The 576,716-nt window shown below is 42.2% G+C and overlaps 1 protein-coding gene, 1 long non-coding RNA gene and 1 pseudogene across 6 annotated transcripts; 2 read left to right on the plus strand and 1 right to left on the minus strand.

Annotated features, from left to right (window-relative positions):
- Positions 1-14,303: 14,303 nt before the first annotated feature.
- Positions 14,304-37,370, minus strand: LOC132394409 (uncharacterized). The gene is made up of 3 exons (XR_009512320.1): positions 37,275-37,370; positions 25,408-26,089; positions 14,304-14,468 (listed from the first exon to the last, which is right to left on the minus strand). It is a non-coding gene; the product is annotated as an uncharacterized LOC132394409 (long non-coding RNA).
- A 52-nt stretch (positions 37,371-37,422) lies between these two features.
- Positions 37,423-463,587, plus strand: LOC132394392 (arf-GAP with SH3 domain, ANK repeat and PH domain-containing protein 1-like). 5 transcript variants are annotated; one of them, XM_059970475.1, is made up of 30 exons: positions 37,423-37,592; positions 38,090-38,258; positions 70,803-70,929; positions 152,739-152,811; positions 162,608-162,753; positions 217,402-217,476; positions 226,031-226,080; positions 234,127-234,256; positions 240,207-240,292; positions 246,866-246,941; positions 253,327-253,413; positions 268,322-268,422; positions 269,834-269,903; positions 315,032-315,119; positions 341,728-341,776; positions 353,411-353,574; positions 358,559-358,692; positions 368,463-368,554; positions 383,619-383,805; positions 395,743-395,828; positions 400,408-400,523; positions 403,937-404,004; positions 406,719-406,826; positions 410,114-410,339; positions 413,693-413,869; positions 428,800-428,869; positions 444,215-444,279; positions 446,937-447,523; positions 452,770-452,892; positions 459,914-463,080. In XM_059970475.1, exons 2-30 carry the CDS (start codon positions 38,200-38,202, stop codon positions 459,986-459,988), a joined length of 3,495 nt encoding a protein of 1,164 aa, XP_059826458.1. In that variant the 5' UTR covers positions 37,423-37,592; positions 38,090-38,199; the 3' UTR covers positions 459,989-463,080. The 5 variants fall into 5 exon arrangements, with proteins under 5 accessions (XP_059826458.1, XP_059826477.1, XP_059826447.1 ...); XM_059970494.1 differs by having other exon boundaries at positions 37,436-37,592; positions 38,155-38,258; positions 413,720-413,869; positions 459,914-463,587; XM_059970464.1 differs by having other exon boundaries at positions 37,436-37,592; positions 38,155-38,258.
- LOC132391343 (bifunctional methylenetetrahydrofolate dehydrogenase/cyclohydrolase, mitochondrial-like) lies at positions 358,895-359,702 on the plus strand (annotated as a pseudogene).
- Positions 463,588-576,716: the final 113,129 nt, after the last annotated feature.

Raw genomic sequence — 576,716 nt, forward strand, 5'->3', positions numbered from 1 at the left:
ATTTTCCAGATGTTGTCAATTAGACAAAGACCTTGAAGAACTAACAGTAGCATAGCGGCTAGCATAAAGCCCTTTCAGCAATGCGACCCAGCTACCATTCCCACCAAAGCAGTTTGTACGTTCTTCCCAATACCACATGGGTTTACTCTCTCATTGCCAAGTCTACAGGTTGGTAGAATAATTGGTCACGTTTGTTGGGGCCGAAGTGCCTTTTGGACAAGATCGACAAGAGTAGCATTTTTCCTTCATGTTTAAGCATGACACTAATTCTAACAACATTTTTAAATGGTTGTTGTGATGGGTCTAGTGTGGTATCACTCTCATTTTCAGCTTCCACCACTGGCTAGCAGTCCTGTGAAGAGGAGAGCTGAATGTGTCAGTCCATACACAGCCTCATCACGGAAACTGGACTACAGAGGACAGGGAGGAAGTCTGGTCCCTGCACACATAGGATGCAGGCCCACCGACACGTGAACATGCCCCGGTGCTCATGAACCAGATCCCTTGCTAGGGGTAAATAGCCCCACTGCCTTGTGGACAACCTTGGGAGAGACGAAGGTTTCGAGAGTAAACCCAGACAGCAAATCCAGAGTGCAGTCCCCTAAAGTGTCTGGAAGTCACTGAACATCCTCCCAGCAGCTCCTGCAGCCAAGCTGGTGCCACACATATTGCTTCATAACCTTTCCTTTGGACTACACTGGTGAGGTCGAGAGGGGGATCTTGACAACTGGGCATCTCAGGATCTCCAGACCTTCCGTCCAGGCTTGCGATGATGATCATCACCCATTGTCCTTCCAGACAGATCAATGCCAAGCAACCACCCATCCAACAGATTTGGCAGTAAAATTATTACTCTTACGTACTGCAACCATACTGATTAATTTAACCTGGTCCAAACAGCTATTGAGTCACTTAAATCCAAGCCTCTTTATGTAATCAGCTGACCAGAAGGAGCTGTTTGCTGCCTGGAGTATGATATTAATACGACAAATAGGGTAAGACTGTTACAGAGCCAGTGACACGGTCACCACTGTCTGCAAGGATTTCTACCCTTCCACTGGGTACTCGAGCTTCCATATGGGTTAATAGAACACCACAGCACAGTACCGGCCCTTCAGCTCATAGGGTTGTGCCAACCTACTCTAACATCAATCTAACCCTTCCCTCCTACATAGCCCTCCATTTTCCTATCATTCAGTGCCTGTCTAAGATTCTCTTAAGTGTCCTGAATGTATCTGCCTCTGTCACCAACCCTGGCAAGGCGTTCCATGCACCCACTACCATCTGTGTAAAAAACCCTGACATCCCCCCTTTCTGCCCTTTTGATACAACGTGTATCCTTGAATGTTCAGCTCCCAATATAAGCTGCTTTCAGCCATGACTCAGTGATGCCCTCATTTTACCTGCCAGTCTCTAACTGTGCTACAATATCCTCTACCTCATCCCATATACTGCTTGCATTCAAATATAACACCTTCAGTCCTGTTTTCATTATCCTTTTTGACTTTTCCCCATATTACACTTCAACTTATCTCACTGACTGCAATTTTCCCCAACCATCTGCCTGTGATTCCTCCATCTCCCTGTACACCGCACACCGCAGTTACTTGTATACCAACTCCACTATCCCCAGTCCCATCACTGATTCCCATCTCCCTGTCTAATTAGCTTAAACCCTCCCCAACAGACCTGCCTGCAAGGATATGGGTTCCCTTCCATTTCAGGTATAACCCATCCTTTTCTTACAGGTCATACTTACCTCCGAAGAGATCCCAATGACCCAGAGAATGAAATTTTGCCACTTGCGTTAATTTGCATTAATTCCTCAACCGCGCTTTCAAAGATTCAAAGGTTCTAAATACATATATTATTAAAGAATGTATAAATTATCCAACCTTAAATCGATCACGGCAAAGAGGCTAGACTGTGCAGTTGCGTGACGTAGCGCGCCAGAAGGAAGACCGCCATATACAGCGGCCATCGACATAGCGGCCATCGTCGGAGTGGACTGAGGCAGAGTGGGACGGCTTTGGCTCAATCAGGCTTCGGCGAGAACAGGCAGAGGCGAGGTTTGAACGGAGCACAACTGCGCAAGTGCGTGAAAGTTGGCCTCTGAGATCAGCGGGAGAATTTAAAAAGCGAGCAGAGAATGAGAACGAGCTTCACTCCAGGTGAGGTAAGACCGGGTAAGCTCCTTTAATTAATCTAATTAGCAGGAGTAGGTAATGGAGGCGGCAGTTAGGGCAGTTGAGTGCTCTGTTTGCAGGATGGGGGAAGTCAGGACGAGCACAATTGTCCCTGATGACTACACCCACAAAAGGTGCATCCAGCTCCAGCTCCTGACGAATCACGTTAGGGAACCGGAGCTGGAGCTGGATGAACTTCGAATCATTCGGGAGGCAGAGGCAGAAATAAACAGGAGTTACAGAGAGATAGTCAGCCCTAGGAGTCAGGAGACAGGTAGTTAGGTCAGGAGAGGGAAGGGGAATAGACAGGAAGAGCAGAGCACCCCTGTGTCCGTTCCCATCAATAATAAGTATACCGTTTTGTAAACTGTTGGTGGGGACAACCTACCAGGGACAAGTTGTAGTGTTTGCGTCTCTGGCACCGAGACTGGACCCTCAGCTCAGAAGGGAAGGAGGGAAAAGGGGAGAATAGTAGTGATAGGGGATTTGATCATTAGAGGGAGACAGATAGGATGTTCTGTGGAAGTGATCGAGAATCCTGGATGGTCTGTTGCCTCCCTGGTGCCAGGGTCCGCGATATCTCGGATCGAGTTCTCAGTATTCTCAAGAGGGAGGGTGAGCAGCTGGATGTCATGGTCCATGTAGGGACCAATGACGTGGGTAGGAAGAGTGAGGAGGCCCTGGAAGTTGAGTTTAGGGAGCTGGGTGCCAAGTTAAAGGACAGGACCTTCAGGATAGCAATCTCAGGATTGCTACCAGTGCCACATGCAGGTGGGTTTAGAAATAGTAAGATAGTGCAGATCAACACGTGGCTGAAGACATGGTGCAGAAGGGAGGGCTTCAGATTTATAGATAATTGGGCATTTTTCCAGGGAAGGTGGGACCTGTTCCGGCCGGACGGTTTACATCTGAACTGGAGGGGGACAAATATTCTTGCAGGTAGGTTTGTTAGAGAGGCTCCGGTGGATTTAAACTAGATACAAGGGGGGAGGGGAGCCAGAGTGTAGGAGCAGATATATGGGAGAAGGAAGAAAAAGAAGACAGTAAAGTTCTTTGTTCTGTTGGAGATAAACAGAAGGAAGAGGTGGAGAATTTCTTAAATGCATTTATTTTAATGCTACGAGCATTGTAAGAAAGGTAGATGAGCTTAGAGAATGGAATGATACCTGAAAATATGATGTTGATGTTGTAGCTATTAGTGAAACATAGTTGCAGGAGGGGTGTGATTGGCAACAAAATATTCCTGGATTTCGATGCTTCAGGTATGATAGAATTGGAGGGGCAAGAGGGGAGGTGTTGCATTGCTTGTCAGAGAAAATGTTACAGCGGTGCTCTGGCAGGATAGATTAGAGGGCTCATCTGGAGAGACTATTTGGGTGGAATTGAGAAATGGGAAAGGTGTAGTAACACTTATAGGGGTGTATTATAGCCCACCTAATGGGGAGCGGGAATTGGAGGAGCAAATTTGTAAGGAGATGGCAGATATTTGTAGTAAGTACAGGGTTGTGATTGTGGGAGATTTTAATTTTCTACACATAGACTGAGAAGCCCTTACTGTAAAAGGGATGGATGGTTTGGAGTTTGTAAAATGTGTGCAGGACAGTTTTTTGCAGCAATACATAGAAGTACCGACCAGAGATGGGGCAGTGTTGGATCTTCTGTTAGAGAATGAAATAGGCCAGATGATGGAGGTATGTGTTGGGGAGCACTTCGGGTCCAGTGATCACAATGCCATTAGTTTCAATATAATTATGGAGAAGGATAGGACTGGACCCAGGGTTGAGATTTTTGATTGGAGAAAGGCTAACTTTGAGGAGATGGGAAAGGATTTGGAATGAGTGGATTGGGACAATTGTTTTATGGGAAGGATGTAATAGAGAAATGGAGGTCATTTAAAGGTGAAATTTTGAGGGTACAGAATCTTTATGTTCCTGTTAGGTTGAAATGAAATGTTAAAAGTTTGAGAGAGCCATGGCTTTCAAGGGATATTGGAAGCTTGGTTAGGAAAAAGAGAAATATCTACAATAAATATAGGCAGCATGGAGTAAATGAGGTGCTCGAGGAATATAAAGAATGTAAGAAGAATCATAAGAAACAAATTAGAAAAGCTAAAAGAAGATACGAAGTTGCTTTGGCAAGTAAGGTGAAAATAAATCCCAAGGGTTTCTACAGTTATATTAATAGCAAAAGGATAGTGAGGGATAAAATTGGTCCCTTAGAGACTCGGAGTGGACAGCTGTGTGTGGAGCCGAAAGAGGCGGGGGAGATTTTGAACAATTTCTTTTCTTTGGTATTGTATTGTATAAGGTAAGGGAAACAAGTAGGGAAGTTATGGAAACTATGACGATTAAAGAGGAGGAACTACTGGCACTTTTAAGGAATATAAAAGTAGATAAATCTCCTGATCCTGACCAGGATATTCCCTAGGACCTTGAGGGAAGTTAGTGTAGAAATAGCAGGGGCTCTGACAAAAATATTTGAAATGTCATTAGAAATGGGGATGGTGCCTGAGGATTGGCGTATTGCTCATGTGGTTCCATCGTTTAAAAAGGGTTCTAAGAGTAAACCTAACAATTATAGGCCTGTCAGTTTGACGTCAGTGGTGGGTAAATTAATGGAAAGTATTCTTAGAGATGGTATATATAATTATCTGGATAGACAGGATCTGATTAGGAACAGTCAACATAGATTTGAGCAAGGAAGGTCATGTTTGACAAATCTTAGTGAATTTATTGAAGAGGTTATGAGGAAAGTTGACGAGGGTAAAGCAGTGGATGTTGTCTATATGGACTTCAGTAAGGCCTTTGACAAGGTTCCGCAAGGAAGGTTAGTTAGGAAGGTTCAATCGTTAGGTATTAATATTGAAATAGTAAAATGGATTCAACAGTGGCTGGATGGGAGATGCCAGAGAGTAGTGGTGGATAACTGTCAGGTTGGAGGCCGGTGACTGAATGATCTGGATGATGGGGTTGTAAATTGGATTAGTAAGTATGCAGATGATACTAAGGAAGGTAGCATTGTGGATAATGAAGTAGGTTTTCAAAGTTTGCAGAGAGATTCAGTCCAGTTAGAAGAGTGGGCTGAACGATGGCAGATGGAGTTTAATGCTGATAAATGTGAGGTGCTACATTTTGGTAGGAATAATCCAAATAGGACATACATGGTAAATGGTAGGGCATTGAAGAATGCAATAGAACAGAGTGATCTAGGAATAATGGTGCACAGTTCCCTGAAGGTGGAATCTCATGTGGATAGGGTGGTGAAGAATGCTTTTGGTATGTTGGCCTTTATCGAGCATTGAGTATAGGAGTTGGGATGTAATGTTAAAATTGTACAAAGCATTGGTAAGGCCGAATTTGGAATATTGTGTACAGTTCTGGTCACCAAATTATAGGAAAGATATCAACAAAATAGAGAGAGTACAGAGAAGATTTACTAGAATGTTACCTGGGTTTCAGCACCTAAGTTACAGGGAAAGATTGAACAAGTTAGGTCTTTATTTTTTGGAGCGTAGAAGGTTGAGGGGGGACTTGATAGAGGTATTTAAAATTATGAGGGGGATAGATAGAGTTGACATGGATAGGCTTTTTCCATTGAGAGTAGGAGAGATTCAAACAAGAGGACATGAGTTGAGAGTTAGGGGACAAAAGTTTAAGGATAACATGAGGGGGAATTTCTTTACTCAGAGAGTGGTAGCTATGTGGAACGAGCTTCTAGTAGAAGTGGTAGAGGCAGGTTCGATATTGTCATTTAAAGTAAAATTGGATAGGTATATGGACAGGAAAGGAATGGAGGGTTATGGGCTGAGTGCGGGCCAGTGGGACTAGGTGAGAGTAAGCATTTGGCACAGACTAGAAGGGCCGAGATGGCCTGTTTCCATGCTGTAATTGTTATATTTATTATATGGTTAAGATTTGCCTGCTTACAGGCAGTTCGCAAAGCAAGAAACCCAAAACAACACAATTAAAAATAAATAAATACAGATCAATCCCCTCCCAATGCACAGAGAAAGGAGAAAAAAAAGCACAATTCATCCAAACAATAGAACCAAACAACAGCAGCATTCCAAACCAAATTGAGTCCTTAGATCCAAATCCCTGTAGCAGCCCGGAGTAGGCCCAAATCCTTAGTATTCAGTTTGTCAAATCACCACAAAGTTCGCTGACACGAAATACAGCAGCTGGGGGCGGTCTCACAGCCTTAGCATCATGCAGAGAGGAGCTCACTCCCAACCCCAGTCCATCTGAGCCGGGATTGAAATTGTTCAAAGAGCAGATCATACCTCACATTAGGACCTGGGCCCTGCTGCAGCAAGTCACACTGGGCTTAGAACACGCCACTGAGAGATTTGCTTTGGGCCTAGATTTTGCGGGCCGAGGAAGTTGTTCTCTACCTCTGGTGCTTTCAGAGATCCAGCCCCACACCCGGGTTAGTTGGGCAGACATCTGTCTCAGCCTCTCCTCTCTGAAACATTCATTGCAACCAGCATGGCTGCACCTCCAAGTGATTCAATGTCGCAGTGCACCAGCATGGTATGTCTCTCAAATTTACTTTGCTTGCATTCGCCTCTTCATTGTTTGCAGTGACAATTAACTTCAAAAAAGTGTTAATTTGTAATGTTTTTAATCATCTGCCAAATTATCCAGTTCTTACCCTCTCTGACACGTGGCATAAGTAGTAATCCAAAGATTTCTACCCTGTAAGCTCTGCTTTTCAACTTTCTGCCTAACTCCCTAAAATCTCTCTTCTGGACCTTCTCCCTTTTCCTACCTACAGCATGTCATTGGCAGCAATACGTATCACAGCTTCTGACTCATCAGCCTCCCCCCTTAGAATGTTGTGGACCCAATCTGACACATCCACGACTGGCACCTGGGAAGCAATATATCATCCAGGTGTCTCTTTCAAATCCACAGAATCTTCTGTCTGCTCCCCTCACTATAGAATCACCTATCACTGCTACTCTCCTCTTCTTCACCCCTTCCCCTCTGAGCAACACCACCAGAGACCTGGTCGCTGTGGTTAGCTCATTTCCCCCACTAGCTGTATCCAAAGCAATATACTGGTTATCAAGTGGAACAGCCACAGGAGTATTCAGGTCTGGCTGCCTATTCCCTTTCCCTCTCCTTACAGTCACCCAGGTAACTACCTGACTATAGTGTAGCTCTGATCACCCTCTGATTCTTCTGGATGAACTGAAGGTCATCTGGCTGCAGTTCCAGATCCTTAACACTGTCTCTCTGGAGCTGTGCTTTGTGAAAATGTACTGTAATTATTCGGGAGGCTAGACCTCTCCCAGAGCCCCCACATCTCACACAAAGAACATACCTGTTACTATGCACTGATCAATGAAGAAATAGAAAAATAAACTATTGACCTATTGTGGTGACAGGCAAGTTGCAATAGGTCCAGGCCCTTGCTGAGGCAGGAGTTCAGTCTAGTCATGACCAATCTCTCAAAGCATTTCATCACTGTCAATGTGAGTGCTACCGGGCGATAGTCGTTAAGGCCACTCACATTATTCTCCTCAGGCACTGGTATAATTGTTGCCTTTTTGAAGCAAGTGGGAACTTCTGCCCGTAGCAGTGAGAGGTTGAAAATGGCCTTGAATACTCCCTCTAGTTGGTTGACACAGGTTTTCAGAGCCTTACTATGTATTCCATCGGGACCGTCTGCCTTGCGAGGGTTCAGTCTCTTTAAAGACAGCCTAACATCGGCCTCTGAGACAGAGATCACAGGGTCATCAGGTACAGCAGGGATCTTCACAGCTGTAGTTGTGTTCTCCCTTTCAAAGCCGGCATAGAATGCATTGAGTTCATCTGGTAGTGAAGCATCGCTAGTGAAGTCATACTATTAAGTTTTGCTTTGTGGGAAGTAATGTCTTGCAGACCTTGCAGAGTTGTTGTGCACCCAATATCACCTCTAACTTCGTTTGAAATTGTCTCTTCACCCTTGAAGTAGCCCTCCCCAAATCATACCTGGTTTTCTGGTACAGGCCTGGGTTGCCAGACTTGAATGCCACAGATCTAGCCTTCAGCTGACGACGTACCTCCTGGTTCATCCACGGCTTTTGGTTTGGGAATGTACAGTAAGTCTTTGTAGGCACACACTCATCCACACAGGTCTTAATGAAGTCAGTAACAACTGCAGCATATTCATCCAGGTTCGATGATGAATCCCCGAATACAGTCCAGTCCACCGATTCAAAGCGTTCCTGTAGGTGCTCCTGTGCTTCCCTTGTCCAAACCTTCTTGGTCCTCACTACTGGTGCTGCAGTCTTCAGTCTCTGTGACTAGAAGTACAGCCAGCCATCTGAAATATGCATTGAGGAGCTACATTCCATCTTTAACCATATTAGGCTTCTTCAACAGCTCGTAAGTGACAATGGTCCACAACTACTGTCTGAAGAGTTCAAGGCACTTATGGAAGCAAAAGGTCTTCAGCACGTCAAGTCAGCACAATATCATGCAGCCACTAATGGTCTTGCTGAATGATTTGTACGAATAATGAAAGAAGCCCTCAAGGCTTCAGTGGGAAGTGGATCTCTCAACTAACGTCTTAGCACTTTGTTGCTGACATACCGCAACACACCTCACTGCACCAGCAAGTGGTTCCAGCCACTGCACTGATGAAAAGACAGCTTCACACCCGACTTAGCCTGCTTAGACCCCAAACACAAAACAGATTTTGCTAAGTAACAAGAAAAACGAGCAGACAGACGTGCCAAACTGAAGAACAGAAGCTTCACAACAGAAGAGCGAGTACTTACCCAGTACAACATCTCTGAAATAAAATGGATACCTGCAATGATGGTGGTGGCACAAACTGCTCCTGTGTTGTACACAGTGGAAACTAGTAACCACAACATCTGGAGAAGGCATTTGATCAGCTGTTACTCCTGAATACCAACCTAAACTGACCAATCCTGATCCAGTTGTGGAAATGGGACAGGATTCCGAGACAACGACCGGAGAACCTCCATTAAGATCCAATGAGACAGCCAGTGCTTCCCCATCACCTGTGGTTTTTGAGGTGCCTGCTTCCGACAACGCAGTAGCCAAGCCAAGATCTACACATACACCAGCGAGAGATAAAATGACTTTGGAGTCGTCCCCAGGTCACTGGTACCCTCATGGGAACAGACTTCCAGACAGATTGAATCTCTGGTTTAGTGATGGCCCCTCAGCACATAGGGCAGAATAATTCCCAGAGTTTACCCTCCTTCTGTAGTTTAGAATTAAAATGTTTTTTTGCTGGTGGTTGAATTTGATGATAAGACCATAAGATGCAGGAGCAGTATTAGGCCATTTGGCCCATCGAGTCTGCTCAACCTTTTTTCTCCTCCTCAGCCCCACTCCCCGGCCTTCTCCCTGTAACCATTGATGCCATGTCCTATCTCTGCCTTGAGTACACCCTGCCTTGACCTGGCCTCCACAGCTGCCTGTGATAACAAATTCCACAAATTCACTTTCCTCTAGCAAAAGCATTTCTCCACATTCTGTTTTCAATGAACGCCCCTCTAACCTGAGGTTGTAACCCTCTTGTCCTAGACTCCCCCACCATGGGAAACATTCTTTCTACATCTACTCTGTCACAGCAGTTCAATATTCAAAAGGTTTCAATGAGATCCCCAGCGAGCAGAGCTACCAAATGTTCCTCGTATGATAACCCTTTCATTCCTGGAATCATCCTTGTGAACCTCCTCTGGATCCTCTCCAATGCCAGCACATCTTTTTCTCAGATAATAAGCCCAAACTGTTCACAATAGGTGAAACCCAGTTCTTGTATTCTAGACCTCTTGAAATGAATGCTAACATGGCATTTGCCTTCCTCACCACAGACTCAACCTGCAAGTTAACCTTTAGGGTGTTCTGCCCAATGATGCCATCTCAGATTTTTGGATTTTCTCCCCATTTAGAAAATAGTCTACACATTTATTTCTTCTACCTAAGTGCATGACTAACGGTGTATTTCATTCTCCTAATCTGTCCAAGTCCTTCTGCGTCCCACCTGTTTCCTCAATGCTACCTGTCCCTCCATCAACCTTCATATCATCTGCAAACTTGGCAACAAAGCCATCTATTCCATCATCTAAATCACTGATAAACAGCATAAAAAGAAGTGGTCCCAACACCAACCCCTGCGGAACACCATTAGTCACTGGCAGCCAACCACTCACTGCTTCCTACCAACCAGCCAATGCTCTAACGTTAGTAGCTTTCTTCTAATACCACGGGCTCCTAACTTGGTAAGCAGCCTCATGTGTGGCACATTTTCATAGGCCTTCTGAAAGCCCAAATATACAACATCCACTGCATCCCTTTTATCTATCCTACTTATAATCTCCTCAAACAATTCCAACAGGTTTATCAGGCAAGATTTTCCCTTAAGGAAGCCATGCTGACTTTGTACTATCTTGTCCTGTGTCACCAAGTACTCCATCACCTCATCCTTAACAATTGACTTCAACATCTTCTCAGTTGTTGAGGTCAGGCTGAGTGGTCCATAATTTCTTTTCTGCTGCCTTCCTCCTTTCTAAAAGAGTGGACAGACATTTGCAATTTTCCAGTCCTCTGGCATAATGCCAGAGTCCAATGATTTTTGAAAGATCATTGCTAATGCGTCCACAATCAATAACGCTACCTATTTCAGAACCCTAGGGTACAGTTCATCTGGTCAGGGTGACTTACGTACCCTTGGGTCTTCCAGCTTTTTGAGCACCTTCTCCTTTGTAATAGTGACTTCATCACTTCTCTTCCTTCACTCACTAACATCTGGCACACTGCTGCTGTCTTCCACAGTGAAGACAGAAGCAAAATACTCATTTAGTTCATCAGCCATCTCCTTGTCCCCTGTTATTATTTCTCCAGCCTCATGTTCTAGTGGTCCTCTATCCATTTTCATCTCACGTTAATTTTTTACATACTTGAAAAAGCTTTTACTGTGCACTGTGCAAAGACGCTGTTTGCTAGCTTACTTTCGTATTTCATCTTTACCCTCCAAATGATTCTTCTAGTTATTCTCTGTAATTTTTCAAAAGTTTCCTAATCCTCTATCTTCCCGCTAATTTTTGCTTTGTTGTATACCCTCTCTTTTGCTATTACATTATCTTTGACTTCCCTGGTCAGCCACGATTGTACTATTTTACCATTTGAGTATTTCTTCATTTTTCGACATTTTTCATGTCCTGCACTGTCCTCATTTTTCCCATTATTCCATTGAATATTAGTAGTTCAGTAGTAGTTGGTCTGTGTAGGGAAAGAGGAGAAACCTTTAAAATAAGAGGGAAGGGGTATGTTTTGACCCATATGGGTTGCTGTCAAGTTTCCTTGTGTGTTCCGTACTGAACGTAATGTGAGAGGGCATTCTGGTTAGATGAAACAGCAGCAGCATATTTGTTCCTCACCTCTGCATCTCTTGTGTGTGGTATTCATGGCCACCTAGCTTCCCAGTACCACAAACAGAACAAAAAGTAATGACAGTACAGAAGCAATAGATAACGATTTTTAAAAATCGATTAATATGCCAGAAGAAATACAAGTCCCTTCAGGCACTAAAATCCAATAGTAACCAGTATCCAACTGTAACCAGCAAGGGAAGTGTTGGTGTGTGGCCAAGTGGTTAAGGCAATCGTCTAGTTATCTGAAGACCGCTACTTTGAGCGTGTGTGTCCTTGAGCAAGGCACTTAACCACACATTGCTCTGCGACGACACCGGTGTCAAGCTTCATGGGTCACCCTTCCCTTGGACAACATCGGTGTCATGGAGGGGGGAGACTTGCAGCTTGGGCAACTGCTGGTCTTCCATGAAAAAAACCTTGCCCAGGCTTGTGCCTTGGAAACTTCCTAAGGAGCAAATCCATGGTCTATCGAGATTAATAGAGGCCTACACGACACTACACCAGCAAGAGAAGTTAACAATGGTGTTAGATCAAAGAACAAATAAGAATGTTGCTAAAAGAGCGTTCTGGCTGCAGAATATAGATATTCCACAATTTAACACCAACTCATTAATATGGAAAGCAAAGAGTCAATAACCAGAAAACTGGAAGTAGATGTTTAAAGGTTTTTCAGATATGTAATAATAATAATAATAATAAGAAGAAGAAGAATTTTTTTACAGGCCACCCAATAGTAACAGGGATATCGAGGAGCAGATAGGGAAACAAATAATAACAGAGTTGTCATGATGGGAGATTTTAATTTTCCTAATATCGATTGGCATCTCCCTAGAGTGAGGAGTTTAGCTGGGGTGGAGTTTGTTGGGTGTGTTCAGGAAGGATTCTTGACACAGTATGTAGATAAGCCTACAAGAGGAGAGGCTGTACTTGATTTAGTATTGGGAAATGAACCTGGTTAAGTGTCAGATCACTCAGTGGGAGAGCATTTTGGAGATAGTGATCATAATTCTAACAGACAAGTTAGAAAAGCATTTAATTGGAGTAAGGGGAATTATGAGGCTATCAGGCCGGAACTTGGATGCTTAAATTGGAAACAGATGTTATCAGGGAAAAGTATGAAAGAAATGCGCCAAATATTCAGGGAATATTTGTGTGGAGTTCTGTATAGGTACGTTCCAATGAGACAGGGAAATTATGGTAGGGTACAGGAACTGTGGTGTACAGAGGTTGTAGTAATATGAGTCAAGAAGAAAAGAAAAGCTTACAAAAGGTTCAGAGAGCTAGGTACCGTTAGAGATCTAGAAGATTATAAGGCTACTTGGAAGGAGCTTAAGAATGAAATTCTAGCAGAGCCAGAAAGGGCCATGAGAAGGCCTTGGTGGACAGAATTAAGGAAAACCCCAAGGCATTCTACAAGTATGTGAAGAGCAGGAGGTTAAGACATGAAAGAATAGGATCTATCAAGTGGTAAAGTGTGTATGCAACTGGAGGAAATAGCAGAGGTACTTAATGAATACTTTACTTCAGTATTCACTAGGAGAAGGATCTTGGTGATTGTAGTGATGACTTTCAGCATACTGAAAAGCTTGAGCATGTAGATATTAAGAAAGAGGATGTGCTGGAGCTTTTGGAAAGCATCAAGTTGGATAAGTCACCAGGACCAGATGAGATGTACCCCAGGCTACTGTGGGGCGCGAGGGAGGAGATTGCAGAGCCTCTGGTGATGATCTTTGCATCACCAATGGGGACGGGAGAGGTTCCGGAGGATTAGAGGGTTGCGGATGTTGTTCCCTTATTCAAGAAAGGGATTAGAGATAGCCCAGGAAATTATAGACCAGTGAGTCTTACTTCAGTGGTTGGTAAGCTGATGGAAAAGGTCCTGAGAAGCAGGTTTTATGAACATTTGGAGAGGTATAATATGATTAGGAGTAGTCAGCATGACTTTGTCAAGGGCATGTTGTGCCTTATGAGCCAGATTGAATTTTTTGAGGATGTGACTAAACATATTGATGAAGGAAGAGCAGTAGATGTAATGTATATGGATTTCAGCAAGACATTTGGTAAAGTACCCCATGCAAGGCTTATTGAGAAAGTAAAGAGACATGGGATCCAAGGGGACATTGCTTTGTGGATCCAGAACTGGCTTGCCCACAGAAGGCAAAGAGTGGTTGTAGACAGGTCATATTCTGCATGGAGGTCGGTGACCAGTGGAGTACCTCAGGGATCTGTGCTGGGTCCTTTATTCTTCGTGCTTTTTATAATGACCTGGATGAGGAAGTGGAGGGATGGGTTAGTAAGTTTGCTGATGACACAAAGGTTGGAGGTGTTGTGTATCATGTGAAGGGCTGTCAGAGGTTACAGCGGGACATTGATAGGATGCAAAACTTGGCTGAGAAGTGGCAGATGGAGTTCAACCCAAATAACTGTTGTTACGTACCCGTGGGTATCTTGTACTTGTCACGTAACAGTAGTGTTGAAGATATGCTGGACCTAAGGTAGTGGTCTTGTGATGGTAGAGTGACATCATTTTCCTGCCAGTAGAGGTCACGTGACAGGTTTTTTTTACAGGGTATAAAAGGAGGACCTCTCCCTGTGAGGAGGGGCAGTTCGTGCCTGGATTTGCCATTTTGACTCCATGCCACTGTGTGGTCCAATATTATGACACAGTTTGGTTGAAAGGTGGAGTTTTATTTAATCCCTAAAGTTTAAAAGGTCATTGCCGGCAGTTTCTTTATAATACTGCCAGTTAAAGATCAGTGGAGAGTGAAGTTTGGAGTTCGGGAGCTAAAAGATCGAGGAAAGTCGATTTCAACGGTGAAACAGGTTCGACCTTGTTTGATCCTCATCCGGAAGGAATTTGTTGGCTGTCCCCGTGTTAATCCCTGCAAAATATAGCAGAAAGGATTGGGTACAGTGTTGTAAAGGAAAGGTCAGTGCCTTTAAGCCGTTTCATTTTCATAAATTCTCCAGGAAAAGTATAGTTCGACTGGGAACCGCAACAACACGACGTGAAAGAAAATTTAAATCGTCTAAAAAGTCTCTCCTGTAATGGACTGAAAGCATTTTGAACTTTTGCAGTACTACTTTGAAGAACTGTTTTTGCAACATCGCTTTAAGAACTGTTTAAGCTGCCGCACAGCAGCTGATTTCTGGTTACGTTAGCAGTTTGTTTACTTTTGGGGGTTTGTTTTTCAGTGTTTAATAAATGTTTTATTTGTTATAAAAACCCTTGCCTCACTTATATATTTATTGTTGCTGAATCCGTAACATAAACATTGGGACTATATCCGGGATGAAACATTTTTGAGTTTAAATGCTTGTAATTTTGAATCGGTGTTTTGGAAAAGGGGAATACTCGATTCTTTTGTTTGATTGGCTGGTGAGTGGTATTCGGCAACAATGAATATTGATGAGTTTCTGGCTTCGCCAGATGCGGAGTTATTAGCGAAAGCAAAAAAAATTGTGGTGTCTGAGATAGCTAGTAGATTGGAACTTAAAGGTATTTCGAGGTCTACATCAAAGGCTCTAATGCAGAGAAAAATCGCGACACACTATGTGGATTCGAGTGATTTTGATGAATCGATTTTAGAGTCGTTTCCAATAAGTAATCTAGAGATGCAGTTGAAAATCGAACAAATGAAGTTGGAACAAAGTAAAGCAGAATTGGAGCGTTGTAGGTTAGAAGCTGAAAATAAACAGAAGGAATTTGAATATGCGATGGCGGAATTAAGGTCTGAGAATCAGTCTTCTGGTTCTAGAAAACCGTTTGTTGTTAGTCAAGAAATTAAATTGGTCCCTCCATTTAGTGAAACAGAAGTGGAAAGATATTTCCAACATTTCGAAACGATTGCTCAGATTTCAGAGTGGCCAAATGATAAATGGTCACTGTTGTTACAGAGTGTAATTAAAGGCAAAGCACAACAAGTTTATGCAGCTTTAACTGGTGCACAAGCATTGATTATGATATTGTGAAACAGCAGATTTTGAAAGCATACGAATTAGTCCCAGAAGCATATAGAGAAAAATTCAGAAGTTTGAAGAAGTCTGTGGAAAAAACTTATGTGGAATTTGCCTATGATAAAGCTGTGTGTTTTGAGAGATGGGTTTCCTCTAAAAATGTAAATGGGGACAAAAATAAATTGAAAGAGCTGATTTTAATGGAGGAATTTAAAAGAAGCATCCCTGTTGAAGTAAGGACGTACTTAAATGAGAGGGATACCGATAAATTGCAGGACTGTGCTAGATTAGCTGATGAGTATGTTTTATCCATAAGAATAAATTTCCTCAGGGCAGAATTTTTAAGAGGAAAAATAACACAGAGACTCAAGGTAAATCAGAAATTAAATCAGAAGTTAATAAGAAAGGTAAGGAGGAAGGAAAACCTGTGAAGGACAGACAGTTTGTCTATTTGTAACTATCGTAAGAAACCTGGTCACATGATAGCCAGCTGTTTCTGATTGAAGAAGAAAGAGAAGGAAGCAGTCCCAGATGCTTGTGTGCAACATACTGAAACACCTGTAAATCCAGAGGGTTTGATAAACACAAATGAAGCTTTGTTAGAGTCTGACCAAGTTAAAAAGGATATGATAATTTTATAACTGAAGGGTTTGTATCCTTGAAAGAAGGATCTACTCCGGTGCGAATAAAAATCCTTAGGGATACTGGAGCTTCTCAATCACTGATGTTAGACAGTGTATTGAAGTTTAATGAAGAGTCTGATACTGGTGAGGTAAATTATATACAAGGTGTTGGGAGTGCCTTTATGCCTGTACATTGGCAGAAAGTAAATTTAAAGTCAGGTTTAGTTACAGGACTTGTTAAAGTAGGATTACAGCATAGCTTACCTGTGGAGGATATTTCTTTATTGTTAGGTAATGACTTGGCAGTTGGACAAGTTTTTCCTGAAGTGCATTTGACAATGAAGTCAGAGGAACCACAGTTGAATTCTAACACAGATTCTTCCTGTGTTGTGACTAGAGCTATGGCTAAAAAGATTGATGCACAGAATGAGGTTGTTACTCATGACAGTTCACCTCAGGATTCGAGTTTTGAGGATGTGTCAGAGACTTTCTTACCTTCATTGTTTGAACAAGATTCTTGGAGTAGGTCTGACTTTGAAGATTTATCTCTGTCTTGGAAGGAGATGATAGCAGAGCAGAGTCAAGACCCTGAGATTATAAAATTAAGAGAAGAAGCTCTACCAGATAGTGAAATTGCGAAGTTGCCAGTAGGATATTACTTGGAAAAAGGAGTGTTGATGAGGAAGTGGAGATCGCCTACAATTCCTGCAAGTGATGAATGGAATATTGTTTACCAGGTAGTTGTCCCTAAAGTTTATCGAAATGAGATTTTGACTTTAGCTCATAGTGTGCCCTTAGGTGGACATCAAGGGGTAAGGAAAATTGTGGACAAGATTTTAAAATATTTTTACTGGCCTGGTCTAAGAAAAGATGTGGCGATGTTTTGTAAAACGTGCCATACTTGTCAAATTGTGGGTAAACCAAATCAAGTTAGACCAGTGGCTCCATTACAACCTATTCCAGCATTTGGTGAACCATTTTCTAAAGTTATTAGAAACTGTGTTGGTCCATTACCAAAAACAAAAACTGGTTATCAGTACTTGTTGACTGTCATGTGTACTTTGTCTAGGTTTCCAGAGGCAGTACCACTTAGGAATATAACAGCCAAAACTGTGATAAAGGCTCTTATAAAATTCTTTGCTTATTTTGCATTACCTAAGGAAATACATTCTGATCAAGGCAGTAATTTTATGTCTGGATTGTTTCAACAGATAGTTTATAAATTGGGAGCTAAGCAAATCACTTTGTCTGCATACCATCCGGAATCACAAGGTGCCTTGGAGAGGTTTCATTCAACCTTCAAGAATATGATTAGGACATATTGTGTGGAAAATGAAAGTGATTGGGATGAGGGTATAAACTTATTTGCAGTAAGGGAATCAGTACAAGAATCTTTAGGTTTCAGTCCATTTGAACTTGTATTTGGGCATAGATTTAGAGGACCTTTAGCTTTATTAAAAGAACAGTGGATTAGTAAGGAAGTACACACTAATTTGTTGGACTATGTTTTAAAATTTAAGGACAGATTACATAAAGCTTGTAGCTTAGCCAAGGAAAATTTGGAATTGGCTCAGGAGAAAATGAAAACTTGGTATGATATAGAAGCTAGGATGAGGATGTTTAAGTCTGGAGATAAGGTGCTGGTTCTTTTCCCAGTGCAAATGAATTCTTTACAAGCTAGATTTCATGGTCCTTATGAAATTGTGTCTAAAGTCAATGATGTGGATTAGGTGATAAAAACTCCAGATCGTAGAAGGCCAACACAACTATGCCATATAAATATGATAAAGCCATATTATGAGAAACAGTCTGCTACTGTGACTGTTGTGGTTAATGGTAATGAATTTGATTTAGCTAGGAACATGATAGATGATTCATCTGAATTTCATTCTAAATCCAACATTGTTTCTGTCAGGTTACCAAACGCAACCATTCTGGAAAATATTGATGAGAAATTAGCACATTTACAGCTAGAGCAGAAACAGCAGATGAAGAAATTAATTTTTAAATATAAGGATTTGTTTCCAGATGTTCCGAGAAGGACTACTATAGCTTCACATGATGTAGATGTTGGAAATGCCAAACCCATTAAACAACACCCATATAGGATGAACATAGAAAAATTTGAACTTGCTGAGAAAGAAATTAAATATATATTAGAGAATAATATTATTAGCCCTTCTAACTCGAATTGGAGTTCACCCTGTGTTATGGTGCCAAAACCAGACGGTAGTATTAGGTTTTGTACGACTATAGGAAAGTGAATGCTGTAACAAAAACAGATGCATATCCAATTCCTAGAGTAGATGATTGTGTAGATAAAGTTGGAAAAGCAAAGTTCCTTACAAAGATTGATTTATTGAAAGGGTATTGGTGTGTTCCATTAACGGACAGAGGTAGAGAGATTTCTGCATTTGTAACTCCATCTGGGTTATATGAGTATAATGTTCTTCCATTGAGGATGAAGAATGCCCCAGGTACTTTCCAGAGGATGATTAACTCTGTGATTCAGGGATTGAAAGATACAGATGCTTATATTGATGATTTAGTGACAGGAAATGATACTTGGGAAGCACACATTATTGCAGTGGAGAAATTGTTTGAAAGGCTTTCAAAAGCTAACTTAACTATTAATTCAGCTAAGAGTGAATTTGGACATGCCACTGTGACTTACCTTGGTTATGTTGTGGGTCAAGGTAAGGCAAAAGTTTGGGCAATTTTAGAGATTCCCACTCCAATGGGAAAAAAAACTCTCAGGAGATTCTTGGGAATAGTAGGGTATGATTGAAAATTTTGTAAGAATTTTGCTAATGTTGCCCTTCCATTAACTAACCTTTTGCAGAAGAATGTGAAGTTTGTGTGGACAGTGCCTTGTCAAGAAGCATTTGAGAAATTGTAAACTATGATATGTCAACAACCTGTGCTCAGGGCACGTGACTTTGAAAAACCTTTTTCATTAGCTGTAGATGCTCGCGATGAGGCTGCAGGAGCAATATTGGTGCAAAGGAATGAGGGTGATGAGGTTGATCATCCAGTAGCTTACTTTTCTAAGAAATTTAATAAGCATCAAAGAAACTATTCGACAATAGAGGAGGAATTGTTATCTCTTGTTTTAGCTTTAGAACATTTTGGTGTATATGTTGGTACAACTCAAAAACCACATAGTTTACACTGATCATAGTCCGTTAGTGTTTCTGAGTAAGATGAAAAACAAAAACAGAAGGATATTAAATCGGAGTTTGATGTTACAAGAGTACAATATTGTGATAACTCATAGTAAAGGTAAAGATAATGTGGTTGCTGATTGTCTATCTCGATGTTGAATGTACAATGCAATTTTTTTATGGAGTGATTTTTTTAACAATTGTAACACTTCTACTATATTGTAAATTGCAAGATGTTATATGATGATACTATGTATACTGTGTATGTTATAAAATTTATACATTTGTTTTTTTTGTAAATAATTGTTAAAATTTTGTTCTTGACAGACCAAAATTATTTTTTTTTTGGAGGGAGGTGCTATGTACCCGTGGGTATCTTGTACTTGTCACATGACAGTGGTGTTGAAGATATGCTGGACCTAAGTTAGTGGTCTTGTGATGGTGGAATGACGTCATTTTCCTGCCAGTAGAGGTCATGTGACAGGTTTTTTTTAAAGGGTATAAAAGGAGGACCCCTCCCTGTGAGGAGGGGCAGCTCGTGGCTGGATTTGCCATTTTGACTCCATGCCGATGCAGTTTGGTTGAAAGGTGGAGTTTTATTTAATGCCTAAAGTTTAAAAGGTCATTGCCGGAGCAGTTTCTTTATAATACTGCCAGTTAAAAATCAGTGGAGAGTGAAGTTTGGAGTTCGGGAGCTAAAAGATCGAGGAAAGTCGATTTCAACGGTGAAACAGGTTCGACCTTGTTTGATCCTCATCCGGAAGGAATTCATTGACTGTCCCCGTGTTAATCCCTGCAAATAATAGCAAAAGGATTGGGAACAGTTTTGTAAAGGAAAGGTCAGTGCCTTTAAGCCATTTCATTTTCATCTTCGTAAATTCTCCGGGAAAAGCATAGTTCAACTGGGAACTGCAACAACACGACATGAAAGAGAATTTAACTCGTCTAAAAAGTCTCTCCTTTAATGGACTGTAAGCATTTTGAACTTTTGCAGTACTACTTTGAAGAACTGTTTTTGCAACATCACTTTAAGAACTGTTTTTGCTTTATTCCTTTAAGAACTGTTTAAGCTGATTTCCGGTTACGTTAGTTTTTTGTTTACTTTTGGGGGTTTGTTTTTCAGTGTTTAATAAATGTTTCATTTATTATAAAAAACCGTGCCTCACTTATATATTTATTGTTGCTGAATCTGTAACACTGTGAAGTGGTTCATTTTGGTAGGTCAGATATGATGGCAGAATATAGTATTATAGTATGTGCTCAGTTTTGGTCGCCTCACTACAGGAAGGATGTGGAAGCCATAGAAAGAGTACAGAGGAGATTTACAAGGATGTTGCCTGGTTTGGGGAGCATGCCTTGTGAGAATAGGTTAAGTGAACTTGGCCTTTTCTCTTTGGAGATACGGAGGATGAGAGGTGACCTGATAGAGGTGTATAAGATGATGAGAGGCATTGATCGTGTGGATAGTCAGAGGCTTTTTCCCAGGGCTGAAATGGTTGCCACAAGAGGACAAAGGTTTAAGGTGCTGGGGAGTAGGTACAGAGGAAGTGTCAGGGGTAAGTTTTTTACTCAGAGAGTGGTGAGTGCATGGAATGGGCTGCCGGCAATGGTGGTGGAGGCGGATACAATAGGGTCTTTTAAGAGACTTTTAGACAGGTACATGGAGCTTAGTAAAATAGCGAGCTATAGTGTCTCTAGTCTTAAGCTGTCCCACCATAGGAAACATCACATCAACTCTGTCAAGACTTTTCACCATTTAATAGGTTTCAATAAAGCTCATTCTTCTGAATTCTAGTGAATACAGACCCAGAGCCATCAAATATTCTATATTTGGCAAGCTGTACAATCCTGGAATCATTTTCGTGAAGCTCCTTTGAACCCTCCCCAGTGACAACACATCCCTTCTGAGATAAGGGGCCCTAAACTGCTCACAATACTCCAAGAGAGGCCTCACCAAATGCTTTATAAAGTCTCAACATTACATCCTTGCTTTTATATTCTTGCCTTCGTGAAATGGATGCTAACATTACAATTGCCTTCCTCACCATAGACTCAACCTGCAAATTAACCTTTTGGGAATCCTGCAAAAGAACTCCCAAGTCCCTTTACACCTCAGGTTTTTTGTATTTTCTCTCCATTTTGAAAATAGTTAACCCTTTAATTTTGTCTACCAAAGGGCATGACCATACACTTTCCGACAATGCATTCCATCTGCCATCCCTTAGCCCATTCTCCTAATCTGTCTAAGTCCTTCTGTAGCCTCCCTACTTGTTCAAAACTATTTGCCACTCCACCTATTTTTATATTGTCTGCAAACTTTGCAACAAAGACATCAATTCCATCATCCAAATCACTGACATATTAACGTAAAAAGATTCGATCCCAACTCAAACCCCTGTAGAACACTACAAGTCACTAGCAGAGAACCCCTTTATTCCCACATTTTGCCTGCTACTAATTGGCCAGTGCTTTATCCATACTAGTATCTTTTCTGTAATACCATGGAGTTTGACCTTGATTAGCAGCCTCATGTGCAGCACCTTTTCAAAGACCTTCTGAAAACCTAAGTACACAGCGTCCACTGATTCTCCTTCGTCTAACCTGCTTGTTATTCCTTCAGATTTGTCAAGCAACATTTGCCCTTGAGGAAACCATGCTGACTACGGCCTATTTTATCATGTGCCTCAAAGTACCCTGAAATCTTTAATATTTGACACCAACATCTTGCCAACCACTGAGATCAGACTAACAAGCCTATAGTTTCTTTTCTTCTGCCTTGGTCCCTTCTTGAAGAGTGGAGTGACTTCTGCAATGTTCCAGTCTTCCAGAACCATTCCAGAATCTTGGAAGATCATTACTAAGGCCTTCACAATCTCTTTAGCCACCTCTTTCAGAACGCTGGGGTGTACACCATCTGGTCCAGGTGACTTATCTACCTTCAGACCTTTCAGTTTCCCAAGAACTTTCTCTCCAGTTATGGTAACCACACACTTCACGACCCCTGACATCTGGAACCTCCATCATACTGCTAGTATCTTCCACAATAAAGACTTCAATTTCTCCCACATCCCAAAGATGTACTGGCTAGTAGATTAATTGGTCACATGCATATAATTGATGAAATGGACTCATTGGGCTAGAAGGACCTATTACTGTGCTTACCTATATATAAATAAATACATACATACCTACATAAATAAACAGACAGACAGATAGATAGATAGATAGATAGATAGATAGATAGATAGATAAATAAATAAATAAATAAATAAATGGACAAATAAATAAACAAACAAACAAACAAACATTCCAATATATATAGTCCTGCACAAAAGTCTTTGGCACATATATAGTATATAGCAAGGATGCCTTAGACTTTTGCACAGTACTGTAATACTTGTATGTACTTCTGCAAAAGTAACTCATTTCATGACATGTGAGTGATGATAAACCTGATTCTGATATGAATCTCTATTATGAACTGAGATTGGGAAGGGGGCTAGGAGAGGGGAATCATGGTTGGGAAAAGGGGAAAGGAGTGGGAAGCACCATAGAGACATTCTGTAATGATCAATAAACCAATTGTTTCAAATCAAATTACCCTGCCTGGTGTCTTAGCACTGGATGTGTCTGCACCGGCACCATCACTCCCACCCCTGGCACTCCCTCTCTGCCACCTGTCCCACACCCACACCATCCCCAACATCCTTTGCTTCCACCAGATTAACAACCTCACTCTCCACTCCACATTGACAAATACAATACTGTGCAAATGCCTTCGGCGCCCTAGCTACATACACGTAGCTAAGACTTTTGCACAGTACTTAGACAAACAATCAAAACAAATAACTACGCGACACCCTGGTAAAGATTTTTCCTGCTAGGCTGTAGCTATTTCATTTTTGCAGTTCTGTAAAAGCGGTCTGTTCTGCTTTTAGCATGTTTGGGTTTGAGCTAAAGATAAGGGGCTATGGTGATCAACTTAGGAATGTGAAATTGAGAGAAGGTTCTAGAGAACACGGGGCAGAGAGGTGTTTGTGATGGGCACAGGTGTGGGTCGAGGTTTATTTGGTGGGAGCTGGGAGGGAAGATGGCTGACAATGCCATCCCTGTTGCACAAGGTGCTTGGTGCAGATGAATGGCTGACAGGTGGAAGGACCAATACTCCTGTAGGGGAGCCCGTTTGTTCGATCTAAGTGATTTCGAGTAACATTTGGAATGTCATATGTGCTTTCACGCAGACTGTGAGTTAAAGACAATTTCAAGGTGAGCTCCAGCTTGTGTGCACATTTGGACTGGGTTAACTGTCATGGGCCCTTTTTATTTCTTTTATTTTTCCTACTAACTGTTCGATAAAGATTCTTTCTTTATAATTGTATATGCGTACAGTGCCGATAGGCAATTGCACGGAGACAGTATTCACACAGATCAGAATCTGGGTGGGCGAGACATCCCAACCCCACGTGTTTGGTGGAACCCAAGTCATATCTATCCTCAATGTAGGGACGTGAGAAAGGTGGCTTTCTCACCACTGAGTCCAGGGGCTGTTAGCGAGGGGCTGACAAGCTGCATCTCTAGAGATGCCTGGTGAAAAAAGGCTTTCAAATAAATCAACAGTCAGATAGACAGACAAGTAAGCAAGCTATCTTCTGGCCGTTTTAAGCATTCGGTTTTCAGTTTGTGTGTCCTGCATCTCTCCAATGTTCTAACTTCACTGATCTTCCTCTCCTTTGACTCCTCTAAACAGATTAACATCATCTCTTCAATAGTGTCCGCAATATTTATGTCACTTGGACTGCAGCAGCATTTGAGAAAGGATGAGGATATAAAAACAAGAATTTAATGCAGAGGATTTGTAAGTCTTTGATCAGACTGCACATGAGCAGCTTGGGCCCCTTATTTAAGAAAGAATGTGCTGGCATTAGAGACGGTCCAGAGAAGGCTCACAAGAATGAATCTGGGATTGAAAGGGTTAATGTATGAGGAACGTTTGATGCCCCTAGGCTGGTACACACTGGAGAACAAGGGGAAAATCTCATTAAAACCTTCCAAATATTGAAAGCACTGGGCAGCGTGAATGTGGAGAGGATGTTGCTAAAAGTGGGGAAGTGTGGAACCAGAGGCGACCACCTCAGAATACAAGAATGTTCCTTTAGAGCAAAAATAACGAGGGGTCTCTTTAGCCAGAGGGCAGTGAATCTGCCGAATTCATCACCATAGACAACTGCGGAGGCCGAGTCATTCGGTACATCTAGAGTGGAGGTTGATAGATTCTTGATTAGCAAAGTCATCGAAGGTTATGGGGCAATGGCAGAAAAATGGGGTTGAGGGACTTAATTAATAGGTACAATTTAATGTCAGAGAAATGTATACAATATACATCCTGAAATTCATCTTCTTCACAAACATCCACAAAAACAGAGGAGTGCCCCAAAATATGAATGACAGTTAAATGTTAGAACCCCAAAGCGCCCCAACTCCCCCCTCCCACACATAAGCAGCAGCAAACCAGCAACCCTCCCCACTGGCAAAAAAAGCATCTGCACCCTCCACCATGCAGACAAGCATCAATAAAGACACAACAACACACACAAAATACTGGTGGAACGCAGCAGGCCAGGCAGCATCTATAGGGAGAAGCACTGTCGACATTTCGGGCCGAGACCCTTCGTCAGGACTAACTGAAAGGAAAGATAGTAAGAGATTTGAAAGTAGGTGGGGGAGGGGGAAATACAAAATGATAGAAGACTGGAGGGGGTGGGGTAAAGCTAAGAGCTGGAAAGGTGATTGGCAAAAGTGATACAGAGCTAGAGAAGGGAAAGGATCATGGGACGGGAGGCCTAGGGAGAAAGAAAGGGGGAGGGGAGCACCAGAGGGAGATGGAGAGCAGATAAGGAGTGATTGTGAGAGGGGCAGAGAGAGAAAAAAGAGAGAAAAAGATGGAGGGGATTAATTAATTAATTAACAGGAAAATAAATTTTAAAAAAGGTAGATAGATAGATAGATAGATAGATAAGGGATAGGGTAAGAAGGGGAGGAGGGGCATTAACAGAAGTTAGAGAAGTCAATGTTCTTACCATCAGGTTGGAGGCTACCCAGCCGGTATATAAGGTGTTGTTCCTCCAACCTGAGTGTGGCTTCATCTTGACAGTAGAGGAGGCCATGGATAGACATATCAGAATGGGAATGGACGTGGAATTAAAAAGTGTGGCCACTGGGAGATCCTGCTTTCTCTGGCGGACAGAGTGTAGGTGTTCAGCGAAACGGTCTCCCAGTCTGCGTCGGGTCTCACATCCAATAAAGACACAGGCTTGCAGTACCCCAAAGACTACTTGTTCGCCTGGTAATTCGACATACCTCAAGCTCTCTCTCCCTAATAAGGGAAGAAGAGATGTTTCCTTTTCACAACAAGAGGGGAGACATAACGAAACAACTTGCTGATTTATGGTGTTAAAAGTCTGTTGTGTCGCTTTTATCGAGCTCTATGCCCGAAGAACCCGGGTCTCTGGGCACACAGCCAGCAGCCAGCTCACTGTTTTCAATCTTCTGTCTCCGACGACACATCAGGTGGCAGTACCAGCCTTGAACCAGCCCGCCTCCAGAGCCACGAAAATCCGGCACCCTGAAGTTGCACTAGACTTCCAGGCCGCGTCCTTGGCATATTGAAAAGTGGCCGGTCGTGAGGCCCTGAGAGCAGGTCCCATTTCTGCAAAGAACCAAAGTCAGTGTATAACTCCAGGTCCGGGTCTTCAAAAGAACCTTGAAAAGGGAAAAACATAGATATCAAAGATAGAAATGGAAATAATTAATTAGCCATAATAGAACGGCGGAGCAGACTCAATGGACTGAATGGCCTAATTCTACTTTTATGTCCCAAGGCTTGTACTCCTACTCTAACACAGCCTTATCTTTCTATTCTACATGATCGACTCATTGCCCAACATTTCTTTCCTTAAACCCCCTCATGAAACAATAAAACACACTTGTTAGCTCACTTTCCCAGGTCATTTGGAAGATCATCAACCTAAAATTTTAACTCTGTTTCCCTCTTTGGATTGATTTATAGAGAAGCATAGAAACAATAGAGGCCCTTCGGCCCACAAAGCTGTGCCGAACATGTCCCTACCTTAGAAATTACTAGACTTTACCCATAGCCCTCTATTTTACTAAGCTCCATGTAGCCATCCAGGAGTCTCTTAAAAGACCCTATCATTTCCGTCTCCACCAACAGCCCACTCCACGCACCCACCACTCTCTGCGTAAAAAATTTACCCCTGACATCTCCTCTGTACCTACTTCCAAGCATCTTAAAACTATGCCCCCTCATGCTAGCCATTTCAGCCCTGGGGAGAAGCCTCTGACTATCAACACGATCAATGCTTCTCCTTATCTTGTACACTTCTATCAGGTCACCTCTCATCCTCCGTTGCTCCAAGGAGAAAAGGCCGAGTTCATTCAACCTATTCTCATAAGGCATGCTCCCCAATCCAGGCAACATCCTTGTAAAACTCCTCTGCTCCCTTACTATTGGTTCCACATCCTTCCTATAGTGAGGTGACCAGAAATGAGCACAGTACAAGTGGGGTCCTACCAGAGTCCTATATAGCTGTAATATTACCTCTTGGCTCTTAAACTCAGTCCCACAATTGATGAAGGCCAATACACCATGCACCTTCTTAACCACAGAGTCAACCTGTGCAGCTGCTTTGAGTGTCCTATGGATTTGGACCCCAAGATCCCTCTGAACCTCCACACTGCCAAGAGTCTTACCATTAATACTATATTCTGCAACAATCCCTAGAATATTGTATAGAATCTGAACTCAGAGCGTGTAATGCCTTTTTTCCGGATTATTCCTAGATTAGGGGGATTATCCTACAAGGGGTAAATAAATGGATTGAGCTTCCATTCTCTAGAGTTGGGAAGAATGAGAGCAGTCTACTTAACCTCACCAAATTCTGAAAGAGCAAATGCATGGTTGATTCTCCTTGGCTGGCAGGCCTAGAAACAAAGTTATAAAACGGGCATGAAGGACAGAGACATCTTTACTTAGTGAACAGTGATTTTTTTGGAGTCTTCCTTGATAAATTTGCAATGACCTTGCTGCATCTTGAGGACCTGAATTATAGGGAAAAGTTGAATAGGTTAAAACTTTATTCACTGGAGTGTAGGGGAGTGAGGAGAGACTTGATAGAGGTATACAAAATTATGATGGGTCTAGATAGGGCAAATACAAGCAGGCTTTTACCACTGATGTTGGGTGAGACTAGAACTAGCATTAATGGGTTAAGGGCAAAAGATGAAAAGATGAAATAAGGGGAACATGAGGGGGGAATGACTTCACTTAGAAAGTGGTGAGAGTATGGGAAAAGCTGCCTTTGGAAGTGGTGGATGCGGGTTCAATTTCAATATTTAAGACAAATTAAGACAGGTAAATGGATGGGAGGGATATAGAAGGCTATAGTTCAGGTGCAAATCGATGGGACTAGGCAGATTAAAGGTTAACATGGACTAGATGGGCCAAATGACTTGTTTCTGTGCTAGAGTTCATTATGACTCTATCCAAAAGGGTATGTATGTTTAGTCACTAAGTATATTCATGACAGTCACCAACAAATTTTAGGAAATTTGGACCCCGCACACCAGGCCATGCTCTCTTCTCGCCGTTGCTCTCAGTGAGAAGCCTCAGGACCCACACCACCATGTTCAGGGACAGATCAGGAACCCCTCAACCATCAGGCTCTTAAGCCAAAGGGTATAACTTCATTCAACTCTATTCCCCCTATCACTGAATGTTCCCACAATCTATGGACTCGCTTTCAATACTCTTCATCTCAGGTTCTCAATATTTATTGCTTATTTATGTATTATTATAAATTTTCTTTTGTATTCGCACAGTGTGCTGACTTTTGCACATTGGTTGTTTGTCCATTATGTTGGGGGCAGCCTCTCACTGATTCTATTGCTTTTCTTGGATTTACTGTGTATGCCCACAAGAAAATGAATCTCAGGGTTATATAGAGTGACATATACTTTGTAGGGATATGGCGTTAGTGTAGTAGAACATGATGCTGAAGAACATGATCCACCATCATGTCATTGGCCAGTAGAAGAAATGGCCCACTATTGCTTCTGTTTTCTCTACTCTTACCTACACGCGACATACTGTGTGCCACACATTTGGGTGTACCAGCTTTCGTACAAAGTTAGCAGATCAGGCACTTCAAATGTCTACTTATTGTACACAATTGAGCATTTGATTGAATTAAAGTTTTAGTGCAGCATCCTTCCACTCAGTGTATATGAAAACTATTGTGAACTGTCAGGACAGCAGAAAAGGTCATTGGCTACAGTCTGCCATGACTTCAAGACTTGTTTCTGTCCATGACAAAATGAGGGCAGAAAAAAATAACTGCAGTCACACCCACCCTGCTAACTGCCTTTCCGAAAGGTCCCTTCTGGAAAGTGCTAAGGGGCTATTAAAACAAAAACTTCACACCATCACAAAAGTTTCTTCCCTCAGGTCGCTAATCTGGTTAACCATTCTAGTTAGTCCCCCACCTCCTCTATTACCCCCTTCACTACACAGCATTGTAAACACTTTAAACCACTTTTTATAATGCTGCTTCTATTGTTAATACATGCTGGTATTAATGCACACTTTATTGCATATGTGCTTTACACTCAAAATTTATTTTTATATAATTCTTTAGTCTGTATAGTTTTTGAAAGTTGTTGCTTTTTTGTTGCATGTTTCCCCAGCTCACCATAGCAAATTCCTAATACAGTTCAATGAACCATCGTATATGGTGAATAAAGTTGATCCTCGATCCTTAACAATGATGAACTATGTTGTTTGGTTGATAAAATGTAAACTAGAAAAGTACAAAAGTTTAAATTTATTATCTAAGTACACATATGTCACCATTTACAACCCCGAGACACATTTTTGTGAGTATACTCTATAAATCCATGACAGAATAATGACCATAACAGAATCAATGAAACCTGCATCAACGTGGCATTCATCCAGTGTGCAAAAGACAACAAACTGTTTGAATCCAAATGAAAGAAATAGTAATATTAAATAAATAAGCATTAAATGTCAAGAACATGAGGTGAAGAGTCCTTGAAAGTGAGTCCAGAGATTGTGGGAGCATTTCAAGTTTGCGAGGCAAATAAAGTTGAAAAAAGTTGTCGGGAAGTGTAACTGGTGGAAACGTACTTAGCTCACAGCCACCAACATTGAGTTGAGGGTCACTTTAAGAGGCTGGTCTGACTTGATGACAAAATTATGTCAGGTACTTTTACCGTGCTTTGTGTTCAGTGTTTGGACTACAATAAAGCAGTTACTGTTTTTCTTTAACGTAAAACACCTCCACCGGTTTTACTTGTAGAAACCTATATTTGTGACCCCAATGTTCTAGAACGATTCCAGAGTTATTGAACATGGCGGCCAACTTTGAAAGTGTGAGGAGGCAAGAGCCAAATTTGCTCACTCTTCACAATCTTCATTCCTCTCTCCAGAGCATGGAGTATATCGCTGTTCTATTGTTGGGTCAATTTAAATGTCAATCCAGATTAACTGAGCTGAGAGCCGATTTTGCTCTTTCTCCATCCTCTCTCCGTGGCGCTGAGGCTATGAAGACGGCCCCGTCTGCTGTGCTCCATGCCCGCTAATATAACGAACTGATAAGCGAGGCTTTGGGTCTACGCCGGGCTATTCCGGGTTCGCTTCAACTGTTTGCATGATTTTTTTAAAAATCTTTCTCTTGTGCATCAAGTGTTGGTCTTTTATTTATATTTTCATTGTTTTTTTTTACTTTAATTGCATTCTTTCGGGTTTCCTGCTTAGTAGTTTCCCGTGAGCAAGCAAATCTCAAGGTTGTATAATTTATACATTCTTTGACAATAAACATATTTGAATCTTGAATCTTGATTTGGTATATAGGCAGCCATTACGAGTGCCAGGTGTTTTTATTCCTGTGTTCTACAATCCTCAGTAAACTCAATTCCTACAGCACTCAATTCATTTGATGCATAAATTTACATCATACACACTCTTGGGTCCCTTTTGAACCGCATTCTACCTTATTTGTTTTCATCCATAAGATATAGGAGCAGAATTAGGCCATTTGGCCCATTGAGTCTGCTCCACCATTTCATCACGGCTGATCCATTTTGCCTCTCAGCGCCAGTCTCCTGCCTTCTCCCCATTTCCCTTCATGCCCTGATTGATGAAGAATCTATCAAACTCTCCCTTAGATACACACACAGACTTGGCTTTCATAGTCATCTGTGGCAAAGAATTCCACCAGTTCACCACTCCCTGGAAAAAGAAACGCCTCTTCATCTTCATTCTATTCCTGAAGTTGTGACCTCGGGTCTTCGACTCTCCCAGCATAGGAAACATCTTGTCCACATCCACTCTATCAGGACCTTTCACCATTTGATAGGTTTCTATTAGGTCACCCCTCATTCGTCTGAATTCTGGTGTATCTAGGATCAGAGCCATCAAACACTCTTCGTCTGACAAGCTGCTCAATCCTGGAATCATTTTCGTGAATTTCCTTTGAACCTCTCCAGCGTCAGCTCATCCTTTCTCAGATACGGGGCCCAAAACTGCTCCAATGAGGCATCACCAGTGCTTCATAAAGTCTCAACATTACATCTTCGCTTTTATATTCTACTCTTGAAATTAATACTAACATCGTATTTGCCATCCTCACCACAGATTTAATCTGCAAATTAACTTTTAGGACATCCAGAACAAGGACACCCAAGTCACTTTGCACCTCAGATTTTTGAATTTTCTCCCTATTTAGAAAATAGTCAACCTTTTTATTTTTATTTCAGCTTTTTATTTCTTCTACCAAAGTGCATGACCATGTGCACTTCCTGACACTGTATTCCATCTGCCACTTCTTTGCTCATTCCGCTAATCTGTCTAGGTCCTTGTGTAACCTCTCTGTTTCTTCAAAACTGCCTGCCCCTGCACCATTCTTCGTATCATCCACAAACTTGGCCACAAAGCTCTCAATACCATCATCCAAGTCACTGACATATAACATAAAAAGAATCGATCCCAGTGCTGACCACTATGGTACACCACTAGCCACCAGCAGCCAACCAGAAAAGGCTCCCTTTATTCCCACTGTTTGCCTCCTGCCAATCAGCAACTGCTTTATCCATGTTAGAACCTTTCCTGTAATACCATGGACATAAAGCTTATTAAGCTGCCTAATTTATGGCACCTTGTCAAAGGCATTCTGAAAGTCAAAGTACACAACATTAACCGATCCTTCTTTGTTGATCCTGCTTGTTATTTCTTCAAGAATTCCAACAGATTTGTCAGGCAATATTTTGCCTTGAGGAAACCACGCTGACTATGGCCCATTTTATCATGTGCCACCGTACCCTGAAACCACATCTTAACAATCAATTCCAACATCTTCGCAAGCACTGAGGTCAGACTATGTGAACCAATCTCCTCTTAGGCCACCTTACGATGTCCCATTCCATGTTTTGGAACAGGTAGAAAAGATTTGATCATAGATAAGAGGGGTAAACCTGAACGTAGATCAGCCCAGCAAGATTCCACTGCCATGACCACAAGTGTGTCAACACCCCTCTGAATGGGCCAGGTGGCTCATCTGATCTCCAGACTTGCTCACAATGCCTGTTTCAATGACATCTGTTGGACTGGGCCTGTGTAGGGCAACGTAATTGGTGGAAATGTACATAATTCACAACCACTGACGTTGAGTTGAGACTTATTTTAGGAGGCTGGTCGATGTGATGATTCAATTATGTAGAGTAATTTTACCATATTTTGTGTTCAGTTTCTGGAGTATAATAAATGAATTGTTACAGTTTACCTTAAACATAAACTGCCTCCGCTGTTTTTATTTACGAAAACTTCCAGTTATCCCTTTTGTTTCAGGAGCCTGATGGCGGAACCAGGTGGTGTGAGTCCAGAGGTTCCTGATGGTAGCTGCAAGAAGAGAGCCCCTGGGGTGGGGTCCTTGATGATGGATACTGCTTTCTTTCAAAAATGTTTCATGTAGATGTGTTCAATGGTCGTGAGGGCTTTACCCATGATGGATTGGGCCAAATACATTACCCTTTGTAGCATTTTCCATTCAAAGGCATTGGTGTTCCCATACCAGGCCAAAACGCAGTCAGTCAGCACACTTTCTGCCACACATCTATAAAAGTTTTCCAAGGTGTTCAATGACATGCCAAACCTCCACAGACTGTTGAGGAAGTAGAGGCACTGCCTCATTTTCTTCACAATAACATTTATGGGGTGAGTCCAGGACAGATCCTCTGAGACAGTGACACCCAGGAATTTAAAGTTACTGACCCTCTGCATCTCTGATCCTCCGATGAGGACTGGCTCATGGATCTCTAGTTTCCCTCTCCTGAAGTCAGTAATCAGCTCCTTGGTCTTGCTGACATTGAGTAAGAGATTGTTGTCATGACACCACTCAGCCAGATTTTCAATCTCCCTCCTGTATGCTGAATCATCACCCCCTTTGATTCAGCCCATGACAGTGGTGTCATCAGCAAACCTGAATATGGCATTGGAGCTATACTTAGCCACACAGTCATAGGTGTCAAGCAAGCAGAGCAGGGTGCTAAGCACACAGTCTTGTGCACCTTTGCAGATGGTAATTGTGGAGGAAACGTTGTTGCTAATCTGAACTGACTGGGGTCAGCAAGTGAGGAAATCCAATTGCAGAAGGAGGTGTTGAGGCCAAGGTCTTAAAGCTTATTGATTAGTTTTGAGGGGATGATGGGCTTGAATCCTGAGCTGTAGTCAATGAAGAACATCCAGACATATACATCTTAGATGTCCAGTTGTTCCTGAGTTGAATAAAGAGCCAATGAAATGGCATCTGCTGTCGGCCTGTTGCACTGGTAGGAAAATTGGAGCAGATCCAAGTCTGTCCTCAGGCAGGAGTTGATATGTTTCATCACCAACTTCTCGAAGTACTTCATTACTGTGGATGTAAGTGCAATGAGACGATAGTCATTGAGGCAGGTTACAATGTTCTTCTTTGGCACCAGTATAACTGAAGCCTGCTTGAAGCGGGTGGGCATCACAGAAGGCTAAAGTGAGAGGCTGAAACACTCAGTGAATACTCCGGCCAGTTGATCACCACAGATCTTTAGTACTTGGCCTGGTAACCCATCTGGGCCAGGTGCTTTTTGTGGGTTCACCCTCCTGAAGGCTGCTCACGTGTCAGCCTCAGAGACTGAAATCACAGGATCATCAGGGGCTGTGGGAGCTTGCAATGCTTCCTCCATGTTTGACAGTCAAAGCGAGCAGAGAGGCATTGAGCTCATCTGAAAGTGAAGTCCTGTTGTTGATTTAACTTTATAAGAGGTGATAGCATCCCAGATTTTCTTGGTCACCAGACTTGAATGCCTTTGATCTGGCCCTCAGTAGTTTGTAGATTTCATGGTTTATCCAGAGCTTCTGGTTGAGGAATACTCTGAATGATTCTGTGGGGACACTCTTCTATAACTGCTTGTGCTAAGATTATACAGCATCGTTTTTTTCAACACGCCTTTAAAAAGCTGTAACTTACTCAGCCAAATGGGAAATATTCTGCTGGGAAGATGCTTTCATGATCACTGGAGAAATGTTATGGGTTTGTTCTTTAAATATGGCAACAGTGAAGAAATTTCAAAGGTGCTTACAATATATCAGTGTCAATATATAGAATAGATCTATGCATACATAAACACAAGAGTTTCTTCAGAAGTTGGTAATCCAGGGTATGCAGCTAAACATTGGAGGAACTCAGCAGGCCAAATAGCATCTACAGAGGGGAGAAAACAGTTGACATTTCAGGCCGAGACCCATCATCAGTTCCTCCAGCATTTTATGTCAGTGTACTACACATACATATTTTTTGAAAATAGATCAGTTACAGTATGAGTTTACAATAACTAATTTTATTTATAATGATAGCAAGTTCCTGCAACAAAATGAATCTTAAAGTAGTATATGTACGTACAATAAATTTAATTAGACTTTGACATTTTAGAATCCGAGCAAAGCCAAAAACTGCTGCAGTACTTGAAGGGAAGGTGCTCCCACAGTCCAGCAAGAGAGGAAATTCTGGGAGTTAACCGTAGCAACATTGAAGGATATACTTCCAAAGTGATATACTTCCAAATCAGGATGGGGTGCAACGCGGAGGGGAAACTGTGGGTAGTCAATTTCCCATGCACATGCTTCCTATGACCCTCTTAACAGAGACAGTTTGAATGTACTTCTTGCAGCAGTTGGTAGAATTCCATCTTCCCCAGAACATACTGGTGCAATCCTACACTGCCATCATAAAGAGCAACCTCACATCAGCCATTACTGTCTGGCTTTGTACAACATCTTCTCACAATATGCAAAAACTGGAGTGAACAGTCAGGTCAGCAGGCAAGGTCAATGGTTGCAGTCTGCCGTCCAAAAGCTCCCTCCCTTCTGGAAAGTGCGACAGTGCTATTAAAACAAGAATTTCACACCAACCTAAGAGTTTCTTCCCTGAGGCAGTTAATCTGATCAACCCCTCCAGTTAAACCCAACATTCCCTCAACCAACTACCTCAGTCACTACACTGCACGGTAAGCACTTTAAACAGTGTTTTATAATGCTGTTTACATTGTATATTTATTCCCTATCTGTACTTTAACTTCTAACTTTATTTTTACGTAATTCTTTATTCTTATAATTAAGTGTTTTTATTGTTGCATGTCAAGTCGACACACCACAGCAAATTGCTGATATATATAAATGTATATGGTGAAAAAGTTGATCCTGAATCCACAGTTGGTGTCAGGGTTTGCTGAACTTGGTGTAGCCTAGCAGAGTAATTACAGTATAAGTTGTAAATGTGCACATAATGACTATCACCTGGTAGCACTCACATCTATGGTGATGAAATGCTTTGAGAGTAGGTCATGACCAGACTGAACTCCTGCCTCAGCAAGGACCTGGACCCATTGCAGTTTGCCTTTCACCACAATAGTCAATGGCAGATGCAATCTCAATGGCTCTTCACACAGCTTTAGACCACTGGACAACACAAACACTTATGTCAGGATGCTGTGCATTGACTATAGATCAGCATTTAACACCATCATTCCCACAATCCTGTTTGAGAAGTTACAGAATCTGGGCCTCCGTACCTCCCTCTGCAATTGGATCCTCTACTTCCTAACTGGAAGATCACAATCTATGTGGATTGGTGATAACATCTTCTCCTCACTGATGATCAACACAGGTGCACCTTAGGGGTGTGTGCTTAGCCCACTGCTCTACTCTCTCTATATCCATGACTGTGTGGCTAGGCATAGCTCAAATACCATCTATAAATTTGCTGGTGATACAACCATTGTTGGTAGAATCTCAGATGGTGATGAGAGGGCGTACAGGAGAGAGACGTCAATGGGTGGAACGGTGCCGCAGCAGAAACCTTGCACTCAGCGTCAATAAAATGAAAGAGCTGATTGTGGACTTCAGGAAGGGTAAGAAGGAACACGATCCAATCCTCACAGGGATCAGAAGTGGAGCGAGTGAGCAGTTTCAAGTTCCTGGGTGTCAAGATCTCTGAGGATCAAACCTAGTCCCAACATAGGCAAGATAGTGACCATACTTCATTAGGAGTTTTAAGAGATTTGGGATGTCAACAAATACACTCAAAAACTTCTATAGATGTACCGTGGAGAGCAATCTGACAGGCTGTATTACTGTCTGGGATGGGGTGGGGTGGGGCACTACACAGGACCAAAAGAAGCTGCAGAAGGTTGTAAATCTAGTCAGCTCCATCTTGGGTACTAGCCTACAAAGTACCCAGGACATCTTCAAGGAGCGGTGTCTCAGAAAGGCAGCGTCCATTATTAAGGACCTCCAGTACCCAGGGCATGCCGTTTTCTCACTGTTACCATCAGGTAGGAGGTACAGAAGCCTGAAGGCACACACTCAGTGATTCAGGAACAGCTTCTTCCCCTCTGTCATCCAATTCCTAAATGGACATTGAACCAGTGAACACTAACTCACTTTTTTAATATATATTATTTCTGTTTTTTGCACAATTTTAATCTATTCAATATATGTATATTGTAATTGATGTACTTATTTATTATTTTTATTTTCTCTCTGCTAGATTATGTATTGCATTGAACTGCTGCTGCTAAGTTAACAAATTTCACATCACCTGCTGGTGATAATAAACCTGATTCTGACATTGAAGCTGCTGTGCCCTGTCAGTGGAGGTACTGACGGGAGGGGGCATTAAAATGCTTTTCTTCACAAAAGGAGTGATTGATAGGTTTTAGGATAAGGAATGTAGGTAAAGATGGTTAATACATTATGGGAGTGTTAGGCAGGAGAGAGGACCAGCTAATGATAGTTGTAACTTGGACGACCTGAGAGCCTCAGTGGTACCTCTGGAACATACAATATAGACATTACAGACCCTTTGACCCAGGATGTGATGTCCGCCTGTTAACCTACTCTGAGATCAACCTAACCCTTCCTTCCTCATAACCCTGGATTCCTCTTCAGAATCTTAGTGACAAGCACGCTCGCCACCAATTTTAAAGTGCTAGAGGTACAATTTGTGAAATTACCTCGTTATGTATATTGTCACCACTTATTTAATCATTGTTTCAAATGCCAACCGATTAAAACGATGGTATTTTTCCATAAACTATGCTTTTAACTTTTGAACTTGGACAAAGTTAACTGTTTACTGATCGATCTTTCACTGTCTTTATCGTGTACGTATTAGATTATTTCAAAATTTATAATTGAGCTAAATATAATTACAAAAGTATTCATGTTATTTGAAATGCGGTTTCATTGCAGATAAAAAAGCAACGAGCAGATTAGTGATCAAATCTGAACCTGTGCAATTTCTTAGCGTGTTTTTACGTTTGTCTGATTTCCGCTGAATCGCTCGATTTCCTGGACTTTCCACTGTCAGCTACATATCTTTCCATTGTATTCCGTCCCGCTCACATGGTGAATTTTCCTTCCGTTTCTGATTCCCAACTTTCCACAGAGCACAAGGAACGGATATGGACGCAAAACACAGTTCTCTCCATTGCTAGCTGAGGCTCAGCGGAACTTCTGTAAAACTCAAGCATACTAAAACGGACTCCTGCGATCGAACCTGAAGGCGACGATGATATAATGGCAGATATTCTCGTATATAAACTTCAATCAGGAACAAAATCAGTTTCAGTGTTGGTAGGTTGCTATAGGCGTGGTCTGGGAACCTCTTTGCAGCTGAGTTGGTTAGTGGCGGGGCGCTAACGCCTTTAAAATATTTATAAGTAATGTAATCTGAAAGCGATCAGAAAGTATGGCACGTTTTTGCTATTTTGTCCTTCGCAAGGTAACCCGTTAAATCTTTTGAACTTTCTCAACTGTAAACTGTAACTTTTAAATCTTTAAACTGCAGAGATGAACTAATGGGTATTCTATCGACTCCTATGTCGTTTTAAAGTACTTTCTGAAATTTGAAACTTCATAGTAAATTTTTTTCGACCAACCAAGTAAACCATTTAGGAACTGTTTTTTCAGATATGTTTTTTTAATTTTATAGTGATTTCTAAGTTTTAAGATAGATTGTAAGAGCTCTAATATAAAGACGAACTTTTTTTTGTTTGGTTGGGGCGGGCGGGGGGGGGGGGAAGGATGTTACATATGGATAGTCCAAGTTCCTTTTTCTCCCGTGTTTTTAGTGAGTGAGCAGCAAGCCGGGTTGTAAAAGTAACCTGCGGTTTACATCTTCACTTGGATATTGCAGGAGCGAACTTCGGTGCTCTCCTCCACGTAGTTGGTCCAGTAAAGCATGAAGTCTTCAGCCTCCAGATTATCAACGTTCTCCTCCAGGGATTCCTTATGGAACCGGTAAGCTAAGGGTTAACTGCAGTCCTCTCTGACAACAGGAGTTTGATATCATTGTTTATCCATGAACATTTTTGAGAAGTTTTGGCCAATCTCTGCCGCGGAATGTTGTTCCGGAGGGCGGGAGAAGGGGCTCCGTGTTCGCTTCGGGGAGATTGCTGATGGTGGAAGTGGCCAGAAAATTGCTATAAAGTTTTCTCACATTCCTGAAGTTAGTTGACAAAAGTGGTGCTTCAACTTCTGGTTTAATTTCAGCATGAGTTGTGGCTGCAACGTTTCAGATTTCAGAACATTGGATCTTTTTAAGACATGACGGATTCACTCGATCTCTTCAAACCTCCCCGCATACAATACCAACGCATTTCTTTATGAAAAATAATCATCTCCTGGAAGAAAATACCCCGCGGAAAAACCACCGTGGCGTTAATACATGCTTGTAAAACCAGGCAAGATAGACGTAGTGAGGTTTAAAGCGTACACAAAAAAGTTGTAACCTTACATGATGCAGTGATATCCAGTGTATGTTAAAATGCTCCTCTGTCAATTTGTCCCAGTCAGCCATTTAATTCGAGTAGCTAGTGTTAATCTTCCCTGAAGTGAAGCTGTGAGGTCACATTCCAAAAAGCTATGAATTTAAAAGAAAACAGTCCAAAGAATTGTCGTTTTGCATTGTGTATTCCGATGCACTCTCGAATCAAACAATTCTAAATATATGTGCATTTTTACGTAATACGGAGCAGATAAAATGTCGAAATGTATAGGAATTTCAAACTAAAAGGCTGGCGTTGTTTTGCGTATTCGGTTACACATTTATTTCGTGGAAAACTTTTTTTCTTAAGAACAAAATGATGATGTGGCACTGAAAACATATTCACCCTCGAGTCGCCCATGTCCTCAGGTTTGATTGCTATTGTTACATTTTAAAACCTAAAGGTGGCGCTGCAGTTCCGTAAGTGTGTGTGTGTGTGTGTGTGTGTGTGTGTGTGTGAGAGAGAGAGAGAGAGAGAGAGAGAGAGAAAGAGAGAATTGAGACACAGAATAGGTACCAGTTTGAATGACCGACCTCTTCAGAGAATATGACCCTTTTCTAACAAGAACAAATCTCCATAACCAATCAAAGTGAGGAACAATTAACAAGCATTTCAGGTAAAATGTTTAATGCAATAAGAAAAGGAAATAGAAAGAGAAAGTAAAAAGTATTTACAGCTAGCATGCCCATCCTGGTGCCCCACCCCCTTCCATTTCTCCCACCACCCACACTCCTCAAAATTAGGTATAATATCTCTGGCATATGTAGTGAAATTTGTTTTATGGCAAAAATATATTGCAATACATAATATAAACTATAAATTAAGAAGTATATAAAAAATTAAATAAGTAGTGCAAAAAGAGAGGGTAAATACTAAGGTAATGTTCAGGGTTCATTGTCCATTCAGAAATCTAAGCGTGGTGATGAATCGGCGTACAGGGGAGACATTGAAAATCTGACAGAATGGTAACACAACAACAATCTCTCACTCAGTCAGCAAGACCAGAGAGATGATTATTGATATCGGGAGGAGGAAACTTGAGATCAATGCAAAAGTCCTCATTGAAGGATCAGAGATGGAGAGGGCCAGCAACTTTAAATTCCTTGCTGTTATCATTTCAGAGTATCTGTCTTGGGTCCAGCATGTAAATACAATTATGAAGGAAGCACAGCAGTAAAATTTGGGATACCAGCTAAAACTTTGACAAAATTCCATTTATGTGTGGTGGAGAGCATATTCTCTGGTTACATCAGGGCCTGATATGGAAACACAAATGTCTTTGAACGGAAAGTCCTTCTAAAAGTAATGGTTATGATCCAGTCCATCACCGATAAAGCTCTCCCCATCATTGAACATACTTACAAGGAGCACTGTTGCAAGAAGGCAGCGTGCATCATCAAGGACCTACGTTCCCTCTAAGCTGTGTGCGTGCACACATGCACATACATTTTTCAACCAGTGCACAAAGGAAATTAATGTGTGTACAGAAGGTTAGTTACCTAAAATAATGTAGTAATTAATAATTATACTTTTTGAAAATGATCTTTTAGCTAAATGTTTCTGTTAACTAGTTAGTCGGTTTTTCAAATACCACAATGCACGTCACTAATTTACGTCACCTCACCTTTCCTGTTCCAGTTTGTACAGCTGCATGAAGGTGGCAGCCATCTTTGGCGGACAGAGTTCATATCGTAAAGTTTCAAATCCTGTAGATAGCTTATTAAATTTTTATTGAAAAAAATATTGATTCACTGTGTCGAATTCAAAAGAACCAAGAGCGTGAAGCGCAAAAGAACTGCAAGTTTGTTTAAAGTTGAATGGTTTAACAAAACAGTAGAAACTGCTACACCAAAAGCTCATGAGGTCATGATCATTCAGCTACGAGAAATATTTATGTATGATTCGGAAGCTGGAGTTATCTGCTTGTATTGTCGTGATGCAAAAGTTGCTGGAGAATTTGCTAGTGGAAAGAAATGAGATGATATTTGGAAACTTGAACTTTTTGAAGTGTCATTTGGCAAGTAAATCGCATTTGGACAGTGTACAATAGCTCAGGCAACAGAACCCATCATTACCCGTTACAGGAGTGTTACGGTTATGTTACGGGTGAGTGCAGATGAGCAAGTGCAAAAACAAACCTGAAAATACTGGAATAGTTAGACAGTTTAATGATTTCAAATTTTCCGTGGAAGAAAAAATTAAATCCAAACTGATTTCAAACTTTGCTCAAATGGTGGCATTTGTATTTCAAAATGAACAGTTTTGCGACCTTGCACAGTTGATGGACATTAGGGGAACCTTTCTTGCATCTAGTGCCGACTGTGAGTGAGGTTTTAGCCTAACGAATCAACTCAAAAACAAGCTGAGAAACCGTTTAGGTGAATGTCATTTGGATATGTTAATGAGAATCAAAAGCTATCAATTGGATGGAAGTTCTGTTAGTCTAGATAGAGTTTACACAGAATGGGTAAATGCCAAAGACAGGAGAGAGAGAAAAATAACGGAGTGACTTTAATATGTATGTTACTTTGTTGTTATTCTGTGCAGTTTTATGTCAAATATTTTGTAAACCTACATAAACATGATACGGTAACACGAGGGGGAATTTGGTAACAGGAAGGGGAATTTCTTTACTCAGAGAGTGGTAGCTATGTGGAATGAGCTTCCAGTAGAAGTGATAGAGGCAGGTTCAGTATTGTTATTTAAAGTAAAATTGGATAGGTATATGGACAGGAAAGGAATGGAGGGTTATGGGCTGAGTGCGGGCCAGTGGGACTAGGTGGGAGTAAGCGTTCGGAATGGACTAGAAGGGCCGATGGCCTGTTTCTGTGCTGTAATATTTATATGGTTATAAACTGTGCATTCAGTGCACACATACTTTTGTCAAAGGAAAAAATTTTGCACAACATAAGATTTTTGAGCACACTGACTGTTAAAAATTAGAGGGAACATTGTCAAGGACACTCACACCTAAGCCATGCTCTCTCTCACTGCTGCCATCAGGAAGAAGGTACAATATGTGGTAGTGTGACCCACACTACCAGGTTCAAGAACAGCTATTGCCCCTCAAACATCAAGCTCTTGAAAGGAAGGAGACTGGGAAATCTTTCGCTGTGAGCCCAAAGACCTGAGATCTTTGATCTTCAGGCACAGAGCTCAGAAAAAGCGACCAAATAGACTTTTTAACATCATAAACCAGAGGGTTGTGGTTACGTCTCCCGCTTGCTGTGAAAATGGGGTCACCTCCCTCTCCCTCATTAAGGAGAGAGGAATTCTGTGGTCTGTCGAATGCAATAATGTTTGGGGTAACTGCAAGTCTGTGTCTTTGCTATCGCCTAGCTCTCTCTTGTGCTCAGTAGCAGGTACACTTTTTTTTGCTGGGGGAGGGAGGATTGTTGCTTGCCGCTGCTTATGCACAGGAGGGGGGAGTTGGGGGAGGGACTTTGGGTTCTCATGTTTAACTGTCATTCATTCTTTGGGGCACTTCTCTGTTTTGTGGATGTTTGCAAAGAGAAAGCATATTGTATACATTTCTCTGATGTTAAATTGAACCTTTGAAGCTTTGAACTTCTGATAATCCATGATCTTACTGACATTGCGTGCAAAGTTGTTGCTGTGACACCACTCTATCTTGCTCCTGTACTTCTCCTTGTCACTACCTGAAATTCTGCCAACAACAACAGTTTTGTTGGAGCAAATGTATAGATGGTGTTTGAGCTGTGCCTAACTACTGTGGAGAGAGTAGAGCTCTGGGCTAAGCATACACCCTTGAGGTGTCGGTGAGAAGGAGATGTTATTTCCAATCCATACAAACTGTGGTCTCTCGGTGAGGAAGTCAAGGATCCTGCTGCAGAGGGAGGTACAGAGGCCCGTGATTTGGAGCTTGTTGATTAGAATTCAGGGTATGATGGTGTTGATCAGGCTGTAATCAGCCTGACTTAGGTATTGCTATTGTGCTGGTGCTGTGGCCTCTAGTCTCTTTGAGCCAGATGGCACATTAATCATTCTTGATGGTGGTATAATAGCGATCGAGTGTGTTGGCTCCTCTGGTTCCAATAGTGATTCTGGTAAGATGGTGCCATTAAGTGGCATGCTTTTGTGTACAGCTCCTTTCCTATCAAATTCCTTCTTCAGCCTACCGAATGTTGAAAGGACTAGATAAGGTGGATGTGGAGAAGTTTCCTATGGTGGGGGTATCCAGAACTAGAGAGCACAGCCTCAAAGTTGAGGTGCGACCCTTTAGAACAGAGATAAGGAGGAGTTTTTTTAGCCAGAGACAGCAAATCTGTAGAATGATCTGCCACAGACTGAGGTGGCCAAGTCCATTCATATATTTAAGGCAGAAGTTGAGCATTTCCTGATTGGTCAGGGCATCAAAGAATATGGTGAGAAGGTAGGTGAATGGAGCAGGTGAATCTGGGATCAGCAGCAGACTCGATGGGCGAAATGGCTTAATTCTGCTCCTATGTTTTATGGTCTTATGGTCAACCCTTCGCTTTTCCTTTCGTCTCCTGTCACATATTAGTTTGTACCCTTCCACCTTCTTATTCTGGCTTCTTCCTGCTTCGTTTCCAGTCCTGATGAAAGGTCTGGGCCTAAATCATGACTATTGATTTTCCTCTGTACGTGCTGGAGTTTGTGTGTGTTTCCAACACCTGCAGAATCTCATGTGTTTATAACAACACCAATGACTGTGCAGCTAGACACAGCTCACACGCTGTCTGTATATTGGCCGATGTTGAACTGTTGCCAGATTCTCAGATGCTGAGGAGGATCCCAGGTGTAATATAGATCAGCTTGTTGAGAGACATTGCAAAACAACCTTGCACTCAATGTCAGTAAAACCACAGAATTGATTGTGAACATCAGGAAGTGGAAGTTGAGGGATCACACACCAGTCCTCACCAAAAGATCAGCAGTGGAAAGGGTGAGCAGTTTCAAGTTCCTGGGTTTTAACATCTCTGATGATCTAACCTGGGCCCAAAATATTGATGCAATCATGAAGAAGGCACAACAGCAGCTACACTCATTAAGACTTGGAGGAGAATTGGTATGTCACCAAAGACTCGCGCAAATTTCTACAAATATGCCATGGAGAGCATTCTGACTGGCTGCATCACGGTCTGGTATGGATGGCCCAATACACAGCCAGCTCCATCATGGGCACTGGCCTCCCTACAATCAAGAATATCTTCATCCATTTTTGGGGACTCTTACCAACCAGCACATGCCCTCCTCTCAGTACTACCGTCAGGGAAGAGGTACAGGAGACTGAAGACACGCATTCAGCGGTTTAGGAACAACTTCCTCCTCTCCGCCATCAGATTTCCAAACAGTCTATGGACATGGACCACTACCTCATGATCGTACTCTCTTCATGCACAATTTATTCATTTGTTATATTTCTTTTTGTAACTTATGGAAATGCTTTACATATTGTACTGTACTGCTGGCACAAAATGACACATTTCACAGCATATGTCAGTGATAATACACATGATTTGGATTGTGACTTACAATTTGAAGGAATGAATTGTAAATGATTAATTTTGCAAGTATTATTTGACAGTAAACTTTATCATTCTAAACCAACATAAAAGCCAAAGAGAGGGCATATAACAGACAAAAATCAGTGGCAAGTTAGAGGATTAGGAAGCTTTCAAATACCAACAGAAGGCAACTAAAAAAGTCATTAAGAAGGTAACGATGGAATAATAAAGTAAGCTAGATAATAATATTATAGAAGATACTAAAAGTTTCTTCAGGTGCATAAAGTGTAAAAGAGAGGAGAGAGTGGATATTGGACCGCTGGAAAACAATGCTGGAGAGGTAGTAATGAAATGGCGGACAAACTGAATGAGTATTTTGCATCAGTCTTCACTGTGGAAGACACTAGCAGTGTGGTAGAAGTTCCAGGTGAAGCTACCATTACTAAGGAGAAGGTTCTTGGGAAACTAAAAAGTATGAGGTTAGGTCAGTCACCTGATGGTATACATCCGAAGTCTTTCAGCTTCCAAAAATCTGAAGAGATTGTGGAAGCATTAGTAATGATTTTTTAAGAATCACTAGATTCTGGAATGGTTCCAGAAGACTGGAAAATTGCAAATGTCTCTCCACTCTTCAAGAAGGGAGAGAGGCAGAAGAAAGGAGACTCTAGGCCAGTTAGTCTGACCTCAGTGATTAGACAGATGTTGGAGTCAATTGCTAAGGATGTGGTTTTGGGCTACTTGGAAACACGTGATAAAATAGCCAGCAGCCACACTGGTTTCCACAAGGGAGAATCTTGCCTGACAATCTGTTGGAATTCTTTGAAGAAATAACAAACAGGAGAAACAAACGAGAATCAGTTGATGTTCTGTACTTGGATTTTCAGAAGGCCTTTGACAAAGTGCCACACGTGAGACTGATTAACAAGTTATGAGCCCGTGGGATTACAGAGAAGATTCTAGCATGGATAAAGCAGTGGCTGTTTGACAGGAGGCAAAGAGTGGGAATAAAGGGAGCCTTTTCTGGTTGGCTGCTGGTGACTACTGGTAGTTCTATAGGTATCTCTGCTGGGACCAATTCTGTTCACTTTATATGTCAATGATTTGGATGTCGAAATTGATGGCATTATTGCAAAGTTTGTAGACAATATGAAGATAGGTGGAGTGCAGGTAATTTTGAAGAAGTAAAGAACTACAGAAGGACAGATAGATTAGGAAAATGGGCAAAGAAGTGGCAGGTGGAATATAGTGTTGGCAAGTGTATAATCATGCATTTCAGTAGAAGAATGAAAGAGTTGACTATTTTCTAAACGGAGAGAAATAACAAAAACTGAGGCACAAAGGGATGGGAGTCCTTCTGCAGAATTCCCTACAGACTAGCAGAGTTACACACGACAGGAATGGTTACTCAGGACAGGCATGGATACACAATACAGGAATGGATACATGGGACAGGAATAGTTACACAGGACAACTAAGGTTACACGGGACAAGTAGAGTTACACAAGACATGGGACAGGCAGAGTTACACACAACAGGAATGGTTACACAGGACAGGCAGAGTTACACCTTTTCTTTCTTCCATGGCCGCCTTCTATCAGATTCCCCCTTCTCCAGCCCTCCATCTTTCACCAATTGACTTTCCAACTCTTTACTTCACCCTTCCTCCTCTCCCATTTTCACCCATCACCGACTGCCTTGTATTCCCCATGCCGCCCCACCACCTTCGTTCTCTAGCTTCTCATCTTTTTTCTCCAGTCCTGATAAAGTGTCTTGGCCCGAAGCATTGACTGTTTACTCTTTTCCATTGATGCCGCCTGGCCTATTTGTAGCAATAAAGGCCTTTGAGTATTTATAATGAGAAACATTTTGGACGGTACTTCCATCTCCATCTGTAAATAGGCATCATTTAAGTCCACTTGGCTGAAGTGTTTCCTGTCAGAAAGGTTTGCAAAGATATCCTCTATCCTGGGCAGAGGGTATTGATTTACTTTCAGTACTGGGTTGATGTGACCTTAAAATCAACTAAGGTCTTGACAGACTTCTGGGACCCCTGGTGTTGGACTTGGGTTCCAGTCGACCTTGGAAAGAATTCCTTCAGCCTCCATGTGGTCTATCTTCCTGACCGCTTTATCATGGATCTTTATCAAGGAACTGGTTTTATCAAACTTAGATAAGGCATTTTCATTTAACATTATTTTACCCTTGATATGTTTGTGTTTTCCAGTGCTATCCTTGACCACTGCTATGGCATCATCCAGTACCTTTCTTAATTTGCTTTCAGTTGACTCTTTTGCAGAAGATGTAGTATGCAAATGGTGGATGGATGTCCAGTCAACTTGTAGTTGTCTCAGCCAATCGCGGCACCGAGATGTTTTTACCACATATAAGCCCAATTGTTGATTGTCATACTTCACAGTTACAGAGGCATTTTCACAGGAGTTATCTTTTCTCAGTTTAAATTCTTAGTAGGATATCTGTAGGCTTCAATACAGTATCTTCGAAATGCTGTTCAAACTCATTTTGTGTCATGACCGACACAGCCAATTAATTTTTAATTTTAATTAATTTGATGTTCACTCCTGGTGTAAGCCACATTGCTTGATCCGTTAGTTTCACATTGTACATTTTAAGGCTACCCAATCCTCTCAGCATTATCAGATTTTTCTTCAACAGCATGCAGATTAGTGCTTTTTTTTTAAACTGCAACTTGACTTTTAACCTTTTCCCTTCCCCATACAGTCCATTTACTTCTGTCTGCCCAACATCTCTTTGTATGTGTCCTGCTCTATCTGCATTTTCTGCAACTTTCACATTTAAACCTGCAGTGCTCTCGTATATGTAAGTCCCTGATAGAATGGGAACACTGTTTGTTTAGCCATGTAGGTTTCTGTTTAGATGTTCCAATTTTGTTCATGCTCACTTTCATTCCTTACTGCAACTCAACTGCACCTCTGCAGCCTCCACTGTTTCATTGGGCAGAGAATTCCACAGATCCAGCACACACTGGGAAAAGGAGTTCCTCTTCATCTCCCTTCTGAAATTAACAATGATCTTCATTCTAAGTATTCATGCATTACTTTCACAAAGTGATCAGTAAAGCTCATTCTGGCTGCCCTAGTTGGAGATATCAAACTTTAAACAAACTGTATGGTTTTCCATTTATTACAGTCAGGAAAACTGACACTCACTTTTCATTAGCTATTTCATTAGCTTCAAAATGCTACTTAGTTCATTCAGTATAACTCATCCGGTTACCCGCTGTGCAATCAGCTATTTCTGCTTCTGTTTTAATTTACTATTATCACCCAGGACTCACTGTTTATGAACCTGTGGATTTCAGAATCATTCTCATAGAAACATGGAAAACCTACAGCACACTGCAGGCCCTTTGGCCCACAAAGCTGCGCCGAACATGTCTTTACCTTAGAACTACCAAGGCTTACCCATAGCCCTCTATTTTTCTGAGCTCCATGTACCTATCCAGGAGTCTCTTAAAAGACCCTATCGTTTCTGTCTCCACCACCACCACCACCGGCAGCCCATTCCACACGCTCAGCACTCTCTGCATAAAATGTTTACCCCTGACATCTCCTCTGTACCTACTTCCAAGCACCTTAAAACTGCCCTCTTGTGCTAGCCATTTCAGCCCTGGGAAAAAGCCTTTGACTATCCGCATGATCAATGCCTCTCATTATCTTGTACACCTCTATCAGGTCACCTCTCATCTTCCGTCACTCCAAGGAGAAAAGGCCGAGTTCACTCAACCTATTCTCATATGGCATGCTTCATAATCTAGGCAACATCCTTGTAAATCTCCTCTGCACTCTTTCTATGGTTTCCACATCCTTCCTGTACTGAGGTGACCTGAACTGATTACAGTACTCCAAGTGGGGTCTGACCAGAGTCCTATATAACTGCAACATTGCTTCTCGGCTCTTAAACTCAATCCCACGATTGATGAAGGCCAATGCACCATATGCCTTCTTAACCACAGAGTCAACCTGCGTAGCAGTTTTGTGTATCCTGTGGACTCAGACCCCAAGATCCCTCTGATCCTTCACACTGCCAAGAGTCTTACCATTAACACTATATTCTGCCATCATATTTGAGCTACCAAAATGAACCACTTCACACTTATCTGGGTTGAACTCCATCTGCCCAGTTTTGCATCCTATCAATGTCCCGCTGTAACCTCTGACAGCCCTCCACACTATCCATAACTCCCCCAACCTTTGTGTCATCAGCAAATTTACTAACCCATCCCTCCACTTTCTCATCCAGGTCATTTATAAAAATCACAAAGAGTAAGGGTCCCAGAACAGATCCCTGAGGCACTCCACTGGTGACCAACCTCCATGCAGAATATGACCCTCTACAACCACTCTTTGCACTCTGTGGGCAAGCCAGTTTTGGATCCACAAAGCAATGTCCCCTTGGATCCCATGCCTCCTTACTTTCTCAATAAGCCTTGCATGGGATACCTTATCGAATGCCTTGCTAAAATCTATATACACTACATCTACAGCTCTACTTTCATCAATGTGTTTAGTCAACCCTCAAAAAATTCAATCTGGTTCGTAAGGCATGACCTGCCTTTGGCAAAGCCATGCTGACTACTCCTAATCATATTATGCCTTTCCAAATGTTCTTAAAACCTGCTTCTCAGGATCTTCTCCATCAGCTTACCAACCACTGAAGTAAGAATCACTGGTCTATAATTTCCTGGGCTATCTCTACTTCTTTTCTTGAATAAGGGAAAACATCCGCAACCCTCCAATCCTCCGGAACTTCACCCATCCCCATTGATGATGCAAAGTTCATCGCCAGAGGCTCAACAATCTCCTCCCTCACCTCCCACAGTAGCCTGGGGTACATCTCATTCGGTCCCAGTGACTTATCCAACTTGATGCTTTCCAAAAACTCCAGCACATCCTCTTCCTTAGTATCTACATGCTCAAGCTTTTTGGTCCTCTGCAAGTCATCATTACAATTGCCAAGATCCTTTTCTGTAGTGAATACTGAAGCAAAGTATTCATTAAGTACCTCTACCATCTGCTCTGGTTCCATACACACTTTTCCACTGTCACACTTGATTGGTCTTATTCTCTCATGTCTTATCCTCTTGTTCTTCACATACTTGTAGAATGCCTTGGGGTTTTCTTAAATCCTATCTGCCAAGGCCTTCTCATGGCCCCTTCTGGCTCTCCTAATTTCTTTCTTAAGCTCCTTCTTGCTAGCCTTATAGTCTTCTAGATCTCTATCATTACCTAGTTTTTTGAACCTTTCGTAAGCTCTTCTTTTCTTCTTGACTAGATTTACAACAGTCTTTGTACACCACGGTTCCTGTACCTTACCATCCTTTCCGTCTCATCGGAATGCACTTATGCAGAATGCCACACAAATATTCCCTGAACATTTGCCACATTTCTTCTGTAAGTTTCCCTGAGAATATCTGTTTCCAATTTATGCTTCCAGGTTCCTGCCTGATAGACTCATAATTCCCCTTACTCCAATTAAACACTTTTCTAACTTATCTCTTCCTATCTCTCTCCAATTCTATTGTAAAGGAGACAGGCTTATCTACATATTGTGTCAAGAATCCTTCCTGAACACACCTAACAAACTCTACCCCATCTAAACCCCTCACTCTAGGGAGATGCCAATTGATATTAGGAAAATTAAAATCTCCCATCATGACAACTCTGTTATTATTACACCTTTCCAGGATCTGTTTCCCTATCTGCTCCTCAATATCCCTGTTACTATTGGGTGGTCTATGAAAAACACCCAGTAAAGTTATTGACCCCTTCCTGTTTCTAACCTCCACCCACAGGGACTCTGTAGACAATCCCTCCATGGCGTCTACCTATTCTGCAGCTGTGACAACAGTGATCAACAGTGCCACGCCCCCACTTCTTTTGCCTCCCTCCCTGTCCTTCCTGAAACATCTAAAACCCGGCACTTGAAGTAACCAGTCCTGTCCCTGAGCCATCCAAGTCTCTGTAATGGCCACCACATCATATCTCCAAGTACTGATCCATGCTCTAAGCTCATCCGCTTTGTTCCCAACACTCCTTGCGTTAAAATAGACACATCTCAAACCTTTGGACTAAGCTCGTCCCTTCTCTATCAACTGCCTATCCTTCCTCTCGCACTGTCTCCAAGTTTTCTCTATTTGTGAGCCAACCTCCTCTTCCCCAGTCTCTTCAGTTCAGTTTCCACCCCTGCAACGATTCTAGTTTAAACTCTCCCCAGTAGCCTTAGCAAACTTCCCCGCCAGGATATTGGTCCCCCTGGGATTCAAGTGCAACCCATCTATTTTGTACAGGTCACACCTGCCCCAAAAGAGGACCCAATGATCCAGAAATCTGAATCCATGCCCCCTGCTTCAATGCCTCATCCACGCATTTATCCTCCACTTCATTCTATTCCTATACTCACTGTCACGTGGCACAGGCAGTAATCCCGAGATTGCTACCTTTGCGGTCCTGCTTCTCAACTTCCTTCCTAACTCCCTGTGGTCTGTTTTCAGGACCTCTTCCCCTTTCCTACCTATGTCATTGGTACCAATATGTACCACGACTTCTGGCTGTTCTCCTTCCCACCACAGGATACCTTGGATGCTATCTGAGACATCCCGGACCCTGGCACCTGGGAGGCAAACTACCATCCGAGTTTCTTTCCTGCATTCACTGAATCGCCTGTCTGACCCCCTAACTATAGAGTCCCCTATCACCACTGCCTTCCTCTTCCTTTCCCTACTCTTCTGAGCCACAAGGTCAGACTCTACGCCAGAGACACGGCCACTGCCGCTTCCCCCAGGTAGGTTGATCCCCCCCAACAGTACTCAAACAGGAGTACTTATTGTCAAGGGGTACAGCCACAGGGGTACTCTCTAGTACCTGACTCTTCCCCTTCCCCCTCCTGACTGTGACCCACTTGTCTGTCTCCCTTGGCCCCGGTGTGACCACCTGCCTATAACCTCTTTCTATCACCTCCTCACTTTCTCTGACCAGGCAAAGGTCATCAAGCTGAATCTCCAGTTCCCTAACTCGGTCCCACATGAGCTGCAGCTCAACACACCAGATGCAGATATGGCCGTCCGGGAGGTTAGGAGACTCCAGGACTTCCCACATCTGACACCTAGCACAGAAAACCAGTCTCACACACATTCTTTCTGTCTGTATTCTTGAGAACCTCCTCTGGACCTTCTCCAATGGCAGCACATCATTTCTTGAATAAGGGGCCCAAAACTACTCACATTAGTCCGTGCAGTCTGACCAGTGCCCTATAATACCTCAGCATTACATCCTTGCCTTTATATTCCAGTCATCTCAAAATGAATGTGGTTAGGGGCACGTGCACAGTTAGTAAAGATATCTGAAAGTTGCTGTCATTGGTGACCTTTGTAAACATTACACTGATACACTCTAAATAAACTCAGAACAATACATCTTGTCAGTTAAAATAACTTTAATATAACGTAATGAGAGTTAATTATGATGAGCCAACCTTCTGCATCATGGTAGCGTAGCAGTTAGTATAATGCTTTATAGCGCTAGCAATCCAGTTTTGATTCCTATCGCAATCTGTACGGAGTTCTCCCTGTGCGTTTCCTCCCACAGACAGGATAGTAGGCTAATTAGTCACACGGGTGTAATTCGACAGTGCAGTCTCATTGGAACATGTTAAAGAACTGGAGCTGCCACTCGATTGCCTTCAGCTCATAAGGGAAACTGAGGAAATGATAGATCGGAGCTACAGGGAGGTAGTCATCCCTAGGTTATAGGATGCAGGTGAATAGGTGACTGACAGGAGAGGGAAGGGAAAAGGGCAGCTGCTACAGATATCCCTGTGGTCATTCCCCTCACTTCTACCATTTTGGATACTGATGGGGGTGGTGGAACACGATCTAACAGGGAGCAGCCACAATGACCACGTCTCTGGCACTGAGTCCAGTGCTATGGCTCTGGAGGGAAAGGGTTAAAGGAAGAATGCAGTGGTGATGTAAGTTTCCATATTTACAGGAGTAGATAGGAGAGTCTTTGGCATGATAGATAGATCCAGACTGTACGTTGCCTCCGAGGTTCCAGGATCAGGGACATAAATGGCTTTGTGGCCAAGTTTGCGATGATACGAAGATAGGTGGAGGAGCCGGTATTGTTGAGGAAGCAGAGAGGCTGCAGAATGACTTAAACAGATTTGGAGAATCAGCAAACAGGTGACAGATGGAATACAGTGTCGGGAAGTATATGGTCATGCACTTTGGTAGAAGGAATAAATGCATTGACTGTTTTCCAAATGGGGAGAAAAGTCAAAAATCAGAGGTGCAAAGGGACTCGGGAGTCCTTGTGCAGGATTCTCTGAAGGTTAATTTGCAGGTTGAATCGGTGGTGAGGAAGGCAAATGCAATGTCAGCTTTCATTTCGAGAGGACTAGAATATAAAACTATAAAGCACTGATGACACCTCATTTGGAGTATCGTGAACAGCTTTGGGCCCCTTATTTAAGAAAGGATGTGCTGACATTGGAGAGGGTCCAGAGGAGGTTCATGAGGATGATTCCAGGAATGAAAGGGTTATCACATAAGCAGTGATTGAAATCTCTGGGCCTGTACTACTGGAATTCAGAAGAATGAAGGGGATATCATTGAAACCTATCGAATGGTGAAAGGCCTAGATACAGTGGCAAGGATCTTTCCTTTGGTGGGGAGTCTAGGACCAAAGGGCACAGCCTGAAAATAGAGGGATATCCATTTAAAACGGGTGATGAGGAGGAATTTCTTTAGCCAGAGTGGTGAATCTGTTGAATTTTTTGCCACAGGTGGTTGTCATTTGGTATATTTAAGGCAGAGGTTGATAGGTTCTTGATTAGTCAGGGTACGAAGGGATATGGGGAGATGCCAGGAGATTAGGGCTGAGAGGGAAATGGATCAGCCATGATGAAATGGCGAAGCAGACTCGATGGGTCAAATGGCCCATTTCTGCTCCTATGTCTTATGGTCTTATAGCACTCTAAATTAAATAAATAAAATTAAAACTAATGGTGAAGTTGAAATACCTCATAAAATGCAAAGTACTCCAATTTGCCAGATAACCTTTCTGCTGGCTTTGTGAAAGTGACATTTCACAGTGTGTTTCACGGAGGTTGCACGATTTGTACATTCGTGTTCAGTGAGAAAGCTAAGCCATGTAATCATCAGTTTTGGTATCTTTGACATGATAATTATTAATGACTGGATTCACTCCTGTGGCTCAGATAATAAAGAAAATAAAGCTTTAGCACCTTTGTGTTTTAATTGTCATAGATTTAAACAACTAGATTTTATTTCCTTACAGTCTTCTTCCCCTTATTAATTAAACATATTACTTTCAGCCACCAGATTCAGGAACAGTTACTAACCTTCAACCATTGAGCTCCTGAACCAGCCTGGATAACTTCCCTCACCTCGACACTGCACAACCTATAGACTCACTTTCAAAGACTCTACATCTCATGATCTGAATATTGATAATTAATGTTTTGTATTTCTCTCTTGTATTTGCACAGTTTGGTGTCTTTCACACATTGCTTGTTTCGTCTGTCTTTGTGTGTAGTTCTTCATCAATTCTATTGTGTTTATTTGTACTTACTGTGAATGCCCACAAGAAAATGAATCTCTGGGTACTATATGGTGACATATATGTACTTTGACAATAAATTTACTTTGAATTTGACTTTCCATCTTTATGTCATTTTCATACACAATTTGACATTGAATTCTTCCATCATGATTTATGCTTCCTTCTCAGCCCGTGCTGTTACTTTCACTATTTCTTAACTGAACTGCCTGAGGAAAACAAAGCAATGTCAGAGTAGACCATTCAGGCATTGATTATATTTCAACATTCAATGAAATAATAGTTGACCTGCGACCTAAGTTTTGATACATGCCTTTGTCCTAGATCCAAAAGCAGTTTTAACTTTAATTGTTGTCAAAGTCAAATTAAATTTATTATTAAAGTATTGTTTCTGTCACCATGTTCTTGAGATTCATTTTCTTGTAGGTATTTACAGGAAGTTAATGTAATACAATCGAAACAACCATGGACACAGGCACAGAGTCTGGGTACTCCCACAGCTGGTCAGCAAGCACGTGAGAGTGCACACATTCCAGCCACTCAAGAGTTTAACACTCTTCCTTTTGCTTTAGCCGTGTCAAGTCTTGATCGAAGCACAGTAACAATGCTCCCTGCTTACCCAAGGCCATGTTCCAGGGAAGAAGAAAAGTTAGGAGCATTATTAATTTAGTTCTAGGTTACTGCTTTTGAGACGAATGACATCATTACTATTTAGTTAGTTTGAGAGATTTTAGTTAATGGCCCTGTTGGCCTTGCATTTATTATTTTCCTTTGTTCTGAAAAGCTCTCAGTGAATGATTCACTCTGTGTCTATGTCTCTTCATCCGCACTTGGACCATCATTGAACTCCTGTCAGCAAGACTTAACCAAAAAATGGACCCAACGGAGAGAGAACAGCTGAAATTGGCCCTGAATTTCATTGGTCAGGTGGGGGAGGATTTAGAGTCAGTGGAGGCTGGGTTGGCAGAAATGGCTCTGGCCATGCGACATCTGCCCCCAGAATGGCAAGCCGAGTCCAAGCTGGAAGGACAGGTGCCAGCACTTACAACAGTGGTTCAGTAACTCACAACAGGCAGCCATTACTGCTCTCACTGCCACTATTCAGCAGTTCTCTGCCAGGACAGCCCCACTTCCAGCACCGGTACCTCCTCTATCCTCCTCCATAGCAGTATAAGCAGCCTCGGCCACTGATGTCCTGATTCCCTTGGGTGCTTCTGGACCTGAACCAAACATTTCTCCACCACTCCAAGGACCACAATGACTGAAGAAGCTTACTTACCCAGTGTGAGCTGACTTTCCAAGCCTAGCCATGTCGGTTCAGCAAGGATGCACTTAAAGATGGCTTACATAATAGATCTCTTAGATGAACTCCCACTCAGCTTGTTCAACCTCATAGGAGAAGAAGGTTTCCCTGCAGGCCAGTCTTCCAGACTGACCTTCCAGAATGGTGTGCTGACCAGCTGCTGGACACGTGCCCGGGAAAGGGACAGTGAGAGGCTATGCAATAAAGTTCTGCACTCTTGTAGTTGAGATGGGCTGGAATGAGAAATCCCTCATCACTGTCTTCCAGTGTGGGCTGAGCACTGGGGTTCAGTATGAGATCGCAATGTATGACAGATAGGACAGTCTGGATGAACTGGTAACTCTGGCCATTTGAATAGATAGCTGAGCTGAATGGCCCTGGGAGAAAATGTCCCAAGCTTTCTATTCATAAGATCGTTGTCTGTCTTCACACCCTTTTATCATCACACTATATACAGTCCACAGAGGAGCCTGTGCAGGTGGGGACCTGCACCTACAGGAGAACAAGTTGCTACCTCTACTGGGGCTAGTAATGGCAACTTTACTCACTTCTGCCCCCTGAAACAATTGAACATCTGGTATATTGCTGGTGTCTTCCACAGTGAAGACTGATGCAAAATGCTTATTCAGTTCATCTGTCATTTCTTTGTCCCCATTACTACCTCTCCAGCCTTGTTTTCCAGAGGTCTGATACCTTTTCTCACGCCTCTCTTTTACACTTTATGTATCTGAAGAAACTTTGGGTGTTCTCTTTTATACTATTGGCTAGCTTACTTTCATATTCCATCTTTATCTTCTTAATGACTTTATTAGTTGCCTTCTGTTGGTTTTAAAAAGCTTCCCAATTCTCACTTTTTTTGCTGTATTTTATGCCCTCTCTCTGGCTTTTCTGCTGGCTTTGACCTCTCTTGATTGGCACAGTTGTGTCATCTTGCCTTTAGAATACTTCTTCCTCTTTGGGATGTATATATCCTATACCTTTTGAATTGCTTCCAGAAATTCCAGCCATTGCTGCTCTGCCGTCATCCCTGCCAGTGTTCTTTTCCAATCAATTCTGGTCAACTCCTCTCTCATGCCTCTGTAATTCCTTTGGTCCACTGTAATATTGATATAGCTGACTTTACCTTCTCCTCCTCAAATTTCAGGGTGAATTTGATCATATTATAATCACTTTCTAAGGGTTCTTTTACCTTAAGCTGTCTAATCCATTCTGGTTCATTGCACAGCACCTAATCCAGAATAGGTGATCCTTTAGTGGACTCAACCACAAGCAGCTTTAAAAAGCCATCTCGTCAGCACTCTAGAAATTCCCATCCTGGAATTCAGCACCAACTTGATTTTCCCAATCTACTTGCATCTTGTAACATTGATATTTGGCATGAATTTTCTACCTCCTATTGTAATTAGTAGGCCACATCCTTACTACCGTTTGGCGGTCTGTGTACAACTCCCATCAGGGTCTTTTTATCCTTGCTCTTCCTTAGCTTGATCCACAATGATTCAACACCTCCTAACCCTATATCATCTCTTGCTAATTATTTGGTTTTATTTTTTTTACACCACCCTCTCTGCCTTCTTGCCTGTCCTTTCAATACAACGTGTATCCTTGGACATTAAGCTCCCAGCTGTAATCTTCTTTCATGTAGGCCATGATTCAGAATCAGTGAACATCATACCTGCCAACCTGCAACTGTGCTGCAAGTTCACCTACCTTATTCCATATACTGCACACATTCAAATATAACACCTTTAGTCCTGTATTCACCTTTTTCCATTTTGTCTGCCTTTTACTTTGCAACTCATCCAGTTGACTGCAATTTTGCCCTATTAGGTTTACTCTCTCCTCACTTACATTCCCTCTGTTTGTAAATCAGTTAACCTCATCTTCAGCACTATCATCCGCCTTTCCTAAGATCCTTCCTGCATTAAAATATTCACAGCTCAGGACATTAGTCGCACCATGCTCAATCTTTTGATTCCAAACTTTTGTGAGGTCTTACCAACATCTGCCTCCACAACCTCTCCACTAACTGTTCTGGCACCGTGGTTCCCATCCCCCATCAACTCTCGCTTAAGCTCCACTGTCCAGCATTAACAAACCTTCCCGCTAGGATATTAGTCCCCCTCAAGTTCAGGTGCAAACCATCCCTTCTGTACAGGTCCCACCTTCCTTGGAAGAGAGCCTAATGATCCAAAAATCTTACACCCTCCCTCCTACACCAGCTTCTTAGCCACATATTAAACTGTATAATCTTCCTGGTTCTGGTCTCACTAGCACGTGGCATGGGTAGCAATCTTGAGATCACAACCCTGGAGGTAATGTCTTTTAACTTAGCACCTAACTTCCTGAACTCCCTTTGAAGAACCTTGTCACTTGTTCTACCCATGTCATTGGTACCTACATGGACCATGACTTCTGACTGTTCACCCTCCCACTTAAGAATGCTGAGGACTTGATCCGAGAGATCCCAGACTTGGGCAACATACTATCCAGGAATCTCATTCTTGCCCACAGAACCTCCTGTCTGTTCCCCTGACTAACAAATCCCCTTTCACAGAGTATGCCTCCTCACCCCACTTCTCTTCTGAGTCACAGAGGCAAACTCAATGCTAGAGACCTGACCACTGTGAGTTTCCTCTGTTAGGTTACCCCCCAACCCCCCCAATAGTATCCAAAGTGATATTCCCGTTGTTGAGAGGGATGGCCACAGGAGTACTCTGCACTGGCTCTTTAACCCCGTTCCCTTTCCTGGCTGTCATCCAGTTTCCTGTGTCCTGCACCTTGGGTGTAACTACCCTTCTAAATGTTCTTTCAATCACCTCCTCAGCCTCCCAAATGATCCCAAGTTCATCCAGTTCCAACTCCAACTCATTAACACTGTCAAAGATTTTTTTCATTGTTCTGTCTTCATTAAGAAGACACTGGCCTCCACACTGGCCATATATCAGTGCCATTTACTTCTTACCTGGTTCTGGTCCTTCCTGGGCCTGGCTCTTTTTGCTCTTATCCTGAAATGGCAGCTATGGATAAATATATCAAGGAGGTACTAACCTTAGGTTTTATCTGCCGTCTACCTCACCAGCAGGGGTGGGCTTCATTTTTGACAGCAAGAAGAATGGCAGGTTCTGTTCCTGCATTGATTATCAGCTCCTCAACAACATCACAGTTCCCCATTTTTATTTGAACATCTCCAGGGAACATCCATAAGATAGATCTGCACAATGCTTACAACCTGGTTTGCATCCAAGAAGGGAAGGTGTGGAAGTCAACATTCAGAACCTCCACTGTCCACTATGAATACCCTAGGGTACTCAGCTTTTTAATATATTTTTTTCTATTTTTGCACAATTTTTAATCTATTCAATATACATATACTGTAATAGATTTATTTATTTATTTATTTATTTATTATTTTCCTTCTATATTATCATGTATTGCATTGAACTCCTGCTGCTAAGTTAACAATTTCACAACACATGCCAGTGATAATAAACTGAAACCGATTCTGATTCTATCCTCATAAGACACACTCTGATCCAGGCAACATCCTGCAAAATCTCTTCTGGACCTTCTCTAAAGCTTCCACATTCTTCCTATAATGAAGTGACCAGAACTGAATACAATATTCCAAGTGTGATCTAACCAGGGTTTTAACAGCTGTAACATTACTTTGCAGCTCTGAATCCAATCCGCTGAATAATGAAGGCCAACCAGCCATTTGCCTTCTAAGAAACCTATTAACTTGTGTGGCAACTTTCCAGGATCTATAGACATTTTCCCCAAGATCCCTCTGTCTCTCCCCACTTCTAAGAATCCTGTCGTTAACCCGGTATTCTGCCTTCAAATTCAACCTTCCAGAGTGAATCATGCTACACTTTGCACCCACTGGAACCTTTGACAGCCTTCTATATGGATTTGACATTGAATTCTTCCACGTTAAATTGCACTTCATTGTCAGCCCAAGTGCTGTAAATTTCACAATTCTTTAAATAGGAAAATCATGGGATTGTCATCAGCATCTTTGGATATAAAGTACTGTGCAAAAGTCCTAAAACTTTTTGTCAATGTGAAGTGGAGACCAGGTTTGTAGATTTTCTGAGAGCAAAGGATGTTGGGACTGGTGAAGGTGGAGTGCAGCAGGCAGGATGTGGGATAGGCGGCAGAGTAAGAGTTATTAGGGGTGGGGGTGGCACACATGCAGACACACCCAGCCCTGAGACACCAGGCAAGACCATTTGATTCCAAACAATTGGTTTATTGATCATTACGAAATGTCTCTCTGGTGCTTCCTGCTTCCTCCCTTCTCCCTTCCCCTTTTCATAACCACAATTCCCTCTCCCTGCACCCCATCCCACTCAAGGTCCACAATAAAGACCCATATCAGAATCAGGTTTATCATTATTCACAAATGTCTTCTTTCTGTGTGGCAGAAATACAGTGCAATACATAAAATTACTACAGTACTGTGCAGAAGTCTTGGGCACCCAGGCCATATATACTGTATGTACCTAAGACTTTTGCACAGTACTTTATATCTTTGTATTTCATCATTGAAGTCATTAATAAATAGAAGATGGCAAATAGAGATCCTAGTCATAACCAACCAATTAGGATGGTTGCCCATTTCATATTCATCCAATCCCATAAACCGGTCAATACATTGCCTTTCTCTGCATGAACATCAACTTTATAACCATCTAACAATTACAGCACGGAAACAGGCCATCTCGGCCCTTCTAGTCCGTGATGAACACTCACTCTCACCTAGTCCCACCGACCTGCACTCAGTCCATAACCTTCCATTCCTTTCCTGTCCATATACCTATCCAATTTTTTTTTTTAAATGACAATATCGAACCTGCCTCTACCACTTCTACGGGAAGCTCATTCCACACAGCTACCACTCTCTGAGTAAACAAATTCCCCTTCGTGTAACCCCTAAACTTTTGCCCCCTAACTCTCAACTCATGTCCTCTTGTTTGAAACTCCCCTACTCTCAATGGAAAAAGCCTATCCATGTCAACTCTATCTATCCCCCTCATAATTTTAAATACTTCTATCAAGTCCCCCATTAACCTTCTATGCTCCAAAGAATAAAGACCTAACTTGTTCAACCTTTCTCTGTAACTTAGGTGCTGAAACCCAGGTAACATTCTAGTAAATCTCCTCTGTACTCTCTCTATTTTGTTGACATCCTTCCTATAATTTGGTGACCAGAACTGTACACAATACTCCAAATCTGGCCTTACCAATGCCTTGTACAATTTTAACATTACATCCCAACTCCTATACTCAATGCTCTGATTTATAAAGGCCAGCATACCAAAAGCTTTCTTCACCACCCTGTCCACATGAGATTCCACCTTCAGGGAACTATGCACCATTATTCCTAGATCACTCTGTTCTACTGCATTCCTCAATGCCCTACCATTTACCATGTATGTCCTATTTTGATTAGTCCTACCAAAATGTATCACCTCACACTTATCAGCATTAAACTCCATCTGCCATCTTTCAGCCCATTCTACTAACTGCCCTAAATCTCTCTGCATTATCCAATATCTTTGTATTTAGCCTTTAGCTTATTCTCTTTTATAAAGTTTCATCAAACACTTCTTTGTAATCCCTATAAATAACTTTCACAGACACTTTCTTCTCTGCTACTTCAGTCAATTTCAAAAGTTCAGTCAGCGTTGTCATATCTTTATAAGTTCAGATTTCAAGAAATTTAAGGCACACACTCAATGTTTACAAACAGCTTCCTTCTCCCTGCCATCAGATTTCTGAATAGTCCATGAACCCATAAAGACTACCTCATGATATTGTTCTCTTTTTGAATGACTTATTTATTTTTTATACATTGGATATTTCCTATGGTAACTTACAGATTTTTACATATTGCACAGAAATTCGCAACTTACATCAGTGATAATAATAATTTATTAGTAGCATTTTTGGAAAAAGTGTTGTTTGAAGATTCATAATTAATCCTCAAATGCTTGAGTGCATTACTAATAATAATTATTGGCTGTCTCAGTCGAGATAATCTAGTATAACTACCATTACATTTCATCCATTTAACTTTCAAACTACACAACAAAATTACTTCAGTTAGTGAAATTTTAGTTTGAATAAAACCATGCCAGCCACCTTTGTAGGTAAAGCCTCACTGAAAGCACAGAGGAAGAGTTCTTCCTTGTAATATATATTGTGCCCTGTATGCAAAATCCCAAATGTCAGACATATTAGATTATAGTAATGTTCCACTAACCTATTGAATGAGACATTATTCAAAAAACTTCATGCTGGGCATGTCTGTTTTTGATTAAAATTCTAATATTCTGTTACCACATAAATATTTAATATAACCAATATATTAAATGCATTATACACAATTAAATGCATTCAAATTATGTGAAAGCACAATGGTAAATTATGCAATGTGCAACAAAATGCTATAATTAAAATCCCTACTTTTATGTAGTCTACTTCAGGACAAAACAAGCTTACCACCTGTGTGTTGTTACATGAAACTGAAACACCAAATTACAAAAATGAACCGATCCTTGATACTCTTGGAGAAATTTCCCTAATGACAATGGAAATATTAAGAAGTAAATCATTGCTAAATATTCAAAGTGAAAAAGCAACTGGCAAAAAATACTGATCCATTTATCAAATACTTATTTTGAAATTCCAATAATTAAAGCATCTCAAATTTTTTTTTCAGATTTTGTATGTTGTGCAATTCAAGACAATCAGTTTAGAGATTTTTTTATATGGGCTGTGTCTTACATGCTTATATGGCCAACTATTTTAAACTAAGCAGAGTTTCTGTTTAATTATACCAATAAATGAAGTGCACTGGGACTTCGTGTGAGGTTTCAGCCCAGTATTGATGGATGGTAGATCCAGAATCAGTCATAAACTATTAATCCTGTTTCACAGTATCTTCACTGATTCTTAGTACGAACTTTGGAATTGCATATCAAAAAAGAAATGAGGCGAGATATAACAAAAACAAATCTATGTGCATGCCTATGCAAGAGAAGAATAGACACTAAAGAGGAAAAAATGGACACGAAAGAAGGAAAAAGACTGACAAGGAAAAATTATTTGCAGAGTAAACAGAGATAAGGAGAATGTACACAAAAAATTACCTTATTAACTGATGAAAACCTGAAGAATATTTTATTCTTATTTTCCTGATATTTTCATTAGTTTGATCATTATTCAGTAGGGGTTGGTTCAAAAATATAGCAAATAGTTCCAAAATTATGAAATTATTCAGTGTCGACTTTATTAGGTATAAATATACACAAGCTTGTTAATGCAAATATCCAATCAGACAATCAAGTGGCACAACTCAGTGCATAGAATATTGCAGACATGGTCAGAAGGTTCAACTGTTGTTCAGACCAGACATCAGAATGGGGAAGATATGTGATCTAAGTGACTTTGACCATGGAATGATTTTTGTTGCCAGACAGAGTAGCTCAGAAACTGAATTGAATTGACTTTGTTTCTTTCATTCTTCACATACATGAGGAGTAATAACCTTTCCATTATGTCTCCATCTAAATGTGCAATCTGCAATCATAGTACAGTCAACCTTCACTAATCCGACTACCTGTAATCTGGTTCCTTTGATAATCTGGTACTGATTTCAAATTTTCCGCATAACTGTTGTTTTAAATTTCCCGGGCCACCATACCAATCTGCTGCGCATTGTTTTGGATGTTCTAGATCTGTTCACGTGTTGGCGCGCTCTTGTAATTATGAGGTCCAGTCTCTTTTGAAGGCTAGAGCTGCGGCTTTTAGGTCCAGAGATACCAGTTGCTACACGGAATCCAGGCGTGAACTCCAGAAAGCCATTAAGGACGCCAAGAGGCAATATCGAGCCAAGTTGGAAGCCCAGGCTAACCAGAGGAATGCCAGTAGACTATGACAGGGTCTAAATGAGGTCACTGGGCGCAAAGAAAGGGCTGGGAATATCAATAACTGAAGCGTTTCTCTTCCTGACAAACTTAATGTATTCTATGCAAGATTCGAACAGAAGAGGAGCATCCCGCCCCCTCTGGATGAACTGGACCTGGTGGCATCAAGATTCATCGTCACCAAGGAAGACATTAGAAGAGCCTTCCCATAGATAAATCCAAGGAAGGTGACGGGCCCAGATGGCGTCCCAGGATGGGTTCTCATGGCCTGTGCAAGTGGGCTAGCTGGAGTGTTTGCTGACATCTTCAACTGCTCCCTGCCTCAGTCTAAGATATCCTCGTGTTTTAAGAAGGCAATGATAATCCTGGTGCCGAAGAAAAGCAAGGTGGCATGCCTGAATGACTATTGACCTGTTGCTCTGAGATCAATTGCTATGAAGTGCTTTGAGCGATTGGTTATGGCACACATCAACCATAACCTACTGGTCAACCTCGACGCTTTGCAATTCGCCTACCAGAGCAACAGGTCAATGGCAGATGCCATCTCTCTGGCACTATATTCCTCCTTAGAACACCTGGAGAATAAAGACTCATATGTAAGGCTCCTTTTCACTGACTACAGCTCTGCCTTTAATACAATCACTCTAAATAAACTGATTCCTAAGCTGTCTGGAACCTGGGTCTTAGCACTCAGATCTGCAGCTGGATCTTCAACTTCCTCACAGACAGGACCCAGGCTATAAAAATAGGGGACAAGCTCTCCTCTACAATCACGCTGAGCACCGGTGCCCCACAAGGCTGTGTACTCAGCCCCCTGCTGTACTCACCGTACTCCCATGAATATGTAGCCAAGTCTCCATCAAACTCAATATACAAGTTTGCTGATGACACCACAATTTTAGGCCATATCTTGGGTAATGATGAGTCTGAGTACAGAGAGGAAATTAAGAACCTGGTGGCATGGTGCGAAGACAATAACCTATCCCTCAACATCAACAAGATGAAGGAATTAGTTGTTGACTTCAGAAGGAGTAGCAGACTGCATGATCCCATCTACATCAGTGGTGCGCAGGTGGAAAAGGTCAAAAACTTTAAGTTCCTCGGGGTGAATATCACAAATGACCTGACTTGGTCTAACCAAGCAGAGTTCACAGCCAAGAAGGCCCACCAGCGCCTTTACTTCCTGAGAAAGCTGAAGAAATTTGGCCTGTCCCCTAAAACCCTCACTAATTTTTATAGGTGCACCGTAGAAAGCATTCTTCTAGGGTGCATCACAACCCGGTATGGAAGTTGTCCTGTCCAAGACTGGAAGAAGCTGCAGAAGATTGTGAACATAGCCCAGCACATCACACAAACCAATCTTCCATCCTTGGACTCACTTTACACCACATGCTGTCAGAGCAGTGCTGCCAGAATAATTAAGGACAAGACCAACCCAGCCAACACATTTTTTTGTCCCACTTCCCTCCTGGAGAAGGTTCAGGAGTATGAAGATTCATACGGCCAGATTTGGGAACAGCTTCTTTCCAACTGTGATAAGACTGCTGAACGGATCCTGACCCGGATCTGGGCCGTACCTTCCAAATATCCGGACCTGACTTGCACTACCTTACTTTCCCTTTTCTGTTTTTCTAATTATGATTTATAATTTAAATTTTTTATATTTACTTCGATTTGTACTTCAGGGAGTGCGAAGTGCAGAAACAAATATCACTGTGATGATTGTATGCTCTAGTATCAATGGTTTGGTGACAATAAAGTATAAGTATAAGCACAGGCAGGCGATTCCTGCTTGTTTTCTTGCATTTATTAATATCAATTGTGTGAGGCACGGCCACATGGCACCTGCCTATCTCACCCACCAGCAGCGGGGAAGCTAGCGCACACTGGGTCGGTCCACCTTCTCGCCTGCCTGCCAGCAGTCATGCACTGTCTTCCGGTGTCACCTGGCCAGCACTCTGTTCCCTTCTGCCTACGACCTCAGATCAGGTGTAGTGACCTGCTGAATTTAAGCATATTACTAAATGGAGGAAAAGAAACTAACGAGGATTCCCTCAGTAACTGTGAGTGAAGAGGGGAGAGCCCAGCGCCAAATCTCTGGCCGCTTGGCGGTCATGTGAAATGTGGCGTATAGAAGAACTCCTTTCTCCAACTTCTGCTTCTGCTCACCCAGATGTGCTGCCACCAACATCAACAGTTTTTGAAGAAACCGTTTTGCCAGTTTCAGCACCAGCTCCTGGTGCTTCACTCATTTTGCAAGATGAAGATGTTGATGATCCTGACAACCCCACACTTGCAGACATGTAACTTTGCCTGAAGGTATATTAAACACCTCACTTTAGAAGCGGTAGTGCTCAACTGTTCTGTATAAGTTAATTCCTGTACATTTACCTGTACCCTTTATTTTATCTGCGCCTGTACAGTATATTACTTTATTAAAATTTCACTTGCTACTCATTCAATATTTCTGTTTCATTAGTATCTAACTTGTACTGATTTACATGATATTTTAAAGGTATGATGAGGGGGTTAGCTATTGCTTAATGTGATCCTTTGTTAATTCGGCATTTTAACTAATCCAACACTCCTCAGGTCCCAAAGGTGCCAGATTATAGAAGGTCGACCTGTAATTTATAATAAATAGAACAGTCATGTAACATAGAAATACACTCCAATCAGCGTGAGTTAATCAGTCTGATGGCCTGGTGGAAGAAGCTGTCTCAGAGCCTGTTGGTCCTGGTTTTTATGCTGCAGTACTTGTTTCCCGGATGGCAGCCACTGGAATAGATTGTGGTTGGGGTGGCTCGGGTCCCCGGTGATCCTGCGGACCCTTTTTACACACATCTTTGTAAATATGCTGAATCATGGGAAGTTCACAACTACAGATACACTGGGCTGTCCACACTATTCTCTGCAGTGTCCTGCGATTAAGGGAGGTACAGTTCCCATACCAGGCAGTGATGCAGCCAGTCAGGATGCTCTCAATTGTGCCCCTGTAGAAAGTTCTTAGGATTTGGGGCCCTTACCAAACTTCCTCAGCCACCTGAGCTGAAATAGGCGCTGTTGTGCTTTTTTCACCACAGCACTGGTGTGTACAGACCACGTGAGGTCCTCCGTGATGTGGATACTGAGGAACGAAGCTGTTTACCCTCTCAACCCCAGATCCATTGATGTCAATTGGGATTAGCCCATCTCCATTCCTCCTGTAATCCACAACCAGCTCCTTTGTTTTGCGACATTGAGGGAGTGGTTGCTTTCTTGACACCACTGTGTCAGAGAGATGACTTCTTCCCTGTAGGCCACCTCGTTATTGTTTGAGATTACGCCAAACAAATCACTAGAATCACTAGATTCTGGAATGATTCTGGAGCACTAGAAAATAGCAAATGTCACTCCACTTTTTAAGAAGTGTGCGAGACAGAAGAAAGGAAATTATAGGTCAGTTAGCTTGACTGTGGTTGGAAAGATGTTGGGAGTCCATTATTATGGATGAGGTTTTGGGGTACTTAGAGGCACACAATAAATCAGGCCAATGTCAGCATGTCTTCTCTAAGTGGAAAACTGGCCTGACCAATCTGTTAGAATTTCTTTGAGGATAGACAAAGGTGAGTCAGTGAACGTTGTTGACTTGGAAGATGGTGCCTCACATGAGACTGCTTAACAAGATAAGAGCCCATGGTATACAGGAAAGCTACTAACATGGATAGAAGATTGGCTGACTAGAAAGAGGCAAAGAAAGAGAATAAAGGTTTTTTTCTATTGGCTGCCAGTGATCTTCAGGTGTGTTTATCCTTGCCTGGGTGGTAGTTTTCCCTTGAAGACTGTACCCTTTGTGATAAGCTACGCTTGGCCAACTCGAGTGGATTTGGAGTCCGACGACCGAAGACCAATGGTACCTGTTTATTTGTTCTTCTCCTATTGTGGATTCCACTTTGGCTTACAGACACCTCTCTCTCGCCCACCAACTCCGTGCATTGAACTGAACTTTCTTACAGTATCATCGTAAGACCTTAAACCTTGCCAGCTGAACTTAAACGAATTTGGGAATTATATTTACATACACACACACACACACACACACAAGTTCTAACTTTTGATATACCTGGATTAAGTTACTATATTAAGTAGTTACTAATAAATGGTGGTTTTAACATCAAAATCAGACTGCGGGCGTGGTCTGCTGGTGGTTCATTTAAACCGTTGCATGTACGTAACAGTTGGCTTTTCCGTTCTTGGGCATTGGTGTTTCTATACCATTCCACTATCTGGCTGATTAAGTGGAATGCCCTTAGTGATTCAGGAGCAACTATGGTTTCAGTGTTTCAGCTGACATCAAGTTGTCCACCTGCACAGACCATTGCCTCTGATAGGATGGTGTGCATATAACATAAGACAAGAAGAGGAACAGGAACTAAAAGAGGAAAAGTGGCAGGGAATGGTGAGAGGAGTAAGGCTCTGGGAGAGAAGAGGGGAATGTGTGAGAAAAGGGGAAAAGGGAGGTATGTTTTGTCCACTATACCCCTTTATAATCTTACTGTTTCACCCTTAACGTCAATACAGTTGTTTCCCTGTATTATAAACAGGTGAGCCTTTATTTATTTACTTATTTATCTCTGTGGTACCCTACCAGTTACAATTTCAACCTGACTGGATTATCCATACTCTGTCTTTTCAGTTGGTTATCCGCTCTTCCTTATTTATTTTTCATTTAGAGGTACAGCACGGTAACAGGCCCCGCTGGCCAAACGAGCCTGAGCCACCCATTGCATCCATGTGACCAATTAACCTACCAACTCGCTGGGCTTCAGAATGAGAGAGAAAACTGGAGCATCCAGAGGAAATCCATGTGGTCATGGGAAGAATGTACAAATTCCTCAGAGGCAGAATTGAACTCAGGCTGGCGCTGTAATGCATTACGTTAACTGCTTTGCCATCATGCTGCCTCTCTTCATGGGCAGACTCTATTATAGCCTCAAACCATGTCTATGTCTAAATCCTTACTTTGTTCAGTAATTGTCTTGGAATCCATTTCAGATGCCCTTTGGAATTCCAAATAAAATGATTCTCCATTGCATATCTTGATAGTTAAAATCCTCAAAAGATCCTATTGTATTTGTCAACCATTATTTCCCTCATAAAACCCTTGATGCTTCCTAATCATATTGTTTGCAAGTATCTTGATAACATTTCCTCAATAATAGATGCCAGGATTTACTTAATACCAGATGTTGGTCTAACAAGTCTGCCATTCCCCTCTCCTTCTCTCTATTGACCTGCTCTTTGCTCCCCTCTTTTAACTTTCACTCTCCCCACTCTATCACTTCCTGTATTTTTCCCTCTTTCCTCACTCTCAATCTTTTCTGGAATTCTGATGGTACATTTGTGGCTTTCAAATCCATTGGGACCTTCCCAGCTCTTCACTTCATCCTTCAAACCCTCCTGGATTCACCCATCAGCTTGTGTTTCTTTCTCCCTTGCCCCCACTCTGACTCCTCATCTTTTCCTCCTCCAGTCCTGACGAAGGGTCATGACCTGAAACCTCAGCCGTACTCTTTTCCATAGATGCTGCCTGGCCTGCTGAGTTTTTGTGCATGTTGCTTGGATTCCCAGCAACTGCAAATTTTCTCTTGTCACTTGCTGCATTCTTATTGTTTGCACTGTACCTTTCTATCATAGTCCTGGTTAGCATTACCCAAGTATTTATAAGCAATATCTTGACCTTTATAACATAGAACAGCAGAGCACAGAAACAGGCCCTCTGGCTAAGCATGTCTATCAGCCTGCAGATGGTTGCTATCCCTCTATTCCCTGTATGCCCATGTGTCTGTCTAAATTTCTCTTAAACTCTGTTACCATCACCTCCTCCAGCATTATGTTTCAAGCTTGTGTAAAAAAAAGTACCCCTCACATCTCCTTTAAACTTTTCCCTCTCATCCTGAAGCTGTGAGATCATTTCAAATTTAAAAATCCCTGGAGATTCCACCTGAACCTTCCCTGACATTACTTGGATTAATTTAATTGCTACAGCCCTTGTTTTTTCAGAATTGCTAGGATGCTGGTCCCAGCATGATTCGGCCAAAACTCATCCATACATTCCCCACGCTGGTTCGGCATAAACTGAAGTCCTTTTCCTCACATCACTCTTTAAGCTGAACTTTCAATTCTGTAATCTGTTCAAAGCTCTGCCAAACTGAATACTCATACGTTATTCCTTTTGTGCTTTTACCCTCATTCTTTTAGGGTACAGTTGCATGGTAAAGAATATGGCCATTGGCAGACAAATTTACCTCTGCAGAGTGGTGGAGATCCTCAACAAAGAAAGTGTTATGTTTTGTTTCTTCTGATTATCTTTGAGTTTGCTAATGTCATGAGAAATTAGGTTTAGTTTATCCTTTCATGTCACCCTCCTCTTTCGTTTGATTTCCTTTCTTCTTCTTCTTCTTGATCTCGGGAAGGTGCATTTAGTTTACCTAAGTTATTAGTCCTTTTATTACTCCCTTTACAATGAGCTCTCCTCTTGGTTTTCTCATCCACAACATCATTCGACAAATCCTGTTTTCATAACTCCCAATGACTCCTTTCTTTTTGGCCTTTCATTCATCCAGCTGGGCTTTGGTCTTTGCATCTACTTTTACATGCAGCTTTTTGTCTCTCACTTGAAGTTCATGCAATAACCTTAGTGCACACAGAGTAGATTCTGGTTCTTTATGCTCACAAAAGACAAACGCTTGAAACTTCATGAACCCTCTTCCACCTGAAAACACCACTACATTTTGCAAGTAATGGACTGATTAACGTATCAGAAGATTTCTCAGATATGTTGCTGAGAAAAACTTGACCACAGCTGTCCTCACTTTCACACTTCCTCTGAGCAGCATGGTCCTTCCTTGGTCCAGTATACTTTCCAAGCGCTTTTTAAAAAAACTTTAATGTCTCAGGTTTGTTTTAAAAATTACCTCATCGTCACTGTTGTTTTGTAACTGGAAAACATAAAACTAAGTGAAGATGTGAGGCCGATATGCAAGCCTTAGTCGTTTTTTTAGCTTTGAGTGAGGCGCGCACGTATCACGTGGTGGCTTTTACGTTCTTTTACAGGTAACCCGCAGTACATTATGTAAACAAAGAATGCTACTCAAACAATACTCAAGAATTATTTAAATATTAAACGCATAATAGAAAGGACAAGCAGGAGGAGGCATTGAGGGACCTCCATTCGGTGCGTGCGCAGTGTGACCCCCCCCCCCCCCCCCCGTCTCTGACGGCAAGGAGGCACACGTGACCCGCTCACTTCGGGCGCGTTCGCTCGCGGGGAGCGGAGTGGGAGCGAGCGCGCGCAGGGCGCGGGGCGGAGCGGGGCGGGGCGTGGGAGCGAGCGCGCGCAGGGCGCGGGGCGTGCGTGCGTGCGTGCGTGCGTGCGTAACTCACAGACTGCGGGTCTGGAAGGAGACGTAGGTCGCGCGTCCGCGGGGCAGCGCGGCGGAAAAAGTCGTCTTGCTGCTGTGGCGTCGGTGCGGGCGCTTGTGATTAATCTGCTCCCGTTTCGTTTCTTCTTCATTATCACCCCTCCCTTCTCTCCCCCGTCCCCTCCCACACCATCATCACCACCACCTGGACCCTCTGCTGTCCTCACCGCTTCGCCCGCCCTTCCCTCTCCTCTCTGCTGTTAAGGATGCCCGATCAAATATCGGTGTCGGAGTTCATCGCCGAGACGACCGAGGACTACAACTCGCCTACCACATCCAGCTTCACCACCAAGCTGCTCAACTGCAGGAACACGGCGTCTCTGCTCGAGGAGGTAAGGGTGGTGCAGTCGAGCCGATCAAGGGGGAGGGGGCGGCGGCGGCGAAAGGTTGGCACTGGAAGGAAGGAGGAAAGGAGGAAGAAGTGGCCTGGGAAAAAGACAGCCTTCTGTCTGGCTGTGCTGCATCCCTCTGGCTGTCTTCCGGCACGTTGCCGTGCGTGCGTGTGTGTTCCTCCCTTACTGTTTCCAGTGAAGTCTGCGTATTTGCCGTTTGCATAATTCAGGTACTTGGGGGCGAGCTCTTTGCAGTCAGTGATGGGGCTGGCTGCTCATCCCGCATCTTATTCAGTTTGAACCATGTTTACCTTTGTTGTTGTTATTGTTATTCAGAATTGCATTATTGCACTCGGTTCTAGGTGAATGCGCATGCAGCGGAACTTGGCACCCATGCCATTCTCCCCTTATTTTAATATTTCTTTTGTGTGCATGTGTCAGCAAAAGATTTACAGTATATTCCACCACCACCCACGCCACTTTTGGCAGCGCTTATGCAAGTTAGAATTCTACCACGGTGTTTGTGTTGATTAATGAGCACTAGTGAATTTTATTATTAACACACGAGATTCTGCAGATGCTGAGAATCTAGAGCAATAAATACACACAAAATACTGGATGATAAGGGTTTCGTCCCGAAACGTTCACCGTTGATTCATTTCCATAGATGCTGCCTGACTTTGTGTATGTTGCGGTGAATTTTATTATTCCGATGTTAATGGTATCGTCGATCTTTCCAGATTGCTTAATTCTTGCATATTAAATTTAAATGGATGTTCTGTCACTGTTATGCATTTCCAATTTCCAAAATTGTACTTCCTATCTTTTTAGTTCCTCGTTTCTTCATTCATATGTAATACTTGATGCATTGTTCATTGTTGCCAGAATTGCGTTTTGACTGATGAGGATTATGAAGTCTTAATCATTGTGATTTTTCTTGTTGCTTTTTCGGATAACGTCATTGAATATCGGTGTGGAATTCGGGTGGCATCGACGTAGTAATGTAATCCCGTTGCTCACTCAGTTCATTTCTTGGTTTGCTTTGAACGTTGTGGTATTTGAAATTTATTTTTCATACGTCCTTTTTTAAGATTGTATTTTCTAGAAGCAAAATCAGAATGTCTATTGTAAGCAGCATCCTTTATTGAGAAATATGAGAGCTAGCTTCAGAGGCTTTGTGGCCTCTCCTGTTTTTGAACTGCATGTTGAATGGACATAGTTTACTTCTGTGATTTTTTAACCCCCCCCCATTTGAGAAAAGGTAACCCCATTCAAAGGTACATTTAATAACAGAGAAATGTATACAACATACATCCTGAAATTCTATTTCTTCGCAACCACCCACAAAAACAGGAGTGCCCTAAAGAATGAATGACAGATAAATGTTAGAACCCCAAACCCCCCCCCCCCGCTCCCCCTCCCCCACCAGCAAAAAAAAAGCATCTGCACCCCCCATGGAGCACTCAAGCATGCAGTAAAGCATCAATAAAGACACAGACTTGCGGTACCCCAATACTTGTTTACCTGGTAATTTGACATACCACAGGCTCTCTCTCTCCCTTGTTAGGGAAAAGAGGTTTACACAGCGAGAGGGGAGATATTCAGCACTTAATTTAGCTAGGACAAAGATTGTTGGCAGGGAATGCAATGACAAGATGAAAAATGTGCAGTTTCATTACATTTGGATTGTGTGCTTGGTGGCTACACTGACAGTGTTGTTAATATTGAACTTAAATGTTTTCATAGTGTTTTCAATTGATCAATTTGTAGGTATGTTAATATCATGTTTTTAGAAATTGTAAAACTTACATTTTGTGTTATATTTTTGATCTATTAAAATGCATTATATTTGGGCTGGACTATGATTTCTTGCAATAATGGGTAATAGGGAAGGTCATTGACGAGGATGCTTGATGTAGTCAGTTTGGTTTAGTTTTACTTTTCTGCTGAACCAACTGGCCAGAAAGAGTAGATGAAAGGTAACAACTGAAACTCAATCCATAGCTGAAATGGTTTTAGGGAGGTACTGCAACACAATGAGGGTACTGAGAAGTGTGGAGAAACGTTGCCACTGCACTGTATGTTTGCAGATGCTGAAAGATTGTAGCACAAGTCTTTTGTGGTTAAGAAAGTATTGCCATGGTTTTCTACAGAAGGTAGCAGAGTGATATAACTGTGTGCAGCACCAGTTAGTTTGCAGCTTTAAGTATTGCATAGATTCTCATCACCACCTTATCAGTAAAGACATGTTTGCACTGGAGAGAAGACGATGGATATTTGAGACTTGTTACCAAGACTGGAGAATTTTAACTGAGGCAAGATTGGATAGACATGATGTTATCTTTATACTAAAACTCTCATGCTCTGTTTGTGACCTCCAATTAGCGCAAACAGCACAATATAGCAGCACTATTTTTGGCTAAATCGACTTAAAATGCGCTAACTTATAGAATGCAGGTAAAGTTCAGGGTTATATATTCATATAAAATTGCTCACTCGCCAAGATCAACAGCCCCGCTTTCACTCGAGCACCGATGTCAGCCATGATGGAAACTGCAACGTGACACCATGACGCATGCGCATGGCCAGCCTCAGAGGTGACTCACGATGCTCACAGCAGCAACACCAACCAGAGGAAAAGGACAGGCAGCTCTATTTCGAGTGGTCACATTCTGCTAATCACCATCAGCGTGTGCAGGATTGGGTCAGATCCAACTGCTACCCATCAATAAGAGATAATTAAATCTTATTGAAATGACGTACTTCGTTGGAATGACACCCATCAAACCCTTTGCTACAGTCAAAGGACAGTGGTGACTATATCGCGCCCATTTCGGAGAGCGCCAACCACATAATCAAGAATAATCAGCATCCTGGAGGCTTTGGTGTTACTGCTTTGTATCTTCTATCCAGCATTAGGGGTAAAAAAAATATGGTCAGCCTAATTATGCCATGTGGAAAGAGAAGGGGGACATTATGGTCGAGAGATGACGCCAAGCATTGTTGGAAAGCGGCAAGGCGAGGGAGAGAACAAGAATCGGATGAGGTCAGGGCTGCACGACTCCAGGATCAAAGAGTCAGGACAAAAAAAGATGAGAGAAAAAGAGACAGAGGAGGAGAGGCATGCACATCTCCAAAATGACAACAACTGGCATAGGAGGAGGAGAGAGGAAGAGACAAAGGAGCTGAAAAATGCACATCTTCAGGATCAGAGACAAACAGCAGAAGAGTTGAAGAGACGGCGGATGAAAGGACTGCACGTCTCCGGAATGACAACGAGAGGCATAATGTTTATTAAGGAAAATTTAATGTTCCTTCTGTTCACATCAGACTGCACTACCCTTTTCTCAAAGGTTGCCCCAACAGGTCACCCCGTTGTCTAGTACTCTTTGAAACTGGGGAAGCTAATGGAAAAAAAAATAATAGAACTCTATAAAATTGAGAGGATTTTTTAAAAAAGAGAGACCATTTCATTTTGGAGAGAGGCCATGGGTTAAAATAGTTTTTGTAAAGGATTAAATGGGAAATGAGTGTAAAACGTCTTCACATTGAGGATTGTAGGGGTCCTGAATTCATTATTCAAAATGTTGGTAGATGCACAATTTTTTTTCCAATTTGGAAATAACTGGGATCTGTTCCAGGTGGGGTACCTGGCCATCTACTAAAGACCTGTGCTGATCAACTGGCTGGTGTGTTCACTGAGATCTGTAATCTCTTGCTTCAGCAGTGTGCAGTATCCACCTGCTTCAAGCAGTCTTCAATTCTACTGGTGCTCAAGAGGAGCATAGTGACCTGCCTCAGTAATGAAGTGCTTTGAGAGGTTGATGATGAAACATATCGACTCCTACCTACTGGAGTAACATGCCCACAGCAGATGCCATCATTGACTCTTCACTCAACCCTGGAACTTCTAGACAGCAAAGATGTGTACATCAGGATGCTCTTTATTGACTACAGCTCAGCATTCAATACCATCACCCCTCAAAACTAATCAATAAGTTCCAAGACCTTGGTCTCAATGCCTCTTGTGCAGTTGGATCCTGGATTTATTCCCTTGCAGATCCCAGTCAGTTTGGATTGGTAACAACATCTATGTTCTCCATCAGCACAGGTACACCACAAGGCTGTGTGCTTAGTTCCCTGCTTACTCGCTTTACACCTATGACTGTGTGACTAAGCACAACTCCAATGCCATATTCAAATTTGCTGATGACACCACTTGCATAGGCCGAATCAAAGGTGGTGATGAACAGTATATAGGAGGGAGTTTGAAAATCTTTTTTTTTAATTAGTTTTTCAAAACATTTTACAAATTAAAAACCCCAAATCCCAATGAGGAACATTAAAACAGTGCAAAATTAAGCATACAATAACAATATGCTACAAAGGAAGAGAATTTAGCAAAAAAAAAGCACCTAAATTAAAGACAAGTAAGCTTAGTGTCCTCCCCAAGCCCCACAACACAAGAAAAAACAACAGCAACTCCAGACCAACCACAACACAATATAGAGAGTATAAGTCAGGACAGCCAAACTCCCAGACTGTGAATACACTCAGCAACAGAGGGTAATAATGCCTTCTACCAGAAAAAAAAAGGAGCTGAAAGCAGGGGACCGAAAAGAAAAAAAAACCCTAGTCAAGAGGAAGGTTATGAAAGTACTCGATAAAAGGTCCCCAGACCTTATGGAACTTTAGATCTGAATTGAGAACTGAATAATGAATTTTTTCGAGGTCCAAACAGGCCATGATTTCGTTAAGCCATTGAGCATGAGTGGGCGGGGCAATATCTCTCCATCTGAGGAGAATCAAGCGTCTAGCCAGGAGAGAGGCAAAGGATAATATTCGGCATTTGGTCAGACATAGACATAAATCTGTCTCGCCCCAAAAACCGAACAGAGCAATTAAGGGATTTGGTTCTAGGTTCTGATTCCGAATACACGATAATGTAGTGAAGACGTCTTTCCAGAATTTCTCCAAGCTAGGACAGAACCAGTACATATGGATGAGAGAGGCCACGCCCCTCTTGCATTTATCACAGAGCGGACTAACGCTAGGGTAGAATCGAGATAGTTTAGATTTAGACAAATGGGCTCTATGAACAATCTTAAACTGTAAAAGGCAGTGGCGAGCACAAAGAGAGGTTGAGTTAACCGATTTGAGAACTGAATCCCAGCTCTCCTCAGATAAGGAGATATTTAAATCCTGCTCCCAGGCCATTTTGATTTTATCCATGGGGGCCCGTCGTAAGGCTGCTAGTTTATCTCGGATGATTGATATTAAGCCTTTACCTAGTGGATTCATGGAAAGAAATAGGTCCATAGCATTTTTCGCAGGCATTTCAGGAAAGTTAGGAATTAAAGGAGCAATGAAGTGTCGGATTTGGAGATATCTGAAAAAATGAGCATTAGGCAGACTGAACTTAACAGAGCTGCTGAAAAGAAGCAAAGCGATTATCAATGAAAAGATCTTCAAAATGTCTAATGCCCTTCCTATATCAAACCTGGAATGCTGAATCTTATGTAGTAGGTAAAAAAAAGGTGATTATGAGCAACAGGGCTGGAAACGGAAAACCCCTGGAAACCATAGCATTTCCTGATCTGAGCCCATATACGCAAAGTGTGTCTAACAAGAGGATTAGCTATTGATCTGGGCAGACTACTAGGGAGTGCAGAGCCAAGAAGTGCAGAGATAGATCATTCTTTAGTGGAGCTCAGCTCCATCGCCACCCAGTTAGGGCACTTGGGTTGGCCATGGAAGAAAGACCAGAAGGTAGCACAACGTATATTAGCTGCCCAATAATATAAACGAAAGTTCAGTAAAGCCATGCCACCCTCTTTTTTAGATTTTTGGAGATGGATTTTATTAATTCTAGAGTGCTTATTCTGCCACAGATATGACAAAATAATAGAGTCTAAGGAATCAAAAAAAGATTTAGGAATAAAAATTGGGATAGATTGAAATAGGTATAAAAATTTGGGGAGAACATACATTTTAACAACATTAATACGACCTACCAAAGACATAGATAGAGGTGACCATTGTACCAGACTCTGTTTTATAGCATATGAAAGATTGGCAAAGTTTTCACGAAAGAGATCTTTAAACTTCCTTGTGACTGTAATTCCAAGATAAGTAAATTGATTATGGACTACTTTAAAAGGGAGATCATGAAATGTTAGTTCTTGTGCTTCTTTATTAATTGGGATAAGTTCACTCTTATGTAAATTAAGTTTATAGCCAGAGATCTGGCTAAACTGGTCAATAAGTGAAAACATTAGAGGTAAGGATGTAGACGGATTTGAGAGAAAGAGTAATAAGTCATCAGCATAGAGAGAAACTTTATGCTCAACACCCCCTCTCCAAATCCCAGTCAATTCAGGGCAGTTTCGAAATGCTATCGGCAGAGGTTCCATAGCCAAATCAAAGAGAAAGGGACTTAAGGGGCATCCCTGGCGGGTGCCACGTTTGAGATTAAATACTTGGGATTTCTGAAGATTGGTTAAAACAGAGGCAGTAGGACACAGGTACAGCAATTGGATCCAAGAGATGAAACTTTGGCCAAGGTCAAATTTTTCTAAAACTGCAAAAAGGTAGTTCCACTCTATACGATCAAATGCTTTCTCCGCATCGAGGGAAATAACACATTCAGGAATCCCAGTTGGAGGTGAGTATAAGATATTAAATAAACGCCGAATGTTAAAAAAAGGGAGATGGTTTTTAATAAAGCCTGTTTGGTCATCAGAGATAATGGAGGGAATGACGGTTTCTAATCTATGAGCCAAAACTTTAGCTAAGATCTTTACATCAACATTGAGCAGAGAGATCGGCCTATACGAGGAACACTCTGTTGGGTCTTTGCCCTTTTTTAAAAGAAGAATAATAGATGCCTCACTGAAAGAGGGTGGCAATTTGCCGTAATTAAACGAGTCAGATAATACTGAAAGTAACTGAGGAGAAAGAAGAGAAGAGAATGATTTATAAAATTCTACAGGGAACCCATCAGGTCCAGGAGATTTGGGAGTTTGAAAATCTGACTGAGTAGTGGTATAACAACAACCTCTCACTCAGTCAGCAAGGAGCTGGTTATAGACTTCAGGAGAAGGAAACCAGAGATCCATGAGCCAGTCCTCATCAGAGGTGGAGAGGGTTAATAACTTTAAATTCCTAGGTGTTATGATTTTGGAGGTCCTGGCCAGAGCCCAGCAAGTAAGTGCAATTGAGAAGAAAGCATGGCAGTGCTTCTACTTCCTTAAGATTCTATGGAGATTTGGCAGGACATCTAAAACTTTGACAAGCTTCTATATATGTGTGATGGGAGTGTATTGACTGGCTGCACCACCGCATGGTATGGAAACACCAATGCCCTTTAATGGGAAATCCTACAAAATTTTGTGGATACAGCCCAGTCCATCACTGGTAAAGCCTTCTCAACCATCGAGGACATCTGCATGAAACGCTGTTGCAGGAAAGCAGCATCCATCTTCAGGGACCCCCACCACCCAAGACATATCACATTCCCAGTGGGTGAGAAGTTTACATACACTTTGTTAGTATTTGGTAGCATTGCCCTTAAATTGTTTAATTTGGGTGAAACGTTTTGGGTAGCCTTCCACAAACTTTTCACAGTAAGTTGCTGGAATTTTGTTCCATTCCTCCAGACAGAACTGGTGTAACTGAGTCCGGTTTGTAGGCCTCCTTGCTCACACACGTTTTTGCAGTCCTGCCCACAGATTTTCTATTGGATTGAGTTCAGAAAATGATGTCAAATTTGCTTCATCCTTGGGAGCAATTTCCAAATGCCTGAAGGTACCACTTCATCTGTACAAACAATAGTTCGCAAGTATAAACACCATGGGACTATGCAGCCATCATACCGCTCAGGAAGGAGACGCATTCTGTCTCCTAGAGATGAATGTACTTTGGCGCGAAAAGTGCAAATCAATCCCAGAACAACAGCAAAGGACCTTGTGAAGATGTTGGAGGAAACAGGTAGACAAGTTTCTATCTCCACAGTAAAACGAGTCCTATATCGACATAACCTGAAAGGCTGCTCAGCAAGGAAGAAGCCACTACTCCAAAACCGCCATAAGAAGCCAGACTACAGTTTGCAAGTGCACATGGGGACAAAGATCTTACTTTTTGGAGAAATGTCTTCTAGTCTGATGAAACAAAAATTGAACTGTTTGGCCATAATGACCATCGTTATGTTTGGAGGAAAAAGGGTGAGGCTTGCAAGCCGAAGAACACCATTCCAACAGTGAAGCATGGGGGTGGCAGCATCATGTTGTGGGGGTGCTTTGCTGCAGGAGGGACTGGTGCACTTCACAAAATATTTGGCATCATGAGGAAGGAAAATTATGTGGATATATTGAATCAACATCTCAAGACATCAGCCAGGAAGTTAAAGCTCAGTTGCAAATGGGTCTTCCAAGTGGACAGTGATCCCAAGCATACCTCCAAAGTTGTGGCAAAATTGCTTAAGAACAACAAAGTCAAGATATTGGAGTGACCATCACAAAGCCCTAACCTCAATCCGATAGAAAATTTGTGGGCAGAACTGGAAAAGTGTGTGCAAACAAGGAGGCCTACAAACCTGACTCAGTTACACCAGTTCTGTCTGGAGGAATGGAACAAAATTCCAGCAACTTATTGTGAGAAGCTTGTGGAAGGCTACCCAAAGTTAAACAATTTAAAGGCAATGCTACCAAATACTAACAAAGTGTATGAAAACTTCTCACCCACTGGGAATGTGATAAAAGAAATAAAAGCCGAGATAAATCATTCTCTCTACTATTATTCTGACATTTCACATTCTTAAAATAAAGTAGTGATCCTAACTGACCTAAGACAGGGAATGTTTTGTCGGATTAAATGTCAGGAATTGTGAAAAACTGAGTTTAAATGTATTTGGCTAAGGTGTATGTAAGTTTCTGACTTGAACTGTTTATTATTCTTTTATCAGCTAAATCTTGAAAGGAAATGAAGGCTGCTCACAGTTCTGTGGCAAAGTAAAGATTCTGGTGTAGCATAAAATTTTGCAATTGTAGTTTTAGTTTACACTTATCCTGCAAAGAAAAACGTGTATTTTCAGATATTCCACAAGTAAAATATATTGCGATGTGGTATGAATGCTGCATTGAAAAATCTTTTAAGAATTAATGCCAAGCTTACAAGCAACTACCCTTTGAGGCAAGAGAAATCTACTAGGAACATTGATTTTTAGCTATAGTGTTGAAGAGAAGTCAGAGTATTAAGTAAAAGAAAGGGTTTATCATGGGGATATAAAGCTAGAAGATTGGAGAAAATTTACAGTTCAATAGAGGGCAAAGACAAAGTTCAAAGCGCAGCACATGTCACCATATACTACCCTGAGATTCATTTTCTTGTAAGCATTCACAGTAGATACAAAGAAATACAGTGGAATCAATGAAAAACTCTAGCAAAGATCGGCAAACAACTAATGTGCAAAAGAAGGCATGCTGTGCAAGTACAGAAGAAAAACAATATATCAGTAATAATGTTGGCACGTGGTCAAGTGGTTAAGGCGTTGGTCTAGTGATCTGAAGTTTGCTAATTCAAGCCTCAGCTAAGGCAGTGTTGTGTCCTTGAGCAAGGCACTTAACTACACATTGCTCTGCAACGACACTGGTGCCAAGCTGTACCAGCCCTTGTCCTTCCCTTGGACAACATCGGTGGTGTGGAGAGGGGAGACTTGCTGCTTGGGCAACTGCTGGTCTCCCATACAACCCTGCCCAGGCCTGTGCCCTGGAAACTCCAGGCGCAGATCCATGGTCTCTCGAGACGAACGGATGCCTGTTATTATTAGTAAATAATATTGACAGCAAATTGTCAAGTCCTTGGAAGTGAGTCGAGGGGACAATAAGACGAGTAGAATATAAGAGTAGGCTGAAGAAAAGCATGAACATAGTCTATAGACATAACAAAATTAAGTATTTAGGGCAAGTTATATACATCTCTTATAAACTAAAATAGGAGATGAGAGATCAAATATTGTGTTATGGAAGGAAATAAAAATGGGAATAGCAGAGGACTACAGGTGTAAAGTAAGACCTTTGAAGAAATTATCATCTGTTTAAAGAACTTGGTATTGGGAAAAAAATAAAGAGTGAAAAATGATAATCCCCAGAATCTGACTTGCATTTAGAGATTTAAAGGGATTGTTTGTGGATGGAGATATTGATTATAATATCATAGATTCTAGAATTGTCCACACAGATGTGGAGTTACAACAGTATCCCCCTCCCAAAGAAAGCAGGAGGGAGGAAGGAAACAAGCCACAGCAGAACCTGTTATTCAGACATTGGTTGTAGGTAGAATATTATCTTTTAATGAGAGCTGGAGATGATGGAACCTTAAGAGAGGGAAGTGGACTATAGGGGAAAGGGAAGGTAGGGGTGCCATTGGGAGGTGATAGGCAGGTGAAGGGAGGTAAGAGGACAACATTGGGAATAGAAGAAGAGTGAAGGGTGAGGGGAAAATTTATTTTACTGGAAGGTATTTGTGCCATCAGGTTGGTGGCTACCCAGACAGAATTCAGCTCCTTCAACCTGAGTGTGGCCTCATCTTGGTGTAAGAGGCATGTATAGATTGAAATGTCAGAAATGGGAGTGGGAATTGGAGTTAAAATGTTGGGCCACTGGAAATTTACCTGGTGTTTTAGGGTAATGTGTTGGCATTGACTGAGGATTAATCAATAATCGAACACTAATGTATTTATATTGTGACCAGTTGGGTGTTATGGGGATTGGTGCTGGGGCACTGGCTGTTCACAATCTATATCAGTGACTGGATGAAGAGATCAAGTGTTATTTTTTGAAGTTATTTAAGGGGCTTGGCAGGATGCACAGTTGACAATCTCTAGGTTTGGGTGTTGAGTCAAGGGTCACAATATTATAGTAAGGACTGGGGTAGTCAAACAGAGTTATGAAGATTTCAGAGTAGTGAACCTGTAGAATTCACAAGTTAAGATGGCTGTGGAATCTGTTATTGAATCTATTCAAAGAAAGGAATGAATATTAGATGTGGTTGGTCCAGGGAAGTATCATCTAAGTACAAGATCTGCTGTCATCTTATTGAGTGACAGATTGGACAAGAGGGGGTGAATGGCTTTTTCGTGTTTGAAGCGACTATATGGTGAGTAAATGTTAAGCTTTACTGATTAATTTGAGATGCGTAAATAGCTTTGTTGCATACTGCCATGGACACAGTGCAATTTGTGTATCAAATTTGAGATTGACTAATATCGGGCATGATGACTTGACTCATAATTTGGATCATTTTTAATTATCCAGAAGGCTTTCGGCATATTACACGGATACTTGATGGTAAGCAATGATATTCTGTGCTTTGGAGGAATATATGGGCTAATGTTGAATGTTTTATTCTGATGTGAGACGTTTGGTGTGTAAAATTGAGAGTTATTGGTATGCAGTGAAAACTGAAATAGTTTCTGTACTAGCTTCTCAGCATTTACTGAGCTATTAGCTTTTACCAGTGAGAGTGGGTGTCAGTCAGAATTTAGCTTCTAGTTATACAGATAACAAGGTAAAACTTGAAGTACTGTAGTGAAATGAATATTTTAAATTTGTTCTTTACGTAGTTGAGTTAATATGGTGCTTTAGGGGCCCTATTCAAGCCTTTGCATGCTTCTTAACTTTCCAGGTCAATTATTAAAGTTTTATCAAAGTTGGTTCCACTTTTGCACTTATTTATTAAATCAACCACCTTTGAGCCTGTCAGTAATTACACATCTACAGAAATATCTTTTTACTAATCTATTGTGTCTCATTCCTTTGCAATGCCTTCAAGAATTAAAACACTGCTGGAATGCAAGTCTTATGATAGTAATAAATTATTGCTTTGGTAACTAAAATAGTCATTAAGAAGGTAAAGGTGGAATATGAAAGTAAGCTAGCAACAATATTAAGGAGAATACCAAAAGTTGCTTCAGATACGTGAAGTGTAAAAGAGGGGCGAGAGTGGATATTGGACCACTGGAAAACAGTACTGGAGAGGTAGTAATGAGGGACAAGAAAATGGTGGAAGATCCAGGTGTCATGAAATGTTTGAAGTTATTACTAGGGAGAAGGTTCTTGGGAAATTGAAAGGTCTGAAGGTAAACATGCACAAGATGCTGCAGGAACTCAGCCGGCCAGGCAGCATCTATGCAAAAGGCATTTCGGGGCGAGCCCCTTTATCAGGTCTGAAGCTAATAAGTCACCTGGACCAGATGGTGTACACCACAGGGTTCTGAAAGAGATGGCTTAAATGATCCTGGAATCATTTAGAAATGATTTTTAAAGAATCACTAGATTATGGAATGGTTCTGGACGACTGTAAAATTGCAAATATCATTCCACTCTTCAAGAAGGGAGAGAGGCAGAAAAAAGGAAACTATAGGCCAGTTAGTCTGACCTCAGTGGTTGGGGAGCTGTTGGAGTTGATTATTAAGGATGAGGTCTCAGCATTCTTAAAGGCCCATAATAAAATGGGCCCTTGTTAACATGGCTCCTCAAGGGAGAATCTTGCCTGACAAATCTGTTGGAATTCTTCAGAATAACAAGCAGGATAGACAAAGGAGAATCAGTTGATGTTGTGTACTTGGATTTTCAGAAGGCCTTTGACAAGGTGCCACATGAGACTGCTTAAAAAGCTATGAGTCCATGGTATTACAAGAAGATTCTAGCATGGATAAAGCATTGGCTGATTGGCTGGAAGCAAAGAGTGGGAATAAAGGGAGCTATTTTGTTTGGCTGCCAGTGACTAGTGGTGTTCTGCAGGGGTCTTTGTTGGGCCTGATTCTTTTTACGTTATGTGTCAATGACAGAAATGACAGATGGAGTACAGTGTTGGGAATTGTATGGTAATACCCTTTGGTAGAGGCAATGAAAGAGTTGACTATTTAATAAATGGAGAGAAAATACAAAAACTGCAGCACCAATAGATTTGGGAGTCCTTGTGCAGGGTTTCCTAAAGGTTAATTTGCAGGTTGAGTCTGTGTTGAGGAAGGCAAATGTGATGTTCGTATTCACTTCAAGAGGGTTAGAATATAAAAACAAGGATATAATGTTGAGACTTATAAAGCCCCAGTGAGATCTGTTAGAGTACTGTGAGCAATTTTGGGTCCCCTAATCTTAGAAGGGATGTGCTGAAACTGGAGTGGGTTCAAAGGGGGTTTGCAAAACTGATTCCAAGATTAAATGACTTGTCATAAGAAGAGCATTTGAATGGCTCTGTGCCTGTTTTTACTGGAATTCAGAAGAATGAGGGGTGACCTGATTGAAACCAATCAAATGGTGAAAGGCCTTGATAGAGTGGATGTGGAGAGGATGTTTCCTATGGTGGAAGATGAAGAATTTCTTTACCCAGAGTGATGAACCTGTGGACTTAGTTGCCTCTGGGAGCTGTGGAGGCCAGGTCTTTAAGGCAGAGGTTGATGGATCAGCCATGATGAAATGGCGGAACAGACTCAATGGAACAAATGGCCTAATTCTGCTCCTATATCCTGTGTTCTTTTGGTTTTATTTAATATTTCAATTCACGTACGTGCATGTTGAAGTTTTGGCAGATTGTATAGTGATTCTCTTGTTCATGACTGTCAAACTAACAACATTTACACAACGCGATCATTTACTTTTTGGATTGCATGCCTATGGTTTACAAAGGTTTGTTCACTATAAGACATAGCAATCCATACTACCAAAATATCACACTACATAATTACTTAATGTTCCCTGCAAATACATCACTTTCAAAAATTGAGGAATTACAAACTCTTTTTTCAGAAGTTAGGTGATTGGGTAATGACAATTCCATTACAGGTAGTCCCTGAGTTACGAATGTCTGACTTACGAACAACTCGTACTTAATACGAACTGAGGAAGGAGAACGCCGTCTGCCATGTTAAGTCAGATCGCGACACCATCCGCCATTTTAAATTGTTGCCTTTGACACCGTGAGTGTGTAACTTTGTATTTGGTTTAAATTTTTCTTAGTAAGATTCACCCTGATCCTGCCTCTCCCTTTTTCCGGTCAGCTGGTGGCGCAGTGAGATCAGCGCCGGGCTCGAGAACGGAGGTTCCCAAGTTTGATCCAGTGACAGACCGCTCCCGAGCACGCTCTCCATCCGTGCTGGGTTGATGTCGAGCTCACAACTTGACCTCATAAAAAAAAACACTGCCACCTCCAATTTAAATTCCCATGTGGAATATTGTGGAGGATTAAATACCCAAACCCAGCACAGCCCCCACTTGTCCCATTTAACCTGGCTCAGTGCAGTGGACTTTAGGACCACCAGTGTGATCACGATTGAAAATAAAGTGGAAATAATAAAGTGTTTGGAAAGAGGTGAAACGCCATTGGTCATTGGAAAAGCATTAGGCTAGTCTGTCAATGATCGGAACAAATTTAAAGGATATAGTGAGAATAATGGAGGATGTGAAAGGCCCTGCCCTGATGAAAGCTACAATTATTACTAAGCGATGCAGTGGTTTAGTTATTGGAATACATATGTTTCTTAAGTGTTTTATATGCATAGAAAGGTAAAATATATACTATACATTAAGAAAAACGTTTGACTAACTGACACTAAATAATACCGGACGTACTTGTTCTGACTTGCGTACAAATCCGACTTAAAGATGGACTCAGGAATGGAACTGGTTCATAACCCGGGGACTGCCTGTTTGTGTGTTCCGCTTAAATGGATACAAGGTTACCAGACGTTATGATTAAGTCTTGTGGCGAATGTGATATCTTTCCATTGATCTAAAATAAATTCAGCTTGGTGGTTCATAATTGGGAAGCATGTTGGAGGGCAGGGACTGAGGTCAAGTGTTTTCTGTGGATGTCGGGTGCTGTGTTGGTGCATTGAAGGTGATGGTGAATTTCATCATCTGACTGTGTTTGCTTTAAAAAAATATGATTCAGAAAAGCAGTTTTTTAAAGCTTCCAGTTTAGTGTTTTTTGTCAACTTTACTCAGCTAACAATACCAATTGACTTCAAAATGGAACTCAGTTCCGTTCACATTTGTCTTTCTGAAGTTGTATTCGCTGATCCTCCTCTTCCTTGGTGCTATCTCTTTGCAACAGTTTATGGAAAAAAAGCTTTCTGGTAATGCATATCCTGTTAGTTCACTGAGCCCAGTTTTAATATGTCTTTTCAAATATCTGGGTACATGTGAAACATACTTGATATTTAAAGTTGGGTGTTTATGCTCCTGAGTCTAAAGATTGTGATCTCTCAGCAGGTTTCAATGTATTGTTTAGGCTGATGGTTAAGTGCATTTCCAAAGTGTTGCTGACACTGAGGATTAGGTGCATACAAAAATCCCGTTGGGTGTATACAAAAGTGTGATCTGTATTTATTACATCTCTGCCTCCTTAGTTGCAGTATGCAGTCAATAAGATACCATATAAATGATTCAATAACTTGTTTTATTTAATTGGCACCCTGCTGATTTAATCTTTTTTATGCGTAGACAATTAACTTTTTACTTTGATCAAAAATTCTTTGTTACTTCTCAGTGATCCGATCTTTTGCCTACATCCTCAGCATTGATGCCCTCAGGTCATTGTTGACATTGCTTAGTAATTTTTGTCAGGTGTAGCAGTTTTCTTTAATATTTTGGTCTTTGTCCTTCATTACTATACCATGGCATCTTTGTATTTTTAACCACTTACTCTTTTGCACATTTTCCTGCCCTTGATGCTAATTAAAACCAAACATTGTCAAGTTGAACTCTCTGATCTGGTCTCAATCTTTACTTGTTCAAACCTAAAAAGCGCATACAGTGGATTCTGGTTAATTGGGACACAGCAGGCCCAATTAATCGACTGACCCAATTAGCCAAAGTTTCATGGAAATAGTAAAAATTAGTTACCATTTAACTGAGTAACAAATTATGTATTTAAATGAAATGCAGAACAAATAATGCTATCAATACTACTGCAGTACTAGAAAACTATATTAGTTCTTAATACTATCGACGGAGGAACTCATCACGTTCTTTTGACTAAATGAACAAAATCAGCACAGACACCTTGTGTAGATAATGGACTGCCTTCCTATGCCATTGAAGATTGCATCCTCTTAATCTTTATTTTCATTGTAACGTTCAAGATGATTGTTGCTACCTTCAAATACTTAGTTTCTCACTTGAAGTAGTGAAATCATTTCATTTTTACTCTTGGCTGTTGGCACCTCCAAGCCCTGAACCTTAAAACTGCAAAACTGTTCTGAATTGTCTTACTGCTTATTTCTCGCCAACTATTAGTGACAAAAAACATTGCTTTTTGAATATAAGCACATGCAACTAATGCTGTTTTAAAAGCTGTTGGCTCTAAGCACAGTGTAGTGGCCACGTGAGTGCTCGTGTCTCTCTGTTCCAGTTTCAAGTAAATGAAGGGAATCCCAGGTATTTTCTTGATTAGGTTTTGTTCTTTGAGAGTTGTTCCAAATAAGTAGCTGCCCCAATTAACCAATGGTCCATTTAACTGGAATCCGCTGTACTTGGGCGTATCTGGTACACTATAGGTGTGGATTTGAAATATTGAATTCAGGTGGAAGAGGTTGCAATGTACCAAGTTTGTTGATGGTATGAAGCTAAGTGGAAGAGGGCATAAGTGTTTGCAGAGGTTAAATGTAGATGACAAAGTAGTAGATGCATTATGTTTTAAAATATGATTTAGAAATAGAAAAAATATTAAAACTGTAAGACTTTAGTATACAGTAGAGGCTTTATGAAATACAGAAAATTGACTTATAACAAAAAGTTGGGAAAATGGAGCAACAACACGTTTTATTACATGACATTGAAGAGTGGAAGAATTGAATTGACTTTATTTCTTACATCCTTCACACACAAGTAAAAATCTTTATATTATGCCTTTGTCTAAATGTGCAATTTAAAGCACTTTGTAATAAATGGTATGTATGACAGGACAGTCAATATAGCATAGAAATAGAATTGTATTTTCGTGAATTAATCAGACTGATGCCCTGGTAGAAGAAGCTGCCCCAGAGACCATTGGTCCTGGCTTTTATGCTGTGGTACCATTTTCCGGATGGTAAAAGCTGGAAGCGCCTGTGGCTGGGGTGATTCGGGTCCCCAGTGACCCTTCAGGCCCTGTTTACGCACCTTTCTCTGTAAATGTCCTGAATAGTGGGAAGTTCACATCTACAGATGTTTTGGGCTGTCCGCAACACTCTCTGCAGAGTACTGTGACTGAGAGAAGTACAGTTCCCATACCAGGCAGTGATGCAGCCAGTCAGGATGCTCTCAGTTGTGCCCCTGTAGAATGTCCTTAGGATTTGGGGGCCCATACCAAACTTCTCCAACCATCAGAGGTGAAAGGCGCTGCCGTGCTTTTTTCACCACACAGTACAGACCACATGAAATCCTTGGTGATGCGTATGCCACAGAACTTAAAACTGTTCACCTTTTCAACCTCAGATCCATTGTTGTCAATAATGGTTAGCCTGTCTCCATTCCTCCTGTAGTCTACAACCAGCTCCTCTGTTTTTGCGACATTGAGGGAGAGGTTGTTCTCTTGACACCACTGTGTCAGGGTGATAACTTCTCTTTAGGTTGCCTTGTTATTATCTGAGATATCACCAATCAGTGTACATGTAGTGTCTTAAGCAGATTTAGTTAGCAGATTGGAGCTGTGGGTGGTGACACAGTCATGGGTATACGGAGAGTAAAGGAGGGGCTTAGGACACAGCCCTGAGGGGCTCCTGTGTTGAGGGGCAGAGGTGAGGGAGCCCACTCTTACAACCTGCCAGCAATCTGACAGAAGTCCAGGATCCAGCTGCACGAGGCAGGGTGAAGGCCGAGGTCTCTGAGCTTCTTGTCAAGTCTGGAGGGAATTATGATGTTGAATGCTGAACTGTAGTCCAAGAACAGTATTGGCACATAAGCAACCTTCTCCAGATGTGTAAGGATGGTGTTGCACCATCTGTCAATCGGTTGTGTTGGTAGGCGAATTATAGAGGGTCCAGTATGAGTGGTAGCATGCTGCAGATATAGTCCTTGAGCAGCCTCTCAAAGCATTTGCTTATTATTGGGGTGAGTGCGTCAGGACGCCAGTTGTTTAGACATGTTACTTTGGTCCTTTTGGGTACAGGGACAATGGTGGATATTTTGAAGCAGGAAGGCACTCTACACTGGGAGAGGGAGAGATTAAAAATGTCTGTAACTAAACCTGCCATTTGTGCCGCACACATCCTGAGTACCCGACCTGGGATGCCATCCGGTCTCACAGCCTTGCGACTGTCCACTCGTTGGAAACACCTGCGTACTTCAGCCTCAGATGACCAAGATACAGGTCTCTTCAGCAGTGCTCCTCGGGGGCTCAGTGTTGGCAATATTGAACCAAACATAAAAAAAATGATTTAGCTAATCTGGGAGATGTTGGCAGCACCACTGTGCTTAACTTTGAAATTTGGGATGTTGTGCAGACTGTGCCATGAGCTGTATGTGTTGTTGGTGGAGAGTTGTGTCTGCATCTTGCATTGTTGTTTTTGCTGCCTTGATGACTTTGCATAGATTGCAGCTGAATTTCTTGAGTTCATGTTATTTACTGGCAATGTTAGCTCTATCTTGCTCAATAAGTGCTGCTCCAACGGAACTGTTGATTCAGGGTTTGTGGTTTAGATAGAACCTGACTGATTTTTGGGGGACAGCATCCTCGATGCACTTCCGGATGAAGCTTGGCTTTAGCCGGAATAAAGCTGGGCTTTAGTATGGCACTGAATTTGGAGATGATAATACTGCTACCAGCACAACAAATCTTGTAAAATCCTCCTTGCAAACATCTGGAAAGTGGTCTGTATAAATTAGGACAGTTGTTCCACTAAGCAGCAAGGAATAGGTCAAGGAGCAGCCTGACTTTGTCCTTGCAGATCCAATAGATAATATACAGTGTCATGCAAAAGTTTGTGCATCCCTGGTCAAAATTTCTGTTACTGTGAATAGTTAAGTGAGTAGAAGATGAACTGATCTCCAGAAGTCATAAAGTTAAAGATGAAACATTCTTTTCAACATTTTAAGCAAGATCAGTGTATTATTTTTGTTTTGTACAATTTTAGAGTGGGGGAAAAATGGAAAGGAGCACCATGCAAAAGTTTGGGCACCCCAAGAGATTTGAGCTCTTAGATAATTTTTATCAAGGTCTCAGACCTTAATTAGCTTGTTAGGGCTATGGCTTGTTCACGGTCATTGATAGGAAAGGCCAAGTGATGCAAATTTCAAAGCTTTATAAATACCCTGACTCCTCAAACCTTGTCCCAACAATCAGCAGCCATGGGTTCCTCTAAGCAGCTGCCTAGCACTCTGAAAATTAAAATAAATGATGCCCACAAAGCAGGAGAAGGCTATAAGAAGATAGCAAAGCTGTTGACTGATGAAGTTAAAATAGAACTTTTTGGTCACCCTTTTGGAGAAAAGGGTGCAGAATTTCATGAAAAGAATACCTCTCCAACTGTTAAGCAAGGGGGTGGAACGATCATTGTTGGGGCTTGTGCTGCAGCCAGTGGCGCAGGGAACATTTCACTGGTAGAGGGAAGATTGAATTCAATTAAATATCAGCAAATTCTGGAAGCAAACATCATACCGTCTGTGGGGGAAAAAAAAGAGCTGAGGATGAAAAGAGGATGGCTTCTACAACAGGATAATGATCCTAAACACACCTCAAAATCCACAATGGACTACCCCAAGAGGCACAAGCTGAAGGTTTTGCCATGGCCCTCACAGTCCCCCGAGCTAAACATCATTGAAAATCTGGATAGACCTCAAAAGAGCAGTGCATGCAAAACAGCTCAAGAATCTCACAGAACTAGAAGCCTTTTGCAAGGAAGAATGGGTGAAGATCCCCCAAAGAAGAATTGTAAGGATCTTAACTGGCTACAGAAAACATTTACAAGCTGTGATACTTGCCAAAGGGCGTGTTACTAAGTACTGATCATGCAGGGTGCCCAAACTTTTGCTTGCGGCCCTTTTCCTTTTTTGTTGTTTTGAAACTGTAAAAGATGGAAATAAAAAAAATAATTTTGCTTAAAATATTAAAAATGTGTCATCTTTAAATTTATGCATTTTGGAAATCAGGTCATCTTTTACTTGCTTAGCTATTGACAGTATCAGAAATTTTGACCGGGGTGCCCAAACTTTTGCATGCCACTGTACGTGCTGTCCCATTGAAAGGACAGGTGCATCAGAATGGTAACACTCCAGTATGCATCCAGAAAATTCCATAGGATACCTCAACATAAATCCTGGACTTTATGATGTGTCGTGGCATCAAATCAAATGTGGGCAAGGAACTGAGCTGATTACCTTCTCAGGTGAGGAATTGGTGCTCTTCCATGTTGTAAAACACTTGGAAATTGTGCAAATGGCACAGAATGTGTTCTAATTGGGGACTTCCTTGTCCTTCACCAGGACTGGGTTGTTAGCAGAAATATAGAATCCTGAAAGGAGATTTTGCCTTATTCGGTCTGCTGTGGTAGGCAATGAGTGTATCAAATATACTTGACTTCAGCCTCACCAATAGCCTGCAGTAAATACACCTATCCATTCCCTCATTGTTAGAAGTGACAACTGCACATTCCTTGGGAAATCAATATCCTGACTTCCAGTTAAGAAGATTTCTGTTTTGTATGACACTGCAATAGGATTGTGTTAAATGGGATAGATTCAGATTGGATCCAGGTTTCCAGCAGCTGATATGAGCCAGCAGCTGAAATGTGCACCACTGCAATTGCGGTCTGGGATGTTCATTCTACAGTTACTGTCAAGCCAAGGGAGCAAACCTGCTTCAACGAAGAGTGCAGAAGGAGTAAACTAGCTAAAGCAAGGTGCCAGTCTGGTGAAGTTGCAAAACAGGTTTATATAAACACAGCCAAGTGATCTTGCAACCAGGAGAACAAATTTAAAGTTTTACTGTACGATCAGACCATTTGAAAATGGTGGTAGGTAATTGAACTGTTAATGCAGCGGTTTTCATTTGTTTTTATGCCATGGATCTCTGCCATTAACTGAGGTTGGGAACCCTGCATTAATAGAAGGGGAGTACATGAACATTCCTGTACTCATCAACAGCAGGGACCAAGCATGTGTATTAAAGAAGAGGCTGATCACAGCCATATCTGGTGTGAAATGTTCAAAGGGATATCCAGACCCATGATCACAGTGGTGTACATTTCTGTTGCTGTTTCTTATCATGTGCATGCTTTAAGTGCTGTTTCAAAGACATTCAATCATTAGCAAAATGGTGAAAGGTGGATTTGACAATTCATTGGAGCAGCATTTACTCCTCAGTAATCTGCTTTTATTGTTTTTTGCCTGGGCCTCTTGGTACCTGACCTATTCAGTCCTTGTTCAAACACAGATCAAATTTCAGAGGTATTGGTAACTACTCACATCACCAGAATATGATTTAATCAAGTGTGCCATCAAGGAGCTTTGGTATAATAGTAGTGAGAAAAAAGTTGTACCTGCTAGATTTAGCACAAAGTCCTGTGCCATCCCAGCCAGATGACTTCACCAGCAGACTGTTTCCCTGCAGCTTCTACATTGGCCTATCTTCCTTGCATAACATCGGAAGTGGGGATCTTGCTGATTGCTGTATGTTCAGTTTTGTCTGTTGCTCCTCAGAAAATGCTCACACTTGCAGGGTTGGGCTGATGAGTAGCAAGTAACACTTAGAAAATGCTGGAGGAACTCAGCAGGTCAGGCAGCATCTGTGGAGAAGAATAAACAGTTGAATCAGGCTGAGACCCTTCAGGACTGGAACGTAAGAGGGAAGAAGCCAGAATAAGGTGTAGGAGGGAGGAAGGAGTGCAAGCTCCCATGTGAAGCCGTGTGAGGGGGAAGGTGGGTGGGGAGAGAGCAAGTCCCAAATAATGATCATTCCTGCTGCTGTCCATAAGGAGTACGTATCATCCCCCTGTTTCCTGTGTGGGTTTCCTCCCACAGTCCAAAGACTTAATTGGTCATTGGTGAATTGTCCTGTGTTTGGACTAATGTTAAATTGAGGGTGGTTGGATGGCATGGCTGAAGGACCCACTCAGCACTGTATCTTAGTAACTAAGTCTCCCACAAGGGAGAATCTTAACCACCTATCTTCGACTTTCAATGGCATTAATGTCCTGGAAGTCTTGCACCTAAATTTCTGAAAACGTGTAGGAGCTGGCTCAGGGCAGCAGAACTGGTCAATGCCATCACATGACTTTAATAAAGGTGTGGTTTAAACTGATACCATGTTCATGTATCAGAACGAGAATCAGTATTCCACACCAGAGACATCTCGAATGATGTTCTTCTGTCCTTAACCATGACACAATCTTGTTTAGGTTTTAAACTAGATATACTTAAAGTTTTAAAGTGTATACTACAAGACCTCTCTTATATTTTCTAGTTCTGTTTAGGTGGGGAAATAGCAATAGCTTTCTTATTAACTTTGAACACTTGTTTTCTTAACCACATTTACTGATTTCTCACCATTAGCTTCCCTTCTGTTAGCTTTTTAAACTCATGGCTGCCCTTATCCTGCTTATCTTGAGACCCTTTTTATATCACTGAATCCTCCTCTCTTCCTTGCTCTGCTTGCAGTTACTTAGCCTTCAAGTTCTTGACTTTTCCTCATCTCTTGTCACTTTCAATCCACTTCATAGATATTTGATTTGTTCATCTGTTTTAGGAACTGGATTAGGGTTTGGAATCAACTTTCTAGCTTCCTGTTTTTCCTTGTGAAAATGAAATGCAGTCAGTAGTAATTTAATTGATTTTGAAGTCATGATAAAAATAAAATTCCACCTCATCTACTTGATGTTGAGGAATTCTGGGACTTTCTAGGTATTTTGTCTTGATCTGTAACATTCCATAAAATAAAATCAAGTTACGCCAATCAAATCCATTTATGCAAATAATGGACCTGAATAGAGGAGAGCCATCTGCAATACCACCAATGTGGCAGAGAGGGCCTCAAGATGGCTGTGGCTTAGAAGAGGGGAGCCATGGAGTCATAAGTAGCTAGCCATCTGGACACAAACTGGGGTCTAATCAGCCCCAGCTGGGTCACCTGGAGGAGGGTGTATGATGTTGAAAGACCCGATGATTCCAGGAACATCACTGGAGGTGTGTCCAGAGGCATCAGTAGATGTATGTATACAGCATAGAACGATAAATAATACGCTACCATGTGGTTGTGTAACTGAATTCTTAATCTAGAGGTTTGGACTAAGAGTTCAGATTTGAAAATGCAAATTAAATTTTTCGTTCTTCAAGAAAAGGAATAACAAGTTGACACCATTGACTATTTATAAATGTACATTTGTAGAAGAAATGCAGAACCTTATCTAGTCTATTGTGTATATCTCTCTGCCTATACCACTTGCTAAGAGTAAGAATTACCAGTAACAGTTCTATCAAATCCAAAGAATGAATAAAACAAATTATTTTCAAGGCCTACTAGTTTCTTTGAATTTTATTTTCTGAAACCTATTGACTTTTTTTTAACCACCATAAGGGGTTTATTGGCTAATTTCAAATTATTAATATAATTTAAAGTATTTTAAATTTTCATTTTCTTTTAATTTAATTTTACATTTAAGTGTTAATTTTCATGCTAAACTACTGAAGTACAGGCATTTCCCCTACAAGTGGAAAACACATATGTCTGAAAGCATTTGTGAAAATTGGTGTGAATATGTGGAATCAGTGGTTTGTTTGAAGTTGTGTTGTTAATTTTTGACAGCATTGCTACTTAGTCTTGTTATTGTACACAGTGCATTCCGAATCGGTTTGTAACTTGTTAAACCACAGCTTCATTGTGAACTTTAATTTATGAAGATAGATTATTTTCAGTGTCTTGCAAGAATCTGGAAACTGTGCAAGCTTTCACATGGCTGTTGTAGGTATTGTCAGTCTTTCGTGTTAAACTAATGCAGTATAGTGACTGGTTAAGTGCAGTAGTGAAATTTAAACAAACACATAAAAATGCATGCAACATACTCAAACTGCTGGAGGAACTCAGCAGGTCAAGCAGCATCTGTGGGAAAGAGTAAACAGTCGGCATTTCGGGTTAAGGCCCTTCATCAGGACTGGAAAAGAGATGAAAAGTCAGAGCAGGAGGGTGGGGTGGGGGAGGGGAGGAAGTAGGATAGGTGAAACTGGGAGATGGGGCGAGATGTAATAAAGAGCTGGGAAGCTGGTGAAAGAGTGAGGGCTGGAGAAGGGAGGAGTCTGATAGGAGAGGGTAGAAGACCATGGTAGAAAGGGAAGTTGGCGAGAAGCACCAGAGAGAGGTGATGTACAGGTGAGGTGAGAGGGTGATGGGAATGGTGAAGGTGGGGGCAATTCGATGCTCATGCTATCAAGTTGGAGGCTTACCCAGACGGAATACAAGCTGTTGCTCCTCCAGTCTGAGTGTAGCCTCATTGCGGCAGTAGAGGGGGTCGTGGATTGACATGCAGACAGGTTTACCAGAGATGGGAGTGGTTTAAACGACAAACCCCATTTCCAGAAAAGTTGGGATCTTTTCCAAAATGCAATAAAAACAAAAATCTGTGATATGTTAATTCACATGAACCGTTAGTCAACTGACTAGTCAACTGACAAAGAAAAGATCTTCAATAGTTTTACTGACCAACTTAATTGTATTTGGTAAATTTACACAAATTTAAAATTTGATGGCTGCAATACAGTCAACAAAAGTTGGGACAGAGGCATGTTTACCATTGTGTTACATCACCTTTCCTTTTAATAACACTTTTTAATCGTTTTGGAACTGAGGATACTAATTGTAGTAGATTTGGAATTGGAAAATTTTGTCCATTCTTGCTTGATATAAGACTTCAGCTGCTCAACAGTCCGTGGTCTCCGTTGTCTGATTCTCCTCTTCATGATGTGCCATACATTTTCAATAGGAGATAGATCTGGACTGGCAGCAGGCCAGTCAAGCACACACACTCTGTGTCTGCAAAGCCGCGCTGTTGTAGCCCGTGCAGAATGTGGTCTGACATTGTCCTGCTAAAACAAGTGTGGACGTCCCAGGAAGAGACGTCACCTTGATGGCAACATATATCTCTCTAAAATCCTAATATACGCCTCAGAGTCAATGGTACCTTCACATACATGCAACTCACCCATGCCATGGGCACTGATGCACCCCCATACCATCACAGACGCTGGTTTTTGCACCTTTCTCTGATAACAATCAGGATGGTCGTTTTCATCTTTGGCACAGTGAACTCGACACCAGTTTTTTCCGAAAACTAGCTGAAATGTGGACTCGTCCGACCACAGCACACGGTTCCACAGTCTTTCGGTCCATCTGAGATGAGCTCAGGCCCAGAGAACTAGCTGGCGTTTCTGCATAGAGTTGATGTACGGCTTCCTGCTTGTGCAGTACAGTTTCAAGTTGCATTTCTGGATGCAGCGACAGACTGTGTTAAGTGACAATGGTTTTCCGAAGTACTCCAGAGCCCAGGTGGCTATAATTGTCACAGTAGCATGACGGTTTCTTAGGCAGTGCCGCCTGAGGGCTCGAAGATCACGCGCATTCTTTCTTTTCTTTTTCAATCTTTTTATTGAGTTTCATATAAATATAAAAAAAACAACATAATAATGAATAGGTTATGAATACAATAGACTTGAAATTACATTAATAATAAGATAATAATATCCTATTAAACATCAACAAAAAAAGTACATTAATCAATCAAATCTATATAATTATATATGAAAAAAAACAAAAATAATCGTCAAAAGAAAAAGAAAAAAAATTTGAAAATATATAAAAGAGAATATATATTGAAAAAAAACACTAAACTAAACTAACATGGGCAATAATAACAGTTTATAAGTATATGATAGTGTCAAAGAACTCCGGAACTCCATACCTGAACAAGAATAAGCAGAGAGAAGGTCTGGAAAAGGCCAAATTAATTCATATGAAAATGTCGAATGTCCCCAAGTTTCTTCAAATTTAATTGATGAGTCAAAAATAGTGCTTCTAATTTTTTCCAAACTCAGATAAGAAATAGTTTGAAAAAGCCACTGAGACGTGGTAGGAGGATTTACTTCTTTCCAATTTTCTAATATAGACCTTCTGGCCATTAATGTTACAAAAGCAATCATTCGTCTGATTGAAGGAGAAAACTGATTACCATCCTCATTTGGTATACCAAAAATTGCAGTAATAAAATGAGGTTGTAAATGGATATTCCAAATTGAGGAAATGGTAACAAATATGTCCTTCCAATAGTTATGTAAAGTGGGACATGACCAAAACATATGGGTCAATGAAGCCACTTCTGAATGACATCTGTCACATTGAGGGTTAATATGAGAATAGAATCGAGCAAGCTTATCTTTAGACATATAAGCTCTATGTACAATTTTAAATTGTATTAAAGCATGTTTAGCACATATAGAAGAAGAATTAACCATTTGTAAAATTTTTTCCCATTTTTCTGTTGATATATTGTATCGAAGTTCTTTTTCCCATTGTTGTTTAATTCTATCAGATATTTCTGGTTGTATCTTCATAATCATATTATAAATAAAAGCTACTAATCCCTTCTGACAAGGATTTAAGGTAAAAATCATATCTGAGAAATCCATTGAAGTTGAATTGGGAAAAGATGGTAGAACTTTATGTAAAAAGTTTCTGATTTGTAAGTATCTGAAAAAATTAGATTTAGGTAATTTAAATTTATTGGAAAGTTGGTCAAAAGACATCAAAGTACCTTCAAAAAAAAGGTCATGAAAACATTTTATACCTTTCCTTTTCCATATGCTAAAAGCTTGATCTGTCAAGGAAGGTTTGAAAAAAAAATTAAATAAAATAGGGCTATCAAGAACAAAGTTTTTCAGAGTAAAAAATTTACGAAATTGAAACCAAATTCGTAATGTATGTTTGATAACAGGATTAGATATCTGTTTATTGAATTTAACTAAATCAGCAGGAAGAAAAGAACCAAGAACGGAGAATAGAGAATATCCCTTTACCTCATTGCATTCCAAATTTACCCACTGTGGACACAATGGTGAGTCCAAATCTAATTTCCAATACGTTAGGTTACGAATATTATTCGCCCAATAGTAAAATCTAAAGTTAGGTAAGGCTAAACCACCATCTTTTTTAGATTTTTGTAATTGCCTTTTACTTAACCTGGGGTTTTTATTTTGCCACACAAATGAGGAAATTTTTGAATCAATGTTGTCAAAAAAAGATTTAGGAATAAAAATTGGTAAGGCTTGAAATAAATATAAAAATTTCGGTAAAATCATCATTTTAATAGCATTAATCCGACCAACTAATGATAGGAATAAGGGAGACCATCTTGTGGTAAGGTGTTGAATTTGATGAAGCATAGGTAAAAAATTCAGTCTAAATAAATCTTTATATTTCTTGGTAATTTTTATACCTAAATAGATAAAGTTATCAGTAACAACTTTAAATGGAATCCTGTCATTCAATAAAGTTTGCGCGTTTAAGGGGAATAATTCACTCTTATCTAAGTTTAATTTATAACCAGAAAAACTACCAAATTGAGCCAACAAGGATAAAATAGCGGGAATAGACCTGTCAGGATCAGAAATATATAACAGCAAGTCATCAGCATAAAGTGATAATTTGTATAACTTCTCATTACGGGTAATACCAAAAATATTAGGAGATTCACTAATAGCAATGGCTAAAGGTTCTAATGCAATATTAAATAATAAAGGACTTAAAGGACAACCTTGTCTCGTACCACGAGATAATTGAAAAAAAGGGGATCTATAATTATTTGTAAGAACAGAAGCAACAGGTTTATAATATATTAATTTAATCCATGATATAAAATTAGGACTAAAATTAAAATTTCTCAATGCATTAAATAAGTATGTCCATTCAACTCTATCAAAAGCTTTTTCAGCATCTAATGAGATAACACATTCTGGGACTGTGGGTGATGAAGTATAAATTATATTAATCAATTTTCTAACATTAAAAAAAGAATACTGATTCCTAATGAAACCAGTTTGATCTTCTGAAATAATCTGTGGTAGTACCTTTTCTAATCTAATGGCTAAAATTTTTGTAAGAATCTTAGAATCTACATTTAATAATGATATAGGGCGATAAGATGTACATGAAGTAGGATCTTTATCTTTTTTAAGAATTAGAGAGATAGTAGCTTCATAGAAAGATTGAGGTAATCTCTTCTTAGCAAACGCATCATTAAAGATTTCACATAACCAAGGGGAAAGCAAAGAAGAAAAAGTTTTGAAAAATTCTACAATATAACCATCAGGGTCAGGGGCTTTCCCTGAAATAATTGATGAGATAGCCTCACCTATTTCGGCCATAGAGATAGGAGCATCAAACAAGCTTCGATCTTCACCTATCAGTTTAGGGATCACGCGCATTCAACAGTGTTTTCCGACCTTGCCCTTTACACACTTAGATGTCTCTGAATTCTCTGAATCTTTTCACAATATTATGTACTGTAGATGTTGAAAGACCTAAATTCTCTGCAATCTTGCGTTGGGAAATGTTCCTTTTGAACTGACTAACAATTCCCTCACGAATTTTGGCACAAAGGGGTGAGCCACGACCCGTCCTTGCTTGCAAAGACTGAGCCTTTGATGGACGCTACTTTTATACCCAGTCATGATACCTCACCTGCTACCAATTAGCCTGCTTAATGTGGAGTCTTCCAAACCGGTGTTACTTGAATATTCTGTGCACTTTTCAATCTTATTTTAACTCTGTCCCAACTTTTGAGTGTGTTGCAGACATCAAATTCTAAATTTGTGTATATTTACAAAATACAATTAAGTTGGTCGGTAAAACTATTGAAAATCTTTTCTTTGTACTTTTGTCAGTTGAATAATGGTTCATGTGAATTAACATATCACAGATCTTTGTTTTTATTGCATTTTGGAAAATATCCCAACTTTTCTGGAAATGGGGTTTATAATATGATGGGGGTATGGGAACCAGTATGATAGAGCTGAGGATGAGCCAACAGGTTTAGAAGTAGATGGTGGGTGTAACATGAATGTAAGGAAGGACAAGCCAACGACTGGGTACAAATGCAGACAGAGCAGAGTTAAATTGTACCACAGAGGCAGAATTCAAAAGGGTGAAAAATGCAGGACTGAAGGTGCTGTATTTAAATCTGCTTAGCATTTGGAATAAGGTGAACGAATGTGCAGTTAGAGATTGGTCGGTATGGGCATCACTAAGTCGTGGCTGAAAGAATGCCTTTGTGGGAGCCTAACATCAAAGGATATACTTTGTATTGAAAGGACAGGCAGGAAGGCATGGCGGTGGTCTGGCTCTGTTTGTCAGAGATGGAATCACTTCTTTGGAAAGAGGTGACATAGGGTCAAAGAATGTTGAATTTTTGTGGGTGGAGTTAAACTGCAAGGGTAAAAAAAAAAGCCCATTATGGGAATCATATATATGCCTCCAAATAGTAGCCAAGAGAGATTGCAAAGGGAGCTGAAAAAGGCATGTAATAAGGGTAATGAGATAACTGTAATTGGAGACTTCAGTATACAAGGGGATTGGGAAAATCAGGTTGGTATTGGATTGCAAGAGGGAATTTGTTGAATGCCTGGGAGATGGTGTTTTGGAGCAGCTTGTGGTCTACTAGGGGAAAGACAATCTTAGATTGGGTGTTGTGATAACTCAGATCTTATGAGGGAGCTTAATGCAAAGGAACCCTTAGGAGGCAGTGATCTTAATGTCATTGAAAATATATTGCAATTTGAGAAATAAATGTCACATGTATCAGTATGGCAATGGAATAAAGGGAACTACAGAGGCATGAGAGAGGAGCTTGTCCCAGTGGTTTGGAGGGGGTTACCGGTGGGGATGACAGCAGAGCAGAGATGGCTGAAGTTTCTGGAAATAGTTCACAAAGCAAGATAGGTGTATCCCACAGAAGTAGTTGTTCTCAAATGGCAGGCGTAGCCAGCTGTGGCTGACAATAGAATTTAAAGACCGTATAAAAGGACTGTCTCCTGGACCAGGTGGATGACTTCCTAGAGTCCTGAGAGATGTTGCTTAAGAGATAATAGATGCATTAGTCATGATCTTTCAAGAATCAGTTGATTCTGGCATGGTCCTAGAGGACTGGAAAATTGCAAATGTCATTCCTTTCTTTAAGAAAGGAGGAAGACAAAGAAAGGAAATTATAGGCCAGCTAGCCTAACCTCAGTAGTTGGGAAAGTGTTGGAGTCTATTATTAAGGATGAGTTTTCAGAGTACTTGGAGACAAACAATAAGTTAAAGTCAGCATGGTTTATAAAACATAGAAAACCTACAGCACAATACAGGCTCTTCGGCCCACAAAGCTATGCTGAACATGTCCTTACCTTCGAACTACCTAGGCTTATCCATAGCCCTCTATTTTTCTAAGCTCCATATACCCATCCAGGAGTCTCTTAAAAGACCCCATCATTTCCACCTCCGCCACTGGCAGCCCATTCCACGCACTCCCCACTGACTGCGTTTTTTAAAAAAAAAAACAACTTACCCCTGACATCTCCTCTGTATGTACTTCCAAGCACCTTAAAACTATGCCCTCTTGTGCTAGCCATTTCAGCTTTGGGAAGAGGCCTCTGACTATCCACACGATCAATGCCTCTCATTATCTTATACACCTCTATCAGGTCACCTCTCACCCTCTGTCGCTCCAAGGAGAAAAGGCCGAATTCACTCAACCTATTATCATAAGGCATGCTCCCCAATCCAGGCAACATCCTTGTAAATCTCCTCTGCACCCTTTCTATGGTTTCCACATCCTTCCTGTAGTGAGGCAACCAGAACTGAGCACAGTACTCCAATTGGGGTCTGACCAGGGTCCTATATAGCTGCAACATTACCTCTTGGCTCCTAAACTCAATCCCATGATTGATGAAGTCCAATGCACCCCCTGCTTCCTTAACCACAGAGTCTCCTCAACTGACTCACAGGTGAAGTCTTGTTTGGTGCCCTGAATGGTAGTGAGGGAGATGGTGTAGGGGTAGGTATGGCACTGGTCCTGCTTGCAAGCATAAATACCAGGAGGGAAATCAGTGGGGAGGGACAAATGAACAAGGGAGTGGCATAGTGAGTGATATCTGCAGTAAGTGTGATGGAGGGAAAGATGCTCTTTGGTGGGATTCTGTTGGAGATGGCAAAACTTAATGTAGTCTGTTGACAAATTATACTTTATCAGTAAGTTACTTATTCCTTTATTTTGATATATATTGATATGTGTATTTTATTATAATGTTGTGCGACTTTAGATTGGGCTTCAGTTTATTTCAAACACGAGACACTGTATGAGACTTTAGAACCCATTGTTACAGTATAGAGTGTGAGTTGGAGCAGAGTGGGATACTTAGTGAACTTTGGCAATCTTGCAAAAACAAAACCTAGTCAGGCAGCATCTGTCGAAGGAAATGGACTGTCATTGTTCCAGGTTGAAACCCTTTATATTGTGGGGGTGTAGCCAGTTTAAAGATACAAGGTAAAGCATCGGTGGAAGGGATAGATGGATCCAGATGAGGAGGAATGATAGGCAGATGGTGAAGGGAAGAGTAGAAATAACAGTCTGTGAAGTGATAAATGGAAGCAGCAAAGTGTTTTAAGTGATGGGGTTTGACAGGAAAGGGCAGTATAGCCTGGTACTGAATAAGGGAAGTAGAACAGGCAGATGGGGGCAGTAGGGGGAGAGGACCCAGTATGTCGGTGACGGACAGATGGAGTGAGTCGAGATGGGGAAAGAAAGGGGTGCTGAGGAAGGGTGGTGTGAAAGGAACTTGGTAGGTCTGAGTAAAAATGAGATTTACCTGAAATTGGAGTTCAGTGTCTTTTGCATCGGGCTGTAGACTATCCAGGCCCAATAGGAGGTGTTCTTCCTTTTAGTTTGTGTTCAACCTCACCCTGGCATTGACGGAGGCTGGAGTTGGAATGGGGAGGGGAATGCAATGGGCTGACAACCAAGGATTCCAAGTGGCTATTGTGGATAAGTGCCTAATCTACACTTGGTCTCGCCAGATGGGATAAACAAGATTGGAGGAGGTGCATGTTAATCTGCTTCCAAATGGAAGAGCTGATTAGTTCCCTGGATGATGGTGACAGAGGTGGTATAGGTTCAGGTGTTGCACCTACACTTGCAGGATGAAGAGCCTGGGAGGAGTGAGTGAGGTGAGAGGTACGACTGAACAAAGAGTTACTAAGTGTGTCCCTGGTAAAAGTAGAAAAGGGTTGGGATGGAAGGTATGGTCAGGGTGGGATTGCATTTCATCTGGTAGAAAATGTTATATGTTGATAATTTTTTTTACCATCTTGTGATTAATGGTTGAAGAATGGTAGTTTCAGAGAAATTCAGTGTTATTTTAATCCTCCACAACTGGTGTGTTCCAATTCATCACATAATTATGGTACAGGAAAGTGACTGACAACATTGTACTGCTTTCCTTGTGTGTGAAAAAGAAGCACGCAATTCACTAAACCAAACTTATTCAATTGATCACGGGAGTTAGGATATAGTGGTCAAGCTCAAGTTGCTTTATGGGGCAGCACCTACACATACAACGGAATAGAATAAAATGATGATTTTGATGGTGCAAATGAAAGAAAGACAACAGGATTGTGTATATTTATTTCAATCTGACCAATAAACCCAACTAAAAGCAAAATGGCTGCCCCTGATGTGGTCCAACTGAATTTCAAAATAGAAGCCGGTGGCACCGTCAAAATAGAGAACCTGAACAGCATTGATTCCTATGTAAGTTTTATTGCATGATCTTCTAGTTTTGAACACACATGCCTAGAAATTAGTTCTTTTCAGCATTTTACTGTTGATTTTTAATTCTTTTACCTCCCCTGCCCCCCCATCTTCACCACCTCCACCCCAAACAAATGAGACATTCTATTGTATTGCTTGGGAAAGTGGCTTGAGGCACCTATGTGTTGTTACGGATGGTTTCCTCGTCAAGGCTGCACAGAACAACAACCTTCTGTATTCAATGTTCTTGTTTCTTCAGTTGTATTACCATTAAGAGGGTTTAATGACTTCTAGGCCATCTTCAAACAAGCCCATATTGCTGTTGCCATCTTGATACCACCAACTCCTGGCTTCTGCTTTGGAATCAGTTACTGAGTGGAGCATTTTGCTAAAGTATTCAAGGTCTATGATGCAGCCATTTTGTGGTAGAAAGCTGGCAACCAAAGTGGCAGTTCTTGTCCTGCAGCAGTATCCACCTGGTGCATCAGAATTTCTGTCAAGTTATCAAAAACAAGTGTAGTTTACATAGTGGGATTAGAAAAGGAGAAGAAGTGAATGGGAAGACCTGTTATAATTAGCTAACTACCATGGGATTAGTTTTTCTTAACGGTTGAGGGGTGAGGAATAACTGAATCAAGGTGCATCAAAGTGTGATTGGAATGGTTAGATGAGAAGGAGAGGTGTGGCCTGTGGAAAACAATACAGTATAAATAGGAAATATCATTGAGGTGTTGGGAGGAATGTGGGTGGAAGGTGTTAAGTAGAATTTTTGATCAGTAACATAGATGGCAACACAAACATGAGAAAATTTGCAAATGCTGGGCTTGCAAACGGATTTGGAAACTTAGTGTTGTATTGCCTGGGGAATTCCATCAGAGCACATCCGGGCTTTAGTCAGCTATGGAGATTAAGTTAGATAAATAATTTATTTGCTGACCGGTATGGTGCTTGGTGGAGCTAGTTAACGCTTCAAATTTTCTTTTTGCAAAGCGTGAGAAACTTGGTGCAGCATTGAGAGATGAGTGTTTTGCAGTGGAGAGAGAAGCTTGTGTGATCAGAGTGGGCAGGTGTTAGGAATTTCCTCAGTCTTTTCTCTGTTTTGAACTATTATTGAAGATTGATCACTTGTCATACAACTTCATGTTTTCAGCATTTTGTTAACTATATTATTTTCATTTTATATTTGCAGTGCTAATGAGGTCAAATGAGATTAGTATAGATAAGTACAGTAGTTGGCCTGAATATGGTGTGCTGAAGGTCCCATTGTGGTGTGCGGTATGATACCTTCTTGTAGTCATCTAGCCAGTCACCGTGTTGGTATGATTCATCTCTGAGCTTTTGGAACATTGCCAAAGCGTGTAGTCATTTGGCCTGTTCTGCCTGTTTTGGATGTCAGAAGTACCAATCTCAACAAAACTGATCAATAATGATGAGTGTTAATTCATTAATTCACATTCATTATCCCTCAAAATTATCATGTAAGTTGATAGGTATGTTAAGAAGGCATGTGATGTGTTGGTCTTCATTAGTAAGGGGATTGAGTTCAAGAGCTCGTTAGACCACGATTGTATTAAGTTTTGATGGAAAGGATGTGGAAGCATTAGAGATTGTCCAGAGGAGATTTATCACCATGCCTTCTGGACTAGAGAGCATGTCTTTTGAGGATAGGTTGAGTGGGTTAGGGCTTATCTCTTCAGAGTGAAAGAGGATGAGAGGTGACTTGTTAGAAGTATAGAAGATAAGAGGTACAGATCAGGAGGATGACAGACTTTTTAGCTGAAATGAGGGGGCTTAATTTTAAGATAGTTGGAGGAAAGTAGTTAAGTTTTTAACACAGCACCTTTTAACCTACTCTAAGGTCAAACCAACTCTTCCCTCCTACAGAATCCTCAATTTTTGTACCATCCATGTGGCTATCTAAGATTTTCTTAAATGCCCCTAATATATTGGCTCCACCACTTTTGACCTATTTACTAAAAGGTGAAGCTTATTATAGTTTAACAGTATGGCAAGGCAAGAATGGGTCTCATATCAAATCAAGTTTTGTTTTACTTTTTAAGCTGTGTTCTTCAATGTGGTGGTTATTTTGTACCTTCTAAACATTTCTTTACTAACATTGCTGAGCTTCACTTTGTATGGAAGCTGTTGAATAAAGTTGCGGTTCACAAGTTTAAAGATGTATTGTTTTATTTATTTATAACATATGTAACATATAATTGACGGATTTTCTGTATTCACAGCATCAGTTAGAATACTGTAGTAAATTATGCACATGTTAATTTTTGCCCAAGAAACCTAGAACAAGGATGGATAAACTAGAAACCTCAAATTTCAATAGACCTGGCATTCCGTATTTTAGCTTACACTTAAACAGCATTACTTAAAAGACGGTCTGTTCATTATTCCACTGTTTACTGGGTTGCACACTTGTTTATAACAGCCACCATTTTCTCCTGTGTATCAGGTACTAAAAACCTGTGCCAACCAACTAATGGGAGTGTTCAAGGACATCTTCAGCCTCTCAGTGCTGTAGTCTGAGGCCCCAGCTGCTTCAAAAGGACTTCAATACACTGGTGTTCAAGAAGCGCAGGGTGTGTTTCCTCGACAACTGTAGACTGTTAGGACTAAAATGAAATAATTGGCAGCTTGTTCTTGGCTAGAATTAACTTCTGCCTGAGCAAGGACTTGGACCTACTGCTTTTTGCCTACTGTGTCAACACTAGCTGCAATCTCACTGGCTCTTCACTCTGCTTTGGAACACCTAGCAAAGCATACTGTTTGTTGCTTATAGATTGACTTTCAATACCTCTGTCTGCTCAGCAATAATCACAAGGCTCCTAAACCTAGACCTCTGTGCTTCCCTATGCAATTGGATCCATGACTTCCACATCAGGAAACCACAGGCAGTACAGGTTGGTGATATCATCTAACTGACAGTCAACGCAGGCACACCTTATGGATGCATGCTTAGCCCACTGCTCTATTCCCTACACTTGTGACTGTGTGGCTAAGCACAGCTCTAATGCCATTTATAATTTTGTAGAGGACACCATTTTTTAGTGGTTAGAATCTCAGATGGCAATGAGGAGTGCAATAAATTGATTGGTTGAATGGTATCACAATAAACTTGCACTCAGTGTTATCAAGACCAAGGAATTGATTGTGGACTTGGGAAGGGGATATCGGGAGTACATGCACCTGTCCTTAGTGAGGGGTCAGCAGTAGAATGAGTGAACAGCTTTAAGTTCCAGGGTGTCGACATCTATGACAATCTGTCCTGTGCACAACAATGATGATATGCCAGTGGCTGTACTTAGTTAAAAGTTTGAGATTTGGTACGTCACCAAAGACTCCTGTAAATTTCCATGGATGCATGCTGTAGAACATTCCAAACAAGAGGCTCCAATCCGCAGGATTGCAAGAGGCTGCAGTGAGTTGTAGACTTAGATGGCTCCCTCCTGGACAAAACTTACCCCAGCCTGGAGGACAAAATGTTGTCATCAGTCATTACTATCTGCACTTGCCATCTTGTTACTATCATCAGGGAGGAGGTACAGGAGCCTGAAGACCCAGGTTCAGTTATTCAGGAATGGTTTCATCCTCTGTCATTGAATTTCTGAACAGTCCATGAACTTGACCTCATTATTCCTTTTATTTTGCACTATATTGTAATTTTATATATTTGCACTGTACAGCTGCAGAACAACGATTTCACATCATGTAAAGCAGTGATAATAAATCTGATTCTGACTGATTCCATAATTACTATCCTGCTTAAAGTATTTCAAGGATGTCTAGAAAATTGCAATACAGGCTTTTCCATGCTGACTTGTAATTTTTTTCACTTCTGTTAAGAAAAAGCAATTGTGAAGTCATTGAGAAGTGCTCCATTCATAATTTTTTTTTTGAAATAATGGCTTTGATTGAAAGGATGTAACATTGCAATAAAACAAACCTTAACAGTTATCCATGTAACACTCATTCTTCAGCTCAAATTTTCTGCAAAGTTGCAGATAAGTAATCTTAAAATAAATAAATGCTCTTGCTAAAAAGTTCTGCGCATTTTTCCCCTCCCACCTTTTCAATCTTTTTGACACTATGACTGTGGTGTCAAAGCAGAAAATGCTGAAAGTACTCAGCAGATTATGCAGCATATGTGGGGAGAAATGGGTTTTTTTAAGTCATTGAACTTCCATCAGAAGTAGAAAAATAAAAGACAAAACTTGTTTTAAGTTGCCTGACAGGTGACCTGATGGAGGTGTACAAGATGATGAGAGGCATTGATAATATGGATAGTCAGAGGCTTTTTTCCTAGGGCTGAAATGTTTGCCACAAGAGGACACAGGTTTAAGGTGCTTGGGAGTAGCTACAGAGGAGATGTCAGGGGTAAGTTTTTTTACTCAGAGTGGCGAATGCATGGAATGGGCTGCTGGCAACGGTGGTGGAGGCGGATGCAATAGGGTCTTTTAAGAGGCTTTTAGATAGCTACATGGAGCTTAGTAAAATAGAGGGCTATAGGTAAGCCTAGTAATTTCTGAGGTAGGGACATGTTCGGCTCAACTTTGTGGGCCGAAGGGCCTGTATTGTGCTGTAGGTTTTTCTGTGTTTTGCTGAGATGGGGAAGAGTGGAGAAAACAAAGGACCTTTCAGTTTGCCTACCAGGAGCACACTGGTGATGCTGTCATCTCCCTGCTGAACAGAGCCTGCTCCCATTTGGATAAGCAGGGCAACACTGTGGGGATCATGTGTTTTGATTTCTAAGTGCCTCATTGCTGGCGGAAAAGCTCCATTCATTGCAGGTTGGCACTTCCATTGTTTCCTGGATGATGGACTACCTGACTGGCAGACCGTCGTTTGTGCGGCTTCAGAGCTGTGTGCCAGACTTGGCTATAAGCAGCCCTGGTCTCTGTAAGGGACTGTATTGGCTCCCTTCTTGTTTACCCTGTATACAGTACCTCAGACTTTAGATACAACACTGAGGCATGTCATCGGCAGAAACCTTTTGATGACTCAGCGATAGTTGTGTGTACAGAGGGAGGACAGGAGGATGAACACAGGGCCCTGGTGGAGAATTTCATCAAATGATGCAAACTGAATCATCTGCAACTCAGCATTAGTAATACAAAGGAGATGATGATGGACTTTAGGAAGACTAAGCCTGTACTGTTCCCTGTTACTATTGATGGCAAGGATGTGGTGAGGACTTATAAGTACCTGGGGGTGCACCTGGATGACATACTTGAGTGGAGCACCAACACAGAGACTGTGTTCAAGAAGTGCCAGAGTTTCCTGTACGTCCTGAGGAGACTGAGGTCCTTTGGGGTATGCAGGGTCCTCCTTCACATGTTCTACCAGTCTGTTGTTACAAGTACGATCTTCTGTGCGGTGGTGTGCTGGGGCAACGGTGTCAACATGGGTGATGTCAACAAGCTCAATAAACTGATTAGAAAAGTTAGCTCTGCTTTAGGAGTCAAACTGGACACACTGGAGGCTGTCCTGGCAATTCTGGGCCAACCTCTGAATGCCACCTTGGCAGAACAGAGGAGCACTTTTAGTAATAGACTAAGACAACTGCACTGCTCCAAAGACTGCTATCTGAGGTCATTCTTACCCTTGGCCATTACGCTCTTTAATGAGTCAACCTGTAACTGGGGGAGTGATGATTCCCCCTCCTATTAGACTGTTAGGCAACTTTTTTAATTCTTTCTTACTTCTCTTCTAATATCTGTGCACTTGTAATGCTACTGTAGTTTCCTTTGGGATCAATAAAGTATCTATCTTTCTGTGATGTGGTTGGAACCAAAAGATCATGTGTGAAATGGTTGAGAGCAGGTGATGACCATCTCCATTTATCTCGCTATTTATTTCTCCTAATCAGTCTAGTCGTGTATATGGAAGGGCATAAAGGGGCGAGAATAAACATTGGAAGTATGAGATAAGAATACTGTAGTAACCAGAAAGCTAGAATAAAGGAGAATGCCAGAAGCACCCAGTCATTCTGGCAGGATCTTTGCACTGGGGTGTTGGCATGATGACTTTGCAGCAGAATTGGCAAGTTGTGACTCAAACTGGAAAGGCTGATTAACTGAAATGCTGGGAGATGATCTGGCATTTGTCAAGTTTACATTGGGCTTTGTTGGAACAAAGCATTTGTTGGCCCTGGGCCTGTACTAATTGGAGTTTAGAAGAATGGAGGGAGGTATGCCATTGAATCCTATTGAATATTGAAAGGCCTAGATAGAGTAGACATGCAGAGGATGTTTTCTGTAGTGGGGAGTGTAGAACCAGAGGGCACAACCTTGGAGTGCAAAGACACACCTTTAGAACAGAGATGTGGAAGAGCTTTTTTAACTAGGGGTTGATGCATCTGTGGAATTCATTGCCACAGACTATTGTGAAGGCCATGTCATTTGGTATATTTAAAGCAGAGGTTGACAGGTTCTTGATTAAAAAGGACATCAAAGCTTACAGAGTAGAAGGGTTAAGAGGGATGATAAATCAGCCACAATGGAATGGTGGAGCAGACTTGAAGGGCCAAATGACACAATTCTGCTCCTATGTCTTATGGTTTTAAAACAAAATGGGTTAAAGTAAGGTCATAGAATTAAACTGCCATGTAGCTAGAAGCTCAGGGTTGCCCTTTGCAACAGTTATGCAGCTATTTAATCCAGGATTGTTTTTCCAATGTAGAAGAGGACCACACAGGAAGAAATTAGTAAATTGCCAATATATTGAGAGAGTATTCTAGTCCGTAGGTGTGACAGTGGTACAGATAAAAGGGCTGGTGTTGCATCTGCAGCAGTTGTGTGGGAAGGTGACACAACAAGGGGAATGGGTGGTGGAGAAAGAACAGGAGGATGAGATCTTGTTGACTGTGGAGATAGTTGGAATGCAAGCTGAAGATGAGCAGAACCCTTTCTTTATCTGGAAGTTGTGGGTGCAGAAGATACATGGGAAAAGATAGGGTCACAGTTGGGAATCTTATCAGCAGTGTTGTTAAGGAGAACAATAAACATTTTGTCTGGTATGTCAGAGCAAGGTGTGTGATGGGAAAGTAAAGTAGCAGACACCTTATATGCTGAATGCAGATGTTCTGGAATGCAGTCACCAATCTGTTTGGTTTCTCTGATGAACAAGAGATCAGATTATGAACACTGAAGACAGTACAAGACGGAAGACAGAGAAGTGAATTTCTTCATCACCAAAAAAAAGCTTGGTCCTTGGTGATCATGGAAGAGGTAAAAGGCCATGTGCTGCATCAGCTTTAGTTGTGATAGGAAGAGCCATGAGAAGGGAGTTGGTTGATAGGAATGGAAGATTGAATCAAGGAATGGTCCCTGTGAACGTGCAGGAGAGGGAATATCATGTCAGATTGTGGAATCTTTTTCAGTGTGGTAGAAATTGTGGAGAAGGATCAGTTAACTGCAGAGACAGGTCAGTTGTAAAGTGTGGACTTAATCCTTGTTCTGTCACAGAAGTGAGAATAGAGGTAGGGTAGATGGATGAAGTGCAGTCAAGGGCTTTGGTAACATAATGGAGGAGAAACCATAGTTCAGAAAGAGGGAAGATGAATCAGTAGCACCTGTACTCCCAAGTTCCATCATTGAAGCTATTGTGACAGAGGCTGAGCAGCTGGGAGAATGGTAATTCTAGGAGGCAGTGTATGAGGACAGATAGTTGAAATAATTGTGCCTATTTGACTCATAATGGATGTTGGTAACGAGACTGTCAGAGGCTAGTGTAGAAATTAGTAGCAAAGGAAATAAAATCGTCAAATTCTGCGCCAGTTTACGAAATGGCAGCGAAATAGTCACCAATGCGGGCATTTTGACCTGAATCATTATCTGTTTCTTTACCCACAGATCTAATCTGGCCCCCTGATTATTTCTAACATAGAAGAATACGACCCTTCAGCACGTGTCTGTGGTGACCATGATACCAGTTTAAGCAATTCCATCTGTCTGTACATATTCTATATCCCTTAATTTCCTTCCGATCTATGTTCCTAAATGTCTCTTAAACGTGGTAATAATTTGCTTCTACCACTTCCCTTGGAATTCCATTCCAAGTACCTTCTACTTTCTGTGTAGATTAAAAAAAACAACTTTCCTCAAATCTCCTTTAACCTTTCCCTTCTCAAACTAAAAGGAAGGGCCTTTATTATGCTGTAAGTTTTTTATGTTTCTGTGTCTAGTTATAAGACATGATTTCCTCTGCACAAAGCCATATTGACTATTCCAAGTAATTTTATGCTTTTGCAGATGTAATCAGATCCTGTCCCAGATAATCTCCAATGATTCAAAGTTCAGAAATTCAAAGCGAGTTATCAAAATACTTAATGTCACCATATACCACCCTCAGATTCATCTTATTGCAGGCAAACTCCATAAAACACCATGGTAGAATTAATGAAAGACCACACCAACAGTGTGGACAACCAGAAAGATGACAAACTGTGCAAATACATAAAAAATTATAATAATGAATAAGCAATAAATATTGAGAAAATTAGATGAAGAGACCTTGAGTGTGAATCTATAGTCTGTAGAACAGTTCACTGATAGACTGAATGAAGTTATCCTCTCTGGTTCAAGAGCTTGATGGTTGAGGGGTAATAACTGTTCCTGAACCTGGTGGTGTGTGCCCTGAAGCTCCTGTACAACCTTCCTGATGGCAGCCGTGAGAAGAGCATGTCCTGGGTGATGGGAATCCCTGAAGGTGGATACTTCTTTTCTGTGTAGCAGTGAACTCGTGATCAATTGGGCTGTATCTGCTTCACCACTGATGAAAGGCTCACTGGTCTATAATTTCCTGGTTTGTCTCTAACGCCTTTTTTTAAAATAAGCAGACCACATCTGTCTCCAGTCCTCTGGGATCTAACCTTTGGCTAAGACCTTTGACTCAGACATCCTTATCAAGACCCCAGTAATTTCCACTCTTTTCCCTCAGTGACTTGTAGATCCCATTTTCACCTAAGTGAGTCATTATTCTATAAATGCAGCATTTCTTGGAGCTCTATTTTCTAGAATGCTTTGGGCTGCTACAGATTTCACTCTACAGAAGAAATCAATTCCATTGTATCTTTAGAGTCTGAATCATAATTTTACTTTATTTTCACTTTTGTTTCTCATAAACTTTGGTTTGAGCACTAGCTTCAAAAATGGCACGAGTGCTCTACTACTCTAAATAGATAACTAAAATATAGAATAAAGATTAATAATAATACAACGGAAACAAGATCAACAGGCCAGTAAACAGACACTAAATTATGATTATCATGAGATGTGTTCTTGACAGCAGTCACGATTTTGGAGGTGTCATTCATGTTGTATCTGCTCAGCTTTGTTTTTCCTCCTCAATTGTTTCCTCTTTGATTATTTATTTAACTGTAGCATTCAATCACATTCTAGCAAAAATAAATATAATGATGCTAATATGAACAAGAAAAAATCTGCAGATGCTGGAAATCCAAGCAACATGCACAAAATGCTGGAGGAATTCGGTAGGCCAGGCAGCATCTATGGAAACGGTCCAAATGAAGGGTCTCGGCCTGAATTGTCAACTGTTTACTATTTTCCATAGATGCTGCCTGGCCTGCCGAGTTCCTCCAGCAGTTTGTGTATTATGCTATCACGCTACTTCTGAAGGCTCCAGTGATGATCTGATATATTTATAAATATATTTAACAATGTAGACATCGCAAAGTAAATCCCAAAGTGAACTACAGTCTTAATCAGTTGGCTTTATGTTTTTTGTTTTCCTCAAAATTTTGCGAACTTTCCGGATCTCATTAATTACTCATGCATCATTCTTCAATGGTTTTATGCGTCTTTTTGGACCAAACAAAATATTTAACTGTAAAGGTTACTCCATTTAGGACAATGTAAAGTGTAATTGCATAAAATATGTCCTACTGGAATGGTATTTTCTGAACTCAAGCAAAAGGTAGCTTTACAGCAAACACGTAAAAAGATTTATTAAAGATTTAATAGATTTGTCATGAACATTAGATTCAGATATAGAGATATCCCAGAATAAGATATAAATAGGGTCAGATATGATGTGATTCTGTAAATTGTGCTGATTAAATTTATACTTACATACATTTTATGGCATGATCATCATGTGTGTGTGTGTGTGTATACATGTGTGTTTTTCTTGAAAATAATGAATCATAGACATAATGTCAACATCACCATTGCTGGAATGTTAGAGTCACATGTTTGTTCTGGAGCTGCAGGAATGCCTAGCATTGGTGAATGTTTTTAAGGGTGTGGTATATATTTACATGCCCAACAGCCAGAGAGAGACATTAGCAGCATCTGCAAATTCAAATGACACTTGCAAGTATGCAGTGAATCATCTCAACTGGCATATTGCGGGTAGGGAAAATTGGCAAAAATATTACTGTTTGAGTACATTTCATAATATCTGGTATTTGTTGACTTGTTCAAAGTGTTCTGGTTGGTTAATGATTTGCTCACTATAACCTAGTAGTGTAGGTTACTAGTGTGTTAACCATAGCACTTGTTGTCCTTGTTGGTTACCACTAGCTGGCTTGCAGTTGTTGGAGTGTGTCCATTCACTTTTACCTTCTGCTTTCACTTCTGAGTTGGTAATTAACAACACTTGATAAGGACCTTTCTGTCAAGCTCCCATTGATTCTTTATGTAGTTTTTTAATCAGGACCCATTCACCAGGAATCAGGGTGTGTTTTCCTCCTGTCTCTGTCATTCCAAGTGTTCCAAATCTGTTGAGAAACAAACTGTGAACGAGGTTATGCAGATGCTGGAAGTTCAGAGTAAAATCACAAGATGCTGGAAGAACTTGACTGGTCAGGCAGCATCAATGGAAATGAATAAACAGTTGATGTTTCAGGCTGAGATCTTTCATTAGGATAATGTAAGAAGCAGACTGCAGCTTGAGTTAATTTCAGACAATAGTTAACTAGACATGTCTGCCATAATGTGTATATCAGCCTCTGAGATCGAGGGCTCCTGTTAGTGATATAGGATGCCCTCTTATAATCTTGAATGGATTTTATTTGGTTTTCTTGTTTGGGTCTGATTCTACATAAGACAATAGGAAGAGCCGAACGCCATGGTATGCTTTCCTCATAATATTTAGTCGTTGCTTGATGGTTCCATTCATTTGTTGGACTTGTCCTGATGACTCTGGGTGATATGGGCAATGAAAAGGCCATTTATTGTTCGTCAGTTGACATAACCCTCCTGACATCCACTCCCAGTGAAATGTGTTCCTTGGTCAGAGTCGCTGTGATATGGCAATCCCCATCTGGGAATGTAGTCCTTGATCAGAGTTTTTGCTGTGTGAGTGGCAGTGGCTTTCCTTGCTAGAATAGCTTGCACCCATCTTGAAAAGATTCCTCCTTATCTGGCAAACAGCTACAGTCCCTATTACCAGGACATCTGAATGTCCTTGACACTTTGGCAAAGTAATCTAGTACCCTTGTTAACTGTGGTAGCTTTTCTGCTCCTTCAGGAATGGTTTTCTGGAATGTCATACAACTTGCAAATATTTGTTGAGCTTGTACCCTGAACTTTGGATTCCTCCAACAATGGGAGAATCTGTCAATCATCTTTCGCACTTCAACATGTCCTAGGGATTGTAGCTGTTTGCTAAATAAGGGGGCAATGTATTTGGAGCTACTTATCTAGGACTAGTGCCATATTATTATACTCCAGTAGAATCAGGTTTAATATCACTGACATATGTTATGAATTTTGTTGACTCTATGGCAGTAGTACAATCTTGCTATTGAGGGAGTGCAGCGTCGGTTCACAAGGTTAATTCCCGGAATGGCAGGACTGTCATATGTTGAAAGATTGGAGCGACTGGGCTTGTATACACTGGAATTTAGAAGGATGAGAGGGGATCTGATTGAAACATATAAGATTATTAAGGGATTGGACACGCTGGAGGCAGGAAGCATGTTCCCGCTGATTGGTGAGTCAAGAACTAGAGACCACAGTTTAAGAATAAGGTGTAGGCCATTTAGAACAGAGATGTGGAAAAACTTTTTCACCCAGAGAGTGGTGGATATGTGGAATGCTCTGCCCCAGAAGGCAGTGGAGGCCAGGTCTCTGGATGCATTCAAGAGAGAGTTAGACAGAGCTCTTATAGATAGCGGGGTCAAGGGATATGGGGAGAGGGCAGGAATGGGGTACTGATTGTGTATGATCAGCCATGATCACAGTGAATGGCGGTGCTGGCTAGGGGCCGAATGGCCTACTCCTGCACCTACTGTCTATTGTCTAATGAAATTCATGATAAATATATAGAGATAAACACTGAATTACAGTAAGTGTGTGTGTGTGTGTGTGTGTATATAGTGTGTATATATATATATATGTGTGTGTGTGTATATATATTTATATTTATTTATTTATTTATTTAAGTTAGGTTAAAGTAGCCAGAAAAGATAGTGAGGTACTGTTCATGGGTTCAATGTCCATTTAAAAATCGGATGTTGACTAAGTATCATGAAGAGTTGCGTTGTTGCTCATGTATTCACTTGGAATTGATATGACTGCCTTCAACTAAACTTTCTTTTAGTTGTATATTATTTTCAGGCAGCTCAATCAAATGAATGCAGTGCAGGAAAAATTCTGAAAATGAAAATGTTTTTGAAAGTTTATAAAGATTATATTGTGGCCATCAATGGTAGGGTAGAGTGTGAGCCATAGTAATCTGTGGGAAGGAAGTTATCATATCTACATCACAACATACAGTGAAATGTGTCATTAGCGTTAACAGCCAAGTGATGTGCTGGGGGGATCACGCAAGAGTCACACCACTTCCTGATGCCAATATAGCGTACCTACAGTGCTCAGCAGAACAGCACAGAACGTATCAAGCAACAACAGCAGAACAAGCCCTGTTCTTCCCACTCACCCATGGAAATATATAATCCTCTAACCCCATTTCTGGCTGTCTTCTTTGGCCCCCTGCCTCCAGCAGACTTCTGGATTTGCAGATGTTGGGCCCTGACTTCCACAGCAGACTCTGAGATTCACAGACCCAGGCTACAGCCATTGGGCCTCAACTTCTGGACTTTTCTTTGATCTTCAGGCTTTGATCTTCCATATCTACCCCAGGATTCGCACATGATGAAGAAAGGGTCCAAACTTCAGGCCTTCTGTTTAATTCACAGTGATTTGAGAGTGATAACTAACTTTTGAAATAAATGGATTGGTATATCAATTAAGAGCAGTCTAAATTGTTTTAAAGCTTGATGAATGGGATAAGGGGATGGAAGGTATTGCAGCCAGATTTGCTGCTGACATACTAAATGATGGAATGGCTTGAGGATCAGCCATGTGTCTTCTCTCTGGACACTGTGCAGCCATCCAGACTTGGTATTGGATTCTGTGCCCAGATAACTAATTCTCTCTAAATCAGAGCTAGTCATTTTTGTTGCAACTCAGCCTTCTGATATGGCATAGTTGTTCCCTTCTCAATTAGCAAGCCCTGACCTGACCTGCCTGGGTCCTTGGCCCAAAGCCCTTCCTTTTGCATTCATATGTATATATTTTTCTCTCAGAATGGCCTCATTTCAAGTTTAGTTTGTTTTATTTTACTTCCAGTTGTCCCCAGTAACCTACTGACTGGATGTCAAGGTATCATTGTGTCTCATCCGATTAGAGATGCTCCCCTTGTCCTGCCCTTCTGGCTAGTGCTCACAGTCCTTCTCCCCTAATGATCCTTTCGAAACAGTGTTGCAGAGAGTCCCAACCTCTAATTGTACTGGCAACAATGCTGAAATGATTCACAGGGAGGTTGCCTGGATTGGCAGGCTCCTGGAGTGAAGGAGGCTATGGTGATGTGACAGAGTTTACATAAAATTGAGAGACACAAATAGGATAGGTAGCCAGTGTCTGTTACCAGATCTGTAACATCTTCAACTGTGGCACTATGCCTTCTGTAGTGCCAGAACACATTCTCTGTAATGTGGTTACTAATGCTATGCATAATGCTCAAATTCTAATCAATCTTTTTCAATTCTAGCTACCAGAGTAAATTGGGATAGATTAGCGGTTCAACAAGCTTCCAAGAGAGGCTAGTGTGCAAGATTAAAGCACAGGGTTGAGTGTGTCGGAGGTAATGTGCTGGTTTTGTATTATAGATTAAGTATTAGTTAAATGACAGACTAACAACAAAGATTTGGAATAAACAAGCCCTTTATCTAATAGTAAAAAGTGACTAGTTGGATACCTCAGGATTTATAGATTTATAATATTTATTAATAATTTGCTTGAGAGGATTATATGTAATACCCCCAGATTTGTAGATGGCACAAAGGTGGGTGGGAAATTAGGCTTTGAAGCATTGAAGAAATCTTTTGGTTTTTGCGAGTTAAATGTGTGGGCACATGCTTTGCAGCTGTATATAATGTGGATAAATGTGAAGTTAGGACTTTCTTCATCACACAACCTGTGGAGTTATTTTACAATATAGTTGAGACTCGATCTTTAAAGAACATGTATGTCACCTGAGATTCATTTTGTTGTGTGCATGCTCAAAAAGAATCTATAGGAATACTATAACAGGATCAATGAAACATCGCCAATTAGAGTGTTCAACCAGAGCGTAGAAGATGACCATAAGACAAAGGAGCAGAATTAGGCCATTCAGCCCATCGGGTCTGCTCTGCCTTTCTATCATGGTTGATCCTGGATTCCACTCAACCACCTGCCTTCTCGCCATATCTTTTGATGACCTGACCAATCAGGAAGCTGTCAGCTACCGCTGTAAATACACCCATGGGCTTGGCCTCCACAGCAAACAGTGGCAGAGCATTCCACAGATTCACTACTCTCCGGCTTAAAAAAAATCATCCTTACCTCTGTTCTAAAAGGTCACGTCTCAATTTTGAGGCTGTGCCCTCTACTTCTGGATACATCCACCTTATCTAGTCCTTTAAACATTAGTAGATTTCAATGAGATCCCCTGGCATTCTTCTAAATTCCAGTCAGTACAGACCCAAAGCTACAAAATGCTCTTCATAGGTTGACCTCTTCATTCCCAGAATCATCCTCTTGAGCCTCCTCTGGACTCTCTCCAATGACAGTACATCTGTAGCGTTCTCGCTCAGGTGTAATGGAAACGCCGAATTAAACGCCAAGATGAACCGTAGTCAATGAAAACAAGGTCGCAGTAAAATTAACCATTTACTGTTCACTCTTCACATTAACGTATGGTGAAAACTGTTGATAAACCAATACAAGATTGATACAGTATTTGTTCCCTTCTTGACATTCCATCTACATTGTAAATACTTGTAAAAGTAAACTACAACTACATTGCATTAAAGTGCAGTATACAGTCAGAATCTACCTACGCCATGGACCACTTTAAATACACTTCAACATAAACTATCCGCAACTCTTTAACTAACGAAAACATAAACCTTATCGGCCGTCGTTACTTTTAACGGGATCGGCGTTAACATTTTAATTCAACATATCGATTATCTATTAACTTACAGCGTTGCTCTCACTGTGATTTCTAATGCATACAAACAACTTGCTTTGGGCTCCCTCGTGCGAGCCCCCTCCCTTGTGTTGATCCCAAACTGTTATTTTCCCACAAGACGCGGCGAAACCGGATGTGATGTCATCGCATGCCGATATATTTTACAGGCAATGAATATACTTTAAACAATTCTAATTCTAACTAGAAAATACTAACAAATGAATTACTAAGCGAAAATATTATAAACTAAATAACTGCCATAAAGGCAACACACTCCCCGCTTGACCTTCGTAAGGTCACAATGAACATAATACAAAACTTAGTCTCTAAATCAGTCATTAGGTAGAAGTAGAATGACTTCTGTAACTGGCCTTTGGTAAATTTTCACATCGCCTTGGTCGGCAGTCTTCAACTCGACCTTCCTGACATGTCCATTCCCACTAGGGAATGTAGCAGTGATTCTGGCCATTGGCCAGCTGTTGCGGGCGATTTGCTTGTCCCTGAGCAGGACTAAGTCTCCAACTTGAAGATTCCTGCGGGGTTCTGTCCACTTTTGTCTGTGTTGCAACAAAGGTAGATATTCCTGTCTCTAGCGAGACCAGAACCGATTTGCCAGAGCCTGGACTTGTCTCCATTGCGTTGTGTACAAATCCTTGTCTGAGAAGTCTCCTGGTGGAGGGGGAGCTCCTGCCTTCTGCATAAGGAGCATTGATGGCGAGACTATGAAGGGGTTTTCTGGGTCAGAAGACACAGGTAGGAGTGGTCGTGCATTTATAATGGCTGTGACCTCTGCCATTAGGGTGCACAGTACCTCATGGGTCAATCGGGTGCATTGCTGCTTCTCAGGTTTCCTTTTCAGGGTTTTTTGCAAGGGCGTGAACCGCTTGACTGCCTGCTCTTTGTTGTTTGGCAAGCACTGGCGGGGTTCTCTGAAAGGTAGTGGGGCGACCCAGTTATTTGCTTTGTCTCTGAAGACCTTGGTGTCCTTTGTTTTTAAGAAAATGGCATCTTGAGCTGATTGAGCAAGTTTATTATCATGCTCAGTTTGAACGACGTCTGACTGACCCAGCGTCTCGTCAGCTACTTTACGTTTGTTGAAGCCTTGTCGTGCTTCCTTACTACACGGGACACTTGTGCGGGGTTGGAAAATTGAATGGCTGCCACTCTCTAGCACATTGGTCTTGAGTGTGCTAACCGTTGGTTTGTGTACATTGCCAGGGCACACCTTTCCTATCACCACCCAGCCTAGATCCAGGCGTTGCGCAAAGGGGGCGTCGTGTGGTCCATTGACCTGCTGCCTAACCTTGTGCACCCGGATAACATCTCTTGCTAATAGCAGGAGTATTTCTGCTTTTGGATCCAGTTCTGGGATGTGTTTGGCGATGTGGCGGAGATGTGGCTGGTGTAGCACTGCACTTGGCGTCGGGATCTCAGTGCAGTTATTCAAGATTTCATTGCACTCTAAGAGCGGAGGGAGACAGATGACGACTTTACCATCCAGGGACTCGAGCTGGAAGCCTTCTGCCTTCCTTCCATGAGTTTCCACGTTGCCTGAGCAAGTTCTAAGGTAGTATGGGAACTGCTCACTCTCAATGTTGAACAATTTAAAGAACTCTGGACTGGCTAGTGAGCGATTGCTCTGATTGTCCAGAATTACATAGGCTTTGATGGCCTTGTCTTTGGCTCCTTTAGGGTACACCTTAGTGAGGCAGATCTTTGAACAAGAACGACTTGACTGAACTTGACCGCAAACTTCTGTACAGCTCGAGCTGACAACTGTTGTCCTGGAGTGAGCCTCTCCATCCCCGCTGACCTATTGTGGGGGTGAAGGAGCGTTGTTGGTTTGCGGTAACGGGCCGGGATACATGGCCCCATCGTGATTAGTGCTATTACATTCCGGGCACTTCACGGCGATCGTACACTCTCTAGCAAGTGAGAGGTTGAGAAACAGCATTTAAAACATATTCTTTTCTCCTTGAGAAGGGCCATCCTCTCTTCAAGGGGTTTTTCCCTAAACGCTCTGCATCTTTTGAGGGGGTGAGGTTTGTTATGCAATGGACAATTCTTGCTAGGGTCATTGTTAGTTGTAAAGGCTTCAGTCTTGAGCACTGAGACGGGTTTATTGATGTTGAAAGTATTCAAAGAGGATCTACCTGGCTTGGTGTAAATTGTACTGCTTCCTGGACCCGTGAGGCTAGGGTCATTTCGCTTCTTCGCCTCCTTGCACACAAACGAAGTGAGGTGCTTAAAGGGAGGAAATCGACCATCGTGGTCTTCCTTGTACTTTGAGGCAACAGGCAGCCACCTGTCCTGCAGCCCAAATGGAAGTTTGTCCACGATTTGTCTAATCCCGGATGGAGTATCTGGGTATACTAGACCAGCTGAGTAGCCATCTTCTTTGGCGCCTTGGATCTCCATGAGTAAATCTCCGAGTTCTCTTAACTTAATGTGATCTTTGGCTGACACCTTAGGAAAGTTTTCCAGACGTCGATATAGCACCGCTTCAATAATTTCGGGGGCCCCATAGCCCTCCCAAGGTCTCTCCCATGCTTTGCTTAAGGCTAGCTCGGGTTTGTTGATGTACACTGTACGAATGCGTCTCACCTGTTCGCATGATTCTTTTCCCTGCCATTTCGCCATAAGATCCAACTCTTGGGTTGCTCTGAGCTGGACTCCGTCGATAGCGTTGGTGAATGTGGAGTACCATGCATGGTAATTTTCAGGTTTATCGTCAAACTGGTACAGTCCCGAAGTGACGAGATCCCGTCGTGCTAAATACTGCACCATGGGATCAACTGTAAGTGGCATGTGGGCTGGGGAAATATGTTGGCGCGTATATGACTGAGGGCGTACATTTCTTATGGAATTTGCTGTCCTGAATTCGACCTCTGCATCTCTTCTCCCCAAATCTTGTAAGTTTGGTGTCGAGAAGTATTTGTCGTCAGCTCTTTTATTCTTGACTTCATCGCGGAGTTGCGAGGGTAAATTGTCTTCCTCGTATGGATGAGATGCAATCGGGCCTCTCTGAGGTTCCTCATGACATGGGATGTTATCAAATACGTATGGAGAGGAAGGACGAGCCTTCCTGTCTATTTGAGATCGGACATAGTCGCTTGTGCGTTCCAATCTGGTCCTTTCTGAAGTAGATCTTACGTCGGCCAGATCATGCATTCCTTCAGCTTCTTCTATGTACTCTGCTTCCACCTTGGCAGCTTCTTCTTCTCCTTCTAGCTCCAGCACTTCTAACTCTGCCGATATCTTTGCTCTTTTCAACTGGATTCCGGCTTCTCTGGCAGCCGCTTCCATTTCTCTGGCAGCCTTTTCCTTCTGGATTTCGGCTTCTTTGGCAGCCGCTTCCATTTTCAAGTTTGCTGCTCACTTGGCGTAGCCCACCCACACGTGGGCGGCATCTGCTTTAGCTCTCGCCTGGGCGGCCTTACTTGATGATGCCCTACTGCCCCTGTCGTGGGTGGCATCGACTTGATGCTGGATCGAGATGACATTGCAGCACTTGAAACACCTGATAATGCCGCTTTTTCACTGTAGCACTCTCGCTTGGGTGTAATGAAAACGCCGAGATAAACCGTAGTCAATGAAAACAAGGTCGCAGTAAGATTAACCATTTACTGTTCACTCTTCACATTAACGTATGGTGAAAACTGTTGATAAAACAATACAAGATTGATACAGTATTTGTTCCCTTCTTGACATCACATCTACATTGTAAATACTTGTAAAAGTAAACTACAACTACATTGCATTAAAGTGCAGTATACAGTCAGAATCTACCTACGCCATGGACCACTTTAAATACACTTCAACACAAACTATCCGCAACTCTTTAACTAACGAAAACATAAACCTTATCGGCCGTCGTTACTTTTAACGGGATCGGCGTTAACATTTTAATTCAACATATCGATTATCTATTAACTTACAGCGTTGCTCTCACTGTGATTTCTAATGTATACAAGCAACTTCTTGCTCTGGTCTCCCTCGTGCGAGCCCCCGCCCTTGCGTTGATCCCAAACCGGTATTTTCCCACAAGACGCTGCGAAACCGGATGTGATGTCATCGCATGCCGATATATTTTACAGGCAATGAATATACTTTAAACAATTCTAATTCTAACTAGAAAATACTAACAAATGAATTACTAAGCAAAAATATTATAAACTAAATAACTGCCATAAAGGCAACACAACATCCATTCTATGGGGCCAAAATGGTTGACAATACTCTAAGTGCGGCCTGACTAGTGTCTTATAAAGTCTCAGCATTTTCTCCTTGCTTTTATATTTCCCTTGAAATAAATGCCAGCATTGCATTTGCCTTCTTTATCACAGACTCAACCTGTAAGTTAACCTTCTGCGAGTCTTGCACATCTGCACCTCCAATGTTTGAATTTTTTCCCCATTTAGATAATAGTCTACACTATTGTTCCTTTTACCAAAATGCATCATATTACATTTCTCAACACTGTTTTCAATTGCCACTTTTTTGCCCATTCTTCCAATTTGTCTAAGTCTGACTGCAGTTGTATTGCTTCTTCAGCACACATACCTCTTGATCTATCTTCATATCATCTGGAACCTTTGCCACAAAGTCATCAATTTCATTATCTATCACTGGCAAACAACGTGAAAGGTAGCAGTCCCAATACTGACCTGTGAGGAACACCACTAGTCACTGGCAGCAAACTTCAAAAGGCCCGCTATATTCCAGCTCACTGCCTCTCAGCTATTGCTCTATTCATGCCAGTATCTTCCCTGTAACGCCATAGGATTTTAAAAGCTTCGCACTACCTGAAAAAGGTGGAAGTTTTGTACCAACCAGCTCCTGGCTCAAGCTATGAAGAACCAACTGTCCTCATTGATGACACTCATCTCAATGCCGTCAACAAGTTTTTCTACCTGGGCAGCACAATAACATCCTCAGCATCTTTGGATGTAGAAGTTGAGTCAAGAACCAGAAAAGCCTGCTTTGTCAGCTGAAAGACCGAGTGTGGTCACAAAACATCAGGTTGGCCACCAAGTGCATCAACATGGGAGGATCTGGCTCAAGTAGAGGGACATCATCAGAAAAGGTGTGGATGCTGCTGAGAATAAGCTCATAGAGGCAACAGGGGAAAGGCACAAAAAGCCACACCACCCCCCCCCCCCCCCCAACAGAGCTTCTGCCCCTGCTGCCCTCCAGGCCTCACCTGCCAAGTATGTGGCAAGCAGTGCCTATCAAGGATCTGCCTGTACAGCCACTCCAGGATGCACATATCAAACCCCACTAACTGACTGAAAGGAACCATTGTCATCCTATGGGATGGATAGCCAGAGAGAGAGAGAGAAGTTTAACTTGTTAAGAAGAATCATGTGTGACACCTTATCAAATGCCTTCTGAAAATCCAGGTAACATCCACTGCCTCTCCTTTGTCCACCCTTGTTACTTCCTTGAAGAATTCTAACAGATTTGTTAGACAAGATTTCCCTTAAAAGAAAATATGCTGATTGACTTATTTTACTATTAGTCTCCAAGTACCCCGAAACCTCATCTTTAATAATAGACTCCAGCACTTTCCCAACCACTGAGGTTAGGCTAACTGGCCTGTAAATTCCTTTCTTTTGCCACTTTGACTTCTTGTGGAGTGGAATGGCATTTGCAATTTTCCAGTCCTCTGGGACCATGCCAGAATTAATTGGTTATTAAAAGATCATGACCAATGCATCCGTTACCACTTCAGCAACCTCTCTCAGGACTCTGGGATGCAGTCCGCCTATTTGAAATGACTTATCCACCTTTGGATTTGCCTAGCAATTTTTCAAAGAGAGTATCAAAGGGGAAAAATATCACTGGTGGGAGTTGTCTGTAGGCCACCTAATAAAAATATTGCAGTGGCAGAGGCAATTAACCAAGAAATAACTGAGGCTTGTAAGAACGGAACAGCAGTTGTCTTTCTTTTCTTTTTCAATCTTTTTATTGAGTTTCATATAAATATAAAAAAACATAACATAATAATGAATAGGTTATGAATACAATAGACTTGAGATTACATTGATAATAGGATAATAATATCCTATTAAACATCAACAAAAAAAAGTACATTAATCAATCGAGTCTATATAATTATATATGAAAAAAAAACAAAAATAATCATCAAAAGAAAAAGAAAAAAAAATTAAAAATGTGTGAAAGAAAATATATATATGAAACAAACACTAAACTAAAACTAACATGGGCAATAATAACAGTTTATAAGTATATGATAGTGTCAAAGAACTCCGGAACTCCATACCTGAACAAGAATAAACAGAGAGAAGGTCTGGGAAAGGCCAAATTAATTCATATGAAAATGTCGAATGAACGGTCCCCAAGTTTCTTCAAATTTAATTGATGAGTCAAAAATAGTGCTTCTAATTTTTTCCAAACTCAGATAAGAAATAGTTTGAAAAAGCCACTGAGACGTGGTAGGAGGATTTACTTCTTTCCAATTTTGTAATATAGACCTTCTGGCCATTAATGTTACAAAAGCAATCATTCGTCTGATTGAAGGAAAAAACTGATTACCATCCTCATTTGGTATACCAAAAATTGCAGTAATAAAGTGAGGTTGTAAATCGATGTTCCAAATTGAGGAAATGGTAACGAATATGTCCTTCCAATAGTTATGTAAAGTGGGACATGACCAAAACATGTGGGTCAGTGAAGCCACTTCTGAATGACATCTGTCACATTGAGGGTTAATATGAGAATAAAATCGAGCAAGTTTATCTTTAGACATATAAGCTCTATGTACAATTTTAAATTGTATTAAAGCATGTTTAGCACATATAGAAGAAGAATTAACCATTTGTAAAATTTTTTCCCATTTATCTGTTGGTATATTGTATCGAAGTTCTTTTTCCCATTGTTGTTTAATTCTATCAGACATCTCTGGTTGTATCTTCATAATCATGTTGTAAATAAAAGCAACTAATCCCTTCTGACAAGGATTTAAGGTAAAAATCAAATCTGAGAAATCCGTTGAAGTTGAGTTGGGAAAAGAAGGTAAAACTTTATGTAAAAAATTTCTGATTTGTAAATATCTGAAGAAATTAGATTTAGGTAATTTAAATTTATTGGAAAGTTGGTCAAAAGACATCAAAGTATCTTCAAAAAAAAAGGTCATGAAAACATTTTATACCTTTCCTTTTCCATATGCTAAAGGCTTGATCTGTCAAGGAAGGTTTAAAGAAAAAATTAAATAAAATAGGGCTATCAAGAACAAAGTTTTTCAGAGTAAAAAATTTCCGAAATTGAAACCAAATTCGTAATGTGTGTTTAATAACAGGATTAGATATCTGTTTATTGAATTTAACTAAATCAGCAGGAAGAGAAGAACCAAGAACAGAGAATAAAGAATATCCCTTTACCTCATTGCATTCCAAATTTACCCACTGTGGACACAATAATGAGTCCAAATCTAATTTCCAATACGTTAGGTTACGGATATTATTCGCCCAATAATAAAATCTAAAGTTAGGTAAAGCTAAACCACCATCTTTTTTAGATTTTTGTAATTGCCTTTTACTTAACCTGGGGTTTTTATTTTGCCACACAAATGAGGAAATTTTTGAATCAAAGTTGTCAAAAAAGGATTTAGGAATAAAAATTGGTAAGGCTTGAAATAAATATAAAAAATTCGGTAAAATCATCATTTTAATAGCATTAATCCGACCAACTAATGATAGGAATAAGGGAGACCATCTTGTAGTAAGGTGTTGTATTTGAAGAAGCATAGGTAAAAAATTCAGTCTAAATAAATCTTTATATTTCTTGGTAATTTTTATACCTAAATAGATAAAATTATCAGTAACAACTTTAAATGGAATCCTGTCATTCAATAAAGTTTGCGCGTTTAAAGGGAATAATTCACTCTTATCTAAGTTTAATTTATAACCAGAAAAACTACCAAATTGAGCCAACAAGGATAAAATAGTGGGAATAGATCTATCAAGATCAGAAATATATAACAGCAAATCATCAGCATAAAGTGATAATTTATATGATTTCTCATTACGGGTAATACCAAAAATATTAGGAGATTCACGAATAGCAATGGCTAAAGGTTCTAATGCAATATTAAATAATAAAGGACTTAAAGGACAACCTTGTCTCGTACCACGAGATAATTGAAAAAAGGAGGATCTATAATTATTTGTAAGAACAGAAGCAACAGGTTTATAGTATATTAGTTTAATCCATGATATAAAATTAGGACTAAAATTAAAATTTCTCAATGCATTAAATAAATATGTCCATTCAACTCTATCAAATGCTTTTTCAGCATCTAATGAGATAACACATTCTGGGACTGTGGGTGATGAAGTATGAATTATATTAATCAATTTTCTAACATTAAAAAAAGAATACCGATTCTTAATGAAACCAGTTTGATCTTCTGAAATAATCTGTGGTAGTACCTTTTCTAATCTAGTGGCTAAAATTTTTGTAAGAATCTTAGAATCTACGTTTAATAATGATATAGGGCGATAAGATGTACATAAAGTAGGATCTTTATCTTTTTTAAGATTTAGAGAAATAGCTTCATAAAAAGATTGAGGTAATCTCTTCTTAGCAAATGCATTGTTAAAGATTTCACATAACCAAGGGGAAAGCAAAGAAGAAAAAGTTTTGAAAAATTCTACAATATAACCATCAGGGCCAGGAGCTTTCCCTGAATTCATTGATGAGACAGCCTCACCTATTTCGGCCATAGAGATAGGAGCATCAAACAAGCTACGATCTTCACCAATCAGTTTAGGAATATTCAAATTGTTAAAAAATTTATCCATCATGGACAGGTCACCATCAAATTCTGATTGATATAAAGATTTATAAAAATCTTGAAAAGTATTATTGATTTCTTTATGATCAGTAGTTAAATTACCGTCTTGTTTACGAATTTTAATAATTTGTCACTTGGTCGAAATAGCTTTTAATTGATTAGCTAACAGTTTACCAGTTTGATCACTGTGAATATAGAATTGAGCCCTGGTCCTAATTAATTGATTTTCAATTGAAGAAGATAATAATAAGCTATGTTCCATTTGAAGCTCAACTCTCTTCTTATAAAGTTCTATGGTAGGAGTCACGGAATAAATCTTATCAATTTCCTTAATTTTATCCACTAATAAAGCAATATCTAAATATCTTTGTTTCCTTTTACCAGTGGAATACGAAATAATTTGTCCACGGATAAAAGCCTTGAAAGAGTCCCAAAGTATTCCTCTGTCAATTTCTTCAGTATAGTTTGTTGAGAAAAACAAATCAATTTGCTGTTTTATATAGGTGACAAATTCTGGGTCTTGAAGCAGAGTAGCATTAAGTCTCCAAGATCTAACATTATTGGAAAAGTCCGGAATCTTAATAGATAACTTCAAAGGTGCATGATCCGAAATAGTAATAGAATCATATTTACAATCAATAACATCCGTTAATAACCGATGATCAATAAGAAAGTAATCAATTCTAGAATAACTATGATATACATGTGAAAAAAATGAAAATTCTTTATCTTTAGGGTTCAAAAACCGCCATATTTCTGTAATTCCCGAATCAACCATAAAAGAATTAATAAGTAAGGCTGATGTATTCGGAAGAGTTCGAATAGGTTTAGATCTATCCATCAAAGGATTCAAACAACAATTAAAATCTCCACCCATTATCAACATATATTCATTCAGATTAGGAAGGGAAGTAAATAAACGTTTAAAAAATTCAGGGCAGTCAAAATTTGGAGTTAATATTAACTAGAACCACTTTCCGATTGAAAAGTGAACCAATTATCAACAAAAATCTGCCCTGTGGATCAGAAATAATTTTGTGATGTGTAAACAAAATTGAGGGGTCTATAAAAATAGACACACTCCTAATTTTAGCGGTACAATTCGAGTGAAATTGTTGACCCTTCCAGAACCTAAAAAAACGTTGATTATCCTCCCTCCTAATATGGGTCTCCTGTGCAAAAATAATATTAGCGTTCAATCTATGGAATACCTTAAATATTTTTTTACATTTAATCGGATGATTTAAACCATTAGTATTTCAAGAGATAAAATTAATAAATTTATCCATCATGCCAATATTAGTTGTGTATATCATAATAGGTTAAAAAGACACATAACCCATAATTCAGGAAAAAGGAAAATAGATTCAGGAGCCACCGGAGAACATGACACCTCAACAATATTAGTAATTTAAAGTCGGCCCATAAACTAAAAGCAGAAAAAAACGCAAAAGCGTGAAAAAAGATCCCCACCCCCTCCCCCCACCCTTCGAAGAAAAGCCAAGCGGCAAGCGCATAATCTAACACTAACCTTACCCCCATTTCAAGATGGCAGCTCCATAAAAAGATTTAAAAAAAACTATGTAACACCCAGATTTAAATATAGGGTTGCAAAAAGAAAATATATATCAATCAGAATGAAAAAACTAATATAATAAAACAAACAATCTTTAACAAAAAAGAATAAACATTAAAATTTAAGAGTGTAATATACCTTTAAAAAAAATTCATATATAAATGCAAGAAAGATGACGTTTCAAAAGCAAAGACTTATGGGAAGAAGAAACGACATTTTGAAAAAGCCATCTTACAAAATATAACTGTAAATTCAACAATCTGTTAAAAAAGTTTAATAATAAAGAAAAAAAATACCAAAATAGGATTAAAAGAGATTCAATAAACACTACAATATATATAAAAAAAAACTAAAAAAATTCAAAGCATTCGTCCCATTTCTAAGTACCGGCAAACAAATAAATGTTTATAAAAAGCAGAGTCTTATGGGAAGAAGAAACGACATCTTGAAAAAAATAAATCATTATTACAAGATATAGATGTTTATATCTGAAACAGAAAAAAGAATAAAAAAAATATTGTAAAAGTTAAGAAAGCATCCATAAAACAGTGATAATAGTAAAAAATAAGAACCAGACCCGTAGAACGGGATAGAAAATTATAACCCAACTTCGTAGGTTACTTAAAATGAGATGGCACCCGCTCTCCGAGGAATCTTCAACATGACACATAGTTCAAGTTGCACTAGAAGATCTATATTCTTCAACAAATTTCTTCGCTTCTTCCGGGGTTTTGAAAAATTGCTGACTGTTGTCGTTCAATGTAATTCTGAGCTTCGCTGGATACATTAAAGCTTGTTTAAGTCCAATCGAGTGAATCTCTGCCATCGCTGGTTTAAAAGCGATTCTTGATCTCATTACATCGTATGAATAATCTTCAACAATTCGAAATGAATTGGTGTTATAAGAAATCATACCTTTTTTACGAGCTAATCGAATTAAAAGCTCTTTCTCCCGAGGATAATGAAGGCGAACAATCACCGCTCGTGGTTTATCAGACAGAGCCAAAAATCTCGTAACTCTGTGAGCACGATCGATAACAGGTTTAGATTGCAAACCTTCAGCACTGAAAGTTTCCCATAGTAATTTAGAGAAAAATTCAGTTAAATCACCGGACTCAACTTTTTCGGGAAACCCGATGATACGCAAATTCTGTCTGCGAGATCGATTTTCGAGATCAGTAATTTTAAACTTATACTGATCCATAGTTTTAGCATTCGACTCTACCTTCTTCTCCAGCGCTTCAATTGTACGTACTTTTTCACAAATGGATTTTTCAAGAGTCGCGATCTTATCTTCATGCCGCTGAATGTCCGATGCCTGCGATTGAAGTTTAATTTCAAGCGATCTATCAGCTTCTTCAAGTTCGGATATTTTCCTGGTAAGTTTATTTTCCAAACTTGTCAGTCTGCTTCCCAATCTACCATCCAATCTGCCTTCCAGACTCGAAAGTTTAATATCCAGTTTAGCGTCCAAAAGAGTAGAGATTGCGTCGATGGATACAGGTTCCTTAGACGATTTCTTGCTTGTAGCCATTTTAAGTTTGTCAAGATTAGATCAAATATTATTTTAGGAAGAAAAAGTTAATCAAAAGTATCAACCCATGTGATTAAATTCGAAAAGATTTAATTAAGGGGTGATTATAGTTGAAAAAATGAAGAGCGCCTAAAAGGCAGATGTTTACGTCACCATCTTGAAACTCCACCCCCGAACAGCAGTTGTCATGGGGGATTTCAACTTCCACATAGATTGGGTGAATCAGATTGATTAAGGAAGTCTTGAGGAGGACTTCATAGAATGTATCCGTGATGGCTTTCTTGAGTAACATGTTAGTGAACCTGCAAGGGAAAATGCTATCTTAGATCTAGTCCTGTGCAATGAGACGGGTAAGATTAACGATCCTGTAGTCAGGGATCCTCTTGGAAAGAGTGATCATAGTGTGATTGAATTTTGCATACAGATGGAGGATGAAATAGTTATATCTAAAACTAGTGTATTATGCTTGAACAAGGGAAACTACAACGGAATGAGGGAGAAGTTGGCTAATGTGGATTGGGAGCACAGGCTATTTGATAGGACAGTTGAGGAACAGTGGAATACATTCAAAGAGATTTTTCACAGTACTCAACAAAAGTATAATCCAGTCAAAAGTAAGGACTGTTAAGTGTGGGGAGAGCCAGCCTTGGATAACTAAGGAAATAAAAGATAGTATCAAATTAAAAGTTCATTTGTACAAACTCACAAAGAGTAGTGGGAGACTAGAGGATTGTGAAAACGTTAAAAAACAACAAAGAACAACTAAACAAGAAATAAGGAAAAGGAAGATAGAGTATGAAAGTAAATTAGCACAAAATATAAAAAACAGCAGAAGTTTTTATACATATATGAAGTGGAAGAGGGTGACTAAAGTCAATGTCGATCCCTTGGAAGACGAGAAGGGGAAATTGATATTGGGTGATAAAGAAATGGCTGAGACATCGAATGACTATTTTGTGTCGGTCTTCACGGTGGAGGACGCGTCTAATATGCCAAAGAATGATGTTATGGGTGAAATGGGATAAAATCACTGTCACTGACGAGATAGTGATGAGGAAACTAGAGGGTTGAAGGTAGGTAAGTACCCTGGTGCTGATGGGATGCATCTTAGGGTGCTGAGAGAATTGGTGGAGGTTATAGTGCCCCAAAGAATGAATGACTCTTAAATGTTAGAACCCCAGAGCCCCTCCTGTTCGTCCCCCCCAAGCTCCCCCCAATCCTCGTGTAAATGACAGCAAACAACGATCCCCCCTCCCCCACCAGCAATAAAACATTGGCACCCCCCCCCCCCCCCCCACCAAGTGCTCAAGTGTACAGCAAAGCATCAATAAAGACACAGACTTGCAGTACCTCAAAGACTACTCATTCACCCGGTAATTCAACATACCACAGGCTCTCTCTCTCTCCCCAATAAGGGAAGAAGGGGTGTCTCCATTTCACAGCGAGAGGGGAGACATAACAAACAACTTGTTGATTTACGATGTTATAGGTCTGTTGTGTCGCTTTTTCTGAGCTCTGTGCCCAAAGAACTCGGGTCGCTGGGCACACAGCCAGCAGCCAGCTTGCTGCTTTTGATCTTCCATCTGCCACGACACACTGATTTCCTGCAGAGGCACCGACCATGAGTCTGCCCGCCTCCAGAGCCACAAACTCTCATAAACTTGCAGGCGTGCTAGCCTTCTAGGCCGCATCCTTGGTATATTGGACAGTGGCCAGTGGTGAGACCCGGAGAACGGGTCCCATTCCCACAAAGAACCGTGTAACTCCAGATCAAGGTTTTCAAAAGAACCCTGAAAGAGGAAAATAGAGATATTAAAAATAGAAATAGAGCTGTTTCCGAAGATGTAAGCAAAGGAGTTGCTGTTAGGCATCATTATCTCCTAAGCTTCTGTTACTCTAGATTTCCAGCATCTGTAGAATCTCTTGTGTTTATTAGAGGTCAGTTACTATCCATCAGAATTGAGAAACATTTAAGCTACAAAAAGTCTGAAGCTGTTGGACCGCAAAGCACTCCAGCAGGTGGTGAAAACTGCCCGGCGGATTACTGGCACTCAATTGCCCAGCATTGAGAACATCTACCATAAGTGCTGCCTGGGCAAGGCGAAAAGCATTATCAAGGATGAATCTCACCCTAACCATGGACCTTTTACTCTCCTCCCATCTGGTAGGTGCTACAGGAGCCTCCGCTCCCGCACCAGCAATTTTTCCCTGAGGCTGTGACCCTGCTGAACCTCACATCACAGTGCTGAGCAGTATTGCACCATATTGGACTGTCTCAGTACTTTTATATTTGTATGCTGTAGCACTTTTTATTCACAGTTATTTTGTAAATAATACTGTTCTTTTGCACTTCTGGTTAGACGCTAATTGCATTTCATTGGCTTTGTATCTGTACTCGGCACAATGACAATAAAGTTGAATCTAATCTAATCTAAGGCATAGAAGTCTGGAAGGAAGTTTTCTTAAAGTTCCTTTTTCCTTCTCTTGCTGTAACTAGTGTAGTAAATGGCTGCTTTGTGTTTATGCTGATGCTGGAGTCCAGGGAGACCCAGAGTCTCCCAGGAAACTACATCTATGTGAAGTACATCCAGCTGCAGCTCCTTGAAGACACTGTTAGGGATCTGATGCTTGGCTTGTATGGCAGAGTGAGGAGATAATCGATCAGAGTTGCAGTGAAGTAGCCACCCCGAAGTTGTAGGAGGCGAGTAGCTGGATGACTGTCAGGAGAAATGGTAGTGTGGTAGGCAGTTAGCGTAGAGCACCCCTGTGACCATTCCCCAAAATAATAACTGTACTGCTTTGAATACAGTTTGGGGGTTGACCTTCCACCGTTACTGGCACTGAGCAGATGTCTGTGGTGCAGAAGGGAAAGAGAAATGAGGAGAGCAGTAGTGATAGGGGACTCAATAGTGAAGGGAGCAGACAGGAGATTCTGCGGACATGAACGGAACAACAAGGATGGTATGTTGCCTCCCAAGTACAAGGGTCAGGGACATATCGGATTGTGTTCACAATATTTTGGAGAGGGAGGGAGAACAGCCAGATGTCTTGGTATGTATTGGTACCAATCATTTAGGAAGGAAAAGCAAAGGGGTCCTGAAAGAGAATTGAGAGAGCTAGGTGGAAAGCTGGGAAGCAGGATCTCCCTGGTAATGATTTCTGGATTGCTGCCTGTGCCACGAGCCAGTGAGTGTAGAAAGCTGGTGCAGGGGGCAGGGCTTCAGGTTCTTGGATCATTGGGATCTCTTCTGGGGGTGTTATGACTTAATTCACAAGTGAAGGGTTCCAACTGAATCCAAGGGGGACCAATATTCTCGAGGACAGATTTGCTTGAGTTTTTGGGGAGGGTTTAAACTAATGTGGCAGGGTGGTAGGAACCAGAATGAAGAGACTTGGGATAGGAAGAATGGTAAAAAGGCAAAGATAGTGTGCAGTCATACTGTCAGGAAGGGCAGTAATATGATGACATAATTACAGCCAGCAGGGTGAGTATCAGTGCGTTTGGGATGCAGAATCAAAAAGGGCAGCAAACACAGTACTCATTGTTACATCTCAATGAACAGAGTATAAGAAATAAGGTGAATGATCTTGTTGCACTGTTACAGATTGTCAAGTATGATGTTGTGGCCATCACTGAATTGTGCTTGGGAGTTCCATGTTAAAGATTACATGTTGTATCAGAGGGATAGGAAGATAGGTAGAGGAGGTGGTGTGGCTCTGTTGGTAAAGAATGGCATCAAATCAGCAGAAAGGTGTGGCATAGGATCAGAAAATGTTGAATCCTTGTAGGTTGAGTTAAAAAAATGCAAGGGTGTAAGAGGACCCTAATGGCAGTTATATACAGACCTCCCAACGGTAGCTGGGATGTGAACTACAGAATTTACAAACCCCAGTTGGGGTATTTATTGAACTGACAAAAGTACAAAGAAAAGATTTTCAATTGTTTTACTGACCAACTTAATTGTATTTTGTAAATCTACACTAAATTTGAATTTGATGGCTGCAACACACTCAACAAAAGTTGGGATAGAGTTAAATTAAGATTGAAAAGTGCACAGAATATTCTGTTTGGAAGACTCCACATTAAGCAGGCTAATTGGTAGCAGGTGAGGTATCATGACTGGGTATAAAAGTAGCGTCCATCAAAGGCTCAGTCTCTGCAAGCAAGGATGGGTCGTGGCTCACCCCTTTGTGCCAAAATTTGTGAGAGAATTGTTAGTCAGTTCAAAAGGAACGTTTCCCAATGCAAGATTGCAGAGAATTTCAGTCTTTCAACATCTACAGTACATAATATTGTGAAAAGATTCAGAGAATTCAGAGACATCTCAGTGCCTAAAGGGCAAGGTTGGAAACCACTGTTGAATGCGCGTGATCTTCGAGCCCTCAGGCGGCATTGCCTAAGAAACCGTCATGCTACTGTGACAATTATAGCCACCTGGACTCGGGAGTACTTCGGAAAACCACTGTCACTTAACACAGTCCGTTGCTGCATCCAGAAATACAACTTGAAACTGTATTACGCAAGGAGGAGGCCATACATTCACTCTATGCAGAAACGCCAGCGAGTTCTCTGGGCCCGAGCTCATCTCAGATGGACCGAAAGACTGGAACCGTGTGCTGTGGTCAGATGAATCCACATTTCAGCTGGTTTTTGGAAAAAACGGGCGTCGAGTCCTCCGTGCCACAGATGAAAAGGACCATCCTGATTGTTATCTGCGAAAGGTGCAAAATCCAGCATCTGTGATGGTATGGGGGTGCATCAGTGCCCATGGCATGAGTTTCTGGAAAAAATGAAGGTGTAGGGTTGATTATATTCTAATGTAACACCCTGGTTCACATTTTTACTGCTATGCTGTAGTTATTTCATTTTAGCAGTTCTGTAAAAGCCGTCAGTTCTGCTTTCAGCCTCCGTGGATTATTGAAGGTAAAAGATTTGTGTCGTTCAATTAGGATGGTGGATCTGGGAGGTTTTGTGATGGACTCTTAAGGTTGGTCTTGGTGTTGTAAACTTCTTTTGATCCACCCGACGCAAAGACAGCACGTACTACAGTGAATGCAACTTTAACTCTTTATCAGTAGCGAGCTACCAGAGAAAACCTTTCTTAAGCACACTCTTGGAGGCTACATCGGAAGTCTCTGGTTTCTAAAGCAAATACAGCTCTTTAATACATATGCAATCACGTACACAGGATACATTTGTGGGTTCAACCCCCTTGTTTTTCTGTACAGATGATTATTGTTAACTTTTCAGCCATAAATTGTTTTTTGTAACAGCTTAACTGCCCCTATGTCTGGAAACAGCCAGACACAAGCTTACCACTCCGAGCCTCCTACCCTTGAAAAGGCATTCCTTTTAATGCTTATCTTGCAATCGCTCCAAAGCAGGGTATGTCTCTTACAGCAATTAATCAAGCAATGATACAAGTTGCTTCTAAGCAAGAACTGAAGTTAAACACAAGTCGCATACCAAAAATAATATCACCCGCTCAGCTTATCTTGCAGGAACACTTTGTGCTTATATACTTTTTGCAATGTCTTAGCCGCTGTGACCCTTACAAAATAGCCAGGGTCACAGGAGGCTTATGAGATGCTAACTCCTTAAAATCTCATTGGGGTTTTTTTTTCTGTTGGGTGGGAGATGAAGAGTGAAGACGCTGGAGAGAACCAGTTGTAGGATTCGACCTGGTGGGGGACCATGATTTGTTGGTACAAGGTGCCGGGATCTACTGAACATTGATGAATACGTGTAACTTTTGGAAGAGTTGAGCTCCAACTTGTATACATTTGACTGTTTAATTATAATCGACCCTTTTTGGTTTTTTTCTTTACTAACCCTTTAAATAAGTTGAGATTCATAAGTATTCCTTTAATTGCAAACAGTGTGCCGTCTGTTATTTCTCAACACTGAGTCATAATAGTGGCAAATTACACAACATTCACACAAACTGGGGTTTGTGGTGCAAGCACTGTCTAAATCTCACAGGTTTGACGGACCTGAGTATGTATTCCCTAGACTTGTGCAGCTAAGCAAACCAGTGAGGTTTCACCAAAAACAAAGAAATACTCATGGCAAAATAATACAGCTGTGGCTGACAAGGGAAATCAAAAGAGTTGGGCATACAATAAAGCTAAAATTTGTAGGAATATAGAAGATTGCAGATTTTTGAAAGCTTCCCAGAGAACAACTAAAAGAATCATTAGGAGGGAAAAGATGAAATATGAAAGCAAGCTAGCAAACAATATCAAAGTGCATAATAAAAGCTTTTTCAAGTATGTAAAAGAAAACGAGAGAGAGAGAGAGAGATGAGAATGGATATTGGACTGCTAGAAAATGAGGCCAGAGAAATAATGGGGTCAAGGAGATGGTAGATGAGCAATATGAGCATTTTGCATTAGTGTTCACTGTGGAAGGTACCAGCAGTGTGTCAGGTGTTGAAGGCTTCGTGGGAAGAGAAATGAGTGCAGTTACTATTACAAGGCAGTAAGTTTTTCAAAAAACCTAAAAGACCTAACAGTACACAGGTAATCCAGACCAGACAAACTCTCCTTAGGGTTCTGAAAGAGGTATTGGTAGAGGCATTAGTAATTATCTTTCAAAAATCGTTGGATTCTGGCATGCAGAAAGAGAACTGGAAAATTGCAAATGTCACCCCATTTGTTAAGAAAAGTGGAAGGCAGCAGAAAGGAAATTATAGAAAGGAAATGAAGTCAGTGGTTGTGAAGATGTTGGAGTCAGTTGTTAAGGATGAAGTTATAGAGTATGGTGACTCAGGACAAGATAGGACAAAATCAGCATGCTTTCCTTAAGGAAAAATCCTGACTGATGAACCTGTTGTATTTTTTTGCGGAGATTACAAGTAGGAAAAATAAAGGAGATGCAATGGATGTTGTATATTTGGACTTTCACAAGGCCTTTGACAAAGTGCCACATATGTGGCTGCTTACCAAGTTGAGAGGAATTACAGGAATTTTACCATCATAGAGCAATGGCTGATTGATAGGAGGTAGTGAGTAGGCATAAAAGGATCCTTTTATGGTTGGCTGCCAGTGACTAGTGGTGTTCTGCAGGGGTCGATGTTGGGACATCTTTATGTACTCTACATCAATGATTTTGATGATGGAATAGATGGCCTTGTTGCTAAGTTTGCAGATGATATGAAGATTGGTAGTCGGGCAGATAGCATGCAGGAGGACTTAGATTAGGAGATTGGGTAAGAAAATGGCAAATGAAATAGAATGTTGGAAAATGCATGGTCATGCATTTGATAGTAGAAATAAATGTGTGGACTATTTTCTAAATGGGGGAAAAATCCAAAAATATTACTTGGGACTCCTTGTGAAGAACGTCCTGAACGTTAACTTGCAGGTAGAGTTGGTGGTGGGGAAGGCAAAAGCAATGTTTACATTCATTTCATGATGACTAGAATACAAAAGCAGGGATATGATGCTGAGGCTTTATAAGGCACTGGTGAGATTGTACCTTGAGTATTGTGAACGGTTTTGGGCTTCTCATTTAAGAAAGGGTGTGCTGGCATTGGAGAGGATTCAGAGGAGGTTCATAAGGATGATTAAAAAGAGGAACATTTGATAGCTCTGGGTCTGTACTTGCTGGAATTTAGAAGAATGAGGGGAATCTCATTGAAACCTTTTGAATGTTGAAAAGCCTAGACAGAGTAGATGTGGAAGGGATGTTGCCCATGGTGTTGAATCTAGGACAAGAGGGCTCAGCCTCGATAAAGGGACATCCATTTAAAATAGAGATGTGGTGACATTTTTTTATCCAGAAGGTGATGAATTTGTTACCACAGACTGTTGTGGAGGCCAGGTTGTTGGGACTATTTAAGACCAAGGTTGATAGGTTCTTGATTGGACACGGCATCAAAGGTTAAGGGGAGTAGGTTGGGGAGTGGAGCTGAGGAGGGGAAAGAAGGATCAGCCACGATTGAATGGCCAAATGCCTATGTTCCTCTGTCTTATGGACTAATATCAAGAAAGTCTGTTGAGAGTGAAAGGATTGAGTGATTAAATAACAGTGTATGTTAGACTAGAGTAATTAAGGATGGTGAGACATCTGAATAACGAAAGGTAGTACTGAGTGAAATATTAATGTTACCTGAAGTCAACAATAAATAACACAAAATACACTGAAGTATTTGCAAAAATACTTAAAATTTAAAATATTATTTTTTCTGTTGTACAAACATTTTGTTTTGATCCAACTTCAGTTATCTGTGGGGGAGAAATGTAAAAATGTTGAGCCATACATGAATGTGCTTAGTTCCTTAAGGTGCATTTGAAGTTTAGGTCATTAGACAAAGGGGCAGAATTAGGCCTATTGGGTCTGCTTCGCCATTCCATCATGATTGGTTTATTATCTCCTCAATCCTAATAGGACATAGAAATCTACAGCGCATTACAGGTCCTTTGGCCCACAACATTGTGCCAACCATGTAACCTACTCGAGAAACTACCTAGAATTTCTCTACCGCATAGTCCTTTATTTTTCTAAGCCCCATGTACCTGTTTGAGTCTCTGTCACTGTCGTTGGCAGTGTATTCCACACACCCACTACTTTCTGTGTGGCAAAAGCTTACCTCTGACATTCCCTCTGTACCTACTTCCAAGCACTTTAAAACTATGCCACCTCATGTTAGCAGTTTCAGCCCTGAGATAATGTCTCTCATCATCTTATACACCTCTATCAGGTCACCTACTCTCTTGCCTTCTCCCCACAACCTTTGACACCTTTACGAATCAAGAAGCTCTCCTGTTTTAAATAAACCCAATGAATTGGCCTCCACAACTGTCCACGGCAATGAATTCCACAGATTCACCACCCAGTTTTAATTAACCAAAGGTGTAAATTAATTTTGCTACTTATTCATTATCTAATTAATATTAATATTTTTAGATACTCTGATTTGATAATACTGCTCTTTCTAGATTTACAAGCTATGGAATTTCAATGGACAGAACAAGTATGTAGAACAAAACAGAACTGAGGGTTGAAGATTAGATTGACAGGCTGGAACTAATATACACATTATCACTTAGAAACTATTGATTTAGTAATCCATTTTCCCTTATTAGAATAATACTTGGATATTACTAATACATTTGAAAATATGATTGTAGATTGAGTGCCTATATTTTTGATGATGCAGAGTTTTTGGATTCCAAAGTTGAATCTACAACATATTCACTTAGACACAAGACATTCTGCAGAGACTGGAAATCCACAGCAACACACACAAAATTCTGGGGGAGCTCAGCAGGTCAGGCAGCATCTATGGAGTAGGAATAAATAATTGACATTTGACATAATTGAAACCCTTCATCAGGACTGGAAAGGAAGAGGGAAAGAAGTCTGAATAGGAAGATGGTGGGAGGGAAGGAGAACAAGCTGGTGAAGCCAGGTGGGAGGAAAGGTGGGGGGGTGGACAGGGAATGAAGTGAGAATCTGAGGGGTGATAGGTGAAAAAGGTAAAGGGCTAAAGAAGGCATGCTAGGAGACTAGTATGCCTACACTGAGTATGCAGATGTCTTCCAGAAGTAGAGAAATGGCAGGTTGAGATGCCAATCAGTTGCAGCGCTGATTTTATAATAGCAGTGCTTCTCTACACTGCAATATTACACCTGCAATATTTGAAAGTGTACACAGGATATTTGTTAAGTTGGTGTTGATTTCTTCTGGCCTTTATGAAATAGCTAAAATTTCATGATGTATACATTCCTCTGACAGTAAACATACCTATTGAAATCATGTATGTGTTCCAGAAGTCGACATGCTGAAGCAGTTTGAAATTTTAGTGTAAACCCTTTGCTGCCAACTCCTGAGCACATTAGTTGGCCTCCTCCTGGAATTGAACATGACTCATGTTTGGTGCCTTGTAGAGCAGCATAGGTTCTCACAAGAGGAAGAGTGGCAGAATGACTCTCATCAGGCACCCTTCTCTGCAGAGGGTGTTCAGAGAAAATTTATCCCATTGAGGTCCCAGTAGTGATCAGAGTCGCACACGTACGCAGACAGTGCTGATGGATCTCAACAGGTTAGGCAGCATCTTCCATTTAGTGTGTGTGTGAGACACACTGGATTTACAGCATCAGCAGAATCTTTTGTTTCATATATTGAGACGTCTGCATTTCATTTGGGTGTTTGCCGTTTGCTACAGCTGAACCTCAGTGGGATAAGAGTCACATAGCCAGTGGTTGTGAGGGTGACTGTTGCTATGCTTCATGATTGATCCGGTAGGTGTTGGCAATATCTCAGTTTTCATACTTGCTCCCTTTACTCATAACCTAGCCTAATCCCACCCATTTTCCTTTTAGCTGCTAAAAAAATGTAATCTGATCTGACAGAGCTGGGAGATTGAGAAAACAATTGTGCTAATCCCCCTGTTGCACAATAAATACCCTCTTTTTTTCTTCTTTCTGACAAGAACCAGGAACATATAACTCTTTGCAGCCTTTCCCAGGGTGTAATTTTGCCAAAGTGACGTTAACTGTTTGATGCTGTAACCTGGTTAGGTCCATAATCATGCTAATGGAGATGCTCCTCACTTGCACGAAGCAATGGGTGGACTTCAAGATTCTGACAACATCTGATTCATGGTTGTATTGATGCCTATTGATGCTGTCCTATTGTTGTTTGGTGTATCTCTCAATATATCAAGGATTCTTTGGTATATGACCATTAGATGTTGCTTTATGTAAATGTTTTAGGTGATGGAATAGATGGCTTGGTTGCCAAGTTTGCAGTTGATAGGAAGATTGGTGGAGGGGCAGGTAGTGTTGAGGAAGCAGGTAGGATGAAGAAGGACTCAGACAGATTCGGAGAATGGGCAAGAAAGTGACAAATGAAATACAATGTTGGAAAATGCATGGTCATGTACTTTGGTAGTAAAAGTAAATGTGTGAACTATTTTCTAAATGTGGGAAAAATCCAGGAATCTGAGATGCAGAGGCCCAGAATATGAGCAAGGATGTGATGCTGAGGCCTTATAAGGCACTGGTGAGACCTCAACTTGAGTATTGTGAACAGTTTTGGTCCGTTATCTTAGAAAAGATGTGCTTGCATTGGAGAGGATCCAGAGGAGGTTCACAAGGATGATTCCTGCTATGAAAGGGTTATTATACGAGGAATGTTTGATGGCTCTGGGTCTGTACTTGCTGGAACGCAGAAGGATGAGGGGGATCTCATTGAATCCTTTTGAATGCTGAAAGCCCTAGACAGAGTAGTGTGGAAAGGGTGTTTGCCATGGTGGGAGAGCCTAGGATAGAGGGCTGCCCTTTCAAAACAGATGTGGGGAATTTTCTTTAGCCAAAGGGTTGTGAATTTGTGGAATGTCTTGCCACATGCAGCTGTGGAGGCCAAGTCGTTGGGTGTATTTAAAGTAGAGACTGGTAGGTTCTTGATTGGAGATGGCATCAAAGGTTACGGGGAGAAGCCTGGGAACTGGGGTTGAGGAGGAGATAGAAAAAAGGATCAGCTGTGATTGAATGGCAGAGTAGACTTGATGGGCCAGATTGCCTTATTCTGCTCCTATGTTTTATGGTCTTAGGTTGGAGCAAAATTAGGCTGTTTCTTCTGGAGAACATTTGTGTACTCAATGGATGCGTTCTAGGCTCTTTAGCAATATGACATCCCTGGTATGTAGCCGTGAGTCATGTTCTTAACTTAATCCATTGAATGGTTCATCTAACCTTTGGCAGCGGTACACACCTTTTTCGAGAATAGTGCTGATTTTACTCTGTAACACATGTCCAAGATAAAAGTGCATTGCAGTTAAGTGCGCCATCAGTGTTCAAACTTGTAGTTGGGACTGTGCAATGTGTCATCGGCATAATTGTTATCTTAATCTTCCCGCTCTGCTAGATCAGATTACATTTCTTTAGCAGCTAAAAGAAAAATGGTGAGTTTGGGTGAGGTTATGGTGAAGAAAAAGACTAAAGTATGTAAACACTTGCATCATCTTTAATTTGTGAAACAGAAGAGATTATGAAGTGAGATGCAAATAGTTTTGATATGAGGATGCAGTCATCAATGCATTTACAGATCATGATTTAGGCTTTTAATAATGGTCAGCACTGTCTTCTCTGGTTTACATTTGTATTTATGCTATATGTCAGGAATACTGTTTGAAATACCTTTAATGTGAGTAGTCTCCTACTATCTGCTAAATAAAGTATGCTGAATTCACCATGTATGATCTGCCTTTTGTCAGTATGTCCTCTCTATTTTAAATCAATCTGCACTTATAAATAACAACACTTCTAGCAGTTGACCATTGGCATTGGATAAAATTACTTCCTTGGTGACATTCTTGTCCCTTTGTACACCTTGCATACATAAAAATGAGTATCTGCAATTTCACTTGCTGGTATCCTCATAAGGACTTGGAAATTCTCTTCCTTTGAATATTTAATTTTAAATCTTGTATCTGTTATAACAATTGGAACCCCCTGGTTTCCTTGGCTACGCAAGTCTAAGGAAAGTGCTCTCTGGTCCTGCCAAACTCATGAGACTGAAACGGCTCTCCTGCCCCAAAGCCCAGTTTATGTGGATGTTACCCTATTACAAATTAGTGCCACGAAATAACAGATAGGACACTGCATACAATTAAAGGAATTATATTTATGAATCTTAGCTTAAAGGGTTGGTAAAGAAAAACACAAGGAATGGGCCAGTTTTAATTAAACAGTCAAATGTGCATGAGTTGGAGCTCATCTTGAACTTCTCGATCACTTGCTCACTGGGCCCTTGGTCTGCGTGAAAACACACACCACCTTCCGAACGTTGCTGGCAATCCATCTCGAACAAACGGGTCTCCCACCAGGTCGTATCCTACAACCGGTTCTCTCTAGTGTCTTCTCTGTTCATCTCCCGCTGAACCAAAAAAAAAACCCCAAGACCAACCTTAGTAATTCTCACCAAAAAAACCTCCCCTTAATTCGACCGTCCTAATTAGATGGCACACACTCCTCATCATCCTTTATCTTCAACAATAACCCAAACAGGCTGACAGCAGAACAGACTGCTCTTACAGAACTGCTAAATAAAATACGTGCACATAACAATAAAAATATGAACCAGGGCATTACGCTCTGCCCCCCCCCCCCCCAGTATAGTCACGTCCTCATGACTTGCAAATAGTTTGTTAATAACACTAATTTCAAAGGATCAATGTATCGGCATCTATGTAATGACTCCCCGGCCAGTATTTCAAGCTGAAATCATAGGTAGACAATGCCGCCAAGCACCAATGGCCTGTGGCATCCAGTTTCACTGAGGTCAGGGATATAAACTAATGGGTTGTTGTCTGGCCTCACCTTGAACTTGGCACCATATAGGTAGTCACTTAACTTACCTGCCACAGCCCAATTCACTGCCAGGAACTCCAATTTGAGTGTGGGATAGTCTTGCTTGGTGGATAACTATATAACAATTACAGCACGGAAACAGGCCATCTCGGCCTTTCTAGACTGTGCCGACGCTTACACTCACCCAGTCCCACTGGCCTGCACTCAGCCCATAACCCTCCATTCCTTTCCTGTCCATATACCTATCCAATTTTACTTTAAATGACAATTCCAAACCTGCCTGTACCACTTCTACTGGAAGCTCATTCCAAACAGCTACCACTCTGAGTAAAGAAATTCCCCCTCGTGTTACCCTTTAACTTTTGCCCTAACTCTCAAATCATGTCCTCTTGTTTGAATTTCCCCTACTCTCAATGGGAAAAGCCTATCCACGTCAACTCTACCTATACCCCCCTCATTATTTTAAATACCTCTATCAAGTCCCCCCACCTCAACCTTCTACACTCCAAAGAATAAAGATGACAGATTCTGGCTGACAAACATAACAGGACTCAACCCTGTGCCCTGATCCTGATACAGAACACACCCTAAACTCTAAACAGATGTCTTGCAGAACTGGTACTTGTAGAGGGAAAGTTTCAACTCTTCAGCTTTCAGGCAGCCCAGCACCTTCAATAGCCTTGCTTCATGTTCCTCCAAGGTGGATTTGAACACTGAGATCATTCAGGTACACCAATACCTCAAGCGAGTTCATATCTCCCACCATTTTCTCCATGATACGCTGGAAAGTTGCTGGGGCTCCTGATATGCCCTGGGGCATCCTTTTGAACCGGAAGAATTCCAGTGGACATATGAATGCTGTCTTCTCTTTGTCAGCCTCACTCATGGGGATCTAGTATTCCCTGCTCCTCAAGTCCACCCCACTGAACAACTTCGCACCACTCAGGTTGGGGACTATGCCTGTTCAGAGTCCAATTGTCCATACACATTGTACCTTCTCATTTTTCTTCCTAGCCAGCACTATTGCAGACGGATAAGGGTTTATAGATTCAGTGATGACCCCAGCTTCCTTCATCTTCCGCAGATGCTGCTGACCGTCCTCCACCTCTGCAGATGCCAGTTGCCATGCCCTTTCTCTGAACTGGGTGTCCTCTGTCACTTGTATCATGTGTCGAGTACACTTGGAACAACCCACATCAAAACTCATCAGTAGTAAAGACATCTTCCGGCTTCAACGTCTTCTCTACCAACCTCTTCTTCCAACCTCCATGTCCCCCAAATTTGAATGACTCGGAGGTCAACTTTTCCCTTTTTAGAGAGAGTTTCTCCCCGGCTTGTCTCTCAGGGACACGAGACGTAACTGTCACTGGAAAGAGGTGTACCATTGGCATCCTCCACCTGAGGGTGACCTCCCGCTCCGAAGTGTTCCTGATGCTCACTGTCATCATGCTCAAGTGTACAACTGAGGGCTTCTGCAGTTCAGGCCTCACCAGTACCCCAGCAGGAAGCAGGACTCCTCTTTGTGGTGTTTCGGAGCATCCACCAAGAGGGCCTCGGCATCAGCCATTCCGGGAAATTTGGGGGTTCCCATCACTTTAGCTTACAGCCTCAGGCTGTAACACGACCGGTTTGGACTGGGTGAACCACACAGTCCCTCGTTAATGCTCATTATCCAGCCCAGTGAACCCATGCACTTCCTCAAAAGCAGCTCAGAACACAGGATGAATGGACAATGTCTTCAGGAAGCTCTCTCCAACTTTCTTCTTGCAGGCTCCCACTAGCCTCCTCACAATAGGAGTATTCATCACCACGAGAATTGAAGCTTCACCCTTCTCCACCAGCACCGGACAAACCAGCACTAATGTATCAGGGATCTCAGCTACTCCCACATCTGCCTCCAAAAACTCCAGCTTCAATGACCAGTAACCATCGTACGGATAGACCCCAGATCTCTAGCGCACTGAATAGCTTTAATGGTAAATGCGTTAAATACCGGTTGTAAAATGAAAGGTACAGCAGAGTAATCTGAGAACCTGGTTCAAGTATGGCTCGAGCATAAATACCCTCAATCCGTAGCAATACACTGGAGCTTGCCCCACCAAGCCTTATGGAATAGGGTTTTTTGCTTTAGGGTGTCCCTTGATATTTTGCTGGGAATGTGTTCTCCCTGAGACACCAGGCCATTCCCTTACTAGGTCTGTCTGCTTAGGTATGCAGGGGATCACTCTCTGAGGGGTTTTCCCATCCTTCACTCTCCGGCCTCGTGTCCCTCTTCACCACAGTTATAACAGACAATACTTGTCGCCCTCCCCCACTTCCTCGTGAAACCCTGTTCACTTGCAGCCCTCCGCTTAGTCCCTTCCCTCAGGGGATCTGACTCCCTGTTGGCTTTATTTTGTTGGGTGGCACACCTGTCGATAGCAACTGGGACATCTCAGTCCTAAACTCTGCCATGAGCTCCCTGATCATTCCGACAAGGGGACTACTACTGAGAGCTGTAACTTGCAGAGACCTCCTGTGCCTCCATCGCATTCTCCTCCTCTCTTATTTCTCTGATCAGCTGGACAAACAAGGGAGTGGGGGGCGCATCTTACGGTGACTGGCTGCCTTTCACCACTTGGTCCATTCTTAACTGTGTCACCCTAGCCATTTGAATGACACCCCCCCCCCCCCCAAATGCTGCAAGCAACTCAGCTGCCTCTCTAGCCGAAAAATGCAGGCGGGAAGATTCTCCCCCTTCTCCTGAAACGTTCTGAAACCCGGTCGTAAGCTCTATTGGGCTTCCCCTCGCGCCAAACACATTTTCTTGTGTTTACATATGTAACTTTCAGTTTGACTAGCGGCTTAATCTAGGGGATGATAGCCCCTCTGCCTGGCCAGACTGAAGAATTGGGTGGATGCTGTGCGATGTGTCCCATTACAAACCAGTACCACAAAATAACAAACTGTACACAATATGCGATTAAACAATTGAGCTTTATAATTCTTAATTTGACTATATGGTTAGTAAAGAAACAAAACCAGAAAAGGGCCCATTCTCATGAAATAATCTAATGCGCAAATGTTGGAGCTCACTCATAAGACTGTTCGTCTATCATCGACCTCCTCTGATCGTTGCTGGCCTTCGGACCCTCACTCCAGGTCCACTCTGTCCGGCAGTCTACCAGCTCTCTCCATTTGCCTCTTCTCTACTCATCTTCCCCCAGCGAAAGACCGTGAAAGCGCTGCTCCCAGACACCCAAGAAAGAACAACGTGTCACTCATTGGCTAGTGTGCCCCGTTATCTCTCGTCATAACCCAAAAATTGCTGCTACGGAGAAACCATTACCTTAGCAGTGGCACATTACAGAGAAGCCATTACATTAGCAGTGAAACCTTACAGTATGTTCACATGTAGCCTGCAGAGATAGTAAAGGGGTTCTGTGTCTTTGTGGATCTCACAATGTCAGTAGCTGTCCCTTCAAACTTTCAACCAATCACTGTCTTTTGCATCAGAGCACTGCCACTCATCCAGTGACTGAGAGTTCTGCTCCACCCAAGTCTCAAATTCCTCTTTCTTCTTGGGGAGTGGGCTTCACTCCTGAGAACATGAACATTCTCAGCTTTCTATAACTAGGACCCCCCCTCCCCCCCCCCCCCCCATTGCCTGTGCACTTTTGCCATTTATTCGCCAGGGAGTTGGGCCGATACCAACTCAGAATGCTTACCTCTCGCTGGAGGACTCATTAAACCTCCCAAATCAGACCACTCCTCCTTGTTCTGCAGAAACAACAACAACAACATGTCTTTGAAGTCTCTGCTCCTAGCTACGGGAAACTTCGCTTGTGATTCGGCACGCTCGCTTCCTTCTGGAAAGTGTTGACAACCCATGGACCCCACTCTGCTGGGGCCCCAATAGTACCAGGTAGTTCAACTGTTATTACGTCAGTGTTAGTCTGAACTAAAACAAAATCTTTGCCCGCCATTTTATCAAACCTCCACTCCACAATCGTACCTGCTCCTACTGCTTTAATGGTACTTAAAGTTTGAATTAACAGTTTGTTGGGATATGAATGTCTCCCCCACTCAATACGCATTTATTACCGGTATCCCCATGGATTCGCACCAACGCTCGACCCCTGCAGCATCCATAACCACATATCATAATCACTTTACCGGACAATAGTTTAACACAGACTTAACACACAGTGCACTGGATCAATGCTCAGGGCAATCACACAACATCCAATGAAATTGATCTTGGACGATACCCCTACAATGAAACCCCCAGTTTCCTTGGCTACGCAAGTCTAACGAAAACACTGTCCAATCCTGCCAAATTCATGCGACTGAGACGACTCTCCAGCCCCAAACCCTGATTTGTGTGGATGCTGTGTAATTTGCTGCCCTGTTATAAATTAATGTCACGAATACGATTAAAGGAATTATATTTATGAATCTTAACCTAAAGGGTTTGTAAAGAAAAGCAAAAAGAAAAGGGCCCATTTTAATTAAACAGTCAAATGTAACGTGCATATTTTGGAGTTCATTTTGAACTTCACTGTTATTTACACGCTGGGCCCTCGGTCAGTGTGAAAGCACACACCACCTTTCGAACATCGCTTTCAATCCATCTGGAACAAACGAATCTCCCTCCAGGTCATATCCTGCAACTGGTTCTCCCCACTCCCCAGTGCCTTCTCTCTTCACCTCCTGCTGAACAAAAAAAAACCCCGAAGACCAACCTTAGTGTCCCTCACCAAGAAAACCTCCCCCCAATTCTATCATCTTGATTGGATGGCACACATTCCTCATCTTCCCTTATTTTCAACAATAACCCAAGCAGGCTGACAGCAGAACAGACTGCTCTTACAGAACTGCTAAATGAAATACATACAGGATAGTAGTAAAAATATGAACCAGGGCATTACATAATTGTTCCATATTCTTCTATGCATAAAGTTGAGTAGAATATTTGCTCTTTTTCTATGGTACCTTCATTCTAAAAATGAATTCCTTCATCCGTGAATGGTGAAATCTTTAAATATATTGGTTAAAATGTAATTTATCTGCAGTGGTGGTTGCTTGTTTCTAACTATTCACAATTAAATGTTGAAAACGTGGTGGTGGAAAAGATTGATTTAGTTTGTTTGCTGGCACCTTTCTACTACTATTATTTCCAAACTGAACAGAAAGGTAAATTATGAAAATAATTAATTGAAAACTTTTCATTGTATTTGCCTCTTTGCAATAAATTGGTGTTTTGTTTTCAGCTGGTAGTTTAAATAAATGATAATCATTTAGTTGTTGGACCAGTATGTAAATATTCACAGATGCTTTAATCACATTGCTCTTCAATCTTTAGTTTTGAGCAGACCCCTTTACTTGAGCATGTGATTTATTCTTCAGCCTCTTCATTAGGAGCTTATTTTTGTGAGTTTTGCCAGCTCTGTTACATCATAATACGTCATTGACAAAATTAAGAGCAAATTCATATAACGCTCTCTCTGGTGACTCAGCATCGCATGCGTAATGGTGAAAAGGCCACCTTTAATAAGCAACACAACTCTAGGGTTGGTATGATTCAGGTTCAACCAAACAGGAAAGTTGGGATGTTCCAGGAAAGAAGATTGATTGTAAAATTATTATCCACCAGGAAATAACAGATTTATACTGGCATAAAATTACCAATATTTCAGCTTTAACGAGCAGTTGATAGAGGGCCCATTACAGTTAAATCAGTGTAAATGTGCGCATAAATGTTAGAGCTTATTTCTGTAGTATTTGGGTGTATCACTTGATTTATTGCAGTGAACCCCCATCGCCAACCATAGTTTGAACTTCCCTTGAAGAACATCATGAACAAACTGGCTAACTTAGATACTTCAGAGGTATCGGCCTTTCATACTTGGAACCATTCATTTGCCCAAGCACTCCTTGCAATGGACTCTCCCCTTCGGGTAGGGTCCTCCAAGAGTCTTCCCTTGAGCTGTTCTCATCTCCAAACAAAGGACCCTTGAACCAGACTACCATCCTTCAGAAATCTGATCCTGCTCAGTTCTCTCAAATGATCCATGGTATCCCACTGGATAGAATATTACAACAAGATAAACCCGGTTGGCTGACACAGCATTCCTAAGATAAGCAAATGGCTCCCTATCTCAAATGAAACCAAAACACTAGTCTATGAAGCTTGCTTAACAGAACACAGTGTTTTCAGAAAACTACTAAAATAAGATGCCTAACAGCATAGCAGTAGTACAATAAAACATGTCCATAACCAGGGCATTGCATTCTCCCCTCAACAACGATGGTCATGTCCTCATAACTCTGTTAGTCTTTGGAACTTATTATTATTATTTGGAACTTTGGAGCCATTATTAGCAACACAGTATTCAAATAAGTTTCGTGATCTCAGGACCCCAATCCATTTGTAAATGGAAGTAACATCTAATTATTGGGATTGACGCAACACTATTTCCCAGGTGTATCGTATGCCAGTTTATCTGGGAGTTTCCAGTCTCTCTGAGACCTCCTTATCCCATCTTCAGCTTCTTCAGCCCCAGCCTCTCCTTGTGACTATTCTGCTCACTCGGGGATAAGATCCCCTGCCTATCATTCGTACTTTTCTGTGACTCCGTTCCCACTGCCCCCAACTGAACTCAGCTTCATCTCCAATTATATTTGAGTCCACTTTCCCTTCACTCTTTTTTATCACATATGATTGTCCCTTGGTAATCCCCACTATAATTGGGTCGGGGCTGGGAGATTCAGACATCTCTTAACAGCTGTTGGGGAATTTGCATAAGGCAAAGCATACCACACTTCCATTTCCTAATCCTCTGAGTCTGTACAGTATTCAGTGGTTCATCTGGTCCCTCTTCAGGTCTTTTCACTGAAATCACACTCTTGCCAACTTGTTGCCTTTGTGCCCTCCTATGCCGAGTTCCTCTACTAGTTGTAGGTTCCATATCAGATTGTGGGTCAACATGTACTTCCTGCCCCAGGAGTAAAAGGTGATTCTGATGGAGAATTCACCAAAGACAGGACCATTCGCATCCTCTGCCCACACCAGGAAAACTGGAAAATTTGGCATCTGGCTCTCCCATACGCAAGGTGTAGAAATCCAGCAGTCAGCCAATTTATGCTTTCCTTGTAGCCCCAAATTTCTTATAAAAGCTCTCTTTTCAGGCATCAGTTGAGAGAACCTGATCTTTTGATCATATCTCCTCTTGTTCCTTTTTTTTTTGCTTGGTAGCAGAAACTGCTTCTGGCTTTTTGTAGATCTTTCCCCATGTCAGACACTTGAGATATGTTTTCTGTGGCAAGTCTTCGCTGTTGGTTCCAAAATAAAGATCTGCAGGTAATCTTGTTTCATATCCAAACATCATATAGTATGGCAAGTAGCCAGTGGCTTCATTCTGTGTACAGTTATAGCAGTGTACCTAAAGCAGTGTTGGCTCCACTTCCTCTTTTTGTTGGCGTCCAGAGTTTCAAGCATGTCTAGCAATGGTATGGTCCTTGACTTTTCGACTCCCAAGCATGCTCAGTAGCTAATCTCAGCCTTGATCACTGTGTATCCTTCTTTGGAGGCCATGATGAGCAAATTATTTCTCCTATAACACCGGCGATTGTAGATCATTTGTGGGGAAGGCTAGAGGATATCTGGTGTAGTGATCTGTGATGACTGAGGCATAATGCAACATTACTGGTATCAGGCTCTGTGGAAAGAACACATTAAATCAAGTGGTCCTGTACTTTGTAAATGAGATTATGGTGCAACTCTCTTAGGCAGCCTGTTCCTCAGAGTACACTGGATGCACAGCTTGCTGTACTCCTCAACCTCAGGCTTCAGTTGGGGCCAGTAGAACCGATCTCAGACTAATCTGTAGGTCTTGGCTCTTTATCACAACTGAAATCAAAACACTAGTCTATGAAGCTTGGTAACAGAAAACACTGCATTTGCAGAATACTGCTAAAATAAAATGTCTGACGGCATAGCAGTAGAAATACAGTAAAATATCCTTAACCATTTTGAAATTTTCTATAGGTGCTTTTAAAGTCTGTGCTGTTACAATTCAACTGTTGGATGTTATTTTACATAAATGCCTGTCACAATAGTATTTATGAACTTGCTGTCTGTAGTGAATGAAATTCAGAGGGTGGAAAACAACCTACTCCAATGCTTTTTAATATTATTAGAAGTTAGTGAAAAGGACAGTTGGGAAAAGAAAACTTATTATTCCAATAAATATTCTAATTGTTACTTCTTTGTTTCATTTTATAGACATTAGATTTGGACAAAAATGCACTACAAAAAGTAAAGAAATCGGCAAAATCAATAAACACTTCAGGTCAAGGTATGCTTCAGTACTTAACCATTTGTATTTGGAATAATGTAATAAGGAATGTATTTTTAATTGCTAAATCCCTTAAAGGATTAATTTATATACTATAATTGAAGGATTCTGTTAAAAAATTAGTATTCCTTAGGTTAAATGCATATTACTGTAGTTGAGAATGCTAGTTATAAATGTACAGTACTTGACAGAAGAGAATAAAAGGCTATTGATATTGTCATATTGTACTGTTCTGTTGGTGATTGTAATCTTTTCCCACTGCTTCCAAATAACCTCTGCAAATGCTGTGAGTGTTGGTATTCAAAGTTATTATGCATGTTATTGTAGACAACTAGACCAAGAAATCCTGATCTATTTTTGATGTGAGATTAGTGCCATCTGGACGGTTGGACCAATAAAGTCTGAGCCAGTCTTCATTACTACTGTGTTTTTGGGCATTTTTTAAAATATAGCAGTTACTTCCTACCTCCAACTGTAACCACCACTCTCACCCACAGTTGGCTATGAAAATAAGATAACAATTTGTCCAGAAATGTTTTTGGATTACCTACCATAAGCAGTGGAAATATACCCTTCTGGTGCCGATGTGGGTTTCATTGAACAGGTGTATGGGGGCTTGAAGTCTTGTGTTGAGAGGTGGATTAAATTTGGGAAAAGTAGTGAACCAATATGAACCTCAAAAGCAAAAATATTTCTCACAAACTGTACTTGAGATAGGCCAGTTTATTTCCTATTGAAGCAGTTGAATGCCTTTGAAATTTAATGTTCTGGTCTTACCGTAGTTGACCTATGGTTTTAATCACAGGGCTTCATTCATAGATTTGAAACTCCTTGACCTCTAAATGACCTAACATATTTATAGACTCAGCACTGATCACCTGGTTTTCCATGTCCTTTTCCTGATGAGTACCTTGCATCAGTATTTACCAAGTATCTCACTCACATTGTCCACTTCCAAGCAAGTACTCCCCTCTTTATCTTTGAGAGGTCCTACACTCGACTTGCTTTCCTAATTACTTTTTTTAGTTCTTTTCTGGCTTCTGTATACTCAATTGATCGTGACTTCTGTAGCTTTATATACATTTCCTTTTTCTTTTTGACTAAATTTTTTCACCCCTCTGGACATCCAACGTTCTCTTATCTTTGCATTCCCATCCTTCCTTCTAGCAGGAACATACTCTGTGTTGTTGATTTTTAAATACCCTCTATATATCTGATGTGGACTTGCCAGTAAAAAGGTGTTCGCACTTAATGCTTCTTAGTTCCTGCTTAATGCCCTTGTACTTTGCCCTCCTCCAATTTAAAACTCTCCCACAAGAACCTTATCTATAGCTATCCTGAAAATTTTGGTGGTGTGGTCGCTGTTCCCTAACTGCTCACCCACTGAAAGGTCAGTCACCAGGCCAGCCTCATTACGCAACATCATTTCTAGTAACGCCCTCCTCTTGATGGACCATCTACATATTTATTTAAGAAACCTTCCTGCATACACGAAACAAATTCTGCCCATCTAAACCCTTGCACTAAGTAGGTCCCAGTTTATACTAGGGAAGTTGAAATCCCCCATGACAACCCCATTATTTTTACACATTTCCTTGCTCTGCTTACATACCTGTTCCTCAATGGCCTGGTGGCTACGGGGGGACTGTAGTGCAATATCATCAGTGTGATTGCACCCTCCCTTTTCTTATTCTACCAAAATAGTCTCGGTGTCTGACTCCTCCATTATGTCTCCCCGAATGCATCTGTTGTATTGTCCCTGATTAGTAGTGCAACTCATTTACCTCCTCCTTTATATTTTCCAAAACTTTGAAAACCTGATACATTAATCACCCATTCCTGATTCTCTCAATCAAGTGTCCGTAATGGCCACAACGTAGTAGTTCCATGTACTGATTCATGTTCTAAGCTCATCACCCTTCCCCATGTTACTCCTAGTATTAAAATACACACACTTCAAACTATCCAACCCATCATACCTGTTACTTAGATTTTTCCTTTCGGTACTTTCCCTGGCATCTACCTTCCCTTACTGACCTGGGGCTCCAGTTCCCAGACCCCTGCAAGGCTAGTTTAAACCCTCTCGAGGAGTTTCAGCAAACCCCCTGGCCAGGTTTTGCTGGGCTTTGTTAGTTCAGCATGGCAGACGAGGGTTCAAAGTATATTTATTTTCTAAGTACGTAACTGTATATGTAACAAAATACAACACAGGGTTGGAATGGAGAACTAAAGTGAGAGACAGGCAGGATCACACTTGCTGATTGCATGAAAGGGTCTATGAAGAGGTAATTTAATCTGCATTTCGTTTCGTGAGTGTAGAGGAGATGGATGTTTTTAGCACAGTGTGCCATGTGTCACATTGGAAGAAGGGTAACTGAATTACTGCTTCATCTTGAAGGATAGTGGGTGTGGTAAGTCAAAAGCAGTGTTATATCTCCTTTTGTTCCATGGCATGGTAAACAAGAAGGAACGTTTGTTGGTGGAGAAGGACAAGCAAACTGGGATTTATAGAGGAAACAGTTCGTTTGGGGTAAGAAAAGAGAAAGGAGGGAAAGCACGGTAGTGCGGCATGGTAGTGTAGTGGTTAACACGTTGCTTTGCCACACAGGCGGCCTGGTTTCAATTGCTGAGTTTCTGCCTTCTCTCCGTGACCGCGTGGCCTTCCTATGGGTGCTCTGGTTTCCTCCCACAGTCCAAAGATGTAGTGGTTGGTTGGTTAATTTGTCAGTGTAAATTGTCCTGTGATTAGGCTTGGGTTAAATCGGGTGGAGGGGGGGTTTGCTGGGCCAGAAGGGCCTATTCCATGCTGTATCTCAATAAGCAAAATAAGTATGGAGGTGGCAGAACTTCAATGCATCGATTGTAGAGGGTACCAAGATAGATGATGATTACAAGGGGAGCTCTATCCTTGAGTGAGGTAAAGAGATGGAAATAGAAATGTTGTAAATTAAACAAGTATGATTCAAACCTTTGACAGCTCCAGTGAAGAAAACTCCTCGGATCAGGGGAATGGAATACATTTCAGAGGCTCTGATGCCAAAGAGTTTTGTTGTACAAACAAATGAAATGGTGTTAAGATACATTGCAAGACTGGGATGGAATCCGTGCAGGGAATGGGGCGCTGTAGTGAAATAGCTTTGGAAGTGTGAGCTTGTCCTTTAGCTGTTCACATCTTCTTTGATGACAACACTTTCCACAACTATGCTTCTGAGTTTTCTTTTACTTCGTGATGTCAGGCTGCTAACCATATTTATTCTATTTTCTGTAACCATCTCTTCACATCTACAACAAGTTTTGGGTTCCCTTTGACCTTGGCCAGCCTCCATGTTGTATAACCATATAATAATTACAGCACGGAAGCAGGCCATCTCGGCCCTTCTAGTCCATGCCGAATGCTTACTCTCACCTAGTCCCACTCACCTGCACTCAGCCCATAATCCTCCATTCCTTTCCTGTCCATATACCTATCCAATTTTACTTTAAATGACAATACCGAACTTGCCTCCACCACTTCTACTGGAAGCTCATTCCACACAGCTACTGCTCTCTGAGTAAAGAAGTTCTCCCTTGTGTTTCCCCTAAACTTTTGCCCCCTAACTCTCAACCCATGTCCTCTTGTTTGAATCTCCCCTAATCTCAATGGAAAAAGCCTATCCACATCAACTCTACCTATCCCCCTCATAATTTTAAATACCTCTATCAAGTCCCCCCTCAACCTTCTACGCTCCAAAAAATAAAGACCTAACTTGTTCAATCTTTCCCTGTAACTTAGGTGCTGAAACCCAGGTAACATTCTAGTAAATCTTCTCTGTACTCTCTCTATTTTTTTGACATCTTTCCTATAATTCGGTGACCAGAACTGTACACAATACTCCAAATTCGGCCTTACCAATGCCTTGTACAATTTTACCATTACATCCCAACTCCTATACTCAATGTTCTGATTTATAAAGGCCAACATACCAAAAGCTTTCTTCACTACCCTATCCACATGAGATTCCACCTTCAGGGAACTGTGCACCATTATTCTTAGATCACTCTGTTCTACTGCATTCTTCAATGCCCTACCATTTACCATGTATGTCCTATTTGGATTATTCCTACCAAAATGTAGCACCCCACACTTATCAGCATTAAACTCCATCTGCCATCTTTCAGCCCACTCTTCTAACTGGCCTAAATCCCTCTGCAAACTTTGAAAACCTACTTAAGAATGGAATTAGGAGAGCCAGAAGGGATCATGAGTAGGCCTTGGTGAACAGGACTAAGGAAAACCCAAAGGCATTCTACAGGTATGTGAAGAGCAAGAGGATGAGCCATGTGAGAATAGGACCAATCAGGTGCAATAATGGAAATGTGTGCATGGAGTTGGAGGAGGTAGTGGGAGGTACTTAATGAATACTTTGCTTAAGTATTCCCCAGAGAGAAAGACCTTGGCAATTGTAGGGATGACTTACAGCGGACTGAAATGCTTTAGTATATGGACATTGAGAAAGAAGATGTACTAGAACTTTTGAAAAGCATTAATTTAGATAAGTCACCAGGACCGGATGAGATATATCCCAGGCTACTGTGGGAAGCGAGGGAGGAGATTACAGAGCCTCTTGTGAGGATCTTTGCATCATCAATAGGAGCAGGAGAAGTACCGGAGGATTGGAGGGTTACAAGTGTTGTTCCCTTGTTCAAAAAAGGGAGTAAGAATAATCCAGGAAATTATAGACCAGTGAGTCTTATTTTAGTGGTGGGCAAGTTGTTGGAGAAGATCCTGAGAGGCAGGATTTATGAGGACATGTAGAGACAGTCTGATTAGGGATAGTCACCATGGCTTTTTCAAGGGCAGGTCGTGAACCTTACGAGTCTGACTGAATTCTTTGAGGATGTAACAAAACGCATTGATGAAGGTCGAGCAGTGGATGTAGTGTATATGGATTTCATTAAGGCATTTGATAAGGTTCCCCATGCAAGGCTCCTTCAGAAAGTAAGGGGGCATGGGATCTCAGGAGACCTTGCTTTATAGGTCCAGAATTGGCTTGCCCACAGAAGACAAAGGGTGGTTGTAGTTGGGTTGTATTCTGCATAGAATGACCAGTGGTATTCTGCAGGGATCTGTTCTGGGACCTCTCCTCTTTGTGATTTTTAGAAATGACCTGGATGAAGAAGTAGAAGGGTGTGCTAGTAAGTTTGTTGATGACACAAAGGTTGGGGATGTTGTGGATAGTCTGGAGGGTTATCAGAGGTTACAGCGGGACATTGATGGGATGGGAAACTAGGCTGAGAAGTGGCAGATGGAGTTCAATCAAGAGAAGTGTGAGGTGGTTCATTTTGGTAGGCCAAATATGATGGCAGAAGATAGCATTAATGGTAAGACTCTTGGCAGTGTGGAGGATCAGAGGGATCTTGGGGTCTGAGTTCATAGGACACTCAAAGCGGCTACGCAGGTTGACTCTGTGGTTAAGAAGGCGTATGGTGTATTGGCCTTCATCAATCGTGGGTTGAGTTTTAAGAGTCCAGAGGTAATGTTGCAGCTATATCGGACCCTGGTCAGACCCCACTTGGAGTACTGTGCTCAATTCTGGTCACCTCACTACAGGATGATGATGATGATGATGATGATGACATCGACTCAGGCCTGAGGGGCCAGCGCTGGGCATTTTCATGCCTTACAAGGCATGGAACGAAAGACTGTGTGGCGTGCCACTCCTCACTCAGACATTTCGCAGAGGGCTATGGGCTAGAGAAATTCTAGGCAATCTCTAGAGTAGGTTACATGGCCAGCACAGCATTGTGTGCCGAAGGGCCTGTAATGTGCTGTAAATTTCTGTGTTCTATGAAAATACTGGGGAAGCTCACAGGTGAGTTAGTGGTTTTGGAGATTAAGGTAGGGTTGGTAAGTTGATGACATCTTAGATCCCTGAATTTTCATAGGGAGCTTGCCTACTTCACATATCAGTTCTGTTTCTTTCTCTCAAGATGCTAACGTGGTACGCTGAATGTTTCCAGCATTCTCCTTTATTTCAGAATTCCTGTGATTGCAATGTTCCATACCCCTCTGTTCCAGCGTGTTTTGCTTTGGTTGTTTACCTCCATTTATATCTGCTTCAGCCAGACAATCTGCTATAAATACGATTCTTCGATCCCATATACTTACACCAGTGTGTCATCTGCTTTCTCTTGGGATCTCTCATATCAGAGACATTCTTTTCCCTCTCCTCCTGCTTCTCTAAGTGTTCCTGGTTCTGGAAAAATAATGCGGGTCAGGAAAACCCGGAAGTTCCCTCTCCAGCACTTGTTGTTTGAGCATGTACAGACTTTTTTATCTTGTCATTATTCCCTAAACAATACAGTATAACAACTATTTATATAGCATTTACATTGTATTATGTAATCTAGAGATGATTTAAAGTATGTGGAAGGTTATCGTTGTTCGGGAATTGAAAAAATCGGAAGTTCTCTTAGTCGGAATAGGAACATCCAGTATTATTTAGCGTCAGTTAGTCAAAAGTTTGTTTTAGTATATAATATATATTTTACCTTTCTATGCATATAAAACACTTAAGAAACATATGTATTTCAATAATTAAACCACTGAGTTGCTTAGTAATAATTGTAGCTTTCATTGGGGCAGGGCCTTCATATGTTCCATTATTCTCACTTTATCCCTTAAAATTGTTCTGATCGTTGACTGACTGTAGTCTGACACTTTTCCAATGACCGATGGCATTTTACCTGTTTCTGATCGCTTTATTATTTCCACTTTATTTTCAATTGGAACAGAAAGACTGTGGGCGGCGGGTCCTGAACTCTGCCAGGTCCTAAAGTCCACTGCACTGAGACAGATTAAATAAGAGACCTAAGCATCTGATTTTATTGGTATCCGCGGGGGCTCCTGAAATGAATCCCCCGCGGATAAGGAGAGCCAACTGTAATGCACATGAGGCTGCTTAAAAAGACCCCATGGTACTACATGAAAGATACTAGCATGGATAAAGCAGTGGCTCCTATATGTTGTGGTCAAATATCAATCTAACCCTTCCCTCCTATATAGCCCTCCATTTTTCTCACGTCCATGTGCCTATCTAAGAGTTTCTTAAATGCCACGATGTATCTGCTTCTACCACCACCCATGACAGCGTGGTGAATGGGCAAAGTTGTGGGCAATCACTTCCTGAATTCTGAAGTCTGAAACATGAGTCACAAGTGGTATTTCCATTCAGCAATGAATGTTAATGAGGTGCAATGAGATGAGATCCTCCGTTGGTCAGGGTTGACCGTGGAAGTTGTGACCTAGCTTTTTACTCTCCTCACAGCTGATGAATCCAAAGGAGCAGCAGAGACTGATAATTTGGCACCTGTGACATCACAGGAGTTGCCTGTTAGCATTGAACTCATTGTAGGCCTGTCTTGTGGACTCCAGCTCTGGATAAGTCCTCTGGATTTACTCCTGAGGTCTTCCCCACGAGTGGGTAGTCATGTGGCAGCAAAGGTTTGAGATCAGAGTTCTCTTTCTCCTAGTTGATCTGCCAACCATGGCTGTCAAGCCCCATCTGCCTGAAGTGACTGGTTTTAAAGTGCCAGTAACCTGCCTCTGTCCCTTCTCCTGTCAGTAGATATGGTCTGCCAGCCACACGTGAAGGCCAGGAGCTGGACTTGGTTGTCACAGGGTCTTTAAGACACACAGTAGTGGGAACCTATCCCCACTAATCCCCCTCCATCTGTAACAATGAACCAGGTAAAGTGCCAGGGAAGGCAAATATACCCCAAAAGGCATGTTTTCCTTTTAAGATTGCATACTCATTCTGTTCTACAAATTTGGACTGTATATTCTCTATCAGGAATTTTTTTTCTTTCATCCTCTTTCATTACTGGAAAATTGGACTGTACAGTAGCAGTTAAAGACAGCTCATTTCTACTACCTTTGCAAGGGCAAATTAGGTATTGGTAATTAAATGCTGGCTCAGGCTGGTCATCCCTTGAATGGATGTATAAAAACACAGAATTACTTTAAAATTAGCATATGCCAGTGAGAGATGATGTGTGATATAAATTTATACTGAATAATGGAGGTATTTTTCACCTAGAGGATTTAAGTAGCTCTCCTCCACTGTGTGATCAGTCTTTTAAAATCAGCCAAGTTTGAATCTCATGCCACAAAAGGAATTTGTCATCTCGCTTGATTGTGCAAGGCTGCAATATTTTTTGTAAGGAGTATATAAAAATGGGATCACACTTGAAAATGGCCATGCAGTTGGAAGTGCAACCATAATATTGTTGACAGTGGAACAGGCTCCTGGGGCTGAATGAGTAGATTGAGGACCATTCAGTGAGGATGGAAGAAGATTGTTCAGTGAGGGAGGTGTTTAAGGTATTAGAATGAATGTTGTACCTTTAGAGTTAATTTGCTGGTGTTCCAGTCCTGGTTTTCTTTGGAATGCCCCTTGGTAGTTCTTTCCAGGCCATTGTTCTAAACTGTTCTAAAATGTGTATTACATTTGCAATGATTTTTTAAAACATCTGATACTGCAGTCGTTTCACTGATTTGAAAAGTGAAATTCATGATTAAATATCTGGAGAAGTGAAATTGATTTAGGAATTGGTTTCCACTCTGTTGTCCACTTTTGGTTGTGTCCTGTTGAAAGAAGCAATGTGCAGGAGCTTGTTTCTCAGCTGCACAAAGAAGCTGATTGCAAGGATTGTTGAGTTTGTTCAAGAAAAGATAGCTCAGATTTAAAGGATAATGTTTCTCCTTGACTCCCCATGTAAAACTAATCTTCATTGTTGTTAATCATCATTATAATTGGTTCAAGATCATACCACAAAAATAGCAAGTGTACCAATTTTGATAATTAATGTATCGTATCTTTCATCTGCTAAACTGTGTTTCTAAGGGGATTATAATTGAAATGACTTTATTTCTTACATCCTTCACTTAGGAGTAAAAGTCTTTATGTCTCTGTCTAAATGTTCAATGTGCAATCATAGTAATTTATAATAAATAGAATAGTCAGTGTAACATAGAGTACACTCAAATCAGCATGAATTAATTAGTCTGATGGCCTGGTGGAAGAAGCTATCCCAGAGCCTTTTGGTCCTGGCTTTTATGCTGTTATACCATTTCCCAGATGGTAGCAGCTGGAGTAGATTGTGGTTGGGGTGAGTTGGGTCGTCAATGATCCAAATGTCCTGAATCACGGGAGGTTCACAACTACAGATGCGCTGGGCTGTCCACACCACTCTCTGCAGAGTCCTATGATTAAGTGAGGTACAGTCCCCATACCAGTCAGGATGCTCTCTGTTGTGCTCCTGTAGAAAGTTCTTAGGATTTTGGAGCCCATACCAAATTTCCTCAACAGTCTGAGGTGAAGGAGGTGCTGTTATGCCTTCTTCACCACACAGCTGGTGTGTACAGACCTCATGAGGTCCTCAGTGATGTCGATGCTGAGGAAAGCTGCTCACCTTCTCAACCTCAGATCCATTGATGCCAATAGGGGTTAGCCTGTCTCCATTCCTCCTGTAATCCACAACCAGCTCCTATGTTCTTGCGACATTGAGGGAAAGCAAATAATGGCTTCACCTTTATCTCAGAACCTCAAAGCTGTATCCAGTGAAGTTGGGAGTACCCAGAGGACAAATGCGTTCATCATCTAGAGCCGTTTTTCTTGGAACACCAAAACAAAATTTGCTTAGATTTACTACTTGATACTAAATGTCAATAGACTTTAGTATTTGTTCATGGAGACGGGATAGTTTTGCTGGTGTGCATTTAGAATATATAATTGTGTCTCTTCTTCTTTTTCAGAACATGTGCAAAATGAAGAGAACTATGCACAAGCACTAGATAAATTTGGTAGTAATTTCTTAAGTCGTGATAATCCAGATCTTGGCACAGCCTTTGTTAAATTCTCCACACTCACAAAGGAGCTTTCAACGTTGCTGAAAAACTTGGTAAGATTTTGCTATTCTTACTTATTATTATCAGCTCTTTTGCTCTGTAATGATTAAATGTTTCATTCAATTTCTGATCTGTTAGTCTGTGATGAATTAATAAAACATTAAATTCTAAGTGGATATTGAAAATTAAATTCAAAATCTTGAAACCACAGGAGTGTTTGTTGGAATTTGAATATGTATCAGTAAACCTAGTAATTCCCTTTTTCTGACACCTTATTCTTAATGATGGATGCCATGGTAGCATCACGCCACCCTGACACTATTACACTTCAGAGGGTTGGAGTTCGATGTTCCGTTCTGTAAGGAGTTTGTATGTCCTCCTCATGATAACGCATGGGTTTCCTCTGGGTGCTCCGGTTTCTTCCCACATTCCAAAGATGTAAAGTTAGTAGGCTAATTGGTCATTGTAAGTTGTTCTGTGGTTAGGCTGGGGTTAATTTGGGGGTTGCAGGGTGGTTGGCTTGTTGAGCTGGAAGGGCCTGTTCTGTGCTGTATCTGTAAATAAAAACTTTTGAATTGGCTATGAGGAATATTCTTGTGAACTTTCTCTGGACCCTGTCTAATACCAGCAGGTTTTTTTCTTGTATAAGAGGCCCAAAACAGTTCACAATACTTGCTCTGACCAATGCTGCCTTATAAAGCCTCACCTTATACCTTCTTGCATCACCTCCATCAAAGTGAATGCTAAGATTGCATTTGCCTTTGTTACCACCGACTCAACCTGCAAGATAACCTTTAGGGAATCCTGCATAAGGACTCCCAAGTCCCTTTGCATCTCTGAATTTTGAATTATCTCCCCATTCATAAAATAGTCCACACCTTTATTCCTTCCAGCAAAATGCATGACCATACAATTTGCTACAGTACATCCAATCTGCCAGATTGTTGTCCATTCTCCCACGTTCTTCTGCAGACTCCCTTCTTCCTTAAAATGATCTGCCTCTCCAGCTATCTTTGCATCATCTGGAAACTTGACCACAAAGCCATCAGTTCCGTCATCCAAATCATTGACATGTAACGTGAAAAGAAGGTATCTCAATACCAACTCCTGCAGAGCACTTCTAGTTACCGGCAACCAACCAGAATAAGTTTCCTTTATTCCAACTCTTTGCCTCCTGTCAGTCAGCCAATCTTCTATCCACACCAGTACCTTTCCTATAATACAATGGGTTTTTATCTTGTTAAGCAGCCTCGTCTGTAACACCCTGTCACAGGCCTTCTGAAAATCCAAGTAAACAACATCCATTGACTGTCTATCCTACTTGTTATTTCATCAAAGAGTTCCAACAGATTGTTCAGGCAAGATTTCCCCTCAAGGAAGCTATGCTGACTTCAGTCCACTTTATCATGTACTTCCAAGTACCCAGAAACCTCATTGTAGTATTCTTGCACAGGTGTAAAAACTCTGAACTAAACACCAAGTTTAAACTGTAGTCAATGAGGCACGATCCCAGTAAGATTAACCGTTTACTGTTCACTCTTCCACACTAACGTATGGTGAAAACTGGTGATAAAACAATACAAAATATATACGGTATTTGTTTCCTTCTTGGCATCACATTTACATCATAAATACTTGCAAAAATAAAACTACAACAAACTATATTACATTAAAATATGATATACAGTCAGAATCTACCTACACCATCAACTGCTTTAAATACTTCAACACAAACTATCCGGTAACATTTTCAATAGGACAAGAAAATAACTTTATCAACCGTCATTACTTTTAACAGAATCAGCGTTAACATTTTTATTTCAACATAACGATTATCTTATGAACTAACGGCGTTGCTTCTATGATGTTCCTTAGTGCGTAGAAAGAAACTTTTCTCGTGCTGATCCTGCACACACAAGCCCCCTCCTTCCCGTTTCTCCAAACCGGTATTTTCCCACAAGATGCAGCGAAACCGGGTGTGATGTCATCACATGCCGCGATACATCACAGACAACAAATTTACTTTCAACAGCCTTAACTTTAACTAGAAAATAATTACAAACAAATTACTAAAGCGAAAATGTAATAAAGCTAAACAAATGCCTTAAGGGCAACACACTCATCCTTAATACATCTTCAACATCTTACCAACCACTGAGGTCAGGCTGAGTGGCCTATAATTTCCTTTCCTCTGCCGCCTTCCCTTCGTAAAGCATGATATTTGCAATTTCCCAGTCAATAGACAATAGGTGCAGAAGTAGACCATTCGGCCCCATGAGTCTGCACCGCCATTCTGAGATCATGGCTGATCATTCACTATCAATACCCAGTCCCTGCCTTGTCCCCATATCCCTTGATTCCCCTATCCATCAGATATCTATCCAGCTCCTTCTTGAAAGCATCCAGAGAATTGGCCTCCACCGTCTTCCGAGGCAGTGCATTCCACACCTCCACGACTCTCTGGGAGAAGAAGCTCTTCCTCAACTCTGTTTTAAATAACTGACCTCTTATTCTCAATCCATGCCCTCTGGTACTGGACTCTCCCAACATCTGGAACATATTTCCTGCCTCAATCCTATCAAATCCTTTAATTATCTTAAGCGTTTCAATCAGATCCCCTCTCAATCTCCTCAATTCCAGCGTGTACAAGCCCAATCTCTCCAATCTCTCTGCGTAAGACAGCCCTGCCATCCCAGGAATCAACCTAGTGAATCTACGCTGCACTTCCTCAATTGCCAGCCTTAAACCTGGAGACCAAAACTGTACACAATATTCCAGGTGTGGTCTCACCAGGGCCCTGTACAAATGCAAAAGAACATCCTTGCTCTTGTATTCAATTCCCCTTGTAACAAAGGCCAACATTCCATTTGCCCTCTTCACTGCCTGTTGCACTTGCTCATTCACCTTCATTGACTGGTGAACTAGGACTCCAAGGTCTCTTTGCATTTCTCCCTTACCTAACTCGACACCGTTCAGACAATACTCTGCCTTCTTGTTCCAGCTTCCAAAGTGGATAACTTCACATTTATTCACATTGAATGACATCTGCCAAGTATCTGCCCACTCACTCAGCCTATCCAAGTCTCCCTGTATTCTCCTAACGTCCTCTTCGCATGTCACACTGCCACCCAGTTTAGTATCGTCAGCAAACTTGCTGATATAGTTTTCAATGCCCTCATCTAAATCATTGACATAAATCGTAAAGAGCTGTGGTCCCAATACAGAGCCCTGTGGTACCCCACTAGTCACCTCCAGCCAGTCTGAGAAACACCCATTCACTGCTACCCTTTGCTTTCTATCTGCCAACCAGTTTTCTATCCATGTTGAAACCCTACCCCCAATGCCATGAGCTCTGATTTTACTCACCAATCTCCTATGTGGCACCTTATCGAATGCCTTCTGAAAATCTAGGTACACAACATCTACTGGCTTACCCTCGTCTAACATCCTTGTTACACCCTCAAAAAACTCCCAACAGATTAGTCAAGCATGATTTGCCCTTGGTAAATCCATGCTGGCTCGGCCTAATCCTATTTCTGCCATCTAGATGTGCCACTATTTCGTCCTTAATAATGGACTCAAGCATCTTCCCCACGACTGACGTTAGGCTAACAGGGCGATAGTTTTCCGTTTTCTCCTTCCCTCCCTTCTTGAAAAGTGGGACAACATTAGCCACTCTCCAATCTTCAGGAACTGATCCTGAATCTAAGGAACATTGGAAAATGATTACCAATGCATCCGCAATTTCCTGAGCCACCTCTTTTAGAACCCTCGGATGCAGACCATCTGGACCCGGGGATTTATTAGCCTTCAGTCCTACCAGTCTACTCATCACAGTTTCTTTCCTAATGTCAATCTGTCTCAATTCCTCTGATATCTTATGACCCTGGCCCATCCATACATCTGGGAGATTGCTTGTGTCCTCCCTGGTGAAGACAGATCTAAAGTATGCATTAAATTCTGTTGCCATTTCCCTGTTTCCCATAACAATTTCTCCCAATTCATTCTTCAAGGGGCCAACATTGTTCTTAACTATCTTCTTTCTCTGGAATAGTCCTCTGGAACTATTCCAGAATCTAGTGATTCTTGAAAGATCTAAGGAATTGGACATGTAACTATTTTGACAGGCATGGACAGATTATGGATAGTTAACTCAGCCTGGCTTTGTGCATGTTTGGTCATGTCTAACCAATGTTATAGAGTTTTTTGAGGAAATCACCAGGAAAGTGGAAGAGAAATGTATGCAATATACATCTTGAAATGTTTGCGAAGGAAAAGCAAACATTAAGTTTCTCTGACATTAAATTTCACCTTTGAAGAAGTCAAGTGATGGATGGTGTCTACAGAGACTTTAGTTAGGTATTTGACAAGGTCCCACACAGGAGACTAGTCAAGAAGGTACAGTCACTTGGCGTTCAAGATGAAGTAGTAAATTGGATTAGACATTGGCTTTGTGAGAGAAGAAGCAGCAGAGAATTGCCTTTCTGACTGGAGGCCTGTGACTATTGTTGTGCCACAGGGAGTCCTTTGTTGTCTGTCATCTGTATCAATGATCTGGATATTAATGTGGTTAACTAGATCAGCAAATTTGCAGATGACATCAAGACTAGGGGTGTAGTGGACAGTGAGAAAGACGGTTTTCAGAGGGATCTGCATCAGCTAGGAAAATGGCAGATGGAAATTAATGCAGACAGGTGTGAGGTTTTGCACTTCGGTGGGACCAACCAGGGTGGGCCTTGCACAGTGAATGGTAGGGCACTGAGGAGTGTGGTAGAACAAAAGGATCTGGGAATACAGGACATAATTCATTGAAAGTGATGACACAGGTAGATAGGGTCGTAAAGAAAGCTTTTGGCACATTGGCCTTCATAAATCCATGTATTGAATATAGAATATGGGATGTTATGTTGAAGTTGTGCAAGACATCGGTGAGGTTTAGTTTGGAGTATTGTATGGAGTTGGATCACCTACCCACAGGAAAGATGGAAATAAGATTGAAGGAGTGTGGTGTGAATTTACCAAGGATTTTGCTGAGTCTGGAGAACTTTAGGAAAGATTGAATAGTTTAGGCCTGTGTTCTTTAGAACGTAGAAGATTGAGAGGAATTTTGATAGAGGTATACAAAATTATGAGGGGTATAGATGGGGTAAATGCAAGCAGGATTTTTCCACTGAGGTTGTGTGGGATTTCAACCAGAGGTCATGGGTTAAGAGTGAAAGGTGAAAAGTTTAAGGGGAACGTGAGGGGAAATTTCTTCACTCAGAAGATCACAAGTGTATGGAATGAACTGCCAGGATAAGTGGTGTATGCGAGCTCGATTTCAACATTTAAGAGAAGTTGGATAGGTACATGGATGGTAGGGGTATGGAAGGCTATGGTGCTGGTGCAGGTTGACGGGAGTAGGCAGTTTTAATGGTTTTGGCATGGACTAAATGGGACAAAGGTCCTTTTTCTGTGCTGTACTTTTCTATGACTCTGTCACTCTTTCAGCTACCTTTTTCAAAACCCAGGGGTATAATCTATCTCTTCCAAGTGACTTAACTACCTTCAGACCTTTCAATTTCCCAAGCACCTTCTCCTTAGTAATAGCTACTAACTTACTTCTTCACCCGATACTTTTGTCTTTCTTTTTTAATCTTTTTATTGAATTTCATATACAAAAAACATATCGTAATATTGAATAGGTTATGAGTGCATTAGACAAAGTTGAATTAGTAATAAGATAACAATATCTTATTAAAATATCAGCAAAAAAATAGTACATTAATCAATCTAACCTATATTAATTATATATGAAAAAGAACAAGAATAATCATCAAAAGAAAAAAAAAATAAAAAAAAATACAAGAAAAAAGAATATATATTGGAACAAAATTAAACCTAAACTAAACTAACATGGGCAATAATAACAGTTTATATGTATATGATAGTGTCAAAAACTCCGGAACTCCATACCCGAACAAGAATAAAAAGAGAAAAGGTCTGGAAGAGACCAAATTAATTCATATGAAAATGTCGAATAAACGGTCTCCAAGTTTCTTCAAATTTAATTGATGAGTCAAAAATAGTGCTTCTAATTTTTTCTAAGCTCAGACAAGAAATAGTTTGAGAGAACCACTGAAACGTGGTAGGAGGATTTACTTCTTTCCAATTTTGTAATATAGACCTTCTGGCCATTAATGTTACAAAGGCAATCATTCGTCTAATTGAAGGGGAGAACCGGTTACCATCCTCATTTGGTATACCAAAAATTGCAGTAATAAAATGAGGTTGTAAGTCAATATTCCAAATTGAGGAAATAATAGCAAATATGTCCTTCCAATAGTTATGTAAAGTGGGACATGACCAAAACATGTGGGTCAATGAGGCCACATCTAAATGACATCTGTCACATTGAGGGTTAATATGAGAATAGAATCGAGCAAGCTTATCTTTAGACATATGAGCTCTATGTACAACCTTAAATTGTATTAAATCATGTTTAGCACATATAGAAGAAGAATTAACCATTTGTAGAATTTTTTCCCATTTTTCTGTTGATATATTGAAGTTCTTTTTCCCTTTCTTGTTTAATTCTACCTGATATTTCTGGTTGTATCTTCATAATCATATTATAAATAAGAGCCACCAATCCCTTCTGACAAGGATTCAAGGTAAAAATCATATCTGAAAAATCTATCAAAGTTGAATTGGGGAAGGATGGTAGAACTTGATGTAAAAAAATTTCTGATTTGTAAATATCTGAAAAAATTAGATTTAGGTAACTTAAATTTGTTGGAAAGTTGGTCGAAAGACATCAAACTACCTTCAAAAAAAAGATCGCGAAAGCATATTATACCTTTCCTTTTCCATATGCTAAAAGCTTGATCTGTCAAAGAAGGTTTAAAAAAGAAGTTAAGTAAGATAGGGCTATCAAGAACAAAGTTTTTCAGAGTAAAAAACTTACGAAATTGAAACCAAATTCGTAATGTGTGTTTGACAATAGGGTTGGATAACTGTTTATTGAATTTAACTAAATCAGCAGGAAGAGAAGAACCAAGAACAGAGAATAGAGAATATCCTTGTGCATCCTTGCATTCTAAATTTACCCACTGTGGGCACAATGGTGAATCCAAATCTAATTTCCAATATATTAAATTTTGAATATTATTCGCCCAATAGTAAAATCTAAAGTTAGGTAAAGCTAAACCACCATCTTTTTTAGATTTTTGTAACTGCCTTTTACTTAACCTTGGGTTTTTATTTTGCCACACAAATGAGGAAATTTTAGAATCAATGTTATCAAAAAAAGATTTAGGAATAAAAATTGGTAAGGCTTGAAATAAATATAAAAATTTCAGTAAAATCATCATTTTAATAGCATTAATCCGGCCAACAAATGATAAGGATAAAGGAGACCATCTTGTAATAAGTTGTTGAATTTGATGAAGCATAGGTAAAATATTCAATCTGAATAAATCTTTATATTTCTTGGTAATTTTTATACCTAAATAAACAAAGTTATCAGTAACAATTTTAAATGGTATCGTGTCATTCAATAAAGTTTGCGCATTTAAAGGGAATAATTCACTCTTATCCAAGTTTAATTTATAACCAGAAAAACTACCAAATTGAACCAACAAGGATAAAATAGCGGGAATAGACCTGTCAGGATCAGAAATATATAACAGCAAGTCATCAGCATAAAGTGATAATTTGTATAACTTCTCATTACGGGTAATACCAAAAATATTAGGGGATTCACGAATAGCAATGGCTGAAGGTTCTAATGCAATATTAAATAATAAAGGACTTAAGGGACAACCTTGTCTCGTACCACGAGATAATTGAAAAAATGAGGATCTGTAATTATTTGTAAGAACAGAAGCAACAGGTTTATAATATATTAATTTAATCCATGATATAAAATTAGGACTAAAATTAAAATTTCTCAAGGCATTAAATAAGCATGTCCATTCAACTCTATCAAAAGCTTTTTCAGCATCTAATGAAATAACACATTCTGAGGTTGTGGGTGAAGAAGTGTAAATTATATTAATCAATTTTCTAACATTAAAAAAGGAATACCGGTTCCTAATAAAACCAGTTTGGTCTTCTGAAATAATTTGTGATAGTAACTTTTCTGATCTAATAGCTAAAATTTTTGTAAGAATCTTAGAGTCTACATTTAATAGCGATATAGGGCGATAAGATGCACATAGAGTAGGATCCTTATCTTTTTTAAGAATTAGAGAGATAGTAGCTTCATAAAAAGACTGGGGTAGTCTCTTCTTAGTAAATGCATCATTAAAGATTTCACATAACCAAGGGGAAAGCAAAGAAGAAAAAGTTTTTAAAAATTCTATAATATAACCATCAGGACCAGGAGCTTTCCCTGAGTTCATTGATGAGATAGCCTCTCCTATTTCAGCCATAGAGATAGGAGCATCGAACAAGCTACGATCTTCATCTGACAGTTTAGGAATATTCAAGTTGTTAAAATAATTATCCATCATGGATAGATCACCATCAAATTCTGATTGATATAAAGATTTATAAAAATCTTGGAAAGTATTATTAATTTCTTTATGATCAGTAGTCAGATTACCGTCTTGTTTACGAATTTTAATAATTTGTCGCTTAGTCGAAATAGCTTTTAATTGGTTAGCTAACAATTTACCAGTTCGATCACTATGAATATAAAATTGAGCCCTAGTCTTAATTAATTGATTCTCAATTGAAGAAGATAATAATAAACTATGCTCCATTTGAAGCTCAACTCTCTTCTTATAGAGTTCTTTGGTAGGAGTCACGGAATAAATCTTATCAATTTCTTTAATTTTATCCACTAATAAAGCAATATCTAAATATCTTTGTTTTCTTTTACCGACAGAATATGAGATAATATGTCCATGGATAAAAGCCTTAAAAGAGTCCCAAAGTATTCCTCTGTCAATCTCTTCGGTATAGTTTGTTGACAAAAACAAGTCAATTTGCTGTTTTATGAAGGTGATAAATTCTGGATCTTGAAGCAAAGTAGCGTTAAGTCTCCAAGATCTAGTATTATTGAAAGAGTCCAAAATCTTGATAGATAACTTCAAAGGTGCCTGATATCGAAATGGCAATAGAGTCATATTTACAAACAGTAACATCTGTTAATAAACGATGATCAATAAGGAAATAATCAATTCTAGAATAACTGTGATAAACATGTGAAAAAAACGAAAATTCTTTATCTTTAGGGTTCAAAAACCGCCATATTTCAGTAATTCCCGAATCAACCATAAAGGAATTAATAAGTAAGGCTGATCTATTCGGAAGAATTCGAATAGGTTTAGATCTATCCATCGAAGGATTCAGACAACAGTTGAAATCTCCACCCATTATCAACATATATTCATTTAGATTAGGGAGGGAAGTAAATAAATGTTTAAAAAATTCAGGGCAGTCAAAGTTTGGAGCATAAATATTAACTAGAGCCACTTTTCAATTAAAAAGTGAGCCAGTTATCAACAAAAATCTGCCCTGTGGATCAGAAATAATTTCATGATGTGGAAACGAAATTGAGGGGTCTATAAAAATAGACACACCCCTAATTTTGGCGGTACAATTCGAGTGAAATTGTTGACCCTTCCAGAACCTAAAAAAGCGTTGATTATCCTTCCTCCTAATATGGGTCTCCTGTACAAAAATAATATTAGCATTTAGTCTATGGAATACTTTAAATATTTTTTTACGTTTAATCGGATGATTTAAACCATTAGTATTCCAAGAGATAAAATTAATAGACTTATTCATCATGCCAATACTCATTGTATGTATCATAAAAGGTTAAAAAGATACATAACCCATAATTCAGGAAGAAGGAAAAATGATTCAGGAGCAACCGGAGAACATGACACTTCAACAATATTAATAATCTAAAGTTGGCCCATAAACTAAAAGCAAAAAAATAAAAAGCAAAAGCGTGAAAAAAGATCCCTATCCCCTCCCCCAACCCCTCGAAAAAGAGCCAAGCGGCAGGCACACAAACTAGTACTAATATTACCCCCATTTCAAGATGGCAACTTCATGAAAAGAAAAAAAAAGACTATATAACACCCAGATATAAATACAGGGTTGTAAAAAGAAAGAATATATCAATCAAAATGAAAAAATAATATAATAAAGCAAAAGAACATTAATAAAAAAGGATAAACATTAAAGTTTAAAATAGTGTAATATGCCTTTAAAAAAAGATTCCATAAAAGAAAATGACGTTTCAAAAACAAAGACTTATGGGAAGAAGAAACGACATTTTGAAAAAAACCATATTACAGAATATAAATGCAAATTCACCAATCTATTAAAAAAAGGTAATCAAAATAGGATTAAAAAAGGATTCAATAATCACTACAATATATAAAAAAAAGGTCCAAAAATCCAAAACATTCGTCCCATTTTCAAGTACAAGCAAATAAATGCTTACGGAAAGCAAACTCTTATGGGAAGAAGAAACATCTTAAAAAATAAATCATTATTACATGTATATCCAATTCAGAAAAAAAATTAAGAAAAAAAAACATCATAGTAAAATTAGAAGAGCATCTATAAACCATGATAATAAAAAAAGGACCAGGTCTATAGACCAAAGTAAAAAGCTATACTGCAGCTTCATAAGTTAAAGCCCAACACGGAATGGCATCTTCTCTCCAAAAATTCTTCAACATAACACGTAGTTCAACTTGTACTAGAAGACCGATATTCTTTGATGAATTTCTTTGCTTCTTCTGGAGTATTAAAGAAGCACTGACTGTTGTCACTCAACGTAACTCTGAGATTCGCTGGGTATCTTAAAGCTTGTTTAAGTCCAATCGAATGAATCTCTGCCATCACTGGTTTAAAAGCGATTCTCGCCTTCATCACATCAAATGAATAATCTTCAACAATACGAAACTTGTTGTTTCTGTGAGAAATCATACCTTTCTGACGAGCTAATCGGATTAAAAGCTCTTTCTCCCGAGGATAATGGAGGCGAACAATCACAGCTCGTGGCTTATCTCTCGAGATCGAAAATCTCGAAACTCTGTGGGCACGATCAATAGTGGGTTTAGCCCGCAAAGCGTCCTCACCAAAAATTTCCCACAATAAGTTAGAGAAATATTCAGTTAAGTCACCAGACTCAACATTTTCGGGAAATCCGATAATTCGCAAGTTTTGTCTGCGAGATCGGTTTTCAAGATCGGTGATTTTAAACTTACTCTGCTCCACTATTTTAACGGTCGACCGTAACTTCTCCTCCAAAGTTTCAATAGTACGTATTTTTTCACAAATTAACTTGTCAAGAGCCGCAAACTTTTCTTCATGCCGTTCAATATCTGCTGCCTGCGATTGAAGCTTGGTATCAAACGATCTAACGACTTCTTCAAGCTCAGACATTTTCGCAGTAAGCTTATTTTCCAGACTTGCAAATTTAGTATCCAGTTTAGTATCCAGAAGATTGGAGATTGCCTCAAGAGATGGAGGGTCTAGACGATTTCTTAGATACAGACTTTTTAAGTTTGAAAAGATTAAATCAAGTATTATTTTAAAAAAGAAGTAAATCGTGAGTATCAACCCATGTAATTAAGTACGAAAAGATTTGATTAAAGGGTGATTATAGTTTAAAAAATGAAGAGCGCCTGAAAGGCAGATGTCTACGTCGCCATCTTGAAACTCCGCCCCGATACTTTTGAATTTCTAGCAAACTACCAGTTGTTCTCCACGGTGAAGCCCAACACAAAATACTTAGTTTGTAGGCATTTCTTTGTCTCCTCCTTCTACCTTTCCAGCATCATTTTCTAGCAGTCCAGTATCCACTCTTCCCTCTCTTTAATTCTGTATATATCTGGAAAAAGAACTTTTGGTATCCTCTTTAATATTATTGGCTAGCTTATTTCATCCTTTAACACCTCATGGTTTTTTCAGTTGCATTCCGTTGGTTTTTAAAAACTGTTTTCTAACTTCCCACCTATTTTTTGCTATATTTCCTTTTGCTTTTCAGCTGTCTTTGATTTCTTTTGTCAGCCATGATTGCTTCATCCTCCTTTTAAATGCCTATTCATCTTTGAGGTGCATCTATCCTGAACCTTCCAAATTGCCCCCAGAAACTCCAGCAATTGCTGTACTACTGTCATCCCTGCAAGTATCCACTTGTATTTAGCTTTGGCCAGCTCCTATCTCATGCTTCTGTAATTCTCTTTATTCCACAGTAGTGCATTTAACTTTATCTTCTCTCTCTCAAACTGCAGGGTGAATTCTATCATATTATGATCACTTTCTCCCAAGGGTTTTTTTACCTTAAGCTCCCTAATCAAATCTGGCTCATTACACTGCATCCAATCTAGAATTTCCCTAGTGAATTCAACCACAAGCCATTCTGAAAAGACATCTCATAGGCATTCTAGGAATTCCTTCTCTTGGGATCCAGCAGCAACCTGCTTTTCCCCAACCTACCTGCATGTTGAAATCCCCCATGACCACTGTAACATTGCCCTCATTACATGTCTTGTCAATTTGTTTGTAATTTATTTCCCACATCATGGCTGCTATTTGGAGGTCATTATATAACTCCCATCAGGGTCTTTTTACCCTTGTAGTTTCTTAACCCTATCCACAAAGATCTACATCTTCTGATCCAATGTCACCTCTTTCTAAAGATTTAATTTCACTTTTTGCCAACAGAGCCACCGCACTCCTCCACCAACCTGCCTGTCATTTTGATGCAAGCTGTATTCTTGGATGCTAAGCTCCCAACAATGATCTTCTTTCAGTCACGATTCAGTGATGCCCAAAATGTCATACTAACCAATCTCTAACTATGCTACAAGATTATTTACTTTATTCCATATACTGCAAGCATTTGAGTATAACACCTTCAGTCCTATCTTCATTACCCTTTTGGATTTTGCCCCCATGTTACACCTTATCCCACTGACTGCAATCTTGCTCTATTCTCCTCCTTCAGTCTAACTGCACACTGCATTGACGACCCTATCACTCTGGTTCCCTTCCCCCTGCCAAATTAATTTAAATGCTCCCCAACAGCTCTAGCTAACCTGCTCAACAGTATTGGTACCCCTTGGGTTCAGGTGTAACCCATCCTTTTTGTACAGGTTATTCCTTCCCCAGGAGAAATCCCAATGATCCAGAAATCTGAAGCCGTGCCCGCTGTACAACTTCCTCAGCCATGCATTCATCTGTACTAGCATACTTATTTTTGCCCTGATTAGCACATGGTACTGTGAGTAATCCAGAGATTACTACCTTGGAGGTTCTGTTCTTCAGCCTATCCTCTCACTCCCTATACTCACTGTGTAGGATCTCTTCCCCTATACAGATGTCATTGATGGGCCAGTCAGTGAAAATGATCTGCTGGCACTCGGGGTGTAATGTTATGCCGAGGATTAAAGGACAAATCCTGATTGCTTACATGGGTCAATACTTATTACTATGTAAGCAAGCTCCTAAAACTGTGGCTACGTATATTCATCTTCATTTTCTGCATTTACAGCAGGAAATCAATATAATTCCTGTTAGTCCACTAAGTACATACATTCTATGTACATAAAATCAGCCTCTGTATATTAGCTAACCTTATATTTATGTTCATTGTGTTCTTTATGCTTATTGTGTTTTTTATGCTGCATTTGATCCAGGGCAATAATCATTTTGTTCTCCTGTACACTTGTATACTGAATAATAACAATAAAAAGTCTTACATCATAAATCAGCTTCCACCTGACTTGCGTCAACACAGGTTGTTACTCCTGCAAGTTAGGTATGGTGTAAGGGGTGATCTTGCATTCCTTGGGTATAATTAAAGGCCGTTCCTTGGTAGGTATGCAATGGTGTCGAGTCTGCCATAGATCATATCAAAGTGCTTGACTATCAGGAGAGGTTAAGCGCAGCATAGTTAAAGGAGAGAAGTTTCTCATGATTCATGGAAAATAATGGATACACCTCAGAATATCTTTTCACAATGGGATGTGAAAGGATGTAGCTTTGTTTCTCACATGGTGAATGGATTTGCCAGTTTGTACATTAACAGCCATGAGATATGACATTCTTTTTACAAAAGATATTGATCTTTGTCTCCAGTTGTGAGAGCTCATTCTTTCTGGTCATGGGGGACTGGAGCTGAGTGCCTGGATTCGTTTCTAAGAGTGTATTTCCTTTAAGAGAGCTTATTAATCATCCATTGCCATTTTGCTGACACCAGTCACTGTCCAGTACTATGCTTAAGGATCAGTTGTGGTTTTACCTTGTATTGTGATATTTGAATTTTGCTTTAAAACCTGTGCTCTTTACTTCCATGTTGTAACACTTTTATCAAATTAGCAACAGTCCAAACCCTGCAGAGCATTTCACCCTGCAGTTAGTCCACTCTAATCTTGAAAATTATCAGTCTTTTGCAGTAAAATGTTAATTGTAAGCACATTACACATTGTTTAGATAACATAAAATAGCTCTCAGTGAAGTCAAAACAAAAAACAAAATAATTCAGCAAGAAAGATTTAATTACATTGAGTCATCTATTAAACCACTAGTTATGGCTTGGAGTATTTGCAAGTCACAGTCATCAGCTGTATAATTTCTATGCACACCTAAATGTTGAGCCAAGAACATGCTTTACAGGTGATTGGTTTTACCTATCATTTTGAGCAATGCAGATATGATCAAATATAGCAAAATCAGAGTGATTGCCTGTGTTTATAGCCAACAAGTTATTATTTCCGATAATAGGCCTTTGTAGCCTATTTCAGTCAAGGCAATGACCCACTTAAGAGTACAGTACTATATAGAAACTCTTAGGCACGTGTAAATAAAAATCCTGTAAAGTGAATACACTGAAAAGTTTTGAAATATCATCAAATTTACTTGTAACTATTGCCTTGGCTAGCTGCTTAACATAGGGGACGATAACCCCTGGCCCGGCCAAACTTAAGTTTGGTTGGATGCTGTGCTATGTGTCCCGTTACAAATCAGGACCACAAAATACAAAAACACTATAGCGATTAAATGATTGGTCTTTATAATTCTTAATTTGACTATATGGTTAGTAAAGAAAATAAAAAAGAAAAGGGGCCCATTCTCATGAAACAAGTCTATTGTGCAAGGTTGGAGCTCAGGCCGTTCACCCACCATCGACCTCCTCTGATTGTCACTGACCTCAGACCCACGCTCCAAGTCCACTCCGTCCAGCAGTCTACTAACTCTCTCCATTCGCGTCTTCTCTCCTCATCTCGTCCCGGCAAAAGACCTGCGAATTCCCGGCTCCCAGACACACAAGACAGAACAACATCCTGTTCATTGGCTGGCATGCCCCGTTATATCTAGTCATAACCCAAACATTGCTGCTACAGAGAAACCATTACATTAGCAGTGAAACCTTACAGCATGTTACACTAAATTTCGTCATGACGTTGAGATAATTTGTAAACCTTTCCTGCAAAACACAAAATCCAATCCAGGTGTACAAGGCAGTGCAAAATGGTAGGGGTCAAACTCTGCTCCCCGGTGCTACATAGGCCAGCCTACCCAGGGTCTCCGAATTCTCTGCACCCACTCACCTAACTCTTCAGGTTCAGGCGCTACTGGGGATACTTCCAGTCTACCAGGCAAGGCCTCCCCTGACCTATCACTGGTGCCCACCTGCAACTTGGACCCCTGTGTCCCATGGCCAAGTCCCACTTCCTCCCTGCAGAGTCCCACTGCAACCCAGGCTGCCTCTTCCCCCCCCCAGTTCACCTGACTCAGTGGGAGGAGGACCGGGAGTCTCTTCCTCAATCAATGGGGTGCAAGCAAAAGGCAGCATATACCACACATTCAGGTCCTCATCCTTTGAATCAGCATCCCTCTCAGGTGGGGGCCAGCCTAACCTCTCCTGTGGGCCCTGCAGTCATCCTGCGTTTCCGCAGAATCCTCTTACTAGGTGTAGGCTCCAAGTCGGGCTCTGGGTCAATCTGCAACCTCCTGTCCCACTGAGGAGTCCATTAATGCTGACCGGGTCAGCGACTCAATTTGCAAAAATGCAGCCCTAAATCTGCAGAGAACCTCCACTGTGCTTCACTGTTGGCTACAGGCACTCGTCCATTTGTACTCTAACTCTTCTATGGACAAATCGCTTCCTGTTTGAGCCAAAAGTTTCAAAATTTGACTCATCAGTCTAGAGCTTTTGCTGCCACTATTCAGTACCCCAGTCCTTGTGTTTTTGTGTGTAGGTGAGTCTCTTGGCTTTGCTTCCACTTTGGAGAAATATCTTTCTGACATTAACTCTTCCATGAAGACCACTTCTGACAAGGCTTCTCTGGACTGTTGAGGGGTGTTACTTGCGCGCTCGAGTGGTTTCTGTGAGCTTAGAGTTGATAGCTGTGCTGGACGACTTCCAACTTAGAAGGGACGTCAGGTTAATGTGCATCTCATTTGCTGCACTCAGTTTCCGTGATTGACCAGTACGTTTCTGGTCCTCAATCTTGCTCGTTTACTTGTACTACTTTAGAAGAGCTGAAGCAACACATTCTGAAACTCATGTCTGCTGCAGAATTTCTGCTTGGACCACCTTTCTGATGCAGGATGACCACCTTGTGTCCTGTTGCTAGCTGACTCTTGCCATGGTGTAAGAATTGATGATTTGAAGATCTAACTTACATTCGCCAAATCCTCACCTTCTATCCTCACCTTCACTCAGTTTGATTCTGTTAATCAGTTTAGTTCATGCAGCTCATTATGTCATTGGTCATTAGCACCTGTTTGTTATCTTTGTTTAATCAGGCATTGGGCTACATACCTACAAAGTAATCAAGTTTTTGAAAAGTGGTCGATGACTTAATATGTTACTTTCTTTAAGGATATACTAAAGTTTCTGTAACATTTAACTTTTTGAAAATTATTTTGGAGATTTAAAATTGCTCTTTTCTGCTGACACACTAATCTAGAAAACAATATATAAACATCCAAAACAAATAATATTAAAAATCTAGTGTGTATAAGACTTTTGCACAGTACTGTAAGTAGGTTATTTGCATTATTCTCTTGGCAAATTACTTCATTGTGCAATGCCTGTGTCTATTATCAATGCTTACCTTTGTATCGGTTTATTATTTTTACATGTGCCAAAATACAGTGAAAAGCTTATCTTGCATTCTGTTCATGCAGATCAAATCATTACACAGTGCATTGAGCTGGAATAAGGGAAAACAATAACATTGCAGAATAAAGAGCAATGCAGGTAAACAACAAAGTGCAAGATCATAACGAAGTAGCTTGTGGGCCAGGAGTCCATCTTATCGTACAAGTGGTCCACTCAAGAGTCTAATAACAGTGGGAGTGGAAGCTGTTCTTGAGTCTGGTGGGAATACACTTTTGGGCTTGTGCCTTCTGACTGATGGGAGAGGGGGTGGGGTCAAGAGAGAGGCTGGGGTAGGTGGGTTTTTTGAAATATGCTGGTTACTTTACTGAGGCAGAGAGTATGAACAGTGTCCATAGAGGGGAGGCTGGTTCGGGTAATGCATTGAGCGGTGTCTACAACTCTCCACAGCTTCTTGCAATCATGTGCAGAGTAGTTGCCGTACCAAACTGTTATGCATCCAACCAGAATGCTTTCTATGGTACATCAATAAAAATTGTTAAAGTTTGACAGGGTCATGACAAATTTCTTCAGCCTCCCGACGGAGTATTGCAACTGCGCTGCCTGGACACTTGTTGCTTTATAATTTGTTATTCTGTATCAATTTAGTGTACCATTATCAAGTGTATTGGATTTATCTGCAAATTAGCTCCAATGGAGAATGAGTACATATGGTGTTCAAATCAAGGTTTTCAAGTGAATAATGGGAAGATGGAGGAAGGAATGGGGGTGTGGTGGTGCGTCAGTGGTTGTATATTGGATAGGGGTGTCATGATTGTGTGAGAGCTACATATGGAGTCCTGGTACCAAAAAGTTGTTTATAAATGTATGTTCTTGCATGGTCATGTACCTATGGTTTGCATTCTTAGTCACCTCAATCCTGACTGAAAATTCCACTTCCCTCTTACCAAGCCTGACTAGTTGTTTTCCTGATTGCCTTTATCATTCCTCGTTGCACAAGACTGCTTTACTGAAGTGAATCAAAAAGCTTCAAAACCTGGGCCTCTGCAACTGGATCATTGACTTCCTCACCAAGGGACCACAGTCTGTGCGATCGGACATAATATCACCTCCTTGCTGACAGTCAGCACTGGCATACCTAAAGGATGCGTGCTTAGTCCTCTGCTCTACTCTCTCTATGAACTCTAGGTAGAGTTCAAACGACGTCTATAAATTTGTCAAACTCACAACTAGTGTGGCTGAATTTCAGATGGTGATGAGTAGTTGTACAGGAGTGAGGTGATCAGCTGGTTGAGTGGTGTCTCAGCAAACTTACACTCAGCGTCAGTAAGGCCAGGGAAGTGATTGTTGACTTCAGGAAAGAAAGTCGGAACTGGAAAAGGTGAGTAGTTTCAAGTTCCTGGGTGTCAGCATCTCTGAGGGTCTATCCTGGGCCCAACATAGTGATGTAATTATGAAGAAGGCACAACAACAGCTATATTTGATTAGGACTTTGAGAAGAATTGGTATGTCACCAAAGACACACACACATTTCTCCAGATGTGCCACAGAGAGCATTCTAACTGGTTGCATCACTTTGGCGCAAGATTAGAAAAAGTTGCAGTAAGTTGTAAACTCAGCCAGCTCCCTTAATGACACTAGCCTCCCCAGTATGCAGGACACCTTCAAAAGGTGATCCATCAAAAAAGGGGCATCCATCATTAAGGACCCCATCACCCAAGATATGCCCTCCTCTCAGTGCTGCATCAAAGAGGGGCTACAGGTGTCTGAAGACACAATAGACAATAGACAATAGGTGCAGAAGTAGACCATTCGGCCCCTCCAGTCTGCACCGCCATTCTGAGATCATGGCTGTTCATTCACTATCAATACCCAGTCCCTGCCTTGTCCCCATATCCCTTGATTCCCCTATCCATCAGATATCTATCCAGCTCCTTCTTGAAAGCATCCAGAGAATTGGCCTCCACCGTCTTCCGAGGCAGTGCATTCCACACCTCCACAACTCTCTGGGAGAAGAAGCTCTTCCTCAACTCTGTTTTAAATAACTGACCTCTTATTCTCAATCCATGCCCTCTGGTACTGGACTCTCCCAACATCTGGAACATATTTCCTGCCTCAATCCTATCAAATCCTTTAATTATCTTAAACGTTTCAATCAGATCCCCTCTCAATCTCCTCAATTCCAGCGTGTACAAGCCCAATCTCTCCAATCTCTCTGCGTAAGACAGCCCTGCCATCCCAGGAATCAACCTAGTGAATCTACGCTGCACTTCCTCAATTGCCAGCCTTAAACCTGGAGACCAAAACTGTACACAATATTCCAGGTGTGGTCTCACCAGGGCCCTGTACAAATGCAAAAGAACATCCTTGCTCTTGTATTCAATTCCCCTTGTAACAAAGGCCAACATTCCATTTGTCCTCTTCACTGCCTGTTGCACTTGCTCATTCACCTTCATTGACTGGTGAACTAGGACTCCAAGGTCTCTTTGCATTTCTCCCTTACCTAACTCGACACCGTTCAGACAATACTCTGCCCTCTTGTTCCTGCTTCCAAAGTGGATAACTTCACATTTATTCACATTGAATGTTTCACAAACAGCTTCTTCCCATCTGCCTTTAGATTTCTGAATGGGCATGAACTCATGAACACTGCCTCAGTATTTTCTCTCTTTTTGCGCTACCTCTTTTTAAAATATTTTTAATTGTTGTAATTTATAGTTTTTATTACTGTGTATTGCAGTGCACTGCTTCCGCTTTACAACTAATTTTGTGACATATGCCAGTGATATGAAACCAGATTCTGTCAGGCAGAGCAATGGTGATAGGAGGCTCGATAGTTAAGGGGCAGACAGGAGATTATGTGGTCATGAAAAATACGAGGTGTGATTGATAAGTTTGTGGCCTAAGGTAGAAGGAGTCAATTTTAGAAAACCTAGCACATTTTGTTTTTCAACATAGTTCCCTCCTACTTAGTCCACTTAGTCCAATGGTCGTGGAGCGTACAGATCTTGAACCTCCAGAAAGTGTCCACAGCCTGGGTGATTGATAAGTTTGTGGCCTAAGGTAGAAGGAAATGAGTTATACAGCTCTTGTTACATGTGCATGTAGGTCAACTCTTTGAGTTATTATGCAGAAAGTTTGAAGTTAATAACTCATCAAGGATGATTGTTAAGTCAGTGGCCTAAGGGAGAAGGAGATATTAACTTCAAACTTTCTGCATAATCACTCAGAGTTGACCTGAATGTGCATCTAACAAGAGCTGTATAACTCATCTTCTGCCTTAGGCCACGAACTTATCAATTACCCCTCGTAGATGCCAGGGTGGTGTGTTGTCTTATGGGGCAGTGTGACCAGTACAAGAGACTGCATTGCATACCTGCAGGAGGAGAACTTCTATCCTGGAATGGGAGGTGTACTTGTGAGGGTTTAAACTAGTTTGGCAGGGGAGTGGGAACCACATCTCCAGGTCAGAATCAGGAGGGTTGAAGCGTTTTTTGCAGCTTTATAAAACTTCAGTTAGGCTACATCTGGAGTATTGTATTCAGCTTTGGTTGTCTCATCATAAGAAGGATGTTGTGGCTTTGGAGAAGGTACAGAGGATGCTGAAAGGATTAGGGGTCATGTGCTATGAGAAGAGGTTGGGCAAACTTGTGTGGCTCTATCTGGAGCAGCAGAGGCTGAGGTGAGTTCTGATGGGGAGTTAAAAGATTATGAGAGACATTTATAGCTGGCCAGTTACTTTTCCCCAGGACTGAAATGTATCTAATATCAGAGGGCACACATCTGAGGTGAGAGGGGGTAAGTCCAAAGGAGATGAGAAGGGCCAGTTTTTAATACAGAGAGGGATGGGTGTATGGAATATGCTGCCTGGAATGATGGTGGAGGCAGATAGGACATGTGTTCGAGGTTCTCAGATAATCATGTGAATTTGCAGGAAGTGGAAGGATATGGACATTTTGTAGGCAAAGGTGATTAGTTTAGTTGGGCATTTTTTTATTAATTTAATTCATATGGCACAATATTGTAGGCTGAAGGGCTGGTTCCTGCCCTATTCTGTGTTTTTCTAAATTCTGGGATGATTTCATTGAGGTTGGGTGCATATTCTCTCATCCCATTTTATCATCTTTTCTCTGCAAACTTTTTTTAGATTTTGTAGCACTTGTGTTGTCTTAAGGCCAAGAGCCCAAGGTTCAAATTGTGTAGTTAAGTGCTAGCAGCTTTGTGACTTTATTGTGGTTTTCATTAATTTCATGTGCTTGTTGCCAAATATGGGTGTTTTGGAGGGGTTATGCAATGAAAAGTCACAATCCTTACTGCGAAAAGAAGCAGTCCTGATATCGACCTCTCCTGAATACCACTCGTCACCACCAGAATAGGCCTTCTTTATTCTGACTCTTTGTCTCCTGCCAGTCAGCCACTCTTCTATCCATTCTGCTATCTTTCAGTGGGCTCTTGTTAAACGGCCTTATGAGTGACATGTTGTAAAAGGCTTTCTGAAAATCCAAATGAACATCCACTGATGCTCCTTTGTCTACCAGTTGTTTCAGAATCCGAATCACCGGCATGTGTTGTGAAATATGTTAGCAGCAGCAGTTCAATGCAATACATAATATCGAAGAAAAAAATAATAATCAATGAATAAGTAAATCAATTACAGTATATGTATTGACTAGATTAAAAATCTTGCAAAGATCAGTAATAATATGTGTCCAAGGTTTGAATGTCCATTTAGGAATCAGATGGCAGAGGGGAAGAAGCTGTTCTTGAATCGCTGAGTGTGTGCCTTCAGGCTTTTGTTCGTCCTACCTGATGGTAACAATGAGAAAAAGACATGCCCTGGGTGTTGGTGGTCCTTTATAATGGACACTGCCTTTTTGAGACACCACTCCTTGAACCTAAGATGGAGCTGACTAAACTTACAACTCTCTACAGCTTCATTTGGTCTTGTGCAGTAGTACCCCCCCCCCCCCCCGCCCCATACCAGACAGTGATGCAGCCTGTCAGAATGCTCTCCATGATACATCTATAGAAGTATTGAGTGTATTTGTTGACATACCAAATCTCTTCAGACTCCTAATGAAGTATAGCTACTATCTTGCCTTCTTTATAACGGCATCGATATGTTGGGACCAGGTTAGATCCTTAGGGTTCTTGACAACCAGGGACTTGAAACTGCTCACTTTGTCCACTTCTGATCCCACTATGAGGATTGGTTTATGTTCTTTTGTCTTACCCTTCCTGAAGTTCACAATCGGCTCTTTCATCTTACTGACATTGAGTGCCAGGTTGTTGCTGCGACACCACTCCACTAGTTGGCATATCTCACTCCTGTACGCCCTCTCGTCACCACCTGAGATTCTACCAACAATGGTTGTATCCTCAGAAAATTTATAGATGGTATTTGAGCTATCCTAGCCACACAGTCAAGTGTATAAAGAGAGTGTTGGCTAAGCACACACCTCTGAGGTGCACCGATGTTGATCATCAGTGAGGAGGAGATGTTATTATCAATCTGCACAGATTGTGGTTTTCCAGTTAGGAAGTCGAGAATCCAATTGTAGAGGGAGGTACAGAGGTCCAGGTTCTGCAACTTCTCAACCAGGATTATGGGAATGATGGTTTTAAATGTTGAGCTATAGTCGACGAACAACATCCTGATATAGGTGTTTGTGTTTTCCAGGTGATCTAAAGCCACGTGGAGAGCCATTGAGATTGTATCTGCCATTGCCGTATTGTAGCGATAGGCAAATTGCGAGGGGTCCAGGTCCTTGTTGAGGCAGTAGTTCAGTCTAGTCATTAACAACCTCTCCCTCCTGGTACTTATCCTTGTAAGCGGAACAAGTGTTACACCTGTCCTTGCACTTCCTCCCTCACCACCATTCAGGGCCCCAGACAGTCTTTCCAGGTGAGGCGACACTTCACCTGTGAGTCGGCTGGTGTGGTATACTGCGTCCAGTGCTCCCGGTGTAGCCTTTTATATATTGGTGAGACCTGACACAGACTGGGAGACCATTTCGCTGAACACCTACGCTCTGTCTGCCAGAGAAAGCAGGGTCTCCCAGTGGCCACACATTTTAATTCCATATCCCATTCCCATTCTGATATGTCTATCCATGGCCTCCTCTATTGTCAAAATGAATCCAAACTCAGGTTGGAGGAACAACACCTTATATACCGGCTTGGTGGCATGAACATTGACTTCTCTAACTTCCGTTAATGCCCCTCCTCCCCTTCTTACCCCATCCCTGGCATATTTAGTTGTTTGCCTGTTATCCATCTCCCTCTGGTGTTCTCCCCCCTCCCCTTTCTTTCTCCCGAGGCCTCCCGTCCTATGCTCCTTTCCCTTCTCCAGCTCTGTATCACTTTTGCCAATCACCTTTCCAGCTCTCAGCTTCATCCCACCCCCTCCGGTCTTCTCCTATCACTTTGCATTTCCCCCTCCCCCCACTGCTTTCAAATCTCTTACTATCTTTCCTTTCAGTTAGTCCTGACGAAGGGTCTCAGCCCGAAATGTCAGCAGCGCTTCTCCCTATAGATGCTGCCTGACCTGCTGTGTTCCACCAGCATTTTGTGTATGTTGTTGTTTGAATTTCCAGCATCTGCAGAGTTCCTCATGTTGGCTATCTGAGTGCAGGGGAATGGAGAAAAATGCATTCGCTAAATCGACAACAGCGTACCAGGGTTTATGGGGACGACCTGCGAAGTCTTCAATAAGGGTGACAATGTCAGGTACAGCGGCAGCGAGGGGGGGGGTGCAGCCTTGTTCAATTGCCATAAATCAACGGTCATCCGCCTGGAGCCGTTCCTCTTACGGACGGGCCAAGTGGGGCTATTGAAAGGCGAGGTAGTGGTTCTAATAATTCCCTACCGTAACAGGGCTTGAATGGAGTCTGCGATTTCTTGGCGCCCTCCCCCCCGGCACTCTGTACTGACTGTTACAGATGATCTTGGAGGGAGGGCGAATAACAATTGGCTCCCACATAGCCACCCCGACGACAATAGTGACTCGTGCAATGCAGGAGGTGAACTTGCCCGTTTGTTTCAAGTGATTGTCCCTTTAAAACATTGATTCCAAGAATACATCCCGGGGAGGAGGCAATAAGGACTTGTACATGTCTGGGGGAATGGTTGCCTATGGCTAGGCGAAGGATGACCTCCCTAGCGGGTAAAAGGGAGCCCCCCAATCCCTCTATCTGCATGTCCGAACCCCTCCATAAGGCAGGATTGCCTGGGATAATCGTGTGCTGGGTGCCTGTGTCGACAAGCACCATTCACCTCTGTGTGTTTCCCTTTCCCCAATGTACTGTGACGGGTATATGTGGCCTCAGGTCCCCCGGGCAAGAGAGCAAATGCGCCGGGGGCCCTGGCCTTCATCCTATGGGGGTGGGGGGGGAGGGAAGAGGGCTGCCACGCCGGGGGTGAGGCACTTTGCTGGTGGAGGTGGGACATTTCCTGTCTGAGTTCTGCTTCGAGGTCCTTCGAGACAGTTTCAGGTAGGGCAGTTTCAGGTAAGGGAGGCACGGAGGGTGGCTCGGTGTGGGCATGGTCTGGCCTGGCGGTCTGGGGGCTTTGGGTGCCCCCTGCATCGGGTCTGGCGGTCTTTTTGTAACTAGTCTTCCCCCTGCACTGCTCCTTCCACAGGGCATATAGGTTGGGGGTGGGGATGCCATCTATCTGGTTACGATCCACCCCTACACGCAGCAGGTCCGTGTACAGCTGCCTGCGTGTATATCTGAGAGGGTTAGTGTCTAGGGCCCTTGTCTCATTCTTGCGGACCTGCGTAGGTGCCCCCCTCTGCATATATTCTAATCCCTCCAGGAGGGTGATGGCATCCCGTACGGTCCTACCGCTGGCTGGTGCCATGAGGGGCAGGATTACAGACTTCAGATCGGGGCGCACGGTAGTGACCAAGTATCCCGCTAAGGCACCGGTCACTCGTGTGTTTTCAAGGAAGATGCTGTTGACCAGTGCCCATTTCCTGATAACCCGGGTGCCCTCACTGACCCTACCCCATTGTGGGCGCCCGTGTAGATCCCACTCCAGAAGTGTGGGATAGCGAGCTCGTACCACGGTCACTACTCAATCCCACAGGGTTGTGCCGTTGTGGATTTCTGCTTGTGGCGCCCGCAGCGCATTGCTTATGTTCTGCTGGTCAGAGAGGCTTCCCAGGGCGCTTGTCTTCTGATGGGAGAGGCTGAGGTTGGGCCCCCCCTCGTCCCACAGCCGGAGCAGCCAGGTGCTCGCCTGGTCGTTGGTGGTACCGATCCGCCAACTAGGTCAGCTCCTTGGGGGAGAAGTCCCGGGTCTTCGTGGTCTCTGAGTGACCAGGGGAAAGTACGAGTGTTTCCCCCTTGTCCCTTTCCTCCCTGCGGTGAACCTGGGACCGGGTGCTGATGGGTAGGGCATGTTGGAGCTCGGGTGAGAAAGGGGAAGGGTGGTTGTGGGACCTTGGTTCCTCGGGAACCCCCTCGTCATCACTATCCAGCCAGATGTCCCCATCCCCCAGTCATGCGTCCATCTTGTCGCTACACTGGACTAAAGCTCGAATCTTTAATGGGTCCGGCTGCCAGCCAGACCGACGGGCTGCCCTGGCCTGCTGAGGTTTTATGAGTCGACAGGCAAGTTCAGTTCCCCTAACTTCAAGGTCATCGGCTCGGGCCTGGGCAGCCTGTGCTGCTTCCTTCAGCGTGCAACAACGCTGACTGAGGTCTTCAATTTCCCTGTCCTTCCGACCACACAAGTGCTGCAAGTGATCAGTAATTCTAACCTGGCGTCGCAGCAGGGACACAAACAATCAGAAGGCACCCCTTTGACTCCCCCTGGCTCTGGGGAACCCTGATTCCTTCAGGAGGGAGACCACATGATGGCCCAGCTTCTCTCCACGGGTCTCTAACTGCTCAGACCAGTCCACTGGTTTTCCCTGGTCTGCCAGCATGCTGGCCAGACTCTCAAATCCCTCCCTGTCGTCAGCCCACCCACTGATCTTATCCTGGGTGCCTGCACTGGCTTTCTTCCCCTTATTCCAGAACATTATCCCCTGTGCTTGTGTCCACCCAAAAGCTATGAGACCCTGCTCACAGCGCCAAATGTTGTGATGGAAATTAACTGGTTCTTTGAGTCTCAACAGTAGAGGCCTGGACACACACAGTTTTAATAATAAGGAATTTATTTACAAGGGGAAGTTGGGTCATCTGTATAATACACAGAAAGAGGTGTGGGGACAGGGTACAGTTACACATACAAAGAACAAGGGAAAAGCACTACGACAGCTATTCCCCTTGACCTTGGATAGCTGCGGCTCCCTTACCAGGACAAACGATAAACCTTCCCAAACAAATCAAGGCACTTACCTTCAATGAGGTAGTCTGTGAGTCTGAATCAATCTGGTTCACCAGATTGATTCCTGGGATGGCGGGACTTTCATATGAAGAAAGACTGGATCGACTAGACTTATACTTACTGGAATTTAGAAGATTGAGGGGGGGATCTCATTGAAACGTATAAAATTCTAAAGAGATTGGACAGGCTAGATGCAGGAAAATTGTTTCCGATTTTGGTGAAGTCCAGAACGAGGGGTCACAGTTTAAGGATAAAGGGGAAGCCTTTTAGGACTGAGATGAGGAGAAACTTCTTCACACAGAGAGTGGTGAATCTGTGGAATTCTCTGCCACAAGAAACAGTTGAGGCCGGTTCATTGGCTATATTTAAGAGGAAGTTAGATATGGCCCTTGTGGCTAAAAGGATCGGGGGTATGGAGAGAAAGCAGGTACAGGGTTCTGAGTTGGATGATCAGCCATCATCATACTGAATGGCGGTGCAGGCTCGAAGGGCCGAATGGCCTACTCCTGCACCTATTTTCTATGTTTCTGAGAGATCAAGCCAGGCACATGTCTCACCTTTTGTAACATGGGGCTGGGCGAGATGATCCAATTAAGGTGTCCAATAATTTACGTGTGCATTGATTAGTTGGGAGGGACCAACTGTTGATTGGGATGTGGTGTGTTCTCCGACCAGCCAGGTGGCAGTGCATCTGTCACATGGCCGGTACCTGTCGATACAGAAGGATATACTGGCTTTGGAGGCAGTGCAGAGGATGTTCACCAGGTTGATTCCAGAGCTGAAAGGGTTAACCTGTGAGGAGAGATTGAGTCACCTGGGATTATATTCTCTGGAATTCAGAAGAATGAGAGAGGATCTTATAGAAACATACAAAATTTTGAAAGGGATAGATAAGATAGAATTAGGAAAGTTGTTTCCATTGGTGGGTGAGACTAGAACTAGGACATTGCCTCAAGATTCAGGGGAGAAGATTCAGGATGGAGGTAAGGAGAAGCTGTTTTACCCAGAGAGTGATGAATCTGTGGAATTCTCTGCCCAGGGAAGCAGTAGATGCTTCTTCACTAAATATATTTAAGATACAGTTAGATAGGTTTTTACATAGTAGGGGAATTGAGGGTTACAGGTGGCGCCCGTTTTTTGAATGTTCACTTTGACAGCTCGCTGTAATGAAAGACCTACATTAGTACTTGTTTTCGCTAACCAAAGAGGATTTTGCTTTTACGACAAAAAAGACGCCTGCTTTATCTGTGTATTTACCCCGAGAAAGACTACTATGACTGTGAAGCCTTGTGGGGGCAGTTGTGTGCGCATGCGTGTACGTGCATATGCATATATGTGCATACGTCATAGGCGTGTATGTGCACGTGTGTACATGACGTTTTTTCCCCCTCCAAATCGATTTTGGCTCGCTGTCTTCCTAATTTTGATAAGTAAATCTACACTGTACATGCAATATTTCTACTTTATATAGGCTGTATATTTTTCATATCATTCCTGCTTTTACTATATGTTACTGTTATTTTATGTGTTATTTGGTATGATTTGGTAGGTTATTTATTTGGGTCTGGGAATGCTCAAGAAGTTATCCCATATAAATTAATGGTAATTGCTGCTTTGCTTTACGACATTTCGGCTTACAAATGGTTTCATAGGAACGCTCAACCTTCGAATAGCGGGGGAAACCTGTATAGAGAAAAGGAGGGTAGATGGAGCTGAGTTTACGGACAGATCAGCCACGATCTTTTTGAAAGGCGGGGCAAGCTTGATGGGCCGGGTGGCCTACTCCTGCTCCTGTTTCTTATGTTTATCTGCGCATATTGATTAGTATGTTTTTAACAGCAATAAACCTATTCCACTGTGATCACTGTCCAATTATTCTAAGTTATTCATCTTGGCTCTATCATCAGCAAGATTTCACAGTATATATGACAATAATATGCCAATCACATTCCACTCGTTAAGATTTTTTCCACTTTTTGTCACATAGATTTTCCTTTTGGGGCCTATTTAGTGTATCTTATTCCTTTTTTATACTCTTGCTCTTACAGTACTTGTAAAATATCTCATATTTTCCTCATATTTCCTGCTAATATTTTATCATTATTTTAAAAATTTTGCTCTTGCACTTTCTGAGCTCTTCTAGATACTAAAATATATTAAATATTTAGTGTCTGACATGCTTTCTGTATTTTATTTGTTGTTCTCCTCCCTATCTTGTTATCCAAAGAACTCTAGGTTTTATAGTTCCGCTGTTTTTTTTTGCATGAGCACACTTTCGTCCTCGAATTCTCTCCTTGGCCATTTCTCAGTGCTCAGAGACTGAACTAATTTTAAGTTACTCTCTCCAGTCTATGTTAGAAGTTGTGAAAAACTTCCTTGAACCTATGAAAATTTGAATTATCGATATCCTCTGAATCACCCTTCAGTTTAATGAATTTTTAAGGTAATTTATTTTTGGCATGTGTTGTTAAAACTTTGAATGTGAGGTATATCTTTTTTTCCTGAATATTGAACCTACACGTACAAAATTTTGGAACACAGTTATTTAAAGGAGTTTGACAAATATCAACAAAAGTTTAAGTAATTTCCTCCCTGTACTGGAAAGCACCCTATCAATCATGAAACTTAGTCTTCACTGTATATTCCAATGACTCATTGTTTATACGAATTTATTTCAATGGGCCATTTTTTTTTATAAATCATCTACTATCTATTATAAATACAGCTGCACATCTCATTCAATACTATTAGAGTTGTCCTTTTATTTGTCTTTGTCTTTTGGTGATGCTTTCACTTTTGTTGTGTGTATTTTATTTTTCGGGATTTTAATGTTCAGAAGTATTTGGACTTGTTTTATTTGATCAAAGTTATATATCTGTCATAATACTGTATACTTAACTCAAGATGAAAAAACGAATACTAATGGTGGATTGGTTTAGATGCCTTCCTTCCTGTCAAATCAGCGTCACAGATTAATGTTGTTTGCAAGGCTTCCTCTCTAAAATATAAACAGGATATTGTTCTAAATGATATATTTTTAAAAAAATTCAGATATTGCGAGGAAGTGATCTTGGAGTTCAATATAAATGCTGGCCCGATCAAGCTGAGAATCATTGCGGAGACGTGTGATATGCTGATAAGAGTTTGTAGAGTGTCTGGGGGAAAAAAACTCTCGCCATTAGTACTTGGTTTTTGTCATCTCTGAGCTTCCTTCTCTTCTAAATTTTCAAATTGAATTTTCTAAATTTCTACTATGTTTTTTGGTGAAAACACAAGTTAGCATAGTAGCTAGCACAATACTTCATGGTGCCAGTGATCAGGGTTCATTTCCCGCCACTGTTTGTAAAGTGTTGGTACATTCTCCATGCAATAGCGTGAATTTTTTTCAGCTGCTTCAGTTTCCTCTGCATCCTGAACACGTATAGGAGTTAGTAAGCTGTGGGTATGCTATGTTGGTTTTGGGAGAATGGTAACACTTGCAGAGTGCTCCTTGTACAATACTCGGACTGTTTTGGTCGTTCAAGCAAATGACACGTTTCACTGTGTGTTTTGATGTTTTGTACATGTGATAAATAAAGCTAATCTGATGTTCACAATCATTCAGGTTTATCACTGGCATGTGTCGAGAAATTTGTTAACTTAGCAGCAGTTCAATGCAATACATGATATAGACGAAAAAGGAATTAAGTAAATCAGTTACAGAATGCGTATTTTGAATAGATTAAAAGTAGTGTAAAAGCAAATAATACATGGTTCACGGGTTCACTGTCCATTTAGGAATCGGGTGGCAGAGGGGAAGAAGCTGTTCCTGAATCGCTGAGTGTGTGCCATCAACCTTCTGTAGCTCCTACCTGATGGTAACAGTGAGAAAAGGGCATACCCTTGGTGTTGGTGGTCCTTAATAATGGATACTGCCTTACTGAGACACCGCTACTTGAAGATGTCCTGCGTGCTTTTTAGGCTAGTATTCAAGATGGAGCCGACTAAATTTACAACCCTTTGCAGCTTTAGGCGCTGTGCAATACCTCCCCCCCCCCCCCATGGAACTTTAGATCCGAATTGAGAACTGAATAATTAATTTTTTCAAGGTCCAAACAGGCCATGATTTCGTTAAGCCATTGAGCATGAGTGGGCGGGGCAACATCTCTCCATCTGAGGAGAATCAAGCGTCTAGCCAGGAGAGAGGTAAAGGATAATATTCGGCATTTGGTCGGACCCAGACATAAATCTGTCTCGCCCCAAAAACCGAACAGAGCAATTAAGGGGTTTGGTTCTAGGTGCTGATTCAGAATACATGATAACGTAGTGAAGACATCTTTCCAGAATTTCTCCAAGCGAGGACAGAACCAGTACATATGGATATGAGAGGCCACGCCCCTCTTGCATTTATCACAGAGCGGACTGACGCTAGGGTAGAATCGAGATAGTTTAAATTTAGACAAATGGGCTCTATGAACAATCTTAAACTGTAAAAGGCAGTGGCGAGCACAAAGAGAGGTTGAGTTAACTGATTTGAGAACTGAATCCCAGCTCTCCTCAGATAAGGAGATATTTAAATCCTGCTTCCAGGCCATTTTGATTTTATCCATGGGGGCCCGTCGTAAGGCTGCTAGTTTATCTTGGATGATTGATACTAAGCCTTTACCTAGTGGATTCATGGAAAGAAATAGGTCCATAGCATTTTTCGCAGGCATTTCAGGAAAGTTAGGAATTAAAGGAGCAATAAAGTGTCGGATTTGGAGATATCTGATAAAATGAGCATTGGGCAGATTGAACTTAACAGAGAGCTGCTGAAAAGAAGCGAAGTGATTATCAATGAAAAGATCTTCAAAATGTCTAATGCCCTTCCTATATCAAACCTGGAATGCTGAATCGTATGTAGTAGGTAAAAAAAGGTGATTATGAGCAATAGGGCTGGAAACGGAAAACCCCTGGAAACCATAGCATTTCCTGATCTGAGCCCATATACGCAAAGTGTGTCTAACAAGAGGATTAGCTATTGATCTGGGCAGACTACTAGGGAGTGCAGAGCCAAGAAGTGCAGAGATAGATAATTCTTTAGTGGAGCTCAGCTCCATCGCCACCCAGTTAGGGCACTTGGGTTGGCCATGGAAGAAAGACCAGAAGGTAGCTCAACGTATATTAGCTGCCCAATAATATAAACGAAAGTTGGGTTAAGCCATGCCACCCTCTTTTTTATATTTTTGGAGATGGATTTTATTAATTCTAGAGCGCTTATTCTGCCACAGATATGACAAAATAATAGAGTCTAAGGAATCAAAAAAAGATTTAGGAATAAAAATTGGGATAGATTGAAATAGGTGTAAAAATTTGGGGAGAACATACATTTTAACAACATTAATACGACCTACCAAAGACATAGATAGAGGTGACCATTGTACTAGACTCTGTTTTATAGCATATGAAAGATTGGCAAAGTTTTCACGAAAGAGATCTTTAAACTTCCTTGTGACTGTAATGCCAAGATAAGTAAATTGATTATGGACTACTTTAAAAGGAGATCACGAAATGTTAGTTCTTGTGCTTCTTTATTAATTGGGATAAGTTCACTCTTATGTAAATTAAGTTTATAGCCAGAAATCTGGCTAAACTGGTCAATAAGTGCAAACATTAGAGGTAAGGATGTAGACGGATTTGAGAGAAAGAGTAATAAGTCATCAGCATAGAGAGAAACTTTATGCTCAACACCCCCTCTCCAAATCCCAGTCAATTCAGGGCAGTTTCGAAATGCTATCGCCAGAGGTTCCATAGCCAAATCAAAGAGGAAAGGACTTAAGGGGCATCCCTGGCGGGTGCCACGTTTGAGATTAAATACTTGGGATTTCTGAAGATTGGTTAAAACAGAGGCAGTAGGACACAGGTACAGCAATTGGATCCAAGAGATGAAACTTTGGCCAAGGTCAAATTTTTCTAAAACTGCAAAAAGGTAGTTCCACTCTATACGATCAAATGCTTTCTCCGCATCGAGGGAAATAACACATTCAGGAATCCCAGTTGGAGGTGAGTATAAGATATTAAATAAACGCCGAATGTTAAAAAAAGGGAGATGGTTTTTAATAAAGCCTGTTTGGTCATCAGAGATAATGGAGGGAATGATGGTTTCTAATCTATGAGCCAAAACTTTAGCTAAGATCTTTACATCAACATTAAGCAGAGAGATCAGCCTATACGAGGAACACTCTGTTGGGTCTTTGCCCTTTTTTAAAAGAAGAATAATAGATGCCTCACTGAAAGAGGGTGGCAATTTGCCGTAATTAAACGAGTCAGATAAAACTGAAAGTAACTGAGGAGAAAGAAGAGAAGAGAATGATTTATAAAATTCTACAGGGAACCCATCAGGTCCAGGAGATTTACCTGAGGACAGTGCAGAAATTGCAGTAGATATTTCTTCTAATGACATAGGCGCATTGAGTTTGGCTTTGAAATCAGATGAAAGTGAGGGGATATTCAGTTTCTGTAAAAAAAAATTGATCAACAGAGATATTGTCATTCAGAGATTCAGAGCAATAAAGCCGAGAATAAAAATTTTTAAATGCGTCATTAATTTCTAAATGATCCGATGTAAAGTCTCCGTTCTCCTTCCGGATCTTTGTAATATGTTGTTTGGCTTTGGAACGCCTCAGCTGATTGGCTAGGAATTTACCAGACTTATCCCCATGAATGTAAAAGCGACTCTTGCTTTCGAGAAGTTGGCGTTCGACAGGTTGAGTGGTCAGAAGGTTAAATTTAGTTTGGAGTTCAACGTGCTTCCTGTATAATTCAGGGTACTTAGTTTGGGCATATATTTGATCCAATTCTTTAATCTGGTTAATGAGGTCTAATCGATCTGCACGGGATCTTCTGTTGAGATTTGCTGTGTAAGAGATTATTTGCCCCCTCAGATATGCTTTCATGGCATCCCAGACAATCTGGGATGGCACTTCAGGTGATGTATTAGTGTTAAAATAAAAGGTTATCTGATCCTTAATAAATTTTTAAAAAATCATCATCCAATAGTAAAGTTGAATCAAACCGCCGGTGTTTATTCCTCTGAGGGACACCAGGCAAATTCAGAGAGAGAGTAATTGGGGCATGGTCAGAGATCAGTATACTCTGATAGTCACAAGAGTGGGCAAATGGAATAAGTTGGTTATCGAGTAAGAAATAATCAATTCTAGTGAAGGTATGGTGAACATGTGAGAAAAAAGAATAATCTCTCTCCGTAGGATGGAGGAAACGCCATATATCAGAGATACCATAATTAGAGAGAAACGATTGGATAGCTAAGGCAGATTTAGTAGGTGGTCTAGTAACAGAGGACAATCGATCCAAATTAGGATCTAACCACCAATTAAAGTCACCACCCAGTATAAGAGAGTATGAGTTTAAGTCTGGTAGTGAGGAAAAAAACCGTTCAAAAAAATTAACATCATCAAAGTTGGGGGCATACAGGTTTGCTAGTGCAACTTTAGTGTTACATAATTTGCCAGAAACAATAATAAAACGGCCATTTATATCAGATATTTTATTATGGAGTTCAAAAGGAATATTTGAGTTAATAAGAATGGAGACTCCCCTAGCTTTAGCGGTAAAGGATGAATGAAAATGCTGCCCCGCCCACTTTGACAAAAGCTGGGAGTTATCAGAACAAATATGAGTTTCATGAAGGAAAGCAATGTCATCTTTGAGTTGTTTGATATGTGAGAATACCTTCCTCTTTTTAACAGGGTGATTCAATCCCTTTACATTCCAGCTCACGAATTTTAGTGCACTGGCCATTATCTATTACTAATGGATAAAAGGCAGAAGGCATATAAAAAGTCAAGCAGTACAATAGCAGTCTGGGAGCAGAGATGTATACATAAATTCGTAAAATCAAAACATATACATGTCCTGAGCAATAAAGAGATATAATATATACAGTGAGTGATGTTGGAACTGGAAAATCCACCCCACCCACACAACCCAAAACTAGACGGCTACCAAAACAAGTAGCTAGCTCTACCAAAAAAATTAACCCAAATACAACTTCCAGATCTGTGTCATTAACAGCAGTTCCGTGTAAATACTATAACAAATAGTAACTAGTTTATGCACTAGAAAACATAACTACAGATTAGAACACCTTCTGCAGGAATATAAAACTTAATACAGAGAAAATCGGAAGAGGACCAAAACTAACCTGCCAGCGAAAAAATTATAGAAGAATAAAGTAAGAGAAAGGAAAAAAAAGGAAAGGAAGGGGAAAATTATAAATTCAAGACGAGTATTTATCAACCATTTACAGAGAAGAGAGAAAAAAATTCAGAGATTAGAAAAAAGGGGTGAAGAAAAGAAAAAAGTTAATAAAATAAATAAATATAAAAAGAAGGAAAAATAGATTGGCAATTAAACTGTGAACCAACAAACAGGAAGGCCTTCACTGAAGACTTCAAGCCTCCAAAACAAGTTAAAGTCAGTTGTAGAACTCTGTAGATAAAGTTGTACAAAAATAAAAAATAGATCACACACACACCAAATCCAGGGAGAGATTGTGAACAGCCCTTAGAGTTTCGATGAATAATGTCTGACTGATTCAAGTAAAGTCTGAGTCCAGAAAAAGTAATTTTACTACGAGAAGTACTTATCCACCATTTTAGGAGGTCCGATCGGGTTCCGAAGATGGCTGGGTAGCCGGAAGACTTGCCACAAATGTTTCAGCTTCCTTCGCTGACTTAAACCATTTGTATTTCCCAGTGTTAAGCTTGATTCGTAGATCAGCAGGGGAACGAAGAGAGGGTTTAAAACCACGATCAAAAAGCACTTTCATTGCGCCTTTAAACTCAGCGCGCATCTTTAAGGTCTGGGGTGCAAAATCCTCCACAAAGCGAATGGTTGTATCCTGGAAAATAAAAGAATCTCTGTGATGTGCCTCTACGATCAGACGGTGTTTTACCTGGTATTGATGGAAGCACAAGATTACTGGTCACAGGCGGTTGCTCAGAATTCCGGCGGGAACATGGATCCGGTGTGCCCGTTTGAGCTCAGGCGGGTTCGGAAGCAAATCTTTCCCGAATATCTCACAGAGAAACTCGGCGAAAAACTTAACTGTTGATTCCTGTTCGGTGGCCTCTGGCAATCCAAGAATTCTAAGATTGCAGCGTCTGCTGCGATTTTCGAGATCCACCGTTTTGAAAAGGAGTTTGTCACACTTTTCCTCCAAGCTGGAACAGAGAGTCTCCAAGTATCGAACACGACTTTCTAAATCTTCAGAAGTCGAATCGATGCGAGATAAGTGTTGGGCATGTTTGCCCACCTTGTCGTTGATCCGATCAAGCTTGTCCTCTAACTGTTTGAAAGCGGTTTTGAATTCCTTTAAAATTTCGTCTCGGAGCTGACCGAGCACAGCCAGGGTCTCGTCTGAGAGAGCCGTAGCTTCCTTTCTCCTGGATTTAGAACTCTTGCTAGACATTGTAAGTTAGATGTGTCACAGGCAAGTAAGAGATACCGAAAAAGTTCCCAACTAAGGTTTAAAAAATGGAGACATTTAGTGCAGAGATAGCGACGGTAATGGAACAAAAGTTCGGAGCAGCTAAGCAATCGCCATCTTACCGGAAGTCCACTCTTTCCACTTCTGATCCCTCTGAGGATTGGTATGTGTTCCTTTGTCTTACCCTTCTTGAAGTCCATAATCAGCTCTTCCATCTTACTGACATGGAGTGCAAGTTTGTTGCTGCGACACCACTCCACTAGTTGGCATATCTCACTTCTGTACGTCCTCTCATCTCCATCTGAGATATCACCAGCAATGGTTGTATCATCAGCGAATTTATATATCGTATTTGATACTTAAATACTTCAATACTTAGACTGTATATGCTGTTATCGGGGGCAAAAGAAAGTCCAAATCTGAATATCTCTCAAGTTCCGATGAAGGAACTCAACCCTTTTCCTCCACAAATACTGTTCAACCTGCTGAAGAGTTACCTCAACAGTTAGTGATCCTATTGTTCTCTACTGTTTGACTTTGGTACCGATATTAAATCTTAAGACTAAGTATTGACTTGATGTGCATTAAAGCTGACAAGTAATTGCAGACAATGCTGAAAGCCCTCAGCATCCATGGGGAGAGAAAACAGGGATCCAAAGGAACCTTCCAAGTGATGCAGAGACTCATTTCAAGTCATAGAACACTGCAGCACAGAAGCAGGCCCACCTGGTCTATACAAAATCTGCACTTCCTGTTAGCATACTACATTTACTGCTCAGAATATGATAATCTCTGCATTGTCAAAACAAAACATAGATTGGCTTTGTGTTGGTCTTGTGTTATTTTGATGAAAATTATTTGTTTTGATATTGCTATTACTGTTACCTTATACTACAATGTATAGTTTCTCCAATTGACTTCTATTTGGAGGTATTTTATTATCATTGCCATTGTCCTACCTTCAACTTAATGAAGGTGTATCCATTTTGTTCCATCACCTTTTCCTTTATCCCACCCTTTATGATTCCTGCTGAGTAGTGTAACATGATTTCTTGCAAATATGTAGGCTGCTGTACTTCCTTCCCAATTCTAGCAGCGAGAGGAGAGCATGTCCTGGATGGTGGGGGTCCTTGATGGATGCTGCTTTCTTTAGCAGTGCTCCTTGTAGATATGCTCAGTGGTGGGGAGGGCTTTGCCTGTGATGGACTGGGCTATATCCAACACTTCCTGTAGGTTTTTTTGTTCCTGGGTGTTGGTGTTTCCATACCAGGCCATGATACAACCGGTCAGGATACTCTTCACTGTGCACCTACAGAACGTTTGTCAAAGTTTAGTGTGGTGTGTAGTTTTCTTAATTTTATCTGATTTGTTTAAGTCATGCTTAAACTGTCAGTTGAATATATTCAAGCAACACACACAAAATGCTGGTGGAACACAGCAGGCCAGGCAGCATCTATAAGGAGAAGCGCTGTAGCGCTGTCGACGTTTTGGGCCGAGACCCTTCGTCAGGACTAACTGAAAGGAAAGATAGTAAGAGATTCCTCCCCCCCTCCCTTTTTTCCTTTCTCTCTCTGCCTATTCTTCATCTCCCTCTCGTGCTCTCCTCCCCCTTTCTTTCTCCCTAGGCCTCCCGTCTCATGATCCTTTCCCTGCTCCAGCTCTGTATCCCTTTTGCCAAACACCTTTCCAGCTCTCAGCTTCACCCCACCCCCTCCTGTCTTCTCCTATCATTTTGTATTTCCCTCTCCCCCCCTACTTTCAAATCTCTTACTGTCTTTCCTTTCAGTTAGTCCTGATGAAGGGTCTCAACCTGAAATGTTGACAGTGCTTCTCCCTATAGATGCTGCCTGACCTGCTGCGTTCCACCAGCATTTGTGTGTTGCTTGAATTTCCAGCATCTGCAGATTTCCTCGTGTTTGCCAGTTGAATATATTCATGTTCCCTTTTTTCTAATGTTATTGGTGCCGATCAACTTTATGAGTTTGTTTCTGACACTATCTGTTAAGTGGAACTATTTAAGTCAAACTTCTGAATTTTTTGATTAGTGCCTTTGAGATCTCGCATAAGCCTACAACATAATTTCTCATACTTTCTGTTGAAGGTCTTCATTATATTCTTTTATTAAGGGTTGGTCAAAACAAGTATCCTCCTCCCACTCTCTCCAACACTCCTAGGAACTTTGCTGCCAACTCCAAAATGTCAGGTCTATGCTTTTTCTACACTCCTACGAGGTACTCTTATGTTTCTCTTAGAAAAGTTTCTCTGATGAAAAGTTTCTCTTAGAAACATGGACTGTTAATGATGATGTACCTCCAGCATTTTGTGTGTTGCTCTTGATTTCCCTCTTCTACAGAATCTCTTGTGTTTATGGTGGTGCTCTTATGCTGCTCATGATTTTTCCTGCCTCTTCCATTGTTCTTGTTGCAGAGAAAAAAATCTCTGCTGAGAAATTTCGGATCAGCCAGACTTTTGGCTTTGTTCCTCATTTCTGCTGCTTTTAATTTGCTTTTAAATTCATTCTGTACTTTGGTGAAAAGGCAATTTTGGTTCCATTGGATATCCTGGTGCTGGTGTGCCACTTCCTTGAACTTAAGTTTGCCTTTGTTTCAATAATTAAATAAATTGTGTCTGCTCAGTCAGCTCAGAGTACAGGTGGTCCCCGAGTTACGAGCGTCCAGCTTACAAACAACTCGTACTTACGAACGGCCTGCCACAAAGCCTATTATATTGAAAATCAGAGTTAAATACAATGGTTCAAAGTAACGAACGCATGCACTACGTTGTGACGCTCATGAAAACATTGCGTGGCTTCAGCGGTTCATCACCTCGTGGAAGGTGAACGCCGTCCCGCCATTTTAAGTTGGATAATGTCGCTGTTAACACTGCTGAGTGTGTAACTTCGTATTTGATTTAAATTTTTCTCTTATTTACCCCGGTAATGATGTCTCCAAAGCATAAATCCAATGCAAATGCTGGTGATGCATCTAAGAAAAGGAAAACGATCATGGTTGAAAATAAGGTGGAAATAATAAAGTGGTTGGAAAGAAGTGAAACACCATCAGACATTGGAAAAACATTAGGCTACCGTCGGTCAACGATTGGAACAATTTAAAACGATAAAATGAGAATAATGGAGCATGTGAAAGGCCCTGCCCCGATGAAAGCTACAATTATTACTAAGCGACGCAGTGGTTTGATTATTGAAATGGAAATGCTATTGATAATTTGGTTAGACGATCAAAATCAGTGTAATATTCCTATTAGCCTTACTTTACAGCAAGAAAAGACTTGAAGTCTTTTCAATGATTTAAAAACTGCATGTACAACAAGTGAGGATGCTTGTGATGAAGAATTTGTTGCGAGTAGGGGTTGGTTCAATCGTTTCAAAGTGAGGGCAAATTTATATGATATCAACGTGCAAGATGAAGCAGCGAGTGCCAATGTAAGTGCTGCCAGTGATTTTCCTGAAATGTTTAAAAAAATTATTGAGGAGGGAGGTTATTTGCCAGACCAAATATTTAATGTAGACGAGACTGGCTCAAGGGTATAAGTAAAGTGCATGCCAGCTGCTACTTCGAAATCAATCCATCATAAGATTATATGATCAGAAGACATAGGAGTGGAATTAGGCTATTCGGCCCATCGAGTCTATTCTGCCATTCAATCATGGTTGATCCTTTTTTTCCCTCCTCCTTGACCCCATTTTCCGACTTTCTCCCAGTAACCTTTGGTGCCATGTCCTGTCAACAAGCCTATCAGTCTCTGCCTTAAATATACCCAATGACCTGGTCTCCACAGCTTCTTGTGGCAGCAAATTCCAGAAATTCACCACCCTCTGGCTAAAGAACTTTCTCTGTTTTGAATGGATGCCCCCCAAAAGCCCCTGAGGCTGTGCTCTTTTGTCCTGGACTCTCCCTCTCCCTAGGCCTTTCAAAAATCGAAAGTTTTCAATGAGATCCTTCCCCCCCCCCCCCCCCACCATCCTTCTGAATTCCAGCAGGTACAGACCCAGGGCCATCAAACGTTCCTCGTATGATAACCCTTTCATTCCTGGAATCATCCTTGTGAACCTCCTCTGGACCCTCTCCAATGCCAGCACGTCTCTTCTAAGATGGAGAGTCAAAACTGTTTACAATACTCAAGGTGCCTTATAAAGCCTCAGCATCACATCCCTGCTCTTGTGTTCTAGACCTCTTGAAATGAATGCTAACACTGCATTAAGTTTCCTCACCACTGACTCAACCTGCAAGTTAACCTTTAGGGTGTTTTGCACAAGGACTCCCAAGTCTTTTTGCATCTCAGATTTTTTCTCCCCATTTAGAAAACAGTCCGCACATTTATTTCTACTACCAAAGTGCATGACCATGCATTTTTGAACATTATATTTCATTTGCTACTTTCTTGCCCATTCTCCTAATCTGTCTGTCCTACTGTATCCTACCTGTTTCCTCAGTGCTACCTGCCCCTTCTCCAATCTTCCTATCTGCAAACTTTGCAACAAAGCCATTTATTTCGTCGTATAAATCATTTATATACTGTATAATAAGTGGTTCCAACACCAACCCCTGCGGAACACCACAAATCACTGGCAGCCAACCAGACAAGGATCCTTTTATTCCCACTCACTGCCTACTTCCAATTAGCCAATGTTCTAACCATGTTAGTAACTTTCCTGTAATACCACTGCCTCTTAACTTAGTAAGCAGTATTATGTGTGGCACCTTATCAAAGGCCTTCTGAAAGTGCAAATATACAACATCCCCTGCATCCCCTTTATCCATCCTACTTGTAATCTCCTCAAAGAATTCCAACAGATTTGTCAGGGAGGATTTCCCCTTAAGGACACTATGCTGACTTTGTCCTATCTTGTCCTGTGTCACCAAGTACTCCCATCACCTCGTCCTTAACAATTGACTCACATCTTCCCAACCACTGAGGTCAGGCTAACTGGTCTATAATTTCCCTCCTGCTGCCTCCCTCCTTTCTTAAGGAGTGGATTGACATTTGCAATTTTCCAGTCCCCAGCACCATGCCAGAGTCCAATGATTTTTGAAAGATCATTGTTAATGCCGCCACAATTTCTAACTCTACCTCTTTCAGAACCCTCTAGTGTAGTTCATCTGGACAAGGTGTTTCATGTACCCTAAGTCTTTCAGCTTTTTAAGCACCTTTTCCCATGTAATTGTAACTGCACTTACTTCTTTTCCTTCACACACTGCAACATCTGGCACACTGCTAGTTTCTTCCACAGTGAAGACTGATGCAAAATACTCATTTAGTTCATCTGCCATCTCCTTGTACCCCGTTATTGTTTCTCATGTCTCATTTTCTAGTGGTCCTATATCCACTCTCATCTTTCTTTTATTTTTTACATACTTAAAAAAGCTTTTCCTATACACTTTGATATTATTTGCTAGCTTGCTTTCATGTTTCATCTTTTCTTTTCTAATGGTTCTTTTAGTTGCTTTCCGTAGGTTTTTAAAAACTTCCCAATCCTCTGTCTTCCCACTAATTTTTGCTTTGTTGTGTGCCCTCTGTTTTGTTTTACATTAGCTTTGACTTCCCTTGTCAGCCAAGAGACTGAGTATACTATTTTATACTCTTCTCATGGCACTGTAATTTCCCTAACTGCACTGAAATATTGCAATGTCAGACTTCACTTTCTCCCTATCAAATTCTAAGCTAACTCAATCATATTGTGATCATAGCTTCCTAAGGGTTCTTTTCCTAGGCTCCCTAATCGCCTCCAGTTCATTACAAAACACCCAGTCCAGTATAGCTGACCCCCTAGTGGGTTCAATGACAAACTACTCTGAAAACCCAACTCTCAGGATCTCAACAAACTCACTGTCTTGAGATCCATCACCAGCTTGATTTTCCCATTCAACCTCCCATGACTATCGGAACATTGTCCTTTTGACATACCTTTCCTATTTTGCTACAGTAATCTCTGGTCCACCTCCCAGCCACTGTTGGGACACCTGTATATACCGTAAATTCCGGTATATAAGCGAAGAATATGACCCTAAATTTTGGTCCTAAAATTAGTGGGTCTGCTTATACAGAGGGTGCCAACTTTGGAAAAAGGAATACATGGAAGACAGCTCGTATTTATTGGCTGTTTTTGAGTCAAATTTGTTCCACTGTCGATTCATGAATTTTTTGAATGGTTTGTTTAAACTCACATTTAGTGGCTGGAGCACGGACATCAAACCACCGGGGATGACTGCAGTGTCCGTATTTTCAGCTTTCAGTGCTGCTCTTGTCTCACCTGACAAGTGCGCTTTGAACATATCCCAGACAAGTAGCGACTTTTCTTTCCTGAAACCTTCAGGATGTTGACGCCACACCTCTTCAACCCACTTCAAACAACCGGCTTCGTCCATCAGCAGATTTCTTGAACGTAAACACCAACACCCCGTGGGAATTTTCTGAGCAATCTTTGTTTTTTGTCTCAACACAAGATCGCGTCTATTCATAAATTGAGTGCACCAACTTCACGTAGCTTTGAAATTTTCGCTGACCTCACCGTGTTTCTCGTCCCATTTCAACACTTGAACGAGAATCATTTCTCTGATAACAATGTATCCAGACGATCACTGGTGATTCACTTTTTCTTCCAGTTCTGTCCACTGGTATGTTTTCCCATGATTTGCACATTTTGTCTTTGGCATTTCCCTCAGCCTGTCCTCTGCCTTTCTCCACTCTCTCACTTGTTTCTCGTTTACATTAAACTTCTTTCTCAGCAGCTGCAGAATTATTCATTCCTTTAGCAAAATCAACAACCTTCAGCTTGAAGTCAGCATCATATCGCATTTGCTTTAATCATTTGAACACGGTGGTCGCAAACTCAATACTGAGTACACGTACTGATCCTGCTACCCCGTGTTTTATGTTTTAATGAGATTATGATGGTTTCACGGGGGTTACATTTCAGAGGGTTCTTTTCCTTTGGAAACCTAATCCAAAATTCCCTTCCTGATTTATTTATTAAGAATTCGCTTATAACGCTCTACTATGTGTAGGCCTGTTTTCTTAGCAGATACTGGTTCACAAAATTTTCAGTTTCCGGGATCTTGTGATCTATTCTGGTTAAATCAAAAACCTGTACAAAAGGGGTTGGCTTATACAAAGGTAACATGAAAAAGTCACTTTTTTAGCCTTGAAAATGGGGGTTGGCTTATACTGCAGGTAGGCTTGAACACCAGAATTTACGGTAACCACAATCAGCATCCTTTTATCCTTAAGGAGAAGCACTGTCGATGTCTTGGTCCGAAACGTCGACAGTGCTTCTCCTTATAGATGCTGCCTGGCCTGCTGTGTTCCACCAGCATTTTGTGTGGGTTGTTGTTTGAATTTCCAGCATCTGCAGATTTCCTTGTGTTTGTCCTTTTATCCTTGCAGTTTTGTAACTCAACAAACGAGAATTCAACATATTCCAATCCTATGTTACATCTTTCTACTGATTTAATGCCATCCTTTACGAGTAGAGCCACACCTGCCTCTCTGATACAATGTGTAACCTTGGGCATTTGGAATCAGAATTATCACCAGCATGTAACGTGAACTTTGTTAACTTAGGAGCAGGAGTTGAATGCAATGCATAATATAGAAGAAAAAAAAGCAAAATAAAATCATATTAATAATTACGGTATACATATATTGAATAGATTAAAAATAGTGCAAAAAAACCTGTACATTTATTAAAAATGTGAGGTTGCAGATTTCCTCGTGTTTGCATCCTTGAAGATGACCTGGATACTTTGTCGGCTAGTACCCAAGATGGAGCTGACTAAACTTACAATCCTTTGTAGCTTCGTTTGGTCCTGTGCAGTAGCCTCACATACCAGACAGTGATGCAGCCTGCCAGAATGCTCCCACCGTACGTCTGTAGAAGTTTTTGAGTGTATTTGTTGACATGCCAAAACTCTTCAACCTCCTAATGAAGTATAGCCGCAGTCTTGCCTTCTTTATAATTACATCGATATGCTGGGAGCAGGTTAAATCCTCAGAGATCTTGACACCCAGGAACTTGAAACTGCTCATTCTTTCCACTTCTGATGCCTCTATGAGGATTGACATGTGTTCCTTTGTCTGACCCTTCCTGAAGTTCACGGTCAGCTCTTTCGTCTTACGTTGAATGCCAGGTTGTTGCTGCGATACCACTCCACTCATTGGCATATTCTGCACCTGTATGCCTTCCTGTCGCCATCTGAGATTCTACCAACAATGGTTGGTATCATCAGCAAATTTATAGATGGTATTTGAGCTATGTCTAGCCACACAGTCATGTGTAAACAGAGAGTAGAGCAGTGGGCTAAGCACACACCCCTGAGGTGCACCAGTGTTGATTATCTGTGAGGAGATGTTAACACCAATCCGCACAGGTTGTGGTCTTCGGGTTAGGAAGTCGAGGATCCAATTGCAGGGGGAGGTACAGAGGCCCAGATTCTGCAACTTCTCAATCAGGATTGTGGGAATGATGCTATTAAATCCTGATCTATAATTGATGAACAGCTTCCTGACATAGGTGTTTGTGTTGTCCAGGTGGTCCAAAGCCGTATGAAGAGCCATCGAGATTGCACCTTTTATGGCAAATTGTAATGGGTCCAGGTCCTTCCAGTGGCAAGAGTTCAGTCTAGTCATGACCAACTTCTCAAAGCATTTCATCATTGTAGATGTGAGTGCTACCAGGAGATATTAAGGCAGTTCACGTTATTCTTCTTAGGCACTGGTATAATTGTTGCCTTTTTAAAGCAAGTGGGAACTTCCACCCGTAGCAATGAGAGGTTGAAAATGTCCTTGAATGCTCCCACCAGTTGGTTGGCACAGGTAATCGGAGCCTTACTAGGTACTTCTTTGGGACTTTCCGCCTTGTGAGGGTTCACTATCTTTAAAGGAGGCCTAACATCGGCCTCTGAGACTGAGATTACAGGGTCATCAGGTACAGCAGCGATCTTCACGCTTTAGTTAATTTCTCCCTTTCAAAGAGGGTATCGAAGGCATTGAGTTCATCTGGTAGTGAAGCAATACTGGCATTCATGCTATTGGCTTTCACTTTGTGGGAAGTAATGTCTTGCAGACTCTGCCAGAGTTGCCATGCATCTGTCGTCACCTCCAACCTCGTTCGAAATTGTCTCTTCACCCTTGAAATAGCCCTCAGCCAATCATACCTGATTTTCTGGTACAGGCCTGGGTCACCAGACTTGAATGCCACAGATCTGGCCTTCAACAGACGACATACATCCTGGTTATATATAACCTTATAACAATTACAGCATGGAAATAGGTCATCTAGTCCATGCCGAACGCTTACTGTCACCTAGTCCCACTGGCCTGCACTCAGCCCATAACACTCCAGTCCTTTCCTGTCCATATACCTATCCAATTTTACTTTAAATTCATCCATGGCTTTTGGTTTGGGAATGTACAGTAAGTCTTTGTAGGCACACACTCATCCACGCAGATTTTAATGAAGTCGGTAACAACTGCAGCATACTCATCCAGGTTCGATGATGAATCCCTGAATACAGTCCAGTCCACCGATTCAAAGTGGTCCTGTAGGTGCTCCTGTGCTTCCCTTATCCATACCTGCTTGTCCTCACTATTGGTGCTGCAGTCTTCAGTCTGCCTATAGTCAGGTTGTAGAAGTACAGCCAGGTGATCAGACTTCCTGAATTGAAGGCGTGGACCAGCACAGTAGGTATTCTTGATGGTGGTGTAGCAATGGTCCAGTGTGTTGTTTCCTCTGGTATTGCAAGTGATCTGTTGATGGTAGTTGCTTAGTGAATTTTTTCAGACTGGACTTGTTAAAATCTCCCAAAATTATGGTGAAGGCGTTAAGGAGTACTGTTTCATGCACATTGATCCCATTGCTCAGATCATCTAAAGCCTGATTGTCATTGGCCTGAGGTGGTATTTATACTGCTATCAGAATGACCCCAGAGAACTCCCGTGGTAGGTAAAAAGGACGGCACTTAACTGCTAGATATTCCAGGTCTGGTGAGCAGAATTGGGACAGCACTGATATATTTGTGCACCAAGAAGATTTGATCATGAGGCATACTCCTCCACCGCTGCTTTTGAGAGACCCTGTAGATCTGTCCTGACGGTGTATAAACCAGGGGTGTAACTCTTGCTTCCGCTAGCAGCTTAATATAGGGGGTGATCACCCCTGGCCTAGACAAACTTGAGAAAGCTCGTCTGGGTGGGTGCTGCACGATGTGACCCGTTACAAATCAGTATCCCAAAATAACAAAGAGTACACAATATGCAATTAAAAGATGAATTCTTACTTTGACTATATGGTTAGTAAAGAAAACGGAAAAAATGAAACAAGGGCCCAATCTTAAGAAACAGCCTATTGCACAATGTTGCAGCTCACTGATAAGTCGATCGTCCACCATCGACCTCCTCCGATTGTTGCTGCCCTTCGGACACTTGCTCCAAGTCCACCCTGTCCAGCGCTCTACCAGCTCCCCCCATTCTCCCTTCTCTTCTCATCCCTCCCCGGCAAAAGACCACAAAAATCTCCCTTCCAGACTCAAGAAAGAACAACAGCATTCCAAACCCTGTTAGCTCTAGTCGTAACCCAAACATTGGTGCTACTGAGAAACCATTACATGATCAATACAGCATGTTACACAACAGTGAATATATATATATATTACACCGGTGGTGTCGCAGAACAATGTGTTGTTAAGTGCCTTGCTCAAGGAGACAACACGCTGCCTCAGCTGAGACTCGAACCAGTGACTTTCAGATCACTAGACTGATGCCTTATACGCTAGGCCACGCCCCAACACTGCAGTGAAACCCTACAGCATGTTATATTCTTCCCTCCCCCACTAAATTTAGCCATGTCGTCATGACGTTGAGATAATTCATCAACCCTTACTGCAAATCACAAAGCCCAGTCCAGGTGTTAAAAGGTGTAAAATAGCACCCCAACACAGTAGAGATCATACTCTGCTCCCCTGGTGCTACGTAAGCCAGCCTATCCGGTGGTGTCCTTATACTCTGAGACCTCCGCACCCCCGCACTTGACTCGTCAGGTTCTGACACTACTGGGGATACTTCCAGTCTACCTGGCGAGGCCTTCCCTGATCTATCACTCATGTCCATCTGCAACTTGGAGCCCTCTGTCCTGCGATCAAACCCCGCTTCCTCCCCTGCAGAGTCTGTCTGCCACCCAGGCTGCCCACAGACAGCCCCCTGCCCTACTTCACTTGTCTCAATGGGGGAAGGGCCGAGAATCTCTTCCTCAGTCATTGGGTAGTTAGCGAAAGGCAGCATATACCACACACCCAGGTCCTTACCCTCCGAATCAGTATCTCTCTCGGGGGTGGGGGCCAGCCTAATCTCACCTGTTGGGGGCCCGGTAGTCACCCTGCGTTTCCGCAGAGTCCTCTTACTAGATGTAGGCTCCAAGTTGGGCTCTGGGTCTATCTGCACCTCTAGACCCAGGGCAACAGATGGAGAATCTTGACAGGCCCATTCCCAGCCTCTGGTTTCACCTGGAAAACGGTAGGTTTGGCATCTGACTCTCTACCACATAGGGTGTGGCTGCCCAGCAGTCAGCCAGCTTATGCTTTCCAGGTAGCCCCAAGTTCCTTATGAGGACTCGGTCTCCCTGCATGAATTGGGAGAACCTCACTTTCTGATCATACCTCCTCTTATTCCCTTGATTCTGCTTGGCAGCCGTGACTCCAACTGATTCATAAACCCTTTTCAACTCCCTTCTCATGTCAGACACATACTTCAGGTAAGTCTTTGTTGGTCAATCCCAAAGCAAAGGTCAACGGGCAACCTTGCTTCATGCCCAAACATCAAATAATATGGTGAGTACCCAGTAGCTTCATTTCGTGTACAGTTGTAACTATGAACCAGATGCCCAATATGTTGACTCCACCTGCTCTTCTTGTTGGGTCCCAAGCATGTCTAGCAAGGTCTGATTAAACGTCTCTAGCTGGGGATCACTCTGCGGGTGATAGGGTGTGGTCCCTGACTTCTCCATTCCAAGCATGCCCAGATGAGTCTGCTCTAGAAATCCCGACCCTGATCACTGTGTATTCGCCTGGGAAGGCCATAATAAATAAAATACTTCTCCCATAGCACTCTTGCCACCATAGACACCCTCTGGTCCTTGGTAGGAAAAGCCTGAGCATATCTGGTGTAGTGGTCCGTGATGACTAAGATATTCACCGTGTTGCTGGCATCGGGTTCTATGGACAGGAAATCCAGACACACCAGGCTTGTAGGTCCAGGCACTCTGCAAGAGGGACAAGGGAGTATGCATCGAATGCATGACTTGCAGTATTCTTTGACCTCCGACTTCATTCGGGGCCAGTAAAACCGGTCTCTGAGCAATCCATAGGTCTTTTCAACCTCCAAATGTCCAGAATCATCATGAAGTGACTTCAACACCATCCTCTGCTACTTCTCAGGCAGAACCAGCTAGCAACGCCGGGGTCGGTTTTGGGGGTGATGTGACCCTGTGTAAGATCTGGTTCTTCAACTCCAACTGAGGCCATTCTCTCAGTAATGGAGGCACTGTCGCGTGTTTTGTCCTTTCTGCCTGAGCCATGTCTCCCTTTTCAACCACCGCCCAAGTGGTACCAATGCCCCGGTTATCTCTGAGCAGCTGCCACTTCCCCAGGATTCGATTCTGGCAGCTGATTTGTCGTCAGAGCAGTCAGGTTACAATAAACTTGGGGAATGGCACCATCAGAAGCCCCCAATTGGTCCACCGCTTGATCCTGCCCCTCATCTTCCTCTGACACAGGGTCTTCACCCCTGGGACGGGAACGCTTTCCCACTCCTCATCCCTGACCAGTCCCTCATGCCCCCGTTGGGACAAAGCATCAGCATCAATGTTAACCATATAACATTTACAGCATGGAAACAGGCCATCTTGGCCCTTCTAGTCCGTACCGACTGCTTACTCTCACCTAGTCTCACCGAGCTGCACTCAGCCCATAACCCTCCATTCCTTTCCTGTCCATATACCTATAAAATTTTTTGTTCCTGCATTCCGACCGGTACTTCAGGCTGCAATCATAGGCAGACAATGCCGCCAACCACTGATGGTTTGTGGCATCTGGTTTTGCCGAGGTCAATATATAAGTTAGGGGGTTGTTGTCCGTCCTCACCTCAAACTTGGCCCTGTAGAGGTAGTCACTCAGCTTATTCACCACTGCCCATTTTAACCCCAGGAATTCCAACTTGTGCGTGGGCTAGTTTTTCTCGGACGGTGACAGACTCCAGGAGCTGATGAACGCAGTAGGCCTCAACCTGGAGCCCTGATCTTGATACAGGATGCCCCCTAAACCCTCTTGACTGGCATCCGTGTGCAGCACACACGGTAATCAGGGGTCCATATAAGCCAGCACCTGTGCCTGGGTCAGCAGCTCCTTCAGCGACTGAAGGACCTCCTCACAATTTGCACCCCAGCTCAGTCCAAAGGGCACCGATGGGCTAAGATACTCTCCACCTTCCTGTCCTTCTCCCCCCCCCCCCCGCCCTTTCTTCCCCAAGGGTGGGTAACCACACAGAAGCTGATTCAACAGGTGACTCACTTTCTAGTAGTTTATTGTGCAATGTTGGAGCTCACTGATAAGCCAGTTGTCCACCATTGACCTCCTCCGATTGTTGCTGCCCTTCGGACCCTCGCTCCAAGTCCACCCTGTCCAGCGCTCTACCAACTCCCCCCATTCTCCCTTCTCTCCTCATCTCTCCCTGGTCAGAGACCAGGAGGCCCTGAAAATCTCCCTTCCAGACACACAAGAAAGAACATCAGCATTCCAAACCCCATTTTCTCTAGTCACAACCCAAACATTGCTGCTGCTGAGAAACCATTACATTATCAGTGAAACCATACAGCATGTTACATGGGTTTTCCAGGATTCCATGAAGCAAAGGAGACGCGCAGTCCTAATGATTCAGCACCCTAGCTTTGAGATCATCGATTTTATTCAACAGAGACTATACATTTGCCAGCAAGATGGTCAGTATTGGGAGTTTAAAACCCCATTTCCTTAACCGCACATGTATCCCTTATCTACAGCCACGCTTCCTACATGGAATCCTATGTGGACGCTTCTGTCCACAACCAGTGTTGTTTCCATTAATTTCAAGCAGTGATAGTTTGTTTAAACACATTAAGATATCTTGTTGACTCTATTAACCTTGGAAGCAGTTACGCTTTTTAACTGTATCAGGCTGAAACGAGAATATTTAATTGTATCCATTAAGAGTAATGCTGCTACTCGAGTTGCCCCTAGGTGCCCCGGATGTAGATCCCAAATACAATTATCCTTCAGCCATGATTCTGTGATGGCCACAACATCATACCTGCAATCTGTAACAGTGCAATAAGATCATCCACCTTATTTCTGATACAACACCTTGAGTACTGTATTTGCTACCCCTTTGGATGCTGCATCCCTAATGTATTGATACTTACTCTCTTGGCTGTGACTATTTCCCATAACCTGACTGCCCTTTCTGCCAGTCAGACTGCACACTATCTTTACTTTTTTACCATCTGTCCTATCCTGAGTTTCATCACTCGGGTTCCCACACCCTTGCCTTATCAGTTCAAATCCTCCCCAACAGCTCTAACAAACCTGTTTACAAGAATACTGTTCCCCCTCAGGTTCAGGTGCAACTGTCACATTTGAATAGGTCATACTTCCCCCAGAAGAGATCCCAATGATCCCAGTCATCAAGGGCACAGGGACATAGGTTAAGGAGAGAATTCAGACTAACATCAGGAAGCATTTCATTATACAGCAAGTTGTGGATACATGAAAGAAACTACTTAGTTTGTTGATAGGATGCAAAACTGGGCTGAGAAGTGGCAGATGGAGTTCAATTCAGATAAGTGTGAAGTGGTTCATTTTGGTGGGTCAAATATGATGGCAGAATATAGTATCAATGGTAAGACTCTTGGCAGTGTGGAGGATCAGAGGGATCGTGGGGTCCGAGTCCATAGGACACTGAAAGCAGCTGTGCAGGTTGACTCTGTGGTTAAGAAGGTGCATGATGTATTGGCCTTCATCAATCGAGGAATTGAATTTGGGATCCGAGAGGTAATGTATATAAGTATACATTACCTATACATTACCAACACCTATGGTCAGACCCCACTTGGAGTACTGTGCTCAGTTCTGGTCGCCTAACTACAGGAAGGATGTGGAAACCATAGAAAGGGTGCAGAGGAGATTTACAAGGATGTTGCCTGGATTGGGGAACATGTCTTATGAGAATAGGTTGAGTGAACTCGACCTTTTCTCCTTGAGGCAACGGGGGATGAGAGGTGACCTGGTAGAGGTGTATAAGGTGATGAGAGGCATTGATTGTGTGGATAGTCAGAGGCTTTTTCCCAGGGCTGAAATGGTTGCCACAAGAGGACACAGGTTTAAGGTGCTGGGGAGTAGGTACAGAGGAGATGTCAGGGGTAAATTTTTTTACACAGAGTGTGGCGAGTGCATGGAATGGGCTGTCAGCAATGGTGGTGGAAGCGGATATGATAGGGTCTTTTAAGAGACTTTTGGATAGGTACATGGAGCTTAGAAAAATAGAGGGCTGTGGGCTAGCCTAGTAATTTCTAAGGTAGGGACATGTTTAGTACAACTTTGTGGGCCGAAGGGCCTGTATTGTGCTGCAGGTTTTCTATGATACACCATGTCGCTGGATCCGGGAGGGGATGGCGAGAGGGTGGGCCTGGACTTGTGCAACCCCCTATTCACCTAAAATCCATTCACGCACACACTATTCCTTTCTGAGGAGAGGGGTACCACCCACTAACTGACTGAAAGGAACCATCCAATGGGATGGATAGCTCGAAGACGTTTCTATCTTTCTCTGTTTCTACATAGTTGTGTATTGAGAGTAGTACCTTAGAAACTAAACTGTAAATTCTATAGTTATTTCAACACACTAAGTGAATAGAAATGTGGCAAGCTTTGTCGGGCCAAATGGCCTTTTCTTGTCAAAACTTTCTACTGTTTTATACTACCCTGAGGTTCATTTTCTTGCAGACATTCACAGTAGAACAAAGAAACACAATAAAATCAGTGAAAAAAAGTTACACAAAGATGGAGAATGACCAATGTGCAAATGAAGACAAACTGGAAATACAAAAAAACAAATAATAGTAACTAATATTGAGACTATCAATTGTTGAATCTTTGAAAGTGACCATAGGTTGTAGAGGCAGTTCAATGTTGAGGTGAGTGAAGTTATCCATGCTGGTTCAGGAACCTGATAGTAATAACCGTTCCTGAATCTGCTGGTGTGGGACCTAAGTCTCTGGTACCTCCTTCCTGATTGCTGCAGCAGGAAGAGAGCGCAGCAGGAAGAGAGCATAGCCTGAATGGTGGGGTCCTTAATGATGGATGCTGCTTTCTTGTGGCAGTGCTCCTTGTGTGATGGTGGAGTAGGGTTAACCCTATCCCTACATTTGAATGGCCTTGGACTACTGTTTTGTAAATAGGTTATGCAAATTCAGACACACGTCTTGTAGTTCATACTAAATATTTTCTGGGTGAGACAGAATGACTATTGCAGATGTTCCAGAAGGTTTAATTATAATTAACATCCAAGAAGTACAGGGAAAGACAACTTGAGTGCAAACAAAGTGCAAATGAGCTGAGCCTTTGTCTAGCCTGCTGAGTTCCTGTAGCATTTTGTGCAAATGATAGAGGTACTGTCTCACAGTGCCAGAACTCTGGTGTGATCCTGAGCTCCATAGGGGTCTCTGTGAAATTTGTACCTTCTCCCTCCCTGTTCCGTAGCTGCTTTTATTTCCCCTCCACATCAGAAAGAGCGCTGGCTGGTTGTTTAGATAACCACCGTGAATTTATCCTCAACTGATAAATCTGCAGGGAGTTTTTGGGAATGTGGGGAGAATAAAATGGATTAATTTAGGATTAGTAGTGTTCTTGGTTGACAAAGAGTCAGTTCGCTGAAGCGCTGTCTGACCCCCTAACTTTAGAGTCCCCTATCACTGCTGCCATCCTCTTCCTTTCCCTACTCTTCTGAGCCACAAGGGCCAGACCCCGTGCCAGAGGCTTGGCCATTGTTGCTTCCCCCAGGTAGGTTGTCGTCCTCAACAGTACTCAAACAGGAGTACTTACTACCACAGGGGTACTCTCTGTACCCCTGACTCTTGCCATTCCCTCTCCTGACTGTGGGTACTTATCTGTCTCCTGAGGCCCTGGTGTGATTACTTGCTTGTAGCTCTTCTCTTTCACCTCCTCACTTACCCTGACCAGATGAAGGTCATTGAGCTGCATGTCTGGTTCCCTAACCCAGTCCCTAAGGAGCTGTAGTTTAACACACTTGGTGCAGATGTGGCCATCCAGGAGGCTGCAAGTCTTAACTTGCTGATGTCCATGTGCCTGTACAGTCGTGCCTCGATCAAACCGCTGAAGAAAAAATGCATTCTTTTTAAATTCTTCCCTCCATCTAACTTGCTGAAGTCCACGTGACTGTATAGTCGTGCCTTGATTTTGAGAATGTAACATACTATTATTATGTACTTCCTACATTCATTTTTATATTCCAGCAGTTTTACCTGTTATTAAATTGTGATAAAACTCTCGTTTGATTTTGTATTGGGAAATTTAAAAAATATATTTCGGTGTTCAGGTAAAAGACCAGGAATTCACAAAACATCAAAATATCAGAGATGTGGTCTAAAATTTTTCTTTTCTGAAATTTATGTGAATTTTAAGCAAATACAAACAGAATTGTTTTAGCTCTCATTTCTTGAAGCATGTGCAGATGGTACTGCTGTATGTGGAATTCACAAAGGACCAATAAGGAACAAAAAGTCCCATCACCCTAGTAATACGGAAGTTGCCTGTATAACACAGGCTCTATCCTATTGAGCATATATCTGGCTGTTTTCTTTAGAATAAATATAATAATTGTTAAACATATACAGTGTTAAGTGAACTGTTTAACTGTTGTAGTTTGCATAAATGAGTTAATGTTTCTCAGTTTTGCTGCACAGTTTATTTGGGAAATATTAACTTGTTTGTAACATTTGTTTCTATCTAATTATTTTGCTAGAACTGGAAAACATAACCCAAAGACATAGATGAGTGTTTTATTAATATATGAAACAAACATCTGCTAGAAGGTGATAGGTGAAGCAGCTGAGGAGGAAGGTAGGGAGGAGGGTTGGTCAGGGTATGAAGTGAGAAACTGAGGTGATAGGTGGAAAAAGTGAAGCAGGAATCTGAGGAGAGAGTGGACCATGGGAGAAACGGAAGGAGGAAGTGCTCCAAGGGAGAGGTGAGAAGCAGTTAAGGAGAAGAGAAGTAATAGAGGAGCCAGAGTGGGTTATGAAAGGAGGAGGAAGGGGGAGAAGGAGAAATTTATTGGAAGTTAGAGAAATTGATGATTATGCCAGGTTGGAGGCTACCCAGAGGGAATACGAGATGTTGCTCCTCCATTGGGAGAGTGGCCTCATCATAGCAGTAGAGGAGGTCAAGTACTGACATGTCAGAATGAGAATGGGCAGTGGAATTAATGGCTGCCAGGAAATCCTGCTTATTATATAAAACTACTTACTTGTTAAAAACTTTTGCAGGTCCATAATATTGCTTGCCTGGATTGGTGCAGTTAATATATATGTAAAAGAACTTGCCTATCTTCTCCATATTGTGGTTCATGCAGTACAATTTCCCTCAATGTTTTTTGCATATCATGAATGCAATCAAGACAAATATACTTTCACTTCGATACATTTGACATGTTCATTTGGCTAAAAATTTTTTTACGTTTTTTTTAAAGCTGCAGAATCTTAGTCATAATGTCATCTTCACTTTGGATTCACTATTGAAAGGAGACCTCAAAGATGTCAAGGGGGTAAGTGTTTGCTTCTAGTGATTAAGTTATTCCCTTTGATGTAAATTTAAAATTGTGAAGTAGGTGGCAATTGCATAGCCTACCTTGAATCAAAAATTACTAAATAACACTTTGCATATCAGAGTGATATGATAACTCTAAGCTTTCAAATGGTTGAAAATGTTTTTATATCATTTGCAATGTAATACTGTATGTACAACATTAAGGAAACTAGGTTTTTGTTTCTACGTTTTAAATATTCCCGTTTGAATTTAGTCATAAATTGCAAGGATGGACAGGTACATGGATGGGAGGGGTATGGAGGGCTAAGATAGTCTGGGGATTAAGACAGATAGATACTTTATCAATCCCAAAGGAAATTACAGTGTCACAGTAGCACTCAAAATGCACAGATAGTCAAATCTTAGAAGAGAAGTAAGAAGAATAAAAAAAAAATAAATTACCTTAAAAATAAGATGTACAGGATTTCCAAGTTCACACTGATAAGATGGTAGTGCACGAGTTATCGTAACGGGTACAATATTATACAGTAATAGGTGCACATTCATACCACAACAAACATAAAATGCTGGTGGAACACAGCAGGCCAGCCATCTGTGTTGAGGTTTCGGGCCGAGACCCTTCATCAGGACTAACTGAAAGGAAAGATAGTAAGAGATTTGAAAGTAGTGGGGGCAGGGGAAATGCGAAATGATAGGAGAAGACCGGAGGGGGTGGGATGAAGCTAAGAGCTGGAAAGGTGATTGGCGAAAGTGATACAGAGCTGGAGAAGGGAAAGGATCATGGGACGGGAGGCCTCGGGAGAAAGAAGTGGGGGGGAAGCATCAGAGGGAGATGGAGAACAGGCAAACAACTAAATATGTCAGGGATGGGGTAAGAAGGGGAGGAGGGGCATTAGCAGAAGTTAGGGAAGTCAATGTTCATGCCATCAGGTTGGAGGCTACCCAGCCGGTATATAAGGTGTTGTTCCTCCAACCTGAGTTTGGATTCATTTTGACAGTAGAGGAGGCCATGGATAGACATATCAGAATGGGAATGGGACGTGGAATTAAAATGTGTGGCCACTGGGAGATCCTGCTTTTTCTGGCGGACTGAGCGTAGGTGTTCAGTGAAACGGTCTCTCAGTCTGCGTCGGGTCTCACCAATATATAGAAGACCACACCGGGAGCACCAGACGCAGTATACCACACCAGCCAACTCACAGGTGAAGTGTCACCTCACCTGGAAGGACTGTCTGGGGCCCTGAATGGTGGTGAGGGAGGAAGTGTAAGGGCAGGTGTAGCACTTGTTCCGTTTACAAGGATAAGTGCCAGGAGGGAGATCGGTGGGAAGGGATTGGGGGGGGGGGGGGTGGGGGACGAGTGGACAAGGGAGTCGCTTAGGGAGTGATCCCTGCGAAAAGCAGAAAGGTGGGGGGCGGAAGATGTGCTTGGTAGTGGGATCCTGTTGGAGGTGGCGGAAGTTACGGAGAATTATACTTTGGATCTCGAGGCTGGTGGGGTGGTAGGTGAGGACAAGGGGAACCCTATCCCGAGTGGGGTGGCGGGTGGATGGGGTGAGGGCAGATGTGTGGGAAATGGGGGAGATGCTTTTGAGAGCAGAGTTGATGGTGGAAGAAGGGAAACCCCTTTGTTTAGAAAAGGAAGACATCTCCTTCGTCCTGGAATGAAAAGCCTCATCCTGAGAACAGATGCGGTGGAGACAGAGGAATTGTGAGAAGAGGATAGCATTTTTGCAAGAGACAGGGTGGGAAGAGGAATAGTCTAGGTAGCTGTGAGAGTTTGCAGGCTTATAATGGATATCAGTATCAGCCATCTCCAGAGATGGAGTTAGAAAGATCAAGAAAGGGGAGGGAGGTGTTGGAAATGGACCAGGTAAATTTGAGGGCAGGGTGAAAGTTGGAGGCAAAGTTAATGAAGTTGATGAGCTCAGCATGCGTGCAGGTGGCAGTGCTAGTGCAGTCGTCGATGTAGCCAAGGGTGTAGCCATGGGCACCTGTATGGGTCCCAGTTATGCCTGCCTTTTTGTTAGCTTTGTGGAACAGTCCATGTACCAAGTCTATAGAGGTATCCATCCCCCTCTTTTCCCATTTCTACCACTGCCTCATTTCATACGCTCTGAAGGGAAAAAGTTGCCCTTCAAGTCTTTCTAAATTTTTCCCTTCACTTTAAACCAACTGTATACCTGCTGATTAATCCAAGTATCCAAACAGACAATTATGTAGCAGCAACTTAATGCATAAAAGCATGTAGACCTGGTCAAAAAGTTCAGTTCAGATGAAACATCAGAGTGAGGAAGAAGAAATGTGATCAAAGTGACTCTGACTGTGGAATAATTGTTGGGGCCAGACCGAGTGGTTTGAGTATATTAGAAACTGCTGACCTCCTGGGATTTTCACGCACAACAGTCTCTAGAGTTTACAGAGAATGGTGCGAAAAACAAAAAAACATCCAGTGGGCGGCAGTTCTGTGGGTGAAAACGCTTTGTTAATGAGAATGGTGAGACTGGCTCAAGTCTGACAGGAAGCTGATAGTAAAATATTTAACGTCACGTTACAACAGTGGTGTACAGAAGAGCATCTCTGAATGCCCAACATATCAAACCTTGAAGTGGATGATCTACGGAAGCAAAAGGCCACACCTGGTTCCCTTCCTGTACCCAATGAAATGGCTGTTATGTTTTGGGCTTCCATATCCTGGATTCACCTCACTTGTACTACTAGTGATCTAACAGGAGGTCAGCCTTTTTGTGCAACCTACCCTGTCCAGCCTCTGTTTATGACTCAAGCCTTCAGTTCTTGGTAACATACTTGTAAGTCTCTTTGTCACTGGTTTAATGACATCTTTTCTGTAAAAGGGCTACCAGCTCTGTACATAATGTAAAATAAAGATATCAATGTTGTAACATTACATCCCAACTCCTCTACTGGATGCCCTGATTTATCAAGGTGAGCATGCCAAGTATCTTACCGCTCTGTTTACCTTTCCGTAAACTACAGGTATGTATGTGCATCCATGGGTCACTTCCAGAGCAGTACCTAGGGCCCCACCATTTACTACGTATACCCTATAGTCTTTGAACCTGTGAAGTACAGCATCCTTCACTGTTATCCAGCTTAGTGAGACTACTCTTGCTTTGTTTCATTCACATTCAGAACTGAGAAGTCAGGATTACCTACTGATGGCTTCCCTTCTGCCTCTGGCACCATCACTCCTGCAATCCTTTAAAAATCCATGCTTTGTTTATTTTTCATCTATGTTCAGCGATAATCAAATCTTCAGATACTGGAATTGTAAAATAAAAAGGAAAGCTGGAATGTTTAGCAGGTGAAGCCACATCCATGGGAAGTGAAACCTTCAGATTAAACACCCTTCGTCAGAACTGCCAACAAGAAAAGGGAGGCGGGTGTGTCTGATGGGGTAGAACAAGTGACCATGAGGGTAAACTGCAAAAGATGATCAGCTCACTGAGTGAATGGGAACAGTTAAACGGTGAGTGCACAGACAAAGGAATGTGGTAGTTGTGAATTCAGAGCAGCGAGGCTTGGTACGCCCTCCCTTCCACGAGAGCGATTGAAGAAATACAAACTAAGGCAATATCACAGATCAAGTTACTTAAAGTTAAAGGGTTCAATTTTGTGTTACAGAGGGCTGCTGAAGTGTTATTTCTAAAGCTTGTATTAGGCTTCATTGTAACAGTTCTGAACACATCAATTGGGAGAGGGATGGAGAATTACCAGTTGAGTGGCATGATAGCATAGTGATTAGTGTGACACTATTACAGCTTGTGGCATTCCGGAATCTAGTATTCCGATCCAGTGTTATTCTGTAAGGAGTCATTGTGCATCCTCCCCATGGAATGCATGGATTTTCTCCGGGTCCTCCGGTTTCCTCCCACAAAGAAACACTGAATAGGTTAATTGGTATAGTAAATTGTCCTGTGATTAGGATAGGGTTAATCAGGTTGTCAGAGGTTGCTGGGCGAAAGACCAGAAAGGCCTACTCTGCACTGTATTGCTGACATGAAAAAATATAAAATGGCAGCATGTAAGAAGCTTAGAGTCACCCTGGGACCTAATACAGGATCTTTGCAAAGTCACTCATATCTGTGTTTAGATTCTCCAGTGTGGAGGAAACCATGTTGTGAGCATCGACTGTGTAGTACACCAGGCTGAGACAGTGCAAGTGAATCGCTGGTTCACCGGGAAACTCTGTGTCCCTGGGTATTAGGAAGGGGAGAGGTGAAAGGACAAGTTTTGCATTGTGTGTGGTTGCAAGGAAAGGTACAGTGGAGTAGGGGCAGAGGAAGTGCGAGAATGGAATAGAGCCCTTAGAAGCAAGGTGGGACAAGCAGTATTCGATACAGCTGTGGGAATTGGCAGGCTTGTAATGGACATCAGAACCCGGTTTATCTTTAGTGATGGTGACTGTTCCAGAAAAGGCAGGGAAGAATTGGAGATTGATCATGTGAAGGTGAGAGTATGACAAAAATTTGCAGGAAAGGTAAAGACATTGCTGAATTCAGCATAATTACAGGTAACAGCACCAACAGTACTGGCATAAGTGTTAAGGGGATGTGCATGGGTTAGACTAAAACAAAAACTGTTCCACATGTCTATAAAAAAAAAATCAGGCATGGCACGGACCCATGTGCATGTCTCTTAATGGTATCATCTGAAATTGTAAAATTAAATTGAAAATTAATGATAATATTCTGTAGCTCAGCACCTTAACTTCCACGCATGCCAGATATTCAGAAGAATGTATAGACATTTTCTACAGCTAAATATTGGAAAGATCAATGCTGCTCTTTTCAATTTCTGCTCCTGTTACCTAGCCATTAACTTTATCACTTGTTTTGACAAGTGATACATTACTGTTATATTTGTAGAGTTTCCAATTGTATACCTGTTTATACCTGCACTTTATGCAATCCTGGATAGATCTGTAGTCTAGTGTAGCTTTTTCTGGGTTGTTTTTATGTAGTTTTTGTACTGTTTTATGTAGCACCATGGCCTTGAAAAACGTTTTTACTGTGTACTGTACCAGCAGTTATCGTCGAAATGACAATAAAAAGTGACTTGACTTGTTCCCTCATCAAGATCCCTACTTTTCCTTCATACTTTACATTATTGCCACTTTTCTGCTGGGACTCTCAATCATGCTAATATATATCTCCAGACTTAACTGTTCCATTGCTCTTTTGTTTAAACTTCTATTTTTTTTTACCAAGCTCAGCACCAACTTCTAGTATCCTAACTCTGTCTCATTCAATCATTATTCCTATTTTCAATTATCTATGTTGGCACCCAGATGAGCCATAATTTTAGAATTGTAATCCATTTTTTTCTAATGCATCAAGGTTTTGCTGCTACTTTCTTCAACTCTGGAAGCTGTTAGATCTTTCCAGTCCCAGTTCTTTCCTCTTGCATATTCACAATTTTACTTACAGTAATGTGACATGGAAGGAGGACACTTTTGTGGGTCCATACCATTTCCTAGCGGACAACTCGGGTTTCCTTTTTCCTATTTCTCTGATAATGGGCCTCGGCCTGAAATGTCCTGCTGAGATGTTGCTTGACCTGCTGAGTTCCTCTATCATTTTGTGTGTTGCTCTGAATTTCCAGCATCTGCAAAATCCCACGAGTTTCTTATATTCCTCTCGCTCATTCTATCCTACTCTCTTTTGATTATTTTGCCATTTGACTATGCATTGGGTAGTTGGTTAACCTACCAGCACCTGGGAAGTGGGAGGAAACTGGAACACTCAAATGTCGGGGGGAGGAGGCAGCAGTAGGGGAAGAGGGAGTGAAAGAACCATATGACCATAAGAATGGGCACATAAGCAATATTGTGGTGTTGGAAGTTAGTTAATCTTCTTTTCATGAATTTTCATTCTTCCTAGCCAGTTTTCTTTTCAAGGATGAAACCCTCAAGTGAAATCAGCAGTGAAGTAGGATGCAGAATTCAACTCTAATGAGACTTTCAACCTAGTGTAAAAAAAACAATGCTATAGTTAATTACTCTGGAAACATGGGAAATGCTGGAAATCCAGAGTAACACACAAAAAATGCAGGAAGAACTTACAGGTAAGGCAGCATCTGGGGAGAGGAAGGTTCTCGGTCCAAAACTGTTTATTTCCCTCCATTACTTTGCCTGACTTGCTGAGTTCCTCCAGCATTTTGTGTGTGTTACTTACAGAAAATCTGGGATTTTATAACTGAAATTCTCTTAAAGCTTGCAATCAGATCATTCCAACTATGTTCGCCAAGATGTGTTAATGCCCTACAAACTTAATTGTGTGCACTGATGACTTTGCCTGTGGCAGTCAGACAACAGGATGACTTTGACGGCTGCTGTTGCTGATCTCTGTTACATATCAGTTTGTTTCATGCTGCTGCATTTGGGAGATCACACAAAATTGTGCTGAAGAGGGGTGCCACAGTAGCTTAATGGTTAGCATGCAATATTACAAATTGGGGCATCTGGCATCCTCAAGCAAGTTTATAGTTTCCTTCCTATGTCTGCAAGAGTTTCCTCTGGGTGCTTCAGTGTCCTTCCACAGTCCAAAGATGTACTGGGTATTTGGTCATTGTAAGTTGTCTCACTGTCATCATCCTGTCTCACGGAGAGGATATTTTCTATAGTGCAAAGTCTAGGACCAGAGGGTACAGCTCAGAATACAAGGACATCACCTTAGAACAGAAACAAGAAGGAATCAGTGGAACTCATTGCTGTGGAGGCCCAGTCATTGGGTCTGTCGAAAACAGAGTTTCATAGGTTCATGATTAGTATAGGGAGAAAGCAGGAGAGTGGGTTTGAGAAGGATAATAAATCAGCTATGATGGAATGGCGGAGCAGACTCAGTGAACTGAAAGGCCTAATTCTGTTTCTACATCTTATGAAGTCACTTTGTCAAAGACCATGCCTGCTTTGGGAACTGTGCTTCACAAGCCTGTCCAGAGTGATTTGACCCCCCCCCCCCCACCCCCCCGAAGCACTTGGCCACCTTTCCAGCATTGCAGCAACCAGCACCCTCTGGTGATCACTATGAATGCCAGCTGCAGAGATCGTTGTTGTTAGGCTATATTTTTTGACAGCTGTAAGGACTTACAAAGCGTCACGCATGGAGATAGCAGTTTCAGCACCACGTTATAAGGTGAATACAGCAGTGCTATTCTGTAAACAGCTTTGTGATGACCCACAGAGTCATTTTCATGCCTTAAAATGGTGTGGAGCAATATTCAGGCTTGAAGTTTGAGATTCCAATAGGATTAACAGACATAGGGCACCTATGCACAAACTATAACAAGGTTATAGAATAGTAAAGATAATGGGTTAAGTAAATTAGTGTAGTGGACTGTGATTGGTTGACATGAGCAAATGTGAGCAATGGGTTAATTGATGCTTACTTTTTTTGCACCTCAATTGAGACAAATGTGCATTGATATGGAGTCATTATCAGCATACATAGAACATTTTTCAACATTAAGCACAAAGAGAATAAAAATGACATAGTTAATTAGAGTCCTCTGAGATATTGCTGCATAAAATTGCAAATGAATATGTGAGTTGTCTGTTGGGAATAAAAATAGTATTGGTCAGACACTGAAAAGGTTAGAACTGGAAGTATCATAATGCTACATACTGAACAGTTATTCTGTTATTTTGCACTCCTAAATGTGCAAAATTGAATTTGTCTGAAGTAGGGTTGGCTCTGCAGTATATCTTTAGGCAGGTTTATTAAGTGAAAGCAAAGAAGTAAACATTAACCCATTAAAAGCATTTAGAATATATTGGTTGCAACTTTAAGATATTATATGGATATTATGAAGCAAGGTGAGGAAAACATTATCTTCTTGGCAAGTAAATGTCTTAGACATGCATCATGTAACTGTATGCAAAGATAATTTTGTAATACTTTTGGTACAAAGTGAGCTCATGTTTAGACTGTTGGGTTCCATGGTAGAAGCAAAATCTGTGTATTCATTCTAAAATGATTTAATTGTTGTAATTTGGGGATCATTTGGATAAATAGACAATAGATGCAGAAGTAGACCATTCGGCCCCTCGAGTCTGCACCGCCATTCTGAGATCATGGCTGATCATTCACTATCAATACCCAGTCCCTGCCTTGTCCCCATATCCCTTGATTCCCCTATCCATCAGATATCTATCCAGCTCCTTGAAAGCATCCAGAGAATTGGCCTCCACCGTCTTCCGAGGCAGTGCATTCCACACCTCCACAACTCTCTGGGAGAAGAAGCTCTTCCTTAACTCTGTTTTAAATAACTGACCTCTTAGTCTCAATCCATACCCTCTGGTACTGGACTCTCCCAACATCTGGAACATATTTCCTGCCTCAATCCTATCAATAGGAACTCAATAAATGAACTCAAGTAATCCAAATAATGTCCACCCAAACATAAATGGATTACAGATTTCAACTAGAAATTATTTTGCTCTAGACCTAGTTAGTCTGGAATTTTGAATGTTCTAGATTTTACAATGGTGAATAATTTTGGCATTCTAATTCATTTTTTGCCTTTTTGCAGGACCTGAAGAAGCCTTTTGACAAGGCGTGGAAGGATTATGAAACAAAATTGTAGGTACTTACATTCTTTTGAGAGGAAACTAATAACTATGTTAAGTTATAACTTAAGACAAATGTTGTATTTCTTGGATTCATTTAGAATAACTATCTTATACCTTTTAGGGAGAAAATTGCAGTATTTTATTCCCTCACTGTCATTGAGCTAAAATTCTAGAACTCTCCTGAGAAGTGTTAAATGAATCAAGGGATAACTTAATAGGAATTTGCTCTGGTGTGTTGGGCAGAGTGCAACATGCAACAAAAACAACATTTAACAATCATAAAGAAGTTTAAAATAAAGAATATCCACTGTCCCAGGAAGGGAGCTCACCCCATTGCCTTCGCGGGAGCAAATAGGGAAAGGTGATTAAGTACTGGCTCAGCCTGTGAAGCTTACATCCCTTGAATGATAATATAAGAAAGAAGTAAGATGGTTATTCTGGAACATTGTTTCAGAAATACACATTTAAATTCCACCATGGCTACTGGGAATTTAACGTTCAAAGTAAATCTATTATCAAAGTGCAGATTTATTACCATATAATATGCCGAGATTAATTTTCTTGCCAGCAATCACAATAAATACAAGAAACACAATAGAATCAATGGAAGACCACACCCAATGGGACACAACAATGTACAAAAAAAAAACAACAAACTGTACAAATACAAAAAGAAGGGAAAAAAGAGAAATAATAATAAACAATTAATATAGAGATATGGGATGAAGAGTCCTTGATAGTGAGTCCATAGGTTGTGGGAATAGTTCACTGATGGGACAATAGAGGTTGAGTGAAGTTCAAGCAACTAAATATAATTAAAATTTTGCCTCTGCAGTGGTAACAATATACTAGCCATAACATAAAAGAATTTTTAAAAACTAGCTAATTCATTAACATTCTTCAAGGCAAGAAACTGCTCACCCTTCCCTGATTTGACTAACATTATTCCAAACTGTCCAGTGTCTTAATTCCTGGACCTAATTTCCAATATCTATTAACGATGCCTCAATTGAGTCATTTAGGAACGAACAATAAATGCTGTAAGGAATTCAGTGACGCCCACAATATATTTAATATACAATTAATTATGTGCCTATAGTGTCTACAGCATCCGTAAAGAAAACTATGCAAGAGTGTCTCTTAGAAAAGCCACTGCTGAAGATCAATTATTTTTTTTACTTTTAGAAGTACCTTAAGAACCTGGTTTGTAAAACATAGTATAAAAATTCATGAGAAGAAACAAATGGAAATCCTTCTGAGCTATGAATGTGTGCTTACAGTAGACAATTGAGGACAGTGAAATTGTATTCCCTGTATACCTGTCCTTTTCTTTTTCTCTCCAGCCTTCAGTGATCTTTGAGCTTTTATAATTTTCAGACCCTGCACATCTCTAATCTGAATTGTTTCCCTGTTGCTAACCATCTTTTCAATTGTCATTGGGGCAAGCCCAAGAATTTTTTTCTCTAGCACCATGAGTAGCATAGAACATAGAAATCTACAGCACATTACAGGCTCTTTGGTCCATAATGTTGTGGTGACCATGTAACCTATTCTAGAAACTGCTTAGAATTACCCTACTGCATAGCCCTCAATTTTTCTAAGCTCCATGTACCTATCTAAGAGTCTCTTAAAAGACCCAATTGTCTCCAACTTTACCACCATCACTGGCAGTGCATTCCACACTCCCACCACTTTGTGCGAAAAGCTTACCTCTGACATTCCCTCTGTACCTACTTCCAAGCACTTTAAAACTATGCCCCCTTGTGTTAGCCACTTCAGCCTTGGGAAAAAGTGTCTGGCTATCTACACGATCAATGCCCTTCATTATTTTATACACCTCTATCAGGTCACCTTTCATGTTCCGTTGCTCCAAGGAGAACAGGCCAAGTTCACTCAACCTATTCCCATAAGGCACACACTCCAATCCTGGCAACATCCTTATGAATCTCCTCTGCAGTCTTTCTATTGTATCCATATCCTTCCTGTAGTGAGGTGACCAGAACACTACTCCAAGTCGGGTCTAACCAAGGTCTTATATAACTGTAACATTTACTCTTGAGCTCTTGAACTCAATCCCACGGTTGATGAATGCAGACACACCATACGCCTTCTTAACAAAACTGTCAACCTGTGCTGCGCATCAGCTTTGAGTATCCAATGGACATGGACCCCCAGATCTCTCTGATCCTCCACACTGTCAAGAGTCTTACTATTAATCTTATATTCTGCTTCAAATTTGATCTTCCAAAATGAACTACTTTACACTTAGCTGGATTGAACTCCATTTGCCTCTCCTCAGCTCAGTACTGCATCATATTGATACCCTAGTGTAACCTCTGACAATCCTCCATTCACTATCCTTTGTGTCATCAGTAAACTTACTGACCCCCCCTCCCCTCCAATTCTTCATCCAGTTCATATATAAAAATCACAACCAGGAGGGGGTCCCAGAGCGGCACACCGCTGGTCACGGACCTCTATGCAGAATACAAACTATCTGCAACCATTCTTTGCCTTTGTGGGCAAGCCAATTCTGGATCCACAAAGCAAGGTCCCCTTGGATCCCATACCTCCTTACTTTATGAATGAGCCTTGCATAGGGAACCTTATCAAATGCCTTGCTGAAATCCATATACACTACATCCACTTACCTACCTTCATCGATGTGTTTTGTTACACGCAAAAAATTCAATCAGACTCTTAAGGTGGGACCTGCCCTTGACAAAGCTATGCTGACTACTCCTAATCATATTATACCTCTCCAATTGTTCATAAATTCTGCCTCTCAGGATCTTCTCCAACAACTTGATACCTCTCCAATTGTTCATAAATTCTGCCTCTCAGGATCTTCTCCAACAACTTGCCCACCACTGAAGTAAGACTCACTGGTCTATAACTTTCTGTATTACAGTTTCAATATAATTATGGAGGAGGATAGGACTGGACCCAAAGTAGAGGTTTTTGATTGGAGAAAGGCTAACTTTGAGAAGATGCGAAAAGATTTACAAATAGTGGATTGGGATTTATTGTATGGGAAGGATGTAATAGAGAAATGGAGGTTATTTATAGGTGAAATTTTGAGGATACAGAATCTTCATGTTCCTGTTAGGTTGAAAGGAAAGGTTAAAAGTTTGAGAGAGCCATGGTTTTCAAGGGTTATTGGAAACTTGGTTCAGATAAAGACAAAGACCCCTACAATAAATATAGGCAGCATGAAGTAAATGAGGTGCTCGAGGAATATAAAGAATGTAAAAATAATCTTAAGAAAGAAATTAGAAAAGCTAAAAGAAGATATGATGTTGCTTTGGCAAGTAAAGTGAAAATAAATCCAAAGGGTTTCTACAGTTATATTAATAGCAAAAGTATAGTGAGGGATAAAATTGGTCCCTCAGAGAAACAGAGTGGACAGCTATGTGTGGAAGCAAAAGAGATGGGGGAGATTTTGAACAATTTCTTTGGTATTCACTAAGGAGTAGGATATCAGATTGTGTAGGGTCAGGGAAACAATTAGGGAAGTTATGGAAACTATGACGATTAAAGAGGAGGAAATACTGGTGCTTTTAAGGAATATAAAAGTGGATAAATCTCGGGTTCTGACAGGATATTCCCTAGGGCCTTGAGGGAAGTTAGTGCAGAAATAGCGGCTCTGACAGAAATGTTTCAAGTGTCATTAGAAACGGGGATGGTGCCGGAGGATTGCCGTATTGCTCATGTTCTTCCATTGTTTAAAAAGGGTTCTAAGAGTAAACCTAGCAGTTATAGGCCTGTAAGTTTGATGTCAGTGGTGGGTAAGTTAATGGAAGTGACTCTTAGAGATGGTATATATAATTACCTGGATAGATAGGGTCTGATTAGGAACAGACAAAATGGATTTGTGTGTGGAAGGTCATGTTTGACAAATCTTATTGAATTTCTTTGAAAATGTTACTAGGAAGGTTGACGAGAGTAAAGCAGTGGATGTTGTCTACATGGACTTCAGTAAGGCCTTTGACAAGGTTACACACAGAAGTTAGGAAGTTAGTTAGGAAGGTTCAATCGTTGGGTATTAATATTGAGTAGTAAAATGGATTCAACGGTGGCTGGATGGGAGATGCCAGAGAGTAGTGGTGGATAACTGTTTGTCAGGTTGGAGGCTGGTGACTAGTGGTGTGCCTCAGGGATCTGTACTGGGTCCAGTGTTGTTTGACATGTACATTAATGTTCTGGATGATGGGGTGGTAAATTGGTTTAATAAGTATGCCCATGATACTGAGATAGGTGGCATTGTGGGTAATGAAGTAGGTTTTCAAAGCATGCAGCGAGATTTAGGCTCGTTAGAAAAGTGGGCTGAAAGATGGCAGATGGAGTTTAATGCTGATAAGTGTGAGGTGCTACATTTTGGTAGGACTAATCAAAATAGGACATACGTGGTAAATGATGAACGGAGTAGAACAGAATGATCTAGGAATAATGGTGCATAGTTCCCTGAAGGTGGAATCTCATGTGGATAGGGTGGCGAAGAAAGCTTTTGGTATGCTGGCTTTTATAAATCAGAGCATTGAGTATAGGAGTTGGGATGTAATGTTAAAATTGTTAAGGCATTGGTGAGGCCAAATTTGGAGTGTTGTGTACAGTCCTGGTCACCGAATTATAGGAAAGATGTCAACAAAATAGAGCGAGTACAGAGAAGATTTACTAGAATGTTACCTGGGTTTCAGCACCTAAGTTACAGGGAAAGATTGAACAAGTTAGGTCTTTATTCTTTGGAGTGTAGAAGGTTGAGGGGGGACTTGATAGAGGTATTTAAAATTATGAGGGGGATAGATAGAGTTGACGTGGATAGGCTTTTTCCATCAAGAGTAGGGGATATTCAAACATGAAGACATGAGTTGAGAGTTGGGAGCAATAGTTTAGGGGTAACACGAGGGGGAATTTCTTTACTCAGAGTGGTAGCTGTGTGGAACAAGCTTCAGGTAGAAGTGGTAGAGGCAGGTTCGGTATTGTCATTTAAAGTAAAATTGGATAGGTATATGGACAGGAAAGGAATGGAGGGTTATGGGTTGTGCAGATTGGTGGGACTAGGTGAGAGTAAGCGTTCGGCACAGATTAGAAGGGCCAAGATGGCCTGTTTCCATGCTGTATTGGTTATATTATTACTACTCCCTTTCTTAAACAAGGGAACAGCATTTGTAACCCTCCGGTACTTCTCTGGTCCCTGTTGATGATGCAAAGGTCATCGCCAGAGGCTCGGCAGTCTCCTCCCTTGCTTCTCACAACAGCTTAGAGTATATCTTAACTAGTCCCAGCAACTTATCTAACTGAATGCATTTGTAAACCACCACCTTTTGAAAACATCCTCTTTCTTAATGTCTATATGCTCAAAAGCTTCAGTCCGCTGAAAGTTATCCCCACGATTACCAAGGTCCTTTCCCTTGGTGAACACTGAACCAAAGTATTCATTAAGTACCTCTGCTACTTCCTCTGATTCCATGCACATGTTTCCACTGTTGCACCTGATTGGTCCTATTGCCTCACAGTTCATTCTCTTGCTCTTCACATACTTGTAGAATGCCTTGGAGTTTTTCTTAATCCTGCTTGCCAAGGCCTTCTCATGGTCCCTTCTGGTTTTCTTAATTTCATTCTTAAGCTCCTTTCTCCTTTCTGGCAACCCTGTAATTTTCTAGAGTTCTATTAGAACCTATTTACCTTTTCTTCTTAACTAAATTTTGTACATCTTTTTGCACTGTGGTTCTTTTTCCCTACCATCCTTTCCCTCCCTTAATGGAATATACCTATGCCAAACTCCATCCAGATGTTACCTGAACATTTGCCACATTTCTGCCATGCATTTCCCTGAGAACATCTGCTCCCAATTTATGCTCCCAAGTTGCTGCCTAATAGCATCATATTTACCCCTACCCCAATTAATTGTTTTCCCAAATTCCCAAACTATCCCCCTCCAGTGCTGTGGTAAAGGAGATAGAGTTGTGCTTACTACTTCCAAAATGCTCTCCCACCCAGAGATCTGACACCGGACTACATTCATTTCCCAATACCAGATCAAGTACAGTCTCACCTCTAGTTGGCTTATTTACATATTGTGTCAGGAAACTTTCCTGAACACACCTAACAAACTCCACCCCTTGCTCTCAGGAGGTGCCAGTCAATAATAATAGTCATCCGTTAGTCTCGAGAGATCATGGATTTGCGCCTTGGAAAGTTTCCAGGGTGTAGGCCTGGGCAGGGTTGTATGGGAGACTGGCATTTGCCCATGCTGCAAGTCTCCCCTCTTCAAGCCACCGATGCTGTCTAAGGGAAGGGCAAGGGCCGATATAGCTTAGCACCGGTGTCGTCGCAGAGCAATGTGTGGTTAAGTGCCTTGTCAAGGACACAACATGCTGTCTTAGCTGAGGCTCGAACTAGAGACCTTCAGATCACTAGACCAATGCCTGAACCACTTGGCCAAGTAGGAAAGTTAAAATCACCCGTCACAACAACATTATTCTTGTTGTACATTTCTAGAATCTGCTTCCCTATCTTCTCCTTGATGTCTCTTATCGTTAGGGGGTCTATATAAAAAAAAAACTCCTAATAGAGTTATTGCCCCCTTCCTGTTTCTGACTGACTTACACTGACTCAGTAGATAATCCCTTTCTGCAGCCATGACACTATCCACACAATGCCACACCCCCACTTCTTTTGCCTCGCTCCGTGTCCTTTTTGAAACATCTAAAGCCTGATGCACTCGTCAGCCATTCCTGCCCCTGATGCATCCAAGTCTCTGTAATGGCCACAACCTCATAGTTCCATGTATTGGTCCACACTCTAAGTTTATCTGCCTTATTTATGGTATTCCTTGCATTAAAATAGACACATCTCAAACCATCTGGTTGAGTGCTTTATCTTCCTTTCAATACTCCTTAAACTCATCTCTTAAGCTTTTGACCATTTGTTCTGATGTATCTCTGCTAAGTTTGCAAAATCTGGAATGTTATTACAATATTAAAATCACCACAGTATGATAAATTGTATCATTGATTAATTTTGCAGGACACCTCATGGAAAATTCTCTTGATTTTATTTGTATTGCTGATGTTTTCTGCCTGTTCCTTTTGGTTTTTGTATTTCTCTACTTCTGTTTAATTAACTTTTACTTTACTCTCGAACCCTTGTGGGTGGAAGGTTGGTGTGTGCTGTGGCGTGGTGAGGAACAAGAATGAACCAGTGTTATCTGATTGCATTTAGAGAATGTAGTCCTCACCAATGGGTAAAAGAATATTATTCTTAATGAAGTGATATTTGCCTTTTCATTGATTCTCGTTTTTAGTTTTCATTTTCCTCCCTTCAGAGACTGTTACATTAAAAATACTTCTAAGGAAGTATGAAATTATTTTAATTTTATTTTGTGCACAGGCTCAGAGGCCAAATACACAGACTGAATAACAATTTATTCCTTATTCTGCTATTTGGTTCCCTTCATTAGCAATAATTAATCTTTTCTACAGAAGAACAAAACATGAACTTAGTCTGTGTATGGAATGCTTTGTAGGACCCATGTGGCTGGAATATTTTACCTTGGAATAAAATGCCAGGTACAGTGCCTGTGAAGGGTATTCACTCCCCCCCTCCCCCCAAAGTTTTCATGTTTTATTGTTTTACAATGTTGAATCACAGTGGATTTAATTTGGCTTTGAGATCTGTTTTCACTTTGACATGAAAGAGTCTTTTTCTGTTGATTAGTGTCAGAAAAGTTAAATTAAATCCACTGATTCAATGTTGTAAGATTGAATCAAGGTTGTCAGATACCACCGTCCCTAGGATTGTGCAGTGAGATGCATATGTTAAACTAATGTTTACTGGTAATTTAGGATCTGATTGTGTACAATGGAGGTTGGTAATGCTCTACCATATAGATGCTGCTGAAATTGTGTACATGATGTATTATATTTTGAAGATTTATCTAGTATTTGTTACAGAATGAAATAGTATAGCTTTTTGGAAATTATTAGTGATCTGTTGGAAATTTCATTATGCTGTATATATTAGAAATTTGGGAAAAATCTCACCTCTGTTACAGTGCTAAAATTGAAAAGGAGAAACGAGAGCATGCAAAGCAGCATGGGATGATTCGGACTGAAATTACAGGAGCGGAAATAGCAGAAGAAATGGAAAAGGAACGACGGGTATTTCAGCTCCAGATGTGTGAGGTTAGACATTGCAATGTTATTGTGACATAACCTCCAGATGTACAAAAGTTCTTAATGAGTTTTTGATATTTTGAAATGTAGAAGCAGTCAGTGGATGGAGGCTATATTTTATATTTAAACTGAAATAGGTTTAGACCTGTTCTGCTAAACAGTAGCATGGCACCAATTCAAAGAAAATCTATTATCAAAGTGCATATACGTCACCATAAGCTACTCTTGAGATTTTTTCTTGAGGACATTCACAATAAATACAAAGAAACACAATTGACTCATTTAAAAACTAGATAGAACAAGATGAACAAGCAGCCAAGTGTGCAAATGATTACAATATGTGCAAATACAAAAATGTAAATAATAAATATATAAGCAATAAATATCGAGAACATGAGATGAAGAGTCCTTGAAGGTGAGTCCATAGGTTGTGGGAACAGTTCAGTGTGCAGATCATTTTGCTTCATATTTTTTGCTTGATTTTTTGGTGCAAAAATATAAATGCAAAATATAAAGCATATTGGGGTCTGTAAGCTCATTGGGTTGGTAGGGCCTATTACTGTGCTCAATCTCTAACTAATGTTTGTAAGTAAAAAAAAATAGTGGGAACAAATGGGGGGAAGAATACAGACACATTGTTGCAAAATGCAAACACAGGAAGTTAGAACTGTAGAGAAAATTCACTATTTGTTTATCAGTAACTTTTCAAAAGCTTGATTATGGTCGAATATTGGGGCGCGTTGGGTTTGCCCACATTTCTTCAAGTCCTGAGGTTTTTTACTGGCATAATTTAATATTAGATTCATCCGCAATGCTGTCATTGCTGTTGGCTGGTGGAATCCCAACGGAGTGCAATGCAGAGTGCAAGATTTTCAGATGTTGGGCCAGGAACCTACTGACTGAGCAGACATCTGCCAAATCGTGGTTGCATTTGCAATCACTAGGAAGAAATAGCTGCAAGAGAGTGGTGTTATTTGGATTTGATTCGGTTGGTTTAAGTGCATTTAGTTGTTTCTAAGTATGTGTTTTTAGTATTTCTTTAAATGTTAATTTTTTTCAAATATTTTTAATTTTTAATAGATCCCAGATGTTTTCTTCTGTTTAGGCAGTTCCTCAGGATCAAGACCATAAGAGAAAGAAGCAGAATTAGGCTTTTCAGCCCATCGTCTGCCACTCTATTCTATCATGATATTTTTTGCCCTTAACTCCATTCTCTTGCCTTCTCTACGTAGCCTTTGACACTATTACTGATTAAGAACCAATCAACTTCCATTTTAAATATACTTAATGACTTGGCCTCAACAGATGTTTATGGCAATGAATTCAACAAACTCACCGCCCCTTGGTTAAAGAGGTGCCCTTCTATTCTGAAATTGTGCCCTCTGGTCTTAGATATTCTCTCCCCCACCTATGGAAACATTCATTCAACATCCACCACTCAAGAAGAACTTACTTCATTCTAGTTTTGCATTTTCTGAGGTGGTTAATGATGCCTATGTGGGGACAACAGATGTTATAGGTACTGGCTGATAGATAATTTGTTAAGTGGTTCAGCACTTGCACAGGAGCTTGTGTACTCCGGATGTACGGCTTCAAGATTCTCATTATCATCCCAAATGCTCTTCTCTATTTTGAACTATACTTTCTCTTCAAATGGGCTTTGAGCACATACTTGGATCTATTTCGTATGAATGACGGCTTTGATGGTTAGTGAATTTAGGGTCTCAGTGACTGTATGATTGCTGCCAGCTGCTTGCTATAGGAGAAGCAGTATGCTGTTCCAAACAGTATTGAGCAAGGCAGGCTAGAAGCTGGCTTCCCAGAAGAAGGGCACACCTGCGACCGTGCTGGAAGAATGGTGTGGTTCAAGGGCTGATGAGACTATATTCTCAGGATTAGCAAGAGAGGAAAAGGCTCATTTGTGTTTTGAATGATTGGTCACCTTGTGAAATGAGTAAACCTGCAAGTCTGATGGAATAATTTTCCCAAACAGTGATTCTGGTTCATGCTTCACTTTGCAAAAGAAGAAAACTAGATAAGACGGTGGGAGTTGTCAACAATGGTGCAGCACCTCAGTGTAGTGGTTAGTGCCAGTGATCAGGCTTTAAAGCCTATTGCTGTCTATTAGGAGTTGGTATGGTCTTCTTTGACTGTGTGGGTTTCCTCCAGGTGCTTTGCTTTCCTCCCACATTCCAAAGGTGTACGTGTTAGGGTTAATAAGTTGTGGGTATGTTGTGTTGGCGCCAGAAAAATGGCGACACTTGCAGGCTGCCTCTAGCACATCCTTAGTCCTTTTTTTGTTGCGGACAAAATGCATTTCCCTGTATGTTTTGACATTTCACTATACATGTGACAAATAAAGGTAATTTTTTTTTAGCTAATCCTCTGGGGAATTGAGTCCATTTTTCAACATGTTCTGTAACTTTGGCATGCAGCATTATAAATAGGATTGATGTGTGTTTTTAATTAAAAAGAGATCATATCAGATTATGTAATCTTATAGATATAATATATATTATAATATTATAATATCATAACAGATATTCTGAACTGAGTGTGCTGATTGAAGATGCACCTTTGAAAGAGCCATTTCCTTATTTTGGCTTTCTCAACCAAGGGTTGAACGAGTTTTGGATGGGACTGTAGCACTGCTTTCTTGAAAGTACAGTTGATTCGGGTTAATTGGGCCATCGGCTAATTGGGAGAGCCGCTTATTTGGGACAAATCTTAAAGAACATAAAATCATTGAGAAAATAGCTGGGATTCCCTTTATTTATTTAGACGCTATGCCACTTAATTGGGGGAGGAGACTGTAGCCAAACGGTCTCTAACCAGCATCTTGTGCACTTGTGTGCCTGTTAGACTCTACTCGGTGCTTAGAGCAAGGTTTCTAAATAGCGTCAGTTGCATGTGTTTGTGTTCGAAAAGCAGTGATTTTTACCACTGATAGTTGGTGAGAAATAAGCGGTAAGGCAATTCAAAGTTGTTTTTCTCACTGCAGTTTTAAGCATTCATGCTTGGAAATGCCAGAAGCAGCTGGGACTGAAAACAAAATTATTTTACTACTTCGGATTAGGAACTACGAACAATTTGATGATATTGACAGTCATGTTAAATGAAGATTTGGAGGATGCAGTCATTCAAAGCATTGTATGGAGGCAATCCATTATCTACACTAGGTGTCTGCGCTGATTTTGTTTATTTACAGTGATTCAAAAGAACACACCAGCATACACTGAAGTACTCAGTCACTAACTAATATACACTCATATAGTATTGTGGTATTGATAGTGTTTTAGTTTGTTCTGTATTTCATTTAAATACATAATTTGTTACTAACTTAAACAGTCTTTAAATATCTTTTTAACTTTTGTTTTGAAACTTGATCTAACTGGGACAGCCATGTAATGAACATAAATGTACTGGTCATGATGTGTCCCATTTAACTGCAATCTATTATAGCAGTGATTCCCAGCAGGGTAGGTTGCATGTCCTAACAGGGTGTTAGGGGAAACAAAAGTTGTTGGGGGCATACAAGGTTCTTGGAGGAGGGGCGCACTGTGCAGCGTGAGACCTGACCAACCATATCAACTCACTGCCTTCGTCAACATCTAATAGGCATTCCCAGTTTGTGTTAACTTTTAATTTGAATTTAGCCCTGTTAATGATGTATAAATACATATGGCGCAATCTCTGTGAGTCTGGAGGTGAAGCCTTGACTTCTAATCCTAAGAAACAAACTGCAGAAAGTGTTAAATACAATGCTGCATACCTGGAGTACTGTTTTATTCTGTTCCCGTCAGATCGGCGATGCCCCAGGTGCCTTATCTGTAATACTATACTGTCTAGTGAAGCAATAAACCCATCAAGATTGCAAGAACACTTCTGTAAAAGATGCCCTGAGAAGGCTACTTACAGTATTTCTCAGTTCCAGAAGATGCAAAAGCATTTGAACAGTGTTGCACACTGGAATCATTTGACAAGAAAGCTAAAAATAACCTTTATAGTGGTCTCATAGCTCTTTATAACATTAACAAAATGAATGTAAAGTGAAAGATTAATAATGCCTGCTGTATCAGAAATACCTCACCACTGTTCGCAAAATGGATATCAATATTTTAAAATCAATTCCTCTGTATAATAACTGTATATTGACAAAATGAGTGAAAACATTGAGTACCAACTATGCACAGAGCTGTAAAAAAAAATCAATTTGGGATACAACTGCATGAATCAACTGTATGAGACAGCAAGACATTGCAAATGGCATATGCACATTTTTTTGAAAAAATGGAAAAGTATATGAAGAGATACACTTTTGTAAAAAGTTAAAAATAAATTTCAATAGAGGATCAATCTATGATGAGCTCAAAATGTATATTGAGGATAAAAGTATTCTGGTTAGGAACATGATTTCTTGTGCACCAGAAGGAGCACTGTATATGTCAGGTCAGCATTGCAAGTCCATTTGCAATCTTTTGTGTAATTCATTGTCAACATCTTGCAGCCAAAAACCCCAGCCAGCAACTTTTTTCAAGCATGACTCTTGTAATATCTGCTATCAGCAAAATTAAAGCTCATCTGTTAAATAGCAGAATATTTCTCCAGTTATGCCAAGATAATGATGAAAAGTTTGAACGCTTCTTCACACTGAAGTACGTTGGCTGTCAAAAGGCTGTTGCTTAAAACGTTTTCTTGATCTTTTTGGCACTATGAATTTTTGCACCGAGTCGACAGTAGTTTGGGAAACAAGATTGAACTTCTATGTGAAGGTGTGGCATACATAACCAATCTGTAAGACAAAATGAACATTCAAAATATGAAACTGAAGGGTGAGAATTTTAATTTAATTCAGACAAGAAGTGCATTGTTTACTTTTATTAGAAACTTGAAATAAATAAGCAAAACATTGGGAGAAGGATGTTCTCACAGTTTCCCTGCATGGAAAGTAGGGCCCTCTCTTTCATAGACGGTGATTTGCAAGAGTACTGCTTACACCTGCAGTCACTGAAGAAGGATTTTCAGAATCAATTCAAGGATTTAAATGATATGGAAATTCTGGACTGGGTAATTAACCCATTTCTTTGCAAAGTAAAGCAGGAAGAGAGCTTGCTAGAAGAAATTAATTGAAATTCAGAATGATGAAGAGGCAAAAATGCTTTTTGAAAATGTTGGCTTTTGTGATACGTGGCTACAGTGGTCTTTGGAGAAGAGCTAAATTGCTTTTCATTGCCTTTCTATCCTCCTACCTTATTGAAAGAGGCTTCAATGCAGTGAACCACATACCAGCAAAAATCAGAAACCGCTTGGACATTGTTATGCGCAGGGATTTGAGGCTTTTGCTGTTACAACTTTGAACCAGATATTTCAACAGTTGCTTAAAAACCATCAAGCTCAAGGATCACATTGATGTCAAAGTGGCTGTACAGTGCACAGGTACTGTGCAAGCTAGGTTTAAAGATAAATAAAAATTTAAAGCAGATTAATTTTTCTCATGTTAGCATATGGTTGGCATGTTTTTACACTATGGGGGTGCTGTAAAGTATGTTGTGCCTAAGAGAGGTGTTGGGATAAAAAATGGTTGGGAAGCACTGCCCTATATGAAACATCTTTTGGCATCAACATTGCAGTTCTAAGCTTTAATACTTTCTGCAATTCTTTCAATGATGAGAATTCTAGGCTAGCTTATCAGCCAGTGCTTTCCTGTGAATTTTCTATTTTTACAGTCTACAAAACCACCATTAATTGTTGTACAATATTTTTTCAGTCTAATTATTTGTAACAGAAACCATGACAACAGTTCTTTATTATTATTTTATAATTTATTATTTATTATAATTTATTATTAATTTATAATATGTCTACAGTGATAATTAATTGTTAGCATTATTGCTGATTGGAGAAATTACTTGTAGGTATTAAACATACTCATTCCCTTTCTTTGTCTTTCCTTGGCTAGTATCTCATTAAGGTGAATGAAATCAAGACAAAAAAGGGTGTGGATCTACTTCAGAATCTAATCAAGTATTATCATGCTCAATGCAAGTAAGTTCTTGAAAAAAACATTCCCTTATTTTAGCCTTGTATATTGTGTGAACTAATTATCTCATCCAGATTAAATTAGTTTTGGTTGGCCAGGTACTATTGAGTTGGTGTCTTCTCATGGTGATCCACAAGGTTTGTACACTTTAGGGAAAAGTAATGTAATTGCCTTCGAAGATTAGCTAATGGCTTAAATATTAGCAGAGATTGTTGGAAAAATGTATTAGTGATCAAGTTCAATTTTTGGAGTAAAGCAGAAAAACAAGTTAATTCAGTTGATAGTTCATGAGAATAATTAAGTAAGTTTTAAATGGTGGGGAAGGGCAGAGGCAGGTGCAGGGAAAAATATTCTGTGATAGGGTGGACATTAGGAGAGGTTGAATGATGTCAGTGATAGTGCTGGCTGAAAGATGGAATATGTCTGGAGTGGATACAAGTTGGAAGATATGACTGAAATCTCTAAAGAAGGGAGATCATGGGCATATGATCGACATATGAAGATGAAAAGCTAATTATTTGAGGTTGTTAAGTTCTTTACTGTGGCCAATTTGAAAGTTGGTTCTATTTCCTTGAGTTTATGCTAAGGATCATTTGAGTGATAAAGGGGGTCCTGAGTCAGAGTTCAGCGTAGGATTGGGATGAAGAATTTAAGTGACAGGCAACAGTCATACCTTTTCCATTTTGATCTTAGTCCCTTTTATTCATTTCCAAGGTCAGTACAGTCAACCAAGATGTCTTAATGCATTTAAGCGAACTATCGCTGCTTAAAACTGATGGAAACAACACCGATTGTGGTCAGAAGCACCCACTTAGGATACCACGAAGGAAGTATGGCTGTAGTTTGGGCTACAAGTGTGCTTAAGGAAAAGGGGTTTTAAACTCTACGTACCAACTATCTTGCTGGCAAATGTGTAGTCTCTGGTCAATAAAATTGATGATCTCAGAGCTAGGGTGCTGAATCTGAGGAGTATTAGGACCGCTTGTGTCCTTTGTTTCACGGAATTCTGGTTAACCCCTTCCGCACCGGATGCAGTGATTTAGATTAACGTGTTTATTATACACCATCAGGATAGATCTATAGAGTCTCTCAAATGCAGAGGTGGAGGAGTATGCCTCATGATCAACTCTTCTTGGTGCTGTAACGTGATCACTGTTTCGTACTGTGAGTGTCACTTTAAACCACTTAGATGAGGCGGGACTATGACATCAGTATAACAAGCTGCAACAGACCGCTGGGACTTTCAGTAGAGAGAGGAGAGAGAGCGAGAGAGAGAGTGGAAGCTTTGGACTGCGGGCAGGAACAGCTCGCTACGATATGGTTGAAGTCTGATACTTTCCCATACCCATGGGCATATTGGATGTGTGACTCACTTTGGATGTGGATTTTGTTGGAGTATCCTGTGGCCACCATGTTCGTTAACCCTTGCCTGGATTCGGGTGTGTAATGTGGTAACCACTTGTTTGAAGGGATATTCCGTGACTGTCACTTTTGGGATTTCTACATAGATTTCAGAAAGACTCGCTGAATAAGATCTTTGGCGACTGTTACTTCATTTACCCAGGGTGGAGTCTGTGGAATTCTTCGTACTTATCTCCTCTGTAGATTTAAATGTGGATTTACAAGTCTGTCCATTCATTTATTTATTCAATGAATTACTAGACATTAAGGAGAGGGAGAGAATGAACCCCTGTTAAATTCTGTTTTTTTTTGTTTAATTTCCTATTTTTTCAGTATATACACAAAGATAGTGGTTTTAATATTAAAACCTGACTCAACTTGATCTATTGCTGCTGGTACGTAACAGTGCATAATTATCTCAGTGCTGTCCCAATTCTGCTCACCAGACCTGGATTCTCTAGCAGCTAAGTGTCGTCCTTTTTACCTACCATGAGAGTTCTCTGGAGTCATTTTGGTAACAGTTTACATTCCACCTCAGGCCAATGTCAGTCAGGCTTCAGATGATCTGAGCAATGGGATGGATCAACAGGCATGAAACAGCACACCCTAACGCCTTCACCATCATTTTGGGAGATTTTAACCAGGCCAGTCTGAAAAAATCACTAAGCATTTAGCATCAACAGATCATTTGCAATACCAGAGGAAACAACACACTGGACCATTGCTACACCACCATCAAGAATACATACTGCGCTATTCCACGCCTTCACTTTGGGAAGTCTGATCATCTGGCTATACTTATACTCTAGTAGAGGCAGAGACTGCAGACTGCAGCACCAGTAGTGAGGACCAGCAGGTATGGAAAAGGGAAGCACAGGAGGGCCTACAGGACTGCTTTGAATCGGTCGACTGGACTGTATTCAGGGATTCATCTTCAAACCTGGATGAATATATTGCTGTTGTCACCGACTTCATTAAGACCTGTGTGGATGAGTGTGCGCCTACAAAGACTTGCTGTACATTCCCAAACCAAAAGCCGTGGATGAACCAAGAGGTACGTTGTCTGCTGAAGGCTAGCTCTGTGGCATTCAAGTCTGGTGACCCAGACCTGTACCAGAAAACCAAGTATGATTTGCAGAAGGTGTTTTCAAGGACGAAGAGACAATTTCAAGCTAAGTTAGAGGCAACATCGGATGCACGGCAACTCTGGCAGGGTCTGCAAGACATTACTTCCCACAAAGTTTTTAAGGATTATATGGGTCGGCACAACATGGAGGGCTGAAGGGCCTGTACTGTGCTGTAATGTTCTATGGTTCTTTCTCTCAGAGGCCGATGTTAGTGTGTCTTCAAAGAGAGTGAACCCTCGCAAGGCAGACGGTCCTGATGGAGTACCTGGTAAGGCTCTGAAAACCTGTGACAACCAACTAGCGGGAGTATTCAAGGACATTTTCAACCTCCCACTGCTGCAGGCAGAAGTTCCCACTTGCTTCATAAAGGCAACAATTATACCAGTGCCTAAGAAGAATAATGTGAGCTGCCTTACTGATCATTGCCCAGCAGCACTCACATTGACAGTGAGGAAACGCTTTGAGAGGTTGGTTATGATTAGACTGAACTCCCGCCTCAGCAAAGACCTGGACCCATTGCAATTTTCCTATCGCCACAATAAGTCAACAGCAGATGCAATCTCAAACGTGCTCTACACGGATTTAGATCACCTGGACAACACAAACACCTATGTCAGGATGCTGTTCATCGACTATAGCTCGGCATTTAACACCATAATTCCCACAATCCTGATTGAGAAGTTACAGAACCTGGGCCTCTGTACCTCCCTCTGCAATTGGATTCTTGACTTCTAACCGGAAGACCACAGTCTGTGCAGATTGGTGATGACATATCCTCCTCCCTGACGATCAATACTGGCTCACCTCGGATGTGTGCTTAGCCCACTGCTTTACTCTCTATCTACACACAACTGTGTGGTTAGGCATAGCTCAAGTACCATCTATAAATTTTTGGTACAATCCCAGGTGGCAACGAGAGGGCATACAGGAGTGAGATAGGCCAACTAGTGGAGTGGTGCTGCAGCAACAACCTGGCACTCAACGTCAGTAAGACAAAAGAGCAGATTGTGGACTTCAGGAAGGGTAAGACAAAGGAATACATACTAATCCTCATAGAGGAATCAGAAGTGGAGAAAATGAGCAGTTTCAAGTTCATGGGTGTTAAGATCTCTGAGGATCTAACCTGGTTCTAACATATCAATGTAGTTATAAAGAAGGCAAGACAGTAGCTATACATCATTAGGAGTTTGACGAGAATTTGCATGTCAACAAATACTCTCAAAAACTTCCATAGATGTTCTGTGGAGAGCATTTTGCCAGGCTGCATTACTGTCTGGTGGAGTATTGCAGAGGACTGAAAGAAGCTGCAGAGGGATGTAAATCTAGTCAGCTCTTTCTTGGGTACTAGCCAACAAAGTAGCCAGGACCCCTTCTGGGAGTGGTGTCATAGTAAGGCAGTGTCCATTATTAAGGACCTCCAGCACCCAGGGCCACTGTAACCATTAGGTAGGAGGTACAGAAGGCTGAAGGCACACACTCAACGATTCAGGAACAGTTTCTTCCCCTCTGCCATCTGATTCCTAAGTAGACATTGACTCCTTGGACAATGTTTTTAATTTATTCAATGTAAGTGTACTCTAATTGATTTATTTATTATTATTTTTTTGTTTTTTCTCTTCTATAATTATGTATTGCATTGAACTGCTGTTACTAAGTTAACAAATTTCACGTCGCGTGCCGGTGATAATAAACCTGATTCTGATTCTCTTTGAATAAAATTTAAGAGCATAATCCAGCTCTCCAGTTTAGGTTTACATTCTGAAAAGACACTGCTAGTAATCTTGAAATAATCTGATGTTCCATCTCTCATGGTGAGATTGCTTGAATTTTTATAGTGTATGTGGTGAGTTGACATCTAGGAAGATCTGGTCAAAGTGGCTTTTTCTACAGTACATTCTACTAATTTACTGTAAGTTTACTTTTGAATTGATACAGAATGAGAGGAGGTGTACAGTAGGAAGGGATAGCACTGTAATAGCTTACTGGCAGTCTGTAAAAGTAATCTTTAATTGGTTAAGATTTCGTACTGGGTTTAATTTTGTCATTATTTCTGTACTTTATACTTCAAAAGAATTCAAAATGTATTAAAAATGATTACTTAGCACTTCACATTACCTCTGGAAATGACAATGTACATTGGAGGCTTTGTAAGTATTTTAACATTGAGATTCTGTGGATGTTAGAAATCTTGGAACAACACACAAAAAATGCTGGAGGAACTCAGCAGGTCAGGCACCATCTCTGGAGGGAAATAAACAGTCAGCATTTTGGTCTAAGAGAATTCATCAGAGCTGGAAAAGGGGGGCGAAAGCCAGAATAAGAAGGTGTGGAGGGAGTGGGAAGAGTACAAGCTAGGAGGTGATAGGTGAAACCAAGTGAGGGAGAAGGTGGGTGGGAGGGGGGAATGAAATAAGAAACTGGGAGGGGATAGGTAAAGGACTGAAGAAGAAGCAATCTTTGACAGGAGAGGACAATGACATGAACGGGAAGGAGGAGAGGCACGAGAGGGAGGGTGATTGTAGTGAGGAGAAGGGGTGTGAGGGAGGTTATTTAATGTAGGAAATACATAATGAAAATCTTAAAGCAAAATAGAATAAAAATGACTCTCTTCAAGTTTGTGTGATATTTGTTGGTATGGAAGTTTGTCACTTTTTATTTTGATGTTTCAGTTATATGTTTAGAGACTTGTAACAGTCGCATAATTGCATTTGTAAAGAAATTGTGCTGGTTTGTACTTCGTGGATTATTTGAAAAAAAAGTCCTAATTGCAGATTTGACTTTTTTTAAAAGCAAGAGGCATTTAACTTTTTTCAAACAAATCTTCTGGCAATAATTTTGATGATATATAAACTTAATTAGCAATTTTTGGCATTCTTATTATTTCTAATCTGTATTTTGGGTAAACTATTTTTTACTAAAACAAAGGACCAGATCATATTGTTTGACACCTGTTGGCCATTTACCTTGTAGTTTGGGCTGTAGTTTGGAAAGTAGTTTCTTGCTACTTTCAAGAAACGTTGGTGATTGTATTGAAGTGAGTGTGGCAGACTGTATCTAGTAAATCTACATTGGTGACATTCGCCTCTAGGAGAGTTGGTATGATTTATCCTTGCAGAGCTGATGCTGGAATTAGGTGTAGAAGTGTTATTCTTCATGTAGTTTAACTTTATTACACTTGTTTTTTAATATCAATTACCCATATACATGTAATTATTCAGTGAATTTTTCCAGTAATTACGGTATAGTTCAGTATTTTCCTGGAAACTTCTCAGCCTTCAGTAACAGGTGTCACACCGCATAAATCTGACTATTTTAAGGTAATTATTGTCAACAGTCTCTTCTTAACCCTAGCCTGGTGTGAGACAACCGCAACTATTTTTAGTCTGGTCTTTGTTCTCTTGATGCTAATTCTTGTTCTTCTTTGCTCTTGATGACACGAATAAAACGATCATAAGCAACAAGATTTATGCCTCATTCATGACTTCTGAAGAACCTTTGGCTCGCAAAAGCATTAGGATCCAACAATGATGTTAAATGGCTTTGGTTTCACAGTTGGCATGGAAGCCTTCTGACTTCTTGTGTGCATTTGATAGGGGAGGCAGATATGTGGCCTCCACCCCACTTCTCCAACCCTAGCCTTAATAAGGATGTGTCTGGAAATGCAGTTTCCATATTACAGGAGCTGGGGTGAAATTTGTTTTTTCTTGTTTTGAAAAAGTACCATCTTTTGTCAATGTTGTCAACATTGCCTAAAATACCACATCTTTCATTTTGGACAAGCAATCACCTGCGCACTCTTCAAATGATGTAGGATTGCTCTTGCTGGCGGAATGTCAGTTGGCAAGCCGATCTGGCTAGCTAGTATTTATTGTTGTAACAGTCAGTTGCTGGGTTGAATGATCTAGTTGAAGTTTTTTAAAAATTTCAATGAAGAGTTAAATGTAAAGATTTTCATCTGTAAGTGAAAATATAAATACTGTACCAGACCTCTAGTAATTACAAATCTTCATTGCTGGTTCTTTACTAATTCTCAAGTATCATATTTCCAAGTTTCTTTCAGGATGGCTTAAAAACAGCAGATAAACTGAAACAATATATTGAGAAACTGGCTGCTGATTTATACAATGTAAGTAATTTATGCAATAGCTGTAAGTTTATTACAGATTAATCATTGAAAGCTTTTGTTCCATTGAGATGTTTTTATTGTATATTCTATTATTAGATTTATAAAGGCAGAAGAGGCGGGTGAAGTTACAGCATTAACTACATAAGGAATTTAACTGGCTACATTATATTACTGTATTATGGACTTGTTGCCCTCCCCAATGTACACTAATTTAATTTCTCTTTCTTACTTCTGATGACGGGTCTTTGACTTGAAGCATTAATTGCTTTTCTTTCTCGAACCGATGCTGAACTGCTGAAGTTGAGAGTTTAATGTTTTTATTTGAGCTTTCCAGCATCTAAAGATTGTTGCTGTTATTCTTTGTTTTGGTATGCCCAAAAAAGAAAGTAGATGATGAAATTAATTAGATAATTAAAACACATACTCAGAGAATGAAAAGAAGACATACTGAATTAGCCTCCTATTTCATTAGCTTAAATCCCCAATAAAACCAATTTCTTTATCATTCCAATGCCAGGTCTGATGTGTGAAGCTGTGAAGACCCTTTCCCAATGCAATACTGTACTGTGAAATCTGATCAAGCCCAGCTCTGTCGCTGCACAGTGATAGCTGTTGTGTGATCTGTCCTAAATTTCAGATCTATGCTCATGTTCGGTAATTCAAAGTTTTACCAAATATTTTATGGCATGAAAGCTGTGAATTCTGAATGGACAGCTGGCTCCAGACAGCAAGATTTGCCCTATTTATCTTTGTTGGTAGTGGTACAATCATGAGGAAATTAAGGACATTTTGAGAAATCTAGAGCAACAAAGGAAAGAATTTTTGACAAATTTCTTAGTTTTTTGAGACATGCTAAAATCAAGTGGTTATAATTGAGATCAACTTGAAGGAGGGCTAAAAGAAGGCATGAAGTTGCTTTGGCAGTCAGGGTGAAGGATAACCCTAACAGCTTCTACAGGTATATTAAGAGCAAAAGAATAGTAAGGATAAAATTGGTCCTGTTGAGGATCAGAGTGGTTGGCTATGTATGGAACCAAAAAAAATGGGGGAGATCTTAAATGTGTTTTTCTGCATCTGCATTTACTAAGGAAACTGACATGGAGTCAATGGAAATAAGGCAAACAATTAGTGAGATCATGGAACCTATACATATTAAAGAGGAGGAGGTGCTTGCTGTCTTGAGGCAAATCAGAGTAGATAAATCCCCAGGACCTGACAAAGTATACCCTCGGACCTCGAAGGAGACTAGTGTTGAAATTACAGGAACCTTGGCGGATATACAAACCCCATTTCCAGAAAAGTTGGGATATTTTCCAAAATGCAATAAAAACAAAAATCTGTGATATGTTCATTCACGTGACCCTTTATTTAACTGACAAAAGTACAAAGAAAAGATTTTCAATAGTTTTACTGACCAACTTAATTGTATTTTGTAAATATACACAAATTTAGAATTTGATGTCTGCAACACACTCAAAAGTTGAGTCAGAGTTAAAATAAGATTGAAAAGTGCACAGAATATTCAAGTAACACCGGTTTGGAAGACTCCACATTAGGCAGGCTAATTGGTAGCAGGTGAGGTATCATGACTGGGTATAAAAGTAGCGTCCATCAAAGGCTCAGTCTTTGCAAGCAAGGATGGGTTGTGGCTCACCCCTTTGTGCCAAAATTCGTGAGGGAATTGTTAGTCAGTTCAAAAGGAACATTTCCCAATGCAAGATTGCAGAGAATTTAGGTCTTTCAACATCTACAGTACATAATATTGTGAAAAGATTCAGAGAATTCAGAGACATCTCAGTGCGTAAAGGGCAAGGTCGGAAACCACTGTTGAATGCGCATGATCTTCGAGCCCTCAGGCGGTACTACCTAAGAAGCAGTCATGCTACTGTGACAATTATAGCCACCTGGGCTCGGGAGTACTTTGGAAAACCATTGTCACTTAACACAGTCCGTCGCTGCATCCAGAAATACAACTTGAAACAGTATTACGCAAGGAGGAAGACGTACATTAACTCTATGCAGAAACGCCGGCGAGTTCTCTGGGCCCGAGCTCATCTCAGATGGACCGAAAGACTGTGGAACCGTGTACTGTGGTCAGATGAGTCCACATTTCAGCTAGTTTTCAGAAAAGACAGGTGTCGAGTCCTCTGTGCCACAGATGAAAAGGACCATCCTCATTGTTATCAGCGAAAGGTGCAAAATCCAGCATCTGTGATGGTATGGGGGTTCATCAGTGCCCATGGCATGGGTGAGTTGCATGTATGTGAAGGTACCATTGACTCTGAGGTGTATATTAGGATTTTAGAGAGACATATGTTGCCATCAAGGTGACGTCTCTTCCCGGGACGTCCATGCTTGTTTCAGCAGGACAATGTCAGACCACATTCTGCACGGGCTACAACAGCGTGGCTTTGTAGCCACAGAGTACGTGTGCTTGACTGGCCTGCTGCCAGTCCAGATCTATCTCCTATTGAAAATATATGGCACATCATGAAGAGGAGAATCAGACAACGGAGACCACGGACTGTTGAGCAGCTGAAGTCTTATATCAAGCAAGAATGGACAAAATTTTCCAATTGCAAATCTACTACAATTAGTATCCTCAGTTCCAAAACTTTTAAAAAGTGTTATTAAAAGGAAAGGTGGTGTAACACAATGGTAAACATGCCTCTGTCCCAACTTTTATTGAGTGTGTTGCAGCCATCAAATTCTAAGTTTGTGTATATTTACAAAATACAATTAAGTTGGTCAGTAAAACTATTGAAAATCTTTTCTTTGTACTTTTGTCAGTTAAATAAAGGTTCTCGTGAATTAACATATCACAGATTTTTGTTTTTATTGCATTTTGGAAAATATCCCAACTTTTCTGGAAATGGGGTTTGTATTAAAAATGTCGGTATCTACTGGTGAGATATTGGAGGATAGATCGTGTTGTTCCGTTGTTTAAAAAAGGCTCTAAAAGTAATCCAGTAAATTATAGTCTAGTAAGTTTGAGGTCAGTAGTAGGTAAATTATTGGAAGGAGTACTAAGAAATAGGATCTACAATTATTTGGATAGACAGGGACTTATTAGGGAGAGTCAACACGGCTTTGTGTGTGGTAGGTCATGTTTAGCCAATCTATTAGAGTTTTTCGAGGAAGCTACCAGGAAAGTGGATGAAGGGAAGGCAGTGGATGTTGTATACGTGGACTTCAGTAAGGCCTTTGACAAGGTCCCCCATGGGAGGTTAGTTAGGAAGATTCAGTCGCTAGGTATACATGGAGAGGTAGTAAATTGGATTAGACATTGGCTCAATGGAAGAAGCCAGAGAATGGTAGTGGAGGATTGCTACTCTGAGTGGTGTGCCACAGGGATCAGTGCTGGGTTCATTGTTTTTTGCCATCTATATCAATGATCTGGATGATAATGTGGTAAATTGGATCAGTAAATTTGATGATACGAAGATTGTAGGTGTAGTGGACAGTGAGGAAGGTTTTCAAAGCTTGCAGAGGGATTTGGACCAGCTGGAAAAATGGGCTGACAAATGGCAAATGGAGTTTAATACACTGTGAGGTATTGCACTTTGGAAGGAAAAACCATGGTAGAATATACAAGGTAAATGGTAGGACACTGAGGAGTGCAGTAGAACAGAGGGACCTGAGAATACAGATACAAAATTCCCTAAAAGTGGCGTCACAGGTAGATAGGGTCATAAAGAAAGCTTTTGGCACATAGGCCTTTATAAATCAAAGTATTGAGTATAAGAGTTGGAATGGTATGGTGAGGTTGTAGAAGATATTGGTGAGGCTGAATTTGGAGTGTTGTGTGCAGTTTTGGTCACCAAATTACAGGAAGGATATTAATAAGGTTGAAAAAGAGTGCAGAGAAGGTTTACAAGGATGTTGCCGGGTCTTGAGAAACTGAGTTACAGAGAAAGGTTGAATAGGTTAGGACTTTATTCCCCTGGAGTGTAGAATGAGAAGTGATTTGATAGAGGTGTGTAAAATTATGATGGGTATAGATAGAGTGAATGCAAGCAGGCTTTTTCCACTGAGGCTAGGGGAGAAAAACACCAGAGGACATGGCTTAAGGGTGAAAAGGGAAAAATTTAAAGGGAACATTATGGGGAGTTTCTTCACACAGAGAGTGGTGGGAGTGTTGAATGAGCTGTCAAATGAAGTGGTAAATGTGGGCTCACTTTTAACATTTAAGTAAAACTTGGACAGGTACATGGATGAGACGGGTATGGAGGGGTAATGGTCTAGGTGCTGGTCAGTGGAACTATGCAGAAAAATGGTTTGGCACAGCCAAGAAGGGCCAAAAGGCCTGTTTCTGTGCTGTAATGTTTTATGGTTCTAAGTAGGGCATTTGGCCCATCGAGTCTGCTCTGCCATTCAATCATGGGCTGATCCAATTCTTCCAGTCATCCCCTGCCTTCTGCCCATACCATTTAATGCCCCAGCTAATCATACTATCTATTTTAAATGCACCCAATGACTTGGCCTCTACAGCTGCTCATGCTGAGAAATTCCACAGATTTACCACCCTCTGACTGAAGTAATTTCTTTGTATCTCTTTTCTACATGGACATCCTTCAATCCAGAAGTCATGCAATCTTGTCCTGGACTCCCCTACCATGGGAAATAACTTTGCCATATATAATCTGTTCAGGCCTTTTAACATTCGGAATGTTTCTATGAGCTCCCCCCCCCACCACCCCCCCCCGGACCTCATTTTCCTGAATTCTAAGGAATACGGTACAAGAGCTGCCAGACCTTTCTCATACGGTAACCCTTTCATTCCTGGAATCATTCTCGTGAATCTTCTCTGAACCCTTTCCAATGTCAGTATATCCTTTCTAAAATAAGGAGCCCAAAACTGCACACAGTGCTCCACATGTAATCTCACGAGTGCCTTGTAGAGCCTCAACATCCCATCCCTGCTCTTATATTCTATACCCCTAGAATTGAAGGCCAACGTTGCATTTGTCTTCTTCACCACTGAGTCAATGTGGAGGTTAACCTTTAGGGTATCTGGCACAAGGAGTCCCTTTGCGTCTCTGCATTTTGAATTCTCTTCCCATCTGAATAATAGTCTGCCCATTTATTTCTTCTACCAAAGTGCATGACCATACACTTCCCAACATTGTATTTTATTTGCCACTTCTTGGCCCATTCCGCTAAACTATCTAAGTCTCTCTGCAAGCTCTCTGTTTCCTCAACACTACCCACTCCTCCACCTATCTTTGTATCATCGGCAAATTTAGCCACAAATCCATTAATCCCATAGTCCAAATCATTGACATACATCATACAAAGAGTTGGTCCCAACACCATCCTTTGTGGAACTCCACTGGTAACCGGCAGCCAGCCAGTATAGGTTACTTTTATTCCCACTCTCTGTTTTCTGCCGATCTGCCAATGCTCCACCCATGTTAGTAACCCCTGTAATTCCATGGGCTCTTATCTTGCTAAACAGCCTCATGTGCAGCACCTTGTCAAAGGCTTTCTGAAAATTCAAGTACAGCACATCTACTGCATCTCCTTTGTCTACCCTGCTTGTAGTTTTCTCAAAAATCTGCAGTGAAGCAGGATTTTCCTTTCAGGAAACCATGATGGCTTTGGCCTATCTTGTCATATGCCTCCAGGTACTCTGTAGTCTCATCCCTAACAATTGATTCCAACAACTTCCCAACCACTGATGTCAGACTAACAGGTCTGTAATTTTCTTTCTGCTTCCTCCCACCCTTCTTAAATAGCGGAGTAACATTTGCAATTTTCCTGTCATCCGGTAGGATGCCAGAATCTATCGATTCTTAAAAGATCATTGTTAATGCCTCTGCAGTCTCTCCAGCTACTTCCTTCAGAACCCAAGGGTGCATTCCATCAGGTCCAGGAGACTTATCCACCCTCAGACCATTAAGCTTCCTGAGCTTCTCAGTCATAATTTTCACTGCACAAAATTCACATCCTTGACCATCTTGAATGGCCAGTATACTGCAGATGTTTTCCACTGTTAAGACTGATGCAAAATACGCATTCAGTTCCTCTGTCATTTCTCTCTCTCATTACAATATCTCCAGCATTATTTTCTATTGGTCCTATATCTACTCTCAACTGTCATTTACACTTTATTTACTTAAAGAAGCTTTTAGTATCTTTTTTGATATTAGTTGCCAGCTTCCTTTCATAATTCATCTTTTCCTTCCTAATGACCTTCCTAGTTTCCTTCTGAAAGTTTTTAAAAGCTCCCCAATCCTTTATCCTACCACTTCCTGTGGCTTCCTTTTATACCTTCTCTTTTGCTTTTACTTTGGCTTTGATTTCACTTGTCAAGCACAATAGTGTCCTTCTTCCATTCAAAAGTTTCTTCTTATTTGGAATAATAATAATCTTCTCTCCTCAGATTAAGCAAACGCAAGATGAAGAAAAGAAGCAACTTTGCACACTCCGTGATATGCTGAAATCCTCACTGCAGATGGAACTAAAAGAGGTAAGAGTACTTGAAATACACTTCATTATGTTCAAATATTCGAAATTACTCAGTTTACTGCAGTTTCCTTCTGTCTGAGCATGTTACAATATGTAAGAAAGACATCTGTTCATGTTAGGCATTGCTATGCCAAAAACTTAACAGATTTCCTACCCTCAACTAGAGCCCCAGCAATAATACACTCCCTATGGCTTGATGTTGACTTGCTGTCTGTGAATGCTGCTGTGGCAATTGATGTGTCTACTCGATGCTGAGAGATAAAGTTTAGGGTATAATTAATGCAGAGCATCATTGGTGACTGGCTGCAGCAGCTCCAAATGCTGACAGAATACACTGATTATATCACCTCTCTTATCATCTGTTAAATTTGACTGTACCACAGGGGTTCCCAAAGCTTTGTTGTAATGCCATGGACTAATAACATTAAGCAAGGGGTCTGTAGACCCCTGGTTGGGAACTCCTGCCCTAGAGTTTGTTTCAGTTTATAGCCATGATGTAGCTGTTCAAGAGCACAGCATCACATTTTCACCTCTCTTCTCATCTTGGTTGTTTGGTAATTCATGCACTTGACTCTAAAAATTGCTGTTCCTGAAGTTTTCATTCCACTTTCCTTTGAATCATTCTGAAGTGTCCTTCGCGAATAATTCTGAACATCCCCGTTCTGAAGCAGGATGCTAGAATAGATAATGAGAGACATTGTGGTGTGATGCAACTGCATTTACTGGTTTGAATATAAGTTTTGTAAGAGTGTGTCATTATATTCTACCTTCAACAGATTGCCCAAATTCCAAGCTCTGAGGCTTCTAAAGCTTATTTTCTAATCATACCTCCAATGGCAAACACATCTCCATTGTGCTCCGTGCTGAAATAATTTGTTCCTAAAGAAATTGTGATTCGTATGTTTTCTGGTCATTCCTGTTTCCCGATGCTGTGCCTGTTTGCTTACCTGATAAGTTGGCAATTGGCTGAGTAAAACATTGTAAACATAATAGATTCTGCAGATGCTGGAAATCCAACGTAGCACGTACAGTCCATGTTTTATTCTTTTCCATAGATGCTACCTGACCTGTTGAGTTCCTCCAGCATTTTGTACGTGTCACTGAATATAGTATTTACACCTTTTTGCGTATTTCTGAACAACTTCCAGTATGTCATCTGTTGTGTATTAAGTATGCCAAAAGAATTCTTCTGTGAGCCGAATAAAATACTGCACTTGTGGAGAGTCAGTGTCATCTTCAGACGTCACAAGTAACCTACCTTATACTTTGATTTGTATGACGTTCACCCACAGATAGTGTAACTTTTCTTGAGTTATCTACCAGACAATAGGTAGATCTACCATCTCTAGTTGTTTCTTGAAATAGTTTTTTCTTGTGCAGTGTTTTGAATGCATGCCTACGCTAGTCAATGAATGTGTGAATTATTTTTGTTTAATCAAGTGATAATTGCCCTTCAAGAGGATTTATGCAACTTAACTGTGTTCTGCCCATCTGCTTTTGGACATTGTAACTCTGGAAAGTATATGCTAGACAATTAGGGAATCTGGCAATAGCAATATTTTTATTTCTGGCTTTGTGGTCAAACTACATGTAGGAAATCACCGTTTTCAATTTACAGCTCATACAGTGATCCCTAAAATAATTCCCCTCACTGCTATGTCTAAAAGTGTTTGTTTTTCTGTTTACCCATTTAAGGTAAAATGTGTTTGCAATATTTCAAGGAAATGTAAAACCTCATCTATTCCCTGTTTTACTTGTACATTGCAAGCAGGACTTTTAGCCATCTGGTGAACACTGAATTCATAGAACAGTACATCACAGGACCAGACCCTTAGGCTCACAATGCCTGCACTGAACATGATGCCAAATGAAGCTAAATTCCTTCTTTCCCTTCATTCAGACATTTCAAAGGTACATTTAATGTCAGAGAAATGTATACAATATACATCCTGAAATGCTTTTTCTTCGCAAGCATCCACAAAAACAGAGGAATGCCCCAAACAATGAACAATAGTTAAACATTAGAACCCCAAAGTCCCCCCCCCAGCTCTTCTCCCTCATGCATGTAAGCGGCAGCAAGCAACAGTCCCCCCCTTCCCCACCGGCAAAAAAAAGGATCAGCAACCGCCACTGAGCACTTGTGTGTGAGCAAGGCAGCAGCAAAGGCACAGACTTGCAGTACTCCAAGGGTTTTTGTGTAGCAGAAAGCTGCAGACTAGAGTTGCTCTGACTGCTAGGACCACTGTTGAACTGTGTGGCTAGTTTTCAATTGTAGGCGTAGTTTGCATAGTTACCAAGTGTGATTCTCTGCAGCTTGCAGAAGGCAAATTTCTAATGTGAAAATAAGTGTCTCAAAGTATGAAGATGAACCTGAAATCCATAATCCACTATACATATTCATCTTATAAAGGTTAGACTTCCCTGGAGGAAGTGAATATTAAGGCATTCATCATTAAAGACCTCCATCACCCAGAACTTGCCCTCTTCTCAATGGGAGGAGGTACAGGAGTCTGAAGACACACACTCAACATTTTAGGAACAGCTTCTGCCCATCCACTATCAGATATCTGAAAGGACAGTGAACCCATGAACACTAGCTCACTATCTTTGTTCACTTTTTGCACTAATTTAATTTTTATATATATTTCTTAGTGTAATTCAGTTTATTTTATGTGCTGCACTGAACTGCTGCCACAAAACAACAAATTTTACGGTGTGTCAGTGATAATAAACCTGATTCTGAGAGATTTTATTTCATGCTAAGTCAGAAGCATGAAAACAGGCCCTTCTACTGGTCGATGCGAACCATTAATCCTATATAAATCCTACTACACTCAATAAATTCAAAACGGAGATAGACATTTTCCTGGATAAAAATGGCGTTGGGGATATGGTGAGCGAGCAGTTAAGTGGACATGAGGCAAGGTTTAGATCAGTCATGTGATCTCCTGGACCAGTTTTCGATAGCCTGGATGGGTCGGAGAGGAATTTTCCAGATTTTTTCTCCTCAATTGGCAAATTGTTTTTTTTTTCCCTGGGTGGTCACATGGGTTTGGGCAGGATGAATAATAAAATAAAATGGGCGGCATGGTGCCCTGTTGGTTGGCACTGTTGCCTTGTGGGATTCGGCGATAACTAGAGTTAAGATTGGATCAGCCATGATCTTGTTGAATGGCGGAGCAGGCTTGAGGGGCCAATTGGCCTACTCCTGCTCCTATCTCTTATGTTCTTATGTTAATACTCCTCTCTCAGATTCCACCATTCAGCTCCATACATTAGGAGCAATTTGAAATTGTATATTATCCAACCATTGAGCACGCCTCTGGGGTGTGGAAAGAAACTGGCTCAGTTAAGATGTGAGGCAGCAGTTCTAATTGGCTCTGTCACTCTGCTGCAGTTTGTATAATTTTAATCTAGCTGAAAATGCTTTAAATTTATGAATAAAAAGTAACTAAGTGACAAGAAAATATAACTTATAACTCACATTCCTTACCTATTAATTTTAGATGAAACCATCTAAAATCTTCCATGGTATTTCTATTTGCATTGTATTTTTGAAGGACTTAAGACCATATGACAAAAGAGCAGAATTAGGCCATTCAGCCCATTGAGACTACTCTGCCATTCCATCATGGCTGATCCTGGATCTCACTCAACCCCATCCACCTGCCTTCTCACCATATCTTTTGATGGCCTGAGCATTCTGGAAGCTATCAACTTCCACCTTAAATATACCCATGGACTTGGCCTCCACCGCAGTCTGTGACAGAGCATTCCACAAATTTGCTATTCTCTGGCTAAAAAAAGAGACCTCCTTTCCTCTGTTCTAAAAGTTCGGCCCTCAATTTTGAGGTTGTGCCTTCTAGTTCTGGATACACCCACCATAGGAAACATGCTTTCCACATTCACCTTATTTAGTCCTTTCAACATTCAGTAGGCTTCAATGAGATTTCATTCTTCTAAATTCCAGTGAATAGAGCCCCAAAGCTGCCAAACATACCTCATGTTAACCCCTTCATTCCAAGAATCACCCTTGTGAACTTCCTCTGGACTCTCTCCAATGAAAACACATCCTTTCTGAGAAATAGGACCAAAATCTGTTGACAATTCTCCAAGTGCGGCCTGACTAGTGTCTTATAGAGCCTCAGCATTATCTCTCTACTTTTATATTCTATTCCCTTTGAAATAAATACCAACACTGTATTTGGCTTCTTTACCACAGACTTAACCTGTAAATTAACCCTCTGGGAGTCTTGCATGAGGACTCCGGAGCCTCTCTGCACCTCTGATGTTTGAACCTTCTCTCCGTTTAGATAATAGTTCACACTATTGCTCCTTTTACCAAAATGCATTATCATACATTTCCCCACATCGTACTCCAGCTGTCAGTTTTTTGCCCATTCTTTCATTTTGTCTGCATTGCTTCCTCCGCCTATCTGTGTATGATCTGCAAACCTTGCCACAAAGCCATCAATTCCATTATCCAAATCATTGACAAACAATGTGAAAAGTAGCGGTCCTGATGCAGACCCTTGAAGAGCACCAGGAGTCACTGGCAGCCAACTGGAAAAGGCCCCCTTTATTCCCATTCGCTGCCTTCTGCCTGTCAGTCTTTCTGCTATCCATGCCAGTATCCTTCCTGTAACACCACAGGATTTTATCTTGTTAAGTAGCCTGAAATGCCTTTTGAAAATCCAAGTAAATGACATCCACTGCCTCTCCTTTGTCAACCCTGTGGGTGGAGGTTAGGAACAGAAAGGGGTCAATAACTTTACTGGGTGTGTTTAATAGGTTGCCCAATAGTAACAGGAATATCGAGGAGCAGATAGGGAAACAGATCCTGGAAAGGTGTAATAGTAGCAGAGTTGTCATGGTGGGAGACTTTAATTTCCCAAATATTGATTGACATCTCCCTAGAGCAAAGGGTTTAGATGGGGTGGAATTTGTTCGGTGTGTGCAGAATGGTTTCTTGACACAATATGTAGATAAGCCTACAAGAGGAGAGATTGTACTTGATTTGGTATTGGGAAATGAACCTGATCAGGTGTCAGATCTCTCAGTGGGAGAGCATTTTGGAGATAATGATCATAATTCTATCTCCTTTATAATAGCATTGGAGAGAAATAGGAACAGACAAGTTAGAAAAGTGTTTAATTGGAGTTAGAGGAATTATGAGGCTATCAGGCAGGAAATTGGAAGCCTAAATTGGAAACAGATGTTCTCAGGGAAAAGTACAGAAGAAATGTGGCAAATGTACAGGGAATATTTGTGTGGAGTTCTGCATAGTTGCATTCCAGTGAGACAGGGATGTTATGGTAGGGTACAGGAACCGTGGTGTACAAAGGGCCTGTGTTGTGCTGTCGGTTTTTTATATATTTTTTTCTATTAACCCTGTTTGTTATTTCCTTGAAGAATTCTAACAAATTTGTAAGGCAAGATTTCCCTTCACAGAAACCATACTGACTTTGACTTATTTTGTCATTAATCTCTAAGTACCCCAAAACCTTATCCTTAAAAATGGACTCCAACACTTTCCCAACTGCTGAGGTTGGCTATCTGGCTTATAATTTCCTATCTTTTGCCTTCCTTCCCTCTTAAAGAGAACTGTCATTTGCAATCTTCCATTCTTCTAGGACCATGCCAGAATCAAGTGATTCTTGAAAGATCATGACCAGTACACCCTTTACTTCTTCAGCAACCTCTCTTAGAACTCTCAAATGTAGTCCATCTGGTGCAGGTGACTTACCCACCTGAAGACCTTTGAGTTTGCCTTCCATTTTGTAATAGGAATGGCTCTCACTCCTGCTCTCTGGCACACTGCTAGTGTCTTCCACAGAGAAGACAGATGCAAAGTACTCATTAAGTTCATCTGGCATTTCTTTGTCCTGCATTTCTACCTCACCAGCATCATTTTCCAATGGTCCAATATCAACTCTCACCTTCCTTTTACTCTTTATATAACTGAAAAAGCTTTTAGTATTCTGCTCAATATTATTGGCTAGTTTGCCCTCGTACTTCATCTTTTCCCTTGTAGCTTTGTTAGTTTTTTTTGGATTTTAAAAACTTCCCAGTCATCTAACTTCCCACTCACTTTTGCTACCTTATATGCTCTTTCCTTGGGTTTTGCGCAGTCCTTAACTTCCCTTTTCTGCCACGGTTGCCTACCCCTGCCATTTGAGAATTACTTCTATGGGACATATCTATCTTGTGCCTTGTGAACTATTTCCAGAAACTTCAGCTGATTTTGCTCTACCATCATCCCCATCAGTATCCTCCTCCAATCCACCTGGACAAGCTCCTCTCTCATGCCTCTTTTATTCCATTGCCATACTGATTCACGTGACTTGTACTCCTGAAGTTGTAGTATGAATTCAGTCATTGTGATCACTGCCTCTTAAGAGCTCCTTTATGTTAAGTTCCCTAATAAGATCTGGGTTATTACACAACACCCATTTTAAGATAGTCTTTCCCTGAGTAGGCTCAAGCACAAGCTGCTGTAAAAAGCCATAGGCATTCAACAAATTCCCTCTCTTGCGTTCCGACACCAACCTGATTTTCCCAATCCCCTTGTATATTGAAATCCCCCATTACCATTGTCTCGTTACCCTTATTACTTGTCTTTTCCAGCTCCCTTTGCAATCTCAACCCCACATCTTGGCTACTATTTGGAGGCCTATATATGGTTCCTAATGCTTTTTTTTACCCTTGCAGTTTCTTAACTCCACCCACGAAGGTTCAAAATTCTGTGCCCCTATGTCACCTCTTTCAAAAGATGTAATTCCATCTCTACCAACAGAGCCATTCCACCGCCTATACCTTTCTGCCTGTCCTTTCAATACAAAGTATATCCTTTGATGTTAAGCTCCCAGCTGTGGCCTTCTTTCAGCCATGACACAGTGATGCCCACAACGCTGGTTCTGTCATAGGAATCAACCTGGACAGCCTCCAGTGTGTCCAGTTTGACTCCTATGACAGAGCCAGCCTTTCTAATCAGTTTATTGAGTCTGTTGCTGTCACCCATGTTGATGCCATTGCCCCAGCACATCACTGCATAGAAGATTGTACTGGTGACAGAAGACTGGTAGAACATGTAAAGGAGAGACCTGCATACTCCTCAGGCAGTAGAAGTGACTGTGGCCCTTCTTGTGCACAACCTCTGACTGTCATCTGTTTGATAGAGCTCTTAAAGATAGCAGAGTCAGGGGATATGGGGAGAAGGCAGGAACGGGGTACTGATTGTGGATGATCAGCCATGTTCACATTGAATGGCGTGCTGGCTCAAAGGGCCGAATGGCCAATTCCTGCACCTATTGTTTATACCAACCATCTTTAATCCTCCACTTCAAAGTTTGTGGTGGATATCTTTGATTTAAATTGTGCTTATAAAGTAGTTATATTGTATTTATTGTAAACATCATACAACTATTGGTTATATTAATATGATATAATCTGAATCTATGATTTAATGTTCATAGGAATTTACATTGTGTGCATTGTGCCCATATTAGTGATTGGAGCTGTGAGCCCATGGTATTACAGGAAAGATCCTAGCATGGATAAAGTAGTGGCTGATGGCAGGAGGCAAACAGTGGGAATATAGGGAGCCTTTTCTGGTTGGCTGCCAGTGACTAGTGGTGTTCCACAGGGGTCTGTGTTGGGACTGCATTTTACATAATATATCAATGATTTATTATGGCTTTGTTACAAAGTTTGCAGATGGTATGAAGATAGGTAGAGGGGCAGGTAGCTTTGAGGAAGTAGAAAGGCTACAGAAGGACAAAGACAACTTCAGAAAATGGGCAAAGAAATGGCAGATGGAACAAAGTGTCAGGAAGTGTGTGGTCATGCATTGTGGTAGAAGAAATGAAAGGGTTAACTACTTACTAAATGGAGGGAGAATACTAGAAAAACTGAGGTGCAAAGGGACCTAGGAGTCCTTATGCAGGATTCCCTAACGGTCAGTTTGCAGATTGGGTCTGGTGAGGAAGGGAAATGCAATGTTAGCCTTCATTTCAAGAGGACTAGAATATAAAAGCAAGAATCAATGTTAATAAAATAGGCCGTAGTCAGCATGGTTTCCTCAAAGGCAAATGTTGCTTGACAAATCTGAAGGAATAACAAGCAGGTTAGACGAAGGAGAATCAGTGGACGCTGTGTACTTAGGTTTTCAGAAGGTCTTTGAAAAGGTGCTGCACATGAGGCTGCTAATCAAGGTCAAACTCCATGGTATTACAGAAAAGATACTAGTATGGATAAAGCACTGGCCAATTAGTAGCAGGCAAAATGTGGGAATAAAGGGGTTCTCTGCTAGTGACTTGTAGTGTTCTACAGGGGTTTGAGTTGGGATTGATTCTTTTTATGTTAATATGTCAGTGATTTGGATGATGGCATTTATGTCTGTTGCAAAGTTTGCAGACAATATAAAGGTAGGTGGAGGAGCAGGTAGTTTTGAAGAAGTAGGGAGGCTACAGCGGGAATTAGATTAGGAGAATTGGCAAAGAGATGGTAGATGGAATACGTAGTCAGATAGTGTATGGTCATGCACTTTGGTAGAAGAAATTAAAGGGTTGCCTATCTTCTAAATGAAGATAAAATTTAAAAAATGAGATGCAAAGGGACTTGGGAGTCCTTGTGCAGGATTCTCTGAAGGTTAATTTGCAGGTTGAGTCTGTGGTGAGGAAAGCAAATGTGATGTTAGCATTCATTTCAAGATGACTGGAATATAAAAGCAAGGATATAATGCTGAGATTTTATAAAGCACTAGTGAGGCCTCACTTGGAGTGTTTTGAGTTGTTTTGGGCCCGTTATCTTGGAAATGTTGAGGGTTCACAAAAATGATTCCAGGATTGAATTGCTTATCATGTGAAGAGTGTTTAAATAAATAAGGGATGGGGTAAGAAGGGGAGGACTGGCATTAATGGAAGTTATAGAAATCAATGTTCATGCCATCAGGTTGGAGGCTACCCTGATGGAATATAAGGTGTTTGTATCTCCAACCTGAGTGTGGCTTCATCTTGACAGTAGAGGAGGCCATGGATAGACATATCAGAATGGGAATGGGATGTGGAATTAAAATGTGTGGCCACTGGGAGATCCTACTTTCTTTGCCGTTCAGCAAAACGGTCTCCCAGTCAAGGGAGATCAGTGAGACACCTCCTTCATCCTGGAATGAAAAGCCTCATCCTGAGAGCAGAACGGAGGAGATGTTTTCCTTTTTTAAAGAAAGGAGTTTCCCTTCCTCCACCATAAACTCTGCTTTCAAACGCATCTCTCCCACTTCACATACATCTGCTGTCTCCCGATCCTCCTGCACCCCAGTCGGGATAGGATAGCCTCTGGGTCCAACAATAAATTCTCCATAACTTCTGCCACCTCCAATGGGATCCCACCACCAAAGCACATCTTTCCCTCCCCCACTCTTTCTGCTTTCCGCAGGGATTGCTCCCTATGCGACACCCTTGTCCATTCATCCCCCCCATCTCCCTCCTGGCACTTATCCTTGTAAGTGGAACAAGTGCTACACCTGCTCTTACACTTCCTCCCTCACCACCATTCAGGGCCCCAGACAGTCCTTCCAGGTGAGGTGACACTTCACCTGTGAGTCGGCTGGTGTGGTATACTGCGTCCGGTGCTCCCGGTGTGGCCTTTTATATATTGGTGAGACCCGACGCAGACTGGGAGACCGTTTCACTGAACACCTACGCTCTGTCCACCAGAGAAAGCAGGATCTCCTCCAGTGGCCACACATTTTAATTCCACGTCCCATTCCCATTCTGATATGTCTATCCATGGCCTCCTCTACTGTTAAGATGAAGCCATACTCAGGTTGGAGGAGCAACACCTTGTATTCTGTCTGAGTAGCCATGATTTATTTATTAACCCCCCCTTTTTTCTCTTTTTTTTCTCTCTCTGCCCCTCACAATCATTCCTTGCCTGCCCTCCATCTCCCTCTGGTGCTCCCTTCCCTCTTTCTTTCTCCCTAGGCCTCCCATACCATGATCCTTTCCCTTCTGCAGCTCTGTATCCCTTTTGCCAATCAACTTCCCAGCTCTTAGCTTCATCCCTCCCCCTCCTGACTTCTAACATTTCTGCTCTCCCCCTCCCACTTTCAAATCTCTTGTTATCTTTATTTTCAGTTAGTCCTGACAAAGGGTCTTGGCCCGAAATGTCGACTGTGCTTCTTCCTATAGATGCTTTCCGGCTTGCTACATTCCACCGGTGTTTTGTGTGTGTTAGTATAAGGAGTGTTTGATGGCTTCGAGCCTGTACTTGTTGTAGTCTCAAGAAATAATGGGGGATTTCAATAAAACCTATTAACTATTAGAAGGCCTCGACATTGTGGACGTGGAGAGGAAGTTTCCAATATTGGGGGATCTAGGACCAAGAGGGCATAGCCTCAGAATAAAAGGACGTCGCCTTAGAACGGAGATGAGGAGGATTTCTTTAGCCAGAGGGTGGTGAATCTGTGGAATTCATTGTGGAGGCCTGTCATTGAGTATATTTATAACAGAGGTTACTGGGCTCTTCGCCACCATCATTCTGCCCAACGTAGAGTGGTTCTTTTTATTTTGATTAACCATTCAAAACTATTTCGGACTCAGAAAGTCTCCACAGGTAAATGGGACGATTACACATAACAATCCTACAGAATAGCTACAAAGTGAAGGAAATTAATCAAGTCCTTAAAGGGCTGACGGAAAAACCTGGAAACCTAATAATGAGGAGGAACCCGTTGCTACCGCCTATCTTCCCTGTATTTCCCCAGTTTCTGGAAGGATCGCCAGGATCCTGAAGAAATGCCAGATTAATACCATCCACAAACCCGTAAGAAAGCTCAATCACAGCTTATGCGGGTCAAAGATGATCTGGGACTCAGGACAGCTGGTGTTTACAGGATTCCCTGTGAATGCAGGACAGCGTATGATCGACCAGATGAGACGTACAGTGGAAATCTGCATCAAGGAGCACAGGAGGTTTATCTGTTTGGGTTACCAGCGAAATCGGTAGTAGCAGAATATTGCTTTCACAGTGGCCATAGGAAAACTACTGTGCCACACCACTGGGTTTTGGAACTGCCTGGTGAAGGAGGCCATTGAAATAAAGCCAGAGGAAAAGATTTTTAACAAAGACGAAGGTCTTGCTCTAAGTAAGAACTGGAATTCGATTGTAAGCAAGATGGGGCAGAGGAAACCTGATTGGATGAGTACTAACCAATCAGGAGGGCCGGACTATGGAGGTATTAATACCATTCGATTAGACATGCCCAGGCATCGTCCCTGATGAGATGCCGGAGTTTGTCATTGAAACATCAGTTAAAATCGATTCCTGTACCTGGCTGGAAGCCAGAGAAGAGTTTCATTATTGCTAAATTCGTTGATGACAAAAAGTTAAGTCCTTTTTGTGACCTAACTAGGAGGCTACAAGGGAATATACACTTGTTAAATGGCAAGTGGGAGAGAAAAAGAAAAAAATGTTAATTATTTTTCTTTTACCACAGATGTATCTTGACCTGCTGAGTTTTCAACACTTCCCTCTGGTGCGCCTCCCTTCCTTTTCTTCAATAGTCTCTGTCCTCTCCTATCAGCTTTTTACTTCACCCCCACCCCCGCTCCTGGTTTCACCTATAATCTGCAACCTTGTACTTCTTCCTCCCCTCGTCCCACCTTCTTACTCGGTCTTCTCCCCTTCCTTTCCAGTACTGATGAAGGGTCTTAGCCTGAAACGTCAACTCATTACTCTTTTCCAGAGATGGTTCATGGCCTGCTGACTTCCTCCTGCATTTTGTGTATATCACTTTGGATTTCCAGCATTTGCAGATTTCCTTGTGTTTTAGTTTCCAACATTCTCTGTTTTATTTCAACTTTCCTGTATCTACAATTACTTTAAAAAAAATTCACTTGCTGCAAAATTGTCCATTTTGGCAAGTAAACTAAGGAAGTAGTTTATCAAAATGATGATAAGTTTCAGAGTTGTTAGATGCAGAGTATCTGGATGTCCTAGTGTGTTTTGCAGAAGACTGGTATGCAGCTGATATAGAACTAATTTAGACGTATTAAGGCAAATTGTGTTTTACTAACCTGATTATGTCTTCCAAAGATTGAGAGTTTGATGAAGAGAATGTAGTAGATGCTGTCTCTAGATTTTCAGAAGGTATTTAACTAATTTCTGGTGATATTAAACAAATTGAATAAAGGCAATAGCTGCAACATGAATTTCAAAAGAAAAATATCTTGGAACAGAAAACGCTGTTGTGAATGTTCAAGAACTTTGTAAGATTGAATGTTGGCATATGGTATTTTTCCCCCTTATAGTCTTAGTATAAAAGCAAGTTTTTCTGTATTCCTTTGGGGCAATGTGGGCTTTACAGGTGGAGTCGGTATTTCATTGGCCGTCCGTAATTGACTTTGAGAGTGTGGTGGTGAGCTTCCTTCTTGGACTGTAGTCCTTGAGATGTGGGTAGACCCACAACAACCAACCTTTGCACCAAAACACCGTTACTCATCATTTCTACCAGATCCCACCACCATCAAGTCTTCCAATATCCACTCCTTTCTGCAAGCACTCCTCTCAGTGATTTTCTGATTAGCTCATTTCTACCAATGCCCCTTCCCTGCCCGTGGCACTTTACACTGCAGCTGTGTAAGATGCAGAACTCATCTCCTCAATTTTATCGCCATCCTCGGACTCAAACTGTCCTTCAAGGTCAGACAAACATTCACATGCAGCTCCTCCATACTCATGTACTGTATTTGGTAATCTTAATATAGAGGAGCTCACACCCAAACAAACTCTAGGCAACCATTTTGTGGAGCACATTTGTCCTGACCTCGCAGTTATTGCCATTTCAACACCTCTTCTCATTCCCACATCAGCCTTGGGCTTCTCTACTGCCAGGGTGAGGTGAAATGAAAACTATTTAAACAATATCTCAAATTTCAGTCTGGTTAGTCTATAACCTGAAGTATGAATATTAAAATTTTGAGCTTCAGATAATCTACTCTCTCTCCTTTCTCTCGCCATCTGGATCCTCCCCACCTCCCAGCTTTACTGAACTGCATGTGAGGTGTAATTTCTGACTTGAGCTGCATTGTTATATTAAATACATTGCTCAGGGAAAGCATAAATGTAGTGGTAGTAGTAGAATCACTTGGGTCGACAATTATATTCTCCTAAGGGGTTGTTTATTGGTGGGTCTTCAGGTGGCTGTAGATACCCATTTAGGATACACACATATTCTGGAATGGTAGGATGGATTTCCTTAATTGAGAATACCTACCTGTGACTTTATTTAATGTGCGGAGGCTGATGCTCAGGCTGCCATCACATGGTCCTTGATAGGCTAAGGTCCAGTGGCATAGAATGCAAGATGACTGGGAACTCTACACCTCCACCATGGTGATATACCAGCATCTTACGTTAGCTCCACCGTTGAGGTCTTGGTAGCATAACTAAACATTAACCATTAGGCTAAATAACATTTTTCTGTGCTGAATATTCTTTGCAACATTGTTGACACCATCAGAGATGTCCCAAAATGATGACACTGCTCCGTATGCTCCACAAGCTTTCTCTCCTTGTTGAATATACATCCGCCTGTTTCATTTTTGCTGGTTAAGCTCTTTCTTAAATGCTACATGTCTTCTGAGGTTACTGAGCTTATTGTAAAACTCATTTGAATTATAGTTCAAGAATTAAAATTGCTCACTGCGTATTACAACATTTTTCTAATTTTTATTTAAAATTCTGTAAGGTCCAACATTCCGTATTCTGATTAATTATCATGAATGTTGGAAATGGCTTTGCTAAGTATTTATTTTTGAAAATTTGTATCTCTTATCTTAAATGGCATGATACTCTCATTATAACTGAGTTATTGTCTAATCATTAGAGCTAATTATATTTCAACTATTCAGAAATACATTAATTGCTGCCAGAGTACACAGAATTGAAGGCAGTATCATTTTTTTGTTGCATTGTTAATCAGTCAATTTGTTGGTGTGCCTCTGATCAGCCATTAATTTTGTAACTTTAACATTTTAAACATACAAGTTTTAAACATGCAGAATTTTAGGAATATCTTTTGTTGTATGTACTTACCACTTTTCCCTCCTATAAATGTTTTTGCCTTTCCTGAACAAAGTCTAGGAGAGTAAGTTTGAGTTTTAATTAAAATTTGCATGTTATGTTATCATTTCATGCTCGGAACACTGTTGTTCTCCAGTTTCAAGTCATTGCATTAGTTTTGCTAGCTGTAAAAGCAATATGAATATTAATGTGGATGAAAAGGGAAGTTCAGAGTTGTATTAAAATTACACAGATATTTGGAAACAAAATAAGTAAATCTTTGGAACAAAAAAAGTTTAGTCTTCCTTTCATTCTGGGAGATGCAATTAAGCAAAATAACTTCCCCAATAAATTTACTTCAAATTCTGTGGCAAACTAAGATATCAATGCCAGTGTTAAACTATTCTTATAATTGGCATTAATTTGCCATATTGTTTCTAGTTCTGTGCTATGCCTGATTTGTATGCTAGATTGGGATAATAATAGTTGCTCAGTATGGATTTGTCCACATTAATGTGCATTTGTATTTCACGATTTTAAATGTCGTATGTTCATTTTAGTCACTCACACTGCCATCTTTAAACTATTCAAAAAGGAAGAGTGACAACAATGAAATGTAACTGTTAAAGGTAAACTTAAAAAGTGCAAATAGCTGATAAATTATGACCAACCTGCAAGTTAGCTGCTTAACTGAATAATCCCTCGAACTTTAGTTTTGTTGCTGTATTTTGCATCATCTTGTTCTTCTGCATGCCATTACTTTATCCTGAAGCATTAGTTTTGTACTCATGAATTAGTCTACTATTGTGTGTGCCATAGTATTTCACAAAACTGGTTCCTCTTAGGATTCTCAAAGCAGACAGTCAGGCTACAGTATGCACCAGCTTCAAGGTAACAAGGAGTATGGAAGCGAGAAGAAAGGGTACCTCTTGAAGAAAAGTGATGGGTAAGTAACACTTACATTTTCAGTTACACTTGCTGATTATTTTCAAAATGAAGGTAAATGCATTTTGCTTTGCAGTTGGACAGTTGCATGGATTTACACTCGGTGGCCACATTGTTAGGTAGAGGAGTGGAATCGGGTGTGGTCTTCTGCTGCTGTTTGTTTCACTTCAAGGTTTGATTTGTTGGTGGATTCAGAGATACTCATGCACATCACTGTTGTAACAAGTGTTTTTTTTAAATTGCTGCTGCCTTCCTGTCAGACTGAACTAGTCTGACCATTCTTCTTTGATCTCTCTTATTAACAATGTTTTTTAGCCACAGAACTGCAGCTCGGTATTTTTTCCCATGTTTTTTGCACCATTCTCTGAACTGTTGTGTGTAAAAATCCCAGGAGATCAGCAGTTTCTGAGATATTCAAAATGGCCCTTGTGGCACTAACAATCATTCCATGGTCAGTCACTTAGATCACATTTCTTCCTTATTCTGATGTTTGGTGTAAACAACTGAGCCTCTTGACGATGTCTGCATTTTTTTTGCATTGAGTTGCTCCCACATGATTGTGTGATTAGATGTGATCATTAGCAAGCAGGTATACAGGCGCAGCCACAGTGTGTATGTGTTATCTAACACCATTGAAATTCCTAGGTTTAAAAGTTAAACATCTGCTACAGAAAAAGTGAACAATGTGTTACAAAAATGATGAAATCCACAGATCAATCATTGGGTTTAAAACAGATGCAATTTGACTTTCTGGTGGAAAATAAAACTTAGAAAAGGCTGTATACATTACATCTTTAATGTTTTTTTCTGTTCTTGCATGCTTATTATATTCTAGAAAACAATAGTGGACTTTAGACTTCTTTTGCAACTCACCATTCATGTTTTGCACCAAATTTTCAGCTTTAATGTTGGAATTTAAATAAGTTAAAATGCTGTACAGATCCAATTAAGAAGAACCAGAGTGCTACATCATGCACTCTTTATTGTAGATAACCATCTTCCTTTCCCATTTCATTCAGGAATCAAGTATATGGTGAATAAAGTTAATCCTTGATTCCTGAATGAAATGGGAAAGGAAGATGGTTATCTACAATAAAGAGTGCATGATGTAGCACTCTGGTTCTTCTTAATTAGATGGTGTTGGCATGTTAAATGATACCTAATGGTTCTGTGTAATTAAAAAGAAGCATGATAGACTAATTTTCGGTAGAAATTATTTATTTTATTATATGATTGATAACTGACACGTTACTGTTTTATTTTCTAGTCATATCCCACTCCCACTTTTTCATAAATTCATAATAGATGCCTCATGATGATGCATTTGTTTCTGTGTGTTTAATATGACATAGGGTTATGTTATTAATTTTATACCATATGAAGTAACTGTTTGTATTTTATTTCCATTTTAGCCTTCGAAAAGTTTGGCAGCGAAGAAAATGTACAGTCAAGAATGGCTACCTGACTATATCACATGCAACTGTAAGTAATGCCTGTTCATATTTTTCTCTCACCAAGGGAGTCCTTCCAAATTGCAGAGCTATTTAGTTACATTATTAGTCTATGTATTATTGACAGTGTAAAACAATTTCTTTAAAATCAGTGCGGATCAGTTTGTACAAATTGTGAAGAAGAAAATAATGATTGCAATTTAATAATTAATGAATATTCCTTATTCAGTGGTATCAACTTCAAGTAGTATCATTAGCAAAATGTATTTAGTTTATATTTCATGCTTCATAAATTTGTGATGCTTAGTGCTGTAACCGTACCTTAGTGCTACCCTGAAGAGTGCTGATTGGTTATGGTGCACTTGACTGGAGGAAAACAATTTGTGTAATACTTTAATAAATAGACAACAAGAAAATGTTAAAACGTAATCACTTAACAGTGTGCTCACTGTCGAATCAGTGTCAGCTACTTGCCAAATGTGACTATCTTGATCACATTCCCTTGGCTCACAGTTTGGATTCAGATTGATTGATTGAAACATACAATGAAATGCATCATTTAAGTCAATAATCAACACAGCAAGAACGTGCTGGGGGAGCCCACAAGGGTTGATACACATTCTGACACCAGCATGGCATGCCACCTCATTCACAGAACACACACAACGAAGCAACAACAGCAAAACAAGTCCCTTACCTCCCTCCCACTAATCCATCCAAGTGCGCACATACATAGACCTCGAACTGCCCCCAACTCTGGGCCTTAAGCCCCCATTGGATTCGCTGACACTGGACCTTTGACTTGCATAGTAGACCCTCAGACCCAGTGCTTCAGCCCTTGTGCCTCAGTGAGAGCATGTCGCATCATTGGTCATTGTAGCTTGAACTGGCTGGTGGCGTTGTGGCATCAGCGCCGAACTTCGGGGCAAGAGGTCCAGAGTTCGAATCCGGCAGGCTCTCTTGCACGCACAAGATTGGTGCAAAAAGCTTGTCATGATGACTCCACCAAGGGTTGTGCGCGCTCCCCACACACACACCCCTAGATCAAAGAGAATTGAATAAGATATTTTGTTCTGTTTACATGTGGTCAACGTTAGCTCAACAAATATCATTCAGCTGATCTGAAGTCATGTAAAACACCAATAATTCACTATTCAATGTATATTAGTGAAGAAGTTGTGATTAGTGAGGACTGGTGAGAAGCAGTCGGAGAATACCCTGATATGCTCAAAGTTATCATCATGGGGCAGCCATCTTCTTCAGCTCGTTAATGTAGATGTGGGGAAAGGTTGTTATGATTCAACTTCATTCCCTGTAAAGAAAACCCAGATTCATGTTTTAGGAATTCCAGATACTCTGGCTAGGGAATAACACTTCAGGAGATATTGTATTGAAACCCAAGCAACACAAAAAGTGCAAGAGGAACTGAGTAGGTCAGGCAGCAAATGCAGGGAAATAGACGGTCAGTGTTTTGGGTTGAGAAGTCTTAAGAGAGGTCTGTGGCAGTTGGTGAAGAGCCCAGAGTGGTAGAGAAGGATGTAGCAGATTGCGGTAAGTGGTGGTGCATAGAATCTGGAGGGAGAAGCAGTCAGTGGAACTCAGTATCTAGAATCCTTGCTGGGGTAAAACGGAAAAATGGGAGTTGGAAGTCACGTCACACAAGATGTTGATGAAGACATGTTCTGAGGAAGGGCAGGTGGCTCTGGGTAAACACGTGGTCAACAAGCCAGAGGACAGCACTCCATACCCAGGAATGCATCTTGAGTGCATTACCATTGTACGTATGCTATCAATCCACATGAAGCCATATAACAATCACAGCACGGAAACAGGCCATCTCGGCCCTCCTAGTCCGTGCCGAACTCTTAATCTCACCTAGTCCCACCTACCCGCACCCAGCCCATAACCCTCCACTCCTTTCCTGTTCATATACCTATCCAATTTTACCTTAAATGACACAACTGAACTGGCCTCTACTACTTCCACAGGAAGCTCATTCCACACAGCTATCACTCTCTGAGTAAAGAAATACCCCCTCGTGTTTCCCTTAAACTTCTGCCCCCTAACTCTCAAATCATGTCCTCTTGTTTGAATCTCCCCTACTCTCAATGGAAACAGCCTATTCACGTCAACTCTATCTATCCCTCTCAAAATTTTAAATACCTCGATCAAATCCCCCCTCAACCTTCTACGCTCCAATGAATAGAGACCTAACTTGTTCAACCTTTCTCTGTAACTTAAGTGCTGAAACCCAGGTAACATCCTAGTAAATCGTCTCTGCACTCTCTCTAATTTATTGATATCTTTCCTATAACTTGGTGATCAGAACTGCACACAATATTCTAAATTTGGCCTTACCAATGCCTTGTACAATTTTAACATTACATTCCAACTTCTGTACTCAATGCTTTGATTTATAAAGGCCAGCGTTCCAAAAGCCTTCTTCACCACCCTATCTACATGAGACTCCACCTTCAGGGAACTATGCACTGTTATTCCTAGATCTCTCTGTTCCTCTGCGTTCCTCAATGCCCTACCATTTACCCTTAATGTTCTATTTGGATTATTCCTGCCAAAATGTAGAACCTCACACTTCTCAGCATTAAACTCCATCTGCCAATGTTCAGCCCATTCTTCTAACCAGCATAAATCTCCCTGCAAGCTTTGAAAACCCACCTTATTATCCACAACACCTCCTACCTTAGTATCATCGGCATACTTACTAATCCAATTTACCACCCCATCATCCAGATCATTTATGTATATTACAAACAACATTGGGCCCAAAACAGATCCCTGAGGCACCCCGCTAGTCACCGGCCTCCATCCTGCTAAACAATTATCCACCACTACTCTCTGGCATCTCCCATCTAGCCACTGTTGAATCCATTTTATTACTCCAGCATTAATACCTAACGACTGAACCTTCTTAACTAACCTTCCATGTGGAACTTTGTCTTTTCAAGATGTGGAAAAACTATAGGAAAGACAAATATATCTCAAATTACAGAATAATTATATGGTAATCATCTGTTGGGACAGAAATCATCGGGGTCTCTCTTCTCGCCATTACAGACATTTACACCACACCCATTTACACCTTCAAAGCTAAGAGTATTGTGAAGGACCCCACGCTACCCTCACACAAACTCTTCTCCCTCCTGCCATCTGGCAAAAGGTACCAAAGCATTCAGGCTCTCACGACCAGACAGTGCAACTGTTTCTTCCCCTAAGCCATCAGACTCCTTAATACTTAGTCTAGACTGACATCTGCTTCATTTATTATTATATTGTAATTTGTCTTCTACTGTGCCTAGTGTCTAGTTTATTAACTATTATACTGCCCTGCACTGTCTTGTGTACTTTATGTAGTCCTGTGCAGGTCTGTAGTCAGGTGCAGCTTCTATGTTGCTTTACATAGTCTAGCGTAGCCTTCTGCTGTCTCACATAGTCTAGTGCAGTCTTTGTGTTGTTTCATGTAGCACCAGGATCCTGGAGGAACATTGTTTTGTTTTCACTGTGTACTGTACCAGTAGTTTATGGTTGAAATGACAATAAATTTGACTTGAAAATGGATCCCATTCCCTTGAAATTTTACGGATGATATCAATCACTTGAACCAGCAATATTTTTGCAGGAAAAAGGAACCTCTAACATGGTTCTTCCCTTAAATGTTTCATAGATGTGATTCGTAAACTGCTCTTGATAAAATAATTATTTCTTATTATTACAATCCAGTATCATCTTTGTTTGTATGATATTGCTGTCAAATAAGCAAGCTAACTAAAGGAATTTACATTGATGGCTGCTTTACATTGGGAATTAATCTTGCAGTTCCGCTCAGCATCTTTTCTAGTCTCAAGATCACCAAAGTGATGGTGCCAAAACAAGCAGTAAAACTCTGCTAATCGCAGACCCATTTGTACTGAAATCCTGATGGTCCAGTTTTGGACTCACTCATTACACCAGAATGAGTCTGGCCCTGTGGCTCAGAATGGTAGGGAATGGAAGAGGTTGGCACCAGTAATAGGGGATTCTATAGTTAGGCGGACAGATAGATAATTCTGTGGGCATGAAAAAGAAACACGGAGGTAGCTTGCCTCCCAAGTATTCGGGTTCATGATGTTTCTTAATGCGTCCACTGTGTCCTGAAATGGGAGGATGAGTAGCCAGAAGTCATGGTCCATATTGGTACCAATGATGTAGGTAGAAAAAGGGAGGAGGTGCTGAAAGCAGAATACAGGTTTCCCCCGCTACTCGATGGTAGAGTGTTCCTATGAAACGGTTCGTAAGCTGGAATGTCATAAAGTGAAGAAGCGATTACTATTTATTTATATGGGAAAAATTTGTGAGCGTTCGCAGACCCAAAAATAACCTACCAAATCATGCCAAGTAACACATAAAACCTAAAATAACAGTGACATATAGTAAAAGCAGGAATGATCTGATAAATACACAGTCTATATAAAGTAAGAATACTTTTTTACAATTATTGCAGCACTGTAGCAAAAATTGTCCACTGCAGCAAAAATCTTATGCAAGTGCTCTCGGCAGCACTCGTGGCAAAAACACACGGCGCAAGTGCTCCTGGTAGAAGCACATGGCGCAAGCGCTCCTGGTAGAAACACACAGCGTAGGTGCTCCCGGTAGAAGCACTCTTTCCAGTAACCTTTAAGCTATGAAACTACTGAATAGCACATAAAAATACACAACCTATGTAAAGTAGAAATAATGTACGCCCAGTGTAGTTTCACTTACCGGAATCAGGAAGACACTAAGCACACTGATGATGGTGTGTTAGGCTGAGTCGTCGGAGGTTGGGGTGGCGGGAGTTAGTGGAGACTGGGGTGTCATCTCATCGTCGTCTGTTTCCATCAGGGCAGCAGGTCACCTTCTTCTATGTCTGCCTGCCTCAATGTCGAAGGTCAAGGTTCGTCGTCTGCTGTGGTTGACGTGGAAGGCTTGAAAAATGACAATATGCTTGACTGCTTAGCCTCGCACATTTTTCTATCATACAGTTATTTGTAAGCACTCAAACCATCCTGCAAACCTGCCCTAAACCTACGTACCCTTTCAAAATCAAAGTCAGTCAAATGTACCCTTTCAAAATCAGTCATATGTACCCTTTCAAAATCAAAGTCATACGTACCCTTTCAAAATGAAAGTCATACTTTAAATCATTGCAGCGTTGTCAATCGCAGCGAAAATCTCACACAGTTGCTTCCCGTTCAGTTCCTGAATGACTACACTTCGCTACTGCGTTCAGTTTCAATTGTTATCCTTTCCTCCATCAGCTCTTCATCTCTCAGTTCTTGGTCATGGGATGCCAAAACCTTTTCAACATTATCTTTGTCAACTTCCACAAACCCTTAACCAAACTCACTATGTCCTTACTTCATTCACCGCGATCAAAGTGCTTTATTACGTCTAGTTTTATGCTAAGTGTAACACCCTTACCTGCTCTTTTAGGCTTTTCCGATACCTTAGAACTCATTTTGCTAACAGAGGCACAAAATAAGTCGACATAAAGCACAGACGCTCACAGGCACGTGCTTAAGCAATGCCGGCTAGAATGCAGTTCCGGGGGAAGAATTTGGCTGCTCAGCGTGCGCTGCCTTTTTTCGTAACAGTGAAAACACCTTCTGTTAGCGAAAACAAGTAACTAATGTCGGTCTTTCACAACAGCGAGTTGATGTAAAGGGAATGTTCGAAAAATGGGTCACCTGTACAAGGAGTTGGGTAGAAAGCTGAGAAGCAGGACCTCAAGGGCAGTAATCACAGGATTGCTGCCTGTGCTATGCAACAGTGAGTATAGGAATAGAATGAGTTGGCTAAAGGATTGTAACAAAGACAGGAATTCAGATTTCTGGATCATTGGGACCTCTTCTGGGGCAGGTGTGACCTGTACGAAGAGGACTGGTTGCACTTGAATCCAAGGGGGATCAATAGCTAGTGTGCTGCAAGGAGACACTCTGGCACCCTATATCTTTATAATTGTCCTTGATTACGCTCTATGTCAAGCTACCAAAGATTATGACTAGCTTGGTTTTACCATAGAACCAGGATGAACCAGAAGGGTCAGACCAGTTAAGCTCACAGATCTTGATTTTGCAGATGACATAGTCCTGCCCTCTGACCAGATGAGGGAAGCACAGCAGCTACTGACAAAAGTGGAAATTGAGTGCAATAAAGTTGGACTTCACCTAAACGCTAAAAAGACAGAGTACATGGCATTCAAATGCGATGGTTTACTCAAGACCGTAAGGAACGATACCATTAAGAAAGTCTCAGACTTCAAGTACCTCGGGTCAAGAATAATGTGTTCGGAGAAGGACATAAAGATACAGAAGGCGCTAGCGTGGAGGCTATGAATGACTTGAAGGAAATCTGGAGGTCGAACCTGACCAGAGGGCTGAAAAGGAGGATCTTCATAGCAGTCAGAGAGTCCATTCTCACGTATGGATGCGAGTCGTGGACACTCACTAAGACCATGCGAAAATCACTAGATGGTTGCTATACACGAATGCTCCGGATGACTCTTGATGTGAGTTGGCAACAGCACCTGACGAACGTCGAGCTCTATGACGACCTACTGATGCTCACTGCTAAAATCGAGGCGAGAAGACTGCAACTAGCGGGGCACTGTCTACGCCACCCTGAGCTACCTGCCAGCCTACCTGCCATCACATGGGAGCCCAAGCATGGGGGGATGAACCCTGGGCACCCTCCCGAGACTATGGTCAACACGCTCCTAGAAGATAGCAGTGCAGCTGATGTAGATGAACTGAACACACTGATGAAGGAGAGGGAGGAGTGGCGAGTCTGTCATCGTGCCTGACACCGGCCCCCTAGGCCTGAGTCGACATCGTCGTAGTAGTAGCAGTAGTAATAATCAATATCCCCGTGGGGAGGTTTGCTAATGCTATTGGGGAAAATTTAAACTAGATTTGCTTGTGGGGTGGGAACCAATGTGAAGAGGCAGAGGATGGGGCAGCTGAGTAGAGACAGCTTGTAGGGAGTTTGTGAGGAAGGAGATGATAGAGCAAAGATGCAGTCACCCTGATAGTTTGAGATGTGTCTATCTTAATGCGAGGAGTATCAGAAATGAACTTAGAGTGTGGATCAATACGTGGAACTGTGGCATGGCCATTACAGAGTTGGGCTGGAATGGCTGCTGAGTGTGTCAGGCATTAGATGTTTCAAAAAGGACAGGTGGGGAGGCAAAAGAGGTGGGGGCGTGGTATTGCTAGTCAGGGATAGTGTCACGAATGCAGAAAAAAAGGAAGTCATGGAGGGATTATCGACTGAGTCAGTGTGTGTGGAAGGCAAAAAAAATAGGAAGAGGGTAGACCCCACCCAATAGTAACAGGGATATCTAGGAGCAGATAGGGAGGCAGATTCTGGGCAGGTGCAATAATAATAGGGTTGTCTTGATGGGAGATTTTAACTTTCCTAATGTTGGCTGGCATATCCTTACAGCAAGGGCTTTAGATGGGGTGGAATTTCTTAAGTGTGTTCAAGAAGGTTTCCTGGCACAAAACTTAAGTAAACCAACTGGAGGAGAGACTGTACCTGGTCTGGTATTGGGAAATGAACCTGATCAGGTGGGAGAGCGTGTTGGAGGTAGTGATCATAACCCCAAGACATTCTACAAGTATGAGAAGGAACCGGAGGATTAGCCATGTGAGAATACAACCAATCGGGTGCTACAGTGGAAACGTTTGTATGGAGTTGGAGGAGGTAACAGTGGTTCTTAATACTTTGCTTCAGTATTCACCATGGGAGAAGGACCTTGGTAGTTGTAGGGATGACTTACAGCGGTCTGAAACATTTGAGCATGTAGACATTAAGAAAGAGGATGTGATGGAGCTTTTGAAAAGCATTAAGTTAGATAAGTTGCTGGGACTGGATGAGATGAACCCCAGGCTACTGTGGGGAAACAAGGGAGGGGATTGTTGAGCCTCTGACGATGATCTTTCCGTCATCAATAGGGATGGCAGAAATACTGGACGATTGGAGGGTTGCAAATGTTGTTGCTTTGTTCAAGAAAAGCAGTAGAGAATACTCAGGAAATTGTAGACTAGTGAGTCTTACTTCAGTGCTGGGCAAATTGTAGGAGAAGATCCTGAGAGGCAGGATTTATGAACATTTGGAGAGACATAATCTGATTTGGGATTGTCAGCATGGCTTTGTCACAGGCAGGTTGTGTCTTACAACCCTAATTGAATTCTTTGAGGATATGACAAAGTACATTGATGAAGGCAGAACATTGGATGTAGTGTATATAGATTTCAGTAAAGCATTTGATAAGTTTCCCCATGCAAGGCTCATTCAGAAAGTAAAGCATGTGATCCAAGGGGACATTGTTTTGTGGATCCAGAATTGGCTTGCCCACAGAAGGCAAAGTGAGGTTGTAGATGGTTCGTATTCTGCATGGAGGTTGGTGACCAGTGGTGTTCCACAGGGATCTTTTCTGGGACCCCTTCTCTTTGTGTTTTTATAAATGACCTGGAAGAAGTAGTAGAAGGGTGGGTTAGTAAGCTTGCTGATGGCACAAAAATTGGGAGTGTTGTGGATAGTGTGGAGGGTTGTCAGAGGTTATAGTGGGACAATGATAGGATGCAGAACTGAGTTGAGAAGTGGCTGATAGAGTTCAACGCAGGTAAGTGTGAAGCAGTTCATTTTGGTAGGTCAAATTTGAAGACGGAAAATAGTATTAATGATAAGACTCTTGGCAGTGTGGAGGATCAGAGCGAGCTTTGGGGTCCATGTCCATAGGACACTCAAAGCTGCTGTGCAGGTTTACAGTGTTGTTAAGAAAGTGTATGGTGTGTTGGCATTCATCAACCGTGGCACTGAGTTCAAGAGTCGTGAGATACTGTTACAGATATATGACATTGGTGAGATCTTGGAGTACTGTGTTCAGCTGCGGTCACCTCACTACAGCAAGGATATGGCTACTGCAGAAAGAGTACGGAGTAGATTTACAAGGATGTTGCCCAGACACAAGGAGAGCGTGCCTTATGTGAATAGGTTGAGTGAAATTGGCCTTTTCTCCTTGGAGCGATGGAGGATGATAAGATGAGAGGCATTAATCGTGTAGATCGTAAAAGACTTTTTCTCATGGCTGAAATGACTAACCTGAGGGGGCATAGTTCTAAGGTGCTTGTCAAGGGCAAGTTTTTCAGACAAAGACTTGTGTGGAATGCACTGCTGGTGACAGTGGATACAATAGGGTCTTTTAAGAGAATCTTAGATAGGTATATAGAGCTTAGAAAAATAGAGTGCTCTGCAGTAGGGTATTCTAGGTAGTTTCTAGAGTAGGTTACATGGTTGGCATCACATTGTGGGCCGATGTGCCTGTAACATGCTGTAGATTTCTATGTTCTACGTTTGCTAGAGTATAAATTGTTAACATGCGTTTCTGCAGATGCTGGAAATCCGGAGTAACACACAGACAAAATGCTGGAGGAACAGAGCAGGTCAGGTGGCTTCTATGGAGAGGAATACAGAGTCAAAGTTTTAGGCTGAGACCCTTTATCAGGGGCCAGCTGCCCGACCTGCTGATTTCCTCAAGCATTTTGTGTGTGTTACTCTGGAGTGTAAATATAATGGATCAGGAAGGCAGCTGGTGCCAGTGTGCTTATATATTGTAAAGTTTAAATTCACTGGAAATTTTATTACACCACTGAGTATCAGGTTAATAAAAACATTGAATTAACTGTATTGAGGTATTAATAGGAGTAACATCCAATGGTTCAGAAAATCTCAAGTGTGTCAGATTTTTTTCTTGCAGGATAGAGGCATACTAAGTGTTTGAAACACCAATGTGCATAGCTGTTCCTGAGTATCGCACCCCTGAATGTACCTGCTGTAGGTCTGTAATTTATATGTATGGATAAGCCAGTTAAAAACCTACTACCAAAATAGTTTTCTGAACTTGTGAGTTTAATGCTTGCCAAAACTAGCATGAAGCTGACAGCAGACATTGCTGTGAATACATGCAGTTTGACACTGAAAACGCAGATGTGGTTGCAAAGATTCTTGTTCCTATGAGCTGCAACCTACTCCAGTTTACAAACAATTTTTTTCAAAAAATTAAAAACGTTATGTTTATATGATGTCAAAATGCATTTTGAATGGTATGGTAAGCCATAATTATACTTAGCTGCTGCTTTAAAAAATCTGTGTGGATTATAATTATATCAGTTAAAGTTGTCAGGATTTAATACCTTTTTAATTAGTAATTAAAAGCTTGATACTGGAGCTTCCATTTGAATGCTTAATGTATGCTCCATTCTTTATTTTGTGTTCTGTAAAATGTTTAAAAGTTACTCATCACTTCCTGTTTGGTTGTCTTGTGAATTCATGGTGGTATGATGACATAGTAGTTAGTGTAACACTATTACAGTCCCAGTGACCTTGGTTCATTTCTCGCTGCTGTCTGAAAGGAGTTTGTACATTCTGCCCATGACCAGGTGAGTTATGGAAAAAAACAATAGGTCCAAGGTAAAAGACCGCAACTGGAGCAGGGCAAACACTGAGGGTGTTAGTTGGCAAGTGGAGGCTCAAGGGGCAGCACGTCCCTGTTATTGTCATGGGTAGATGGATACCAAGTTACAAACCTTAGTGTGTGTTATAGAATTTTTCAAAGAGATAACTAAGGGGATAGATAAAGGTAGGGCATTGGAAACTGTTTATTTGGACTAGTAAGGCCTTTGGCAAGGTCCTGTATGCAGCTATCTAGAAGGTTCTGTCATATGGGATTCAGGGGGAGCTAGAAAATCGGTTCAAAGTTGGCATAATGATAGGAAACAGAGGATGATAGTTGAAATTGGATTCTCTGACTGGTGGCTTTTGACTCGTGGCGTGCCCCAGGGATAAGTGCTGGGACCTCTGTTCATTATGGAGATGATTTGGATATGAATGTACTTGGCATGATTCGCTTGTTGCCTAATGGCACGTATTTGAGAATGGGTCTTTTTGATATTGAATCAGGTTATAAGAAATTTCAAAAAGACCTTGATCAGGGAGATGGGCTGAGGAATGGTGAATGGACTTCAACATACATCAGTGTAATTTAAGTCAGGAAAGGACTTGTACAGTGCATGGCAGGGCACTGGAGTGTGTTGTGGAACAGAGACACCTAGGATTCCACTGAAAGTGGTTGTGCAAGTAGGTACTATGTTGATGAAGACGTTCAGCATACCGGCCTTCAATCAGGGTATTACATTTAGGTCTAGGGACATTATTTTGCAGTTATAGAAGTTATTGGTGTAGTGTGTATAATTTTAGTCACCCTGTTATAGGAATGATAGCTGGAGAGAATGCAGAAGTGATTTACAAAGATGCTGTGTGGACTTGAAGGCCAGAGTTATACAGAGTTTGGCTATGCTTTATCGTTATTCGAAGTTCAAAGTAAAGTTAGTTTGGCTCTCAAGTCCAGGCAGCATCCTTGTAAATCACTTCTGCACCATCTTCAGCTTGGCAATATCATTCTTATAAGAGGGTGGCCAAACCTGTAGAGTATCCAGCAGTTTAGTGAGCTGTCTGTGAAGCATCTCCATATATCACTAACACCATCTTGAAACTGGAGTGCAGAAGAATGAGGAAAGACTTTAAAAAGTTTATAAAGTCATGAGGACTATGGACAAGGTGAATGATCAGTATCTTTTCCCTGGGGTTGAGGAGTCTAAAATTTGACAGCACAGAAACTAGATAAAGAAGGGAGGGATTTTATAAACCTGAGAGGTAATTTTACACAGAACTTTGAGTATCTGGAATGACCTGCCAGAGGCAGTGGTCTAGGCAGGTACAATTGCAGCATTTAAGAGGAACTTAGATAGGTACATCAAGGGGAGGGGCATGAAAGGTTATGATCAGCAGCATGAAATAGTTGGACAAAAGGGTCTGTTTGGAATTGCAGACAGTAGGCCTCTTCTCCAGCAGACTTGCAAACCCAGGGTTCTGGTCATAAGGCCTCAACTTCTGGACTTCTACTTCATCTTCAGTATCAACCCCAGGACTCACTGATAACGACAAATGGGGACCCTGGATTAGAACCCCGAAGTCCAGACTCTCAGGCCAATGACAGGAAACAGAATACTCGGCCTCAAACTCCAGTCACGTTCACTTGTGTACCTAGTAGGTCACCGTTTTTTCTGCCTTCTACTTCTATGGAACTCCAATCCTGAAACCTGCCAGTTACTCGTTCACCTGAGGGGGCCATCAGCCCTCATCCTTGCTTGTCTGCCGGCCCAACATCTGACTATGGATGTCCTTCGTCACACATCCACATTGCTGTCCTTTGAACACAGAGGAGACATGTAGGCTACAGCCTGACTTCTAGCTACCCCGTATCCCTGTCACTGAATCTCAGTCTGACCCATAACTCCCCTCTGTTCCTAAAACCAAAATTGTATCAAGGTATTTTATAGGAGAATGTCAGGGTAGCAGTCTGTCACCTGAAGCTTAATAGAAGATGGATGATGCAACAAGACAACGATCTGAAACTGAAGAGTAAACCACCAACTGAATCATTTAACAGGAAGAAAATTAGTGTTTTGGCTTTGCCAAGTCAGAGTCCAGACCTTAACCCAATTGAGTTGCTGATGCATGACTTGAAGAGGGCTCTTCACGCAAGGTATCCCAGAAATATTGATGAATTGAAACAGTGTTGGGCAATCCACACCAGTGGTGTGTAAAAAGAGCTTTTTAATCATGATGGCAATCAAGGTTTCAAAAGCAGAGTTTCATGGCAGTTTTTCTGATTTGAGGAGCAACCAATCAGCAAGAGAGATTCATTAGAAAGGGCCAGTAAGAATAATCCAAGTTCAAGCTGAGCGGATCATTCATTTAGAGTGTGCTGGTCTTCAGAGTGGTTTTGCTTCATCAGGCTTAGGTGAGATCAGTTCTGGGTGAGGGAAGTTGTCTTGTAAGTTACACTCTCTCTGTTATTATTTGTTCAATCCTTATCTATTAGTGCACAATATAGTGCCTCCAGTCTCCCAGATAAACACATCTGCACCAAGCTACAGGTCCTGAGGAACTGGAGCTGCAACTTGATGATCTTCGACTCGGGGTGGTAGACTGGAGCTATAGGGAGGTAGTCACCCCTAGGCTGCAGGAGACAGGAAACTGGGTGACTGTCAGGAGGGGAAATGCATAGCCAGTGCAGAGTACACCTGTGGCTGATCCCTTCAATAACAGTTATATAGCTTTAGATACTATTGAGGGAGGTGACCTACCGGGGGGAGCCACAGTACACTGAGTCTGGTGATTTGGCTTGGAAGAGCTAAGAAAGGTAGTAATCTCTGGATTGCTGCCTGTGCCACATGAAGGTAAGAATAGAATGATTTGGCAGGTGAATGTGTGGCTGAGGAACAGGTGCAGAGACCAGAATCAGATTCATAGATCATTGGGATAGCTTTTGGGGAAGGTGTGACCTATACAAAAGGGATGATTTACAGCTAAAAAGCATGAGGGTCCAATATCCTTGCGGGCAGGTTGGCGGGTTAGTTGTTTGGGTTATTTAAGCTAATTTGGCAGGGAGATGGGAACTGGAGTGATGGACCTGAAGGTAAAATAGTTGGGTTACAAACAGGCAATGTGTAGTGAGCCTCCTAGCAAGAAGAGGCTGGTGATAGGGCAAAATTACAGTCAAAAGAATGAGTTTCAACGTAAAAAGTAGAGAAACTCGAAAAGCATGAACACAAGACCAAAGGGGTTATATTTGAATGTGCGTAACATACAGAATAAGGTTAATGAACTTGTAGAGTACCTACAGATTGGCAAGTATGATGTTGTAGGCTGAAAGAAGATTATAGCTTGGAGCTTAATGTTCAAGGATTCACATTGTATCTAAAGGATAGACAGGAAGTTGGGGGGTGGGGGGTGTGGCTCGTCTGGTAAAAATGAAATTAAATCATTTGAAAGAGGTGACATTGAGTTGGAAAATGTTGAAATGTTGATAGAGCAAAGGAATTGCAAGGGTGAAAAACGACCATGATGGGAGTTGTATAGAGACCCCCCCCCCCAAAAAAAAAAAAGGCAGTAGTTAGGATATAACAGTAGCGGGAAATAGAAAATGCATGGCAAAAGGGCAATGTTACAATAATCATAAGGAATTTCAATAGGCAAGTACATTGGAAAAAACAGGTTGGTTCGGGTTTACAAGAGGGGGAATTTCTAGAATGCCCATGCGATGGCTCTTTTTAGAGCAGCTTGTGGCTGAGCCCATTAGGAGATTGGCTATTCTGGATTAGGTGTTTGCAATGAACCAGAATTGATGAGAGAGCTTAAGCTAAAAGAACCCTGAGAGGAAAGTGATTATAATGTGATCAGATTCACCCTGAAATTTGAGAAGGAGAAGCTAAAGTCATGCGTTACAGTATTACAGTGGAGTAAAGGAAATTATAGAGGCATTTCTAAGGTAGGGATGTTTGGCACAACTTTGGGGGCCGAAGGGCCTGTATTGTGCTGTAGGTTTTTTGTGTTTCTATGAGAGAGGAGCTGCCCAGAATTGATTGGAAAAGACCACTGGCAGGGATGATGGCAGAGCAGCGATGGCTGGAATTTCTGGAAGCAAATCTGAAGGCACTGGATATATACATCCCAAAGACGAAGAAGTATTCTAAAGGCAAGATGACAGGAGAAGTCAAAACCAACATAAAGCCAAAGAGAGAGGATATAATAAAGCAAAAATTAGTGGGAAGTTAGAGGATTGGGAAGCTTTTAAATACGAACAGAAGGCAACTAAAAAAGTCATTAAGAAGATAAAGGTGGAACATGAAAGTAAGCCAGCCAATAATATTAAAGAGAATACCAAAGTTTCTTCAATGTAAAATAAGAGGCAAGAGTTGATATCAGACCACTGGAAGACGATGCTGTAGAGGGAGTAAGGGGGGACAAGGAAAGAGGTGGCTTTTGAAAAAACTTGTGGAGGCATTAAAAATGATCTTTCAAGAATCACAAGATTCTGAAGTGGTTCCGGAAGACTGGGAAATTGCAAATGTCATTCTGCTCTTCAAGAACGGAGAGAGGCAGAAGAAAGGAAATTATAGGCCAGTTAGTCTGACCTCAGTGAATTGAACTGACTTTATTACGTACATACTGCATGTACCAAGGAGTAAAAATCTTTAGGTTGTGCCTCCATCTAAATGTGCAATTTATAGTAATTTGTAATAAATACAGTTAATATAGCATAGAAGAAGAATTGTATCAGTGTGAATTAATCAGTCTGATGGCCTGGTGGAAGAAGCTGTCCCGGAGCCTGTTGCTCCTGGCTTTAACTGTTTCCCAGATGGTAGCAGCTGGAACAGTTTTTGGTTGGGGTGACTTGGGTCCCCAGTGATTCTTCAGGTCCTTTTACACCCCGTCTCTGTAAATGTCCTGAATAGTGGAAGCTCACATCTACAGATGCACTGGGCTGTCCACAACACTCTCTGCAGAGTCCGATTAAGGGAGATACATTTCCCATACCAGGCAGTGATACAGCCAGTCAGAATGCTCTCAATTGTGCCCCTGTAGAAAGTCCTTAGGATTTGTCAACTCATGCCAAACCTCTTCATCCATCTGAGGTTAAAGAGGCATTGTGCTTTTTCAGCACATAGCTGGTATGTATCGACCACATGGGATCTTCAGTGATGTGGATGCTGAGGAACTTAAAGCTGTTAATCCTCTCAACCCCAGATCCATTGATGTCAAAAGGGGTTAGCCTGTCTCCATTCCACCGGTAGTCCATAACCAGCTCCTTGGTTTTTGTGACATTGAGGGAGAGGTTGTTTTTTTGACACCACTGTGTCAGGGTGATGACTTCCTCTCTTTAGGCTGCCTCATTATTTGAGATTAAGCCAATCAATTGTAGTATTGTCAGCAAATTTAATTAGAAGTTTGGAGCTGTGGGTGGCAACACAGTCATGGGTATACAGAGGGTAAAGGAGGAGGCTAAGGACATAACCCTGAGGGGCTCCTGTTTTGAGGGTCAAAGGGGCAGAGATGAGGAAACCCGCTCTTCCCACCTGCTGGTGTTCTGACAGAGTCCAGGATCCAGCTGCATGAGGCAGGGTGAAGGCTGAGATCTCTGAGCTTCTTGTCGAGCCTGGAAGGAATTATGGTGTTAAATGCTGAAGTGTAGTCCAAGAACAGCATTCTCACATAAGCATCCTTCTCCAGATGTGTAACGACAGTGTGTAGAGCTCTGGCTGTTTTAGTCATCTGTTGATTGGTTGCTTCAGTAGGCGAATTGTAGGGGGTCCAGTGTGGGTGGTAGCAAGCTGCAGATGGTGATCCTTGACCAGCCTCTCAAAGTATTTGCTTATTATTGAGGTGAGTGTGACTACCTTGTTCTCTTTAGGTGCAGGGACAATGGTGAATATTTTGAAGCAAGAGGGCACTCTACACTGGAAGAGGGAGAGATTAAAAATGTCTGTAAACACACCTGTCAGTTGTGCCGCACACATCCTGAGTATCTGCCCTGGGATGCCATCTGGTCCTGCAACCTTATGACTATCCACACGTTGGAAACTTCAGCCTCAGAGATGACCAGGGTGTAGGTCACTTAGGCGGCTCTCCTCGGGGCCTCAGTGTTGGCGACATTGATCCATGCGTAAGAAAGATTTACAAACAAGCTGGATGAACTCAGCAGGTCGGGCAGCATCCGTTGAAATGAGCAGTCAACGTTTCAGGAGTTCCAACTTGTTTGTACATCTTGATTTGACCACAGCATCTGCAGTGTACTTTTGTGTGTAAAAAAGATTTAGCTCAACTGGGAGAGGGGCAGCAATGTTGGCAGCACCAATGTGTTTAGCACTGAAATCTGTGAAGGTGTGCAGACCTTGCTATAAGCTGTGTGTGTTGTTGGGACAAGCAGGGGTTCTCAGTGTAGAAAAGGCAGCATGGGGCACCTAGGCACGACTCGAGTAGCAGCAGTACTCGCAATGGATACGATTAAATATTCCCGTTTCAGTCTGTTACGGCTAAAATGCACAACTGCTTCCAAGGTCAATACAGTCAACAAAGATGTCTTAATCCGTTTAAACAATCTGTCACAGCTTAAAACCGATGGAAACAACACCGTTTGTGATCAAATGTGCCCATGGAGGACACCTCAGAAGAAGCACATAGATCAGGATTACAAGTGCATTTAAGGAAACGGTTTGAAACTCTGTGTACCGATAATCTTGCTCGTGAACATGCAGCCTCTAGTGATTAAATCGATGATCTCAGAGCCAGTGTGCTGAATCAGAGGGACATTAGTACCGTATATGTCTCTTGTTTCATGGAATCCTGGTTAACCTCTTCCGTACCAGATGCAGCAATTCAGATCGATGGGTTTACTATACACTGTCAGGATAGATCTATAGAGTCTCTCAAATGCAGAGGTGGAGGAGTATGCCTCATGATTAACTCTTCCTGGTGCAAAATATATCAGTGCTGACCGAATTCTGCTCACCAGACCTGGAATATCTAGCAGCTAAGTGCAGTCCTTTTTACCTATCGTGGGAGTTCTCTGGGGTTATTCTGGTAGCAGTTTACATTCTACCTCAGGCCAATGTCAATCAGGCTTTAGATGATCTGAACAATGGAATCAACATGCACGAAACAGCGCACCCTAATGCTTTCACTATCATTTTGGGAGATTTTAAGTCTGTGGCATTCAAGTCTGGTGACTCAGGCCTAGGCCTGTGCCAGAAAACCAGGTATGATTTGCAGAGGGCTATTTCAAGGGTGAAGGGACAATTTCAAGAGAGATTGGAGGCAATATCAGACGCACCATAAGTCTGGCAGGGTCTGCAAGACATTACTTCCTACAAAGCGAAACCCAATAGTATGAATGGAGGCGATGCTTCACTAGCAGATGAACTTAACGCTTTCTATGTGATCTTTGAAAAGGAGAACACAACTACAGCTGTGAGTTCCCGCTGCACCTGAGGATCTCAGGTGGTGACGAGAGGGCGTACTGGAGTGAGATAGGCCAACTAGTGGAATGGTGCTGCAGCAACACCCTGGCAGTCAACATCAGTAAGACAAAAGAGCTGATTGTGGACTTCCAGGAAGGGTAAGACGAAGGAACACATACCAATCCTCATAGAGGGATCAGAAGTGGAGAAAGTGCCAGCTTCAAGTTCCTGGGTGTCAAGATCTCTGAGGATCTAACCTGGTCCCAACATATCGATGCTGTTATAAAGAACGCAAGACAGTGGCTATACCTTTTTAGGAGTTTGACGAAATTTGGTATATAAACAGATACACTCAAAAACTTCTATAGTTGTACTGTGGAGAGCATTCTGACAGACATTCTCACTGTCTGGTATGGGGGAGAGGAGCGGGGAGGGGGGGCTACTGCACAGGACTGAAAGAAGCTACAGAGGGTTGTAAATTTAGTCAGCTCTGTTTTGAGTACTAGCTTATAAAGTACCCAGGTCATCTTCAAGGAGTGTTATCTAAGGAAGGCAGTGTTCATTATTAAGGACTTCCAGCACCCAGGGCATGCCCTTTTCTCACAGTTACCATCAGGCAGGAGGTACAGAAGCCTGAAGGTGCACACTCAGCGATTCAGGAACAGCTTCTTCCCTTTTGCCACCCGATTCCTAAATGGACATTGCACCCTTGGACACAACCTTACTTTTTTAATGTATAATATTTCTGTTTTTTGCATGATTTTTATTCCATTCAATATACATACACTGTATAAAGTATACTGAATAAAATTTACTTTTTTTTTGTTCTATATTATGTATTGCTGCTGCTAAGTTAACAAATCTCACGTCACATGCCGGTAATAAACTGATTCTGAATTTGTGGAATTTATTACTACAGGCAGCTGTGGAGGCCAGGTCATTGTGTATGCTTAAGGCAGAGCTTGATATGTTCTTGATTGGACATGGCATCGCTGAGGCGGGGGAAGACGGATTGAATGGCGGAGCAGACTTGAGGGGCCAAATGGTCTGATTTAACACCTATGTCTGACAGTCTTGCTGCTAAAGGAGCTTCCACCAATTACTAAATACAAGGGTTCCCATACTTTTTCCAGCCTTGACTGTGAATGATTAAACAATGTGTTGAATGAAGACATGAGAAGTACAATAATTTGTGGGTTATTAGTTTAGGCAGATGGTGTTTGTCTATTATCGGGACTTGGATGAACCTCAGACCATACCGAGTAATTAATGCAGAAATCCCGGCAGTTGCAAAGAGCTCAGTCCCCAATATCTTGTGGTCAATTAATGACCAGAAATTAGTGTCAAGAACAGGTCAGAGTTTAGGTATTTCAAAGCCTTTCCACAATTAACAAATATTATCCCTCTGACATAAGATTGACACCAGGGCAAAATATCTAACTTAATTGGTGATATTTGCAGTAGCCTGAATCTTTCTGTCACCTCTCTCACAATAGCGCACCACAGTTTCTTGTGTAGGCCACGATGGATGGCATCACCGCATAAACCTCCAAATTCTATCACCAAGAATGATGAGAACAACAGGCCCACAGACACAACACTGCCTCGAAGATCCCAGTCAAGTCCTGCATGCTGTAACTTCAAATTCTATCAATAGTCCATCGCTGGTTCTAAATTTTATTTCCCGTGTCCCATTGTGTGATACTTTCACCAGGAGTGTGGTAGTTCAGGAAGATGACTCGCCACTGCCATCTCAAGGGCAGTTTGGGATGGTTCTGGTCTTTCCAATATAGCACAAAATAAAACACATTCTATTTGAATGCTATAGTTAGTATATTATTTTTTGTAAAGGTGGTTCCCTTTTGGTATACAGTGGATTCTGGTTAATTGGTCTATTGGCTAATCACAATAGTTGCTTATTTAGGACAACTCTTGAAGAACAAAAAGTAATTGAGAAAATAGCCAGATTCCCTCTGATTATTTGGTTCGCTACGCTGCTTACTTGGGACAGGAGAATGTTGTGAACAGTTTCTAACTAGTGTCAGTCACCTGCACTTGCGTGGCCATTAGGCACAACACTGTCTTTAGAGTGAACAGTTTTTAAATAGCATTAGTTTCATTGTTTGTGTGCAAAAAGCAGTGATTTTTGTCACTGATAATTGGTGAGAAATAAGCAGAAAGACAATTTAGAACTTTTTTTTTAATGCAGTTTCAAGCATTCAAGCATGGAGATGCCAGAAATGGCTGGGAGTAAAAATGAAGCAATTTCACTACTCCAGCACATTAGCAACTACGAAGGAATTGAAAACATTGACAATCATCTTGAGTATTACAATGAAAATAAAGATTTGGAGGATGTTATTGTGTGAAAGCCGACATTATCTACACTAAGTGTCTGTGCTAATTTTGTGCACTTACAGTCAATAAAATATATGTACATTCAAATGCTGTTCATAGACTTCAGTTCAGCACTCAACACAATCATTCCTCAGAAACTGATTGGGAAACTGAGCCAACTGGGCCTGAACATCTCCCTCTGCAAGTGGACCCTAGACTTCCTGACTGGGAGACCTCTAGTCAGTCCGGATCGGAAGCAGCATCTCCAAAACCATCACACTGAGCACGGGGCCCCCCCACCCCAGGGCTGTGTGCTCAGTCCACTGCTGTTCACTCTGCTGACCCACGACTGTGCTGCAACACATAGCTCGAACCACATCAAGTTCGTCGATGACACGGCCATGGTGGGTCTCATCAGCAAGAACAATGAGTCAGCTTACAGAGAGGAGGTGCAGCGGAGATGGATTGTTGACTTCAGAGAGGAGGGCACGGAGCGACCACTCTCCGCTGAACGTTGACAGATCCTTGGTAGAGATCGTTAAGAGCACCAAATTTCTCACCTGGCGGAGAATCTCACCTGGTCCCTCAACACCAGCTCCAAAGCAAAGAAAGCCCAGCACCATCTCTACTTTCTGTGAAGGCTGAGGAAAGTCCATAATTACAGGCAGGATATTAATAAGGTTGAAAGAGTGCAGAGAAGGTTCACAAGGATGTTGCCGGGACTTGAGAAACTGAATTGCAGAGAAAGGTTGAATAGGTTAGGACTTTATTCCCTGGAGCGTAGAAGAATGAGGGGAAATTGATAGAGGTATATAAAATTATGATGGGTATAGATAGAGTGAATGCAAGCAGGCTTTTTCCACTCGGGCTAGGGGAGAAAAAAATTCCAGAGGACTTGGGTTAAGGGTGAAGGGGGAAAAGTTTAAAGGGAACATTGAGGGAGGGTTTCTTCACACAGAGTGGTGTGACTGTGGAATGAGCTGCCAGATGAAGTGGTAAATGTGGGCTCACTTTTAACATTTAAGAAAAACTTGGACAGGTACACGGATGAAAGGGGTATAGAGGGATATGGTCCAGGTGCAGGTCAGTGGGACTAGGCAGAAAAATGGTTCGGCACAGCCAAGAAGGACCAAAGGGCCTTTTTCTGTGCTGTAATGTTCTATGGTTCTATCTCCCACCCCCCATTCTCACCACGTTCTACAGGGGTTGTATTGAGAGCATCCTGACCAGCTGTATCACTGCCTGGTTCAGAAATTGCACCATCTCGCATCGCAAGACCCTGCAGCGGATAGTGAGGTCAGCTGAGAAGATCATTGGGGTCTCTCTTCCTGCCATTACAGACATTTACACTACATGCTGCATCCACAAAGCAAACAGCATTATGAAGGACCCCATGCAACCCTCATACAAACTCTTCTCCCTCCTGCCATCTGGGAAAAGGCATCGAAGCATTTAGGTTCTCACGACCAGACTATGTAACAGTTGCTTCCCCCAAGCCACCAGACTCCTCCATACCCAGAGTCTGGACTGACACCAACTTACTGCCCTCTACTGTGCCTATTGTCTTGTTTATTATTTATTGTACTGCCTGCACTGTTTCGCAGTCCTGGGTAGGTCTGTAATCTAGTCTAGTTTTGTGTTGTTTTACATAGGTCAGTGTAGTTTTTTTTTGGATCTTCCTGTTGATCTCAACAACTTAGTCCGCTGGAGCTGACTTCACATGCTAAGACAGGTATGTCCCTATTTCACTGGAGTATGAGGCCTGCTGGATACACTCACTTGGTTTAACCCGCCTGTTGATGCCGTTTACTGGGATGTGGCTGCTATCACATGCAAACATCTACTTGGAGCCACAGATGAGAGCTATATGTCTGTTGGGGACCAAAGGTGAGTGAGCTGCCCCAGAATGGGCAGGGCATGTCCCTTCACTAGAGGTGCCACCTCTCCATAGACACCCCACACTCTGGATAAATTCTATTGTTATGACTTGAACTGTCATAACTTGAAATGAAATAACTAAGCTAGTAATTATTGCATTGATATTTTTCCCAAGTGTTGAAAGGAGAAATGTACTGTGATAGTAGAAAGTTTTAATTGGCAGGAATATGTCCTTTTCCAGATGCATTATCCAGTCCTTTAATATATTTAGGTTCTTATTTTCAACCCAGTGAATGTGGCCTTATTCTCCTTTCAGCATATTCTTTGGTACCTATTGTAAATGATAAAATTAGCCCTGGTAAGTAACACCAGAAAAGCCAGTTTATCTGCTTTGAATGAGATAGCTGAAGGAAGGGCCTTGCTCTGGGCTGGCATTGAACCTACCATCTGAAAACATGGAATTAAATTTGCGATGGGTCCCCTACAAAACAGCCTAAATACACTCAGTGGCCACTCTATTGGGAACAAAATGTATTGAATAAAGTGGGCACTGGATATATTACTGTGTGTTTGTGGTCTTCTGCAGTATGCCATCCACTTCAAGGTTCAATGTGTGCATTCAGAGATACTCTTCTGCACACTACTGTTGTAACACATGCTTATTTGAGTTATTGTTGCCTTCCCTTCAGCTTTAACCAATCTGGCCATTCTCCTCTGACCTCTCTCATTAACAAGGTGTTTTCGCCCACAGAACTGCCACCAACTGGATGTTTTTTTTTGTTTTTCACACAATTCTCTGTACAAAAAAAAATCTAGAGACTGTTGTGATCTAGCAGGTGAGCAGTTTCTGAGATACTTAAACCATGCTGTCTGGCACCAACAATCATTCCACAGTCAAAGTCACTTTGATCACATTCTTCTCCATTCTGCTGTATAGTCTGAACAACAGCTGAACCTCTTAACTATGTCTGCATGCTTTTATGCATTGAGTTACTGCCATATGATTGGCTGATTAAATATTTGCATTAATGAGCAGGTTTACAGGTGTACCTAACAAAGTGACCACTGAGTGTGTATGTACATTGTATAGCCTTGAAATATTTCAACTGAAAGATTAGTATGAACAGAAATTTCTGTTCATGTTCTAATTATCAGCAAAAATAGCAGTGCTGGGTGGGGATAAGAAATCCCAGATTTGGATCTGGGATATAAAGTAGGAAAGTGAGGTTATCTCCTACATTTAACGATACCTGCTTGTGTCACTCCATTCATACTACATTGCTCTATATTTGTGTCTCCCAATTTATCTATGCCACCACATTTTGGTGTTCTTTTCTCATATCTTCCATTGACAATATGCCACAAACCCATATTTGAGCTCTTTCTGTTGTTTCTTTTGACCTGAACATCTAAACATAATCATTCCTGCTACTGAAAAGGCTTTCCTTTTCTTTTATAAGCTTTTGGAGCATTAAAAAAAATCTCTTTTCTCCCCATGTCTTTCTCATGACTGATACCTTTTTCTTTCTGTGACGATCCCGTGTATCCTCCATCTTTTAGTTGTTTATTGCCTCACCCAGCCCTGAATTGTTTACAAATCTAGATTAACTGTACATTCTGCACAGTGCCGCATTCATTTGCACACATCACACCGCACCTTCCAATCCTAAACACAAGATTCTGCGGATGCTAGAAACCTAGCGTAATACACACAAAATGCTGATGGAACGCAGCAGGTCAGGGAGCATCTGCGGAGAGGAATAAAGTAATCAATGTTTCAGGCCGAGACCTGATGAAGGCCTGTGAGCACTGATGAAGTGTCTCAGTCCTGAAATGTCCACTGTTTATTCCTCTCCTTAGATGCTGCCTGACCTGCTGAGTCCCTCCAGCATTTTGTATGTTATCCTTTCCTATCCTATAAAAAAGTGGTTTTCTTTCTCTGTTCTTTCTTCCACTTTCTATTGTTACAACCCCTCATTCTAGGTCCTCGTGTTTGTTACTTCCAAAGTGCCTGAACCCATTTCCCAAGTTTTCTGTAACTTAACTACTATTTCTGAGACCTGTTCTGCTGAACTTCATTTCAAGTTTTGCAGTCAGCCACATTTACCAACGTGTCACAGTTCAGACCCATGATGTTCCTATCCCAGAAACTACATGTCTACTTGTTACTGCACTCTAGTTGCCACATCTCTTAGAATGATCCTACAAGCACTTCGGTAATTGCTGAGTTGCCAATCCCTTATTTCCCCAAATCCAAACACTCTTCAATTCCTGAGTAATTCTTTTCCATTATTCTGATTACATAATGTCTTTTAGCATATTGTGAGCCAATGCAATTTGGAGTTTTCTTTATACATCTGTCAAGTTTTTTAATATAGGTTTTACAGTAAAAAAATACATGGTGATCTGTTTTCAGTACATTTTCAAGTGATCTTTTGTTGCATAATTTATATTATTCCATTGGCAAAACAGTTTTCCTTCTATATCATCAGACCATCATACTTACTGTGATTGGCCAAAGGTCCTCTCCATTCTGAAACATATTATTATCTGACTTCCTGTAAGCAATTTCATTGCACGTCTCAGCAATATGATATAATAGAAGTTTAGCTAATAATTCACTGTTGCCTGTAGGTGTAACATTTTTTCCATTTTATTTTTAAGGTGTTTATACTGTCAACTATTACAGTTAAAATGTTATCTACAACTTCAAAAACATGGTGAAAAGAACATTTAATTTTGAAATCTATCCTCACAGAAATTCCCTTTAATCAGTTAAAGCAAAGCCACAGGTGATTCAGAAGGTAGCAGTCTAAGACTGAAAAGGCAAAAATGTTGTTTCTTGCTATTCCAGAGAACTTCTGTATTCAAAATTACTTATTAATCTGCAATTCTACATAACTGAACAAAGTTTTGAAGTTTTATACTTTAATCTTTGTGTAAAAATTTAACAACATTGTAGATAGCAGGGAGGAACAGACCTTGTTGTATTTACATAATTTCTAAGTTCTAATCAAGGAAGCAGCATTTTATTTCAATGATGCCAATAAATTTCTGAAATGTCATATCGCAATTAAAAATAAATCCCGATTAGGAAAGTTGTTTGTTTTGTGCCAGTCTCGATCATCTAAGAACCTTGAAAAGAAATTATCAAAACAATATCACAAATAGATGGGCTAAATGTTCCTTTAGACCAGGGGTTCCCAACCTTTTTTATACCATTAAGCAAGGGGTCCATGGACCCCAAGTTACTTTAGAATATCTGAAATAACCACTTTTGGAAAAAGATAAGGGTAATGTCTTACGATAGATTTCTTCATCCGAAGTGCAAAGGAGAAAGAGAGAGTTTTTAATTGCAGAGTGAAGGCTGGAGAGACCAAAGGGGAATTTGGTAATAAAGTGAGGTCAGTTCAAATGCTTTATTGGAAGTGGTTAGAAGAGGGTGATTACATTTCTTTTATTGTGTTCCAAGTAGCGGGTCTGTGCAACATGTTGGTAGTTCGGACTATACTAATGGCGAAGGAAAACTCAGCCATTGTCGCAGATGGGTAACTTATAGCCAAAGCGGCCAATTCTGATGCAGAGAAATGAATTACCAAAAGATGCCAAATTTGATGTTGTATGGAAGGTGGCAGTGTATGCAGAAGTAGGATAAGGTATACTTTAATGCTGCATTGGGTCTCATGCTAACAGTTCAGGAGGTTGCAGTATTAAAGTGGTAGGTAATGTGACACTCAGTGTTCATTTTCATAGCTTGTCACACCAAACAGTCAGCCATTCTTGTCTGGCGTGTAGTGTCGGGATTGGTCTCCTTTTGGATTAACCAAGTCACGGTATGAACATTCCTGACTCGACCCTTGTTGCTCAGTGTCACTCCAATGGACTGAACTCGGATGCCACACAAAGTAATCACCCATTCTGTTTATGATTTCTCCAGTGTAGGAGAACACTTTTGAATGTTGAATGTAGTCAGTACACTAGATTGGAAGAAGTAGAAGCCGACTGCTGCTCATCTGGAAAGACTGACTGGTTATGGGAGCAGAAGGGGTAAAAGGATGGGTGACACATCTCCAGCGGTTACATGAAGAGTGATTGTAGAGGATGTCCCATTGAGTCAGAGGCAAGTGGGGAGCAGGAGAAGTCTCTCTTTGCTCAATTGAGTATGATGAGGAGTGGTAGTGTGCAGAATAGAGATGAGATGTGGACAGGTACTATCCACGATGGCACTCCAGGAAGCAGGAGAACAGTTTTGAGACTCTTGAGTCATCAACATTTTGACAGAAATGGGAGCTAATATAGGCCATTTGAACTTCCTCTTGTAAGTACGCATAACAGAAGTACTGAGGAATTATTAATTGAGGAAACGTTTGATATATTGTATAAGCAACTATGTTGTAGCAGTGAGCACAAGTACATTTCCCAGCTACCCCTTATTAGTACCTGAATCATTTTTATTAATTTGCACCAGCAAATTGCTAATTGTAATAATTAGCTAACTGCTTAATGCTGCATCCTACAGTCAGCAGTTGTGAATAATTGCTAGGCAGCATGCCATAACTGTATGGGGGCTTGTCTCTGTAACAGTATTGTCTGTTGAGTGCAAAAGTGCATGCTTCTACCACTGGCATTTTCTGAATTGCTTTATGCTTTTAAAGGACAAGGTGAATAAAATAATTATTTTATGCTTGTTTTTATTAGTTGAGGCATTGAGTTCAAAAATCAAGAGGTTAGATTGTAACTTTATAAAACTCAGGTTAGACCGCATCTGGAGTATTGAGTACAATTCTAGTCGCCCCAAAATAGGCTTTGGAGAGGGCACAGAGGAGGTTTACCATGATGCCTCCTGGTTAAAAGGTATGTGCTATCATGAGAGGCTGGAAAAACTGGGGTTGTTTTTTCTGGAACACTGGAGGCTGAGTGAAAGTCTGATAGAGGTTTACAAGATTATGAGAGGCATAGATAGAATGGACAGGGAGTTTCTATTTCCTAGGGTTGAAAGGTCTAATACCAAAGGGCATGCATTGAAGGTGAGAGGGGTAGGTTCAAGGGGAATGAGAGGGGTAAGTTTTTTTATTCAGAGTTGTGGATGCCTGGAATGCACTGTCTGATATTGTGGTAGAGGCAAATACATTAGAGGCTTTTAAGAGATGTTTGGATAGGCATGTGGATGTGAGGAAGATGGAGTGGTATGGATGTTTTGTAAGTTGGAGGGATTAGTGTTTGTGTGTTTTTGATTTCTATTTTAGCTGCTTCAGCATATTGTGGGTCTATTGGCCTGATCCTGTGCGGTACTGTTCAATAATTATTAGTAGGTTCTTGAGAGATGAAGACATCCTTCTGAATATCCAAAATTATTGTAACGAAGTCATTCAGGCATGAAGAGTGTTTCAAACCTTTGGTCACACTTGCGACTTCGCATTGGAACATTTTAGCCATTGATGACTATATATTGATTCTTATAGTTTTTGACTATTTTTTTTAAATCTTTGATGCATACAATGCAGCAACCAGGGAGAAATTGATGTTATTTGCTATTTCAGTGTACTTTAATAGCTGTGTCATAATTAAGAGGTGAATAGGCAAGAAATCCATTTTTACTGAATGGTCTCTTTATTAGGTACACTTGTATACCTGCTCATTAATGCAAATATTTAATCGGCCAATGATGTGGCAGAAACTCAATGCATGAAGACATGGGGAGAAAGAGCTTTAGTTGTTGCGACGAAACACTAGGATGGGGAAGAAATCTAATCTAGGTGATTTTGTTGGTGCTACACAGGCTGTTTTCAGAAATTGTTGATCTGGGGTTTTCACGCACAGCAGTTCCTAGAGTTTACAAAGAATGGTGCAAGAAACAAAATGGGGAGAAAAAAAGATTCACTGAGTGCTGGTTCTGTGGGGAGGTCAGAGAAGAACAGCTGGTTCAAGCTGAAAGCGACTGTAACTCAAATAACCACACATTGGAACAGTGGGTACAGAAGAGCATCTCTGAATGCACAGCACATTGAACCTTGAAGTGGATGGTCTACAGTAGTTACAGAAGACCGTGAACATACTTTCACTGGCCAGTTTATTACATATAGGAGCTACCAATTAAAATGGCCACTGAGTTATTTCATTCATTACGTGCCGTGTCATATGTCCTGGGTGATCATGGTCTTCCATCTGTTTTCAGTCCTCTTCCTGAAAAGTTGGCAAGGACTCCCCAGACCGCACCGATGACCTCTTCTCCCGTCTTCAACATCCTTTTCATGGACACTCCACCCATGTCTCCTGCTTGCTCTGGACCTTTTCATTGCCAACTGCCAACGGGACATAAACCACCTGGACTCAAAACTCCTCTTTCAACCTTCCAAATGCTCAGCTCTTCACTCCCTCCGCACTAATCCTAACCTCACCATCAAACCCTCAGATAAAGAAGGTGCTGTAATAGTCTGGCAAACTGACCTCTACCTTGCTGAGGCCCAGTGCCAACTCTCAGACACCTCCTCTTACTTGCTCTTCGAACAGGGCCCCACTAAGAAACACCAGACCATTGTCTCCCACACGACCATCAACCTTATTGACTCTGAGGATCTCCCATCCACTGCCACCAACCTCATAGTTCCTGCATCCCGTACCTCCCGTTTCTACCTCCTACCCCAAATCCACAAACCTGCTTGTCCAGGTTGTTGTCCTGCTTGCCCATTGTTTCAGCTTGTTCCTGCCCGACTGGGCTCATATCGGCAAACTTCAACTCTGTTTTATTCCCCCTTGTTCAGTCCCCTCCCACCTACATCCGTGACACCTCACACACTCTTGATCTTTTCAAGGATTTCAGGTTCTCTGGCCTCCATCATCTTATTTTTACTATGGATGTCCAGTCCTTATGCACTTCCATCTCCCGCCAGGAATGCTAGGGTTTCACCTATTGCCTGGCATTTCTATCTCCCCTCTGCCCCACCATTCAAATCTATTCCTTAACTTTTTTTCTCCAGTCCTGCCAAATGATTTTGACCCAAAACATCGACTGTACTTTTTTCCATCGATGCTGCCTGGCCTGCTGAGTTCCTCCAGCATTTTGTGTGTGTGGCTCGGATCTGCAGATTTTCTTGTTTGTTATTAATCTAATTCCTCTTTCTATCCATGACCATGATTATTCTTGGCAAATTTTTCGACAGAAGTAATTTGCCATTGCTGCCTTCTGTGCAGTGTCTTTACTAGATGGGTGACCCTAGCCATTATCAATACTGCTCAGAAATTGCCTGGTGTCAGTGGTCACATAACCAGGACTTGAGATATGTACCAGCTGCTCATATGACCATCCACCACCTGCTCCCATGGCTTCATGTGACCCTGATCCTGGGGGGGTTGGAGTGGGTGTTGCTAAGCAGGTGCTACACCTTACCCAAAGGTGACCTGCAGGCTAACAGAGGGAAGGAAGGATTACACCAACTTTCTCCTTTGGTTCAGGCGTCTTCACCCCACCACCCAGAGTGTATATTAAATATTGAAAAAGAATATAATTACCAACCAAGTCAAAATAGCAATTTTGGACTTTACTCCTCAATTTCATCTAATGGTAACATATGTTGTGTAATTTTTATAATGCAATGAGAATTTGCATATAAGAGTCTATCAGCAAAACGTTGTCCAGTGTGTTTAGCAGCAGAAATAAAATGGAAATATGAAATATCTTTATTGTCATTGCATAGTAGAATTCGTCATGCACCAATACAGCAAAAATGAGTTTGCAACTCTTGTACTCAATGCTATAAAACAACAAATAAAATAAATAAACAATAAATAAAATCAGGTAACCAGACAGTACAAGCAATGTCCAGCAGTACAAGCAATGTCCAGCAGTACAAAAGCACAACTCAGATGCATGACAGCCATAAAACCAGTATTAAAAGTAGCAATATAACAAATTTATGGATGATGCTTGATCGATTGGTTCAGAGCAATTATAACTCTGGGGAAAAAGCTATTTTTCAGTCTGGAAGTGCGGGCACAGAAAATCTTATAACGTCTGCCAGATGGAAGATGTTCAAACAAATGGTTGCATGGGTGTGTATTGTCCTTACAGATGCTTGTAGCTTTCCTTAGGCAGTGTAAGCTGTAGATGTCCTCCAGGGCTGGGAGCTGTGTACCAATGATCTTGTGTGTGCTAGAGACGACCCACTGAAGTGCTTTCCTTTCAGCTGCTGTACAACTGAGATACCACACAGAGATGCAGTAGGTTAAGATGCTCTCTATGGTGCAGCGGTAAAAGGTCACTGGCAACTGTTCAGGTAGACCAGCTTTCTTCAGCGTCCTGAGGAAAAACAAGCATTACTGTGCTCTCTTAACTATTGTTGTGGTGTTAGTGGACCATGTAAGGTGTTCTGAGATGTGTATTCCCAGAAACTGCCCTCTTTTGGAAGAGGACAGCGGGGCTTTGAGAGGAAGTGCGGCGGCGGCCATTTTCAAATTGTCCAATTGCGTCTCAGATCGGAGTTCTGAGAGGCGGGACTGCGCAGGCGCGTGAAGGAGGCCTGGGAAGGAGGGAAGATATAAAAAGGAGAGACTGAGTGAAGTAGTTCTCTTTTGGAAGAGGACAGCGAGGCTTTGAGAGGAAGTGCGGCGGCGGCCATTTTCAAATTGTCCAATTGCGTCTCAGATCGGAATTCTGAGAGGCGGGACTGCGCAGGCACGTGAAGGAGGCCTGGGAAGGAGGGAAGGTATAAAAAGAACGCAGCCTTAAGAAGCGGGCAGCTTCGTTTGCGGGGAGCAGAGTGTAGGGCTTGGGCTCAGAGGGCTTAGGCAGAAGAGGGCACAGTAGGCTTATCTTTTAGGTCTCCTTGTTATTTTCAGTTATTCGGGAAGTATGAGTGTGAGGGCAGCTTGTTGTTCTCGGTGTCGGATGTGGAAGATCCTGGAGTCTCTGAGCCTCCCGGACGTCCACATCTGCGCCAGGTGCACCGAACTGCAGCTCCTGAGGGACCGAGTTAGGGAACTGGAGCTGCAGCTCGATGACCTTCACCTGGTCAGGGAGAGTGAGGAGGTGATAGAGAGGAGTTACAGGCAGGTGGTCACTCCGGGGCCACGGGAGGCAGATAGGTGGGTCACAGTCAGGAAGGGGAAGAGGCAGGTACTAGAGAGTACCCCAGTGGCTGTACCCCTTGACAATAAGTACTCATGTTTGAGTACTGTTGGGGGGGGACAGCCTACCTGGTGGAAGTGACAGTAGCCGGGCCTCCGGCACAGAGGACGGCCCTGTAGCTCAGAAGGGTAGGGATAGAAGAAAGAGGACCATAGTAATAGGGGACTCGATAGTCAGGGGTTCAGACAGGCAGTTCTGTGGAGGTGATCGGGAGTCCTGGATGGTAATTTGCCTCCCTGGTGCCAGGGTTTGGGACGTTTCTGATCGCGTCCAAGATATCCTGAAGTGGGAGGGTGAGGAGCCAGAGGTCGTGGTACATGTAGGTACCAATGACATAGGTAGGAAAGGGGAAGAGGTCCTGAAACGAGAGTATAGAGAGTTAGGAAGGCAGTTAAGAAGAAGGACCACAAAGGTAGTAATCTCAGGATTACTGCCTGTGCCACTCGACAGTGAGAGTAGGAATGGAATTAGGTGGAGGATGAATGCGTGGCTGTGGGATTGGAGCAGGGGGCAGGGATTCAAGTTTTTGAATCATTGGGACCTCTTCTGGGGCAGGCGTGACCTGTTCAAGAAGGACGGGTTACACTTGAATCCTGGGGAGACCAATATCCTAGCGGGGAGGTTTGCTAGGGCTACAGGGCAGACTTTAAACTAGTAAGATGGGGGGGGGGCGGGAATCAATTTGAGGAAACTATGGGAGAGGAGGTTAGTTCACCAGTAGAGCAAGTAAGTAGACAGTGTGTGAGGGAGGAAAGGCAGGTGATGGAGAAGGGATGCGCTCAGCCCGAAGATGTAGGGGAGAAGAAGGAAAAGGATAATAAATTTGAATGCATTGTTCGGGATGAAAAGAAAGGAGGAGGTGGAGGGTATCTTAAATGTATCTATTTTAATGCTAGGAGCATTGTAAGAAATGGATGAGCTTAAAGTGTGGATTGATACCTGGAATTTGATGATGTAGCTATTAGTGAAACATGGTTGCAGGAAGGGTGTGATTGGCAACTAAATATTCCTGGATTTAGTTGCTTCAGGTGTGATAGAGTGGGGGGTGGGGGGGCAGAGGAGGAGGTGGTGCTTTGGAAGGATAGATTGGAGAGCTCCTCTAGGGAGGCTATTTGGGTGGAATTGAGGAATGGGAAAGGTGTAGTACACTGATAGGAGTGTATTATAGGCCACCTAATGGGGAGCGTGAGTTGGAAGAGCAAATGTGTAAGGAGATAGCAGATATTTGTAGTAAACACAAGGTGGTGATTGTGGGAGATTTTAATTTTCCACACGTAGACTGGGAAGCTCATTCTGTAAAAGGGCTAGATGGTTTAGAGTTTGTGAAATGTGTGCAGGATAGTTTTTTGCAACAATACATAGAAGTACCGACTAGAGATGGGGCAGTGTTGGATCTCCTGTTAGGGAATGCGATAGGTCAGCTGACAGATGTATGTGTTGGGGAGCACTTCGGGTCCAGTGATCACAATAGCATTAGCTTCAATATAATTATGGAGAAGGACAGGACAGGACCTAGAGTTGAGATTTTTGATTGGAGAAAGGCTAACTTTGAGGAGATGCGAAGGGATTTAGAGAGAGTGGATTGGGTCAAGTTGTTTTATGGGAAGGATGTAATAGAGAAATGGAGGTAATTTAAGGGTGAAATTATGAGGGTACAGAATCTTTATGTTCCTGTTAGGTTGAAAGGAAAGGTTAAAGGTTTGAAAGCACCATGGTTTTCAAGGGATATTAGAAATTTGGTTCAGAAAAAGAGGGATGTCTACAATAGATATAGGCAGCATGGAGTAAAGGAATTGCTCGAGGAATATAAAGAATGTAAAAGGAATCTTAAGAAAGAGATTAGAAAAGCTAAAAGAAGATACGAGGTTGGTTTGGCAAATAAGGTGAAAGTAAATCCAAAAGGTTTCTATAGTTATATTAAAAGCAAGAGGATAGTGAGGGATAAAATTGGCCCCTTAGAGAATCAGAGTGGTCAGCTATGTGTGGAGCCGAGGGAGATGGGAGAGATTTTGAACAATTTCTTCTCTTTGGTATTCACTAAGGAGAAGGATATTGAATTGTGTAAGGTGTGGGAAACAAGTAAGGAAGTTATGGAACCTATGACAATTAAAGAGGTGGAAGTACTGGCGCTTTTAAGAAATTTAAAAGTGGATAAATCTCCGGGTCCTGACAGGATATTCCCCAGGATCTTGAGGGAAGTTTGTGTAGAAATAGCAGGAGCTCTGACGGAGATCTTTAAGATGTCATTAGAAACGGGGATTGTGCCGGAGGATTGGCGTATTTCTCATGTGGTTCCATTGTTTAAAAAGGGTTCTAGAAGTAAGCCTAGCAATTATAGACCTGTCAGTTTGACATCAGTGGTGGGTAAATTAATGGAAAGTATTCTTAGAGATAGTATTAATAATTATCTGGATGGACAGGATCTGATTAGGAGTAGCCAGCATGGATTTGTGCGTGGAAGGTCATGTTTGACAAACCTTATTGAATTTTTTGAAGAAGTTACGAGGAATGTTGACGAGGGTAAGGCAGTGGATGTAGTCTATATGGACTTCAGCAAAGCCTTTGACAAAGTTCCACACGGAAGGTTAGTTAAGGTTCAGTCGTTGGGTATTAATGCTGGAGTAATAAAATGGATTCAACAGTGGCTAGATGGGAGATGCCAGAGAGTAGTGGTGGATAATTGTTTATCGGGATGGAGGCCGGTGACTAGCGGGGTGCCTCAGGGATCTGTTTTGGGCCCAATGTTGTTTGTAATATACATAAATGATCTGGAGGATGGGGTGGTAAATTGGATTAGTAAGTATGCCGATTATACTAAGGTAGGAGGTTTTGTGGATAATGAGGTGGGTTTTCAAAGCTTGCAGAGAGATTTATGCCAGTTAGAAGAATGGGCTGAATGTTGGCAGATGGAGTTTAATGCTGAGAAGTGTGAGGTTCTACATTTTGGCAGGAATAATCCAAATAGAACATTAAGGGTAAATGGTAGGGCATTGAGGAATGCAGAGGAACAGAGAGATCTAGGAATAACAGTGCATAGTTCCCTGAAGGTGGAGTCTCATGTAGATAGGGTGGTGAAGAAGGCTTTTGGAACGCTGGCCTTTATAAATCAAAGCATTGAGTACAGAAGTTGGAATGTGATGTTAAAATTGTACAAGGCATTGGTAAGGCCAAATTTGGAATATTGTGTACAGTTCTGGTCACCGAATTATAGGAAAGATATCAATAAATTAGAGTGCAGAGACGATTTACTAGGATGTTACCTGGGTTTCAGCACTTAAGTTACAGAGAAAGGTTGAACAAGTTAGGTCTCTATTCATTGGAGCATAGAAGGTTGAGGGGGGATTTGATCGAGGTATTTAAAATTTTGAGAGGGATAGATAGAGTTGACGTGAATAGGCTGTTTCCATTGAGAGTAGGGGAGATTCAAACGAGAGGACATGATTTGAGAGTTAGGGGGCAGAAGTTTAAGGGAAACACGAGGGGGTATTTCTTTACTCAGAGTGATAGCTGTGTGGAATGAGCTTCCTGTAGAAGTAGTAGAGGCCAGTTCAATTGTGTCATTTAAGGTAAAATTGGATAGGTATATGAACAAGAAAGGAGTGGAGGGTTATGGGCTGAGTGCGGGTAGGTGGGACTAGGTGAGATTAAGAGTTCGGCACGGACTAGGAGGGCCGAGGTGGCCTGTTTCCATGTTGTGATTGTTATATGGTTAAACCTGAAACTGGACACTCTCTCCGCTATGTCTCCATTAATGTAGACTGGAGCGTACTCGTCATCCCGTGACTTTCCAAAGTTGATAATTAGCTCCGTGGTCTTTGCTGTATTAAGAGACAGGTTGTTCTCTGAGCACCAGCTCACTGAGTTCTGTGCCTCCACTCTGTACGCTGATTCGTCTCTGTTAGAGATCAACCCGATCACTGTTGTGTCGTCTGCGAATTTGACAATGGTATTAGTGTTAAACGCAGGTACACAGTCGTAAATGAAGAGGGAGTAGAGTATAGGACTCGATACACAACCTTGTGGTGTACCAGTGTTAAGGATAGTAATGGAGGACAAGTGAGGGCCCAGTCTCACTGCCTGTGAACGCTCTGACAAAAAATTCAGGACCCAGCTGCGGAGTGATGAGCTGAGGCCTAGGTGGTGGAGTTTGGAGATGAGCTTACTGGGGATGACAGTATTAAAAGCAGAGCTATAATCAACAAACAACATCCTCACATCTGTGCCATTTCCCTCTAGATGTGTTAGGACAGTGTGAAGAGCTAATGAGACGGCATCCTCCATGGACCTGTTTGCTTTATAGGCAAACTGGTGTGAGTCCAGTGTAGCAGTGACTTTAATGTGGGAGAGGACCAGTCTCTCAAAGTACTTCATTATTATTGATGTGAGGGCAACCGGACGATAGTCATTCAAGTTGTTGTTTGTTTTCTTCGGGACGGGCATTATGATGGCTGACTTCAGGCACTTGGGGACCGTTGCCTGAAATAGAGACAGATTGAAAATTCTCGTAAATACGTCAGCCAGTTGTTCAGCACAGACTTTAAGTACTTGTCCTGGGACTCCATCTGGGCCTGCAGCTTTTCATGGATTGGCCCTCTGCAGCATGTGCTGTACATCATGTGTGCTCAGTGTAAGAACCTGTTCATCCTCTATGGCCGGATTCTTGCATCCTCACATTGTTGTTAATTTCAAACCGGCCAAAGAAGGTGTTGAGTTTGTTGGGCAGTGTGACATCACTGTGGGGGCAGACAGGGTTACTCTTGTGGTCAGTAATAGCCCTGATGCCTTGGCACATGCTCCGATTGTTAGCACTGTTGAAGGGGTCCTCTACCCGTTGCCTGTGGATGTCTTTGGCCTTTTTTCAGGTTTGACTTGATAACACTGTATGCTGAGACATCACCAGATTTAAAAGCGTTATTGCATGCTTTGAAAACATATTGTACCTCTTTATTCATCCACGGTTTCTGGTTTGGGAATATCTTTATTTTCTTGTCTACTGTTACACTGTCCACACAACTGTTGATGTAGAAAAGTACAGTGAATGTGTACTCATGGGTAGCCTGTTGTGCAAACAGGTCCCAGTGGGTGTGATCAAAGCAATCATGGAGTTTTAAAGAGGCCTCTTCTGGCCATATTTTGACTGTTTTGTTGCAGGTTTAGTTTTGCGGATAAGTGGTCTGTATGCTGGCATCAAAAACAGTGAAAGATGATCAGATTGTCCCAGGGGTGGGCTGGAGGAGGCTCTGTGTGAGTCTTTAACATTCGTGTACACATGATCCAGGGTGTTTAATCCCCTGGTAGGACACCGCACATGCTGATAGAATTTATGGAGCACAGATCATAGGTTGAGCTGGTTAAAATCCCCTGCAACAATGATGGCACCGTCAGGATGAACATCCTGCTGTTTACTGATGGTCGAATATAGCTGTGCTAACGCTAGCTTAGCATTAGCTTGCAGGGGGATGTATACAGCCATGATCATAACAATGGAAAACTCCCGAGGCAGATAAAACAGCCTACATTGGAGCAGTAAATACTCCAGGTCAGGAGAACAATAGCTCTGTACTGCAGTGTGGTTAGTGCACCAGTCATTGTTGATATAGATACAGAACCTGCCACCCCTGCTCTTACCTTTGTTCAGTCTGCACGGTGTAGTGTCCGGTTAATTAGTTCCACAACCCTGTCAGGAACCAGCGCGCTGAGCCACGTCTCCATATAGCAGTCCTTCAGGGATCTCTGTGTGTTAATCCACAGCCTTACTTTGCCCATTTTATTAGCGAGAGACCGGACATTTGCGAGGAAAATACTTGGCAAAGAAGGTCTGTGTGGAGCACTTCGTAGCCTGGCCCACACTCCTGTGAGATATCCTCGCTTTTGCTTCCTCTCGTTGCGCCGCCTTCGTCTCCTTGCAGGTGGTGTGGTGATCCATGGAGCTCCCAGTGTTATGGCTAGCTCTTTCGGGATGCTATCAAAGTCAGTGAAGTTGCTGAAAGCTTGTTGTTCACAGCTTTGTCCGATGTTAATTAGTTCCTACTGGCTGTAGGAATGACTTGTACAGGCGACTAAGCTTAATGTTAAAATAATAACAATGTAAAAGTAGCATAGGTAACATTGATTTAGGGAGTGCAGATCCGCTGCGTGTGGACGCGCCACCATTTTCCAATTGTTTTGCGACAGTGACAGATACAGTATAAAATATATGATCTTCCATTTGACTGGTATTTTCATATTTGGGTAAGTGCATGGAAGTCCAAGACAAGCTGAAGTTTAGGCATAAGAATGTGCTAGAAACTGGTATTTCTGTGTAGGTAGCTCTGAAAGTTTTACTACCGTAAATTCCGGACTATAAGCCGCTACTTTTTTCCCACGCTTTGAACACTGCGGCAATACTGCAGCCTATACTACGGTGCGGCTAATGCATGTTTTTTTTTCATGCCGCCAAAAACATTTTGCCTCGTAACAGTAGACCAATAAAATTAATGAGTAGTTCACAGAGGTCCAATGAAATTGTACGATAAATCAAGCGCACTTTCACAATTAAATTATTGTAAATCAGTCATTTGTACTCACCCTCATCAACATGGAAAACACTCGAATTTAAAGCATATGATGCAGCTTTTGTTAAAGGCGATCAATCTGGCGGTTGAAGAAGGAAATCGAGCTGCTGCACATAATCTTGGCATAAATAAATCGATGTTGAGACGGTGGAGACGCCAGCGTGAAGAACTGAGTCAATGCAAAAAGACGACACAAGCTTTCAGAGGTAATCATAACAGATGGCCCGAACTTGAAAACTTTCTTGAAGACTGGGTTAACACACAGAGAGCAGGCGGCCGCGGTGTTTCCACCGTGCAGATCAGACTGAAGGCTAAAGCAATCGCCACCAAAATGAAAATCGAAGATTTTAGAGGTGAGCCATCGTGGTGGTTTAGATTTATGAGACGAAAAGGCCTGTCCGTCAGGGTACGCACAACTCTGTGTCAGCAGCTCCCTCCCGACCACGAGGAACAACTTGCTAACTTCCGCACATTCACTCAAACAAAGATAGCGGAGAATTCCATCGGGCCAGATGATATCATAAATATGGATGAAGTACCTTTGACTTTTGACCTGCCTCTCACTCGGAATGTTAATAAAAAAGGTGACTCGTCCATCACACTGAAAACAAGTGGCCATGAGAGAACGCATTTTACTTGTGTTCTGAGCTGCACAGCATCCGGACTAAAGCTTCCACTGATGGTGATTTTTTAAGCGGCTGACAATGAAAGTTCAGTGAAAGCTGCCATCAAGAGTACAAACTCAATTCCAGCTGTGATTCCTGGGGGCACCACAAAGTATTTGCAGCCACTGGACATCAGTGTGAACCGGGCATTTAAAGTGGCGCTGCGCGTTGAGTGGGAGGCTTGGATGACGAGCGGTGAGAAATCCTTTACCAAAACAGGATGCATGCGAAGAGCATCTTTAACTCAAGTCAGCCAGTGGATCCTAAATGCGTGGAGCGGTGTCACAACTTCCACCTTCACCAGCGGGTTTCGAAAGGCTGGACTGCTGCGTGATGAAGAGGACCGCGTGCGCTCAAGTGAGAGCGACAACGAAGAGACTGGAGTGAGTGACGAGATCCTGAGGTTTTATTCAATTCGGACACTGAAGGACTTTGATGGTTTTAGTGCGCAGGAGGAAGATGAAGAAGGCGATCAATAACTTTTCCTGGTAGGCTGTAGTATATATATTTTTTTTTACCAGTCGTTAGGAGATATTGGAATGTTGTTCGTGCACTGTTCAGTAAAAAAGTATACGCAACGTAATTTGTGTGTTACCGATACATATGTATATTTAAAAGTAGCTGTGTTACAGGCACTGTTCGAAAAAAAGCATTTGCAATATATATTTGTTTACGTTACCATACGGATTTAATTAAAAGTTAAAAAATCCTCACGTGTAATATCTTTCTGTGTATATATCTCGTATTTACAACGTGGGACACCTGCGGCTTAAAATCCGGTGCAGCTTGTACAAGTACAAAACTGATTTTCTTTCTAAAATTAGAGCATGCGGCTTTTAATCAGGTGCGCTCTGTAGTCCGGAATCTACGGTAATGTGTTCAGACGAGTTAACAGAAGCAGCTGTTCTCATGATTCGTTAGCTCCACGTAGGATTGATCCCAGCAGTTGAGTCTGTTGCTGACTTCGTGGGTGACTAAATATTTGTTTGTATGACATAAGTTTATAAATGACGACAGGGAAGTGCTGCTGTTAGCTAATCTGAATACATTATTGCAGTGTTCAAAGAGTACTAGTGTGCTTTTGTCTCAGTCTGGAATTCTAATCAGTCACAGATAAGTACCTACACCAGTACTTGGAAAGGCAGACTCGTACTGTGCACTGATGCACTGGGACCTTGGTGTGAACTCCTGCCTGATGAAGGGTCTCAACCCAAAACATTGACTGCTTATTTCCCTTCTGGCTGTATACTCAATTTTTGCTGTTTATAATCTTGTGCACAATTTATTGTTACGAGAAAAAGTTTTTATATTGCAAATAGTGAAATGCGACATATTTTTAAGCTATCAACAAAGATATGTTTTGAAAGTTTGCGAGTTTTGGCTATAGCACCTTAGAAAAGAAACAACACCTGGGGGCAAAGATACAATGCAAATTCACCAGGATATTGCAGAGCCTGAAGCATTACGCGATTTATGTTGCATAAACTTGATTTTGTTTCCCTCATGTTCTGTAAGAAGCGGGCTGCAAGTATATCGTACTTTGTTTAGCCATCTTTGATAAAATTTGATCACTGTAATGATGGACTTTGTGAATGATCAAGAATTTGAAGGCACAAGTATCTACTGAGGGTTCTAGGCCTGGTTAATATTATAATGATAGGTCAGTTCAAGATCATATAAACTACTCGGCCCCTCATGTTTGCCCCACCATTCAATATGATCTTGGTTGATCTAAGCTTGCCTCAGCTCTTCAATGTCATCGTTTCAGGTTGAGACCCTTCGTCAGGACTAACCAAAAGGAAAGATGGTAAGAGATTAGTAATCTCTTACTATCTTTCGGTTAGTCCTGACGAAGGGTCTTGGCCCGAAACGTCAACATCGCTTCTTCCTATAGATGCTGCCTGGCCTGCTGTGTTCCACCAGCATTTTGTGTGTGTTGTTTGAATGTCCAGCATCTGCAGATTTCCTCGTGTTTGCTCTCAGCTTTTCAGTGCTAGTTTTCCATAACTCAAGGTATTAATCTTTCAAATATTTAATATAAATTGTTCTAAACTGGCCTCTGCTACCTATAGAGTAGTGGTCACCAGCCTTTTTAAGTCCAAGATCCCCTATCTTGGCCTTAGTGAAAGACAAGATCAACCCCAGATCGATTAGTTACATGCATGTGCACCGGGGCAGAAAAGACCGGAAGTAAAACCCCGCGACCCGGAAGCAGGAGTAATGTATAAACACCAGGGGTACCCGCCCTTTTTTGCACCGCGGACCAGTTTAATATTCACAATATTCTTGCGGACAGGCTGACGATGGTGGGGGGGGGGGGGGGGTTGTTAAACACGACCGCAATACAGTGATACTTGAAGAAGGTTCCTTATACCAGTCTATTCCGCGATTTAGTTTTCGCGGCTCTCGGCACTTAGCTTCTGTCCCGCTTGCTCACATTTTTTCCGCTCACAAAACTCAACGGGTTTGTCTTTAAGTGCAGGATGCTTGGACTCAGGGTTCCGAGGCAGTTTTGAGGGCTTCATTGCCTCATTAGATAACCTCCCACCCGCCCACCGCCTGCCGGCTTGGCCAGGTGCAGTGAGAGGACAAGGTCAGGGTCGGAGGTACCCGTGGCAGGGCCGTGGCGGTCGCGGTCTGGAGAGAGTGACCAACCAACCGAGCGAGGAGTGCGACAGGGCGCGTGCCCGCCCCCCCCTTGTAGGATCTATCGGCTGACAAAAGATTGCTTCAGTAGATCACAGCGTTAAGAAACTCTGAGCCCGAATTAGGTTGTCTGTGAATATTTTAGCACCGGGTTCCCACGAACATTCGGTGTGCTAAACAGGTTTAGAGGCGGCGCCCATCTGTCCACACTCCAGGCCAGTAGCAAATGGCATTTCTCACTGGCCACGTGAGGCGCCAGTTACCCGAAGCCAAACAGTGATCCCTGGCGCAAGGGTATCACTGCGTTTAGGCAACTGATGACCTCGCATGGGTTCAAGTTCAACAGTGGTCTTGACAGGGAATGAGGAAAAGGTGCAGTTGACTCATATCATTTCCTCACTGAAGTACACTGTGTAGTACGGGGGAGCTGCACGCATGCGTACTGGGCAGAAAGAACGGAACTAAAACCCCGCAACCCGGAAACAATCTCTCGACAGTATTTGTGTATTTATTTTTCTTTTTTTTCGGGATCTACTGGGAGAGTCTCAAAGATCTACCAGTCGATTGCGATCAACAAGTTGGCGACCACTACCTTAGAGACAGAATTTTAGAGATTCATTACTCTCTGAGAAAAACTTCTATGCACCTTAGTTTTACATGTCTGACCCTTGTAGTGATGTCCCCTTGTTTGTGAGTCTCCCACTATTGAATACATTTCAACATCTACCCTGTTAAATGCTATCAGAAGCTTGCATGTTTGAATAAGGTCACCCTCATTCTTCTGAACTTCAGGGAATGCAAATCCAAACTATCTAGACTTTCTTGACAGGATAATGCTTCCAGGAATTAGTTTAGCGAATTTCCTTTGGACTTGCCTCCGATTCTATTGGATCTTTTTCTAGGTATGAGGACCAAAACTGCACAGTATTCCAGGTGTGGCTTCACCAATGCCTTGAACAACTGTAACAAAACCTCCTGTGATTAAGCTCCAACTTAAATCGTAGAACATTATATCACCAGACATCACACCCTGCAAAAACTTATTTCAAGGAGGTAGCACCATCAATTTGCAGGAGACTCCCGGGAGAGGTGGGATGTCTGCAGTAGAGTGGCTCCTTAGCAGCTAGCCAGCTAGTTTAAATAATGTTAGCTATGCTAATAAACGAATGAATGACACCTGTTAAACTCACCTCTCCCTCTCCCACTCCCCCGCTCTCAATCTCGCTCTCCCAAAAATCGATTTCTGGAATATCGTATATCATTTGCGGGTGTCAGGGAGCTGCTATCAACTTGCGGGAGACTCCCAGAACTTCCGGGAGAGGCGGGACGTCTGCATCATTGTACAGGCCTTTCAGCCCATGACATTGTGCCAACCTTTTAACCTACTCTAAGATCATTCTAACCCTTCCCTCCTACATAGGCTACTACATTTCTCTCATCCAAGAGTTTCTTAAATGTCCACAATGCACCTGCCTGAAGCAACATCCCTGGCACCCACTAATGTGTGTAGAAAAAAAAACAACTTGCCTCCGATATGCCCCCTGTACTTTCCTCTAATCATCTTAAAATGATGCTATCTCATAGTAGCCATTTCTGCCCTAGGAAATATCCTTTGGCCATCCACTGGATCTAACGTGCTGTACACCTCCATCAAGTTATTTCTCATCCCCCATCACCCTAGCTGGTTCATCCCATCCACATCGGCTCTGCAAATCTACACCTCTCTAAAGCTGCCATATCCTTATAATGGGGCAAACAGATTGAAAAACTGTGGTCTAACCAGGGTTTTATGGAGGTGTAAAATCACCACGTTTCTTGAACTCAATTTCTCCTCGCCCCCTCCCCCCCCCAACTAATGAATGCCAACACACTGATTCTTAATAACCCTATCAACTTGTGTGGCAACTTTGAGGGAAATGTGGATGTGGAACCAAAGTCCACGCTGTTCCTCCATACTGCTAAGAATCCTGCCATTAACGCTGTTTACATTTAACATCTTTGCAATAAAGAGCAACATGCCATTTTTCTTTTTAACTACTTGTTGGACCTGCCTGCTGCCCTTATGTGATTTTTACATTATTTTGGAATTTGAAAAGGCTAATAGATCTAAAAACTCTTTCCCAATCTAGCCACTGCATAGGAGCAGCTGACGTTTTCAGTAGATGGCTAACACTTGAAACAGCAATTGACATGAATTTGCTATTCCCGTCTAGCCTAGCCATTTCCTCTTTTAAGATTAAGCTCAAGCCATTAAGCCATGAAAACTTATTTTTACAGCAGTAGAAGTGAAATTGGGCAAGACAAATTGTGAAGATTTGAGTTCTTGCAGGTATCACCTTGCGGCACAGTAGCACGGCGGCTCGTGTAATGCTTTAAAGCACCAGCAATCTGGGTTTCTTCCCAGCACTGTCTGTAAGGGGTTTGTTACATTTCTCTTTTGACCATGTGAGTTTCCTCCTGGTGCACCAGTTTCCTCCCACATTCAAAAGACGTAATGTTAGGGTTAGTAAGTGTGGGCCCCACAAGCCCAGCAACACTTGCGGGCTGCATCCAGCACATCCTCAAACTGTTGTCAATGGCGCATTTCACTGTGCCTAATATACATGCACCAAGTAATTAAAACTAAGATAACCTATTTTCCACATAGTTAACATAATTTTCACAGAAAGTTTTACATAAGCCTGTTGGAGCACAATAGGAATATTTATATTTCTTAATAGAAATATTTCTGATGGTTACATTTGAAGTGCATCAGTGCAGAAAGATTTTGTGATAAATGCTTGTTTAGCACATTTGCTGCTGGGTTCTGCACATTAGCACCTTTGGAGAAGATATCTGATTGAAACATATAAGATTATTAAAGGATTGGACATGCTAGAAGCAGGAAACATGTTCCCGATGTTGGGGGAGTCCAGAACCAGAGGCCACAGTTTAAGAATAAGGGGTAGGCCATTTAGAACTGAGTTGAGGAAAATCTTTTTCACCCAGAGAGTTGTGGATCTATGGAATTCTCTGCCTCAGAAGGCAGTGGAGGCCAATTCTCTGGATGCTTTCAAAAAAGAGTTAGATAGAGCTCTTAAAGATAGTGGAGTCAAGGAATATGGGGAGAAGGCAGGAACGGGTACTGATTGTGGATGATCAGCCATGATCACATTGAATGGCGGTGCTGGCTCGAAGGGCCAAATGGCCTACTCCTGCACCTATTGTCTGTTATCTGTGAAAAAGAGATCTGTTTTAAAGATGCATACAAATATTTCCTGTCCAAAATTTTCTACAAGTTTCATTCCTTTTTCATATTTTTGTAACATATAATAATTATTTATACATATTAGTAAACTTTTTCTTATAAGTTTAAAATTCTATTTGCAAGCTTAGACAACCAAGTTTGTTACTAAAGATCTTGTGAACTACTTAGTCGAAATTCTAGTTTTATCAGAAATTTATTATGTGTGTCGATCCAAATAATGCACGCCCAGAAAATTCCTGTTGACACAAAGTGCGCTGCAGATGCTGTGGCCAAATCAAGACGTATAAAAAAGCTGGATGAACTCAGCAGGTCAGGCAGCATCCGTTGAAAGGAGCAATCACCTCTCCTGCTTATGCCCTCCCTGCTTCCCCTCCCCTGCCCCTTGATCTTTCCCCTGATTGGTTTTCCACCTTTCCCCCCACCTTCTTTATAGGGCCCTTGCCCCCTCCTCCTTCAGTCCTGATGAAGGGTCTGGACCTGAAACGTTGACTGCTCCTTTCAATGGATGCTGCCCAACCTGCTGAGTTCATCCAGCTTGTTTGTATGTCTTGAAATTCCTGTTGAAATGTCTGGAGTTGTGAATTGTTTAAAAAAAAACTTAAATGAAGTAAAAAATTAGAGCTAAAAACAAGCAGGAAATTAAACTTCTATAAAAATGTAACAAAACCTACTTCATTTCAGTTTGCAAACTTCTTCATTCAAATTGGCTTATGAATCCTACACGTCTAACCACATTGCTTGCAGAAATGTTCTTATCACCTGAACCGTTATAATAGCTTATGTTTTCTAATATATTTTGTATCTTTAGACCAACAGGCAGCCAGCGAGACTAAATTTACTGACATGCCAGGTGAAGCCCACTGCAGATGAGAAAAAATGTTTTGACTTAATATCACGTATGTTTCTTTGTTATTTATTGGCTTGGATGCTACAGTTATGAAATAATTTGATGTCTTGCAATTTCTAATTGGTTTAAACTTTCTATACAGATTTGCAGAGAGTATTTTAATGAAATTTATATTTATCCTATTTATAAGTAAATATTTTGGTGTTTTGATGATCATCATTCCTTGTAGACCTTGCTTAGTTGTTCAAAAAGAAATGAGATTTACCATCAGATCCTATTAGCAAAATAACGTCAGCATCCTCTCCCAAACCACTATCTCCAGTACTGAAACTTTAATTGTGATCAACCAGATCTAGTAAACATGTCCACACCATATTACAGAAGCAAGAACACTACCTGGAGATCCATTGCAACAAGAGAGTTCCAAGAGGACAGGGAAAATGTTTCAAGGACATTCTCAAAGTTCTCTTGAGAGAAGTATCATCACGACTGAAAAGAATCACCCAAAAGAATCCCTGGCCTGCACTACTCAAATAGGACAGTGAGCATTCAGGAAGACACTGAGTGTCTTGTGGCTCAGAAATAAGAGCATGTAAAGCAAAGTACAAATAATATTCTAAACCACTCTCTCTATTGAATTCTATTTGCCTTGACATTCACCGAATCTGTGCATCCCCTGTTTTAGCATATCATCACCTACACAGAATTCAGATATTGAATGGAAGCAGGAAGCCTTGATTCTGAGAGACTCCATGAATCAGTTTTAACATCACTGGCGTATGTCATGAGTTTTGTTGTTTAGCAGCAGCAGTACAGTACAATACATTAAAAAAAACTTGTTACAGTAAGTAATACATAAAAAAGTAGCGCAAAAAATGAGCCAAAAGTGAGGTAGTGTTCATTGGTGCATGTTCCGTTTAGAAATCTGATGGTAGAGGGAAAGAAGCTGTGTGTCTTCAGGCTCCTGTATTACCACCTTAATGGTAACAACGAGAAGAGGGTATTTCCTAAATGATGAAGGTCCTTAATAAAGAATGCCGCCCATTGAAGATGTCCTCGATGATGGTGAGGCTAGTGCCCGTGATGAAGTTGTTGGTGCTTACAACCCTGTGCAACTTTTTCTGATCTTGTTCTTTGGTGCCTCTGTACCATGTACCAAACAGTGAAGCGATCAGTCAGAACATTCTCCGTGGTACATCTGGTGACGTACCAAATCTCCTCAAAGTCCTGATGAAATATAGGTGCTACAGTGCCCTTTTGTAACTAACTTCACAACTATGGTGGGATCAGGATACATAAAACTACTAAAGTACTGTGGTACCCTAGCTATGTATATGTGCCTAAAACCTTTGCACGGTACTTTAGTAATTTTATGTATTGCACTGTACTTCTTTTTTTTTTTTTGTTTTTATTGATTTTCACATATACACAAAAAAAAATAACATAATAATAAGTAAATTATAAATACAATAGACTTGAAATCACATTGATAATAAGATAATAATATCCTACTAAACATCAACAAAAGAAAGTACCTTAATCAAGTCCACATGATTATATGAAAAAAAAACAAATAGCCATTAAAAAAGAAAAAAAAATATTAAAAAATATGTGAGAAAAAATATATATTAAAAAAAAATAAAACACTAAACTAAACTAACATAGGCAATAACAACAGTTTACAAGTATAAGATAGTGTCAAAGAACTCCGGAACTCCATACCTGAACATGAATAAGCAGAAAGGTCCGGAAAAGGCCAAATTAATTCATATGAAAATGTCGAATAAACGGTCTCCAAGTTTCTTCAAATTTAATTGATGAGTCAAAAATAGTGCTTCTAATTTTTTCCAAACTCAGATAAGAAATAGTTTGAGAAAGCCACTGAAATGTAGTAGGAGGATTTACTTCTTTCCAATTTTGTAGTATAGACCTTCTGGCCATTAATGTTACAAAAGCAATCATTCGTCTGATTGAGGGGGAAAACTGATTGCCATCTTCATTTGGTATGCCAAAAATTGCAGTAATAAAATGAGGTTGTAAATCTATATTCCAAATTGAGGAAATAGTAGTAAATATATCCTTCCAATAATTATGTAAAGTGGGACATGACCAAAACATATGGGTCAATGAGGCCACTGCTAAATGACATCTGTCACATAGAGGGTTAATATGAGAATAGAATCGAGCAAGTTTATCTTTAGACATATGAGCTCTATGTACAATTTTAAATTGTATTAAAGCATGTTTAGCACATATAGAAGAAGAATTAACCATTTGCAAAATTTTTTCCCATTTATCTGTTGATATGTTGTATTGAAGTTCTTTTTCCCATTCTTGTTTAATTCTAACTGATATTTCTGGTTGTATCTTCATAATCATATTATAAATAAAAGCTACTAATCCCTTCTGACAAGGATTTAAGGTAAAGATCAAATCTGTAGTGTCCATCAAAGTTGAATTAGGAAAAGATGGTAAAACTTTATGTAAAAAATTTCTAATTTGTAAATATCTGAAAAAATTAGATTTAGGTAATTCAAATTTATTAGAAAGTTGATCAAATGACATCAAAGTATCTTCAAAAAAGAGATCACGAAAACATTTTATACCTTTCCTTTTCCATATGTTAAAAGCTTGATCTGTCCAGGAAGGTTTAAAAAAGAAATTAAATAAGATAGGGCTATCAAGAACAAAGTTTTTCAAAATAAAGAACTTACGAAATTGAAACCAAATTCGTAATGTATGTTTAATAACAGGATTAAATATTTGTTTATTAAATTTAACTAAATCCGCAGGAAGACAAGAACCAAGAACAGAGAATAGAGAATATCCCTTTACCTCATTACATTCCAAATTTACCCACTGTGGGCACAGTGGTGAATCCAAATCCAATTTCCAATACAATAAATTACGAATATTATTTGCCCAATAATAAAATCTAAAATTAGGTAAAGCTAAACCACCATCTTTTTTTGATTTTTGTAATTGCTTTTTACTTAACCTAGGGTTTTTATTTTGCCACACAAATGAAGAAATTTTTGAATCAATGCTATCAAAAAAAGATTTAGGAATAAAAACTGGTAGGGCTTGAAATAAATATAAAAATTTCGGTAAAATCATCATTTTGACAGCATTAATCCGACCAATTAATGATAAAAACAAGGGAGACCATCTTGTAGTAAGTTGATGAATTTGATGAAGCATAGGTAAAAAATTCATTCTAAATAAATCTTTATATTTCTTGGTAATTTTTATACCTAGATAAGTGAAGTTATCAGTAACAACTTTAAATGGTGTCCTATCAGTCAATAAAGTTTGTGCATTTAAAGGAAATAATTCACTCTTATCTAAATTTAGTTTATAACCAGAAAAAGTACCAAATTGAACCAACAAGGATAAAATAGCAGGAATAGACCTATCAGGGTCAGAAATATATAACAGCAAATCATCAGCATAAAGAGATAATTTATATAACTTCTCATTACGGGTAATACCAAAAATATTAGGAGATTCACGAATAGCAATAGCTAAAGGTTCTAATGCAATATTAAATAATAAAGGACTTAAGGGACAACCCTGTCTCGTACCACGAGATAATTGAAAAAAAGAGGATCTGTGGTTATTCGTAAAAACAGAAGCAACAGGTTTATGATATATTAATTTAATCCATGATATAAAATTAGGACTAAAATTAAAATTTCTCAATGTATTAAATAAATATATCCATTCAACTCTATCAAAAGCTTTTTCAGCATCTAATGAAATAACACATTCTGGAATTGTGGGTGGTGAAGTATGAATTATATTAATCAATTTTCTAACATTAAAAAAGGAATACCGATTCCTCATAAAACCAGTTTGATCTTCTGAAATAATCTGAGACAGTACTTTTTCTAATCTAATAGCTAAAATTTTTGTAAGAATCTTAGAATCTACATTTAATAATGATATAGGGCGATAAGATGTACATAAAGTAGGATCTTTATCTTTTTTAAGAATTAGAGAAATATTAGCTTCATAAAAAGATTGAGGTAATCTCTTCTTAGCAAACGCATCATTAAAAATTTCACATAACCAAGGAGAAAGCAAAGAAGAAAAAGTTTTAAAAAATTCTACTATATAACCATCAGGACCAGGAGCTTTCCCTGAGTTCATTGATGAAATAGCCTCTCCTATTTCCACTATAGAAATAGGAGCATCTAACAGACTATGATCTTCATCAGTCAGTTTAGGAATATTCAAATTGTTAAAAAAATTATCTATCATGGACTGGTCACCATCAAATTCTGAATGATATAAAGATTTATAAAAATCTTGAAAGGTATTATTAATTTCTTTATGATCAGTAGTTAAATTACCGTCTGATTTGCGAATTTTAATAATTTGTCGCTTAGTCGAGATAGCCTTTAATTGATTAGCTAACAGTTTACCAGTACGGTCACTATGAATATAAAATTGAGCCCTGGTCCTAATTAATTGATTTTCAATTGAAGAAGATAATAGTAAACTATGTTCCATTTGAAGCTCAACTCTCTTCTTATAAAGTTCTTTGGTAGGAGTCACGGAATAAATCTTATCAATTTCCTTAATTTTATCCACCAATAAAGCAATATCTAAATATCTTTGTTTTCTTTTACCAACAGAATATGAGATAATTTGACCACGAATAAAAGCCTTAAAAGAGTCCCAAAGTATTCCTCAGTCGATTCCTTCAGTACAGTTTGTAGAAAAGAACAAGTCAATTTGCTGTTTTATATAAGTAATAAATTCTGGGTCTTGAAGCAAAGTAGCGTTAAGTCTCCAAGATCTGGTGTTATTGGAATAGTCCGAAATCTTAATAGATAACTTCAAAGGTGCATGATCCGAAATAGTAATAGAATCATATTTACAATCAATAACATCCGTTAATAACCGATGATCAATAAGAAAATAGTCAATTCTAGAGTAGCTATGATATACATGTGAAAAAAAAGAAAATTCTTTATCTTTAGGGTTCAAAAACCGCCATATTTCTGTAATTCCCGAGTCAACCAAAAATGAATTAATAAGTAGGGCTGATCTATTCGGAAGAGTGCGAATAGGTTTAGATCTATCCATCGAAGGATTCAAACAACAATTAAAATCTCCACCCATTATCAACATATATTCATTTAGATTAGGAAGAGAGGTAAATAAACGTCTAAAAAATTCAGGGCAATCAAAGTTTGGAGCATAAATATTAACTAGAACAACTTTCCGATGGAAAAGTAAACCAGTTATCAACAAAAATCTACCCTGTGGGTCAGAGATAATTTCATGATGTGTAAACGATATTGAGGGATCTATAAAAATAGACACACCCCTAATTTTGGTGGTACAATTCGAATGAAATTGTTGACCCTTCCAGAACCTAAAAAAACGTTGATTATCCTCCCTCCTGATATGGGTCTCCTGTGCAAAGATAATATTAGCATTCAGTCTATGGAATACTTTAAATATTTTTTTGCGTTTAATCGGATGATTTAAACCATTAGTATTCCAGGAGATAAAGTTAACAGATCTATCCATCATACCAATATTAATTGTGTATATCATAAAAGGTTAAAAAGACACATAACCCACAATTCAGGAAGGAGGAAAATTGATTCAGGAGCAGCCGGAGAACATGACACCTCAACAATATTAGTAATTTAAAGTCGGCCCATAAACTAAAAGCAAAAAAATAAAAAGCAAAAGCGTGAAAAAAGATCCCTACCCCCTCCCCCCACCCTTCGAAAAAAAGCCAAGCGGCAGGCGCATAATCTAATACTAATATTACCCCCATTTCAAGATGGCAGCTCTATAAAAAAAAAGATTAGAAGAAAACTATATATCACCCAAATTAAAATATAGAGTTGCAAAAAAAAAATATATATATCAATCAAAATAATAAAGAAAAACTAATATAATACAACAATCATTAATAAAAAAAAAGGTATAAACGTCAAAATTTAAAAGTGTAGTATACCTTTAAAAAAAAATCCCATATTCAAATACAAGATGACGTTTCAAGAGCAAAGACTTATGGGAAGAAGAAACGCCATTTTGAAAAAACCATATTACTAAATACAAATGTGAGTTCAGCAATCTGTTAAAAGACAAAATAACATTTAAAAAGAAAGGGATATAGTACAGTACAGCATATATATAAAAAAAACTAAAAGTCCAAAACATTCGTCCCATATCTGAGTACAGGCAAACAGATAAATGCTTGTAAAAAACAGAATCTTACGGGAAAAATAAACAACTTAAAAAAAAGATAAATCATTAATGCAAAATATAAACGTATATAACCAAAACAGAAAGAAAAAAAAGAATATTATCAAAATTAAAAAAAAAACATCTATAAACAATGAAGCTAGTAAAAAAAAAACCGAACCCATAGATCAAAAAATAAAAAGTTATAACCCAACTTCATAGGTTAAAACTTAAAATAGAAAAATATCCTCTCTCCGAAAAATCTTCCACATAACACATAGTTCAAGTTGCAGTAGAAGATTGAAATTCTCCAACAAATTTCTTCGCTTCTTCCAGAGTGTTGAAAAATCGTTGACTGTAGTCGGGCAGCACGATTCTAAGCTTCGCTGGATACATTAAAGCTTGTTTAAGTCCGATCGAATGAATCTCTGCCATCACTGGTTTAAAAGCGATCCTGGCTCTCATTACTTCAAAAGAATAATCCTCGACTATTCGAAACTGAAAGTTTTTGTAGGAAATCATACCTTTTTTACGAGCTAATCGAATTAGAAGCTCTTTCTCACGAGGATAATGAAGGCGAACAATCACCGCTCGTGGTTTATCAGGCACAGACGAAAACCTCGCAACTCTGTGAGCGCGGTCGATAACAGGTTTAGTTTGCAAACCTTCATCACCGAAAATTTCCCATAGTAAATTAGAGAAAAATTCAGTTAAATCACCGGACTCAACTTTTTCGGGAAACCCGATAATACGCAAGTTCTGTCTGCGAGATCGATTTTCGAGATCAGAAATTTTAAACTTATACTGATCTACAGTCTTAAGAGTCGATTGTACCTTCTTATCCAACACTTCAATTGTACGTACTTTTTCAACAATTAATTTTTCAAGAGTCGCCAACTTATCTTCATGCCGCTGAATAACCGATGCCTGCGACTGAAACTTAGTATCAAGCGATTTAACAGCTCCTTCAAGTTCAGACATTTTCATGGTAAACGTGTTTTCCAAACTTGCCATTTTACTTTCCAAACTTGCCATTTTACTTTGCAGCTTGTTTTCCAAACCTTCTAGTCTGCCTTCCAGACCCGCAAGTTTAGCATCCAGTTTAACGTCCAAAAGATTAGAAATTGCGTCGATGGATAAAGGATCCTTAGCCGATTTCTTACTTGTAGCCATTTTAAGTTTGACAAAATTAGATCAAATATTATTTTAGGAAAAAAGGGTCAATCAGAAGTAGCAACTCATATGATTAAGTTCGAAAAGATCTAATTAAAGGGTGATTATAGTTGAAAAAATAAAGAGCGCCTAAAAGGCAGATGCTTACGTCGCCATCTTGAAACTCCACCCCCCGCACTGTACTTCTGAGAAAAGAAAATCATGACATTTGTGAGTAATGGTAAACCTTATTCTAATATGGGTCTCGATTACGGACTGAGAGTTAGAAGGGGTCAGGGTGAGGGCAATCATGGTTGGGAAAAGGGGGAAAATGGAAGGGACGTGAAGCACCAGAAAGATATTCTATAATGATTGATAAACCAATTGTTTGGAATCAAATGACCTCGCCTAGTGTCTCAGGGCTGGGTCTGTCTGCCCCTGGCACTCCTTCTCTGCCATCTGTCCCATACCCCTCTTGTTGCACTCCATGCTTGCCATTCTGAACATCCCTTACCTCTGCCAGATTTACAATCTGGCTCTCCACTCCACGTTGACAAATACTGCACTATGCAAATATTTTGGCCACCCTAGCTATATATATGTGCCTAAGGTTTTTGCCATGAACTTGAAATTACTCATCCTTACTGCTTCTGATCCCTCCGGAACACTGGTGCATGTTCTTCAGACTTTCCTTTTCATTCCCATTAGTTCCTTGGTGTTACTGACCTTCAGTGAAGTAGTGACAGCATTCAACTAGCCGATCTATCTCACTCCTCTACGCTTCCACATCACCACCTGAGATTCTGCTGACAACAGTTGTGTCATTGGCAAATTTATGGGGGCACTTGAGCTGTGCCTAGCCACAGTCATGAGAGTAGAGTAGAGCAAAGGGCTAAGCAGAAATGTACCTGTGTTGATTGTCAGCAAGGAGGAGATATTATTTTCAATCTGAACTAAGAAACAAACCCTCAAATAGAAAGATCTTTTTCAGACTTATGCTCCAATGAGAGCACCCACTTGTCTTTTTTGAATAACAGCTTTCAAAAAATTTTGTATGTTAATTTGAACTGGTTTAACTTATGTAAGGGATTGCTGATGGTATGTCTATACCTAATAATTATGCACTGGGTCAAATCTAATTTTGAAGTTGAAAAACCATACGATTTTAGATTATTTATGATACAAAAGGAGTCCCATCTGACCTTGCCCATTTCGAGAAAGTTACCCAATGCCATCACACCATTCAGCATCGTGTGCCCAGATACGTTTGAAATATGATGCTGATTTATGTCTCTACATAAATAGACAATGAATAATGTTACTTTTATACTTGTATGAAATTTACCATTAAACTTGGTCTTTGTTCTCACAATACTTGGATATAATTATTATTATTATTTAGATATCTTTAGTAAACTCCTTGCAATGTGATTTTTTTCTTATTTTTATCCTTTAGCTTAGCTCATAAAAATAAACCTATATAACCTCTTCTCACACCCATGATTGCTTCTATAAGCAATATTGTCACCACCAACTTCCTTTTTAAACACAATCACTATAACGTTCTCCTTCGCGTGTAACGAATGCCGAATTTAACGTCGAGATAAACCACAGTTAATAAGAACCAGATCGCAGCAAGATTAACCATTTACTGTTCACTCTTCACATTAACATATGGTGAAAACTGTTGATAAAACAATACAAGATTGATACAGTATTTGTTCCTTCCTTAATATCACATTTCAATTGTAAATACTTGCAAAGGTGACTATAACCACATTACACTAAGGTGCAGTATACAGGCAGAGTTTACCTGCTCCATTGACTACTTTAAATACACTTCCATGCAAACTATCCGCGACTCTTTAACTAACGAAAGCATAAACATTATCTACCGTCGTTACTTCTAACAGGATCGGCATTAACATCTTAGTTCAATATATCGATTATCTATTAACTTACAGCGTTGCTCTCACTGTGATTTCTCATGCCTGCAAAACAACTTCTGCTCGGGTCTGCCTCGTGGTAAGCCCCCACCCTCGCGCTAATTTCAAACCGGTATTTTCCCACAAGACGCGGCGAAACCGGATGTGACGTCATCGCATGCCGATATATTTTACATGCAATGAATATACTTTAAACACTTCTAATTCTAACTAGAAAATACTATCGAATGAATTACTAAGCAAAAATATTATAAACTAAATAACTGTCGTAAAGACAGCACAATCACTATCTCTCTTGAAAATTCTGTAATCCAGAATATTAAGCTGTTTTTACCCGTCTTCAGCTCAGCTGCCATGTTCAGAGTTTTCCTTGCATTTGCTATGAAGCACAGCCAAGTCTGCCTTCCAGTATTTCTTCCTTGTTTTATGAATTTCATTTCCAGCTTTGCTTCTCTCCCTTCTAAATCTAGGTTTAGTTTCCTCTCCTCTGCCGTAGAACAGTGCAGAGTCACCTAGTTGAGGATTTCCTCCTCAATTACAGAACAAGTTATTATTGGCTTTCCACTTTGCCATTCTTGGAATGGCTCTTATGATCCTTTCCAGACAATATTCCTTCCTTTAACTATCTGGCACGCCAGGATTACAAATCTTGGGCCAAGTGTACAGGCAAGTAAAATACAGGAGTTTAAAATAGTTTCCTGAATCTTTCACTTTGTAGCAGTTGAGTTGTGGGAAAGTGGATTTCATGATCCAAAACTTTAAAATTCTCAAAAAGCTGATGGAGTAACAGCAGTCTGCCGTTGATCCAACTCTAATTATCTTGCTATTTCCAACCTGTCTTGAAACTTTTTTAAATGTGATATTTTTTCATTATGGCTACATTAATGGGTGGCAGAGGTACTGAAAAGGATGATCCCCCCTCTTTGGATTCTATTATGGATTTGCTGCAAAGTCATACACGAGAAGCGTCTGAGAAGTTTCTACAATTCAGCTCTGAATTTAAACAAATAGATGGTAAATTGGATTCTGTTCAGCAAACTCTTAATGAACACGATAAACGTATAAAAAATAATGAAGCAATTTTGTCGTCTCTGGAAATGGAAGTGGATGAACTGCAAAAGCTTTATGAAAAGCAATCGAAGTCCAAAGAAAAGTTAAGACAGAAGATTATCAACATAGAAAATAGAAGTAGAAGGAACAACCTAAGGGTTCTGGGTCTCGAAGAATTAATCAAAGGTAATCATCCTACAGAATTTTTTGCAAACTTTCTGCAAGAATTATTTCCGGAAATTTTGGCATCTTTGCCTATGATTGATCGAGGTCATAGGTCTCCCATGTTTAGACCTCCTAACAGAGATAGACCAAGATCAGTAATAATTTGTTTTCATGAATTTAAAACAAAGGAACTGTTAGTACGCGAATCTTGTCAAAAAGGCGTGATTGACTATCATGGTTGCAAGATTAGATTGTTGAAGATTACTCACCTGAGGTTATGCAGGAACGTGCTAAGTTCAAAAAAGTTATGTGAGTTTTTTAACAAGGGTTTCAAGCCCTCTCTTCGCTACCCAGCTTGACTCAGAATCACACTTAAAAATGGATCTTTCAGATGGTTTCGATCGACTGCTGAAGCACAAAGGTTTTTAAAATCTGAAGACTAGCTGTTTAGTTTGTCCTTACATGAAGACACAAGATTAAATGAGAAACTTTTAATTTGTAAACCCCGTGGAAGGGGCATGATTTGTTATAGGGTGGAATATTAAGATTCTCGAAGACTATTGGCTTGAGGTTATGCAGGAATGTGCTAAGTTTAAACAAGCTTTGTTGGAATTTTTTTACAAGGGTTTTAACCCATCCCTTGGCTACCCAGTTTGACTGAGAACCTCATTAAAGACGGATTCTTCGAACGGTTTTGTTTGAATGCTGAAGCATAAAGATTTTTTAAGTTTGAAAGCTGACTGCTTAGCCTGTTTTTTCATGAAGATATAAGGTTAAATGTTTAATATCTTTCCGTATGAATAATTGTATCTCTTACTTTTGGTAAACCTTTGTAACTTACTTCCTTTTGTATTTTTTCAATACTGTATTTTTGATATATGAGAATTGAATTTCTTGTTTGGATATTGTTTAGTCTAGGTTGGAATACAAATAACTGTGGCGGCTCATTTCCTAGCGTATGCGAACCGACTCACAATTAGATAGCCTACGGGGGTTTGCGAGCACAGAGCTTTGGAGCCTCTTCGCCATGGGGGGCCGGTTGACAGAGGCTTAAAAGTGAGGCTGAAGTTTTCGAATAAAGTTTTTCCTTCGACTGCAGTTACCGACTCCGTGTCGTAATTTTAGCGCTGTTTGTAGCACACCGCTACAATTGGTGACCCCGACGGTCCAAACGATTTTTGGACCAGAAATGACCGACGCCGCCTCTGTTCATGCGGTTTCGTTGAAACTGCCGGGTTTCTGGACACAGCGCCCGGACCTATGGTTCCAGCAAGCCGAAGCCCAATTCCACGTTCGCCGGATCACCTCAGAAGACACCCGCTACTACTACGTGGTGGGCTCCCTCGACCAGGACACAGCTGCCCAGGTCGCGGAGTTCGTACAGTCGCCCCCGGCAGACGGCAAGTACACGGAATTCAAAGCCCTGCTCCTCAGGACTTTCGGACTCTCACGGCGCGAGCGGGCTGCCCGTTTACTGCACCTGGATGGCTTGGGCGACAGACCTCCATCGGCTTTAATGAACGAGATGTTGTCTCTGGCCGAGGGACACACAGGCCTCATGTTTGAGCAGGCATTCCTGGAGCAGCTGCCCGAGGACATACGCCTGCTGCTGTCCGACGCGGATTTCAGTGACCCCCGGAAGGTGGCAGCCCGGGCGGACTTGCTGTGGAACGCCAAAAAGGTGAGCGGGGCGTCCATCGCACAGATCTCCCAGCCACGCTCCCGGCAGCAAACCAGTCCAGGCCCGGCCGCAGAGCCCACTAACCCCCGGCCCAATGACCACTGGTGCTTCTACCACCAGCGGTGGGGCGCAGAAGCCCGCCGTTGCCGCCCGCCCTGCAAGTTCCCGGGAAAAGCCAGGGCCAGCCGCCGCTGATGGCTACGGCGGCTGGCCATCGGGATAGCCTCCTGTATGTGTGGGATAGCAGGTCGGGACGCCGCTTTTTGGTCGATACTGGGGCTGAGGTCAGCGTTTTACCTCCGACAAGTTACGACACTCGCAGCAGGGCACCGGGTCCCCCCCTGAGGGCCGTGAATGGCAGCACAGTAAGGACCTATGGCACCCGTCAGGTGCAGCTACAGTTCGGCCCCAGCCAGTTCACGTGGGACTTCACACTGGCCGCCGTAGCCCAACCGCTTCTGGGTGCGGATTTTTTGCGAGCTCACAGCCTGCTGGTTGACCTGCCCAGGAAGAGACTGGTACACGCCGAGACCTTTCAGACGTTCTCCCTGGGCGCGGCCCAGTTGCCAGCCCCTCACCTCGGCTCCATCACGCTGTCCGACAACGACTTCACCAGGGTCCTGGCGGAGTTCCCATCGGTTCTGGCACCGCAGTTCACAGCAGCCATGCCCAGGCACGGCGTACAGCACCACATCCCGACACAGGGACCACCCCTCCATGCCCGTGCTCGGCGGCTTCCCCCGGACAAGCTCCGACTGGCGAAGGAGGAGTTCCAGAGAATGGAGGAATTGGGGATCATCCGGCGGTCCGACAGCCCCTGGGCTTCCCCCCTGCACATGGTGCCCAAAGCGACGGGGGGCTGGAGACCGTGCGGCGACTACCGCAGGCTGAACGAGGCTACCACACCGGACCGCTACCCTGTGCCGCACATTCAGGACTTTGCGGCAAACCTGCACGGCGCCCGGATCTTCTCCAAGGTCGACCTTGTCCGAGGGTACCATCAAATCCCGATGCATCCTGACGACGTCCCCAAGACGGCTCTCATCACCCCGTTTGGCCTCTTCGAGTTCCTCCGCATGCCGTTCGGCCTGAAGAATGCCGCACAGACGTTCCAGCGGTTAATGGACGCGGTGGGACGGGACCTGGACTTCGCGTTCATCTATTTGGATGACATCCTCATAGCCAGCGGCAGTCGTCAGGAGCATCTGTCCCACCTCCGTCAACTCTGCGCCCGACTGAGTGAGTACGGTCTTACAATTAACCCTGCCAAATGCCAGTTCGGACTTGATACCATTGACTTCCTGGGCCACAGGATTACTAAAGACGGGGCAACCCCTCTGCCCGCTAAGGTAGATGCGGTCCGCCACTTCCCCCGACCCACCACGGTCAAAGGCCTTCAGGAATTCGTAGGTATGGTCAATTTCTACCGCCGCTTCCTCCCTTCAGCTGCCCGGATCATGCGCCCCCTGTTCGCCCTGATGTCGGGTCCGAGCAAGGACATTACCTGGGACGAGGAGTCCGCCGCCGCTTTCGTTCAAACGAAGGAAGCTTTGGCTGACGCCGCAATGCTAGTACATCCCAGAATGGACACCCCTACCGCCCTCACAGTGGACGCATCAAACACGGCAGTCGGTGGGGTGCTGGAGCAGCTCATCGCAGGTCGCTGGCAACCCCTGGCGTTTTTCAGCAAACACCTGCGGCCACCCGAGCTCAAGTACAGTGCTTTTGACCGGGAACTGTTGGCGCTCTACCTGGCAATCCGGCATTTCAGGTACTTCCTAGAAGGTCGGCCCTTCACCGCGTTCACGGACCACAAACCGCTTACCTTTGCGTTTACGAAAGCATCCGACCCCTGGTCATCCCGCCAGCAACGCCACCTGTCCTACATCTCTGAATACACAACGGATGTCCGGCACGTCTCGGGTAAGGACAATGTCGTGGCGGATGCGCTCTCTCGCCCTACCGTTCATGCCCTTTCCCAAGGGGTAGACTTTGAGGCACTGGCAGAGGCACAGCAGGTAGATGAGGAGATTCCGAGTTACAGGACTGCAGTCTCTGGTTTGCAGCTCCAGGACTTCCCCGTGGGCCCAGGTGAGAGGACCCTACTCTGTGACGTCGCCACCAACCGGCCCCGTCCGGTCGTCCCCGCAGCCTGGCGGCGACGTGTTTTCGACTCCATTCATAACTTGGCGCATCCCTCCATCCGGACAACTGTCCGGATGGTTTCCAGCAGGTTCGTTTGGCACGGACTCCGCAAACAGGTCAGTGAATGGGCCAGGACGTGCATGCACTGCCAGACGGCCAAGGTTCAGCGGCACACCAAAGCCCCACCGCAGCAGTTCCATCCCGCCCACCGGCGTTTCGACCACATTCATGTGGATATCGTGGGCCCCCTGCCAGTGTCGCGCGGAGCGCGTTACCTCCTGACTATCGTGGACCGGTTCACAAGATGGCCAGAGGCGGTCCCGCTCACCGACACCACCTCCGAATCTTGCGCCCGAGCCCTGATCGCCACCTGGATATCCCGCTTTGGTGTACCAGCCCACATTACCTCCGACAGAGGCGCCCAGTTCACCTCCAGCCTGTGGTCAGCTATGGCCAGCCTTTTGGGGACTCGGCTGCACCACACCACTGCCTACCACCCACAGTCGAACGGGCTAGTGGAGCGTTTCCACCGTCACCTGAAGTCGGCCCTCATGGCCCGCCTGCGAGGAGCCAACTGGGCGGATGAGCTTCCCTGGGTCCTTCTCGGCATCCGCACAGCGCCCAAGGACGACCTGCACGCCTCGTCGGCCGAGTTGGTATACGGCGCGCCCCTGGCCGTCCCCGGGGAGTTCCTACCAGCCCCGAGGGGGCAAGAGGAAGAACCCGCTGCAGTCCTGGGCAGACTTCGCGAGAAGCTCGGTAACCTGGCCCCCATACCCACTTCACAGCATGGGCGGCACCCGACCTGCGTACCCAAAGACCTACGGAACTGTAAGTTTGTGTTTGTACGAAGGGGCGGGCATCGGCCACCGCTGCAGCGGCCATACGAGGGGCCGTTTACGGTGCTCCGGAACAACGGGTCCACGTTCGTGCTGGACGTTGGGGGGAAGGAGGAGGTTTTCACGGTGGACCGCCTCAAGCCGGCCCATGTGGACCTGGCGCAACCGGCCGAGTTTCCGGCGCCTCGGCGCAGAGGCCGACCTCCCAAGCAGGTTCTGGCCCAGGCTGTGGACATTGGGGGGTGTATCGCCGGTTCTGGGGGGGGGTTATGTGGCGGCTCATTTCCTAGCGTATGCGAACCGACTCACAATTAGATAGCCTACGGGGGTTTGCGAGCACAGAGCTTTGGAGCCTCTTCGCCATGGGGGGCCGGTTGACAGAGGCTTAAAAGTGAGGCTGAAGTTTTCGAATAAAGTTTTTCCTTCGACTGCAGTTACCGACTCCGTGTCGTAATTTTAGCGCTGTTTGTAGCACACCGCTACATAACCTTGAAACTAATTGGAGCGATCACCAGGTTTTTTGGGGTGTTGTCCGTAGTTGTAGATGTCGGCTTTCTATTGGTCGGACTTCTTTCTTTGGGAGGTGGGTGGGGGTATGGCTTTTTTTCTCAGAAGCTGTTTTCGAATTTTTTTTGCCAACTTGTTGTTTGGTTACCATTTCTCAAGGTTTATGGATTGGTTTTAACTGACATTTTAACCCTTCCATTAAATAATATTAAAATTGGAACAAGCTATTAATCTACTTATTTTTAACGTGAAAGGGTTAAATCACTCTGATAAGCGTAATAAGATTTTTGCTTATATTAGGAAACTTAAGGTCCCTATTATTTTTTTACAAGAAACTCATACATAAATGAGATGATCTATGGTTTTTTTAGCCATTGGAACGGACTTTGTTTTCATTCGTCTTTTCAGGCCATATTTAAAGGAGTTTAGATTCTTTTAGATAATACACTTTCCTTTGTCCAACATAGAGTAGTGTCTGATACTATATAGCCATATATAACCATATAACAATTACAGCACGGAAACAGGCCATTTCGGCCCTTCTAGTCCATGCCAAATGCTTACTCTCTCCGAGTCCCACTGGCCCGCACTCAGCTCATAACCCTCCATTCCTTTCCTGTCCATATACCTATCCAATTTTCCTTTGAATGACAATACCGAACCTTCATCTACCACTTCTACTGGAAGCTCGTTCCCCACAGCTACCACTTTCTGAGTAAAGAAATTCCCCCTCGTGTTACCCTTAAACTTTTGCCCCCTAACTCTCAACTCATGTCCCCTTGTTTGAATCTCCCCGCTCTCAATGGAAAAAGCCTATCTACGTCAACTCTATCTATCCCCCTCATAATGTTAAATACCTCTATCAAGTCCCCCCCTCAACTTTCTACACTCCAAAGAATAAAGACCTAACTTGTTCAATCTTTCCCTGTAACTTAGGTGCTGAAACCCAGGTAACATTCTAGTAAATCTTTTTTGTACCCTCTCTGGTTTGTTGACATCTTTCCTATAATTCCGTGACTGGAACTGTACACAATACTCCAAATTCGGCCTTACCAATGCCTTGTACAGATACTAATGGATGTTTTTTTATAGTTTCAGGAAAACTAGATAATAAATTAATAGTATTTGCCAATGTGTATGCTTCAAATGCAGATGATTCAAGATTCTTTGAGCTTTTTTTTTCATTTTTACCAGATCTGAGTCTTTATTCTTTGGTGATGGGAGGAGATTTTAACTGCTGGTTAGACCGAATTTTAGACCGATCATCTTCTAAACCAGTGTCTCTTGATAAATCAGCTTTGTTTATTCAATCTTTTTTATTGAAATATGGTACTATTGATCTATGGCATTTCTTACATCCCTTAGATAGGAAGTACTCATTTTTTCCCATGTTCATTATACATATTCCAGGATTGATTTTTTTTTAATTGATAGTCAAATGATTTCATCAGTTCACTCCTGTGAATATAAAGAAATTGCTGTTTCAGATCATGCTCCTGTATTTCTACCTTTAAATCTCCCTGGTCTTCCTCAAACAAACAGATTTTGACATTTTATTACAACTTTATTATTTGATGAGAACTGTTTCAAATTTCTAGAGAGGCATATTATTTTGTTTATTGAAGAGAATAAAAAGGAAGAGACTTCTAATCTAATTGTATGGGATACTTTTAAGGCCTATATTAGAGGACAAATTATTTCTTATACTGCAAGTGTTAAGAATAAAGCTAATAAAGAAAGAATTGAATTAGCCAATCAGTTGAAACAATTAGGTCAAAAATATGCTATAACTCCAGATCCTGTTCTATATAAAAGACATGTTGAAGTTAAACCTAAATATGATTTTCTGTTAACATATCCAATTGAAACTCAACTTTTAAAGATAAAACTCAATTTTACACTCACAGAGATAAGTCAGGCAAAGTATTGGCCAACCAATTAAAAACTTCTGTAGCTAAACGACAAATTAAAGAAATTTGCAAAACTAATGGTGATAGGACAACTGATGACTCTGAAATAACTGATACTGTTAGAGAAATCTATTCTAAACTTTATAGTTCTGATTCCCCTAAAGATAATACTGTAATGAATAATTTTCTAGATCAATTAAATAGCCCTGCTCTTTCTGCAGATAATTGTAAACAGATGGATCAACCCATTTCTTACAGGGAAATTGCCGAGGCTATACGTTCACTACACTCCGGGTCCAGATGGAATTTCTGGAGAATTTTATAAGGCTTTGTCTTCATTAATTTTACCACAATTACACTTCGTCTTTTTGGATTCTTTCAAATTGGGTAGCTGGCCTCAGTCTTTCTATGGAGCCTCTATTCCGCTTATCCTAAAGAAGAACAAGGACCCAACTAAATGCTCTTCATATAGGCCAATTTCATTACTCAATGTTGATACTAAAATCCTTTCTAAAGTTCTGGCTCGTAGGATTAAAAATATTCTACCTTCTATTATCTCTGATGATCAGACTGGATTTATTAAAAACCGACATTCCCATTTTAATATGCACCGTGTATTAAATGTTATTTACTCTCCCTCCCAGGAGATATCGGCATGTGCGATATCCTTAGATGCTGAGAAGACTTTCGATCGGGTTGAATGGATTATTTATTTAAAACATTAGAAAAATTTAATTTTGGACCAGATTTTATTCAATGGATTAAATTACTTTATCTATCTCCTTCCACTTGGGTTCTTACTAATTTTCAAAATTACAAACCATTTAAACTTCTTCACAGAACTAGACAAGGCTGTTCTTTGAGCCCTTTGCTTTCTTATCTCGCTCTAGAACCCCTTGCCATTGCTTTTTGAGAATCTTATTATATCTGTGGTATTTTAAGAGAGGTATTACTTACAAAATTTTGCTTTACGCTAATGATATATTGCTGTTTACCTCTAATGTTGAGACCTCGTTACCCTGCGTACTTTCTTTACTGTCCCATTTTAGCCAGTTTTCAGGATATAAATTGAACCTACATAAGAGTGAATTGTTTCCTTTAAATAATTTGGTATCAATTAATACTAATCTCCCTTTTAAAGTTGTAAGGAATCAATTTACTTATTTGGTTGTAACAGTCACTAAGAATTACAAACACCTCTTTAAAGAAAACTTTCTTTCTTTATTGAATCATGTAAAAAGAATACCATTAAATTGGTCACCTCTTTCAATATCGTTGATTGGACGAATTAATTCTGTTAAAATGAATTTCTACCTAAATTTATATATCTTTTTCAGGCTTTACCCGTTTATATTCCTAAATCCTTTTTTGATTCTCTTGATACTATTTTATCCTCTTATATATGGAAAAATAAACACCCTTGTTTAAATAAAGTTCATTTTCAAAAATCTAAAAAGTCTGGAAGTTTAGCCTTACCTAATTCTAGGTTTTATTACTGGGCAGTTAATATACGATACCTTAAGTTTTGGCTATATTAATTGCGTAGACTGTCCGTTATGGGTCTCTTTAGAAGCTAACTCTGTTAATAGATTTTCTATTATTTCTCTTCTTGGATCCTCACTTTTTTATTTGTAAGTAATCTAACATAATTTAATAGCTAAACATACTCTGAGGATCTGGATGCAATTTAGAAAACATTGTGGTTTATTGAGATTTTCCCTTTCAAGTCCTATTTATTCTAATTTTTTTAAACCCTCCATGACGGATTTAGTTTTTAAAGAATGGGACAGATTGGGTATTAAATGTTTTTGGGATCTATTTGATGGAGGAAACCTTTTTTCATTTGAGCAATTGTTATATAAATATAGCCTACCCAAAATTCACTTTTTTAGATATTTATTAATTAGAGACTTTTTAAGATCTCAATTATGCACATTTCCAATAAGCTCAGATAAGAACTTACCAGATGTAATTTTTAGTTTGACACCTTTTTGTAATGGTTCATTATCTAATATTTATGGTATGTTGCTGGAGATGAGGAATGTTCCTTTAGACAAAATTAAGAATCTCTGGGAACAAGATTTACAGGCATCAATATATGAGGAAACTTGGAATTAAATTTTTAAACTGGTTAATACTTAATCGCTATGTGCTTGTCATTCCCTCATACAATTTAAGGTAATATATAGAGCTCATATGATTAAGGATAAGCTATCTTGTTCTTATTTGGATATATCTCCCTACTGTGACAGATGTAATAATGGAGAAGCTTCATTAATTCATATGATTTGGACTTGTCCAAATCTTGAAAAATATTGGACGGAAGTTTTTCAAACTTCTTCCTTACTTTTTAAAATCAATTTTCAGCCTAACCCTCTGATGGCCCTATTCGGTATTGTTGCAGGACAATATTAAGCTGAAGGCATCTGATTTACATGTTTTGGCCTTTAGCTCTCTTATAGCTAGGAGGATGCTTTTGTTTACTTTTTTCATTTTTAGAATCTATTTATTGATAAATAATTTTCTACAGCTATAAGATGATACAAAACTTTAACAAATTTATATATATACAATTAATAAAGCTGAAGAAAATAAAAACTGATCATAATATATAAAAATGAAAAAAAATTATATGTCAAGAAAAGAAAGAAATTAAAGATCTCCATCTAACAAAAAAAAACACCACTGACTACAAAAAAAGGGGGAAAACCCATTAGGAATCAACCCTCGGAGCAATATGTCTTACCATCATCTATAAAAATAAAGAAAATGAATCATCAACTGCCAATTCATATTTATATGAAATAAGATTGGAAGGAAATCATATAAAATAATTCAAATTAAATGATATTTGGCAAAAGAGCCCCATCTTCTCTCAAAATCAAATTGGGGATCAAAAGTTCTACTTCTAATTTTTTCCAAACTGAGACGTAACGTTACTTGAGAAAACCATTCAATTAATGTATCTTTCCATTTTAATAAAATAGCCCTTCTTGCCAATAATGTAACAAATACAATTACATGTTGATCTGAAGATGAAATACCCTGAATATGATGCGGATCTATTCCAAGTAGAACAGTCAATCTATTAGGTTGTGAATTAATTTTCAGAGCTTTAGAAATTGTAGAAAATAAAGATTTCCAGAACAGTTTTAATAAAGAACATGACCAGAACAAAGTAACAAAGTAGTGTGACAAAGTAGCTACTTCAGTTTTACACCTATCGCAGTGGTTATCTATACTAGGAAATACTTTAGATAGTCTCTCCTTTGTTAAATAATAACAGTGAACAATTTAAACTGAATTAAACAGTGATTGGCACATATAGAAGAAGATTTTACGTTTTTCAAAACTTGCAACCAATCTTCATTAATGAAGGCCATATTAAGTTCTCTCTCCCAATCTTGTTTAATCTTTAGTGAGAAGTTCTCTTTTTGTAACAAAAGTAAATTATAAATTCTCCTAATAGAACCTCTCACTAAAGGATTGAACTTCAAAATTGTATCCAACAAATTAGATTCTTGCAAACATGGGAACTTAGATAAATATTGTTGTAAAAAATGTAACCTGAAGATATTGCAGAAAATGTGTATGAGTGAGAGAATATTTGTTAATTAACTCTTCAAAAGTCATCAATCGACCATCACAAAATAAATCTGTGAAAGAACAGATCCCTTTATTTCTCCATAGGAGAAAAATGGGATTGGTTATTGAAGGTTTAAATAAAAAGTTTCGATATAAAAAACTAGACAACTTAAATTGTTTAAAATTAGAAATATTGCAAAACTGAAACCAAATCCGTAAGGACTGTTTAATAACAGGGTAAAGACTTAAATTTGGAATTTTAGAGAGTTGTAGAGGTAATGGAGCTCCTAATAATGAAGTTAAATGAAATTGTTTAACAGCTTTTAGTTCCAAATCAACCCATAGTGGTTTTTGGCTTTTGTTGAGCCAAAATATATTTTGGAAAATATATAAAAATCTAGGTAAAATCATCATTTTCACAGCATGGATACGGCTAACTAAAGAGAGAGTAAGTGGATTCCATCTAAAAATAATTGTTTCATGGAGTCCATTAAAGGAACTATATTTGCTTTATAAAGATCTTTATATTTCTTAGTAATTATGATACCTAAATATTTAAAAGTATTAACAGTTCTAAAAGGAATATCATTATATTTAAAAACAGGGGCATTTAATGGGAACAATTCACTTTTATTAAAGTTAAGTTTATATCCTGAAAATTTACCGAAGTTTTTTAGTGTTTCAAAAGATTAGGAATTGATTCCTCAGGATTCGAAATAAACACCAAAAGATCATCTGCATAAAGAGAAATCTTATGCATGGTTCCATTCATAGAGATACCATGAATATTTTTGGCTTCACGTAGTGTTATAGCCAAAGGCTCCAATACAAGGTTAAATAATAAAGGGCTTAATGGACATCCCTGTCTAGTACCATGAGAAAGTGGAAAAAAAGAGGACCTGAAATTATTAGTAATAACCGTGGCAATAGAATTCTTATAAATCATTTGAATCCACCTATTAAAATTATTACCAAAACCAATTTTTTCTAATACTTTAAACAAATATGGTCACTCAATTCTATCAAATGCCTTTTCTGCGTCGAGAGAGATAACGCATTGAGGTTACTTAGATATTGTTGAATATATAATATTCATCAATCTCCGAACATTAGAGAAAGAGTAACATAGAGATAGCCATAGAGATGATTTTTGTTAAATGATTTTCCAAGCGGTTAGCCATTATCTTAGAGAGAATTTTTGCATCCACATTTAAACAGTGAAATAAGTCTATATGATGAACATTCAGTAGGATCTTTATCTTTCTTAGAGATTAAGGAAATAGATGCTTCATAAAAGGAAGAAGGTAAACTACCCTTCTCAAAGGATTCATGAAATATTTCCAAAAGATACCGAGAGAGTAATCTTGCAGATTTTTTGTAAAATCCTACTGAATAACCATCAAGTCCAGGAGCTTTACCTGACTGCATTAATAAAATAGCTTTCTGAATTTCATGCTCAATAATTGGTGCATCAAGCATCTGTTGATCTTCAACAGAAATTTCAGGAAATTGAGATCTATAAAGAGCAGAATAAAAAAATCTTGAAAATATTATTAATGTCTTCATGGTTACTTGCTATACCTTCATTATTTTTACAGATCTTTAAAATTTGCCTTTTAGCTCTAGCCGCTCTTAATTGGAAAGCTAAGAGCTTATTATTTTTTATCCCCGAAAATATAAAATTGACTTCAATTTAAGCAAATATCCTTCAATAGGATATGTTAATAATAAATTAAATTGTGATTGTAATTCTACTCTTTTAAATGAAACAACATTTGGAGAGATTGCATTAATGTTATCTAATTCTTTAATTTGTTTAGAGATTTTATCTAGTTCTATTACTGTTTGATTTTCAGTTTAGCTACATACGAAATAACCTGACCACATAAATAGGCTTTTAATATATCACAAATTACTAACTTTGAGATGCTTCCTGTATTATTAATTCTGAACTTTGTAGCAAGTGTTCTGGAAAACGCCAAAATGGTCTGGTAAAAGCGCCATCTTTCAGTTCAAATACTAGATTTAAAGGACCATGATCAGAGATAGCAATTGCTTCATAGTCACATTTCTGAACATTAAACAGAAGTCGAGGGTCAACTATAAAATAGTCGAATCTCGAGTATATATTATTAACGTGAGAAAAAAAGAATATTCTCTATCATTAGGATGCATATGCCTCCATACTTCAATTAGACCATAATCAATCAAATAGGAATTAATAAGTGATGCAGAACGATTAGGGAGTTGATGTTTGGGTGATGACTTATCCATTAAAGGATTTAAACAAGTATTAAAATCACCACCCATTAATTAACATATATTCATTTAAATCAGGTAACAGAGCAAAGACAGCTTTAAAAGAAGAGGGATCATCTACATTTGGTCCATAAATATTAACCAAAACTGTTTTCCTATTATAAATTAATCCTTTAACAATGAAAAATCTACCATTAATATAGGCTATAATGTCCTCCTGATTAAAAGGGATATTGGAATCAATAAAAATAGAAATACCTCTAATTTTACTCTGAGAGATTGCATGAAACTGAAGAGCCTTCCGAGATTTAAAGTTTCGATTCTTATCACATAACCTGTATGTGTCTCTTGAGCAAAGATTATATCAGGTTGGAATCGTTTAATAATTTTAAATGTTTTCTTATGCTTAATAGGATGATTCCAACCACGGACATTTCAACTTAAAACATTTAACTATTTAAATATCATCATGAGACTTTGTATCTAAAAAGAGTAGTTAGACTTATGTCAGGATAAGATAGTCAAAAATGGTGGAGATGAACAACAACAATAATAATAATTTGTGTATGCTCCGGGATTCCATAATGGGGATAAAAAAAGAGGAAAAAAACCCTACCCAAACTAAAAAGCCCAGAAATAAATCGATATCAATTGACGCAAGCCCCAAGAAAAGCAAGGAAGCGATAATAAACTCCATCTACCTAAATAAAAAAAAATGAAAAAAGGATTTTCTGTCTCCCTCTACCGAACATAAAACTCATTACAGTCGACATGAATCTCAATATAATTAAATTGGAAGGAAGTGTTTTTTTTGTAAAACAAAATGACCTTCAATTTTGAAAGTAACCTTCATAATATTAGATAAGGAAAGAAAAACACATCCAAAACAATTCTTAAAATATTTGCACAAAAGAAAAACAATTGTCATCTTTAAATTATCCAGTCTATCTTTAAAATGTAAAAAATTCCAAGTAATTACTTAAAAATTCTTTACAAAGCCACACGGAACAAAAAAAACAGTTCATTTAAATGCTGCAGAGAAAATATTCTAGATGGTTCAAAATTATCAACAGTCTCAACAGTTCTCCTGCTATATCTTCTGAGGTTTGATACATCCAAACCAGTCTTTTTCAGAGATAAAAATACATTTTAAGGTAAAGACTTTCTATAACCATCAAATCTTCCAATTTCATCACTCTTTACGCCACGAGACAATCAAACTGTTGTAGATCATTCAAACTTCAGGCATCAGACTTATCAGACAAAGAGTTAATAAGACGCAGTGCTTCGGCTGGATCCTCAAAAATACGAGCTCCAGAATTTTTGACAAAAAGCCTTAATTTGGCTGGGTGTTGTAATGATGGGAAAAGCTTTTTTTGATATGCTAATCTCAAAGCTGAGGCGAATCCAGCAGGCTTCTTGACAATTTCGTATGGAAAATCTTCAAAAAAGTGAATCTCCGAACCTTGAAATTGAGACACCCTTTATTTTCTTGCAAGCTTAATAATGCGGTCTTTGTCTCTAAAACGGAGAAAACGCACAACAATATGCCTGTGTTTACCTTCATCCAAAAGTTTTAAAGCACCAGTTCTGTGAGCCGGTTCAATCTCCTGGAGTTGCAAACAAACCTCCGGAAATAAAGATTGAAACATTTTAGCAAAATAATCTAGTGTGTCAGCAGATTCTGATTTCCCTTTTAATCCAACAATTCGAATATTATTCCAAAGCAACGGAGCTTCCAGATCCACGATTCGTTGTTGAGCCTTTTCCAAATGAGAAGAAAGGACAGCTGCATTTTGACCAACTTTTCAGATCGAGGCTCAGAGAGTCAATTTTTTCTTCAAAGTTCTCTTTTAGTTGAGTTATTTCAGTGCCAATGCTGCTGATTTGAGACTCTAATCTCTTCACCCAAGAGGGTTCTTCCGAGAATTCGACAGCTTTTTTAGACTTTCCGTTGGCTGGGTCCGGATTTCGCCTGGTACCTCTTAAAGTAGCCATAATTATAACTGTTGCTGTACAGATCTGACTGAATAAAGTTGAAATTTCAAGGTTTAAGTCGGAAAAGGGAGAGATTAAAGGCGGACAGAAAGCGACTGTGTCTTACGTGTCCATGAGCGGGAGGCGGAGTCCCCTGCTTTTGTTTAAACGAAAGATGTTTTTCCTCCTACTTCTGCTCAATGGTTATGCAACGTTATTTCATGTTTAGATTTAGAGAAGATTTATTGTTTAATTTCTGAATCTCATCAAGACTTTCAAACATTGTGGGGACCTTTCCTGAATTATTTTCAAATCTTCAACTCATTGTTTAAACTCAGATGTTGGCTATTATCAATTTTTCTCCTCAATCAACAGCTTCATTCTTAGTAGGGGTTAGATTCTTTTTTTTGTTAGAAATTAGTTTATTTCAATATAACTATTGATTAACTTACATGAATACAGGGTAATGAGATTGTTGTTATGAACAGATATAATGTAATTATTAGTTTTTTAAATCTTTTTTGACCTTTTATTATACACTTTCTTGTACTCTTCTATGTAGAAACTAATAAAAATATTGGAAAAGAAAAAAGAAAGAATTCTCAATTCAATTGATTCCCCTCGAATAGTTTACCCTTTAATTATGTTATCTATCACAGCAAACAAGCTGGAATGAAAGATAACAGCTCACTATTTAAGTTTTAATTGTAACCCAGTTGAAATGTTGAGGCTACGATTTTAGATATTTCAAAGATAAAACAATATGTAGTAGGAACAAAACTAAAAATAACTATTCTTTTACGTAAAAATGCACACTTTAGTGGTAAAATTTAAGCTAAATCCGAGTCCGAGCTTTGTAACACCCAACTAGGAACTGATTTGAAGGAATGAACGATGTACTTCCATGAATGAAACAATACCTTGAATTTAAACCTCTGTTGCAACACAATCTATTTCCAAGATAAAGTGGAGAAATAATTGAGTCCCTTAATTATGCATTATGCATTAATGTGGGAAGCTACACTATTACAAATGTTTGTAAGTTCAATTTCTCTCCTGAGTAAATGAACAAAATATGACATTCCTATCTTGTCTGCATTACATTTGAAGAATTAAAAAAACTTCTGCACCTGCTCTCTGAGTGCCTGGTAAATTGTTTATTAAATAGTTATTTTTATCATTTTTATAAGCTATTTTATTCATGCTGTATACTTCCCTCTCTCCATAGACAACAGAACCTATCATTTTCAAGCAGATGATGAGCTGGAATGTCAAGTGTAAGTTCCTCTAAGACAACAGTCTTAATATATATTACCACGTGAAATTGATGTAATTGTACAATATTGGACAAAGTAATTGAGAACTGTTTTAAACACGGTTGCATAAATCACTCGCAATTCAGCCCAATCACCTGTTGTTCTGGAGCACAGTTAACAAAGTTGTGCTATCCCATGGCACAAATGCCTTGTTTGAATGCTGAGAATCCTTTCCATTTGCACTTCAATTTAACTATGCCTTTATGTAAAAATGCACATGCTGAGTGGTAAAAAATTCACTTTGAAAGTAAAGTTCCACAAAATTTCAAAATTCTGCTTTCAAAGAGATTATTAAAACAAATTATAACTCTGAAGCGAGTACTGAACTTCAAAATATTGATTTATGGAGGTCTTTTACTTGCAGCTCTAATATTCTGACCAGGTCATTCAAAAGTTTTTAATCAATTAATTATTTATATTTTATATATGTGGTTTAACAATGTAATGGTTTATTATTAATAGCTTATGGCAAGGTGGTCAAGCACAGTTCCAGTGCCATTTTCAAGTTTGCTGACACCACTGTCATCAACCGAATCAGAAGTGGTGATGAATCAGCATATAAGAGGGAGAATGAAAATCTTGCTGAGTGGTGTCATAACACCAACCTCTTATCCAATATCAGTAAGGTAAAGGAGCTCGTTATTGACTTCAGGAAAAGGAAACCAAAGACTCATGAGCCAGTCCTCATTGGGGGATCAGAGGTGGAGAGGGTTAGCACCTTTAAATTCCTCCATGATTCCATTTTGGAGTACCCTCCCCATCATTGAGCATGTCTACACTTTGTCACAGAAAAGCAGCATCCATCATCAGAGACTCCCACCACCCAGGACCTGCTCTCTTCTCACTGCTACACATCATGAAGAAAGTACTGGAACCTCGGGGCTCACACCACCAAGTTGAGGAACAGTTATTACCCCTCAATCATCAGGGTCTTGAACCCAAGGGGATAACTTTACTTGCCCCATCATTGAAATATTCCCGCAACCTGTAGACTCACTTTCAAGGATTCTTCATTTCCTGTTCTTGATATTTATTGCTTATTTATTTATTATTATTGTGACGTTCTGGGGGCATGGACTATCTCAGTCTTAATGCTGTGACTCAGAAGGACTCCTAGCCACTGTCCCGAATTGATGATGTCTTGGACTGCATTGCAAGTTTGGCCTGATTCAGCTCTCTTGATCTCTGTAGTGGCTATTGGCAGGTCGTACTGGCCTTGGAAGCCTGCCCCAAGCCTGCCTTCACCATTGGTCACGTGTGGCACTTACAAATAATGCTGTTTGGCCATTTGGCCTCAAGAGACTGATGGAGAGAGTGCTGGCTCACATTCTGCAAAGTTGCTGTGTCATCTATTTGTTGATCTGCTGCATACCACTGTTATTGATGATCCTCTGTGGAACCTGTGAAAGGTTTTTACCGCCAGTTGCCAGGCGAATCTGCGCCAGTCGAAGTTCCTGGGGCAAGTGATGAGTGTGGAAGGAGTGGCGACAAACCCTGAGAAGGTGGCAGCGATTAAGGAATGGCCCAACTCCATCGATGTCTCCGAACTTTGCAGCTTCCTGGAGCTGGCATCATGCTACCACTGGTTTAATAAGGACTTCCCCACTATCGGCATCTCCCTGCACCAGCTCACCGAGAAGGGGAGGCTCTTTGCCCGTACTGACATCTGCGCTGCCACCATTGACCAGCTGTGAACTGCACTCACGAGGGAGGCCCTGGTCTGGCATACCCCGATCCAGCATGCCCCTTCATTAATGATGTAGTCGCCAGCAAAAGGGGGTTCAGTACATGGCTGTCAAAGGAGAGGACCAAGTAGAATGCACTGTGGTGTACTTTATCCACACCCCGAGCTGCCCTGAACAGAACTGTTGTGTCAACCATTGGGAGCACTTGGCCATGGTCCAGGCCCTTTAGAATAGAAGTAAGGAGGAATTTTTTTTTTAGCCAGAGAGTAGTAAATGTGTGGAATGCTCTGCCATAGTTTGCAGTGGGGGCCAAGTCCGTGCATATATTTAAGGCAGAAGTTGATTGTTTCTTTCATTTTCATTTTTAATATCTTTATTGATTATTATTGAAGATCAATAAAGAATACATTAAGGTAATCAAGTCAAAATTAGCAAATAACTGATTAACAAAACTAAGCAGTATATCAATAATAATAAGAAAAAATAAAGTATTAAGAATATTTTTTTGAAAGAAAAGGAAAAAGAAGAACCCCTACTAACTAAAAAAAAACTGGGAGAAAAAACAACCCTATTGGGAGCACAACCCTGGAGCTATGCATCATACAAGCTTCCATAAAAGTAAAACATCAATCTGCCAACTCAAATCCATTTAAACAAAAATCAAAAGAGAACCATATTAATTAAACTCAAATCAGATGATAGTAACGGGCAAATGAATCCCACCTTTTCTCAAAATTAAATCGAGAATCAAAAGTTCAACTTCTGATTTTCTCCAAACTAAGACATAGCATCACCTGAGAGAACGATTGTATCAAAGTAGGAGCAGAAACATCTTTCCATTTCAACAAAATAGCCCTTCTGGCTTATACTGTAATGAATGCAATTACATGTTGGTCTGATAGAGAAATACCATGAATATATTGAGGGATTATACCAAACAAAACAATTTTAAATTGAACTAAAGAGTGACTGGCACAGATCAAAGAAGAGTTAACCAACTTCAAAATCCACAACCAATCCTCTTACCAAAGTCATGTTAAACCCTCTCTCCCAATCTTGCATAATCCTAAGTGAAAGGTAATTGTGCTGTTGTAACAATAAATTATAAATTTTCCCAATAAAACCTTTCACTAAAGGGTTCATTTTTAAATTTTAATATTCATTTTAATATTTAACAGATCAGAATCCTGTATATATGGAAAATTACTTAAATATTCTTGTAAGAAGTGTCTGACCTGAAGATATTGCAGGAAATGTGAATACAAGAGAGAGTATTTAGTTACTAATTTCTCAAAAGACATCAGTCGACCAACTTAGAACAGATCCATGAAGGAATAAACTCCTTCATTCCTCCAAAGAAGAAAGGTAGGATCACTTAATGAAAGTTTAAATAAGTAATTTTGATAAATTAAACTAAACAGTTAATTTTTTTTAAGATTAAAAGTATTACAAAACTGGAACCAAATTTGTAATGACTGCTTAATCACAGGGTATAAATTTAAATTAATAATTTTGGCCAGTTGTACAGGTAAAGAAGCTCCTTATAATGAGGTTAAGTAAAACAGTTTCACAGCATTCAATTCCAATTCAGCCCAAAGTTCATTTTTATCAGCCCAATATAACCAAAAGCACACATAACGTATATTAACAGCCCAATAATACATTCTTAAATTAGGCAAAGCAAGACCTCCATCCTTTTTTAATTTTTGTAAATGATATTTACCAATTCTTGGTCTTTTATCATTCCAAACAAAAGATGAAGTAATAGAGTCAATCTGATCAAAAAACTTCTTAGTTAAAAAAAACAGGGATATTTTGAAATAAATATAAAAAGTTTGGTAAAATCATCATTTTAACTACATGAATTCGGCCGGCTAACAAAAGTGTAAGTGGATTCCATCTGCAAAATAATTGCTTCATAAAATCCACTAAAGGAACCAAAGTAGCTATATAAAGATCTTTATGATTTTTAGTAATAATAATACCTAGATATTTAAAAGAGTCCATAACTCTAAAAGGAAAGTTATCATATATAGAAACAGAATCATTTAGGGGAAATAATTCACTTTTATGAAGGTTTAGTTTATATCACGAAAACTTTCCAAATTCGTTTAATAGTTTCACTAAACTAGGAATGGATTCTTATATAAACTAAGAGATTATCAGCATAAAGGGAGATCTTGTGAATAGTCTCATTTATGAAAATTCCATGAATATCTTTAGCTTCACGAAGTGCAATAGTCAAGGGTTGCAACACCAAATTAAATATCAAGGGACTTAATGGACTTCCTTGTCTCGTATCCCGCGAAAGCTGAAAAAAACGAGATCTGCAGTTATTAGTAATAACAGTAGCAATAGGGCTTTTATATATCATTCTGATCCACTTATTAAAATTAATACCAAAGCCAAATTTCTCTAAAACTTTGAATAAGTATTACATTCAACTCTGTCAAATGCCTTTTCAGCATCGAGAGAGACAACACAATGGGGAGTCTTAGAAAAGAATGAATATATTACATTTAACAGTTTCGGAACATTAGAGAAGAAATAACGGCCTTTTACAAAACCTGTTTGGTCTTGAGGGATAATTTTAGCTAGAATATTCTGCAGCCAATTAGCCATTATTTTTGAAAGCATTTTAGCATCCGCATTTAATAATGAAATAGGTCTAAATGAAGCACAGTCAGTAGGGTCTTTATCTTTTCCATTTAACTTACACGCCCAAGGAAAAACTGTTTTTAGAAAAAAACTATGTATCTATCTACTAAGCCCTCTCAACTCTATGTATGTTCGTAAGGAACTATGAAAACTATCACTTAATTCACAAAAAAAAAGGAGGATAGAAGCAAATAATCAAACCGGTTAACAATCTGTCTGCTGTGTTAATTCGCGCAGTACAGCAAACAGATTTCGGAAAAGTCATTCATCAGTCACATCAAAAAGTTCACATCTTCTTTAAATGATCCGTCAATCAAAGGACATCTTAAGCGAATCAGAAATCTTCAAAGCTTATTTTCTTTCTGAAATAACAATTATTCAGCAGACCTAAAACCATTCAAACATCGGCTGCAACCGAAATAGAGTTAACAATAGTCCAATGCCTCTTAGGGGTCCAGAAAAACGTGGGGAAATAACTTTAATCCGGCTGGATAGTGAAGTGATGGGAATAATCCGTTATCATAGGCTATCTTCATGGTTGAAATGAATTTAGACTGCAGGTCCATAATTTCTCGTGGATAATATTCATAAAAATGAATCTCAGAACTCTTGAATTTAGAAACTCTGTGTTTCCTTGCATATTTCATGATTTGGTCTTTAACTTTGAAAGGAAGAAAACAGACCAAAACTGACCTTGGCTTAGTCGGATCTCGAGATTCGAAGTGAAAATTTTATGAGCTCTTTCGATATCAGGAGGTTGAGTTAAAATATCTGGAAACAAAGATTGAAACAGGTTAGCAAAATGGTCTAATAAATCCCCACTCTCAGAACCTTCGTTCAGACCAACAATTCGAATATTATTCCGACGAGATCTTGCTTCCAAATCGATAATCTTATGTTTGAGACCTTTCCAAGCGAGCTGAAATATCCGCTATTTGACGCTTTGTCTCTTTAAGTTCAGAATTCAGGGAAATAATATTTTCCTGCACAAATTGAAAACTCTCCCGGAATGACTTCATCTCAGAAGAGGTAGCATCAAGTTTTACCGTGTAATTATTTTCCTGTCGAGAACCATCAGTGAATGTTTTAAATGCTCAGCTCAGACAGGCATATCTTCTGATTTTGCTTTCAAAGTTTCTCCCTTTCCATTGCTGGATTCAGGAAACTGCTTTCCACTTCTTAAAGATTATGGCATAATAACAACTATTCCCCTCTAAGATCTGACAAATAAAAGTTAAAAATTCAAAGTTTAAACTGGGGAAAAGGAAGAATTAATTGCAGCCACGCAAAATGTGTATCACTCCATAGGCAGTAGGCGGAGCATCCCCAATCGTTTCTTGATTGGTCAGGGCATCAAAGGTTATGGCGAGAAGGCAGATGTATGGCATTGAGTGGGATCCAGGACCAGCCATGATGAAATGACAAAGCAGACTCAATGGGCTGAATGACCTAATTCTGCTCCAATGTGTTATGGTCTTAAGATCAATCTAACCATTCCCTCCTATGTAGCTCTCCATTTTTCTATCATCTATGTGCCTACCTGAGAGACTGTTAAATGTTCTTAATGTATCAACACTTTAGTTCTTGCATTCCACGCACTCACCATTCTGTGTTTTTTTAAGAAAACTTACTTCTGACATCTCCCGACCTCTCTCTCCCCCCCCCACCCCCATCCTTTCCTCTAAGCACCTTAAAATTATGCCCTATGGCATTAGCTATTACTGTCTTTGGAAAAGGTCTCTGTCTATCCCCTCAATCTGTGCCTCTTATTATCTTGTACACCTTTATCATATCACCTCACAACCTCTATCTCTTAAAAGAAAAAAGCCCTAGCTTACTCAGCCTATCATTATAAGATGCACTGCTCTGCACCCTCCATAAAACTTCCCCATCCTTCCAAGCAGAACCTATGTAAAGGGCTTTGGGAACTCCAGAAGCACTGTGATAATGAGAGGGGAAGAGAAAGCATTGCTAGAAAAAACTTGTTTAAAAAGAGGAACCAAACATACAGTTCAGAATTAGAAACAGATTTAATATCTTCAACATATGTCGTGAAATTTGTTAACTTTCCAGCTACAGTACAATGAAACACATGATAAATGAATATCGAGGAAAAACTGAAGTATATTAAGTGTATACATATATATATATATATATATAGCAATGAAATAATTAAGTTAAAATAAGTAGTGCAAAAATAAAGAAAAAAGTAGTGAGGTAGTGTTCATGAGTTTGATGTCCAATTAGGAATCAGATGGCAAAGGGAAGAAGCTGTTCCTGAATCACTGAGGTGTGCCTTCAGGCTTCTGTACCTCCTTCCGGATTGTAACAGTACAGTCGGCCCTCTTTATCCGCAGGGAATTGGTTCCAGGACCCCCCCGCGGATACCAAAATACGCAGATGCTCAAATTGGTGGACTTTAGGGCCCAGTGGAGCTTGGGACCCACCAGCCGCAGTGTTTCTGTTCTGATTAAAAATAAAGTGGAAATAATAAAGCAATCGGAAAGAGGTGAAACGCCATTGGTCATTGGAAAAGCATTAGGCTGCAGTCGGTCAACGATCAGAGCAATTTTAAAGGATAAAGTGAGGATGATGGAGCATGTGAAGGCCTTGCCCCAATAAAAACTACAATTATCACTAAGCAACTCAGTGGTTTAATTATTGAAACACATACATTTCTTAAGTGTTTTGTATGCATAGAAAGGTAAAATATATACTAAGATAAACGTTTGACTAACTGACGCTAAGTAATACTGAATGTACCTGTTCCGACTTAGAGAACTTCCGTTTTTTTTTTCTATTCCCAATCCACGGTAACCTATGCACATCCTCCCGTATACTTTAAATCATCTCTAGATTACTTATATCTTATACAATGTAAATGCTATGTAAATAGTTGTTATGCTGTATTGTTTAGGGAATAATGACAAGAAAAAAAAGTCTGTACATGCTCAAACAACAAGCGCTGCAGAGAGAACTTCTGGGTTTCCCGATCCACGGTTGGTTGAACTCATGCATGCTGACGTGGATGATTCACCGGGGACATTCACAAATGGGTCATGGACCCATTACTTTGCACGCCTTGGGTCATTTGTGGTTGGGAAATAAAGCTCGAATTCTGTCGACAGTGAAGATAGGTGATCAGGCACCAGCAGTGAGAAGGATGGTGCAGCCTCAGTCTCTCCGAAAATACCAGCTAATGTTGGGAACATGTCAAATATGCCCCTCTCCACTCATAGTCCCCACAGCTCCAGTTTGGCTTTGAAAGCAGACACTTTATCTGCCAACTTGAAGGCAGTTGCCATTCTCCCCTGAAGTGACAAATTGAGTTTATTGAGCAGGTTGAAGGTGTCACACAGTTAAGTGAGTTTTGCTGTCCACTCCTCGTCACTAAAGTGTGCTGCCAGTGGTGACTTTTTTCCTGAAAGAAATCTCTGTAGCGACTCTCTTAACTGAAAAACCTTGAGCTCTCCCCCTTGATAGCCACCTGACTTCAGTGTGTAAGAGAAGATGTTTGTGCTCTGCATCCATTTCCTCGCAAAGCTGCTCAAGCAGACGTGAGTTAAGGGATTTTGTTTTGATGTGATTGATAGCTTCAACAATGTCACTCAATACACTGTGAAGATCAGATGAGATTTTTCGACTAGCCAGCATTTCCCCATGTGTGACACAGTGTGTAGACGGATTCAGGAGCAACCTCTTTGACTCGGGTAGTGAAACCAGACAGCCATCCAGTCATAGTGGCAGCCCCGTCCGTGCATACTCCAACACAGAATGACCAGTCCAGTTTGCCTGACATGTAGTCATTCAAAGACTTGAATGACTGCCCCAGTTGTATTAGTTGGCAGGGGTAATGCACACAACATATCCTCGTGCACATCGTCTTGAAATATATATCACACATAAACCAGCAGTATTGCCTTGTCAACATTGGTAGACTTGTCGATCTGGATAGCATACCATGGTGATTTGTTAAGCCATTTCAACAGCTGTGCTTCGATGTCCTCCACTATGTCATCGATTCGCCTTGAAACTGTCGTAGCTGAAAGAGAAACCTGTGCTATCTTGTTGGCTAACACGAGGAAATCTGCAGATGCTAGAAATTCAAACAACACACACAAAATTCTGGTGGAACACAGCAGGCCAGGCAGCATCTATAAGGAGAAGCATTGTTGACGTTTCGGGCCGAGACCCTTCACCCTTCTACCTTTCTACCCCCACATTCAGGTCATTAATAAAAAATAACGAAAAGTAGAGGTCCCAGAACCAATCCTTGTAGGACACCACTAGTCACAACCTTCCAATCCAAATGTACTCCCTCCACCACAACCCTCTGCTTTCTGCAGGCAAGCCAATTCTGAATCCACCTGGCCAAACCTCCCTGGATCCCATGCCTTCTGACTTTGTGAATAAGCCTACCGTGTGGAACCTTGTCAAATGCCTTACTAAAATCCATGTAGATCACATCCACTGCACTACTCTCATCTATATGCCTGGTCACCTCCTCAAAGAACTCTTATCAGGCTTGTTAGACATGATCTGCCTTTCACAAAGCCATGCTGACTGTCTCTGATCAGACCATGATTCTCTAAGTGCCCATAGATCCTATCTCTGAGAATCTTTTCCAACAGCTTTCCCATCACAGATGTAAGGCTCATTGGTCTATAATGACCCAGAGTATCCCTTCTACCTTTTTTAAATAAGGGGACAACATTCGCCTCCCTCCAATCCTCCGGTACCATTCCCGTGGACAACGAGGACATAAAGATCCTAGCCAGAGGCTCAGCAATCTCTTCTCTTGCCTCGTGGAGCAGCCTGGGGAATATTCCATCAGGACCCGGGGACTTATTTTAACAACTCCAGCACCTCCTCTCCCTTAATATCAACGTGCTCCAGAACATCAACCTCACTCATATTGTCCTCACCGTCATCAAGTTCCCTCTCAGTTGTGAATACTGAAGAAAAGTATTCATTGAGGATCTCGCTCCCTTCCACAGCCGCCAGGCACATCTTCCCACCTTTATGTCTATTCGGTCCTACCTTTACTCCTGTCATCCTTGTTCTTCACATAATTGAAGAATGCCTTGGGGTTTTCCTTTACCCTACTCGCCAAGGCCTTCTCATGCCCCCTTCTTGCTCTTCTCAGCCCCTTTTTAAGCTCCTTTCTTGCTACCCTATATTCCTCAATACACCCATCTGATCCTTGCTTCCTGAACCTCATGTATGCTGCCTTCTTCCACCTGACTAGATTCTCTACCTCACTTGTCACCCATGGTTCCTTCACCCTACCATTCTTTATCTTCCTCACTGGAACAAATTTATCCCTAACATCCTGCAAGAGATCCCTAAACATCGACCACATGTCCATAGTACATTTCCCTGCAAAAACATCATCCCAATTCACACTCGCAAGTTCTAGCCTTAGAATCTCATAATTTGCCCTTCCCCAATTAAAAATTTTCCTGTCCTATCTGATTCTATCCTTTTACACGATAATGCTAAAGGCCAGGGAGCAGTGGTCACTGTCCCCCAGATGCTCACCCACTGAGAGATCTGTTACCTGACCCAGTTTGTTACCTAATACTAGATCCAGTTTCGCATTCCCCCCCCCCCCCAGTCAGCCTGTCAACATACCATGACAGGAATCAGTCCTGGACACACTTAACAAACACTGCCCCGTCTAAACCATTGGAATTAATCAGGTGCCAATCAATATTAGGGAAGTTAAAGTCACCCATGATAACAACCCTGTTAATTTTGCACCTTTCCAAAATCTGCCGCCCAATCTGCTCCTCGGTATCTCTGCTGCTACCAGGGGACCTATAGAATACTCAGAATAACTGCTTCCTTCCTGTTTCTGACTTCCACCCATACTGACTCAAAAGAGGATCCTGCTACATTACACACCCTTTCTGTAGCTGTAATAGTATCCCTGACCAGTAATGCCACCCCCTCCCCTTTTTCCCCCTCTCTATCCCTTTTAAAGCACTGAAATGCAGGAATATTGAGAATCCATTCCTCCCGTGGTGCCAGCCAAGTCTCCGTAATGGCCACTACATCATAATTCCATGTATGTATCCAAGCTCTCAGTTCATCACCTTTGTTCCTGATGCACCTTGCATTGAAGTACACAGATGTTAGCCCTTCTACCTTACTACCATTTTCTTCCACTACTCTATCACTCCAGTTCCCATCCCCCTTGCAAATTAGTTTAAACCCTCCTGAACCATGCTGGCAAACCTACCAGCAAGGATATTGCTCCCCCTCGAGTTCAGGTGCAACCCATCCAATCTGTACAGGTCCCACCTTCCCCAGAAAAGATCCCAGTGATCCAAAAATCTAAAACCCTGCCTCCTGCACTAACTCCTCAGCCACGCATTCAACGGCCATCTCCTCCAATTCTTACCATCACTATCACGTAGCACTGACAGCAATCCTGAGAACGCCACCCTTGAGGTCCTGTTCTTCAGCCTTCTGTCTAGTTCCCAACAGTTCACGGCACATGTCCTTGGCAGCAGGCAGAATCAATTCTTCACCAACAGTGAAAGGCTTCTTAGCCTTAGCAATACAGCTGGCCACTAAGTACAACACTCTCAGAGCAGCAACGTTTGTGGAGGTGGTGGCTCTCAGCTCTTGCTCCTGTCCCGCTTGCTCACGTTTTTTCCACTCAAAAAACTCAGCAGGTTTGTCTTTAAGTGCAGGGTTCTTGGACTCAAGGTGCCAAAGCAGTTTTGAGTACTTAATTTCCACATTAGACAGCTTGTGTCCACATATCACACACGGGGCTTGGAGCGTGCAAGTCACCGGTCGCATTAAAGCCATATTTTATATACAACTCATCGTATTTTCTATTGAAGGAAGCTTTCTTTTTTTGCCATCTCGGCCTCAGCTGTCTCTGTGTTATCATCATCATCGTTAGGCCTTTTATGTCCCCTACCACCTCTTCCAAAGAAACTCTCGAGCGACGTTTTTCACTCATCAAGTAATTGTAGGTAAATGACCGATTGATGTCCTCACATGCGCTCAAGTTCAACAGTGGGCATGACGGAATGAGGAAAGGTGCAGCTGACTCATTTCATATCACAAAATCATGTTTCCTCGCGGCCCGGTGGTTGGGGGTAACTGCTTTAAACAGTTTAGTACTGATCTTTTCACTAAAATAATTCAAGGTAGTTTTATAAAATGTATTTTTGATATGCTAATGTATTTGAGGTGATAGCATTTCTGATATTTTTAATTTGTTTCCACACAGATGGATATCAGTATTAACTAACAGCAAAGAGGAAGCATTAAATATGGCATTCAGAGGAGAGCAGACCAGTGGAGAGAATAGCATAGAAGATCTAACTAAAGCCATCATTGAAGATGTGCAGCGGATGCCTGGCAATGATATCTGTTGTGATTGTGGAGCACCAGGTCTTTATTCTTTTCATATTATGATTTTAAAATGTTGCTTTAATTAATCTGTTATTAGAATTGTTCTGCAGCTTTCTGACCAAATGTTGAAGTGTCTTACCAGGTAGAAATTGATTCAAGTTGTTTGATTTCATTTAGAATTAAATCCATGGTAGTTAGTATTGGTTATCAATAATGGCCTGTTAACAATTTGTTATTAATGGATTCCACCATGTTCTTAAAAGTTGATAAAACAGGATAACTTGCCTAGATTTCCCTACTTTCTTCCCTCTCCCTCTCCCTCCCTCCCTCCCCTCCTCTCCCTCGCCCCCTTCCCCTTCCCCTCCCCCGCTAGCTTCAAATAGTGGTGTTACATTTGCTGCAGGTGGCTTGTTCTGAATTCAGAAATTCGGAAAAGCCACCGCTCTGGATTGGGATGGATTTCAGGAAAAGAATTACTTGGACATTTTGATACAGGACAGACTTTGTTTTATATACAAGGTGCCGAGGAGGTTCACCAGGGTGATTCCAGAGGTGAGGGTTAGACTATAAGGAGAGATTGAGTTGCCTGGGAATTCAGAAGGATGAGAGGAGCTCTTATAGAAGCATATAAAATTATGAAAGGGGTGATAAGATAGAGGCAGGAATTGTTTCCACTGGTAGGTCAGCCTAGAACTAGGGGATGCAGCCTCAAGATTTGGGGGAGTAAATCTCTGTTGAACGAAGAACTGCTTTTCCCAAAGAGCGGTGAATCTTTGGAATTCTCTGCCCAATAAAACAGTGGAGACTACCTCAGTAAATATATTTAAAACAGAATCTTTGTACAGTAGTGGAATTAAAGGTTATGGGGAAAAGGTGGGTAGGTGGAGATGAGTCCATGGGCAGATCAGCCATGATCTTATTGAATGGCGGGGCAGGCTCAATGGGCCAGATGGCCGACTCCTGCTCCTGTTTCTTATGTTCTTATACACAGTAGATTCCCGTTAATTGGGGCAGCCGCTTCTTTGGGACAACTCTTGAGAAACAAAAACTAATCCAAAACAGCTATGATTCCCTTTGTTTCTTGTTTATTTGGGACACTGCCACTTAATTAGGCCTGGAGACTGTTGCCGAAAAGTTACTGTAGTGTAAGTTGCATGCACTTGTGTGGCTATTAGACATCACACCATGCTTAGAGTGAATGGTATTCAAATAGAATTAGAATTTTATTTCTTAAATCTATCTCACAACATGAGGGAATAACAATCTTTATGCTGCATCTCCATTGCAATGTACAAGCAATAAATAAGGAAAGGAGGATATTGCTCAAACACTAAGATTATATACATAATTGTTTCGTATTCATGTATGTACAGTCAGATATGCAATCAAATCCATATGTATTGATAAATCTGATGGCCTGGTGAAAGAAGCTGTCTCATAGCCTATTGGTCCTGACCTTTATGCCAGATGGAAGCAGCTGGAACAGTTTTTGGTTGGGGATCACTGGAGTTCACTAATAATCCTCCAGACCTTTTTTACGCACCTGCTGCTGTAATATATATCGTCAATTGCAAGTGTTTGTGTTCAAAAGCAGTAATTTTTGTCATTGATAGTTGGTAAGAAATAAGCAGTAAAACAATTCAGAACCGTTTTGCTCACTATAGTTTCAAGCATTCAGGGTTGGAGATGCAAGAAACGGCAGAGAGTGAATATGAAATGATTTCACTACTTCAAGTTAGGAAATAGGAAGAATTTAAAAGATTTGACTATTACAATAAAAAAGAAGATTTGGAGAATTCACTTGTTGAATGCATTATATGAAGGCATTCCATTATCTGCACTAGGTCTCTGTGCTGGTATGTTCACAGTCAGTCAAAAGACTTACACTGTGAATGAATTCCTCCCTTGGTAACTATTAGCAATTACAGTTTTATAGTACTGTATTAGTACTGGTAATGTTCTGGTTTGTTCTGTTTTCATTTAAATACAAAATCTGTTATTCTGTTAAACTGTAGTGTGACTTTTTTTATGCCTTTTTAACATTTCCATGGAACTTTGGCTAACTGGGGCAGCCTCTTAATTGAGCCAAAATGTACTGGTCCCTATGTGTCCCAATTAACTGGAATCCACTCTATTTAGTTAAGTTTGTTGTAAGTTTGTAGATTAAATCACCACACAAGTTTAAAGGTCATCTTGGCATTACCAAATATTCACTTACTTGCTTTTATAAGACCATAAGAGATAGCATAATTAAGGTAATTGCCCATCGAGTTTGCTCAGCCATTCGGTCAGGGCTGATATATTTTCCCCCTCAAACCTTTTCTTCTGCTTTCTCCCTGTAACCTTTGACCTTCCTAATCAACCTATCAACTTCTGCTGTAAATATATCCAGTGATGTCCTACACACTGCTATGGCAATGAATTCCACAAATTCGCCACCTATTGGCTAAAGAAATTCTCCTTCATCTCTATTCTAATATTCTGAGGCTGTGCCCTGTGGTTCAAGACTTTCCCACTATAGGATACATCCTCTCCACCTTGACACTAACTAGGCCTTTCAATATCCAGTAAGTTTAAATGAGTAGATTCACAACCGTTCATTCATGAAATTTCATTTGCCTCTTTTACACTGTATACAGGAAATGACATTGAACAATCTTGAATCTTGAAATATGTCAGCGAAAGTATATCGGCTTCTAATTTATATCCTGCTGTACATCTGGTGGTGAATTGCCCCTGTTATGCCACTGTTCATTCTTGGATCTGATCTTTCTTACATATACAGATCTAAAAAAACTTAAGCAACATGCACAAAATGCTGGTGGAACACAGCAGGCCAGGCAGCATCTGTAGAAAGAAGCACAGTCGACTTTTCGGGCCGAGACCCTTTGTCAGGACTAACTGAAAGAAGAGTCTCCTTCTCGCTTGTCCTCCTTTCCCGTCCTCTTATTCTGCCATCTTTCCTCTTCCTTTCCAGTCCTGATGAAGGGTCTCTGCCCAAAACGTTGTCTGGTTATTCACTTCTATAGATGCTGCCTAACCTGCTGAGTTCCTCCAGCATTTTGTGTGTGTTACACAAGTATGCCTATTTAGCTCAATTGTTCATATTCTGGAATCACATTAAAAGGTCTTTCTAAGTGATTTTATTAGATTGTTTTCCCATGCTGGGAATGTGCTGTCTCCATCCTAGCATTGGTCAGAAGAATGCTGACAAATTGAATGGAATAATACAAATCTTCTAGATAAAGCATCCAGTTTCAGACTTAAGCATTGTATTTCCTTGAATGTCGCTTGAGTGCCATCCATGCCTTGAGGGATTGATCAGGTCCTTAACTGTGAAAATAGTGCAGTTGTGGCCTATAGGGGTGAGGTGGAGTCACAACAACAACCTTGCACTCAGCGTCAGTAAGGTTAAGGAATTGTGGACTTCAGGAAGGAGAAGTCAGGAGATCACATATCAGTCTCATCAAGGGCTCAGCAGTGGTGAGGGTGCGCAGCTTCAGGTTCTGAGTGTCAACATCTCTGAAAATCTATCCTGGCACGCCAGCAGCTGTATACCTCATGTATGATGGAGAACATTCTGACTGGTTGCTTTGCAGTCTGGTTTGGAAGCACCAGTGCACAGGATTGGAAAAAGCTGTAGAGGGTTGTAAGTTCATCCAGCTCCATTCTGGACACTAACTTCATCACCATCAAGAATTTCTTCAATAGGCAATGCCTCAAAAAAGGCGGTATCCGTCATCATAGACCCCCACCATTCAAGACATGCCCTCTTATTGCTACAGTCAGGGGGAGGTACGGGAGCCTGAAGACACACACCAACATTTTATGAAAAGCTTCTTCCCCTCTGCCATCATATTTTTGAATAGAATATGAACCCATGAATGCTACCTTACATTTTGCTCTTTCTTGCACTACTTACCTCTTTTTCATATTTCTTATTTTCTTACGTATTGCACAATACTGCTACTACAAATCAACAAATTTCCCAGACGTACGTCACTGATAAAGCTGATTCTGATTCTCACATGGAGCCATATAAGTTTGCTTCTGTAAACAAAATATGCTCACTACCTTCTCCATATGGCAGAAAAGGAGAATAGTGTTTTATTAATGGTGGCATCAAATGAATGCTGACACTAGCAGAATCTAATGCATGACCTATGATGGAGAAAATTTAAGAGCAGAAATGTACAAAAGGTGTATCTGGCATTAAATTTGAGACACAGGTCACCTTTAAAACAATGATACATTTAAGTTCAAGTTTAATTATCATTCAACCTTACATGACTACCCATGAATACAGCCTAACAAAACAGCGTTACTCCAGGACAGGATGCAAAACATAGCACCAACAGTCCTACACAGCACAAGGCACATACAACAATGTAGGATAGCAGTAAAAATATATACATTCCAAGTCCCTGAGTCCATGAATGTAGTAGCAGTGTGCAGTCGAATAGCATGCATCTTGTCTTCTGGAAGGCAGCAATGACCCCGGCCGGCATGTACGCACAGCACACCGACTCCAACGCCTCTCTCCCGCTGGCTGCAAGCAGGTGACATGCACTTCAGGCCTCGTCCTCAGTATGAGCAAGGCCACACAGCTCCCCTGCCGTTCGCTAATAAGCTAGTGAATCAGACATGCAGCGTTCCACTTTAACAATTCCAACAGGATCTTGCATTCGCAAGAGAAGTGAGAAAGATAACCACTTGTTAGACTGCACGCTGCCTTCACGCACACGTTCCAGTGCCTGTCTGATGCAAGCTACAGCATGATCAAGTCGCTGATGGGGTAGACCTACAACATTTTAACTCAGTGTCCAGCAGGGTGTGGCAATTGTAAAGACAAATGTTTAAAAAAGAGATTTATCACCTTTGCTTTGCCTCATAGAGGCTGCTGCATCTAAGCGTGCTGCCATCTTACCAGAAGTTATTTATTTCCAAGAGTTTCCATATATTCTCTTATTATTGTGCAGGAAGGATTTGTTTTACAATGAATACTTTTTATGTATTTGTACAGATCCAACTTGGCTGTCAACCAACCTAGGAATTTTGACATGTATAGAATGTTCAGGAATACACCGAGAAATGGGAGTACATATTTCGAGAATACAGTCACTAGAACTGGATAAATTAGGAACCTCTGAACTCTTGGTAAGTTATGGCAGTTATGATGTATTCTAAAATATATTAGTGTGCCAGTGTTTTGGCATGTGTGGTCCTTTTTCCAATATCAATAGGTTCAATAGGAACATTTAATTTCAAATAAAAGTATACAATATACATCCTGAAATACTTTTCCTTCGCAAACATCTGCGAAAACAGAGGAGTGCCCTGAAGAATAAATGACAGTTAAATGTTAGAACCCGAAAGTCCCCCCCAACTGGCTAACCTGCTGAACTTTTTCCAGTGTACTTTTGTATTTGTTTCAATTTCCAGCATCAGCTGCACTTTTGACGGTATAATACATTCCATCTGTAATGCTGACACTCTGGAGAAGGGCGTAGATAGGTTTCATATTGTCAACGTTGGGAGTCTGCTTGGATCAACAGACGATTCTCCTGGCCACCCCCGCAGGGGTCTGGGGAATAATTAAAAGGACAGGGATCAAGAAGTTTGGTAAGAACGTGGTGGTCGTGATAAGGCTGAAGAATGTCGGGATGCCCATTGTCGTTCTCCTTCCCACTCATGGAAGGCACGAGAAACCCGGCGGCGTGCCACAGTGACAGTCAGCCACAGGTTCACACATCCTCCTTCTGACAGATGTTGTCATCAGAACCAGAATCAGACTTTAATCGCTAAGTACTTGTGCACATACAAGGAATTTACTTCCGGCAGATGTCGTCTCTCTCCCCATAACAATAATAATGATAAATATAAATGAAAATATAGATTATACATACAGGTAGTGCAATCATGGATGCAGGAATTCCAAAAGTGACCACTGCTGATATGATCAAGGAGGGAACAGTTGTAATACTTTTGGCATCAGTCTTGTACAGGATCCTGTAACAGGAAAGACTATGTTGGTAGGAGATTCTGATTTTGAAGAGATCAAGAAGACAAGTTACATTATCCCTGTCCCTGGTGGAGTGGGTCTGGTGACTGTAGCAACGCTCATAAAGAACACTATGATCATGGCCAAGAAGTCAGTAACCTACTGAGGATGAGCCCAAGTCATCAGCTGAAGCAATCTCTCTCCCTCTTTGGAGCACAGTTAAACTTTCTATGTAAAAGATATTGTTGTTATCTGTATTCATTTATATTCACTGCAAGCTGTCACTTGTGTAATGTTTCCTTCACGTTGTCTTCTGGAGTTGTGGACACATATCACTAGCCACTTCCCCTCAGGGTCATTGCATCCTGCTGCATGTTGAGCTCAGTCATTCACGGAAGATCCGGTTGTCCTGTTACTGCGGTGTCCTTCACAAGGTGAATACGTACTGGACTTTGTACGTGGGGACTTCAGTTTCCTCATACATCCCAGAGATATGCGGATTAGTAGGTTAATAGGGGTGTGTGTGTGTGAGGAGTAAAATCTGGGGGTGTTGTTGCGAACGTAGGAGAGTAAAATAGGATGGGTATAAATAGGTAGTTGATGACAAGCGCTCTGTGGGCCAAAGGACCGGTTTACTAGCTGTGTGACACTGACTAACACCTTAGCATAAATGTGAATGTCAGATTCAGTCTATGTACATAGAACTGTAATTTTGCCTTTTACTATGTACAAGATAAATGTAGGTTTTTGCATCGATTTTTGTGTCTGGTATTTAGCAACAACTTTTAAGAACCAGAGAAAAGATGTTATATGTTCAATAACCTCTCATACTGTCTAATATTATGAGGCTAAATACTGTACACAATATCCTAATTAAGAATTACAAGATTATCTGGGATCTGGACTGCTGTTTATTTCTTTATGGCCGTATAAATCTGCGGTGCTGTCTTCATTGACTTTGACCTTACAACTTTAAATTCAAAAACATCAAAGTGCCGATTGCTCAACTACCAACTCCAACTCTGGTCTTGACCTCCAGAATGGGTCTGCATGCACTGCCGCAGGAATCCCTGTCTCCCCTTCCCCACCATCACTCCACAATCCTGTCTCTCTCAGGTCCCACTACCAGCTCCTGGGTCCTCAGATACTCCACCTTCTTCCCACCCCACCATCCCTGAACACTCCAAACCTCCCTTCTCAGACACCACAGTCCGATCCCAACTCTAATTCATGCCGGTTTTTCACCATTCCCTCTGACCTTCCCCTCAGTGAGTCAGAATGTTCTGTCCTCATCAAGGGCCTCTCTTTGTTCCCCTGCACCCACACCTCAGTGAGTTCCACAACACTGAGCACTTCTTCTGTATCCGAGCCTATTTCTTTAGCAAGGACACCCCAACCCACACCAATGATCCCTCCTCCCATCTTCAACTCTCCTTCTCTTTTGGACACACCACCCTGGTCTTTTGCCTGCTCTGGACCTTTTCATTGCCAACTGCTGACGGGACATAAATGGTCCAGAATTCAACACTCCTCTCTCCCTTTCCAACCTCACTCCTTCCAAACGCTCTGCTCTTCACTCCCTCTGCACTAAGCCTAACCTCACCATCAGACTGGCAGATAAGAGAGGTGCTGTAGTAGTCTGGCGAACTGACCTCTGCCTTGCTGAGGCCCAGCACTAACTCTCAGACACCTCCTCTTACTTGCTCTTCAAACAGGACCCCACTAAGAAACACCAGACCATTGTCTCACACACCATCATCAACCTTATTGACTCTGGGGATCTCCCATCCTCTGCCACCAACCTCATAGTTCCTGCATCCCATACCTCCCATTTCTACCTCCTAACCCAAATCCACAAACCTGCTTGTCCAGGTAGACCCATTGTTTCAGCTCGTTCCTGCCCGACTGAGCTCATATCGGCATACTTCAACTCTGTTTTATCCCCCCTTGTTCAGTCCCCTCCCACCTACATCCGTGACACCTCACACACTCTTGATCTTTTCAAGGATTTCAGGTTTCCTGGCCCCCATCATCTTATTTTTACTATGGATGTCCAGTCGCTGTACACCTCCATCGCCCACCAGAAATGCCTCAAAGCTCTCTGTTTCTTTCTGGACACCAGACCCAACCAGTTCCCCTCCACCTAGTGGAACTAATCTTCACTCTAAATAATTTCTCCTTTGGGTCCTCCCACTTCCTTCAAACAAAAGGGGTAGCCACAGGCAATCACATGGGTCCCAGCTATGTCTGCCTGTTTGTCAGCTATGTGGAACAGTCTGTGTTCCAAGCCTACACTGGGGACCGTCCTCCATTTTTCCTAAGCTACATTGACAACTGTATTGGTGTTGCTTCCTGCACCCATGCTGAACTCGTTGATTTCATCCACTTGTCCTCCAACTTCTACCGTGCCCTATAATTCACCTGATCCATTTCCAACACTTCCCTTCCCTTTCTTGATATCTATCTCTCTTTCTCTCTCTTTCCCCCCTCCCTCACTCTCCCTCCCCCCCTCCATCCACCAATGTCTATCATAAACCAATGGACTCTCACAGCTACATGGACTATACCTTGTTCCACCCTGTTACTTGTAAAAACACCATCCCCTTCTCTGTTCCTCCATCTCTGCAGCATCTGCTCTCAGGATGAGGCTTTAAATTCTAGAATGAAGGAGATGTCCTCCTTTTTCAAAGAAAGTGGCTTCCCTTCCTCCACCATCAATGCTGCCCTCAACTGCATCTCTTCCATTTCACACACGTCTGCTCTTACCCCATCCTTCCGCCACACTACCAGGGATAGGGTTCCTCTTGTCCTCACCTACCACCCCATCAGCCTCCGTGACCAGCACATAATTCTCCGAAACCTTCACAGTGTTCACTCCCTGCATGACTCCCTTTTCCATTCGTCCTGACCCACTGATCTCCCTCCTGGCACTTATCCTTGCAAGCAGAACAAGTGCTACACCTGCCCCCACAACACCTCTCTCACTACTATTCAGGGTCCCAAACTGTCCCTCCAAGTGAGTTGACACTTCACCTGTGAGTCTTTTGGGATCATATATTGTTTTCGGTACTCCTGGTGTGGCCTCTTTTATATCGGTGACACCTGACGTAGATTGGGAGAGCAATTCGCTGAGCATCTACGCTCCGTCCACCAGAACAGGCGGGATCTCCCAGTGGCCACTCATTTTAATTCCTCTTCCCATTCCCACTCTGATATGCTCCTCCACTGTTGAAAGATGGTTATACTTAGGTCGGAGGAACAACACCTTAGAACAACACCTTATATTTTGTTTAGGTAACCTCCAAACTGATGGTGTGAACATCGATTTCTCAAACTGCCAGTAATGCCTCCCTCCTCTCCCACGTCACCATTTCCCATCCTCTTGTCCCTCTCTCATGTTATCTACTTGCCGGCCCATTACCTCCCTCTGGTGCTCCTTCCCCCCCCCCAACCCCATTTTTTCTTTCTTCCATGGCCTTCTGTCTCTTTCACCAATCAACTTCCTAGCTCTTTGCTTCATCCCTCCCCCTCCAAGTTTCACCTATTGCCTGGCGTTTCTCTCTCCCCTTCCTCCACTTTGCAAATCTACTCCTCATCTTTTTTTCTCCAGTCCTGCTGAAGGATTTTGGACCGAAACATCAGCTGTATATTTTTCCATAGATGCTGCCTAGTCTTGCTGAGTTCGTCCAGCATTTTATATGGTTGCTCAGATTTCCAGCATCTGTAGATATTCTCTTGCTTGTGGTTCAAAAGCATCAATCCTATTTCCATTCAGAATCCCTTGTGGTGATTGAGGGGACAAAGTGCAGTGGTTTCAGTGCGTATGATTTAGTTAGACTTCAGGATTATTAAGTTGTGGAACTACTTACCTGGAAACTATCAGTATCCAAGACATGACCTCTTCTCATCACTACCATCAAGGTTCAGGAGCCTGAAGACACAGACTCAACATTTCAGGAGCAGCTTCTTCCCATCTGCCATCAGGGTAGTAGAGGTGTGGTGCAGTTAAAATCAGAAAGCAACAAATACTGGACTGAAAGTGTTGTATTTGAATGCACACAGCTTAAGAAATAAAATGGACGATCTTGAAATTCACCTACAGATTGGCAAGTATGACATTGTGGCCATCTCTGAAACTTGGCAGAAAGATGGCTACTACTCAGAGCTGAATGTCTAAAGATAGATGGTGTACTGGAAAGTTAGATTTGTAGGCAGAGGTGGTGGTGTGGCTCTGTGTATAAGAAATAATATTAAATCATTAGGGATGACACAGGATCAGAAGGTTGAACACTGAGTTGAGTTAAGAAATGACAAAGGTAAAAGGCAGTTGTGTACAGGCCTCCAAACAGCAGCTGGGATGTGGATTACAAATTACAGCAGGAGATAGAAAAGGCATGTCAGAAGGGCCATGTTATGATAATTGTTGGGGATTTTAACATGAAAATGGATTGGGAATACTAAGCCAGTACTGGACTTCAAGAGAGAGAATTTGTCGAATGTCTAAGGGATGGCTTTTTAGAACATCCATCCCCCATCAAGAAGGCCTCAAAGCCCTCCACTACCTTTTGGATAACAGACCCCACCAGTTCCCCAGCACCACCACACTCCTCCGGCTGACGGAGCTTGTTCTAATTCTCAATAACTTCTCCTTTGGTTCTTCCCACTTTCTCCAGATCAAGGGCGTAGCCATGGACACTCACATGGGCCCCAGCTATGCCAGCCTCTTTGTGGGTTATGTGGAACAGTCTATGCTCCAAATCTATACTGGCACCACTCCCCAACTTTTCCTCTGCTACATTGATGACTACATTGGTGCTGCTTCCTGCACCCATGCGGAGCTCGTTAATTTCATCAATTTTGCTTCTAACTTTCACCCAGCCCTCAAGTGCACTTGGTCCATCTCGGACACTTCTCTCCCCTTTCTTGATCTCTCGGTCTCCATCTCTGGAGACAGACTATCCACTGACATCTTCTACAAACCCACTGACTCCCATAACTATCTTGACTATACCTCTTCCCACCCTGCCCAATGCAAAAATGCCATTCCCTGTTTCCAGTTCCTCTGTCTCAGCCACATCTGCTCCCAGGATGAGGCTTTCCATTCCAGAACTTCTCAAATGTCCTCTTTCTTTCAGGATTGTGGTTTCCCTTCTGGAGTCAACAAAAATGCCCTCACCCACATCTCCTCCACTTCCTGCACTTCAGGCCTTAACCAATGCTCCTGTCACCACAAGAGGGACAGGGTTCCCCTTGTCCTCACCTACCACCCCACCAGCCTCCGGATCCAACACTTTATCCTCCGCAACTTCCACCACCACCAAGCACATTTTTCCCTCCCTTCCCCTCTCAGCTTTTCGCAGGGATCGTTCCCTCCACAACTATCTGGTCTACATGTCCCTCCCCACAGAACTCCCACCAGGCACTTATCCCTGCAAGCGCAAATGCTACACCAGTCCCCACACCCCTTACCACCATTCCGGGCCATAAACAGCCCTTCCAGGTGAGGCAACACTTCACCTGCGAGTCTGCTGGAGTCGGCTATTGCATCCGGTGCTCCTGGTGCGGCCTCCTCTACATTGGCGAGACCCGACGCAGATTGGGAGACTGCTTCGTCAAGACCTCCCGGTTGCAACCCACTTCAACTCTGCCTCTCATTCCCATCTAGATGTGTCCATACATGGCCTCCTCTACTGCCATGATGAGGCCAAACTCAGGTTGGAGGAGCAACACCTCATCCACCATCTGGGTAGCTTCCAGCCTGGTGGTATGAACATTGAATTCTCCAATTTCTGGTAATTCACTCCCCCTCCCCCTTCCCCTATCCCAGGTCCCTCTCTGCCTCTCTCCCCTTTCAACTTTCTGCTTCTTTATCTCTACAGTTCTGTCATGCTTATCCCCCTCCCCCTTTATCTTTCCTCTGATTGGTTTTCCACCTGGCGCCTCTAGGCCCTACCCCCTCCCCTATCTCTATTATGGGGCTTCGCCCCTCTCTCCCCCCCCCCCCCCCCATTCCTGATGAAGGGTCTTGGCCCAAAACTTTGGCTACCCTTTTCTCACGGATGCTGCCTGACCTGCTGAGTTCTTCCAGCATTGTGTACGTATTCTTTGATCCACAGCATCTTCAGTTGTATTTTTGCATTTTAGAACAGTTTTGTTGTTGAGCCCACTAGGGGATCAGCTGTGCTGGATTGGCTGTTGTGCAATGATCCGGCAGTGATAAGAGAGCTTAAGGTTAAGGAACCCTTAGGAAACAGTGATCACAATATGATCGAGTTCACTTTGAAATTTGAGAAGAAGAAGTTAAATCCCAATGTGTCGGTTTTTCAGAGAAATGAAATTAGAATGGCGTGAGAGGGGAACCAACCAAGGTTGACTGGAAAGGAACACTAACAGGAAAGACAGCAGAGCAGCAATGGCTGCAGTTTCTGCGAAAAATGAGAGAAGTGCAAGACAGATATATTCCAAATAGGAAGAAATTTTTGAATGGAAGAAGGACACTGACAAGGCTGACAGATGAAGTTGGAGCCAAACTAAAAGCTAAAGAGAGGGCATACAAGGAAGTCAAAGTTAGTGGGAAGATAGACGAATGCGAAACTTTTAAGAACTTGCAGAAGGAAACTTAGGAAGATCACTAGGAAGAAAAAATGAATTATGAAAGGAAGCTGGTGACTAATATCAAAGAAGATATTAAAATCTTTTTTTAAGTAAAAGAGAGTTGAGGGTAGATATAGGACCAATAGAAAATGGCAGAGGAACTGAATGCGTATTTTTCTTCAGTCTTCACAGTGGAAGACATCTGCGATATGCCAGACATTCAAGAGTGTCAGGAAAATGAAATATGTGCAGTGAAAATTATGACTAAAAAGGTGCTCAGGAAGCTTAATGGTCTGAGGGTGGATAAATCTCTTAGATTTGATGGAATGCACCCTCGGGTTCTGAAGGAAGTGGTTTGAGAGATTGTGGAGGCATTAACAATGATCTTTCAAGAATCGATAGACTCTGGCATTGTACCGGATGACTGGAAAAATGCAAATCTTACTCTGCTATTTAAGAAAGGTGGGAGGCAGCAAAAAGGAAACTATAGACTTGTTAGCCTGATATCAGTGGTTGGGAAGTTGTTGGGATTGATTGTTAAGAATGAGGTCACAGCCTACCTGGAGGCATATGACAAGATAGGCCAAAGCCAACATGGTTTCCTGAAAGGAAAATCCTGCCTGACTAACCTACTGCAATTTTTTGAGGAAATTACAAACAGAGTTGACAAAGGAAATGCATTAGATGTGGTGTACTTGGGTTTTCAGAAGGCCTTTGACAAGGTGCCACATATGAGACTGCTGAGCAAGATAAGAGCCCATGGAATTACAGGGGAGTTACTAACATGGGTGGAGCATTGGCTGATCAGCAGAAAACAGAAAGTGGGAATAAAGGGATCCTATTCTGGCCGGCTGCCGGTTACCAGTGGAGTTCCACAGAGGTCAGTGTTGGGCCTGCTGCTTTTTATGATGCATGTCAATGATTTGGGCTGTAGCATTAATAAATTTGTGGCTAAATTTGCCAATGTTACAAAAATAGGTGGAGGAGCAGGTAGTGTTGAAGAAGTAGAGAGCCTGCAGAGAGACATAGATAGTTTAGGGGAATGAGCAAAAAAGTGGCAAATGAAATACAATGTTGGAAAGGGTATGGTCATGCACTTTTGTGTTAGAAATAAACGGGCAGACTATTATTTAGATGGGGAAAGAATTCAAAATGCAGAGATGCAAAGGGACTTGGGAGTCCTTGTGCAGGATATCCTGAAGGTTAACCTCCACATTGAGTCGATGGTGAAGCAGACGATTGCAATGTTGGCATTCATTTCTAGAGATATAGAGTTTAAGAGCAGGGATGTGATGTTGAGGCTCTGTAAGGCACTCATGAGACCACACTTGGAGTATTGTGTGCAGTTTTGGGCTCCTAATTTTAGAAAGGATATACTGACATTGGAGAGGGTTCAGAGAAGATTCACGAGAATGATTACAGGAATGAAAGGGTTACCGTATGAGGAACGTCTGGCAGCTCTTGGGCTGTATTCACTGGAGTTCAGGAGAATGGTGGGGGGTGGGGGGGAATCTCATAGAAACATTTCTAATGTTAAAAGGCCTGAACGGATTAGATATGGCAAAGTTAATTCCCGTGCTTGGGGAGTCTAGAACAAGAGAGGGTACAACTTCAGGATTGAAGAACACCCATGTAGAACAGAGATGCGGAGAAATTACTTAGTGAGTGGTAAATCTGTGGTATCTGTTACCACGAGCTGTTGTGGAGGCCATGTCATTGGGTGCATTTAAGGCAGAGATAGATAGGTTGTTGATTAGCCAGGGTATCAAAGTGCATGGGAAGAAAGAAAGCAGGGGAAAAGGGATGACTGGAGGAATTGGATCTGCCCATGATGGAATGGCAGAGCAGACTCGATGGGCCAAATGGCCTACTTCTGCTCCAAAATCTGATGGTCTATGCTGCTGCAAGACATGAGAGCAGAACTGGGCCATTTGGGATCAGTGCTGGGACCCTTATTATTTGTAACATTTATAAGTACTTCTGCTTCTATGTCTTATGGTCTTATGATTTCTGAATGCAATCATGAAAACTACCGTACTTTTGCACTGTATTTCTTATTGTAACTTATCCATTTTTTATGTATTCTATTGTACTGCTGCTACAAAGCAACAAATTTCATGACTTGGCAGTATTAATAAAATTGGTTCTGATTCAGAAATAGTTAAGTAAAGGAAGGGTTAATGTATTTGTTGTGTGTGGAACCAATAGACGAGATGGACCTTTAAAATTTTACAGAACCTGTTTATTAATCAACTTCAATTAAAAATTATCCTTTTGGTACATACATTGTGACTTTTAGAGAAGACTAAAACAGAAGCATTTGTTTTTTCAGCTGGCCAAGAACGTAGGAAATACCAGTTTTAATGAAATTCTGGAAGCCAGTCTGCCGCATCCATCACCAAAGCCCACTCCACACAGTGACATGTAAGTACACTTGTGAAAGTTAAGGTGATTTAGAAATAGGTGACAATGGTGAGGGCATTCTTATTTATTTTGTGTGCATTGCTTTGAATTAAATTGTGTAATTTTGTTTCTCGTACTAGAATGTGATTTTATTAGTTTTAGCCCAATAACCAACCAGTTAAAGTGGTCTGAATTTTGGCATGAGTTCTCATTGTACAGAAATCTAGTTATCCTTCACTAAGGCGTGTTAGCAAAAAAATACTTTCTCCAAAGTCTCTTGGACTTATTAGACTCTAGGGCTCCGTACAATGCTATTAGGTATTCAAAGCATATTCAAAACTAAAGTACGCTAATTTTTGAAAGTAATCATTTCAGGTCATTTTAAATAACTGAAAACCTTACTGCAAGCACAAATAGTTAAAAATATCAACATTTACTTTACTCTTACCTTGCTTCCTTGCAGTCATAAAATCCACACAGATAAATGAACTTGCAGATCTTACAGCAGGTCCATTGAGATGCTGGATCTGCAGGCAGATGTTCTAATTCAAATGGTGGGGACTTATAGTAAGTTCATGCTTTGCTGCTGGGTTCCACAGCAAGAATCTGTTAGCTACTTTGTTCAGACCTCCTGGCAAAATCTAAGCCCATGGAGTACCATATGGTATGTCATTACTATTGTTATTAAGCAATTCGAGTACAAGAGTGAACTTTGGGAGATTCTATTTCTTAGTCACTTGGCTTGCAGCTTCTCAGAATTGCCCATGATGTGGAAGTCCAGTCCCCCATTATATTTTAAACACAATAAATTTTGCAGATGCTAGAAATCCAGAATTACACACAAAGAAAATGCAGGAGGAACTCAACAGGTCAGGCAGCATCTATGGAGAGGAATAAACGGTTAACGTTTTGGGCTGAGACCCTTCATCAGGACTAGAAAGGAAGAGTGAAGCAACCAGATTCTGTCCTGATGAAGGGACTTGGCCTGAAATGTCGACTGTTTATTTCTCTCCATTGATGACTTGCTGAGTTCTTCCAACATTTTGTGTGTGTGTGACCCAATATGTTTGTTCTTATTGTTCTTGTATGTTTACTGCCATTGAGAAGGATCTACAGGATCCTTGGGTCCCACACCACTACGTTAAGGAACAATTATCATCATCAGGCCCCTGAACCAGCAAGATCAGAATTAGAGGCCTAGTGTTCCGAGTCCTGTCATTGGCAAGTCTGGAGTTGGAGGCCTGGAGCTCAAGGCCTTCATTCGTCATCCTCAGCAAGCCCTGGGATTCATACCAAAGACTGAAACACAAAGCTTGATCGGATGCTCAGAAGTTGAGGCCTGCTGGCCAGAGCCCTGACTCTGCGAGTCTGCATGTCTACTGGGAAGTCGGAGGCTTCTGTGAATCTGTGAGTTCACTGGAGATTCAACCATTAGGCTCCTGAACCAGTGTGGTAGCTTCACTGACTTCAACACTGAACTGATTTCACAGCCTATAGGCTCACTCTGATATTCTCTACAATTCATGTTGCTCAGAGCTATTTATTTATTTATTTATCTATCTATCTATTTGTTTTATTTTGTATTTGCATAGTTCATCATTTATACATTAATTTGCAACTCTTCGTGTGTAGTTTTTCATTGATTCAGTTGTATCTGTTTTTTCTACTGTGAATGCATGCAAGAAAATTAATCTCACGGTAGTATATGGTAACGTAATTTGATAATTATTTTCAGCTTTGAAATTTGGCTTGAATGTTTTTTCTAGTATTTTTGATATTTGTTCAAATAACCAAGATATTTCAAAGTGTTCCCATGCAGGAATTTATTTATGCTCTTGACAATTTATAGCCCAGGCAATTTTTCTCTGCATCACCTTATTGCAGTCTCGAAATTTGAATGGGCAGTTCCCAAACTGATTGACTTTCCATGAATGACTTGATTGTACAACAGTTATGCATGAGATACTGGTGTCCTTTTTCAGAATTCCATTTGGTGTATCCTGAGAATTAATCCAAGTAGTCATTGATTCAGATTCATTTGTATTACTCACATCAAAACGTATAACATTAACAACCAACACAAACTAAAGATGTGCTGGAGGCAGCCAGTAGGTGTCGCCACAAGTAGTATGCCCTCTCTGTTCACAGAACAAGAAGCACCAACCCCAGGCCAGGCTGTCTCCGGCCTCCACTGGACTCATGAATTCACAGAAGCCTCTGACTTACCTACTGGACATACAGACTCAGGGTTCTGGCCATCGGGCCTCAACTTCCAAGATCCGATCAAGTCTTGAGCTTCAGTACCAGGTCTCACTGATGACGAATGAAGGCCCTGAGCTCCAGGCCTTGAACTCTGGACTCACCATTGACAGGACCCGAAACACTTGGCCTCAAACTCTGGTCTTGCTGACTTGTGTACTTAGAGAGTCAACAGCTCTCATGCCTCTTAAATGCATGGAACTCTGATCCTTGAACTCACTGAACTCATTCTCATTGGCTTTGGCAGTCATTCTCGCTGGCCTGCTGGCCCAGCATCCAGTCTCTGTTATCCTTCGTTCTACATCCACGTCACTGACCGTGTAGCGCAGAGCAGAGGCCTTGATTCCAGCATGACCTTTAACTCCCCCACATCCCAGTTCTTGAACTCTAACCTGACCCCTAACTCTGTCATCAACAACATCCCAACTAACTTAAACTTTTTGGTCGCTATTATGAAGATATGTTTTTCATACACAGCCAGGAAAAGGAACTAGGGTGGACAGAACGTTTAGGTTGGCATTGGGATGGGGGTGTGTGTGGGGGACATTTAGAATAAGAGAATGACACTCTTGTCACATTCATTTTCCACCACAGAGAGCTCACTTATCCCCAGTCTATAAGATCATGACCCTCCCTGATGCACCCAAGTGCCCTGACATGCCAAGCCTCACACTGTGGTAGTCAGCCCTTTGTCCCTCCTTGAATTCCTAAAGTTACCCTTAATTCACAGGTGGCACATCTGCCAGTATGTATACACTGCACCTTCAGTGCCTACAGCCTAAATATCCATTAGTGCATCACTACATTGTCAATGTATCACACCCTTTTTGGTTGTGTCTGCTCTGTGTATCTTCCTCTCTTTCATTTTACTCTCTTCATACATCTTTTAAGGGATTTTTAGCATAGTTTTTGATGTATTCATTGCTCCGGAGAACTTTGCAATCCTGGCTAATATTTTACTAGAGGTTGCATAACTTTGATATGAAAATTATAAAAATACGACTGTCAAATCAGACTATTGATGATAAAAATCGTTTCACACTGAACTATTGAAATGATAGCTTACCTTTGAAATAATGTTACTTCACAAGGCAATAAGACAGGGGAACAGAATTAGACCATTTGGCCCATCTAGTCTGTTCCACCTTTCCATCATGGCTGATTTAGAAATCCTCTAAGCCAATCTGTTTGCTTCTCTCTACAACATTTGACGCCCATATCAGTCAACCAGTCAAACTCTGCTTTAAGTATACCCAATGACTTGGCCTCCACAGCTGTCTGTGGTAATCAGTGCCACAGATTCACCATCCTCGGGCTAAAAAAAAATCCTCCTCATCTCTGTTCTAAAGATCCTATTCTGAGGTTATGCCCTCCGGTCCTAGACTCCACCACTATAGGAAACATCATCTCCACATCCTCTCTACTCAGCCTTTCAATATTCGGTTGGTTTCAGTGAGATCCCCCTCATTCTTCTAAGCTCCGGCAAGTACCAAACTCACGTTTATTCTCAACGTATAAAGCCATCAAACCCTCCATTGTTGCATTATCTCTAGTGGGAACATTGCAGCTGACTGTCTGCCATGTGGCAAAATTTGTTGAAATATCCTTATGCTCTCTCCACACTTTGAATGATTTTTAATTAGATCTCTTCAGTGGGTATGTTCTGATCCAGATTATATTAGCCATACTCATGATGCTTTTGTTCTGAAATGCTCACTGAGGGTTCAGCTGTGGGAACAGTTTCAAGTTGCTATGTGTCAACAACTCTGAAGATCTATTCTGGCCTAACATATCAATGCAGGTCTAAAGAAGGCATGTCAGTTGGCATTTGATGAGATTTGGTACGTTAACCAACAACTCCAGCAAATTTCTACAGATGTATCATGGAGAGCTTTTTAATTGGCTGCATCTCCTTCTGGTATGGAGAGGCCACTTCATAGGAAAAAGATGCAGAAGGATGCAAACTTAGCCAGCTCTATCATGGACACTAGCCTCCACACTATCAAGACATGTTCAGAAGGCAATGCCTTAAAAGTGACGTTCATCATTATGGACTGCTCTCCTCTTACCATCAAAGAGGAGGTACAGGAGCCTGAAGAGAGACACTCAACATGTTAGGAACAGCTTCTTCTCCACCACCATCAGATTACTGAATGGTCCATGAACCCATGTACATGACCTTACTATTTTTGTTTTCTTTTTGCACTACTTAGTTTATTTTCTTCTATACACACTGAACAAATGTTCAAAAATCTATAAATCAAAGATGCTTTCAAAAATAATGAAAAGTTTCTAAGTATCAAAAAAATTGCTATAAAAGAGCGGTAAAGAGTAAAAAAAATTAAATCAAATCAATATTTGGTGTGACCACCCTTTGCCTTTAAAACTGCATCAGGCCTATTAGTTACACTATTGTGCAGTTTTTTTAAGAAAATTGGCTGGTAGGTTGTCCAAGCATCTTAGAGAATGTACCACTGTTTTGCAGACCTTGGTTGTCTCCCTGCTTCTGACTCTCCAGGTTATGTCAGGCAGCAACAATGATGTTGAGATCAGGGCACTGAGGAGACCATACCACCTGTTGCAGAACATTGTATTTTGCTGAAGATAGTTCTTTATAACCGTGGCTGTGTGTTTGGGGTCATTGCCTAGCTGCAGAATGATGTTGGGGCAGATCAGACACATCCCCTGATGGTATTGTTTGATGGATGAGAATCTCAGCATTGAGAATTCTATTAATTCTGACCAGATCACCAACTCCATTTACAGAAATGGTTTGGTGCAGAGATGAGTCTCTTGGCTTTGTTTTCACATTGGAGGTATTGGTTTTGGCAGCAACTCTTCTATGAAGACCATTTCTGACAAGACTTCTCTGGAGTGTACGTGGGTTCCAGTGGTTTTTGAGAGTTCAAAACTGATAGCAGTGCTGGATTTCTTCCATTTTAGAAGGGACGTCGATTTGATGTATCACTCATCTGCTGCACTCAGTTTCCATGGCCAACCACTGCATTTCTGGTCTTCAACCTCGCTTGTTCCTTTGTGCTTCTTCTGAAGAGCTGGACAGCACGTCTTGAAACTTGTGTCTGCCATGAAATTCTACTTGCAAGAGACCTTGCTGTCAGGATGACCAGCTTGCGTCATGTTGCTATGCTTACTCTTGCCATGGTGTAAGAATTGATGATTTGAAGATGATAAACTGTTAGTTCTGCTACACCCTCACCTTTTTGTTCAGTTATCCCGCCCAGTTTGTTTTCTACTACACCTGTTTCTGTTACAGTTTATCAGTTTAGTTCATTCAGCTCATTATGTCGTTGATCATTAGCACCTGTTTGTTATTTTTGTTTAATTATACACTGAGCTTATATACTTACAAAGTCATCAAGTTTTTATTTGAAAAGTGGTCTATTACTTAATATGTTCAAGCTTTTAACAAAATGCAAAGTTTTCTCAATAACATTTAATTTTTTTTGGAAAATTAATGTTTGGAAATCTAAACTTCCCCTTTTCTAGTAACGCATTAATGCAGAAGACAAAAAATAAACATCTCAAAACTTATATTAAAAAATCTAGGGTGCATAAAATTTTTGACTGCTCATTTCCACGGATGCTGCCCGACCTGCTGAGATCCTCCAGCTTGTTGTACGTGTTGCTTTGACCCCAGCATCTGCAGTGTACTTTATGTTTACTGTATATTGTTCTTTTTGTAATATATATCAGTTTTAATATATTGCACTGTTCTCCTGCCGCAATACCATAAGACCATAAGATATGGGAGCAGAATTAAGCAATTTGTCCCATCAAGTTTGTTCTGCTATTTCATCATGGCTGATCCATTTCCTGCTCAGCACCAATCTCCTCCCTTCTCCCTTATCCCTTCATGCCCTGACTCATTAAGACTCTTACCAACTTCTGCCTTAAATATGCCCAATGACTTGGCCTCCATATCTGCCCATGGCAACGAATTCCACAGATTCTCCACTCTCTGGCTAAAGAAATTCCTCCTCATCTCTGTTCAAAATGGATGTCCCTCTATTCTGATGCTGTGTCCTGTGTTCTTAGACTCCCCCACCTAGGAAACATCCTCTCCACGTTCACTTTATCAAGGCCTTTCAGCATTTGATAGGTTTCAATGAGATCCCCCTTTCATTCTTCTGAATTCCAGCGAGTACAGGCTCAGAGCCATCAAAAGCTTCTCATATGATAAGTCTTTCAGTTGTGGAATCATTTTTGTAAACGTCCTTTGAACTCTTTCCAATATCAGCACATCCTTTCTTAGATTAGCAGCCCAAAACTGCGCTCAATACTCTTAAGTGAGGCCTCACCAGTGCTTTATAAAGCCTCGACATTACAGCCTTGTTTTTATACTGTAGTTCTTTCTAAATGAAGTGGCTGGAGGGATTGTGGAAGGCATTTGCCTTCCTTACCGCTGACTCAACCTGTAAATTAACCTTTAGGGAATCCTGCATGAGGATTCGCAAGTCCCTTTACACCTCAGATATTTGAATTTTCTCTCCATTTAGAAAATTGTCTACACTTTTATTTCTCCTAACAAAGTGCATGGCCATACACTTCCTGACACTGTATTCCAACTGCCCTATAGTTTTCTTTCTTCTGCCTGCCTCTCTCTACTTGAAAAATGGAAAGACCTTTGCAATTTTCTAGTCCTCTGGAATCATGCCAGAATCAAGTTCTTGAAAGATCATTACTAACGCCTCCACAATTTCTCTAGCCACCCCTTTCAGAACCCTGAGCTGTAGACCATATGGGCCAGGTGACTTACAGTTTCCAAAGTACCTTCTTCCTAGATATGACAACTTCATTCACTTCTGCCTCTTGACACACTGGAATGTCCAGTATACTGCTAGTGTCTTCCCCATTGAAGACTAATGCTTTTACAGTTCTTCCACAATTTCCTTATCCCACATTACTACCTCTCCAACATCATTTTCCAGTGGGCTGATATGTACCCTCGCCTTTTTTACATTTCATGTATCTGAAGAAACTTTTGGTATCAGAATCTGATTGGAAAGCTGAGCCTACTGGGCCTGAACACTTCCCTCTGCAACTGGTTCCTAGACTTCCTGACTGGGAGACTTCAGTCAGTCTGGATCGGAGGCAGCATCTCCAACACCATCACACTGAGCATGTGGCCCCCCCACCCCAGGGCTGTGTGCTCAGTCTACTGCTGTTCACTCCGCTGACCCACGACTGTGCTGTAACACACAGCTCGAACCACATCAAGTTCGTCGATGACATGACCGTGGTGGGTCTCATCAGCAAGAACAACGAGTCAGCTTATTGAGAGGAGGTGCAGCAGCTAACGGACTGGTGCAGAGCCAACAACCTGTCTCTGAACGTGAACAAAATAAAAGAGATGGTTGTTGACTTCAGGAGGGCATGGAGCGACCACTCCCCACTGAACATCAACGGCTCCTTGGTAGAGATTGTTAAGATCACCAAATGTCTTGGTATTCACCTGGTGGAGAATCTCACCTGGTCCCTCAACACCAGCTCCATAGCAAAGAAAGCCCAGCAGTGTCTCTACTTTCTGCAAAGGCTGAGGAAAGTCCATCTCCCATTCCCCATCCTCATTCTACAGGGGTTGTATTGAGAGCATCCTGAGCAGCTGCATCACTGCCTGGTTTGGAAATTGCACCATCTCGGATCGCAAGACCCTGTTGCGGATAGTGAGGTCAGCTGAGAAGATCATCGGGGTCTCTCTTCCTGCCATCACGGACATTTACACTGCACGCTGCATCCGCAAAGCAAACAGCATTATGAAGGACTCCATGCACCCCTCATACAAACTCTTCTATCTCCTGCCATCTGGGAAAAGGCACCAAAGCATTTGGGCTCTCACGACCAGACTATGTAACAGTTTCTTCCCCCAAGCTATCAGACTCCTCAATACCCAGAACCTGGACTGACACCTTACTGCCCTATTTACTGCCTTGTTTATTATTTATTGTAATGCCTGCACTGTTTTGTGCACTTTATGCAGTCCTGGGTAGGTTTGTAGTCTAGCGTATTTTTTTTCTGTGTTGTTTTTTACGTAGTTCAGTCTAGTTTTTTGTAATGTGTCATGTAACACCATGGTCCTGAAAAAACGTCGTCTCATTTTTACTATGTACTGTACTAGTAGTTATGTTCGAAATGACAGTAAAAGTGACTAGACTTGACTTGACTTAATGCTATTGGCTAGTTTGCCTTTGTATTCAGTTTTTTTCTTTATGACTTTTTAGTTGCCTTCTTTTGGTTTTTAATATCTTCCCAATCATTTAACATCAACCTTCTTTTACCAATCTAACTGCATATTGTAACTTTTGCTATATTATCAGAATCAGAATCAGGTTTAATATCACGGGCATGTGACGTGAAATTTGTTAACTTAGCAGCAATAATTCAATGCAATACATAATATAGAAGAGAAAAAAATAAAAATAATTAATAAATAAGTAAATCATTTACTGTATATTTATATTGAATAGATTTTTTTAAATGTGCAAAAAAAAACAGAAATACTGTATATTCAAAAAAGTAAGGTAGTGTCCAAGGGTTCAATGTTCACTTAGGAATTGGATGGCAGAGGGGAAGAAGCTGTTCCTGAATCACTGAGTGTGTGCCTTCAGGCTTCTATACCTCCTACCTGATGGTAACAGTGAGAAAACGGCATGCCCTGGGTACTGGAGGTCCTTAATAATGGACGCTGCCTTTCTGAGACACTGCTCCCTGAAGGTGTCCTGGGTACTTTGTAGGCTAGTGCCCAAGATGGAGCTGACTAGATTTACAACCCTCTGCAGCTTCCTTCAGTCCTGTGCAGTAGCCTCCCCATACCAGACAGTGATGCAGCCTGTCAGAATGCTCTCCACAGTACCTTTGTAGATGTTTTTGAGTGTATTTCTTGACGTGTCAAAACTCTTCAAACTCCTAATGAAATACAGTCGCTGTCTTGCCTTCTTTATAACTACTTCAATATTTTGGGACCAGGTTTGATCCTCACAGATCTTGACACCCAGGAACTTGAAACTGCTCACTCTCTCCACTTCTGATCACTTTATGAGGATTAGTATGTGTTCCTTAGTCTTAACTTTCCTGAAGTCCACAATCATCTGTTTCATCTTACTGGCATTGTGCCAGGTTGTTGCTGCAGCACTACTTCACTAGTTGGCATATCTCACTCCTGTGCACTCTCTAATCACCACCTGAGATTCTACCAACAATGGTTGTATCATCAGCAAATTTACAGATGGTATTTGAGCTATGACTAGCCACACAGTCATGTGTATATAGAGAGTAGAGCAGCGGGCTAAGCACACAGTCTTGAGGTGCGTCAGTGTTGATCGTCAGCGAGGAGTGTATGTTATCACTAATCCACACATACTGTGGTCTTCCAGTTCAGAAGTTGAGGATCCAATTGCAGAGGGAGGTACAGAGCCCCAGGTTCTGCAACTTCTAAGTCAGGGTTGTGGGAATGATGATATTAAATGCTGAGCTATAGTCAATGAACAGCATCCCGATTTAGGTGCTTGTGTTGTCCAGGTGGTCTAGAGCTGCGGGGAGAGCCATTGAGATTGTGTCTGTCGATGACCTATTGTTTCAAATCACAATAGGTCCAGGTCCTTGCTGAGGCAGGAGTTCAGTCTAGTCATAACCAACCTCTCAAAGCATTTCATCACTGTTGTTGTGAGTGCTACCGGGTGATAGTCATTAAGGCAGCTCACATTGTTCTTCTTAGGCACTGGTATAATTGTTGCCTTTTTGAAGCAAGTGGGAACTTCTGCCTATAGCAGTGAGAGGTTGAAAATGTCTTTGGATACTCCCGCCAGTTGGTTGTCACAGGTTTTCAGAGCCTTACCAGACACTCCATCAGGACCTTCCGCCTTGCGAGGGTTCACTCTCTTTAAAGGCAGCCTAACATCAGCCTCTGATCACAAGTGCAGCATGGAACTTCACAGCTGTAGTTCTGTTCTCCTTGTCAAAGCAGGCGTAGAAGGCATCGAGTTCATGTGCTAGTGAAGCATCGCTGCCATTCAAGCTATTGGGTTTCGCTTTGTAGGAAGTGATGTCATGAAAACACTGCCAGAGTTGCCATGCATCTGATGTCACCTCCAACCTTGTTTGAAATTGTCTCTTCACCCTGGAAATAGCCCTCCGCAAATCATACCAGGTTTTCTGGTACAGGCCTGGGTCACTAGACTTGAATGCCACAGATCTAGCCTTCAGCTGACGACGTACATCCTGGTTCATCCACGGCTTTTGGTTTGGGAATGTACAGTAAGTCTTTGTAGGCACACACTCATCCACACAGGTTTTAATGAAGTCAGTAACAACTGCAGCATATTCATCCAGGTTTGAAGATGAAGCCCTGAATACAGTCCACTCCACCGATTCAAAGCGTTCCTGTAGGCGCTCCTGTGCTTCCCTTGTCCAGACCTACTGGTGCTGCAGTCTGCAGTCTCTGCCTCTACTGGAGTAGAAGTACAGCCAGGTGATCAGACTTCCCAAAGTGAAGGCGTGGAATAGCATGGTAGGCATTCCTGATGATGGTGTAGCAATGGTCCAGTGTGTTGTTTCTTCTGGTATTGAAAGTGATCTGTTGATGGTAATTGCTTAGTGATTTTTTTTTTCAGACTGGTCTGGTTAAAATCTCCCAAAATGATGGTGAAGGTGTTAGGGTGTGCTGTTTGGTGCATGGTGATCCCATTGCTCAGATCATCGAAAGCCTGATTGACATCCGCCTAAGGTGGAATGTATGCTGTTAGCAAAATGACTCCAGAGAACTCCTGTGATACGTAAAAAGGACAGCACTTAGCTGCTACAGATTCCAGTTCTGGCGAGCACAGCTGGGTCAGCACTGATATAATTGCGCACCAAGAAGAGTTGATCATGAGGCATACTTCTCCACCTCTGCTTTTGAGAGACTCTATAGATCTATCCTGACGGTGTATAGTAAACCCATCGATCTGAATCGCTGCACCCGTTATGGAAAGAGTTAACCAAGAGTCTGTGATGCAACGGAGACACACAGTCGTAATGTCCCTCTGATTCAGCACCCTAGCTCAAAGATCATCGATTTTATTCACCAGAGACTGCTTGCTTGCCAGCAAGATGGTCGGTATAGGGAGTTTAAAACCCCACTTCCTTAAACACGCTTGTAAACCTGCTCTGCACCCTCGCTTCCTCTGAGGTATCCTACATGGGCACTTCTGACCACAATTGGTGTTGTTTCCGTCAGTTTTAAGCAGCAATAGTTTGTTTAATTGCGTTAAGACATCTTTGTTGACTGTACTGACCTTGGAAGCAGTTGAGCTTTTTAGCTGTATCAAGCTGAAACTGGAATATTTAACCGTATCCATTGAGAGTACTGCTGCTACTCGAGTCGCACCTAGGCGTTCCAGACGTAAATTGGGCTTTTATGTTGGCTTGACTTCTTTCGTCAGCCAAGGATGCATCCTGCCTTTAGAATACTGCTATTTCTTTGGGGTAAATCCATTCTATGCCTTCCGAATTGCTCCCAGAAACTCCAACCATTACTGCTCTGCTGTTATGCCTGCTCGTATTTCCTTCCTATCAGTTTTGTCTAGCTCCTCTCTCATGCTTCTCTAATTCCCTTTACTCCATTGCAATACTGCTACATCTGACTTCAGCTTCTCTTCAAATTGCAAGGTGAATTCTATAATATTACGAAAGAATATTATGAGCATATTATCACTGACCCCTAGGGTTCCTTTACCTTAAGCTCTCTAATCAGTTCTGGTTCATTGCACAACACCCAATTGTGAATAACTCATTCCATGGTGGGCTTAACCATGAGCTGCTCTAAAATGCCATCTCAGATCCATTCTACAAATTTACCCTTTTAGGGTCCAGCATCAACTTTATTTTACCAATCTAACTGCATATTGAAACTGTTTTTTTTAGCTCTTCCTTCAACAATTTTACACTTTCCGATATGATGTTACCTCTTTCTAATGATTTTATTTCATTTTTTTACCAACAGAATTACCCCACCCCTCTGCCTACCTGCCTGTCCTTCAATATAATGTGCATCCTTGGATGTTAAGCTCCCAGCTATAATTTTCTTTCAGCTATAATTCAGTGTGCCCACAACATCATACATTCCAATTTGTAACTGTACTAGAAGTTCATCTACCTTATTCCATATATTCAAAGTGTAACACCTTCAGTCCTGTATGCATCATCCTTTTCAATCTTGACTCCCTTTTACATTGCAGCTCCTTCCATTGACTGCAATTTTGACTGTCCATCAGCCTGTTTTTGCTAGCATTCTTACTACACACTGCCTCTGTTAGTAAACCAACTACCCCATCCTCAGCACTATCACTCCATTATTCATCCCCCTGTTAAATTAGTTTAAACCCTCCAGGATGACTGTACCAAACTTGTTTGCAAGGTCACCCTCAGGTTAAGGTGTAACCCCTCCCTTTTGAACAGATTGTATCTTCCCCAGAAGAGATCCCTAAGATTGGGAAGTCTGAAGACCTGCCCCTTTCACAAGTTTATCTGCAAAATCATCCTATTCTTATCCTCACTGGCATGTGGTACAAGCAGCATCCAGAGATTTCTACCCTAGACAGCTTACTTTTCGGCTTTCTATCTAGTTCTCTAAAATCTCTCTTCACGATCTCCTCACCTTTCCTACCCATGTCATTGGTGCCAATATGTACCATGATTCGGCTGCTAACCCTCCCCCTTTAGAGTGGCATGGACACAATGTGAGACATCTCTGACCCTGGCACCTGGGAGGCAACATACCATCCAGGTATCTCTATTGTCTCTATTCCTCTAACTGTGGAATCTCCTATCACTACTGCAGTCTTCTTCACCTCTCTTCTCTTCTGAGCCGTAGCACCAGATTCAGTGCCAGAGATCCGGTCACTGCAGCTTCCACGTGGTAGGTCGTAAATCAACGATATCCAGAAAGGTATACGTATTGTTGAGGGGAACGGCGATAGCAACAAACTTCACTACATGTTAGCAAAGCAGTCTCAATGGCTCTCCGCACGGCTTCAGACCAGCTGGACAACACAAACGCCTACATCAGGACGCTGTTCATCAACTATAGCTCAGCATTTAATATCATCATTCCCACAATCCTAATTGAAAAGTTGCAGAACCTGGACCTCTACCTCCCTCTGCAATTGCATCCTCGACTTCCCAACCAGAAGACCATAATCTGTGCAGATTGGTGATGACATATCCTCCTCGCTGGCAATCAACACTGGTGCACCTCAGGAGTGTGTTCTTAGCCCACTGCTCTACTCTCTATATACACATGACTGTGTGGCTAGGCATAGCTCAAATACTATCTGTAAATTTGCTGATGATACAACCATTATTGTTAGAATCTCAGGTGGTGACAAGAGGGCGTACAGGAGTGAGATATGCCAACTAGTGGAATGGTGCCGCAGCAACAACCTGGCACTCAACATTGGTAAGACGAAAGAGCTGATTGTGGAATTCAGGAAGGGTAAGACAAAGGAACACATATCAATCCTCATAGAGGGGTCAGAAGTGGAGAGAGTGAGCAGCTTCAAGTTCCTGGGTGTCAAGATCTCTGAGGATCTAACTTGATCCCAGTATATCATTGTAGTTATAAAGAAGGCAAGGCAGTGACCAGATTAGGAGTTTGAAGAGATTCGGCATGTCTACAAATACACTCAAAAGCTTCTATGGTTATACCTTGGAGAGCATTCTGACAGGCTGCATCACTGTCTGTAATGGAGGGGCTACTGCACAGGACCGAAAGAAGGTTGTAAGTCTAGTCAGCTCCATCTTGGGTACTAGCCAACAAAGTACCCAGGACACCTTTAGGGACCAGTGTCTCAGAAAGGCAGCGTTCATTATTCAGGACCTCCAGCACCCAGGACATGCCCTTCTCTCGCTGTTATCATCAGGTAGGAGATACAGAAGCCTGAAGGCACACACTCAGCATTTCAGGAACAGCTTCTTCCCCTCTACCATCCAATTCCTAAATGGACATTGAATACTTGGACACTACCTCATTTTTTTTAATATACAGTATTTGTTTTTGCAGGTTTTTAAATCTATTTAATATACATAATTGATTTACTTGTTTATTTAATATATTTTAATGTTAATTATTTTTTTGTCTCTACTAGTTTATGTATTTCATTGAAATGCTGCTGCTAAGTTAACAAATTTCTCGTCACATGCCAGTGATAATAAACCTGATTCTGATTCTGTTAATAAATCTAATTCTGAAATCCAAAGCATCACTACATAGGGGTAGGTGTTCAAGCTGAACTCTTAACCATTTAAATTTGCAAATGATTTAAAAACTAACCTTAATAGCATAGATTAGGCTTGTTGTCTCCATGTTGATTAAATTGATAATATTTGGTACTCCTTGGAAATTTAACATTAGGTTACTTATTTGGGTACCCATTCAAATGCTTGGAAATGTATCTCAAGCATATCTGCCTAGTTGGAGTCAGTGCTCCTTTCTGGCGAATTTACAGAAGATGTGAAATTGCTCCAACCTGTTGGCGACGACAGGATTTAAATAATCCTGTGTGCATGGTTTCAATGCAGAACTGCTCATTGGCAGTTACATGAAAATTTTCTCATTCAATAGATCTGAGTGTTCAATTGTAATTAAATCAGGAGAAATCTTATCACTGGCAGTCAAACTGCATGAGCACCTTGTTAGAGATTGTGGAATATCCATAACTCTAGCATTATATGAAAATGGTCAGTGGAATATCAATTAGTTGTTGGATGTTTATTTTGTCTTTTCAAAAAATTGTGAATTTTTCAGTTGCATAATTTTGTTTTCTTTAAACAGGACTGCACGTAAAGAATACATTCATGCAAAGTATGTAGATCATAAGTTTGCCAGAAGATTGTGCAACTCTTCTGCAGCTAAGATGAATGAGTTGTTAGAATCTGTGAAATCAAGAGATTTACTTGCACTAATTCAAGTCTATGCAGAGGGAGTTGAACTAATGGAACCACTACCTGATTTTGGCCAGGTGAGAAATATTAACTTTTTTACCTTCCTGGAATTGTATCTCTCATTGTATACAGCAAGTATGTGATTTGTAACTCATTTTAAGTTTGATCAGTAAACTTTATTTTTTATATACATTTCAACTTGGCCCAATACACAGACATCTCCAAACCTATTTTACTCTACATGAAATGAAAGACATTCAGCAAGATAGAAAAAAATATATATTTTATCAACTGGGGCTGAGTCAGAGCATCCTACTGCTATGTGGTACCATGTGCAGAATGTAACTTGTCCTTGTTAATCCTGGTCAGAAGAGACAGAGTTCCAGCTCTAAATTCTAATAGCTATATGCTAAGCATTACAGATTAGGTAAGGGTTACTGCCCTGGAAGATAGGTTTGTAACTTATTTGTCTGTTAATAAGCCAGAAATACTTCACTTTCCTCTACATGAAAATATTTTTTACTGATCTCTTTCACTTCTTCTGGCACCTCTAAAGATTAAAGCAGGTGTGAGGAAATGATTGTGAAACTATTTAAGAAATATAATCAATAATAGCTGCATTTAAAATGTATTTCATTGGCATGGAAAGGAATAACATCTGGTTAAATTTGGCACTTCCGAAGATGTGTGACATTTTACTGGTAGTTCAGAAGTAAATTGTGGTAAATTATCAGCATAAACAATGAAGAGGTGAGCGAAATCAACATACCTTGAGTCGGAGCCACACTAGTTGGAATGAATATTTTCAGAGGGGAGAAGACTGGACAGAGGAGTTCTGATGCCCTTCCAGCTGGCCCGGGGGTGAGGGTGGATCATTCTAAGCGCCGAGCTGATTTGGAGAGGTTGAGAATGGCTTCTTTGGCAGTGGAATCTATGTCCGAAGCAATTCGCCGCGGTGAGGCCCGGGTCCTAATGCGAGGTTTGGACAATTTAACCCAACAATTTCTCTGGGTAACCCAAACAAGTACACCTCATGTGCTCCTTAATGTGGTTTTCACCATGTGTCCTATCTAGCCAATATATGTTACTCCGCATTCACAGGGAATCCTGTAAACTCCAGCCATCCTGAGTGCCAGGTCACCTTGACCCGCATAAGCTGTGATTTGAGCTTCATCAGGTTTGTGGATGGTATTAACCTGCAGTAGTAGAACATCGCATTCGCAATGGTCATAGGATTGACTTCAGCACAAAACTGTAAAGAGCCTCAAAGGCTTCTGGGACTGCGTGGTGAAGGAAGCCTTTGAAATAAAACTAGAGGAAAAGAATTTTAATAAAGACAAAGGTCTTGATCTAAGTTTGGACTGGAATTTGATTGTAAACAAGGTGGAACAGCGAAAACCTGATTGGTTGAGGACTAACCAATCAAGAGTGATGGACCCTGGGAGTATAAATACTACTTGACATGCCCAAGCATCATCCCTGATGAGGATGGCAGAGTTTGTCATCAAGACGCCGGTTAAAATCAATACCTGTACCCAGCTGGAAGCCCAAGAAGAGTTTATTCATTATATACGCTGGTAAAGCACTAGATATTTTTTCAAATCTCAAGATTGTTTAATTTATGCATTCTTTGATAATAAATGCATTTTGAATAAAGAGCCAATGATACAGGCTGAAACACTTCAGGACTGGAAAGGAAGGGGGAAGAAACCAGAATAAGAATGTGGGAGCATGGGAAGGAGTCCAAACTCCCTGTTTAGAAAATAGTCCATACATTTATTTCCACTACCAAAGTGCATGGCCATGCATTTTCCAACATCATATTTCATTTGCCATTTTCTTGCATTCTCCTAATCTAATGGTGCCGCAGCAACAACCTGACACTCAACGTCAGTAAGACGAAAGAGCTGATTGTGGACTTCAGGAAGATTAAGACAAAGGAACACATACTAATCCTCATTGAAGGATCAGAAGTGGAGAGAGTGAGCAGCTTCAAGTTCTTGGGTGTCAAGATCTCTGAGGATCTAAGCTGGTCCCAACATATCGATGTAGTCATAAATAAGGCAAGACAGCGGCAATACTTTATTAGGAGTTTGAAGCGATTTGGCATGTCAACAAATACACTCAAAAACTTCTATAGTTGTACAGTAGAGAACATTCTGACAGGCTGCATCACTGTCTGGTATGGAGGAGCTACTGTATAGGACCGAAAGAAGCTGCTGAAGGTTGTAGATCTAGTCAGCTCCATCTTAGGCACTAGCCTACAAAGTATCCAGGACATCTTTAGGGAGCAATGTCTCAGAAAGGCAGCGTCCATTACTAAAGACCTCCAGCACCCAGGGCATGCCCTTTTCTCACTGTTACCATCAGGTAGATACAGAAGCCTGAAGGCACACACTCAGTGATTAGGAACAGCTTCTTCCCCTCTGCCATCTGATTCCTAAATGGACATTGAAGCTTTGGAAACTAACTCACTTTTTAAAATTCACAGTATTTCTGTTTTTGCACATTTTTAATAGTCTATTCAATATATGTAATTAATTTACTTGTTTATTATTATGTTTTATTTTATTTATTTTTTTCTCTCTCTGCTAGATTGTTAACTGCTGCTGCTAAGTTAACAAATTTCACGTCACATGCCGGTGATAATAAACCTGATTCTGATTCTGTCTAAGTCTGGTTCCCAACGTGGAGCGTACGCCCCACAGGGGGGTAATTTGATTTTTAAGGGAGGCAATTTGAGAATGAGTTATTAACAGTGAATTTTTTCTAGTAAGTCTGTGTGAGTATGAGTGTGTGTGCGAGTTAATACGTATGTGTATATACAGTGTGCATACATAAAAATACTTGTGTGTATGTACATGTGTAATTGCGTATGTACTGTATATATAGTGTATCACCATCATTACAACCATCAAATGGCTTTCAGCATTAAATTAAAGAATTGACTGATGTAGGAAGGAACGAATGAAAAAGTCCAAACGCATAAGAAACTCGTACGAGGTCGCGCCAATGCTGCTTTTTGCCGTAGCTTTCGGTTCTTGGTGGTGTGAAGGTGTGTATATTGCATCATCTCTTTTAAACAGTGTATCTGTCTTTGTATGCTGTAGAAACAAATCGGCGTTTTATTTATTTATTATTATTATTTTAATATAACTTAATGTTCTTTTTTTTACAATTTCTTAATAATTTCTTCCTCAGAACTTTAACAGTCCTTTGGTTCTTTTATTTTTCTCTTTCATGAATGCCGTGTTCTTTGGAAGCTTGTTTAAACCAAGTTAATGGTCTTTTAGGCTTCCTCCAGGTGAATAGGAGTTCACTTTTTGAATAATAAGAATTATATATCACCACAGGGGGCATCAGGATTTTAGAGGTGATTAGGTGGAGCATGGCCAAAAAAAGGTTGGGAACCACTGGTCTAAGTCCTTCTGCATCCTACCTGGTTCCTTAACACTACCTGCCCCTCCACCAATCTTTGTATCATCTGCAGACTTGACAACGAAGCCATCAATTCCGTCATCTAAATGGCTTTTATATAGCTTAAAAAGAAGTGGTCCCAACACCAACCCCTGTAGAACACCAGTAGTCACTGGCAGCCAACCAGAAAAGGATCCTTTTACTCCCACTCGCTGTCTCCTACCAATCAGCCAATGTTCTGACCATGTTAGTTACTTTCCTGTAATACCATGGGCTCTTAACTTGATAAGCAGCCTCATGTGTGGCACCTTGTCAAAGGCCTTCTGAAATTCCAGACATACAATATCCAGTGCATCCCCTTTATCTATCCTACTTGTAGTCTCCTCAAAGAATTCCAACAGGTTCGTCAGGCAGGATTTTCTCTGAAGGAAACCATGCTGACATTATCCTATCTTGTCCTGTGTCGCCAAGTACTCCATCACCTCATCCTTAACAATTGACTCTTAATATCTTCCCAGCCACTGAGGTCAGGCTAACTGGTCTATAATTTTCTTTCTGCTGCCTTTCTCCTTTCTTAAGGAGTGGAATAACATTTACAATTTTCCAGTCCTCTGGCACCATGCCAGATTCCAATGATTTTTTTTTTAAGTTCATTTATAGTGCCACCACAATCTCTAATGCTATCTCTTTCAGAACCCTAGGGTGCAGTTCATCTGGTCTGGGTGACTTATGTACCGTTAGGTCTTTCAGCTTTTTGAGCACTTTCTCTCTTGTGACAGTAATTGCACCCACTTCTCTTCCTTCACACACTACAACATCAGGCATACTGCTAGTGTCTTCCACATTGAAGACTGACACAAAATACTCATTTAGTTCAGCAGCCATCTCCTTGTCCCCTGTTAGTATTTATCCTGCCTCATTTTCTCACGGTCCTATATCCACTCTCATTTCTCTTTTATTTTTAACATACTTGAAAGAACTTTTACTATCCACTTTGATATTATTTGCTAGCTTGCTTTCATATTTCTTTTCCTTTATAATGGTTTTTTTAGCTTGCTCTCTACATTTTTAAAAACTTCCCAATCCTCTACCTTCCCACTAATTTTTGCTTTGTTATTTGCCCTTTCTTTCGCTTTTACAATAGCTTTGACTTCCCTTGTCAGGCACAGTTATACTATTTTACCGTTTGAGTATTTCTTCATTTTTGGAATACACATGTCCAACACCTTCCTCATTTTTTCCAGCCAAACAAGGACCCAAGTTCACACTGGTGTCAGTCACAGAAAACAAAACATCCCCTGATTGGATGGTTGACTTCCCAAAGATTACTTCTACAGAAAGACTATTACATGAAATAGTACACTACAACGTTAGCAGTGAAACTTCTACATTCTCCCCCCACCAAAAATGGTAATGTCCTCATGACTTTGAAATAGTTTATCATCCCTTCATGAATAACACAAATTTTCAAAGGAATTTTGTGATGCCAGGATCTCGGGTCCAGGTGTAAATCTAGGTATATCTTACTGTATATACTATTTATTAAAAATTACTGTAAATTGCACATTGCACATTCAGATGGAGACGTTAAGTCCGGTCTAGTCTTTTCCACTGCTTGTTCTCCGGTTCCTCCACGTCCATCACATGTGTAAAGTCCAGGTCGGGCTCAGGGTCAACACGTACCTCTTGTCCCAGAGGTAGAAGGTGGTTCCAGTGGAGAATCTTGAGTGGTCCATTTCCATCCTCTGGTTTCACCCTGAAACTGATACGTTTGGCATCTGAGTCCACCACATAGGGCATAGCTGGCCAGCGGTCAGCTAATCTATGCTTCCCAGGTAGCCGTAAAATCTTTATGAGGACTCAGTCTTTAGGCATCAGTGGGGAGAACCTAACCTTTTGATCATATCTCTTCTTATTTCCTTGAATTTGCTTGGTAGCAGAGACCTCGGCTCGTTCATAAGCCCTATGCAGTTCCCTCCTCATACCAGACACATAATTCATAATTCTGTGCCAAATCTCCCCCACCAGTCCCAAAACAGAGATCTACAGGCAACCTCGCTTCACGCCCACACATCAGGTAATAGGGTGAGTACCTAGTAGCTTCATTCTGTGTACAGTTGTCGTCGTGGAGCAGATGTCCGATATGTTGATTCCACCTGCTTTTGCTGATTTCCTAAGTTCCGAGCATGTCTAGCAATGCCCGGTTGAACCTCTCTGGCTTGGGATCGCCCTGCAGGTGATAGGGCATAGTCCTCGACCTCTCGACTCCAAACATGCTCAGTAACTCATGTTTGAGCCTACTTTTGAAATCCCGCCCCTGATCACTATGTATCCGCCTGGGGAGGCCATAATGAACAAAATACTTTTCCCATAACGTGGCCATGGTGGATGCCCTCTGATCCTTGATAGGGAAGGTTTGCATGTATTTGGTGTAGTGATCACTAATAACCAAGACATTGGCCGTGTTGCTGGAATCAGACTCTGATAGGAAATCCATACACAGTAGATCAAGTGGCCCCGCACTCTGCAAGTGGGAGTAGGGAGCTGCCCGCGCAGGCAGCATCTTCCTCCGTATACATCAAGTGTACGACTTCTTGTACTCTTTGACCTCCAGCTTCATTTGGTGCCAGTAGAACCAATCCCGGTCCAATCCGTAGGTCTTGTCAATCCCCGAATGACCTGAATCATCATGAAGTAACTTCAACATAATCCTCCGATATTTCTCCAGCAGAACCAGCTACGAACACTGAGGCCAGTCTGGAGGAGGTTTGACTCGGTACAGAATCTGGTTCCTCAACTCCAATCTGGGCCAGCTGCTGACTGAACAGTACCTATATAAGGGTCATCTTGTTGAGTGGCAGCCATTTTCCAGGGACTCAACTTGGGCAACTGTTTTGTATTCAGAGCGGTCAGGTTGCGGTAAGCTTGTGGAATGACACAACCAGAAGCTTCCAAATGATCCACCGCTCCATTCTGTCTTTTCCTTGCCTCTGACTTCCCCATGATGGAAAACTGGCACATTGCTTTGACTCCAGTTACAAGAATTCTTTCCCACGCTCCGACCCTGTCCAGCCTTTCGTAAGCACATTGGAACAACACATCTGCATCAATGTTCCTGCTTCCTGGCTGGTACTTCAGGCTGAAATCATAGGCAGACAACGCCGCCAACCACCAATAGCCTGTGGCATCCTGTTTCACCGAAGTCGGGATATAAGTTAATGTACTACTGTCCATCCTCACCTTGAACTTGGCACGTAGTCTCTTAGCTCATTTCAATGCTGTCATTTTCAGTGATCTCCAGTTTGAGTGTGGGATTGTTTTCCTCTGGGAGTGACAGACTCTGGCTGACAAACACGACAGGACTCAACCCTGTGCCCTGATCCTGATACAGAACACTCCTTGAGCCCTCTCTGCTGGCATCTATATGCAATACATATGGCAACCGCGGGTCTGCAGAAGCCAGCATAGACGCTTTCATCAGCAGCTCCTTCAGCAACTGAAAGACCTCTTCACATTTCGCATCCCACCTCCCTCCAAAAGGCTAAGATAATCTTTACCATCCTTTTATCTTACTCCCTTACTTGTCCAAGAAGCTGATTCAAAGGGCGACTTACTTTAGAGCAGCCCTTCATGAACCTCTGATAGTACCCACAGAATCAAAGGAACGAGTGTAGGGCGTTCACTGTCTGGAGCCATGGCCATGTTATCACCGTCTCTATCTTTGACGGATCCGTAGCTACTCCATCCCGTAAGACTGTGCCCAACATAGTTGACAGATGTCTTGCAGAACTGGCATTTCTCCAGGGAAAGATTTAACCCTTCAATTTTCAGGTGGCCTAACACCTTCAGTAGCCTCGCTTCATGTTCTTCCAAGGTGGACCCAAACACTGTGAGATCATCCAGGTACCCCAACGCCTCAAGCAAGTTCATAACCCCCACAGTTTTCTCCAAGACATGCTGGAAAGTACCCAGGGTTCCTGATAAGCCCTGGAGCATCCTTTCATATGTCCACGTGGAAGAGTGAATGCAGACTTGACAGTCTCACTAGTGGATATCTGTTAATACCCACTCTTCAGGTCCAACACACTGAACCATTTCGCTCAACTCAGGCAGGCCAACACAACCTCGACCCGTGTACTGGTCAGAGTTTGATGGTCCACATACATTAATACCTTCCCTTTCTGCTTCTTGGCCGGGGGCTCCTGCACTCAGTAATGATCCCAGCTTCCGCAGTTGCTGCCAAACATCTTGTACCTCTGCAGGCACCAGAGGCTGCAACCTTTCTCTGAACGCGGTGTCCTTCGTCACTGGGATGGTGTGGCGAGTGCTCTTGGAACAACCCACATCAAAACTCGTCAGTAGAAAAGACATCTTCCAGCTTCAATGTCTTCTTTAACAATCTCTTCTTCCAACCTCCAAGTACCAGGGAGTCACCAAAGTAGAATGACTTGGCTGTCAACTTTCCCTTTCCCAGAGAGTTTCTTTGTGACTTGTCTCACAAGAACACTAGACATTACCGTCACCGGAAAAAGGTGCTTCATTGGCATCGCCACCCCCCTCCCCACCCGAGAGTGAGCTCCCTCACCGAGGCGTTCCTGACAGTCACTGTCATCCGGTTCACTTGTACAACCAAGGGCTTCTACAGTTCAGGCCTCACCAGTACCCCAGCAGGTAAGCAGGACTCCTTCACGTGGTCTTCCGGAGCATCCACCAAGCGGACCTTGGCATCTGGCATTCCAGAAAATTTGCAGTTTCCTGTCACTCTCGCTACTTCCCCAAACAATTGGTTTGGACTGAGTGTAACACACAGTCATTCGTTCATCATCCAGCCTAGTGCAGCTACCCACTTCCTCAAAAGCAGCTCTGAACACAGGGTGAATGGACGATGTTTTCAGGAAGGTCTCTCCACTCTGTTCTTGCAGACTCCCACGAGCCTCCTCACAATTTATAACCACAAGAATTGAAGCTTCACCCTTGAGCGGGTCTGGACAAACCAACACTAAGTATCAAGCTACTTCCACATCTGCCTCTGAAAACTTCAACTTCAGCATCAAGTAACCATCATACTGTACTAGGTGCCCAGATCTCTAGCACACTGAGTGGTGTCAATGGTAGATGTGTCAAATACCAGTTGTAAAATGAATGGCACAGCAGAGTAACCTGAGAGCCGATGTCAAGTTTGGCTTGAGCATAAATACTCAATCCGCAGCGATACACTGGAGTTGGCCCCACTAAGCCTTCGGGAATGGTGTTTTTTGCTTTAGTGTGTTCCTTGGAATTCTGATTGGAATATGTTCCCCTCAAGATGCCAGGCCTTCCCCTCACTGGGTCTCTCCTAATCTGCTGCTTAAGTACCCAGCAGCTCACTTTCGGAAGCTTTTCCGATCCTTCACACGCCGCCTGAAGTGTCCCTTCTCACCACAGTGTAACAGACAATACTGGTTGACCCCCCCCCTTCATGGGACCCCATTCAACAGCAGGCCTCTGCTTAGTACGCCCCTCAGGGGGTCCGACTCCCTGTTGGCTTTGTCATGCTTCGTAGCCCTACCCACTGATAACCAGAACACCTCTGTTCTCAAATCTGGCATAAGCTCCTTTAACATCCCCAGTTGTGGGTTATTGGGTCACTTCAGCTAAGGGGGCGACCACCGAGGACTGTACCCTGCTGACAGAGGCCTCCCACTCCTCCATCGCATTCTCCTCCCCGCTTACTTATCTGATCAGCTCAACAAACAAGGGAGAAGGGTGCATCTTATGATACATTCGGAGACCCCATGCAATCATTTCCTGTGACTGCACCTTTCACCAATTGGTCCATTCTTAACTGATTCACCTCAGCCATTCGAATGGCCCCTCTACACCGCAAACGATTTGGCTGACTCTCTAGGTGGAAAATTTCTCATCCTTCTGAAGCGCATTCCGAAACCCTGTCATAAGCTCCATTGGGCTTCCTATCGTGCCAAAAGCATTTGTAGCCAACGGAAGTTGCCAAAGAGTTCTGGGTCTTTTTGGATCTCACTACATCGCAGCCATAACCCTCAGACTCTCTACCAGCCATTGTCTTTTCATATTATCAGAGTACTGCCACTCATCCACTACTTCTGCAGAAAGACCATAATATGAAATACCCAACAACTTTAGCAGTGAAAACCAGGGCATTACACATATGTAACCATCAGGCTCAGCCAGTACACGTTCGTCTAGGGGAAGACAACTTCTGGCCCTGCCAAACTGAGAAATTTCATTTGCGTGGATGTCACGTGATGTATTGCCCGGTTACAAATCTGCACCTCAAAATATAGGCAGGCCCCGGGTTACGAATGAGTTCTGTTCCTGAGTAAGTCAGACTTGTACATAAGTCGGAACAAGTACATCCGGTATTATTTAGCGTCAGTTAGTCAAACGTTTGTCTTAGTATATAATATAGATTTTACCTTTCTATGCAAATAAAACACTTGAGAAACGTATGTATTCCAATAATTAAACCACTGCATTGCTTAGTAATAATTGTAGCTTTCATCAGGGCAGGGCCTTTCACATGCTCCATTATTCTCACTTTATCCTTTATCCATTAAAATTGTTCCGATGGTTGACCGACTGTAGCCTAATGCTTTTCTAATGACCGATGGTGTTTCACCTCTTTCCAAACGCTTTATTATTCCACTTTATTTTCAATCGTGATCGCTTCCTGTCAATGGAACAGAAACACTGTGGGCGGCGGGTCCCGAGGTCCACTGGGTCCTAAGGACCACCATACTGAATTCCCCAGGTCCTCGCGTTAGCATTAGGGCACAGCACTAATGCGAGACAGGTCAAATGGGACAAGTGGGGGCTGTGCTGGGTTTGGGTATTTGATCCTCCACAAAGTTCCGTGTGGGAATTTAAACTGGAGGTGACAGTCTTTTTTTATGAGGTCAAGTTGCGAGCTCGACATCAATCTGGCGCACTCGGGAGCGGTCTGTCACTGGATCAAACTCGGGAACCTCCATTCTCGAGCCTGGCGCTGATCTCACTGCACCACCAGCTGACCGGAAGGGGGGGGGGGGGGGGGGGGGATGGGGTCCAGGTGAATCTTGCTAAGGAAAGTTTAAGCCAAGTACAAAATTACACACTCAACACAGTGTCAATGGCAACAACTTAAAATGGTGGACGGCATCGTGATCTGACTTAAAATGGCGGACCGTGCTTTCCTTCCTCAGTTCGAGTACGAGTTGTTCACAAGTTGGATGTTCGTAACTCGGGGACTGCCTGTATCAGACAATACACCATATGCAATTAAATGTTTGAACTTTATAAATCTTAATCTGAATAAAAGGTTAGTAAAGCAAATAAAAAGAAAAAGGGCCCATTTTAAGGAAAAAAATCAAAAGTGCACGTTGGAGCTCACTGATACGGCTATTCGTCAACCATCGACCGAGCATCACCAGCCTTCGGACCCTCGCTCCCAGTCCACTCCGTCTGGTTGTCTCCCAACTCCCTCCACACGTGTCTTCCTTCTTCGTCTCTCCCCGGCAAAAGAGCAGGAAAACCTGGCTTCCAGACACACGAGAAAGAACAACGCTTCCTCATTAGCTAGCCACTGCATTCCAAAACCCCGTTTTCTCTAGCTATAACCCAAAAATTGCTGCTACAGAAAAATTTCCTTAGCAGTGGAACTAGAAGCCATTACATTAGAGTTAATAGTGAAACCTTACAGCATGTTACGCATACAATAATCTGACTATACATAGGAAGGAAGTCTTTTTCATAAAAAAAAACCCTTATAAACAAAATACTGGAGGAATTCAGCAGTCTTAACAGCATCCATGGAAAAGAGTATAGTTGATGTTTTGGGCTGAGGCCCTTCATCAGGACTGGAGAAAAAAAGATGAGTCAGAATTGGAAGGTGAGGGGAGGGGAGAAAGAAATACTAGCTGAAGGTGAAGGGAGGGATGAAGTAAAGAGCTGGGAAGTTGATTGGTGAAAGAGATACAGGGCTGGAGAAGAGGAAATCTGATAGGAGAGGACAGAAGGACATGGAAGAAAGAAAGGGGGAGGAGCTCCTGAGGGAAGTGATGGTCAGGTAAGGAGATACGATGAGAGAGGGAATGGTGAAGTGGGGTGGGGGGTGGGGGAGGGGCATTACCAGAAGTTTGAGAAATCAATGTTCATGCCATCAGGTTGGAGGCTACCCAGACAGAATACATATGTATTTAACGTATTAAAAATATAAATGTATTAATTTGCTAATCCTACATTTTAATACATAATAATTGAAGGATCAAAAACATTTTATTTAAAATTCATCATGCTTTCAAATAATTATCAATCCACTTACAAATACAATCCACTACATAAAATTAGTAAAAGAGGATTTGCAAGACAGTAACTACAGCTAATATGCCATTGAAAATTGCAGCATTGTTTTTATTGATTTTGCAATAATTTTTTTTATAACTAACTGAACCTCTTCATTAATTTCCTTGAGAAGAAGTCTATAAAATGTCTTAGTCCGTTAAGGAAAAAATTCTATGCGTTGAATTCTGGAGCCTGTTGTCAATGGGGCCATTAGTATTTTGAAGATCGTACTATTAATATGAATCTTTATTTTCACATAGGAGCCAGGAGAAACAGTGCTTCATTTAGCAGTACGAACTGCTGACCGGACTTCTCTCCACCTAGTTGACTTCCTTGTTCAGAACAGGTAGGAAATCATTCAGTGGTTAAATTTAGTTACAGTTGATTATAGTTAATTTGGCCATCGGTTGATCTGGACAGCTGCTTGTTTGGGACAACTCTTAAAGCACAAAAGCTAATCTAGAAAATGCAGTTGCAAGAAAATGTTTGTGAACCCTTTGTAATTACCTGGTTTTCTGCATTAATTATACATAAATGTGGTCTGATCTTCATCTAAGTCTAGAAGTCTCGGTTCATGTGTCCACTGTAAGAAGAACACTGAGCAAGAATGGTGTTCATGGAAGTAAACCACGAAGGAAATCACTGCTTTCCATAAAAAACATTGCTACGTGTCTCAAGTTTGCAAAAGATCATAATCCACAATGGTTCTGGTATAATGGTCTGTTGTCAGGTGAGACAAAAGTTGAAATGTTTGGCAGAAATGCTATGTTTGGAGGGAAAAGGGCACTAAAACCTCGTCCTAACTGTGAAGCATGGTGGAAGGAGCATCATAGTTTGGCTGCTCCAGGGCCCAGACAGCCTGTGACTTAGATGAAGATCAGACTACATTTTCTGAGTAATTAATGCAGAGAAATGGGTACAGTCGGCCCTCCTTATCCGCGAATTCCGCATGCACGAATTCAACCAACCGCAGATCGGGAAAACCCAGAAGTGCTCTTCCAGCACTTGTTGTTCAAGCTTGTACAGACTTTTTTTCTTGTCATTATTCCCTAAACAATGCAGTATAACAACTATTTTACATAGCATTTACATTGTATTAGGTATTATAAGTAATCTAGAGATGATTTAAAGTATACGGGAGGATGTAAGTGGGTTATTGTGGATCGGGATCGAAAAAAATCGGAAGTTCTCTTACTAAGTAAGTCGGAACAGGTACATCCGGTATTATTTAGTGTCAGTTAGTCAAACGTTTGTCTTCATATATAGTATATATTTTACCTTTCTATGCATATAAAACACTTAAGAATGTATGTTTCAGCGCCAGGCTCGGGAAGTTCCCGAGTTCAATCTAGTGACAGATCACTTCCGAGCGCACGCTCCACCGTGCCGGGTTGATGTGGAGGATCAAAAACCCAAAACCCAATAATTAAACCACTGCGTTGCTTAGTAATAATTGTAGCTTTCATCAGGGCAGAGCCTTTCTCACTTTATCCTTTAAAGTTGTTCTGATTGTTGACCGACGTAGCCTAATGCTTTTCTAATGACCGATGGCATTTCACCTCTTTCTGATCGCTTTATGATTTCCACTTTGTTTTCAATCATTATTGTGATTATTTTCGTGAACAGGATTCTCTGCTGCTGGGTCCTAATGTCCACCACACTGAGACAGGTTAAATAAGGTCTGGGGTTCCGCTGGGTCCTAAGGTCCACCGCATTGCGACAGATTGAATAAGGGACTTGAGCACCTGCGAATTTTGGTATCTGCGAGGGTTCTCAGAACCAATCCCTCGCGGATAAGGAGGGCCGACTGTAATTGCAAAGGGTTCAGAAAAGTTTTCTTGCAACTGTAGCTGAGATTCCTTTTATTTATCTGGGCCATTATGCCATTTATTGGGACAAGAGTCTGTTGCTTAATATCTTTAACTAGTGTACGTCACTTGAAGTTGTGTTTCCATTAGACACTACACTGTGCTTAGAGCAAACAATTTTTAAATAGAGTGGGTTGCGTGTGCTTGTGTTATGTTATCCATTTCAGCCTACAGAGGTCGATTCAAAAAGCAGTACAGGCAGTAAAGTTTGTCATTAAGAGTTTGCGAGAAATATGCAGTAAGACAATTCAGAATTGATTAGATCACTGTGGTTTCAAGCATTCAGGATTGGAGATGCCAGGAATAGCTGGGAATGAAAATGGAATGATTTCACTACTCCAACAAGTTAGGATCTACAAAGAGTTTGAAGGTATTGACAATCAACTTGAATATTACAATGAAATTGAAGATTATCCATTATCTGCACTAGGTGTCTGCACTGACTTTGTTAATTTACAGTCAATCAAAAGAATATGGCAGCATACACTGGATGAATTCCTCCATCAATAACTAATAGGAACTAATACAAAGTTTTATAATATTGTAGTAGTATTGGTAGTGTTCTAATTTGTTCAACATTTCATTTAAATAATTTGTTGTTCTGTTAATCAGTAGTTTGTCCTTTTTTATACCTTTAACTGTTTCCATGAAACAGCAGCTAATTGGGGAAGCCACATAAATGTGCTCGACCCAAAGTGTCCTAATTAACTGGAGTCTACTGAATTTCCATTAAAGAAAGCATAAGCAGCTTGTACGTTCTCCACGTGACCATATTTCAGGCGAAGACCCTTCATCAGCACTGAAGAAGGAGGGGGCAGGGGCCCTATAAAGAAGGTGGGGGGAGGGTGGAAGGTGCCAGGTGAAAAACCAATCAGAGGAAAGATCAAGGGGTGGGGGAGAGGAAGCAGGGAGGGGATAGGCAGGAAAGGTGAAGAAGGGGAAAGCACTGTGGGTAGTAGAAGAAGGCAGAATCATGAGCGAGGTGATAGGCAGCTAAAAGAGGAGGCAGAGTGAAAGTGGGATGGTGGAAGGGAGAGGGAGGGTATTACTGGATGTTGGAAAATTCAATGTTCATGCCAAGGGGCTGGAGACTACCCAGATGGTATATGAGGTGTTGCTCCTCCAACCTGCGTTTGGCCTTATCATGACCGTAGAGGAGGCCATGTATGGACATATCCGAATGGGAATGTGAAGCAGAGTTGAAGTGGGTGGCAACCGGAGATCCTGTCTGTTGTGGCGGATGGAGCGGAGGTGCTCAACGAAGCGGTCCCCCAATCTGCGTTGGGTCTCACTGATGTAGAGGAGGCCACACCGGGAGCACCGGATGCAATAGATTACACCAACGGACACACAAGTGAAGTGTTGCCTCACCTGGAAGGACTGTTTGGGGCCCTGAATGGTGGTAAGAGAGCAGGTGTAGGGACAGGTGTAGCACTTACACTTGCAGGAATAAGTATCAGGTGGGAGTTCTGTGCGGAGGAACATTGAATTCTCCAACTTACGGTAATTCCCTCCCTCTCCCTTCCCTTATCCCACTTTCACTCTACCTCCTCTTCCAGCTGCTTCTCACCTCTCTCATGATTCTGCCGCCATCTACTCCTGTGTTGAGGGTTGGAGGTGAGGGAGCCCACCCTTACCACCTTATGTGATCTGACAGGAATTCCAGGATCCAACTGCACAAGGCAGGGTGAAGGCCGAGGTCTCTGAGCTTCTTGTCAAGTCTGGAGGGAATTATGGTGTTGAATGCTGAACTGTAGTCCAAGACCAGCATTCTCACATAAGCATCCTTCTTCTCCAAGTGTGTAAGAACTGTGTGTAGAGCTGTGGCTATTGCGCCAACTGCCGATTGGTTGTGTCAGTAGGTGAATTGTAGGGGTCCAGTGTGGGTGGTAGCAAGCTGCAGATGTGGTCCTGACCAGCATCTCAAACCATTTGCTTATTACTGAGGTGAGTGTAACAGGATGCCAGTAGTTCCGACATGTTACCTTGGTCTTTTTTGATACAGGGACAATAGTGGATGTTTTGAAGCAGGAGGGTACTCTACACTTGGAGAAGGAGAGATTAGATGGCTAGGTATAAAACAACGTTCAGAATCTTGTTCAATAATGGATCATATGATTGTCATCCACTCAACAGGGGAAGATGGACGTGAAGAGGAGGAGTACTTTAGTTCATAGTTCAAGTTTAATTGTCATTCAATCATACATGAATACACATGAATACCCATGAATACATTCAAACCAAACAGTGTCACTTCGGGGCCAAGGTACAAATAGACACACAGAGCACAAAGCACATGTAGCACATATAAGGTAACAGTAAAATGCAGTCACACTACAAAATATAGTCCATGAATGTTTCAGAAATCTGCACTTGAACGGCTTGTCTTGTGCTGAACGAAAACCAGGGAGCAGCTTTGGCTCCTGCGTGGATACGTGCCACACTACCTCTGGTGGAGTGCTCCAACTCTGGCTGGAAAAAGAAAACACCACGACTTGAAGCCTAGACCTCACTACAAATGAAGACGCACAGCTCCCCAGCTGACTGTGAATTGGACTTGCAGAGTTCCACATTAACAATGTCCAAAGGGGTTTTGTGATCGTAAGAAAAGCAATTAAGGTGATCACTCACTGTTAGACTGCACACCTCCTTCGTATATCGACTTCTCTCTGGTGCAGGCAGAATCACAGTCGGCACCAAGTCCAGCTCCTTCAGTTTCTGCACCAACGAGCAACTCACTGATGGGAGTAGACCTGCAGTATTTTAAGTTCTTGGTGTCCAGCAGGGTCATGTGGTCATAGAAATGTATATGTGATTATATACATTTAAAAAGGGCAATAACAGCTTTGGTTGAGCCAGTAGAAGCTGCTATGATCAAATGCCAGCACCTTATCGGAAGAGTTTAACAAAATAGGAAAAGGAATCAATTGCAACCACCCCTCCATCTCGATGTATACAGTATGGTAATAAAGTGGGTAAATTAATCATCTGTAATGTTTTAGTATAGTTGGTGCCTATTTAGGTCAACAAAAGTAATTTACATTTTTGTATATACAGTGGCAATCTGGACAAACAGACCACTAAAGGAAACACCGCTATACATTACTGTTGCATGTTGGATAAAGTGGAATGTTTAAAATTGCTTCTTCGAGGCAAGCCAAGCTTAAATGTAGGTGAGTATGCTGAGAGTGAATTAGAAACAGTTTTATTTTTAAACACTTTCATTATCAGCAGTCACCAGGAACTGATTCTTTTTTAACATCACCATTCAGTATTCATCTTCATTCTGCAGAGTTAAAGGTAGTCCGCAGTAACATTGTTATTGTGATACTGTTAGTGAAATATAAAAGGAAATATCTGAAATACATCAACTATAAAAGATATTCACCCTCTTGGAAGTTTTCATGTTTTATAACATTGAATCACAGTGGATTTAATTTGGCTTCTTTTGACACGAATCAACAGAAAAAGACTTTCATGTCAAAATAAAAACAGATCTCTACAAAGTGATCTAAATTAATTACAAATATAAAACACAAAATAATTGTTTGCATAAGTATTCACCCTCTTTAATATGACACACCAAATCATCACTAGTGCAGCTAATTAGTTTTAGGAGTCACATAATTAGTTAAGGTGTCCTAGCTGTATATAAACAGGTGTGTAGTCAGGGTGTTTCAATTGATTGTAGTAAAAATACAGCTGTATCTGGAAAATCCAACTGCTAGTGAGTCAGTATCCTGGCAAAAACTACACCATGAAGACAAAAGAACACTCCCAAGTAATTCTGCAAAAAGGTTATCGTAAAGCACAGGTCAAGAGATAACTACAAGAAAATTTCCAAGTCACTGAATATCCCTTGAAGTACAGTTAAGTCGGTCACCAAGAAATGGAAAGAATTTGGGACAACTGTAAATTTGCTTAGTGCAGGCCTTCCTCAAAAACTGAGTGCCATTCAAGAAGGGGACTAGTGAGGGAGGTCACCGAGAGACCTATGACAACAGTGGAGGAGTTACAAGCTTCAGTGTACTGAGATGGAAGAGACTGCATATAACAACTGTTGCTCAGGTGATTCACCAGTCGCAGCTTTATGGGAGACTGGCAAAGTGAAAGCTGCAGTTGAAAAAAACTCACTTGAAATCTCAGCTAGAGTTTTCCAGAAGGCAAGTGGGAGACTGAGGTCAGCTGGAAGAAGGTTCTGTGGTCTGATGAAACTAAAATTGAGCTTTTGGCCATCAGACTAAAAACTACATTTGGCATAAGCCAAACACTGCACATCAACAAAAACACAACATTCCTACCATGAAGCATGGTAGTGGCTGCATCATGCTTTGAGGGTGATTCACTGCAGAAGGCTATGGAAGGCTTGTGAAGGTAGAGGGTAAAATGAATGCAGCAAAATACAGAGAAAACTTGATGCAGTCTGCAAGAGAACTGTGACTTGGGAGAAGATTTGTTTTCCAGTAAGACAATGACCCCAAGCATGAAGCCAAAGTTACACAGGAATGGCTTAAAAACAACAAAGCTAAGGTCCTGGAGTGGCCAAGTCAGAGTCCAGACCTCAATCCAATTGGGAGTTTGTGGCTGGACGATCCCCATGCAATCTGACAGAGCTTAAGCAATTTTGTAAAAAAGAATGGGGGAAAATTGCAATCTCCAGATGTGCAAAGCTGATGCAGACCCATCCACACACTCAAGGCTATAATTGCTGCCAGAAGTGCAATTACTAGATGCTGACTTGAAGGGGGTGAATACTTATGCAATCAGTTATTTTGTGTTTTAATTTGTAATTAATTTAGATCACTTTGTAGAGATCTGTTTACACTTTGATACAGAAGTGCCTTTTTCTGTTGATCACTGTCAAAAAAAGCCAAATTATTTCCATTGTGATTCAATGTTGTAAAACAATGAAACATGAAAACTTCCAGGGAGGGTGAATAGTTTTTATAGGCACTGCATAAATGAGGATACAAAATAAATCAGGCTGGCTTCTCTCCTGATAATCCTATTTTATTCATATCCCATATGTTTTACCACTTAATTAAATGAACTATGATTTTAATCTTATTTAATTAATCTATTTTGCAAAGAGAGATTTGAAGAGATGTACTGTAATTAGCATTGATCAACTAATATAGGCAAGTTTTTAAACAAATTGCAAGTTCAGGTATGGATTATTGTTTAATTGGCAGATATTCAAACCCAGCAGTACCCAATTTGTCAGAATTAAAATTGGGTATGTTCTACAAGTGCTTATGTTTATTTCATTATTTTACCTTTTTTTTTAACTCTCTTCCCTTTAGATTAATGTATGTAGATCTGTCCGTCTATATGCCATGAAAGAGCAGCAGGACTGATATAAGCATTGTTCCTTTAATCTTTTTATGTCGAAACATACACAATGCTGGAGGAACTCTCCTCTCTAAGGCTACACTCCTCCAGTGCAAAAGGCTCCTTTGAAATAAAGAACACTATCACTATCATTTAATCAGGATGGGTCTGTCTCTATGGTTGTTTTGGGGGTGGGGGTTGGAGATTTAATCAACAACACATAGGCTTTAAGCACTCAAAGTGAAAGTCTTCTGGCTATAATTTTTCCTTTTATTTTCATGAACTTAGGATAATATCGAATAGCAAGCAACAAATAAAGGTTTGAAGATATTCCTTAAGCAACACACACAAAATGCAGGCCGAATTCACCAGGTCAGGCTGCATCTATTGAGAGGAATAAAGAGTTGTCATTTTGAGCCATCAGTCTCTCATTTATTCCTCTCCACTGATGCAGCTTGATGTGCTGACTTCCTTCAGCACTTCTTATGTGTTACTTTGGATTTACAGCATTTGCAAAATTTCTTGTGATTAAGATATCCCTTGAAAACTGATAGGTTGTTTTAATGCAAAGATGAGTTCCCCAACTTAGTCAACTGAAAGCAGGCAGTTTGGGCTAGCAACACAATTAGTTCAGGTTATTGTGAAGAATTGAAGGAATAGGAAGATCAAGTGATGGGCGGGGAATGGACAGTGTACAGATGGGTTTTGTGTTGTAGTTGAGGAAACCACTTATGAAGGAGGAATATCAAAATCCTGTGCAATTTTTTTAATAATAGAGATTTTAAAAAGAATATTTGCATGAAAGTTGTAGAACAACAATATATTAGCTAGAGAGGCAAGTACTTGAGGAAATGATTCTTGCATGAAAGGAAGTGCACATTTATTTTAGACTTTTCAGTGTAACGTGTATAAACTGAAAAAAAATTATTTCTCAATTGACTTGTGTTCATATGATACTCACCCAGCAATCAACGTGTCAGTCAAGTTATGTAGGCTAGAGAAATGACCAGAAGTTGTGCGCAATCTGAATTCAAGGGGGAAAAGATAAACACAAGGCCATCTGCAAATAGTCACCAATTAATTTTTGCAGTACAATTATATTCTTTTTATCAGTACCATAGAAATTAAACTGCTGTTCTAAAATGCAGTATTGTTATGAAAAAACTATATCTGGAAATTAATCTTTGTTGTGAAAAACTAAGTTTGGGCTGTTGTGATTTTTAAAAAATTTTTACTTATTATATTTTTATAACAGTAAACCAGAGTGGTGAGACATCTCTTGATATAGCAAGAAGATTGAAGCGTGCACAGTGTGAAGAACTGGTAAGAAACGGTTCAATTAATTGCAAACAAGAGAAAATCTACAGATGGCTGGAAATCCAAGCAACACATGCAAAATGCTATAGGAACACAGCATGAATGGAAAAGAGTACAGTGGAGATTTCAGGCTGAGAACGTTCAGCAGGACTGGGGAGAAAAGATGAGGGGTCAGAGTTAGAAGGTGGAGGGAAGGGAGGAAGAAACAGGAAGTGATAGGTGAAACCGGGAGAGGGGAAGAGAAGAGCGGGGAAGTTGATTGGTGAAAGAGGTACAGGGCTGGAGAATGAGGAATCTAAAAGGAGAGGACAGAAGGTCATGGAAAAAAGACAAAGGGGGAAATGGGCAGGCAAGGAGAAAAGGTGAGAGGGGGAAAAGGGGATGGGAAATTGAAAGGGTGGGGGATTATCGGAATTTCATGTTCATATCATCAGGTTGAAGGCTACCCAGACAGAATATAAGATTTTGCTCCTCAACCTGAATGTGGCCTCATCATGACAGTAGAGGAGGCCATGGATAGATATGAAATGGAATTAAAATGGTTGGTATCCTGAAGATCCTGCTTTTTCTGGCAGATGGAGCCTAGGTGTTTGTTGAAGTGGTTTCACAATCTATGTTGGGTCTCACTGATAAAAAGAGGTCATATGGGGAGTACTGAACACAGTATCAGGTGAAGTGTTGCCTCACCTGGAAGGATTGTTTGGGACCCTGAATGATAGTGAGGAAGAAGGTGTAGGAGCTTACAAGGATAAGTGCCAGGAGACAGATTAATGGGGAGGGATGAATAGACAGGGGAGTCGCATAGGGAGTGATCCCTGCGGAATGCAGAAAGTGTGTGGGAGGGAAAGATGTGCTTGGTGATGGAAATTATGGGAAATTAATGTGCTGGACATGAAGGCCGGTGGGATGGTAGGTGAGGATAAGGAGCCTGATCCCTGGTAGGGTGGTGGGTAGATGGGGTGAGGGCAGACATGCGCAAATTGGAAGAGATGGGGTTGAGGGCAGCAATGATGATTGAATGGCAATGATGATGGCAGCAAGAAGCAATGAAGCTTCTTTCTTTGTTCTGGAAAGAAAAGCCTCATCCTGAGAGCAGATGCAGAGACGGAGGAATAGCATTCATTCTGATGTCTACTCCATAGAATTCTGTCCACTATCAGTTTTGTCATCTTGCCATGCATAATCATTAATAATAATGATAATAACTTGTTCATAGAGCACTTTTCATAGAGGCGCTATAGTTCAAAGGGCTTTACAATGGGATAAATCCAAACTTAAAAATAAACATGGAAATAAAAGACAAAAAGATTTTAGTTAAAAGAAAGGGTAGGTAAGTAGGCCTTGAGCTGTTTTAAAGTGTCAACTGAGTCAGCATCCCTAAAGGTATTGAATTGCATAGTTTTGGAGCATAGTTCATAAAACCTGATTAGCTGATTATCTTTTAAGGGAGATTGTTTAAATTTGAGAGACCGAAATAAGACTTGAGAGTTTGAAAATAAAAGTGGTTCTGTGATTTTCTCAAAGGTTCATTTTATTATCAAAGTATGTTTGCAGAATGTAATTCTGAGATTTGTCTTCTCCAGATAGCCATAAAATACAGGAAACCATAGAAGTCATTGAAAGAAAGACATCGCCCCCCCCCCCCAGCACAAAATGCGGAAACAAAAACTTGCAAACCCTCTCAACCCCTCCCTCACACAAAAACCAACCGATCACCCACATGGCAAAACATCCCCTTCAAACCATCAAACCCCAAACCACCAGCCCACCAATCAGCAACAAGAAAGAATGAACGAGAACAGGAAAGATAACATAGAACTGAAAGAAGCCAATATGAACTAATTTGTTCAAACTTAAAATCTCAGAGTTTTGATAACATCTCCAAAAGCATTGGAACCCATTGGCCCCACTGAGGGCAGCAACCCGAACCAGTAGCCCCTCAGAGGGCAATGGTCCTGAACCAGTGGCCCCTCCGAGAGCAGAGACCCAGACATTAACAATCTTAAAAACAAATAAGAAAAAATTTAAGATATAGAATGCTAATGCAGAGTAGTTAGGATGGGAGTAATGCTCCCTCATTCCTGGTTTTAGTTTAAAGTTTTGTAAGTGTATTGAATGAATAGAAGTGTATCAATAGCTTGCTTTGCATGGCCAGTAAAAATTGAATTGCAATAATCTAGTCTATTCGATATAAAGGCAAGAATTCTTTTTTTAGCATAACAAACGGACATAGCTTTGCAAAAGACATTTATTTTGTTCATTGGCTACATTGTCGACCAAAGAGTGCAAACATATCAAATCCCATTATGTTGATCCAGGATTTAAGGCTGTTTTTTTATTGACTTGTTGGAACAGCATTGCCAACTTTAAATCATTATTTTCTCTCTCAAAGTAGTTTAAATGTATTATCAATTAAAATTTAGAGAATTCAATTTATTTGTAAATTATACCACTAATTTCCAAAACAGCTTCATGTTGAAAACACTATGAAACCTAATTAGTTCACAAATGTTAATCTTAATTTAGGTTTGTTGTGACCACCAGGTGAAGAAAATTGAATCCTTAAAAAGAATGGGACCATCCTATTCTTGAAATAACCTTGCAGTTTCTTGGAAGGCATGTGGCTATTTAAAATTTGAAATATACATATTCCATCATGAAAAATAGTTACATTATTGAGTATGCAAATATTGATGTTTTATACTTTATATTGATTTCAGATCAGTCAAGCTGCTTTAGGAAAAGTTAACCCTCATGTGCATGTAGAATATGAATGGCAGTTGCGGCAAGAAGAGATTGATGAAAGTGATGATGATTTGGATGAAAAGGTAAGAATAGAATGTATAACAGGTACAAGTTATCTCCGTGCAGTCAATCAATCTCAGCCAATGTGGCATATTATCTATTGAGCTGTAGCTCTCATGGTTAAAAACAGTTTGTGAAGCGAGTAAGTTTGAAAGAGAGACAGAAAAAATCATCTAAAAGTTTTTTTCACAGGAATTGTCTTTTGCAAGTGTATTGAAGAATTGTTCAATGTGATGTTTAATCCTGATGTAAAGGCTAAATTTGATACAGAACAGCTACAGAATCTGAATAGTTTATGTTAAATGAGACCTCATAGTTTGACATAGTGAATTGGATAATTTCATCTGGGGCTGTAAACCGTCTGCCCCACCTCACTCAATTTGATAGCTAAGTAAACACTCAGAGAGGCAGGTCTTTTAATATGCTTACCCCAGAAAAGAAAATTGGGTTATGAATACCGAACAGTAGAGGCAGGATTAGGAACCTTCTTTCCCTGTAAAGTAATAAATGGACAAGTTGGGCAGGATTTATCTTGGGTGCTTTACACCCAGATATAGCTGCTGAGCATGTATTCCAGAGTTTATTATTAAATGGTAGAAAGCACAGTTGTGTAGATGATGATCTGCCCTGCCACAGATATGTCCATGGAAAGCTCTCTGAATCTCACTGTCGAAGATTACCCAAAGACGATGTATAATGTAAATGTCATGCAGCATACTTCATTTTAAAATTTCTAGAAGGATAGTGACAAAAAGGTTGTTAAACTTTTGGTTTAACTATTCCTGGAAGACAGTGAACATTTCTGGTCTGAACATTATTAGGTGTAGAGGCAGTGCAGAAGGCATGTCGAAGATTACCCAAAGACGATGTATAATGTAAATGTCATGCAGCATACTTCATTTTAAAATTTCTAGAAGGATAGTGACAAAAAGGTTGTTAAACTTTTGGTTTAACTATTCCTGGAAGACAGTGAACATTTCTGGTCTGAACATTATTAGGTGTAGAGGCAGTGCAGAAGGCATGGCAAAGGTTTGTTGCAATGGCATCACATCTGAGATTATCCATATACAGAGGGCTGCTTTATATTTACTCCAGAAAAAGGGAAGTCTGAGGGGTGGTCTGATGGAGTGTTTGATAGGAATGATGTATGAAAGATTGTTCCCATTTGAGAGAGATCAGAATTGGCAATGGCAGGCATTTCATGCCTGGGTAACTATTGTTGTGGTTATTATGACAGCTGGATTACTAAAGTGGTAATGAAAGTTGGTGGTGTTGATATTGAGGATAGTCTTAGGCTACAGGATGGGTAGAGCAATGACAAAGGCCAAGCAAACACAGAGAATGGTAGGACCCTGAGGAGTAATGAGGAACAAGTCCAAGAATCCCTTAAAGTGATGGAGGTACGGTATATGGAATATTGGCCTTCATCAGCTGGGGCACAGAATATAAGAGGAGGGAGGTTATGATGCAACTTATTAGAATATTGTTTAGGTCACATTTGGTATACTATACAGTATTGGTTGCCCCGTTATAGGGGAGGAAGTGAGGGCAAAGAGGAAATTCGCCAGGATGTTACCTGGGATGGAGTATTTCAAGGTTCAAGTGTATTTGTCACATGTACACTTAAAACAAACATCAACATATAAAGTGAAATGTATCATTTGAGTTAATCACTAGGTGTGCTGGGGTCAGCCCACAAGTGTTGCCACACATTCCAGTGCCAGCGTAGCTTGCTCACAGTAAGGATAGACTGGATAAGTTTGGTACACAAAATTAGCAAAAGTATAGATAGGGTGAAGAGAAGGAAACATTTCCCTTAGCAGTGATATCAAAACTAGAGAGCATAAGTTTAAGTTTAGGGTAAGTAGTAAGAGGTCTTGAAGGTTTTTTCAGACTTTGAGGGTAGTTGGAACCTGAGTGTGTGGCAGAGGTAGATAGTCTCAGATGTTTAAAAAGCAATTGAGTCACCAAGATCTCTGCTAGTCTGTGGGATTCCGTGCTTGGCATGCATATGGTGGACTGACAGGCCTGTCTCAGTGCTGATATTTGAGAAGGCCCAGATGAGATTCACGAGCACGATCTTAGAAATGATAAGGTTATGCATGAGGAGCATTTGATAGCTCTGGGCCTACACTTGCTGGAGTTTAAAAGGGGGTGATCTCATTGAAACCTATTGGATTATGAAAAGCCAGGATAGAGTGGATGCGGAGAGGATGTTTCTTATAGTGGAGGAGTTTAAGACCAAAGGGCACAACCTTAGAATAGAAGGACGTCCCTTTAGAACAAAGATGAGGAGGAATTTCTTTAGCCAAAGGGTGGGGAATCTGGAATTCATTGCCACATATGGCTGTGAAGGCCAGGTGATTGGATAAATTTACAAGAAAGGTTGATAGATTCTTGATTAGAAAGGGTATCAAAGGTTACGGGGAGAATGCAGGAGTTGTCTGGGGTAATAAGTCAGCCATGGTGAGCAGACTTCATGGGCTGAATGGCCTACTTTCTGCTCCTATATCACAATCAGAATCAGGTTTATAATCACTGGCGTATGTTATGATATTTGTTAACTTAGCAGCAGCAGTTCAATGCAATACATAATATAGAAGAAAAAAGAAAATAATAAATCAATTACAGTATACATGTATTGAATAGATTAAAAACCTTGCAAAAAACAGAAATAATATATATTTATGAAGTGAGGTAGTGTTCATCGGTTCAATGTCCATTTAGGAATATACAAGATATTAAGAGGAACAGCCAGCACCTCTTCCCTAGGGCACCACTGCTCAATACAAGAGGACATGGCTTTAAGGTAAGGGGAGGAAAGTTCAAGGGGGATATTAGAGGAAGGTTTTTTACTCGGAGAGTAGTTAGTGCATGGAATGCACTGCCTGAGTCAGTGGTGGAGGCAGATACACCAGTGAAATTTAAGAGAGTACTAGACAGGAGGGTTATTAGGAAGACAGGTGTTAAGGGTCGGCACAGCATGGCTGAACGCCCTGTACTGTGCTGTATCGTTCTATGTTCTATGACTCGGATGACAGAGGGGAAGAAGCTGTTGCTGAATCGCTGAGCGTGTGCCTTCAGGCTTCTGTACCTCCTACCTGTTGGTAACAGTGAGAAAAGGGCATGCCCTGGGTGCTGGAGGTCCTTAATAATGGACACTGCCTTTCTGAGACACTGCTCCTTGGAGATGTCCTGGGTACTTGGTAGGCCAGTACCCATGATGGAGCCAACTAAATTTACGACCCTCTTATTGTCTTATGAATCCTAGATTTACAGTTAGATTGAATAACTTTTTTTCTTTCATTAGACCAGCCCAATTAAAAAAGAGCGTTCCCCAAGGCCTCAGAGTTTCTGCCATTCTTCCAGTATCTCGCCTCAAGATAAACTAATGATTCCGGGGCTTGGCATAGCGCGAGAAAAGCAGCGCCTATCCTATGGAGTATTTAGTAATCAAATGTACGGAAGTAGCACTGATTCTCCAACATCACCGGCCACTGATGCCCCTCCTCTGCCTCCTAGAAATCCAAGTAAAGGTTGGTGTCTTTATGAAAGAGAGATCTTCTGTAATATCATGATCTATGAATAATAACTTCCATGTTTATTTGCTAATTGCAAGTTAGTAAATCTTAGAAAAAAGTTAGAAAAAGTTAGAAAAAACACAGCTGAGGCATTTTTATGATGCTATTTTCACCATAATAATGAATACTTTGCTATATTTTTATTAATTTTTTTTACAATTTCTCTCCCTGCTGCTTAACACAAAAGATTGAAACACTTCTCATTGGCTGAATTCATCACTAATTTTTGCCAAAATGTATATGTATAGCATTGTATGATTCAAGTTGGAAATGCTGATTGTTTGAACATTGATCATTTTTATCCCTCCAAAAATGACTCATTGAACATTATAAAATAATAAAACACGTTACTTGTCCTAGAGTTTGTCCAAGAAAGCTGTACAAGTTTTGCTGCTGTATTGTCAGAATAAAGTTTGGTAGTTCATATTAAATGATCATAAAATGCAAACTTTTCTAATAAACGTTAATAACAATGGCCAGTGGTAACGGATTTTTAAAATGTTGAGAAAATAACTAAGACTGAAGTGAAGGTGTTTTAATCTCTCGGCCACCTTGCAGGCACGATGCTCAAAACCTTATGTTGGATTATCTGGCATCTTGAAGATCAATTTAAAAATTAAAATGCTTTGAACTATTGTTTTTCAATTTTACTTATAAACACGGAGAGGGTTAACTCCAATAAATAAAAGAACCTCCTTCCATGTATTAATCAGATTTTTTGCCTGATCAAAGCCATGATCATTATCCATTGATCTATGAGCATGCGTTTCTGCATCACTCATTCTACTGACCTGAGCTTCAAACTTTGCAATCAAAAACTCTCACATTTCTTTATTTTAACAAAAATGTTAAAGTCCTTTTTAAAAAACTTTTTTTAAAATATGGAAAGAAAATAAGCAAACAAACATGGTAAATATTTGTTATCACAGACTGTGACACCGCATGAAGTTTGCTTTATATAAAATATGAGTTGAATGTATCTTCAGATCAGAGTTATTGACATTTAGGAAGGAATTAGTTACAGACGATAATAATGCTATCTCAGTATACAATATTCCTTCAATGTGACATTTCAAAAACCAGATGGCAGGCTGATGATGATTTTTTCAGAATCATGCCTGTAGCATGCCTTTAAATGTCCTCATTTCTTCCACCACATTTCAGTATGTTTAACAACCTCTCTCATTGTCAGTATCAATTGAATAAGAAAGAGCATTAGGTTATTTGCCAACAAGCTAAAACACTATGAAAGGAACAATGAGTAATAATCACAGTTAGAATGAAGTTAATTTAAATTATCATTTGTTTTTATCTGAAGTGTTAGACATACCTCTGATAGCATCTGTGCTTCTAAGATAGCAATTTGTAAGTTTGACTTCCACTCAGAACTTGAGACAAAAATCAAGGCTTTATCCAACATCTTTTTGATCTCTGTTCATTATCAGTAGCTTTTGTAAGTGCAGATTGCCTCTTCTATTTCTTGCATTAGAAGATGAGCATTCTTCCAAAAGTGCTTAGTTTTAAAGAGATGTGAAAGGTGCTATGTAAGCACAAGAGGGTCTGCAGATGCTGGAAATTCACAGGAACAAATCCAAAATGCTAGAGGAACTCAGCGGATTAGGCAGCATCGATGGAGGGAAATGAAATGTCAACTGTTTATTCCTTCCTATGTAAATGTATTTTATACCTTTATGAACATGGCTAGTAATTAAGGTTTTACTCAGGTATTTAGTTCGGAGAAAAAATAAGTGTCTAATTTGAAAAATTTCCATATGTTAATTGTGAGTTGTATGGATAGGAAAAGGAGCCTTAACCATTTTGCCATTTGATAGTTTCTGTGGAGAAGCCATTGAAGCTAATGAAGTTGCTTCTCTTGTGCACAAATGCCTTTTGAGCACACCAGCAACAAAATGGCATAGATTGTAAAATTGCTATAGATTTTGGAAAAAAAGTTAAACTAAAACAGTCAAAATATTTGTCCTACCTTGAATGAACTTTTCAACTGAATGCCATTTAAATGGCAGTTTCTACAGTATTGTTCGTTCTACTGAAATAATTTGGCCCCAAACTGGAACTAGTATTTTAAACACAAGATTCCAAATGCTGAAAAATCCTGTGTAACATACGCAAAATGCTGGAGGAAGTCAGAAGTTCAGGCAACATCTTGGGAGAGGAATATACAGTTGACATTTCAGGTTGAGACCCTTTATCAGCATTTTTCAATGCATTTGTAGGCTTTTACACTTCTGGTCATGCATGTAATATAACTGCTGAAACAGCATGAAAGTAGTTTCACATAAAATCTCTTCAATATGTGACCTTTATATGATTCTGTATTCTCAACAGAGAGTCACACCTACTCGGGGCACAGATGGAAAAATCAATTCTGCTGAACTTTCTCTGTACTGTTTGTTGTTTCTTGCTGGGAGTGTAGAACGATAGAAATGTGCCCCTCATTTTGATGGATTAGAAAAAAATAATTGTACATTTAATAACCATTCTTGATTATACGCAGCATATACCAAATCACTTCACAGCCAGCCAGTGACCTAATATAGCAACAACACTTGCATGTCATGTATAGAAAACTTTGTATGTAGTTAGGTACTCTGTCATCTGTTTCAGATGGTGAGAGTGCTATAGACAAACATCTATTTACAGGTTTGTTGAGGAAGCCTAGGGTTATTTTATGTGCACCAGAACAGCCAAATGTATTGTGTATTTCTAATTATTGTACAGCTGAACCTTAGTAACAAACTTAGTGGCAGCAAAGGAGCAGAGGCTAAACTCTGCACTGTGGCTCGAATGAGTGAAAATATTGCTGCCATTTCTCATACACCACTCAGATTTATATCATACCCGGTGAAAATGCATGTCTTAAACTGTTAGTAGGCATGAGTTGAGGGGGGGGGGGGGGAGGTGGGTTCACTGGCAAGATCATGTAGCAAAGCCACCAATTGCTAAAATGGAAATTGTGGAAAGAAAATCATTACATACTAATTTTGCAGCCTAATTTAACGTTCTTGACCAAGTCTTATCAGTGTACATTTCTTCTTTTTCTGAGCAAGACAAATTTTGAAACTTTAATTTTTAGCAGTAAAATTTGAAATGGTAGGTATGTTTTGCAAATATAATTATATGATCACTGTTGCAACTTTGAAGTGTATTTGTTTTCTGTCCATGTTTTAATCACAGATAAACTGTTTTTTACATTTGTGTTTGATCCTCCATTGCATCGTTATTGCTTGCATTCATAACTACTCTGAGCATACTGTGTAGTAGTCGGTTATGTTTTTGTGCTTCTCCAGCTCCTCATGGCCCAGTCCCTCCTTCAGTCCTTCCTCTAGGTCCCCAGGTCACAACCGGCAGCTCCACTCTGTCAAAGAAGAGGCCACCGCCCCCACCCCCCGGACACAAACGAACCTTATCTGACCCACCAAGCCCGCTACCTCATGGTCCCCAGAATAAAGGTCTGATTCCTTGGGGTGAGTTTTTCTTGTTTTAAATTAGTTTAAGTTATTGTAGGAAACAGAAAATTGTATTATTGTTCAAGAAGATTGGAAGTGATATTGAGGGGGGAATCGGGGGAAAGTTCATTGTTCCTCAGTCATTACATTTCAATATTTAAATGTAATTTGCAACTATTAGTACGAGGAAGCCAAATCATCTGAATTCATTAACACTTTTAAGAAACTAAAACACTTGTATTTCTCTATTTCAGACTAAAGGTTATTGTTCAGTTGCTCATTGTGTAATTTTGTATTCTGTATGCTCCCTATCATCATCACCCCTCATCGTTGTCTGTAATATTCGTGATTGTTGTCTGTGTTTTTTCTTAAGTATTGCCTTTTAAAATACTTCAGGCAATCAGAGACTCATTGACTTCGATAAAATAACCACTGGAAAAGCAGCAAAAAGCCTTATAAACAGGCTTTTAGTACATATCAGAATCAGAACTTGGTTTATTATCACTGACATACGGTAGATTGTGAAATTTGTTGTTTGGTGGCAACAGTACAGTGCAATACATAAAAATATTACATGGTACAATAAGGAATATAAAAAAGTAAATAAGCAATCCAAAAAGATAGCAAAATAATGAGGTGGTGTACAAGATTTCATGGACTGTTCAGAAATTTGATGGTGGAGGGTGGACCTTTTGAGCATATTGGCTAATGTTTCTCATAAACCGTTTAGTAAAAGCAAAGTGCATTATTTTAATCCTTTAATACATGTGATTGGGTGTTGACGTGTTGCCTAGTGGGCAAGGCATCAGACTAGTAACCTGAAGGTCACTGGTTCGAGCCTCAGCTGAGGCAGCGTGTTTGTGTCCTTGAGCGAGGCACTTAACAACACATTGCTCTGCGACGTCACCAGTGCCAAGTTGCTTGGGTCCTAGTGCCCTTCCCTTGGACAACATCAGTGGCGTGGAGAGGGGAAGGCCTGCAGCTTGGGCAACTGCCGGTCTCCCATACAACCCTACCCAGGCCTTCGCCCTGGAAACTCCAGGCGCAGATCCATGGTCCCTCGAGACCGACGGATGCCAACACCACTTGTGATTGGCAAAATCCATATTTGTTGTCCATTCCTTATGCCTTCAAAGGGAAGCAGTGATTTGCTTTTTTGAACCATTAAGGTTCTTGTGGACATATTCTCCTGACCTGCAGTCTCCAGTGACATCCAAAATTGACATCAAGGTTCAGTGATATTTTGGGTTGATCCTGCTGTGTGTCTTACCCTTCTAAGATATGGCTGAGGCTACCGGAGAAGCTTTGGTGAGTTGGAGAGTGTCATTTTAATGGTGGACTCTTTATAATGAGTAATGGTGAAGTGAGTGAATAATTACAGTGGAAAATGGAATAACTTGGCAGGTTGAGCCTCTTTGATGGTGGTCACCCTGTACCAATTGCGGTCCACTGAATAATGGAAAGGCTTTATTAAGTAGCTGGAAGATAAATCAGTAGTTACAGGTTAATCAGCCACTGTGCTGTTACAGGTGGCTTCCTGAGAGCAAGAAGAAAAAGGGAATTTGATAGGGGTAGACAAAAATGATCAGGGGTCACCAACCTTTTTTGCACCGCGGACCGGTTTAATATTGATAATACTCTTGCGGACCGGGGGGAGCGGGACGGTGTGGGTGTTAATATTGACCGGAATATAGGCGATAAGTCAACTATAAGTCACTTATAAATGCCTAATACACTCAATTTCATTTCTAAAAAGGTTTATCTTAACGAATTTAATATTGAACACACAGCACATATTTTCCTCGCATGAACATAGTGATAAGTCAATTATAACTCACTTATAAGTCAATAGCATCATAACAGTTTAAGTAACATTTGGCTCTTAAACACACAGTGCATATTTTCCTCATATGAACATATAAAATCATTGTAACACGCCAGTGAGAGGACAAGGTAAGGGCCAGAGGTCCCCGTATCGGGGCCACGGCAGTCGTGGTGACTGATCGAGCGAGGAGTTCGACGGGGCACGTGCCCACCCCCCTTGTAGGTAGGTAGGATCTATCGGTCGACAGAAGTTTGGCTCGAGGGATGACTTTCAGTAGATCGCAGCGAGGTAGCTGCTCTGCTACTTACGAAACCCTGAGCCCGAATTCGGTTGTCTGCGAATATTTTAGCACCGGCTTCCCCACGAACATTCGGTGTGGTAAACAGGTTTCAAGGCGGCGCCCATCTGTCCGCGCTCCAGGCCAGGAGCAAAGGCACGTCTCGCTGGCCACGCAAGGCCAACCAATGATCACTGGAGTGAGGGTATCACTGCATTTAGGCGACTGATGAGCTCACGTGCATTCAAGTTCAACAGTGGGCGTGACAGGGAATGAGGAAAGGTGCAGCTGACTCATATCGTTTCATATTGCCAAATCATATCATTTCCTCACAGCCCGGTAGCACATGCTTTGCGGCCCAGTGTTTGAGGGCCACTGGTATAGATAGGGTAAATGCTAGCAGACTTCACTTAGATAGTGGTGAGAGTGTGGAGTGAGCTGTCAGTGGAATGGTGGATACTGGATTGATTTCCACGTTTAAGAGAAATGTTGATAGATACATGGATGGGAGGGATGTAAGGGCTATGGTCCAGCTACAGGTCAATGGTACCAGGCAGAGTAGTAGTTGAGCGTGCTTTCTGTGCTTCAGTGCTCTATTACACCAGGTGCAATGTTTGTATTTTCAAATTACAAGAATAAGGTTTTTGAAGGTAGCATGAACAACAAGAGACAGGAAGACTGGTAGTGATATTTCAGGCACCACCAGGTGATCTTTAATCAACTTTAACAATCAGAGTAAGTTTTGATGGAAGATTGAGTGATTTGACTATAATTTTGGATCTCTTTCTCAGGAGGTCATCTTTTCGTATGTTGTCAAAGTTAAGAGGGACAAAATTAAGAATTTACTTTGAGAGGTGCCTTCAGCATTTTATATAAATCCTTTTAGAGTCAAACACCATTTTGTTGAAGTGAGCTCCAGTCATGTTGCTTCAAGTTCTAGGATAAATCTGTTACTGAGCAGCGATGGGATAATAGAAAAATTAACTCCAGTTCAGTGTCAGAGGACAAAAACTAGCAGAAAAGTTCACTTTGTAGAAGTATTTAAAGACTGTTAAGTTTTTTTGGACTAGAATGAAATATTGACTATATAATGACGACCTGCTGAACATTGGCATGAATGTACAGAACATAATTTGAAAATCTGCAGAACTCAGTAAAGTAGGAAACAGTGAAAAAGGGTCATATATTTGAGATCCCTCAAGCAGCCATATGTCACTCCTGGGGAGCTTGCATGTTGTCCCTGTGATTGCAAGAGTCTTTAACCGGGTGTTCCAGTTCCTCCACATCACAAAGGTGTGCATGTTGTCAAAGCCTCCATGGAGGAAAGAACAACAAATGACTCCTGAGAACCCCAGTCTATAATTGCTCAAAGTGCAGAAGGTGATTTCAAAATAGCACCAATAACACTGAAATACTTAAATCACAAGCACACAGAGGCCCAGTGTTAACAGATGGAGCACATCCACCTGCCCATCTTGCTAGGCACCACATGCTCTACCTGTGGGAAAAGTCTGCAATCCTCACATAAATTTCCTTCAGGCATGTCCAACCCCACTGAACTGGAGTGAAACCAGTCCTCCTCAATCTGAGAAGGAGGCAATAAATGACAGCTCCTGTTGTGTTTCGTGACTCCAGAAATTAATTGAAAGAAAAAACATGTGAGCCCCAGAAAACATGAACTTTGTTTTCACTTTAGTGAGGTTATGTGGTGGCATAATGATGTATGTCCTTCATGAACTTGTACTTTTATGTAAACAAAGAATGTTCAATGAAACAATATACAACATTTCCAATGTTAGTCAAATATTGAGTATGAAACACTCCCCCATGCTTTGCTATAATGCATCTCAACTATGTACACAACACACTGTCTTAATGCGTTCTATTGGGTCTGTTTGTTTTGTGGCTGTCTGTAAGAAGACAAGTCTCAAAGTTGTATGAAGTATACCTACTTTGATAATAAATGTACTTTGACTATATACAGTGCATACAAAACATATTCACCCACCTCCCCTTTGGAAGCTTTTATGTTTTATTGTTTTACAACATTCAATCACAATGAATTTAATTTGGCTTTATTGACACTGGTCAACAGAAAGAGACTCTTCCATGTCAAAGTGAAAACAAATCTCTGCAAAGTGATCTAAATTAATTACAAATATAAAACACAAAATAATTCATGCATAAGAATTCACACCCCCCCCCCCCTTAATATGACACACCAAATCATCACTGGTGCAGCCAATTGGTTTTAGAAGTCACATAGTTAGTTAAATGGAGATCTGTTTTTGGAGACCTGTAGGTAGGCAAGGTGTTTCAATTGATTGTAGTAAAATACACCTGTATCTGCAAGATCCTACTGCTGGTGAGTCCGTATCCTGGCAAAAACTGCATCATGAAGACAGAAGGACTCCGCAAAAAGGTTATTGAAAAGCATATGCCAGGAGATGGATACAAGGAAATTTCTAAGGCACTGAATATCCCCTAGAATGCAGTTGTCAATTATCAAGAAATGGAAAAAATATGGCACAGCTGTAAATCTGCCCAGAGTAGGCTCTCCTCAAAAATTGAGTGACTGCAAGAAGGGGACTAGTGAAGGAGGCCACCAAGAGACCTATGACAACTCTGGAGGAGTTACAAGCTTCAGTTTCTGAGAAGGGAGAGACTGTGCATACGACTGTTGCCCGGGTGCTTCACCAGTCACAGTTTAATGGGAGTGTGGCAAAGAGAAAGCCACTGTTGAAAAAAAAACTCACACGAGTTTGCCAAAAGGCATGTAGTAGACTCTGATGTAAGCTGGAAGAATATTCTATGCTCTGATTAAACCAAAAGTGAGCTTTTTGGCCGTCAGACTGAACGCTATGTTTGGCGTAAACCAAACACCGCACATCATCAAAAACCCACCATCACTACTGTGAAGCATGGTGTGGCTGCTTTCGTGCGTGGGGATGCTTCACTGCAGTAGGCTTTGGAAAGCTTATGAAGATCGAGGGTAAAATTAATGCAGCAAAATACAGGGAAATCCTGGAGGAAACCTTGATGCAGTTTGCAAGAGACCTGTGACTTGGGAGAAGATCTGTTTTCCAACAAGACAATGACCCCAAGCTTAAAGCCAAAGCTACACAGTTAATGTAGTTTAAAAACAACAAAGTTAATGTCCTGGAGTGGCCAAGTCACAGACCAGACCACAATCAAATTGAGTATTTGTGACTGGACTTGAAAAGAACTGTTCACTTATGATCCCCATGCAAACTGACAGAGCTTAAACAGTTTTGTAAAGAAGAATAGGGACAAATTGCAGTGTCCAGGTGTTCAAAGCTGATAGAGACCTATCCACTCAGACTCAAGGACTGTAATTGCTGCCGAGGGTGCATCTAGTAAATACTGATTTGAAGGGGGTGAGTAATTACAGTCAGCCCTCCTTATACGTGAGCGATTGGTTCCGGGACCCCTCACAGATACAACAAAACATGGATGCTCAAGTCCCTATTCAACCTGTCTCAATGCGGTGGACCTGAGGACCCAGCGGAACCCCAGACCTTATGTAACCTGTCTCAGTGCGGTGGGCATTAGGACCCAGCAGCAGAGCACTGAATCCGCAGTGTTTCTGTTTGCAAAAATAATCACGATCACGACTGAAAATTAAGTGGAAATAATAAAGCGATCAGAAAGAGGTGAAACGCCATCAGTCATTGGAAAAACATTAGGCTTCGTCAGTGAATGATAGGAACAATTTTAAAGGATAAAGTGAGAAAGGCTCTGCCCCAATAAAAGCTACAATTATTACTAAGCAGTGCAGTGGTTTAATTATTAGGTTTTGGGTTTTTGATCTTCCACATCAACCCAGCACGGTGGAGAGCACACTCGGGAGCGAACTGTCACTGGACCGAACTCGGGAACTTCCATTCCTGAGCCTGGTGCTGAAACATACGTTCTTAAGCTTTTTATATGCATAGAAGGGTAAAATATAGACTATATGCTAAAACAAACATTTGACTAACTGACGCTAAATAATACCAGATGTACCTGTTCCGACTCACTTAGTAAGAGAGCTTCCGATTTTTTTCAATCCTGATCCACGATAACTCACACACATCCTCCCGTATACTTTAAATCGTCTCTAGATTACTTATAATACCTAATACAATGTAAATGCTATGTAAAATAGTTGTTATACTGCATTGTTTAAGGAATAATGACAAGAAAAAAAAAGTCTGTACTTTCTGGAAGAGCACTTCCGGGTTTTTGTGATTTGCGGTTGGTTGAATTCGTGCATGCAGAATTCGCGGATAAAGAGGGCTGACTGTATACAATCAATTATTTTGTGTTTAATAATTGTAATAAATTAGACTAATTTCTAGAAATTTTAGAAATCAAATTTCTAATAATGCATGGTAAGAGGCTTGATCTGGTAATCTGTCCCAGGCCACCAGAAAACTTCTTGAGCCAACACTTTCATTTTGACCATGCCTTGATAACTGACTTGTAGCTCCACCAACACTTTCGCTGTCAAGCTGGATGGTACGACGACTTTGAATCCCCACATAAGGCAACCTCTGACAAGGGCAAGTTCATCCTAGTGCTGGTAAAAATGGAACTAGAATTTCTGCTGCACATTCCAGCCAATTTGAGTTGCCACATAGATCTCAGAGAGTGTGGGGGTCCTTTCTGATTTCCTTTTGGCTCTGTTGTAATAAGGAGACTTTAAATTTGCATTAGGGAGAATATGTCTTTTGTAAAATTCTCTAGTATATTCTTTTCAAAGGGTAAATGGGACAATTCAACAGCATTTCCATGATTAGTTGATCTATTGAATTCGATTTTGTAATTGTGTCCTCCAAGAAACAGAGTTCATTTGGTCGTCACTACCTCCTCCCATAGATGCTGTCTGGCCTGCTGAGTTCTGCCAGCATTTTGTGTTTTTACTCATTACTGTCTTCTGCTGCTGCTGTTAATGGAACATGCTTCTGAATTGAAAATTAGTTTTCTCAAATCTCTTGTGTAATCCTTGTGCGTCAAAGGTGTGACCACAGAAAGTGATACTTGGTTTAAAGGATTCACGCTTGCTGCATTATGCTCTGTGAGTCCATTATCTTCTAATCTTCTTAACACTGTCTTGAGATTTTGGAGATGTTTCTTATCATCCTCGCCAGTATCAGTAATGTCTTCTAGGTAACTCTTGAGTGCCTGGCAGCCTTGCAGCACCTGGTCCATAACTCTCTGTCCGGGTGCAAGTGTAGATGTTACTCCATATATAAGTCTATTATAGTGATAAAGCCTTTTGTGAGTGTTTATGGTGCGATCCACTTTGGAGTCATCTTCTATTTCTGTAAGCAGGCCTCAGCTAAGTCTCCTTGGCTGAAGTGTTTTCTTGCAGAAAGGTTTGCAAAGATATCCTCTATCCTGGGCAGAGGGTATTGGTCTACTTTTAGTCACCATAGATCTTGACAGACTCATTCTTCGTGACTGCTTGGACAACTGACATAGCCTAAGAACCCACTCAACCTTGGAAAGGACCGAGGCGGGCTTTATAAAACTTGGATGTGGCATTTTCATTTAACACTGTTTTATTGATATGTAAATAGCAGATGGATCTGCAATCAAGTTGTAATTGTCTCAGCCAAACATGCCCCACAATGCTGACCCTGCTGTTATTAACACGTACAAGCTCAATGTGACTTGTTGGTTGTTACATTTCACTATTATGAATATCTTTCCCACAGGAGTTATCTTTTCTCCAGTACAAGTTCTTAGTTGGACATATGCAGGCTTCAATTTAGTATCTTTGAAACGTGATTCAGATTCATTTTGTGGAATAACTGCAACAGCTGAACCAGTGTCCATTCCATTCACTTCTGGTGTAAGCCATATTGCTCGTCTCTCGTTAGTTTTCACGTTTTAAATTTCAAATCGTCTTCTGTCACTCCCATCATTATCAAAGGTAACAGAATGCAGATTAGTGCTCTTTTAGAAACTGCAACTTGATTTTTTTTATCTTTTCCTCTTCCTTTCAGTCCATTTATTTTTGTCTGCCCAACATGCTCTTTGTATGCATCCTATTTTGTTGCATTTTCTGCAAATTTCACCTTTAAATCTGCATTGGTCTGGTGAATTTGCCCCCCTGCCTCAACAGCAACACAATTTGTTCAACCAGGCAGATTTCTGTTTGGATGTTGCAATTTTGTTCCGCTCATTTTCTTTCCAGCTCAGTTGCATCTCTGCCATTTCCATTGATACAGCAATTTCAACTGCTTTTTAAAATGAGAGTTATGCTCTAGTTAGAAGCCTTTTATAAATGCTTTCTTGTAAGATCCCACAATCTAAATGATCACTCAGTGCATCCATGTAAGCTGAAATGGACTCTCCTTCCTTTTGATTCTGTTTATGAAATCTAAAGCGTTCTGCAATCAGCAACGGTTATGATTCTAAACGTTCCTGCGTTACTTACAAAAATTCAGCAAAGCTCACTTCTGCTGGTTTAATTGGAGCAGTTAATCTTATAAACTAACTGAATAATTTTCCACCTATTACACTTAGAAAAACTGGCATTCATTTCTTATTGGCTTTAAAATACTGCTCAATTTTTCCTGTGTGCATTATCCAGTTACCTGTTGTGCAGTGAACCATGTCAGTCTTTCTGATATAGTCAGCCATTTCTGCTTTTTTTTTAGTTATGATTATCATCACCTGGTATTTGCTGTTTATGAACCTGTGAATTTCATCCATTTTCTGCCCTTTTTATTAACTCAACCATTGCTGCCCCTTCCGAAGAAACGTGCTGCCTATTTTTTTAACTTGTATGTTTCTGTCTTCCCCTTGTGAAGAAAAAAATTGCGTTGCACTTTTTAAAAACTCGAATGTCTCACTGCACGTCAGTGGTTAGGTGGTTGTATCGGATTAGTTTTAAAACTTCCTCATCATTCATGTTTTGTAGCTTCAGAAATTAATCGAAAGAAAAAGCACAGAAGTCCAGGAATATACGTCTACTTCATTTTAACTTTAGACGTGGTGGTGAAATGGCATATGCTAGTCACGTACTTTTACATATAATCTATAATGAATTGTATAAAGAATGCTTAATCAAGCAATATATTTATAAAGTTACTCAAATATTGTCAAAATATTAGATACACAACAGTTCCAACTTCAGATTTGTCTTCCTGTTCTTAGCCTACTGGTTTTTACACTAATCATGGAAATGCTGATGGATTGTCCCACTTACCCTTTGAAAAGAATATACTAGAGAATTTTACAAAAGACATATTCTCCCTAATGCAAATTTAAAGTCTCCTTATTACAACAGAGCCAAAAGGAAATCAGAAAGGACCCCCACACTCTCTGAGATCTATGTGGCAACTCAAAATGGCTGGAATGTGCAGCAGAAATTCTAGTTCCATTTTTACCAGCACTAGGATGAACTTGCCCTTGTCAGAGGTTGCCTTATGTGGGGATTCGAAGTCGACGTACCATCCAGCTTGACAGCGAAAGTGTTGGTGGAGCTACAAGTCAGTTATCAAGGTGTGGTCAAAATGAAAGTGTTGGCTCAAAAATTTTTCTGTTATGACAGCTTGTTTATTCAGGCAGGCTAATTAAAAAAACATGGGCAGAGACATGGGTGGATAAGGACTATGAAATTGTCATTGGTATTGTGTGATGTTGGAGATCAGAAGTCAGAGGCTTCAATCAGGAGACGGGTGTTTGATGTTAGAATGATGCTAACTTCTTCAGTGATTTGGAGACAGTGTATGATCCAGGAGTGCTGGTTAAGTACAATAGGATATGAACTTGCACCCAGATGCTTTTGAGTGTAGGTATGTCTTTGAAAGCTCCATGCAGAATCAGCAAAACTCATGTCACCTGTCCAGTCATTACAAAACCCTGATCACTGAGCATCTGGCTCACCAGGTATAGGTTGCTAAATTCCCTGTGCACTCATTAGGGCTGTGTTCCCTTGCAAGATTCAAAGATTATGATTCAAATTTAATTACCACTTGTACACTGAAAAATGAGTCACTTCCATTAACAACCAACATCCCTGAAGGTAGTCGACACCCATTCTGATGCCAAAATAGCATGTCCACCACAACACAAACACAGCCAAACAGAAGACAATAAGCAACAAAACAACAACAGCAACTCAAATCCCTTCCCTCCATCCCACCAATGTACATACACAGTCTTCCAACCCTAGGACAGGTCATCTTCAGCCTCCAACCCTCTACCCTCAGTGAACTTGGTTTATTTACTCTCCAATGCTTCATCTGCACTGGCAGGGCCCTGATTTCTGTGCTCACTTCACTTACCAAGGCCCGATTACTGCTCTCCCCTCAGTGGCCTATCTATGGAAAATAGTGCCTATGGCAATCACTGAAATTGCACCCCTGTCCAAACATCTGACACCCATCTTCTAGAACTTTACCATAATATCAGCTCAAAAATACGTCAAGCTCATTAATCTTTTAATTAATGAATTACCCATGGAGGCTCTCAAATACGAAAGTATTAATTTTAACTTGCTGAATGATCTCTCACAGCTGGCGATGGAAACTGTGATGGTTAGCATTTTCTGAATAGCAATGTGAAGATTGGGGAAGACACTCTCATCTCCATACGGAACAATAAATTCAAGAAGCTCTACAGGTTTTGATATTTTCATGTTGACCCACCTTGATAGCAACATTCTGCAATCCAAAATTTCTTCATATAGCTGATGTCCATCAACATCAGAGCTGTACAGTTCGCCCAGATTTTCGCACTTCTTCTTTAGATCGTTACTGTTGGCGTCGTAACACAGTTCCTCGACATCGAGAAGGAACCCAAACTTGGCATAAGTGTCATGCAAACAAGCGAACCTTTTGTCCATTTCTCTGTGAAGACGGTGGAGTGTTCCCTTCATGACTTTTTCCATTTCCTCCTTAGCTGTTAGCCCAGCGTCTCTCAAGTTCTCATCAGCCATTCATTTCTTTTGCCCCTGATGTCTTTCAACTTCAATATTCCATTCTTGACAGTGACCGACTCCTTTTTCGAGTGACTCACTGACCAACACTTCTCTTTCATCATAAAAATGATCTCAGGGCAGCATCATAGAAGTTCATGCTAGGATCCTGCAGCCTCTTGAATACAGTCAATGCGAATGAGTACTTTGTTCCAAAATCCTAGCAAGATCAGAAAATCATAACTCAACATGCAGTTGCACAGCTGCCTTGCATCACTTCTTGTTTCACTGGTCTCGTTTTCATTGTCTATCATGTCCTGGAGAACTTGAAGTATCTCCTCATGGTACTTCTGTCCTTGGATTCCACCTGGTTTCAGACTTCAACTTAACAACCACAGGCACGGCGTTTTTGAATTGTTCCTAGTGCTGTGTTGAACAAGAGAAAAACACATAGAGAGCTTCGATGGTTCCAAGAAACGTGACCATCATTGTATCCTGCTTGGCTGCATGTACACCCACCAAGTTGAGTGAGTGATTGTCGCAATTCTCAAACACTGCCAGGTTGTTTTCCTCACTTATTCGTTGATGAACACCACTTCTGTGTCCAGCCATCACAGCAGCGTTGTCATAGCACTGTGACCGACAATCTTTTCGTCTTTCTCTAGCTGTTTCGAGATGTCTTCAAGCAAGCTCTTAGCATCCTTCTGGCTTATCTGGATAAAACCAAAGAAGAACACTCTAACACGGACTGTTTTCCTCTCAATATCAACATCCACATACCTCACTACTTCTGACATCTGCTCACAGTGTGCCTGATCAGGAGTCGAGTTGAACATGAGACTATAGTACTTGGCTTTACAAATGCTTCTCAGTAAACTCTGGCGAACAGTGGATGCCATCGTGGATGAATTCATTCTGGACATCTGGTGAAAGATAAGACATGGATCCGGGATGACTTTCCAAATGAGTGAGGTGTTCTTTTATGACAGGTTAAAGATGGCCAGTAGTTTCAGTAAGCCAAGGAAATTTCCCACATTGGAGTTATCGTCTAGCTGAAGTGACTCCCTGTGTCCTCGCAAAATCAGGTTCTGAGTCACAAGGAATTTTATACAGTGAAGGATTCTTGTCAAGATATCACGCCACTTCTGCTTTTCCTTCTCAATCTGTGACTGAAATACCGTATCAATAACTCCTTTGTTTCCAGCTAAATTTCTTTCCACTGTGTGAAGCATTCCTGATGATTCTTGGCATTTTCATGAACACTAATCCTTTCGGGTGCTTTCCATTGGTTGAATCCACTTTTCTGCTCCAGTGAGGATTGATGGTCTGACCAGGAATAGAGGAGACAACAGATAGAAAATGCAGACTTTTTAGAAGGGGAATAGACCAGCCATGAGCAGGTCACTTCCTCACCATAACCATTTCCCAATTTCCTCTTGAACCAAGTTTTGTTCATTGAGCAGTTATTGGTAGGAAAGGCCCCTAACTGTTCTGGAAATACTTTGAACCCAGCTTTATTATTTCTGTTCTCAATGCGTCAGTCAGAATTGCTTTTCCAGTTTCCTTGTCGAACTTCAGAAGTCCAGTGTCATGCTGTTCAATCGCTTCTGGTATGACAGTTTGAGGCTCTTTGACACCATCCAGTTTACTACGTTCTGTGTCGTCAGGTAAAGTGTCGTCATTAAACTCAACACCACCACCACCACCATCGTCTTCCCCTCCTGTCATGTCCACGTTCTGTGTGGCAGCCTCACTCTTAATCTCCTCATACTTGGATTTATGTGACTTGACTTCCTCCTTGGCTTGTGACGCATTTGTACTTGATCCACCTTCGGATTCTAACAAACTTGTAGCAGGTGCAGGTGACTCCATGGAACGTGTCAAACTACTTGTTCCGGGCTTTTCAAAGAAGGTCATGAAGAACTTGCTCGACTTCTTGGCTTCCTCCGCCTCCAACTTTCGGCTCTTCCGTCCTTCAGCTCCACTTTCCTCCTCCTTCATGAAGAAATGTTTCATGGTCTTCTTACACTGTGCTCTGAAATAAGGCCATCCCAGTGCTTCTCACCCACATTTTAAAGACAGATCTGGAGAAAATTCTTTTTTCACTATCTGAGGATAGCTTTTCTGACTTTAATAGAAACTGCTCAGTAATGCCCAGGGCATGTGCCATACCTGCCATACCATAGATACGCCCTGTCTCCCCTCCACTTGCCAGGGTCCCGGTTCCAGCTCCCCTCTCTAGTTATGGGGCTCCCATTCCTGCCCTCCACTCTATTCACTGGGGTCCCGGTTCCCATACTCAAATCTATTTACATAGGCCCGAGTCCTCACACTCCCTTCTATGCACCAGGCCTCTGGTTCTCATGCTTCAAAACCAGCTTCAAAATGTTTCTGTGCCAGATTAATGGAGTTTAATTATGTTGAGGTAACTGTGTTAGCATCTTGGAATATTGATCCAGACAATTGAGTTTGAAACAACACAGTAAATGCTGAAGAAACTCGGCATGTCTGGCAGCATCTGTTGGGAGTAACGGACAGTCAGTTTTCAGGTTGAGACTATTTATCTGAACTGAAAGGCAGGGGAAAGATGGTTAGTATAAAAATGTGAAGGTAAGTGGTGGGATGAAAGCTGGCAGGAGGGGAAGAGGAGTGATAGGCAGATGTGGGGCAGGGTGAGGGGTGGGTGTCAGTGGAAATTGTGCCAGAAGCCATTGGAAGTGCTGAAGGTAATGGAATCTGATGACAGGAATGTGCAGCACAGGATCAAGGAGGGGGTGGTGTGGTGGGCATATGGGAATAGTGGGAGGGGAGGTCATGGATAATTGAGTGGGTGGAGGAGAGGAAAGCAGCTAATGGCTAGGTTAAGTGTGGAAAGATCAAGAAGGAAGGTACAGGGGAAGAATATTTTACTAGAAGATGGAGAATTTAATGTTCATGTCTGGTTGTAGACTATCCAGTTGAAATGGTATTTAATTAACTTTGCATTCTCCTGCCTGTCCTCTCTTCATGTCCTTCCCTTATCTTATTGAAGCCTATTAAATATTGAAAGGCCTGGATAGTGGACATGGAGTGGGGTTTTCCAGTTGCGGGGGAGTCTAAAATCTGAATTTATTTAAAGTGAAAGCTCTTGATTAGTGAGGTTACGTGGAGAAGGCAAGATAACGGGGTTTAGAGAGATAATAATCAGCCTTGATGGATTGACAGAATAGACTTGATAGGCCAAATCAACTTTTTCTGCCCTATATCTTAAGCCCATATGTGCAAGAATTTAAGATGGAAGTGGTGGGTTATGGAAATAATTTGCAAATCAGTCATCATGAGAGATTATAGGCATTGTTTTTGTTCTGTCAAAATTGATGGAATGATTAATTCTCTATTTCCTTGCAAAGTTTCTGTAGGAGATGGACAAATCAGACAGTAGTTTCCTAATTTAATCTTATGAGTGTGAAGATGCTGGAAAGCCAGAGTAACACACACGAAATGCTAGCGAAAATCTGTAGGTCAGACACCATCTATGGAGAGGAGTAAACAGTTGGCAGGAAAATGGAAGTAGATGGGGTCTCGGCCCAAAACATCGATTGTTTATTCCTCGCCATAGATGCTGCCTGACCTGCTGGATGTCTCACTAATGTTACTGCAGTGTCAGTACTATTGATTTGCCATTTGAAGTGATTAATGTACAGAATGTTCATCTGTATGCTGTATATATCATATTTCAAGTTTTAATGGCATTCATTGGATTATAAATTATGGAGTAACTGAAAATTCTGTAAAATCAGAATTTATCAGAACCTTTATTTTGAGCAGTGTTTTTTTAATGTACTAGATGTGTCAATTTTTTCGGATTTAGTAAGCAAGCTTCCATTTTCCTGTTTAATGTTGCATCAACCTAAACTATAATTCTCTCTTAGGCATAGACTCTGGTCCCCCACAATTAAATCGAACAGGAAGCAAGTTTGATGGATTGCCTCAACAACCAAGGTAATTATAGGCCTTTTTATTTTTGCACAAAACTAACCCTAACCCTTCCAAATGACAAGTTTAATTTCCTGTCAAAAGTTGAAGATACCCATCAGCTTTATTTTAATTACCTCTAAATGCATTAAGAAGATTTAGCTAACTAATGCATATTAGAAATTGTATTTGTTTCAAGTGTCTGCACACTAAGATTTAAAAAAAAGATAACTACAAAAAAGCACTTGTGGTGCTTGCTCAAAATCCTCAAGCAGATAAAAAATGGCAACCCTAACCCTTATATTAAACCTAAAGCAGGGGTCTATAAATTAGGCTAATCAAGGATCAACTTAATTCACCATATTTACTTTTATTTGCATTGAGAATTTGCCACGGTGTGTTGGCCAGGGCATGACATGCAACAAAAAAATATTCAGCCATTATACAGAACAGAGTTAGAGGTTAAAGTACAGATATATGCATATAACACACAAAAAGCAGGAGGGACTCAGCAGGTCAGGCAGCATCTATGGAAATTAATAAACAATCGATATTTTGGACCGAGGCCCTTCAGCAGGACTGGATGAAGGGGAAAGAAGCCCAAATAAGAAGGTGGGGGAGTGAAAGGAGTTCAAACTATAAGCTGATAGATGGAAAAGATGAAGAGCTGGAGAAGGAATCTGATAGGAGATGAGACTGGACCATGGGAGAAAGTGAAAGATGAGGGAGACCAGGGGAGGTAATAGGTAGGTGGGGAGAAGTGAAAAGGTAAGAGAGGGGCCAGAGTGGAAAATAGAGGAAGAGAGAGAAGAAAACGAATTACTGAAAATGAATGTTCATGCCGTCTGGATTGCATCTACCCAGTTAAAATATGAGGGGTTGCTACGACAATCTGAAAATGACCTCATCATGGCCGTAGAGGAGGCTGTGGACTGACATGTCAGAGTGGGAATTGGGATTGGAATTAAAATGATTGGAAATCCTGCATTTTGCAGATAAGCAAAGGTACTCGACAAAGCAGTCCTCCAGTCTATGTCCTCCAATGTAGAGGAGACTGCATCAGGACCACCAGATATAGTAGACTAATACCAGCATGTATTTACAATGTAAATGACATTGTAAAAAATGGCTTAAAGTGTTTATAGTGACTGAGGTAATAGATGGGGGGCTAACTAGAATGGTTGATCACATTAACTGCCTGAGGGAAGAAACTTTAAGATAGCTTGAAGTTTTTGTTTTAATAGCCTTATTGTGCTCTCCAAAAGGGAGGTTCTCATAAAGGCAGCTTGTTGGGTAGGTAGCGTCCACAATGATTTTTTCCCTTCCCATTTCTTTGTCCTGGACAAATACAAGGTAGTGGTTTGCACAACGCTTTACGTACTAGCGACCCAGGTTCAATTCCCGATGCAATGAGTTTGTAAGTTCTCCCTGTGACCACAAAGGTGCTCGGATTTCCTGTGGGTGCTCTGGTTTCCTTCCACAGTCCAAAGACATACCGGTTAGTTATTGTAAATTGTCCTATGTTTAGGCATGGGATTAAATCAGAATCTGCTGGTCAGCATGGTTCAATGGGCCAGAAGGGCCTACTCCACACTGTATCTCATTGGGTAAGTCCTGCAGTGATGGTAAACTGTGCCAGTGACCTTTCCTGCTGCCTTGAGTTCGCTGTACCTTTTGTATATTGTGAGAGGACACAGCACTAAACCGGACAGTAAGTTCATCAGTAGGTTCTGGAGAAGATGGAATTTTACCAGCTGGTGCAGAAATCCATTATCAAGGAGAAAGTAGCAGGGCATTTTCAAAATTATAATACGGTCAGTTATGGAAGAACATTGACGATATCTTTTTCAAAATGTAGTGAGCAGGGTAAATGAAGGTGAATTAGTTGATGTAATATATTTACATTTCAAGAAAGCTTTTGATAATGTACCACACGTGATTACAAGACTTCATTATATTGGAAGTAATATATTAGAATTGATAACAAAAAGCCTGCATAGGAAGAGTTGATGTTTTCTGGATGGCAGGTGGTGTTAAGGGGATTTTTACAGGGAGCTGAGCTGAGACTATATCAATAATGATAAAGATTAAGGAACTAAATCCTGAAATTTCTGGGAATAGTTCACAAGGTGCTGGACAAATGTGTCCCAGAGAGGAAGGAGTTCACAGATGGCTGGGTTAGGCAATCATGGCTGACAAAGGAAGTTAAGGACTGCATAAAAGCCAAAGAAAGGGCATATAAGGTGGCAAAAAGTGGGAAGTTGGATGATTGGGAAGCTTAAGCTCCAACAAAAGGCAATTTAAAAAGCTATAAGAAGGGAAAAGATTAAATATGAAGGAAGACTAGAAAATAATATAAAGCAGGATACGGAAAGTTTTTTTTGGTTATATAAAGAGTAAAAGGAAGGTGAGAGTTGATATTGGAGCACTGGAAAATGATGCTGGTGAGGTAGTGATGGGGGAACAAGGAAATGGCAGATGAACTTAATTGGTAGTTTGCATTTGTCTTCAGTATGAAAGACACTAGCAGTGTGCCAGAGTGTCAGGGAGCAGGAGTGAATGCCTTTTGATATCTCAAAGGAAAATGTGCTAGGCAAACTCAAGGTGAATATGTTATCTGGACCAGATGGACTACATCCCAGAGTCCTGGGAGAGGTTGCTGAAAAGATAATAGATGCATTGGTCATGATCTTTCATGAAAACCTTCATTCTGGCAAGGGAGGACTGGAAGATTGCAAATGTCACTTCACTCTTAAGAAGGGAGGAAGGCCAAGGAAAGAAAATTATAGGCCAGTTAGCCAAACATCAGTGGTTGGGAAAGTGTTGGAGTCTATAATTAAGGATGAGGTTTCGAGGTACTTGCAGACTAATGATAAAATAAGTCAAAGTCAGCATGGTTTCTGTGAAGGGAATCTTGCCTGACAAATCTGTTCTTAGAGGAAGTAACAAAAATGGTGAACAAAAGAGAGGCAGTGAGTGTTAATTACTTGGATTTTCAGAAGGCGTTTGATAAGGTGCCACACGTGCGCCTGCTTAACAAGGTAAAATCCTATGGCACTACAGGAAAAATACTGGCGTGGATAACAGAATGGCTGACAGACAGGAAGCAGCGAGTGGGAATAAAAGGGGCCTTTTCTGGTTGGCTCCTGGTGACTAGTGGTGTTCCTCAGGGGTCAGTATTGGGACTACTACTTTTCAAATTGTTTGTCAATGATTTGGATAATGGCATTGACGGCTTTGTGACAAAGTTTGTGGATGATACGAAGATAGGTGGAGGGGTAGGTAATGCTGAAGAAGCACTACCGTTGTAGCAGGACTTAGACAAATTGGAAGAATGGGCAAAAAAGTAGCAGATGGAATACAGTGTTGGGAAATGTATGATAATGCATTTGGTAAAAGGAACAATAGTGCGGACTATTACCGAAATGGGGAGAAGGTTCAAACATCAGAGATGCAGAGGGATACAGGAGTCCTTGTACAAAACTCCCAGAAGGTTAATTTACAGGTTGAGTCTGTGGTAAAGAAGGCAAATGCAATGTTGGTATTTATTTCAAGGGTAAGAGGATATTAAAAGCAAGGAGGTAAGCAGAACACTAGTCTGCCCACACTTAGAGTATTGTCAACAGTTTTGGGCCCCATGTCTCAGAAAAGATGTATTATCATTGGAGAGAGTCGAGCGAAGGTTCACGAGGATGATTCCAGAAATGAAGGGGTTAACATGTGAGGAGCATTTGGCAGCTTTGGGCTTGTACTCACTGGAATTTAGAAGTATGCAGGGTGGATCTCATTGAAACCTACCAAATGTTGAAAGGACTAGATAAGGTGGATGTGAAGAGGATGTTTCCTCAGGTGGGGGTACCCAGAACAGAGAGAGCACAGCCGCAAAATTGAGAGGCAACGCTTTAGAAGTAAGGAGGATTGTTTGTAGCTAAACAGTAATAAATCTGTGGAATGCTCTGCCACAGATTGCAGTGGAGGCCATGTTCATGCATATATTTAAGGTGGAAGTTGATTGTTTCTTGATTGGTCAGGAAATCAAAGGATATGGTAAGAAGAGAGATGTATGGGGTTGAGTGGGATCCCGAATCAGCCCTGATGGAATGGGGAGCAGACGCGATGGTCTGAGTGGTCTAGTTCTGCTCCTGCGTCTTACAGTCTAAATGATGCAAGTCCATAATTCTTTGAAAGTAGTATCACAGGTAGATAGGGCCATAAGGAGGGCCTCAGGCACTTTGTCTTTCATATATTAAAGTATTAGGTATGGCAGTTGTGATGTTATGTTGAAACTGTGTAACAGGTTGAAGCTGTATAGGATATTGGTGAGGCCTAATTTGTCCCACTGTTGTTACCCACGTACAGGAAAGCTGTCAATAATATTGAAAGATTACAAAGAAAATTTACAAGTTGCTAAGGCTTGAGTTACTATAGGGAAAGGTTGAGTAAATTAGGATTTTATTCCCTGGTGTGTAGGAGAATGAGAGGGAGATTTAATATAGGTATACAAAATTAGGAGGGTATAGATAATGTAAATGCAAGCCAGGCTTTTTCCAATGTGTTCCTGTGAGACTAGAATTAGACATCATGGGTTAAGGGTGAACTGTGAAATACTATAGAGGAAAATAAGAAAGAATTTCTTCACTCAGGGAATGGTGAGATTATGGAACAAGCTGTCAGCAGAAGTGGCAGATGCAGGGCTGATTTTGGATTTAGAAGTTTGGATAAGTACATAGACGCGAGGGGTATAGAGAGCTATGGTCTGGTTGCTGGTTGATGGGACAGTTCAGCACAGACCAGGTGGGCTGAAGGAATGTTTCTTTGCTGTAGCCAAATTTGTTGACAATAGGAACAGATGTGAAAGCATGTTATAAGGAGGAAGCAGAGTTTGGTAAAGAATGAAGGTAGTTAATTGAATGGGCAGAAATTTGGAAGCGGCAGTACAATGTGGGGCAGTGCTTAGGTATTCGCTTTACAAAGAGTAATCTCTCTCCAGATAAACACAGTGTTAACGTGGAGAGAGATTACAGAATGCTGTGCTGTAAAGTGATTTAAATATCCTTGAACACAAAATATGCCATGAGTAATTAGGAGGCCAAAAGGATTCTTCCTCCAGCATCCAAGGATAGTGGAAATGCTAAATTGTCCCATGGGTAGGTGACTAGAGAGTCAATGGGAGCAGATGGCCATGAGAAAGAATAGTTTCAATGAAACAGTGTTCGGGGATGAGACCAATAAGGAAGTTCTGTGAGCCACTGTATACCAGGTGGGCTGAATATCTTCAAAGGTTCATTTTATTATCAAAGTATGTTTGCAGAATATAATTCTGAGATTCGTCTTCTCCAGATAGCCATGAAATACAGAAAAATGATGGAAGTCATTGAATAAAAGACATGAACACTCCCCCCGCACAAAAAAGAAAAAGAAACAAAAACTCGCAATCTTCAATCTCCCCCCAACCCTTCTCTTGCACAAAAACTAACAGATCACCCACAAGTGTAAAAGAAAGAGCGACAATAACATCAAACTTCCATCACACGCTAAAAACCAACAGATTCCCAACACAGAAAAAACAAGAACATCAGACCCCCAAATCCCCAAATATTCCCTTTAAGACAAAAGAAAAGCATGACAATTAAGTATTAAATCCGAAGGCAAGCAAGAAATAGGATCAGAGAACAAAATCTTGTTAAAAGGTCAGATTTAATCATGCCAAATTGAATGGTGCTATATTAAAACCAGGTAACACCATCCCTACTGTGGAGTATGTTGGATGAAGCATCATTTTATGGGGGTTTTCAGCAGCAGAGACTGGAAATCTGGTTGGGATTGATGGGAAGCTGAATGCTGTTAAATACAAAAAGATCTTAGATAAAAACCTGCTAGCCTCTGCCAAAAGCTTAAACTGGGGAGGAAGTTCATCTCTCAGGAGGACAGCAACCTAGTGCGCACTGCCAGAGCAACCATGCAGTAGCTTCAAATGAAGAAAATTGATATCCTTGTATGGCCCAGTCAGAGTCCTGACCTTAACCTGATCCAACATCTCTGGCAAGACCTCAAGATTGTTGTCCACTACCCTCCCAAACTAACCTGGCACAGTTTGAGCAATTTTGCAAGGAGGAATGGACAAATCTTGCTCCATCGCACTGTGCAAAGCTAAAAGAGACTTATCCAAAAAGACTACTGGCTGTAATAGCTGTGGGAGGTGGTTCAACTAAGAACTGAGCAAAGAGGGATAAATACCTTCGAAATTCTGACATTTCAATATTTGAATTTTTGGTTTTTCATGCTTTATAATTTTCCCTGTCTTTCGGGCTTCACTGTGGAAAAATAAAAATTATCAGTTAAATTATTCAAAATCCCTGGTTGTTATACACATTTATGTGAATAAAGCGTTGGGCACTAAATATTTTTACAAGTCACTGTTTTGGAAGAGTTGGTTGTTGTGATAGCAGATGCAGAGGTTATCGTCCTCCACAACTTGAGGGCTTTTTAGATTTTAGACACATTATATTCTGCAGACGCTGGAAATCCAGAGTAGCATACTGGAGGAACTCAGCACCTCTCATAATCTGTGGAGAGGAATAAACAGTCGACTTTTCAGGCTGAGACCTTTCATCTGGACTGAAGATTTTGGAATGGTTCTTGCAGATTAGAGGGTAGAATATGTGCCCCCACTATTAAATGAAGTGAAGAATGAAAGGGAACTACCAACTTGTTAAACTGACATCAGTAATTGGAAAATTGCTGGGATCTATAAACAAAGGATATATCAGTACACTGAGAAAAAAGATGTGATTGAGCAATGTCAACGTGAATTTATGAAAGGGAAATCATGTTTGACTGCCACTTTGAAATTCTCTTTGGATATATCTGGTAGAGTATTTAATGGGGAACCAGTGGATGTGGTGTCTTGGATTTTCAGAAGACCTTTGATAAGTTCCTGTATGGGAACTTGGTGAACAGGGTTTGGACCCTGTGGGACAAATAACATAATAATTCTGTGGATTGAGAGTTTTATCAACAAACAATAAACAAAGAGAAGGGGTAAATGGATTCTTCTCGGGCTGGGAGGCTTAACAGGTGGAATGTTTTGCAATTTCTATTGACAGTTTGCCTGAGGGTACTTAATAAGTGTAATATTTATGTGTGTTAATAGTCAAAATTAAATAGGAATAGTGAGTAATGAGGATGCAAAGATGCTTCAGTAGGATATAAACTGACAACCCTCAATGACAATTTATTTGGTATTCCTGTACACCCCGTTAATGCCAATATCTATTCAATCAAGTAGCAGCATAAAAACCGGCAGATATGGTTAAGAGGTTCAGTTGTTGTTCAGACCAAACGTCAGGATGGTTCAAGTATCTCAGAAATTGCTGATCTCCCAGTATTTTCACACATAACAGTCTCCAGAGTTTACCGGGTATGGTGCGGAAGAACAAAAACACCTAGTGAGCAGAAGGTTTGTAGATGACAATTTCTTGTTAATGAGAGAGGTCAGAGGAGAATGCCCAGGCTGGTTCAAGCTGGAAGTACTCTTGAGTTCAAAAATATATTACACTACAATTATGCAGTGCCTTGTTGAAAATAGTTAAAAAGGTATATAAAATATAGAAAACGTGGTTTAGCTGAGTAACGAATTATGTAGATAAATGAAATTCAGAACAAATTAGAACACAACCAGTACCACTGGTGATTTTTCATCGTATCTGACGATGACAGGAAACCAGTGTGGAAGAGGTTTTTAAGTGGAAAAAGCCATTGCATTGGGGCAGTTCCACTCTCTTATCCTCAGAAGTTAGGGGTCCAGTGGGATGAGTAGACGTCACATCTGGGGTCTTGTGGATTACCAGGATTACTTCTGTGCCTCGTCACACCGTTCACTGTCCACATAGCGTTACAGAACATCCTTCCTGGCCATTGGATCTCACTGTAGACCTCATCTGCCCAGTCTGCCAGAGGTGACTTTGCATGGTAGGACAGGAATGTCCCTATCTCACCAGGGTATAAGACCCACTGGCTGCCTGTCTGTCAAAGCAGTGTACTGGGCTGTGGCCACAGTTGCATGCAAGTAGCTACTTGGAGCCACGGGTGAGAGCTGAGTTTCCAGTGGGGTCTGAAGAAAACATTGAAGATGATATTTTTTATATATCTTTTTAATTATTTTCATGAAACTTTGTCTATTGAGTCAGCCGCTTAATTAGGCCAAAATGTCCTGTTTCTGATGTGTCCTGATTAACCGGAATCTAATATATATCATTTTTAAGATTAGAATTGTGTACCGTACACCATGTGGTTTCAAGGCACTGCATAATTGTAGTATAATATACTTTAGTACTCAAGAGTACCTCCAGCAATAAAGACCCAAAGCTCCAGTGCCAACAGCAGCTGCTGAATTACTGGTAGTTCACCAAGTTAGAGTCCGTCATAGAACCATACAGCATGAATTCAGCTCAGTCTGCCCATGCCGACCATTGTGCCAACCCAGCTCGTCCCAGTTCCTTGTATTCAGCCCATATCACTAGGATTAGCATGTAGCTATTCTTAAATGATAGCACCCTCAATCACTCCCTCTGGCAGCTCATCCCATATACTCACCAGCTTTCTGCACGGAAAAAGCTGGGTGCACCTTTTCTGAAAGGTTAACTTGTCAAGTAGACAATTATTTTACTACTGCCTTACATATAGTCAGTGGTCATTTTATTAGATAGCTCCTGTACCTATTAAAGTACCCACTGAGTGTTTGTTCATGGTCTGTAGCCCATCCACATCAGGATTTGATACTGTGCATTCAGAGCTGCTCTTCTGCACTAGTTTTAACACGTGATCATTTGAATTACTGTCACCTTTCTGTCAGCTTGAACCAAACTGGCCATTCTGCCATTTGATAGCCTATACTCGCTGGAGTTTAGAAGAATGAGGGAGCATCTCATTGAAACCTATCAAAAGCAAAAAGCTGAGGTAGAGTGGATGTAGGGAGGATGTTTCCTATAGTGGCTGAGTCTAGAACCAGTGGGCATAAGGTCAGAATAGAGGGACAACTATTTAGAATAGAGATGAGGAGTAAATTCTTTAGCCAGCAGATGGTGAATTGCCATAAAACAGCTGCCCAGGCCAAGTTATTGGGCATATTTAAAGTGGAGTTTGATAGGTTCTTGATTAGTAAGGGCAGCAAAAGTTATGGGGAGAAGGCAGGAGATTAGGGTTGAGATGGATAATAAATCAGTTATGATGGAATGGCGGAGAAAATTTGATAGGTTGAAAAGTCTAGTTCTGCTGCTATGTCTTACGGTCTCAAAGGAATCTTAAAATTAGGGGTTGCAGCCTTTTAGTGGGTAGGCCAATTGTGACTAAAATAAGTCATCACTAAAAGGGTGAAAAATCTTTGGAATTCACTGTGCCTGGGAGCTGTAGAGGCCCAGTTGTTGTGTTCATCAGAGAGATTTATAGGTTTTTAGACATTGAAGAATCAAGGAACCATATATGAAACAGTAGGCCCAAGAGGGCTGAATAGTCATGGAGAGTAAGTATAGCACAAAAACAGGCTCTTTGGCCCATCTAGTCCATGCCAAAACCATTTTAACTAACTACTCCCATCGAGCTGCACCAAGACCATAGCCCTCCATACCCCTACCATTGAAATCGAGCTTGCATGCATCATCTGTGTTGGCAGCTCATTCCACACCCTTACAACATTCCTGAGTGAAGAAATTTCCCCTCATGTTCCCCTTAACCCATGACCTCTGGTTGGAATCCCACCCAGTTTCAGTGGAAAATGCCTACTTGCATTTACCAATGTATACTCCTCATAATTTGTATATCAAATCTCCTCTCAATCTTCTATATTCTAAAGAATCTACTCAATCTTTCCTTATAACTCAGGTCCTCCAGACCCAGCAGCATCCCTGTAAATTTTCTCTGTACTCTTTCAACCTTGTTTACATCTTTCCTGTCGGTAGCTGACCAAAGTTGCACACAATACTACAAATTAGGCCTCACCAATGTCTTGTATAACTTCAACATAACATTCCATTTTATGTGCAGGCCAGTGTGTCAGAAGCATTCTTGTGTTCAATTTCTTTTGTTAACAGGTGAGAACAAGATAAATTTTAGATTAGCTTTGATGTTGTTGAATGACTTATCTGGCTGAAGAGGATGCCTGCAGCCCTGTAGCAGCCAGCAAATCATCCCACAAATGCTCATTCGTATGTATGGATGTACATAACTTGGGCATTTATAACCTGGGGAAGACATTTATTAGGGAAATTGTTCAATTATTCAAATACTGCACTTCCAAAGCAAAAGTTAATGGGCTTAATTGGTCTTAATTCAGGCTATTTTTACCCCTTAGTTATACCACTCCCACACTTACCTTTTAGGACCCTGTTGGTCAAATAGTACTCCAGGTCTCATTGCTTTGTCTGTCTTGTGAAGCATCACGGCCCAGACAATTTGACTTTGAGCAGCAGATTCTGAGGGCCTGCTACCCTAACTCCATAACTTATCAACAGCTCTTTAGGACCTCTGTCTCAACAGATTTGGTACCAAGTCCTTCAGTAAAGCAGAAGATCAGATGTAGGCATATTCCTGACTTGTGTTTTGCAGGTGTGGATGTCAGGAACATAGTGACCATATACTGCCTGTTGTAGAGTACTTTTCTTCTCTTAAAGTCAACGTGTCAACCCAATTAAAAAATATCATATATCCATATATGATTGGACTGCTACTGACCACCCTTTCAATTTAATAAATGACGATGTACTCCTGATGAAGGGTTTCGGCCTGAAACGTCGTCACTACCTCCTCCCATAGATGCTGTCTGGCCTGCTGAGTTCTGCCAGCATTTTGTGTTTTTATGTTTTTCTTTCAATTTAATAGGTTGTTTGAATCAAAAACTACTTGTAACCCAATCAGACCTAGAATGTTTGCCATGAGTATGCTGGGATACAGTACATTCATAGCTGAATAATTTAATATAATGCCTGGTAATTCACTATACAATTTGAAGTAGAATATATTGTTAGACACTGCTGTGCAATTACAGAATTGTCTGTTGTATTGCAGACTTTAAGTATCTGTCCAAATACAAATCTGCAGATGCTGTAGATCTGAAATAAAAAACAAAGTCAGGCAGAATTTCTGGAAATGAAATCAGAGTGTTAATGTGTAGCTCCAAAATTGGTGTGGGAGAAATGTGTTTGAATTGATGAGTCATCAGAACCAATATTGGGGAATCAAAGTTGTTCCAATGGGACAGGGTCCCCCTGACCCATGCTGGGACCAAAGTTCTGGAAAATCACATAAGTATAGATATGAATTTAAACCAAGTGTTCCAACCTTTTTTATGTCATGGATCAATGCCATTAAGCAAGGGAACTCCTGCTTTAAACTAAACAGTATATGGGTGGGTTCGATAGCTCGGAAAAATATGGATAATGTAAAAGGGGAAGGGAGTGCAACGGGGCTTATTGAAGTCTCCAGAATATGGAGTTAAGGCAAAAGAAAGGGATAACAATTTAACTTCATGAAACTGGAGACAAAATTGAAAAGAAGGGTGGTGAATACAGGGCTGAAGGTGCTATATTTGAATGCATGCAGTATATGCAATAAGGTAGATAATCAGTTAGAAATTGGCAGGCATGAACATCACAGAGTCATGGTTCAAAGATCACAGCTGGGAGCTTAACATCCAAGGATACACATCTTACTGAAAAGACTGGCATGTGGACAGAGGGGTTGGGTGGCTCAGCTGGTTAAAAATGAATTCAAATCCTTGGCAAAAAGTGACATAGGGTCAGGAGATGTGGAATCCTTGTGGGTGAAGTTATGGAACTGCTTGGACAAAAAGATGCTGATGGGACTTGTATACTGGCCTCTGAACAAAGAAATTTTAGATGAATGGAATAAGTATTTTGTGGCAGTCTTCACTGTGGAGGAAATCAGCAGCATGCCAGAAATTTGAAAGAGTGGGGGCAGAAGTGAGTATAGTCGGTATTACTAAGGAGAAGGTGCTTGGAAAGGTGAAAGATCTAAAATAGGTAAGCCACCTGGACAAATGGATTACACCCCAGGGTTCTGAATGAGGAAGCTTAAGAGATTGTGGAGGTATTAGTAGTGATCTTTCAAGAATCAGTAGATCTGGAATGGTTCCAGAGGAGTGGAAAATAACAAATGTCATGCCACCCTTTAAGAAGGAGAGAAGTAAAAGACAGGAAATTATAATCCAGTTAGCCTGACTTCAGTGGTTGGCAAAATGTTTGAGTCCATAATTTAAGGATGAGGTTTTTGGGCTTGGAGACACACGATAAAATAGGCCGAATTCAGCATCGGTTTGTTAAGGCAGGGTGTCCCAACCTTTTTTATGCCATGGACTCCTACCATTAACATGGTTGGGAACTCCTGCCTTAAGGGGAAATCTTGCCTGTTGGAATTCTTTATTTAAATAAAAGTTCAATAAGTTCTTGATTGGTAAGAGTGTCAAAGGTTACGGGGAAGAAGGCAAAGGAATGGGGTTGAGAGGGAAAAACAAATAAGCCATTATGGAATAGCATAGCAGACTCGATGGGCTAAATGATCTAATCTTGTTCCTATGTCTGATTTCTTTTGGAAAAAGAAATTTTTAATGTTTAAGGTCCAATTCCCTTTTTCACATCTGGGAATAAGAAAACAAGGTAGCAGAGGTTGGCTGGGTGGGGAAGCAATGAGTCAAAAATAGGTAATCACTTTGCAGACCATCTACATTTAGTCTGCAGGAGTGACCCTGAACTTCCTTTTGTTTTCCACTAATTTACCATTTGTTATGTACCCCGTAACTGGGTGTCTTACCAGCAAAGATAGAAGTGTCCGTTGGAGTCTGGTGATACTATTTTCAACAATATTTATTAGCAAAAATATACAAAATAATATCAATGCGAATATACAGAGAATATACGTTAGCAATACTAAACCTAAAAGTGCGGGTATAATAATAATCACTAATGAAACAAGCTCTATCGTTGTCTAGGGGATAATGAATTGTCAGATGGAAATATAAAGTTCAGTTCAGTTCATGCAGGCTGCAGTAGTTGTTTGTCAATGTGTTGCAATTGTTGGAGAGAGAGAGAACGTGTGAACAGTGAGAACAGTGTGAACAAGATAACAGCTATTATCTTGCCAACCTTCCTTTAAGATTTTGATCCGTCGATGCGTTGTTGTTGTGGCCATTCACGTATGACCCCTCCGCCCTTTAGCTAGACCGTTCTTCCATGGTGGACTCATCACCCAGGCAAGGGTGGACACACACACACAAGCCCCCACTGGTCTCGCTATAAACACTGTGAGTTAAACTTTACCGACCCTTCGTTCAGTCTCCGATCTCCCATCCTATCTCGTGGGGGTTCTGCTGCTCACTAGCGTTTCTCCTGGTGCGTCTGAGGGGTGTCACCCCAGACCTCACTTTTATCCCCACTCACGGGGTCTCAGGTGTCAGTCAGGTTGGGATGATGTAACCCATCAAACCAGCCCACTCTGGTTGCCCCCTGAGGGGTTTCAATGAATAGAACAGTACCAAGTAAACAATCCTTCTCCAAAAGACAATAGCAGTAATCAATGGTTCCGCTCCTCTTTTGTTAGCTGTGTGTCTCTCTCATTAACTTTCATGAGCTGTTATCAATAACAACTGCCCTGGCAGATTTTCTTTTGTCTCTCTTACTTCCTTGTTAGCAGCATTGAAATAGTAGCGATTTGCAATTCTCCAAAGGGGGGGCATGGGCGACTCTGCACCCTTCTGCCCATCAGAGTTGTTCATCCTTCGTAACACATTCAACTTTGACCTTTATAGTTTCCTGTACTCTGACAATGAGTCACAAAGTAAACCTGAGAAACAGTACTTTGTCTTCCTGTTATTTGGGAAGGAACAAGCTAACAGTTCCAGCATCTGTCCAGATTATCCACAGGTACTATCCAGTTCTAATTTACAACAGGCAAGACTGGGCCATGCTGATCACAGAGGAAGACGTTGCCCAGGATCATCCTGAAAGGGACAGTGGGGTCTTAAGAGCGTGACACAGGCAGCTGAGCCAACATTCTGCCGGATCATTACGAACAAATACTTGTGCTTTGAGAAATCAGAATCAGGCTTATTATCACTGGCATGTGACATGAAATTTGTTAACTTGGCAGCAGCAGTTCAAGGCAATATATAATCTAGCAGAGAGAGAGAGAAAAATAATAAATAAAACTTAATATGTAAACAAGTAAATCAATTATGTATATTGAATAGATTTTTTTTTAATTATGCTAAAACAAAAATACTGTATATTGAAAAAAAGGTGAGTTAGTCTCCAAAGCTTCAATGTCCATTTAGGAATCGGATGGCAAAGAGGAAGAAGCTGTTCCTGAATCACTGAGATTGTGCCTTCAGGCTTCTGTACCTCCTACCTGGTGGTAACAATGAGAAAAGGGCATGCCTTGGGTGCTGGAGGTCTTTAGTAATGGACTCTGCCTTTCTGAGACATCACTCCCTGAAGAGTCCTTTGTAGGCTAGTGCCCAGGATGGAGCTGACTAGATTTACAACCTTTTGCAGCTTCTTTCGGTCCTGTGCAATAGCCCCTCCATACCAGACAGTGATGCAGCCTGTCAGAATGTTCTCCACGGTACAACTATAGAAGTTTTTGAGTGTATTTGTTGACATGCCAAATCGCTTCAAACTCCTAATAAAGTATTGCCGCTGTCTTGCCTTATTTATGACTACATCGATATGTTGAGACCAGGTTAGATCCTCAGAGATCTTGACACCCAGGAACTTGAAGCTGCTCACTCTCTCCACATCTGATCTGTCTATGAGGATTGGTATGTATTCCTTCGTCTTACCCTTCCTGAAGTCCACAATCAGCTCTTTCATCTTACTGACATTGAGTGCCAGGGTACTGCTGCGGCACCACTCCACTAGTTGGCATGTTGCTCCTGTACGCCCTGAGACTATACCAACAATGGTTGTATCCTCAGAAAATTTATAGATGGTATTTGAGCTATGCCTAGCCACACAGTCATGTGTAAACAGAGTGTAGAGCAGTGGGCTAAGCACACACCCCTGAGATGCACCAGTGTTGATCATTAGGGAGGAGGATATGTCATCACCAATCCGCACAGACTGTGGTCTTCTGGTTAGGTAGTCAAGAATCCAATTGCAGAGGGAGGTACAGAGGCCCAGGTTCAGCAGCTTCTCAATCAGGATTGTGCAAATGATGGTATTAAATGCTGAGCTTTGTGCTGGAGTAACATATACTGGGAATTTCAAGAGATTACTATTTAAGCAAAATTTTTATTTTATTTTTGGAGGCAACATTCACCAAATTTTACCAATATTTTAACTTTTATCTGTTTTACTTGTACAGTACTGGAACTGGAACAACAAAGACTGCCTTAGGCCCTCGAGTACTTCCAAAACTACCTCAAAAAGGTAAGGTTAAAGCTACGGTGCATCCAGATACTTAATCCCAGTATCATCATACAGTACTATGCAAAAGTCATAGGCACATATGTATATAGCTAGAGTGCCAAAGACTTTTGCACAGTACTATTATTTGTCAATATGGTATGAAGAATGAATTTGTAATCTGGTAGGTGCAATGGATGTTGGGAATGGTGAGGATAGAGTGCATTAGGAGGTGGGGTGGGTGGCACAGGGGCAGACACACAGGCAAGGTCATTTGATTCCAAGCAATTGGTTTATTGATCATTGCAGAATGTCTCTCTGATACTTTCTACTCACTCTGCTCTCCTTTCCCCTTTTCTCAACCATAATTTCCCCACTAGCTGCCCCCTTCACACTCTCAGTCCACAATAAAGACCCATATTAGAATCATGTTTATCATCATTCACATTACTGACTTTTGCACATTACTGTATTTTTCAGAATTATTTCTTTCGTTAGAGCCTTTCTTCACTAATATGCATTATTTACTATTATTAATGTCTATACAGAACAGGAATCTACTTAAGTTTTGTCTAATATATATATATAATATGTCTAGTAGGTGTATAGATAGAGTAAATAGAAGCAGGCCTCTTCCAGTGAGGTTGGCTGAGACTAGAAATGGAGGAGTCATGTGTTAAGATGAAAGGTGAAATGTATAAGGAGAACACGAGGGGGAGAGAATGTAGAACAAGCTACTAGTGGAAGTGGTGCATAGGGTTTGATGTCGATATTTGGATAGGTGCATGGATGGGAGAGGGTATGGAGGGCTATGGTTCCGGTGTAGGTCAATGGAACTAGGCAGAATAATAGTTCAGGATGGGGTGAAGAGCCTGTTTCTGTGATGTAGTGACACACACAAAACGTTGGAGGAACTCAGCAGGCCTGGCAGCCGTGATGGAAAAGAGTAAACAGTTGACGTTTTGGGCTGAGACCCTTCATCAGCTTGGCCTGCTGAATTCCTCCAGCATTTTATATAACCATATAACAATCACAGCACGGAAACAGGCCATCTGGGCCCTCCTAGTCCATGCCAAACTCTTAATCTCACCTAGTCCCACCTACCCACACTCAGCCCATAACCCTCCACTCCTTTCCTGTCCATATACCTATCCAATTTTGTGTATGTTGCTTGGATTTCCTGCATCTCTTGTCTGTGAAGTAGTGTTCTATGTCTCAATATGTCAGTCTGTACCAACAATGAAAAGACTCAAATGCTCAAAAAGAATTGTCACAAATTCTACATCATTTGGACAGCTAAGCTAGTTCCCATTCCACTTTCCATTATAGATCTGAACTTCTCAAAATTTCTATGATTCTCAGGAAGATTCCTGGAAGAGTTGGTGTTGTGGCCAGTTCCAAATCTCATTGGTGTTTAGAAGAATATGTCACCCATATATAAATCTCAAGTTGGAAAAATAGGAGAAAAAAAACACAAAACTGCAGTTCTAATCATAGAACATCATTAGAGAAGTAGTCTTGAATTTGGAGACCAGTTCTGCTTACTAAAAATAAGAATTAAAATCACCACTTGAGTTGTATTCACATCCTAGTTTTGCAGTTCTGCTAAGACATGTAACTGCCTCATAAGACAGCAGCACACACAAGCTGTTGGTGGAACACAGCAGTGCCAGACAGCATCTATAGGAGGAAGCACTGACGATGTTTCGGGCCGAGACCCTTCGTCAGGACTAACTGAAAGATAAGATAATAAGGGATTTGAAAGTAGTGGAGGAGGGGGGGATTCAAAATGATAGGAGAAGACAGGAGCAGGTGGGATGAAGCTAAGAGCTGGAAAGGTGATTGGCAAAAGGGATACAGAGCTGGAGAAGGAAAGGATCATGGGATGGGAGGCCTAGGGAGAAAGAAAAGGGGAGGGGAACACCAGGGAGAGATGGAGAACAGGCAAAGAGTGATGGGCAGAGAGAAAAAAAAGAAGGGGGGAAAATAAATAAATCAGAGATGGGGTAAGAAGGGGAGGAGGGGCATTATCGGAAGTTAGAGAAATCAATGTTCATGCCATCAGGTTGGAGTCTACCCAGACGGAATATAAGGTGTTGTTCCTCCAACCTGAGTGTGGCTTCATCTTGACAGTAGAGGGGACCATGGATAGACATATCAGAATGGGAATGGGACGTGGAATTAAAATGTGTGGCCACTGGGAGATCCTGCTTTCTGTGGCGGACAGAGTGTAGGTGTTCAGTGAAATGGTCTCCCAGTTTGCGTCGGGTCTCACCAATATATAAAAGGCCACATCGGGAGCACCGGATGCAGTATACCACCTCTCTCATAAGACAGCAGACCTTGTTGGGAATATTAGGTAACAGATGGTTAATGGTTGGATTACTGTCATGGGATATTGAGAGACAATGAAAATCCCCATTTCTGTTGAATGAAAACTTGAGAAACATCAAATAAGATGGAATGTGTGTGTTAAAATAAGGATCTTGTATTTCAGGTTTAAAGCACCAGGTATTTTTTTTTGTATCTCTTACTACATTTCTGGTTTTTGTGAAGTGAGATCCTTAACTGTATATTTGGTGGTATTTGCTGAATGAAAGGGTTTATTTATTGCTTATTTTTTAAATTACAATCAAGATTTTGATCACCTAACTAACGACTATATTCATCTTTATTGCTAGTGTCCCTGAGAAAGATTGATAGTGTTCATCACAGTTCAGTCGATAAGTCCAGTACAGAGGCCTTCCAGAAACCGTCACATACAGGGGACTTGCCCCAGAAACCGTCACATACAGGGGACTTGCCCCAGAAGCCATCACATACAGGGGACTTGCCCCAGAAGCCGTCACATACAGGGGACTTGCCCCAGAAGCCGTCACATACAGGGGACCTGCCCCAGAAGCCGCCTCCCGGGGACCTGCCCCAGAAGCCGCCTCCCGGGGACCTGCCCCAGAAGCCGCCTCCCGGGGACCTGCCCCAGAAGCCACCTCCCGGGGACCTGCCCCAGAAGCCGCCTCCCGGAGATCTGCCCCAGAAGCCCAAAGACCTGCCACCAAAACCACAATCAGGAGACATCCCACAAAAACCCCATGTAGATGTCCTCCAAAAGCATCAGTCTGGGGAGGCAGCCCAGAAACCTCAGGCTGAAGAGATTTCTCCAAAACAACTTACTGGAGACACGCCAATGAAACAACCAATTGATGATACGAATGATACGTTGTCCAGTTTGCCCGAGACTCCTGTGCCTCTGCCACGAAAGATAAATACAGTAAGTTTTGCATCTCTTCTCCCCATTATGAAGTTTGATTACATTTTTAAAAAATTACCTTGTACAAAAAAGTACGTCAGTCATGTTGATGTGGAAAAATAATTATGTTGCAGTACTTCTGAGAACTCCATACTTTTATTCTTGAGTCTTAGGCTTCCATTTACTGTAGATAATAGCTTTTCTCTCAATAATTGGGAAAAGAATTTCAGGATGTATATTGTATACATTTCTCTGACATTAAATGTACCTATTGAAACCTATTGAAAATATTAACACATACAAACAAGCTGAAGGAACTCAGCAGGTCGGGCAGCATCCGTGGAAGTGAACAGTCACCGTTTCGGGCCGAGACCCTTCGGCAGGACAGAAGAAGGGGGCAGGGGCCCTATAAAGAAGGTGGGGGAAGGCTGGTAGGTGCCAGGTGAAAAACCAATCAGAGGAAAGATCAAGGGGTGGGGGGTGGGAAGCAGGGAGGGGATAAGCAGGAAAGGTGAAGAAGGAATGTTCACCTTCCTCCCTCAGAGAGGGTGGTTACACCTTCCTGTAACCACACTCTCAAAGCATTTCATCACTGTCGATGTGAGTGCTACCAGGCGATAGTCACTAAGGCAGCCCACATTATTCTCCTTTGGCACTGGTATAATTGTTGCCTTTTTGAAGCAAGTGGGGACTTGCACCCGTAGCAGTGAGAGGTTGAAAGTGTCCTTGAATACTCCTGCTAGACGGTTGGCCCAGGTTTTCAGAGCCTTACCAGGTACTCCATCGGGACCTTCTGCCTTGCGAGGGTTCACTCTCTTTAAAGACGGTCTGACATTGGCCTCTGAGACAGAGATCACAGGGTCATCAGGTACAGCAGGGATCTTCACAGCTGTAGTTGTGTTCTCCCTTTCAAAGCCAGCACAGAAGCTGTTGAGTTCATCTGGTAGTGAAGTATCGCTGCCAGTCATACTATTGGGTTTCGCTTTGTGGGAAGTAATGTCTTCCAGACCCTGCCAGAGTTGCCATGCATCCGACATCACCTCCAACCTGGTTCGAAATTGTCTCTTCGCCCTTGAAATAGCCCTGCACAAATCACGCCTGGTTTTCTGGTACAGGCCTGGGTTGCTAGACTTGAATGCCACAGATCTAGCCTTCAGCTGATGACGTACCTCCTGGTTCATCCATGGCTTTTGGTTTGGGAATGTACAGTAAGTCTTTGTAGGCACACACTCATCCACACAGGTTTTAGTGAAGTCAGTAACAACTGCAGTATACTCATCCAGATTCAAAGATGAATCCCCGAATACAGTCCAGTCCACCGATTCAAAGCGGTCCTGTAGGCACTCCTGTGCTTCTCTTGCCCAAACCTTCTTTGTCCTCATTACCAGTGCTGCAGTCTTCAGTCTCTGCCTCTACTCAGGGAGTAGAAGTACAGCTCGGTGATCAGACTTCCCGAAGTGAGGGCTTGGAATAGCACGGTAGGCATTGTTGATGGTGGTGTCACAACTCTAATCCATATGGCATCCTGTAAACATCTTCTGCTCCATTATCAAAGCCTCCACATGCTTCCTGTAATGGGACAACCAGAATTGCACACAGAATTCCAAGTGTACCTAACTAAAATTTTATATAACAACTGTTGTGGTAGTTAATGGTTCACTCCTTTGCCACTCAGTTAGCTACTCCCACATGGGAGGTGTTCACATATTGTACAAGCAACATTGTCAATTCAGTTCAGGTGAATATCCTGCAAGGCTGGCATCCTAGTGTGCTCTGCACTCTCCCTCAATATCGAACACAATAGCTACAAATGTGGTTTTCTTACTTTTACGCTCCACGGCCCAACAAATACAAGCATGCCATATACTTTATCATCCTATCTATTTGTGTGAGAGGTGATCTTCAAATACATTACACTCAGAATAAAGGGATGTCCTCTTAAGTCTGATGTAAATGATTTCTTCTCTCAAGTGGATTAACTTTATTTGCCATACACGTTGACAAGTATTAGGAATTTGTTGTGGTGCATTGGCACAACATGTAACAAAATACAACATTCAACAATTTTAAAGAATGAAGAATTATATTAAAATAAAGTTAGAGGTTAAAGTACAAACATGCAATAAAATGTGCATTAAAATATATGTAACCCTTTCACCATTGCTCGTAGCAAACTTGGCTCGTTACCTAACTCCGGCTGGCACTCGCATGACTCAGTATCGGATGGGTAATGGTGAGAAGGCCACTTTCAATAAACACACATGTTTAGGGTCAGTATGGTTCAGGTTCAACCAAACAGGAAAGTTGGAATGTTCCAATAAAGGAACAAAAATTATGGTGAAAGCTGTGTAAATACTGCCCCGTGCAAAGTTATCATTCACCAAGAAATAACCGATTGTACACTGGCATAGAATTACAGTGGAAGTATTTTTACAGAAATTTCAACTTGAACAAACGGCGGTGGGGGGGGTGGGCGGGGGGGAGCAAAAAAGTGCCCAATACAGTTAAACCAGTCTAAATGTGCACATAAATGTTGGGGTAGTCAGGTGCTTTGCTTTGATTACTTACATGCTGAACATTCTTGTGTGAAAGACACCAGCCATAGTTCTGCCTTCCCTTAAAGGCCATTTCGAACCAATGGAGTATTGGCACTTCCTGCTTGGATCCATTTGTCTGACGAAGCACTTCAAAGGGTCTCTCCTTTGAGCATCTTCCCTTGTGCTCCACTCTGCACCTCCCGCCAACCAAAGACACAAAGCCAGAATCCTGTCCTTAAGAAATCTTTTCCCGCCCAGCTCTCTCAGCATCCGACTGGACAGAATGTTACAGCACATCACCAGATAAACCCAATTGGCTGACACAACATTCCCATGTTGAGCAAACAGCTCCTTGATATCAGCCGAAGCCAAAACACTAGTCTATGAAGTTTAACTAACTGAACATACTGCTTTAGCAGAAAATTGCTAAAATACCTAACAGTATAGCGGTAGACATACAACAAAACATTACCTTAACCGGGGTGCTACACGTAAATATCAGCACGTATTTACAGTACAGTGATGAGGGGACTAACTCAAGTGGTTGATTAGATCAACCAATCGAGTAACACAGTGGTGTAGCGATTAGTGCAACACTATTATAGCTTGAAAAGTTCTGGAATTCAATTCTGGCACGATTTTATAAGGAGTCTCTGGTACACCTCTCTATGGAATGCATGCGTTTTCCCCAGGTGCTCTGGTTTCCTCCCACAGTTTAAAGATATGCCAGGTAAGTTAATTGGTCATTGTACATTGACCAGTGATTAGGTTATGGTTAATGCAGGTTGTGGGGTTGCGTGGTCAGAAAGACCACTCAGAGGTCTTAAAAGTACATTTAATGTCAGAGAAATGTATACAATATACATTCTAAAATACTTTTTCTTTGCAGCAACCATCCACGAAAACAGACAATCCCCCCTCCCTCACTAGCAAAAAAAAAAGCATCACTAAATTAATTAATTACCTACATGGAGCAGAAACTTTTAAGATGTTGTGCAGTTTTTGTTTTAATAGCCCTACTGTACTTTCCAGAAGGATGCTTTTAGAAAGGCAGTTTGCTGGGTGGGTAGTGTTCACAATGATTTTTCCTGCCCATTCCTTTGTCCTGAATACATGCAACTCATGCAGTGATGGTAGACTTAAAGAACCATAATAAACTTGACAGATATAGTTTCCATCGTGCTGACACTGCTTGATCAGGTTATGACTTTCTGCTGCTACCTCCTTCATTCAGAAAATTTTCCAATAGTGAACATCAGGCTAACCTGTTTATAGCTGCTTTGAATAAATTTTCCAAGAGGTGAAGCCAATCCATTACAGAGTTTTTGATATGTCAATAACAGGCCACACAAGATAGGTCAAGGATCTTGTGGCAGAAAATAGAGACAATCCCATCAGCAAGTAGCCTACTTCCATAGAGTCTCAGTGATGCCACAACCTGCCCCTATACCTCCTGTTTTATTTCAGATTTCTATCTTGTGCAATTGAATTCATTTGCAAATACAGCCGCGAGGGATTGGTTCCAGGACCCCTCGTGGATACCAAAATTCACGGATGCTCAAGTCCCTTATTCAACCAGTCTCACTGTGCTGGACATTAGGACCCAGCGGCAGAGATCTGAATCCACAGTGTTTCTGCTCACGAAGAAAATCACGATCGCGATTGAAAATATAGTGGAAATAATAAAGTGATCGGAAAGAGGTGAAGCGCCATCGGTCATTGGAAAAGCGTTAGGCTGTAGTCGGTCAACGATCGGAACAATTTTAATGGATAAAGTGAGAAAGGCTGTGCCCCGATGAAAGCTACAATTATTACTAAGCAACACAGTGGTTTAATTTTTGAGTTTTGGGTTTTTGATCCCTGCATCAACCTGGCACGGTGGAGAGTGCACTCGATGGTGGTCTGTCACTGGATCGAACTCAGGAAGAAGTTCCCCAGCACAGCGCTGAAACATAGGTTCTTAAGTGTTTTATATGCATAGAAAGGTAAAATATATGCTATATACTAAGACAAACATTTGACTAACTGACACTAAGTAATACCAGATGTACCTGTTCTGACTTACTGAGTAAGAGAACCAATTTTTTTCGATCCCAATCCTCTCGTATACTTTAAATCATCTCTAGATTACTTATAATACCTAATATAATGTAAATGCTATGTAAAATAGTAGTTATACTGCATTGTTTAGGGAATAATGACAAGAAAAAAAACGTCTGTACATGCTCGAACAACAAGTGCTGGAAGAGCACTTCCGGGTTTTCGCGATTCGCGGGTAAGGAGGGCTGACTGTAGATCATTATAGCTCAGCACAGGCCCATGATGCTGTGCCAATATTATAATCCACTCTAAGATTATTACTGCCCTGGGAGAAAGACACTGGCTAGCCACTTGATCTATACCTCTTATCATTTTGTACACCTAAAGCAAAGTCCCTTCTAACCCTCCTTCGTTTCAGAGAAAGCACTGGGTCACTCAACCTATCCTCATAAAACATGGCATAATACCAGGCAACATCCTGGTAAATCTCCTCTGCAACCTCTCTAAAGCTTGCTTGTCCTTACTATAATGAGGCAACAATGTTTATATTATTTCAGAATTCTGCAGGACATAGCATCGAAGTAGTGCCATCACTATTAGCTGTATTTAAATGTTGAAGGAATACTGTAATTGTACTCTATAATAGAAGGGCACTCATATATTTACAATAATCATGCCTTGCTTTTGTAGGCAAAGAATAAAATCCGAAGAGTGAAAACCATATATGACTGCCAGGCAGATAATGATGATGAACTTACATTTATTGAGGGAGAGGTAATAGTTGTAACTGGTGAAGAAGACCAGGAATGGTGGGTAAGTATTTAAGAGCAATAGTTTTGCAATATTGAGCTTTTATTCTTTGTTCATTGGGAATTTGAAATGGAGGCAACTGTATGGTAGTGTAATGCTTTCCAACACCAGTAATCCAGGTCTGATTCCCACTACAGTCTGTAAGGTACTTGCACATTCTCACTGTGTGAATTTCCTATGGGTGCTCCGGATTCCTCCCACATTCCAAAGACATAGAGGTAAAGGTTAGTAAGTTGTGGACATGCTATGTTGGTGTCGGAAGCTTAGTTACACTTGCAGCTGTGAACTATGTTGGTCCTGACACAAATGACACGTTTCACTGTATGTTCTGATGTACATACGATAAATATCTAATCTTTAAAAATCTCTTATCTTTGTCTATCTTTGCTGTCGCACTGTGATTTATAAGACCATAGGACGCAGGAGCAGAATTTGGCTCTTCGAGTCTGCTCCACCATTCAATCCTTTTCTCCCCTCCTCAGCCCCATTCCCTGGCTCTTTCCCCATAACTTTTGATGCCCTGTCCAAACAACAACCTATCAAGCTCCGACTTAAATATACCCAACAGCCTCTACAGCTGTCTGTGGTGGTAAATTTCTCAAATTCTCGGCTTCTCTGTTTTAAATGGACACTCCTCAACATTTGAAAGGATTCAATAAGATCCCCCCTCATCCTTCTATGTTCCAGCGAGTACAGACCTAGAGCCATCAAATATTCCTAAAATGATAATCCTTGTGAACCTCATCTGAGCCCTCTCGAATGTCAGCACTTATTTTCTTAGATTAGGAGCCAAAATTGTTCACAATACTCAAGATGAGGCCCCACCAGTGCCTTACAAAGCCTCAGCATCACATCCCTGCTCTTGTATTCTAGACCTCTTGAAATGAGTACTAACATTGCATTTGCCTTCCTCCCCACCACCTCAACCTTCAAGTTTATCTTTAGGATGTTCTGCACAAGGGCTCCTAAGTCCTTTACATCTCAGATTTTTGGATTTTCTCTCTGTTCAAAAAATAGTCTGCACATTCATTTCTACTACCAAAGTGCATGACCGTGCATTTTCCAACATTGTATTTCATTTGCCACTTTCTTGCCCATTCTCCTAAACTGTCAAAGGTCTTCTACTGCCTTCCTGTTTCCTCAACACTACCTGCCCCTCCACCAATCTTTGTACCATCTGCAAACTTGGCAACAAAACCATCTATTCCATCACCTAAATCATTGATATACAGCATAAAAAGAATCGGTCCCTGTGTAACAGCACTAGTCACTGGCAGCCAACCAGAAAGGGTTCCTTTTCTTCCCACTCGCTGCCTCCTACCAATAGGCCAATACTCTAACCATGCCAGTATCTTTCCTGTATACCATGGGCTCTTGACTTGATAAGCAGCCTCATGTGTGGCACCTTGTCAAAGGCCTTCTGAAAATCCAAACATACAATATCCACCGTATCCCCTTTATCTATCCTATTTATAATCTCCTCAAAGAATTCCAACGGGTTCGTCAGGCAGGATTTTCCCTTAAGGACACTATGCTGACTTGTCTTGTCCTGTGTCGCCAAGTACTCCATCACCTCATCCTTAACAATTGACTCCAACATCTGTCCCACCAGTGAGGTCAGGCTAACTAGCTTATAATTTCCTTTCTGCTGCCTTCCTCCTTTATTAAAGAGTGGAGTGACATTTAAAATTTTCCAGTCCTTTGGCGCCATGCCAGCATTCACTGATTTTTGAAAGATCATTTCTAATGCCACCACAATCTCTAACGCTACCTCTTTAAGAACCCTAGGGTGCAGTTTGTCTGGGTCGGGTGACTTATGTACCTTTAGGTCTCTCAGCTTTTTGAGCACCTTCTCTGTTGTGACAGTAACTGCACCCACTTCTCTTCGCTCACACAGTACAACATCAGGCATACTGCTAGCGTCTTCCACATTGAAAACGGATGCAAAATACTCATTTAGTTCACCTTGTCCCCCATTATTATTTCTCCTGCCTTATTTTCTTGAGGTCCTATATCCACACTCTCTTTTATTTTTAACATTCTTGAAAAAACTTTTACTATCCGCTTTGGTGTTATTTGCTAGCTGGCTTTCATATTTCACCCTTTCCCCTCTAATGATTTTTAAGTTGCTCTCTGTAGGTTTTTAAAAACTTCCCACTCCTCTATCTTCCCACTAATTTTTGCTTTGTTGTATGCTCTTTCTTTTGCTTTTACAATATCTTTGACTTCCCTTGTCAGCCATGGTTGTACTATTTTACCATTTGAGTATTTCTCCATTTTTGGAATACACATGTCCTGCACCTTCCTCATTCTTCCCAGAAACACACACCATTGCTGCTGTGCTGACATCCCTGCCAGCAGCTCCTTCCCATTTACTTCGGCCAACTCTTCTCTCATACCACTGTAATTTCACTGACTCCACAACATGGACAATGTTATCCCCCAGAAGTCAGTCAGGGTCTTCCCAAACCGGAAGCCCTGGATCAGTAGTTCTCTGCAAGTAGCACTTGTAGCGCGACATCGTGCTTACATCGCTGGAGATCAACGAGAGCTCAAGAAAAGCAGCTGTGCACAAAGCTATCAAGGCTGCAAAACAATAATATAGGGAGAAGACTGAGTCAAGATTCACAACAAATAGCACACGTGATTTGTGTCGAGGATTGCAGACTTCAAACCAAACGTTGTGGTGTTGCCAACATCATGGCCTCTGTCCCAGATGAGCTCATTTGTATTCACGCTGGGTTCGATGTTGCTAACTCTGAGCCACCACAACAAGTCCCCCAGCATTTTATGTGTTACCACCAATACCCTCAGCAGCTCACCACAAAGAGTGACCTTCCCAATACCACCTGCCAGTAACCTTCTCTCAGGTTGAATTCCTCCATTGTCCCCATTAGACATTGGAGCAGAATTAGGCCATTCAATCTATCAAGTCTGCGCCACCAATTTAACATGGATGATTTATTATCCCTCTCCCTAACCTTTCACATCCTTATTAATTATCCTCACCTGGTCTTACATATCACCTGCCAGATTGTTCTCCTCCTCCCCTCCGCACCCACCATCCCCCTCACCTGGTCTTACCTATCACCTGCCAGCTGGTACTCCTCCTCCCCTATCCACCCACCATCCCCCTCACCTGGTCTTACCTATCACCTGCCAGCTGGTACTCCTCCTCCCCTACCCACCCACCATCCCCCTCACCTGGTCTTACCTATCACCTGCCAGCTGGTACTCCTCCTCCCCTACCCACCCACCATCCCCCTCACCTGGTCTTACCTATCACCTGCCAGCTGGTACTCCTCCTCCCCTACCCACCCACCATCCCCCTCACCTGGTCTTACCTATCACCTGCCAGCTGGTACTCCTCCTCCCCTACCCACCCACCATCCCCCTCACCTGGTCTTACCTATCACCTGCCAGCTGGTACTCCTCCTCCCCTACCCACCCACCATCCCCCTCACCTGGTCTTACCTATCACCTGCCAGCTGGTACTCCTCCTCCCCTACCCACCCACCATCTCCCTCACCTGGTCTTACCTATCACCTGCCAGATTTGTTCTCCTCCTCCCCTCCCCACCCACCATCCCCCTCACCTGGTCTTACCTATCACCTGCCAGCTGGTACTCCTCCTCCCCTACCCACCATCCCCCTCACCTGGTCTTACCTATCACCTGCCAGATTGTTCTCCTCCTCCCCTACCCACCCACCATCCCCCTCACCTGGTCTTACCTATCACCTGCCAACTTGTTCTCCTCCTCCCCTACCCACCCACCATCCCCCTCACCTGGTCTTACCTATCACCTGCCAGATTGTTCTCCTCCCCTACCCACCATCCCCCTCACCTGGTCTTACCTATCACCTGCCAGCTGGTACTCCTCCTCCCCTACCCACCATCCCCCTCACCTGGTCTTACCTATCACCTGCCAGATTGTTCTCCTCCTCCCCTCCCCACCCACCATCCCCCTCACCTGGTCTTACCTATCACCTGCCAGCTGGTACTCCTCCTCCCCTACCCATCATCCCCCTCACCTGGTCTTACCTATCACCTGCCAGATTGTTCTCCTCCCCTACCCACCATCCCCCTCACCTGGTCTTACCTATCACCTGCCAGATTGTTCTCCTCCCCTACCCACCATCCCCCTCACCTGGTCTTACCTATCACCTGCCAGATTGTACTCCTCCTCCCCTACCCACCCACCATCTCCCTCACCTGGTCTTACCTATCACCTGCCAGATTGTTCTCCTCCTCCCCTCCCCACCCACCATCCCCCTCACCTGGTCTTACCTATCACCTGCCAGATTGTACTCCTCCTCCCCTACCCACCCACCATCCCCCTCACCTGGTCTTACCTATCACCTGCCAGATTGTTCTCCTCCCCTACCTTCCTTCTTCCAGCTTCTGACTTCTTCCTTTCTAGTCCTGATGTCAAGTCTCTGCTTGAAGCATTGACTGTTTATTCTCTCCATCGATGCTGCCTGACCTGCTGAGGGTTGGTACGGTAGCGTAGTGGATGGTGTAACACTATTACGGTGCCAGCAGCCCGTGTTCAGTTAATGCCACAGTCTCTAAGGAGCTTGTCTGTTCTCCCCATGACCATATAGGTTTCCTCTGGGTGCCTTGTCTCCTCACACATTCCAAAGATATATGGGTTAGCAGATTAATTAGTGACATGGGTGTATTAGGGTTGTAAGGACTCAATGGGGTGGAATAGCCTGTTACTGTGTTGTATCTCTAAATAAATAAAATTTTATGCATGTAGTGAAAATAAAAATTAGTTGGCTAATTGCCAGTGTGCAAAAGCAATGATAGCTAAGAGAACTGGTGGCAGAAATAAAGTCCTTTTTGCTGATACTTATAGCAGGAACAGAAGAAGAGGACAGCGGTATTAGGGGACTCTATAGTCCAGGGGACAGATAGGCAATTCTGTGGATGCAAAAAAGAAACAAGGATGGTAGTTTGCCTCTCGGGTGCCAATGTTCATCACGTTTCTGAACACGTCCACAATGTCCTGAAATGGGAGGGTGAGCAGCCAGAGCTCATGGTGCGTATGCTTCCAACGACAGAGGTCGAAAAAGGGTGGAGGTCCTGAAAGCAGAATACAGGAAGGAAGCTGAGAAGCAGGACCTCAAAGGTAGGAATCTAGGGATTGCTGCCTGTGCCACGTGACAATGAGTATAGGAATAAAATGAGGTGGAGGATAAATGCATGGCTTGAAGGTTTAGAGCGGGGGCAGAGATTTACATTTCTGGATCATTGGGACCTCTTTTGGGGCAGGTGTGACCTGTACGAAAAGGACGGGTTGCACTTGAATCCAAGGGGGACCAATATCCTGTCAGAGAGGTTTGCTAATGCTATTAAGGAGAGTTCAAATTAGATTTGCAAGGGGGTGGGAACCAAAGTGAAGAGGCAGAGGATGGGGAGGTTGGAGCACAAATAGAGACAGCTTGTAGAAAGCTTGTGAGGAAGGATAGTCAGATGTTAGAGCAAAGATGCGGTCAGTCTGAAGGTTTGAGATGTGTCTGCTTTGATGCAAGCGGATGAACTTGGAATGTGGATCAGTATGTAGAACTGTGACGTTGTGGGCATTACAGAGACTTGAATGTCTCAGGAGCAGGAATGTGTCAGGCTTTAGATGTTTCAAAAAGAACAGGGAGGGAGGCAGAAGAGGTGGGAGTGTGGCATTACTAATCAGGGATAGTGTCACACTGCAGAAAAGGAGGAAGCCATGGAGGGATGATCTACTGAGTCAGTGTGGGTGGAAGTCAGAAACAGGAAAGGGGCAATAACTCTACTGGGCGTTTTTATAGACTTCCCCCAGTAGTAACAGGGATATCAACGAGCAGATTGGGAAGCAGATTCTAGAAGGGTGCAATAATAATAGGCTTGTTGTGATGGGAGATTTTAACTTCCCTAATATTGATTGGCATCTCCTTAGTGGAAGGCGTTTAGATGGGGTGGAATTTGTTAGGTGTGTTCAGGAAGGTATCCTGATGCAATATGTAGATAGGCCTACAAGAGGAGAGGCTGTACTTGATCTGGTATTGGGAAATGAACCTGGTCAGGGGTCAGGTCTCTCAGTGGGAGAGCATTTTGGAGGTAATGACCACAACTCCATCTCCTTCACCAGAGTGCTAGAGAGGGTAGACAATTTGGGAAAAAGTTTGATTGTGGTAAGGGGAAATATGATGCTGTTAGGCAGGAACTTGGAAGCAGATGTTCTCAGGGAAATGTACGGCAAAATGTGGCAAATGTTCAGGGAGTTCTGCACAGGTATGTTCCATTGAGGCAGGGAAAGGATGGTAGAGTTAAACAATCATGGTGTACAAAATATGTAGAAAATTTAGTTAAGAAGAAAAGCTTACGGAAGTTTCAAGAAACTAGGTACTGTTAGAGCTCTAGGAAATTACAAGGTTGCGAGGAAGGAGCTTAAGAATGGAATTAGGAGAGCCAGAGGGGGTCATGAGTAGGCCTTGGTGAACAGGACTAAGGAAAACCCAAAGGCATTCTACAAGTATGTGAAGAGCAAGAGGGTGAGCCATGTGAGATTAGGACCAATCAGGTGGTGAGAGTGTAGAATTATCTGCCAGCAGTGGTGGATGTGGGTTTGAGTTCAGCATTTCAGAGAAATTTGGTTAAGAACATGGATTGGAGGGTATGGGTTGATGGGACCAGGCAGAGCAACAGTTTGGCATGGTCTAGATGGGTTGAGGGGTCTGTCTCTATGCTGTAGTGCTCATTATTCTAATGTTTTTAATTACATACAGAACAATTGATAACTGAGCTACATTTGAATCTTGCTAAATTATGCACTGCTTCATTTAGGAAGACTCAAGACAACTGATGGTCATCACTTGTTGGACAAGAATTGGCAGCAAATAGTGAAAGCTTACTATTGCTAGCAAAAAAACATTTTATTTAGATTTAACATTCGTAGTGAATATTAAATGAAAAAGTGTTTTCTTGTATTCAGCTGAATGTCAATTGGTTCAATATTGAATGTTTATATTTCTAATGTTGACAGATTGGTTACATCGAGGGACAGCCTGACAGAAGTGGTGTCTTTCCAGTCTCTTTCGTGCACATTTTATCTGACTGACCATTGAGGAACTTGAGCATCACATTCACAACAGTGGGACCTTCTATTCGATATAGTAAAGCACCCGCAGCTTCCCTATTCATGTGCATACTTTGTACATAAATGATCAAAAGTTCTTTTATGCTCACCTCATGAGGTGACTGTATCTAGACGGTGTTATTTGCCTTTGCCAGTATTATAGTAGCCTTGGAATCTGGCACGCCTTACTCGGTGTACTACGGTCAACCATGGCATCTAGCACTTAATATGCTGTTGATAGGATATATCTCCTGCCTGCTTATCAAACCATAAGCAGTGTCATTTAGTTATTTAACTATATAAGCTTTTATTCTCGATTTCATCTCAGTATTCTGAATAAAAATAGAGTGGTTTTGCTAAGAATACAGCCAGGTTTCAGTTTGCACTGATCATTTTTGTTCTCTTTCTAACATGGATGCTGTGCATACTGTTCTTAATGTACTCATGGAATTGTGTGTTAATTGTAAGTGGTCAAAGTTACTTGCGAGTGAATGACTGGGGAACTTAAAAATTATTTTACCTCATCTTGAGGCAATATGTAAAGAAATCCGTGCAAGGATTTATTGTCTGTTACATCAGATAACCAACTAAATTGTTCAAAGAGGGCCTTTTGGCAAATCCACTGAAAATACATGAACATTAGGGATTCAAAACCTTTAAGTTTGTTGTTAGTATTTTAGAGCAGTGCTTGGATTGCTATTTTAACAAGTTGTTGAAAAATTTCTGCCTCTTCTGCATACATTCCCAATTAACCTTTCATTAGGTTAAATACATTTAAATTCTGTAATGGTCAACACTGCAATTGTATTAGTTAAGTTATAACAGTAAGATTTGGAAGTTACTGAAGTACCTGGGGGAAAGAGGGGATGGCATTTCCTCCTGGCTTGGTGCTCGGTATCTTGAAGCTGATACTTAACATTGCAACAACAGTGGTAAGGGAGGCTCTTAATAATTGGTGTTAACTACAAGTGGTATATGATGCAGGCAGCAGCTGTACAGTACATGGTGAATGTGTACAGTTATCAGTTTTAAATATTAAATTGCATATGTTTACATACGTAACTTGGAATTGTGCATCAATGATGTACGATCTTTGTTAGCTGAAGATACCATTCCAAAATCTGTTCATTATATCTCCCTCCCTTCTCCCTTCAAAGTATTATACATGTATATCATAAAGTGCAGTGTTTCATTGCAAGAAAGACATTTAATGCTATTGTTCACGTTACATCACATGAAATATACTTTATGCTTGAATGTATTCAATCAATTATTGTTATAGATAATTAACCATTTAGGGATGGGAGACCAATGAGAGACTTTACATTCTTTTTAAACATACCTACATATTTCAACCTGGTTACTTGTGCTCTGAAATAGAGAATAAATTGCATTATTTGCACAAATCTTGAACTGCTTGGGAACAAAGTGACAGTGGATCTTGAGTTGCTTATGGCTTTAAGAACTATACACCTTCATATTCATTGTTGATAATCAGTTATTCCAACTTGTATTAGAGACCAAAAGTCAATACAGAATTATCAAGAGGTCTGCATACATTTCAGGTATTTCCAAGAGAAAGGGTGGGTCTTATTAGTTCTTTAAAATATTCAGTTAATATTGGGTTGATCTCAATTCCAAATGAAAGCTGTTTTCCTTTAAAAAGGATGTAATTTAATTCTTAAGGTACATATGCTTATAAGTAGATATAGATGAAAGGGAATTAAAATCTTCAACCGAATATGATGTTAACTCTGAGACTAGACTTCTTGCCTGGTGCTGCATTGGGCTTGAATTATGTTAAAACTGTTGACAGTAAAAATCCAATTTTTATTTCTCAATAACATTCATGTCTACTGATTAAGTGGCTGGGTCCCAATTCTCCCCAGCCCTTTCCCTTCCTCAGCAATATGAAAATTTCTGGCCCCAATAATTACAGTAGATGTGATGCGTTCATTACAAACAACTGCAAAAGATACTGGTTCCATTTAGCAGAGTTTGGTTTGCTCAAGTTTTTCGTACAAGCCATTGTGCATAAATGAGATGTAATAACATTAAGTATAAATTCTTGGGCTTCCAGCCAGGTAAGTTATCAATTATAACCACCATTTATATTGATATTGTATTGATACCTATACTCAGCTGGAAGCCATAGAAGAGTTTATTCATCATGTATGCCGGGAAAGCACTAGATCCTTTTACATGGTTAAGTATGTTCAGAAAGTTGAATTGATCGTGCATTCTGCTTAAAGCCACAATTGTGCGGTTAATGATTCAAATAGATTTATTTAATTTTTAAACTGTAACATGGATTACTTATATGAATGATAAACAACTACACTAGTTTTGTCATTAACGTATCCCTTTATCATGGATTACGTTCCCTTAAAACTAGATAATGTAAATCAGCTGGTACTATCAATCTACTGGATGAAAAGGTGTACAGCTTACCATATTGTGTATTTTCATTTTTTAATTATGTATAAGAATTGCTGTAGGAAAATATTTTAAAAAGCAAACATTGTTTGTGTTCAGATATTATATTGCAACATAAAATCCTGTGACATGTTCCAAACTGAATGCAGTGATTTTCTCTCATTCCTTCCATCAAAGTAGTTAATTAAGATGAATGCTGCTTCCTCCATTTGTGCTGTATCCTGCACCTTTTACAAAATTCAGTCTTGCTTGTGTGGAAACCGTTAAAATCAATCATCATTAAAATGATTATTTCAAAGGCAAATTCAATTTATTATCAAAGTACATATATGTCACTATATACAACCGTGAGATTACTTTTCCTACAGGCATTCACATTAAATACAAAGAAACAGTAGAATCAATAAAAAATTACACACAGAAAAGCAACCAATGTGCAAAAGACGAGGAATTGTGCAAATACAACAAAAAGATAACTAAGTAATAAATAGTATTCAAAACATAAATTGTAGTGTCTTTGAAAGTGAGTCCTTAGGTTGTGGAATCAGCTTAGTGTTAAAGTGAGTGGAATTGTCCAATGCTGGTTCAGAAGACTGATGGTTGAGGTGTAATTGTTTCTGAATCTGCTGGTGTGGTATTGCCATAAAACTAATCAACATTAAGTGTATGGTCAATACTCAGTTAATGGAGAAGAACAGAATAGGTTTCAACAAAAGCACGAGATTCTGCAGATGCTGGAAACAAATATTTGAATGGTACAGTATCGGGTTGTCTTAAAATTGCACTTATGAAGTGGCTCCAAGAACTATACCAACACCATTGTACAAGATAATGAGAGGCATTGATCGTGTGGATGGTCAGAGGCTTTTTCACAGGGCTGAAATCGCTAGCATGAGAGGGCATAGTTTTAAGGTGTGTGGAAGAAGGTACAGAGGAGATGTCAGGGGTAAGTATTTTACATAGAGAGTGATGAGTGCGTGGAATGGGATGCTGGCAGCAGTGCTGGAGATGGAAACAACTGGGTCTTTTAGAGACTCCTGGATGGCTACATGGGGCTTTGAAGAATAGAGGGCTATGGGTAAGCCTAGGTAGTTATACGGTAATGACATCTTCAGCACAGCTTTGTGGGCCAAATGGCCTGTATTGTGCTGTAGGTTTTCTAAGTTTCTACCATTCTTTCTGATGTTGAACTACCAATTTGTAAAATTGTACAAAAACAGCTTAACTCTTTAGCTCTGTGAAAAATGTAATTGCATTTTATCGATTTTTATCTGAGGAATGTATTAAAATGAAAATTCACAAGGATGTTGCCAGGACTTGAGGACCTGAGTTATAGGAAAGGGTTAACCAGATTAGGACTTTATTCCCTAGAGCACAGGAGAATGAGGGGAGATATAATACTGTACAAAAATTATGATAGGGTAAATGTAAGCAAGCTTTTTCCACTGAGGTTGAAGAGTAAAACTAAAGATCATGGGGTAAAGGTGAAAGGGAAACGTGAAGTGGTGAATGTGTGGAACGAGCTGTCGATGCAGCTCAATTTCAACACTTAAGAAAAGTTTGGATAGATACATTGATGGGAGGCATAAGAGACGCTCTGGTCAGATGCAGCTTGTTGGGACTAGGCAGATTACTACTGCGCGGACTAGAAGGATCAAAGGGACTGTTTCTGTGCTGTAGTGTTCTATGATTTAAAGAAATAATTCATTTTGGTTTGTCATATAAATCACTTAACATGCGATTTGAGTGTTGAGGTCAACATTAAAAACAAAATCAGCCTTGACTCTTGTAAATTAAGATTTAATATTTTAAAAAAGAATCCAAAGACTTCAAGGTGAATTTGTATATTGCTGTTATTTTGTACTTAAAGTATTGGATGAACATTGAGTAATGTAAAATATTAAAATGAAAATCACAAAGGATTGTTTTTGATTAATAAAAGTCCTCAGCAATCCTGCAGTAACACATAAAATGCTGGAGGAACTCAGCAGGTCAGATAGCAAGTACAGAGAGAAAGAAGCAGTTGACATTTTCGGTCAAGACCATTCATCAGGTGTGGAAAGGAAGGGGGATGAAGCCAAAATAAGGAGGTGAGTGGATTCCTTCTTTGGCCCGTTACCTTTTCCACCTATCACCTCACAGCTTCTCACTTCATTTCACCCCACCCCCAAAAACATGGTCACACCTATCACCTGCTAACTATCACTTCCCCCTCCCCACCTTCTGGCTTCTTCCCCCTTCCTTTCCGGTCCTGATGAATGGTCTCTGTCCAATATATCGATCATTTGTTCCACTCCACATATGCTGCTAAACCTGCAGAGTTCCTCCGGCATTTTTGTTACAGAACAGTATCTGCTCCTAAATATTCTATTCAACAATTTTCAATTTGCAGAAAATATTGGGCCTGCAAATTCCTAATACATACTTAATAGATGAGACACAAAATAAATCCTATACTATAATATGCTTTTTCTGGTATTTACCTAACATTAATTATCCTGTTTTTGTTATTTTCTCATTATTTTTGTATATTAGCAATCTTTGTTGCTAAATTATATCCAAATCCATCTTAAATAAAATTTACTCAATAAGCATTTTACTAGGTATCTCCTGTACCTATTAAAGTGCACATGTCCATGGTCTTCTGCACAGTATGGTTGTAACAAGTGGTTATTTAATTTCCTGTTGCCTTGTCAGCTTGCACCAGCCTAGCCAGTCTCCTCTGACTCTCATTAACAAGGCATTTTTGGCCACAGAGCTGCTGTTCACTGGAGCTGTTTTAGCACCTTCTTCTGTAAACTCTAGAGACAATTGTTTGTGAAAGTGTTGACATGTTTGTCAGGTGCCACTGGTAGCGTAGCATTTGGTGCTGTTCTGTATATACTGTAAGTACATGGGTAAATCCTCCCCATCGATTGTGTGGATTTTCTCCAAAGACCTACCGGGTCATAGAACATTACAGCACAGAAACAGGCTTTTTGGCCCTTCTTGGCTGTGCCAAACCATTTTTCTGCCTAGTCCTATTGACCTGCACCCAGCCCATATCCCTCCATACACTTCTCATCCATGTACCTCTCCAAGTTTTTCTTAAATGTTAAAAGTGAGCCCACATTTACCACTTCATCTGGCAGCTCATTCCACACTCCTACCACTCTCTGTGTGAAGAAGCCCCCCCCCCCCCCAATGTTCCCTTTAAACTTTTCCCCCTTCACCCTTAACCCATGTCCTCTGGTTTTTTTCTCCCCTAGCCTCAGTGGAAAAAGCCTGCTTGCATTCACTCTATCTATACCCATCATAATTTTATATACCTCTATCAAATCACCCCTCTTCTACGCTCCAGGGAATAAAGTCCTAACCTATTCAATCTTTCTCTGTAACTCAGTTTTTCAAGTCCCGGCAACATCCTTGTAAACCTTCTCTGCACTCTTTCAACCTTATTAATATCCTTCCTGTAATTCAGTGGCCAAAACTGCAATCAATACTCCAAATTCAGCCTCACCAACACCTTATACAACCTCACCATCACATTCCAACTCTTATACTCAATACTTTGATTTATGAAGGCCAATGTACCAAAAGCTCTTTTACTACCCTATCTACCTGTGATGCCACTTTTAGGGAATTTTGTATCTGTATTCCCAGGTCCCTCTGTTCTACTGCATTCCTCAGTGTCCTACCATTTACCTTGGTTTTTCCTTCCAAAGTGCAATACCTTACACTTGTCTGTATTAAACTCCATCTGCCATTTTCAGCCCATTTTTCCAGCTGGTCTAGATCCCTTTGCAAGCTTTGAAAACCTTCCTCACTGTCCACTACACCTGCAATCTTTGTATCATCACCAAATTTGCTGATCCAATTTACCACATTATCATCCAGATCATTGATATAGATGACAAATAATAATAAACCAGCACTGATCCCTGTGGCACACCACTAGTCACAGGCCTCCACTCAGAGAAGCAATCCTCCACTAGCACTCTCTGGCTTCTCCCATTGAGCCAATGTCTAATCCAATTTACCACCTCAGCATGTATACCTAGTGACTGAATCTTCCTAACTAACCTCCCATGCGGGTCCTTGTCAAAGGCCTTACTGAAGTTCATGTAGACAACATCCACTGCCTTCCCTTCATCCACTTTCCTTGTAACCTCAAAAGACTCTTAATAGATTTGTTAAACATGACCTACCATGCACAAAGCAGTGTTGACTCTCCCTAGTAAGTCCCTGTCTATCCAAATACTTGTAGATCCTATCTGTTAGTACTCTTTCCAATAATTTACCTACTACCAACATCAAACTTACTGGCCTATAATTTCCTGGATTATTTTTAGAGCCTTTTTTAAACAACGGAACTATGTGAGCGATCCCCCAATCCTCCGGTACCTGACTCGTGGATATCGACATTTTAAATATTTCTGCCAGGGCCCCTGCAATTTCAACACTAGTCTCCTTCAAGTTCTGAGGGAATACCCTGTCAGGTTGGATTTATCTACTCTGATTTGCCTCAAGACAGCAAGCACCTCCTCCTCTTCAATCTGTATAGGTTCCATGACCTCACTACCTGTTTGCCTTATTTTCATTGACTCCATGCTAGTTTCCATAGTAAATACAGATGCAAAAAATTCATTTAAGATCTCCCCCATTTCTTTTGATCCATACATAGCAGACCACTCTGATCTTCAAGAGGAACAACTTTATCCCTTACTATCCTTTTGCTCTTAATATACCTGTAGAAGCTGTTTGGATTATCCTTCACCTTGACTGCCAAAGCTACCACATGTCTTCTTTTAGCCCTCCTGATTTCTTAAGTATTTTTGCACTTTATACACACCTCAAGTACCTTATTTGCTCCATGTTGCCTATACATGTCAGACATCTCTCTCTTCTTTATCAGAGTTCCAATATCCCTGAGAACCAAGGTTCTTTATTCTTATTCACTTTGCCTTTATTCCTGACAGGAACATACAAACTCTGCACTCTCAGAATTTCTCCTTTAAGGCTTCCCACTTACCAATCACATCCTTGCCAGAGAACAACCTGTCCCAATCCACACTTTTTAGATCCTTCCTCATTTCTTTAAAATTGGCCTTTTTCCAGTTTAGCACCTCAACCCGAGGACCAGATCTATCTTTATCCATGATCAAGTTGAAACTAATGGTGTTATCATCACTGGAACCAAAGTGTTCCCCTACACACACTTCCATCACCTGTCCTAACTCGTTTCCTAATAGGAGATCTACAAACGTTTGTAATATTGCATCCTCTCTAGTTGGTACCTCTATATATTGATTTAGAAAACTTTCCTGAACACATTTTACAAACTCTAACCCGTCTAGACCTTTAACAGTATGGGAGTCCCAATCAATACGTGGAAAATTAAAATCCCCTACTATAACAACTTTAATTTTCCTGCAGTTGTCTACTATCTCTCTGCAGATTTGCTTCTCCAATTCTCGCTGACTATTGAGTGGTCTATAATACAACCCCATTAATGTGGTCATACCTTTCCTGTTTCTCAGTTCCACCCATATGGCCTTGGTAGACAAGTCCCCTTATCTATCCTGCCTGAGCACTGCTGTAACATTTTCCCTGTCTAGCAATGCCACCCCACCCCTCATCCCTCTGCCTCTATCACATCTGAAACACCTAAACCCTGGAACATTAAGCTGCCAGTCCTGCCCCTCCTGTAGCCAAGTTTCACTCATAGCTACAGTGTCATAATTCCAAGTGTCAATCAGCTCGTCGGCCTTCCCCACAATATTCCTCGCATTGAAACAGACACACCTCAGATTATTACCACCACACACAAACCTTCTATTTGTGACTTTGCATGAAACTTCATCGTTTATTTGCACCCCTTGCTCCACTATCTGCTCTGGCACTCTGGTTCCCATCCCCCTGCGAATCTAGTTTAAGCCCCCCCCCCCCCCAACAGCATTAACAAAACTCCCTGCAAGGTTATTGATCCCCCTGTAGTTCAGGTGTAACCTGTCTCTCTTGTACAGGTCCCACCTGCCAGAAGAGGTCCCAATGATCCTGAAATCTGAAATCCTGCTCCCAAAACCAGTTCCTCAGCCACGTGTTCATCCTCCAGAGCATCCTATTCTTACCCTCACTGGCTCATGGCACAGGTAGCAATCCTGAGATTACCACCCTCAAGGTCCTGCTTTTAACTTCCTACCAAGTTCTCTATACTCACTCTTCAGGACCTCCTCACTCTTTCTTCCTCCGTCATTGGTACCAATGTGTACCATGACATCTGGCTGCTCACCCTCCCACTTCAGAATGCTGTGCATGCGATCAGAGGCATCCCTGACCCTGGCACCTGGGAGGCAACAAACCATCCGGGAGTCTCTGTCGCGACCACAGAACCTGTCTGTACCTCTAACTATTGAGTCCCCTATCACTACCGCTCTCCTCTTCTTTCCCCCTCCCTCCCCCAGAGATCCGGCTTCCACAGCTTGTCCCGGGTAAGCTGTCCCTCCCAACAGTATCCAAATCGGTATACTTACTGTTGAGGGGAACGGCCACAGGGGAGCCCTGCTCTGCCTGCCCTTCCCCTGCCCTCGCCTGACTGTAACCCAATTACCTGTGCGCTGCTCCTTTAGTGTAGCTGCCTCCCTGTAGCTACTATCTATAAACTCCTCATTCTCCCAAATAATCTGGAGGTCATCCAGCTCCTGCTCCAGTTCCCTAACGCGGTTTGTTAGGAGCTGCAGCTGGATGCACTTCTTGCAGGGTCATTGTAAATTGTCATATGCCTAGGTTAGGATTAATCAGGTTTGCAAGGGAACATGGATTGATGGCTGCACTGTATCACCAACTAAAAATAGATAACTAGTATTGATGAACAACACACACACAAAATGCTGGTGGAACACAGCAGGCCAGGCAGCATCTATAGGGAGAAGCGCTGTCAACGTTTCGGGCCGAGACCCTTCGTCAGGACTCACTGAAAGGAAAGATACTGAGCGATTTGAAAGTAGTGGGGGGAGGGGGAAATGCAAAATGGTAGGAGAAGACCGGATGGGGTGGGATGAAGCTGAGAGCCAGAAAGGTGATTGGCAAAAGGGATACTGTGGTGAACTACATATACCTGTCTGGACACGCCCCCCCCCCCCCCCTGCTGACTGCTCCTGTGGCTCCTCCCACAGACCCCTGTATAAAGGCGATTGAGGCCTGAGCCCGGCCTCTCAGTCTCCAGGATGTAGTATGGTGGTCAACCACTCCTTGTTCCTTCTTCCAGTCAATAAAAGCCGATATCTCGCCTTTACATCTCAGAATGAGTTATTGATGGTGCATCAATTTTATTGACTGGAAGTTTTAAAACATGGAAACCGTTTTACATCTGGAAAGATTGGATTTGGACCCCCAAGACCCTGAAGCAGCTCTTGCCTTTGCATGCTTCCAATCATACTTGAAGGAGGTTCGTGCAACTGACCCTGCTGTTATGCACCGAATTCTCCTCTCGAGGGTCACCCCAAAAGTTTATTCATTTATCAGGGACCTGTCGACCTATGAAGGGGCACTGGACGCCTTCAAAAGACAGTACCTGCGGCCGGTGAACACCATCTACGCAAGACATCGCTTAGCTACGCGACGACAGAGGCCTGGAAAGTCAAGCGCCGACTTTCTCCGAGCCCTGCAGACACTTGTCCGAACTTGCGACTGCAAAACGCTCACGGCGGAACAGCATGCGGAGCTCCTTGTACGAGACGCCTTTGTTACGGGGATCAGGTCAGTGTACGTGCGCCAGCGGCTGCTGGAAAATGCTGATCTTACCTTACGCTTGGCGATCGAGATGGCTGATACTCTGGAAGCTGCTCTGCACAACGCTGACGCTGTCCAGCTACACGATTCCCTGCCAGTTCCATGGACAACTCAGACCCCGCCACTGCCAGTTCCCACGAGCGAATTCGCCAATGCCGCTGCCAGTCGTAATTCCACGAACTCCCCGAACCCAACCACGGCTGCGACCAGGCGAAAGCCCGAGCTGTGTTACTTCTGCGGACTCGAAAAGCACCCCCAAAAACGCGGCCTAGCGCGAGAAGCGACCTGCTCCAGCTGCAGGAAGAAGGGCCAGTTCACCAAGGTCTGTAAGTCGAAACCATGAGCAGGGTCGAGCAGCGCTGCGAGTGAGATGTGGGGGCCGCCATCTTGCATGCCCGGATGTGGGTGGCCATCTTTGTCGATGCCAACATGCCCCGCCCCCTACCTGTGTCAGACGTGGGGGCCGCCATCTTGCATGCCCGGATGTGGGCGGCCATCTTTGTCGATGCCAACATGCCCCGCCCCCTACCCATGTCAGACGTGGGGGCCACCATCTTGCATGCCCGGATGTGGGCGGCCATCTTTGTCGATGCCAACATGCCCCGCCCCCTACCCATGTCAGACGTGGGGGCCACCATCTTACAAGCCCGGATGTGGGCGGCCATCTTTGTCGATGCCAACATGCCCCGCCCCCGGGCACCAAGACGGCAGTTCAACTCTGGCCACCGTAATCTTCGACCAAAGCGCCCCACACCAGCTTACAAGGTCAATGATGGACATCCTGGTGGAGGGGCACAGGACTAGCTGCCTGTTTGACATGGGCAGCACTCTGAGTCCCTCCCACCACTCACTGTCAGGAATCCTCAGTTTGGTGGGACTTCGCCATATACCCCATTACTGAACACACACACACACACACTGAACCACATGTCCCGCCCAGCGCCATGCCGACAGCTGTACTACTGACACCACTTGCAGCCTCTCCACCCTCAAGATTCCTCCCCCACCGCTGTTCACCAACCTGACCCCCGACTGTAAACCGGTGGCAACTAAAAGCAGGAGGTACAGCGCGGGGGACAGGGCCTTCATTCAGTCAGAGGTGCAGCGGCTGCTCGGGGAGAGGATCATTGAGCCAAGCACAATTCCTTAGAGGGCCCAGATGGTTGTTGTTCGGACTGGGCAGAAAGATAGGATGGTCGTGGACTATAGTCAAACCATCAATAGGTTCACGCAGCTTGACGCGTACCCCCTACCCCACATCGCGGATATGGTCAACCAGATAGCTCAGTACAAGGTGTACTCGACAATAGATCTGAAATCCGCTTATCACCAGCTCCCCATCCGCCCAGAGGACCGCCCCTACACCGCCTTCGAGGTGGGCAGCAGGGTCTTATCACTTCCTGCGCGTCCCCTTCGGTGTCACGAATGTGTCTCTGTCTTCCAGAGGGAAATGGACTGGATGGTGGACCAGTGCCAACTGAAGGCCACATTTCCCTATCTGGATAACATCACCATCTGTGGTCGTGACTGGTCGGATCATGATGCCAACCTCCAACGATTTTTCCAAGTGGCCGAAGCTCTGAACCTTACTTATAACAGGGACAAGTGTGTGTTCGGAACCACCCGACTTGCTATCCTTGGGTATGTCGTGGAAAACGGGGTCATTGGCCCTGATCCAGACCGTATGCGCCCCCTGTTAGAACTCCCTCTTCCCACCACTCTCAAAGCCTTCAGACGGTGACTGGGTTTTTTTTCCTATTACGCCCAATGGGTCCCCCATTACGCAGACAAGGCCCGCCCCCTGGTCAAGTCTACCACTTTTCCCCTCTCTGCTGAGGCCTGCGCGGCCTTCAGCTGCATTAAAGGGGACATTGCCAAAGCAACGATGCATGCGGTGGACGAGACCATTCCCTTCCAAGTAGAGTGTGACGCTTCCAATTTCACACTGGCTGCTACCCTCAATCAGGAAGGCAGGCCAGTAGCATTCTTTTCTCGTACCCTTCAAGGCTCTGAAATTCGGCACTCTGCGGTGGAGAAAGAAGCCCAGGCCATAGTGGAAGCTATTAGGAACTGGAGGCACTATCTCGCCGGCAAAAGGTTCACCTTGCTGACCGACCAGCGCTCGGTTGCGTTCATGTTCAGCAACCAACAGCGGGGCAAAATCAAAAATGATAAGATTGTGCGGTGGAGAACAGAACTCTCTACCTACAACTATGATATCCTGTACCAGCCTGGCAGACTCAATGAGCTCCCTGATGCCCTATCCCAGGGAACATGTGCTAGCACACAGTTCGACCAGCTATACGCCCTTCATGCACATCTTTGCCATCCGGGGGTCACCCGATTTTACCATTTCGTGAAAGCCCGGAACCTGTTGTACTCCCTGGAGGACATCAGGACGATGACCAGGGACTGCCAAATCTGCGCTGAGTGCAAACCGCACTTCTACCGTCCTGAAACGACACAACTTGTCAAGGCCACCCGCCCTTTTGAGTGACTGAGTGTTGACTTTAAGGGCCCCCTTCCCTCCACTAACCACAATGTCTATTTTCTCAATATTATCGACGAGTACTCGCAGTTCCCCTTTGCCATCCCCTGCCCAGACACCACTACCACGTCCGTCATAAAATCCCTGCGCCAGCTCTTCACTCTGTTCGGATATCCCTGCTATATCCACAGTGTTAGAGGGTCCTCCTTTATGAGTGACGAGCTGCGCCGGTACCTGCTAGCTAGGGGCATTGCAACTAGTCGGACCATGAGTTATAATCCCTGGGGAAATGGACAGGTGGAGAGGGAGAAAGCCACAGTGTGGAAGGCCACACTCTTAGCCCTTAAGTCAAAAGGGTTGCCGGTCTCTCGATGGCAGGAGGTCCTCCCCGAGGCACTCCACTCTATCCACTCCCTGTTATGTAAGTCCACCAATGCCACCCTTCACGAACGCCTATTGTCTTTTCCCAGGAAGTCTGCCACTGGGACCACCCTACCAGTTTGGCTGACGTCCCCAGGGCCAGTGCTGCTCTGGAAACATGTGAGGAGTAATAAATACTCCACGCTGGTCGAGAGGGTTCACCTTCTACATGCGAACCCCCAGTATGCCTACGTGGTCTTACCTGATGGGCAGGAGGACATGGTCTCCGTCCGCGACCTGGCGCCCACAGGAGCAGCAGACCACTACCCCGAACACTCCACGGTAACTATGAACCCTGTACCCGAGGTGACACCACGCACACCAAGCCCTACCCAGACTCCTCACGACACTCCTATACCGGGCGTCTCGCACGCGCATGAGGGATCACTGACGCCTAGTGGGCTGACACCTCCAGTAAGGCCGGAACCAGCACAACCTCCATCTCTGGTGCAATCACCACCGGCACCTGTGCAATCACCACCACCGGCACCTGTGCAAGCACCCCCACCGACACCTCTGCAATCACCCCCACCGACACCTGTGCAATCACCCCCACCGACACCTCTGCAATCACCCCCACCGACACCTCTGCAATCACCCCCACCGACACCTGTGCAATCACCCCCACCGACACCTGTGCAATCACCCCCACCGACACCTGTGCAAGCACCACCGGCACCTGTGCAATCACCACCACCGGCACCTGTGCAATCACCCCCACCGACACCTCTGCAATCACCCCCACCGACACCTGTGCAAGCACCACCGGCACCTGTGCAATCACCCCTACCGACACCTCTGCAATCACCCCCACCGACACCTGTGCAAGCACCACCGGCACCTGTGCAATCACCACCACCGGCACCTGTGCAATCACCCCCACCGACACCTGTGCAATCACCACCACCGGCACCTGTGCAATCACCCCCACCGACACCTGTGCAAGCACCACCGGCACCTGTGCAATCACCACCACCGGCACCTGTGCAATCACCCCCACCGACACCTGTGCAAGCACCACCGGCACCTGTGCAATCACCACCACCGGCACCTGTGCAATCACAGCCAGTGCTACGTAGATCACAGCGACAGATTCGACCACCTGATAGACTTAACCTGTAAGAAACTTCGCCACATGGGGACTCTTTTTAAAACAAAGAGGGGGTGTGTAGTTGTGGTGAACTACATATACCTGTCTGGACACGCCCCCTGCTGACTGCTCCTGTGGCCCCTCCCACAGACCCCTGTATAAAGGCAATTGAGGCCTGAGCCCAGCCTCTCTGTCTCCAGGATGTAGTATGGTGGTCAACCACTGCTTGTTCCTTCTTTCAGTCAATAAAAGCCGATATCTCCCCTTTACGTCTCAGAGTGAGTTATTGATGTTGCATCAGATACAGAGCTGGAGAAGGGAAAGGATCATGGGACGGGAGGCCTAGGGAGAAAGAAAGGGGGAGGGGAGCACCAGAGGGAGATGGAGAACAGGCAGGGTGATGGGCAGAGAGAGAGAGAAAAAAACAAACAACTAAATATATCAGGGGTGGGGTAAGAAGGGGAGGAGGGGCATTAACAGAAGTTAGAGAAGTCAATGTTCATGCCATCAGGTTGGAGGCTACCCAGACAGAATATAAAGTGTTGTTCCTCCAACCTGAGTGTGGCTTCATCTTGACAATAGAGGAGGCCATGGATAGATGTATCAGAATAGGAATGGGACGTGGAATTAAAATGTGTGGCCACTGGGAGACCCTGCTTCCTCTGGCAGGCAGAGTGTAGGTGTTCAGTGAAACGGTCTCCCAGTCTGCGTCGGGTCTCACCAATATATAAAAGGCCACACCGGGAGCACCGGACGCAGTATACCACACCAGCCGACTCACAGGTGAAGTGTCGCCTCACCTGGAAGGACTGTCTGGGACCCTGAATGGTGGTGAGGGAGGAAGTGTAAGGGCAGGTGTAGCACTTGTTCCGTTTACAAGGGTAGTGCCAGGAGGGAGATCGGTGGGAAGGGATGGGGGGGATGAGTGGACAAGGGAGTCTTGTAGGGAGCGATCCCTGTGGAAAGCAGAAAGGGAGGGGAGGGAAAGATGTGCTTGGTAATGGGATCCCGTTGGAGGTGGCGGAAGTTACGGGGAATTATACATTGGGCCTGGAAGCTGGTGGGGTGGTAGGTGAGGACAAGGGGAATCCTATCCTGAGTGGGGTGGCGGACAGATGGGGTGAGGGCAGATGTGTGGGAAATGGGAGAGATGTGTTTGAGAGCAGAGTTGATGGTGGAAGAAGGGAAGCCCCCTTGTTTAAAAAAGGAAGACATCTCCTTCGTCCTGGAATGAAAAGCCTCATCCTGAGAGCAGATGTGGCAGAGACAGAGGAATTGTGAGAAGGGGATCGCATTTTTGCAAGAGACAGGGTGGGAAGAGGAATAGTCCAGGTAGCTGTGAGAGTCTGTAGGCTTATAGTAGATATCAGTAGATAGGCCATCTCCAGAGATGGAGACAGAAAGATCAAGAAAGGGGAGGGAGGTGTTGGAAATGGACCAGGTAAATTTGAGGGCAGGGTGACAGTTGGAAGCAAAGTTAATGAAGTTGACGAGCTCAGCATGTGTGCAGGAGGCAGCGCCAATGCAGTCGTCGATGTAGCAAAGGAAAAGAGGGGGGATGGATACCTGTATAGACTTGGAACATGGACTGTTCCACAAAGCCAACAAAATCCAGGCATAACTGGGACTCATGCGGGTGCCCATGGCTACACCTTTGGTTTGGAGGAAGTGGGAGGAGCCAAAAGAGAAATTATTGAGAGTAAGAACTAATTCTGCTAGATGGAGGAGAGTAGAGGGGAATTGGTTAGGTCTGGAATCCAAAAAGAAGCAGTGAGCTTTGAGAACTTCCTGGTGGGGGATGGAGGTATATAGGGACTGGACGTCCATGGTGAAAATAAGGCAGAGGAGGCCAGGGAACTTAAAATTATTGAAAAAAATTCAAAGTGTGAGAAGTGTCAGAAACATAGGTGGGAAGAGATTGAACAAGGGGGCATAAGACAGTATCAAGGTATGCAGAAATGAGTTCGGTGGGGCAGGAGCAAGCTGAGACAATGGGTCAATAGACAATAGACAATAGACAATAGGTGCAGAAGTAGACCATTCGGCCCCTCGAGTCTGCACCGCCATTCTGAGATCATGGCTGATCATTCACTATCAATACCCAGTCCCTGCCTTGTCCCCATATCCCTTGATTCCCCTATCCATCAGATATCTATCCAGCTCCTTCTTGAAAGCATCCAGAGAATTGGCCTCCACCGTCTTCCGAGGCAGTGCATTCCACACCTCCACAACTCTCTGGGAGAAGAAGCTCTTCCTCAACTCTGTTTTAAATAACTGACCTCTTATTCTCAATCCATGCCCTCTGGTACTGGACTCTCCCAACATCTGGAACATATTTCCTGCCTCAATCCTATCAAATCCTTTAATTATCTTAAACGTTTCAATCAGATCCCCTCTCAATCTCCTCAATTCCAGCGTGTACAAGCCCAATCTCTCCAATCTCTCTGCGTAAGACAGCCCTGCCATCCCAGGAATCAACCTAGTGAATCTACGCTGCACTTCCTCAATTCCCAGAATGTCCTTCCTTAAACCTGGAGACCAAAACTGTACACAATATTCCAGGTGTGGTCTCACCAGGGCCCTGTACAATGCAAAAGGACATCCTTGCTCTTGTATTCAATTCCCCTTGTAACAAAGGCCAACATTCCATTTGCCCTCTTCACTGCCTGTTGCACTTGCTCATTCACCTTCATTGACTGGTGAACTAGGACTCCAAGGTCTCTTTGCATTTCTCCCTTACCTAACTCTACACCGTTCAGACAATACTCTGCCCTCTTGTTCCAGCTTCCAAAGTGGATAACTTCACATTTATTCACATTGAATGACATCTGCCAAGTATCTGCCCACTCACTCAGCCTATCCAAGTCTCCCTGTATTCTCCTAACGTCCTCTTCGCACGTCACACTGCCACCCAGTTTAGTATCGTCAGCAAACTTGCTGATATAGTTTTCAATGCCCTCATCTAAATCATTGACATAAATCGTAAAGAGCTGTGGTCCCAATACAGAGCCCTGTGGTACCCCACTAGTCACCTCCAGCCAGTCTGAGAAACACCCATTCACTGCTACCCTTTGCTTTCTATCTGCCAACCAGTTTTCTATCCATGTTGAAACCCTGTCCCCAATGCCATGAGCTCTGATTTTACTCACCAATCTCCTATGTGGCACCTTATCGAATGCCTTCTGAAAATCTAGGTACACAACATCTACTGGCTTACCCTCATCTAACATCCTTGTTACACCCTCAAAAAACTCCAACAGATTAGTCAAGCATGATTTGCCCTTGGTAAATCCATGCTGGCTCGGCCTAATCCTATTTCTGCCATCTAGATGTGCCAGTATTTCGTCCTTAGTAATGGACTCAAGCATCTTCCCCACGACTGACGTTAGGCTAACAGGGCGATAGTTCTCTGTTTTCTCCTTCCCTCCCTTCTTGAAAAGTGGGACAACATTAGCCACTCTCCAATCTTCAGGAACTGATCCTGAATCTAAGGAACATTGGAAAATGATTACCAATGCATCCGCAATTTCCTGAGCCACCTCTTTTAGAACCCTCGGATGCAGACCATCTGGACCCGGGGATTTATTAGCCTTCAGTCCTACCAGTCTACTCATCACAGTTTCTTTCCTAATGTCAATCTGTCTCAATTCCTCTGATATCTTATGACCCTGGCCCATCCATACATCTGGGAGATTGCTTGTGTCCTCCCTGGTGTAGACAGATCTAAAGTATGCATTAAATTCTGTTGCCATTTCCCTGTTTCCCATAACAATTTCTCCCAATTCATTCTTCAAGGGGCCAACATTGTTCTTAACTATCTTCTTTCTCTTCACATAGCTAAAAAAGCTTTTGCTATCCCCTTTTATATTCCTGGCTAGACTGAGCTCATACCTGATTTTTTCTCTCCGTATTGCTTTTTTAGTTAAGATCTGCTGTTCCTGAAAACTTTCCCAATCATCTGTATTCCCACTCATCTTAGCCCTGTCATACTTCTTTTTCTTTAATGCTATACAATCTCTGACTTCCTTTGTCAACCACTGTGGCCCCTTCCCCCTCTTTGAATCCTTCCTTCTCATTGGAATGAACTGCATTTGCATCTTTTGTATTATGCCCAAGAATATCTGCCACTGCTGATCCATTGTCTTTCCTGCCAGGGCATCCGCCCATTTAACTTTGGCCAGCTCATCCCTCATGGCTCCGTAGTCTCCTTTATTTAATTGCAACACTGACACCTCTGATCTGCCCCTATCCCTCTCAAATTGTAGATAAAAACTTATCATGTTATGATCACTACTTCCTAATGGCTCCTTTACTTCAAGATCACTTATCAATTCCTGTTCATTACACATCACCAGGTCCAAAATAGCCTCGTTCCTGGTTGGCTCAAGCACAAGCTGTTCCAAAAATACATCCCTTAGACACTCCACAAACTCCCTATCCTGGGGTCCAGCACCTACCTGATTCTCCCAGTCCACCTGCATGTTGAAATCTCCCATAACGACTGCATTACCTTTAGCACAAGCCAATGTTAACTCCCTAATCAACTTGTACCCAATATCCACGCTACTGTTTGGGGGCCTGTACACAACACCCATTAGGGTCTTTTTACCCTTACTGTTCCTCAGCTCAATCCACACAGACTCTACTTCCCCTGTTCCCAAGTCACCTCTTGCTAAGGACTGAATCTCATTCCTCACCAACAGGGCCACCCCACCCCCTCTTCCCATATTTCTGTCTCTACGATAGCACGTATACCCTGGTACACTCAATTCCCAGGCCTGATCCCCTTGCAGCCATGTCTCTGTTATCCCAACAATATCGTAGTTCCCCATTTTCATCTGAGCTTCAAGCTCATCTGTCTTATTTCTGACACTACGCGCATTCAAGTATAGAATTCTTAGCCCATTCCTCCTCTCTTTGCTTAAAACACTGTCTACTGTACCTAACCCAGCTCCTTGAACTTCCATCGGGCAAATTGCACCCTGAATTTTGATGACCTTCTCAAGATCAACCAAACCTTGTACACATTTAACCCCATGCACCTTCTGACCAACCCTCTGGATCTGGATCCCTGCCCCCTGCACATCTAGTTTAAACCCCCCCGAGCAGCACTGGCAAATACTCCTGCAAGAATGTTAGTACCCCTCCGGTTCAGATGTTGACCATCCCTTCGAAACAGATCCCAATGTCCCTGGAACAAAGACCAATTATCCAAAAACCTGAACCCTTCCTTCCTGCACCATGCTCTCAGCCTCGTATTAATGTGCATAATCATTCTATTCTTCGCCTCACTCGCACGTGGCACAGGTAGCAATCCCGAGATTGTCACCCTGGAGGTCCTGCCTTTCAGCTTCACTCCTAACTCCCTGAACTCTCTAAGCAGGACCCCCTCACTCACCTTACCTACATCATTGGTCCCTACATGGACCACTACATCTGGGTTCATGCCCTCACTCTCAAGAATAGCCTGCACCCGATCTGAGATGTCCTGGACCCTGGCACCAGGGAGGCAACATACCATCCGAGACTCCCGATCTGCCCCACAAAATCTCCTATCTGCCCCCCTAACTATAGAGTCCCCTAAAACTATCGCTCTCTTCTCTTCCCTCCTCCCCTTTCTAGTTGAGGGTTCAACCTCTGTGCTAGAGGCAGGACCACTACAACTCATTCCTGGTAGGTCATCCCCATCAACAGTATCCAGTACGGTATACTTATTGTTAATGGGAATGGCCGCAGGGGTGCTCTGCTCTCTCTGCCTGCTCCCCCTGCCTCTCTGGACCGTCACCCATCTGCCTACTTCTTGGTTTTTTGGTGTGACTACCTCCTGATAACTCCTATCTATCTCTGCCTCCACCTCCCGAATGATCCGTAGTTCATCCAGCTCCTGCTCCAACTCCCTAACTCGGTCTGATAGGAGCTGCAGCTGGACGCACCTTTTGCAGGTGTGGTCATCAGGGACAACTGTGTTGACCTTGACCTCCCACATACTGCATACGGAGCACACCACTGCTCTGACTGTCTCCCCCATACCTGAACTGGATTAATAGAATAAGTCTAAAAAGCACCTAGCGACCTTACCTTCTTCCCCTCAGCGAGCAATCACACAGGCTTACCGAAGCCCACTTAGCCAAAGCCCAGGACTCTGCTTCCACGGACTCCGCTGCCCGCTCTGAAAAGAAGTCCTGCCTTTTAAAGTCTACCTGGACAGGCAGGTTTGTGGATCTTGGGTAGGAGGTAGAAACGGGAAGTGCGGGGTGTAGGAGCTATGAGGTTGGTGGCAGTGGATGGGAGATCCCCAGAGCTGATAAGGTTGGTGATGGTATAGAAGACAATAGCCTGGTGCTCCTTAGTGGGGTCACGATCAAGGGGTGAATAAGAGGAGGTATCAGAGAGTTGTCGCTGTGCCTCGGCCAGGTAGAGGTCAGTACGCCAGACAACAACAGCTCCCCCTTATCAGCAGGTTGTGTAGTGAGGTTAGGATTGGTGCGGAGGGAGTGGAGAGCAGAGCGTTCGGAAGGAGTGAGGTTGGAATTAGAACAAGGTGTGGTGAAGTCGAGACGGTTGATGTCCCTTCGGCAATCAGCAATAAAGAGATCCAGAGCAGGCAGAAGACCAGAGTGGGGTGTCCATGAAGAGGAGGAGGGTTGAAGATGGGAGAAGGGGTCATCGGTGGGGTTGGGGGAGTCCTTGTCAAAGAAGTAAGCTCGGAGATGGAGCCGGCGGAAGAGGAGTTCAGCGTCATGGCGTACGCGGAACTCGCTGAGGTGTGGGCGAAAGGGGACAAAGCTAAGGCCCTTACTGAGGACAGAGCGCTCTGCCTCAGAGAGTTGAAGGTTGGAGGGAATGGTAAAGACCCGGCACGGATGAGAGATGGGATCAGAGGGGGGAGGGAGGCTGGTAGTGTCAGTGGAGAGGGAAGGGTTGGGGTGAGAGGAAGATGGAGCCTCTGAGGGCCCAGGAGCTGACGATGGGATCTGAGGGAGAGGGGATTGCATAGTGGTGATGGGGGAAGGGGAGACGGGAGTCACAATCGCAGCATGTGAAGACCCAGCCCGGAGTTCGAGGCTGGAGTCGCAGTTGGAGGCTGCACAATCGCTTTGAAGCTGTCCATGATCGTTGGAACATGTGTTGTTGTTGCTGGAGTCAGGGTTTTCAATATGCCCTGGATTGCTGGGGCAGCCGAGATCTTTGATGTGGTATTGATGGCTCCATTTTAATATCAGAGAAATGTATGCAATATAAGATACAGGAGCAGAATTAGGACTTCAGCCCATTGAGCCTGCTCTGCTATTATGGCTGAGCACAGATCCCACTTAACCCCATTCACCTGCCTTCTTGCCATATCCTTTGATGCCCTGACCAATCAGGAAGTCATCAACGTGAGCCTTAAATATACCCACGGACTTGGCTTCCACTGCAGTCTCTGACAGAGCATTCCACAGGTTTATGGCTCTGGCTAAAAAAAAATTACCCCTTACCTCTGTTCTAAAGAGTCACCCCTCAATTTTGAGGCTGTGCCCTCTAGTTCTGGATATTCTCACCATAAGAAACATTTTTCCATATCCACCCAATCTAGTCTTTTCAACATTTGGTAGGTTTCAATAAGATACCCCCACATTCTTCTGAATTCCAGTGAGTACAAGCCCAAAGCTGCCAAACGCTCCTCATATGTTAACCCCTTCATTTCTGGAATTATTCTCATCATTCTTCTCTGGACTCTCTCCAATGACAACACATCCTTTCTGAGATATGGGACCCAAAACTGTTGACAGTACTCTTAAGCCTGACTAGTGTCTTATAAAGGCTCAGCATTATCTCCTTGCTTTTATATTCTATTCCCCTTGAAATAAATACCAACATTGCATTTGCCTTCTTTACCACAGACTCAACCTGCAGATTAACTTTCTCGGATTCTTGCTTGAGGACTCCCAAGTCCCTCTGCATCTCTGATGTATGAACCTTCACCCCATTTAGATACTAGTCTGCACTATTGTTCCTTCAGCCAAAATGCATTATCATACATTTCCCAACACTGTATTCCATCTGCCATTTTTTTGCTCATTCTTCCAATTTGTCTAAGTCCTGCTGCAATCACATTGCCCCTCACCTATCTTTGTAAACTTTGTCACAAAGCCATCAATTCCATTATCTAAATCATTGATAAACAATGTGAAAAGTAGTGGTCCCAATACTGACCCCTGAGAAACACCACTAGTCACTGGCAGCAACCAGAAAAGGCCTCCTTCATTTTCACTCGCTGCATCATGGCTGTCAGCCATTCCAGTATCCATGCCAGTACCTTTCCTGTAACACCATAGGATTTTATCTTGCAGCCTTGTGTGACACTTTATCAAATGCCTTCTGAAAATTCAAGTAAATGGCAGCCACTGCCTCTCCTTTGTCCACCCTGCTTGTTACTTCCTCGAAGAACACTAGCAGATTTGTCAGGCAAGATTTCCCTTCAAAGAAACCATGCTGACTTTGATTTATCATTAGTCTCCAAATAGCTCGAAACTTCGTCCTTAAGAACAGGCTCTAACACTTTCCCAACAACTGAAGTCAGGCTAACTGGCCTGTAATTTCCTTTCTTTTGCCTTCCTTCTTAAAGAGTGGAAAGGCATTTGCAATCTTCCAGTCCTCTGGAACCATGCCAGAATCAAGTGATTCTTGAAAGATCATGACCAATGCATCTGTTATCTCTTCAGCACCCTCCCTCAAGACTCTGGGATGTAGTCCATCTGGTCCAGTTGACTTATCCATCTTAAGACCTTTGAGTTTGCCTCACACTTTGTCCTTCATAATAGCATTGACACTCACTCCTGCTCCCTGGCTCTCACAGAACTATAGAATACTGACAGTCTTCCACAGTGAAGATAGATGCAAAGTACCCATTTAGTTCATCTGCCTTTTCTTTGTCCCCCATGACTACCTCACCTGCATCATTTTTCAGTGGTCCAATATCAATTCTCACCTCCCTTTTCAAGTCAAGTCAATTTTTATTGTAATTTTGACCATAACTGCTGGTACACTACACAGTAAAAATGAGACAATGTTTTTCAGGACCATGGTGCTACATGAAACAGTACAAAAACTACACTGAACTACATGAAAACAACATAGAAAAAAAAAACTACACTAGACTACAGACCTACCCAGGACTGCATAAAGTGCACTAAACAGTGCAGGCATTACAATAAATAATAAACAAGACAACAGGCACAATAGAGGGCAGTAAGTTGGTGTCAGTCCAGGCTCTGGGTATTGAGGAGTCTGATAGCTTGGGGGAAGAAACTTTTACATAGTCTGGTCGTGAGAGCCTGAATGCTTCAGTGCCTTTTCCAAGATGGCGGGAGGGAGAAGAGTTTGTATGGGGGTGCGTGGGGTCCTTCATAATGCTGTTTGCTTTGCAGAAGCAACGTGCGGTGTAAATGTCTGTAATGGCAGGAAGAGAGACCCTGATAGTCTTCTCAGCTGACCTCACTATCTGCTGCAGGGTCTTGCGATCCGAGATGATGCAATTTCCGAACCAGGCAGTGATGCAGCTGCTCAGGATGTTCTCAATACAACCCCTGTAGAATGTGATGAGGATGGGGGATGGACTTTCTCAGCCTTTGCAGAAAGTAGAGATGCTGCTGGGCTTTCTTTGCTATAGAGCTGGTGTTGAGGGACCAGGTGAGATTCTCCGTCAGGTGAACACCAAGATATTTGGTGCTGTTAACAATCTCCACTGAGGAGCCGTCAGTGTTCAGCAGAGAGTGGTCACTTCATGCCCTCCTGAAGTCAACAACCATCTCTTTTATTTTGTTCACATTCAGAGACAGGTTGTTGGCTCTGCACCAGTCCGTTAGCCACTGCACCTCCTCTCTGTAAGCTGACTCGTCGTTCTTGCTGATGAGACCCACCACGGTCGTGTCATCGATGAACTTGATGATGTGGTTCGAGCTGTGTGTTGCAGCTGTGTGGGTCAGCAGAGTGAACAGCAGTGGACTGAGCACACAGCCCTGAGGAGCCCCCGTGCTCAGTGTGATGGTGTTGGAGATGCTGCTCCCGATCCGGACTGACTGAGATCTCCCAGTCAGGAAGTCTAGGATCCAGTTGCAGAGGGAGGTGTTCAGACCCAGTAGGCTCAGCTTTCCAATCAGTTTCTGAGGGATGAATGTGTTGAATGCTGAACTGAAGTCTATGAACAGCATTCGAACGTACGTGTCTTTTTTGTCCAGGTGGGTTAGGGCCAGGGTGGAGGGTGATGGCAATGGCGTCATCTGTTGAGCGGTTGGGACAGTACACAAACTGCAGGGGGTCCAGTGAGGGGGGCAGCAGGGTCTTGATATGCCTCATCACGAGCCTCTCGAAACACTTCATGATGATGGATGTGAGTGCAACGGGATGGATGTCACTTAGGCAGGACACTGAAGACTTCTTCGGCACAGAGACGATGGTGGCGGCCTTGAAGCACGTTGGAACGGTGGCGCTGCTCAGGGAGATGTTGAAGATGTCAGTGAGAACATCTGCTAGCTGGTCTGCACATCCTCTGAGCACTCTGCCAGGAATATTGTCTGGTCCAGCAGCCTTCCGTGGGTTGACCCTGCACAGGGTTCTCCTCACATCGGCCACGGTGAGACACAGCACCTGGTCATTTGGAGGAGGGGTGGACTTCCTCGCCGCCACGTCATGTTCTGCCTCAAAACGAGCGTAGAAGTTGTTCAGCGCAGCTGGGAAGGAGACATCACCCGCATGGTCAGGAGATGTTGTCCTGTAGTTGGTGATGTCCTGGATTCCCTTCCACATGTGCTGCGTGTCACCACTGTCCTGGATGTGGCTGTGGATTCACTGGGCGTGTGCACGCTTTGCCCCTCTGATGGCTCGGGACAGTTTGGCCCTTGCTGTTGTTAAAGCTGCCTTGTCGCCTGCTCTGAAGGCGGAGTCGCGGGACCTCAGCAGCGCACGCACCTCTGCGGTCATCCATGGCTTCTGGTTAGCGCGGGTAGTGATGGTCTTGGACAGAGTAACATCATCAATGCACTTGCTGATGTAGCTGGTCACTGATGCTGTGTACTCCTCTAAGTTGGTGGAGTCGCCATCGTTTGCAGCCTCCCTGAACGTGTGCCAGTCAGTGTGCTCAAAGCAGTCTTGAAGAGCAGAGATGGCTCCTGCTGACCAGGTTTTCACCTGCTTCTGAACTGGTCTGGAGCGCCTGGCGAGCGGTCTGTATGCTGGGATTAGCATAACAGAGATGTGGACTGAGTATCCGAGGTGGGGGCAGGGCTCTGCCCGGTACGCATCAGGTATATTTGTGTAAACAAGTGTATGCTCTATATAATTGAAAAATCTTTTATTATCCTGCTTTATATTATTGGCTAGTCTGCCCTCATATTTCATCTTTTCCCTTCTTATAGTTTTTTAGTTGCTTTTTGTTGGATTTTAAAAGCTTCCCAATCATCGAACTTTCTACTTTCTTTTGCTATGTTATATGCTCTTTCCTTTGCTTATATGCAGTCCTTAACTTCCTTTGTCAGCCACAGTTGCCATTTGAATATTTCTTCCTCTGTGGGACATACCTATCCAATGCCTGGTGAACTATTCCCAGGAACTATTGGGTGAGTGAGTGGAATGGGCTACCGGTACCGGGCTGTGGTGGAGGCAGAAACAATAGGGTCTTTTAAGAGACTCCTGGATGGCTACATGCTTAGAAAAATAGAGGGCTATGGGTAAAGCCTAGGTAGTTCTAGGGTAGGGACATGTTTGGCACAGCTTTGTGGGGCAAAGGGCCTGTATTGTTCTGTATGTTTTCTGTTTCTATGATACATAGGACACACCACATCCATGTCCCTAACCCTAATTCCCTCTCTGTCCTTTACCATCGCTATAAATCTGAAATATAATTAAAACACAAGTCAGTCTGAGCAATGACCTCGGTGGAGACAGCAACTCAGTTCCACGCTGACCAGAAGGTGAAAATTATGTTCCTTGCAGTTGCAAGTTAATGAAGAGGACAGAAAGGTGGATTTTTTGGGGATTCTGAAAAGTGCTATGGGAAGTAAAGAAACGGAACAAAATATTATTTAGAGAAACTTTTATTTCTTTTTAGTTCCAGAGACAACTTGCAACCTGCTTTGAATGTAAATTAAATTATCTGCCCTGTAGCTCTATGTTAATAAGGAGAGAAGGAAAGCAGTGATAAGACGTGACAGACTTGAAGAGACAGTTGGGGATTCGTTTCAGGAAATAAGTTAATTTAAAAAGGATTGAAGGATACAGTAGATTGCAGTCCTTTGAGTGTCTGCTGGTCGAATTACAATGCATGAGAATATATTATAGTCCCATGGAAAGGCTGTTTCTTTGGGGACCAGGAATCAGATTTTTATCGTTGATTTATCTGATGTAAAGTTTATTGTTTGGCAGCAGCACTTCAATCTAAAGACATAACATTTGCAAAAATAACTAAATAGCGCATAAAGGAATGATGTGTTAGTGTACATAGGATCATTTGGGTCATTTGGAAATCTGATGGCGGAGTGGAAGATGCTGTTTTTGAATCATTGAATGTAAGACTTCAGGTTTCTCTACCTCCTCCCTGTTGGTAGTAATGAGGAGAGGGCATGTCCAGGATGGCAAGGGTCTTTAATGATAGGCGCTGCCTTCTTAAGGCAATGCTTCTTGAATGCGGCCTCAATAGAGAGGCATTTTGACCATGAGGCATGGAGCAGAATTAGACCACCAGGTTTGCTCCGCCATTCCATCAAAGCTGATCTATCCCCTCTCCCAATCCCATTCTCCTGCCTCTAACCTACACTCTTACTGATCCAGAATCTATCAACCTCTGCTTTAAGTATACCCAACAGCTTCCCTCCACAGCCACCTGTGACAATGAAGTCCACAGATTGATGGAGGTCGGTGACTAGTGGTGTGTCACAGGGATCTGTTCTGTTCACAGGGACCCCTACTCTTTGTGATTTATATAAATGACCTGGATGAGGAAGTGGAGGCATGGGTTAGTAAGTTTGCTGATGACACTAAGGTTGGAGGTGTTGTGGATAGTGTGGAGGGCTGTCAGATGTTACAGGAGGTCATTGATAGGATGCAAAACTGGGCTGAGAAGTGGTGGATGGAGTCCAACCCAGATAAGTGTGAAGTGGTTCATTTTGATAGGTCAAATATGATGGCAGAATGTAGTATTAATGGTAAGACTTGGCAGTGAGGAGGATCAGAGGAATCTTGGGATCTGAGTCCATAGGACACTCAAAGCAGCTGCACAGGTTAAGACTACGGTGTATTGGCCTTCTTCAATTGTGGAATTGAATTTAGGAGCCAAGAGGTAATGTTGCAGTTATATAGGACCCTGGTCAGACCCCACTTGGAGTACTGTGCTCAGTTCTGGTCACCTCACTACAGGAAGGATGTGGAAGCCACAGAAAGGGTACAAAGGAGATTTACAAGGATGTTGCCTGGATTGGGGAGCATGTCTTATGAGAATAGGTTGAGTGAACTTGGCCTTTTCTCCTTGGAGCAACGGTGGATGAGAGGTGACCTGATAGAGGTGTATAAGATGATGAGAGGAATTGATCGTGTGGATAGTCAGAGGCTTTTTCCCAGGGCTGAAATGGTTGCCACAAGAGGACACAGGTTTAAGGTGCTGGGGAGTAGGTACAGAAGACATGTCAGGGGTAAGTTTTCTCATGCATGGCATGGGCTGCCAGCAACGGTAGTGGAGCCGGATATGATAGGGTCTTTTAAGAGACTTTTGGATAGGTACATGGAGCTTAGAAAAATAGAGGGCTATAGGTAAGCCTAGTAATTTCAAGGTAGGGACATGTTTGGCACAGTTTTGTGGGTCAAAGGGCCTGTATTGTGCTGTAGGTTTCCTATGTTTCTATGATTCATTACACTCTGGCTAAAGAAATTTCTCCTCATCTCTGTTCTAACAGAAAAGCTAATGGTCATTATTGAGCAGGACAATTGTTACATACCCATGGGTATCTTGTGCCTGTCACATGACCATGATGTAATAGAGGCTCTGCTGGGTATGATGTAATGTCTTGTGATGGTGGAGTGACGTAATTTTCCCACCAGTGAGAGGTCATGTGATAGTTTTTTTCAACAGGGTATAAAAGGAGAACCCCTCCCTGTGATGCAGGGCAATTCGTGGTTGAATTCGTCAGTGACTCTGTTCTGCTGCGTATTCGATGTTATGATGCAGTTTTGTTTTAAAGTGGAATTTTACTTTCTGCCTTAAGTCTCAAAGGTTATTGCCAGCAGTTTTGTTACAATACTGCCAGTTTAGTCCGGTCAGAGAGTGACAATTTATCAAAGTTTGCGAAGTTGAAGAATTGAGGAAAGTTGATGATTTTGGCGGTAAAACAGGTTCAACCTTATTTAATCTTCGTACAAGCAGTTAGTTACCTGTGTCCGAGATAGCTCCTGCTAAAAGAGCAGAAAGAGTTGGTTGCAGAGTTTCACCAAGGAAAGGTCAGTGCCTTTAAGCCATTTTATTTCCTTCGCCGTGAATCCTTCGGGAAAGACGAACTTCGACTGGGATCAGCAATAACGTCGTGACATCGGTGAGGAATTCGTTACTTCTAGGAAAAACTCTCCTAAGTGACTGTGTAAATCATTTGGACTTCTGCATTACTACCTCTAAGAATTGTTTTTGCATTATCGCTTTAAGAACTGTTCGAGCTGCGTATAGCAGCTGACTTCTGGTTAAGTTAGTTGTTTGTTTACTTTGGGCTTTTTTTGAGCAGTGTTTAATAAATGTTTTATTTGTTATAATAAACCTGTCTCAATTCTATATTCATTGTTGCCGTGCCATAACAATTGGGGGCTCGTCTGGGATTAGCACTGTTTTTGAGGTTAAATGCTTGTTTAATATTTGATCGGTGTTTTGGAAAAGGGAAATACCCAATTCTTTTGTTTGATTGGTTTGTGAGTGGTATTCGGCAGCAATGAACATTGATGATTTCCTGGCATCGCCAGACCCGGCGTTATTTGCGAAGGCGAAAAAGAGTGATGTATCTGGGATTGTTATTAGGTTGTTATTATTTCGAGGTCTACAACAAAGCTTGTAATACAGAGAAAAATCGCGTCACGGTCTGTAGATTCAGGTGATTTTGATAAATCAATTTTAGATTTGTTTCCAATAAGCACTCTAGAGATGCAGTTACAAATCGAACAAATGAAGTTAAAGTAAAGCGGACTTGGAGGTTGTAGGTTAGAAGCTGAAAATAAAAAGAGGGAATTTGAATTTGCAATGGTGGAATTAAGATCCAAGAATCAGTCTCCTGGTTCTAGAAAAACGTTTGTTGTTAGTCAGGAAATTAAATTGGTCCCTCCTTTTTATGAAACAGAAGTAGAGAAATATTTTCAACATTTTGAAACTGTTGCTCTAATTTCAGAGTGGCCAAAAGAGAAATGATCAGTGTTGTTACAGAGTGTAATTAAAGGCAAGGCACAATAAGATTATACAGCTTTAACTGTTGAGCAAGCACTTGATTATGATACTGTGAAACTGCACATATTAAAGGCATATGAGTTAGTTCCGAAGCATACAGAGAAAGGTTCAGAAATTTGAAGAAATCTGTGAAGAAAACTTATGTGGAATTTGCCTACGATAAAGCTGTGTGTTTTCTGAGATGGGTTTCCTCTAAAAATGTAAATGGGGACTATAATAAATTGAAAGAGCTGTTTTTAATGGAGGAATTTAAAAGGAGCATCCCTGTTGATTACTTAAGATATACTTAAATGAGAGGGACACTGCTACGTTGCAGGACTCTGCCAAATTAGCTGATGAGTATGCTTTAATCCACAAGAATAAATTTCCTCAGGGCAGATCTTTTAAAAGGAAAAATAACACAGGGAATCAAGGTAAACCAGAAGTTAAATCAGAAGTTAGTGAGAAAGGTAAGGAGAAAGGAAAACTTGTGAAGGAAAGACAGTTTGGTCACATTTGTAATTATTGTAAGAAACCTAATTATATAATAGCCAACTGTTTCTGATTAAAGAAGAAGGAGAAGGAAGCAGCCCCAGATGCTTGCTTGCAACATAGTGAAACACCTGTAAATTCATAGGGTTTTATAAACACAAATGAAGCTTTGTTAGAGTCTGACCATGTTAAGAAGGGATATGATCATTTTATAATTGACGGATTTGTATCCTTGAAAGAGTGATCCCCTCTGGTGCCAATAAAAATCCTTAGGGATACTGAAACTTCTCAATCACTGATGTTTGTATGAATGGTAAAAACATGTTGAGAAGACAAATGCCAGATTCCAATGTAATATTAACGTCACCGGTGTGCAATACAGTTTCTATTAATCCACAAGGAGTTATTTTATTGACCTGCTACCATGAACCCGCCAGAAACAAACCTAATAAATGTGCCTCCCTCTTATAATTGGCATGACAAATACCCTTTAAGTGAATAGATCATATGATAGAGGAGTAGAATTAGGCCACTTGACCCATCACATTTGCTCCACTATTTCCTCATGGCTGATCATTTTCTCTCTCAGCCCCTGCCTTACTCCATATCCGTTCACGTCCTGACTAATCAAGAATCCATCAAGCTCTGCCTTAAACAAACACAATAATTTGGCCTCCACCCCCACCTGTGGCAAAGAATTCCACAGATTCACCACTCTCTGGGTAAAGAAATTCCTCCTCATCTCTGTTCTAAAAGGACATCCCTCTATTCTGAGGCTGTGTCCTCTGGTCTCAGACTCCCCAACTATAGAAAACATCCACTCAATTGAGGCCTTTCAATGAGATCACCACTTTTTCTTCTGAATTCCAGTGAATACAGGCCCAGAGTCATCAAAAACTCATCATATGACAAGCCTTTCAATCCCGGATTCATTTTTGTGAACCTCCTTTAAACCTCCAATGTCAGCACATCCTCAGGAAGGGATGCGCTCAGACCGATGGTTTGAGATGAGTCTATTTTAATGTGAGGAGTATTATGAATAAAGTGGATGAGCTCAGAGCATGGATCAGCACTTGGAGCTATGCTGTTGTGGCCATTACAGAGACCTGTTCTCCTTGAGTGACGGAAGATGAGAGGTGACCTGATGGAGGTTTACAAGATAATGAGAGGCATTGATCATGTGGATAGTCAGAGGCTTTTTCCCAGGGCTGGAATGGCTAGCACGAGAGGGCGTAGTTTTAAGGTACTTGGCAGTAGGTACAGAGTAGCTGTCAGGGGTAAGTTTTTTACGCAGAGAGTGGTGAGTGCATGTAATGGGCTGCTGGCGACTGTGGTGGGGGTGGATACGATAGGGTCTTTTAAGAGACTCCTGGATAGGTACATGGAGCTCAGAAAAATAGAGGGCTATGGGTAAGCCTTGGTAGTTCTAAGGTAAAGACATGTTCGGCACAGCTTTGTGAGCCAAAGGGCCTGCAGTGTTCTGTAGGTTTTCTATGTTTCTATCCTTTCCTAGATAAGGGGCCTAAAACTGCTCAAATAATCCAAGAGAGGCCTCACCAATGCTTTGTAAAGCCTCAACATTACATCCTGGCTTTCATAGTCAAGTCCTTTTGGAATGAATGCTAACATCTGTTACGAACCCTGTAATTGGGTCACTTACCAGCAAAGATAGAGAGGTCTGTTGAAGTCTGATGGTACTATTTTTAACAGTATTTATTGATAAAAATACACAAAAATAATATCAATGCAAACATACAGATAATATTTGTCATCAATACTAAATCTAAAAGTGCGGGTATAATAATCAATAAGAAATAAGCTCTATCGTCGTCTAGGGTATAATGTATTGTCCGATGGAAATATAAAAGTCACTCAGTTCATTCAGGCTGCAGCCTTTGGTTGGAGAGAGAGAGATTTTTAGAAACTTGCCGGCTTTCCTTTTTATGATTTCGATCCGTCGGAGTCTCGTTGGTGTGGCTGTTCACTGGTGGCCTCTCCTTTAGCTAAAGCCGATCTTCTGTGGCGAGCCCGCCAATCCCAGGCAAGGGAAGGACGCACGCGAGCCCCCACCGGCTGTCGCTATTAAACGCTGTCACGGGATTTCTAGTGTTTCTCCTGGTGCGTCTAAAGGGGTTGTTCCCCAGACCCTCTTTTATCCTTACTCACGGGGTCTCAGATGTCAATCAGGTTGGGATGATGCAATCCCTCAACCAGCCCACTCTGGTCGTCCCCTGAGGGGCTTCAATGAATAGTACAGTACTCAATACACAATTCCGTCTCCAGGAGACAATAGCCGTTATCAGGGGTTTTGTTTTCGCTGAGGCCAGGACACATTCCAAAACCTTATGGAATCTCTCTCATTTCCTGGGTCCCAGACCCGAATTAATAGTGATCTTGTGATTCTCAAAAAGGAGGGGGCGACTTTGTACCCATCGGCCCCTCAGAGTTGGGGCACATTCGTAACACATGGCATTTGCCTTCCTCACCACTGACTCAACCTTCAAATTAACCTTCAGTGAGTCCTGCATAAGGACTCCTAAGTTCCTTTGCACCTCAGATTTTTTAATTTTCTCTGCATTTAGAAAATAGTCAACCCTTTCATTTCTTCTACCAAAGTGCATGGCCGTACACTTCCCGACACTGTTCCATCTGCCACTCTGCCCATTCTCTTCATCTAAGTCCTTCTGTAGCCTCTTTACTTCCTCATAACTACCTCCCCCTCTTCCTATCTTCATATCATCTGAACGCTTTGCCATAAAGCCATCAAGCCATCTATTCCATCATCCAAATCATTGACATATAATGTAAAAAGTATTGGTTCCAACACAGACCTCTGTCACTGGCAGCCAGTCAGAAAAGGCTCCCCTTGCTCCCACTCTTTGCCTCCTGCCTATCAGCCAATATTTTATCCGTGCAAGAATCTTTCCTGTAGTACAACGGGCTTGCAACTTGTTAAGCAGCCTCATGTGTGGCAACTTGTCAAAGGCCTTCTGAAAATCCAAGTACACATCAACCGATTCCCCCTTGTCTATCTTGCTTGTTATTTCTTCAAAGAATTCCAACAGATTTGTCAAGTGAAACATCCCCTGAGGAAACCATGCTGACTACAGCCTATTTTATCATGTGCTTCCAAATACCCCGAAACCCCATCCTTGACAAAGGACTCCAACATCTTTCCAACCACTGAGGTCAGACTACTGGCCTATGGTTTCCTTTCCTCTGATTCTCTCCCTTCTTGAAGAATGGACTGATATCAGTAATTTTCCAGTCCTCTAGAAACATGTCAGAATCAATTGATTATTGAAAGATCATTACTATTACCTCCAGAATCTCTTCAGCCACTTCTTTCAGAAGCCTGCTGTGTTCACCAAAAAGTCTGGATGAGTTATCTAACTTCAGACCTTTCAGTTTCTCAAGAACCTTCTCTCTAGTAACAGCAACCTCACATACTTCTGCCCCCTGACATTCTTGAACTTCCATCATATTTCTGTATTTTCCATAGTGAAGACTGTTGTAAAATACTTAATCAGTTCAATGGCTATTTCCTTGACTTCCATTACTACCTTTCTAGCATTATTTTCCAGCAGTTCAGTATTCACTCTCGCCTCTCTTTTACAGTTTAGGTATCTGAAGAAAGTTTTGGTATCCTCTTTAATATTATTGGCTGGTTTATCTTTGTATTCCATCTTTTCCTTCTTTATGACTTTTTTAGTTGCCTTCTTGTGGCTTCTGAAAGCTTCCCAATCCTCTAACTTCCCAGTAAATGTCTCTTTGGCTTTTATGTTGGCTTTGATTTCTCTTGTAATCTTGTCTTTAGAATACTTCTTCCTCTTTGGGATGTATATATCCTATGCCTTCTGAATTACTCCAGAAATTCCAGCCATTGTGGCTGTGTTGTCATCCCTACCTCTGTCCTGTTCCAATCTATTTGGGCCAGCTGCTCCCTCATGCCTCTGTTACATTTGACTTTAGCTTCTCCTTCTCCAATTGTTTTATTTCATTCATTTTCAGGAATGACTGAAACTGAATGCAATAAACTGTGGTCCATTGACATTGACTAAGAGTTCAGGAATACAAGTTCTTGCGAAGAGGCTTCTGAATATGTTCTCAGTGTGAGACTGTGATGGAAGCTATTGGGATCACTTCTGGCCACTTTGTAGCTGCATGCACTACTACCAGGAAATTTGTACCCATGAATGATCTGGTAAAATCCACATGAATCCCCACTTTGGACTCTTCTTCCATCTCCATCTGTAGATAGGCATCAGCTAAGTAAATTTTTCTTAAGTGTTTTCCTCCAGAAAGGCTTGCAAAGAAAGCCTCTATCCTGGGCAGAGGGTATTGATCTATTTTTGGTACTGGGTAGATGGAGAAATTAAAGTCACCACAGATCCTGACAGACCCATACTTCTTGCCTACTGAATCTATTAAAGGGGATGTGGCATGCAAATTGTAGGTGGATCTCCAATAAAATTGTCTCAACCAATCATGGCCCCGCAAAGCTGGCTCCCCTGTTTTGCCCAATGTGGTAAATTTCATTGTTACAAATGTTGTTCCCACAGGAGTTAACTTTTCTCCAGTATAAGTTCTTAGTTGGATACCTGCAGGCTTCAGTTCAGTGTCTTTGAAATGCTGTTCAAACTCATTTTGTGGAATGACTGAAACACCCAAGCCAGCGTCCAAATCCATTTTAATTAATTTGTCATTCACTTCTGATATAAACCATATTTCTCGTCTCTTGTTAATTTTTACATTGTAAATCTCAAGGCTATGCAGTCCTGTGTTACTTGCATCACTATCAAATTTTTCATCCAAAGCATACAGATTATTGCTCGTTTTGACTTTTTTATTTTTTCCTCTTCCATGTACTTTAACTTTATGCCTTTTGGAAATCAGGACATCTTATACTCGCTTTGCTATTCACAGTTACAGAAATTTTGACCAGGGGTGCTCAAACTTTTGCATGCCGCTGTATATGGATTTCAGCAAGGCATTTGATAAGGTACCCCATGCAAGGCTTATTGAGAAAGTAAAGAGGCATGTGATCCAAGGGGACGTTGACTTGTGGATCCAGAACTACCTTGCCCACAGAAGGCAAAGAGTGGTTGCAGATAGATCATATTCTGCATGGAGGTCGGTCACCAGTGGAGTGCCTCAAGGATCTGTTCTGGGACCCTTACTCATCGTGATTTTTATAAATGACTTGTAAACATGGTTATTGGAATTCATCAGGGAGAAGATTACAGCAGTTCTCATGTCTGTAGTCACATGTTAACATGCATATAAATCGAAGATGGCACTGAGTGGAGTCTGTGTCAAGGTCGCGCATCAGATTTAGTTGTATTTTTGTTATTATTTAGGTTTGTAGGGATGCTTTTGGGGCACAGAGGGCAGTTCGGGGGGGGGGGGTCAGGTGCTCCCCCCCCCCACCAGGGTCTGCGAGTTCCACACAGACATTCAACCATTATCTTTCTCGGAAGGTATTATTCATACAAGAAGTGTGATCAGTGATTTTCTTTTAAACAACAGTACTGTGCAAGAGTCTTAGGCACATATATATAGCAAGGATTTGTTAACATGAAGCAGAGAGTGAATTTGTAAATCTGAAGTGTTAGGAGTGGTGAGGATGGAGCGTCATGGAAGACGTGTGGGACAGATCGCAGGGAAGGAGTGCCAGGGACAGTGAGTGGCTTGGGTGCAGACACAACCAGCTCTCAGACAGCAGGCAAGGTAATTTGTTTCCAAGCGATTGGTTTATTGATCAGTACAGAATGTCTCTCCGGTACTTCTTACTTCCTCTCAATGATGATTCCCCTCTCCCTACCCCTTTCCAGCTCTCAATTCACAATAGAGACTCATCAGAATCAGGTTTATCATCACTCATATGTCATGAAATTTGTCCTTGTTTGAGCAGCAGTACAGTGCAATACATAAAATCCCTACAATATTGTGCAGAAGCCTTAAGCACCTTAGCTATAGATGTGTGCCCAAGACTTTTGCCAATTTACTCGAAACAAATCATTAAAAATGGCAGTGTGTCTAAAGCAAGTTAGTCGGAATTTCAAGAATAGCAAAAGGAAACAAGAACGTGTTAGCATCTAAAATGGAGGTGACACACTGAGACCAGTGTTGCTGCAGTGGATTACAGACATTGTTTAATAACAATGTCATGTGAAATTTTGCAGCAATAGATCATAATTACTATGGGGGAAATTAGATTACTATCAATGAAAATTCAAAGTAAACTTGTTATCAAAGTACACATATATTTACGCTACTTTGACATTCAATTCTTGTGGACATTCTCAGTACAAACAAAGATCAGTTTAAAAACAGCACACTGAACAAAGATGGAGAAAAACAATGTGCCAAAGTCAGCAAATAGAAAAAAAGAACAAAAAACAAAATAATAAGAAGAAATAAGTAATAAATACTGAGAACACGAGTTGTGGGAGTCTTTGAAACGTTCCTAGGTTGTGGAAGTTATTCGTACCAGTTCAGGAGGCTGATGTTTGTTGAGTAATAACTGTTCCTGAACCTGCTGGTGTGGGACCTAAGGCTCTTGTACTTCCTTCCTGATGGCAGCAGCGAGAAGGGAGCACGGCCTGGATTGAGGGCGTCCTTGATGATAGCTTGATTTTAAAGTGGTTGTGTATTTTGTCATGATAAATTTTGTAACAATGTATCATCATTGATGTTGTGAAAATTAGATGACTATCAATCAACTCAAATATAAACAATGAAATATTGGTATTCCAAATACTTGTGTTCTCTTTGTGTCAGACCATTTTCCATCTTATTTTCTTGGCTTTCCACTGTGAAACTCCTGGGACTTTTGTTAGACAAAGTTCCCTGTGTATTCCTTCCATTACAGATGCCTGCTGTTTGATTGCAATACAGAACTATCAAGGCCACAAGTCAGCAAGTACAGAGTTGGATCTATTTATCTGTACATCAAAACACACAAAGAACAGCGATGTTTGTGTTAACGGGTAGCATACTCAAGGATGTACTGGGGGGGGGGGGGGTTTGCCACACATTTTGGTGCCAACGTAACATATCCACCACACTTGGCAGAGCAACACAATGTTTTTGATTGTTAATGATCCCCTTGGTTCACGTTCATTTAGAGAGCACTGTCAATGTTCACATCCCATCAAAGACTGGTCCATCCAATCTGGATTAGTAATTAAATGTGCATATTTGTGATATCTTATTACAAATCATGCAGGTAAACAAATAAGTGATGAGTTAAAAAAGTATATTAATTAATCTAGGAAATGACCCAGTGTACTGTAATATAAATAACCTGTTTACTCTGGTGAAAAACAAGACAATTAACTGTAAAGGGGTTTCTTCTTTTTTCTTTGTTACTGTGTATGTAATCAAAATGGCTTCTTTGTTTTGTTAAAAGTAGGAATGCTTTGTTGCAAGAGAGTGCTGGAAGCTTGTTTGGGTTAAAATTTACTGATAACAAGAATTGTATTCCTTTGTAAACCAATTGGGATTAATGTTGTTCTTTCTTCTGAGTCTGTAAGCTGTTGTTGGCGGGCTTTTGGGGAGATCGGCGCGAGGGGGTGAGAGAGAGAGGACGCGATGCTGTAAACGGGTCCGAGGCTAGGAGGTACCCCGAGGAGAGGAGACGAAGCTAGATGTGCTTGGTTGACCACTCGGAGGGTCCTAAGCTGCCAGTTGAGGAGTTCGGAGGGGATCGAATGGTGGCCAGAAGACTTCAGTAATTGAGCTCCAACGGTTGTGCACGAAGTGGTTTGGACTTTGATAAGTTTGGCGCCTTTTCTTTATTGTTTTTTCTTCATATATACTGTATCGTTATTAATCACTTAGTTATAGTAACCTTTATAAATTGTACTCATTTAATCGCATATGGTGTACTGTCTGTTTTTGGGCGAGGCGGGGACATCACACAGCATCCACACCAGCTGATTACCCAGTTTGGCGGGGCCGAAGGCTGCTCCCCCTAGACGAGAACGAGCTGAGCGAGCCTGAGGCGACCCAGGGGGTTACATTGTGGGGTGCTCGTCCGGGATTTGATTTCTGCGGAAGCTGTGTGATCGCCTTCTTTAAATTATTTCTGTGGCAAAGAGCCGGTGTGCCTTTGTCGGTGTGCGATTTTTGGTTATCGCTGCACGTGTGTTGGGTGGGGTGGCTGCTGTTGGTAGCCCGGAGGTTGTTGTTCGAGTTCTGACTAACGTTGACGAAATGGTGGTGGGGCCATGGGTTGTCCGTACTGTTCGGAGAGTGAGGAGTGACAGGTTGGGATGTTTCAGCAGTGGTGAGCTCTGCCCAGTTGTTGGCATAATGTCCAGCCCTAAAGGGGCGGAGGCGTGGGCAGAGCGGACCTCTCAGTTGTTGGGTGAGTGGCAGTGCTTGGCTGAGGGAAAGCGACAGGGACTGGCTGGAAGTTTGAGTAGGCGGGCTGTTGGCGTTGTTAGAACTGTCGGGTATAATTACCTCGAGGTGACAGCTGTCAGTTAAGTGAAAGTGTGGGAAAATGCATTTGGTTCGACCGGAAGTCAAATGCCGCTGGGGGGCTTATCATATCCGTGGCAGGAGATTGGTGGAAAGTTTTTAGGGTATCCCTTTTGGCTAGGGGGGCAGATAAATTGCTTGCGGTGCCAAGGGGATCTGTCAAGGGGATCAGCTCCTCCCTCAGTTGTTCAGTTGATCTGAGAGATGTCGGGAAACTTAGAGGAGGCCCAGTGGGGGAACGGCTTGGGGTCTCTGGGGGAGCACGTTCTCAGCAATGTACCAACGAACTCCCGAAAGGAGCAGACCCTATTCCTGAAGGCTTAGAGGGACCAAGTGCACAGGTTTTGCTACAGATGGATGGAAGTCAAGTAAAAGCCACCCTCGGCACCGGGGCGCTGGTTAAGTTGCTGTACAGTTCGTTTTATAACCGTTATTTACCCTTGACGACATTGAGGGCACTGGAAATTTGGGGTTTCAGTGCCGGTGATTATCCAGACGATGGTTGTTGGTCAGTGAAAATGGAGTTCTTAGAGGCAAATGTGGAGGTGACTGAGGTTCATGAATCATTAATGCTGATGTGTCGGCAGCGTTTCGGTTCTGGAGAGAACCAATATCCTGCTGGTGCGCTTGGGGGCCTGCCCAGAGGAGGCAGGTGAGTGCTGTTTGGAGGCATTGTCGATGCACCCAGAGTTTTGAGCTGCTTGTTCGGACATGTGTAGCAGCATTGGGCCGATACCGAATTCAAACAGGAGCCAGTGGTGGTACGGCCTGGGGGAAGTATCTGAGGGTGAGACCCTCTTTGCGGACACTGCGAAATATCACGAGGGATGGGAGTTGACTGCTGAATACACCTCGGAGAGAGAGAGGTTGCGGCGACTGGCCCCTGGAGCCATAGGCAGCGTGTGTGTGGATTATAATGCATTGAAGAGGCGCACTGTCAGTGCCCAAAATATGGCCCTGAAGGCCGAAGAGGCGATGGCCTATCTGAGTGGTGCGATGTGGTTTAAGGTGCTGGATCTGAGGAGTGGATGTTGCCAGATCCCGATGAGTGGGGCCGACAAGGAGAAGACGGCCGTTATAAGTTATAGGATTCTTCGGGTCCGAAAAGATGCCACAGGGCATATCTGGAGCCCTTGCAACCTTCCTGCGGGGCATGTGGAAGGCCATGGGGGATGTGGAGGCGTTTGGAGTTTTGGTGTATGTGGATGATCTCTTGGTATTTAGATTTGCCTCAGGAGAATATGAAGTGCGGTCTTTGCAGGAGCAGCTGAGAACTACCGAGTTAAAGTGTTTTCTGGACACATGCTAGGGCTGATGAAGGTTGCAGCTCATGAGGGACTGTCTCTACGGAATCAAGTTTGAAATGAAGACGGAGAGACTGGAGAAAATTGATCTGGAAGAAGTCATGAGGAAGAAAAAGCTGGAGAGAAGTGCCGTGAATACTGAACAGGAGGCTGAAGAGACTGCAGGAGCAATGCAGGCCACGTGTTTCCGTTTGGAGAAGATCAAACAGCAGCTACCGATCACAGGAATGAGGAAGAATATAGATTCGATGGATGATATGCTGGATGTGTGGTACATGCTGCCTTTTGCTGACTTTCCCTCGATTGAGGAAGAGACCTTTGGCCCTTCTCCCACTGAGTCAGGTGTAGCGGGGAGGGTTAGCTGTGTGCAGTGTGGGGCATGAGTGAGAGGTTGAGAGAGAAGTTGGTAGTGGGCCCAAGGTATCCCCAGTTGTGTCCTAGCCTGAAGGGTTTAGGTGAGGGGGTACAGAGGTCTCAGAAGGGTTAGGGAACTCCCAGATAGTTGGCCTAAGTAGCGCCTGAGGAACAGGGCGTGAGGGTTACTGTGTGGGGAGGAGATGTCACTGTTTGTGCTTGGGTTACGGTGTGTTGGCAGGAAAGGTGGCGAGTTATTTAATAGTCATGAGGACGTGACTTTTATTTGGTGGGGGGGAGCGTTAAGGGGGTTTCTTCTTTTTCTTTGTTACTGTGTATGTAATCAAAATGGCTTCTTTGTTTTGTTAAAAGTAGGAATGCTTCTTTGTTGCGAGAGAGTGCTGGAAGCTTGTTTGGGTTAAAATTTACTGATAATGAGAATTGTATTCCTTTGTAAACCAAATGGGGATTAATGTTGTTCTTTCTTCTGAATTTGTAAGCTGTTGTTGGCGGGCTTTTGGGGAGATCGGCGCGAGGAGTTGAGAGAGAGAGGACGCGATGCTGTAAGCTGGGCGAGGAATGGACCCCAAGCGGGGGTCCGAGGCCAGGAGGTACCCCAAGGAGATGAGATGAAGCTAGATGTGCTTGGTTGACCACTTCAGATGGTCCTAAGCTGCCAGTTGAGGAGTTCGGAGGGGATCGAATGGTGGCCAGAAGACTTCAGTAATTGAGCTCCAACGGTTGTGCATGAAGTGGTTTGGACTTTGATAAGTTTGGCGCCTTTCCTTTATTGTTTTTTCTTCATATATACTGTATCGTTATTAATCACTTAGTTATAGTAACCTTTATAAATTGTACTCATTTAATCACATATGGTGTACTGTCTGTTTTTGGGTGAGGCGGGGACATCACACAGCATCCACACCAGCTGATTACCCAGTTTGGCGGGGCTGAAGGCTGCTCCCCCTGGACGAGAACAAGCTGAGCGAGCCTGAGGCGACTCAGGAGATTACATAACTAACAAACAACACAACAAGCAACAAAACAAGCCCTGTTCCTCTCTCCCATCCACACACAAGGACAGTCCCCCAAATCCAGGACTGGCTTCTGGGCCTCCGCGACTCCTGGCTTCAGTCATCAGGCTACAACATCCCAACTTCCAATTGACCTTCAGCCTCCAACCACCAGTTTCAACTCCCAGACTAGCTAATGACAGCACCCTGCAGCTCGAACTCCGAGTGGACCGACTGATCAAGCCTCATGCTCTTCCAAAACATATTCCATATCTTATTATATTTCATTTTCACACCTGTCCATAGAGGAAGGGCATCTCAGAGTAATTCCATCACTCTCATTCCCTTTCTTATCCCACTCTTTATTGCTGCTGATTCTCAACCCATGCACCAAGGGCAGTATCAATCAATCAGCCAACCTGCTCACCTTCAGTACCAAAAGCTCCCTTCTGGAAAGCACTATCGGGCTATTAGAGCAATGAGCTTTCAGAAATAGTAGTTAAAGCAGGCTAATCAACAAGATCAATACACAGGAGAGGTAAAGAAGGCTATGGGCCAAATGCAGGCAGATGAGATTCGCTCACTGGGGAACAGTTAGCGTGATGAAGCTAAACCTGAGAGCTTGGTTCTATACTGTATAACTTTATGATTGTCATTTGAAAAGCTTCTTTCCTAGGGCAATTAATCTGTTCAATCATTCTAGTTGGGGCCCCGACCCCTGTCTACCCACAGCACTGCACTAAACCACATTTATAATGCTGTTTACATTGTAACTGCAAGCTGGTATTATTTTACTCCCTATCCATACTTCTTAACTTTTATATAATTATTTATCCTTTATAATTGGTAAATGTTACTCTTTGCTGCATTTTGCACCCTGACCACCTCACCACAGCAAATTCCAAATACACGTAAATGTGTAGATCGTGGAAGTGGAATGCAGGCAGTCACAGGGAGAACATGCAGACTTCTCATGCTGAGCACCAGGGGCCAGGATTGAACCCGGGTCACTGGAGCAGTGAAACAGCATTACACTCAGCCACATGGAAATCACATTTCACGACAGGGCTCGGGAGAGAAAGAGGTGAAATAATTTTTTTTAAATGAGCATGAATGGAAGATGGAAGAGAAACTTGTAGAATTTGGAAGGCACTTTTACTGGGGTATGAGCATTTTCACCTGGCTATTTTCATACCATAAGACCAAGCTGCAGAATTAGGCCATTCAGCCTCAAGTCTGCTTCACCATGGGAAAAAGCCTTTGACTATCCACATGATCAATGACTCTCAACATCTTACACACCTCTATCAGGTCACCTCTCATCCTCCGTCACTCCAAGGAGAAAAGGCAGGGTTCACTCAAGCTATTTTCATAAGGCATGCTCCCCAATCCAGGCAACATCCTTGTAAATCTCCTCTGCACCCTTTCTATGGCTTCCACATCCTTCCTGTAGTGAGGCAACCAGGACTGAGCACAGTACTCCAAGTGGGGTCTGACCAGGGTCTTGTATAACTGCAACATTACCTCTCAGCTACTAAACTCAATCCCACGACTGATGAAGGCCAATGCATCGTACGCCCTTTTAACCACAGAGTCAACTGGCATAGCAGCTTTGAGTGTCCTATGGACCCGGACCCCAAGATTCCTCTGATCCTCCACACTGCCAAGAGTCTTACCATTAATACTATATTCTGCCATCATATTTGACCTACCAAAATGAACCACCTCACATTTATCTGGGTTGAACTCCATCTGCCACTTCTCAGCACAGTTTTGCATCCTATCAATGTCCTGCTGTAACATCTGTAACAACAACCCCAACCTTTGTCTCATCAGCAAATTTACCAACCTATCTCTCCACTTCCTCATCCGGGTCAGTTATAAAAATAATGAAGAGTAGGGGTCCCAGAACAGATTCCTGAGGCACACCACTGGTTACCGACCTCCATGCAGAATATTACCCATCTACAACCACTCTTTGCCTTCTGTGGGCAAGCCAGTTCTGGATTCACAAAGCAATGTCCCCTTGGATCCCATGCCTCTTTACTTTCTCTTTTAGCCTTGCATGGGGTACCTTGTCAAATGCCTTGCTGAAATCCATATACACTACATCTACTGCTCTCCTTTCATCAACATGTTTAGTCACATCCTCAAAAAATTCAATCAGGCTCGTAAGGCACAACCTGCCCTTGACAAAGCCATGCTGACTATTCCTAATCATATTATACCTCTCCAAATGTTCATAAATCCTGCCTCTCAGGATCTTTTCCATCAACTTACCAGCCACTGTAGTAAGATACACAAGTCTATAATTTCTGAGCTATCTTTACTCCCTTTCTTGAATAAGGGAAAAACATCAGCAACCCTCCAATCCTCCAGAGCCTCTCCCGTCCTCATTGATGATGCAAAGACTCAGCAATTTTCTCCTTTGCCTCCCACAGTAGCCTGGGGTATATCTTGTCCGGTCCTGGTGACTTATCCAACTTGATGCTTTCCAAAAGCTCCAGCGCATCCTCTTTCTTAATGACTATATGCTCAAGCTTTTCAATCCGCTATATATCATCCCTACGATCGCCAAGATCCTTTTCCATAGTGAATACTGAAGCCAAGTACTCATTAAATACCTCTGCTATCTCTGCCAGTCCCATACACAATTTTCCACTGTCACACTTGATTGGTCCTATTCTCTCATGTCTTATCCTCTTGCTCTTCACATACTTGTAAAACCTTGGGTTTTTCCTTAATCCTATCTGCCAAGGCCTTCTCATGGCCCCTTCTGACTCTCCTAATTTCATATAACCATATAACAATTACAGCACGGAAACAGGCCATCTTGGTCCTTCTAGTCCATGCTGAACGCTTACTCTCAGCTAGTCCCACTGGCCCGCACTCAGCCCATAACCCTCCATTCCTTTCCTGTCCATATACCTATCCAATTTTACTTTAAATGACAATATCGAACCTGCCTCTACCACACAGTTACCACTCTCTGAGTAAAGAAATCCCCCCTCATGTCACCCCTAAACTTTCACCCCCTAACTCTCAACTCATGTCCTCTTGTTTGAATCTCCCCTACTCTCAATGGAAAAATCCAATCCTGTTACATGGGGGTGATGGAGAGGAACCCCAGTGCGGGACACTGGCTCAGTTGGGGAGGCTGACGTAGACCTGAACGTAGAGCAGGAAACCAGCGGAATCTTGACAAGGAGACGGGATTCACAGGGACTCTCTGGAATTAGAGTGGAACTTAGAACTACCGGTTCTAATCAGAACAGGGAACGGAGTATCACACGGGAATTGACCAATGGACTGGCAACCTGTGATAGAGTCGCCCTTGTATTTATTTCCCAGCCTCTGATGAAAGCCAGATGGACGATTATTGGGTAACTAGCAGCACTTGACTGAAATTGGGGCATGATCAGGGAGAAAGAAGTGATAAAGGGGAACGGCCAACCGGAACCATGACAGTACCCCCCCCCCCTTCAATGGGAGCCTCCCGGCATTCCTCCAGGCCTGTCTGGGTGGTCCCGATGGAAGTCCTGGATGAAGGAAGGGTCTAGGATAAAGGAGCGGGGGACTCAGGAACGCTCCTCAGGACCGTACCCCTCCCAGTCCACCAGGTATTGGAGGCCCCTGCCCGACGGCGCACATTTAGCAGTCGTCAGACGGTGTATGCTGGATGGTTGTCGATGAGCCAGGCAGGGGGACGAGTCTCAGCTGGGGGACACAAGGGGCTGTCGGAGACAGTTTTCAACTGAGACACATGGAAGGTTGGATGAATACGCATGGACTGTGGCAGCGTGAGGCGGACCGCTGTGGGATGGATAATCCTATCGACCTTGAATGGTCCCAGGAAGCGGGGGGCGAGTTTCCTATGTTCGCATTTAAGCGGGGTGTCCCTGGAGGAAAACCACACCATCTGCCCCGGTTGGTAATCCGGCACTGGAGTCCGGTGTCGGTCGGCTGCTTTCTGATTTCGATTTGTTGATTTGAGTAGGGCCGTGCGAGTCTCCGCCCAAATCTTCAGGCACCGATCAACCGAGGGTACGGCGATCTCTTCTTCCTGAGCGGGGAACAGCGGGGGTTGGTACTCAAGGGAGCACTCGAACGGGGACCTCCCAATGGCAGAGCGCACCAGGGAGTTGTGGGTGTACTCAACCCACGGGAGGTGGTCGCTCCAGGTTGACGGGTGGTTTGCTATTACACAACGTAACGTCGCCTCCAGGTCTCGGTTGACCCGTTCCATCTGCCTGTTCGTCTGGGGGTGGAAGGGGACGACAGACTGACCGTTGCACCTAAGGCTTGACAGAAGGCTCTCTATACCTGTGAGACGAACTGGGGACCTCGATCAGAGACGATGTCCGCGGGGATTCCGTGGAGGCGGAAGACGTGGCGGACGAGAAGATGTGTGGTCTCCTGCGCGTAATGCACTGACATGGAGAAACGATCCACCACAGTGAGTACGGCAGTGTTTCCATGTGAAGAGGGTAGACCGGTGATGAAATCTAAAGCGATGTGGGACCAGGGACTCCCAGGTACAGGTAGGGGACAGAGTAATACCACAGGTGGCCGATGGGAGCCTTTTCCACCCGCGCAGACAGAAAATGCGGAAACATAGGAACGGGTGTCAGCGTCCATGGAGGGCCACCAGAAATGTCTCTTCAGGAGGGTCAGGGTCCGATCGTCTCCGGGGTGGCAGGCGAAGCAAGAAGTGTGCCCCCACTGTAGGTCCTGTGATCGATCAGCATCGCGTACAAAGAGACGATTGGGAGGTCCGGTGCCTGGGTCGGGTTGCGTCCTTTGGGCCTCTTTGACTCTGGACTCGATCTCCCAGGTGAGGGCAGCGACTACCCAGGATGGTGGAAGGATGGTCTCGGGGATGGGAAGGTCCCCCTCGGAGATGTATTGATGGGAGAGGGCATCGGGCTTCCCGTTCTTGGACCCCAGATGATATGTGAGGGAGAATCTGAACCGGCCAAAAAATAATGCCTAACGGGCCTGGCGGGGATTCAGGCGTTAGGCGGTCTGGATATATCCAAGGTTCTTGTAGTCTGTCCAGACAATGAATGAGTGTTCTGCCCCCTCCAAACAATGCCTCCACTCTTCCAACGCCAGTTTGACCTCTAGTAGCTCCTGGTTCCCCACGTCGTAGTTTCGTTCAGCGGGAGACAGTCAGCGAGAGAAGAAGGCACAGGGATGTAGTTTCTGATCCAGGCCCGAACGTTGGGACAGTACCGCTCCCACCCCGGAGTCAGAGGCGTCAACCTCCACAATGAACTGACATGAGGAGTCCGGTTGAATCAGAACGGGGGCAGTTCGGCGAATGCTGAGTCCGCCTCGGAGTTCCAAAGGGAAGGGGTGGCAGGAGAGGCAAGTCGGGTAAGGGGAGCCGCCACCTGACTGTAGCTTCTGATGAACTGGCGATAGAAGTTCGCAAACCCCAGGAACCGTTGGAGTTGCTTGCGGTCCGTGGGTTTGGGTCACTCCGCCACAGCCCGGATCTTCTCGGGATCAGCTCTCACCTGTCCCCCCTCGATGATGTACCCTAGGAAGCTGACCGAGGGGGTGTGGAATTCACATTTCTCAGCCTTTATGAATAATTTATTCTCTCCCAGCCTCTGCAGGACTTGGTGCACGTGTTGCTGGGGACTGCTGGAAAAGATCAGGATGTCTTCCAGGGAGACAAACACAAAGCGGTTAATGAAGTCTCTTAGTACATCATTAATCAAGGCTTGAAAAACTGCGGGGGCATTGGTGAGGCCGAAAGGCCTGACTAAGTACTCGAAGTGGCCTAACGGGGTATTGAAAGCCGTCTTCCACTCATCCCCCTCCCTTATCCAGACCAAATGGTAGGCGTTTCGGAGGCCCAGCTCCGAGAAGATGGTGGCTCCATGAAGTGGTTCAAACGCAGAACTTACAAGAGGCAGTGGGTACTTGTTCTTAATGGTTATATGGTTTAGGCCTCGGTAATCGATGCAGGGACAGAGAGAGCCATCCTTCTTCCCCACAAAGAAGAATCCAGCGCCCACCGGGGAGGATGAGGGTCGGATATTGCCCGCAGCGAGAGACTCACTAATATAGTTCTCCATGTCTTCTTTCTCAGGCCGGGACAAGTTATACAGGCGAATGGTAGGAAACGGGAAGAAGGTCGATAGCGCAGTCATACGGGCGGTGTGGAGGCAGGGAAAGGGCACGTTGCTTGCTGAATACCTGTCCCAGGTCCTGGTATTCTGTGGGAACTCTGCACAAGTCGAGGGTTTCAAAGACAGGCGAGTTTGCTGTATCCTCCCTAGGGGATAAGGCCGACTGCAGACAGAAGGCGTGGCAAAACGGGCTCCAGCTGGCTATCCTCCCGGTAGACCAATCAATACAAGGATTATGGCGGCGTAACCAGGGGTATCCAAGTACTATCGGGGCTTGAGGAGAGGAGATTAGGTTAAATTGTACCTGCTCCCGATGGTTCCCAGAGAGAATCAAAGTCAGGGGTAGCGTACAGTAGGTGACTCGGGCCAGAAGTCTTCCGTCCATTGCCCGGGCTTCCAGAGGGGTAGACAATGGCTCCCGAGGAATTCCGGCCTGGGCAGCTATGTCTTCATCCAGCAGATTCCCCTCAGCACTGGAGTCTGTCAAGGTAGACAAGGACAGGGACTGTTGGTTGCAGGTTACAGTAGCTGGGATCTGCATCCGGGCTTGGGGAACTGAAGGGAGTGTCGGCTGATTCACCAGAACAGATGGAGTGGGAGCAACACGAGGAACGGACGGGGAAGAGAGCCCGGCCGAAGATGGTAAGGTGGGCCGTAGGATGACCCGAGGAGCGGGGTGACCGGTCTTTTCTCTCAGACGTTCTCGAAGTCGATTATCTACCCTGGTGGCTAGAGAGCCCAAAGAGTCCAGGCTGTTCGCGTCATCCCTGGCCGCTAATTCATCTTTTATCTTGTCAGAAAGACCCCGTCGAAACACTTCCTGTAATGCTTCGTCATTCCACCCAGAGTCAGCCGCTAATGTTCGGAGTATTTCGCTACGCTTCGCGAGCCCTGACGGAGAGTCAGAAGGCGCCTAGCGGCGTCCTTCCCGCGAATGGGCTGTTCAAATATCTTCCTCATTTCGGAGACGAAGGTGGAAAAGGAGGAACTGACCTCTGGCCAGCTGTCCCAGATCGCGGTGGCCCATGACCAAGCATGCCCCATGATGTACGCAATTTTTGATCTGTTCGAGCTGTACGTACGTGGCTGTTGCTCAAAAACCAGAGAGTACTGCAGCAAAAAAGCCCGCCCCTTCCCTAGGTCCCCAGCACAGGGTTCTGGTTCGGGTACGTAAGGCTCTCGAGGTGATTGTGTTGCCTAGCCAAGGGGCGTAGCCATCCCAGGCTGTTCGGTATGGTCAGACTGGGTTCATGGAAGGGACGGAGTAAGAGGAGCGGATTCCCGGTCAACCCACTCACAGACCTTCTTTACATCCTCGGATAGGGCACGAAGATCTTTCATGACTTCTCTGAGTAGTTCCCCATGTATACCCAGTAGGGAGCCCTGGCTAACGAGGGCCTGTTGCACCGGGTCCGTGTCCTCTGGGTTCATTCTGGCCAGTTCGTTCTCTTACACGGGGGTGATGGAGAAGAACTCCAGTGCAGGACACTGGCACGTCGATTCAGTTGGGGAGGCTGACGTAGACCTGAACGTAGAGCAGGAAACCAGAGGGATCTTGACAAGGAGACAGGATTCACAGGGACTCTCTGGAATTAGAGTGGAACTTAGAACTACCGGTGCTAATCAGAACAGGGAACGGAGTATCACATGAGAATTGACCAACGAACTGGCAACCTGTGATAGAGTCGCCATTGTATTTATTTCCCAGCCTCTGATGAAAGCCAGATGGACGATTATTGGGTAACTAGCAGCACTTGACTGAAATTGGAAAGAAGTGTTAAAGGGGAACGGCCAACCAGAACCATGACATATCCATGTCAACTCTGTCTATCCCCCTCATAATTTTAAATTCCTCTATTAAGTCCCCCCTCAATCTTCTACACTCCAAAGAATAAAGACCTAACTTGTTCAACCTTTCTCTGTAACTTAGGTGCTGAAACCCAGGTAAATCTATTAAATCTTCTCTGTGCTCTCTCTATTTTGTTGACATCTTTCCCATAATTCAGTGACCAGAACTGTACACAATACTCCAAATTTGGCCTTACCAATGCCATGTACAATTTTAACATTACATCCCAACTCCTATACTCAATGCTCTGATTTATAAAGGACAGCATACCAAAAGCTTTCTTCACTATCCTGTCCACATGAGATTCCACCTTCAGGGAACTATGCACCATTATTCCTAGATAACTCTGTTCTATTCCATTCTTCAATGCCCTACCATTTACCATGTATATCCTATTTTGATTATTCCTACCAAAATGTAGCACCTCACACTTATCAGCATTAAACTCCATCTGCCATCGTTCAGCCCACTCTTCTAACTGGCCTAAATCTCTCTGAAAGCTTTGAAAACCTACTTCATTATCCACAACGCCACCTATCTTAGTATCATCTGCATACTTACTAATCCAATTTACCACTCCATCATCCAGATCATTAATGTATATGACAAACAACATTGGACCCAGTACAGATCCCTGAGGCACACCACTAGTCATCGGCCTCCAACCTGACAAACAGTTATCCACCACTACCCTCTGACATCTCCCATCCAGCCACTGTTGAATCCATTTTACAACTTCAATATTAATACCTAATGATTGAACCTTCCTAACTAACCTTCCGTGCAGATCCTTGTCAAAGGCCTTACTGAAGTCCATATAGACAACATCCACTGCTTCACCCTTGTCAACTTTCCTAGTAACCTCTTCAAAAAATTCAATAAGATTTGTCAGACATGACCTTCCACACACAAATCCATGTTGACTGTTCCTAATCAGACCCTGTCTATCCAGATAATTATAAATACCATCTCTAAGAATACTTTCCATTAATTTACCCACTACTGAAATCAAACTTACAGACCTATAATTGCTAGGTTTACTCTTAGAATCCTTTTAAAACAATGGAACAACATGAGCAATACACCAATCCTCCAGCACCATTCCCGTTTCTAATGACTTTTGAAATATTTCTGTCAGAGCCCCTGCTATTTCTACACTAACTTCCCTCAAGGTCCTAGGGAATATCCTGTCAGGACCTGGAGATTTATAACCATATAACCATATAACAATCACAGCACGGAAACAGGCCATCTCGGCCCTCCTAGTCCGTGCCGAACTCTTAATCTCACCTAGTCCCACCTACCCGCACTCAGCCCATAACCCTTCACTCCTTTCCTGTCCATATACCTATCCAATTTTACCTTAAATGACACAACTGAACTGGCCTCTACTACTTCTACAGGAAGCCCATTCCACACAGCTATCACTCTCTGAGTAAAGAAATACCTCCTCGTGTTTCCCTTAAACCTCTGCCCCCTAACTCTCAAATTATGTCCTCTCGTTTGAATCTCCCCTACTCTCAATGGAAACAGCCTATTTACGTCAACTCTATCTATCCCTCTCAAAATTTTAAATACCTCGATCAAATCCCCCCTCAACCTTCTACGCTCCACTTTTATATTCCTTAAAAGCGCCAGTACATCCTCCTTTTTAATCATCATAGTTTCCATAACTTCCCTACTTGTTTCCCTTACCTTACACAATTCAATATCCTCCTCCTCAATGAATACCGAAGAAAAGAAATTGTTCAAAATCTCCCCCATCTCTTTTGGCTCCACACATAGCTGTCCACTCTGATTCTCTGAGGGATCAATTTTATCTCTCACTATCCTTTTGCTATTAATATAACTGTAGAAACCCTTAGGATTTATTTTCACTTTACTTGCCAGAGCAACTTTGTATCTTCTTTTAGCTTTTCTAAATTTTTTCTTAAGATCCTTTATATTCCTCGAGCACCTCCTTTACTCCATGCTGCCTGTATTTATTGTAGATCTCTCTCTTTTTCCAAACCAAGTTTCGAATATCCATTGAAAACCATGGCTCTCTCTCAAACTTTTAACCTTTCCTTTCAACCTAATAGGAACATAAAGATTCTGTACCCTCAAAATTTCACCTTTAAATGACCTCCATTTCTCTATTACATCCTTCCCATAAAACCAATTGTTCCAATCCACTCCTAAATCCTTTCCCATCTCCTCAAAGTTAGCCTTTCTCCAATCAAAATTCTCAACCCTGGGACCAGTCCTCTCCTTCTCTATAATTATATTGAAACTAATGGCATTGTGATCACTGGACACGAAGTGCTCTCCAACGCATACCCCCGTCACCTGACCTATCTCATTCCCTAACAGGAGATCCAATGCTGCCCCTTCTCTAGTTGGTACCTCTACGTATTGCTGCAAAAAACTATCCTGCACACATTTTACAAACTCCAAACCACCCAGCCCTTTTACAATATGGGCTTCCCAGTCTATGTGTGGAATATTAAAATCTCCCACAATCACAACCCTGTGCTTATTACAAATATCTGCTATCTCCTTATAAATTTGCTCCTCCAATTCTCGCTCCCCATCAGGTGGTCTATAATACACCCCTATAAGTGTTACTACACATTTCCCATTCCTCAATTCCATCCAAATAGCCTCCCTGGATGAGCCGTCTAATCTATCCTGCCAGAGCACCGCTGTGATATTTTCTCCGACAAGCAATGCAACACCTCCCTCTCTTGTCCCTCCGATTCTATCATACCTGAAGCAACGAAATCCAGGAATATTTAGTTGCCAATCACACCCCTCCTGCAACCATGTTTCACTAATAGTTACAACATCATATTTCCATCAATCCATGCTCTAAGCTCATCTACATTTTACAATGCTCCTAGCATTAAAATAAATGCATTTAAAAATTTTCCACTTCTTTCTCTCTGTTTATCTCTGACAGTACAAAGAACTTTACTATCTTCATTTTCTTCCTTCTCCCATATATCTGCTCCTACACTCTGGCTCCCCTCCCCCCTTGTATCTAGTTTAAATCCACCGGAGCCTCTCTAGCAAAACTACCTGCAAGAATACTTGTGCCCCTCCAGTTCAAATGTAAACTGTCCGGCCGGAACAGGTCCCACCTTCCCTGGAAAACTGCCCAATTATCTATAAATCTGAAGCCCTCCCTCCTGCACCATGTCTTCAGCCACGTGTTGATCTGCACTATCTTACTATTTCTAAACCCACCTGCACATGACACTGGTAGCAATCCTGAGATTGCTATCCTGGAAATGTTGTCCTTTAACTTTGCATCTAACTCCCTAAACTCACTTTTCAGGACCTCCTCACTCTTCCTACCCACGTCATTGGTCCCTACATGGACCACAACATCCGGCTGCTCACCCTCCCTCTTGAGAATACTGAGAACTCGATCCGAGATATCACGGACCCTGGCACCAGGGAGGCAACAGACCATCCGGGATTCTCGATCTCTTCCACAGAACCTTCTATCTGTCCCCTTAACTATCGAATCCCCTATCACTACTGCTCTCCTCTTTTCCCTCCTTCCTTTCTGAGCTGAGGGTCCAGTCTCGGTGCCAGAGACGCAACCACTGCAACTTGTCCCTGGTAGGTCGTCCCCACCAACGGTATCCAAAATGGTATACTTATTGTTGATGGGAACAGGGGTGTTCTGCTCATTCTGTCTAATCCCCTTCCCTCTCCTGACAGTCACCCAACTACTCGTCTCCTGACTCTTAGGGCTGACTATCTCTCTGTAACTCCTGTTTATTTCTGCCTCTGTCTCCCGAATGATCCGAAGTTCATCCAGCTCCAGCTCCGGTTCCCTAATACAGTTTGTCAGGAGCTGGAGCTGGATGCACCTTTTGCAGGTGTAGTCATCAGGGACAATTGTGCTCACCCTGACTTCCCACATATTGCAAATGGAGCACTCAGCTGCCCTAACTGCCGCCTCCATAAGGTAATTAAATTAATTAAAGCTTACCCAGCCCTACCTCAGTTGGAGTGAAGCTCGTCCTCAGCCGTTGCTCACTTTTTAAATTCTCCCACTGATCTCAGAGGAGACTTTCACGCGCTTGTGCAGTCTTGCCCCATTCAACCTCATCTCTGCCTGTACACGCCTCTCTCTGCCTTTTGAGCCAAAGCCGACCCACTCTGCCTCAGTCCACTCCGACGATCATTCTTAAGCACTCCCTGCTAGCCTTATAATCTTCTAGATCTCTATTATTACCTAGTTTTTTGAACCTTTCGTAAGCTTTTCTTCTTAACTAGATTTATAACAGCCTTTGTATACCACGGTTCCTGTACCCTACCATCCTTTCCCTGTCTCATTGGAACGTACCTGTGTAGAACTTCATATTTCTTCCGTACATTTCCCTGAGAACATCTGTTCCCGATTGGTGACTAGTGGTGTTCCACAGGGGTCAGTGTTGGGACCCCAACTCTTTACAATCTATATTAATGATTTGGAGAAAGGGACTAAGTACAACGTATCGAAGTTTGCTGATGACACAAAGATGGGAGGGAGTGTAATGAGTGCGGAGGACATTGAAACCCTGCAGGGGGACATAGATAGGCTGAGTGATTGGGCAGACATTTGGCAGATGAAATATAATACTGACAAGTGTGAGGTCTTGCGCTTTGGCAGGAAAAATAATAGAGCAAGTTATTATCTAAATGGAGAGAAACGGGAAAGTGCTTCTGTGCAAAGGGGTCTGGGGGTCCTGGTGCAAGAAACACAAAAAGTTAGTATGCAAGTGCAGCAGGTGGTCAAGAAGGCCAATGGAATGCTGGCTTTTATTACTAGGGGGATGGAGTATAAGAACAGGGAGGTCTTACTGCAGTTGTTCCGGGTACTGGTGAGACCACACCTGCAGTTCTGGTGTCCATATTTAAGAAAGGACATACTGGCTCTCGAGGCAGTGCAGAGAAGGTTCGCTAGGTTAATTCCGGGGATGGGTGGGTTGATGTATGATGAGAGGTTGAGTAGATTGGGACTGTACTCATTGGAGTTCCAAAGAATGAGAGGCGATCTTATTGAAACATATAAGATTGTGAAGGGGCTTGATCGGGTGGATGCGGGGAGAATGTTCCCAATGATGGGTGAAACTAGGACTAGGGGGCATAATCTTAAAATAAGGGGACGCCGTTCCAGGACTGAGATGAGGAGAAATTTCTTCACTCAGAGGGTAGTGAGGCTGTGGAATTTACTGCCCCAGAGAGCTGTGGAAGCTACAACACTCAATAAATTCAAAACGGAGATAGACATTTTCCTGGATAAAAATGGCATTAGGGGATACGGTGAGCGAGCAGGTAAGTGGACATGAGGCAAGGTTTAGATCAACCATGTGATCTCCTGGGCCAGTTTTCAATAGCCTGGATAGGTCGGAGAGGAATTTTCCAGATTTTTTCTCCTCAATTGGCAAATCGTTTTTTTCCCCTGGGTGATCACATGGGTTTGGGCGGGATGAATAATAAAATAAAATGGGTGGCATGGTGCCCTGTTGGTTGGCACTGTTGCCTTGAGGGATTCAGCGATAACTAGAGTTAAGATTGGATCAGCCATGATCTTGTTGAATGGCGGAGCAGGCTTGAGGGGCCGATTGGCCTACTCCTGCTCCTATCTCTTATGTTCTTATGTTCTTATATGCTTCGAAGTTCGTGCCAGATAGCTTCATATTTCCCCTTACTCCAATTAAATGCTTTCCTAAATTGTCTGTTCCTATCCCTCTCCAACGCTATGGTAAAGGAGATAGAATTATGATCACTATCTCCAAAATGTTCTCCCACTGAGAGACCTGACACCTGACCAGGTTCATTTTCCAATACCAGATCAAGTACAGCCTCTCCTCTTGTAGGCTTATCTACATATTGTGTCAAGAAACCTTCCTGAACACACCTAACAAACTCTACCCTATCTAAACCCCTCACTCTAGGGAGATGCCAATCAATACTTGGGAAATTAAAATCTCCCACCATGACAACCCTGTTATTATTACGCCTTTGCAGAATCTGTCTCCCTATCTGGTCCTCGATGTCCCTGTTACTGTTGGGAGGTCTGTAAAAACACCCAGTGGAGTTATTGACCTCTTCCTGCACCTAACCTCCACCCACAGAGACTCCGTAGACAATCCCTCCATGTCTTCCTCCTTTTCTGCAGCCGTGACACTATCTCTGATCAACAGTGCCACGCCCCACCTCTTTTGCCTCCCTCACTGTCCTTTCTGAAACATCTAAAGCCTGGCACTTGAAGTAACCAATCCTGTCCCTGACCCATCCAAGTCTCTGTAATAGCCACAACATCATAGCTCCAGGTGCTGATCCATGGATAGGATGTTCAGGAACAGTTCTTGCCTTTCAACCATCAGGTTCCTGAACCAGTATTGTAACTTCACTCACCTCAACTCTGAACAGATTTCACAAGCTATAGACTCACTTTCAAGGACTTTACAACTCATGAAAAAATGAAACGTAAAAAATCAGAAGAACTTTTCTTCATTTGTAATTTTTGTCTAGTCAATGGTAAAAAATGGACAGACAATCTACAAGCTACATGCACAAGGTTCAAGATTGTTTAAAGTCTGTTCCAGTGCACAAATGTAAAGGAGAATGAAATGATTGTTACTCCAGATCTAATGCAGTACATCAAGAAACACAAGATAAAGAGCACAATAATAAATATAAATACATAACAAATAATAAATATAAATACATAACATAGCTTTCATACATAGATTGCTTGTATGTCCACAGAGTGACTCTCGGCACAAGAATGGCTGTACACAAGGTGGCTGACAGGAAATGATAGTAGTGGTGGTGGAGGGTGTGGAGGAATGGGGTAGTGGGTGGAGTTTATCAACAGCTTGATGGCTTGGGGAAGAGTAACTGTTTCGAGTCTGGTGGTCCCGGCATAGATGCTACCTCACCTTCTCCCTGATGGGAGTGAGGCAAATAGTCCACGAGCAGCATGAGTGAGATCCTTCATGTCACTGGCCTTTTTCTGGAATCTTCCTGTATATTGGTCCTTGGCGCAGGGTGAGCTGTTCCCAGACATACCCCTGTTGACAGTATTAATTGTAAGCTTTTAAATTTGCACAGTTTATTTTTTCCCCCACATTGGCTGTTCTCTGAAAGAAGATGGCACCAACGACCAAGTCGACATCCTCCAGACGGTCCACAAGGCTGCTTCCTTCACTTCCTTTACATCATCTTTTTCTTCGAAATGTGGTTCTCTTCTGTTGGTGCCTGTGATTTACATCTTTGGTGGTGTGTTTTCAGGCCGATTACGTGATCTAGTGCTTTGATGTCCTCGAAGGTATCCAATGAGGTATGCAGCCTGGAGGCAGAATACAAGCCCATGATCAACTCCATTCCTCGCTGACTAAAGCATTGATGAAGCTCGAAATCATCGAGGTGAGAACAGAAGGCAAGTGGGTGTTCAGCACCATCCGCCAACCTTCTGCTCACTGCTGTCAGAAGAACTTGTTTCTCTCTCTCTCTCTCTCTCTCTCTCTCTCTCTCTCCTGCTGTGTAACGTCCGCCCAGTTATGAACCCACAAAGCAAAATATCAGACAGTACACCAAATGCAATTATATTACTGAACTTTATGAATCTTAATCTGAGTATAGGGTTAGTAATGAAATAAACATGTAAAAAAAAAGGGCCCAAGTCACAGTCAACATTGCGTTGGAGCTCACTCAGTAATCATTCTTCCTCCATCAGTCCCCTCTGAACGTCGCTGACCTTCGGACCCTCAGCTAACATGCATCCTAGAGGTGAGCCTGTATTGAGTCAATGAGGAGTACTCTGTTTCTTTATGTGTTTATTTCTGCAGATAGCTCAAAGCTGTCACATGTACATGAAGTGCTATGGTCTGAATAAACTGTATCTACACTGTAACAGACTTACAGTACGTCGACTGTTCATTCCTCTCCATAGATGCTGCCTGATCTGCTGAGTCCCTCCTGCCTGTGGTGTCTGTTGCTCTGGATGTCAGCATCTCTTGTGTTTAAGACTACTGTAGAGACCTCAGACCTAATAGGGTGAATGAGATGTAATCCAACAAGAACTGTGAATTCTGAATTTGTATAACGTAGTGGATGATGCTCAGCGAGCAAGGTCCCAGTCCACAGCTGCAGATTGGTTCCTCTTCCTTGTCACCTGCTCCTGTTTCATTTTGACCCTTTAGAGACAAACCATTCCTGTCCACATGCCTGTCCAACTGTCTTTTGAAAGGTATTGTACCTGCCATAACCACTTCCTCTGGAAGCTTATTCCACCTACTCTTCAACCTGTGTTAAAAAAGTTGCCCCTCGGGTTCCTATTACATTTTGCTCCTCTCGTGCCCTCCAGTTTTGATTCTGTCACAGTGTCCGTTTCCCTTCGTTCTGCTCCTTTAGATACAAACTTAGTTTCAGACTAAATAAACTGAGAATGATACACCAGTGCTTGTGAGGCTTGGAATCATGTAGTCTTAGGGATTCCTGATTCTGAAAGTCTAGTAGATCTTCTATTAGAAATTCTCCCCAGCACTGAGAACACCATCAAAAAGCAATGTCTTGAAAAGGTCCCCATCATTCAGGCCATGTCCCTGTCACACTGAAGCCCATAGTCATTGTTTCAGGAACAGCTTCTACCATCAGATTTCTGAATAGTCGTTGAACCCGGAAACACTACCTCACTATTTTCTTCTTTTTTTGTACATTCGATTTAATTTAATTTTTACATAAATTTCTTATTGTAATTTATAGATTTATATATATTGTAATATACTGCTGCCAGAAAACAACAATTCCACGACATATGCAAGTGATATTAAACCAGATTGTAATTATAAAAAACAGTACAGCAAGATACGGGCCCTTCGACACACAATGTTTGTGTTGACCTTTTACCCTGCTCTAAGATCAATCTAATCATTCCCACCCATATATGCTTCCATTTTTCTTTCATCCACGTACCTATATAAGAGTTCCTAAATGTCCCCAATGTGCCTGTCTCTACCATCATCACTGAAAGCACATTCTGCTCCAGGTGGAATGGACCTTTAAGTTAGGTGGTTGAAAGGGTTTTAGTTTTTTTGTTAAAATCATTCACTGTTTGCATTTTATTTTCTGTTACTATCAGTTTCAGAATGGTGCTGATACATTAGGTTGAAGAAGAGGGCGGGGAACATCATAAAGAACTCCTCCCATCCTGCGCACGGACTGTTTGAACTGCTTCCGTCTGGTAGGCGCTTCAGATCCCTCCAGACTAAGACTAATAGGCACTGGAGAAGTTTTTTCCCTACTGCGGTCACTTTGCTGAACAGTTAACTGCCGGTTAACTGTCGGCTAACTATTACTTGGATTGCACTACCTGTATGTATGATCTATATTTTCATTTATATTTATCATCTGTTATGAGCAGAGAGACAACATCTGCCGGAAGTAAATTCCTTGTATGTGCACAGGTACTTGGCGATTAAAGTCTGATTCTGATTCTGATTAACAGTGTTTCAATAGATTTAAGGTTGACTGTTCCTGCTAGGGGAATGATTCCATGATCTAACAATATTTTTCTCATTCTGTGGGCAGAACTAACCTCTAACCCCAGAATTCGATGCTCCTTCCACCCAAAACACCTGTTATAGAACCCAATACAGAACACAAAAAATCTTCCACAACTTTCCATCATAAAAGGAAAGATCCTGATATTTTACCACATCCGAAGCATGAAAAAAGCCAACCAGAAAAAGCCCCCTTTATTCCCACTCTTTGCCTCCTGCCAGTGAGCTAATCCTCTATGTTTGATAGTATTGTTCCTGCATTAACACAGGCACTCATCTTGCTAAGCAGCCTCATATGCAGCATCTTGTCAATGACCTTCTGAAAACACAAGGAAATATCCACTAACTCTTCTTTGGCTACTCTGCCTCTTATTTCCAACAGATCTGACAGGCAAGATTTCCCCTCAAGGAAGCTGTTCTGACTTCTGACTATTTTATCATGTGCTCCAAGTACCCAAAAATCACATCTTTAATAATGGACTCCAACCTCTCCCCAACCACTGAAGTCAGGCTAACTGGCCTAGAATTTCCTTTCTTCTGCTTCCTTCTCTTCTCGAAGAATAGAGTGACATTTACAATTTTTCAGTCCTCTGGAACCATTCCGGAACCTTGTGATTCTTGAACGACAATTACTATTGCCACCACAATCTCTTCAGTTACCTCTTTCGGAACCCTGGGGTGTAGTTGATCTGATCCAGGTGACTTATCTACCTTCAGACAGCTTCAGCTTCCCAAGCACCTTGTCCCTAGTAATAGCAACTGCACTACTGCCACAGTGAAGATGGATGCAAAATACTCAGGTTAACCATATAACAATCACAGCACGGAAACAGGCCATCTTGGCCCTTCTAGTCTGTGCCGAATGCTTACTCTCACCTAATCCCACCTACCTGCACTCAGCCCATAACCCTCCATTCCTTTCCTGTCCATATACCTACCCAATTTTTTTTAAATGACAAAATCGAACCTGCCTCTACCACTTCTACTGGAAGCTCGTTCCACACAGTTACCACTCTCTGAGTAAAGAAGTTACCCCTCCTGTTACCCCTAAACATTTTCCCCTTAACTCTCAACTCATGTCCTCTTGTTTGAATCTCCCCTACTCTCAATGGAAAAAGCCTATCCACGTCAACTCTATCTATCCCCCTCATAATTTTAAATATCTCTATCAAGTCCCCCCTCAACCTTCTACGCTCCAAAGAATAAAGACCTAACTTGTTCAACCTTTCTCTGTAACTTAGGTGCTGAAACCCAGGTAACATTCTAGTAAATCTCCTCTGTACTCTCTCTATTTTGTTGACATCTTTCCTATAATTCGGTGACCAGAACTGTACACGATTCTCCAAATTTGGCCTCACCAATGCCTTGTACAATTTTAACATTACATCCCAAATCTTATACTCAGTGCTCTGATTTATAAAGGCCAGCATACCAAAAGCTTTCTTCACCACCCTATCCACAGGAGATTCCACCTTCAGGGAACTATGCAACATTATTCCTAGCTCACTCTGTTCTACTGCAATCCTCAATGCCCTACCATTTACCATGTATGTCCTATTTGGATTATTCCTACCAAAATGTAGCACCTCACACTTATCAGCATTAAACTCCATCTGCCATCTTTCAGCCCACTCTTCTAACTGCCCTAAATCTCTCTGCAAGTTTTGAAAACCTACTTCATTATCCACAATGCCACCTACCTTAGTATCATCTGCATACTTACTAATCCAATTTACAACCCCATCACCCAGATCATTAATGTATATGACAAACAACATTGGACCCAGCAGAGATCCCTGAGGCACCCCGCTAGTCACTGGCCTCTAACCTGACAAACAGTTATCCACCACAGTTAATCCACCATTTCTTTGTTCCCCCATTACTACCTCTCCAACATCAACTTCCAACAGTTCAATATCCACTCTTATCTTTCTTTTACTTTATATATCTGAAAAAGGCTTTGACATCCTTTTTATATTATTTGCAAATTCACCTTCACATTCTATCTTTCTGCTCCTTATAGCTTTTTTAGTTGCCTTCTGTTGATCTTCCCACTAATTTTTGCTATATTATATGCCCTCTCTTTTTTATACTGTCTTTGACTTCCCTTGTCAGCCATGCTTGCCTCATCCTACCTTTAGAATACCTCTCCATTTTTGGGATGTTTCTATCCTGAACCACCTGAATTTCTCCAAGAAACTTTAGCCATTGATGTTCTGCTGTTACCTCTACTATTGTCCCCTTCCAATCAACTTTGGCTAGATCCTCTTTCATGCCTCTGCAATTCTCTTTACTCCAGTAGTAGTACTGGAGTAAAGGGACAGTAGTGCTGTTACATCTGACCATCTTCTCCCTCTCAAACTGCAGCGTGAATTCTATCATATAATGATCACTGGCTTCTAAGGGTTCCTTTACCTTAAGCTCTCTGATTAATTCTGGTTCTTATACAACACCCTATCAAGAATCCCACTAACTGCAATTTTGCCCTATCGTCTGTCTGTCGTTCCTCAGTACGTGACCTATCTGTCGTGTCAAAGCTTTACCAAGAGGGACTTCTTGCAGGTCAGCTTTGAGAGTGTTTGTCCATTGTACATGGCCTATCAGTGCCTATAACCGGAGCACCAGTCATGAGTTACAGAGCTGGGAAGGTTCAGGCATAAAAGGGAGACACTGTCAAGCGGTGCGGTCATCGACAGAGTGATCTGAGACAGAGTGGTCGGGCTTTGGCTCATTCAGGCTTTGACGAGCTAACTGGACTTGGTTACTTTTCTTTTTCCCATTTTTTTAAAGAGGAATAAAGAGCATTTTTGTAGGGTGTCAGTTGTGGGAATCCCAGGAACCTTCCGGTCTCCCAGATGGTCACATCCGCACCAGGTGCACCGAGATGCAGCTCCTGAGAGACCGTGTTAGGGATCTGGAGCTGCAGCTTGATGAACTACAGCTTATTAGGGAAAGTGAGCCGGAGATAGAGAGGAGCTACAAGGAGTTAGTCACCCCGAGGCTGCAGGAGTGAGATAAGTGGGTGACTGTCAGGGAAGGGATGGATGAGCTCAGATAGTAGAGAGCACCCCTGTGGCCATCCCCTCAGTAACCATCATCTCGGTTTGGATGCTGTTGAAGGATTTGACCTGACAGGACGACCACGGTGATCGGATCTCTGGCACTGAGCCTGGTTCTGTGGTGCAGAAGGGAGACAAGATGAGGAATGCGGTAGTCATAGGGGATCCCATAGTGAGGGGAACAGACAGGAGGTTCTGTCAGCCTGCTAGAGATACCCATGTGGTGTGTTGCCTCCCAGGTGCCAGGGTACAGGATGTCTCAGATCAAGTGCAGAGTATTCTGAAGGGACAGGGTGAACTGCCAGAAGTGTTGGTACACGGTACCAATGAGATAGGTAGAAAAAGGGAGGAGGTCCTGAAGAGAGAATTCAGGGAGTTGGGTAGGAAGCTGAAAAGCAGGACCTCCAGGGTAGTAATCTCAGGATTGCTGCCTGTGCCACGTGCTAATGAGTGCAAGAAAAGCATGATCATGTGTATTCATGTGTGACTGAGAGACTGGTATTGGGGGCAGGACTTCAGGTTCCTGGATCACTGGGGCATCTTCTGGGGAGATACAGCCTGTACAAAAAGGACAGGTTACACCTGAACCCAGAGGGATCCAAAATCCTAGCGGGGAGGTTAAAAAGAGCCGTTAGGCAGGGTTTGAAAAATTTGGCAGGGGCATGGGAACAGGAGTGATCGGGCTGAGCAAGGGGAAAACAGAAATAAATCAAAGATAGCGTGCAACAGAGATAGAGCGGACAGGCAGGAGTTGAGGCGTAATCACAGCCAGTGGGATGAGTTACAGGTAATAGAGGCGTGGTGTAGTTTAAACAGAAAGCAACAAATACTGGACTGAAAGTGTTATATTTGCATGCACGCAGCATGAGGAATAAAATGGACGATCTTGAAATTCAGCTACAGGTTGGCAAATATGATGTTGTGGCCATCTCTGAAACTTGGCTAAAGGATGGCTGCCATTGGGAGCTGAATGTCCAATGATATCTGGTGTATCAGAAAGATAGGTTAGTAGGCAGAGGTGGTGGTGTAGCTCTGTGTATAAGAAATAATATTAAATCATTTGAAAGAGATGACATAGGATTGGAAAGTGTAGAGTCTCTATGGGTTGAGTTAAGAAATGGTGAGGGTAAAAGGACCCTAATGGCAGTTGTATACAGGCTTCCAAACAGCAGCCAGGATTACAAATTACATCAGGAGATAGAAAAGGCATGTCAGAAGAGCAATGTCATGATAATCGTTGGGGATTTTAACATGAGAGTGAATTGGGGAAACCAGGTCAGTACTGGACCTCAAGAGAGAATTTGTAGAATGTCTAAGGGATGTCTTTTTAGAACAGCTTGTTGTCGAGCCTACCAGAGAATTGGCTGTGCTAGATTAGGTGTTGTGCAATGATCCGGAAGTGATGAGAGAGCTTAAGGTTAAGGAACCCTTTGGGAACAGGGATCACAATATGATCGAGTTCACTTTGAAATCTGAGAAGAAGAAACTAAATTCCAATGTGTCGGTATTTCAGTGGAATAAAGGAAATTACAATGGCATGAGAGGGGGACGGGCCAAGGTTGAATGGAAAGGGACACTACAGGCAGGCCCCGGGTAATGAACAATTTCCGTTCCTGAGTCCGTCTTTAAGTCGGATTTGTACGTAAGTCAGAACAAATACATCCGGTATTATTTAGCGTCAGTTAGTCAAACATTTGTGTTAGTATATAGTATATATTTTACCTTTCTATGCATATAAAACACTTAAAAAACATATGTGTTCCAATGATTAAACCACTGCGTTGTTTAGTAATAATTGTAGCTTTCATTGGGGCAGGGCATTTCACATGCTCCATTATTCTCACTTTATCCATTATCCTTTGAAATTGTTCCAATCGTTGACCGACTGTAGCCTAACGCTTTTCCAAAGACCGATGGCGTTTCACCTCTTTCCAAACACTTTATTATTTCCACTTTATTTTCAATCGCGATCACTTCCTGTCAATGGAACAGAAACTCTGCAGGCGGCGGGTCCCGAGCTCCACCGGCTCCCGAGGTCCGCTGGGTACTAAGGACCACCACACAAAATTCCCTGGGTCCTAAACTTTACTGCGCCGAGTCAGGTTAAATGGGACAAGTGGGGGCTGTGCTGAGTTTGGGTATTTGATCCTCCACAATATTCCATGTGGGAATTTAAACCGGAGGTGGCAGTGTTTTTTTTTAACGAGGTCAAGTTGTGAGCTTGACATCAACCCGGCACGGATGGTACGGGAGTCACTGGATCGACATCAACCCGGCACGGGAGAGGTCCGTCACTAAATCAAACTCAGGAACCTCCGTTCTTGAGCCCGGCGCTGATCTCATTGCGCCACCAGCCGACCAGAACGGGGAGGTGGAGTCAGGATGAAACTTACCAAGAAAAATTTAAGCCAAATACAAAGTTAAACACTCACAGTGTCAACAGCAACAACTTAAAATGGCAGACGGCGTTGTGATCCGACTTAAAATGGCGGACGGCGTTCTCCTTCCTCGGTTTGTAAGTACGAGTTGTCCGTAAGTTGGACGTTCGTAACTCGGGGACTACCTGTAGTAGTGTTGTGAGGATGAGACTGAGGACGAACCCAAGTGCAGGACACAGGCGTGGAGACAGAGTCGTGACACGTTAGCACTGTCGTGAATGGGGAACCGGTATCCAGGAGAGTCTTTACACGGAGACAAGGTTTACATAGAGTATCCAGGAAATGATGCGGAGCTTAGAGCTGACAGTCCTAAGGAATCAGGAAACGAGGTTTACTCACACTAGAGTCGACCAACGAACTGGCACAGCATGGCTGTGACGCCCAAGTTTTCCCCTGTGTTCACTAATGGGAACCAGGAGGAACTGGGAATGATTGGAAATCAGACAAGGGGATTAGGGCCCAATTAAGGAGGTTATAGCAAGATGGGGAATTGCCAGACGGGACCATGACAATACCCTCCACTCCACAATGGGAGCCTCCAGGCGATCCTCCAGGCTTGTCCGAATGGTCCTGGTGGAAGTCCTGGATGAGGGAGGGGTTCAGGATGAAGGAGCGGGGGACCCAGGAACGCTGCTCTGGGCCGTACCCTTCCCAGTCAACCAGGTTTTGGAGGCCCCTGCCCTGACGGCGCACATCCAGTAGCCGCCGGACGGTTGTCGATGATCCGGGTAGGTGGAGGAATTTCAGCCGGAGGACATAAGGGGATGATGGAAAGTGGTTTTAATTGGGAAACGTGAAAAGTAGGGTGGATGTTCATAGATCTTGGTAGATTAAGTCGGACTGCTGTGGGGTTGATGATACTTTTGACCTCGAAAGCTCCCAGGAAGTGAGGGGTGAGTTTCTTCGGCTCCATTTTGAGACGTATGTCTTTAGATGAAAGCCACATCATCTGCCCAGGTCGATACTCAGGCACAGGAGTCCGGTGTCGATCAGCAATCCTCCTATTGCAATCGGTTAATCTGAGAGTGTGTCCTCCCAAACCTTGCGGCATCGATCAATATGGGCCTGAACACAGCACCGCCACCTCCTCTTCTTGCGCGGGGAACAGCGGGGGGTTGGTATCCAAGGGAGCACTCAAAGGGAGACCTTCTGATGGCAGTACTAACCAGAGAGCTGTGGGCATACTCACCCCGTGGGAGGTGGTTACTCCAGGTCCACGGGTTGTTTGCCATTACACAACATAGCATCGCCTCCAAGTCCTGGTTGACCCATTCTGTTTGCCCGTTCATCTGGGGATGGAAGCCCGATGACAGGCTGACTGAGGTACCTAAGGCTTGACAGAAGGCCTTCCATACCTGCGAGATGGGGTCCTCGATTTGAGACGATGTCCACAGGGATCCCGTGGAGGTGGAAGACGTGGTGGACGAGAAGGTCTGCGGTCTCCTGAGCAGAAGGGAGTTTAGAGAGGGCTACAAAGTGCACCGTCTTGGAGAACTGGTCTACCACGGTGAGTATGGTATTGTTTCCTTGTGAAGGGGGTAGACCGGTGATGAAATCCAGAGCAATGTGTGACCAAGGACGACCAGGGACAGGTAGGGGATGAAGTAATCCCGTAGGTGACCGATAGGAGGCTTTTCCATGGGCACAGACGGAACATGCAGAGACTTAGGAACGGCTATGCGCCTCCATGGAAGGCCACCAGAAGTGCCTTTTCAGGAAAGTCAGTGTCCAATCACTCCCGGGGTGGCCGAGATGTGTGCTCCCACCGGAGAACCTGAGATCTGACAGAATCAGGCATAGAAAGGAGATTGGCGGGTCCATTACCAGGTTCAGGGTCATCCTATTGGGCCTCATTTACTATGGGCTCAATCTCCCAATTGTGGGCTGCCACCACACAGGATGGTGGGAGGATAGTCTCTGGGCTGAAAGTGTCCTCCTTGGAGCCATATTGGCAGGAGAGCGCGGCCGGCTTCCTGTTCTTGGACCCTGGACGGTATGTGAGGGAAAACTTGAACCATCCAAAAAATAATGCCCAACGGGCCTGGCGGGAGTTCAAATGTTTGGTGGTCTGAATGATTCCAATGATTCCAGGTTCCAATGATCAGTCCAAATGATAAACGGGTGTTCCACCTCCTCCAGCCAACACCTCTACTCCTCCAATGCTAGTTAACCGCCAGTAGTTCCCGATTCCCCATGTTGTAATTCTGATCTGCGGGGGACAGTCGGCAAGAAAAGAAGGCACAAGGATGAAGCTTTTCATCTGGACTTGATTGTTGGGACAGGACTGCTCCTACCCCGGGGCTGGGGGCATCAACCTCTACAATGAATTGACAGGAGGGGTCTGGTTGGACCAGGATGGGAGCAGTCGTGAAACGCCTCTTCAGGTCAGTGAATCAGCTTTGGACTCCCAACAGAAAAGTGTGGTAGGCGAGGTAAGTCGGGGAAGGGGCGCTGCCACCTGACTGTATTCCCTGATAAATTGGCGATAAAAGTTTGCAAACCCCCAAAAACTGCTGAAGTTGCTTGTGGGTCGTGGGTCTGGGCCACTCTCCCACCGCCAGGATCTTCTCAGGGTCTGCCCTCACCTGCCCACTCTTGATGTAGCCCAGGAAGATGACCAAAGGGACGTGGAATTCACATTTCTCAGCCTTCACAAATAACTTGTTCTCCCACAGTTTCTGGAGGACTAGACGGACATGGTGAATGTGTTTCTGGGGGCTGCTAGAAAATATTAAAATATCATTTAGGTAGACAAACATGAAGCGATTAATAAAGTCCCTCAGCACATCATTAATTAGGGCTTGAAAAATGGAAGGGGCATTGATGAGGCCAAACGGCATGACCAAATATTCGAAGTGGCCCAAAGGTGCATTAAAGGCCGTCTTCCACTCGTCTCCCTCCCTCATCCTGACTAGATGGTAGGCTCGACGAAGATCCAACTTCGAGAAGATGGTGGCTCCGTGAAGTGCTGAGATAATGAGGGGTAAGAGGTACTTATTTTTAACTGTTATGTTGTTCAGGTCTCAGTAGTCAATACAGGGATGAAGCGACCCATCCTTCTTCTCTTTCTTTTCTTTTTAAATCTTCTTATTCATTTTCAAACAAACATAAGAAAAACATCGAGTACAGAGAGCTTGAGAGTACATAATTGATAGGCTAGAATACAAATACAAACAGTTAATAATCCAAATATAATAACCTCCCAAACTCATAGAATGTTATAAAATATGAAAAATGGGGAAAAAAATCCCCCAAAAAACAATAACAAAAAAAAACTAACCTAACCGACATGGGCTATTGTATCATATCAAATATACACAGTAGTGTCAATAACTCCGCACCTCTATCCAAATAATTAAAGATGATAAGAAAAAGGTTCGGGAAAGGTCACTTTAACTCATATGAAAATGTTGAATAAATGGTCTCCAGGTTTCTTCAAATTTGATCAAAAATGACACTTCTAATTTTTTCTAAACTCAAACAAGAAATAGTTTGGGAAAACCATTGAAATGTAGTTGGGGGATTAATTTCTTTCCATTTCAATAGGATAGATCTTCTAGCCATTAATGTGACAAATGCAGTCATCCGCCAGGCTGAGGGGGATAAACAACTATTATCCACCATTGGTAAACCAAACATTGCAGTAATAGGATGCGGTTGCAACTTAATATTCAGAACTGTTGAAATAATGCCAAAAATCTCTTCCCAGTAATTTTGCAAACAACTTGGATTAACACGAGAATAAAATCGAGTAAGTTTGTCCTTGGACATACCAGCATCTTGAATTGTATTAGGGCATGCTTGGCACAAATAGAAGAGGAATTATCTAACTGTAGAATTTTCTCCCACTGCTCTGTAGGTAAAGGACAATGAATTTCTTTTTCCCCATTCCTTCTTAATTTTATCAGACATCCCTGGTTGTATTTTCATGATCATATTATAAATGACGGCTACTAAACCCTTCTGTCAGGGATTCAAACCTATAATTTTTTCCATAATATCATTTGGGCATAAATTCGGAAAGGATTGTAACCTATTATTCAAAAATTTCTCATTTGTAAGTATCTGAAAAACTGGGTTCTAGACAATTTATTGGACAACCGTTCAAAAGACATGAAGTGATTATCTAAAAATAAATCACGAAAGCATGTAATATGTCTTGCACAAAGGCTTGGTCCATAAAAGAGGACTGAAAAAGAAAGTTAGATATAATAGAGCTTGATAAGATGAACTTATTCAAACCAAAAAATTTACGAAATTGAAACCATATTCATAATGTATATTTAACTATTGGGTTAGTTATTTGTTTATTCAGTTTAGATAAAACAAAGGGAAGCGAAGATCCTAAAATAGAGAACAATGAAAAGCCTTGTATAGAATTACACTCCAAATTTACCCATTGTGGGCTTTGTAATATCAATTCCTGTGTCCAAAATATTAAATATCAGATGTTAACTGCCCAGTAGTAAAATCTTAGGTTTGGCAAAGCCAAACCACCTTCCTTCTTAGACTTCTGTAAGTATTTTTTACTTAATCTAGGATTTTTATTCTGCCACACATACGAGGATATTTTGGAATCAATAATATCAAAGAAAGATTTAGGAATAAAAAATGGTAGTGCTTGAAATAAATATAAAAATTTAGGTAAAACTATCATCTTAATAACATTGATTCGACCATCCAATGACAAAGACAATGGGGACCATCTAGTAACAAGTTGCTTGATTTGGTCAATTAAAGGTAAAAAGTTAACTTTAAATAAATCCTTATGTTTCTTATGTCCTGACGAAGGGTCTCGGCCCGAAACGTCGACAGAGTTTCTCCCTATAGATGCTGCCTGGCCTGTTGTGTTCCACCAGCATTTTGTGTGTGTTGTTGTTTGTATTTCCAGCATTGGCAGATTTCCTCGTGTTTGCTCCTTATGTTTCTTGGTGATTTTAAAACCTAAATAAGTAAAGTTATCTGTAACTACTTTAAATGGTAGCTGTTTATAGATTGGAACTTGCATATTTAATGGGAGTAATTATCTCTTATTAAAATTCAGTTTATAGCCAGAAAAGTTACTAAACTGAGCAAACAAAGATAAAATAACAGGAATAGATCTCTCGGGATCAGAGATATATAGTTACAAATCATCAGCATATAGTGATAGCTTATATGTCCCTTCCCCACGGGTAATACTAAAAATGTTAGGTGAGTCACGAAAAGCAATGGCTAAGGGTTCCAAAGCAATGTCAAATTGTAGAGGACCTAAAGGACAGCCTTGCCTCGTGCCACAAAACAGCTGAAAAACGGGAGATCTCTGATTATTGGGAAGAACTGAAGCCAAAAGCTTGTAATATATTAACTTAATCCATCATATAAATGTTGGGCTGAAGTTAAAATTCTGCAGCATATTAAATAAATATGGCCATTCAACTCTGTCAAATGCTTTTTCAGCATCTAAGGAAATAACACATTCTGGGATTCTAGATGAAGGAGTGTAAGCTATATTAATTCATTTTCTAAGATGAATAATGATTTTTAATATCAAATATCGATTTTTAAATCCGGTCTGGTCCTCAGGAATAATTTGAGGTAATGTATTTTCCAATCTAGTGGCCAAAATGTTGGTAAAAATCTTGGAATCCGTATTCAGCAAGGATATAGGCTGATTGGATGCACATTCATCAGGGTCTTTGTCTTTTTTAAGAATCAAAGAAATGGAGGCGTCATAAAAAGATTGTGGTAGTTTACCTACAGTTAATGCGTCCTTAAAAATTTTACATAACCAAGGAGAGAGTATAGAGGAAAAAGATTTAAAGAATTCCAAAGTATAACCATTCGGGCCAGGGGCTTTACCTGAAAATAGCCTCTTTTATTTTGGCTTCCATAATGGGTGCATCTAATGATACACAACCCTCAGCTGTTAATTTCGGGATATTCAGTTTCCTTAAAAATTCATCCATTATGGAAGAATCATCAGAAAATTCTGATTGATATAGAGAATTATAAAAATCTTGAAAGGCTTTATTTCTCTCTTTATGATCAATCATCAAAGTGCCATCTTGTTTATGAATCTTAATGATCTGCCATTTAACCGAAGCAGTTTTCAATTGATTAGCCAATAATTTACCAGATTGGTCCCCATGTATATAAAACTGAGTCCTAGATTTAACTAACTGATTTTCAGTCGATGAGGATAATAGCAAACTGTGCTCCATTTGAAGTTAACTCTCCTTTTATAGAGTTCTTTACTAGGGGTCACAGAGTAAGTCTTATCAGTTTCTTTAATTTTATCAACCAACATAAGTATTCAATGTTAATTCATTTTTTGACTCCAGCAGAGTATGAAATAATTTGTCCACGGATAAATGCTTTAAAAGTGTCCCATAATATTCCACTAGAAATCTCTTCTGTAAATTTTGTTGAAAAAAACAAATCAATTTGTTGTTTAATAAAGTTGAGAAAGTCTGAATCCTGGAGTAGAATTGAACGGCCATGGTTTTACACTTGAGGATGAATCCATTGTCTTAATAGATAGCTTCAAAGGTGCATGGTCAGAGGTAGTAATAGAGTCATAGTTACAGTCAATAACATCTGTAAGTAAACGATGATCAATAAAGAAATAGTCAATTCTTGAGTAATTATGATAAACATGACAGAAATATGAAAATTCTTTATCCTTGGGGTGTAGAAATCGCCAAATTTCAGAGATTCCAGAATCAACCATAAAGGAGTGAATAAGAGGCCAATTTATTTGGAAGAACCTGAATGGACTTAGATCTGTCCATCCTGGGATTTAGGCAGCAGTTAAAATCCCACCCATTATCAACATATACTCATTTAAATTAGAGAAGGATGAAAATAAACATTTAAAGAATTCAGGACAGTCAATATTCGGAGCATAAACATTAACTAAAACAACTTTTTGGTTGAAAAGTAAACCAGTAAAGAGCAAAAATCTACCTTGTGGGTCTGAAATTGTTTCATAATGTATAAAAGAGGTTGAAGAATCTATAAAAATAGAAACACCTCTTACTTTAGCTTGAGAATTCGAATGATACTGTTAGTCTTTTGAAAACCTAAAAAAACGTGGCCTATCCACCTTCCTCACATGAGTCTCTTGTGCAAAAATAATATTAGCATTCATTCTGTGGAATACTTTAAATATTTTTTCCCATTTAATCGGATGATTTAAACAATTTGTATTCCAAGAAACAAAGTTAGTAATCTTATCCATATTGCTAATATTTATCATAGTAAACACACGAGGTTAAGCAGAAAGTAAACTCATGAATCCGGAAGAGGACAGCAGGTTCAAAGAGGAACCGGAAGTTACAACATTTCACCCATTTTAGTAGTTTCAAGTCAGCCCATGAAGTGAAAACTAAGCAAAAAGCAAAAGAGAAACTCCCTCCCACCACCTGCGAAAACACAAGAAAAACCAGAGAGAGGCGAGCAGGCAAACTAACACTAATTTTACCCCCATCTCTCAAGATGGCAGCTCAGAAAAGAAATGAAAAAAAAGACAGAAACCACCCATATTAAAAAAAAAGTAAAGGGTTAGTATAACAGGAATAAGACTATAAAATTAATATTATTTAAAAAAGACAAGATTAAGAAAGAAAGAAGAAAAAAACTAAACCGTTAAAACCTAAAACAGGATAGCTTTATACTAATATTTCGAAAAAAGACCAGCAGTCGTGTTCAGACACACCCAAACGGATGTGACATGTCCAAGAACTGAGGTCTTATGGGAAGAAGAAATGACATCTTGGAAAGAGAACTCTTTTTAAAAAAGACTGAATACTTCAGCATAAAACATATAAGGCAAAAGTGTATTCAAACTTAAACAACATTTAATTAGCAAACATGAGGAAATCTGTAGATGTTAGAAATTCAAGCAACACACTCAAAATACTGGTGGAACACAGCAGGCCAGGCAGCATCTATAGGGAGAAGCACTGTTGATGTTTTGGGCCAAGACCCTTCATCAGGACTCAGAAGTAAGCTCGGAGATGGAGCCGGCGGAAGAAGAGTTCAGCGTCATGGCGTACGCGGAACTCGCTGAGGTGTGGGTGAAGGGGGACAAAGGTGAGGCCCTTACTGAGGACAGAGTGCTCTGCCTCCGAGAGTTGAAGGTTGGAGGGAATGGTAAAGACCCGGCATGGATGAGAGATGGGATCAGAGGGGGGAGGGAGGCTGGTAGTGTCAGTGGAGACGGAAGGGTTGGGGTGAGAGGAAGATGGAGCCTCTGAAGGCCCAGGAGCTGACGATGGGATCTGAGGGAGAGGGGACTGCAGAGTGGTGATGGGGGAAGGGGAGACAAGAGTCACAATCGCAGCACGTGAAGACCTGGCCTGGAGTTCGAGGCTGGATTCGCAGTTGGAGGCTGTGCAATCGCTTTGAAGCTGTCCATGATCATTGGAGCCCACATTGATGGTGCTGGAGTCCAGGTTGTGAATATGCCCTGGGTTACAGGGGCAGCTGAGATCAACAGCCAGGCCCAGGGCTGCGATACCAAGTCCATGCCTGCTGGTGGTGGAGCCAGCAGGCTCTGGGGTCTGCAGATGGAAGATCTTGCGATCCTTGCAGGACATGATAAAGTGAAAGAAATGGCAATTGCATGCATGGATCTGACGGAGGATGAAATAACGGACAGGTCCATTACAAATTGAGAAAAAGGTGTTCCGCAGGCATGGAAGGGATTGTGACAGGGACGCCAGGTACCTTCTTGGCGGAGAGTGTCGCTCTCAGAGCTCGATGGGAGAAACAATTAAATGTGAGTTCCTGGGATCCTCAGAAGGTCCAAATCGAGAAGCTCGACGATGGATCCTGAAGCCAACTGGAGTCAGTTGGTGGAGGAGACATGTTCCAAGGAAGGATATATGACTGTAATAGTGGGTCTGGGCCTGAGTCCTGACGAAGGGTCTCGGCCCGAAACGTTGACAGTGCTTCTCCCTATAGATGCTGCCTGGCCTGCTGCGTTCCACCAGCATTTTGTGTGTGTTGCAACATATAATTAGTAGCTTTCAAAATCAAAAGAATAATAATAAAAAAAGTCTCAAAATAAACCAATAACAGACCTTTACTTGAACATGTAAAAAATAAATACACTATCAATCCTCACATAAGGATCTTCAAATTATGAAAGGTCCGAAGCTATAGGCTAATTATTAGCTTAAAGGAAAAAGCTGAAACAATAAAAATACATTAAAAACGGATAATAAAAATACAATACGTTAATCAACTCGTAGTAGAAAGGTGCTGTTCCTCAAGAAATCTTTGGGCATCAGCTGGAGATTTAAACAGCTGACAAGAATCATCGGGAAGAATGACCCTCAGTTGCGCTGGAAATAACAGCACTTGTTTGTAGCCTTTCCGATAGAATTCCGACATAACCGGTTTAAAAGCCATTCTTTCCCTCAGAACTTCAGGGCTATAATCTTCCAGAATATGAAACTTGAAATCTTGAAAGTTGATCATTCCCTTCTGTTGGGCAGCTCGAATCAGGCGATCTTTAACATGAGCATAGTGAAGCCGGAGGATTACTGGCCATGGTCTCTCACCGGGAGCTGGTTTAAAGCGAGAAACACGGTGTGCGCGGTCGATCACTGGAGGGGTATCCAGAACATCCGAGCGGAAGACATCCATTGAGAATTTAGAGGAAAATTCAACCAGATCTTCCTTCTCAACATTTTCTGGGAGCCCAATTATCTGCAGGTTCCGTCTTCAAGATCAATTTTCAAGATCAAAAAGTTTGTATTTGTAACATTCCAGCATTTGAGAAGTCGAAGACAGCTTTTGTTCCAAAGTTTCAATTTTACGATCTCTCTGGTGGGCGGCTTCTTCAAGAGCTGAAATTCTTGCTTGTTGTTGTTGAATTTCTGACGTGAGTGATTGAAGACTTATGTCGACCGTCTTTAAAGTTTCATCAAGCTGGGAAAACTTTGGGCCGAGTTTATCCTCCAGTTTCTCATCCAGAAGTTTCCTGATTGCGTCCAGAGTTAACTGTTCTTTAGTTGGTCTCGCCTCTTTAGTTTCTCGTGATCTCCCAGCCATTTTGACGGGTTGAAAAAATAATTCAAAAAGTTGAAAAGTATATCTTAAATATCAACCCCTTTACTGTAGGTATAAATAAGTCAGTTAGGGGGTGAAAGGATTGGAGCGAAGCCTAATACAGCCTCACCCCATGAGCACCATCTTGAGAGTCATCCTTCTTCTCTACAAAGAAGAATCCAGCGCCCACCGGGGAGGAGGAAGGATGAATACTGCCCGCTGCGAGGGAATCACTAATATATTTCTCCATGGCCTCTCTCTCCGGTTGGGATAAGTTATAAAGGCCCTGGGGATAGGGCCGATAGTGCAATCATATGGGCGGTGCAGAGGCAGGGAAAGAGCCTGTTGTTTGCTGAATACCGGTCCCAGGTCGTGGTATTCTGTGGGGACTCCGGACAAATCGAGGGGTTCCAAGACAGGTGGGTAGCCTCCCTAGGGGGTGGAGCTGGCCGCAGACAGGTGGCGTGGCAAAACAGGCTCCAGCTGGCTGTCCTCGATGTGGAGGTTGTGACGGTTCAGCCAGAGATATCCTAGAGCCATAGGAGCCTGAGGAGAATGGATGAGATTAAATCGTACCTTCTCTCGACGGTTTCCGGACAGAATCAAGGTCAGGGATGGCATTCGGTGGGTAAACCAAGCCAGCAGTTTTCCGTCCAGCACCCGGGCCTCCAGAGGAGAATCCGAGGTATTCCAGCCTGGGAGGCTATGTCCTCATCCAGCAGATATCCCTTGGCCCCAGAGTCCACCAAGGCGGATAGGGGCAGGGACTGTTGTTGATAGTGCACGATAACTGGGATCTGCATCCGGGTCTGGGGGATGAAAGGAGTGTCATCTGGCTCACCAGGGTCCCCCTTTCTACTGGTGAGCCCTTCCTTTTGGCCACAGAGGACAGGTATCCCGGAAAAGTCCAGGCTGGCCACAATAGTAACAATCCCCAGCTCTCCACCTCCAAAGTTGTTCGGCTGGGGAGAGACAGTTCCATCCCAGCTGCATCGGTTCCTCCCCCAGGGTAGTGGGAATGGTCAGAGGAAGAGCTGCACTGGGAACGGCTAGGGAAGGGAGGCTGGCTTAAGATGGTAAGGTGGGACGAGGGCTGACCTGAGGAGCGGGGTGACTGGTCTTTTCTCTCAGACGCTCTTGAAGTCGATTATCCAGCCTGGTGGCTAGAGAGATCAGAGAGTCCAGACTGTCCACATCATCTCTCGCTGCCAGTTAATCTTTTATCTTATCTGAGAGGCCCTGTTGGAACAGCCTCGTCATTCCACCCAGAGTCAGCCACTAATGTACAGAACTGGATGGAGTATTTTGTTGTGCTTCGCGAACCCTGACAGAGTTAGCAAGCACTTAGTTGTGTCCTTACCGTGTATGGGCTGTTCAAAGACCTTCCTCATTTCAGATTTGAAGGAGGGGAAGGAGGAACAGACCTCTGGCCGTTTGTCCCAGATCATGGTGGCCCATGCCAAGGCATCCCCTCATAACAGACACATGATGTACATAATGTTTTACCTGTCTGAAGTGTACGTAAGTAGTTGTTGCTTGAAAATCAGGGAGCATTGTAGCAGGAAGGCTCGGCGCTTCCCTGGGTTCCCGGTGTAGGGTGCTGGCTCGGGTACGTACGGCTCTCGAGGGAATTGTGTTGCCGATCCCAGGGGCTTGGCCATCCCAGGCTGTTCGGTTTGGTCAGACTGGGTTCTTGGAAGGGACGGAGTAAGGGGAGCGGATACCTGGTCAAACTGCTCACTGACCTTCCTCACATTTGTAGACAGCGCACAAAGATTTTCCGTGACCTCTCTGAGCAGTTGGTCGTGGGCGCCTGTAGGGAGCCCTGGCTGGTGAGGACCTGTTGCACGGGGTCCATGTCTGCTGGGTTCAGTCTTATCCAGTTCGTTCTGTTGCAAGGACGAGACTGAGGACGAACCCAAGTGCAGGACACAGGCGTGGAGACAGAGTTGTGACGCGTTAGCACCGTCGCGAACGGGGAACCGGTACTCAGGAGAGTCTTCACACGGAGACAAGGTTTACGTAGAGTATCCAGGAAATGATGCGGAGCTTAGAGCTGACAGTTCTAATGAATCAGGAAATGAGTTTTACTCACACTAGAGTCGACCAACGAACTGGCACAGCATGGCTGTGACGCCCAAGTTTTCCCCTGTGTTTGCTAATGGGAACCAGGAGTGCTGTAATTAATCAGACGAGGGGATTAAGGCCCAGTTGAGGAGGTAATAGCAAGATGGGGAATTGTCAAACACGACCATGACAAGTAGGAAGGACAGCAGGGCAGCAATGCTGGAGTTTCTGCAAACAATGAGGGAAGTGCAAGAGATATATTCCAAATAAGAAGAAATTTTCAAATGGAAGGAGGACATTGCCGTGGCTGACAAGTGAAGTCAGAGCCAAAGTAAAAGCAAAAGAGGGCATACAAGGAAGTTAAAGCTAGTAGGAAGATAGAGGATTGGGAAGCTTCCAAAACCTTGCAGAAGGAAACTGAATAGGTCATTAAGAAGGAAAAGATAAATTATGAAAGGAAGCTGGTGACTAATATCAAAGAAGATACTAAAAGCTGTTTAAGTATATAAAGGGTAAAAGAGAGTTGAGGGCAGATATAGGACCAATAGAAATTGACGCTGGAGATATTGTAATGAGAGACGCAGAGATAGCAGAGGAACTGAATGCCTATTTTGCATCAATTTTCACAGTGGAAGACATCTGCAGTATACCAGACATTCAAGAGTGTCAGGGAAGTGAAGTTTGTGCAGTGAAAATTACAACTGAGAAGGTGTTCAGGAACCTTAATGGTCTGAGGGTCAACAGATTCAGACATTGTACTGGAAAAATGCAGCTGTTACTCCACTATTTAAGAAAGGTGGGAGGCAGCAGGAGAGAAACTATAGACCTGTTAGCCTGATATCAGTGCTTGGGAAGCTGTTGGAATCGATTGTTAAGGATGAGATTACAGAGTACCTGGAGGCACATGACAAGACAGGCCAAAGCCAGTATGGTTTCCTGAAAGGAAAATCCTGCCTGACTAACCTACTGCAATTTTTTGAGGAAATTACAAAAAGGGTAGACAAAGGAGATGCAATAGATGTGGTGTACTTGGGTTTTCAGAAGGCCTTTGACAAGGTGCCACACATGAGACTGCTTAGCAAGATAAGAACCCATGGAATTACAGGGAAGTTACTAGCATGGGTGGAGCATTGACAGATCGGCAGAAAACAGTGTTTTCTAAAGGGATAAAGGGATCCTATTCTGGCTGGCTGCCAGTTACCAGTGGAGTTCCACAGGGGTCAGTGCTGGGACTGCTGCTTTTTATGATGTATGTCAATGATTTGGACTATGGGATTGATGGATTTGTGGCTAAATTTACTGATGATTCAAAGATGGGTGGAGGAGCGGGTAGTGTTGAAGAAACAGAGAGCCTGCAGAGAGACTTAGATAGTTTGGGGAAAATGGGCAAAGAAGTGGCAAATGAAATATAACATTGGGAAGTGTATGGTCATGCACTTTGGTGGAAGAGATAAATGGGCAGACTATTATTTAGAAGGAGAGAGAATTCAAACTGTAGAGATACAAAGAGTCTTGGAAGTACTAGTGCAGGATACCCTGAAGGTTAACCTCCAGGTTGAGTTGGTGGTGAAGAAGGCAAATGCAATGTTGGCATTCATTTCTAGAGGTCTAGAATATAAGAGCAGGGATGTGATGTTGAGGCTCTGTAAGGCACTGATGAGACAACACTTGGAGTATTGTGTACAGTTTTGGGCTCCTTATTTTTGAAATAATTTATTGAAATTGGAGAGGGTTCAGAGAAGATTCATGAGAATAATTCCAGGTATGAAAGGGTTACTTTATGAGGAACATCTGGCAGCTCTTGGGCTGTATTCCCTGGAGTTCTGGAGAATGAGGGGGATCTCTTAGAAACATTACGAATGTTAAAAAAGTCTGAGCGGATTAGATATGGCAAAGTTATTTCCCATGGTAGGGGAGTCTCGGACAAGAGGGCATGACTTCAGGATTGACGGGTGTCCATTTAGAGGCAGGACTGAGGGTCTCGGCCCAAAACATCGACTGTACTTTTTTACATAGATGCTGCCTGGCCTGTTGAGTTTCTCCAACATTTTGTGTGTGTTGCTGGCATAACTTTAATTTGTTTGAAATAAAGTATAGAGACAAATGTTAGAGGCAAATTTTTATTAAACACACAGAAAGTGGTAAGTGCACGTTACGTAGTGCAGGGTAGTGGTAGAAGCTGGTACGTTAGGCACATGGATGTTAGGCAACTGGAAGGCTATGTGAGAGGGAAGGGGCAGACTGATCTTCGAGTAGCTTAGCAGGTCAGCACAGCGTCGTGGGCCAGAGTACCTGTGTTGTGCTGTAACATTCTATGTTCCATGTTTCCACTGTTTTTAAGATCACATGCTCCATTTCTTTGCCTGCCAGTGTACCACGACACAAATTCCAGCACCAACACAGCATGCCCACAATGTTCAGCTAAACAACACAGGCAACGACATTAGCAAAACAAACCTCTTCCCTCTCTCCCACCTACTGACTGACAGTCCTCTAACCCCAGCGATGGCTGCCTCTGGGCCTCCTGCCTCCAGTGGACTTGGACTCACAGCTGTTGGGCCTTTGAATTGCCCAGTGGACTAATAGACACTCGGGTTAGGATGCAGCCACTGGGTTTCAATTCCAGCTGTAACAACAGGCTGGTATATGTCTAGGGGAAAAGGGGATCCAGCCACTCACCAACCCACCTCCCGTACACGCCGGTGCTGTGAGAATCAAGTTTATGCCGCGCGCACACACACCATTCAAATGCACACCAGATACCGTTATGGAATACACTTTAAACATTCTACTAAAACTAAAAGAGTACGATGCAATACAATATATATGAAGGAAAAGAAAATAAAGTAAAAGACGCCAACTTATCAAAGTTCAGTCAGTTTAGTGCACATCGTTGGAGCTCAACCATCGAACCATTCGACCCCTCGTCGCTTGCCTCCGACCTCCACGTCTTCGCACCCGGGACCACCCGAGTGGTCGACTGAGCAATGCAGCGCACGTCCACCTTCCTCGGCATCTTCTTCACAACTACCCTGAAAAGACCGAGAAACCCCTGCTCCCAGACCCACAAGACAAAATAACATTCCCCATTGGTTAACAAATGAATACAATCCCCATATCAGCAAGTCCAAAGCTAAACAACTGCAAGAGAAAGCACTTATCAGACAAAGAAGCATTCCTACTCTTAACAAAACAAAGAAGCCATTTTGATTAACATACACAGTACATTGTACATTCTCCCCCCACCAGCAAATGTCATGCCCTCATGACATTACCAGAGTTCCCCAAGGCTTCTTGCAACACACAAAACCCAACCCAGGTGCAGAAAGCAGCGACATAACTACCCAGAACAGTAGAAATCACACTCGGTTCACCTGGCACCACATATGTCAACCGCACCGGGAGGCGCCTACTTCTCTGAGATCTCCATACCCCTTCTGCTGACCCTTCCGCCTCAGACCCCATGGGGACACTCCTGTTGGACCCTCATCCTCCCCCTCACTGGGCTCCCTCTTCACCTGCGAACCCTCTGCCTCGGACACCCTAGGTCTACCTGTCAGACCCTCACCCCCTCCCTGACGGGGATCCCCCCCCCTTACCTGAGAACCCTCTGGCTCACATTCGGGTTCCACCCTCTCTCCCCCCAATGCTGGCTGCCTCTCCATCTGACCCTCAAGACCTTCCCTCCTCCCGTCCAATTCAGTATGGTAAGTGCCAGGAGCCTCCTCTCCTGGTACTGGAGAACCAGCGAATGGGAACAGGGGCCACTCATCTGAGTCGTCCTCCTCTGAATCGGTAGCCATTCCCGGGTGAGGGACCCATCCCTGCTCTTCAGCAGCGGCTTCTTCCCTCGCTCCGCACCCTCGCAGAGTCCTTGTACTGGGCGCAACCTCCCTCTCGGGCTCCTTATCCACCTGCACCGCTTGACCCAGTGGCAGCAGGTGATTCCTATGGAGTACCTTGATAGGCCCTTTCCCATCCTCAGGTTTCACCCGGTAACCTGGCAGGTTCGGCATCTGGCTCTCTATTACATAGGGGCTGGCCGCCCATCGATCTGCCAACTTGTGCTTCCCGGGGAGTCCCAAATTCCATAAAAGGTTCCGGTCACCCGGCAATAATTGAGCAAACTTCACCTCTCGATCATATCTCCTCTTATTCCTCTGATTTTGTTTGGTAGCCTCCGCCTTGGCCAACTCATACGCCCTCTGCAACTCCCTCCTCATATCGGACACATACTTTAGATAGGGCTTCCCGGGTAATTCACCCACTTCAGCCCCAAAACACAAGTCAATGGGAACCTCGCTTCCCGCCTGAACATCAGATAATAGGGCGAGTACTCTGTAGCATCATTGCGAGTATAATTGTAACAGTGAACCAATTGTCCAATATGACGACTCCACTTATTTTTCTGCCCAATCTCCAGTGTCCCGAGCATATCCAACAGGGTCCTGTTGAATCTCTCTGGCTGTGGATCTCCCTGTGGGTGATAAGGGGTAGTCCTGGATTTCTCAACCCCAAGCATAGTCAGTAATTCATGGATAAGGCGGCTCTCAAAGTCCCGCCCCTGATCACTATGGATTCGCCTGGGAAGGCCGTAATGCACAAAGTACTTCTCCCATAACACCTTCGCCACTGTCGTCGCCTTCTGATCCTTGGTGGGAAATGCCTGAGCAGAGCGAGTGTAATGATCGGTGATAACTAAGACATTCGCGATGTTGCTGGTGTCAGGCTCAATCGACAGGAAATCCATACATACCAGGTCCAGAGGTCCCGCACTCTGCAAGTGCGACAGTGGAGCCGCCAATGCTGGCAGGGTCTTCCTCCGGATGCAACAACGGCATCCCCTACAGTATTCTTCGACGTCCCCCCTCATCCGGGGCCAGTAGAACCGGTTTTTGAGTAATCCATAGGTCTTTTCCACCCCCAAGTGTCCAGAATCATCATGTAAGGCCTGGAGTACAGTCCACCGATACTCCTCCGGCAGGACCAGTTGCCAACAGCGGGGTTGGTCCGGAGGCGTCGTTACCCGGTACAAGATTTTGTTCTTTAACTTTAACCGAGGCCACTCCTTCAACAACAGAGGCACAAATGGGTGTTTCGCCTTCTCAGCCAACGCCCCATCCCCCTTCTCGACCGCTCTCCACACTGTGCCAATGCCCGGGTCACTTTGCTGAGCAGTTGCCACTTCCCCCGGACTCAGTTCTGGCAACTGTTTAGTCCCCAGTGCGGTCAGGTCACAGTAAACTAGGGGTATGGCGTCGTCAAAAACCCCCAAATGGTCCACGGCTTGCTCCAGCCTCCCTCTTCCCTCGGCCTTTACGGTGATAGCAAACTGACACATCGCCTTCACTCCAGGGGCAGGGACACTCTCCCACTCCTCGTCCCTCTCCCGTTCCCCCGGCTCCCGACGAGACAAAGCATCCGCATCGACATTCTTGCTTCCGGGGCGGTACCTCAGGCTGAAATCATATACCGACAAGGCCGCCAGCCACCGATGTCTTGTGGCATCCAGCTTCGCCAAAGTCAAAATATAAGTGAGAGGATTGTTATCGGTTCTCACCTCAAACTTGGCTCCGTACAGGTAATTGCTCAACTTGTCCACCACAGCCCAATTCAGCGCCAGGAACTCCAACTTGTGAGTGGGATAGTTTCTCTCCGATGGCGACAAGCTTCGGCTGACAAAGGCTACCGGCCTCAATGCTTTGCCATGCTCCTGGTACAGAACAGCCCCGAGACCCTCTCGGCTGGCATCCGTGTGCAGCACATATGGCTTCTGGGGATCGGCAAAAGCCAACACCGGGGCCTGGGTCAGCACCCTTTTCAAAGATCGGAACGCCTCTTCACATTGATCATCCCATCTCGAGCCAAAAGGTTCCACTGGGTTCCAGTATCCTCCAGCATCCTGCCTCTGGTTCCCTGTCCTCTTCTTTCCCACCGGGGGATAGCCACACAACAGCTGAGTCAACGGGTGACAGATTTTAGCGTATCATTTCACGAATCGGCGATGATACCCACAGAGCCCCAAAAATGAGCGCAGAGCGCCCACTTTCTGGGGTCTCGGCCAGGTGGTCACGGCATCTATCTTGGTTGGATCAGTAGCCACTCCCTCTTGCGAAATGATATGGCCAATGTAGTTAACCGACGACTTGCAGAACTGGCATTTGTCCAGGGAAAGCTTCTTCATTAAGCCGGCCCAACACCTTCAACAGCCTCTCCTCATGTTCCTCCAAAGTCGATCCAAACACTATCAAATCGTCCAGGTACACCAACACCTCTAACAGATTCATATCCCCCACAGTTCTCTCCATGAGCCTCTGGAAGGTGGCTGGGGCTCCCGATATGCCTTGGGGCATTCGTTCGAACTGAAAGAACCCCAGCGGGCAGATAAAGGCTGTCTTCTCTTTATCGGCCGCACTCATCGGGATCTGGTAATACCCACTCCTTAAGTCCAGCACACTGAACCACTTCGCACCGCTCAGGCAGGCCAGCGCATCCTCGACCCTCGGGACAGTATATTGATCAGGGACAGTTTGCCGATTCAAAGTCCTGTAGTCAACGCATATGCGCACTCGCCCATTCTTCTTCCATCCCACCACTATTGGGGACGCATAAGGACTTCGAGACTCAGCTATGATTCCGGCCTCCTTCAACTTGCACAAGTGCTGTCGCACGTCCTCAACATCTGCCGGAGCCAGCCGCCGGGATCTCTCTCGGAACGGGGTGTCCTCCGTCACCCGGATGGTGTGGCGAGTGCTTTTGGAGCAGCCCACATCAAACTCGCCCCGAGAAAAAACAGTTTCCATCTTCAGCATCTTCTCCACTAGCCTGCGTTTCCACTCCGGCGACACTGGGGAATCCCCGAAGTTAAAGGCTTCAGCGGTCAGCTCCCTTCGATGCTCCAACCCCTCCCCGTTAGGGGTCCTCACTTGTGCGCTAGACATTACCGTCACCGGGAACAGATGTGCCAGCGGCATTCCCCTCTTAAAGGTGATTTCTCTTGCCGTGGTGTTCCTGACACTTATAGCTATACGCCTCGCATGTACCACCCCTGGTCTCTGCACTTCGGGCCTTACCAGGCCCCCGCCGGAAATCGTGTCTCCCCTTCAAGATCGTCTGGGGTGTCTACTAACAGGGCTTCTCCCGTCGGCACTCCTGGGAATCTGGGGGTCCCCATCACTAGTGCTACCTCCCCTGGTCGGATCACCTTGGGCCTCGCCTGCGTACACCACACCGTCCCTCGTTTACACTCCGGGTCCAGCCCTTGGGAGGCAACCCCTTCTGCGAACACCGCTCGAAACACTGGATGCACCGAGAGGGTCTCCAGAAAGTCTTCCCCCCCTTTCTCCTTACAAGCTCCCAGGAGCCGTCGCACCACAGGGGAGTTAGTCCCCACCAGGAGGGCAGCACCACCGGTTTCCACCGTGTCAGGACACACCAACACCTACGTCTCAATTGCTTCGGACATTCCCACATCACCCTCCGAGAACTCCAATCTCACCGATAGGTACCAATCGTACGGGTAGTCACCCTCGCTCACACCCCAAATCTGCAGGGCGTCAAATGGGGTTACGGGCAAATGCTTTAAATATTTGTTGTAGAACGACCGGTACGATAAGGTCACCTGCGATCCCGTATCAAGAACGGCTTTTGCGTAAATTCCCTCTATCCGTAGACCCACACTGGCACGGGGTCCTACCAGCCCATCCGGAATAGAGGCGTGAGCACCCGGTGGTCCCCTGGCTGATCTCTGGGAACGTGTTCCTCCAGAGGCTCCAGTCCGTTCCCTCACTGAGCCTCTTCTAAGTTTCCCCGACACCTCTCCCTTCTTAGTCACAGGGGGGCTTGTCCTCCGTGGGACTCCTTGTCTCTCACAATCCCACCTAAAGTGTCCCTCCTCTCCACAGCTATAGAACACCATCGGCCGCCCACAGTCCCACCTGAAATGCCCCTCTTTCCCACAGTTAAAGCACACACTGCCCGCCGTCCCTCCTCTCCCAGGATGGCTCCCACGCCCAATCCACTGTACTGGTCGCCCCCGGGAGTGGGTACCTTCCCCTCCTGAGGGGGGCCCCTACACTCCTGGGGGTTTTCAGTCCTCCACCCAGCCACCACTTCCTGTATCGCTGAGGATCGCTCCCGTAGGCCCGGCGCTCTCTCTTCCTCCCTCACCTCTCTAATCAGTTGCCCGAAGGATGGAGGGGGGCCTTTTCTATAAGCCTGCCGGATAGTCCACACCACCTTGTCCTCCTCCAGAGAGCCACTGAATAGCTGACTCATCCTCACGCTAGCCACGTCAGTTGCCTTCACTACCCTCCGGCGCCGCAGCCCCGAGAGCATCCCCTCCATCCTAAATATGTACTCGGGAGCTTTTCCCCTTTCCATTGTTCCAGGCGTTGGAACTCTGCTAAAAGTAGACAGGGTTCCCCTGACAACCCAAAAGCTCCATCCAAAACTTCTATGCATTCCTCCACTGAGGCCCCAGGCTTCTCAGCTTTCAACTCCCGGACTGTTTTGACTGCCGAACCCCTCAAACTTCCCACCAATCGCTGCCTCTTCTACTCCTCTGAGCCTAGCCACCCCTCCAACATCAAAGATGTATGCTCCATCCAGGTCTCATAGTCCACCTCCCCATCCGGGGTAGGCTTGGCTCCGGAGAACACCCCCAGCTTCAGCTGTGGCGTCTCGGCCACCCCGACCAGGGAGTTAAGTGTGGCTGCCAGTTCTGAGGCCTCCACCATCCCTGGGGGGCGGGGCTTAGTCTCGCCTCCCTCCTCCAGTGTCTCATCATCCTCATCCTCGGAGAGTGTGTGGAGCCCCCACGGCCCTACCTCCCCCGGAACACTGGCCATCGTTGGCAGTTCCAATGTCAAGACGTCAGCACTTGACCAACACCCAACTAGACTCTACCTCTTTACCACACCGTCTAGCTACCAATTCTACCTGCCCCATACCTTTTACCAAACTTAACCCCGGCACTAACGCATCTCTCGAAACTCGAAAATCCACCCCGCTCACTACACAGGCATACTGCACCGGTACATCTTCCAACTCGCATCAGTTAACAAGCTTATCTCTGTCCATCTCCGCACTGCTGCCTGCGGAATTCGACAGCCCCTGACAATCCAATCCCAGGTGAGCCCCCACAAATGTAACATCTACCCAACAGGCTGGTATATGTCTAGGGGAAAAGGAGATCCAGCCACACACCAACCCCATTTCCCGTACATGCAGGTGCTGTGGGAATCAAGTTTATGCTGCGTGCACACACACCATATCAAACTCACACCAGATACCGTTATGGAATACACTTTAAAGAGTTTACTAAAACTAAGAGTACTATGCAATACAATATATATGAAGGAAAAGAAAATAAAGTAAAAGGTGCTAACTTAGCAAAGTTCATTCAGTTTAGTGCATATTGTTAGAGCTCAACCATCGAACCATTCAATCCCTCATCATTTTCCTCCGACCTCCACGTCCTTACACCTGGGACCACCCTGGTGGTCGACTGAGCAGTGCAACGCTTGTCCACCTTCCTTGGCATCTTCTTCCTGACTCTCACTGAAAAGACCGTGAAACTCCCACTCCCAGATCCACAAGACAAAATAACATTCCCCATTGGTCAACAAATGAATACAATCCCCATATCAGCAATTCCAAAGCTAAACAACTGTGAGAGAAAGCACTTACCATACAAAGAAGCATTCCTACTCTTAACAAAAAAAAGAAGCCATTTTGATTAACATACACAGTACATTGTACACAGCTTTCCAATTGACCTCTGGACTTGGAGTTTTGGTATTGACCCCAGCTCTCACTGACTGTGACAAATGTGGGTCCTGGATGAGACCACAATTACTGGACTTGCTGATGACAAGATCCTGAACAGCCAGATCTCGTACCTAAGTGGTCACCTGCCCATGCCTCCTGGCAGTTTATATATTTAGAAATAGAATAGAGTGATCTTGTAGTAAAACATTCTCTTTTGTCAGCACTTCCTAACCGCTTATTATGGTCAAAGAACGGTAAAGGCCCTTGAAAATGCTGGTTATCTGAATAATGGTGTCAGATAATGGATAAAAATAGGTATGTCCGTAGATGGAAACTTTATTGCCATTATATAGTTTTGTGCTCTTTTTGCCAAATCAGTTTATGCAAATCAAACTGTTTTGCATAGTTGTGGATATCCTGAAAATGTATAATGATGAAAAAATTCATAAATGTCATAAATTTGATAACACTTCCCAGTATGTGGAATGGATCTCAGGAGAATGTGTAGATTCAAACCTGGTTATATTGATGTTGAAAAGTTGCATTCAGTTGTACGCTCTAGTATCAATTGTTTGGTGACAATAAAGTAAAGTAAAATAAAGTAATTAGAAAACAGAAAAGGGAAAGTAAGGTAGTGCAAGTCAGGTCCAGATATTTGGAAGGTACGGCCCAGATCCGGGTCAGGGTCCGTTCAGCAGTCTTATCACAGTTGGAAAGAAGCTGTTCCCAAATCTGGCCGTACGAATCTTCATACTCCTGAATCTTCTGCCGGAGGGAAGAGGGACAAAAAGTGTGTTGACTGGTTGGGTCGTGTCCTTGATTATCCTGGCAGCACTGCTCCGACAGTGTGTGGTGTAAAGTGAGTCCAAGGATGGAAGATTGGTTTGTGTGATGTGCTGGGCTATGTTCACGATCTTCTGCAGCTTCTTCCGGTCTTGGACAGGACAACTTCCATACCAGGTTGTGATGCACCCTAGAAGAATGCTTTCTACAGTGCACCTATAAAAATTAGTGAGGGTTTTAGGGGACAGGCCAAATTTCTTCAACTTTCTCAGGAAGTAAAGGTGCTGGTGGGCCTTCTTGGCAGTGGACTCTGCTTGGTTAGACCAAGTCAGGTCATTTGTGATATTCACCCTGAGGAACTTAAAGCTTTTGACCTGTTCCACCTGCACACCACTGATGTAGATGGGGTCGTGTGGTCCGCTACTCTTTCTGAAGTCAACAACCAATCCCATCGTCTTGCTGACGCTGAGGTTATTGTCGCACCATGCCACCAGGTTCTTAATTTCCTCTCTGTACTCAGACTCATCTTTACCCATTATACAGCCTAAAATTGTGGTGTCATCAGCAAACTTACATATTGAGTTCGATGGGAACTTGGCTACACAATCATGGGTGTACAGTGAGTACAGCAGGGGGCTGAGTACTCAGCCTTGTGGGGCACCGGTGCTCAGAGTGATTGTAGAGGAGAGCTTGTCCCCAATTTTTACAGCCTGGGTCCTGTCTGTGAGGAAGTTGAAGATCCAGCTGCAGATCTGAGTGCTAAGACCCAGGATCTGTGAAAGATCTACTTTGCACTTGTCTGGATTAAATTCCATCTGCTAATTTTCAGCCCATTTTCCCGGTTGATCCAGATCCCTCTGCAAGCCATGACAGCCTCGCTCAATGTCCACTACCTCCCCAAACTTGGTTACAGTCACAAATTTGCTGATCCAGTTAACCACACTACCATCCAGATCGTTGATATAGATGACAAACACAAAGTACCCAGCACTGATTCCTGCGGCACACCACTAGTCACAGCCCTCCACTCAGAGAGTCAGCTTTCTACTACCACTCTCTGGCTTCTCCCAGAAAGCCAATGTTTAATCCAATTTACTACCTCATCTTGAATGCCGAGTAACTGAACATTCTTGACCAGCCTCCCATGCAGGACCTTGTAAGTGCCTTGCCAAAGTCCATATAGACAACATCTACTTTCCTGCTATCTTCTTCAAAAAACTCTACAAGGCTCATTAGACATGACCTACCACACACAAAGCCATGCTGACTATCCTTAACCAGTCCATGTCCATCCAAATACTCATATATACGGTCCCTTAGAATACCTTCCAATCATTTTCCCACAACTGACATCAGGCTCACTGGCCTATAGTTCCCTGGTTTCTGTTTTGAGACTTCTTTAAAAAAAACAACAACACTGGCTATCCTCCAATCCTATGATACCTCTCCTGTTGCTAAGGATGTTTTAAGTATCTGTCAGGGGCCCAGCAATTTCTGTATTCATCTCCCATAGGATTGGAGACAAAAACCTTGTCAGGCCCTGGGGGTTTATCCACCGATTTGCCTCAGGGTAGCAAACACTTCCTCCTCAGTAACCCATACAGAGTCCATGAAGTTGTTGCTGCTTTACCTCACTCCACAGACTCTGTATCTGTCCCCCATGTAAATACTGATGCAAAGAATGCATTCAAGATCTCCCCTATCTCTTTTGGCTCCACAAATAATTACCATTCTGGTCTTCCAGAGGATCAATTTTGTTGCTTGCAATTGTTTTGCTTTTAACATATGTAAAATCCCTGAGGATTCTCCTTTACCTTGTCTGCTGGAGCAACATCACGCCTTCTTTTAACCTTCCTGATTTCTTTTTTGAGTGTTCTCTTGTATTTCCTATACACCACAAGCACCTTATTTTTTCCTACTTGCTATGAATCTCTTTTTTTCTTGGAACCAGGGACTCAATATCTCTTGAAAACCAAGGTTCCCTACGCTTCGTTTCTTAACTTTCTATTCTGACAGACACATAGAAGTTATGTATTCTCAAAATTTCACTTTTGAAGGCCTTCCACTTTCCAAGTACACCCTTGGCAGAAAACAGCCTGTCCCAATCCACAGAGGCCAGATCATTTCAAATATCAAAATCGATCTTTCTCCAATTTAGAACCACAACCAGCAGACTAGACCCATTTCTGCATATTTACTTTGAACCTCATGGCACAGTGATCACTGGATGCAAAGACTTCCCTCACCTGCCCTGTCTCATTCCCTAATAGCAGATCCAGCATCGCATGCTCTCTCACTGGGACTTCTACGTAATGATGAAGGAAACTTTGCTGAACACATTTGGCACTCTATCCCATCTAGTCCTTCTACAGTGTGGGATTCCCAATCAACGTGGAAAGTTAAAATCACCTACTGTAACAAGCTTAAATTTCTTGCAAATTATTTGAGGAAATAAGTAGAATAGAGAAAAGAGAATCGGTGGATATTGTGTACTTTGATTACTTTGACAAGGTGCCACATATGAGGCGCATGGTATTATAAGAAAGATTCTAGCATGGATAAAGCAGTGGCTGATTGGCAGAAGGCAAAGATGAATGAAGGGAGCCGTTTCTGGTTGGCTGCCGGTGACTAGGGGTGTTCTTCAGGGGTGAAAAGAAGAGAGGACCTAGACCGATTAGGAGAATGGGCAAAGAAATGACACATAGAACACAGTGTCAGGAAGTGTATGGTCATGTACCTTAGTAAAAGAAAGTAAGTGTTGCCTATTTTCTGAATGGAGTGAAAATACAAACAAAAAGAGGCACAAAGGTTCTTGGGAGTCCTTGTGCAGGATTCCCTAGAAGTTAATCAGCAGGTTGAGTCTGTGGTGAGGAAGGCAAATGCAATGTCAGCTTTCATTTGAAGACGACTAGAATATAAAAGCAAGGATGCAATGTTGAGACTTTATAAAGCAGTGGTGAGGCCTCACTTGGAGTATTGTGAGCAGTTTAGTTCCCCTTATCTTAGGAAAGACAGGATTCAAAGGAGTTTCACGAAAATGATTCCTGGATTGAATGGCTTTTAACATGAAGAACATTTGATGGCTCTGGGCCTGTACTCACTGGAATTCAGGAGAATGAGGGGTGGCCTCATTGAAACCTATTGAATAGTGAAAAGCCCTGATAGAGTGGATGTGGAGAGGATTTCTCCTATGATGGGAGAGTTGCCAGTGGACATAGCTTCAGAATAGAGGGGTGTACTTTTAGAATGGCGATGAGGAGGAAGTTCTTAGCCAGAGAGTGGTGAACCTGCAGAATTCTTTGTACAGGCAGGTGTGGAAGTTAAGTCTTTATATATTTAAGACAGAGGTTGATAGATTCTTGATTGGTCAGGGCATGAAGATATATGGGGAGAAGGCAGAAGATTGGAGCCGAGAAAAATATTAGATCAGCCTTGATGAAATGGTGAAGCAGACTCGATGGGCCAAATGGCTTAATTCTGTTCCTATATTATGGTCTTATTAAAAGTCCTGGCCCCCCAGCGATACAAAGCCACGGGAAGTGGCCATTGTCTCTTGGAGACGGAATTGTGTAATGAATACTGTGCTTTGTGGAAGCCCTCAGGCAACGTGGGCTGGTTGGGGGACGGCATCATTCCACCCTGATTGAGTGGGGATTAAAGAGGGTCTGGGGAACGGCCCCTTTAGAGGCACCAGCAGAAACGCTAGAGATCCCGTAATAGCGACAGCCGGTGGAAAGCCCACGTGCGTCCTTTTCCTTGGCCTAGGAATTGGCGGGCATCCACGGAACAGCTTAGCTAAAAGGACCGACTACAAAAACGGAACTCTCGAAGGATCGACATCGTAAAAGGAAAAGCTGACAAGTTTAAAACATCTGTCTCTCTTGACTCCAACCAAAGGCTGCAGCCTAAATGAGCTAATGACTTTTATACTTCCATCGGACAATACATTATCCCCTAGACAACGATAGAGCTATTTCTTATTGATTATGATTATACCCGCGCTTGTAGATTTAGTATTGACGACGTATATTATCTGTATGTTTGCATTGATCTTATTTTTGTGTATCTTTATCAATAAATACTGTTAAAAATAGTACCATCGGACTTCAATGGACCTCTCTATCTTTGCTGGTAAGTGACCCAGTTACGGGGTACGTAACACTAGTAATACCACTCCTCCTCCTTCAATCCCTCCCGCACTGTCATGTCTAAAACAATGAAACCCCCAAATACTGAGCTGTCAATCTGCAACTATGTCTCACCAATGGCTAAAACGTCATAATTCCAGATCGATCCATGTCTTGAGCTCATCTGCCTTTCCTACGATACTGCTTGCATTGAAACACAGTGTACACAGCTCAGACACGAGTCACACCTTCCTCGACACCCGAGGTCTTACCAACATCGGCCTCCACAACCTCCCCACGAACTGTCCTGCAACTCCGGTTCCCATCTCCCTGCATCTTTATTTTAAACCCTACTGTGCAGCATTGACAAACCTTCCCACTAAGATAACACACACAAAGTGCTGGTGGAACACAGCAGGCCAGGCAGCATCTATAGGGAGAAGCACTGTCGACATTTCGGGCCGAGACCCTTCGTCATGACTGCTCACAATACGCCAAGTGAGTCCTGACGAAGGGTCTCGGCCCGAAATGTCGACAGTGCTTCTCCCTATAGATGCTGCCTGGCCTGCTGCAGTTCCACCAGCATTTTGTGTGTGTTGTTTGAATTTCCAGCATCTGCAGATTTCCTCGTGTTTGCTTCCCGCTAAGATATTAACCCCCTCCAGTTGAGGTACAAACTGTTCCTTCTGTACAGGTCCCTCCTTCGCTGGAAGAGAGCCCAATGATCCAAAAATCTTACATCCTCCCTCCTACACCAACTCCTTAGCCACAGATTAAAATGAATAACCTTCCTAGTTTTGTCCTCGCTAGCACATGAACGGGTAGCCATCCTGAGAACACAGCCCTGGAAGTCCTGCTCATTAATTTAGCACCCAACTCCCTGAACTCCCTAAGCAGAACCTCGCCACTCATCCTACCCACGACATTGGTACCTTCCTCGACCAAAACTTATGGCTGTTCATCATCAAACTTTTAAGAATGCAGGGGACTTGATCTGAGAAGTCCCAGGCCATGGCACCCAGGAGACATCATACCATCTGGGAATCTCATCTCATTCTTGCCAAAAGAACCTCCTATCTGTTCCCCAACTAATAAATCCCCTATTACACTTCTCCTTCCCTTCACCTTTCAGTCACTGAGCCAAACTCAGTGCCAGAGACCTGACCACTAACTTTCTTTGCTAGGCCAACCTCGACCCCCCACCCCCACAGTATTGAAAGTGATAAACCTGTTGAGGGGTTGACCACAGGGGTACTCTGTACTGCCTCCTTAATTCTGTTCCTCTTCCTGACTGTCACCAAGTTCCATCTTGACTGGTGCACCACTGACTCAGGCAGTGCATTCCACGCACCAACAACTCTCTGAGTAAAAAACCTTCCTCTGATATCCCCCTTGAACTTCCCTCCCCTTACCTTAAAGCCATGTCCTCTTGTACTGAGCAGTGGTGCCCTGGGGAAGAGGCGCTGGCTGTCCACTCTATCTATTCCTCTTAATATCTTGTATACCTCTAGCATGTCTCCTCTCATCCTCCTTCTCTCCAAAGAGTAAAGCCCTAGCTCCCTTAATCTCTGATCATAATGCAAACTCTCTAAACCAAACAGTATCCTGGTAAATCTCCTCTGCACCCTTTCCAATGATTCCACATCCTTTCTACAGTGAGGTGACCAGAACTGGACACAGTACTCCAAGTGTGGCCTAACCAGAGTTTTGTAGAGCTGCAACATTACCCCTTGACTCTTAAACTCTATCCCTCAACTTATGAAAGCTAATATTCCTTAAGCTTTCTTAACTACCTTATCTACCTGTGAGGATCTGTGGACATGTACCCCCAGATCCCTCTGCTCCTCCACACTCCCAAGTATCCTGCAATTTACTTTGTACTCTGCCTTGGAGTTTGTCCTTCCAAAGTGTACCACCTCACACTTCTCTGGGTTAAACTCCATCTGCCACTTCTCAGCCCACTTCTGCATCCTATCAATGTCTCTCTGCAATCTTTGACAATCCTCGACACTATCGACAACACCACCAACGTTTATGTTGTCTGCAAAGTTGCCAACCCAGCTTTCTAACCCCACATCCAAGTCAATAATAAAAATCACGAAAAGTAGAGGTCCCAGAACCGATCCTTGTGGGACACCATTAGTCATAACCCTCCAATCCAAATGTACTCCCTCCACCACGACCCTCTGCTTTCTGCAGGCAAGCCAATTCTGAATCCACCTGGCCAAACTTCCCTGGATCCCATGCCTTCTGACTTTCTGAATAAGCCTTACTAAAATCCATGTAGATCACATCCACTGCACTACCCTCATCTATATGCCTGGTCACCTCCTCAAAAAATTCTATCAGGCTTGTTAGACATGATCTGCCCTTCACAAAGCCATGCTGACCATCCCTGATCAGACCGTGATTCTTTAAATGCATAGATCCTATCTCTAAGAATCTTTTCCAACAACTTTCCCACCACAGATATAAGGCTCACTGGTCTATAATTACCCGGACTATCCCTACTACCTTTTTTGAACAAAGGGACAACATTTGCCTCCCTCCAATCCTCCGTTACCATTCCCGTGGACAACGAGGACATAAAGATCTTAGCCAGAGGGTCAGCAATCTCTTCCCTCACCTCGTGGAGCAGCCCTGGGAATATTCTGTCAGACCCTGGGGACTTATCCGTCCTAATGTATTTTAACAACTCCAACAACTCCTCTCCCTTAATATCAACATGCTCCAGAACATCAACCTCACTCATATTGTCCTCACCGTCATCAAGTTCCCTCTCATTGGTGAATACTGAAAAGTATTCATTGAGGACCTCGCTCACTTCCACAGCATCCAGGCACATCTTCCCACCTTTATCTCCAATTGGTCCTATCTTCACTCCTGTCAACCTTTTGTTCTTCACATAAATGAAGAATGCCTTGGGGTTTTCCTTTACCCTACTCGCCAAGGCTTTCTCATGCCCCCTTCTTGCTCTTCTCAGCCCCTTTTTAAGCTCCTTTCTTGCTACCCTATATTCCTCAATAGACCCATCTGATCCTTGCTTCCTAAACCTCATGTATGCTGCCTTCTTCCACCTGACTAGATTTTCCACCTCACTTGTCACCCATGGTCCCTTCACCTTACCATTCTTTATCTTCCTCACTGAGACAAATTTATCCCTAAACATCGACCACATGTCCATAGTACATTTCCCTGCAAAAACATCATCCCAATTCACACCTGCAAGTTCTAGCCTTATAGCCTCATAATTTGCACTTCCCCAGTTAAAAATTTTCCTGTCTTCTCTGATTCTATCCTTTTCCATGATAATTTTAAAGGCCAGGGAATGGTGGTCACTGTCCCCCAGATGCTCACCCACTGAGAGATCTATGACCTGACCTGGTTTGTTACCTTATACTAGATCTAGTATGGCATTCCCCCTAGTTGGCCTGTCAACATACTGTGACAGGAATCTGCCCTGGACACACTGGATAAACTCTGCCCCGTCTAAACCATTGGAACTACTCAGGTGCCAATCAATATTAGGGAAGTTAAAGTCACCCATGATAGCTACCCTGTTATTTTTGCACCTTTCCAAAATCTGCCTCCCAATCTGCTCCTCAGTATCTCAGTATCTCTTGTTATGCATGTACCACAGGTGTGGGGTAGCTCCCACCTTTGTGAGAATCGCAAGATCACTATTGATTTGGGTCAGGAGACCCAGGAAGTGAGAGAGAGACGTGCGGAATGTCTCGTTCCCCTGGCGATATAAAGCTAAGGGAAACGGCCATTGTCTCTTGCAGACGAACTTGTGGATTGGAAATACTATGCTATGTGGAAGCCCTCAGGCAAAGTGGGCTGGTTGGTGGAGAGATTGCATCATCCCAACCTGATTGACATCTGAGACCCTGTGAGTCAGGATAAAAGAGGGTCTGTGGGAACAGCCCCTCAGACGCACCAGAAGAAACGCTAGCGATCCTGTAATAGCGGAAGCCATTGGGAGGAGGCCACGTGCGTTCGGTTCCATTTGCCCGGAACCGGTGGCTTTTATCACGGAAAAATGGCTTTTAGCTAACAACGGGGAAACCAACTCCCCACAACTCGAAGGATTGGCATCATAAAAGAACTGGGCAAGTTTTACCCGTCTCTCTCTCAAACCAAAACGCTGCAGCGTGAACGAACTAACAGTGACGTTTATATTTCCATCGGACAATACATTATCCCCTAGACAATGATAGAGCTATTTCTTATTGATTATTATTATACCCGCGCTTTTAGATTTAATATTGATGACGTATATTATCTGTATGTTTGCATTGATCTTATTTTGTGCCCCTTTATCAATAAATACTGTTAAAAATAGTACCATCAGACTTCAACGGACCTCTCTATCTTTGCTGGTAAGTGACCCAGTTACGGGAATTCGTAACACTCTGCTGCTACCAGAGGGCCTATAGAATACCCCCAATAGAGTAACTGCTTCCTTCCTGTTCCTGACTTCTACCCATACTGACTCAAAAGAGGATCCTGCTACATTACCCACCCTTTCGGTAGCTGTAATCGTATCCCTGACCAGTAGTGCCACCCCTCCTGCCCCTTTCCCCCCTCTCTATCCCTTTTAAAGCACAGAAATCCAGGAATGTTCAGAATCCATTCCTGCCCTGGTGCCAGCCAAGTCTCCGTAATGGCCACTACATCATAATTCCATGTATGTATCCAAACTCTCAGTTCATCACCTTTGTTCCTGATGCTTCTTGCATTGAAGTACACACACTTTAGCCCTTCTACTTTACTACCTTTACACTCTTTATTCTGTTTCTGTTTCCTCAGAGCCTCTTTATATGCTAGATCTGGCTTTACTCCATGCACTATACTTGCAGCTCTTGCATGACCTTTATCCTCCTCCACCTCACTATCTGCTCTAACACTCTGGTTCCCCTCCCCCTGCAAATCTAGTTTAAACCCCCGGAGCAGCAGCAAACCTTCCTGCAAGGATGATTGTCCCCCTCCAGTTCAGGGGTAACCCATCCCGTCAGAACAGGTCCCACCTTCCCCGGAACAAGGCCCAATTGTCCAGAAACATGAAGCCCTCCCTCCTGTACCAACTCCTTAGCCACGTATTTAGCTGCATTATCTTCCTATTTCTGACCTCACTAGCACGTGGCATGGGTAGCAATCCTGAGATTGCAACCCTGGAGGTCCTGTCCTTCAACTTTGCACCTAACTCCCTAAACTCACTTTGCAGGACCTCCTCCTCCTTCCTACCCACGTCATTGGTCCCTACATGGACCACGACATCTGGCTGCTCACTCTCCCTCTTGAGAATACTGAGAACTCGACCAGAGATATCGTGGACCCGGGCACCAGGGAGGCAACAGACCATCCGGGATTCTCGATCTCTTCCACAGAACATCTTATCTGTCCCCCTAACTATCGAATCCCCTATCACTACTGCTCTCCTCTTTTCCCTCCTTCCCTCCTGACCTGAGGGTCCAGTCTCGGTGCCAGAGATGCAACCACTGCAACTTGTCCCTGGTAGGTTGTCCCCACCAACAGTATCCAAAACGGTATACTTATTGTTGATGGGAACAGCCACAGGGGTGCTCTGCTCTTCCTGTCTATTCCCCTTCCCTCTCCTGACAGTCATCCAACTACCTGTCTCCTGACTCTTTGGGGTGACTATGTCCCTGTGACTCCTGTTTATTTCTGCCTCTGCCTCCCGAATGATCCGAAGTTCATCCAGCTCCAGCTCCAGTTCCCTCACACGGTTTGTCAGGAGCTGCAGCTGGATGCACCTTTTGCAGGTGTAGTCATCAGGGACGACAGTGCTCACCCTGACTTCCCACAGACTGCAAACGGAGCACTCAACTGCCCTAACTGCTGCCTCCATTATCTAATATTTGTTGTGTTCTAACTCCAAAACTGGATCAGGCTTGTATTTATAGTAAAGTGTGATTTCATTTCTGAGTCTGTATTTTAAAGCAAGCTTTTGATGAGTGACGTTTGCCACTTGATTGTGTTTGTCAATCTATGCATAGATGTCCATTGATTCTATTGTATTTCTTAGTTCTACTGCAAATGTCTACAAGAAAGTGAGACTCAGGACATTATACAATGGCATGCTTTGAATACAAACTGATATTGTTTTTGCTACACCACACCACAACCATCCCCATGCTCACCATCCCTTTCCCCATCCCCATGCTCACCATCCCTTTCCCCTTCCCCATGCTCACCATCCCTTTCCCCTTCCCCATGCTCACCATCCCTTTCCCCATCCCCATGCTCACCATCCCTTTCCCCTTCCCCATGCTCACCATCCATAATTTTGTAGACGTCTATCAAGTCCCCTCTCATTCTTCTATGCTCCAAAGAGAAAAGTCCCAGCTCTGCTAACTTTGCTTCATATGACTTGTTCTCCAATCCAATTTATGGTGGCTTTTCCCTTGTTCCCCAGAGCCTCCCTGCACTAAGTACAATGTACTAAGTATTTTGCACTAAGTAGCCACTGTGCAACTGGTCTAGGGAATATCGTTTCAATGGTGTGTGCTCCTCTGTGAAGGCAGCAAAACAAAAAGTCACAAAAGATTCTGCAGATGCTGGAAATCCAGGGCAACACAAAATGCTGGAGGAACTCAGTTCAGGCAGCATCTAAGGAAATGAACAAACAGTCTGTATTCTGGGTTGAGAGCATTCATCAGGATGGGAAAGGGAGGGGGCAGAGGGCAGAATAAGATGGGGAGGGGGAAGGAATACAATCTAGTCACATGTGAGGGGAGGGGAACTGAAATGAGAAACTGCAAGGTGATAAGGTAAAAGGCTGATTGGAGAGAAGAGTGGACCATGGGAGAAAGGCAGGGAGGAGGGGCATCGGGGGAGTTTAGGAGGTAGCTAGAGTAGGGAATGGAAAGGGGGGATTATTGGAAGTTGGAGAAATCTATGATTGTACTATCTGGTTGAAGGCTATCCAGATGGAATATGGGCAGTTGCTCCTCATAGTGCCAGTGGAGGCCATGGACTGATATGTCAGAATGGGAATGATGATCGGAATTAAAAAGGTTTACCACCAAGAAAGTTCAAAATTCAAAGCTGAAACTAAAATTTATCAGAGTATATGCAAGACACCGCAGATAACTGAATTTTTTTTCCTGCAGGCATACTTGGGGAATCTATAGAACAGTAACTATAAACAGGATCAACAAGCAACTACAAATATCATTTATTGCTATTTGTATTCATGAGAGTATGGAATAACAAGATGAAGTCCTTAGAGTGAGACTATTGGTTGAGATAGAGATAGAATGAGTGTCGTTATCCCTACTTATTCGGAGCCTGGTGGGTGGTTGAGGGGTAGTAATTGTTCTTGAACCTGGTGCTGCAAGTCCTGAGGCTCCATCAGCATTTTATGTGTGTTGCATCTCCAAGGAGCGGTGTCTCAGAAAGGCAGCGTCCATTATGAAGGACCTCCAGCACCCAGGGCATGCCCATCTGGTAGGGGGTACAGAAGCCTGAAGACACACACTCAGTATTTCAGGAACAGCTTCTTCCCCTCTGTCATCCAGCTCCTAAATGGACATTGAACCCTTGGATACTACTTCATTTTTTAATATAGTATTTCTGTTTTTTTGCATGATTTTAATCCATTCAGTGTATATTGTATAAAGAATACTGAATAAGATTTACTTACTTTTGCTTCTAGATTATGTATTGCATTGAACTGCTGCTGCTAAGTTAACAAATTCCACATCACATGCCAGTGACTCTGATTTGTTATGTGACTTGATCTCAAAGAGATTCAATTTCCCTGCTTCAAATATAAACTGGTCTTTATTTTGCACCTGTGCTCATGGGATTGCATGGGTTAAAGTAACAGTTTACTGGAGATTCAGTGTCACTCCACCCTGTCACCAAGTTTAGAGATGACTTGTTACCCTCATGGGTTTACTGTACCAGTTCTTTTTTGCCTTCTTAGCTTTCTTTTAAATTGGCATTCATGGACAGAAAAATGAAAAGCGTGTCACTATCTGGTTAGGTTGAGATTATGTGGGCAGTGGGAAAAATCCACCCATCACGTTCCTTGGAGATTCAGTATTAGGTTTAGGGTTGGAGTTGGTGATTGAGGGTATTGGAAGTGTGGCGACGTTTGTGGGCTGCACCCATCACAATCTTCAGACTCTTTTGGTTGTTGACAAAAGACTGGATGATTCAATGGTTTGATGTACCTGTGAAAAATAAAGCTAATCTAATCTGCTTCAAATTTGAAAGTGCCTGTGAAAGGACTAGGTTGCTCCTCAACTTAAGATCTTGCACTGGGAAAAAGTCTGATTTCAGTAGCATACAAAACTGTCCCAGTGAAGACTGGAAAGTGAAGTCATTTAAGAGAATAAGATTTCACAGCATCTGCACTGTTATGTCCCAAGGCATAGATTAGGCATAGATCTGTCATCAGGCATTTTATGTTGTCTGACCTCCAGGTAGGGTCATCCATGGCAGTAAAGTCAAGGGGGAGGATGTTCTATACAAAGCGATCCAATCAAGCTTTCAGCAGTGGAGCAGGTGGAAAATAATCCTGCATCACAATGACAGTGAAGACAGAGGATGGCTACAGTAGTGAAGGGTCCCAGTCATCTTGCCACTGGACTGTGACCCCAATCTGTCACGGACACACAGTGGCTGGCTGTTCATCAGCTTCCCCACATTAAACAGTCACACAACTGCTTTGCATCTTAGTGCGATCTCTCATCAAGTATGATGTTCTCCTAACAGTACAGTACATTTAAATGCCACAACAGATTTCATGACATGTCAGTATTAATAAATCCAATTCTAGATTGGATAACTAATTTTGGGGAGAGATTGGGCTTAATTTGCTTGAGCTAATGAAGCCAAGGGGTGACTTGATAGAGGTATATAACATTTTAGAGGCATAGGTAGAGAACAGTCAGAATCTTTTCCTTATCAAAAGCAAGATGGTACAGACTTAAGGTGATAGGAAGGAGTTTAAATGGAGAAAATTTTCTCCACAGGTTGATATTAGGGGGAACATGGAGTCAGACCCAATCACTACATTTCAGTGATATTTGCACAGACAAATAGCCAAGGCATGGAAGGATATGGACCTAATGTGGATAAGAAGATGGGCTGAAAGTTCAACATGGACATGGTGCGACAGAGGGCTTGTTTTTGTTCTGTACAAAGACAATTGAATGTGCAAATGCAGTTTAAAACTCTTAAAAGTCTTTTTTCATTAAATCCAAGCATTAAAAAGAATCACAAATTATAAAATTATTTCGTTTCTACCTTGCCAAAGGATTTTTAGACTTACTGTATAAATGGAAATGTAACAGGGAACCTGCATAGCCAAATTATGAAAAATTTTAACTGATATTGCAGAGCATTTTATACTTCAATAACATTTGAGTTATATAACATTTTGTGTTACATAATTACGGGTTATATGCAAAAGTAACATGATAGGTGCACATCACATGTGCATGCCTCCCTAAAGAAAAATCAAGCAGACCTGTTCTCCATAGAACCGTAGAACATTACAGCACAGAAACAGGCCTTTTGGCCCTTCTTGGCTGTGCTGAACCATTTTTCTGCCTAGTCGCACTGACCTGCACCTGGCCCATATCCCTCCATACACCTCTCATCCGTGTACCTGTCCAAGTTTTTCTTAAATGTTAAAAGTGAGCCCGAATTTACCATTTCATCTGGCAGCTCATTCCACACTCCCACCACTCTGTGTGAAGAAGCCCCCCCCCCCAATGTTCCCTTTAAACTTCTCCCCCTTCACCCTTAACCCATGTCCTCTGGTTTTTTTCTCCCCTAGCCTCAGTGGAAAAAGCCTGCTTGCATTCACTCTATCTATACCCATCATAATTTTATATACCTCTATCAAATCACCCCTCATTCTTCTATGCTCCAGGGAATAAAGTCCTAACCTAATCAACCTTTCTCTGGAACTCAGTTTCTCAAGTTCCAGCAACATCCTTGTAAACCTTCTCCGCACTCTTTCAACCTTATTAATATCCTTCCTATAATTCGGCTTCACCAATGCCTTATACAACCTCACCATAACATTCCAACTCTTATACTCAGTACTTTGATTTATAAAGGCCAATGTACCAAAGACTCTCTTTACTACCCTATCTACTTGTGACCACACTTTTAGGGAATTTTGTATCTGTACTCCCAGATCTCTCTGTTCTACTGGACTCCTCAGTGCCCTACCATTTACCTTGTATGTTCTACCTTGGTTTTTCCTTCCAAAGTGCAATACCTCACACTTGTCCGCATTAAACTCCATCTGCCATTTTTCAGCCCATTTTTCCAGCTGGTCCAAATCCCTCTGCAAGCTTTGAAAACCTTCCTCCTGTCCACTACACCTCCAATCTTTGCATCATCAGCAAATTTGCTGATCCAATTTACCACATTATCATCCAGATCATTGATGTAGATGACAAATAACAATGGACCCAGGACTGATCCCTGTGGCACACCACTAGTCACAGGCCTCCACTCAGAGAAGCAATCCTCCACTACCACTCTCTGGCTTCTTCCATTGAGCTGATGTCTAATCCAATTTACCACCTCTGTAGTGTTCTCACTTGGGAGTAATGGAACACCGAACTAAACACCGAGATAAACCATAGTCAATGAAAACAGGGTCGCAGTAAGATTAACCATTTACTGTTCGCTCTTCCTCATTAACGTATGGTGAAAACTGTTGATAAAACAATACAAGATTTGTACAGTATTTGTTTCCTTCTTGATATTACATTTACATCGTAAATACTTGCAAGAGTGAAACTACAACAACTACATTACATTAAAGTGCAGCATACAGTCAGAATCTACCTACACCATTGACTGCTTTAAATACACTTCAACACAAACTATCCGCAACTCTTTAACTAACGAAAACATAAACCTTATCGACCATCGTTACTTTTAACAGGATCGGCGTTAACATTTTAATTCAACATATCGATTATCTCATGACTTACGGCATTGCTTCCACTATGTTTTTCATGCGTAGAAAGACAACCTTTCTTGTGCTGGACTCGCACATGCGTTGCCCCCTCCTTCCCGTTTCTCCAAATCGGTATTTTCCCATAGGACGCTGCGAAACCGGATGTGACGTCATCGCATCCCGCAATATATCACAGACAACGAATTTACTTTAAACAATCCTAACTTTAACTAAAATGCTAACAAACGAATTACTAAGGTGAAAATATTATAAACTAAATAACTGCCATAAAGGCAACACACTCCCCGCTTGACCTTCGGAAGGTCACAATGAACATAATACAAAACTTAGTCTCTAAATCATTTCATTAGGTAGAAGTAGAATGACTTCTGTAACAGGCCTTTGGTAAATTTTCAATTTTGGTAAATTTTGGTAGTTTTCAACTCGACCTTCCTGACATGTCCATTCCCACTAGGGAATGTAGCAGTGATTCTGGCCGTTGGCCAGCTGTTGCGGGCGATTTGCTTGTCCCTGAACAGGACTAAGTCTCCAACTTGAAGATTCCTGCGGGGTTCTGTCCACTTTTGTCTCTGTTGCAACAAAGGTAGATATTCCTGTCTCCAGCGAGACCAGAACCGATTTGCCAGAGCTTGGACTTGTCTCCATTGCTTTGTGTACAAATCCTTGTCTGAGAAGTCTCCTGGTGGAGGGGGAGCTCCTGCCTTCTGCGTAAGGAGCATTGATGGTGAGAGTATGAAGGGGTTTTCTGGGTCAGAAGACACAGGTAGGAGTGGTCGTGCATTTATAATGGCTGTGACCTCTGCCATTAGTGTGCTCAGTACCTCATGGGTCAATCGGGTGCGTTGCTGCATCTCAGGTTTCCTTTTCAGGGTTTTTTGCAAGGGCGTGAACCGCTTGACTGCCTGCTCTTTGTTGTTTGGCAAGCACTGGCGGGGTTCTCTGAAAGGCAGTGGGGCGACCCCATTATTTGCTTCATCTCTGAAGACCTTGGTGTCCTTTGTTTTTAAGAAAATGGCATCTTGAGCTGATTGAGCAAGTTTATTATCATGCTCAGTTTGAGCAAAGACTGACTGAACCAGCGTCTCGTTGGTTACTTTACGTTTGTTAAAGCCTTGTCGTGCTTCCTTAATACACGGGACACTTGTGCGGGGTTGAAAAATTGAATGGCTGCCACTCTCTAGCACATTGGTCTTGAGTGTGCTAACCTTTGGTTTGTGTACATTGCCAGGGCACACCTCTCCTATCACCACCCAATCTAGATCCAGGCATTGCGCAAAGGGGGCGTCGTGTGGTCCATTGACCTGCTGCCTGACCTTGTGCGCCCGAAGAACATCTCTTCCTAATAGCAGGAGTATTTCTGCTGTTGGATCCAGTTCTGGGATGTGTTTGGCGATGTGGCGGAGATGTGGCTGGTGTAGCACCGCACTTGGCGTCGGGATCTCAGTGCGGTTATTCAAGATTTCATTGCACTCTAAGAGCGGAGGGAGACAGATGACGACTTTACCATCCAGGGACTTGAGCTGGAAGCCTTCTGCCTTCCTTCCATGACTTTCCGTGTTGCCTGAGCAAGTTCTAAGGCAGTATGGGAACTGCTCACTCTCAATGTTGAACAATTTAAAGAACTCTGGACTGACTAGTGGGCAATTGCTCTGATCGTCCAGAATTACATAGGCTTTGATGGCCTTGTCTTTGGCTCCTTTAGGGTACACCGTAGTGAGGCATATCTTTGAACAAGAATGGCTTGACTGAGCTTGACCGCAAACTTCTGTACAGCTTGAGCTGACAACAGTTGTCCTGGAGTGAGCCTCTCCCTCCCCGCTCCCCTGTTGTGGAGGTGAAGGAGCGTTGTCAGTTTGTGGTAACGGGCCGGGATACATGGCCCCATCGTGATTAGTGCTATTACATTCCGGACACTTCACGGCGATCGTACACTCTCTGGCAAGGTGAGAGGTCGAGGAACAGCATTTAAAACACATTCTTTTCTCCTTGAGAAGGGCCATCCTCTCTTTAAGGGGTTTTTCCCTAAACGTTCTGCATTTTCTGAGGGGGTGGGGTTTGTTATGCAATGGACAATTCTTGCGAGAGTCGTTGTTAGTTGTAAAGGCTTCAGTCTTAAGCACTGAGACGGGTTTATTAATGTTGAAATTATTCGAAGAGGATTTATCTGGCTTGGTGTAAATTGTACTGCTTCCTGGACCCATGAGGCTAGGGTCGTTTCACTTCTTCACCTCCTTGCACACAAACCTAGTGAAATACTCAAAGGGAGGAAATCGACCATTGTGGTCTTCTTTGTACTCTGAGGCAACAGACACCTACCTGTCCTGCAGCCCAAATGGAAGTTTGTCCACGATTTGTCTAATCCCGGATGGAGTATCTAGGTATACTAGACCAGTTGAGTAGCCATCTTCTTTGGCGCCTTGAATCTCCATGAGTAAATCTCCGAGCGTTCTTAACTTAGTATGGTCCTTGGCTGGCGCCTTAGGAAAATTTTCCAGACATCGGTATAGCGCCGCTTCTATGATTTTGGGGGCCCCATAGCCCTCCCGAAGTCTCTCCCACGCTTTGCTTAAGGCTAGCTCGGGTTTGTTGATGTACACTGAACATATGCATCTCACCTGTTCGCGTGATTTTTTTCCCAGCTATTTTGTCATAAGATCCAACTCTTGGGTTGCTTTGAGCTGGACTCCGTCGATAGCGTTGGTGAACGTGGAGTACCATGCACGGTAATTTTCAGGTTTATTGTCAAACTGGTACAGTCCTGAAGTGACGAGATCTCGTCGTGCTAAATACTGTGCCATGGGTTCAACTGCAAGTGGCATGCGGGCTGGGGAAACATGTCGGCGGGTACATCTGTTATGCAATTCACTGTTCTGAATTCGGTCTTTGCCTCTCTTCTCCCCAAATCTGGTAAGTTTGGTGTCGAGAAGTACTTGTCATGAGCCCTTTCATTCTTGAGTTCGTCGCGGAGTTGCAAGGGTAAATTGTCTTCCTCGGATGGTTGTGATGCAATCGGGCCTCTCTGAGGCTCCTCATGACGTCGGGCGTTATCCTATAAGTATGGAGAGGAAGAACGAATCTTCCAGTCTATTTGAGATTGGACATAGTCGCTTGTGCGTTCCAATCTGATCTTTTCTGACGTAGATTTTACGTCAACCAGATCTTGCATTTCTTCAGCATCTTCTATGAACTCTGCTTCCACCCTGGCAGCTTCTTCTTCTCGTTCCAGCGTCAGCACTTCTAACTCTGCCGCTATCCTTGCCCTTTCCAACTGGTTTTTGGTTTCTCTGGCAGCCGCTTACTTCTGGTTTTCGGCTCCTCTGGCAGCTTCTTCCATTCGGTTTTCAGCTTCTCTGGCAGCCGCTTCCATTTTCAATTTTGCTTCTTGTTTGGCGTAGCGCACTCACACCTTGGCGGATTCTGCTTTAGCTCTTGCATGGGCAGCCTTACTTGATGATGCCCTACTGCCCCTGTCGCTGGATGGCAACGACTTGATGTTGGATCGAGTTGTCATTGTAGCAATTGAAACACCTGATAACAACGCCTTTTCACTGTAGTGTTCTCGCTCAGGTGTAACGGAACGCTGAACTAAACACCGAGATAAACCGTAGTCAATGAAAACAGGGTCACAGTAAGATTAACCATTTACTGTTCACTCTTCCTCATTAACGTATGGTGAAAACTGTTGATAAAACAATACAAGATTTGTACAGTATTTGTTTCCTTCTTGATATTACATTTACATCGTAAATACTTGCAAGAGTAAAACTACAACAACTACATTACATTAAAGTGCAGTATACAGTCAGAATCTACCTACGCCATTGACTGCCTTAAATACACTTCAACACAAACTATCTGCAACTCTTTAACTAATGAAAACATAAACCTTATTGACCATCGTTACTTTTAACAGGATCGGTGTTAACATTTTAATTCAACATATCGATTATCTCATGACTTACGGCATGCTTCCACTATGTTTTTCATGCGTAGAAAGACAACCTTTCTTGTGCTGGACTCGCACATGTGTGGCCCCGTCCTTCCCGTTTCTCCAAACTGGTATTTTCCCACAGGACGCTGCGAAACCGGATGTGACGTCATCGCATGCCGTGATATATCACAGACAACAAATTTACTTTAAACAATCCTAACTTTAACTAAAATGCTAACAAATGAATTACTAAGGCGAAAATATTATAAACTAATTAACTGCCATAAAGGCAACACAACCTCACTATGTATACCTAGCGACTGAATCTTCCTAACTAACCTCCCATGCGGGACCTTGTCAGAGGCCTTACTGAAGTCCATGTAGTCAACATCCACTGCCTTCCGTTCATCCACTTACCTGGTAACTTCCTCGAAAAACTCTAATAGATTGGTTAAACATGACCTACCACGCACAAAGCCGTGTTGACTCTCCCTAATAAGTCCCTGTCTATCCCTATCTCTTTAATAATTTACCTACTACGGACATCAAATTTACCAGCCTATAATTTCTCAGATTACTTTTAGAACCTTTTTAAACAACGGAACAACATGAGCTATCCTCCAATCCTCGGAGATACTGGCATTTTAAATATAGCTGCCAGGGCCCCTGCAATTTCAACACTAGTCTCCTTCAAGTTCTGAGGGAATACCCTGTCAGGTCCTGGGGATTTATCTACTCTGATTTGCCTCAAGATAGCTAGCACCTCCTCCTCTTCAATCTGTATAGGTTCCATGACCTCCCTACTTGTTTGCCTTATTTCCATAGACTCCATTCCAGTTTCCTTAGTAAGTACAGACGCAAAAAAACCATTTAATATCTCTCCCATTTCTTTTGGTCCCATACATAGCCGACCACTCTTTTTTTTGCACTCTTTAAACTCAAGTACCTTATTTTCTCCCTGTTGCCTAACATGTCATACATCTCTCTTTTCTTCTTTAACATAATTCCAATATCCCTCGAGAACCAAGGTTCCTTATTCTTATTCACTTTGCCTTTAATCCTGACAGGAACATACAAACTCTGCACTCTCAAAATTTCTCCTTTGAAGGCTCCCACTTACCAATCACATCCCTGCCAGAGAACAACCTGTCCCAATCCATGCTTTTTAGATCCTTTCTCATTTCTTCAAATTTGGCCTTTTTCCAGTTTAGCACCTCAACCCGAGGACCAGATCTATCTTTATCCATGATCAAGTTGAAACTAATGGTGTTATCATCACTGGAACCAAAGTGTTCCCCTACACACACTTCCATCACCTGTCCTAACTCGTTTCCTAATAGGAGATCTACAAACGTTAGTAATATTGCATCCTCTCTAGTTGGTACCTCTATATATTGATTCAGAAAACTTTCCTGAACACATTTTACAAACTCTAACCCGTTTAGACCTTTAACAGTATGGGAGTCCCAATCAATATGTGGAAAACTAAAATTCCCTACTATCACAACTTTATCTTTCCTGCAGTTGTCTGCTATCTCTCTGCAGATTTGCTCCTCCAATTCTCACTGACTATTGGGTGGTCTATAATACAACCCCATTAATGTGGTCATACCTTTCCTGTTTCTCAGCTCCACCCATATGGCCTTGGTAGACAAGCCCTCTAATCTGCCCTGCCTAAGCACTGTTGTAACATATTCCCTGACTAGCAATGCCAACCCCTACCCTTCATCCCTCTGCCTCTATCACATCTAAAAACATCTAAATCCTGGAACATTAAGCTGCCAGTCCTGCCCCTCCTGTAGCTAAGTTTCACTAATGGCTACAATGTCATAATTCCACATGTCAATCTACACCCTCAGCTCGTCAACCTTCCCCACAATACTCCTCACACTGAAATAGACACACCTCAGAAGATTATTACCACCACACACAACCCTCTATTTGTGACTTTGCATGAAACTTTAACATCATTTATTTTCAGCTCTGCTCCACTATCTGCTCTGGCACTCTGGTTCCCACCCCACTGCAAATCTAGTTTAACCCCCCCCCCCCCCCCTCATAGCACTAAGAAACCTCCCTGCAAGGATATTGGTCCCCCTGTAGTTCAGGTGTAACCTGACTCTCTTGTACAGGTCCCACCTGCCCCAGAAGAGGTCCCGATGATCCTGAAATCTGAAACCCTCCCCCCTACACCAGTTCCTCAGCCACGTGTTCATCCTCCAGAGCATCCTATTCTTACCGTCACTGGCTCATGGCACAGGTAGCAATCCTGAGATTACCACCCGTGAGTCTCCCATTTTCATCTTTTGATTAGTTTCTGGAGTTACTAAACACAAGTGGTGACAAGGAAGTTTGAAAAGAAAGTGAAGACAACTTCCAGCTGTTGATGTACAACACAATTTCCCCTCAGTTGAGTAGTGAGATCAGAAGCAGATTTATCATGTGGCCTGAAATTTGTTAGCTTAGCAGCAGCTTACAGTACTTAGTCTAGCAGAGAAAATTAAAAAAAAGTAAATCAATTACATATATTGTATAGATTTTGAAAAGTGCAAAAACAGAAATACAGTGTAAAAATAGTGAGGTGGTGTCCTGGGGTTCAGTGTCCATTTAGGAATCGGGTGGCAGAGGGGAAGAAGCTGTTGCTGAATCACTGATTGTGTGCCTTCAGGCTTCTGTACCTCCTACCTGATGGTAACAGTGAGAAAAGGGAATGCCCTGGGTGCTGAAGGTCCTTAATAATGGACACTGCCTTTCTGAGACACTGCTTCCTGAAGATGTCCTGGGTACTTTGTAGGCCAGTGCCCAAGATGGAGCTGACTAGATTTACCACCCTCTGCAGCTTCTTTTGGTCCTGTGCAGTATCCACCCCCCCCCCCCCCCCCACCGTACCAGACAGTGATGCAGCCTGTCAGAATGCTCCCCATGGTACATCTATAGAAGTTTGAGTGTATTTGTTGACATCCCAAATCTCTTCAAACTCCTGAAGTATAGCAGCTGACTTGCCTTCTTTATAACTATATTGATATGTTGGGACCAGGTTAGACCACAGATCTTAACAACCAGGAACTTCAAACTGCTCACTCTCTCCACTTCTGATCCCTCTGAGGACTGCTATGTGCTCCTTTCGTCTTACCCTTCCTGAAGTCCACAATCAGCTCTATTGTCTTCCTGACGTAGATCAATACTCTCTGCCCAGCATAGAGGACATCCTTGCAAACCTCTGGAGGGAAACATTTCAGTGAACTGGACTTAGCTGAGGCCTACTCATAGATGGAGCTGGAAGAAGAGTGCAAAATGTTTTGCACCATAAACATTCAAAGTAGCGTCTGCATCTGCATTCTTGCAGAAAGCTGTGGATGAGGTGCTGCAAGACAGTCCAGTCTCCAATATATCAAGACAATGTTAAAAATGTATGGACTCAGAACAAAGAGCACAAGGTGTAGGAGCAGAATTAGGCCAGTTGGTCCACAAAGCCTGTTCTGCCATTTATTTCATCATGGCTGATCCAATTTCCTCAGCCCTAATCTCCTGCCTTCTCCCCATAATCCCCTTTATGCCCTGACTAACCAAGAATCTATCAACCTTTGCCTTAAATATACATGAAGACTTGGACTCCACAGCTGCCAGTGGTAAAGAATTCCACAGATCCACTACTCTGGCTAAAGAAATTCCTTATATCCATTCTGAAAGGACACTCCTCTACTAAGGCTGCATCCTCCGGTCATAAATTCCCCCACCACAGGAAACATTCTCTCCACATCCACTCTATCAAGGAGTTTCACCATTCAATAGATTTCAATGAGATCATCCTTGATTCTTCTGAATTTAGTGAATACAGGCCCAGAGCTAAACACTACAAATGACAAGCCATTCAATCCTGGAATCACTTTTGTAAAACTCCCATGAACTGTCTCCAGTTTTTGCACATCCTTTTAAGAAAGGTCTGAAAATTGCTCACAATACTCCAAGTGATGCCTCACCTGTACTTTGTGAAGTCTCAATATTGCATTCTGGTCCTCTTGAAGTGAATGCTAACATTACATTTGTCTTCCTCACCACCAACTCAACCTGCAAATTAACCTTTGGGGAATCTTGCACAAGGACTCTTAAGTCCATTTGTACCTCCGATTTTTGTATTTTCTCTCCATTTAGAAAATAGTCAACCCTTTCATTTCTTCTACCACAGTGCATGACCGTACACTTCCTGACACTGTATTCCATCTGCCATCTCTCCTAATCTGTCCAAGTCCTTCACTAGCCTCTACTTCTTCAAAACTACCTGCTCCTCTGTCCATATGCAAACTCAAAGCCAACAATTCCAACGTTCAAATCATTGACATTAAAAGAATCAGTCCCAGCCCAGTGTCCCATGGACGACTAGTCACCAGCAGCCAAGAAAGAGATTCCCACTCTGCACCTGCCAATCAGCCACAGCTTTATCCATGCTGGAATATCCATGCTGTAATACCAAGGGCTCTTAGCTTATTAAGTAGTCTCACATGTCAAAGGTCTTCTGAAAATCCAAGAACACATCAAGTGTACTTTGTCTATCCTGCTTGTTATTTCTTCAAAGAATCCTAAAAGATTCATCAGGCAAGATTTTGTCTTGAGGAAACAATGCTGACTACAGCCAATTTTATTATGTGCCTCCAAGAACCCAAAGACCCCCCCAATAATCAACTCAACCACCTTCCCAACCATCATGCATCTGTAATTCTCTTTACTCCATCTTAATACTGATACATCCAACTTTAGCTTCTCTTTCTCAAATTTCACTTCCCCTAAAGAGTTCTTTTACTTTAAACTTGCTAATCAATTCTGGTTTGTTGCATAAGACCCAATATATAATGACTGAATTTCTATTGGGGGTAACCACAAACTGCTCTAAAAAGACATCTCACAGGCCCTCCCAAAATCCCCCCTCCTGGAATCCAGTACCAACCTGATTTCCCCCCGTTTCCCTGTATGTTGAAATTCTGTGACAGTTGTAACATTGCCCTTTTAGCATACATTTTCTATTCCGCGTTGTAATTTGAAAACCAAATCATTACTTGTCAATACGTTCAGATATGGCGCAAGCGCGGAGGGAGAGATACTCAATAGTTCACAGCAGGGAAAAGGAACCAGCTTGTACTTGTATAAGCAAGCAGCGTAGCATTGCGGTGCTTTGCTTAAGTCTTGACAAGTGCTATAATGAAAATAAGGGAGTTAAATACCACCATAAATGAAATAATTATTAGCTGACAGGAGCGCAGTTCACCCACGTGGGCGAGTGCGTGGTTGGCAAGGGGCTCTCCTCCACAGGTGCAGCTTGGTAGTCTCGGGTCAGCAACTTGCCCATGATGTCCTCCGCCGGGATCCATGCCCCTCACAATCCACAAAATACTAGACCTTACCATATACCCGGCAAGATGCTGCACCGTATAGATCAGGGAACCATCTACCAGACGGGGAGGAGGGAGGAGGAAGAGGTGGGGTGACTGCGGTCAGGAGAGAGGTACTAACCAGCTTGAGCTGGAAAATGTGCAACACTGGGAGGATTTTCATTGATGCCGGTAGACGTAATGTTGCCAGCCTTTTCCACTACAAACAGTCCCACGTAGCACGGTGCCAATTTCCGGTTCTTGACTTTCGGGGGAGATCCCTTGATACCAACCACACCTCCTCTCTGGGCTTGAATGGCCTGACCTGTCGACGGAGCCGATCAGCCGCCGGGATTGTTGTTTCTGGGCGTGCAGCAGAGAAGCCCTGGCTCATCAGTAGGTGTGCTTGTAGCACTGGATCAGCTGTTCAGCAGCAGGAACTCCTACATCAAATGACTGATCAGGGAAGAGCGGTGACTGGAATCCCTTCTGGCATTCAAAGGGAGACATACTGGTGGAGGACGACTGGAGATTACTGTGGGTGATCTCTGCCCAAACCAACTGGGAGCTCCAGGACGTGGGGTTGGAAGAGGCAAGACAGCGCAGGGTTGTCTCCAATTCCTGGTTCACTCTATCAGTCGGGCCATTGCATTGGGGGTGGAAGCCAGATGAGAGGCTGTCCGTGGCTCCGATGAGAGAGCAGAAAGCTTCCAAAATCGGGAAGTGAACTGTTGTCCACGATCAGACACTATGTCCTGAGGAAAGCCATGGAGCCTGAATACATGCTGAACCATGAGTGTGGCAGTTTCACAAGCCGATGGGAGCTGGGGGAGGGCAATGAAGTGGGCAGCCTTGGAAAATCAATCCTCAACATCCAAAATGGGAGTATTTCCATGAGACAGGGGCAGCCCAGTGATGAAATCCACTCAGAGGTGGGACCAGGGGTGGTGGGGCACAGGCAGTGGACATAACAGACCCGCAGGACACTGATGTGATGTTTTGTTCCGAGCGCAGGTGGGACAGGCAGATCCTGGGTCCATTGAATTCCCGGGTGGGAGGATTTACTGCATTCTAGCACTGGAGCGCCCTGTAGCTGGGACGAACAGCTGGTTAGGAGGTCCTCCCCCAGGGTCTGGGTCTGACTGTTGGGCAGCCCTCACCCCTGCCTCTGTTCCCCAGATCAGCAGAGCTCTGGAACCGCATGGTCCTAGGATCCGTCCAATTGCAAGGAGAGGGCGGCGGCTTCGCTAATTTTGTTACTGGGGTGATAGAAGAGGATGAACTTAAACTGGGTGAAGAAGGGAGCTCACCAAGCTTGATGGGGATTGGGTCTTTTTGCATCCTGAATATAGGAGAGGTTCTTGTGATCTGTCCAAACCAAGAACAGATGTTCTACCCCCTCCAGCCAGTGTCGCCATTCCTCCAGGACCTCCTTGACAGCCAGAAGTTCCCGGTTTCCAGCATCGTAATTTCTCTCGGCCAGAGGCAAGCGACAGGGGTGAAAGGCACAAGGGTGCAGCCGCGATCCGCAAAGAGCGCTGAGTGAGGACAGCTTCAATGCCGATGTCGGATGCATCTGCTCAACTATGAAGGGATATGATGGGTCTGAGTGTTGCAGCATTGGGGCGGTGGTGAAATGTCGCTTTAACTCTGAAAATGCTTGGTCAGCATCCTCTGTCCAACTGAATCCTGCACAGGTCTTGCTGGTGAGTGCATTTATGGCAGTGGTGATTGAGCCTAAATTCCGTAAGAAGCAGCGATAAAAGTTTGCAAACCCTATACCTGTTTGGCTGTAGATGGTTTGGGCCATTGTAACTGCCTGAATTTTACTAGGGCCTATTGCAACACTGGATGGGGTGAGTATATAGCCCAAAAAGGACACCTGGTCTTCATGGAATTCACATTTTTGGGCTTGGCGTTCAGGTTATTTCCAAGAAGCAGTTTAAGTACCACCTGTACATGCTGGACGTGCTCCTGATGAGAGCGGGAGTAGGAAAGGATGTCATCGAAGTACACAAACTGGTTCAATATGTCCCTGAGCACATTGTTAACCAAGGCCTGGAGTTCAGCGACGGCACTGGCCAGAACCAAAGGCACCATTGGGTACTGATAGCAGCGATTGGAGATGTCGAAAGCTGCTTTCCACTCATCCCCTTCTCTCACGCGAACCAGATCGTAAGCGTTACGCAGATCAATCTTGCAAAACATGGTTGCTCTTGGATACACCTGAATGCAGACACCAGCAGGGCTAGAGGGCAGCAGTTCTTCACAGTGATGTTGAACAGGGGCCGAGTTTGCCATCTTTTTTGCTCACAAGAAGAGAAGCCAGCTCCTGCTGGTGAGGATGATGGATGGATAAACCCCATGCTCAATGCCTCCTTGATGTATTCCTCCACGGCTGCCATTTCAGGACTAGAGAGGGAAAAGAGCCGGCACCAGGGAGGATGACGGATGGATAAACCCCATGCTCAATGCCTCCTTGACATATTCCTCCACGGCCGCCATTTCAGGACTAGAGAGGGAAAAGAGCTGGTCCAAGGAAGGATGACGGATGGATAAACCCCATGCTCAATGCCTACTTGATGTATTCCTCCACGGCCGCCATTTCAGGACTAGAGAGAGAAAAGAGCCGGCCCCAGGGAGGACTAATGCCAGTTAGGAGGACAATGGCACAGTCGTATGGCCGGTGTTGGGGGGGGGGGATGAGTGCCAGGTAGGAGGTTGATGGCACAGTCGTATGGCCGGTGTTGGGGGGGGATGACTAGGAGGTTGATGGAACAGTCGTATGGCCGGTGTTGGGGGGGGGGATGACTAGGAGGTTGATGGAACAGTCGTATGGCCGGTGTTGGGGGGGGATGACTAGGAGGTTGATGGAACAGTCGTGTGGCCGGTGTTGGGGGGTGGGATGAGTAACAGGTAGGAGGTTGATGGAACAGTCATATGGCTGGTGTTGGGGGGGGATGACTAGGAGGTTGATGGAACAGTCGTATGGCCGGTGTTGGGGGGGTGACTAGGAGGTTGATGGAACAGTCGTATGGCCGGTGTTGGGGGGGGGGGATGACTAGGAGGTTGATGGAACAGTCGTATGGCCGGTGTTGGGGGGGGGATGACTAGGAGGTTGATGGAACAGTCGTATGGCCGGTGTTGGGGGGGGGATGACTAGGAGGTTGATGGAACAGTCGTATAGCCGGTGTTGGGGGGGGGGGATGACTAGGAGGTTGATGGAACAGTCGTATGGCCGGTGTTGGGGGGGGGATGAGTGCCAGATAGGAGGTTGATGGAACAGTCGTATGGCCGGTGTTGGGGGGGGGGGGATGACTAGGAGGTTGATGGAACAGTCGTATGGCCGGTGTTAGGGGGGGGATACTAGGAGGTTGATGGAACAGTCGTATAGCCGGTGTTGGGGGGGGGGATGACTAGGAGGTTGATGGAACAGTCGTATGGCCGGTGTTGGGGGGGGGGGATGACTAGGAGGTTGATGGAACAGTCGTATGGCCGGTGTTGGGGGGGGATGAGTGCCAGGTAGGAGGTTGATGGAACAGTCATATGGCCGGTGTTGGGGGGGGATGACTAGGAGGTTGATGGCACAGTCGTATGGCCAGTGTTGGGGGGGGGGATGACTAGGAGGTTGATGGAACAGTCGTATGGCCGGTGTTGGGGGGGGGGATGACTAGGAGGTTGATGGAACAGTCGTATGGCCGGTGTTGGGGGGCGGATGACTAGGAGGTTGATGGAACAGTCGTATGGCCGGTGTTGGGGGGGAGGTTGACTAGGAGGTTGATGGAACAGCCGTATGGCCGGTGTTGGGGGGGGGATGACTAGGAGGTTGATGGAACAGCCGTATGGCCGGTGTTAGTGGTGGGGGGTGATGACTAGGAGGTTGATGGAACAGTCGTATGTCCGGTGTTGGGGGGGGGATGACTAGGAGTTTGATGGAACAGCCGTATGGCCGGTGTTGTGGGGGGGGGGGATGACTAGGAGGTTGATGGAACAATCGTATGGCCGGTGTTGGGGGGGGAATGACTAGGAGGTTGATGGAACAGTCGTATGGCCGGTGTTGGGGGGGGGTGATGACTAGGATGTTGATGGAACAGTCGTATGGCCGGTTTTGAGGAGGGGTTGACTAGGAGGTTGATGGAACAGTCGTATGGCCGGTGTTGGGGGGGGTGTTGACTAGGAGGTTGATGGAACAGTCGTATGGCCGGTGTTGGGGGGGGGATGACTAGGAGGTTGATGGAACAGTCGTATGGCCGGTGTTGGGGGGGGTGCAGCAAGGTGGCCTTTCTTTTACTGAAAACCTCAAGGAGATCTGCTTATTCAGCCGGAATCCCAGACAGGTCCACATCCTTCACTGACACAGGAGGGGATTGCGCTGGTCCCAGATAGGTAGACAGGCATGCTCTTCCCCACTCTTCGAGTACTTTCAGAGATCAATCGATGCATGGGCTACGTTGGGGAACCAGGGTAAACTAAGAGCCAGAGGCCGTTTTGGCGAATCAACCAAATAGGAGAGTTCTTCACTATGGCTGCCTTCAAGCGCAGGTTGGAGGTGTCGGTCGAAAGGTGAATCTGGCCAGTGTCCTGAGATCTATCATCCAAGGCTACGACGTTGATCATTTCATTTATTTCCTAAGTCGGAAATTCCCATGTTTGAGCTAAACACTTTCAATTCGAGGGTCCGAGAGAAGGGAGCTGCGAGCATAACACAATTATGGAAGCTGAGTGCAGAGAGAACCTCCCTGCTGACGGGTACAGTATCTTCTTTTACTGAAACCTTGGGACGCGTCGCCCAGAAGTGTCCTGGATCACCACAAGGAACCTGCTCTCCCGCGCCGATCCCAGGCCTCCTGATACAGGCACATGTGCTCCACTTGCATAGGCTCCTCCGTGGAGTGTGTGCTGAGTGATGAGGGACAGGGCGAAGAAACATGGCGGTCAGACAGCTCGAGACATTCTTTCCCTGCGCCACTCAGTTTCCCGGTCGTCAGCTCGAACAGCCAGATAAATCAGGTCATCCAGAATAACCTGCTCATCACCGACTGTGTTTTCGCTCTGGAGCCCTGTGTTCAGTCCACACTGGAAGGCAGATCTTTCATTCCATCACGTCACTACTGCAAGCGTGCAGAATTTGACTGCGAGACCCTCATCGTCTGTCTGCCTTGACTCAAGTGCAGCAGTCGGTGGCAGCCTCCTGTCCCTGTACTGGAAGGTCAAAAACCCTCCTTCTCCACCAGGAAATGTCGCAATGACTGGGCTGCGGGGTGTCCTTGCTCCTGTAAAGCGTCGAGCAAGCTGAGTGCAAATTGACCATGTGCGCCAGTTTTC

Source organism: Hypanus sabinus, chromosome 1, assembly GCF_030144855.1.
Source record: "Hypanus sabinus isolate sHypSab1 chromosome 1, sHypSab1.hap1, whole genome shotgun sequence".
NCBI lineage: Eukaryota > Metazoa > Chordata > Chondrichthyes > Myliobatiformes > Dasyatidae > Hypanus > Hypanus sabinus.

Bases quoted from the DNA above. Each gene is read 5' to 3' on its own strand.
- LOC132394392 (XM_059970475.1), top strand. From the start codon at position 38,200: ATGAAGTCTTCAGCCTCCAGATTATCAACGTTCTCCTCCAGGGATTCC. The intron at 38,259-70,802 runs GTAAGCTAAGGG...TCTGCTGTTAAG, and splicing joins AGGGATTCCTTATGGAACCG to GATGCCCGATCAAATATCGG. The intron at 253,414-268,321 runs GTAAGAGTACTT...GGTTCCTCTTAG, and splicing joins TGCAGATGGAACTAAAAGAG to GATTCTCAAAGCAGACAGTC.